At 45.4% G+C, this 576,716-nt stretch overlaps 1 protein-coding gene across 1 annotated transcript; it reads right to left on the bottom strand.

Moving 5' to 3' along the window:
* Nucleotides 1–195,691: 195,691 nt before the first annotated feature.
* Nucleotides 195,692–486,814, bottom strand: NDUFA9 (NADH:ubiquinone oxidoreductase subunit A9). The gene is made up of 11 exons (XM_069628323.1): nt 486,630–486,814; nt 433,939–434,109; nt 423,136–423,233; nt 404,204–404,295; nt 361,746–361,887; nt 321,504–321,606; nt 247,973–248,040; nt 247,810–247,886; nt 246,194–246,289; nt 245,162–245,228; nt 195,692–195,987 (listed from the first exon to the last, which is right to left on the bottom strand). Exons 1-11 carry the CDS (start codon nt 486,679–486,681, stop codon nt 195,817–195,819), a joined length of 1,137 nt encoding a protein of 378 aa, XP_069484424.1. The 5' UTR covers nt 486,682–486,814; the 3' UTR covers nt 195,692–195,816.
* Between the last annotated feature and the right edge of the window lie 89,902 nt (nt 486,815–576,716).

Raw genomic sequence — 576,716 nt, 5'->3', positions numbered from 1 at the left:
TAAATGAAAATGATAAAGACCGAGATGTCGGAGGGGGGACCAGGGAGGTGGTTTAGGGTTGAAAATTGATGCAAGAAAAAGGAAAGAAACAAGAAAACATAAGCATGGATCACAATACAAACATGAGGAATTCTGTGTATGTTTAAAAAGATGTGCGCATATTTGAAAACCGTTTTGATGTGCTTAAACTGGATATATACCCATTGATTAGCAAATGAAATGGTGGCTCCATGCATACATACAGTGCACTAGGTCGATGACCAATGTATTGAATCTTGTATTTATATTGTAATAGAAAAGTGGTTCCTAACTGTCCATATTGCTTACAATACTATTAACACCTCTATATGATTCAGCATATCTATGAATGAGTACTCTTACCCATGTTTGTCCATGTGGGTCCAGTCTTGTTACAATACAAACGGAAATCCCGGGTTAAATTCCACCTAGAATAAATTGACGTGGTTAGCAAAGTAATTCCTTAACACATTGGTTTGTGAGCCCTTGCGCTAGGCTGCAAGGACGAGCATTTCCGTATATGAAATGTTCTGGCGGTTCATGCTATCGTAAATTGTTAGGATACGAACAGAGGTCTCAGGTTAGATCTCACCTAAAATCGGATTGCTGTAGTTTTCCTTAACATTTGCGCTTCCTGTAAGTGCAAGCAGTGTAGTGAATAAAGTAAAACGTTTTGGCGCTACAAGCTCTCGCATATTACGCAAGCCGCCAAATACAGTATAACGAATACAAATGTTTAGCAGCATGTGGGCACTGAGATGCTGCCATATTAATTACGTGTACGGCTAAATGTGATAGCAACATAGCAGAAATGGTTCCCGTCGGCTGGTTAATTGCTAGAAAAATATGTTTAAGGTCTGTGATAACTACTACATATAAATGAAACATAGGGTAACGTCACCTCACCCGCTTCATTACAGCATGCTGGAACGTGGTTTTGTACGGATAGTTATTTAATTGGTCTCCGTAAGGGGTGGGCTTGCGGGTACCCCAGGGCTTAACTGTAAGTTCAAGTTTCATGCGACTCGCGTCAGATAGTACTGTCCTCCACGCCGGTATGTGTTCCTGTTTATCTAATGCTCCCTGGTAGGACCATCTGGTCCTACCACAGTTTCCATGACTCTGAGCAGTGTGGCAGCCATGTTTTTGGGTATTTTACCTATGTTAAATGGGTAACGTGTTGAAGTATTTCAAATATTTAAAAAACAGGACCCCCATGTACAGGATGTCTGTTATATTGTGTTTGGGAACCCCAATGTTTTGATGACTCATATAGTGTCACTGTATTCCAATTGTACGCTCCAAAAAAGTCATTTGAAATCGTTATCCTTATTACAATTAGCATCTGTCAAAAGCATATTTTGACCATAGTTCAAAATGATGCTATCATGTAGTGGCGATGTCTGTAATTATGGTTGTGAAACAATTCTTTGAGACCAATTCAATTGGCAAGAGTGTGTTTGCAGATACTGGTGAATGTGCCAAACATAGAGTTGGGTTATGAGATCCATTTCATACTTAATTGAAAAATGTGAAGATGTGAAGAGTGATGTATCCTCTTCATCTTATTTAACACATTGTAGGTCTCTATATGTCCTGCATTCTCTCATGAAATCTCACAGTGATATAGTTCTACTTGTAACAAGTTTGTGTTACAGAAAAGATGCCAAACATTGTCTGAGTTTAAGCCACATTCTAAAGTGGCAAATTAGTTTGGCTTCTTCTTTGCGTAGTATCAGTTCCTGATTGCCCCCTCTTCTGCCTAGGGTGACCTTTTTTATTCCAATAAATTTAATTTCCTTCTTGTCATTGAGTTGGTGTTTGGTTTACCAGTGATCAGCTAATGGTACGTTTTTGACTTGGCTGCCTATATTGGATAGATGTTCTCTGATCATACTGCCTATATAGACAAGTTGGCAGGTGCATACGATTCCATATATTACAAATTTGGAGCGACAGTTTATTGGTTGCTGTATTTTCATCTTGACCCCATGTGGGTCCTTGAAGATGTCTGTACTTGCCATTGCATACTGGCACATTAAACAAGTACCGCACTTCCTGAAACCTGACTTTGGTTGTTGTAGCCAGGTTTGTGGTGTCTCGTCTTTCTCTTCTGGCAATAATGATGGGCTCAAACTGGTTCTGAGTGTTTTAGCTCTTTTGAAAATGATGGAGGGATGGTTGTTGATAAACTTATCATGTGTGGATCTAGTTTGAGCAAGTACCAGCTTTTTTTAAGGTCTTTTTTGATCAAATGGTTGTTCGCACAAAATGAGGTGATGAATTGCACTTTGTTGGTTTGTTTTTGTATGTGTGGTTCCTGTATTAAGGTGTGTACTCTGGTTGTTAGTTGTGCTTTTTTCCGTGCTGCTTGAATGCATTTGCTGGAGTACCCTCTCACAGTAAATCTGGTGGATAGCAGTTAACATTCTGCTAGGAAACTTTCTGTTTCTCCACAGTTTCTGCATGCTCGTATGAATTCCCCTTTGGGGATGTTCCTGATAACCAGTCCGTAGTGACATGTGGCAAATAATGCTGAGTTGACTTCTGTCTCCTTACGATACGTTCTAGTCTGGAGGTTGTTTCCCCGACACAAATTGTTAAATCAAGAAAGTTGATTTCTGTGGCACTGCTAGTTCCAATTAATTCAATTCCCATATTGTTATCAATGATTTTGAGCCTAAAGTCTTCTAGTTCTTCCAATGTCCCATTCCATATTAGGAAAACGTAGTCAATGTACCTTGTCCATGTAATGACTTTGTCTTTATATGAGTTGTTGTGTATATATGGCGATATTCAATCATAGCAGAGATTGAAAGGTTATGGTCACACAATCTTTAACATACTCCTGACATTTTACAGAATTTCAACCACACTTAATTCCAGCTGGCAAAAAGAAGCATATTAAACGAAAGTATCAAAAAGAGTATAATTTTAATAATATAAATGTTAAAAAAAAAGGAGGACAAATTCATACATCATTGCATAAAAGTGAAACACAAACTATATATATATAACTAATGAGACAAAAAGGGGGAAAGTGGATGATACAATGAACACTACTTTCAGATAGAAATACGTATGAAAAGATGAATTGGACATTTTTCCAAGTATCCATTCGAAAGACGAATGTTATGGCCATCTTCAGGACAACAGATTTCTTCATAGCAAAACTTGTGTGTGATGTAAATGGAACATCCTAGATCTAAAAAGATGTATGCACAATAGTTGGCTTAAAAAAGTCTAGACAGTATATTTTCTATATACTACCTTCTGCTAATATATTCTAACATGCATTGCGTTGTTACAATAGACTTTGATGTGATATACTGTATATATATATATATATATATATATATATATATATATATATATATATATATATATAAGACAAATTGTATTCAGATATTCCTTAACAACAACAATTTATACAGAATAACATTGTGTGACAAACAATTCAAATTCAATCTCTTACTTGGTTTCTCTAGGTCAAGTGTGATAGAGTCGGTGAAAAACTCATCCGTCTCAAGGATATTTTTCTTACAGCCAATTACAGGCTGACGAAGTAAATCGTAGATTCTGTGGCAAGGGTCACCTTGTCCTATACATTAATTATAAAAAGATGTACTTAATTACACATGGTACGTATTAGTTCATACTGTTTATTTATATGTTAGGCATAGTGTTAATCCTTATGCTAATAGAATTTTAAATCAAAACCATATGGTTACTAAATTAGAGCCCAAAATGAGGCAGAAGAGAAACGGGTCTTTAAACACCGAATTGTGTGCAGGTGATCAATATCACAAAAGCATTCACAGAGAGACCGGCACAAGCAGGCCTACAACGTGACAACAGGGGGTGCATGCCAACAAGTGTAATCCTTTAAGAAAAAACCTTTAAGAAAAAGCACTGACCATACGTGTCAGGAACTTACTGCTAGTACACTATCCGGGCCTTTTACAAACGTGCAATAGTCATCTGCTTCAGTTTTATAATCGTGTTCCAATGTCAACACATAAACCACGGGGGAGATTGCCCTAGGTCGGGAGCTTGTTGGAGATGTTCTATAAGAAGAAACAAGATGGAATACGAGGAAAAAACTCAGTCACTCGCATGACACCTAAAGAACGGTGAACTCGCTATGTAGTGAGAGAGAGCTAGACAAATTACCTTATTGAGTTGGCCAGTTCATATTATATAACGCGGGCGAAGAGTGTAACGCCTTGTTTCTGTTGCATCGCGTCACCTTCATCAAAGAAGCTCGCAAACTAGGGCGTGACGATTCCTAATTGCAAAGCTTAAATGTACTTGTTTGAAAAGATGGCCAGTAGGCGCCCCGGGTCCCTTCCTAACGAAAAAACAGAAGAAACATCAACCCTTTTTAATAGTATAGAGAAGGTAAAAGGACCCGAGACTAACAACCCGGTCTTAAAGCCAAACGCCAGAGTGAAGGGAACTACCCAACTCAAGCACGAATCGGAGAAAGAACAACAGATTCGAAAAGCTTCCCCCTGCGAAAAGATGCGTGCAACCACGTCCACCTGCGGATAGTGACTGTTCTCCCACTCGGTGGAAAGGAGGAACTATTTAAGCGTCTTAACATAAAAAAAAAAAGGACCGAACGTCATGTCAGATCGAGGAAGCGTGACCTAGACCATGTGATGCTTGATGTTTATCGACACAAAGAGGATCGTCATTTCTTAAAGGTGTACACTGCCCTCCTACTGAAAAAAGGAAGTGGCCCATGCACACCTAGTGCCAATGGGAACTCCTTATATGTATTTAGAGAGATCCCAAAGTGGCGGTTTCAATTAATACAATTTCAAAAGGTTGGCAGTAAAGTAATTAGTGATTCTAAAATCTCGTTGTCACAGTGCAAGAAGTAAATATATTTACAAGAAGTAAATATATTTACATCTTCCTAATCTGACAGTATGCCCGGCTGGGAAGCTATAAAAGTGAAGCAGCCCAAAAGCAGAGGCAGAAAAAGATAGTTACGTTAGCTCTATAAAGATAGCCTGCAACAAGGTTGGCAAGAAAAATAGCGCTGACTTAGGGGGACTTATTTTAACATGGCGCACTTGTTCTAAAATGGCAAAACACAAACGTTCGACTGCTGAATTTAAAACTAAATTAACATAGCAGGCTGTTCCATTCAACTGATGAGTTCAAACCTTGATTCACCGTGTTCAAATTATAAATCCATCTTTGTTCAGCTCGACTCAATGACAGGTCTCTGTTACCACCTCTTGGTGAGGGTGGAATTGTTTGAATTACAAACCACTGTAAATCTGTGTATCTGTGATTTGCTGCTGTATAATAGGCAACAAGATGTTTTTTATCAGTTTTATTTTTAAGATAAGATTTGTGTTCGCATATTCTTTGTCTTATAGTTCTGCTAGTTTTACCTATATATAACAAATTGCATGGGCATTTTATGCCATAGATCACCCAGTCAGAGGCACAGTTGGAGAAAAACCGGAGATTCCATGTCGTGCCATTTAGCTCAAGAGTATTGCAATTGTTAGTCAAGGAACAAACTGAGCAATGACCACATTTGTAGTGGCCAGTCGCAGGTGGGAGATTCCAGAGGGTTGTTTGAGTCGAGGAGGTTAGTTCTTTAGGATACTTATGCACCAAAATATCCCTGAAATTCTTTTGGCGTTTAAACGCAAACCTAGGTTGCGCTGGGGACAAGTCTTCGGTGGATAAAATGTGCCAATGTTTTTTTATTGTTCTTTGTAAGGCATTACTGATAGGGCTAAACGTACTTACGCACATGACCCTTTCCTCTGAGGTGTTTGGTTCTGGGTGAAGGCATCTATCCCCGTTTGAATGCTTCACTCTTTTGTAGACTCCGTTGATCGATTTTTTCGGATAACCACAGGTTATTAACTGTTGTTTCAGTTCATTACCTTCTCGGGTGAAATCACCAAAATCCGACCAATTTCTTCTTACTGTGAGGAATTGCCCCACCTGTAAATTTTCCGTAGGCTCAACGGATGAAAACTATTAAATCTGAGTAGTTATTATTATCAGCAGCTTTTCGAAACAGATTGGTTTGCAAAGAGCCTGTATCCGTTTTATAGATTGATAAATCAAGAAAAGGGGTAGTTTTTATATCGTAGGTCATGGTAAATGTGATATGTTGATTGTGGTTGTTAAGCCACTGCAAAAAAGAGTGGAGAAGGATGGAATCACATTTCCAAATAAGGAAAACATCATCTATATAGCGAAACCATTTAGTGATGTTGTTCTTGAATGGATTTTCAGGATCATAAATGGAGGTTGATTCGAAATTGTCCATAAAAAGGTTTGCCAAACTGGGGGCAAAAGTTGCCCCGATGCATTTGTTTGTAAAATGTCCCGTCATACAGAAAGACATTTTCAGTCAAGGCAATTCGAATGCACTCCATAATGAAAGAAGTGGGGAGTTTACTGAGAGTATCAGTGCGTTTATTCAGATATGTCTCCATGATGGTCAAACATTCCTCCTGGGGAATGCTCGTGTAAAGAGAGGCAACATCTAAGGTCACTAAAAGGTCTATAGGTTCTAGTTGAATGGAATCAATAAGATTGATCATGCTTGTGGTGTCCTTAACATAAGAGTTCATGGATCTCACGAACGGTCTAAGAAATCAGTCAGCATAAATAGACAATGGTTTGAGAATCGAATTTATAGCCGAGACAATAGGTCTCCCTGGTGGATTTTGGGAGTTTTTGTGGACCTTAGAAAGAAGGTAGAATGCTGAAATAGTAGGAGAGGTTTTAATCAGAAAATGATATTCATCCTGGTCGATCCACTCCTGCCGTAGTGTATGATCCATCAGACTTTTAGTTTCTTCTTGTAGATGTTCGGAAGGGTCTCTGTTCAATTTGTGGTAGAACGAGGGATTGTCTAACTGAGAAGATGCCTCTATTTTATACAGTCCAGTATCCCAGAGGACAATACCTCCGCCTTTATCAGCTGGTTTAATGAGAAAGGCGGAATTCTTTTGTAGTGAAGTAAGAGCAGTTCTTTCTGCCCTAGTAAGATTATCTTTATGATGGTTCTTGTCCAAGAGTAGATTCTTGTTTTTTTCCAAAATCTTATTCTCAAATGCTGGAATAGCTGGACTGACCATAGAGTTGGATGGGGTGAAATTAGAAGTTAGTTTAAGCCCCATTGTGCTAGGTTCTTTTGTGGGGGCGTGACCATCTTTAAAGAAGTATTTAAGACGAATGAGTCAAAAAAATGTGTTTAGTTCCACCTGAGTAGCAAAATCTTTAGCTTTGGTAGTTGGAACAAAGCTCAGTCCATTCTTCAGGGCTTCGATTTCAGGGTCAGTGAGAAAGTGAGTAGACAACTTAAAAATGGGAATCAACAATTTTGAGGTGGACCCCTCCAATTGCGGGTCTGCATTCGGGGAGGCCCTTGTTGCCAATGGTGTGTTTTCTTGCCTCGTCCCCAAAAAAACTGGGGTTGGTTGTTGATGTTCGTGCCATTGGAAGAGCTTGCATTGTCAGAGTCACTGCTGGTCATAGTGTTATAAGTATTGGAGAAGCTCACATATTTGTTTCTCTGATGGCCAGTGTTCCTATTTCTGTTCTGAGACCGTTTATTTTGGTCATCGTAGAAAGATTCCACAAGATAGGAATAGGTAATCGGTTCCCTATAGTTCTCGGTGTCTTTTTTGTATTTCCATTTTTTTTTTTATCTAGGGTGAACTTTTTAAACTTTTGTATTTCCTCTTCTATTTTTGTGAGTTTGTCTTTGATGTCCTTAATTAGATGGTCATCTGTCAGGGTGCAGGCATTGGGGTTGTGTGGTCAGGGGCCCGGAGTGAAGTGTGGACGTGGTCCACGCATGGGGGTCCACAAAAAGCCCCTACAAAAACGAATTAGGCCTTATAGAAGGCTTTTGTGCCCCCTCTGCAGGAACAAGAACCTGCAAACTACACTACCCAGCAGGCTCTGGGCCAGAAACTACAAAACCCCACCCACGTTGGGTGGAACACGCTGGCGCATGCGCGCGCGCACAACAGCACGGGGCTTGTGCTTACACTCCCGAGCGAAGAGGACGTGTATTCCGGAGCTCTGAGGACGGGGACGCACGCGAGGGGCCACACCCCAGCCAGCCTTCAACCGGGCCCCTCATACGCCTGAGGTAAGTACCGCAAGCACAGGGGAGCTTAGACATATGCTGGGAAACACGCGTCTTCGCCAGTGAGCCGTGTTCAGAAGACGATCAGCCAGGAATCTCCCACACGAAGCGGGGCACACGCAAGGGGGCGCCGCCCATACTCTTGAGTCCCCTTGCTCTGTAAAGATAAGTGCAGCACGCAGCAGCGTTTAAATCCATACCTAAAGACCGCGCAAGGTCCACTCTTAAGCGCAGCGATCCCACAAGCAGTGCATATAATTAACATGCAAAATTAGTCATGTGCGCCACCTAAGAGAATCGCAATTGGGAAGGCGGCGTGACTTGTACTGAAGTCGCACTGCGCCACGTGCGGCTAGCTGCACATTTCCATTTAGTCTACGTGTTTTTATTAACACGTGGAGTCGTGTTTACTGCAGAGCCACGTGCGGCTTAACCGCATATCAGGGCTAAACCCATTCAAGGGGGCATACGAGTTAGCACGTGACAGCTCGGAGACGAGTGGGGGTTGCACGAGGAAATGTCATTTACCCACTGAATGCACCATGTTGTGTGTGTGAGGAAACACCCACAAGGTAATAACTCAAAACTCTCTTTGCAGCATTTATCTGCTCCGGAGACCGGACCTGAGAGTGCGCAGGCAGGAGGCCAGCACTCAAAACCAGAGAAGTCATTTTGCTCTCGTTGCCTCATTGATGACAGACTGTAATGTGGGCATGTAATGTGTATACTGGTTTTGGTGCGCATGTTTCTTTGTTGGTATCGTGTTTAACCATACTTCCCCAGTCCTATCCACCTTCCCTCTCCTCACTCTCTTTCCGGTTATCCTGAAAACCTGTTCCTATCCAACCAACGATTCCCTAACCCTCTTTCCCCGCCGGGGTCTTGGAGGTCTGTGTAAGCTGTGACATGCAAGCACCCAGACCGCGGAGGGGGTGATTGGTTCGTACCACTCCTGCGCTTGAAGATTGGAGCCTGACAGTCATCTTTCATCTTATTTTCTAAGGTCTCGATTTCTAGTTTTTGTTTTGTGGCTTCTTGCCGATGATCAAAATGAGGTAGTCTCTAGAACATTTGGTTCCTACAGCACTAAATTGTCCTTTAAATGTAGGGTTATCTATAAATGCTCTGGGGACATTTTTGACCTGCAAGCCTTCTAGTATGATGCCTGCTTTTAAATAGGCTAGCATCATCTGGCCATGGGATTCCGTACAAATAGGTTTTTTCTTCTTTTGCAATAATAAGTCTAAGTCATCACTGTTGACCACAGGGGGTGTACTAGTTGGATCAGCTGCCACTATAGATGGCAAGCTCATTAGTCTCTGATAATATTCATCAGAGAAAGTCAAGATGTTGACATTATCTATCTTGAATTGGAAGACCAGTTTAAAGGTGTTCCTTGCCAAAGAATACTGTGGGCTACAAAGTATTCAAAGTATTACCTACCAGCCAAAGGCTGTCCAAATACAGGTATCGAAAAAATTAGGTAAAGTCCCGAAGAAATGACAATCCTCTTTGTGTTGATAAACATCAAGCATGACATGGTCTAGGTCACGCTTCCTCGATCCGACATGACGTTCGGTCCTTTTTTTTACGTTAAAACGCTTAAATAGTTCCTCCTTTCCACAGAGTTGGAGAACAGTCACTATCCGCAGGTGGACGTGGTTGCAGGCATCTTTTCGCAAGGGTAAGCTTTTCGAATCTGTTGTTCTTTCTCCGATTCGCGCTTGAGTTGGGTAGTTCCCTTCACTCTGGTGTTTGGCTTTAGGACCGGGTTGTTAGTCTCTGGTCCTTTTACCTTCTCTATACTATTAAAAAGGGTTGATGTTTCTTCTGTTTTTTCGTTAGGAATGGACCCGGGGCGCCTACTGGCTGTCTTTTCAAACAAGTACATTTAAGCTTTGCAATTAGGAATCGTCACGCTCTAGATTGCGAGCGTCTTTGATGATGGTGACGCGATGCAACAGAAACAAGGCGTTACACTCTTCACCCGCATTATATAATATGAACTGGCCAACACCATAAGGTAATTTGTCTAGCTCTCTCTCTCACTACATAGCGAGTTCACCGTTCTTTAGGTGTCATGCGAGTGACTGAGTTTTTTCCTCATTTTCCATCTTGTTTCTGCTTATAGAACTGCTCCAACAAGCTCCCGACCTACGGCAATCTCCCCCGTGGTTTATGTGTTGACGTCGGAACACGATTATAAAACTAAAGCAGATGACTATTGCAAGTCTGTAAAAGCCCCAGATAGTGTACTAGCAGTAAGTTGGGGTATGGACTACTCACTGGTCCCCGACGCAGGCAGACCCAGACTTCGCCAGTTCAGTTCACGTTGCTGGCAGGTTCGGATGCAACAATCAGGCGTCTCGACACTGTGTAGATTCTGCGGTAGCAGGATTCAGGGTCGAGGCGGTCACAAATGCAGCGAACGTGCACAGGTCGTTACCACAGCAGGGCAACACGGCAACCGCGTTTACTCTGGTCCGGGCGCACTCGTCTCACTTCAGACCTGGGAATGCCAAGTGTACAAAATTCGGTGTGAAGGTGCCGTGGACACAGAGCTAACAGTAGGCCACGTTTCGAGGGCTTCTCCGAAACGGCGGCGGTGACAGAGCAAATGTCCTGTGTAAGCTTGTCAGCCCACTGGTTGGCCCAGGGACACTTCTGAAGAGGCTTACTTGCAGGGTTTGATGAAGGTGCCGAGAATAGTTGGTCCCACTATTCCAATGGGTCGAAGCACCTTCGCAGACCTTCGAGGATGACCAGATGCAGAGGGGTCTCACGGGACGACAGTGGGCTCAGGGTGCCAAACCTTCCAGCGGGTCACCAGCGGTTCCTCGACTCGGCTTCTTGTTGCAGGATACTTGGCTCCTTATCCCTTGTTCGGTGTGAACTCAGGAGATCAACATGGTAGTGGTGTTTTCAGCCTCCTCTTATCCAAAGTTCCCCTTGCGCCAAAACGGAGAGGACCCAATGGGAGATCTGCTCACAAACACTTACTCCATACGTGGACCAATCACAGACCACAGTGGTCCCAGGCATTCAGGACACTCCAGACTCTCTGGCACCCAGGATGTGTATTGGGAACAGACATCGCAGCCCACATCCTGGAGGCACACACACAAGGCATTCAGAAGCCCGCAAAAGCTTTGAGTTTCACGGGAAAGTGCATGACCCAATAAGGACTGACCCGGGTCGGCTCGACCTGGGGAAGGTGGAGGAGCAAGATGGCCAAAGGACAGGACAAAGAACCACATGGCATGGCCATTTTGGAGCCAGGCCACATATTCGTGCCAAACGCGGTAAGCGCAGATAACATGGCAAAAAAGGGTTCAAAACATAAGAAACGATAGCTACCACCAGTCCTGTCTGTGACACACCTGCACAGTTCATAAGTCCAGCGAGAGTTTCTAGGGCCTTTGGAATGGCTGGAGACCCAAGAGTGCGGTAAAGTAAGTTACATTGCACTCTTGTTACATGTTGCACACAAGCTGCAACATGAGGAAAGGACTAAGGGAAACAAAGTCTCCCAGTACTGACTGTCTTAAGGGCATGTCAGTTTCCCCATAAGAATTGAGCGAAAGCCCAGAGGAGTGCAGCGGAGGGCTGCGCTTCTCTGGCAAATATTAGATCAGGGTGTAAAACAGCAGCAAAAAGTTTGGGGGTTGCCACATGGAGGGAAAATTACATTAAAATATGAAATCTTTCCTAACAAAGACTGTATTCAGATTATTAATAATAATAATATCTTGTTTTATATAGTGCAACAAACCCACAGGTATCTAAGCTCTGCAATAAATTTATCTAACTGAGAAGGATGAAAGGCTGAGTTGGCCGTGTCTAGATTCAACCCTGCATCAGCAGGCTACACACAGATGTCAGAACAAGCACTCAACTTGCTTAGTTATTTGATCGCAACTGAAACGTAAACAACATATCAGTAAGAGCTATTCTCAAATGTTACAGATGAGTGATCGTGTGATCTAGATTGTATTTTCACTATGAAATACCATAAGCACTTTGTCATTTTTGGTCAAATACCGCTAGCTGTGGCAAAAAGAAACTGTATCCTGCTAAAGGGCATCCGGGCCTTTCACTTGATGACTATGTTGTAGAACTGTGCTGATTTCTTGGTGAACAGGAAAGGAATACAACAGCAGAAACTGCTGAATTCTTCTGCAAAGCACAGAAAGGCCTTGCGGGTCATTCAGAACCCTAAATTCACAACATTCTAGTCATCACGAACTGTTTCAGTGTAACGAGAGCAAGATTCTTTGCACAAGGTTCAGACCTCTAGGCAGAGCAATGGAGAAAATGTGTTAACAGGTTGGGTCTCTGTTTTTATCTCATTTTTTCTTGCTCTTATTCTCTCTCGATTACAGATTTCTTGCACAGCCATCTCAAAACAACGCGAACGACTTGCAGAGCGTCTGTAAACCGGACAACAATGCTCAATTCAATTGTAGGAAAATGCAAGACGTATTTCTACTGATAGTATCTTGGATCCTATATTCACTATATATCCCAAAGATTTGGAAACCGGCGCAGAATGTTCTCTGGCAGGACACGTGATTGAAGCCAACACGTGCAGAAAAGATGCTCAGGGTACTTTTGATTCAGCCTTCTCATCTCACCCATACTCTCCCGTCAACCAATTTGAACATAGGCTGCCTTGTCAGTTGAGAATCATTTTGTCAGAATCACACAGTGCCGCAGTAGCTCGGGCTATTGTCAGCTCCAGCTTGGACTATTGAAACGCTCTTTATGCAGGTGCCACCGAAGCCACGGTTTCCAAATTGCAGCCCTTGCAAAATACTGCAGCCTGGATTGCCAGGAATCTGCGGAAAGGGCTTTTATCTCGGTTGTATACGAATTGTTCCTATTACAACTGTTTGAATGACAATTGACCTTTTCACAATTGACCGAATAGTGTAGGTCAATTCTAACATATATGTGGGGGGAAACCCCCTGCAACCCCCCACCCAACCCAAACCCGCCCCAAACCCCATAAATATATATAAATATATATGGTCAATTGTGAAAAGGTCAATTGTGACCCTTTAAATTCGGTCAATTGTTCATTTGAACAATTGTAAACGAACAATTTGGGTAATACCTTTATCTCACCTGCTGTTAGAGCTCTTCAATGGCTCCCTATAAAGGTGACAATTACTTTTAAACTAGTGACCATTGCTCAAAAAGCATTATTCGGTAATGTTCCTCCTTGCTTAGAGAAACATCTAAAATGGCACAGTGGCTGTCGTCCTCTTAGACTTCCAAATAAACACGCAATGAATGTTGTTCGTTTTTGTGGGTCTGGAGCATTGAGTGGCTCCAAGGGCATCTGTGCAGCAGCGCACTGGACCACCCTTCCAACGGAACGTCGCAACATCAAAGATCACTTTAATTTTAGGAAATGCATCAAAACCTCTCTCTTCCATTGACCAACAGTACTTCCTAGCTTTGCGGTAGATGCACGCCGGGATCCTGACGAGTTGTAGTGCCACCCCGTGCCTACACTCCTTGCAATTGTAGGCAGCAAGAAAGAAAGGAGTGAGTGCATAAAAACCTTTAACTACCATTTTTTGGCAGATGTGTCTTGCACTTCGTCCCACAATATGTTTTCATACTTCTTTCTTTCTATTAATCATTACTTTTTCTATCTCCCAATAATGTTTTAGTAATCTCTTTTGATTTTTATCTTTTGTATTATTTGTCTGTGTTTTTTTCTGGTGCCAGGCGTAAAGCCCCTTGCGAAAAAGCATGTGTGCACCTGGGTATGTTGCGCTGCTGGTAGTCTTCACTGCCCTATGCATGTTTTCTTTCCGTACTGGGCGTGGGTGATTGTGAAAGGTAACAATTGCCATTATATGATGTAGCAATTAGGTGCCTTCACAAATTCACTGATGTATTTGAATACAACTAAATAGGCAAACTTGAGAACACCACACCCTGAAATGGACATGAGATGAATGGGACTTAAAATCACTGTCGCTGAAACAGGTCGAGCCTAAGAGATACCATTATTTGCTGAGCTACCCTGCCCCTTTTCTTTGTTTCACAGAAGACAACTGGTCTAGTTTTTATCTGAAGAATGAAAACTTCATTAGGGATAGAATCGAGGCGTTGATAAAATTGGAAGTTACCTCATCCACGTTCCCATTTATAAATCTAGTTTCTCCAGTCTCTTTATTTCCTCTATTTCTAATCCTATTTATTGTTGTCTTTAAATAACAAGGCTATGATTAGACCACAGCAACACAGATCTCACTGATTCGTTGTTTCCTTTTCTTATTTACCTTTTTGTTAACTAAGCAATAGGAATATGCCTCTGTAGGGTGAGGCAGCTAGATATAGTGACTTTCTTTCTATCCCCTTCCTCGATAAGCAGCACACCGTCGAACCCTAGGGCAATGCACCACATGAAGGGATAGTTAGCTCCTTCTGATAGAGCTACTGTTACCTTGAATCATGACCGTTGAATCCAAGTGGCTACCTTGTCCACTGTGAGTTATAAGGTGATTGAGCATTGGATGGTCCCTTAGAGTTGATTTTCGACCTCCCCCTTGAGATAAGGTGAACATTTACATACACTAAGCAAAGATTACGGCCAACAGCTGCAGCTTTGGTAGCCTATTGTGCACCCTGAAGAAGAGCCACTTATCGTTTTGGCATTATATGGTATAAATTACCCCTGCCCAGTACATTATAAGGAAATAATGCCGGTCAGATAGCACAGTGAGCTAAGCGCTCACCCCTGATATCTGTGTGCTGTCTGCTGTGGCAGGTTCAAATCCTGGCAGGGTCAAATCAGCCCTTCATCCGTATGATGTTGACAAATTGAGTACCACTCTGTGGAATAATAATGTCTTCAGTTATTTCAGCGCTGTGTGTAGCGCTACATAAGAAATACATTATTTTCATTAGTAACCTTTGAGTCAAGTCCCTGTATGAAGTTCTCGGCCTCTCCCATTGCATCCTATGTGGAGCACAACCCCTTGGTGTTTTATAAAATCCTTCTAATGTACACTTGTGCATTCTTTGTTATGCATATGCAAAAGTCACAACACAATTTCATATCATCTGCACATTTGTCCTATAGATCCCCTGGTCTATGGGTTCAACAAATCTCTCACTGATTTTGTATGTACAATTCGGGGGAATTTTTTCATTTTTTTTTTCATGTGTCATGCATGCACTTGGTTTAGGGCTCTACAAAGGGGACATGCCGGGGCATGAGAAATACACATTGAAATCTCTTTTTGCATGCCATATTGGCCACATTTCTATACTTTATATCATAACAAAAAATGTGACTTAAAAAACCCCACATTACCAATAATAATAAATCTCCTAGTACTGACAGGTGGTCCAGGCGGACCATGCTCTCCGCCCTTCATGGCGGCGCATGGTGGTGAGGCTCTATCCCGTCCCCACCATGCCCTGCTCTGTGTGGTGGGGCGATCCCAGGAGGCCGACACTTCATTATCCAAGTTGCCTCCTGACTCTTCCCCCAAACCCTCTCCCCTGCCGGGACGCACCACCAGCTGTCCATGAATTCCACAGGGGGGCGCACTGTGCCCTCTCCTTCCCTAATTCCAGGTCTGGAGTCTGCCGGAAGGGGATTCTAATGTCTCTGTGGTCCTCCCCCTCCTGAAAGACTCTCTCCTCTCCTCTCTCGAACTCAGATATTCAGGTGGGTGGGATGGAAAAAGCACTCTGATGCAGGCAGGTTGACGGCGCGGGCCTGGACAGCAGGAACACAGCGGCGCAAAATCCTCCCAGGGCAAGGCAGAGAACTGTGCTCCTTTGCACTCTTGCCCCCCTTTCATGGGACATTTCGCGCCACTTGCTCCCGCGTCAGGCCCGAGCCCACAAAATCTGCCTGGCCCCCTGCCTTGGAACTGGCTCCACCTGGTGCCTCCTGCCTACAGTCGGCCCAGCCCCTCCCATGTCCCCAGGCTGCCCCCCGGCCCGTCGAACCCGGCATCCCCGCAAGGGTGGGTTTTTGCCTTTTGTAAGATTTGTACAGAGCCTGTTGCAGTTGTTTTCAGAGATCAAAGTGAATGAGGACAGTCGGGAGCAGAGTTCCACTACTTTTATTTTTCAGTGTTGCTTTTTACAACCAGGTTTACTACTCCGGGAACTGTACCTTTTGAAGTTAAAGCATACCTCTTCTCTTAAGCATCTTATAACAGTTGCAGCTAAACTGAACTCAAACCATACATTTATGAACCCTAAATGATTTAGCCTGGTTGGATTCCAGCTGACTTCATCTCAGCAAAGGGAAGATACAGGAGGTCCTGCTAACAACAAGAAGAATCTCTTCTTGCCTCCATCCCTCCCTGATTTTTGGAAAACTTGTCAAGTTGTTATCTCAGGTTAAATGGTAATATGATATTGTTTCTAAAGGTCCATGCCATCCGCAAGCGATGCTTTTTAAATTATGAGTGGCTATATAGCATTTGTCCATTTATGCCCGTGGACAAGTGTAAAGTTGGAGTAGGAGCCTTAGTGACTTGTCACTTGGACTATTGCAATGCACTCCTGGTGGTACTTCAATGAAACTTCTTAGCAGACTCCAGGTGGTTCAAAACGGATTGGTTTCTGGATGCAGGAAAAGCATTCATGTCCAAGCTGTTCACAGGAACTGGGTGTGGCTTCCAGTTGAGTAGTGAATTCAGATTGTAAACCTTGGCATCCTTTTAAAATGCATCCATGCCTACCTTCAGAGAACCTCACACAATATATCCCAGGATGGAACCTTTGGTCTATGGAGGAGTGTTGGGCAGAATCACATGCAGTACCCTTTGGGAACACTACATGCAATTAAGACTACAAATGTAAGCACAATTTCACCTTTGGTACAAGCCTGTACCACACAGTAAAGTGGTAGCGATGGCTGAGCAGTCAGACTTATCCCAAGAGTTTAAATGAGCAGTAGAACAAGTTACACAAAGGACCAACTAATACAGTGATTCAAACAAACACTTACTCAAGGTTTCTTGGTAAAGTAATATGCATTTAATTACTCAATCAGTTAGAAAACATTACACTAGCAAGAGCAGTTCAATATCACACTAATAAACCACAAATACACAACCAGTAAGTAAATGAACAAGTTTAGCTCCCCTGAAGTGGGAGGAAAATGGCACTTCAGATACTTAATAAAGGGGTAAAAAAGACAAGGTTATAAGGACAGAGGGCATAGACCAAGGCTGTTAAGCCAGCGGTGCGGGCTGCACTCGCAATCACCACAACGTAGTGTGTCTATTCTGTGTTGTTTGATCAATAGAAATGACCAGTTTTCATCAAATTGTTGCAAAGTATGGCTGTTTATTCTTAGTTTAATTTTTAGCAATTGTACATCTTAGTGAAAGCAGATGTGCAGGGTGAGCTCAAAAATGGCCAATGCATTTCGGAAACTGAATTCCTTCGTCAAGGCCAGCTCATACTCAAATTATTGAGATCCGAATGTCGGAAATAAACAAACAAACAAATCTATTACCCGCAATTCATAACATATAAACACTAGTTAAGTAAAAATACAACATTCGTCAGGTTAATTCGCAAAACAAAATGTCAAAAAACAAGTAAACAAAGCAATCAGCAAGTACATTATCATGGTTGCAGCATTCCAATATACCAGGTGCAAGTACCCCGTATTCAAAAAGCATAAATGTCCAAAATCGATAACCCAAAACGTGATCGATTATATGTACGTAAAGACATAAACACATACCAATATCGTATATGATGGTAAAAAAAAGCAAAAATACATACGTGCAAAGCCGTAGCATTTGTGTAGTTGGATTGGCTTATCGTTAAATCACCATGATGATGAAGCACCAGAACAAATAGTAAAGAGAGGAGAGGTAGAAGAAAAAACAAAGAAAAAACAATTAGCTATTTCTTTCTCTACGGTTTAGTGAAATCATTCAAATGATAATACACTAACCTTGCAGTAAAAACAGCATAAATTCAATTCTTGAAGAAGTCGTCAGGGTAATGATTCCTGAAAAGCGTTGCTAACCACATGCAGACTCGGTCTGAAAGAGACATGCACCGTGGTGATTAGCTCACTGATACGTAATATGTAACAAGTGTCTCCAAATGCTATTGTGCAGTGTCCAGAAGAGGAAGTATCTTACCCAGCAACGGCAGGCGACTGAAGGTTATAAGGACAGAGCCAAAATACATTCATAGGCAGGGCAAAGGGTTTCAATTAGCTAAAACCAGCAATTCTTCTCAATAGTCCTGGGCCAAAGTCAATGGTTCAGAGTCTTTGTATAGGATAGCACAGTTCTGGTAGATAACGGTTAAGTCTTTGCCACAGAGTTTAGAAGAGTTTGGCTAGATGAAAAGTTTGACGAATGTTTAGAGAACGACAAGCCTTCGAATTTGAGAAAGTTTCCACACACTCTTGCAATGGCCGAAAAGATTTCTGGCCGCGTTTGCACAGTACCTTGGTATTGAAGAAGAGCTGTAGCTGAGGCAGTTGTTCCTGGCAGTTCGAGCAGATCTTGCTGTTTGAGCTTCAGTCGTGGGGAAAAGGAGGACGTCGGGAGGTTCTTGCACTGCCCAGGGATGAGGGCAAAAGCTTAGCAAGATGTTGGTTTAAGGTGCGAGTGCCTGAAAGTCCACGAGCTGGTTTCCTTCCCTCTGGCTATCCAGTTTTCAACAACACTCTGATGAAAATTCGACCAGATGGGGACGGTGTCCAGGTGGCTTACGAGTTGGTTGTTCCCACCAACCTCAAAGGGAGAAGTTAACCTTGAACGGCTTCTCTGTCGATTGGAGTTTCAAGCAATTCAGACCTGCAGCAGGGCTTCACCGGTCGTCCAGGAGTTGCAGCAGTCCTCTTCCTTCAGCTCATCTTCGGTTCTTTCGTTCCAGTGGTCGACTCTGCTTTCCAAGTCCCAGAAACCTGCTTTTAAACCGTTTTCCCCCATTCATTCCAGCCTGGCTGTCACTCACACAGCAGGGTGGCTGTCCTTGCCGAACAGCCAGCTGGCCAATCACGCCAGAATGCATTCAGGTCTCCTAGGAGACTAAGCACAGGGAGTTTCGGGCACCTCCCTCACATCGTGTCCACCCCAGACACTCAGGCGCCAGAGGAGGGCTTCAGCACTGAAGCCCGCCAAAGGCCAACGAACAAAGGCACCAAACCTGGTTTGGCGTGCAGAGACAAACACAAGAAGGACCTTTCCAAAAAGAAATGGTGAAAAAAGATGACCAGAATCTGTTTTTAAGGATAGGTCTTGGGTGCCATATTGAAAAACATGACTGACCCAATTTTTAACTATCGTTGTTAACGGTCTGGAAAAATCACGGTAGTTGATCTAAACCACTGCCACCAGCCATTTAAAGTAGGAAAGGGTAACATTTGACAAAAGTAAAACACACACAAAATACATGGAAGAGTGGGGGTAAAAAAGGCTCTCACTCTTCCCAGGTAAAAAAACCAAATCCTAGAAATCCGGCAAAGTTGCTGGGGGTCTCAAAAGGTAAGGGAAATTAGCACATATTGAGAATTCTCCCTAACAAGGATCATACGACTCTCTTAAGCCTCTCAGGACAGAGGAGATAAGATCTGCTTGGGCCCCAAGATCAATCTTGGGGCCCAGGATCTGGAGTAAATTACCCAATTCTGTTCATGACAATGCAACCGTTTTCTAGTTCATACGCCCTGTTGAAGCAGATCTGTTTAGGTTGGTTGTAGGCATGAATTCTAGTGGCGTTACGATCAGCAAGTCTAGGAAAACTATAGTGCCACATCTTTTTTTGGTACACTTCAACTGCCGGTTGGGTTCTCTCACTAGTGCCCATAGGGACCAGGCCCAGTGGGCATCTCATGCTAAATCTTAAAATGTTCTGAAAACTGAATGGAGGTAATTGAAAAATGTTGGAGAAACCTTTCCCACCAAAATATTCTAGGGAGAGATCATTTAGTATTTCAAATCCAATCCTAGAAACTTTGATAAAGGTGTGTGATTTTGGAGCCCGCGGAGGTGGAGGAGCAACATAAAGTCCCTTAGGGGGACCTTTCATAGGTCCGTAAGGTATAATGCATTGGCACCGCTTCAAGGCACTAGAAGTCTGCAAGCAGTCAGACTGGGGTCAGAAGGATGAGGGGGTTGTGTGGTGCTCTTTCTAATTGGAGGACAGTACCCATGCTTAGCAGGGAACATAAGCAGTTCTGGCATTTGAGGCACCAACCAACAATATTTTATTTCCTCGCGGGTGGGCAGGGGCTTACCATTAAGTTGGGAAATATAGGCGCTAAAAGGAGGAAGGCCAGTGATTGATGGACAAAGGGTTAAGGGAGGGAGGAATGGTCAAAGAGTTACATACCCACTCACAGTGAAAGTGCACAGCCGACTTTGCACAGCAATATTGTAACCACCTAGCATGTATGTGGTCCATCTGCAGAGACCGATGGCGGGGTACGGGTACAGCGGCAGGGCCTTGCAATTTTTCAGTTGAAATGGGCCCAGAGCCGCGGGTGGGGGGTGGCCCTGAGCCGCTGCCCCCATGTTCGCAGTCTCACTACACAGCAACATATCTAATTCCTGACATTACAGGTGTGGTTTTCATGCGTGAACGTTACAGGCGGCAACCACCTTAATTCAAGACTTTAAATGTGCGCTTAGCGCCATCATCATGCGCCTTCCAGGCTGTCTTCCTGGCTATGAGCATCTTTGCTATCTTCTCATTGCCTTTTACTCTGGGTTTGTCTGCATTAGGACCTTGCTGGCAAAGAGCAATTACTAGTGCTTCAGCTCCCTGCTAGTTGGCTGCCTACCACATGATAACTTGCAGCAATTAACATCCTCGTTGCATTACTTTGTTTCCATTAGTTTTTAAGCACCCCACCCGGTGCCTCGGCCGGTTTTCTTGATGAACTGTAGGCAGGTGGGCACCAACCAACATATGAAACCCCCTGGAGCCCTGGCCCCTGACACATTTTCAGCCAGTTCTTGGGTACTTAATTTGATGCCATGGTAATCACATGTATTCTGCTCTACCATTCAATAAATAGCTATTCGTGTCGGCAGCAGCTTTTTTGCAGCTGAATGCGTGTTCTTGAGAACGTTGCGATTAAACAAGTAATCCCTGATTGCGGGGAGCATGTGGCAGGGGCATCACGCTGGTATCCCAGCGCCAGTCCTCTGTCTGCTTTCATGCACGCCGTAATAAAGGAGCCTGCGTGCTGCGTGCGCGGCGTGGCTTTCTGTGCTGAAAGGGTGATAATGGCCTCCTTGGTGCTGCTACATCTGCCAGGGCGAGCTTTGCAAAAAAATCCTCCTGAATTGTTTCGACAGAGCGCGTGCAGCTGCAAAGGCCTCCCAGCGCAGAAGATAAAGTGACTCACATGTGGCAAGCACCTTAATTGCTGATAAGTGCCTTCACCATAAAACACTCATCAATAATGCAGGCAGGGTGGCGTGCATTCCGATTCCGATAAGATGCCAAAGCCAAGGAGGGAATGAGCTAATGCTTGTTAAACAGAAGCGATTTCACGCAGGCTCTCTCTAGTCTATGCAATGGGAGATCTTTCTCGACTAACAGTCACGCTGCTGCTCTGGACGTGTGGCACACAGAGGAGAATAAAGGGCACCCATTGCCAGACATACAGCAATGAGTGCATGTGAATGCCCTGCCTTCGAATGGTAATCTCTGTTTACCCCAACACTTCCTGGCCAGGTCCCTTTCATGTCTATGTGAAGGATGCCTGCATCCCTGACTGGCGAACACCTCTCAGGCGCAGACTGTGACGTCACCAGAAACGGAGACAAACGATCCCCCGACCCCCAGTGGTGGAAAAGTGGAAAAATTGGTGGGCGATCCCACAAGGGGCGGAGTTTGGGGAGATGGTCCTGAGGAGGCGTGGGTAAGGGGCGGAGCTGGCAGTTGACCTCCGATCTAAGGAAATGTCTAATAGTTTAAAACGGCACAATTTCTTTCATGCGCTTTTTTCCCAAACTATATATTAATTCCACTTTCAACCCCTTCCATGGCACTGGTGATGAGTTACTTCACTATGCGGATAATAGTTTTGACCAGTGTTGCTGAGTAAATAGTCTAAAATGCACAATTTGCATCCCATTTTATTTTTAAAAAAAAACAACCCCTTAACAGGGTGAATCCTGTTCGCCATAAGCAAAGTTTTCCTTTACTTGAAGCACACCTAGCACAGCTCCTGCAGCTCCCCTCTGAAAGCAGTTGGGTGGCATTGTGTGTGATGTTAATAGGGGTATTTATGCATGCAATGTTTGTCAGATATAAATAATTAATCCGGGTCCATGTTTCCGACAAACATTGCATGACAAACTTCCTCTTGTGACCTCTTGCATGGAGTCACCAGAGAAAGTTACAGATTGTTTTTTTTTCTTCTTTTCTTTCTCCTCCCAAGCGCAGAGCAGGGGTTGGGGGCCACTGACTCTGGCCAGATCCCGAGATCCGGCTGCACATCTGGTGCCAGATCTCGGATCCGGTGAGAGCCGGCCCAATGACCAGCGCTGCCCCCTCACCCATATACACTGCAAGCCCTACGTTCAGAAACACTGCCAGATAAATAGGGAACTTCTACACCCATTGCTATAATGACGTTGCTATCAAACCATGGCAAAAATAAGCAAAGCTGATGTTAGTTTATTTATATGTAGTGCTTTCTACATGTTCTACCACACCAGTAGCAATATTTGTCATTTTAACAGTACACAATGTATCAGCCCCTAGGTGATTAACATCTCGGGGACCCTTCTGGGACTTGAACATGTGACATGCAGTGTGTGCACAGATCTCATCAGCAAGCACATAGCGGGTGTTAAGACGGATTTCTGAACTCTGTCCTGGTGGCGCAGAAGTTCAGAAGGCCAACCTAATTACTTGGAACAGGGTAACCTCTGGACAAGCCAGACCAATCAAGGTAGCGATCGCGGCGGTCAAGACTAGGTCTCAAGAGGGGTGAGGGTGACTGAAAGCCCGCAATGAGCACACAAAGCAAGAGCGCTTACAAACTACTCCAAACAGTTGTTACATCAAAAATAGATACACATTTATTTTAAGGCCTTTAAAACAATGACCGTAGCGAGAAAATCACAATATCACAATATTAAACCAACACATACCATATCAACACAATATATATACAAATACACAGTCGCAAGCGTTTAAAGCACGAAATATGTAGTCCACCTGAAAGGAAAGGAAAACATGCAGTGCGATAACGCTTTAGACTCAGTTCGCCTTCAGAGGCACCTAACTAGATGGAAGTCCGAGCCCTGCGAAGAGTGGAGCCTTGTGCTCAAAGTACCTGCCACGCCGGTGCCAACGGGCAAAAGGGGAAGCTCTTCGGAGGAAGTCAGGCAGTTCGGGTTAGTGCACAGCAGAAGGAGAACAGGTTCCGCAACTCAAGCGCAGCCTCCACAGCAAGCAGAAGCAGAGCGCGAGTACGGCAAAAGGGTGCCGTTTTTACACAGCAGGGAAAAGCAATGGGATACTGCAGGAGGGCGACCAGATCCTAGCTAAACTACTCACCGGTCCCCGAAGCAAGCAGACCCAGGCTTCTCCACGTTAGTTTCAGCAGCTGGCAGGTTCAGAAGAGCAGGGAACGCCTCGTAGTCGTGTAGAGCAAAAAGACGTCCCAATCGACAAAACCAGCACAGTTTGTTGCCGCAGCAGGACAACGGAGTGGCCGTGTGTATTCAAGCCAAATGTACACTCCTCCCTTCAGACTTGGGAACGCCAAGTGTACGAAGCGTGGGAGAGTGACAAGGACTAGAAATACAACACAACCAGGCGGCGGTTACAGAGCAGGACTCCCTTGTAAGCTGGTCAGTCAACTGGATGGCCCAGAGACACTTCCAAAGGCTTACTTGGCAGGAGATGATGAAGTCGCCGGGAATAGCTGTTCCTGCTATTCCAAAGGTCGAAGCACCAGTACAGGCCTTCTGGTTCGATCCAAGGAGGAAAGGGCTTCACAGGACGACAGCAGTGCAAAGGAGGATTCCTTCAGCGGGTCACCAGCGATTCCTCGGTCCAGCCTCGTGGTTGCAGGATACTTGGCTCCTGTATTCCTTCGTTCGTGAGAACTCAGGAGATCGACATGGTAGTGGTGTTTCCAGCTCCCTCTTATCCACGGTTCCCTTCGCGCCAAAACGGAGGGGAGCCAATGGGAGATACGCTCATCAACACACATACCATACGTGGACCAATCACGGACCACGGTGGTCCCAGGCATTCACACCACCCTAGACTCTCTGGCACCCAGGATGTGTATTGGGACCAGACATCCCAGCCCACACCCTGGAGGCATACAAACGACAGGTAGAAGCCCGCGAAAGCAACCACGTTTCGCGGGAAAGTACATGCCCAAATAAGGAAGGCCCCGGGTCGCCCGACCTGGGGAAGGTGAAGGGAGCAAGACGGTCAGTGGACAGGACAAAGGAGCCTCGTGGACTGGCCATTTTGGGAGCCAGGCCACCATTTTGGGTTCAGTGCGAAAAACGTGCTCAGAACGCCAAAAGGAGCTCAAAATAAACAAAACGATCGTTGCCACCATTCCAGCCCCTGAATGACTTGCACCGATCAAATACCATCCTAAAAGAGTATCTAGGGCCTGTAGAAGGCTAGAGACCCAAGAGAGCTGTAACTTAGCTTACAGTGCCCTCTTGTGTCATGTTGCACTAAAGCCGCAACATGATAAAAGAAACTACGGGAAACAGCGTTCCCCGGTACTGACTGTTTTAAGGGCATGTCAGTTTCCCCGTAAGAAAAGGAGCGAAAGCCCAGAGGAGTGCGGCAGAAGGCTGCACTTCTCTGGCAAAGTCAAGAACAAGGTGAAAAACAACAGCAAAAAGTTTAGGGGTTGCCACATGGAAGGAAAATTACTTACAATTACGAAATCTTTCCTAACACTCGCCCCTCCCAGACTATGGACAGGGGGAACCAATCCACCCCTGGATGAGTCTCTTGTTCAGGTCGGTTAAACATTCTGGACAACCCATCAGCATTGCTATGTTGGACACCTGGCCTATGCTCAATAGTGAAGTCGAAGCCTTGTAGACTTATGGACCACCTAAGCAACTTTGGATTCTCCCCCTTCATGTTCATTAGCCACTTTAACGGCTTATGGTCAGTCTGCACAGTGAAGTGGGTCCCATAGAGGTAGGGCCTCAGCTTCCTTAGGGCTCACACAACAGAGAAACATTCTTTCTCTACCGTGGACCATCTGAGCTCTCTGTCCTTAAGCTGGCGACTAATAAAACCGATAGGGTGGTCCTTACCCTTCTCATCTACTTGTGATAGTACAGCTCCTATCCCAGTGTCAGAGGCATCCGTCTGCACGATAAAAGGTCTTTGATAATCAGGGGCCCTTAGGACAGGGGCCTGGCACAAGGAGTCTTTTAAGCCATTGAAGGCCTTCTCACACTCGTCGGTCCAAGTTACCTTCTTGGGTTTCTTCGGAGTTGTGAGGGCAGTCAGAGGAGCAGCTATGGTGCCATAGTCTGCCACAAAATTGCGGTAATACCCCGTGAGTCCTAAAAAGGCTCTCACTTGGGTTTGCGTAGTGGGGGTAGGCCAGTCTTGTACTGCTTGTACCTGACTGAGTAGAGGCTGTCTCCTCCCTCCACCTACTTCATGTTCAAGGTAAACCACTGAGCCTTGTCCATTTTGGTGAGGGGCCACTCGGACACCCTCAAAAGAGCTTTCTGAAGGACTGCTTTGCAACAGGTCGGGGAGAGGTTCAGACTCCTCTTCCTTAACGTCTGAAGCTAATAGCAGTGCTGCGATTTCGCCGCTTGGGACGAAAGCCTTCAGCCTATTCATGTGAAACACTTTGGGAGCCTGTCCAGGCCTTCCAAGGTCCACTGAATAGTTAACCTCACCCAGGGGCTCCACCACTGGGTAAGGGCCTGACCATTTGTCCTGTAAAGCTCGAGGCCTCATGAGATGCATGATCAGGACTTGCTGACCAAGTGTAAAGTTGATGAGGGAAGCTTTCTGGTCGTACCAATGTTTCACCAGCGCTTGCCCTGCCTTCAATTTATCACTGGCCAAGCCCATCAGAAGTACCATCTGTTTTGTGAGCCCTAGCACATAATCAACTACGTTGGTAGTAACAGGGGGAGTGGGCATCTCCCATCCCTCTTTGACGATGGCTAAGGGTCCCCGTACGGGATGACCGAACAGAAGTTCGAAGGGGCTGAAGCCAACACCCTCCTGTGGTACCTCTCGGTAGGCAAACAGTAAGCATGAAACAAGAAGATCCCATTTTCTTCTCTGAGGGTCCTCCAGAGCCCCAATCATGCTCTTTAACGTCCTGTTGAAACGCCCCCCAGACCATCGGTCTGGGGGCGGTATGCAGAATAGAACCTGTAGGTGACCCCACATTCTTTCCACATAGCCTGCCTATACTTCGACATAAAGTTGCTGCCATGATCCGACACAACTTCTTTAGGGAAGCCAACCCTAGTAAATCTGCCGAGTAAAGCTTCTGCAACTGACTTGGCAGTTACAGTTTTCAATGGGATGGCCTCAGGATACCTGGTTGCATGGTCGACCAGCACCAGGATAAACCTATTGCCTGAGGATGTTTGCGGGTAAAGGGGACCAACCATGTCGATTCCTACCCTTTCAAATGGTACCCCCACAACTGGGAGCGGTACCAACGGAGCTTGGATTGTCGCAGCAACCTTACCAGACAACTGGCAGGAGGCACAACTCCTGCAGTGACTTTCTACTTGCACCCCCATCTTGGGCCAGTAGAAGTGCATGGATAACCTTTGCTTGGTCCTTTTCATACCAAGGTGACCAGCAAGGGGAACTTCATGCGCCAACTGCAGGAGGAAGGGCCTAACAGCAAGGGGAAACCACCAACCTCCTATGGTCTCCTTCTGTAGACTCTGTGGGCTCGCTATACAGGAGTCCACCTTCCCAATAAATCCTATGCTTCCCAGGAGGTTCACCCTCAAGCTGGGAGCAGGCCTGTCTCCTTAGGCCTTCCAGAGATGGGCACTCACGTTGTCCTTTACTGAATTCGTCCCTATCAGGACCTCCTTCAACTAACAAGTCTTTTAGTTCAGGATGATCGTTGGGGTCGAATACTTCAGGCATCGCCACCTCCTCGTCAGGCCCGGGCGATTGACCAACTTCCTCCACCGCAGTGGTAGGCGAGCTCGGGGGAATATTCTCTTTCCCTCGTCTTGACTTGTAGACTCCTTTCGCCTTGGGTTTCCCCTTCGGCTGGGGCGGCGTATTGGACTTGGCCAATGCTGCCCGTGCTTGAGACCGTGTGTAGGGTCTTTCGGCAGTGTCTCCTACGAGCCCTAAAGCTCTGAGATCATTACCCAACAAGACCTTTCCCGGGACGTTTCTCTGAATGCTCACTGGAATCCTGACTGCTGTACCATTTAAAGTAAGATTTACAGGTATTACTGGAAACATACGGAGGGGGCCGTCAGCCAACTTAGTGGGCATCAGAGTAGCTCTGGCAACTTCCTCTGAGTCTACCAAGGTAGAATCCACTACAGTGCGACTGCACCCACTATCCCTAAGAGCTGGAGTATCCACTCCATTGATCAGCACACTGTCTTTAAAGTAGTGCTTGGTATTATCCGGAATCCTAGCATACGCCTCTGCGACTTTAGGCTCCCAGGAACCCAGGGACACTAAAACTACCTCAGCCTCTATTCCGCTGGGAAATGAGTCCGAGGAGAAGGATGCTCCTGTAATCTCTTCTTCCTCGTAGGAGGAGAAGGCCAGATTAGCGGAGTGGACCCCCAAAGGTCTAACCTTACAACGGGGATCCCCCTTCACGTGGTCAGTTGCTCCACAAGAAAAACAAGCCCCAGTGGGTCTGTTTACGTAGGGAGGCTTATTGTAACCAGAGTTCTGTTTCGGAGGCAAACCTCCACTACCCTGTGAGTTCTCTTGTGTCTTACCCTTGTTTTTCTTTTTGTGGCCCTTATGGGAAGAAGATTTAGCAGATTCCCCACCCTCCATATCTTTGGACTTTTTCCCTTCCTCCTGCTTACCAGGATGAGTTTTGTCCTTATGGGACACTCGATGTGACACCCATAAGTCTGCTGCAATGGCCAGCTTCTTAGGATCTATCTCCTTCGAATCGGCCAAATGCTGCTTAAGCTCCGGGGAAGAAGAAGCAAAAATATGTTCCAGCATGACAAGATTTATCATGCCTTCGAAGGTAGAAACCTTATAACCTTCGACCCAGCCAGTTAAGTTTTTCAAAGATTCAGCGACATAAGATACCCAAGTACCACCTTCCTTTTTCTTATACTCTCGAAAACGCTTTAAATATTGGGCCGGAGTCTTCCCAAACTTTAAAATGAGAGTTTGCTTTAACATTGCGAAATCAGCCCGCTCAGCCTTCGACATTTCCATAATGGCACTACAGCCAGAATGGGGCAGTCTACTGAGCAACCACGCAATCTTATCAGCACTGTCAACTTTTTGAACCTCGCATGCATACTCAAACGCATTCAGCCAGTCCATAATGTCATTCCTTTCTTCATACACACTGAGCAGATCTTTTGGAAACCGTGGATGAGAGGAAGCCTCAGACCCATGTCCAGGACCCTTGGACCCATTTGCAACCTGAAGCTTGGCCAGTTCCAACTGGTGATCCCTGTCTTTCTGTTTTTCTGCCTGTTCGATTTTTAGTTTTGCTATGCTGAATTCAAGCTCCTGCTGCCTAAACCGCAGCTCTTGCTTCTTGAATTCAAGCATAGCATCCCCATCAACACTGGCAGAGGAAACATTAGACATCTCGTCCTCCCTGTCCTCGTGGTCGCGATGGATCAGTGCAGCGGCAGAACCGTCGGTTCTGCCAGTGAGAGCAGCCCCACCACCTTCTGCACTGTCCTCGGAAGTTATAGCGTCAAGCTGCGCTTCTTGCCACGCCACAATTCTCTGGATCATTTCCAATTTTGTGCCTTGAGAGGAAACACCTCTCTCCGCACACATCTTTTTCAGCGTTTCTGATTTGGAAGCATTTAAAGTTAACAATGTATTTGCTTCCATACTGTTTGATAGGACTATGGCCTTTTTAAAGTTACACTACAACAATTCACTACGTGTACTGGTTGGAATAACCTGAAATGCCTTAGTTCGAGCGCAACACTGGATACCTTCAGTCGTATCCCACCGCTGTACACCAATTTGTTAAGACGGATTTCTGAACTCTGTCCTGGTGGCGCAGAAGTTCAGAAGGCCAACCTAATTACTTGGAACAGGGTAACCTCTGGACAAGCCAGACCAATCAAGGTAGCGATCGCGGCGGTCAAGACTAGGTCTCAAGAGGGGTGAGGGTGACTGAAAGCCCGCAATGAGCACACAAAGCAAGAGCGCTTACAAACTACTCCAAACAGTTGTTACATCAAAAATAGATACACATTTATTTTAAGGCCTTTAAAACAATGACCGTAGCGAGAAAATCACAATATCACAATATTAAACCAACACATACCATATCAACACAATATATATACAAATACACAGTCGCAAGCGTTTAAAGCACGAAATATGTAGTCCACCTGAAAGGAAAGGAAAACAGGCAGTGCGATAACGCTTTAGACTCAGTTCGCCTTCAGAGGCACCTAACTAGATGGAAGTCCGAGCCCTGCGAAGAGTGGAGCCTTGTGCTCAAAGTACCTGCCACGCCGGTGCCAACGGGCAAAAGGGGAAGCTCTTCGGAGGAAGTCAGGCAGTTCGGGTTAGTGCACAGCAGAAGGAGAACAGGTTCCGCAACTCAAGCGCAGCCTCCACAGCAAGCAGAAGCAGAGCGCGAGTACGGCAAAAGGGTGCCGTTTTTACACAGCAGGGAAAAGCAATGGGATACTGCAGGAGGGCGACCAGATCCTAGCTAAACTACTCACCGGTCCCCGAAGCAAGCAGACCCAGGCTTCTCCACGTTAGTTTCAGCAGCTGGCAGGTTCAGAAGAGCAGGGAACGCCTCGTAGTCGTGTAGAGCAAAAAGACGTCCCAATCGACGAAACCAGCACAGTTTGTTGCCGCAGCAGGACAACGGAGTGGCCGTGTGTATTCAAGCCAAATGTACACTCCTCCCTTCAGACTTGGGAACGCCAAGTGTACGAAGCGTGGGAGAGTGACAAGGACTCGAAATACAACACAACCAGGCGGCGGTTACAGAGCAGGACTCCCTTGTAAGCTGGTCAGTCAACTGGATGGCCCAGAGACACTTCCAAAGGCTTACTTGGCAGGAGATGATGAAGTCGCCGGGAATAGCTGTTCCTGCTATTCCAAAGGTCGAAGCACCAGTACAGGCCTTCTGGTTCGATCCAAGGAGGAAAGGGCTTCACAGGACGACAGCAGTGCAAAGGAGGATTCCTTCAGCGGGTCACCAGCGATTCCTCGGTCCAGCCTCGTGGTTGCAGGATACTTGGCTCCTGTATTCCTTCGTTCGTGAGAACTCAGGAGATCGACATGGTAGTGGTGTTTCCAGCTCCCTCTTATCCACGGTTCCCTTCGCGCCAAAACGGAGGGGAGCCAATGGGAGATCCGCTCATCAACACACATACCATACGTGGACCAATCACGGACCACGGTGGTCCCAGGCATTCACACCACCCTAGACTCTCTGGCACTCAGGATGTGTATTGGGACCAGACATCCCAGCCCACACCCTGGAGGCACACAAACGACAGGTAGAAGCCCGCGAAAGCAACCACGTTTCGCGGAAAGTACATGCCCAAATAAGGAAGGCCCCGGGTCGCCCGACCTGGGGAAGGTGAAGGAAGCAAGACGGTCAGTGGACAGGACAAAGGAGCCTCGTGGACTGGCCATTTTGGGAGCCAGGCCACCATTTTGGGTTCAGTGCGAAAAACGTGCTCAGAACGCCAAAAGGAGCTCAAAATAAACAAAACGATCGCTGCCACCATTCCAGTCCCTGAATGACTTGCACCGATCAAATACCATCCTAAAAGAGTATCTAGGGCCTGTAGAAGGCTAGAGACCCAAGAGAGCTGTAACTTAGCTTACAGTGCCCTCTTGTGTCATGTTGCACTAAAGCCGCAACATGATAAAAGAAACTACGGGAAACAGCGTTCCCCGGTACTGACTGTCTTAAGGGCATGTCAGTTTCCCCGTAAGAAAAGGAGCGAAAGCCCAGAGGAGTGCGGCAGAAGGCTGCACTTCTCTGGCAAAGTCAAGAACAAGGTGAAAAACAACAGCAACAAGTTTAGGGGTTGCCACATGGAAGGAAAATTACTTACAATTACGAAATCTTTCCTAACAGCGGGCGATCCCCCATTGGTCACCCCCCCCTCTTGTGGACACAGCCTGATATATATTACAATACACAATAACCACAGACAACTTTGTAAAGTATTTAGAAACACAAGGTCATAGTTTATTTGGAGCAACAATAAAATGGGACGGTCCCAGCCACATACTAAGTAATATACATATACAGGATGGCCGGTGTCATTCCCTGTCTGCCCTGGGGCATAAGTGGACATACACTTCTGGTTGCGACTGCCAGTCAGTAAACATTCTCGGGACCACTGACATGAGATGCTGTAGCATAAACTGCCCTGGATGGAAGTCAGTGCCCATCACTTGGATTCGGCCATTCCTGAACCACTCACAGCCGAAGCTGCAGCATCAAAAACCCTCACTAGCTAGGACCGCCCGACATTCCAGCTGCGATAGAAAAACATAATTAGATACATAACTCTAAAAACACAATGTACAATACATATGGACAAATTATTAACCATTATTGACACTTGAATGCCTGCACTTGCCTTGGTCATGGGAACGCCTCACCAAGCGCTGAACTACCTCCTAAAACAGATTGCCACTCTTCATGCTGCAAAATTCCTACATTTTTCCTTTATTTAAAAAACTTATGCTAGCCAACATAGGGTGAAGGTAGGTGGGGATCAAAAGGCAGGGGTTGGGGGGCTGCTGGGAAAGAGACTGAACCGCTGCAGCCCTGCCTATAAGCATCCCCCAAGTGCCTGCTGCCGGTAGTCAGGCCCTGGGGGATGCTTCTTCAGCCTCGAAGGGGAGGAAGTGTAGAGTAGGACCACCCCGAAAAGGGGGTGGCCAGAAGGGACAGCCCGCTATGTAGGCTGTCCCTCTAGCACCCCCTGCGGGGTCCGGACAGCCTCTTAGCTGGGCAATCCTCCATTCCCCCCCCCCTTGTGTACACAGCCCGTTATATATTGCATTACACAATAACCACAGACAAATTTGTAAAGTATTTGGAAAACACAAGATCACAGTTTATTTGGAGCAACAATAAAATGGGATGGTCCCAGCCGCATACTAAGTAATATATATATACAGGATGGCCGCTGTCATTCCCTGTCTGCCCTGGGGTATAAGTGGACATACACTTCTGGTTGCGACTGCCAGTCAGTAAACATTCTCGGGACCACTGACATGAGATGCTGTAGCATAAACTGCCCTGGATGGAAGTCAGTGCCCATCACTTGGATTCGGCCATTCCTGAACCACTCACAGCCAAAGCCGCAGCATCAAAACTCATCACTGGCTAGGACCGCCTTGACACTCTGCCCCCCAATGCCCCCCCACAACTAGGCCATACTCGCCAAAACTCCTATCTGCAGCCACCTCTTTTCAATGCCACTTGTATTGCCGTGAGGAAGATATTCATTCCCTTCTCAGACAGGTGTACACCGTCTGCAACAAAATACGATGGGAGAGAATTCAAACAGCAATGTCCAATAAAGCCCAGACCCTCAGATTTTGCTAATTTTTCCACGCTCCTATTCAAGCACCTCCTAGACTTCTCCATCCCTCCCTGGGAAAGGGCGCCATGCCAGAGCTGCCTCAGGGCAATCTCAGACCAAACAATGTCTGTGCCAGGTAGTTCCTGAGCCGCTATGCGCATGGCCACCTGTACCTGGGCCAGCAAGCGGGTAAGACGTCCTTTCATCGCCTGCATGTTCACCCCCAAGCATTTTAACATGCACATTCCACCGAATGTGCTCATCGATTTTTTTAGGGGGTGTGGGAAAGGGCAGATAAGGGTTTGGGTGGGTAGGCAATAGCAAAAATAAGTGTGGCAGGAGGGCATAGGGGGGACCCCCCCCCCAAAAAAAACAATCAGCATTTTCGGTGGAATGTGCACGTTAAAATGACAGGGGATGAAATTACAGGGGATGAAATGACATGGAACCCGGCAAGCAACCCCAACACCAACCTGGCAAGGTCATTACCGCCCAGGTGGATCACCATCATTCTAGGTGCAGGCCTCCACTGCAGCTACCAATGAATTGCGGGTAACAGGGAGTGCCAACAGGATTGCCACCTCCTACCTGGGGTACCCAGCCATATCACCTGTGTCCCCTTAAATCCCAAGGTTGGCCAACTTTCTATTGCACAGCCTTTTCCTCTGCCCATGTGATAAAGGAATGACCAATCATCCAAACTGCATCATCTGTTGGTACAAATATGAGTGCCATCAACGTACTTCGCCCCCGCCCCCCATGTTATGTTATGTTATAAGAACTTAGTAAGCACACGTACACCCAAAGGCATCTTGGCGCTAGCTACTGGAGAGGAGTCAATGTCCAATAAAAACCGATGCACCAACAGAGAGAAAAGGCCTAAAAAAGAGTGGTTTTCAACAGCCGACGAAAAGTGAGGTGGTCTTCGGTTGCACGGAGAGCAATAGGCAGCTCATTCCATGCTCTGGCGGCGGCCACTGAAAAGGCACAGCCTCCCATGCGTGACAGGCGATAGCGGGGGGCAATAAGAAGAAACGCAGACTGAGAGCGCAGCAGGCGGGAAGGGATGTAATGGATAAACTTTGCTTGAAGATACTCAGCACCCAAGCCATAAAAGGCACGATGCACCAGACACAAAGATTTGAATAAGATCCGGCTAGCCACAGGAAGCCAGTGCAATTTCTTAAGCAGAGGGGAAATATGGGATCCAAAAGGAGGGCGAAATATGGAGCGAACAGCAGCATTTTGCAGCAGTTGAAGCCTTTATATCAGACAGCGAGGCTGGGCCAAGTAGAGAGAGTTGCAATAGTCAAGAGTGCTGAGAACCAAGGCAGCCACTACCGGAGCCTGGCATTCAGCAGGAATAAAGGGCAGAACTTTCCGCAAAATGCAGAGTTTAAAGTGCCCGGCACTACATACACTAGACACCTGATTATCAAGGGACAAAGAAGCAGAGATTTTAACACCCAGATTACGGACCGATTGGACCGGAAGAGGGCCAAGGCTCGATGGCCAAAATTGCGGGGTCCAAAAAAGAAGGGGATATGAAGTACCCACAACTAGGACCTCGGTCTTACTGCCATTCAGTTTTAACCAGTTAGTCATCATCCAGTGCCCCAGATCCTCCAAGCAGTTCCTGAGTCGTACTGCGGTCTCAGCTTGAGTAAGGTCAAAGCGGACGAGGATCTGTGTGTCGTCCGCATAAGAATAATAGCGGAAAACATGTGACTGAATAAGAAGCAGAAGAGATCTAATATAGATATGAAAGAGGATAGGAGAGAGTGCCGAACCCTGAGGAACGCCACAAAGGAGCGTAACCAGATTGGATTGGCATGGGGGAAGAGAGGTAGAGTGGGAGCGATCAGACAGAAACGAGGTGAACCAATCAAGGACTCGGCCGGAGAGACCAGTGTTGGAGAGACGAGAGAGCAAGATGGAATGATCAACCGGTGTCGAAAGCAGCCGACAGATCCAGGAGTAGGACTGCTCTGACACCACCCTTGTCCACCAAACATACCAGGTCATCAAGCCCCGAGTTCAAGACAGACTCGGTGCCCCTCCCAGGGTGTAAACCAGACTGAAAAGGATCAAAGAAGTGAGAAGATTCAAGAAAATTGGAGAGAAGAGGAGACACCAAAGCCTCCATCAATTTCATAAGAAAAGGAAAAAGTGAGATAGGGCGATAATTAGACAGAAGATCAGGATCAAGAGAGGGCTTCTTAAGAAGAGGAACCACCAGGGCGTGCTTAAGAGAAGGAGGAATGAACCCAGTGGAGAAGGAGGTATTAACAGCCCTGGTAATATGCTCAATCAGATCAGCAGTACCTCCTTTAAAAGAACAAGAGGTATAGCATCGTTCTGAGATGCCGACTTCAGTTTAGAAATGGCTGACAATACATCAGAGTTAGAGAACTGCGGAAATGAGGACCACAGGCAGTTGGAGAAGGACAGGCTGTAACCATTTTGGGGGCTGTGAGCGACGGCAAGCCAGCCTCTATATGGGCACGAATAGTAGAGAATTTTTCAAGGAAGAAGACCGAGAGGGAGTCACACAGGCCCTGCGAAGGAGGGACCGAGGGCCTACTATTCTCAGGGGAAGAGAGGGATTGAACAAGATCAAAGAGGGCCTTAGGTTTATTAAGGGCTAATTGAACTTTCTGGCTGTAGTAAAGCTTCTTAGCAGTAGTAAGAGCCTTATGATAGGCCAAGAGAGAGCAGCAAAATGAGTTCTTAGCGGAAGAGGAGTAATCCAAACGCCACTTTCTCTCTGCCTGACGACACTGCAGTTTCAGTGCTGAAAGATCATCAGTAAACCAAGGTTCAGGAGTGCAAGTTTTGAGTTTACAGAGTTTAATAGGAGCCAGCAAGTCAGCCATCCCCTTGACACTTCAAAACCTTTTTACCTGGTGTGGGTACCTTCTGTTGGGGTGCGCATCTGGTTTGTCAGCAGGCGTGGGGCCCGCCTGTGGCCGCCCATGTAGTCTGTAGCGGCCAGATTCGCATCTGCCCAACCTTCTGATAGCTGGCGCTGACATCCCCTATAAAAACGCTGTTGTGACTGCCCCAATCCGAAAACTAAGCGGGGATCAACCCTCACTGTGGATGTCTAATGTCCCCGGTGTTGCCGACAAAACCTTCCTGAATTGAAACACTGAGGAGGGAGGCGTCAGCATGCAGTAGTAGGGGGCCACACACTCTGGTATAGATTTTAGAAACTTAAAGAGGTGTACCGGGCAGCTGTCCTTCAGTGGTAACCGATGCATCTCTATATTTGTACCCTTTCCTAACTAGTCCATTTTGGATTTCCTCAACTTAATCATGACCACTTTGCCCACACCCTTGCTGAACAAGTAAACATCCCTTAAGGAAATGGCCCTAACTGATGTGTCTTTCTTAGAGGCCGAGACCAACTCGCTAATCCTAGAAGACCCAAAAAAAGACGATGCAAAGGCAAGACTAAAAAGGGATAGTTCATATACATCAAAATACACTCCGGCCAAGTCAGACAGCAACCTTACAAGTAACTCAAATCCAAAGGGTTTGCGCCGATCATTTTTGGTAGGCTCCATCCTGGCACAGCCTTTTAATGTGGTGCGCACCAAAAATCCTTTTGTGGGATCAGCTTTCACTCCCAATTTGCAACAAAAAGCCACTGCTGCTAGATCCGCTGCTGCCCAGCTTTTAGACTTTGCTTCCTTATGCGCCCATGCCACAAATGCGCGTACCTGTTCTTCCAAAGTGAGCTCAGCACATTATAATGCCACAGTTACCCTCAGAAACCTACCATAGCTCTGCTGATACCTGGACCCGACGGCTGGTGTGAGCGATCGCTCACCTAACTCAGAGTGCCCTGTCCACACTACCAACTGCCACAACTACTTTTGGAACTGTGCTCCCTTCCTCCCTTCAGCTTGGCCGCAGTATGGGCCCTCCAAAACTTGGTCCATTGAAATCGAGAAAGAGTGTCAGCAGCAACATTTACAGTGCCCGGCACATGCCGGGCCCTAAACTCGATATTACTGTATAAGCACACATCAACCAATTTCCTCAGCAGGCCGGGCACGATGCAGAGTGTAGATGAATGGCTTGCACTACAGCCTTATTGTTGGACCAGAAATGCACTCTCTTGTTACCCAACTCCTTTGGCAACAACAATGAGTAACAACTCCAACATCATGATGTTTATTGTCCTACCTTTTTTGTGCCATTGCTGTGACCAGTGCTGAGAACACCACTCCTTCCCCAAGAGAACGCCAAATCCCTCAGTGTCCGCAGCGTCTGAATACATTTGTAACTCAATACTAGTCTCCTAGGGCGTCCTCCAAATCTGAATCCCGTTGAAATTCTCCAAGAATGTGAGCCACATTCTCAAGTCATCCTTTAGGACTGCACTGAGGCGGATGTGGTGGTGCTTTTGTGAGACCCCAGCAGATGCCCTAGCTAGCCTGCATGCAAACACCCTGCACGTCGGGATTACCTTGGCTGCAAAATTAAGCTTACCTAAGAGTTGCTGAATTTTTTCCAGAGTGGTCCTGTCCTTAGCCAAGTTGTTCGCAATCTCTGCTGCCAATCGCCTGATCTTATCCTTTGGCAACCTGCAAGTGCCTTCCTCAGTGTCTATTTCTATGCCCAAAAAAGTTAAAATCTTGCAAGGACCCTGGGTCTTCTCTGGAGCCAATGGTATGCCCATCTTATTCATCAAGTTTTAAAAGGAAGAACGCACAAAAGCTCAGTCCTCAGACCCATCCCTGCCAGAAAACAAAATCATCTAGGTAATGGACAATTGCCCACATCTTCGCTCCTCCCTGCGGCCTGCACATTCCAAAAAGGTGCTGAATGCATCAAACAGTGCGCAAGACACAGAGCAACCCATGGGCATACATTTGTCGACACAAAAACTGCCCTTCCATTGGAATCCCAGCAAATAAAAGGTGTCTGGGTGTACAGGCAATAGGCGGAAAGCTGATTCAATGTCTACCTTGGCCAACATTGCCCTCCTGCCCATGCCGGCCACCACAACCATAGCCTGATCAAAAGAGGGATATTGCACTGAGCAGTGCTCAGGACTAAGCCAGTCATTCACTGACTCATCCTTGGGGTATGACAGGTGATGTATTAACCTGAACTTTCCCGTTTCCTTTTTGGGCCGAGAGGTGATGCAATGAAATTGGGGAAGGGGGAGGGGTGTGGGAAGGCATCAGCAATCCTCGCCAACTCTAGCTCCTTACATATTGTCTTCCCCACCACTATGGGCTGCTCAGCAGCGTAGGGAACGTTTTTGGCCAAGCGAACAGTCAGGGGGCCTTCATAGGGGATGTGGAATCCTTCCATAAATACCCCAAACAGGAAATTCCTCTCATACTGCTTGAGATAAGCACTCAAATGCTCCTGCAACACATGTAAACCGACAGGGGTGGGACCCTTGACCTGTAGACCACTAGGGCCATCCTTGCGCTGGCCCCGTCCCTGCCGCCATCTTCAGTTTTGATGCATTTCGCCAGTGGTTGGCTGCCGCCGCACTTTGCACACTCATGGGGATATCTGCATTTGGGCCCCCAAGTGCAGTTCCCTTTGATGAATGATCAGCATGGGTAGCCCCCTGCTTTTTCACCTTCATAAGCTAGCATTGTTGGACCCCCAGTCTTGCCCCCGTCCCTGGGGGCCATTGTAAAAGGGCCGACCATTTGCCCTCTGGTTGTTCTCATCATACCCAGACCTTCTGGGACATTTGTGCGACTCACTCCACACAATGCTGGACCGCTCTCTGCCCCCCCCCCCCCGTGAAGGAAACCCTTCCCTCCATGTCTTTCTGATCCCAAGCCATTTCAAGGATCACAGCCGTATTCTTTCTAAAGTTCCTATCCTAATCAATCCAACCAGTCGAGCCATATTTCTTCTGCTCATTCACAATTGTCTCCATATATTTCCACAAGGCCGGACCATGCTCCGGAAATCTTTCCTTCCGTACTGCAGCCAACCAGGAAAAAGCTTTATTCCAATTGAATATAATTTCCTCCTATATATATACTTCTTCTGCCTCTTTTTGTCATCTTCCTGGCTGATAGTTATATCAGGGCCAGCAGTCTCAGCTGTCAAAAATGAGAATATATCAAAATATTCTCTCACCCTTTTACCTGGAGGGAGATGTGACACGGCAAGGAGGATCTGCCCGAAAGCAGGGGAGAGATAGTGACAAGTGGTGTTGATGCCCGTGCTAGCGTGCCCCGCAAAAACCGCAACCTGCTGCGCAGATCCTGCAGGTACAAGGGACAGATCAGGTGGGGCAGGCACAACCTTGCCTAACCGCCCCTTATTCAATGCCTGAACACGTTTCAACATGCAGCTCAATCCCTAATCACCGGCCATGTATGCCTTAATGACTTTCCTCTGGTCCTTTTGGCAAGGTAAAGAATCCTTATGTGCCGCTTCGCTCACTACAGTAGATGACTTGCATTCAGTACATAAGACATTACATGTTAATGTACCAAGCCGTTTACTCATGCTACATTAAGGTAGTACAGTCCAATGTACTAAAATAAATAATTAATTGTTGCGTATACTTGTCATTATACAAATGACCTAAGACTAGAAATTGTGCAGACCAAGCTGGCAGTTTGCAAGAGCATTGTGCTTACTGGAGCCAAGTACATCCCCAGTACCAACAACCTTGCTGGATTCGAGGGCCTGAGATTACTTTAATTCGAAAATGTCCCCCTTGAGTGCTAGCCCACGCTGGTGCCCCTTTACAAACCTCTAATCCAATAATATAACCCGTTGCTGCCCAAATGTAATGCAACCAGCAGCTTTACCCAGTTTAAACATGAAAATAATTCAAAATGAAAGCACAAGGTGGCCGTAATAAACGATTATATTTAGCTGCAGAGTTAGCTGCTGAGTTAGTGCAGTCTGTGGCAGGCTACTCTACGTTGCTGAGACCTGAGTCTGTCTACTGCTCCAGTCTTTTTTGTGGGAGGACCCATAAAAACCTCCAGAACCCGCAGAGCGGCCGCAGAGTTAGCTGCTGATTTAGTGCAGTCTGAGGCAGTCCATGGGCAGGACTTGTAGACTCCCTCTCAATGGGGGCTGGAATCCTCAAATAACCTCTCACATCGCCTCAGGGTGGCGACGACGAGGAGAGGCACTGGATGCGAAGCTCCAAACAAGGCCAACATAGACCCGACCCTCCACGCGTCCTGTCAGGCCGCCCCACCTCAAGACCACGCTTTTCTCCGGCGTCGGGGCCGTGTAAAGACTTTGCTCCACAGCAGAATCCCCACACGTACCAAACTGCCCAAATAGCTGACTTACAAGTGGAGTGTTCATCCGAACTCCAGCAGAAACTACATCAACTTGAAGAAAATGTACTACCATGGGAGGATTCGATCAAAGATCATAACTTTCTGGAGAATAAGCTAGCAACGGACGACATGCGACCGTGTGAGACAGCGCCGGAGCATCCCACTCCCAGCATGCCCCCAGTGCAGCCCACCGAAGGGCGGACTGCGAGGGATACGCCTGCCGGTCTATGGGTCGGGGACGCTTCAGCCTCACAAAAAGAAATTCAACGTCATTCTTCAAACACTATTACACCTACCTCGAACACCGCGGCACAGGCGTCAAAGTGCGCGACCCAGTCTCCAGGTCAGTCTGGCCAGGCTGACTCCCCCTCAGCAGCAGGGTCGAGGGTGGGCTCGCGCCGTTCATTCTGCGGTGCCTGGAGAGTGGGCGGGATCCTCCTCCCGCCCAGCACACGTCATCGGAACAGAGGAAAGTGCAGGCCCTGATCCACGCGGCCGAGAGCGAGGCTCCGCTTCCGCAAGGGGGCGGGGCTTAGGAGCTCTCTGGAGGCGGATCCCCGCTCTTGGTAGAAGGAAGAGCGGGTCTGGGTCCTCTCCCAGTAAACATCGACCAGGAAGATTCAGCACTGGATGAAATTCATGGTGATCCCCTGGCTGCTACCTTATCTTCCTCACCACCACCCGAGAAGGAAAAATAAAACAAGAAATGGGGTGAAAGGTTCTCAAAAACCAGTACCAAAAAAAAAGAAATCAGCACATCTGACTTCACAAAAACAAAAGAGACCCTCTTTGAAGGTCCTGTCGAAATCATCAATATGTGACTCCCTGAAAGAATACTTTGCGAGTCAAGGAAAAAGAAAATATGACATGTTAAAAGAACTAATGGACGCTGAAATGTTGGAAGTCACAATAGACCCCCCAGTGGGCCCTAAAGCATGCAAAACCCCCTTCATTCCAAACAAGGGATTTTCAATAGAAACAGGATCTCTCATTTAAACGCCCCTGCTGGCAGAAAACCACTCTCCAAGTCCCCACATTTCCACTCCTCTTCCGACCTAGGGCGCTACTCCTACCAATTCTCTAGAAGTCCCTTTGAGACCTAGGAAATCTCCAGCCAAAGCACTTCCTATTGGCCAGTTATCTCTTCCTGCAGCTAACCCCAATTGATCCCGAGTACATGGGGCAGCTGTCCCCCACCAAAACACCAGCCTCGAGAGACCACCAAAAACAATCTACGATGTCTGAATCAACTGTCTCTCCGACCCAGGCAGAGACCGCCCCACTGCATTTGACACCACCAAAACCCGTCCGTGGGCCTTCTGCATCCTCAACGGCCAAGGACCAGCGGCCAACAAAAAATCCAGCACAAGTGTCAATTTCACAGGCTCCTCTGCAAGCCACACCCCAAAGAAAAAGCAGAGCAGGAGAACAAGTCGACGATTCCCAGAAAGACACTCCGACAAAAAAACTCAACTTAACAACATTGATGTCTGCATTAACAATTGCGCTTGCCCGTTCGGAAAACTGTACAAGACCATAAGCGATACGCTGAAGGATCAAACTACGCTAATTGCAATAACCCACACCAAATTGATCTACCGGGAGGGGTACATTACAGCCAAAGAAAAACTGGACAGTGAACTGTACAACAAAATCCTGACTGCCCCCCCCCAAGGAACGTCCCTCTCACAGAGCCTCTTTCACCTCAAACTATTGTTATCAAAGACTCAACACACCTTGCCACCCAAACCGACTTTAGCAATCCTAAAGAAATCCGGCCGGCACCCCAAAAACAAGTGGCAGAAAAAGTGAACCCTACTGGAAACGTTCCTGACCTACAAAAAAAACAACAACAAAAAAGCAGGAAAATAAGGAAAAGCCCGACCCAATCCACCTATTTACATTTGCAGGGTGCCAAAAGCGGGCCTTTAAATCCATCTTTCATCAAAAGGGGCCGAAAGTGGGCCTACCGCAAACCATGATAAACCCGGAGCAGGGCGCGACTCAGGAGGGTCTATCATCTACCGTCAAAACAGCCGAGAAACCAAAAAACTTACGTACTGCGAAAGCAGCAGAACAAATCGACTTAACAGCGGGAAAAGGTGCCGTTCCACCACCTGGGAACATGGTCAGTGCAAAAAAAAGCCACTGAAGACTGTGGCTCACCCAGGTCTCCTACGCAGTGCTCGCAGCCTGCCAGGAAACCCCCACAGGCTTCTTCACGACAATCGCCGATCACCGCCGAGGACTTTATGAGAGACGAAAATTTCATGAACATTACCCTCCACACATCACCACTCAGTGTCTCTGACCCTCAGAACTGGAAATATGGGAGACAAATCACGGCCACCAATTTCAATCGCACAGTCTCTCCAGTCTCCAAAAAACTTGGGAGACATAGCGCCAATTTCAACGCTGAGAAACAAGTTAACAACTCTAGATATCCGAGAGGTCCTGAATCTCTGAGAACTCGCCCCGCATCTCCAAAAAGGCCTTATATAAGCACGGACCTACACAATCGAGACAAAGAAGAGCGCAGAAAAAGATGCACTCCAGACAGGCACCCGAGAGAAACTAGGCCAAAAAAGCAGAGTAGCCCCTACAGGGCAAAGGACACCACACAAAAAAACACAAATCAGCGTCGTCTGACACCGACCAACATCTTCAAGTTAGAACAGATCCCGCAAAACTATGAGGCAATAACCCTGAACAGGGGAACGGTCATGAAAGTCCTGAAACACGCCAGAGACTTTAAAGACCTGACGACGGACGATCTAATCTTAGTCGAGCCTCATCATAAAGACCAAAAAGCGGAGGCCTACCTACACGTCGGAGTGAACGCCCTAGGCCGGCGGACTAAAGGCGGCGAAGCAGATCTCCTCAAACGAGCCTATGTCACAGAGATGACAAGAACAAAAGACAAGCAAACAACCAGAACTCGGGCCAGACCACTTTCGGGCCAGAAGCCCCACTATAGGTCTAAAACAGAGGCTTACAAGTGGAATTCATCCCAAGTCCAAAAACCAACGAGCCACCAAACGCCCGGTACCCCTGGCATCCAATTTCAGACCAAATATGCCAACAGGAAAGTCACTCAAAACTCCCCAAGCTTGCCAAGAGGAAGCAAAGACCCCAGTCCCAGGCTGTACCGAGAAACTGCAACAATAGCCCAGAGTCCTGCCGATAAGGATCATCAAGTCCTTGCGTACCTGACACCTGTATCCTCCCGGAAGATCTCGTCAACTTTCGCCCCAATCAAACAACTTTTGGCGTGGCTTCTGAAAGCCCCCATGACTCTATCGAGTAAATAGCAACTAACACCAGCTAACAAGTCTACGAGGAAAATTGCAGTCCCTACAAAATCAAATGGACTTTACATGATGAAGACTCAACCTATTGTGGATCTCAAAATGATGTCCTGGAACACCAGAGGACATACCCACCTAACAAGAGCAGGAGACGTCAACCTTAGTGACTTTGACATTATAACATTAAAAGAAACATGGCTTCTTGACACCCCAGCAATTGACGGATTTTCTGTAGTGGTCTCTCCGGCAATTAAAGGACGACTGGGCCGACCCTCGGCCGGTCTTTTAGTGGCAGTCCGACTGGGATCCGGTCTGTCTATTCAGAAACGCCCTGCTTCCACTCAGAGCCACTTAGCAGTACTAGTGAAGTGGGAGCGACAGACTGCTTGCCCCCAAACCACGAAGACCTCCTGGCTTGCGATAACAACAACGTATTGGAATCCGCAGGCCATCTTGGACAAGAAATTCCTAAACATCATTGAAACAGAGATCGATGGATTCATTGCAGTCCAGGATGATCCACTAATAATAATAAGTGGAGACCTGAACGCCAAATGTCCGTGGGGAGTTTCAAGCACAAACCCATCGCGCCATAAACTCCAGGCAGAATCTCGCAGGCAATTATGGAAATCGCTCATGAACTCCAGAAACCTCCATAACATCGAGCAGTCTCTCCCCCCAGCCAACCATATTCCAACCTGGGAAAGAGGGTCACAAAAAGGGACAATTGATTACATTTTCACATCAGAAGGAATGCTCAGCCTGATCACATCCTTTGAGGTCATACGGACCGTGGCCAGTGACCACAACATCCTGAAAATCGGGTGGCCCACTGAGAGCAGCCCGAGTCTCCATATGCCCAAAGAAACTGAAACAACAGCTCAAGGAAATCGCCTCAGATTAACGGCGGAAAGGATTAGAGAACTTTAAAAGAACTACGCCACTCAGCTCTCCAGGGAGGAGCGAGTATTTATATCCTCTACGGACTACCAACCTCTTTTACTCCCGTACTACTCAAACTCGCAGAAAAAAGCAAGGGGCAATCTACAACCCCTTCACGAGTACGACAAGGAGCTGGTGACGAAACGGCGAAACCTGAGGAAACTGAAGAGACAGGCGGCAAACACCAATTCTGACTGCTTAAAGAAAGCCTACTTGGACGAGCAAAAAATGTACAATTCCTGGCTGAGATTCCACCGATGCTCTCTCTATCAGCAAGACTCCGAGGAAATGTTGAGAAAGCTAGAAGACAAAAACTCTGGAGCATTCTGACAACTGATAAAAAAGATCGGCAATGCTCCGACTCTCATTGCATCGAACAGTGTCGCGGAGGAAACCTGGAAATCTCATTTTACCACCATTTTCCAGCCCCCCCTGCCAAAGTCGATCGTCACTGAAGAGGTTCCTGAAGTAACCAACTGGGAAAATTCTTCAGATACAGATGACATCGAGACAGCCATAAGGGGACTAAAATCCTCCAGAGCACCAGGCCAAGATGGAATCACCAACATCGACTTGAAAAATCACCCGGCATAATGGGCCACTTTCATCAGCCAAGTTTTCAAAAACTGCTGCCTTCGAAGATCGATTCCAAGGTCCTGGACTTCCTCTGTGGTCCCTCCAATTTACAAGAAAGGAGACAGGGTGGTGCCTGGCAACTACCGCCCCATCACGCTCCTGGACACGATCGGAAAGATCTATGGCTCGTTCCTAAGGAGTTTCCAAAGATGGGCAAAAATCGCCCCGTGCAATGACCCCTTCCAAGCGGGATTCATGAAAAACTCCAGAACGACAGCCAACATTATGATTCTCAGTATCATAAATAACAAACTTGTGGCAGGGTCAGGAAAGGTGTTCCTGGTGTTTATAGATCTTACCCAGGCATTTGACCAAATTGACAGAGAGAAGCTATGATCGAAACTGGTCCAATGGAACTGTCCGTAAAGCAATACTAGAGCCAATCAAAGCCCTGCACACTGGGACCACCATGAGAGTCAAGCTGAATCAAAAAGGTCTGCTATCTGATGAAATTCCAATGCACACAGGGGTAAAGCAGGGCTGCCCCCTCGCCCCGACCCTATTTACTTCCTTTTTGGGTCACTACAAAGAGAGCGTCAGCCTAAGAAGATCCTTCCCGCCCAAAATCGGTCAAACAGCAGTGGACTGCCTACTATGCGCTGACGACATTCTACTCGACCAGACTTCAATTGGCCTCCAAAGACAACTGGACAACCTGGCCAAATATATATCAAAGAGCAACCTGGAGATAAACAAAGAGAAAACTAAAATCTTGATCCTAGAAAAACCATTGAAAAAGAAGGCGAAGAAACCGGGCTGGCACATCGAAAACTCGAATATCGATGTTGTCAAAGACTTTAAATACGTGGGTGTGATGGTGGACAGCTCAAAAGGCGAGACAACGATGCAAAAAACACCTGTGGGATAAGACACGGAAACTAACCATGCAGGCCCGTGTAATAAACAGGAAATATGGCCATTTCTCGCTGTTACCAGTATTAAAGTTCTACAAAGGAAAGGTTGTGCCGAGCCTGGTGTACGGAGGTGAAGCAATGCCAATGATTCCATCGACTATATGGCAAAAACTGGAGGGCTACTTTTGGCGGAAGGTCCTCCAATTTCGACCTCTATCTCGGCTATCCGAAGAGAATTGGGTCTACTCTCTTTGAAAGCAGTAAATGATGCCGGAGAAATGGCTCTGTTCAGAAAAGTGATAATGCCTGGATCCCCCCCCCCACTGTACAACTTGATAAAAAGGGAAATGGAGACCAGGAGCTGCAAGGCGTTAACAGCATGGGTTGCCAAACAGAGATCTTGTTTGGTTAATATCGCATGCTCAGGTGAGGTCCTGATTCAGAACCCAACAAAAGTCAAACGTAAAATGGACCAGGCAGATTGGATCGAAACTCAAGCCCTAGCTGAGAAAAACAAGCTATTGTCCCACTTACCTTTTCAGGCTAAAAAAACTGCACTTCACCACCAAAATCTTGAAAAGGTTTCCGGATAAAGCTCGGAGACTCACCTTCCTAAGGACACGCCTAAATCTACTTCCGACAAATGAAATTCGAGCTGTCAGGGGCCTATCGACAACAAATCACTGTCGCTTATGCAAAAACGAATCAGAAACTGAATTGGCGAAACACCTCCTGTTGAGCTGTCCATCGACCATCAAATGGAGAAGAGCGTATCTTGGACCCTTAATTGAATCAAGCATCCTGTTTGAAGAGGAAGTGTGGTGGAGTCGTCTTCTGAGTGGCTCAAAGACCTCATGGTCCCTAGCAACTGCAAAAATTTTAAGGGCAGCACTGGATGAATGCACTAAACAAACCACTGATTAACTCGGCGTGGATCTGGTCATCGAGAAAAGCAAATCGTAATGGAACAAGGCCTAAAGAAACAAGAATTAAGAAACAAGAAAGAAGAAGAAACGGAACATGACAGTAAAGAACATTTGCAAAATCATTGATTTGATAAAGGCAAAAAAAAACCAAAAAAATTATAATGCGTGCACATTTTTATCAATGTAAGCGACGCGGAGGTCGCAAACAACAATGCATTGATCACCAATCGGTTTGTAATTATTAATACTGTGAAGACCCCGCCAGCAGGGACAGGGGCAGTAATATCAACGGTAATAACTAGTGCACTATAACAATCGCCGGCCTGGGTGATCTTGCTTAACATGGCGAGCACGGCTTGGAGGCCACAAACAACACATACACTTAAATATAATGGCATCCAAAACATAATCTTCGATCTCATTGATCGGAGGCTGCCTCTCGGGCACCCAACACAGTGACCGTATTGCAACAACCTGTTAATCAGGTGGCTCAGAGGCCGCAAAAACACAACATTACAAATCTGATTGGTTTGAGGCCGTATTTCCTGTGCCCAACATGGAAACTTCAGTCAAAAACATGGTGTAGATCCAGCCGCTCGGGTTCCCATAAACCTAAACCTTTTCCTAAATACACAGGCTCGGCGGCCGACAAAACAGTGATGGGAACTTAACAGTAAATGGGTGTACAGCGCGGAGGCCGTGCACAATCCATGAAAAATAACTTGGTAAACATTTCCACGTGTGGCATTCTATCCCAACCCTAACCCGTTTCAATTACAAATCGCCGGCATGAACAAGGCGAAAGCAGCGGCCGGTCCATAGTCAAGGATACACCAGAACACTATGCGGCTCGGTGTCCACCAAAGGTACATTAAACGATAATGCGACACAGCGATTGCAAGTGGAAGGCCCGAGGGCCGAACAGGAAATGCACAAAGCAGCACAGCACGACACACAACATCATGGCCAATATATTGCGGTATTGAGATGGCAAGGCAGAGTTGCCCGAGGGCCGCACAGGGAATGCACCAACAGCATGGCGGCCGCACAGAACACAGATTCATGATGCGCATCGTAGGTGGACCACAAAGTACACCAACCTGGTAATACACAAGCATGCGGCATGGCAAAAACAAATCTTGCATGCTTAAATCCTCACACTATCGACGCACACTGCAATAATGCAAAATCGTGTAAATCATGTAAAAATGCCTGGGGGCAAGTCGGCCAGACCGGGAGTACAACCTGTAAAAAGCACCACAAGTTCACTGAAGATCAAGATCACGCAAGACGCATACCACACTCCCAGGAGCACTGATGCCGAACTGTGAATACACCAGGCCACTGGCAATAAGCCCTCTGGTGCTGCGACCAGCAGACATCGCAAACAGTAAAACAGTAAAAGCAACTATGAAAAAGCATAATAAAGCAGAGCCCGGGTGCACGGCAGCTAAACCGTGAAGAATCGACGCTGCGTGTTTACAATCCCCACCCCCCCCCAATGGGCAGAGCGGCCATTGCAGGCCACTGAGGCCATATACATACCCCTGTACAATGAGCTGGCAATCCAATGACGGGGTACAACAGCGATCAAAAGGCGGGGGGGCTGCTGGAAAAGAGACTGACCCGCTGCAGCCCCTTGCCATGTAAGCACACCCAAGCAAACAACCATTTTGGTGACCCTTCTGTGCACTACCGTGGCTGTGAGTACAGTTGGAAGTAACAATGCACACAGAAGTCAGTTGGATAACACCACTGCCACCAGCCATTTGGGTTAGCTTGCCACTGTAACCCAAAGGTTACAGGAGCAGTGAAAATGGGGATAGAGTCCTACACCTCAACACTCCACATAAGGTGTGGTGTGCTGTTCTCACAATATAAAAGTTAGGAAGGATACCAAATATCTCCCTGCCCTTAGAAACATTAGTTCTCACAAGGAAAATAGCAGTAGTAAAAGGGAAGACCAAAGGTCTCCCGGCTACACTGCATAGAGGGTGCTGTGTGTCGCAAAAGTCAATGACAGATGCTATGAAACATGGAGGAAATTATTTCTCCAAGAAAGATGTACAAAAAGAAATACAAAGCATCCCAAAAAATATGCTAAAAGAATGAATGAGTGTGGGAAAAGGTTTCAACTCATCAGGGTAACAGACCAAAAATCCATAAGTCCAGCAAAAGTGCTTGTGGATTTACATGTAGAGGAGACTGTCCAGAAAATATGAAAATCTGCCGGTTTTTCTTGACCAATAACTTTCAGAGCGTAAGATAGGGTTCTACACTTCAGACTACACCCCAGTACACTGTGAGGTTCCTCAAGAATCATTATTATCCCCTTTGTTATTTAATAGATATCTATAGTCAACCACTTATGGCAATTGTAGTTAACCAGAAGAAGGGGTCGGACAGGGAGTTAGCATGTTCAAAAGGTTTTATTTAAATAAAAAGAAAACCTGCCTATCCAGCCCTATTGTTATGAGTGTATTTACCTACCTAACAAACTAAACAAAGGGTGCTAGTCAAATGTCCAAATTAATATAGTCCTCTGTCCAAAACGTACTTGCTATCTGGCCCTACCACTTAGAAAAAACATAACAAAAATAGACCAGAGAAATAGTTGCTCCACTCCAGCCTTGCATGGTCAAACTACTTGGGTTTCCCTCCCAAATAAGGGTTTTTCCAATGATCAGTACTCCAGCCTCTTAGGAGGTTTTTCATGGCAAGTCATATGATTTCACACATATCCAATACTTTAGAGAAAAGGATTTTCTTAGTGTAATTCCACCATTTTAGATCTTCTATTTGCTAGTGTACATGTTTAGGGTTTGTGCAATGGGACCCTCCAGGTTCTCTCTGATCCCAGTCTTTTCCCCTATTGTTTGTATTTCTAGGGCTCCCGAAAGCCCTTTTCCCTTTGATGTGCTTATTTAAGCAAGGTCTTGATTGGGCCTCAGCCTGTGTCCAGCATTCGGGTTTCTCAGGCTCCTGTAGCCCTTTTGGCTTCCCCAGCTTCAACGGTCAATGTCACATAGTTCTCTAGGGCTCCCCAAACCCTCCGATATAGTAAATGCAGCAAGGGCCTCGGGTAGGGTGTCTACCCTTGTTCAGCATTCAGGTTTCTCGGGCTCGCATAATCCTTTTGGCTTCTCCAAAATTCAGGGACACAGCTGCTTGCCCCTCTCCACAGTGTTGCCTGATTGGGAGCGTCTGCTTCTCTTTTCCTTCCGGGCTTGGCAGTCGGCACACTTCTCATGCATAGGTCAGTGAACAAATCTCAGCACAGCGGCCTGGCCTTGGTTAATTGGCCCCAGGCCTACCACAGCTCCAGGTGTGGTCGTGCCACCAAGTGAGATGGTCTCTCTACCACCTAAGTCTCATTCTTGGCTGCGGTGCTGCTCGGGGCGGCACCCTTCCGGCATCTTGCTAGAGATCTGGTCGCTCACCATATTACGGCCGGCTCTGAGTTCTAGCGTGGCTCTGCCACTCCTAGACGTCTTCCTTTCAGAGGCTCGCCTCTGCATAGGATTCTCTCTCCTCTATTTAGGGTTCCTTGTCTTTTTATGTTTGTTACCAATAACAAAAGGGGTGTGTCATTCGTTTTTGTTCAGTGGGAATCTAGCATTACCTGAAGCCAAAGCGAATGAAGTAATGTCACAGCTATTTGAATCCAAAACATAAGCAACATCAGTCCTTTTGATTCCCATACATGCAAACAATGTATTCTTGATAGTAAGCTCCTCATAGGAATGATAGTCCTGGTCACCTACAGAGGAGTCACTCCCAGAGAGGTCCTACTTTCCCAGACCCCTAGGAAGGGTCTTGCTTAGTGGGCTGACCACCCTCCCTAGGGTGGCTCCCCCCCTATGGGGAGAAGGGACAAATAGATTTGTTACATACTCCTCCTGTTAAACCAGCGGCTCTCCCTTTAATGCGAAGAGGAAAATGTCTCAAGAAGGCCACATTGTCTTGTTCTTTTCCTTTGCAAAGTTCCACTGAAAAACAAAAGCATTGAAGATCTAAAAACCATCTCATAACCCGGGCATTGGAATATTTCCTTCATCTCATCCAGGTCACGAGACAGAATAGTCTTCCTTTTAGTTAGTAGTGCAAGCTTACGATTGCCCATTTGATGGCTAGGGCTTCCAATTCAACTGTTGCAGAGGCTTGTTCTCTAGGGAACAGCTTCCTACTTGTATACAAGACGGGATGTCCTTTGCCATCATGCTCTTGTGACAACACAGCTCCCAACCCGACCTTAGAGGCATCAGTCTGAAGGATGAATTCACGATGGAAATCTTGCATTTTCAAGACAGGCTCGTGGCACAGTATTTGTTTACGATCCTCGATGCTTCATTGATCTTCTTTTTGCAAGACAAGCCATGTAAGCGAGTTGTTTGTAAGATTGTCAGCCAAGATGGAATAGTTGGATATAAACATCAGTCATAGCATGTCAATCCTAGAAACGCTCAAATGTCTCATTTGTCTTGGGTACAGGTGTTTGTTGTACCACCGTGATTTTTTCAGTCTGAGGTTTAATCAGTCAATTTCCCACGAAGTAACCGAGGTCCTTTTCAGCTGCCTGGTGTGAAAGCATCATGAAGACACAGACAACAGACTTAAAGTTGAAACAAAATATATTTATTAACTTAAATGTCAGGATGGTACAAGGCCTAACTTGTCCAATGCTAAGGTGGGATTTCCCTACCTGAACAAAATTAAGGAAAGTCTGAGTCAAAAAGTTGGACTTAAAAGTCTGTCCATGTCCAAAACCTATTCTTGCCTTCACAGCTAAAGCTGGCCAATGTGTAGGGATGTTGCTATCAAAATAAACAGTGTTCAACTCAAAGTCTGAGCTTCTTCCAGCTCTCAACTTTCTTTCAGCTCCCCTTCCTCAAGTGCAAGAAAGTTCCCCAAAAAGTCGTAAGATTACCCTTTTTCACTTTCAAGGCGACACAGTTCCAAATACTCTTCGGGGTTCCCTTCCCCAAGTTCCAAGCAGCCCAGTTAAAAAAACAAAGGGGTCTTGAGGCTTTGTCCAGATTTCTCGGGCTCTAGAAGCCCTTTTGGTTTCCCCTGCCTTGTATATCAATGTCATGTAGTTCTCTAGGGCTCCCCAAAGCACTTTGGCCCTATGATATAGTTAATGCAGCATCTGCCCATGTTCAGTATTTGGGTTTCTCTTGCTCCCGTAACCCTTTTGCCATCTCCAAGACTCAGAAACACAGTCACTCGCCCCTCTCCCAGGTATTACCTTCTCGGTACCGTCCACTTCCACTTCTTCACAGCTCAGCAGTTGGCACTCTTCTCGTGCGTAGGTCGGTGATCCAATCTTTCCACAGCCGTCTAGTCTCTGCACCGGTTAACGGGTCCCAGGCCTACCACAGCTCCATTGTGGTTGCACCATAAAGCGAGACCGTCTCTCTACCATCTCGTTCTCGGCTTCATTGCCACTAAATAGGCCAGCTTTCCAGCATCTTGCTAGCAATCCGCTCAATCTCCACGCTCCCGACAGCTCTGCAGTCTAGCGTTACTCTGCCCTTCCAGGACATATTCCTTTCAGAGGTTCACCTTGGCATAGGAGTCATTCTCCTCCATTCAAAGTTCCCTGTCTTTTTATGTTCATTACCAATAACAAAATGGGCATGTCGTTCCTCTTTCACTGCTAGGTTCAGGGGGGATCCAGCATTACCTGAAGCCAAAGAGATTGAAGAAATGTCACAGCTATTTTAATCCAAAATAGAAGCACCATGAGTCCTTTTGATTCTCATGTATGCAGACAATGTATTCTTGATGGGAGTTCCTCAAAGGAATGTGAGTTCATTTCCCCTAGAGGGGAGTCACTCCGAGAGAGAGGTCCCACTTTCACAGACCCTAGAGAGGGTATTGTTTAGTCGGCTCACCTCCCTAGCCTCAAAGGGGTGGTTCCCTCTGAGGAAAAGGGACAAAAAGCCCAGATTTGTCACACAATCTTCAACAAATATCATGTCTGCCATCACTCATACGTGGATGATACCCAGATTTATATGATGGTTAATGCATCTGTAGTCACTTCATATTCGAATCCAGCACTAAGGCACTCCATGCGGATCAGTGGCATAATAGTTTAGGTTTTTGGTTTAATAGAGACATGTGGCGATATGCACACCTCTGTTCACCTGTCTTCATGGAAGGCAAATCATTACTAGAGAAGGTAACTAAGGATTAAAAGGGAGGTGCAAGTATGACAGTATTGTCTACCCAATTTCACATTAACAAAATAGCCACAGGGGAAGAAACAGTAAAAGATAGTTATTTCTTTGGCACTACTTTATTCCTTCTGCATCCCACTCGGGAACCTCCCATTCTGCCCCAGGATGCACTGATGCAGAAAACGCAGTCACTAAGACCACTGGCTTATTCCCAAATAGTACAGGGGTGAGGGCGGCCACCTCAGGTCTATCCATCTCAGTCCTCTGTGTACCAGTGGGAACAGGCTACAGCAATTCAGATCTTCTATTTCAAGCCCCTTTCAGACAGTTTGGGGAGACTGCTGACAATGAAAGCAATTAAGCCAATGTACATGCCCTGTGGACCCCGCAGGATACTAGAATTCTTGCAAAGGATTTCCTAAATGTTAGACCAAAACTATAAACGGTTATAGAAGAACTACAAACTGGTATCCACTGCTACAAAGCATAGTTTAGTTAATTTATAAAGCAGCGAAAGGGCCCAAAGACATGAGCGTGCTACCCAAAAAGAGGGTACAAGCACACGCAACAAAAAACAGGCCGAATACCAGAGAGGAGCGAGCACGCGCTAGACAAAGGCCCTAAGATCCACAAGGAAGTGGTATCAAGTGGAAATGACTATTCCTAGCTTGCACTTAAAGCTTCAGAGTGATTCAGTCTCTATGATCAGGGGGCAGAGCATTCCATGGCCTAGAGGCTGGCGCATAGAATGCACTCCTACCTACTAAGATCAGTTTAGTCCTGGGCACATTGAGAAGATTGGTATCATTAGAACAAAGCAAACTGCGGGTGGGCCTTCTAAACAGGGACTCTGCTACGTATTCTGGGTTGGTGCCTGAGAGACACTTGTGAGTGATTGTTAGCAAGCAATGCAAGAATCTAGCTTCCATCGGCAGACAGTGGAGATTGTCTCTGGCCTGAGAGACATGCACTCTCCTCTCTAGCCCTTTCACTGCTCTCACCACGCTGTTCTGAATCAGCTGCAATTTTGAAGAATCACCCTTATTAATGCCCACTAGAAGATACTGCAGTAATCCAATTTAGTTCCAACAATTGCCTTGGCCAGAGTAACACAATTTGATTTAGACAGAAACAGACAAATCTGTGTCAGCAATTTGGTGTAATAGGCTGACGTGGAAACAAGGCTATTGACCTGGGCATGCACACTCATGGTTTGGTCCAAATAGACACCTAGAGTCTTGACCTTTGCTTGCGTTGTAATACTGCATCCAACAATCAGGAAATGCTAATATTCCAGGCTGAGGTTACGCAATCTGGCCCCGGTACCCGCATCATAAGCTCTGTTTTATCATCATTGAGTGTGAACCCGTTATTCGCCAACCATGACTGAAGCAAAGAGTATAATTGATTGATGTTTTTTAGGTTCTCTTGATACACCCCGGAAAAGGGAATTATGCACTGAGCATCATTGACATAGTGTGTGCACTTAACACCCTTGTCCTCCTGTAGTTGGAAAAGTGGAACTGTGAAAATGTTATATAATTATTTATTTTTTTATTTGCATTTTTGAAGCACTCACGCATCGAGGCGCTGTTACAGGAATATGCCTTAGTTGCATATTTATAATGCACTTAATACCCAGAGGTTTCTAAGTGCGGACCCGGGGATCGAACCTGTGTTGCTTCGAGTCTTGTTTCCAAGGCTAGCAAGTTGCCACCGAGTTCGAGAGGCAGGCTCCTTGCAGGATCCCATACAGGACTTTAACTGGGGCTGCCTCTGCGGTACCAGTACAGACCCTTGCTGACCGATTCTCCCAAAAAGATTTCACCCAGGAAACCACAGCAGTAGAAAAAGTGGCTTTCTTCAGGAGTCTATCCGTCAGCAGGGCATGGTCCACCAGATCGAACGCTGAGACAGATCTAATACCAATAGTAGTACTCTTTGCCCCCTGTCGAAGGATTGTAAAATGCTCAACTTCAGATCGAACAAGGCTGTCTCAGTTCTGTGGGAAGGCCTAAAGCCAGACTGCCATTTATTCAGAATGTTAACACTCTCCAGATGATCCAGGACTTCCAAACATCCCACCCTATCAAGGATTTTTAAGCAGGAATGGCATATTCGCAACTGGCTGGAAGGAGAGGATAAAGGCCTGTTTTTTTTTTTTTTTAAATAATAGCGTGATTCATGCATTCTTGATGTGTTCCAGCACAAAACACTCCTTAAACGACAGATTAACAAATTTGGTTATGGTAGTGATCAGAAAAGGGAGACATGTTTTAACTGTTATTGGAGGACAGACTTAACACCCACAGGCTTCCATTTCCAAATGATGTCTGTCATCTTCCCCTCTGTTACTGATCTAATGTTAAACTTTTTCTGATCTGACACTTGAGGAGTCTTTAGTTATTTTTTAATTGTTTATGGTTTACAAAAAACCTTTGCCATACAAATAACAATAGTTAAAACACACAATTCAATAAAAAAAATAAAACACATAATCATTCACTTATTTAAAATCAATTCCAAACATTTCCAAATCGCTTTATCCAAAGAGATTTCATCACTATTTAAAATCCTGATTCAGTATTTAAAAATAACTAATTTCAAAAAAATCGAGCTAAAAATTCAGTTTGGCCAGGTTGGAGAACTGGACAAACAATTAAATGATGGGGAGCCTCACAAATAGTATCCAGTACTCTCCTGTCTCGACCCCAACATTAAGCAGACTGGTTTTGGTATTGATGTTTTCTTTAATCCTACGCAGCTTTATCAGCATGGCTACCTGGATTGAGGCACACGAAGCACCCTCTTTCGAGACATCTGCCGTTCTTTTGGAACTTGAGTACTACGCTCCGTGAGAATCTTAAACAGCTCCTGCGAGTCATGTTTGGCATTAGTAATTCTAGTATTAAACATGGCTCTTTTGTGGCTTCAATAATAGCGATTTTATATAACTTGACTGCACTTAAGTAGGCCTCCTTATCTACTAGTACTCTTGATTTAACCTAGGAGTCAAAATGTTTCCTTTTTTTGGCATTCATCTGCTGTAATTCAGGCGAGTACCAGACGCTCACTTTTTTCTCCGGTAATGGTCTCGATTTAGATGGGGCAAAGGCATTGAAAGTGGGCAGCTATGAATCAACACATGCAAGTTACTATGCCAGATGAGGTTCGACAATTCCTACATGAACAAAGTAACTGGGCAGCAACAGACTCTGGGATAACACCAGTAAGTGGGATAAGAGATAATCTATTGGCAATTATTCCAGAGGCATGCCCAAGAAGGACAGATTGGTGAAAATGAATACCTCCAAGTAAAACAAGGAAGAATCTTATGCTGACTAACTACTTGGGGAGCCTGGAAATGAAACTTGCAAAACATTCTAGTGCCAATAAACACAAAAAGGAGTGGCTGCTGTCTTTGTCCAAGGATTGCAACCTACGTCACAACAGCAACTGAAAGTCAATTGTGTGGGTTGGCAAACCCAAATGCTGGCTGAACTTGTGATTGTCGCAAGTTATTGTTGATCTGGTCAGGAGCAGAAGAAAAGCATTGAAGCAAAATTGTTTATTACAATTGCAAGGTTTCCAAGACAGGGTGAGGGTCTCTTACAGGGTAAATAGAAGCAGAGGGGGAAGAGGTCACAGGAAAGATTTTGTAAACACGTAAGGAGAAGGGGGGCTGCAAAGTAGTACAGCTTGTAACTATTATGAGTAGGAATGGTCATTAGACGTTTGAATGCCCCAACAGACCACAGAAAACCTTTCCACTCATACCTTTATCCACCCTTATTTCCCAATGCCCAGCCTTCCCTCAGCAAAACATTGCTATTCCTGCTATGGCCAAAGACTCTTACTAGGATAACCTGAAGGATAGTAACGTTACCATGAGTCCCTTAACTCCAGTTTATCAAGCAGATCCTTATGTACAGAGTGCGATATAGGGGCTAACAGTGTTGTGGACACTGGAGCCAACAAATTGGCCGTACAGTCAGAAAACCTCTTCTATTTCTATTTGCTGTAACTCTGTTATTGCAGTCAGCATCTATAATCTTCCTGTTCAACACCACATGACGCAACCTTTATCTGTCACCCTAAGTCCTATAGTGGAAAAACATAGATAACTATCATGTCCCTATTCTCCCATCAACGTAATGGGGCAAGATCCTTTGTGTAAATTGAACTGCACCATTCACTGTACAGCCAATGCAGTGTTTGTAGAGGTCTCAAATGAAAATATAGGAATTGTTCTTGCCACTTTCCAAGAGGAACCACTTAGACTGTCTTTAAATATGTATATTTGAGCAATTATCTTATCACATTATCATCTTACGGTCCTGCTTTCCTTTTGTCCTGTCATGAAAATTAAGTAAGTCCCATAATACAACATCCCATTACATTGAGTACACACCTCCAAGATTCTTTAAAACTCCCTTGGTACTTACTGCATCCCAAAGTAAAGGAAAGAGTTATAATTGTTCTTAACCCACTATTACAGAAAGCAACCATTCTCCCCACCAATAGCCTTGGTAATACTGCCATTTTTCCTGCAAAGAAATCCAGCAAAGGCACTTGCCTTTATGTGAAATGGTGTGGTGTAAACCCTGCAGTGCTGCCCTCTTTCCTGGGCGTCTCAAATCCTAGTATTATTCTTTCTTGAATTACACCTTCAGGTACCTGATATTCTGTACAATATCTGTTTTGTTTTCTATATGTATCCGCCCAGACTTAGTATGAGTTCACTTTTACCTACCATGGATTGCAATACACCTGGACCAGGCTACCAAAGGGATACACAGACTCCTATTTCATTTTTCCAAATATTGAAAAAGGGATCAAACAACGTTGCAGTTCCTGGAAAATCTACACTTGTTCAGTATTTGGAGCATCTTCACCCTAAAAAGGACACTCGAGTGATTTTCACCACCGTAGCCACACATTGTCAAAGCCTCCAAACAGAGGCTTCAATTATGCCAGGCAAGAATACACTATTTAGGTCCTAATAGATCTGCAGAAACCAGTCATCTGACAGAAACCCATGTTGCTTTGATTGCAGTTTCCGACATGACCTGTACACTATTCCAATATTCCTTTCCCATGCCCTGTGCAACACATTTTCGGGGTCTTGTTACATTAGTAAACTAACAACTGTGGTATTTGACACCGACCAAATAAGATATATTAGGTGGAGATGGACTAGACTGTGTGCTTCACTAGGGATGGTCTGTTTTTTTTAACTCACGTTAGGATTCTAGATAACCTTATATTCCCAAACGTTTAAAGGGCGGTGCTTTTTATTTAGCCTAATAGAGAGCTTCATTTTCCACAAAAACGAGCACATATTTATAAGGGCATTTGTAGGATGGTGATAAGTCTGTTGTTGCAGCACAGAATGCTTACAAAATCCAATTGTACAATGATAAGTTACGATAATTAGAAAAGGTAACAAGCCTTGTAACTGGGGCTGAATTGACTAACGTTAAAGCAAGTTGCAGTGAACTACACATCTCCAGTCAGAGGACAATCACTAAAGATCTGCTAACGAACCTGGTTCTGAATACCACATCTGCAAGTGAACAGATGAAATGGGCCACGGCATGCTCAGAATTGCAGGACTTTCTAAATTACCAGCTGTGAACTATCCATGACACTATCAAGCACCAAGCCTGGTCCAAAGATCTTACATATGAATCTGGAATACCACTTGATATGTGACCCTGGCAATCCCTTTGTCTGGCAGTGCAAGCATTTACAGTGCTCATTTCAAGATTACAGGCCAGTACAGGGGGTGTGGACCCCCACTCACTGAATACTGCCAGGTGTCAGAATCTGCCTTGGTTTTGCCCGCGACGTGTAGCTGACGAATTCTACCCAACAATATAACCCTGTGTATGGATAAATAACCAATACCAAGGGATCTATTATCTGGGAGAATGGACCCAACGCGACCAGCAGATCACCTAAGAGAACCGGAAAGGAAAAAGGCAAGTTAGCTAAACACTAAATACTGATGTTTGTAGATAGGGAATTAACAATGTGAACTCAACCAACCTGTGTGATACTATATGTAAATCCTGGAACAGCAGGAATTACGGTGGGAAGTCAGGGCGATGAATTCGGACTGAAGATGGATCTAGGAATCTAAGGCAAGAAAACTATAGCTATATGATGCAGATTTATAGCAGATTAAGAGATGTGAGTAGAATAGGGTCAAATTGGAAAGTCTTACCACATCTTGATAATGGAGTATCTTGATGCACCACAGGTAAATCCACTTATGGCAAAACCCTGGCAGCAGTATGGGACCAGGGACTATTCCCGACGGCACAAGTACGTCTAAGGGCAGGAAGTCCTTTTGGTACTTTACCCGACGGCACAAGGACGCTCCTGGTGTACCCCAAAAGTACACGGAAGTCTCTAGTCCGTACGGGGCACACACAAGGAGAGAGCTTCAGGGTTTGCCCAAGTGGATGCTGACAGCAGTGTGCAGGAAGGCAACGGTAATCCAAACCAATGTGCGTACATTCCTTGTGTCGTGGACGAGTCTGTTCCGTGAGGCGTGGATGACATGTAACCAGAAGCGCGGGGTCCAAGGAAACTGGCTGGAAGTCAGTTATACGATGAAGCAATCCGACAACAGTACTCCATTACACAGTGGAAAAACGGCAAGCAAAACGTATCCAATGAAGCAGTCCGAGTCGGCAACCAGGAAGACAGCAGATCCAAACAAGGTAACAGTTAAGGGGCAGGCAGAAAGGAATTCCAGAAAACCAGGCAAAATATCAAAAACACAGGTAAGATCAGGTAACAAGGGCAAGGACAGAACGTACTTCTCCAAATTCAGAAGCACTGAGGAGCGTTCAAGAGGAGTTGAAAAAGGAAAGCATAGATCACATGATGGGAACTTAACGTGTGCGTGCGTGCAGGAGCTATCGTGCCTGTCCTAGTTTCCATGGTAACCGTCACCTTCTGTTATAGAAGGTCTGATCTTTGGCTGCCATGTATTTTCTGTAATGAGAGGTACGAAATGAATATGGTCTTTTAATGTTTTTCGGTAGGGCGAGCACACGGATGTTAGAACGGGAATCTAACGGGGCAGAACAGCGATATGAACCAGGAAGTTTTATTGAACCTGGCGTGCCGTCCGCATTCCTGACACCAGGCACATGGGTAGGGTACCTATGAAATGGGGTCATTCATCCCTCCAGAAAGACTCCTGGAAAACCAAGACAGTTTGTCATAAGTGCCCAGTTCTTACCAATTTATTTAAAAAAGAAAATTCTTGTGTTTACAAGAAACCTTACACAAATCAATTAACACAAAAAACATTATGGCCACAAAAACAATCCAGTAAAACATCGTAAATATGCAAGAAGTTCAATAAAAGGTACAAAATTCCATCCAGATTATACAGTACACAATATTAACAAAGACAATAATAACAAAATAAAAACGTCCTACTAATATTCCCACAAATTCATCAAAGGGGTACCAAAATCTCTTCAATACAACGAATAACTGCCAAGGTCAAAGAGACCCAATATCTGGACCTAATTGCCAACGTTTGCGGACAGCATACCAGCAGGGGTTCCAGTGTTTCAACTGTACTTTAATCGGCACAAAACCTGCAGTAGCCACACCATCGCACAATATCATTCCTAGCTCCTTCAATCTCTTGGGTAGCGAGTAAACTCATGAAATCGAATGAATGTCCTTCACAAAGGGAAGGGAAGCCTCTGTATATAGTGTACAGGAGCCAGGATGGGTTTAATAATATTTGAGACATTACAGAACAAGATATACTTTCCCGCAGCCTCACTGTTCCAAATCCAGTCCCTCTCTTCCACAGCCATTTTTACTTTTAAAGGTTCCCCATCCAATAACTTAAGAGATCTATCCAAACTTGCTTACACAGACAGAATACTATTCAGCCAAACCGAGAATTGTGGAGATTATTTATTCATTAAAAGAGTGTGCAGCTTGGAGAAAAAAGAATTCACATTTTTCCATAATGAAAAATAAGATAGGGACTTACATCAAAACAAGCCTTCATAGATAGAAGACTTAACTCCTGAAGGATGACACGGGCCGGGACACCTTTAGGGAGGCCTAATACCTTTCTCCAGATAAAGCCTTCCAAGTGGATCCAATTTGACTTGTAAACTGGAGACAAGATGTCTGTATCGTACATTAGAACAGGCAACACCTTGGACACCTTATACTTCCCCAATTTCGACACAATCTGCTTCATCTGAGCAGCATAAATGCTGCACTTTTTCTTCTAGATTCAAGACATGTTGTTTTATTTGGACAACTATAAATAGTGTAACCTAGATACACATACCTATCAACTTGCTCAAGAGCCACACGCTTCACTCTCCACTTATATGTACCTTTCTTCCTTTTAATCCCGCAGACCATGACCTTCGTTTTTTGACAATTTATTTCTAGGCCATGAGCATCCATAAAAAGAGCGAATGCAACCAAAGAGTGCTTGAGACCAATGTGGGTCTGGTCCATAATGACCAGATCATCTGCATGAAGTAAATAGTGAAACTTCAGAGTTCCTAAGTTAGGTGGAAAAGAGGCTGTTGCAGCCAGCAAAGTCCCCAGGTCAGAAAGGTATACATTAAATAAGGCTGGAGCCAGGACACACTGCTGGCTAACACCAAAGTGTGTCGTCATTGGCTCTGTAAGCCTACCTTCGTCATCAAGATGGACTTGCACTTTAATGCCATCATGAAAGGCCACAAGTATCTCCAGCAAAAAGTTAGACATGCCCCAAGACTTTAGTTTCTTCCAAAGGATGCCTCTCAACACCCTATCAAAAGCAGACAAAAGATCTATGGAGACAATATATAGAGGCTTTTTTTGAGATCTTTAGATATTCAATAGCATAGTGTGTAGAACCATGCGGAACCCTCACCGAAACCCTGACTAAAGTCTCCTCCCAGGTGGCCAGGGGAAGGCAGAGTTTTCCTGATCCCAACCCTGTGGGTGGTGTACTGTGGGAGGATCACCTGGGTGGAGACAAGGCCCAGGATAGTCTGTAGTAGGATATCTGTCTCTCAACCTCCTATGGAATCTAAGGTGGTAAACCCTAAGGTTATGATACCAAAGCATATACCAAAGGAAAGAATGATTTTGGTTACTGAAATCAAATGCTGCCCTCAATACCAAAGGTACACTACAAGGAATGGCGGAAATATTGGCTTCTCTAAATCATCTTCCTCTTGCAAAGTTAAAATCTACAGTCCATATGTTACAATTACTAGGGGAATTAAATCTACCCTTACAAATACTGGAAGACGTAGAAAAACCTAATTTTGATTAAGTAAACTACACATCCCAGAATCCTATAGGGACTGAGATGAAGAAGAGGGCTAAAGAAGCATGTAGATGTAGTAGTCAGGCAATTAGGCCCAACAGTCTTTGCAAGGGTCAGGCAATTGAAACCAATGTCTCACACCTGAAGCCAATTGCCAAACCTGTGAGGCATTAAAGGCTGAATCAGGAGACGGCGGTGGGTGGGGGGGGGGGGTTTCGAGAGGAGATGAAGCAGGAGATGGAAGGCTGGCAGCAGTAGTAGTAGTAGAAGAGCACAAGGCTGGCAATTCACAAGGAACTGTGATCACAGAAAGGAAGCCAGGACGTGCAGAAAGCCAATTTCACCTGCAAGTTCTAATAGCGTCCTGTGGTCTCAAAACTTGCATTGCCGTGGCTGCACTGAGGAAGACATGCTGAGAGTGGAGCTTTCCCTGGGTGCACTTAGTGGCTGTGATTGCAGAGCCATGACCATGTGAAAGCCTGAGGCCCGTAGCAGAAGGCAAGCCCATGGACGGAGGAGTAAAAGACTCCAAACTGGCGTGGCCAGATCAGAGACACACATACTGCAGAAGCGTGTCAGTCCCAAGAGTGCCCAAAGCAGTGGTAGTAGTTGAAGTCGGGAAAGTGAAGCAGCCCTCAACCTTAGTGTTCCTGGAGCCGTTGAGTGAAGCTCAGCGTTTAGGTTCACTCAGCAAGCCTTGTCAGTAACTTAACAGCTCAGAAGTAACTTGCATAAGTTAAAAAGAGAGTATAAACTGTTTGCTGCTCTGGAAAGTCCTTTTAATAATGAAAAATTTAACATGCTCCCCATATTAGGGAGAGCAGTAGTGTTCGCGTACATAGAAAAGTCTATTATTTCCACTTTTGAGCAATTTACTGTTGCCAGAGTGATCGCATGTCTCATTAAAAAGCGAACGCCTGTTAAAAATCATTCTGGAAAATTAAAGTTGACTTTCACAAATGTAACATGTAAATGCAGCATCAAAGGAAGGTCATGTGTGGCTAATTGCATTTCCCAAAAGGAGTATGGTATGAAACCGTCTCTGTGATATTGAATAGAAATACAATCCCTGGTATCGCTTTAAGGTTATAGATCTGTCTTAAAGAGTGGTTGCTTGTTCTTAAGTCTGTTTTTTCCTTTGAAGACTGAACCTTGTAGTATTCAGAACAATTATTCTTTAAGTCCAGAAGTTGTTGTTCTGACTAGAAGAACAAGCATTACCCAAGCCAAGAGGCACACCCTTTCCCTAGTGAAACCAATCCTATTTAGAGCCATCTACCTGATCTGCAAGGTTGTTAAAGGTCCAGTATCCGCTAATACAGCTTCAGGGTTGTCACTAGAAGCATGAAGGTGTGAACAAAGCTGGGGAAGGGAGCTGGGCGCTTGTAAAAGGGTCATGCAGAAGAAGATGATCTGTAATGCTGAAGACTGCTGAAGCTGAGAGAAAGCCAGTCTTGGTGCAGAGGCAGGTTATACTTGTGGCAGTAAGGCAGGCAGAAGAGGCACAGAGGCTGCCCTTTTCTCAGAGTACAAGAAAGAAGAGTGCCTTGCCTACCTGTAGAGTTTGAAGTGTCTTATCTTTATTTCCCTAATAATTCTAAAGAATAAAGTTGTAGAACAACAAGCAGTTGTTATGAACTGTCGTGGTGTATAAACTGTCAGTGAATGTCACATTGAAGTTAGTTGAAGTGGTAGCATAGGGTGGAACAAAGGAGACTGTTCCCACGGTAACAGTAATAGAAGGGTGGTTGTCAAAAGGAAATTAACAACCCAAAGAGAAGCATACTGACAATTATATCAAATGTACTGCAGAGGTCGTAATCAATTGTAAAGTGGGAGAAGAAGATGTTGTTAACCTAATCTTTGAGTTGTAACAATTAATCTTGGAAAGAAGACATCCAGGATTACCAATGTTGCTATTTGGCTGGAATTGGAAGGGGATCTTTTCAACTGAAAGGTGAAGGAGCGTTACCAGTGGAGTTTTGTTTGATGAACTTTTTGTCTTGACTTGGAACTCACAAGAACTGGTTTAAGACTTTTCTTTCCTTTGAACGTTTGGATAAATGACTTTGGAAAACCCTGGGGAAGGGATTTACCCAGGACAGGCGAAGGTCATTGTTGTAATGTGCATCTGAGGTGAGGTGGTGACATCACTGTTACAAGGAATGTTGTGATGTCAGAGTGAGTGGAGTGTTGGAATGTTATGCTCTGAAAGCTGGGTTCTAAGATTTACAGTTGAAAGCTATGCTGGCTTGAGGGGACATGCCAATGTTGTTCCTGGCAACTAACTTGCAATAAACCTACTTATATCTTACCTGCGGGTCCGAGTGTCACTCCGGGTATCAAGTTTTTACAGTCATCCAAATTTCTGGTTAAATACTGTTCATTCTTTGGGGGGAGTGGCTTGGCAGCCATGGAATAGGCTGCTTCACCCGAGCGCTCCTGGATCTGACAAATGATCCGGACGGGCGCATGCCTTCTGACCACGTAATTCAACAAGAAATGCTGAATAAAAGAAACGCGAATGTGAGCTGAATCAGATGCATCTGTCCGCGAGAAGATTGAAGGTCGGACACGGAGGTTATGAGACATTGTAGCCTCCGATGCCCCATGTGATGCTGGCAACAAGATGGCGGCGTATTAAACAAAGGAGCTTCCGTGGGCTTGCACCGTACCCATCATAAGAAGCGTTGCGGCAAGAGGTGAGCGATCGCATCCGAGCGCGGAAGACAACCGGCATACCCCATAATTGTACGAAGTGCGGGGGCACCCAGATTGCGGTGCCGTGAGGAAGGACCTGCAGGCGATCGTGAACGGGGAGCGATTTTTCACACAAGCACGAGCACCAGCTGCGCTGCAAAGCCTGGGGTCCCAGGACACGGAATGCAAGGTGCCCAGGACCGGAGGTGGAGGAGCAGCCGCGCATGCTAAATACAGCACACGCACGGAGAACAAAGGACGTGCAGTCATCGGATGCACCGTAGGGGAGGCGCGGACGAACACTGGAGAGCTGCCTTGAAATCAATATCAAGGAACAATAATAAACAAACGCTGCTGGCCAATAATACTGCATGTTAGCGGATGGGATCTATAGAACGTAGCCCTGCACCAAGATGCCATCAACACGAGTGCAGCATCTCCCCAGAGGTGTGGAGGCACCGAATTAACACGTGAGAAAGTCCCGGAAGGAGGTCAGCAGAGATTGGTGCCAAAACCCCAACACACTGCAAAGTCGCCACCAATGCTACCACAGAAGTGAGACTGGGAGGCGGCCAGGGCCCCACGTAGGAGAGGAGTGCGCATGAGGTCCAACAATACTTGGGCTACGGCAGAGGTGAAGGGAAGACAGGAAAACCTTCGACAGGGCGCAGGGAACCCCGCAAGCTTCCAGTCCAGAGCAGCTAGCACCCAGCACGCCAACCATTGAAGCTGTGCATAAGCCCCAAGGCGGGCCCGGACCTGATCGCAGAAAGGATCAGGAAAGGAACGGTGAGGGAACAAAAGACCCGCTCAGTGTTGGGAAGACGGATCCTGGTGTGAAGACAGGGCGAAGGAGGTCTGTAAGGGGAGGCAAAACAAAGAGCAAGCAGCCCACAATGGACATCTCTGCTAAATCACAGCAGGCCCCCCATTTCCCCAACACAAGGTATGGCTACTGCATCCGCAGATTCGGCCACGCCGAGAGAGGACCACTTGATCTTAACAGCCATCACCGAATTAAAAACCTTGTGGGGTATAGCGATGGCAGATCTGAGAACAGTGCTAGAAACGAAGACAGATGCAGTGGGGATCGAGGTTAATCTGCTGAGGCAAGATGTGGGAGTCCTTGGGGAGAGAACGAGTGGCCTAGAGAGCGCGGTGACAACCAACACGGAAGCTAGCACAAACAATGCCAAGGAAGTCCACATACGGAAACAGCAGGTGGCCAACCTGGAGAATCAAGCAGAGGAGGCCGAGGGAAGAGCGAGACGCAACAACCTACGCGTGGTAGGTCTGCCGGAGGGGGAAGAAGGCCAAGACCCCACGGACTATGTGTAGAACATGATTATACAGGAAATAGGAGCTAGCAAGCTCTCCCAAGGGTTTGCAATTGAACGTGCACACACGGCCCTGATGAGGAAACCGCAGCCTGGGGCCCCCCATAGAGCAATCATAGCAAAAATCCTGAACTACAGGGACAGAGAGAAGATCTTGGAATTCTTCCGGAAAGGGGGGGACGATAAAAAGAGCGTCAGCGACTATCACTGCGTTTTATCCTGATTACACTATGCTGGTACAGAGACAACGTTAAAGCTATGTGGCGATCAAGAGGAGACTGCGCACAGCTGGATTTTAATACATGCTCTTGTATCCCGCAAAGCTCAAGATTTTACATAAAGGCAAAGCGCACTTTGACACCCCAGAAGAAGTAGCGACATGGTTGGACACACATGGCTGTCCGGAGCAAGATGAGGAGCAAGGCAGAGAGGAACACGATAAGTGATCAAACAGTCATGCATGACAAGAAGTGGGTGGGGGGCCTTGGGGCAGAGACAGTAGAACAGATAACATTGGCGCAGCCAGTAAAGGGAGTAATGGGAAACTAACATGTGACATTTGAAGACGTTGGACTGGAATGTAGAATGTGAAATATAAAGTGGGTGGCGTTAGGCGCGCTTGGCTTGATGACCAAATAGGAGCAACAGGATGGAGACACCCTACCCCTGGGAGTTAGAATAGTAGGATTGCCACTAGGGCGATATCTCCCTGCTGAGCCACGAGTACAGCAATAGCTGGAAAAGGGCTAGATGCGGGGGTGCCTGAGATCCATGGATGGAGCTGGGCAACTGTTGAGGAAGGGGCTGAGGGGTAAGTTGGGGCGGGGGGAAGGTGGGAAGAGGGGAGGCTGGGGAAGAGTTGGTGAGTGTGTTGGGGTTGGGAAAAGAGGAGGGCGGTAGGGAGGGTGGAGAAGCGGGAGTATTTATAGTTCGGGGACGTTTATATTGGGGAACAAGCCTATATGTGAAAAGGGAAAACCTAGACATGGACTGTACTTGCAGAGGGAGGAAAGGGATCCTAATACATTATGGGGGACCTTAAAGTAATTATGTGCAATGTTAGAGGGCTTAATAGGCATTTAAAAAGGAATAAGGTTATGATGTATCTGCGTAGACATAAGATAGATATAGCCTTGATACAAGAGACTCACATCACACAAGAAAAGTTGGAGGTGATGGGGAAGAAATGGAGGGGGACCATTGTAGGCGCAACATATTCCGCCTACGCTAGAGGGGTGATTACCTGGGTGGCACCGCATATCCCGTTCCAGCTATTGCAATCTACAGTTGAGGCAGACGGGAGGATGGTTATAATAAGAGGGCTGTAACAAGGAAATAAACATCATAAATACATATGCGCCGAACCAGGATACGGTGGCATACTTTAGGACTCTATATAACAAACTCAGTATGTGCTTAGGGGGGGCGGTGATTTGGGGAGGAGACTTTAACTGCGTATTAAACCCTAAAATAGATAGATCAGATAGCAAACTAGATAGACCCAGCCCTAGGACGTTGCAGTCACTGTTAACGGATTTTGGGTTTGAGGATGCATGGAGGTCGCACCATCTACAGGACAGACAATACTCGCATTATTCAGCTCCACAAAACCTACATACCAGGCTGGATTATTTGTTTGTCACACAGAAGCTAATGACAGAAATAGCGCAGAAAGAATATAAAGCAAGGGTCCTGTCAGACCACTCGCCATTGATACTGGTATGGCAATACCGACCCCCGAGAGCAAGGATACCGACATGGCGCCTCAGAGCAGAGGTGTTGAAAGATACTATTTTTAGGAAGGATTTGAGAGAAGAAATAATACGCTATTTTGAGATCAACACTGGCAGTGTAGAGACAGCAGACATGCTCTGGGAGTGATAAAGTGGTAGTGAGGGGGATAGCCATAGCTAAGTCCAAGGGACTGTAAGGAGGGATCTTAGCAAAATTACAAGATGCAGAAGCAGAATTAGAAACAGCGTTAAAAAGGGGAGGTGATACCAGGGAAGATAATGAAGCAATATTCCGGCTGCAACAAAAATGTGCAATCTCAATTATATAAAGTATATAGAGAGACAGCATGCAGGAGGGGACAAACCAGGGAGGGCCCTGGCATGGTTATATAAGAGTGAGACCCCCAGACCCACAATCAGAACGATAATGAGGGATGATGGGCGCATAGAGGACACCCAAGAAGGCGTTAATCAGAAATGTGTGGACTATTACCAACTTTTGTACAGTGATGAGGAGGGAAGTGATTGCAAGGAAATAAGGGAAACACTGGAAGATATTGGGTTGCCACAAATTAGTGCAGAGGAGCGAGAGGAGCTGGACGCACCGATCACTCTAGAGGAACTAGAAGAGGTAGTGGTGCAGCTACCCACCAGAAAGACTCTGAGAGCCAACGGACTCCCTAGTGAATTTTATAAAATGTACAAGAACGAGGTGCTCCCCTCCGCTTCTAGGGGTGTTAAATGAGGCATACGAAGTGGGAAGGCTACCAGAGTCCCTAAGAGAGGCGATTATTATACCACTTCCCAAACTGAATAAGCCTGGCAAAGATTGCGGCTCATATAGGCCACTATCAATGCTGAATCAAGACTGTAAGATACTGACAGCAGTCTTGGCAAATAGAATGAGGAGGATCATTGATAAATTAACACACCCTGACCAGACCGGCTAACAGGAGTATATCTAACAATCTCAGACGACTCCACCGAGTCATTGGACACGTGAATGGGGATGCAGGCGAAATGACAATAGTATCGCTGGACGCAATAAAGGCCTTTGACACTGTTAAATGGCCTTGGTTGATTGCGGCCCTGACCAGTTATGAAATAGGACCTGGGTATCTCAAATGGGCTAAACAATTTTATAGCGCACCGCTGGCCAGGGTCAAAACAGGAGCTGTAATATCAGAAGTGGCAACTCAGTAGAGGTACTAGACAGGGATGCCCGTGGTCCCCCATACTGTATATTTTAGCCTTAGAGCCCCTAGCAATATACCTGAGGCAACAGTATGACACAATAGGCATCATCATAAAGGGGTAACCACACTTAATCTTCCTGTATGCAGATGATATGTTGTTGTACCTATGCTACCCAGAAGAGAACCTCCAGTATGTTCTGTAAGTGATGGAGCGGTTCGCAAGCTATCTGGCATAGCCGTGAATCCTAGAAAATCTTGCATATTTCCACTGGGCAGATACAAAGGGATCCCATTAGATCAGTTATCTATCCTACAGGTACCATGGGAGGTCAGTACGTTTCAATATCTTGGCATAGACATATACCATACGGTGGAGGCAGAGCACCAGCATAACACCGAGAAGGCGATCAAGAGTATTGAAAATAGTATGGAGTTCTGGGTGAAGCTCCCCTTGGCGATGATGGGACGAGGGGCTATGCTGAAAATGGTGGTTCTGCCAAGACTATTGCATTATTTTGGGAACATCCCATATTTGATACCAAGGCAATTCTTTGCCAGGATACATAGCATATGCAGGGAATTCCTCTGGCATGGGACAAGGCACAGAGTGGCCCTTTGGAAACTTCAAAACCCGCATGAGAAAGAGGGTATAAAACTGCCAAACTATGAAATCTACTATATAGCAAGCCAGCTGCAATATGTAGTAAAATGGCTCTCTGAAGAACCAACCTCAGAGTCCAGGCTGTTTCGACTGGACTGTGCCCCATTCTTTTTGAAAGAAATAATGTGGTTGCCCAGATCGGATATGGAAGGGCGCCCAAGGATGATGAAACTAGGATGGGAGATGTGGCGTAGGGCTTGCCAGGTGATGGAGAATCCACTGCTGTGTTCCCCGCAAGTACCATTAGTTGCATTGGCTGGAAAAGAAAAGCAATTACGGATGATGATCAGGAAGCACTGGGAACCAGTTGGGATAACTACAATAGGAGATATATGGCAGGAGGGTAAGATAAAAGACTTTGAGATGTTGGAGGAAGAAACGGGACTACGCATGGGACAATATATCACATACCATAGGGTGGTGCGGCGAATCAAAGAGACATGGTCCGAAGTAGTACTATAAAACCAACCGGATGCCACCATAGATACAATATATAATATAGCAGAAGGAGGACATAAGATATCCGGGATATATGAGTTGATGATGTCTAAAGCGGGAACGGAAGTGGTACAACTGAGGCAGGACTGGGAAGAGGAAGTGGGAGCCCCAATGAGTGATGGGATGTGGGAGCGAGCCCAAGGGTACCCTAAGAAAGTGTCAAGGAATGCAAGACTACAACAGATATAGTTATATATAACCCATAGGGCGTACATGACACCCCAAAGGATAGCCAAATTCAAAAACACAGGACGGCAATCATGCCCCAAATGTGATGACGAAAATGCTGTAATGGTGCACATGTTCTGGGCATGTCCAGTAATTGAAAGGTTTTGTGGAGAAGTGGCTCAGACTAGAAGAGAAATGGATTAAGATAGTAGTGGATACAGTGTGGGCTTGTCTGCTAGGGGGGTTTCCAAGATCACGTAAACTCAAGCATGTAAGTCAACTAAAAGATCTGGTGTATGTGCTTGCAAAGCGAAGAATCGCTATGCGGTGGAAGGCATGCCATAGACCAAGAATAGAGGTATGGTGGAAAGACATACAAAAATGGGCCAAAGCTGAAACTACAGTATGGCATGAAGCCAGTGGTTCTGGGGGGTGGGGGGAGCTTGAAACCTTGATAGCCTGGAAACATCTAATAGCCATGTTATTTGGGCCCCTGCAAGACCGGTAAAGTGATCGGGACCCAACAGAGGCCATGGAAGAGGAAACCCTACTGCAAGACGAAGAAATGGAACACGAAGGAGGATAGGCTTGTAAGGGGGTGAGGGAATGGGAGAAGCAGTGGTCACAGAAGGAGTGATATAAATTCAAAATGTCATTATATGCACTGCAAGTTTGGTTTGTGTTTGTTGAAATAAAATGAATAAAAAAATTGTTTCAAAAAAATACTGTTCATTCTTTTATGTTATTTATGGTTTCCTTTGAATGTTTTGTTGGTTAGTGTGAGGGCGGGTTTGTTCATGTTAGGCGTTATTCCCTTAGCCTTTAGAGAAGGTAGGGAATTCCCTGATAGACTAGGAATAGCAATGATTTATTTGCCAAAGTTTTCTTTAATAAAATCTCTAATCTTGAGAAAAGCACAAGCAGTTGTCTGTCTCGCAATACTGACCCCTCACAATGGTTAGAATAAAAACATTTATCTGAGTGCCAAGCCCCTTCGTAAAGTCACACTGATTTTAATCAAACCAGTCAACACACCACTTCCAGTCGTTCAGGGCTTTGAGTACAAGCATGGAAAAACCTCACTACACGCATCGAGAAGGGCGACAGGCTGCTAGTTTTTAGGCAAAAATCTATTGCCCTTCTTAAAGATCAGAACTACAATAGCAACCTTCAATAACTCCAGAATATTCTTAATAACTAGAATGTCCTGAAACAAAATATACAGAAGATCCACCAATCTACCTTTTTTATATAGTTGGCGATCCTCTAGGGTTTAGCAACCTTAATCAGGCGCTCCATATAATCTCTGTCCAAATCTAGGTCCCAATTATAAGATGTAGGCTGGCAAATGCAAGAAATATGTCCTTCCATAGAGGCATACATGATATTAATATGCTCTATCCACACACTGTATGGAATAGCATTAGCCTGCACATACTCCTGTCGATCCAGATTCTCATTCAGCAGTCTCCAAAACTCTTTGGTATCTTTAAACTTAAAATCTGCAAGATCTTCTCCCCCTCGTGTTGATAGAGGCATCCCTTGACACTTCACCCAATTCTTGAAAGCCTGTTTTAGATTTTTAACTCATTACCCCATACTCGGCACACACGCTTCCCTTTCTTAGCTTGAATGGCCCCCATCAAATAAACAGTATGCACCCCTACTACCAGAAAACCCCGAGGGCCTAATCCCCACCTCCAAGTCAAGGATTGCCCCTCTGATAAAATAGGCAAAATTAGGTACCGAGAGAGAGTCCTTCTATAACTCCACTGAAACAGGCTCAAGCGTCCCTTTTAGAGAAGTGTTAAATGTAGATACTGCCCCAGGGTGCTCGATCAAATGGTTACCAGAGTTTTTTAAATTAGATGTAGAAGCTACTCTTTCTACAAAAATGTAAAGGCACTACCTAGCAGTGATTGGTCACTGCTGGGAGTCCTATGGATGTTAAAATCGACATCAACACAGAGGTTCAACAAAAGACAAGAGGTAAAAATATAATCAAAGGTTGAGGAGACATTTGAAGCAAACCACATTTCACTGAGAGGCATCCCTCTTGCATACACCACATTCAAGCAATGCAGGACCAAGGCCCTAAAATATTCAATGCAACTAGCCGCATCACAGACCTTAACCCCCTTCAATGAGGTCTTCCTATGGACCAGGGAATCAGAACCATCCCCACAATAGCAATTCATATCCCCAAGAAGAATATTAGGATCTCTTCCCTCACTTAGCCATTCATATAAAAGTTATTTGATACAGGAAATAAAATCCTTCTCAGAGTGCCAGATGATTCTGGTACATATTGACCAATCATAGTTCATTGATTCCTCCAAACACCTTGTGATTCAAACACAGAGAAATGGCATTGATACCCAGATGCTCCATATTAATCAGAGTGCTAGACCAGCCCATATCATACTTAACAGCTGTCAATAAACCCCCTGATGGTCTTCCCATCCAGCCTCATCTAGTGGCCTGTAGTTAGACCTGACAGCCATCATGGACCGGAGCATATCTTCAGCCGAATTTCCTGTAAATTAATTATCTGGAACATTTTTAGTAAAACCATATCCCTTCCAGCTCAAAGCAGATGTTTATAACCTCTAGTATTCCATGAAACAATATTTATCACACACTCCAATGGCTGAAATCGTACACCTCTTTCGGTTTGATCATTCAGAAGACAACCCAGAAGCCATTGCCAATTGTTAGCCTTTGAGCACAAATTACCACCTTCTCCCTGCATCACCACGGTCCTAGCAGACAGATGGGCCACCTGGAGATCCCTCCCATAAAGCCCAGTACAATTTCCCTGCTTAATTCTTTCCCCAAACAAGGACAACCATTTGAATAAATCAAAACCCATAGTCCTTAGGACATCCGCTTTACTCTACAATGAATCCTAATTACTTCTAGATTTATTATGTAAAATAACAATACCAGTCCAAGCAGATACGGGTTACTCAACCAGGGCAATGTCTCTGGGCTAAGCATTCATAAGAAAAGGCACATTAGCAATCAGATCCAAAACATTTCCTCTATTCAATATCACAGAGTCAAATCGGATAAAAAAATCTGTTCCTGCACCAGAAGCCCAAAAATTCCTTTTTGATCAGAGCAGGAAGGATTAGAAACAAAATGATCTCCACAGGGCTTCTTACTTACACCAGATGGCAAGGGTTGGTCAGCTTTTCCCACGGGTGGCAAAATCACTTTATGTATCGTCAAGGGGTTCGCCAACATAGACGCCAAACTGAGCCCTTCCATCAGAAGGAGTAAAGCATTCAGTAAATACATGGAAGCCTCTTCCAATGTCCCCTGAGAGTTGCCATCCTTATCAGGTGCAGCATAATCCAAAGTTCCTACATCTGGCACCCGCAGCCAAGGTTTACTTACAAATGGTATTATCGAGCCCTGATGAACATTTTCATTTGCTATAGAAGTCAATGGCCGAGCAAATTGAGACAACTATTTCTCAACTGGTCTCTTTGAAGGTGTTGACAAAGTCTCTGGCACAGTGCGTGAACCAACCCCATAACCTTCATCTTCAGATAACTTGTGCACTCTCAGGACAAGAAAGTTCGGAGAACCACAGTTTTTGGAAACTTTCTTTGATTTCCCATTTTTGTCCTTCTTAACTAAAGGCTCTTTTCGATTTTTTTACTGTCCCCCATGCATTCACCCCATCTTCAAAACCATTCCCTGTACTTGCGTCATCCTGGGTACCCTCACATTCCACAACAGCCACAGCTGGAACTTTTAGCAAGAGCACCTCAACCCTTCCCCATAGGGATCATGCAACATAGGGTTTGCCACCGGGTCCTCGCATAGATCTACAATGACAATTGCAGAGGCTCACCCAATCCACATCCTGCCAAGCCAGGGCAACAACTGGGAAGGCAGGATGGAGAGACCTCCCCCCACGCCCCACTGGAGGTGAAGGCTGGGTAATGAGTTTCCTTCCAGGTAATAGGCTTGGAACATGGTCAGCTGTACGAAGACACCTAATGCAATTCTTGCCAAAGGGTTGCGATAAAGTTCTCAATAAAACATATTTTTGCACAAAGAACTTTCAGAACAAACTGAACTTCCCTAACTTCAGAATTGAGGTTATCATATCGTCTATTCCACGACTTAAGAATGTGAGCTAGAGTTGGAAACAAAAAAGCATCTTCCATGAGGTTGGCCTGATTCTCAATAGGCAGTCTATTAGCTGCATGTAAGAAGCTCTTGTGCACCTGAGCAACAGGAGAGGCAGAGTTTGCCTCGGCACAGGAAAGGGGACTACTATATAAGCCTTGAGAAAGATTGTTCCTTCAAAACACATCCGAGTAGACCTCAGTAGAGTTTGCAGAATACTGGACCCTGTGTGTAGTGTAACGTCTTGTCTGCCATCCATCGGTGTGCTTAAATGAGGCCTTAAATCAAGCAACAGATGAACCCATTCATCAAACTTCATGAGATACTATGGGTACTAGGATGGACCCATAGGAGATAAGATCAGCATTAGGGCATTGCTCCAGATCTTCTCTGTCAACATGCTGCAAAGAGCAAAGTTCTGGGTCAACCAAGCCCTCATCATCCCTACTCTGCAGCTCCCCCGGGAGTTCAATGGCACACTGTTTTTGAATAATAACTTGTAATCTTATTGACATTATTTGCCTCCACAGTAGATGATACTACAACATAATTCAGAGGCAGGTACTCATTATGTAGATTCTCCATACACTGCCGTTACAATGTTGTCTTTCACACTGGAGCGTTGACTTTACTCCTTAGCACATACATTGTCATTACAAAGACAAAACCCAGACTTTACCCACCAGAGACCCAGAAGCAGCACCCACAAGAACTGCAGAGACTGCACTAGTGCAATTCAGCACTTCGTCCGCTTCATGCGGGCTGGTAGTTAAACACTCTGCTTCCTCTTCCTGGTGGCACTGTACGTCGATGGTAAACACAAAGGAAAGACAGTCCGGAGTTTGATTCACCTCCTGAGGTACTCCTAGCAACTCCCAGGTGGGGTTCGAGTACAGAGAAAGAGTGCAGAGAAAGGTAAAATCACGCTGACCATGCAGAGTCTACTGCCGAAACTGCACTTTTCACAATACAGCCTTAAATAGTTTTCACCTTAGAAAGGGGACTCCTTCCACCAGCTACAGAACATCCTAGACCTAGATGGAGACTGAACTACTCGAGGGTCTTATAATAAAGTGTTTCTGGTCCTCCAGCAGCCTGGAGGCTGCTGACTTAACTCTAAGCTCTCACGCAGAGAGACAATTTCTAAGGGATAAAAATCATTAAATGGAATAAATGCTCCCAGGACATTCCAGCACAGGATACTCCAGCACAATGTAGCCAGCATATAACATTAAGGGAATGAATCCCTTTGAACGTAAACCAGCAGCATGAAAGACTGTAGCTCTGCTGAAAGGGTCTCACTTAAAAGCAGTCACTGAGCACCAAATGCACCTTACCAGCCTTACCGCCAGTTGGCTATGTTTGTAATCGAAGGTTGTGCCAATGGCCACTGGCTGAACCACCACCCTACCCCAGGCACAGCACAGGCCCCCCTCACCTAAATAAGGGAAGAACAGCACATGCATCACCGGCCGTCTGGCCTGGGTACCCACAAGACGCTGCTCAGGGCACAGTCCGGTGTAGAAACGATGACAAAGCAGAGCATAACAACACTTTCACCATGCTACCTCGGCCCACCTTGCTTCTGCGAGAGTCACAGAGTCGTGAGGAAAGGCCCTTACTGCATCCCTAAGCTCATCAAGCCGCACCACAAACTACACGTTTGACCGCTTCCGACAAGCACAAATTCTTACCAATGGAACCTCCACAGCTAGAGAGTACATGTAAACGTAATCCTAATCAGATAGTAATGGACATTGATATAGTGTGCTGGGAAGGAGTATCCAGAGGTTCCTTCTTCGATGGAAAGACATTTAGTGCAAATAATGTGTGATGAATCCGATGGTAACATTTTTTTCCCAGCAGTAACCTCCTCCCATGTGGCCAGGGGATGGCAACCGCTACCTGATCCTGGCCCTGGGAGGATCATGTGTGGGAACACAACCTCTGGGAGCGGGTGATTGTATCAGTGTGTGAGATATGGTATCCCCCTTTCCCCTTGAAGGATGAACCTCATATTTACAACCCTCCAAAGGCCCATTATTATTCCTCTCTTTGTCCTTCCATGGAGAGTATTGAATCCCTTTTTTTTTTTACAACCTATAGGCCAACTCCAAACATGGACTTTCCTTGTAAATCTGCTAAAACCATCTGTTATAACTCCACATAACAATCCTCCATGACTGACTTGCATCAAAACTCATTACGGAAATTCATCCAATGTTTTCATGCAAGTTGCCAAAAAGGGACTACTGTTCCCAAAAACACCTCAACACAGACGAAGAAGAGGAGTGGAGGAATGCAGAGCAAGAGATGCCGTCACCACAGGCAGTGCTCTAGTTGCTTGGAACACACACCAGTGGCTGGGACAGTTAAATCAGACCTACTAGAAACTCAGAAAGGCTGCTGGCGGGAGTGGGGGTTACATGTCTTTATAACGAAACATTTTATGAATAATGCACTTAGAACCGAACCCCTGTTTTCCACCCCAGAAAAATCACCAAACCCTTTCCCCACAAGATTTAACCCCTTACCCCACCCCACATACATTTTCGTTATATTTTTTGTTATAAAAGATTAGATATATGCACATTCTTCATAATATTTGCGTTATAAAGACTGTATGCCGAGAGTGGGCTGCTCCTATCTGTGCGAACAACAAGGTTGGAAGGTCGGTGGAGCCAAAATGGCTCAGGAGCTCAGAAACAGAAGGTGTTGCAGAGAAGATAATACACATTGGGAATGCCAGAAGTCAGCACAGGGCTCCTGGGCATTCACGTGTGTCAGAGAGCAGCATTTCACCCACCGGAGACCCGTACAAGGCAGACGAGTGTGAAAAGACAATGATCTTGAGCAAGAAAGCACCAGAAGACTTACCCATGGCTGGGAAAGGAATAAGAAACTTTGCGAAGAACCGGTGAGTCCATGCTGGGAAAGAGGGAACACTGGGGCGTATTAGCAACAACGCCAAGTTTGAATAATTAAGCACAAAGGAACTGAGAGAGAAAGGGGGAGGGGGAGTGAAAGTATACCTTCTAAAGAAGTGAGACTTTGAAGTTTGTATGTGCTGCATATGCATATAAGCGATGCTAACAAGGCCATTTACAACAGACAGTGTCAGCCAATAAGACTAACATTGTGAATTATCAAGAGTGGAAGTGTGAGCAAAGGCACACAACTGGAAAACCCTGGCAGGAGAGTATACCAGGCAGGTAACAAGTGTACAAAGAATGTCCTGGTAGGGAAACATACCAGGCAAGTCCAAATTGAGGAGCAAATAAGGACAACCAAAAATGGGGTACTGGTACCAGAAAGGAGCAAAACCCTGGAAAGAAACTACACCAGGTATCCAGACAAGACAAAAAGGGCCAAACAATTTTTGTGTACGATTTTGTTATCAAAGGTCCAAGAGACTAAGGAGCACGCCAGGTATCCTGAGAAAACAAATACAAAAGAAATTTGTGTCAGATTTTGTTATTAATCAGAAGGAGCATCAAAAGAATGAGCAAACCTGGCAGGGGAATGTACCAGGTATCTCAAGAACATAAAGATAACACGCCAGACTGTTAAGTACTTTGGGGAAAATTTAAGAAATGAGAGAGAAGTCCTGAGAAGGAAATATCAGGGCTCTCAAAATATCACAGAGTTCAAAGCAGGAGGACAAGGAACCCATCTCTGAAAAGAGGTCTCAAACCCTAAGAGTTTTTTGGCAAGCATCCAGAGAAGTAAAGATTTTTTGTATGGAAGCTCATGTGTAAGAAAGCACAAGGTTTTAAGTCGGCACCAAAATCCAAAGAAAACGAGAAGGAAGAAAACCACCCTCCACAGCAAAGATACCCAAGGAGCTTCTGTGTTGAAATAGCTGTGTTATAGTCCAAGAGGAACCCACAAATTGCTATTTTTGAATTCAAACTAGAGGGAAGTCAAATCCATAGGATGGGAAGTACCTTCTGGAGCAAAGAGCCATATCCTTGTGAGACTTTTTGTAGGAGATACCCAATTTCTTTACCCATTTAAACATTTCTAGAACATTCAAGGCCAAAGACATGATCCTTTTCACCTTGGAATTCACTTCTTTAGAATGTGAGGGTCAGAATAGTAGTTTGGACGCAGCACGGTTTTATGTTGGACATTTCGATACTGACAGATCCTTAGTTTTGAGTTTAGGAAATACCTCTAGGACAGGGACAGCGAGGCATTTTCCCAAACCCTTTTTATTTATCAGTAAAAGTATTTAGGCAAATCCGCATCTATCCTGTGTCTGAGTTTCTGTCCCAACTCCTCACAGATAGCTGTACACAGGTAAATGGTACTATTACACACAACATCAATTTCACACTGAACAGTCAATTCCCAAATGCAACATTTATTGGCCATCTGGCAAACATCAATAAGTTATGAGCTTTGAAAACGTTAGTTCCCCATTCTTTCGAAAATGTTCTAGAGCTTTGACCAATAATACAGAAGATTTCATAGCTAAACAGACAGGTCTTAAAGACTGCATATGACTCCAAGAAACAAACTTTCTAGAAAGCACACAGTGCTGCCACCCTTTGTACACTACGTTATATCATGTGGTTTCATCTAATTCTATTGGCCTCAATATTCCCTGAGGGTCATTTTGTTAATATTAATCATTTTCATTTTTGTGTTGAGTTGCAGACACCATTGCTACCATAGGCCAAGCTTTCTGAATATCCAAGCCAATGGTAAATTTCTGTACTACGTAGAAATGAGAACATTCCATGATAAAAATGACTCCACCTAACAATTGAAGATGACATACAAGGATTGATGGATAGAATAGTTTCAAGATTGTATTAGCAAATCTGTGTGTAGGCAGGGTCAGATAACTAAAAGGTCATTTAGTTTTGAATCAGTTAGGAACAGGTGACAAATTTTGCAAAAATTCACAAATTTAGGACATACATGTGAATTATGATTAATGGTTGTGCTTAAAGCACAAAGTTGGATAATATGAAAGTGGAATGTCATATGAATAGCCATTATGTAATGGTATATGTGTAGCCTTGTTTAATTATATAAAGCACAAGGGACTGTTTCGGGTTTGTCAGCTGTAGCTGCCCAATACGATAATCACACTTCGAGAACGCACAGCTCCTTTACTGGGGTGAACTTGGGAAAGGCACAATTCTCTGGCTTGGCTTTCAAGCTTGTGTTAATGCACTGTGTCGTGCTAAAAGGCACATGCTAGTCCACTCTGGGCTGGACACGTGTCTGCTGCTCTTCAGGTGAAAGAACTTGAATTATTTAATAGGTTTTCTCCATCAGGCAGGTGCAGATGTATGTAAAAACAGTGAAGAGAAGGTTCTTCGGTGGGTTCCTCTCTTAGATTTGGTTTGTATTGTTGGATCCTTAGAATTAATTTCCAAGAAGGATCCTAATCAGAAGGCAACATGACTCTGTGCAGTATATGTTGAGCACTAGATCAAGTTAATCTTTAAGTCGCTTAAAGATGAACACCTGCCGGACGGAGAAAACCTATTAAATAATTCGAGTTCTTTCATCCGAAGAGTGGGCGAACATGTGCCTTTTAGCACAACACAGTGCATTAACGCAAGCTTGAAAGCCAAGCCAGAGATTTCTGCCTTTCCCAAGTTCACCCCAGTAAAGAAGCTGTGCGTTCTCCAAGTGTGATTATAGCCTTGTTTAATGGCATTGGGAAGTGGCATGTCGCACAGGCCATTGTGGCTAGATACAGCACGGCCTTTAAGGTGCTGTATGGTGACTAGGTCATGAGACCAAATGGATTATGGATTTGTAGGTGGGAGGCGTTTCATTCCCCAGATAAGGGAAACATGTGTAAGGTCCCGAGAACAGAAATGTGTCTGGTGTGATGTTTACTTAGTTTGTTAGTTTACTTCAAAGGCACTAAAGGTATAAACTGCTTTCTTTGCTCCAGGGATAATTTTAGACAGACAGGAATAGTCTTTCAGATTGTTTATTTTCATTGCAAGCAAGGAAACAAACTTTTCCTGTTGCAAAACCTACATGACAGATTGAAGTCTGTTTTCTTCGGCAGTGAAGTCGAGCTGCACGGGAGAAAACTAAGCACAATGCAAAATCCATAGACGCACTGTACAGTCTTTGTGGTCATGATCTAATTTTCCAGGTCATTACGCGTGACCCTTATGACTAAACGTTTTGATTGACAGACAGATTCATTTTATGGATTTATGTAAATATATGTTTCTATGTTTAAATGTATTGACAGATTGTGCTGCTCTTTTTAGATCATCTTATTCATGTGAACACATTCTTACATGTATGTGTATTTTACAATACTATAGGATCCAGAAAGGGATTCACTTTATGGGACTATGAACAATTGGTTCTCCTAAAGCTCCTACTTTATATAATCTGTTTACATATGACCTACCAGCAGCAATTGGCAAGGTACATAACTGTCCGCCGAAAATAGGTGATGAGCATTGTCCACTCCTTGCATATGCGGATGTCCTAGTGTTATTAGATCATATACTTAGCGGTCTGAGGAGATCGGCCGAAGAATTGTGGCTCTATGCTAACAGCAATGGACTAATAATAAACTTAGAGAAAACTGAAGTGATGTTATTCACTAACAAAAAGGTAGCACGTACCAGTCTGAAGGTACTGAATTTGGAGATTCTGTACACCCCAAAGTATAGATACTTGGGAATTGATATAGAAACGCTGGGGGACTATCTCCAATGTAAACAGAATAGAAAGATTAGGGCAGCCCGAATTACTTCACTTGTATATCGCTTTACTATCACTCAGGCAGGTTTCCAAATATGGGCTGAACGACTGTTATACCAACAGGTCCTAGTTCCGATGATGATTTATGGCCTGGCTGGGGGCCCTCCAAAATATGGACAAATTGGTTGCAGGTTTTAGAAGCAAATATTGGAGAAAGATCTTAGGCCTCCCAACCTGCATACCGATGGCCATCATCAGGTTGGAATTAGGACTGATCTCCTTAAAATCCCAAGTGCTTATGAAAAGGGCTGAATTATGTCTATTGGTGTTGAGGAGAACCGGCAACCCCCTTATTGACACCTTGAGGGTGGAATCTTCTAAAGAAACTGGAATCTTTCACCTTAAAGACGAGGTTGATATTTATTTGAAAGAAATTGGGTGGAATATTCGATCTGATGGGTTCACTCATAAAACTAGGACTGTACTTTCCAAAAAATCGGATTTGCATGATTGGGTAGGAAACTACGCCCATTTGGAGAACTTAAAGTCCTATCAATTTACCAGGTTTGTACTATACTCGTATAACGAGCCACAGTTATATCTTAACCTCTGCCCAGCAATCAGACTGAGGCGCTTTATAGTGTTACTTAGGGTGAACTACTTGCCGGTTCTGGCCTGCACCGGAGTAATAAATCAGACACCCCAGTCCGAACGTTACTGCCAGCTATGTAAGAACCAGTCAATAGCAGAAACGGGGAAACCTGTGTTAACTAATTGCCCTAAATTATGTATAACATACCAGACCCAATACGGGAGATATGGTCATAACCTTGATTCCATAGCAGAATTCGCTTTTTGGTGAAGCAGTGTCAATTCTCAGCATATGAGCCGTTTGATTGCAATGTACATCGTTTGGCTGGTAGTAGAGGCTCTACTGCGAATTTCCATCTGAAACAAGCGGCAGGTTACTTGTAAGATGCCAATGGTTTACTTAAGTGATGTCCCTCAGGAACCTCCTGCTATTGAAAGCTGGAGGACCCATGTGTCTCGCTTGTGCTATGGCCATTCCTGGTCAACTTTTAATTTCAAAATTACGACCCATTTGCTTATAAGTGTGAAGATTTAGAATGTAACAGATATATGGTTTTATGGAAATGTAGGTACTTAAGTGCATTCTGTTATTATATTTTATTTTTATTTCTGTGCATATTAATCAATTATTCATAGTTTTAGGTTTCATATATATCCTTTTTGTGTTTGAATAGTTAAGGTAGCAAGTATTAATATGTAATAGCTAAGTATTGTGTATGTAAGAAATTAATATGAATATTATATGTGTATTTCATTTTCATGTGTAAAGTTTATAAATAAACTATATCACATTAAAGTAAAATAAAAAAATAAATACGTTTAGCATTATGTGGTATGTTGTACATGACATGGACTAAAATTTGAATTTGTGTGTGAAATTGCTTTTTCAATGCTCCATTCACTAGGAATGGCTGAACTTTGAGCCCTGCACAGTAATACCACATATATCTTACACTCAGACCAGTTTCCCCTCTCAACCATCAACCATCATACAAACATTCTGGCCCAATTGAATCCTTTTCCCTGGCATTTTATTCCGTTTTTGGAAAGGTGAAGCAGGACACCCCGTAGAGCCCGGTGGAGAGACAAATGTTAAATCCATTTGATCCTCCCATTCAAAGCCTGACACTGTTCGAAGCAATATATATATATATATATATATATATATACATATATATATATATATATATATATATATATATATACATTATGGTTACAAAGAGGTCACTATTAGAGTGAGTTTTGTAAATAATTAAATGAACACCAAGTCGATTGTGCATTATGTGGTTAGCCATTTAAGCATACGAATTTTCAAAAGAGTGCAATAGAATTGTATCAAACTGTCCATCTTGGAGTGATAACCTTCTTTCAGAAAATAAGTTAGATGCTAATTGCGGGTTTTGTTAATACCCTGTGCTCATTAAGGCAAGTATACATTGCTTATCATGAGTGTAATATATTCTGGAAGTGATCATTAGAAAAAAGTACTGCAACATTTTAAGAGGAGAACATTTACAATGTCAGTGCACTTAATTTCCTTTGCCTTTTTAACCATAAAACAGCAAAACCCAAGTTACCCCCCTCCCTAATAAGATATCCATCCCAGGACCCCCCTACCGAGCTCCCCCCACTGGTTCTGGTGTAGTAAGCAAAAGCTACAATGGCTGTAGAAAAAATACAACTGACAACATGACCTTCAACCACAGAGTGAAATACACAGGGAAAGGGACAGCGAGGGAGGGAGAAAAAGGAGAGCAATAGAGAGAGGGGAGGGAGACTGGGAGAACAGAGAGTAAGACAAACAGGGAAATCACAATGTGCTAAACAGTCAGAGAAGGAAAAGGAGAGCACAGGGAGTGGGGATAGAGTGTGTGCTAGTTTTGTCTATGACACCACTGGATAAACGTAGTAAACAATCCTTTTTGACCACCTGTTACATGATGGAGAGAACCATTTTACTTTGCCACTGATTTTGGAAAATCCAGAAAGCAACTATATGAGAATATGTAGATCCTTTGTCTGTGAAACATATAAAAAATTATTTTGGAAAAACAGTCGATTTATTTTTAAGTCTGGCCCGACACCAAAACACATGGGCAACGTTATCCTCAGTCCTTATATTGACAAACTGATGCTAAATGTGTATGGCCATCTTTCATTAAAAGTTATTATATTTAAATGGAGAACTCACAAAATATAATACAAATTTAGTGGGGTGGGAGAACATACAAAGAGCATTACATGGCCAGAAACGGGGGTCTCAATTCTTGCCTCAGAGTCCAAAGAAAAGGTTTTCTCTTTCCTTTACTGGCTCTGACATTAAAGAGAGAAATATGATATATGCAGTTCTCTGGTTTTAGCAGCTGTCTGAACTTAATGGCATATGAGAGAACATCCACTGTCTGTTCTCCTCACAAAGTTCGTCTACCCTCCCCCCCCTATATAATGTGGTGAAGCACTGCCAAGGAGATGATATAATTATCCCACACTAGATAAAAATCTAACACCAAGGAAAGACCAGCACAAGCCTGTCTAATCAAGCCCCAATTCTGAAAACTACCCTAGTAGCCTGGTCCCAGGGGAGCTGGGTCCCACTGAAAGGAAAAGAGACCCAACCGGCTCAGGAGCGGTCACCCAGAACCTGCTGCAACCAACACCAAAGCCCTGTTGTGGACTGACAGAGGTAACCAACGCATCAAAACTGACAGGGGGCCGAAGAGAACCTGGATATGCAGATCTGACTGGCTCCTCCAACAAGCACCACGGCAGAGAACAAGATACGCAATGTGACCCAGGAACTGGGTGGAGGGTGGCAAGACCTGGTTATAGCCCAAGAGGGGCCGAAACTCAAGAGAAGATAAGAAGCTGTGAGAAACCAGATAGCCCAAAAGGGGGCAACGCTCAAGAAAAGTCAAGAGGGTGTGAGAAGCCTGAATGCCCAAGAGGGGGCGAGACTCAAGAGAACTGAAGGAAGGGTCAGAAGGCGCAAGACGCAAGATTCTTCAAAGCAGGGTTAAAGACAAAACAGGAGGAAAACCTGAAGTGGGTTGAAAGACAGGAGAGCCCAAGACAGGATGTAAGAAGTCAAACACCAAGGCATGGTGCAAGAAGCGAGGCTCAAGTTCAGGAGTACTCAAAAAGACTCCCAATCAGGGAGAAGGAGAATGTAATTCAAAAAGGGGTGGAGGACATTATTATTGAGGACTAAGAATGTACAGGCCAACCCAACGACACATAATGGTACCCAAGGCAGAGAATACAGAGACAGTGGGCAAACCTGAAATATCAACGGTGTTATCGCCCATGAAAAGCGATTGAACTATGACATTGATGAGAGGATTTTGTCTTCCAAACTAGCCCTTTGTCAAAAACATTAAACGTTGGTCAGCTAATGAATGATGGCACAGTGCGGTGGAGGCACAGCCACCAGGATCCTATAATCTTTGGTGGCATGCTTGTGCATGTTGAAATGTCCTGGTGAAATGTGCAAGCAGAAGTTTCTATAATTGCCCAGTCTTACTCAGAGCACCCGGGAAGTGCTGCTAAGGGCAGACAGTAGTGTTGCAGAGACAGAGGCTGCAGGACACTGTGATCTAAGTTGGGAAACCGGTGTGTGTTGGAATGCATGGTTGGACTTTTAGATATGTTTCTCAACCAGCGTCAAAGCAGCTGTGAATGTATGGTCTACTGAGCTGTCTGCCCCTATTGGCCAAAGGCCACAGTGGGGTGCAGTTTGTCAAGGAAACTGGTACCAATTGTTGGCAATGGAAAGCAAATGACTTAAATCTCTAGCTGGGAGTACCTCTAATTTAATACACCCTAACATCACTCCCGACTAACCCCAGCCCACCCCAAGCAACCTTTTGGTGAAATCCCTCTCCCTTCTGCCTGTGCATGGCATCTTCTTTACTAGTTCTGTGTACATGATTTATACCCTGCTCACACCGAGATCGACGGTGATACTAACATAGATCTAAATTTGTGCCAACTAGTCCACTGAAAAGAGGATGATTTAGGGCTTGCTGAAGTTAGTGGTCCTCCCTTCCCCATCTTGTTGTCCTATACTGGTTCATGCCATTTTAGCCCCCATCTGATCTTTACTCTAGAAGACTGGGTGAAGTCAGTTGGTAGACTGAATGTGTTGTAAACTGGCTTTCAGAAGGGACATGGGACCAATATTAATGGTTTCATAGTGCGACACACACACAAACAGGCTTGGCTGGAAAAGCAGGGTCAGATGTTTGTGGTATGTTGTAATTATTGTACCTGTTGTAACTAAGCTTTATATATACTTGTATCTGCTACGCCCAGCTACCTAAGGGTTCGGTGCGCATTACCAGATAAATAAACAAACATCAATTGATCTATCCCCAGCATTTCATTCTGTAGACTGCTCCAGACTGTGGACAAAATTGGTGGGTTGGGGTATTCCTCAGGGACTATTGAAGTTGATTATAGGAATACATAATGGCTCCGGTATACGAATAAGACTGAACAAGGATGGAGACCTTTCCCATAGGATAGAAACAAGGATCGGTCTCACGCAGGGATGCGTCTTGGCTCCCTGCCTTTTTCATCTGTATGTGTCTGATGTGCATAACTACTTGAGTCCTGTTGATTGTATTCCTCCTAACATTGGAACCCTAAGCATACAGTGCATCACATATGTGGATGCATTCCTTCTTTTTAATAGGACTCGAATAGTTCTCCTGCATCTCTTCAGGGCTTTCAAATGTTTTCCTGAAAATAATGGGCTCAATCAGAAGAAAACTAAAATAATGTTTTTAATTTAGCATTTGGTTAAAATACAAACCCTTAGCCAATTTATGAGACTTTAAAATATGTAACCTAACCAATTATAACAAAAACTATTAAAACCATATACAAAAAATGTACAAACAACAAAAAACAAATATACAGAAGAATAAAAAAGTTAGCCAGTCAATAACTTGAGCATGTTAATAACTTGCTATTTGTTGCATGGCTGTGTTTCATATGTAAAAGGTAGCTCCTGTTAGAGCAATGGATTCAGCGCTGAATAAAATACTCCAAAATTGATTTCCAGCAATTGACCGGATATTGTGAACACATTCCTTATAACCAACATAAAAAAAAAAACCACCTGGAGGGCCTGACATTGAGTCAACAGAAAACGTGAAGACTCAATATGGGCACTGCACAGATGACAAACCCTGTAGCAACAGGCTAGTTTAGTCCATCTACCCATGTGTTCCAAGGTCGAGAGAATATTGAGCCTCAAATACAGCATAAATCGCTGCATTTTAGAAGGGAGTAATTTCATCAAGCACCCACACAACTGAACTTGACGAAAAGACTGCCTAGAATAAATCTGATACATTGTTTTTTTACTCAAGGCTTCAATATTAGCCACCATATCTGCATCAATATTTTTCCTTTTTAAGAAGAGAGAACAGTTAGGATGCTCTACGAACTCAGAGATATCAATGTCAAGGCTGGCTAAATGTGCAAACGCAGAGATTTCAAGTTAAACAAGAAATGTGTTGGAACTAGCCCCCCCCTCCGCAAATATAATCGAGCCAAATAACAATAAACATTCTCTGTCTCCATAGGCATACTACAGATCTCAAGAAAGAATTTACAACTCTGTAACCATATTGCACAGATGGATTGAACCCCAAGTTCACAACAAATAGCTTCTACCGGCAAAGAAGAGGGAACCCCTAATATAGAACGCAACAGCTGGGTCTCCAAACTGTCCATCCATTTGACCATAGATTTCGGAGCATGGAAGTACCATACAGAATCATGGGAACAATGCTTTTGCAGTAATTTTCCTCCATTCCCTCCATATTGTTACCTCCCCTGAGGCGTATAAACCTCTTAATCGTAAGCCATTTCTTCTTTGTTTTGAGTATAATATGTTATCCATACTTTTGCGCCAATGGAGTACTATAAAAAGATACTCCTAAATATACATAACTGTCCACCACTTCCAACACATCCTCGCCATAATGCCACTTCGTTAACCTTTGGTTTTTTCTTTTTGCCAAATATCATAATTTTTGTTTTGGAACTATTGACAAACAGATCATTAGCAATTATATAAATCTCTTTGTAGCCCAACTGGCGTACGATCCATAATGACCGTATTGTCAGCATATCCAAGCCAAGGTACTGGAATTGTACCAATGCGGGGAGGGAAATTATGGGTAGCTTCAATACTGAGCCCCATATCTGCAACATACAGGTTGTAAAGAAAGGGGGCCAAAGCGCATCCCTGTTTCAGTCCTTTATTAGTTAAAATGTCATCCGTTACTTCACCTTGATGGTTCACCCCCAAAGAAACAGTGGTATTAGTGTAGAATGCGGGGAGCTGGAAGAGGAGGCCGTGCCCGCTTGCTCCAGTCTCAGGGCAGGACGCTCTGCCTCCAAGGCATCCGCTATACGGCAAAGGACCTGCCTAACAGCAGACAACTCCTCGCAGATACGAGTTGTGCTGGCCTCAATGGCCTGTCTCAAGGACGCAGTGTTGTCCCGGCCCTCCTGACTTGCCTGGGCACCGTCCGAGACAAAATTATCTGACTAGGCCTGTCAGCTCCTCCTGGCGCTGCTCCGTCTGTGCCATTTGCTGCACCCCAACCCGGATACCAGTGGAGGTGGATGATGCATGTGGCACATGTCCAAAATCATGTGGCTCCTCTGTGGGGCTCAAGCTTCCTTGCCCTGGCTCCCCCACCAGACTGCTCCTGTGTGTGGTCATTGGTGGTGCTGAATGGTGTGCTCTGGGGTCATGGCGGGGCACTGGCTGTGGCAGGTAAGTCTGATGACTCGTCCTCCGCAGGGACACACACCTGGCCTTGGTTCTAGACATCCTCGTCGCTATGGGGTGCCGTGGCTGCCACCTCCTTGACAGAATTGTTGGCAGCTGAAAGGGCCCCATCGGCCACTGGCTGCTGTGCAGTGCACAAAGCTGTTGTGGGGACTGTGGCCCTTAGCCGCCTCAGTGACGTGGCATCCTGTGCTGCCTTCCCCTTCTGTGGCAGTTGTGGCTTGCCTGGGCCTTTTGATGTTGAAGGCCTGTTGCCTTCTTCCCTGCCCCTGGCCTTCTTCCTGGGAGTTGTTGCCTGGGCTGCTGACTCACGGGCCTTGCTGTCAGGATCTGAGCCTGTGGGGGACCAAGAGAGGGACGGCATCAGTGATGGTTCAACATGCATCATGCATACATTGGTATTATTGCTGTTGTACACATTAGAGGGGATTAGGTTTTGGAGTTTTGACATTCAGGTTGCTTGCTATATGGGGGGAGCATGCAGGCATACATCAGGGTCACACATGTAAGACATGCATTTCTGTTGTGGACTGCGTGCATTGTCACTAATGCCGTTTCCATGTTTGTGGGATCTGTCTGAGGTATGGCATTGGCATGCTGCATGCATGTGGATGCATCAGTGCCGAGGACGGCATATAGGCAGGGATATGTCCATGCATGGGCCATGCATTGCCTCATGGCACGGTCACATTAGTGGTATATCATCACACTTTGCATTACAGTGTTTTCTTTGGACACTCACCTCCATCTGTGGATGACGTGGCGCCATGTTCCATCTCGCCCACACCCTCGATGGACTCAATGGCAATGGTGCTGGCGTACGTTTCCTCCCATCGGCTGAGTTTAATAGGCGAGCTACCACCAGTAGCCAGGTCCTGGCTCTGGCTGGCCGACATGGTGTTTCGCACTCTGAGGCGCAGGTCGTGCCACCGTTTACGCACATCCTTCACTGTACAGGGGGTGTTCCCAATTGCACTGTATTTTACAGGTTACTTCTTCCCAGATCTCTTTTTATTTGAGCTGGGCTGCTCTCTTGAGGTCATTTGCAAAGACAACCTCAGCATTTTCAGCCAGCGTGTCTGCTAGCATTATGAGCTCATCCTCCGAAAACCGCTCTTTACGCTGCTGGGATGCCCCTTTTTTCACTGGCTTTGGCATGATGCTGGTGGTGTGGCTGTTTTTGTAATGTCTGAATGAGTCTCCAGGTGCTGTGTAGTGAGGATGGCAATGGATTGTGCTTTTGAAAGATGGCCGCCGTGCGCTTTCCCGTTTCGGCGCAATGACGTTACTTCCGGTTCCACTTATTAGCAGTGACCGCTAATCGCGGTGGCCGCTATTAGCGGTACCCACTATTAGCGGTGCCAACTAATGCTGTATCCATTGATGCCGGGCACGTTATTAAGAGGTGGACAGCAGCGGTAGTGCTGTCTGCGCTTCCCATGATGCTGCTAAGGGGCATTTTTGGGACTTTAGCGGCATGCCGGTAATGTCGATACCAGCATGCCGCTACGCTCGTGCACAACAACTCTTAATAGGCCACTATTAGCGGCCTCTTTCCTACACGGACCTGTTTTTTGCTCCATGCCGGTAAAAACTGTTTTTACCTCCAACATCGTAATGACCCCCTAGGTCTCCCCCGTGGGCCACTATTGGCAAATGTGTACAATATTTTATAGCCGTTGATGTAAAATGGCGTTTTTGACAAGGTCTCCTGTAATATGAAAATGTCACACTCTAGAATAAGAGACTTACCCAAGGGGTGGGATAAAAAGGAACTAAATCCACGAGTCGTCCAGCATAACCATTTCATTGGCGAGGAAACAATATGAGGTCAATGGTTCCTCTTAGCAGAAGTGTTTTTTTCCATTAGCACAAGTTACATACTGATAGGGAAATTGATCAACCAAACCCTGCTTAACAGGATTCATTAATATGCTCTCGAAGGATTTAGGCTTTCCATTAAAAAAAAAAACTATTAGCTTTATGCAAAAGTTGTTGGTATTCCCCTCCGCCCCCCCCATCAGCTATATTACAAACTGTAAGCTTAAGGTCATTATCATATAGCTCCTGAGCATCGGACCACAGGAAAGAAACTATAGCTGGAGACCGAAACTCAATGTATACCCAATTAGAAGTCCACTCCCATCTTGGTAACTCAAGCCTTAGTATGTCAAGACCAGAAATACGAGCTAAACAGAAGGTAGCTTGACTTGTTTAGAACAAGTTAGTACGATTTAAAAATAAGCTTGTTCTAAGAGGGTCAATTTCCTCAATCTTTACCATACGGCCCAGAGATGCGTAGAAATTAGTACTCGCTTTGCATTGGGCCAGAGGGTAAAGAACGGGATGAGAACTTGTTGAGCCAGAGCGTTGCGAGACCCTACAAAATAACAAAGGAACAGAGACAGGAGGCACCCTGTCAGGGACAATACTTGGTAGTTGTGACTCATAGTGGGTACAGCAAAAGAATTTCCAGTCGGCCTCAAAGGAACATTGTGATTCACATAAGAAACCCATTTATCCATTGGACCTTGTAGCACCGTCTAACAGCTCAAACCATCACTCCGAATCCTAACAAACCTTTTAGAGACATCGAAAGCAGAAACCAAAGTAACCGAGTCCCCGGGAGCCGAAGATGAACTTGTAGAGGAATTAACAAAAGCCACCTTTGTCTTACGGGGGAACCCAAGTTATTACTCCCAGAACTCTCACGACTGTGGTCTTCCTAAATGACGGGACTATCAATCATAGAAAGCTCATTGCAAAGAGCGTCCATGGCATCTTTGTCCGTCAGAGCTATGATATTAAGTGTTTGACCATCCTTCAACGCTCCAGAATTAAAACCATCAGCTGGCAAAAATGTTACATGTACAGAACAAATCAGGTTTTTTCCAGATCGAGCAGGTACAGCGGACGCATGTGACTCATTGTCCGGATCAATATTGCCAGGTGTATTCATAAGTTTCAATAGTAACAATTTCATATTCATCTGCTCAGTGGCTATCTTCGCACATAAGGCTAAAACCACCTCAATGTTTGCCTCCTCATTTCTATTCTCACAAGATTTAAAGTGAGGGTTAGGCTCCATCATATCGGCAATGACAGTGGACTTATCTTTCTCTGCATTACAATCACATGAATGGAGATGGGGCAAAACCAATTTACCCAAATCAGGAGTGGAATAAATGTCACAGGCGTTGTCCATCGTTCTAGGCGATTGAAATGAGCAGCAATTCGTTTCAGCTCTTGTCATCGTGGCGGGAGCAGAGGGAACAATCTCTTAGTATTGTAATACTGTCAGTAGTTGGAAAAGTGCTTGTGATGGAGTTCGGAGGGAAACTTGCACTACGCAACGTAAAGTCCCACAGTTAAGTAATTTTCTTTTGTGAGGGGTGCTTAATCAGTCAATATGTGAGATTTGGCTTTCTTTGCCCTCAGAGGCTTGCTGCGGGCTTTGGATGCACCAAGAGGACTGCAAACTCGCTTACCAGTTTTAGGCTTTTCACTCCACAAAAATACGTTTTTAAAACAAAGTACGCACACGTGGTATTTGAATAAGACCCCCTTGAATGAAGAGAAGAGTATTTTACATTTGGGTTTTATGAGTTTCAGTTAACCTCCGAAAAATCTATTCATTGCCAGTTTAAAGCATAAAGGATGTTGTTAGGCCATCAAATGCAAAACAATCAATAGGCAATATGGCAGATTTTCAATAAGGCCGGTTTTGACTTTCTACGAGGGCAAAGCATGTCCGAAAACGATATATGGCATGGACCTTGGAAATACAAATATCTGGACAGAATTGAGGGAACTGTCTGGAGAAAGGGTCTAGGAGTTCCAAATTGCATTCCTTTAGCAACAATCCAATTTGAACTAGGTATTACATTGTTCCAAGCTAAATTGACGTGGCAATTATTGGGACTGTACATGAAAATTGTTTTTCCCCTTGAGAAGTCACTATACAGCGAAATACGAAAACATCTGCTAGCCTTAATTAGTAAGTCCAATCATTTTAAGAGAATGTGTGATCATTGTAAAGAAATCTGAGCGGAAATTGGAAGCGACATCACAGATTTGGAATGCAATCCTTCAAAAGTAAAAAACACATTGTGGCAGGGGGATTAGTCCAACATAGTGGATACATTCCATAGTTATCCCTCTTTGTTACATTGGTCCTTTGTATATATATATATTTAAAAAAAAAGAGGGTTGCGTAGTAAATTATTGAAACCTGCTCCCGAATCAATGTTACAGAGACATCATGCGCTTCGGTTGGAACCTGCTCTATAATTAAGAGATACTCCGGAGGCGCCGGACGATAGAAGCTAAAGATGTGTACTCCCGCCTTTGTGGTCTCAAAGACTCGGTGGAAACATTGCGACAACTTAATTGCACAGCACTTTCTTCCCTGAGAATGAGTTGTATTAAGAAATTGGATTTGTACTTAAACTGTGTTGATGATGACTTTATTTGGAGTCAATGTTGCAGGGCCAGCCTACTTCGGTAGGCATAGTATTGTTGGGGTTTCCAAAATGTTTAGCATTAGATCAATAAAGGTGGAACAGTGTAGTTATTAGTTCTCAGTAGGGTGAACCCTGTAGATTACAAATTGAGGATTTGTTAACTGTGATGCATGGGCTAACATTGAGACACTGCTGGTCTAAGCACATCACATGTTTTTAGCACATTCTAGTGGACCTGCTAGTTTGTTCTTTATGATTTTTATAAGGCCTTTAGCTGTTTTAGATTTAAAAAGGACTGTACTGCTGCCTTGTATTTTGTTCTTATTGTGGACAATCCTGTAGATTTTAAATAAGAAATCTTCGCTATAGGTCGTGTACTCTTGCACAGTCACTTTATTGCACACTGCACTTTACCGTTTGCACAGAGATACTTTATAATCAATTGTACTGTACCATTGTTATATGAATGATCGGGGACAGAGGGGGGTGGTGTTTTTTAGAAAATTTGTTGGAGTTAAAAACACCTTTTTTTTTCCATGTCGTGTTCTTGTGACGAGTTTAATGTGAAATAACAATATAATGTGACTGGTGGAAGATTTTAAGTTTTTACATAAGTATTGTTTTGAATCCTCTTTCAAAGGGTGTGATGAATTCTGTAAAGGTTTGAATAAACCGTGTACAAATAATAAAAAAGATACGCATTGTTACAGACTTGGCAGGGTTGCCCCCTTTTAAAACACAACCCAGAGCAGGACAGCCAATAAGGGCACATATGGATTCTGTTTGTTGTGGACATTTTGCTAATTCAATGGAAGGAAGGCTAAGCATGAGAGTTGTGCACCAGCAGACATTTAAAATATCTGTAAGCTACACCAGTCCAATACATGAACCCTATAACTTTAAAATAAATCGAGCAAATACTACATTGCTTCCTGGAAATATAAAGAACAGTTCCTCCTTTATCAGAAAAAGCAAAATAAATAACAGGTGATAGGGAGTCAGTGACTGCCACAGAGTGCATAGAGTTTGAAATAGAACTTGCAGTTGTCAGCCTCAGATGTATTCTTAAACAGGCTGATATTTTTATTTTCCTTGAACATCTCCAAGTTCCTCTTGTTCTTCATTTTGGCCCGGATTTGGACTTTTACAGATCTAGTAGCAGAAGTAAGATTGCACATTTTTTAAATTTTTTTTTACCAATGACATTTTTCTTTTGTTTTAAAAACATTGCACACAAAAGTCTGCCAGGCATTTACCAACAACATTTTAAGCATCGAAGTATTTTAACTTCCAAAACCGTGACTCACATGAACATTCTTAGGCTTGGTATTTTGAGACTCTCGCCCAAAGGTCAGCTGAAGCACTAGTAAATAATATAAGAAATCACAGGAATAGTAAAAGATTACAAAAACACAAAATACCGCGATGGGTTATACCAACAAGAGACATGTGGGGCCAAATAAGGGGAGGATAATATTAAAATGTTCAGGGGAGGCAACATTGATATTTTGAATAAAGTATTGTTGAGTGTACATAGGTATTAATTTCTAAGAAGAGTGACTGTACCCGTAAACAAATTTCAGCCTGCATGGAATATGGGTTTTACCTAAAATCTTGGTCCAAGGAACATACCACACCAAGGTAGAGAATAATGTAAAAACTCTAGGCATGATTCTTGACTCCACCTTATCTATGGTGCCACAAATATATCTTACATTAAAGAAAATGATCTAGTATTTGATGGTACTCCGACAAATCAGGCCATTACTTTCAACATCATTGTAACATATTAACCTATGCCCTGGTGGGCTCTAGGTTAGACTATTATAATTCCTTGTATGCAGGGTCCTCCTGATCTTAAATTCACCAACTGCAGGTTTTACAGAATTCTCTGGCAAGGATTACCACAGTGCTTTGTAATCTGCACTGCCTGCCTATGAAGAGTAGAACATCTTTTGAACTGCTCACGTTGGCACATGGGTCCCTAGGATCTTCCCCCCCACTATATTAAGCAACGATATGCATGGTGGTCCTCTGCTTGACCTCTGTGGTCACTCACGTGTGCTGTCTAGGAGTCTACATTTGGGAAAACACCTTCCGGTAGAGCTCTGTAAAATGACAATCTACCACCGTTTCGAAAAAGAATGAAAAGATTTCTTCAAATTCTATTGTCATTTTCTGTTCTTCGTCTTCTGTAATTGTCAGTCAAGCACTGTTGATTTTTTTTTTTTTGCAGCAGTGCCTTCAACCATAAAGAAATTACTAAAGTGAGATAAGGTGTGAGCTTGGTTTGAGGCAAGTTGACCCTAAAGATAGCTAGGCTCTAAACCACATATTTTTTGGTGAGTTCTTGCAATCGTCATGTTTCTCCTCAAACAAACACAAATAGAGTAAATGTGTGCAGACTATTTTAAAATAGGTCCTAACTGCAATAAGAAATGGGATGCTTTTGATGCGTGGAGAGCAGTCATGCAGGAAAGAAACGCTTGCTGAATACATCAATGCTTTCCCTATCCACCATGCTTGAACACAGAACACATATCTTCTCACGTCCTGTAACAGTAAAGCTTAATTTCACAATGATTTGTAATTGCGTTACTCCTGACAGATGGACTTTATATGAAACGTTGATCGAAGTATTAGTCTGTAACATTCTTAGTATACCCTTAATGGCATACACATGGGATGACCAGACCGTAATGGCCCACCAGCCTGACTAAGGTGGTCGCGAGGGCCTTCGCCAATGCTTTGGGAACATTACCAGGCTAGTAAGCTCAGCCCCCAGTCATTAAAGCTTTCAGCGCAGTGGCAAAAAGGAAGGGAGCTGATAAACTTAGCATAACACACACTCCGATTTCTGTTTCAAAAATGTAAACTAAAATGGCTGGCCTTGAAAACAATTAAGGGAGATACTTTTTAGTGCCTTTACAATTTACACTACAGTGTGGCCATCAGGGGATGATGGCATAGAAAAGGCATGTAAACTGGTTAGGAGGGGGAGAGTGGTGCAGGATTCTGGAGGGCTGTGAGGTGAACTATGGGGGCTGGTTAATGTGGAGGAAAAGAGTGCACCCCACGAGAAGAGCACAACAAGGTGTGAACAGGATTAGACATGTCAGCGCTTTCATAAAATATTAGAAGAAGAATCTGGGGAAGAAGGAACAAGCAGATCACATTAATAAAATGTGAGACCCATTGAAGGGAACTGAATGTGCAAGAATAAAAGAAGGCAGACATTGGTTTCTTTTTGAGAATTTGCACCTAGCTGAATTAAAGTTTGTGGGTAAAGAAAATAATGAGTCAGCGGTATCTTAAGTTATAAAAGTGAAGGTAGGGAGGCATGGTGTTATGCCTGTGACGTGGCAGCAGACTACTAAAAGAGGTGGAAAGAAATTTGAAAATGCTGGCGAGTCAAGAATGCCAATACCTTGCTAAAATAAAAACCTGCACCCATGCCCCATAACATCCTGGAAGCTGAGAAAGATCCTGGACAAGGTACTGTATTGGCTAATACAATTAACTGTTTATTTCCGCAATTATTAAAGCCAGACCCATAAGGGCTGATCAATATAGGGTTAACGGGCAGTACTGCTACAAAATGTCTGACCCATACATTTCTGCTTGGTCTGTAATTACTAGAGATACTAAAAAATCATGTAACAGTGATTTGGAAGTACATCAGATATGTGTCTGTATTATTACATATTAAAGGTTTACTTCTGTAGGCTTATCCCTCTCAACAGTGATGTTCGATCAATGTATATAGAACACCTTGCAAAGAATCGGGTGCTTGCTTTTGAACCCATTTAAAGTTATGGGCATGTCAAACGATGGCAAAGTACGATGAAAATACCCTGATCCGAACATCAGTCATTCAAAGGCTGTGATAAAATAACAGATATATTTGGAAATATTCAGAACAGATGAGAGGAGAGACCGTGATAGTCGGCAAGATCACGAATCTGGGCATTCAAGTAACAAACATTACAGCTTTTATATAAAGTAAATTGATGGAAAGCAAAAGACCCAAAATGGAAAAGGTGGTCAGGATGGCCTCGCTCTGTAAGGGTGGATTAACAATACTAAACAGTACCAAAATATAATCCTTCTCAAGATCGAGTTTCTCTTTGAAACTTTTTCTTCCAAGGAAGCTCCATTGCTAGATTATAATGTGTTCCCCCTAATCCAACTAGAGGGCCTTTACCAGCCTGATTATATCCTCACCCACCAGGTATTCGATTCTACTGCTGCACTACACACAAAAATATTAAAAGGGTTCAGTTCAAGGTGGGACTAGAAGCCATTCTATAGGTACAGAATGATCAGGAAGATTCGGATACAATGCTCGAGTCTACATAAAGACCATCTGGGAGATTACATTCCTTTAAATGTACCCTATGTCTCAAAAGAGGACATTTTGGGAGATTTCCAACGAGGACCATTGCCTTGGTATCAGCATGAAAGATCAATGTAAGATTTTCTAGATGGAGTTGAGATAATGCTGTTTAGCACTTGGAACAGAGCAAGTTCACACATCTACAGATCAGACAGTTGTGCAAGTTCAGAAACTTCCATCAAAAGTGATGCCGTATTTAGATGATTTGTTTGACTTCAGAGAACGAAACAAGGAGAACTTTGTATGCAGTGCTTTTGGCATATCGAGAAATAAGATTGTGCGACCTAAGGCAAGACTGAGAAAAAGAATTTGCCAGAAATTGCAGTTGGAAAATCTTTAGCATTGAACTGAGCCAAAGGGAGGTAGTATACTTATTGAAAAAAATGTTGAATTATTGTCCAAGTACATATTTAATTGCCTGGAAAGCATACTTTAAATAAACAAGAATACTATAAAGCTGCTCGACAAGAACCCCATTGATACGAGATTATGAAAATCGCAATGTGTTATAATGGATGAGATTCTATATGGACACTTTGTCAGACTGAGCGTAGATAAAAGGCTGAATTGTGAACATTGGCAGAGTACTCTAAACAATAATGCCACATACTAAGATACTAGTGTCTCCATTTCCATTCTTTTGTGAAGTAGCCCACCTTACCAGAGCTGTAGCCTTAGAGACTCCTGGAAGCCTAGTTCCTGGAGCTAAATATGTTGATGCCACTTCAGAAAGTTAATCAAGATGTAAAGACACAATTCGACCAGGATAGAAATATGCAGATTAACACCAGCACCCCTTTACTGTAGCGAAGACAACATATGGCTGAGTAGCTAACAGTCGATTTGTAGGATCTTTTCAAATTTTGACAGATGCATCCAACCAGTGGTTGAGCATTTCCATTTTTTTACGGAATGCGCTTTGGCAGTTTGCTGCATTTTTCATACTAAAATTCTCAAGTGCATTTTCAAGATCCTGACAATGCAATTAGTTATTATTAAAAAATGTTAGCACAAAAAAAGGCATGGTTTTGTGGAATAATGGTGTGGGGAGCGCCACGGCTCAAGTCGAGGGTACACGCAGGGGGACGGAGTCCACCTACTTTATTCAGAGGGTGGACTCATTCCCCCCCACCTAAAATGAGAAATATTGAATGACCTCTTTGAATTTATGAATTAAAGATGACCTCGGGGATCAAACCGCGGTCGTCAGGTTTGTAGGCTGGAGACTTCACCACTGCACTATATAACCTGATGAAAAATAACCAACTAAAGGTGAAATGTCGCATTTCACTACTGCAAGTCCCAGGGAAAATATTTGTATTGGGTCTTGGAGTTTAAAATATGCACACCTTTTTAATGTTTTCAAAAACACTATTAGAGGAAAATATCCGCTCTTGGTTTTCTGTGTGTGTTGATTTTATGAAAGGCAAATGCCATTCTTCCTGTCCAATTTGGGTGGTTATGCAAAGCCAATTTAATGAAATGTGCATATTGCACCTTGATATGCTAATTTCTGGCAACGTCTCACCCCATTGCGTTTGTTGACGAGCCCTCCCCCCCCACTTTAATTTTTAGGACTTGACCCCTGGGGAGGGCGATGAAAAAAAAGAGAACCACCCCATGCGAGATAAAATGTGTGGATGGTCCTTATCTCGACTTGACCTACATTAATGAAAATGTAGGCTGTTTGTTTGTTTGTTTGTTTATTTGGTAATGCGCTCCAAGCCCGTGGGCATCTGGGCGCAACAATACAAGAAGACTCGAAACTTAGTTACAATGCCTGACACAGGCTATTACAGAAAAACAGTGGTCGCTTACAACAGGTGGTACAAGGTGATACAATACATATAGGATAACAAGAGTTAAGCGCATAAGAATAACATCTTAACAGGTTATAACGTTTCCGCTAGGATGAGGATCGTTGCATGTCATTGTTGTGCAGCCATTTGAGAGCGTAGGATCTGAATCTAGTGTAAGGTAAAGGGCGTCTAAGGTCAGATGGGAGTGTGTTCCATGATTGTGCAGCTCTAACTGGGAAGCTCGCTCCGCCCGCCGTGGTAAGTTTGAATCTAGGGACTTCAAGTAGGAAGGTGTTGGCAGATCTCGTCAGTCGGTTAGAGGGTCTCCAATTGATTCTTTCCGCTAGGTAGGGGGGTGCTTGATTGTTGAGGCATTTAGAAGTGAGGGAAATAGTTTTAAGGAGGATTCTGTCCTTAATCTTTAGCCAGTGGGCTTCTGTCCGGTGTTTGGAGATATGCTCTCTGCGTGGGATGTTCAGAGCTGCTCTAAGAGCGTTATTTTGTAATCTCTGGAGTTTGTCAGTGACCGACTTATTTGCACCTGAGTATAAGGCGTTACAATAGTCCAGTCTGGACATGACAAGGGCATTGGCCAGGGTGAGGCAGCTGGCACTGGACAGGAAGGGTCTGGCGGCGCGGATGAGTTTACACGTGTAAGTGGTTGAGGAGGCGAGGGAGTTCACTTGCTTTTTGAGGGTGAGAGCTGAGTCGAGGTAAAAACCTAAAGTTTTGACCTCGCGCATAACCTTAATAGTATTGTTATCGATGTTAAATGAGGCATAGTCCGGGGTGAGTTTGGATAGGTTGTGGTCTGAACCGAGGAGCAGGATTTCAGTTTTATCGTCATTCAGGCAGAGGCCATGAGTGGCCATCCATGCCTGAATGAGGATGTAGATTTTATTCACCAAAGCCAAGTCTACTCCATAGTTGCCCGAAAGGGGTATGAGGATCTGGGTGTCATCTGCGTAATTAGTGTAGGTGACGCCCAGTCTGTCCAAATTGTCAAACAATGGCTTGGTGAAGATGTTGTACATAGTGGGTGAGACACAGGAGCCCTGTGGGACTCCACATGTGATTTGGATGGGATCGGTACAAGTGGAAGAGGAGAACACTCTCATGGTCTGGTTGGCTAGAAAGGATTGGACCCATGCTATAGCTTCTCCTGTGAAATTGGCAGCCAGCTTGAGGTGGTTGCATAAGACTGCATGATCCACCAGATCAAAAGCTGCTGACAAGTCCAGTAAAAGTAGCAGCGCTGTTTTCCCATTATCCTTAAATTCCTCCATTTTAGTTTTGAGATCTATCAGGGCTGTTTCAGTGCCATGGAGAGGGCGGAAGCCCGATTGGCGCGAGCCTAGTAGATGATTAGCTTCTAGGTACTCTTGAATTTGGAGATAGGCTACTCTGTCGATAATTTTTAGTAGGAAGGGTACCGTGGTGATAGGCCTATAGTTAGTCGGGATAGATGGATCGAGGGTTTGTTTTTTAAGAAGGGGGAGGACCCAGGATTCTTTTAAGTTGGCTGGCACTGCGTTGGATTTGAAGGATGAGCTGATAAGCTTCGAGATGAAAGGGGCTAATTCTCTGGCAGCGTGCTTTATTATTTGAGCTGGGCAGCTGTCGCCATTACAGTTGGAGGGCTTCAGTGAGAGGATAGCCTTTTCAGTGTCGATGATGGAGATGGGTTTAAAGCTAAAAGGGGGGATAGTATTAGGTTCAGTTACTAGAGGCACTTTTTGATCAGTAGGAGAGAGGGTGTCTTTTTTTATTCATTATTTTAAATTGGAGGGTGGAGATTTGGTTCGATAGGGCATTCTGTATATTAGTGCACCATATCTTGTCCTTGGGGACCGTGTCAGTTGGTTGGATAGGGGATTCCATTTCCTGGAGGATGGCAAAAAGTTCCTTGGTATTCGATTTGGCATTGGTAATTCTATCATTGAATACGTTTCTTTTAGTGTTGATAATTTCTCACTTGTAATGTTTGGTAACTTGGGTTAGCTTAGCTTTGTTGTCGTTGGTAGGCGAATTACGCCAGATAGTTTGGAGTTTTCGTTTCTGCTTTCTAAGGTCCTTAAACTGGGGGGGTGAACCAGGCATTGAGGTGGGCTTCTTGCTTAGATTTGCGTAGTTTTGCAGGTGCAATGGTATCTAGTGCGTGAGACATAGCTTTATTAAAGGTGTCTACTAGTATGTCTGGGTCAGTGTTGTCCTTCAGACCGTTAATAGTAGGCAGGAGGAGGGGGATGAGTTTTTCTGTAGTAATGTCTTTTTTACTTCTGGTAGGGAGTGGTGGTATCAATTTGATAGTTTTAGGGCTGGGGAGGTCAAGTGTGGCAGTGAAGTTTATTAGAAAGTGGTCAGTCCATAGTTGAGGGGTGATGGCAGTGATGACTATGTTGCAGTTGAGTTCTGATACCCAGTCAAAGGTTCTGCCTTTAGCATGTGTGGGGGAGAGGACTTTTTGGGTAAGGCCTTGGTCATTTAGCCTAGCTGTTATATAGAGGGCATTTTTATTGTCTGGCTCATTAAAGCCGATGTTAAAGTCGCCCAGCAGCAGCGTTTGCTAATGATTTTGGGTATTGTTCGCTATGAGGGTGGTAAGGTCATCTTCAAAGGTTCCCAGGGGACCTGGGGGCCTGTAGATCAAGTGAATGGATAGCGTGCGGTTATTGGAGAGTTGCATTTTTGCTGAGAGTACTTCGCAGGAAGCACAAGGGGGTGAGGTGGTGAGTCTGATAGGCAAAGTGGTTTTCGCGATGATTGCTAGGCCACCGCCTTTTGCATTGGGTCTGTCTACTTTATGGATCTGGTAGTTGTCAGGTAAGGCTAGCATCAGTGAAGGTCCTGCTGCCTCGTGAAGCCAGGTTTCTGTTACGGCAAGGAAGTCAATGCTACTGTTGTTTAGTATGTCAGCAATTTCATTTGCATGGGCTACCATGGATCTGGCATTGATAAGGGATCCAGTAAGTGATAGGGTGTTCTTGGGAATAGGATGACTTGCAAGTGTATCTGTATGCTTATTTTGACTCCGGCGTTTCTTTTTGTGGAGATGAGTAGGAGTTGGGGTTGGAGTTAAAGGTGTCATAGCTTGAGTTTGCTTATCCATGTGTGTCTGTATAGATGGGAATCTAGCAGTATTGTTAGTACTGTTTCTTTTGGGTTCATATATGCAAGGTAGTCTTGCCCTGAGTCTCAGGTTTCTGTCTGTGGGGGGACGAGTGCTAAAGGTAGCAGAGGTCATGATTGTAACTAGGAGGGTCAGGGAGGTCAAGTTTCTGCACATGGTAGTTGGTGTGGTTAACTGATGCAATTTACCTCCCTTACTTCGCTCAGATGTCTGGCAAGGGTGACGCAATGTAGAGTGCAGGTGGCTAGTTGAAGCCAGGGCTGCGCCTAGTGATAAAGAGCATAATATTCACGAAACACAGTATGAGATAGAGTGCATGGTCTGTTAATGATAATAGGGCACAACACAATCAAAGTGGTCCTTTAGTGACCATAAGGCACAGCACAGGCAAAGTGGTCTGTTATCGACCATAAGGCACCACACAGGCAAAGTGGTCCATTAGCGACCATAAGGCACAACACAGGCAAAGTGGTCCGTTATCAACCATAAGGCACAACACAGGCAAAGTGGTCCGTTAGCGACCATAAGGCACAATACAATAAGGTGAACCATGAACACCTGGGTATAAGTAGCACCGAGAAAACTAGGGCCTAAATATGTGGACACAGCTATGGCACTTATCAGGGGTGCGAGTCTAGATCAAATCATGCAAACATGAATCGATGCATTAACAATGCAATGGTACACAAATTAAATGCATGAATCAGGGGTACCTAGATTCGAATTTAGCAGGAGGAGCCAAAAAGGCACTGGCTTAAAATGCAATGGGACACAAATTTAAATGCATGAATCAGGGGTACCTGGATTCAAATTTAGCAGGATGAACTTAAAATGCAGTGGGACATAAGATCAAAGTGTATGAGCAAAAAAACACAATGTGAATTGCCAGGGGATGAGAGGGCATAGTAAGCATAGTAGTGATGCCCATCAGGGTGTGGTGAACATAAGGCAGACTATGGTGGCGCACTGTTGTGGCGGTTTAAGCAACCTTAACGTCCCGTGCAGTGACTGCAGCACATGACAGGTTCTAGAAAGGCAATGAGGAGAGCCGTTTGGGAGGATAGGGTGCAAAGGAGCAGGTAGTATAGCTTAAGGCAAGTATAAGTTACTCACAGCCTCAAAACAAGCAGGGGGTATGGCCCTGGGCTCTGGCCAGCTCAGGACAGTCTCTGGACAGTTGTTGGCCTTGCCCTTAGGGCCTTTCCACGAAGGGCCGGCTTACGCCTTCCGGCGCGGGATTGGATGGGAAGTAGGCTGCTAGGGCCAATCATCAGGCGCCTCCCGTCTGCTAAGGAAGTAGGTGCAGGGAAGGAATCAAATGGCCTGTGCGGCCATCTTGGAGTTGCTTAAACTCGTGTGCTGTAATGGCGGAGGCACAGCTTAAAGGGTAGATAGTGCCTGGGCTGCAATGCACATCAAATGAAATGTGTGCGTTTCTATTTGCAGCATTATCTAAGTAGAGATGCTGCACCTGGTTACCGCGCCCAACGCGCTCAGAATAACCATTTAAAAAAGCATTTTGAGTTAGCTTCTTAACTCTGAAGCCATACCTTAGTGCTGTCCTGCACTCGGATGGCGGATGTAGGCCACTGCTCCTGGAGTAGACCGGAGCTCCTACTCCCTCCCGAGTGATGATGATTGGCGATAAGAAAGTCTACATCCCCCGGAGCATGAGAGAGTAGGCAATACGCATGCTATTAATGTGCTTCTGTTCAAGTCTACTAGTAAGAACACAGTTTACTAAACCCCCTCCCATTCCAATCAGATTAGCAGCTCTAAGGTATTCAGGGTTTTCAATGCCTCAGTACAACAGCACTATATAGGATTGTTGAGAGGTAAGTACTTCATAGTATCCAGTTATCTCGTGATGTTTTGACTGAAGAGTATGGCTGGAGATTGCATGTGATGTTCCATATTTATTTTGGTATTTTTTTAAAAGTGTACTTAGCCTTAAGAAGCAGCACAGTGTTGTGCATGGGTCAGGGGCATAGGGGGTGGGCTGATAAATTAATTAGTAGTCACAGAGTAATAGAGTTACAATTGAGGAGGACTATGTTACATGAACTCAGTGAAGAGGTGGGGGTAGAAAGGATCAACAAGAACTTTCAGTGTTTGTCTCATCAAGTGGGTTCAAGTTGTAGGGTATTTTGTGGAGATTTGGGGCCTGACGGTATTTTCTTACCGCCGAAAAATAACTTAGCAACAATCACTCTCTGCATTTTAATTGCATGTCTTTTTGGCATACATCCAATTCTGCTCTTAACATTTCCTGATTTTTACTTGCCCCATCTAATTCAGTCTTTAACCTGTTAATTAGCTGAGTATCATTCTCCTGCATTCGCATGGACTTATTCAAAATAAACAATATTTTGCCGCATAGCCGTATTAAACAGTCTTTCTCTGCACTTTTATCGGCTGCATTCAATAATCTTGTAAGGCAGACCTGAATTATGCTGCTTTCTGCAAAAATATTGTCTAGTTTTTCTTTCTGCACCTCACCCTGAATGCGTTCACGCCATTCTAACGTGCTATTCGACGACCAAGTCCCATGTGCAAACAACTTTGCCTCTAAATATTGCACTAGGTCTGAGAATGTGGTTTCCCTTTGTGACATTCTGAAATTCGTTTTTAGTGGCACACTGCTATTATAAAATGGGTTCCCTTTAATGTGCAAATGGCAGTGTGAGACACGCTTGCCACGCCCAGTAGGTACTCTATGATCACTTTCCCGGCCTGCAACGCACCATAAATATGTAGGGTATTTTGTGGAGATTTGGGGCCTGACGGTATTTTCTTACCGCCGAAAAATAACTTAGCAACAATCACTCCTTGTATTCAGATTGGGCCATGTACAACAATAATACAGTGGACATGCATTATTTCAGCACACAGACATGCGTATTTGGTATGCGTGGTTGGTGGTATTTTGGTGAGCATAATTCCCTTGTTTTATTTGTGGCCCCAATATCCAGAACCCCTTATTTTTGTTTAGATTTTTCGTGTAATCACTAGAGAGACCTCAGGCTTGCATTTCAGGAACACCACATTTTCATTTTTAGTGTGCCACCATGGGCAATTTCTCTCTGTCTTATCTACGGCAGCGAGCTATCATGTGGTATTTTCACTATCTTATATACGGTAGTGAACTATGTCCCGGGCCTCCCTTTTTGCCGACTCATAGACCTCCGACAAACTACAACACACACAGTTAGTTACAATTGCTCATACTGAACTACATTGTGCACACAGCTGCAGCCAAATTTGATGTTTAGCTACCTTGAAAATGACAATTGCACTGTCTAAACATCTCCCCACATCATCAGCACTGTATTGGTAAATATAAAACACACCACCCGTCTGCTTTCAAATATTTTTGTGTATTATAAAAGTTGCATTTAAACACGATCTCACTCTTTACAGAAATAAATAAAATAGCACAGTAACAGCATTGTCTGTGATACACTGAAAAGAGAGTGGCGGAGACAAGAACTCAATTTGCAACATTAAACATGTGAGTAAAGCACTACACTGACTGAATATTCTCGTACACACTCAGCCCCCACACTTCTGTAATTACCTTATCTGTTCAGCATGAGTTTTCTCCAGCTGTTCTCTTTCTGAATTTGGCTCCCTTGAAGATTAACCCCAGTGAAAACAATCGTCTTTCGTTCTCAAAACGGGGTTATTGACTGGAATTCTCAGCTTTTGCAGCAGGAATGCTTCAGCCAGGAAACAGGTCCTTCTCCCAGCTCTGCCAAATCTCGATTGTTCTCCCCCTCTCCTCAAGCTCCCCCAGCAAAACTCTAATCACTGCCTCTAGCATGATAGTTACTATGACGCTGCTCCAATCAGAATCAATCATGCCATCTCCTCCCTCACTACACAATGGCTCATTTCTACAGTAACCATTTGTAACCAACTGATTTCCTGTTCCTTCGAGCCGTCAGCTTCCTGTAGTTATGTGGACAGAGCAGCAGAGAAAAAGAAAAAAAAATGAATGTGCCTTTAAAAGTTCACTTTCAGAGTAGGCCTAATTCTGCAGTGGAGACACATTTTTATTAGTGGGTTATGTTAAATGCAGTTTTATTAGTCAGGTTAGTTATTAATAAGGTTAGTTATTAATTTTCAAATGTGTCTCTTGCACCATAGGCATTTCAGGTGAAAAATAGTGTGCATTTTTGAATGTGCACGTGTGCTTTTAACTGTAAAAATAGATTTGCATCTTATATGTTAAAATCGTTTTTGACTGAACAGCCTGTCTTTACTTATATGTCCATGTTAATCTGGCAACACATATAGCAATGCACCACACCCATGTGGTGGTGCTGCATCAAAAAATAAATTGCTACCTGTGCAGTAGTGCTGTACTCTGTGCTGTAACACGCCAAATATCCTTACATAAAAAAAATTGCTACCTGTGGAGTAGTGCTGTACTCTGTGCTGTAACACGCCAAATATCCTTATATACCCTCCTTTTGTTTTTAGAACTTGGCTACGCTCCAAGCCAATTCCTAAAAACAACTTGTTCTTTTTTTTTCTTTTAAAATGCATGTGTATTGGGATATCTTTCTCTTCCTGACGTAGCTAGTAAAATCAGTAACATTTTCATTTTTACTGATAGCACAATCAACCATCCACCCATGATTAGCACCAGGACAGCCAAACCCACTATTGAGCGTTCCCCCCAGGTTCCCCAATTAAATCTTTCCACTTCTATTATCCCCAGATTACTAATTGTAATATTGTTTTTTCTCAAATTCATTTTTATAACATGTCTTTCTTTGTGATTCAATAAATATTCCACATCCGGATCTATTGGAAAAGTATCCCTTTGGAAAAAATCGATATTTTCCACTTGGCTTTCCCAAACATCATTTGTTACATGAAACAATGTTAACCCCCCAATTGACACAATTGTATCCTTTGGAACCTGTAAATAAAAAACATTATATTTCACCTGTTTAACCACGTACGTTCCATGGTTTAAATGTACTACCGTCATGTTCTTTAAACAGGTGCTGACCAACCATTTACCTCTGACCATCTTAGCCTGTGCCATTTCTTCACTCCCCATATTGCTAATAATCACTTCCCATCCTTCTGATATACTTGGGTCAGATTTCAAACCACAAATAGGATCTGTGGCATCAGGGACAAATGGTTTACCTGGACACATATAATTTTGTTCTTTAAATTTTACACATGTTTCCAGGTTTGGCATTAAATAAACGTCAGGTTCCCATGACTGAAATGCCACCACTTCTGGAGTCTTAATCTTAATAAATTTGTCCTCTTGCCAAAATCCCACGTTGTGTACCCACTTCGTTTGATAAATAAGTTCAGGGGCTACATATGGGATGCATAGCAAAAATCTGATCTCTAGTCTTTCCAAGTCCACATATAACGGCATTGCATTACCCATTTCGAATGCAATTTTTACCTGTATTATATCAATTTCCCTCCTGGTCAATCTTTCTATCATTTGACGAATAATATCCTGCGAAACAAAATACAAGGGGATATGTCCTTGAATCAATTGTGAAACTGCAGTTTGAACATCTCTCATATAATTCGTTAATAGTCTATCAACAGGACTCATTATGTTCAATATTTCATTTAAAGTTCTGTCATGCTTCAGTATTATTTTAGTCGCCCGTTGCATTACATCCGCTTGTTCATTTAGAATGATTGCAGTTTCATTTATGAATCTTACTTGTTCATCCAGTCCCCCTCTAATTCCATCTAATGTTTTTTGTATTATTTCTAGGTCAATACTCAGTTGTTGCGCTTTAGTACTCAGTGTTCCTACCGAAATAGAATTGGCTGTTGATATTGTGGTACCTATTATGGCTCCAACTATAGACATTACCAATGATATTGCGAGCATCACCGCACCTCTCTTTCCTCTCCTCTTCTTAATGTCTGCTGAATTCACGAATGTTTTTTCCAATTGCATTAATATATCTCTTATTGACTGCTTAGTGTCCTCTTTTCTTATTTCCAGCCACTCTTTAGTCTGTTCAATCTTAATTCCGGTATTGTTCAAGTGTTTTTCAACCAAAATCTCAGGATTCAATGGTATGTATATATTTTGGAAAATCATCCTTCTATCACTCATGATGAATCCTGGTGCCTCTTCCACCGCGATACCAGATGCTGGTCCAGGTTCAATGACAACCTGTGCTTCTGAATTCTTGAAGATCCCTCCAAATATCATCATCATTAACCATATCATCGGTATCATCTTCAATGCTGATCACTTTGCAGCCTTGGTCTTCACCCCTCTTTGGGGCTTTCCCGGAATCCGTCCACGTGGGCTCCAGGACTCCATCGTCTCCCGTGGGCTCTGATCCCGGAACCTCCGACCAAATAATGTTAATTTTCTAAATCAAATAGAAAATAAACAAATTAAGTACATAGCACAATACTAACTTCACCCTTTTGCCAAAAATAAAACATGCTTGGTAAAAATATTTCGGTTTTTTTTTCGTTTTTTTTCTGAAATTAAACACAAGTTAAAAAGAAAACAAGCACATATAAAACAGCATTCAATATTTAAAACATTTTCTCTCTCTACACCAACCATGAGCTTCCATTATATATATTTATTTATTTATTTTATACTATATATTTTTATATATATTACAGTGTTTATGTGCCATTATAACAATCAACTTTTTAACTTCTTTGTCACTGCCTCCTGATTGTACCCATTTATTTTCTCTTTTTGTGTTTAAGGGACTTTATCTGTTTCTACATGCTCAAGCTGCCTGATCTCATGTCTGGGATGGCATGGTTTGATTTGATTTACATGGACAAACTGCTCTATTGCCGTTTCACCTTCATTTTTCAAAATTTTATAAACTACAGGAGAGACCTTATCTATAATTCGAAATGGCCCCTGCCAGGCTGCTAGAAATTTAGAATTTTTCTGTTTACTTTTTCCAAAATGAAACTTGTACACCTGATCCCCTACACTGTATTCCTTTACTGATGTCTTCTTGTCATAATAAGACTTTGCACTGTCAGCAGCTCTTTCCAGATTTCTCTGCACAAAAGCAAATGCATGTTGCAAATGCCTCTTCAGTTCATCAATATATTCATGAACTGTGGATGCACTCACAAGTGTCTGCTCATGTGTTCTGTATAGTAGGTGTTGTGGTAACACCATTTTCCTACCTGTCAAGACCTCATGGGGGCTAACACCTGTTGCTTGGGCAGGAGTTGATCTGATTGCCATCAAAACCAATGGTAAACGTAAATCCCAGCTGGAACCTGCTTCTGCCACAAATTTCTTTAAAATATCCACAACAGACCTATTGCTTCTTTCAACTGTACCTGAAGACGCTGCCCGAAATGCGATATGTAGTTTCCTTTTCACACCTAGTATTTGCCATACCTTACTCATTAGAGTACTTGTGAAATGACTTCCTCTGTCTGACTCAATTCTTTGTGGCAACCCAAAACTTGAGAACACATGGTTCACCAGCAATGTGGCTGCTATTTGCGCACTACAATCTGGTGCAGGAATGCATTCAATCCACTTCGACATCAAACATACCACACTCAAAATATAACGGTTTCCCCTGCTCGACCTTTTTAAAGGGCCTACATAGTCTATTTGCAAATCTGACCATGGGAGAGTTAGGCCTCTTTTCATCAATGGTGCTCTATGCATTGGTGAAGCAGGTTTAAATTGGGCGCATACTAGACATCCTCTAGTATATAATTTCACATCTTGGGACATATGTGGCCAGTAAGCATAATCTTTTAGTATTTCTAATGTTTTTTGTGAACCTCTATGGCCTGCAGTTATGGCATCATGTGCATGGTGTAGCATTAGCCCTCTGAATGAAAGGGGTACTACCCACTGTATTTGTCCTGTTATGGACTCTCTAATCATGAGTCCATCCTGTAATCTAATTCGTGTTTTGTTCTTTAATAGCACCCTCAACTCTTCTTTTCCCATACAATCATTTTCTGTTAAAGAATTTTGTTCGGGATCTATCAAATGATTATAATAGATTCCCAAAATTCGATCATTCTTTTGTGCCTCAATCAAATCTTGGTCTGGCGTGTCATGACTCCACTGCACCACCGGTTGATCTACCTCCTTTGGTGCTTTAGAACGTGTGACTGCATCAATTTGTATTTCACCCATTAAATAATCAATAGGTAGCAATTCTCCCATCACAGCCCCAATCTTAGCCAGGTGGTCTGCCTTATCATTTCCCTCCTTATCCTCTCCTGGTGTTTTTAAATGCCCACAAATTTTTCTCCAGTATATTGTTCAATTATTCTCTGACACCAATTTGTCTATGGCTTATATCATTTTTCCATGTTTAAGTGGCTTTTTGTTGTATGTAACCATGCCTCTTGCTTTCCAGCCAGGCAAATACTCCACAAAGCTATTCCGTGCATAGTCAGAATCAGTCACCAGGATAATTTCACTGAACTTTTTATCAACTGCAGTAGCAATTGCTTTATAAATGGCTGCCAATTCCGCCACCTGACTGCTCCTGTCTCCAATCCTCATCCCTATACTGGGGACGCCTTCACATTTCAACCAGACATTTCCTATTCCTGCCACTAATTGTTTATTACTGTCATTTTCAATGTGAAAAGCACAACCATCCACATATACAGTTGGCAAATCCTTGCATGTTTTTTCATCAAAAGCTTTGTGTGGTGATTGTTCAAATTCCTGCAAACTAGTTTCCACTTCCATTTCATTTGGTTTTTGTTCAGCTGCACAGTCATGTAAGTCAGCTAACCCTTGAGCAATTGGGTTCTTTTTATTTTGTCCATATCTCACTTCTACGGGAAAACCTTGTAATGCCAGCGTCCATGAAGTGATTCTGGATTGTGCTAGATTACCTGATCTAATTCTTTTACTCTCTAAAAATTGCAAAGGTTGATGATTTGTTTCAATAATCAACTTTTCTCCCTGAACAATGGGGCGGAAATGTTGTAGCGCCCACACAGTGGTTAATAGGGCCTTTTCACATTCATTAAATTTCATTTCAACTTGGGAAAATGCCTTACTTGCATAAGCAATGGTTTTGTGATTCAAATCGTGTTTTTGTGATAACACTGCTGACATATAATGGTCAGAAAAACCTATTTCTATAAAGAAATCCCTGTCCTTTATGGGGTATGCTAAACATGGTGCCTTTACAAGACATTCCTTTAATTTAGCCACTGCATCAGACTGCTCTTTTTCCCATTTCCAGGGAGTATTCAGTTTAAGCAGTTTAGTCAATGGTTGAGTGATTTCTGCATAATTTTCAATGAACTTTCTGTTATAGCCTGTCATCCCTAATAAACTTTTTACTCCTTTCACATTTTTAGGATCTTTTAATCTTTGTATGGCCTCCATTTTCTTCTTTTGTGGATTTAGCCCATGTTCAGTCACTTCATGCCCTAGAAAATTCACTTTTTTCTTGCACCATTGTGCTTTTTGCAAAGATACTTTGGCGCCTGCTTTCTGCAATTGGCCAAGTACATGTCTTATTTCATCAAAATGGCTTTTCAGGCTTTCATTTTTTATCAGGACATCGTCCACATAAACTATTGTTCCTCTTTCCGCTGCATCCGGCATGGCCTTTCTCAAAAATATGCCAAATTCACTCCCACTATTGATGTACCCGAACGGAGCTCTAAACAAGGCATATTGTGTCCTGTCAAATGTAAAGGAAAATAAATGTTGTATCTCCTCTGCCAATGGCACGCACCAATATCCAGAGGTGAGATCTAATGTGGTAAATACATTTGAACCATGTACCTGAGCTAGGCCCTGATCAATGAATGGCAGTGGCCATCTAGATACTGGTACTCTTTTATTTAACTCTCTCAAGTCTGCACATAGCCGCCATTGACCATTTGGCTTTAACACACCTAAAATAGGTGTATTGGATGTGCTATGAATGGGCCTGATGATTCCCCGCGATTCCAAATTTTTAATAATCTCTGCCAATGATTCTAAACATGCCAGCGGTAGTCTATACTGGCGTACAAACACTGGATTTCTGCTACACCCTTCTGGTAGTGTGGCCACATGTAAATCAGTTAAACCACAATCATAAGCATCTTTTGCAAATACATCCTTAAACTCCATAAATATCTCCCTCAGATTGTCCCTATCCTCATTGCTTTCACACGCATCCGCTAAGGAGATCTGCTCTTCTACCATTTTGTAAAATTCTGGAAAATCTTCTGGTAAGGGAATCTCGGCGCTTTCCTCTAACTGTGTGGCTGTGTCTTTTTGTAAAGCTGCCACTTTTAAATATTTTGGCATATCAGCTTCAACTTCAACGGGCTGATTTTCTGTTTCATTTTCATTTAAATTAAATATTATGCAATCCTCTTGATGGCAGCACACTGTCTCATTTGAATCATAAGGATACACAGAATGAATTTTAAATATTCCTTTGGGCTGAGAGCCCAGGTGTTCTGGCAACTCACCCTTGGCATCTACATACTTTTCAGGAATATTTCCAATCACCATGTTATTTAAATCTGCCGTATAATGTGATTTTTGTATGGCCATTCCTAATGGGGAGTTTTCCTCTAAATGAATATCCTGACAACCTTTATTATTTACCATAATTTTTACAGATCCTTCACCAATAGCTACCAATGGAATGTATTCATAATCCAGGCCTTGTTGTTTTATGGATTCATTCAGGCATACAAATGCATCAGAGCCTTTCATCTGCTGTCCATTTTTGCATTTCAGTGTTATTGCAAACTGTTTTGTAAATGCAGGAATAATAGTATCTTTCCTCATTTGTAATTCGATTGCATAAGGAACCAGTTGTGCACAATGATAAGCCCTTCTTTTGTCTTCAAATTCAGGTGCCGGACCACCTAGGCGTGACCATATTTTTTGATTAAGGAAATCTAACACCATACACATTCTGTGCATGATGTCATTGCCCATGTAAAATTCATGTTGTGCTCCACTCACTATCCATACATCATGGTGAATTGTTTTCTGCCCAATGCTAATTTTAAGCATGCATCTGGCTGCAATTCGGTTTTCAAAATCTGGACTGTCCAACCCAGAAACATATTGGTTATTAATCCTAAATCTCGGGATTTCTTCCCTCTCCATTATTTTTTGCAACAATTTCTCATTAATGAAACTCCTTTCATGTCCAAGCGCTAAAGTGGCTTTTATTGTTTTAAAATAGTCATTTATACCAACATGAACCCATGGTTGCTCATCTTCCATGTGTATTTCTGCCAGAGTGGTAATGTGTTTTTCTGAATCTGTTTTAGGAGCAATATTCTGTTTGCATGTTTTCTCTTTTAAATAAAAACGTAATGTGTGCTCATCTATGGCAGTCTGCCAATTTTTCCTTGGGTCCAAGTATATTTGCACAGGTAGTTTTTCATTGTCGCTCTGCATTTTGTCTTGACACATTAATATAACAGTGACACTAGGTATGCAGCTATTCTGGAGATATACCTCCACAGCATCATTTGTTTTGGCAACGGTGTGACATTCATTTATATTGCTGTTTTGTGATTTTAGTTTCTTAGGCCTCAATGGTTTTTTGGTTAAGGACCACAGCACTCCATTCACCCCATCTATTAGAGGAGACAATCTTTTCAGGCAATCTGTCCCCATCAGAAATGGAATTTCACAAATAGATGTGATCAATACCTCTTGTTTCATTCTGTGCTTTCCTATTTTTATGTCAACCTCAGTTACACCTATGATGGGCACCTCCTCCCCATTAAAGTTATGCACTGGACCTTGATTTTCCTTCACTGTGATCTGGCTCTGTGGGGGTCTCCCTTCATTGATACTCTTTACCAGCTCCTTGGACATAATTGTGGCCTGTGCGCCAGTGTCAATCATAGCAAAGGTGTGGCATTTTTCTTCTACAGTGATGGGTGCATAATATCTGTCCTCAACTTCCTCTAATACACATAAGAAATGTGAATTCTTACTGATTTCAGGGCTCACCTTTCTCAGGTCTTTTTCACTTTTGGCTAAACACATTGGTAAATGGAAAGACATTTTTCCCTCCTTTTTACCCATTTCTGCGCGAGAGACTTTATTTATTTCTCCATGATCAGAGGTTTTTTGGAGTGTGGCCACTGTTCGCCCATCCATCTGGGTAACATCAGAGACCACATTACAACCTTCCAACTGAACATGTGTAACAACGTCATTCAGCAATTTGTCATTTTTTAATTCTGTACATTTGTGATCATTTAGTGTGATACCAGCCCTTTCAGCCTCTTCAAAAATATGTGGCTCAAAGAATTCTTCAGGTGATTGACTTGTACCCTCCTTTTGAGTATTTCCTTTTTCTGTCTGTGTTTGGTCATTGTTTTGCTTGCCCAGGGAGGGAGCTATAGCATCCCCACTTACTCCCTCCCTGTTCACTGGTATTCCCCATGCATGAGTCATTTTTCTTAAATCTGTCCCTTTGTTCTTTTGGAATTCCTAATGTTTCTTTTTCATTTGTACAAATCTTTACTGTTTTATTTAGCTCTAGGTTAAACCGTACCTCTTTTTTAGAAGTATTTGCACTTTCTGTCACAAGTTCATTTACTGGCACTATCACATTTAATCCATTAGGCATCTCAGAGTCGTTATGCAAAATTACATCAGAGCAATCTGTCATTTTGGCACTGCAGTTATCATGAGTACTTTGTCACTTTTCGGAAGCCCCCCGGTCATTGCTATGGCCATCAGCCCCCTCTTTGGAAGGTTGCCTTTGCGCTGTACAGAGCTTTCCTATTTGCTCAGCTAACATTTTCACTTGGGCCTCAAGGCACTGGAACCTTTTCATCTCTCTAGGATCCTCTTTCTGTAGCCTAGGTCGATATTGGTTGTTTTCCCCCTGATTGGATCTATTCTGATACCTCTCAGGTGATTGATGTCGGTTGGGATGGTTTCTGAACTCTTGATTCATTTGTGGAGGGGAGCGGGTTGCACCCATCCTTTGATTATAGTCCCCTGGTGGGGAATCATTGTACTGACGTGGATTGTACTTCACATTTTGCCTCATGTCCTGTCTCTCAGATTGTGGGTACTGGCCCCTAGGTTGATTTCTATTATCAGTAAATCGATCCACATATCGGGGCCTATCCTGATTACCATATATCATGGTGTTGGGGTCAAATCTGCTCTGTGTCCCCAATGACTGGTAGGGACCATCATTTCTTTGATCTTGATTTTTTCTCTGGTTATTGTTCATACCTGCCATATCAGGCCGATATCCTACCCGGGGTCTGTCCCCTAAATACCTAGGGCTGATGTAGCTCTCTCTATTACTAGGATCATGTGATTGGAACATTGGTACAGGAAATGGCGATCTTTGTTGATTACCCCTTTGTTCAGGTGTCACATTATTTTTACCTTGGCTTTGAGCAGACTCAAGGGACATTTTGGCTGACCTGATTTCCATTACTGTGGCTGAGGGTTCTTTAGATTTAGGTCTAGTATCTTTCATTGTATCACTTTCTCTACCCTGACAATAGAGTACCTCATATAGTTTTGTGCTTTGATGTACAATCCATTCAAGGGACTTGTCACGGTCAAATTCATGGACCAATTGGGATATGATGTCTTTCTGTAGCCCATAGAAGTATGCAGTTTTAAACTCATTGGAATTTGAGTCAAAAGATACATCAAAGCGAGAAAATGCTCTTTTTAAGTCTTGTAAAAATTGGCGAGGGGATGTATTAGGTCCAGCAGTAATTGTGTAAGCGACTTTCTTTGCCTCCTGCAATGACTGAAAAGGAGAAAAATGACGCCTAATTTCTTTTTCAAACTCCAACCAGGTCATATTCTGCTGTTCATTTAATCCCCTTATGATGCTGGCCGTCGGGGCATCTAAAGTTAAATGAAAATATTGTCTGTACTGTTCCTTAGGTATCTGGAGTGCTTTAAAAATGTCATGCACCGCTTCTAAGTGATCCTCAATGCAGCATTCACCTCCCTTTTTAAATGGTTTGATCAGGGCTTTAATAGATTTCATTATTTTTATGGGGCTACTTGTTGCAATGCATGGAATTGCATTATTTTGTGATTCAATCCTGTTTTCGGGTGTATGAGATTGGTGGCTGCCCCCAATGGGAGTATCAAATCCCCCAAGGGCGCTGCAACCAAGTTCAGTCACCGGCCCAGTCACTGGAGCACTAGCTCTTTGGGCAGAGCTAGAATTCACCTCCACTCCATTGAATGTGGTACCCTGCCGCCTCTCCTGGGACCTGGGAATGCACATTTTCTGTTCTAAGTCCTTACACTTTTTAAGGAGTCAGTTTGCTTCATTTTGCAAATAGTTGTTTTCATCACTCATCTTATTAATCACCTCCTGCATGTCGCACATTTGCATTTGGCATTCATTGAACTCTTTATTTCTCTTGAATCATTTTAATCATTTCTTGTTCTGCACTCTGGAGATCACATTCTTTTTCACAATGTTCATTTTGTAAAATCTGCATTTCTGAAACAACCTCATCTTTATCTTGTCTAATGTGGTCCACTAAGGCTTTTAACTGTACCAATTCTTGCTCACTATCCTCAAATTGTTTCTTGCTTTTGGATAACTGAGCATCAAAGTCTCTGCATTTTAATTGCATGTCTTTTTGGCATACATCCAATTCTGCTCTTAACATTTCCTGATTTTTACTTGCCCCATCTAATTCAGTCTTTAACCTGTTAATTAGCTGAGTATCATTCTCCTGCATTCGCATGGACTTATTCAAAATAAACCATATTTTGCCGCATAGCCGTATTAAACAGTCTTTCTCTGCACTTTTATCGGCTGCATTCAATAATCTTGTAAGGCAGACCTGAATTATGCTGCCTTCTGCAAAAATATTGTCTAGTTTTTCTTTCTGCACCTCACCCTGAATGCGTTCACGCCATTCTAACGTGCTATTCGACGACCAAGTCCCATGTGCAAACAACTTTGCCTCTAAATATTGCACTAGGTCTGAGAATGTGGTTTCCCTTTGTGACATTCTGAAATTCGTTTTTAGTGGCACACTGCTATTATAAAATGGGTTCCCTTTAATGTGCAAATGGCAGTGTGAGACACGCTTGCCACGCCCAGTAGGTACTCTATGATCACTTTCCCGGCCTGCAACGCACCATAAATATGTAGGGTATTTTGTGGAGATTTGGGGCCTGACGGTATTTTCTTACCGCCGAAAAATAACTTAGCAACAATCACTCCTTGTATTCAGATTGGGCCATGTACAACAATAATACAGTGGACATGCACTATTTCAGCACACAGACATGCGTAGTTGGTATGCGTGGATGGTGGTATTTTAGTGAGCGTAATTCCCTTGTTTTATTTGTGGCCCCAATATCCAGAACCCCTTATTTTTGTTTAGATTTTTCGTGTAATCACTAGAGAGACCTCAGGCGTGCATTTCAGGAACACCACATTTTCATTTTTAGTGTGCCACCATGGGCAATTTCTCTCTGTCTTATCTACGGCAGCGAGCTATCATGTGGTATTTTCACTATCTTACATACAGTAGTGAACTATGTCCCGGGCCTCCCTTTTTGCCAACTCATAGACCTCCGACAAACTACAACACACACAGTTAGTTACAATTGCTCATACTGAACTACATTGTGCACACGGCTGCAGCCAAATTTGATGTTTAGCTACCTTGAAAATGACAATTGCACTGTCTAAACATCTCCCCACATCATCAGCACTGTATTGGTAAATATAAAACACACCACCCGTCTGCTTTCAAATATGTTTGTGTATTATAAAAGTTGCATTTAAACACGATCTCACTCTTTACAGAAATAAATAAAATAGCACAGTAACAGCATTGTCTGTGATACACTGAAAAGAGAGTGGCGGAGACAAGAACTCAATTTGCAACATTAAACATGTGAGTAAAGCACAGGAATCTCCTTTCCTACACTGACTGAATATTCTCGTACACTCAGCCCCCACACTTCTGTAATTACCTTATCTGTTCAGCATGAGTTTTCTCCAGCTGTTCTCTTTCTGAATTTGGCTCCCTTGAAGATTAACCCCAGTGAAAACAAGCGTCTTTCGTTCTCAAACCAGGGTTATTGCCTGGAATTCTCAGCTTTTGCAGCAGGAATGCTTCAGCCAGGAAACAGGTCCTTCTCCCAGCTCTGCCAAATCTCGATTGTTCTCCCCCTCTCCTCAAGCTCCCCCAGCAAAACTCTAATCACTGCCTCTAGCATGATACTTGCTATGACGCTGCTCCAATCAGAATCAATCATGCCATCTCCTCCCTCACTACACAATGGCTCATTTCTACAGTAACCATTTGTAACCAACTGATTTCCTGCTCCTTCGAGCCCTTTGCTTCCTGTAGTTATGTGGACAGAGCAGCAGAGAAAAAGAAAAAAAAATAAATGTGCGTTTAAAAGTTCACTTTCAGAGTAGGCCTAATTCTGCAGTGGAGACACATTTTTATTAGTGGGTTATGTTAAATGCAGTTTTATTAGTCAGGTTAGTTATTAATAAGGTTAGTTATTAATTTTCAAATGTGTCTCTTGCACCATAGGCATTTCAGGTGAAAAATAGTGTGCATTTTTGAATGTGCACGTGTGCTTTTAACTGTAAAAATAGATTTGCATCTTATATGTTAAAATCGTTTTTGACTGAATAGCCTGTCTTTACTTATATGTCCATGTTAATCTGGCAACACATATAGCAATGCACCACACCCATGTGGTGGTGCTGCATCAAAAAAAAATTGCTACCTGTGCAGTAGTGCTGTACTCTGTGCTGTAACACGCCAAATATCCTTACAAAGTCCATTAATTGTTGCATGAGCCAACACTTTGTGACCTAGCTGGAGTCTGGCTTGAGAGGGATTCTGAACAGTAAAGACTGGATTTTATTTCTGAACCCAGTTACTCCGGAAAGATGGCGTAGACTGCAAACCACGGTGCTGTTGTAAAAGGGCTTTCCAGAGGCCTTTTTCTTGCAGCTCAGCATTGTCACTACGGATAAGGATTGGAGTCAGGTTGATCAGGTTCCTCCTGAGAAGAAGAGCTTGTTTGATAATTGCAGAGTTCTCTTGGTCATGTAACATGTTTCAGTCATACTAACAAGAGGCAGTCAGAAGGTAGGTGGAAGCATGCAGTAGTGCTACAAAGGCAGATAGTGATGAATCAAAGACCTATGAAGAGGGTGATGCCATTGTTTAATGGTAGTTGGGGGATATTCACACATGGAGGGTTACAAGGCAACCTTTCAACCATGGGAAGTCGCTGGTGTAGGAGACACTCGAGTAAAACTGGCTGTTATCTACTTACTTTGCAAGAATGTGGGAACCCCTCTACTAAAAAAAAAAAAAGAATATTGACAAATAACCTGTTCTCTGGAATGGTTCCTGCTCGGTAGGTATACAACCACATTTAGCTCCTGGAAATTACCAGAGGAGAAATATCCATTTTCATTTCAGTCTGATCCCACTCACAAGCAAGAGCAGTTCAGCACTGAAATGCTATATAGTTGTAATCTGCTGACCAATGTAGGTGAATTTCCACCTGGAAGTAGGACTCCAAGTAGTGCACATAAGAGAACTGGCAGAGCCCTATTCAACCGGACGATCATAGGCAGTGGTGACGATTCCAACTCAAGAATTTGGTAATGCCCAATGAGAAATTAGGGAAAACAAATGAGCCCTATACTACGCATGTTCGGCGGGTATCAAGAGTGGTGAAGGAATTTGGCGCATCAGATTCTAGATAGTGAAGTGGTTAAGCAGGATCAGTAGGTAGTGATGGCCAAGGAGGATGGTGTGAAAATCATCTACTACTTGGAGTGGCTGTGTCAGTGCTGCAACAGGCCTAAAACCAGAATGCTTCTCCTGGAGTAAGTTACAAGTATCTAAGTGGGCTTGCAAATGGTTTTCGATTCATTTTAATATAATTATGCTCAGAAGGAGTAGTTGGGTCTTGGGGCAATTGCTGCTGAGATTGGAGCAATCAAGAATGGCATTTTGGAAGGGCAGTTTTCCAGGCAAGGGTGAAGCTACTTTGCATCATTGAGGTAGTGAGATGGGGAAGATGACAGTAATGAGCGAGTGCTTTTATGATTCAAGATTTTGCTAGTGAGGAGATGTGGGGGATCAAGGAGGGAGAGGGTTCAAAGGATGTTTTGGGATATGTTGGATACACTAATAGAAGAAGGATGATATGTAAGTGTTGGGTATGAGTCTGGATTGGGATAACTTTTCCCAGTGCAATAATAATTTCTACAAATAAAATTGTTCTTTGCAGTTGATTTCTCAATGGAGTGGGGCATGCTGTATCTCTGGACCTTGGAAAGAATCATGCTCTCATTCTCAGCTTGAGAGATTATTTTAATTAGGTCCACTTTCATTTTTGGTATGGCTATTCTGGTTGTGTATTCCACATATTTAGCATTTGAAGGATTTCTGGTAAGTAGGAATTGTGGCAACATTTTTCGGGAGGAGTTCAATTCATGCATTTTCTTTTATTGTAAATACAATAATGGTTACTAGCTGTACCTCACTCTAATACAGGTCAAACCACTGTATTCCCTATAAGTCTGGTCAATTGCGAGATCATATTGACTCCGATGTCTAGGGAGAGACCTTCTACAATTTCATCAGTCAAAGAAGTCAAACACACTATTCACCTAATGTTTGTAAACTAGAGGTATAACTAGTTTTCTAAAGCACACTCAACCACTACTTGGTTCTGTAGAAAAATAGATGCTTTTATTTTAATCAAAACACAATAGAAAATGTACTACACCACATTTTTAAAAATATTTTTCCCTCTCTTTAAAAAAAAGGGAGAATAAAGTTATTTTTTTGTACCCCTCTCGCCATGTCAGAAAATGAACACATACAATACACAGGAGTACATTAAAAAACACTCATTAAAATAAAAAGTAGCTATTTTTTCTACAGAACCAAGTAGTGTTTGAGTGTTCTTTAAGAAACTAGTTATCACTTCTAGCTTACTAGCTTTACCTGGCATGTCATACGCCAATCTAGCACTCTCTCCCCATTTCTCACTACCTGTGCACTCCTTCATGTCCTATCTATATGATATATATAATATCCATCCTTAAGTCTTATTCTTTTGCATAGTCAGGTGCATGTTTGCTGGACATCCCCAGCCCTCTCCGACAGCTATGCAACCAAGAGAAAAAAATACCATGTTTGAGGGGTTTGCAAAAGCAGCCATTAAAAACAGAAAAATATTTAGTTGTACCAAAAATTGTAAAGTGCTCCTTAATAACATTTTAAAATGTATTTCTAAATAATACATTCAATAAATATTACAGTGACAGTATGATTATCACGTTTGTCTTACTGAGCAACCATATGAATGATTATTTGATGAAAGCTTATCATTTGAAGTTGGAAATTCTGGTACACTCCTACTGTACTTTTTTTTTTAAATACCCACTTTAGAAAATGGATTGGGACAAATAGCACCAGTGAGGGTTCTAGTCGGCTTTGCATGAAATCAAAGAGCACTTTGGGATCATATAAAATAACCACAGATCTTTACCTGACAAATGTGTCTGTGATAAAAAAAAAAAAGGGGTTGTATGCTTGATTCACTAAGTACATTATAAATACTGGGCTTGGTGCCATTTTATATTTGACAACATTAAAATGATGCAGGGACAAAATCTCAGTGACATTAGTCCATCTATTGGGGGTCGAAGTTTCATCCAAAGGTGAGGATTTCTTTGCCCATGCTGAAGTTCAGCAGGGGCTTAGGGTAAGGATGGCTGTTGCACATGCTCAGATCACAGAGCACAGGCATCCAAAGGGATTTAAATGTAGAGAGTTCAAATTATTGACGCAAATTAGCGAGTTTATGGGTGGTTCGGCACAGAATTAGTGAAGCTCCTCTTGAAGAAAGTGTGGGATATTTTTTTGTGGAGAATTCTGGTGGGTTTGGGGTTGATGGCACTAGTTTTAAGGTCGGGAGTGATGAATGGGTTGGGGAAGTGGTCTGTCCCATCAAGATTAATGTCAGTGTACAGTTATGAGGAAGAGTAAAAGTTCTGATAATAATCATCGCCATCAAAATAACTTTTAGAAGAAATACATAGAGCCGGCACCAATTCAAAATAAATATTTTTTTAACACTCCTTGCACCATTTATAGATATTTATACTTGGTTAGCTGTATACTAGATAAGTATCTTATTCTATACGTTATAGATGTATTACATGAAGAGCAGAATCCCAAGGCTACTTTTACTGTACAACGTATGTCCTACATCCTGGTCATGCAGTTTAGGTCTCTGGCAAGATAACTTTGCTTTAGCATACAGTGGGTACAAAAAGGAAATAAATCTCATCTTCCCATGTATATTTGCAATTCATGTAATTGGGATCAGAAAATGGTGTTCATTATGCAGTTCTAGCATCTCAGGGGAGTGCACATTATAGTATAGAAATTTAGTATGCGTTTGTGCACCACAATGCAAATACATTTCAAACTTGGGTGTGTCTAATTTCAAAATTCAAATTTACAAGCGAGGCAGAATTGCAAGTTACAAGCCATTCAGACACCAATGCTTGAGCTTTAGTTTGAACACTGACTGAGTTCTCACTATCTGGCATTTAGGTCTACTTGATCGAAAATATTTGACTTTTTCCAATTTGACCAAATTTTATTTTGCTCGTTTTTTTGGTCAAAAATGCAGAGCAGAACCCTGCAACCTTTCCCCCAACATCCCCCAACATTAACCTAATCCCTTACCCCTCCCCATATATTTATTTAATTTGACCGAAAAAACTATTAAAACAATTCAGTCAAATTGAAAAAGGTGAAATGTTTTTCAATCAAGTATGCTAATACAAGTATAACCCAAAACATCGGTCATCCCCAATTACGGAAGCATTTCTTTTGCATTTTTCAACCATGGGGAATGGATAATAGCGCCATGATAGCCTAGAATATGTCGGAGTGCATCGTTACACAGAACATTTCAGACTGCGCCACTGCCTTAACCAAAAGAACAACGGTTGTATGCAATTCCTACGTTTTTCAGTTCCAAATGGGCAGATACATTTTGAACGTGCAGAAGAAGTCTTCGACATCTTTAAATATTGAGTTTCCTTCTTTTCAAGGGGGTGATGTATTGGTAAAGCCCCAGATCTGAGCTCAATAATTTATGGATGAAATAGCCTTAGCTCTGTAAAGCTCCAGTGCAGGCGAGACCATGCTTCCATTAAATTGGTCAAATAAACAATTGCTTAGGTCGATGTGAGCACCCAAACAAAGATTTTCTTGAATTAAAACACCTAAATAGTCGAAGTAGTTGACACATTCGAAATGAGCTCCTTCCAAAACAGATGAAATCTAGGCTTGTGAGGTCTATTCATGCTGCAAGGCATTGCTTTGGACGTGTGGGTGTTTATAGAGAGACCCTTTGGATCACACAGATTCTTAAATATTTCAAGCTGACGTAAACTGGATAGAGTTTTGGATATCAAGACAACAGAGTCGTCTAACAACAATATGCTGAAATTTGTTTTTCACCAACCATAGTTAGATATGGGAAAGCCAGACCTTGATATGCAGTTTTTTGTGGAAATCCAATATGGAGATGGGTGCAATAGTTTGATAGTTCCCTACTGACACCATTCTTTTAGAATGGCATTATAATCGCCCCCGTCCAACTACATGGGAATACAAGTGTTGTATTGAGATAATTGACACTTACAGGAACTGGGACCCATATATTCGGTTAATTTTTTAATAGTTCTATGGGTGAAAAAATCAGTCCCTGCAGATTTATCAATCATATGCATGGCTAAGGTCTCCCAAAGTGCTACGATTTTAAATACCAGAGCTTCATGGAGTATGACGTTGTTACATCGCCAGGCTTTTTTTTTTTTGCTGTGTTTTTTGGTGAAAATTCTCAGCTGAAAAAACTATAAAAAAATATGGGGGGGGTAAGGATATATGAGGGGTTTGGCATGTGGGGAATATGGACTAGATAATAGGGAAGTGGAGGTATGAGGGGGGGCCCCCCTAAATAAAATAAAAAGTGATGAGTTTTTTTCAGCCAAAAATATTCAGTAAAAAACTCTGTGTAGAAAAACCTGCTGATCTGAGAATAAAGAACTATATTTGCATCGAAAGATGAATCAAACATTAGTACCCGGCGAGAGTCCAGCAGAATGCAACACGCATTCTGATTGGCTCTCGCCGGGTCCTTACCTGGCCAAGAATCCTTTGATTCTCTGCAGTGATTTCAGCCGCCTTGTCCTCGGCAGGGGGCGTGGCAGCCCCTCAGCCAATGAGGAGGCTAGAAGCAGGGCCATCCCCGCTCTGAGCCTCCCCGCGGCTGTGTGGTTGCCTTTGCCCCTCACCGGGGACTCAGGTAAGACTTTTTTTTTTAAATTCCCTTTCCTCCCTCCTTACCCCCACTTACCTTCTTTTTCCTGCGTCCCTGGCGAGGGGCGAGGGAAGCCTCCAGCCGTGTGGAGACTGAGCAGGGCCCCGCTCTGCGCCTCCACACGGCTGGAGGCTTCCCTCGTCCTTCGCCAGGGATATAGGTGCGCTTATTTTTTTTTTTTACTTTTTTTTATTCCCGTCCCAACCACACTTACCTTCTTTTTGATCCTTTTTTGGGAGCAGACGCACTGGGAACACCTGTGTTCCCGGAGCGTCCACTCCCGATGGCCACCATGGAAAGGGAAAACAGACTCAGTTTTCCTTTTCCATGGCAGCCATTTTCTTAGTCTTTTATTTTTTCTCCTGAAACGCTGCAGTGTTTCGGGACAGAAAAATGCTTTTAGTGCCTCGGTCACGCACATAATGCAGGCCAGGGTACGAATAGCAATATGACCCTCATGGCAGGGGCATTACCGACTCAGGGAATGCCCCAGGGCCTTCGTTAAGGCCCTCGCTCCCCTCTGGCCTTTAACTATGGGCCCGGGGCATTACCTGAGTCGGTAATGCCCCCGCCGCTTGGGTCATATTGCTTAAGTATGTTTCTGCCTAACCTGAGTGGGCTTTTGATTGAATACCGTTTACTAAAGTGCCTGTGCCAGGTTTCATATGATTTATTGTATTCCAATACCCTTGGAGCCCTTACAACGCCTATGGTTATTATATGCCAAAAATTATTTTTGATTTCTTGTGGATACTCTTTCTTATTAAATCCCTCTGCTTAATGCTTGTTTCTTCCTTCTTTTTAGCGATTAGATTTTTAGATAAGGTACCATCTCGTGCAGGGGACAAGTTGAGAGCTCAAAGTAGTTAATATTTGCCTTTTCTGCAGTCATGATCAAACTACGTATCAATATAAGCATTACCCTCTCTTATAGTACATGACAGTTTTGTAACAAGTGACCCAACAATCTCCACTAAACTGTCGACGCAGAGCGCTTCCATTTCAGCGAATGCCGATTGAGAAAAATACTAGTAGGGATGGTAACACACCCACACAAAGGGTAGGTAGTGATGGCCTAATGGTATCTAGGAGAGTCCCGCACAATCTCTTCCAATTTTAATTTGTTGTGGTAGATAACAATGTTTTAGTGTAATGCCCGATTAGTGGCAGGCTTATATCTTATTGCTCTGAACTTTGAAGAGCACCCATAATACAACAGCACTAATCGTTTGGTAAGTTTAAAATCATCTAGTACATGCCAACCTGCAATATAAAAAAATACACAATCAATGTTACTATACTTGAACAAGGACCTAGAAGTTGATACAGATGGACAATCATCCGAAAACCTGCCGCTGCTCTCAAGCCTAAGACATGAAAACATGATGCTAAGAGGAGAACATTCCGATACGGTCAGGGAGGTTTTAAAAGCACAAATTGAGGGATGTCTCAGGGACCCCCAACTTCTACCCGTGATCCATCCGGAGTTGTCAAAAGTTCAAATTGTGTATTCAAATTGCCAGCATTTATTATCTGATCAGATAGAGTCTGGTTATAGCCAAATGGGAAATTTCCAACAGAGTTTTGAATTCCATAAAGGGTCCTTGGCCAGGGCGTACCCATACATTATATAAATACAGAGTTCAGCTGCTACCCTTTTCCACTTTTAAACCTAAAATATCCTTGGATTGGGTTGCTAGTAATTCAAGTTTCACATTAAGATCTATAGAGGCCCAAATAAATCCCATAGAGCTGCCTACTGCCAGTATATGGAACAAACATAGTCCGGCTTCAAGACCGACTCAATAATCCAAGTCTTCAGGTGATACTGTTTGTGTACTACTGATACATTGATGGCAGTATGCATCAGCACGCCAGCTTTATTCCAGGACATGACAGATGTATAACGTAAGTAAGCAGTGTAACGAAATGAATACTGCTCTGCAAAAGTACAGGAATGAGTAGTGGCTAAACGCCTACTCAGTCCCTCACTACTACTACACATCAGTGAGCTCAAAAGGTGAAATACGCAGAGTCTGAAAGGCTTACCGCCTTCACGTCATTTGATAACATGGTCCAAGGGCAGGGTGCATCTTCAGGAGAGGTGTGAGCGGATACTTTTTACATTTTTTTAAATTATGTATAGTTTATTACAAACCTTTCATATTTCTACAATCCAAACATCATGAAATTCATTATGAATCCATTATAGCCATTTTAAAATTAAACCAATCCAAAAGGTAAACCCTTACATTCCTTCTATTCCAACATTAAAATTGTTTCCAAAAATGTCATGACTGAAAATAATCATACTCGGATTGTCCCCGATTAGAAACCTGTTCCACCACTGCTCAGCTGACAATGTATTTGCATCTTTAACAAAAGCTCCCAAATACCAGGTTCTCACATTTGTTAGACCACTACAATCCACCAGCAGATGATTTAATGATTAGATCAAACATCTCATCACAGTTGCTAGTGTATTTGCAGACATAATTCAAACCCCTGGCGAACGTCGTGATTTTGGTTACTAGGGGTTTGGTGTTGCTGACCTGCTGCTCCAAGTATTGCGTCTGCCCAATACGGATTTGTTAGAGAAAGATTTTGCGAGAAGAGCAGCTATGATCGCACCAAATTGTATTTTGTTCAAGACTTGGATTGAATCACTTGAATGCTTTATCTGCCCCTTATGGGAGGTATCAGGAAGTGATTTTGTCAGACAGACAAATCCTACCAAAGGACGTCCCTACCTACAGGCGGGACTGGCCCCAGTCATTGATATTGAGCCTATATATGCGGTCCTCCATCTAAATACACATCTGAACTCGCATACATGCATTAAGAGGATATATTCTTAGATATTAGAGACACAATGGAAACTGCAAATAAGCCTAACCACTATTAGTGTCACAACTAAAATCTATCCATCTGCTTCCTCCTGATGAACCAGCATTCTATTTGTTGGTGAAACACACATAGAGGACTAGGAAATTAAGGACGTTTAACCTAAATCTGTATAAAGATTCACTGCACTGGAAATATGTCAAAATTTATCTTTTTTTTTTAAAGTGATTCTATCTAAGTCTTGGACAAAATACAGTTTGGCGTGATCATAGTTGCTCTTCTATCAAAACCTTTATCTAACAACTCATCACAGTGCCTACAGTTAGAGTGAGTCTTCTCTATCTTTGGTTGAATATCCTTCCGGCTAGATAAGTTTTAACATTTCACAAAAAGTCTCAAATAAGTCCCTATAATGGGATGAAGGGAAACTTGGTCAGATACACCGGAAGTTCATTAATGGCTCTCCTTTCATGAACCAATTTAAGTGATAGCCTGTATTTATTTTGTTTTTCCTGCGTGTCTATCCAATCCTGCCAGAGTAGTTTTTTCTTCACCACCCCCGGGTTAGCTATTAGCATCTCAATTGAGATGACCAATGATTTTAACCAGCCCATACATATTAATTGCCATTTTGCAAAAACCCAATCCTTTTGCACATGGTTTGCATTTCTTGGAACCTCAAAGGGGGTCGGGGAGGGGTTTCTAACAACATTTCCTAAAACATGCATATCGATTTCCAGAGCACAAATTGACATTGACTGCAACCCCAGTTCATGCCCAATGGATACCATGGTAACCCTCTGGGGAGACCGAGTACGCGTCTCCAACAGTCCCTCCAAGGTCCCCCACATTTGCCAAGGCAGATTTAGAGTTTCTTTGCTCCGTAGGTTAGGATTGAGATAATCTTTTGTTTGTAAAAGGTCAGTAGTGGGATGGTTTTAAATTTCCCACACCGCTTGTGAATAGCTGACCCTTGGTTTAGTCTCTGCTGCAGACTTATTGGTGTTCGGTCAATGACCAAATCGTCTGCATATAGGATCCAGGAAATAAGGTAGTCATGTACTTTTCGGGGCAAATACCTTTATGGAGCTCTAGGATTCCTTCAAATCTGATAATCTATAGATTCAAAAATGCAGGTGTAAATAGGTGCCAGAGGACACCTTGTTTAAAGCCTCTGTATGTATTATTGTTTTTTGAAAAAACACCATTCATTGTCAATCAAACCTGTATTGAGGTTGACAAGTACAATGCTTTTATTGCCTCTGCAAGATCTTGCGGGCGCTGCCATCTGAGTAGTTTCTCCCATCACTTCTACCTATTGACAAACTCAAATGCTTGTCCTAAGTCAGTGAATGCCAAATAAATTCTTGACTTGGTCTTAATTGCTCTTAGTTTTAACAGGTTCAAGAGGAAGAGGTTTAGGAAAGTGCCCACCCCCTGACAAATCTAGTTTGTCGTGGATCCAATCATCCAGCTGTAATAGCCCAAGTATTTAAATTATGTAGGAGCACCGAAGCAAAGATCTTTCCCAATGTATGCAAGAGGGCGGTGGGCCAGTAATTCCTAGGATCTTCTCTGTCGTGCTTCTTGAAAACTGGGATGATACCCAGTGCCGGTTTCCATGAAGTCAGGACTTCTCACACAGCCATGATCGGATTAAAGGGCCTACAGCTTCCTTTAACATCGAGTTGGTCAATCCATCCGGGCCGGGGGCTCAGAAGAGTTTGCATTTCTAATTAGGCCCTCAATGTCATCCTTGTTAAATTGAAAATAACATTTTTAAGAGATCCAAATCCTTCTTCCTTTTCTTTAGAGTCAATCAAAGCAAACAGTGCTGTGAAATGGTTTATCCATGATTCCTCAGAGACCGGGATTGACAATAATGCTAGCTGTAGCCTTCCATTATTATTGATCAATTCCCATAAATTACAGGTGTTTGCATTTCTTCTGCATCATGCTCTGATGTTATAACTCTTGATGCAATCAGCCAGTTTCCATATGTGTTTGCGTTCTTTTCACTAAAAGCGTTCAGTCATCCCTTTCAAATCCTTAAATCTGCACAGAGGGATTTTCTTGCCTCCACCAATTCTTTGTTATAGATGTGGAGGGACTCGAAATCCACCCTCATGATTCCAGGCGACTTCTACAAAATCTGCTAATAGCCAGGCGTATACTGTACTCCCGTCATCCGCAGTCAAAATGTTTAATGTATTTAGATGTAATTGTTGTGACATCGTCTGGCTTCACCCTCAGCCTATTCCTCCCCCGAGAAACTTGTATTACATTTCATACTAAAATATGTTGTGTTTGTTGCCCCCCCTTGCATCTTATTTCCAGCAAATTGTGATTGTGGGTTTCCATTGGAATCGCATAGAATGACTCTACAAGGTGGAGCAAATTAGCAGAAACAAAACAATAGTCCAAAACAGGCTTTTTGTTCACTCGTGGACATTTCAAGCTACCAGGGGTGTCCCCCTTGGTTTGGCAGTTTAGCATTTCTAGCCCCCGATCATTCGTCTCTCAGAGCCAAGACCCGGCCATCTTTTGTAATACACTCTGAATGATCGGCTTCCCCAGGGGGTCTAAACATTTCATTTATTTAGGTCACCAAACATCCCAATATAAGGATCTTCCAAACTGGTATAGAACTAATCCGCAAACCCCATCACTGATTCAATAAACACTTGCTCCCCAGACATTGTTCAATTACAATATAGTTTGAATGCAACAATTGATTTCATTTCCTCAAGATCTTGCTCTGTCCAGATCAATATTTGTATACAAATGTTTGGGTAATCACTTGTCACTGTTAGCCCCTGTCCTGTTTTTATCAATGCAAATAGGCCAGAATATGGTGTTCCAGCCACACCTTCTTTTGCTGGATTTAAGTAATTTGTAAACCCATCACAAAGTGGCTCAGCCCTTAACCATGTCTCTTGAAGGCATAGTTTATCATAGGCCCCCAGACCCAATTCCTCATTAAAAAAGATTAGTAAAGCCTTGGGTGTTCCATGATCCTATATGTAATGAGGCTTGTTCTTCATTTGCCTGGTGTTAATTGTCCTTTGATGCTACTAAAACACTGGCAAGCCATGACAGTCCTGCTTAGTAAACTGCCTTGCTCTCAAGTAATAAGCCTCAACTAATTGTTGTGATTGGCCTTTTGTACAATCAATCACCACTCTTATTGGCTTGTGATTTTTTACTTCCCTAGTGTCCTCAGACTTTTTAGACCCTTTCAAATGTGGACTCCTGATTAGATTGAAATCAATTGTTTGGGGTGCTCTCCCCTCATTCCTTTCTTCTCTTAACTCAAATCCTGAGGGTAGTAAATCTATTGCTGCTTCCGTAAGATTATATTTCACCAAGGCGGAGTTCAAATGCAAAAATACCCAATCTAATCGACTCTCGTTCACAAATTGAACAATACTTCTATCATCTGAATTTATGTATCTTAATTTAGGAATGTGGTATAGCAATTTCTTCACATTTCTTCAGTTAAGTATCAAGTTATCTTCTGCTAGTAATAATCTCTCTAACATAATAATATTCTGAGAGGACCGAGTAGATATGTGCCTGGACAGAGAGTTTGTAACTAAGGTTTTCTGCTTTTACAAACAAGTTTTTGATTTATCTGAACCCGATGGGTTAGATTTCCGGACTACAGCCTTTGGTTTTTCTCCAAGAGTCTGAAATCTCTTGGTCCGCTCACCCCTTTCCAGTCGTCTCTCCACCTTACTGGCAGGACTAACCAAGAGGGCTGAGCTATTACCATGAGGTGAATTGTCAACATGAACAATTCTAACACTCGTGGTGATCGATGTTTCCTGTACTTCGTCATCCCCATCAAGATCGGTGTTGCATCCAATAATGCACTTAAACCAAAGTCTTCTGCAGTATTTTCTGCTTCCTAGACATTCTCTTCCTCCACTTCGATATGAGCAGAGACTCCTTTGGGTACCATGTTCTTCTTAGGCATAATCGTTTCCCTTTGTTCATCACTCGATGTGATGATCAGTTGTCCTCGCCGGAGGTGTTTTTAAAATTCTGAAGAAATGCCCTCGACCCATTGGATTTGGGTTTGTGCACTAATTAAATGTTTTTGGGATTTTTTGTGTTGAGGTTCATTGGACTTCAAGTAATGTTGGTTTGGTCTTTTATATTTTTCAAATATTGGAAAAGATTTGACAAGGAGGGTTTGGGTCTACTGTTCTTTCTGTCTCAATGATCTAGATTTCTCTGTTGGAGACTTAGGGGTCATCATAGGTTTTTGCACCTCCCCTCCATTTCATTGTAGTGCCATTTGTTGTTTCTCGCTATCCCACTTGTTTAGGCCACTGGCAGTTTTTCCATATCTCCGGGAAATTACAGTTACTGGGTCTGCTGATTTTGAGTGTCTTGGTACGTAAATGATCCAAAGCCTGGGGCTTTACAGCTTCAGATAGTAGCACCAGAGTTTGTACATCAGTTCCCAAGTTCACGTGTGATTCTCCGGTAACCAAATTACCATTTTATACTGGGACCTCATCTATTTACAATCTTCCAGAAGAACAGTCATCATACTACTTTTATCTAGTTCCTCTCCTCTTGCTAGGTCAGAGAGTCTTTTTTTCATTGAGCAGATGATTCTGCTTCTCTGTCAAATATGAGCTGAATGGTAGAAGCAAACGTTTTTAGGAATATCATCTTTGAGTGTACCATCACTAGCAGTGTTGCCTGTTCGTTAAGAGTGTCATTGAAAGTTTCCTTAAGCTTGAAAACAGGGCAAGAGAAATAGTTAATGCTGCCATCATGTCATTTTGAAGTTGTGATACTGCAGCAGATAGAGGCAAGATTTGTATATGTTCGTATTGGCTCGAAAGACTGAGTCGTTTTCCAAAGCTTCTGAAGACCAATGATGATATTTGAGAATCTTGTGGATCTCACATGCTTCTTCCCAACTCAGCATCATACAGTTTTGTTGGTACGGTCCGGCCTCGGGATTGATGTTCTAGGTCATTGCCTCTTTGCTGCTCTGTCTCCTCCTCTTCGTTTGTAATCAGGAAAAGAGATCTTCATTTGTTCCCGATTGCTTGTGTTCTGAAATGTTTAGCCTAAATCCTTTCACATTTATAGGATCATTTATTCTAGAAAGACATTCTCTTTTGGGATGCCATTTTAGTTTTAATTTCGGCAATGTCACAAGAGAGCCAGGGCGCCAATATAGAATGTTGCCCCACCACTTCCCGTAACTTTGATGATGATTTGCTCATCAGACAATTTATTTTTGGTGTGCAGTGTAGGACTAATGCACCCACGGGGGACCTAGGCTCGGTGAAAATGCGCTCCAACAACGCACACTCCTCCTCCCAATCTATTTATTCCTATTCAACCTGTCAACCCTTCTTGTTGACTTATGTCTGCAGAGGTTGTAAGGGTACTGTAGGAGCGATCGTCTCCAATCTGCTTGGTCAGCTTCGACTGCTGTGTCTGTGTTTACATAGCTGCGTTACCCCCTGCTCCCATTGGTGGCTGGGGTAAGATACATATACAGGTTCCACCATGGGGAAGAAGAACTTAATTCACACTTGTTTGTGAATTAAAGTGTACAGTTACGGGTATCTACAACAGATATCCCGTGAAGCAGTTCTGGCATAGTGATCCAAAAAGATGGGATACTGTGAGAGATTACTGGTTGGGGTTTGCCATTATGGATTTTAATCACACAACGTTTTTATACAAAAGAAAACCAATTCATATGCCTAAAATACAAAGAACAAAGTACACCAACAGATCAAACCATCTACAATTATTGGCCTATGTGCCATAGGGCAAGTATCAGTGAAAAACATTCTAAGTGGTTTGTACTTGGGGACACAATCTTAGAAGGAAAAGGACATAGATATTACATGGAGAGGATTAAAGATATTTGTGAAGTACAATGCCAAAAAGAGAAGGCACAACAAAGAAATAAACTAAAGGACAGTTGCAAAAATTACAGGAAATTGTACATTTATGTGAAGAATCTGTGTGGACAGAAATAATTATTCTATACATAGAACCATTTGCTTCGTTGTTAATGTTTTGTGAGTCTCTCGCAATTTAGAGGACCCACGGTTAGAAATTTTTATTTCCCTTGGTCGAAGACCATCTTTAGTGAGGTGTTCAAAGTCCTAAGATCTGTATCCTTTATAGCTAGGTTGGGGTATGCCAACGGGTTAGCAACCCAACAACTTTAGTGCAATGGTCCCAAACAAAAAGCAAGGATCTATAAGAATATAAAGTTGTAATGAAGCAAAATGCAGTCAAACTAATTCGAAAACACTAGAAAAACCCACCTCTGTAAAAGAAACACAGAATAGTGACAGGGTCGGTGTCCCAGCCAAGTCAAGTTGGTGGGGGTGGAGACTTAACCCAAACAGACCTGTAAGGTGCCGGTGAAGGGTAGCCCGCTCCCAGCCCCTCTTTACCTCAATCAATGGTGGCACAGTGGCTGCAGCAGCAGTGGAGAAGCCGGAGAAGAGAAGCCGGTTCGCGTACAGCAACCCAGCGCAAGGAACTTTGCGGGACGCTGCAGGATCCTACAACCATAACCACACTTGTAACAGAGGAGGTGGTTGCAAAACCCAGGGATACAGCGGCCAGGACAACACCAGCTGCTGCAAAGAGAAATGAGCATGGCTCCAGTTGGCAGTGACAGCTGGAGCCCGCACATATTAAAAATAATCCACTTGCCCACCAGGGAGGCTTTTAATAATAAATATTGGGCCCCATAGAGGGCTTTAGGACAAATCCACTAACCCAATAGGGATATTAAGGGAAGGCCTCCAGGAGGGCCTGACAGTCTCTGGGAGCCATTATGTCTCCTAGTTAGAAATGCAGTAAACTACATGTAAAAGGGGAGGAGCTTACCAGCTCTCACCAAGCCCTCCCCCGACACACATCCTCAAGGAAGGTAAGTTATTGGACGAGCTAAGTGGCCAATCCTGAGAGGGGGTGGGGATATTTAAAAGGGAAGCCTGGTGTGTGCGGTGTGGGTTAGTTGGGTAAGGAAATGCGATGGAGGAGGACATCTGAGAGACCAGAGCATGGAGGATATTGGCAAGAGGGGCTTGTGGAGTATTTGTTACAAGAGGGAGGAGTCCGTGCAGTAGAAGTAGAGGTAGTTAGGCACAGATGAAGTGGTCGGAGTAGTGGTGGGGGTAGTAGTAGTAGTATAAGTAGACTGGTGGGAGTGGTGGTACTTGTAGGAAGTGATGGTTTTTAGTAGTGGACGACAGTGATTAGTAGTGAGTGTAGTGGAAGTGACAGTAGTGGAGACAGAGCATTAGTGAGAATGGTAATAGAAGTAGTAGGAACAGTGGAGAGTAAGTAGTGGTAATAGTAGAGTGGTAGTGGAAGGTGGATTAGTAGTGAGGAGGAAGGAAGGAGAGTAACAAAGGTATTGGTGGTACAGTGGTGGTTGTAGGAAGAGGAATAAGGAGAATAGTAACATCTAAGGATGGAGGTAAGAAGGCTGAGTGTGAGATCAGAGGGATAGTAGTACAGTGGGAGGAGAACATTTTGACACCTAGTTCAGGGACGGGTCGGATGAGACCCTGTGTACAAGGAAAGCAGGTGGAACTGGTTGAAAGGAAACACCATCCCATAACACCCATGAGTACTAGGCGGGCTAGGTCAGTGACATCTAGAAGACCCCTACGGAGACAAGTAGCCATTGTCTTCGAGAAAACATTAGTCGCAGTCAGAGAACCAGACAGACCGGTGGCATCATTCAATAGAACTAAAATCCCTGTTACGGACGCCTGGTCTAGGGGGGAAGGAAAGGCCGGAGAAGTCGAGACAGAGAGGGCTTGGGAGAGTGGGACCTCAAAGGGAGTGACTCTCCTTTTGGGGACAAGGACTGCCATTCCCATGGGGAACTCCCTATACACAAGGTATTGTCTACCTACTTGTGAGTAAGAAATACTGACAATACCTTGTTTTTGGCTCAAGGTAATGCTCACAATACCTCTGTGTGTGGTTCAAGGTAATGCTGAACTTTGTACATGCTTGACAGCCAGTGCTGAACAATACGCCTCTTTTGAATATCGGAGCAAGAATAAAAGGGCCAACCACCCTTGAATGGAGGAGACGAAACCCAGCGCAGAGGGGAGACTCAGACATGAACATCAGCAAGGGGCAGAGTCGCACAGACCTGCTGAACTAGCTGCAGCGCAGAAAGAGATGGACACCCGAGGGAGACGCTGTCTGGCAGACTAGGAGGTGTAGATAACAAGGGGGGATCAAAAAATAGGGCTCCTGGTGTGGAACCTATTCTACCCAGGAGGGTTAACTAGGAAAACAAAAAGATACAAATGAATAGGTCCAAGGATGCTAGGCTCAGAACAACACCTCCACATGTATTATCAAACTCTGCATTGCTGAGGAAGGAATCACTCTTCAATAGTATGTTGTAGATATAAATCTAATTTTTTATATTAGAGTTGTGTGCAAAAAGACATAAATCCAGCATTTAGAGAAATTAAGACATCAAAATGGTTTGCTAAAACAGAACAATCAGACAAAAAAAACAGAAAGATATTTACAACACACAGTGCCAAAAAAACATTTTTTGGGACAATCTCCAAATTGTGTGTGTGCAACAAACCCGACTCCTATTAGGATTTGCCAAGAAATTCACATATTACAGTGTACATATTCAAGTCAACATTTGTGGAAAACACATAGAACAACGGTGGGTACACAAAATTATTTTTCTTGCGTAAACAGCATTAATGTGCTGTAGTTTTGGGGGGAGTAGTGCGTCTACACCAGGTGTTTCAGCCGTTTCTAGGTGGGCTAGGCGTGCCTCATCTTTAACACGGCCTTCATCAGGACGGAGTTCTGTGTAGATTGACGTCTGTGCTATGGGTTAATAGACTTCACAGGCGCTAAATTTGAGATCTGCTAGCCGCATGGGCTGGTCTCTGTATGATCCTCTCGCTGGAGGTACCAACGCTTTGCAGTCAGGCCCCTGCAGTCTCATCTGTGACTCAGCAGCCTGAGGAGCTCCAGCTCGTACTTTTTTGCAGACAGGCTGCCCATGCTGCAACCCTCACAGCTGTGCAAGCCGTGTCTGTTTCCCACTGATACCACCCTGGATCAGCATTTTTTGACCTCCAGCGAGAGGATCATACAGAGACCAGCCCATGCGGCTAGCAGATCTCAAATTTAGCGCCTGTGAAATCTATTAACCCATAGCACAGACGTCAATCTACACAGAACTCCGTCCTGATGAAGGCTGTGTTAAAGATGAGGCACACCTAGCCCACCTAGAAACGGCTGAAACACCTGGTGTAGACGCACTACTCCCCCCAAAACTACAGCACATTAATGCTGTTTACGCAAGAAAAATAATTTTGTGTACCAACCATTGTTCTATGTGTTTTCCACAAATGTTGACTTGAATATGTACACTGTAATATGTGAATTTCTTGGCAAATCCTAATAGGAGTCGGGTTTGTTGCACACACACAATTTGGAGATTGTCCCAAAAAATGTTTTTTTGGCACTGTGTGTTGTAAATATCTTTGTTTTTTTGTCTGATTGTTCTGTTATAGCAAACCATTGTGATGTCTTAATTTCTCTAAATGCTGGATTTATGTCTTTTTGCACACAACTCTAATATAAAAAAAATGAGATTTATCTCTACAACATACTATTGAAGAGTGATTCCTTCCTCAGCAATGCAGTTTGATAATACATGTGGAGGTGTTGTTCTGAGCCTAGCATCCTTGGACCTATTCATTTGTATCTTTTGTTTTCCTAGATAACAAGGGGGGGTCCTGGGAAAATCCACAAGGGGAATCCAGACGTGGACCCCTTGCTCACTATTCTTAGAGAGGCACAGCTACACCCAACTGATGAGGTTCAACCAGACCGAAACATGTGTCTGGGGTTGCTGTTGGTACTCTTGTTCAGAGGAGAATTGCCTAGCATTTCGGTGCTGGACTGCCCCAGGGCAGGACAAAGACTGATATGTTTGGGGTATTTCTTCTCTGTGAAAGATAGTGAGCTAAAGACTCTGGGTAAGGCTCTTGTAACCAGGACTCATGTCTGGCAGAGAGTCTCCAGGAGCCCCCCTTTTATTTCCAGACTAGGAGGTGTGCAAGGCCTGAGAGCAGAGGCCACGCAAAGTCAAATGGATCTGGAGGCGCGACAACATACAGCAAAGACAAGCACAACTCCAAGCTACAAAGAGATCCTTAACAATGAAACACCAGCTTTCTATATTCTCAAATTAAAGAACTGCTTTCTCAAAACAAGAATTGTATCAAATGCTTTCAAGACTGCCTTGTCAAACCACTTCTAAAGAAACACTGCTTGAAAAACCCCTACAACTTTCATTCTCAAACATGATGTACCAAGCCAAAATTCTAAAGAGCTATATATATACAGCCAAAACTCTGAGCATGGAAAATCTTAAAACTTACTATATCACTCACAAGTAAATTTCAAACCTGTGAGAGGCATCAAATTCTCAGTTTCCATTTGGGACAACCTCAAAATCACAGCGTACAAAATCACCCCAGCACTCAAACATTTTGGCCTGTGTACTCCTTGACATCTCAGTATTCTTCGACACTTAAACACAATACACTAATTAGAAGGCTTGAAACGGACCATAAAACAACCACACAATGAGATTGTTCCTAACAGAACAGGAATCCCTGTGCTTCCCCCACTTTCAGTTTGAACCCACAGCCTATTACAAGTAGATATCCCCAGGGATCAAGCCTCTTGCCGCTCCTCTTCAATATCTATATGACCTCATTGATGAAGATGTGAAATCTTATGGCTCACCAGTCACGAAGCAGATGGCAAAGAATATACAAAAGTAACAGATGACCGAAACTCCAACGCCAGCCTCACCAACTGCCTCACACGAATAAGGGAATGGATCCTGGCCAACTATTTAAAACATAAGCCAGACAAAACATAAATGAAAGTTTTACCTCATGCTGCACATACAAATACCTCGATCATGACGTTTGGAACTACCATGCCAGCTAAAGTAATCAAGGACCTAAGCACATTAATGGACAATTGGCTCACGCTGGAACCCAAAGTCAAGGCAGTAATCAAAAAGTGCTACCACATCCATTCTAGCAAACAGATGATGCCCTACCTCTCCTTCGCACACAAGAGTCCGGTCCATCTCCCGGATTCTTTCAAGAATTGAATAAGCAAGCAGCATTTACCTAGCGATGACAGACTACCTCATAAAAACAGAACAGCTAGAATACTACTCTGTCTCAACAGATGGGCACAGAACATCGGCTCTGAGAGAACTCCACTGAGTACCAATCAAACAAGCATTGGTAAAGCAAATAGTGTTTGCTTTTGAATAGGCACTGTATACAAATTTGCCAGGTATTATCATATGCTTGGCTACTTGCACCTTTTAGCAGGCATTGGCCACATATTACCAAGAACTTGTATCATCACCAAGGATCAATTTTAAACATCCATGTACACATACCATTGGGATGACTTTACTTGATCTGGCCAGGTACTCAAACATTGTTGTGTGCAGTGTGTAAACAGTGTGTGCAGTGTTAGTGTATGTGGGTGTGTGTGTGTATGCATGTGTGCTGTATGTTGGCAGTGTGTGCATAGTGTGTGTGTGGGGGAGACAGTGTGGGCGAGTGCTGCATGGTGGTGCAGCATGTAGGAGGCAGTATCTTGGCGGGGTGTGGGTCTATGGGTGGTCTATAAGTGTTACGCTCACCTGGTCTCTGTGGAGGCATTGGGGCACGGTTGCAGCCCTCCCAGGAGTTAGATGACATCCGTCAGGTCTCTTCCCCCTGCTGATAAGCTGTGGATGGCGACAATTGGTGGCACTGCTCCTGCGTGGATATGAGAAAATGTGAGTGCGCTGGCCAGTGACTGTTGTACCTCTCTAACCCTTCAACCCAGGGTGCGATTTCTGTGGGCATGTATCAGCCCATAAGGCTCACCTGTTAATTATTGATGATGAGCGCTCCGTCCTGCTACTTCAGGCAGGGGCGCTTGTTGATGGGCTCTGGTTCCTTCACTGATCCCTGGTAAGTAATAGTCCAGTCCAGCTGCGACTATGCTTTCCCCTGGTTGATGGCAAGTGTCTCTCAATGTCTCTTGTCTTTTCCCCTTTCTGTTTTCTGTCTTGGTATTATTGTTCTCAATAGTGTTAATTCCTGAATACCGTTTTCTCTTCTGTTTTCTTCCCAATAGGTGGAAATGAGGCCCAAAAGCAGCTGTGGCGGCGCGGAGCGCGGCCAGAAGGAAGATGGATGAAACTGCAATGTCCGACAACAGGTGAGTGATGGTTTAAGGAAAAGCACGAGGTTCGGTGATAGCGCGACCTTAAACTTAATGTCTGTTAAGTGTCTAACCCTTCCTTTTGTTTTTACTTGCAGGTGCTGCAGACGCGGGTGGAGCGCGCTGTGCTGCGGTGTCAAGATGAAGGTTTCAGCGTTCCGAAAGGTTTGAAGGTGAGCTGCGGTACCAAGATGAAGATGTCAGCATTCCGGAAGATTTCAAGACGCACACAGGTGAGAGCAAGTTCCTCAGATGGTAAGTATGGAGACAGGTAACAGGATTTCCAAAGGTAAGTTTAACCCCAGGCGGCCATGAGCGTTACGCTGCATGGAATTGCAGGATAAAGCGAAGCGTCTGCCTCGGGGATTGGAGCAGCTTATATAGCTGCGATAGTGGGCACGCCCACTAGGCCTGGCTTGCCTACCACACCCTGCCACTCCCAAGAGTCAGCACATGCAAGGCAACCCAATGGCAGCAGCCCCACCCAAGAGTACACGTGGGGCTGCTGTAGTAATGAAAGTTCCCTATGTTAAATACATTTGGCACCCAAAATGAGCTGCCATGTTCATAATAAAAGTATTCTTGACCCAAATACATGTTCCTACTTATTGTTTTTCATGAGCCTGGTGCCAAAGGCGCCAGGACTGTGTCCATCCGGGCCCCCTGTGTAGAGTGGCCCTGTAATGTTTGTGTCCTTGGCCAAATGGTCAGGACTATAAGAGGTGGGTCTATAATAGGGAGGTCTATAAGAGGGGGGTCTATAAGAGGGGGGCCTATAAGGGAAGGTCTGTAAGGGGAGGTCTACAAGCAGAGTTCTACAAGGGGGCAGGTGTGTGTGGTGGTCAGCAGTGTGGGTGTGTGTGGAGGAACACAGATTTTAAGTGAGGGGGCAGGGTGTGTTTTTTGCCAGTGTCTGTGGGAGTATAATGTGTGGGTACTGAGTGAATCGGGGTCCAAGGGTGTGAAGGGTCAAAGGGTCTGAGTGGACAGTGTGCATGGGTGTGAAGGCAGTGTGTGTTTGTGTATGCTTGCATGTGGGGATCATATGTGTGGGGGCAGTATATATATTTGGGGGCAGCATGCGCATGGTAGTGTGTGTGGGGGGGAAGTATTAGTTTGCAGTGGCAGAGTGCGCACACAGGGGCAGTGTTAGTGGGGGGGTATTTTATTTGGGAAATGTGTGTACATGTGGGGGCAGTTTAAGTGTTTGGGGGGTATGTGTGTTTTTGATGCTACATAGAAGCCCACTATACTGCTGATGATATCCTATGGTGGATTGTGGACACAGTAAGTAATTCTGCTAATACTACCAAATGCTTACTCATTAAGGAATCATGCTGGATTCATAGAATGGACACTTAACAATGGTCTCAATGAGGAATTTCTAGTTCCAATGTGACTGCCCTGCCTGTACACACCACTACCTCAGTAGGTCACCTCCCTTAAACACCCACCAGACCAGTTCTATTTTGATCTCTCGCAGGACTGCAGTACCAGCCTTCCATAACAGCAGTATCTGCACATACTGCACAAGACGCTCTTTGCCCTCATAGCTCTCTGTGAGAAAACTGGGCAATAACAGCCTCCTCTTTTTCGATCAGCAGCACGCCCTAACCCACATGATTAGGGGTTCTGTATGACAATATAAGTCTGACTGGAGTGGCGCCATTCAATGCTTTCTCCACAGGCTAGCTTCATTCATCCATTGATGACCATCAGGCCTGCACGCATGCCCCGTCTCGATGACAGTTCACACATAAACAGGCGATCTCCAAAGAACGCAACAGGTCTTTCCCAACGCAATCTGTTTTAGGTGCCTTGGGCAATCTTGTCCCCATCAGCCACGTTACTGTTGCCAGGCACTCAAGGGTTAATGAGTGCGGCCCCCGCCGTTGGGAAGGCGGAGTTACTGCAGCGGGGGGAAGAAAGGGGCGTTCTGGGTAAGGCGCGAGAGCGTCAGTTCCTGTTGGATATCGGTTGAATAAAGAGTTGTTCGTTTTCACTCCGTGTGCGCGTCCTCCTTACTGACCCGTCCAAGAGGGTAACACGGGCGACGAGGCCATCCCGTGCACACGACGGAGTCCTCCTCCTCCTTGGCAATCCGCCACCTCCGTGCCTCCGAACTCCTTCCTTGGCAGTCCGCCACACTCGCGCTGGTGCGCGTCCGACATTCCTGCCGGCTATCCGCCGCACGCACGTCCACTCACATCCGGGCCTCCTCCTGTTTTGGCGACGGTTGCACGCCGCTGACACGCGCATTCACGCTCCACCATCCATTCTCGCTCCGCTCCACCGGGAGAGGGCCACCTGCCCCCAGTAAAAGCAGAAGCACAAGGAAGTGCGCAGTTGAGCCCTGACAGCCCGCCTGGCCCCTCCCGCATCTGCATGTTGGTTATCCCACCCACGCCCCCACGAGCTACCACCACCAGCCATCATGAGCAGAAGGGGTTCCACTTCTGGGTCCGGACCCAACTCACCTCAACAAGTCCGCGCGACGCAGCCAATTCAACTACGGCTACCCCCGCCTTTCACCATGACCCCACAATCCACAAAGGGACCGAGATGGACTGATTGGATGGAGGACTTCCAACATTACGTAAGGGGGTCTGGTGATGGTGACTCTCCCAACATCAGGGACATCTTTCTCAACCTGGTAGGGGGGGGGGGGGAGATAAAAACCGTAGTGAAGACGATCCCCGCAGCGGAACAGAACACATTCAAAAACTTGATCACGGCGTTAGATAAACTCCTCATAATAGAAGTCAATCGTGATTATGAACGCTATCTGTTCAATAAGTGCACCCAAATTCCACAAGAGACTGTCGATGAGTTCATAACCCGCCTATGGGTGAAAGGCGCAAACTGACAATTTGACGCATTTTCGCTAGAGGAAGCTATAAGACTGAGAGTCATTGAAGGATGTCTGTCCCCTGCCCTCAAGAAACAGCTCTTGAAGAAACCTCTCACCATCCAAGAGGTGAGCGAGCTCGCCCGCATACATGAAAGGGTCGACGCCCAAGCCACATCCATGGGCAATCCAGGCAACCCCAAACAAGAGTCAGCTGAGCTCGTCGCGGCCATACAGCCATCTCGTCCAGGTGACAGAGGGTCACATCCATACAGAACGCAACCCACGCAAGTTCCCCGCCAACAGAGGCAATGCTATCGTTGTGGGATGTCATTTCCACATGCAGGGTCATGCCCAGCGTTATCCCAACGGTGCACGAACTGTGGAAAAGAGGGTCATTTTCACTCTGTATGCCGAGAAGGCATACCATTTCCGCCGATGAGGCCTCCAAAACAGACCAGGACGCCTTTCCGCCCGCAGCCTCCACAATACAACCAACCCAGATACAACCAACAAGGGCTGGGACAAAGGCGATACATCAGAGCCATTGATGAGTACCAACCACAGGGATACTCGTTGCAGCCTGACCAGGCGGACCAACCCAGGCATCTCACCGATGAATATGACCACCCACCGATGGAATTCAGGTACGAGACTGCCTACCACGACGAACAGGAAGGGGCATACGATTTGTCTTATGATACATATGACCAGGATGAATTTGTTAATCTCATATTTACACTGAAGAGGCCAGAGAGGCCCCCAAAATCCCTGTCAAAATGGGTAACTACCAGTTCCAATTCATGATTGACTCAGGCGCAACCGTTAACATTATGGGTGAGCAGGATTACGCCAGGATACCGAACCCCCCTGCACTCGAACTTTCTCGCTCGAGGATCTTTCAGTGGGGAGCTGCAACCCCCCTACAGACAGTGGGATGCTTCACGCAACGTCTCTTCTTGAACGGCTGGCAGATTGACAGGACGATACACATCATCCGGTCACTTTCCAGAAGTCGATGCCTACTCAGTTACCATACGGCGTTTCGCTTGGGGCTAATTGATACTAATACACGTGAAAATGGAGACATCATCGCGGCAACCTCGAACAGCCCAAATCTGAGAGACTCAGTCGGCACCATAACGTGCTACCAATCACAAAACCTGATCACACAAGCTGACATCGCAAGAGACTTTCCTAACCTATGCAAGGGGCTGGGCAAGCTCAAGGCCCCTCCCATCCGGCTTCACATCGACCCCTCGGTGACGCAAGTACCACAACATCCTCGGAGAGTCGGATTTCACCTACAAACAGCAGTGTCGGAGGCACTCCAACAATTACTGTCCGATGGTATTATCGAACCTGCCACGGGGCCGACGCCATGGGTATCTCCCCTTGTGGTCCTGCCCAAGGAAGGGGGCAAGATCCGGCTGTGCGTGGACATAAGGGTGGCAAACACCGCTATTCAGCGTGAGGGACATCCGGGACTGTGCATCGAGGACATGATAAACAACTAAACAACGCACAGATGTTCTCCAAGCTCGACCTCATTCAAGGCTACCATCAGTTGGAGTTACACCCGTAGTCCAGGCCCATCACAACGTTCGCCACCCATGATGGACTCTACAGATACCGGCGGCTAAACTTTGGGATCTCATCCGCTGCAGAGATTTTTCAGGAGGCCATACGGCAGGTGATCAGACCCATTAAGGGCACGCTAAATTACAGCGACGATATCCTCATTTTCGGATCAACGAAGGAGTCCCATGACAAAGACCTGCATGCCACGTGCGCGGCACTTCAGGAAGCGGGCCTCACTCTCAACATCACCAAGTGTCGGTTTAGCAAGACAAAGCTGAAATTTTTCTGACACATCTTCTCCCGCGAAGGGATGCTCCCGGACCCTGACAAGGTCGACACGATCACCAACCTGGGTGAGCCGCAACAGGTAGCCGAGGTCCGCTCATTCCTCGGCATGGCGGGCTACTGTGTGAGGTACATACCCCACTATGCGTCCCTTACCGACCCGCTGAGGAAACTTCTACAAAAGGAGTCAATCTTCGAGTGGACCCCTGCCTGTCGTCAGGCGTTCTCAGACATCAAGCGAGCCCTTACGGAGGCGCACCGCCTCGCATACTTCAACCCGTCGTGGCACACTGAAATTGTCGTGGATGCGAGCCCGGTGGGCCTTGGCGCCATCCTGGCCCAGACCAGCGGCGAAGATGTCCACCCAAGACACGTGATTGCCTATGCGAGTAGGGCGCTGTCCACCCCGGAGCTCGCCTACTCCCAGGCGGAGAAGGAGAGCTTGGCCGCTGTCTGGGCCTGTGAGCATTTTCATAACTTCATCATTGGGAAAAAGTTTACGTTACTCACGGACCACCAGGCCCTGCTGTCCCTATTTGGGAACCCACACACCAAAATGCCCCCCAGAATTGAGCGGTGGGGCATCCGCCTGCAGGAATACAACTATTACATTGTCCACCGTCCCGGGGGTGATCTGAACCCCGCTGACTATCTATCACGACATCCCGTTGGGGCGCCACTGACCCGGAAAGGGGAAGTCGCCTATGTACAGTACATATCATCCAACTCACTACCCCCAGCGTTGTCCCTTGAGAGGGTTGCCACCACCTCAGCCGCTGACCCTACCACGGCCCTCGCCATCAGCCTCACGTCGACCAACAAGTGGAACGACCATCGTAGAGCAATGCTGGCGCACCCAGGGGTGTGCAAACAAGAGATCGAGAGGTTGGCCAGGATACATAGAGAACTAGCCGTCAAAGACAACAACATCCTCAGAGGGTGCAAAATCGTCATCCCTGCCACGCTAAGGAACGAGGTCGTCAACACAGCCCATGAGGGACACAGAGGAGCCGACAACACAAAGAAGCAGCTGCGGTGCCACGTCTGGTTCCCATTTTTAGACGCGGCAGTAGAAGAATGGGTGAGGAACTGTCATGCATGCCAGTGCACAGCCCCTCCGGAGCATCCACCCCCACTACAACACACACAGATTCCAGAACGTCCGTGGGAGCGCCTAGCAATGGACTTCTATGGGCCGACGGAAGCTGGTGACTACCTCCTGCTCTTCATAGATGAGCACTCAAGATTCCCCATCGTCAAGACAGTCACCACCACCGCATTCCCGCAAGTAGCGGCAGCAATAGAGGAAGTGTTTAGCAAGTGGGGGATCCCTAAAACAGTCAAATCCGACAATGGGCCACCGTTCTGCGGGTATGAGTTCAGGACACTAGCAGAACACTTGGGGTTTGAACACATGAAGGTGACCCCTCGCCACCCGCAAGCGAACCGCATGGCCGAATGCTTCATGGCGTCAATCAAGAAGCCGAGACAAAGAGCCAGAGTAGAGGCAGTCGACTCTCACCAGGCGCTGTGCCGACTACTACGGGACTATAGAAACCCCCCCCCCCATGAAGCCACAAACAAGACGCCCGCGGAGTTAATGCTCCGTTACAATGTGAGAACCCGCATACCTCACAACTCATCATATGAGGAGCTGCCCAACATGGACGTACTCCAAAAGGGATGCAGAGGCAAAAGAGAAAGCAAGACGGGACACAGATTCCCGCCACCACGCAGTGATACCAGACTTTCACATAGGGGATGAAGTGCTCATTCAGCAACCAACACCCAGGAAGACAGATCCGCGGTTCGCCCCGAGCCCCATGAGGGTAACCGCAGTAAAAGGCACGATGGTGACAGCAGAGGACCAGAACAGAGCTGTCACCAGGAACAGTCAACAATTCAGACACCACAGCAGACGTGAGGGAGTGGAACCACCCCAGCGGTCGGTCTCTCCAGAGCCGCGAGATTCGCGGGAGGACTTGTGGATCCCTCTGGGAAGAGACCCGGGAAGAATAAGTCAGGAAGTAGGAACTCCGGAATCATCCGGGCCGGGTACCCTTGACGAGAGACCTCGGAGAGTCGTCAAGAAGCCGGCGAGATTAGTTGAAGAGTGTTGACTTTGATGTTTGGACATATTTGTTCGGGGGTGGTGTTGCCAGGCACTCAGGGGTTAATGAGTACGGCCCCCGCTGCTGGGAAGGCGGAGTTATTGCAGCGGGGAGCGGGAGGAAGAAAGGGGAGTTCTGGGTAAGGCGCGAGAGCGTCAGTTCCTGTTGGATATCGGTTGAATAAAGAGTTGTTCGTTTTCACTCCGTGTGCGCGTCCTCCTTACTGGCCCGTCCAAGAGGGTAACAGTTACTATACACATAAACCAGCTAGTTCATCTGAAGTTGCTGCACCCCTTACACACAGGGGCAGCTCCAGTACTAGCTTCAGGATCCACAGGCCTAGTGCGCATGCCCCAATCCTGTGACACTGCTCGCACAAACTGGCAGTTTCCTTCACATAGCGCAACTGATTTCTCAGAGTGCTCCACATTATTTGCCTTTGATTTTCATCCACTTTTAGCCAGGTAATAACATTTTCTCCTGCAATTAAGCCAAGGTATGTATCAAAGGCTCGCCTGCAGCCGAGCCGGCCCACATGCGCGCACGTCTCCATGACGACCGTTAAAAGCACCACTTCCAACAGGCAGCTGACTATGCATGCTCCACTGCGACCAGCATTCCAATGCTCACTGGAGGAACTGCCGGACGGACACAGCTCCTTTGCCGGTTCTCTCACTCTTGAGACAGCATCTTTTTGATTCCAGGTAAGCTACGTATGCAAACACTGGGTTTGTACATATAACCAGCACAACGTATATCCACTAGGAAATCCCAGTAACGCAGTTTTTCATTCCCCACTGTCTGTATAACAAACAGACGTAACATGTCTGCCGCTCTCTCCTTGCCTTCCCTAGCGCACAGAACGATTCTTACATTCTGAATTTCTGCATGAGGGACGCAGAACTTCACAGTGGAGGCAGCAGCAGCTCGCCTCCGCACCGATCCTCCTGTTCACGCCGAGTGATTCTCAGTACATTACGATCCGGATCCCCCTGAGGTGAGAATCGCAAAAAATGCTCAAAATAGTACATGGACTATTCGGTCTAGACAAATGGCCCACATTTAATTATTTATTTACTAAACTCACTTTTTTGTTTAATAAAATTGTGCCACGCAGTTGAAAAAGTCTGTCTATACCCTTGGAATCATACCACTAGCCCCATTTTGAATGGATGCATCACTTTTTCATCCACTGGCAGTTTGAACAGTCACCTGCCGTGGAATCTGCCCTGGGTCAAATCATATCCCCCAGGCCCACTACGAGACTCCTGCAATTGCTTCACCAAAATAAGAAGTCATGCACAGCACGGCCACCCCTTGTAAAAGCTGTGGTTCCGGTACCAAGATTACACCTCCCAGATACCCCTGTTTAAACGTCAGGGTGAGTATCGAGGTGATCCTCTTCATTGTTACAAACAATACCTTGTAGCCAATGTTTAGACCTTTCCAAAAGGAAACAGTAAATACAAATGTGTCTCCTAATGCACTACTGATATTCTCTTGTATCTGTCTTTTTCTTGCCATTCGCCTTTTTTATCCTTTCTCTAGGCGACTGAGGTCCCCGTTTTTGCCCCGAAGAAGGCTGAACTCAGATGCCGCCAATTTCAGCCAGCGGAAACGTGTTACAGCGCTTCACCCAACCACACCCATCTCTTTTCCCTCTCCTCTTCCTTCCTTCCAGGAAGCTCTTTTATGACTATTTTGCAATACATGCATACACGTTGGCAGATTTGGCAATTTTTTCAGAACCAGATATGATCAGAATTTGATCATACACATACACCACCTTGCAACCACCTAAATAACCAACCTATATGATTTAATTCTAATCAATGAGGGAAAAGTTGGTCAATTAGAGTGGTAGATAAAGATAGAAGTATCTAATTATTTTCAGAACTGTGTCTATTATTTTCACTATAAAAATTGACTATGCGTTTTTTTCCTGATGCTTTTTTTTTACTGTTTCAATTTTTTCTAAAAATGTATCTTAAGAAATTCTTTTGCATATCTATAAATGCTTCAAAAACAATTTTTATGTTAATAATAAATCCTTATAACTTTGAAGACACACCTCTATTTCTTTCTATTCCCTTCTCTCTGATGACTCACTTTTGAGCATTATTAATGGTCTTGCATAAATCTTTGTAACTAATTCCTTTCAAAAACCTGTTGTAAACATGTGGATTTCCCTTTTTCTTTGCCTGAAGACTTTTTATGCTGGCCAACATTAGGGGAATTTTGCATGGGGGGCAATGTGTAAGGTGGGGCAGTGTAGGGCTGTGTGTCGGGGCGCTCTGAAGAAGCAGAGGTAGCTTTTGTGGGCAGTGAGAATGCATGGGAATGGTTGGGGGAAGCGTGTGTTTGGAGAGTGTGTGGGGGTTTGTTGTGTGCATGGGTGGGGACATTGCATGCAGGTGCAGTGTGCGTGAGTACAGCAGTGTTTATAGGGGCAGTATGCATGTGGGGTGAGGCAATGAGTTATATGAGTATGGGGTAGTTTGTGGGGATGTGGCAAATCACATGAATTCTCCCCTTCACCATAAGGGAGACCCCCACCCCCTGTGAGACTAGGTCAGTGAGCCAGCTCCACAATACCCTCCTTAGGGGTAGAGGCATGTGGTACCTCACTGGAAGAGACCCTCCCTTTGGGGACAAGGACTCTTGTTCTGATGATGAACTCCCTCAAAATCCTACTCATAAAATCTGTGAAAACATCTATTGTGGAACCATACCATACATAAAGAAGAAACCCGTATCTCTTATTGTCATGCAGACTCCCCCCCCCCAAATATCCATATAAGTGGAATATACTGGATATTCCTCTGCCCCTCTCCTCCTATGGTCCTCTCCATCTCCCCAGGCTACTCTAACTGCTACTTTATTACCTCTCCTCCCTTTCTTTCAAAGTCTGGAAGGAAAAGGTTTAAGAAGGGTCTCTAACCCAGGCCTGCCCATTGCCAACACTTATGTCAAAGCTTCCTCCAGGCAGATTATTATTGACATCCTCCCCATTTGAGTCCTCTCCCCTTTCTCTTCTTCAGCCATTAAATGTGGAGATAGATGGGAAGTGCTCTTGGCACACTTCTCAACATTCAGGTGCATCATTAATGTCTACCAGAATGGCACTATCATGACCCAGGGCTCTCAGCCCAACCTCCCCCTTCTCGACAGGCATCTTCCATCTCTCATTAACTTCCTCCCTTCTCCTGCCACTCCCTCATCTGTCACCCCTTTGCCCTCACACTGATGGGTGTACCTCATCCCTGTATCCCTCCTCAGAAGACCTTTAAAAGGTGGCAACTAGCTTCACTTAGCTACCCTCAATTCTCGCTCTGCTGTCAAACACTCCTCTGTCATCTGTTACCTCCTTGAAGATTTTGACCATGATGTCCTCGCTCTCACTGAGACGTGATTCAATGCCAACTCTATAAGTGATTTTGACACCCTCCATCCTGAGAGATACAAGATCCTCTCCAAGCCCAAACTGGAGGCGGAGTGGCCCTGGTCTTCCCTGAATTGATTACTGTTTCTATCATACCCACTCAATCCTATTCTTCCTTTGAATGCCTTGTCTGCAAGCTTTGCGTCTCTCCTACCCTCTCGCCACCCTGGGCCTATCTCTCTCTTCCTTTTGAAATGGGCCGACCTCGCCTCTTCTCTTCTGATCTCTACCTCTAAACCTCTCCTACTCTGAGACTTTAATATTCATCTTGACTCTCCTGATGCAGCAACTTTACACTTCCACAACCTCTGTCACTCTTTCCCTCACCATTCTTCCTTCTGGCCCAACCCACTCAACCGTGCACAATTTGGATGGGCTCATCTCACTGGCCATCTCTTTCTCTAACCCTCTCACCACACCCCTCTCTTGGTCTGACCATGGTCTTTCCTCATCTCATCTGGAGCTCCTGGGGGGGCCCCGGCCTTGCCTCTGGCCACACTGCCAGTCTCATCCATCATTCGACCGACTGTAGCTGATTTGGTCACCTCCTTCATTCCCCCCTCCTGACCCCTGATACTGACTCTTACACTGACTTATCGCTTGCTAACCTCCACCTCTCCAACACCCTTGTCCCTGCCATGAGGATCTGCCTGCCATGAGGATCCACTTCTAGCACATCCTCTGACAAACTGGCCTGTTGCCTGCTCCAAAGGCAATACAGACTCTGCATCCACTCCAAGAAGTGGGCCCATATCCAAACCTGCATCTCTGGAGCCCCCAACAACACAGCTGCACTTAAATCTGTAAGGAACTTGCCAATCCTACTGCAGCCTTTACTTCTCCGCACCTTCCATGACCCTCTGCACAGCTTTGGCCTCCCACCCCAAAACTCAGGACATCCTATCCTCATTCTCCTCTACCCCCCTCCCTCCTCCAACTGCTCACAGGCCTCCCTTTGCCCCCCTCCCTCCTTTCCTCCTACTTTCCTCCTCCTTCTCACCCATAGCACCGGTTGAGGTCACCAAGACACTCTGCTCTATGAAAGTCACCTCCAAACGGGTCTTTCACTGCTCCACTAGAACCATTAAGGACAACATTGCGTCCCTTGCTCCCTTCTTGGATGAGTTCTGCAACCACTCTTGCCACAGGCTCCTTCCCACTAAGCCTCAAGCACTCCTTTGTGCACCACCTCCTAAAAATGCCAACAGCAGACCCTTCCTACCCAGCTTACTACCGCCCTATCTCCACTACCTCCTTCTGGGCAACTCTTGGAGAAGTTGGTTGTCTCCCAACTAATCCATCACATGAATCTGTTGGCTGTCTCCAGGACCACCAGTCTGGCTTCAGAGCCGCCAGAGACACGGAAACTGCTCTCCTTAACACCCGTGATGACTTGCTCTCAAATTTTGATTCCAACTCTCCCTCTGTTCTTATCCTCCTCGATCTTTCCATTTCCTATGATACGGTTAATCATGCCACCCGCATAAATAAGCTCTTTGATACCTTGGGCATCACAGACCGGGCACAGGATTGTTTGACCTCTTTCCTTTCTGATCAGCCTTTCCAGGTTCAACTGGGACCTTTTCTCTCTTCCACCTATCTACTTGTGGCATCCCCCAGGGCTCTTTCCTCTTGTTGTGGCTTTTCAACATCTACCTTGCCCCTCTTGCCTACTTGATCTCCACCATCTCTCCTCATTTCCAGTGTTATGCTGATGACCCACATCTATCCTTTAAGCTTCCCTCCTCTACCTCCTCTACCATTTTGGATTGTCTGACTGCTATACAGACAAGCACCTTATTTGTGTTAGGTAGGGATGCCCTATTGAATAAGGAGAATTGGGCATTTTCTTTTTTTCCTTAATAAAGCTGAAGCTAAAATGGTCTATAAGTGTTTGCCTCCTTCTGACCCTCAACCGGGAGAGCAATGCGTGTGTTGTGTGGCCAGTGTTTGTGTTAGTGTGTGTGGAAGTGGGGTCAATGTGTATCAGAATTGCGTGTAGAAGGCAGTGTGGCTGGACAGAGTGCAGGAGCAATGCATGGGTGGGAGGAGTGTGGAGACGGCAGTGTGTGGGGGCGATTTGTGTAAGTGTGTGTGTCAAAATGGTCAGTATTTGGAGGCCAGTGAATGTGAGAGGGCATTGTGTTTGGGGGCAGTCTTAAGGTTTGTGTGGAAAGCATGTCCATAGTTTCAAACATGATCCATATCCATTCCTGTTTCTTTGCATTCTGGGACTTTCAGTAAGTTTCTTAATGGGGAATGCAGAGATATAAATCCCAGATAGCAAATATATAAACAGGACTAAATAAGCGCCTACGGATTGGAGTGGATCATGTTGGCATATATGTGTGTGGAAAGCAAGGGCGGACAGTGTTTGTGTGGGGGAGCGTCTGTATGTGTTAGGGGCAGATAGTCATTCTTTGTGGTGGCATTGTGTGCCGAGAGTGTGTGTGTGTGTGTGTGGGGGGGGGTTGGGCAGGGGGGCAGGAGGAAGGCAGGGGCAGTGTAAAGTGTTAGCGTTCAGATGGGTGGAGTAAGTATGGATAGCAGCAGCGGATGTGTGTGCGTGGGTGTGTGTGAGCAGTGTATGTATGTCATAGGAATGGAACAGCTCAGCTCACTGCTTCCTGTTTCTCCCTAATCTACAGTGTGTCCCAGACAAGGAGAAAAGATTCATCAGTTCTGATAAAAGGCCCAAATATCCAAGCTCCACAAAACATAGAAAATTGGCAAAGAAACCCCCCAAAAAATAAATGAACGAACGTGACTTCACCTGGCAGTGCCAGCTTCCAAGTATGGGAGGTGATGTATAGGGTCTGCACACAGGGTAATCAAAGATTGATCAATAGGTGATCATACATTAGTTTCCTATTTCTCCTGTTGTCAATTGACTGCCCATCACAGGCTTCCTGGTTGAAAAGATGTACCAGAGTCTGTAATAAATCTGGTTTGGGCAGAAAGGGGCATGGATGGTGAGGGTAGTTGCAGAGGCCTGGACATGGAGATGGGGCATTGACAGGGAAGATATAACCAAGCATCTGCACACTGTGTGTACCTGACGACATGCCATCTCTGCCACTCCCATACCAATAGTTTGTTTTATAGGTGGCTATCACCACCAAAAAGCCAAAATCTACAAAAAGGATTCAGTTCAATGCCCTTGGCATCACCCTTCACATAGCACCTCAAAGTGAAGGAGCAGGATACATCCAAAATAAAATCTCACTCTACCAATCTACCAGAGACTATGTTCGAGAAGCGGCATACCATTAGAAACCATAAGATTTTGCAGAAAAAGACAAAGGGTCTGCTATTTCCACTATGGTGGCCAGAAACAGGAAAATGCTACCAAGGGAAACCTGCACCTTAAAGGACCACTTTCAAATCAGGAAAAGTTTAAAAACGTGGGACTTTAATGCTTAACAGTCATTTTAACCTACACCCATCAAAGCAGTGGAAACAAGACTTCTCAGTTCGACTTTCATGTGTAGATAAAACCTAAAGGTTGCTGCCATACCTGCTCTCAATCATCTACCTAGAAGACAATGCAAGGTACTCAGCAAACTATAACAAATAGAGGTACCAAAAAAACTCTAGAAGTCCTTTCCTATTTCCTGGCATATCTAAACCTCCATACAGGTCCTCCTCATGCATCAACCACTAAAGCCAAACACCTCACCATAGCGCAACTGACAGCAAGAACAATACATGGACAGTACTACGGAAACCAAAAGAACTGATGAGCCCTGCAGAATCCTCACAGAAACCCTGCCTAAAGTCTGCTATTTTATAGCTTATTGCAGAATCAACTTTACTCTCCAACATGTTGGAGAAGGAAGACATCATAATGAGTACAAGGATCAAAGCATTAATATCCTCCCTTTTTGACTGTGAAAACAAGAAACCAATCTTAATATATTTAGGGTCCATTATCTAAAGATGTGTTTCATAGACAAAATGAGTTAAATAAAACTGAAAAATGTGAGGAAATGAAGAGTGCAAATGTTGGGGAATTCAAGTCCCATAATATGATAGGTACTGGGACAAGGCATAGGAGCTTGGAGGCACGGAACGGCAATGCGCAGTCTAGTGTCCCTAACAATCTACAAGTGAGCGAGAATTAGGATTATTTAAATCCCCCGGTGCAGCTGCAGGGAAGTAGTAGTATCAGAAGGAGGAGTTATTTGTGGCCGTGTATGCAGCAGGTGCAGAGCAAAGACGCTGGCACCACTGCTGTGCCTTTGACAGTCAATGGTGCTGAGAGTCATAAGCCAGAGAAGGTCGAACCGCACAAGTTACACAGCAGGGAAGCACTGTGGTTGCAGATTGCCTGGTGTGAGAGGAGCTCCCCGCACAACGTGGCAGTCTCCGATGGCTGCCGACCACCAATAAACGTCAGGAGCACTGAGAGATCCTGTCGGCGAAGGTACAAAGTCAGATGCTCCAAGTCTGGTGAAGAAAGAAATGGCAGCAGCGGGGCATGCGGACGTGCAGTAAGCGACCGGTGAGTTGCCCTTGCATGGGTAACTCCAGGGTGCTTCGTTGTGAACCGCTTACTGCAAATATACTTTTTGAATACCGAACTAATGATAGAAAGCAACTTTGGCCTAATACATACGCTAAGAGAAACCAAAACCACAAAGTTTACAACTATCACTAATTAAAGGAAGAGTGATATTTAATGAAAGCTGTAATCATCATTGGCCAAGGAAAGAGGGGCAATATTAAACACACAGAATGACCACCATTGGCAATGTAAATAGGATGCAGTATTAGAACAAAACTAAGCATTGCCAAAGCAAAAAGGAGGCAATAAGTAAATCAAATAACAACAAGCATTACCTAAGCCAAAACAAGGTCATTAGAGGAAAAAAAGGGGAAACCGCTTTCCTGCAGAGAGAAACTTGAATACAGTTATCTGATGTGATAGTAGAAATCCAGAGTGGGCAGGAAGGCTACCCTCCTTGGGGACAATGTAAAGGGGGAGAGGAGCATAACCTGCATTCCATGTTGCCAATCAACTGTTGGAACAAACAGCATCAATGGGTGTTGCATCCTTATGGAAGAATTTGTGAATTTTACTATTGTTGAAAGTCAAAGACTTTACTGATGTTTGAAATATCCCACACCGCACAGTACTTAGAAGTGTGAGAAGATTCATTCTGGCAGGAGAGTACACTATGAAACGGATTGTTAGTGGTAGTCCTGGCAGGTTAGTGAACCAGGAAAGAGACTTTGAAGTACTACAGTGTATTGTAAGGTTGTAGTGTAAAGAAAGTGGTAACGCCACTCATGTGTTTGATGAACTGTGATAAAACCACGCTGATTGAAATGTTGTATATAACAAAGGAGTGTATTCACTGTCTTTCACAAGAGAAGAGAAATCCTATTCAACCAGTCATTGGAGGAATGATTAACTTTGTTTATTTCTAAGACAATCACAATGCCAAGTGAAACCCTCCAGAAGTGAAGAAGCTTTGTGTTGGAAACAGAACTTGACTATTGGGAGAAACATGTGAGCGTTACCTTTTGAAGTAGAAATTGATTATCGGAATGAGCTTTATTCATTGGAACTTTCATTTGGAAATTCTGCTTTAATCCTGAGGAAAGGTTTCCGACCCTAGTTACAAGAATATTTGGTTCTAATTGTTATTTTGTTGGACTTAAACAGCCATATGAATACCCAAATTACTTTAATTGTATGTACAGTGTGAGGGACACATATCCTTGTGTATTAGAGTGTTTTCCTTTAGTCTTAGTTTCATAGGCAGGGAAACCCATGTTAGGATAGGGAAAGCAATGAGTTTATCACACCCATTTAATTTAATAAAATGGATTCTTGTGAAAAACTTTTATCAAGTTGTCCGCCTCACATTTCTGACCCCTCACAGAACATACCACACCTTTTGACTAAATCAATTTCTCTACCCACTTTACTCACCACACAAAAAACACAAACCAGCCACTCGTACACAGCTTTTATTTAAAAAAAAAAAAATACCCTCACCCCAGACTTCGAACATCAAACGTACACTTATAAATACTGACATACAATGACTCTGAAATTAATTTAACAAAACAGAGATGGATGGCACCGTGGATCTAAGCTTTTTGGATGGATTGCACTGGGTGCTGTTTGGCGTTTGTGAAGGGTCACCCAGTATAGAATTGACCATCACCGGACTGTTGTGTATACCATTTTGAGAGACAGCAATATTTCTTTGTGTAAAAAGAAGAGTCGAGCTATATGTGAACTAACTAATACAATGTTATGTGGGTTGTTTTTTTTTTTTTTTAGAAATCAAGACATGATTTGTCAAGATTCCAAGAAGGTGGGTTGTATAAAAATTGGGAAATGGAAAGGATTGGACAATGCAATATTGGATATAGGGAATAGTTCAGAATGGAAGTGCAGATGAGCGCAGAGTGCATAAGAAGCTGTATTGATATGGAATAGACAAGATTTGGGTGGGGGAGATAAAGACCCGGCACTGCCCTATAAGAATTTCTGGTGATTATTCAAATGCCAATCACAAAAAAAACATGTATGGCAGGCAATGGGGGAATTGTAGTCCTTGTTGGAACAGCATGATCAACTGTTAAATGTAGAATCAGGTTGTTCCTAATTTTTGAGCAATGAACACTAAGTTTGTATGAGAGTGTATATGTGTGGGCTGAGAGAAGTGTGATATAGAGGTACATTGAGGTTGTGCATTGTGTATATATCACACGGCCCGCGGTAGCGGCCGTGTAGTTATGGTTAAGTGGCTAAACTCATAAGAAGAGCACTTTTTCGGCGGCTTATAACTTCTGCTCCCCCTGGACGAATCCTCACCAAACTTTGCAAAAAAAAGTATATGGTCGGTTCTGAATTCTTTCTCCAAGTTGGGCGAGGTTTTGTGCAAGGGGAAAAGTTATAGGGGGGTCCCAACATTTTTTTTTTTCATAGACTGAATGGGGAAAAATGTTGCGCACGGCTACAGTCTGAATGGCCGGATGGATTTTCACCAAATTTGTGGCAGGAGCGGGGGATTGCGTCAGAAAGCATGCTTGTGTGTGTTTGGTGGAAATTGGAGAAGTATTTTTGTTGCAAAGAACTGAAATGCACATCCCAAAAGATTTGCGAGATCCAGGTCCGCCCCCCGGACCCATTTCCCTGTTTGTTCGCGGATAGATATGTCATTGGCTCATGGTACGGTGTGCTGTCGGAGAAGTTTGGACGCAGCCAGTGGTTGGCTGGAGGGAAGTGTGGTGTGCGTCAACATTTTTTGGGAAAGCCACCATGGTGTATCAGAGAACAGTGCAGTGGCAGAAGGGTCTGGAAAATGTACCGAATGGAATGTGCTGGTGGCAATAAGGGAGGGAACAGGTGGGGTAGTGAGAAGTGGTCATGTGACATATGTAGGAGAGTACTTTGTGTGGTAATTGGAGGTAGCTGTCGTAACTGCCTGATAGCTTCTGCCGCAACCCGTTTGCAATGACCTCTTTTCGTGCTGAGTGATGGCAGGTGAATTCCAGAAGTGGGGTGAATTGCACATGGCATAGGTTGGGTGGACCGCGGGAGCCTGAGCGCTGTGGATGGAATGCGGTAGTTGGGCACATAGTGGCATGCGTGCACTGTGGTTGGAGATGCTGTAGTGCAAAGTCACGCCATGTGTGGGCACTGGGTGAAGTGTTTGCATACTGTCAGTATGGTAGAGGGTATGGTTGAAGGGCAGCTTGTATGTGCATGGATAGCGTGGTGTGTGCACAATGCGTGCAGTATGGGCAATGTTGTAAACATGTTGTGGTGAAGTTGGCAGTGACACAATACTCTGAGTGGAAGAGGGTAAGACAATAGTATGTGAATGAAAGGGCATAAGGGTGCCGGAGACAGTGTAATGCTTATACATTTTGGTTACAGTGTGGAGGTTGGCTAGGAGTCCTGGTGCCAGTGGTGCGTATGTGCATAGTGGTAGTTGGTGACATGTATGGTTGCATTATGGCAAGGAGCACACCCACTGGAGCAATGCTGGTTTCACAGTGCATGAGGCATAGGGTGGCGATCTTTGTAGAATGGGTGTGGAGTACATTGTCGACGTGCTACAGCACCACAAGTCAGTTGCAAAGCGTGCATTGTGCATTCCATGGTTGTAGTGATAGTTGCACCATGCTACAGTATTTGGTGTGCAGCAGGAGATGGTGAAGTGCGAAGTTGTGTAGTGTGGCCACAGGATGCACTGTGTACATAATGTCAGTATGGAAGTGGGTGTGGTTGAAGAGCATCTTATATGTGGTTGGTTATTCTGGTGTGTGCAGATGTATTGAAGTAGGCCCAATGTTGTGAAGCTGTTGTGCATAGGTTGGCAGTCGCACAGTAGTTTGTGAACGGCAGTGCATAGGGGTGGTGCAGGTAGTGGTATATTTGTGGATTCTGCTAAGTGTGACACGGTTTCATGAATGGGTGGTTTATGGCATGGGGGAGTTGAGTAGAAGTGCTGCTACGTATGTTACGGTTGCGCCTAGTGTTAGGGGGCCAACATGGTTGCTTGCTTGGATGGATGGATGTATAGTGTTGTGGTGGGTGTGGAAAGGGCTGCAATGTTGTGTGCATGGCCAAAGGTGTGCTGGGTGTGTCTTTGGATCTTTGTGGATGCTGCAATCATGCATTTTTTTAGCAGAGGTTTCTGGTGGAGGCGCTTTGCAATCAAACGGAACGTGTACTAAGAGTGTTTAATGCTCAATATGGAGTGGTGTATAGAAATGACAGTGTGCAATGCAGAGGTTTTGTATGTGATTGCTGCATGTGTGTTTGACAATTTGACAGCACCCAATGGGGGAGTGTTGCAAAAAGTGACCGTGCAAAGGGAAGTAGTATTGTCTGAGCCGTGGCCCTCACTGTTGATTGAAAAGCGCACGTGCACATCCTGCTATTATAAGCAGGGTGGAAAGGGAAATGGAATTGTGGGAAATGGGCAATTATGAGTGCAGGGCGTGGTTCACAGGAAGGGGCGGTACCATTTTATCTCAATACTGTGTTGTGAGGGTGGTGGAGATGGATAGACGCAGAGTGCTTATCGTCGGTGATACCTTTGTGCGCCATATGCACAGATGTGTGCAAGGAGGCGTTGCTGGTAATTTCAGTTTGGAAGGATGTGACGCTTTGTGGGCCTGTCAGGGTGGCTGCAGTTTCAGAGGGATGGTTTGCCAGTGCAGATATGTGGCATCCATTACGAACGTGGACTTTGTCGTAGTACACTATGGAAGTCTACATTTGGGTTACATGTCGTGTGGACGATTAATCGGTCACCTGAAGAGGTTGCTGACCGCAGTGATGCGTATTTTTTCTACTGCCAAGGTCGTTTTCTCATGCATAACACCAAGAGGAGTATGGGTCCTTGACGGTGTAATTTGTCCCCAGCCAGAGGTCGGAAGATGTGCTATAAACAGAATTATGCGTCAGTTTATGCAGACTGCTGGCATGTAATCCACCCACTATGAGATCATGAGGTCGCAAAATACGCAGTGGTTCTGTAGAAATGGCATTTAATTGAGCGCCATTGGCAATGGCGTTTTCTTTTACATTGTGGAAGAAGCATTGACTCGAATGTGGTAAAAACGTGAGTGTCATGATGCCTACCTCTAAGGAGCCAGGCCGGGCCCAGCAACCCCAGAGGCAGACATCATTTTCCCCAGGGAAGTCTCAGCGGGCCCAAGTCGGGGCCCTTTGGACTCAGTCCTGGCACCTTAGGCGCCAGGCTCATAGCGTGCGCCAGGCTCATAGAAGAGGATATGTGTTTAAGTGCTTGGGTGCACACTTACCTGATGCAGACCTTGCTGCTTCATCCAGGCCCTCTTGAGGCCTGAATGGGACTACTTAACCTGTAGGACAACTTCACCACCCGGGTGTGGTCGGGAAGGATACATACCTGATTGGTGGAAGGATACATACCAGGAACTTCTTCCAAGGCTATTTAAACCCCACCCGAACAGCCACACATGCTTCGCGTTGTTCTGCACCTAGCAGCTGGACGCTCACCGTGTCAGCTCCTGCATCCTGACTTCAGCCACGCCTGCCAGCACCCTGGAACACCTGCAAGGGGAGAAAGGAAGAGCATAGGAGAAGAAAAGCCCTTACCTGCTAAATCTGCATCCCGGAGTCATTTCTCCAACGGCCCTGAAAAGGAAGACATCATTTTAAAGGCATTTCGTTTCGATCGCTGCAGCGCTGCATTTTACTCACCTTTGCAAGGCGCTTCCATCTTCAGCAGCGATCTTCCCGATTCAGCTACGCCCCGGCGCCTAGAGGAAAAAAGACAAGAACAAAGGTGAGAGGGAGAAAAGGAATAAGGAAAGTTCAGTTTCCTTTTAAGTCTTACCTGTTGGATTATTCCCACTGCATTTCGGGTCCTGCCGCTTCCTGGCATCTCCGGACCCCGGCCCCTATGGGGAAAAAAGACAAAGGCATTGAATGAGCGAATGCAAAGACATTACCTGAGCGCTCATCCAGAACTGTTTCAATTCGGGTCGGCGCCATATCTCCGGCACTCCGAACCCCGGCCCCTAAGGGGAAAAAGACATAAGCATTAGCGCTTGCTGCAATTAGACAACGAACATTATTATTAAGCTTGAACTTTTGAACAGAACTTTTACAGCGCCTTACCTGAACAGTCAAGCTTACCTGAACTCCCATCAATCCTCAATCCAGTGAAGTAACTGGGTTTCAACGCGCCCCTGCATCAGAAGCAGGATGGAGAGCTCATCCTTCCAAACCCTAAGGTGAGGCTTCACGGGGAATCGTGGAGGCGGTATCGTGGAGGGTTGGAAGGGAGTGGGAGGCTTGAGCATTGTTCCACAGTTGGTAATACTCCCTTTTCACGCACAGGAGGGTATCCAACGAGCCAGGGAAGCCAGAATAGAGGGGCCCTTCCTGTCCATCTTCAGAGTTCTGCGCCTTCGACGCCGCGCCTCCGTGGGAACCAGGTGAGCGTTACAGAACGCGAAGCCTTACCACAATTTCCCACCTGGGCGCTATGGAGACTTCTGAGACAGATCAGCTGGCCCATCTTTTAGGGGAATTACGGGCAGAAGTGCACTCAGCCCGCCAGGAGACTAATGCTCTCAGAAGGGAACTAATCCTATCCAAGGAAAGAACTGATGATCTGGCCAAAAGGTTATTGCAGGGCCAGGCAGAGCACACTCCTTTACCTGTTTCCGGAGATATTTCTACAACAATGGGTTCGAATAACCCGGTACAAATCAATCTACCTGGACACATGCCTTTGGCCCCGCCGGAACGTTTTGCGGGGGATCCCAAGAAATATGCCGTTTTTATGAACCAATGCCGTTTACACTTTTTATGCAGGCCCGGGGCCTTCCGCAACGACCAGACCAAAGTAGCCTTTGTACTATCTTACCTCAGTGGCTGTGCTGCTGATTGGTCTATTCCATTGGTAAATCAGGATGATCCCATTCTCCGGGATTTCCAGGGCTTCCAGGCCAGCATGGAAAGATTGTTCGCTCGACACTCGCAGGGACAGGCCCTTGACAACGAACTGCTACCTTACGACAAGGTAATCAGGATCTTTTGTCCTATATCGCCACCTTTAATAGACTAGTTGTGGAAACCGGATGGCCTGAAAATAAAAGGATCACATTGTTTCATCGAGGCCTGCGCGGAGAGCTTAAAGATGTTATAGCTCAGATAGTAGATCCACCCCAGGCCTGCGCAGACTACATAGACTTAGTGGTTCAACTTGATCACAGACTTCAAAATAAAAAAGCAGATCGGCTCAAGTATGAAACCAGAGTACCTATCAAGACCCACGTTAACTCCAAGAGTACTGACGTTTCCGAACCTATGCAAATTGGCAGTGTTAAAATACCATTAACGCAGAAGGAACGAGAGAGAAGGCGACAAATGCAACTTTGTCTGTATTGCGGAACTTCCGGTCACTTTCTTCAAAGTTGTCCAGTTAACCACCCAAGAAGGTGATTGGAGCCACTGATAACGAGTTATTGACACCTGGTTCGGGAAACGACCTAGCCCGACAAGCGTAGGGGTCAGCTTGCCGAGCTTGAAAACAAACTCTTTGACCTCGCATTTTGTCATGCCAATGGTGCTTGTGAACCCAAAACAGCCTCAGCAGTTGCATGCTATAAAAGCATACATAGACAGTGGAGCTATTGGAAATTACATAGACCGTGAATTGGCTTCCAGGATTAAGCTTCCTCTCCGCCCGAAAGTAACCCAAGATGTAATTACTACAGTTGATGGAACCGAAATAGCCTCAGGGCCTTTAACGCATTCCACAGTTGAAATCACTCTGGTGGGTCAGGACGGACATCGGGAAGCAATCGTGTTTGATGTGATCAAGGCCCCACAATTTCAAGTACTTCTTGGAATCCCTTGGTTAGAAACACATAATCCGAGAATAGACTGGCGAGCAAAGAAGATAACTTTTCCTGATTGTGAACCAACCTGTTACCCAAGGAATCCAGCTATGGGTCTAGCCTCTGTAACTTCCACCCCTGTACAGCTACCCTCTGAATACCAAGAATTCCAAGACGTTTTTCAGAAAGAGCAGGCTAACACCTTACCTCCCCATCAATCTTACGATTGCCAAATCGACTTGGTACCCAATGCACAACTACCTTGTAGTAGGATTTATGCTCTTACTGAACCTGAGAACCTGCATTTGTGCCAGTATTTGGATCAATACCTGGCCAATGGTTTCATTCGCCCATCAAAGTCACCAGTCTCTTCCGCTTTGTTCTTCGTACCTAAAAAGGAAGGAGACCTTAGGGCCTGTATTGACTACCGCGCCCTAAATCAGATAACGATTAAGAATCGTTACCCTTTGCCCCTGATACCTGAGCTTATCGACCAAGTAAAAGATGCTCGTGTGTACACCAAGCTAGATCTCCGAGGAGCTTACCACCTGGTACATATAAAAGAGGGCGACGAGTGGAAGACTGCATTCCGCACCAAATTTGGGCTCTTCGAATATCAAGTAATGCCCTTCGGTTTGTGCAACGCACCTGCCGCCTTTCAGTACTTCATGAATGATGTTCTTCGGGAACTTATCGATGTTTGTGTCATCGTTTATATTGACGACATCCTGGTGTATTCCTCCTCAGAATCTGATCACAGAAACCATGTTAGGGCAGTTCTTTAGAAATTGTGCCAGCACAAATTATTTGCCAAGCTCGAAAAATGCGTTTTTCATACCACAGAAGTGGAGTTTCTCGGATTCATCCTGACACCTCAAGGAATCCGAATGGACTCGCGGAAAGTGGACGCCATTCTCAAATGGCCATCTCCTAGCTCTGTGAAGGGAGTGCAAAGCATGCTTGGCTTTGCCAATTTCTATCGAAGGTTCATCCCGGAATTTTCTCGAACTGTTCAACCCATCACAGCTCTCCTAAAGAAAAATAAACGCTTTGAATGGACTCTTGAGGCTGAACAAGCCTTTCAGGACCTGAAAACCAAATTCAACTCTGCACCTGTATTGAAGCACCCGCGCCCAGATCTCCCTTACATCGTGGAAACCGATGCATCCAGTTCGGCCATGGGAGCTGTCCTGTCGCAAAGAGACCCAGAAACTAACCAACTACACCCTGTAGCCTTTTGGTCCAGAAAATTCTCTCCACCTGAACTCAATTACGCAATTACCGACAAAGAACTACTGGCTATTAAATCAGCTTTCAAGGCTTGGCGTCACTATCTTCTCGGTGCAAGACACACCATCACCGTAATTACGGACCACAGAAATTTGCAGTATTTAAAGACGGCCAAAGCTCAATCTTCGCGACAACTCAGATGGGCTTTATTCTTTGCGGAATTTGATTTTGTAATTACCTATCGCCCTGGCTGCAAGAATGGTAAGGCAGATGCCTTATCCCGGATAGGCATGGAAGAACCCAATTCGAGTTTAGAACCTGTGCCAATCATACCGGAACAAAGAATTCTGGGCTTGACTTCATTGCAAACCATTGAGGACATCCAAGCTCAAGTAAAACAGCTTTTTGACTCTTCTGCCTTACTGGAATGGAGTCAAAAGGGTCCTCACTACACCGTTAAGGATGATTTACCCTACTTCCAAGAGCGGTTATTTCTGCCAAGTAAAGAATTGCAGGAACTTGTCATTACCCGTCATCATGAATCATTAATGGAAGGACACCCCGGTATCGCGAAAACAGAAGAAAAGATCAAACGCTACTTCTGGTGGCCTTCTTGGAGAAAAGACAAAGTCATTTGTGTTGTCTTGCGGAATCTGTGCCCAAAATAAGAGTCAAAAGAAAAGGCCAGCCGGCCTACTTCAACCTTTGGACATTCCACCAGCACCTTGGCACACCTTGTCAATGGACTTTATAACTGACCTGCCTCCTTGTGGTGGTTACAACACGATTCTCGTAATAGTGGATCTATTCTCCAAAATGGCCCATTTTATCCCTTTAAAAGGATTGCCGTCAGCTTCCACTTTGGCCAAGGAATTTATGGAAAATATAGTGCGGTTACATGGTTTCCCTTCCATATTAGTCTCAGACCGTGGAAGTCAATTTATCTCCCACTTTTGGAAGAAATGTTGCCAACTAGCACAAATAGACGTGCGGTTATCCACCAGCCACCACCCCCAGACCGACGGACAAACCGAGAGAACGAATCAGACTCTCGAGCAATATCTGCGGTGCATGTTACACCAATCCGAGTTGAATTGGAAGGACATCCTTTGGATAGCAGAATATGCATACAACAATTCAGTGCATTCTGGAACCGGACAGACTCCTTTTTATACCCTGTATGGTCACCATCCTCGGACCTCTGACCTAGATCCACCTCTGACCCTGGAGATGTCTGCAGTAAATCACCTACATTCCACAATAACCCAAGCCTTCAAAGAAGCTACAACCCACTTACAGCAAGCCAAGAAAAAGTATAAAGAAAACGCTGATTTGCACCGAAGTAAAACTCCTCCTTACCAAGTAGGAGATCAGGTATGGCTAGCAACTAAACATCTACCCCTCAAGGGTCAGCGAACTTTTAATCCCAGATTCATTGGGCCTTACCCCATCAAAGCTATTATCAACCCAGTGGCCTTTAAACTCGATTTACCATCCAACATGCGGATTCATCCCGTTTTTCACGCATCTCTTCTAAAACCAGTACAACCTGGAACCAGACTGAGCCCCCAGGCCCTGTCCAAATTGATGGAGAATTAGAATTCGAAGTGAAAGACATTTTAGATTCCAAGATAGTTAAGTCGAAACTCTTCTATCTTGTTGATTGGAAAGGATATGGACCTCAGGAAAGATCTTGGGAACCCAGTAACTATGTTCACGCACCACGATTAATTCAAAGATTCCATCGAAGATTCCCGCACAAACCAAAACCCCCGGAGGAAAAGACCTTGGGAGGGGCCTTGAGGGGGGGTACTGTCATGATGCCTACCTCTAAGGAGCCAGGCCGGGCCCAGCAACCCCAGAGGCAGACATCATTTTCCCCAGGGAAGTCTCAGCGGGCCCAAGTCGGGGCCCTTTGGACTCAGTCCTGGCGCCTTGGGCGCCAGGCTCATAGCGGGCGCCAGGCTCATAGAAGAGGATATGTGTTTAAGTGCTTGGGTGCACACTTACCTGATGCAGACCTTGCTGCTTCATCCAGGCCCTCTTGAGGCCTGAATGGGACTACTTAACCTGTAGGACTACTTCACCACCCGGGTGTGGTCGGGGAAGGATACATACCTGATTGGTGGAAGGATACATACCAGGAACTTCTTCCAAGGCTATTTAAACCCCACCCGAACAGCCACACATGCTTTGCGTTGTTCTGCACCTAGCAGCTGGACGCTCACCGTGTCAGCTCCTGCATCCTGACTTCAGCCACGCCTGCCAGCACCCTGGAACACCTGCAAGGGGAGAAAGGAAGAGAATAGGAGAAGAAAAGCCCTTACCTGCTAAATCTGCATCCCGGAGTCATTTCTCCAAAGGCCCTGAAAAGGAAGACATAATTTTAAAGGCATTTCGTTTCGATCGCTGCAGCGCTGCATTTTACTCACCTTTGCAAGGCGCTTCCATCTTCAGCAGCGATCTTCCGGATTCAGCTACGCCCCGGCGCCTAGAGGAAAAAGACAAGAACAAAGGTGAGAGGGAGAAAAGGAATAAGGAAAGTTCAGTTTCCTTTTAAGTCTTACCTGTTGGATTATTCCCACTGCATTTCGGGTCCTGCCGCTTCCTGGCATCTCCGGACCCCGGCCCCTATGGGGAAAAAAGACAAAGACATTGAATGAGCGAATGCAAAGACATTACCTGAGCGCTCATCCAGAACTGTTTCACTTCGGGTCGGCGCCATATCTCCGGCACTCCGAACCCCGGCCCCTAAGGGGAAAAAGACATAAGCATTAGCGCTTGCTGCAATTAGACAACGAACATTATTATTAAGCTTGAACTTTTGAACAGAACTTTTACAGCGCCTTACCTGAACAGTCAAGCTTACCTGAACTCCCATCAATCCTCAATCCAGTGAAGTAACTGGGTTTCAACGCGCCCCTGCATCAGAAGCAGGATGGAGAGCTCATCCTTCCAAACCCTAAGGTGAGGCTTCACGGGGAATCGTGGAGGAGGTATCGTGGAGGGTTGGAAGGGAGTGGGAGGCTTGAGCATTGTTCCACAGTTGGTAATACTCCCTTTTCACGCACAGGAGGGTATCCAACGAGCCAGGGAAGCCAGAATAGAGGGGCCCTTCCTGTCCATCTTCAGAGTTCTGCACCTTAGACGCCGCGCCTCCGTGGGAACCAGGTGAGCGTTACAGTGAGGAGAGGCAACCAGAAATGCATATAAAGAGAAAATACAAAAATAATTGCTCACACGTGAAAATAAAAACAAAAACCTTTTACACATTTACAATGTAAGACTGCATTCCCTACCCAGTTTGATATTGTTTAACTCCCCCCATCCCCCAATCGGGAAAAAGTAGTAAACTACACAGTACTTTCAGAAGTACACGTGCCACATCCTGGGTGGCTATGTGGATGTATGCGGATGGAGAAATCGTGCATACTTTCATTGAACTGTGTAGTGGACGTGCTTTGGAATGGCACCACATTTGTACTGTACATGTTTAACAGTACATTTCAAGTGTTGTACAGGAGTCACACTGTTGGATGATGGCAGCTTCGATGCGCTTGGTGGATGTGTGTGTGCCTATTTACGCGTAACCCAATGAAGTACAGCTGCAGACAAGATAGTGCAAAGGGCAGAAGGACTGTTCCAGCTTTACAGGGGTGTGGCCCTTGCACTACTTTGGGAGGCACACGTGCCAAAATCTTCCCTTCGCACCACCTTGCCCTATTGTCATGGCAATGTGGCCATTAGCCAATCAGGTAGTGTGGGTATGGTTAACAGGAAGGGGAGGTGAAAAACAGTTGTACATTATACTCTGCGTACTGAATGTGGCCGACATGGCGAACCACATTGTGATCACGGTAGGTGATCCCTTTGTCATAGATGTGCACAGCTATGCCCTGCAAAGACACTTTGAAGCCAATTTTGGTTTGCAAGGAGTGGAAGCTTCAAGGAACCCTGTGTACGAGTGCAATTTTGCCAGTATGCATGCACTTTGCAAAGACCTCGCCACTTTTCCAGTATTCGATGTTATAGTCATCCTTTACGGCAGCATGCATATGGGTTACCTGGCTTGCTTACATTGGTTCCGTCGACTGAGGAGATTGCTGGATGTTGTGAGGATGCTTTTTCCCACCGCCAAGGTGCTTTTCTCATCCATAATACCACAAAGAGTATGGCGCACTGCTCATGGATGTTGTTCTGAAGCAGTCGCAGGAAGGGGTCTGAACAACAGAAGCATGTATACTTTGTCTGCTCGTGGAATGTTCTTATGCAATAATGACCTAATTAGTTGTGGAAATGCTGAGTTTTTCCAAGAAAATGGCATTTTGTTTTCATACATTGGCAATGTTTCTTTGCTCATTTACAGTATGCGATTAACAGTTTTCTGTACTAATGTGAGCACAAGAAAACACAAAAGGTAATAAAAACCGAAAAAAGGTGCTTCTGTAGAAGCATCAAAACACACAAATCAACTGGCTCTATTAAGAGTCGCCCTTACCACAAACTCCCCCTACCCTGGTTGCAAGTTATTCCACCATGCCCGCACGCCTCATGAAAGCCACATCTGGAGATATTGCGGGTGGCGGTAACGAAATTGGAACTGTGGGGATTGTCCAATCAGATGCTTAGGGTGTGGGGCAATAGGAAGAGGGACTCCTGCTTAACACGGTACCGGCCCTCTACGTACCTGGGGAACTGCATGTGCCACATTCTGCGCTTCTCACCTTGCTGGCCTATGAAAATGGGACTGTACCGATTGTTCTATCAGGTCGTGCTCAGGGTGTGCGACACAGGAAAGCATGCCAATAGGAAGAATGACTCCTCCTGCTTTGGTGGGGCGTGGCCCTCGCGGTACTTGCAGAAAGGCACGTGCCACATTCTGTGCTTCTCAGCAAGCTGGCCATTGGAAATGGGACTATGGCCTTTGGCCAATCAGGTGTTCAGGGCATACATCACAGGAAAGAGCACCAATAGGGAGAAGGGGGAGTCCTGCTTCACCAGGGTGTGGCTCTTGCGGTCATTGGGGAAAGGCACGTGGCATATTTTGCACTTCTCACCATGGTGGCCAATGGGAACAGGACTATGGCCTTTGGCCAATCAGGTGCTCTGGGTGTGTATCACAGGAAAGGGCAGCAGTCACTTTTCCCATTACTTTGTGTACTGCGGCTGGCGAACATGACAAGACGCCCACTTTTAATCGTGGGTGATGGCTTTGTGGAAGATCTGTGCATGTATGCCCTCCAAGAAGACTTGTCTGGCAATTTTGGTTAGGAGGGAGTGGACACTTCGTGGTGTAGTGTCGAAGCGTGCTATTTCGGCGGACTACTTGTGGAATGTCGATGCGTGGCCTCTTTGGCAACTGAACATAATGTGATGGTGCACTTTGGAGCCTTCTTAATGGGTTACATGCCTTGTTCCTGTGTGTTCCATCAACTGAAGATTACGATGAAAGCAGTGCAGCGCATTTTTCCTACAGCATTTCTTATGTATACGCCCGAGAATAGTGTGGAAGTATTCCAAAGGTTCTTGTCACCAGCCAGAGGTCAGAAGGGTTCTCATCAACAGAAGCATGTGTGATTTCTTGAGTACTGCTGGGATGTTCTCCTGTGAGAATGAGAACATTGGTTCAAGATGCATCCACCTTTTCAAGGCAAATGACATGTCTTTGTCACACAGAGGCAATCTACACACTGCACTGAAGACTATTGTAAGAATGTGAGCTCATGTTGAAAACCCACATTTATGTATGAAAACCGTAACATAAGTGTTTCTAGGGAAGCACCTTTATTAAATACATTTTTAAAGAAGGTTCTTTTAAGAGTCACCACAAGTAACAACGTTCGCTCCCGTTGAAAGTTATTCCCTCTTTCCCGCGCGCGAGCAGCATGAAAGTTCTGCAAATATCGCAATAGTTGCAGGGTGGCAAGTGTTCATATGCCCATTTTGCAGATGACGGCCGTAGAAATGGCTCTGCACAGGCTACAGGATTGGCCAATAAAGTTTGTGGGTGTGGTGTCTACAGACAGACTGTGCTACACGGTGTATTTGTCGACAGAAAAATGCAGAGGGTGCGGTTATGGCTGTGTTTCACGAGGCACAGCATGCAGGTTTTAGGGGGTTCCAACATACATTGACTGAAATTGAGTGAAAAATACTGTACAGTGGCTACTCATTTTGCAATCTATCATGTACATGTTTAGTGCTATGGAGTACCTACAATGAAGTAGCTGAGTTTGCTTTCTGTGTGACACTTTGGTGACATGCAATCATGCAGTTATTATTGTTGTTCATTGTGCAGGGAAAATTGCACAGCATGTTACACGAGCTTCAGTGGCGTTTGCGATGAAGGAGGCACTAATCCAGTCCATGCATTTGTTTCTGATCTCTTGCACAAGTTTGTATCTCATTATGCAGCCACTGATGTGACAGCGTCATTTTCTATTTGGTTCGTGAATGCAGACAGCGTGGTACATTGCAAAGAAGTGTATTTGTGCCTTTGTTCAACATGTGCCAATAGCCTACTTCACCCATGGCAATATGACGTTTCACAGCACCAACATGTTTCCCCAGCTACAACGTTCATGATACTATACCAGCTATCCCCATTTTTGCACACTCATCTAAATTGCCTTGCTGCCCTTCTTCAAAGTAGTGATATTTTACAGTAGTTATTGTTGCGCTGTGACTCTTGAAAACGCAACACATAAATAAACCTCTTTGTAGAGCGACCCCCTTTCTAACCAATTGAACTAGTGTTCACCAGACTGCTACGCCGCCCGCCCTGCATGCATGCGTGCGTGCGTGCGTGCGAGCACTGGCAATTCCATTGTTGATCTGTGACGCATGCTTTCTTCATTTACATTTTTTCCTTTCCCACTTTCGTCTCATTTATTATGCTGTTCTCACACAAACCACAGAAGAAATGGCAGGAAAGATCCGGTACAGAAGGGGCAGCACCTGCCTGAATACTATTGGGAACGTGCCAAAAGTCGTAACTATTGGGTGGCCCTCACCTACATAGGCACCAGTCATTGTAATGCTCCCGTAAGGACCGTTCCCACACACTTCCGAATACCTTCCCTCTGTACAGTACCGAGTTGCAGTACATGCACAATACAATGCTCTTTGCCGGGTAAAGAACTGTAGTGGGGTTTGTGGTTTGCAAAGGTTGTTTTACAGCTCCGCTGCCCTATAGGAGTACCCCTCTTGTTGGCCACAGCAGATGTGGGAAATGCCCTACGTAATTGTTGGAAGGGCGGTAGCCTGCCCACTGGCCATTGTGTTTTCATTTCAGTTGTCATCACATGCAGTACAAACACTTTATGCTGTGCCGTTAGTTTTAGGGGTAGCAATCACAGATATACATACATTGTGGAATACAAGAATGTTTACAACAACGCGAAACACAGCTTCATTAGGTGCAGCAGGAAGCCATGTATTCTGTGCGACCCATGCAGTTACAGTGCATTTCTTACCACCACAAAGGTGGTTTGCGCTTTGCATATTCTGCTGTTTCCTTACTTGCCTTTACATGCACTAGTATGTGCATGAGGAAGGTGTACCAGCTTTGCCATTTTTCAGACTTACTGCAAACTGTCCCACCTGTACTTACATATTTTCATGAACTGTACGACAGGCAGGCAACCTCTTCATACTTTCCTTCACATTGCTGAGTGCAGTCCCAATGTATCTGTTTGATGGATCATGGAAAGGCAAGCAGCAGATAGATCAAAGTAAAGCGACATTGAACACGCACACATGACACTGCAGGTTGCTGTTCCTTGTTTACCAACGGACGTTACACAGTTAGGAGTACTTAAGCCACACATTTGTAGGTTTGCAGAGACACCCACAAAGTTGGCAGCACTACTTTAAATTCGGGAGCCTACTGCATGCATCCGTATGGCTGGCGTCAGGGACAGTGTTACCACCATACAGTGCATACCTATGCATGGGTCTAGGTGTGGAACGGAAACATGGGCGCTTCCACAACTACTGAAAAGTGCATTTGAAGACGTGGACATGCACCCACTAATGCAGTCCTACAGATACTTGCAGTGTGATTGCACATACGCCAACCTGGTGCACTGTCCCTAGGACATGTCCATATTGCTCATCTATAGTCATCTCGGCAAGTAGTGTGCGGCACAGATTTATCATGCACTATTAACACAAAAAGAGAGCATACTGACACAAAACAACATTTACCATGTACATCTATAATAGGTATGATACGCCAACACTATTCGGAAAAGTAAGGGGTAGCGCAAATCGATACATACACCAGACATTTTGCCCTTTCCACACGTTTAACAGCTAAGGACTCAGTAACATACCTTTGTTAACGGAACGTTATGGTTATGCTGCCGTACCAAACACCTATCCTCTTTACAGAAACCGCTATGCTAAAGCAACGTTCTGCTTAAAGTGCCCTACTAAAAACCTATGAAATTCACCAGCAAAAACATTGTTAAAAGGGGCGTTACGGTTAAGTTACACTTGCAAAAACCTATGAAATTCTATGGAAAAACATTGTTACAGGGACATTATGGTTACAGGTAAAACCCCATAAAAAACAAAATTCAACAGTTATGGTAAGCTAAGCAACCATAACTCGTGCCACTAGTGTGCACTGCAAGGACTAACACCCATGACATCAAAGATGCCATCACAAATGTCATTCATGACATCACTGATGACATCGCATGCATGCCTCCCTCTCTTTTCTTCACTACCATAAGTAGGGCAGGTATTTTTCTTCACTAACAGTCAGGAACAAACAATTCAAAGGATCTATATTTGTGTATGGCATCCTTCTCATATGGTCATACACTACTTTCCTAGTGGTTCACTCACATCATATGATGCATATACATAGAGGGGAAGAGGAAAGCGTACAACACAGCACTGGTTTCTGTGCATGAAGATAATCAGTTATGTTGTGAACAGTATCTGGTACTGATCCTTTTTTATCGTCCTTTAATTCCATTGCATATGGTCATGTTTGTATGCATTGTGGTGTCTTTATGGTTTCTGTGCAGTAGTCCAATTATGTCGTTATAAAGGAAATGGTAGCTACTTCTAACATGTTTCACAGTAACCGACACTCAAAATGGAAACAAATGCATTCATGATTTCACTATGCAACATGGGAAGATTTTGCAGGTTACACTTCCATGAGGCATGGTGCACACAATGGCTATGTTTGCAAATTAGTTTTCATGTACAGTGAAGAGGTGTGCAATACAATGGTGTGTATAGCAATGCATTCCTCCACGACCACCTCTCATAATATTTCTTCCAATAGTCTTTCATAGTTATCTGCACCATTACAATAACAATCCCTTGTGGAAGCTTCCTATTAAAACTAAATGTACATGCGATGTCATGAATGAGATTTGTGATGGCATCTTTGATGTCATTGGTGCTAGTTCTTGCAGTGCACACTGGTGGCACGAGTTATGGTTGCTTAGCTTACCATAACTGACGAATTTCATTTTATTTTTCGTTTTTACCTGCATCCATAACGTCCCTGTAACGTTTTTTTCCATAGAATTTGATAGGATTTTGCTAGTGCAACTTAACCATAAAGTCTCTTTAACAATGTTTTTGTTAGTGTATATTGCATGTCCTGCGGTAGCAGCCATGTAGTTATGGTTAAGTTGATAAACCCATAGGAAGAACACTTTTTGGGTGGTTTATAACGTCGCTCTCCCTGGACGAATCCTCACCAAACTTTGCAAAAAAGTATATGGCCCACTGTGAATTTTTTAGCAAAGTTTGGTGAGGTTTGGTCAAGGGGGGGGTCCCAAAATGTGTCTTTCCTATAGACTGAATGGAGAAAAATAAAATGTGTGCACGCCCACAGCCCAAACCGCTGGACGGATTTTCACCAAATTTGCAGCAGGAGCAACGGCTTGGTCCCGAAAGCGTTGTTTTTTTTATATTTGGTGGAAATTCGTCCAGTATTTTATTTTAAAACTACCAAAAAGTAGGTACCAAAAAATTAGTGATATCTATGTCCGCTCCGCATACACACTTCCCTGTTCACTCCGGGGACAGGACTCAGATTGGCTTAGAGGGCAACGTGGTGTCCGCGGACATCGGACGCGCCTGCTGATTGGATGGTGAAAAGCATGAAGTGTGTCCGATTTTTGAAAACGCCCACCATCTTGGATTGGCGGAGAGCATCCGGTGTCTGCGGACATTGCAGTAAAAACATACTAAAAAACACAACCTTGCACGTGTCAAACTTTTCAAATAATCTCTGAGGAGGTGAAGGGTCATGAGGATGGGATGGATATGGCTGCAAGACACAAAAAAACAGGTGTTTTTCACTGCAAAAGACTGATATTAGGTATATGGGAGGTGATTTTGAGGTTGTGCGGGGGTAGGGTCTGAAGGCGCAAGGTCCCCTAAATGGAAAAAATAATAATTATTGTACACATCCATAAGGGTAGGAGAGTGGCATTGAGGTGAATAAAGTCTTCATAGAGATTTAGCATACCGATAACTCTGCCACATTGTGAAGCATTATATCAAACACATTCTATTTCCAAATGATTGCAGGGGTGGGGAGTACAGGGGCACTGCTCTACAAAGACCTTATGAGTGGAAGCAAAACCAATACACTGTTTGAAATGTAACACTTCGCAGGTGGCAAATGGGTAGTCTGACATAGGCGCTGCAGGAAAAAGGTAGGGGGCAGTCACTGTTTGTTGGACGCAGCATTTGCAAACGTGGGGGCTGTTGGTGGTCGGTGTGTGCGACGCTCGCTAGCAGGAAACTGGAGACGTGCTCAGCCGACAGGTGGATTATGAATTCCGAGTGTTTCCATAAAATCAGTAAATCTCTGGAAATTTTACGCAGCATTGCTGAATGCAAGCAAACAGTTTGTTTTTAATAAATATTCCTAATGCTACAGTGGTGCACGGGGGAAAACGGTGCCGTGGCCCTGAAGGTCAATGCCTTGAGCTGCGTAACTCCCTCGCGTCCTGGCGAGGGAATTTGTTGCTTCCATTTACGAAAGCAAGCTAGGCATAAGTCCGTATTGTTTTCTGTCCTTGGAAATAAAGGGAGTATTCGTAAAGAAAAAAAAGGAATGGAATGAGGTATGTAAAAACATCCAACATGATAAGGGTCAGCATTCTAAAACTGGACAAAGTAACGTTTCATTTCATTTGATGAAAAATAGTTACGCAAAAAGAATGGAAATGCTGATTATTATGTAAGTTTTACAGTAGACAAATTTGTAATTGGTGAACAGACTCCAAACAACTGGTGCGTACTTTTATTTGTCACATGGGTTGTACAGCACTAAAATACATGGAGTCCACGTCAGTGTTGGCACAGGTTCCACTAACACCCAATTCTAGGCTTATGTTACGTTGAAATGCTGTCTATGTGTTATTCGAATTCTTCAGTCACTTTCTGCATCGGCCTCCCATTGCGAGCTTAACACACTGCATAGCACTAACCTCTCAATCACAGTTGACAGCAACATTGCACGTTGTTTTCTCTGTGTTTGCATTGTTCCTTGTTTGTGTTCATTCTTAGATGTCACACGGTGCATAAGTAATGAATCGATTAGAAAACAATTTAGAATGTCTACTGAGACAAATTTCCGTTATGTTTTCTACACAGCCACATCCTGCCCTACTGCGAAGGTCACAGTTTCCAGCTACCAATTGATGGCTTCTTCAGTCGGCAGTTGATGATACACCTCAATGGTTGGATGAGCATAACACTCTTTTGGGATGATCGCCCAGGGCCCATATGCCCTTTTGTGGTACCGGCAATAAGGAGTATCTTAACATTGTTTACGGTGGTGTAGCAAAAAGTTGATGCCGAAGCCTTTTGACTCGCAGTGCCTCCATCCAATCAACTTATACCCAAAGGAACACTGTGTGACTTACAATAAACATTTCTGTATGGAGAACAAAGAAAGCAACAAAACATTTTTGTTGAATATGGAAATCGGCAGTGGTGTACCAACAAGCTCATGCCAAAGGCTTGCCAATCACAGTGCCACCATCAAATGAGCTTATACCCAAAGGAACACTAGGTGTCTCACAATAAACATTTCTCTATTGAGAACAAACAAAGCAACTAAAAATGTGGTTGACTATGGTAATCGGCGGATGTTCTTGGAGCGTTTATTGTGAAATAAAAGCACATTTTAAATTGCAGAGTATTGTGGTTCCCTTTAAAGATAGCGTTTTGTATTCAGAATTAGGACACGCTGTGCTGTGAAAGGATGTGTGTTGCTAACTGACGTCTGGACGCAGATGATGATTGGCTGCGTTGCACAGTAGCGTCACGGATATAGACAGAGAATATCGCTAGGAATGGTGATGTCAGCTCCAAGGACACTTGAGCTTAGGGTGATGTAGCAACGAATAAGATTAGCACAAAATGACAGTGCCCTACTACCGGATTTTGTTTTTACGGTCGATCAACGTATGCTTAAATAGACATGCCCGGACGCTTGGGACACTAATATTTTTTGAGCGCACTACTTTAATGAAACTGCATGAAATTTTGCAATTTTATTCCCGACCTAATTCCGAATGACTTTGCAAAGTTTGGTGGGATTTTGTCAAGAGGGGGCAAAATTAAAGGGGGGGTCACAAAATAATGTAAAGGCATACGACTGAGGTGCTATTTGACAAATCTATACTTAGTTTGCCGAACTGATAATAGATCTACATATACATTTTTGTAAAGTTTGGTGAGATTTTGTCAAGAGGGGGCAAAATTAGAGGGGGGGGGGTTCCAAAATATTGTAAAGGAATATAAATTGGTGCAATTTGAGAAATCTACACAAAGGTTTGTAAAAAGATTATAGATCTAGATATAAATGTTTTTCGTAAAGTCAGAATGGATTTGGTCAAGTGGGGCCTAGATTATATGACTATTGTATGTGCATACATTTGACACTTTTGAAAAAATAGAACGTGGGTGGATTTCCAGTAAACTTGTGTAAGGAAAATTGGCAAGGACCTGAAAGCATGGTTTTGGAAATGTGCCTGTGTTTTATTTTTTGTCATTCTGTAGGTACAAAAAATACTGATATGCCTTTGGTGACTTAGGTGTAGCCTACGGTCATGGGCAGTGGCCAGATTGTCCGGGTCATGGAATAAGGTCATGACCCAGACAATCTGGTTACTGGCCAAGACCACGAGGGACAACACATAGGGTTAAAGTGGCCATGTCCACCGGGGATTGACTTTGTGGTAAAGTTAATCGAGATTGGGATAGGTTTGAAAGGGAAGAAAAATTTGCTCATGGTAATATGGTCATAGGGCTCTCTATTCGCCTTCTGCAAGGCTGCCATGGAAAGCGAAGAGGGGCCCTGTACGGAACCTCGCCTTCCCTTTGCATGGTGGCCATCTTGGAAAAGGAATTTCCTTCCTACACCGGGATGCTGGAGGCGTCCCGGTGTAGGAAGAATTTTTTTTTTTTTAAGCACCCTGTGTTTCCGCATTGGGAACCTAGGGTGCTAATGGCCTTCATCCCCTATTGCAGGGGCTGTAATGGGGGGGGGGGGAATAATGGTCAGAGAATTCGTTATCCACCTTCGCTTCGCTTGGGTGATAACTTGGGCTGCTAGGCCGGTATCCACCCTTCCAGTCCCTGAAATGGAGGATAAACGCCACAATATTTCCATTAGCATAACACAAAATGCAAATGAAATGTTGGAAAATCTTATTGCGTCTATGTACTTTACTGAGAAATATAAAGTAGATTAAATTAAGAAAGTTTGTTAACAGGTCATTATGGCTAAGTTGCACTAATAAAAACCTATGAAATTCAATTAAAAAACTTTGTTAAAGGGACGTTAAGGTTACAAGTAAAACTTTAAAAAAAAACTGAAATCCGCCAGTTATGGTAATATAAGCAACCATAACTCGCGCCACCACTGTGCACTGCTAAGACTAACACCCAGGACATCAAATATGACATCACAAATGTCATTGACATCACTGATGACATCACATATCTGGGTCACTTGTTTTTGTTCACTGACAGGGCAGGTGGTTTTGTTCAATACGTCAGAATATTAAAATTCTAGACACAAATCCTTCGATGATTTCACACCTAGACATTTTATAAGCATGGGAAGCTCAGGTTACTTCCAGTCAGCGACCTTAACACTAAGCACTGCAATGCCACCTTTTCTTCTTCTGCAGACCAACCAAACCAACCCACTCTTCCTGACCTACCAGAGAAACCTGGAGACCATGCAAAAGGCAGCAGTGCAGGGTATCCTAACATAGCATCTGAGCAGAAACCACATTGGGTAGCTGTGCACTTTCGAATACTGTTTGAGGGAACACAAAGAATAGCTGCCAACTAGTTTGCCACTGGAATTGCAAAGGCATGAACCATCTGCAAAATGAGCACTAACAAAAGTACAGTCATGCAGCTCCCCATCTGCTGGTTTTGGCAATAAAGTATTGGGATAAGATGGCAATGCGTTAGTGAAGAGAGAACTGTTTAACAAATCCATTCAAATATCTTGAGTCAGGAGTTCCCATTTTAATTAAAAGGGCATTGACAGCATGTGGCACAGCAACACCAAACGGTAATCCCAACAGGAAGTTGTCAGAAAAATGTACTGCTAGAGCAGTGCCTGCTACAAACCAAAGACAGGGAGGTAAACATTCATTAACTGGGTCTATTGCAGTGCTATGATACACTAATGGATGATTCTGTGTAAGCAAAACCAAGCAAATCCCGGCCATGACAAAAAGCATAAAAAAGGTTCCAAATATTTTATTTTATTGTTTAAAGCACACAGCTAGCTTTAGAGCAGTGGAGCGCTGTATACAAAGTGTGGGTAGTCCGAATTTGGCCGGCATCTTTTAGCAGTAGCTGATAGTGGGCTGCCCTAGCAGACATGCTAGCGAGAGCATGTTTAATAGCTGTGAACTATTTTAGCTTCTGGTGCCGTAGTAAAGGCTCAGATGTGTCTGAACATGAGATCGCATAATAGATTAACAAGGGCTGCATTGCCTATCCATTGTCGGCAATATCCAGCCATCCCCAAAAATTGGCACATTTGTGTAACAGTAATAGGTCTGGATATTTTCACAATAGCAGCAACACTAGTATCAGTCAAATGTTGCATCCCCGCAGATCCATCTTGTTGCTAATAGTGCACCATTGCCTGGTATAAGTGTAATTTATGTTTGGAAGTTTGTGTCCGTTTATGGCTAGAACATTTAAAAGCACCAGAGTGTCTTTTTTGGGCACCACAAGACGGTGAAGCTAAGAGTAAATCATCTACAGATTGTATGAACATAGACTTTCCTGGGAATGCAAAGTCATCTAGGACCTTTAAAAATGTTTTGGAAAATAAGGAAGAAGATTCTGTGTACCCTTGTGGTAACCTAGTCCAGGGGTATTTTAATCCTCCGTACATGAAGGCGAACAAATATCATCAGTACGGATGAATCGGTATAGAAAAGAAAGGGCACAGTCCAACAACAGTGAAACGAGTAGCTGAGGGTGGAATAGAGGGGATAACAGTGGCAGAGTATAAACTACTGGAAGAGAATGTCTTCACGCAGAGTTTACAGCTCAAAGAAATATGTACTGTTACCATTTTTCACAAGTAAAAAGAGTGTTACACGGGTTAATAGTGGACACAATAATTCCTTGTTAGCTAATGCCATCCCTGCCTGTGCTTCTGTAAATAGGCCAGAGGAAGGTAAGGTTTTCAGTCATTGAAAAGGGAAACTGCCAGGTGCAGCCAGAGGTAGAAAAGGTTTCCAATCAGCTCCTTAGTTATGAGGTTCCACATGCCCCTTCCCCACCCTGCTTCTGAACCCACTCCTTTCAGATGGCCCTGGTGCAGCTGAAACTTGCTTCATTCCTAGACCTGATCAGAAGCTATTGTTCTTTGTCTGGATTATACCAGACCAGCTCATCTCACTATTCTATTTTTATCATTCTATGATCGTTGGGGAGCGGTAAACTATTATATAAGTGGCTTGAGTTAATGGAGAAGGTGTGTAGGTTAGTGAGGTTTGAGGAGCCAATGATTGTAGAGGCCTTGATGCTACCAAATTCAATGTGTACATGCATTATTGGGCCTCCTTCTTTGTACTCCTGGGGACACACCTAGATTAGAACTTGGAGTCCAAAGTTTTTTAATATTGGCAAAACGAAGATTCTTGGGAGTTTTGTTTTACTAAAGCACTTTTGGAAGAATTTGAACATAAAAGCAGTTGGAGAGATAGTGACATGTACAGTATATATAACAAATTCACAACAAAACAAGGTTCTGCCGTGATGAACAGTGGGGCCTTCAACAACTCATAATTTAATAATGATGAGGGGCGACCTATTCTCAAGTCAAGGGCAGTGCAGATGGAGCAGAGGGCCAGGAGTAGAGACTGGTCAAACTTTCGAAACTGAATTTCTTTTCCTCTTCTGCCCTGTAATGCTGATGTAGCCATATTAAGATCACCTGAACACAGAAGAATACTGTTAATGATCAGGCGAAATGTGCTTCCTCTGAATGCCCGTATAAAATGGCTGGGGATGTCCAAGTACTGCACCTGCGGACATGGTGTTGAGAAATACATAGTCAATTTTATGTTGATTTGCCCACAATTTACTTATTTAAGACGTCTTGGCTCAAACCGCACTTCAAGAGAAAGGCCATTAGGAATGCCAAGGCATCATTGATGCATTTGAATGACATTACATTAATCAATCTCTGTACATTTGTTAAAGGTGCTGTAAGTAGGGATATTACATTCTAATGACGGTTTAAGTTAGTGTGTTGCTTATGTATAAGAAATGTTTTTAGAAACTGCAAAAGTATAGAAATAGGAAAGATGCAATTAATTTTGAAAACGATGGCCTTTTACTTGCTTTAACATGGTTTGAAAGTTATTGAATTATATGAATGTCTGGAATATTCATTACTGTTAATGGGCGAGGACAAAAAGTATTATCCATCTTATTCTTAGTGCAGATTTCAGATGTATTGATTCATCATAATTTTCAGTTTCCACAAAGCACTATAATATACTGATTACTGTTCCTAGCATTGTCTACTTGTGTTCTAATGCGACTGGTAGCAACCTCCAAAACCTTCATCTTCACTCTTATTGAAATACGGTTCTGGCAGAAGATCAAAGAGAGACAACTCCTCAGCCTCCCGACTCCGATAACCAGTCGAGATTTCAAAAGGTCCATGCCTTGCTGGCTTGGCGTTCAGAGAGGATTGGTCCACAGTCCCCATTAATCTCGTAGCTGGGCGTTCAACATCCGAGTCACTGCTGCAAATTCTCAAAGCAAAAGTTCCCCTGTGCGATTTCAGTTCCACAGGTAACAGTCTCAGTATGTTTTTCAGCACAGGGCATTGAAACAATCAGACAGTACTCCCTGATCACACACAATAGACCTCTTTTTGTCTTTCATAACGAACAGGGGGAAAACTAGTGGTAGTCATGGCCTTGTAGAAAGAAATATTTCATAAAACGCAATCTCTTCGGCTACACCTCACTTGTACAACCGTGCTTTTTCTAGGTATAGTATTCCAATAACCCACTTCAGCCTCTGTTGAACCATCCTCGCTCCACAAAATCATGTGCGTTGAGCCCAACCATGCTCCCAACTCTGCAGCACTTTATGAAACATGCAGCTCTTCTACTCACAAATCCTCTTCACACTTCACTGCCCTAACCAACGGCTACCTTTCAAATAACGCCTTGCAGCATGGCAGTTGTCGATTCCCTTACTACAATATTTCATGGCAGTTCATATGTATTGTACATTTTGCACACACAACTATGTGGAGGGATTTATCCAGTTAAAATAGAAGAACAAAGTGAAGTTTCTTTAAGATATCCTAACCATTGCGAGTGATTTCAATCCGGCACTTCGCCTAAGTCAATGCCTAACGTGTAATGCACAACTGAAATCCTTATTTATTTTTGTCTAAAAGTTCTTTTATTCTGAACGATGTACCACTTATATTACGCCCATCTCTTTGAACCCCCCACCCCCTGGTCACACTGAACCAGGAATCAGGCTGGTTTGTAAAGTTAAAATATTTATTTATATATTTCACAATATAATCGCACTATTTTTAATGGGTATACAATAATCACCAATGGGGTGATGTCACACTAAGCAATCTTTTTAATCTTTTTAATCACAAGGAGTAATGATGAGCAAAAACAATGCAACAAAATACTTTTGGGTGTATATTCAGATGAAATAGCAGTGTGGTTACTATTTCCCCCTGCACACTCCTTAACCCCCCAATATGCAATATAAAGAGATAGGAGGAGAGAGAACACGTTTCACGAATGCACAATCCAAGCAAATGTATCAATCCCAATTTCCCCCCAGCAAACACAAGAGAGAAACAAAACTGATTGGCAAACTGTCAAAATAGTTTTAAAGTTGGCTTTGAATGGAATGGGTAAAAACACTAAAAATTGGCTAAATCACTGAAATTGTTTAAATTCTAATGGGAGCAGTTTTGTATGGTTGTAGACAAACACTAGCAATGATTTGAGAGTAATAAGCAATGTGGACACTTAATTTTGCGGTCGGGTGCAATGAAAAGCTATTTTAAACATTATAGATTTTGCCAAAATGACAATTTGCGGCAAACCTTTCCGTGTGCGGTAATCGTGATCGCGGGATAACTATAAGAATTTGAGATGCGCTTTCTGGTTCTATTGAAAGCTTAGGGTGTTAGCTACAAGCAGACACTTACTTAGACGTTTCTAGCATGAAAATTGAAGAAGTTCTGGACGTTTTCGTGGAGGTTGTCATTTATCAAATAGGTGCAACAATGAGAAACAGGGATGCATTTTTAAAAAACAAAAAGGGTTTCTTTACACTAGGGTGAGACTATGAAGAAGCGATTGCTACACGGAAGCTCAGCTACTTGATCAAGGCAACTGCCAGCCGAGACGCTTGCCTTCTTCATATGCAATATATCAGTGCAAAGATAATTTTAACAATATTAATACAGAAGGAATATAAGATAAGATGGAAATTTCAGGCAATTCAAAACAATTCTAACAATGCAGGTTTCTAAAGATAAGATAGGATGGATTTAGATAGGGATCACTATGGACAGTATATACGATAGTGACAGTCCTATCTATGGATAGTCACTATATAGGTTTGAACAGAACCGTCAGGGATTCAGGTCAGGGATTCTAGGATTCTGCTGGGCACACCGGACTGGACAGCAAGGCGCTCTGGTCTGCAATGAGCAAGGCGCTCTGGTCACCGCACGGTAGGACTTGACTGGATCTGCAATGGCTCTCTGGTCACAGCACAGCCCAGCACGGCACATGACTGGGTTTAATCTGCCCTTCTAGTTCTGAAGATAATTATTTAGCAGGCAAGCAATACAGCACAGCCGGGCTGCTTCTTTTGTTTCCCCTTTAAGTTTGTGGGATGGGTTCTGGAAGTTGAGGCCCAGCTGAAAGTGGTTCAGCTATGCAATGAGCCTTTCTGCTTGCAAAGTTTCTAGAGTCTGGAATATGGATAGTTCTCCTTCAGGGTGCTTCGCCAAGATCAGGATGGTGGGTGGATCTGTGTGTTTTTCTAAGTCCTCAGCTGTCTCCATTTATGTATTTGATAAAGGGGTGTGTATGCTGAATTATCCTAAGCGCACCCCCTAGGTTGGCTATAGGCTAGAGTCTGCTCTCTCCCTTGATTGGAGGAGAAAACAGGGTGTCACCATGATGTGGTTTTATGAGTCAGAGAATCCTCCCCTTGGCTTTTGAACATGAAATCTACTTTTAGTATAATACATATTTACAATTTTACAAACTTTATAACAATAACATATCTAGATCACATATTTTGTGGAGCAGATGCTCTTCCAAGCCCCGCGCGGTAGGCTCTTGGGTCTGGATTTGACAGAATGTTGCACTTTTTGTCGAGGACACAATATCTAATTTCTCCAAAATGTGTTCACGTGCGCATTGTATCTGGGCATAAGCGTGTGAAGTTTCATGCTTCTGACATAAATACATTTGCTATAAAACCACAATTTCTACAGTTACATCCCAGAACATAGCACAGGGTTCTGGCTCCTCTTAAAATGTGCAGCAAATATTTTGGTTCAGAAGTCCGGGGTTAACATATTTTTTACAATTGTCCACAGTCAATTATCAGTCTCTTTTTAGAAATATGCTTTCTGTCCATTGTGAATCAACAAAAGTTGTCTGTCCCCGCCTCCTTTTCCTCCTGGCAGGTCTGACGCAATCCGCCCCCTTCCTTCTGGGAGAGGCCATTTTTGACACTTCACAATCTGCATATCCTTTCAGCCAGAGACTGTCCATTGTCCCCTTCCCAGAACAGCCCCAGTGCTCCTCCCCTCTTAATCAACACATGAATGTGAGTTCCTGGTCTAGGGAGCAGAAGGGAGATGCCTTTTGTTGGGGGAAGCTTTGGAATTGGTTTGGTGGCTTTGAGTTCAGCTTAAATTCAATATATCATTTTATTACTTTTTTCTTGGTTTAAAACAAAACTTGGAACCTAACCATGGAAATTAAATAGTTACAACCTAGGTTCCTCTTGATAACAGGTCACTTAGTTTCCAGATATTTGATTTCAATTGCACAAGTTTAAACTTCTCATGCAAACTACTGACAGCTGTCATACAGGCGGCCGCTGGTACTGTGCCCATATTTTGGCAGATTTCACAGGCAGGCCCATTTTTGCTGTTAATATTTTGTTGACAGATTCTGCTTTTCATGACATTGTATGTTCATAATGATTTCTTGAATGAAGTGACTAGTAACACCCAGCAAGAATATTGGATGTTTGGTGGTGTTTTGGACTGGCATTCTGTATTTTCAGCAACCAAGAAAATATTTAAAAGCAAGATTCCGGATTTCTTTCAGCAAGCACTGCTTTTCATGCAGTCTCCATTTTTATTGGTTGGGCAGTGACATGCAGTGAGGTCTCCATTCCACCACTGACAACATGCATTGTAGATTTGACAGCCATCTTTCTGTACTTTGTAGAGAGCAAATTCCATAGGTCTTGGCGCGCACAGGGCTTTTGCGGCCATTTTGATGATTCTGGCACCATCAGCACACAGTGATGCCGCAGGGCAGCGCAGAAGTGGGTTAAGACATCCCACAGCCTGCATAACATTCATGGCTCTATTGGTGAAGAATGTTGGCAAGGTCTAGAAGAATTATTTTCAGTCTCAGAACATTTACGGTGCATGCACTCATATGCTCTGTGGCTTTTACAACCGTTCCAAAAGAAACAACGGTCCCATAGGGAATGTTAGTTTATCCATTGCAGACTCTGCTCTTCTAGAAGGAGTAGTAGACGTAATAGATTCCTTTCAAAATCAAGAGATCCCTTATGATTCTTATTCATTAATTCTACAAAAAAACAACATAGTACAAATGTTTATTCAAAAGAAAAAGGTTACTTTAAAGGATCAGCCAAAGTGGTATGGGTGTATTGGCAGTAAATAAATGGGTTGGAGTGATAGTTATTGGTGCGATTCTTGTCACAGTGATACTAATCACTTGGACAGTAGGTTTCTCATTTTGAGTGCATCAAAATAACAAGGTTTCTTACTGACGATCAAGACAATAACTGGAGGACCTTTAATAAGCCCTCATGAATTAATCCTATAAAATCTTTTTCAACAATCAAAATGTTAATAAGCTATTCTCGGTATCAAATTCATTCATTGTAGATCAATAAATAATGGCTTATGATAGAAAAATGTTCGATATCATTTGGCTGCCAAAGATTAATTGTGAAAAATTAGGGGACGTCTGAGACCATTTTTGGATAAATACCAAAATGCTAAGTTAATATAATTTTAAATATATATATATATATATATATGCTTCACACAGCATGTTTTTGCAAGACACATGTGCCAGGTTAAGCCTTTTTGCCATATTTTACAAATGACTCATTTAGTAATGGTTTTGCCATGTTCACTGCACTTTTTAATATCTTAACGCACACAGGTTACAATTGTACATACACAAATGAAAATTACCAGTGCCTTTGAACAGATCATAACTGGAATTAGCAGAATAATCTTGCCAGACACGGAGGTGGGGTGGGAGTGCATGCACACATGCGTGTTGCGTTGCTCCTATTCAGAGGTATGGGAGCATAGTCTCGAGATGGTTACATTTTCGAGAATTATCTATGGACATGGGCTCCAGGAAGGGATAATAGAAAGTATATGCATCACATTTGATGTGCAACAATGGACTTTATGCAGAACTGATGTCTAGATGGAAGAAACTCGGACACCATTCTGTAGTAATATCTCCCTATTGCATTAAAAATGCTGTCGTCAACATGTCCCTCACCTATTCAGCAGTTTTTTTATGTAATTAGCAAACGCATGGAATGCGCGTCGTTCGAAACATCTCAAATTCTGACCGTCACCCCCATGAGGGCAGAAGGTATGTTGCAAAAGACGATTGTCTTCTTTTAGACACAATGTTGATTTGTATCTTATAATGCAAACTATTCAGAGCCTAGCCCGTAAGAATCTATTAAATCTACAGAAAATGCTGGAGAACGGAGACGCGGTCACCATCAGCTCTCATGCAGATAGACACTAAATGGAAAAAAGTTGAAACACCTCAGCTCTGGGCTTGGCTTGGGAATAGAACAAATTTAACAAGTGTGTTCAGCCAACAGATTTGTAAAAAATCCTGCTTCCATATCATACCCACCCCAGGAAACCAGCCAATATGTAGCCAGATTTATTATACATTGGTCAGAGTAATTACAATCTACATTAACATTGGTTCAAAACCCTGTACACAACCATGCCTCAGCTCTTCATTCAGTCTTTTCTCGACTTGAAACCATTTGGCTGAAGTGAATGCTGATTGGCCGCGGTGTGCAGAAGGCGATGCTGGTCGCATGAGAGGGGAAACTGTTCTAAATTCCTGTAAGCAGACCCTTGGGGCATTCCCTCTTGCATAGTAGCTGGCAACGCAAAAATAAACTCAGGAAAAACGTGCCCATAAATTTAACCAAACAAGACCCTGAGAAGATCAAGGTATTCCCCCGGAACGTGACGAATGGAGACACTTGCCTTAATGTTGAATTACCTGGAAATGTAACCTTAAGTCAGCCATACCACTAAAATTCTGTGAATTTAACTACCAAATCTGGAATTATTTTTTTGTCTCCATTTTGACCCGAATTGTTATTTTCTTTGTGCCCCCACTTACATAAAAATCAGTGGGGCTAGCCTTGTCCAGCCATACCATAAACCTGCACCATAAGCGTGCAGTAAAGAGGATGGTCCTGGGAGTGGAGTGGCAGGTACATCCTAGCAGACAGTCTTCTTAAGCTCACAACACAAGCTACGTTTGGAATTGCAAATATTGTATAGGGCTAGAACTAGATTACAACCACGCCTGTTTTTCAAAAATTTCCTCCTACGAAAAACGATCATCATGATAACATTTCAAAGTAAACAATCAGCTCATGGAGAGACCTTTACACTAACAATGAAAACTGGTTGAGTGTGTATCTCTGTCTGCAAGTGATGTTCAAGGAATGAAATTGTAGCTTTTCATATCAACTGAAATGCAACTCAGTGGGTTTAGTACCGGGGGTCTGAATTTACAAAAAAGACTCTGGAACCCGAGATTCTTGGTTTGAGTAAATCATCTATTGCCAGTTAAAAACAAACCTTAATTTCTAGAAACAAATCCTCGTAGGTACACGTGCAAACCAAATACATGAATGTGTATATAACCCAAATATAAATTATAAATGGTACTGAGACTTGTCTTTATGACATAGGGACTTTTTTTGAACTCCATCTATTTGGAAAAGTCTCTGGCCTGCCTCTTTGTGTCTGAAATTCTGTCATAAGACACAAACTAGGTCTCACTTAGGTCTTCTAGCTCCAACTCTCTGCAGATCAGATGCTTTTCCAAGCAGAGTGGGGGGCAGATCTCCCTCTTCCGCAGGTGCTTCCCTCTGGAATGACCTCCCTGCCCCTCTCCGACTTGAGCCAGATCTCCTTCAGTTCCAGAAGCTTCTCAAGACCCTCCTTTTCACTTCCTCCTACCCTCTTCCCCTCCCCTGCTAATGTCCCCTTCTGCCTCATTTGACTGGCTGCCTGGTCCAGGCCCTCCTCAACCAGTCTACCCCTGTACTTGGGTCTCCCCCGACACCCTACTCCCTAACCTGCACTTGCCCTACCAGGCGCCCTCCCCCTGCCCTAGCCTGGTTGGGTCTGCACCCCTATTGAGCCCATCCAGTCCCGTCATCACACTTAATATGTGGTCCTCCATTCCCCTGTACTCTCTGCATTCCCCTGGCACTTGTCCACCTGGCCTCCCCGTAGCACTCGCCTAACCCATGGGCGCTCTTCAAACCACCCCCCCACCCCGAGCAACTGCGCATTTGCCAATCCGACCGGCACTTCCTTTCGCTCCTTAGCATTAGCGCATTCCGCTCTGGCCTGCACCCCCCCCCCCCTTTCCACTCTGTCCTGCACCTCTTGTTACTGCGCTTGCACAATCCGAATGACAAGGCCTAGCACAGCCATTTTATTTTTCTTCACCTACCCACCCTTTTGTCTTGTTGCGCCTTGAAACATTTGCTGGCGCATTATAAATACCCAATACATAAGTCATTAGCATTGTGGAGGAAGTTAGGCTTTTTGGCAAACATATTGGACCCTAATCCTATGTCTCTTTTTGTCACTATTAATAGTAAATTTGAACCAAGGGAATAAGGTGGCATAACGCCCCAAGTACATTGCCTAATTGAGAGATTTGTTAGAAAGTATTGACAGTGATCCTACTGAATTGCTCTCGAACCAAGCTCAAGTTAAATGTTAATGACTGGTGTATAACTGCTGATGTGATGCATTCTTATTCCCTGTACACAGAATATGCAAAAATCACTAGAAGAGGCGTTTTATTGAAATACTTGGTACTCCCTCCACCCCCCGTTAGAAATATTTAAAATGTAAATGTAATTTTATATCCACTTTAGAATGCGAGGGTCCTAGGATTGGCATCCCAAGTACACTCAGAACTTGACCATGGTATGGCGATTCTGCAAAAACAGAAACCCTAAAACAGCTTATAAATGACTGCCCTTATTTTAATAACGTACGTATTAGGCACTTCTGCGACTGCACATACATGATTTTTGACGATGCTGGTGAAAGTCTGTGGCACAGACTTAAGTGGGGATAATGTTTCATTGATTTTAAAACTTTGTAGGTTTAAACAAAATATCTTTGGTTATGCATTTTGAATATGACGGATTGGATTTTAAATTGTATTTAATGTGATAAATGTAGTTCTGATGGGTATGCATTCATTGTATTAGTGGTTACAGAAAATTAATTGTGAAATGTTTTCTTGTATAAACCAATACACAACAAAGACAAACAAAAAAACTGAGTCTGTGGTGCAGGGCCGTACACACCCCTTTGGGGCAAATACCTTTAGAACCAAGCCCTCAAGGATTCAAAATAAGTATCTCACAGCTTTCTTAGCGTTAAGCGAGTCCAGGATTCTAAAAAGGGAACTGCTTGCAGTGGCTCCGCATAGTATCAGGGGGGACAGCACTGAGGTTTAGAATAAGCACAGGGTATGTGGTATGGGGTTGTAATGAATGTGTGCTGATCCAACCTTGTTTTGATTCCACTTGTGGGAGCAATATAGCCCAGGGCCCTTGCTAGCCATAACATTCACCAATGAGAATCATCCTGGCATGACTTGGTCCTCTGCTAAAGTACCACTGGAAGCCTTGCCACGTGATAAGAGATGGCATATCAAACAGGGAGATTAAAATGGGCTATCAGTTTTGGGAGTGTAAGTAGACCCTGTGTTGCAGTCCACTCTGGCCACTTGTTTTTTATTAATTTCTACAAGGGGATGTGCTAGATGCTTCCAATATCGCTTCAGTTCCTGCCTTCGTTAAGGAGGCTTCATTTCTTACGGAAGTGTATGGTAGCTTGAAAGCGGAAGCATAGCAGTAACTTACCATGCTCTGGAGGAGCCAGCATGGTGCAAAGACTGCGGGGCACCATGGCGCCGTGAATCACTATGGGGCCTTTTTGTTTAGGCTGGAAAAAGAGCATTGCTGTGGAATTTTAACTGAGATTTGAAGGTGTGACGGTCATACGCAGAGTGTTGGGGTGTAGCTGGAAAGCCCATAAGGGGCTGGGTCCCACAACCCATTGCAACACCTTTGGCCCAGACAGGTGTGTACTGGAGATACTCCAAGTATCCCAACATGGCAGTTAAAACTCAGACTGTTTCTGGCTTTGACCATGTTGTTGGTACTTTTGGCAGTTTCCCTGAACTCTGCACCATGTAGAAAAGAAGCGCTTCAGGGCATCCCAGATTATGAACGAAAGAGCTGCCACAAACAGCCCTTTTGGAGATGCGAGGGGGATCAGTACCTCCTCCATGCCGACAGAACGCTGCAGAGCTAGACATTGATAAAGTGGTTTAAAAGGGAATGCACAAGAAGTAATCAACCACCCCATGATCAAGGCACAGTAACCGGCTCATATATAGAGGCAGATATAATCATGGCACAATTAGACACCAGCATCTTGGGCCAAGAGGCAGAATAACGAGTTTCATCGTAAGAGTCAATACTGAATTAAAGGAGACCCAAAAAAGAGACGATATCAAGCATTGTTCGAGATGTGTATTTGTTGTGACATTTTTGTGGAGTTTTGTTTATCCCAATAAAACCCTCTCACTAAAAACTGTGGCCATCTCCGTAATGTGAAAAGACCTGTTCAACCATTCTTTTGCAAGAAGGTGGCGCAGCCTCAGCAGGCCACGGTTCACTGTATATGACAGGAGTGGTTCACACAACGAGGGCAGCCATCAGGAACTGCAGAGTCAAGCCTGCAGTACACCAAAATGGCTAATTCAGGCTGCAAATTGGCAAATGCTGTGGGCCAGAAGTGCGTTTCATGGCATGCCAGAAATCAATTCAAAATGGTGGACAGAGCGTTCAGATATTCTGTCAGCATGTACATATGTGAACGTATCTGTTTCCCCTGAAAAGGGGCACTTTACTGTGCTGCAAATCACCCAGCTCGGCTCAAGGAAGGTTAGAATTGAGTGTGGTGAGGGCTTAGGGGAGAGCAATCGAAGAGTGAAGCCAAGTGGGGGAGATGGGAGCTGGCGCCAGCAAAAGCAGGGTGGACTGCAAGGTGGCGAGAAAGCAGAGGAGCTGGAGGAAGGAAGAAGAGGTGAGCAGGTGGCGCTAGAGGATTGGCCATGAGAAAGAGTTGGAGCAAGGAAGGAGAGTTTAGTGAAAGGGAGTTGGAGGAGGGATGGAAAGCTGGTGAGAAGGCAGAAGAGTGAAGGTGAGTTGTGGTGGAGCAGAAAAGAGGAAGGTAAATGGCAGAGTAGGAAAGGACAAGGTTTGGAGAACAAGTAACGTACATCTGGAGGAGGGAAGGAGAAGTACAAGAGGCCAAGAAGGCGAAGGAAGGAACACTGGAGGAGGGTCTAGGAATGAGCATGGTTTGCAGCATTGAGAAAGCAGTAACATGGAAGACTAGGAGGCTGAGAGGTAGTAGTTTATCCCAAGAAGGAAAAGTACTGTTTCAGAAGAAACCCAGGCAGAGGGACGGGGAAAGACTAGGAGGAGGAGCAGAGGACATTACCAGACAGAGGGGAGGGAGGAACAATTAAGACAAAGGCTTGTGACTTGTCAAGGAGGAAAAGGGGTGATGAGTGTACAAATAGGAGCAAGGGAATAGGACATGAAATTAGAAGGGGTGACACCTAGGAGAGAAACTATGAAAGCCTCTCCTGAATTGGTGGTAAACAAGCGTCTGAGACATCCATCAATGTGGCAGGCCTAGAGGGATACCAAAGGGTTCTAGCAGAGTCATACAAAAGAGTTGAGCAAATCTAGGAGAAGCAGAGGTGTGGCAAGGACAAGAAAAGGATGACCACCTACGGAGAAGAAGCAGATGAAGGACATCATGTCAACAAGTAGTCAGGAGTACATTAATAAGTGTGGGGGCAGTCAAAATCCCCAATACCAAGACTGATTCATTACATACTGCTAGGAGGGCAGAACAGAAGTGAATAGGAATGCACCAAAGACCTCAACTCCTTACAGGATAATTCATGCTTTTAGGGCACTGTGTTTACAGTCCAGTAAATCCTAACATGTAAAAGAATTACTTCTAATAAATAAAATGTGTTTATCCTATCCTAAGGCCTGATCCGTCTATGGAGTCTGCTCAGGTTCGTGAAGTAGGAGAAGGTTTCAAAGACAACTTGAAATATGATATGGCCCTCCTTTCCAGGAGCACTGCTGGAGACCCTGTCAGTATCCAAACCTTGTTGAAATCTTGCAGATACTTTTCTGTACTTTACGGCACTTGTGGATGGTGCTTACCAACTAGGACACCTTTCCACTGAATAAACGTATCCTCACGAAGGAAATATGCAGTGTTTCTGCCTGGGTCATTTAATACATGTGTCTTTTGGACAATGCGGGATGCCATGTAACAATCAGGTTTGTGTTTCTTTACAGAAGCTGCCTGTAAAGATATATATCGTCTTTTACATCCCTGGTAAACGCACTGACCAATAGCCAAATCTAACGGGTTAACTGTCTTGTAGAAGTTTCCATCAGCATCTTCAGCAATTTCAGATGTTGCCTGGCCCGGTAACTAATAAAAACCTGATTAATCAAAGCTGAACTAGAATGATATCAGTACAAGTTGGAACTGCAATGTACCGACACAGACAATGCATACAGTTGGGGCTACACATTTCACAAGAGCAAAGACCAGTCAGGAAACAGCAAATTAGGCTTGTAACAAGACTGTACAAAATGAACATAAGGGGTTTGAAATAGATTGTGGGAAATACCAAATTTTACATCAACCTGACAAAATAATCTAAACAAAACAAAGCTCAATTTAATCCTGGGTCTCCAGCATTCAAAATTAAGAAATCTAGTGATATGTCTTCAGGCATTTTTTACAAACTAAAAAGGTAGTACAGATGGATTTTAAGGCGATGCACCGAAACAATCAATGGAAATCAGTTATTTAATGGTAGTCCACCAGGACCATCCAGAGTGTAGAAGTAAAAGCTACAATAAAATTCTGTTCAAATCAGCTTTTCACTCAACAGAGCAGCCAGAAATACAATGCAAATCTATGGCAACGCCAAATGAGACATTGAGTGTCATGGTAGATCTGACACAAAACTCAACGCTCAGTATTTCTCTTTCCATGGATGCCATTTTCTGGGGGGTAGAAGTGTAGGTGCAAACAGGAACTCCGCAGGGGACAAAGGAGGGGTTTGCAGACCAGCCGCAAAGGGGACCCACAGGCATACAACAGGTTTGGATCATATTAAGCGAATCAGGTTATGCAAGCTTTTCAAGGCAGTACCTGAAACACTGTTAAAGCAACATGAAGATAATGTGGGCAACTTCTTGCAGTGAAATGCAATTCTCCATGTACTGTTCCTATGAGTACCACACGTTGCAGGCTTATCAAACTGTTTCTGCATATACATCTCGTTATCATTTATCTCACAGCATTCCTCAGCTCCTTCAGTCTTACTACACTTGCCCATTCAATTCGGATCTCTTAACAGGCCAGCTTTGTTTTACAATTGTGGCTTAACAACTGTACTAAAGTCTGTGCCCTGTTCTTTGCCACCCTCCTGAAGACTCACCGCCATTCTGAAGGAAATCGTTTGTTAGCAGATACGTTCGGACTTCGTTCGTAATGATTATTTCAGATAACTGCAAGAACTTCCTCCATTCTATGAACATACCAGGTCTCTTGCAAAACAATATGTTTATGCACTGCAGTTGTACAGTGTCTCGCTACTGTTCTGGGCATCATCGGCCATCCCTTGAGCATCCTCTCCTGACCTCTGACCTTCAGTATCGCCGCAGGGTGCAACATTACAGTGGGGGCTAACCCTTGAAATATTAGGAGAGGCGACAACTACAGAGATTGTGTGGTAGGAGTAAACTGCCTTGTGTGGAGTGCATCTAACTTCTTCATGCATTCTAATTAGACTATTCTTGTGCAGCTTCAATGTAACAAGCAGTTAACTCTCTCCTTCACGTCTGAAGCCATACACTTAAAAACTGCTGTGAGAATTAGCAGTCTCCTTCTGCCAGCCCTACCATTCTAAATCACTCCCCTGACATGCAAGTACTAACCCCGCCCCATCACGATTTAATGTGTTAACTGTGCTGCCCCATTCACCATTTATTGTCTATGTCCTGTCATTGCCACCTCTCTGTAGGTCAGCCAGGTCAACCAAACATGGAGGGGCTGGGACAGGGCCGCTAAAGCCCAACCTGCCCATTTGGTCGTTGCGTCACATTGTTTGTAAAATGAATACCTGCTCAAAAAGGGACCAGCCACTCCCACAGGCTATTCCGCGCCTAGATAGCTCAGGGGAAAAGCTCTGGTCTTGTAAACAAGACTGCACTGAGCAGCACAGGTTCGGTACCCAGTCCCGCACGTACAGGCTGGAGTCCAGCATGAACCACAATATGAGAAACAGATTTAATTTGTGTTTTTTTTTCCCAAAGCGAACACGTTCGCAGAAAAAACGGAACTGAGGCTACGGGCGTCGTGCGTCCTACTTATAACATCTGGTGACGTCAGCCGTCAGAAGAGGTCCTCGAGGATGGCATATCGACGTCAGTGACGGCGAAAGATTTTCCAAAGCAGCACAGCTGTGGTGATTACTGTCATAGATATGGAATACGTCGGAGGACCCAATCCCCTTGAAATCAATGGTTATAGTTTCACTGTTTAAGACCTCTATTTTCTGTTGCCAAGTACATACAGCCTCCTAATCCCTTTTCCAATATTTACTTTCTGGTTTATTTCTGCAATCCCTTTGGCGACTTTATTTGTGGGGAGCACTACCTCAGATCTTCTGCACATTTTGTTCTGGACCCTTTCTTAGACTCCCTTGTCAGTTTTGCCAACCTTAGCGTGTCAGAGTGCACTGGTTATCAAGTTCCATGCTGTTTTTGTAAGATCAATGGGCAAATCCAACTTTTTCACGTAGAATGGAGAACCTCCAATTTTATTAAAGGTTCTCGCCTGTTAGAGAATTCTTTTTTTACAGGTCTTAAATTCCTATACATCAGTAAAATATTTCCCAGCCTGCCATTACCAAAAGGCAACCTCCCCTTCCTCTAATGGCACTGGGGAGTCCCAAGTGCCTTTGGCTTAGTTAATAATCATGGAGCATCATTGCTGAAACTCTTTGCTGCTGAAAGTGCAATTTTGCACAGTTATTAGCATTAGGGAAAATATTGATGTAGTCCAAAAAGCGGATTCTTAAAATGCATTTTTCCACCACTCCAATGTTTGCCATCGTTTTTATAAGGGGGAGAAATATTTTCTGATGCAGTGAAATAGGTTTCCATGAAAAAGCGGATCACAAGGATGGCTTGAGAAAATGTTTATATTGCGTGCAAGCTGCTGACATTACACATTTTCTATTTCAGTGATTGAAATAAACACACGAGATCCAGGTTTCACTGGTTTCATATAGATTTAAGTTTCATATGTACAGCTAGTTGGGTGCAGAACTAGCAAAATAAAAGGAAAACTTCAGCTAATCGGCAACGTACAAGAATGTTCAGGTCATCACGGAGGCTTTAAAAGTTGACTGGTTTTGCTGGCGTGGCTTCCTCCAAATCAGACTCCAGCCAGCGATACCGCCGATGACGGCGAAGAACTTCGATTGCCTTGAGCTCCACAGGTGTTGGAACAATTCCCAAATCCTCCAACCCTGGAAGGTCTGGAAACTTCTTGTCTGTAGTATGAAACTAGCAAGAAAAACAAACATACGTCAGAAGCACAGAACACAAGATCCAACTAAGACACAACTGAAAAAAAGAGGCTGGCTGCTTTGAAAATAAACAAAGTGCATTTTGGGAACATAAGAATGACCACCAATTTATTAAACCGGTCTATTCAAGTAATTCAAATGTTCATTCGTTCTGACCATGCAATGCACACTTGGTATGGTGCTTATTTCCTCAGAATATGATATGCAATTTTAACACAAGTGTTTCTAGGCGCCACAAGACAACGGAGGGAAAACAAGGGAGTACAAGACAAACGATCGTACTAGGCCTTGTGTTATTCCGTTTCGTGCAAGTGCGACAATAGAAGTGCAAGGGGAAGGACAGAGGTAGTGCAAGCAAGAGGAAAATTGCGAACAGGGCAGCATGGCTCTGAGTAAGTGCAACCAGTCGGCGCGGCTCTAGATAAGTGCAGGAGGCAGCGGGGCTGTAGGGATTAAGTTGCATCCCCCAAGTGTGCATAGGACAGGAAAAAGTGCGAGGAAGACTGTTCGTGAGGGAGCCTGGTAGCAGTGGGACTCTGAGGGAACGATGGAACTAAGCAACCAGTCAGCGCGGCAGACAGGTAAGTCAGCAATGGAGCGAGAGAGGAGGCAGAGGAGAAAAGGAAGGCCTTGAGCTGCTTCCAGACCTTGAGGTGATCCAGCTCGTTCGAGAAGGGAGGCCATTCCAGAGGGAGGCACCTGCAGAGAAGAGAGTTCTACCCCCCCCCCGCTCTCTCCCTAGAAAAGCGTCTGACCCTCAGAGTTGGAGGTAGCTGAGCGAAGAGCATAGAAAGAAGGTATTTCAGAAGAGAGTTGGATGCCCCGGCCCCAGAAAGCCTTGTGGACAATGCAAAGGGTCTTGGCCTTGATCCTTGCAGCCACAGGAGCCAGTGGACAGATTTCAGGGATGGAGAGATATGGTCCCTTGGGAGATAATAGTTACCCTGACAGTAAAACGTGTGCAAAGCAGGAGACATATACAGCTTTGGACGTTTTCATTATTTGAGCTTGGGCTGTTGAGCAGACAACTGCTTTCAGATGCAGTCTGTGAAGTCATTGCATATCGTGGCTCAGCTGCATGCACAGAACCACTGTGTCTCTATGCGTGCAGCTGATCAGCGATATGCAACGAGCGCAGTAAACTCCACCAAATTGAGTGCTGTCAATTACAAAAAGGGTACAGTGGGTTGGGTTGGTTGGCCTGCAATCAACCATGTGCATGGATATGATGGGATAGGGTCTTCAAATTTGCCCATGACTGCGCCATCGAACAGAAGCATCACTGGGGGATTGGAAGGGGTAATGTGAAACAGATTGTGCCAGAAAAGCAGACTAGCTGAATGCGCTCCGTGGCATCCCTATTCTCTCCTTCTACCATTACTCCCTGTTCCTAGATACCATTCCGCTCTTCAATGCTCTACATTCCTACATTCAGTTATGGCTCACTGCAAGAGGTGCCACATCACATGTACCTTGTCTCTCTTTAATGGTTACGTAAACCACTCTCTCTTTAGTGGATTTTGCACCAGAGCAACAACCCAACTAGGACATAGAAGCAGCCCCACTTTGCAAATAAAGTCAAAATACAAAAGAATCCCAACCACGTCAGGGAAGCTGCTCACTCATTTTTTCACTACCAGTACATCAGAATACATTCATCATTGACAAGACAGAACCAGTTTCCTGGCATAATGGCTATATCGCAGGACACAAACGCCTCAGGCAAGGCAGAGCAGATCCTCTGCGGCAGTCACAAGACACGCTGACCAACCTCATGCACGCAAGTAAATCAATGTGGCACAGAATTCATGGCACTTAAGATGGTCTTTGGATGGTTTCACCTTGAGAGCTTAATAATCAGGATACATAGATAAGCGCGAGGTGCACTTGTTGTTACCAGTGGATAATTCAGAAACAATGGATCACTAACCCTAGTAAAGCTACAGAACATTCACCTTATTCAGGCAAACTTGCTCTTTCGTATTGCTATAAATATAGCCCAGTCTTGAACAGGACCAAAAATGAGTTTGAAACATGCATTGGCGAAAGGGCATTGTCAGGCAAGAGGGAATTGTTAGGATATACAATTAGTATAACTGTGTTATGTATGAAGAGCAGGATTTGAAGTTGAACTAAATATTTTTATTTTATATGAATTTGTGTTCATTATTGGGACCCTAAAAACTGTTAGGAACTTTTGTGATCAAAACAAAGTGTAATCTCAAACTGAATAATAGGAATGTGTGGACACACTGGCACATTAGTAATTGTGATTGTTGCTGTGAACTTGTTAGTTTGTGATTAAAACAAAGTATATCATCAGTAGCTCTGAATATTTTGGTCTCATTAGGCCCACTAAGATTGTGATATCAGGACCTGTAATGAGGGTTGTTAGGGAGAATTTATTTTCAGTTCTGTGCCAATTTCCTCCCACCTTAGAGACCGCCGGCTCTTTTGCTGTCCTTAAGACTTTTTAATTTTAACGCCAGAGTGAATGGGACCTTTTTCTCACTCCCTCCTGTGTTTTTCCCTGACCAGGATTTTATGTTCTTCACTGGTTTTTGAGTCTGACAAACTCCATAGGCATCTGCTTTTTGTATAGTGACACACGGCACCCTCAGTGCAGTGTCGCGGAGAAGGTTTAAATACCTTTTCTTGGGTAAACTACTATTCCCAAGAATAGTAAGGTGAAACTGATCTTACTTACCCTTTTTACTTTGGAGGTCCAGCACACACCATCATATGTGGAGTGCTGGGTGGTTACCTAGTAGCCCCCTCATCCTACTTTCTCATGTAACATTTTATGTTATCCATACTACTTTAAATGGCTGGTGGCATAGGTTTACCGTTTACTTTTTACTACCAATGTGCATTTTTACCACAGACTGAAACCTCAGCTGCACTACAGCACCCATGGGTGACCATTTTGTCAAAATGGCCTGTCTTCTTTTTTTTTGCGATTTTCTGTTTGTATTGTCCTTCTTGACTTTTACTCTTAAGTTTTGACAGGTTTGAGCCCTTTATGTGTTTTGCCTTTGGCGTGCTTCAGCACTGAAGCCCACCCATGGCTCCAGTGTGTCTGGAAGGACAGGAAGTGAGGGAGGGTCCCGAAACTCCCCTGTCCTTTGTCTCTAGGTTTGCCTGCACGAAACCAGGCCTGATTGGCCGGCTGGCTGTACGGGAAGGACAGCCACCCTGCTGGGTGATTGACAGCTTAGTGCTGTGAATGAATGTAAACAAACTTAAAAAAAAGTGAGGTTCTTGGGACTGCAGGCAGAGTCGACCACTAGAAGAAATATCCGAAGAAGAAATTGTGAAGAGAAGCCTGCTGCAACCCTCCTAGATGCTCCGGACGGAAGGACTTCTCCCCTTGGGCTGGTGGGACCAACTAGCCCACAGACTAACCCCACTTTGGCGCAACCCCCCCCCCGCGACTTGCTGTGCCTCTTCAGTGCTTCAAAAGCCCAATGCCAGGGGTCGAGTGTCCATTAGCAAGTGCAACGTCTTCTGCAGAACGAATCTGGCCAAAAGCTCCAGGAGCCTCCCAAGGACTCTCCAGAAGCAGGAAATCCCTCACCAGAGTCCAACCAGGGATCTTCCTTCTGCATCAGTGCTGTTTGCGAGGCGCTGAAACCATGAAGAGCCACTGAATCTAAGAGAATCCGTAGCTGACCAAGTCCTCTCCCGAGTACTGGCGCAGGAGCCCGCCAGACATCCTCCCCTCTTGTCCCCACAACTGAGGCCCAGGAACAAAGGTCTGCTTGGCTGTAGCAAGAAAGAATGCACTTTCTTCAAACCAGAGATACTGTGGGGGTTTGGGGTACTTAAATTATTGCGATTAAGTCATGCTTTTTCACTTGAGAAGTGCACTGGCTTAACCTTTGGAGTTGATCTTAACAGCTTGTGTTCCTTCAGTGATTTTCTCGAACTATCTGACTTTGTGAAAGACTTGGTCCAATTGACTTTGACTGTCCTGGCTCCTTAAATGCACCCTTCTAATCTATTGACTTTGGCATTGCTTGTCCCCCTCATAGGTTGTAATTTGTTGAACACTTTTACTGCTGGGTAAGGCTTACCTAGATTTCATTAGAGGATTCAAACTGTCTTCATATTATAAGAAAGTATATTGTAACGTTTCCATTTCCCTAACCCTTCCTTCCTGAAACCCAGTCTAAAAAGTATATTGGTGTTTAAGATAGATGCAATACTATCCTTGTTATTTAAGTCACTTCAGGGTGTATGAGGCATGCATTAGCATGACCAAAAGGTATTCACCAACTGTATTGACTCTGTAAAGTGATTTCAAAGTTTGCTTGACTGTTACAATTGCCCTTTTTAAAGAATGCTTAATTGAAACTGATGTGTAAATAAATAAATATGTATAACTGAACCTTGAGAGTATTGACCGATTTCATCTGTACAGCTCTACAGCTCACATTTACCCCTCTTGAGATAAGCCTGGCTGCTCAGTCATACTTTCAACTTGTGTAGTACAGACCTATACCAAAAGGTGGATGGGAGAATTCTCAAGAATGTGCTAATTTCCCTTAACTTTTGAGACCACCAGCAACTTTGCTGGATTTCTAGGATTTGATTTTTTAACCTAGGAAGAGAGCCTTTTTTTCCACTCTTCCATGTATTTTGATGTGTGTTTTACTTTTATGTTCTTTGGGTATGGAGTTTTAATACAACTCCACAGGCATCATCTTTTTCTGTGTGTCACACAGCACCTTCAGTGCAGTGGAACAGGGATGTCTTTCAGACTTCCCAAGGTTTAAATACCTTCTCTGGGACCGACTACTGTCTCCCAGAGCATGTAAAGTTAAATTGACTTTACTAGTCTATTTAAATTTACAGACCCAGCACACACCATCTTACTATACAGTGCTGGAGGGGTAACCTAGCTTCCCCTGAGTCAAAACACTCATGTAACAGTTAAATGTTACCCTTTCCTACTTTAAATGGCTGGTGGCAGTGGTTTAGATCAAACTACCATGATTTTTCCCGACCGCGAACAACGGTAAAAATCCGGTCAGCCATGTTTTTCAATATGGTGCCCAAGACCTATCTGTAAAAACAGACTCTGGTCGACTTATTTCGCCATTTCTTTTAGGAAAGGTCCTTCTTGCGTTTGACTCTGCATGACAAACCAGGTTTGGTCCCTTTGTTCGTTGGCCTTTTGGCGGGCTTCAGTCCTGAAGCCATCCTTTGGTGCCAGGGTGTCCGGGGTGGACAGGATGTGAGGGAGGTGCCCGAAACCCCCTGTGCTTAGTCTCCTAGGAGACCTGAATGCACTCTGGCGTGAATTGCCAGCTGGCTGTCTGGCAAGGACAGCCACCCTGCTGTGTGAGTGGCAGCCAGGCCGGAATGAATGGGGGAAACTCTTTAAAAGCTGGTCTCTGGGACTTGGAAAGCAGAGTCGACCACTGGAACAAAAGAACCGAAAACAAGCTGAAAGAAGAGGACTGCTACAACACCTGGAAGACCGGTGAAGCCCTGCTGCAGGTCTAAATTGCCTGAAACTCCATCGACAGAGAAGCCCTTCAAGGTTAACTTATTCCCTTGTGTTTGGTGGGAACAACCGTAAGCCGCCTGGACACCGTCCCCTCCTGGTCGAATTTTCTGCAGAGTGCTGTGAAAAACCGGATAGCCAGTGGGAAGGATACCAGTTTGTGGTCTTTAAGGCACTCACACCTTAAGCCGTCATTTTGCCAAGCTTGTGGTCACATCCCTGGGCAGTGCAGGAACCTCCAGACGTCGTCCTTGTCCCCACGACTGACGCTCAGAAACAGCGAGATCTGCTCGAACTACCACGACCAACTGCCTCAGCTACAGCTCTTCACTTTAAAGGTACTGTGCAAACGCGGTTCGGAAATCTTTTCGGCCACTGCGAAAGTTTGTGGAACATTCCCAACTTCGAAGGCTTGCCCTTCCCTAAACATTCATCAAACTTTTCGCCTAGCCAAATTATTCTAAACTCCGTGGCAAAGACTTAACCGTTTTACTACCCAAACTGTGCTATCCTATACAAAGATTCTAAACCATTGGCTTTGGGCCAGGCCTATGAACTGAATTGCTGGTTGTAGTTTACTGAAACCCTCTGCCCTGCCTATGAAAGTATTTGTGCCGTTGATTCTAATAACCTGGTCTTTTTACCCCTTTTAAAAGTATCTGAAGTGCCATTTTGCTCCCACTTCAGGGGAGCTGAACTTGTTCAGTAACTTATTGGTGGTGTATTTGTAGTATATTAGTGTGTGATATTGAGCAGCTCTTGCTAATGTCATGTTTTCAAACTGACTGGGTAAACATATGTATATTCTTTTACCAAGAAACCTTGGGTAAGTGAAAATTTGAATCACTGTATTTGTTCGTCCTTTGTGTAACTTGTTTTCCTGCTCACTCAACTCTCTAGATAAGTGTCTGCTCAGCCACTGCTACCACATAGCTGTGTAGTACAGGCTTGTACCAAAGGTGAAATTGTACTGACACTTGTAGTCTTAATTGCATGTAGTGTTCCCAAAGGGTACTGCATGTGATTCTGCTTAACAGTGGGTTACCTAATACCAAGCAGATAAATTGTGTGTAGTCTCACCCAGTGAGACTGCGCAAATTACTTGATATTGCTACTAACCCTTGTTGGGTAAGAATTGGTGCATAGGGTACAGTGTAGTATAGTTAAAATATTTAAGGGTTGTTTGCTCAGGAAAATACGACCCACCAACAGTTGGAAGGTGTCCAGGAGCGGTTCTATGTCATTATCTCGAATATTAAAGGCTGCACCAAAAAAAAACAAAAAAAAAAAAAGACAGCTGATTTTGGGCGGCCTTTAATATTCGAAATAATTAAATTCCTCCCACTCTGACCTTTGAAATCGGGGTTTTCGCTTCAACCTCACCCCCAACCCCGCCTCACCTTTTTCCCAGCACACCAAAACACACACACTCCTCCCCCCAAACTCCCTTCCCACCACAAACACTGTCCCCTTACATGCACACACGCAACACACACCTGTAACCAGTCTTCCCCTGCCCATCTTGGTCAGCCTGTCTGCCCCTGCATGCACTCATGTGCAGCAGGGGCGTGACAGTTAAGATTTAGAAAGGCCGCTTGAGCGTTCTCGGAGCAGTCTTCCTAAATCTTTTTTTTTAATTTTTTTAAATGATTCATTCAAAAAAAGGTCTTAATTCATTTTAAGGTCTTTTAGTTCATCTTAAGGAGTATTTTGTGATACAAGAGACATTTAGATATTACAGACTTATATGAAAGAAGACCGTGGAGGCGCTGCAAGACAAAAAGGCAAAGGGGGAGGCCACCACAAGAGCGATTATTTTGGGCCCAGTTGAGTTAATATTATTAGTGGTATGGTCAGACAGGGTTAGGTTTGGACTGGGGAAATTGTTTCTACTTCATGATGACAAACACCTTAATTTAATTTAGTTACATAGGGAATTCCCCAATAGCGATAGGACAAGCTAGGCCTTTATTATTTAAAATAAAGCACCTAAAAATGTCTGTGTTGTGCCAGACTCCTCCCTCCGACCCACCACAACCCTCACTGACCGTTTACATTAATGTTGGTACTAAGATTATCATATTCAAAGGGATTTACACTTCCATCCTAAACGATCAGATGGTCCAAATCAAACTGGGTCATTTTTCTCACCAACTGGCACATTCCCTTGTGAGGATTCAGCACGGTATTTGTGGCAGCTTAGCAACTATATTAGATCACTAACAAGACAGGCAAATGTATGGAATCTTTTCAACTCAATGGCACTTGACTGGTTCTGTATTTACTTAAGGACCCCAGCCCCAATAAGAAATCCTGGAAAGCATGAGTTATTCTTTATTGGAGAATAAACCTTTGATTTCAAGGGATCAAAACTGGAAGAAATGTTTGGGTCTCATCCTGCAACTCCCTTTCAAATAACCAGTCTATTTAGGCAGCCTGCCCTCTGTGGATAAAGCAAAAATGTATGGATTTTTCAAAATCTAGTATTGAGCCATCAGTTCAATGCGCAGACTCAAAATACGTTTTGCAACATTACTTCCTTAGAAAATGCTTCATGTCTTGTAAACGGGTCATAAAATTGGGGCAATGAGAGACCTGGTGTTCTCCTGCACAAACTATTAGAACCGTCTTAAAATTGACAATTCACAAATGCAACTGTTATTTCGATATATTCTCTGCTCTTTGTCTTTAGCTTTCTAGAGCGAAATGGGGCCTTCGCTGAATTCCCAGCCATCAATGCACGAAATCACATCCTCCATCACCTAATTTGATACTAGTACTATGGAACACTTAACTACCAGTTCCAAGATGCAGTGCTTCACTTCCAATGTTAGGATATTTGTTTGACTGTTTTACTGCCAACTACATTTCTTTCTATTTTCACCCACTCTGCAAGTGATTGTTCTCCTCTTGGCATTCACCCTCCATTTGCGGCACTACAACTTTCCAAGGTTTCCTTTTTGTGTTGAGCAATTCCAATGGGTTTCCTTCACCTCCATTCCATGCATCTCCCTGAATCAGACACTCGTTGGTCAGTGCTCGCCACCGCCCTCCACCGAAGGTGCATCCTCTTTTCCACTGGATATCTGAGACTAAATCCCAGAGCAGTCTTAACATAACGCAGAAAGAGATTCCCTGCCTCAGACTCCGAGGCGGAGCAGCCTGAGAAACTTTGAAAGAAAAACCGCAGCGTTTTCAAACACAATAACGTATTTATGTGTGCGGTAGCTTCAAAAGCTCCTCCAGCCCGGAAAACTTAGAAAAAAAAAAACGCAGCTAGTGTTTATTTTTATTAAAAAAATAGCACTTACCGAGATGCAGCTGCAGCTTTTCTGCCTGTAGTCTCCGGTCTCCGAGTCCCGGCATCAATGAAGGAAAAGCCACCCAGTGGTAGCTTTTGTTTACTACAGCTGGCTGGCTTTTCCTTCATCAGTGCCGCAAAAGCCAAAGCAAGCACAGCGGCGGGCATCCATTTCACAAAATGGATGCCCCCATGTGCTTCACTTTGAGCTTCATTTTCTCAAAATTTTACGGTGGGACTTAAAAAAAAAAAAAAAAGTGCCAATCGATTTTTTTTTATTATTGCCCATCTTTTTTTGCAATAAATGTTTGGCCGAACCATTCCTTTAACTATTGGAATTTTAAAGTTCAGAGTAGGGAACAAATTGAGAATGCCCATATGTGGTATGCATTGCAATGCCACAGTTACCACAGATTTAGATAAATCAGCAATTTCTGTTCAGTTGCACTTCAATGTAGGGCTGGTCCAAAACAAGTGGGCCAGATAAGCAGCATTACAGAAAGAGTGAGGGCACAACTTTGACACATGTAGTGGGAATCAATGTCATTTTCACAGGGTTACGACATTCTGGCATTCTAACACAATAACCACCACAAATGTAGACATTGTTTTTAAATCGCTGAAATGTAGCAGAGTTACCATGCTTTGCATAGTTTCAATGGTCTTGTCCCTGCAGAATATTTGGTTTTACAAACCAACTTGCCGGAATTGGGAATTAGCAGCGAGACAATTATTCTGAACTACTCCATACATTTCGGAAAGGTACCATTTGCTGCCATTTCACACTGTCAGGTGGCATGCGAATATCAATGTTTTGCAAATTATTCCATTTACATCATGAGATTATAACTAGTGCAATGCTTAAATGTACGCAGTTCACTTTTTGTTGGGACCAAGTTGCACTGGGTAATTTTTTCCCCTAATGTTCACACATGCAGCCATGGGAGATCTGTGGCAGGTTTTCGGGATAAAACCAAACCAATCCAAATATTGTTGATTTAGTGACTGTGCCGTCGTCTCTAAAATGATCCACTGTAACTTTAGTCAATTGGCCTGAAAATGACAGATTATTGAGATTCCTAGCTCATTTACAGTCTGGAAGTGCCAAACAAAGGTACAAGTCGATAAGCAGAGCTGAGATGCGTACTTTATCTCCATTTTGTACTTGGCCATTATGCTTCGTGCAGTCATGACAAATTCAGTTTAAATTCCCTTCACACAATCTTGGGCAGGGTTATTGCAGAGAAACTGAATACACTGAAGCATGAGGAATACAGTTAATTTGGTTAAGCAATACTAGGCCACCGACTGTTTACTGGACAAAATGCTACAGCATTTTTACAAGGGTACTGAAGATTACAAATACCCTGTAGACAACGGCCAGAGGTTAGTTTTAACGCAACGCAAAACTTGAACAATTGAGCATATGCATATCGGTCAGATACAGAAACCTCAGCCCCAGTACATATTGAGGCTGAAATACCAGACCGGATCTACAGTAGTTTAAGAGTGAGAAAATAAACCTCTCAAGAAAATCAGAAACGAAAGGATATGCAAGTGTTCCTTTTTGCTAATTTCTCATTGTGCTGGAAAATACAAAATCAGAAATGACAGGAAACTGAAAAAGAATATATTTCCTCATATTTGTTGTAGGCTGCTTTCAAAAAAGCGTTACGAAGAGCAACCAACAGCAAATGTCTTGCATACAATTTTAGAGCTTCTGAAGTTGACATTTGCCTCATTGACGCTAAATATATGCAGGAGAATTAATTATTTCGCATGTGTTCGCCAGAAAAACAAAGGGTGCACTTCCGTGTACTCAATAACAGTTCAGGGCCGTTGACCTGAACAACACAAAAGCGACCCCACTAGCTTTTTCCAATGTTTCATCTTTCTGACGTTTTAACAGCATATTTTATTAGTCTTGTACCACTGACTTTAGTAAACGTAAGAACATTTGCATTACACGGCTCCCTTTGAGATGTTCATTGTCTTTCTTACTGTGTCAAGTTTTCCTTAAAGGAGAACAGCATGAAATATTTTATTTTAATTACTAGTGGGACCTTGAAGAACACGGCACAGAATTGTACAAAAAGCCCCAAAAACGAGCCCGGCAGATGGTTCCTGGAAGTTGCCATCTTTACCACTGCCTCGAATGATGCCATGGCTGCCGATATAAAGACAGTTTAACACACAACTGAAGCACACTTTCTACAACAATCACCAATGGCTGCTTTTACAATAAATCAATGGACTTGACTGCAGGAAAACTTAATCGACTCCAATGATTTATTTTGAAAAGTTACTCACTATAGTGACAACAGTACTCTTAGTTCATAATCATCTTTCCTCCATTCTTTTGCCAAGCAGCGGAATATAGAAGATTGCAGCACATACCAGCATGTTGTGCATATGGTCACAGTCCCTTAAGGCTCTTCTCATGACCGCCCCCCACCCAACCATCAGTACTTGATCCTGGCAGACTTGGTTACATTTTAGTGGGGACGGTGCCAGAGTGCATGGAGGAAGGGGAACTATGGACTTAGAGCAGGGGTATTCAAAGTGTGGGGCGCGCCCCCGCAGGGGTCTGCGGCCTCATCCCTGAGGGGCCATGGGATATTGGAAGAAATGGGCGGGGGGGCTCACATGGTTGGGCTGAAGCATGAAACTGTCTCAGGCACCAATCAAAAAGTGGCCCGCAGTTGTAAATGGATATCCATTCCTTTAGTCACAGACTGTTTGAATAGTACCAAAGGGGGTGCTTTGTGTTAAAATGTAAGTAAATTGTAAAATGTAAAGAGTTTATTCAGCAACAATGGTCAAAATTACTAACTGCATAGACGCTAATCAAACTGGCCCACATTGGCCAAAAAGGTGGCCCATTTTGACTGGCCCACACTAGCATTTTGCATTTTTGCTACAGGGATTGCCCTATAGCCCTTTAGGCCAGTGTGAGCCTGGCGGCTCATGCATAATGGCAAGGTGGTGCCCACCCAGTGGCCTCCAAGGAGCCAGCCCAGTGAAACAATGAGCACTCCCTCAGCTGCTTTTTCCAGCTGAGGGTGTACTTCTTGGGCTGGCTGAATTGTCAAAGGAAAAAACTATTTCCGTTTGACATTTCAGTTTAGTTCCCCAGCCGCACGTGCTCACTGAGCCATGCAAGTGCTGGGGCGTTTTGCTTTGCCAGCATTGCATAGCTCATTGGAAATGCTATCTGGGGCACTGCATGTCTGTATGTGTGAGGGGGAGCTCCTGTGCCTCCTCGCAGATATGGACAGAGCAGCCTGGAGCAGGGTGTTTCATCACCCACACACAGGCCAATGCAGAAGGTACGTTTATGTTAATTTCTTTTTTATTTAAACATGTGTATGGATAATGATCAGTTATTTATATAGCGCCTTTATCCAAAGCACTTTACAGATACATATTTTACATACAATATCACCCAACCGAAATTGGTACTCATTTATCGACCTCAGAAGGATGAAAGGCTGAGTTGGCCTTGCCGGGATTCGAACCTGCAGATCACGATCAGATCGCAGCAGTGAGCGCTCAACCCGATGCGTGTATGCTTGTGTTCTGAGTGAGTGTATGGTGATGGATGCTCGTGTGAATGATAGAGTGATTGCTCTAGGAATGTGTGTGTGTGTGTTAGTTTGTTTTGGTCTGTTAAGCTGATTTTGGCAAGTGGTGGATAGAGGGGAAAAGAAGGAGGGTTGTAAAACAAAGGCATTTTAAAAATGCCTAAATGCCTTTGTTGCACAATCCCCCTACTCACCTGTCAAACTGAGCTCTCCTGAGGTGCTGTGGAGCCAGGGGACAGGGGACAGGGATGGTATCTTTTGACAAAAGTCATGCCTTCCCCCCCTCAACCCCCCAGCACCAATTGTAAACTGTTTGGTTATTTACCTTTTTTTTAAAGTTTGTTCTACAATGGAACATTTTAACCCATTATTATTTTCAAAAATTAACGGGGTGGAGGGGAAGCCCCCCCCAAACCCTCTTGAATGGTTCAGGCTCCCTCACTGCGCTCGGGCGCTATGGCATCTTTGGGGGAAATAGTTATGCCCCTTCACTTAAAAAAATTCACCAGCAGCCACTGGCCCTCGGACTGTGTTGGGAACAGGATGGCCGGGAACAATGGGATAGTGGTGGGAGCAGGGCGGGGAGAGCCCAGGGTGTGTGATGGGGTGGGAAGAGTCTAGGCAGTGAGTAGGAGTGGGATGAGGGAGCCCAACAACTGTGATGGGAGCAGGTGGGGGAGCTCAGGGACTATACTGGAAGTAGGGTGCAGTGATGGCATGCAACACATTGTCCATTTGGCATTTTTGGTGGTCCCAGCCTGCCCAAATTTTGCTCATGGCGGGGGCCTCGGCCAAAAAGGTTTGAAGACCACTGACTTAGAGAATCATTGTCACTATGGAGAGGGTACTCTTGCATCCCATCTCATTTCAGCCATAATTTGGGAAAATGTGTTACGCTCCCAGGCTCAACTAAGAGAGGGCAAAGGAATAACACAGAGGGGTGGCGAAGCAGGGAAGTCAAAAAGGCTTTATTGCCACAAGGCAAGCTCCCAACATGGGAGCCGCACCATCCACAAGAGTCGCTGCGGCAACGGACTCTTGCTGTCCCCTGCACGGCGCGTCACCCAGGAACATTCAAAGGATGCTCCTGTGTGAACCGCCGCATGGGTAACGGCGACAGGCAGCCATGAGCTCACAGAGTGTGTGGCTGCAGCTCACACTACACACCTGCCCCCTTAACAAAATAAGCTTAACAGTGTTTGAACTTGATCCAAGGTCGTCGCACAATGCACAAGATCCTCGTCCACAATCTCCAAAGTTCCTCCTTTAGAGCTGCGTTATAGCTTTCCTTTCTCCACCATCCTCAACCTAAACATAACCTCTACTCTCCACACCATCAACAGGCGTTCTGAGATCACCCAACACCACTGCACCATAATCACGTTCACTACACTGCTAAGCCCCAACCAGATCATCCTTTAGCAACACACTAATATAGCCATTGTCACTAGGTAACTCTTGGAGCACCCCTTGGCACCCATTTGCACTCACTATACATTTTACTCTCCATCTCATGACATCTCACCACTTCCCTTAAACTCCATTAGGTGCCATCATCCAACACGACCACAGTTGACTTTCCTGGGAACAGATCAATATTGAGCACCCGCTCCTCTCACCCCCTTGTTCCTCACTCTCACATAGTCACCAACCACAACAGATTTCCTGTTCACACGTTTCCTGTAGTGATACCACTGTTTGTATCTCTCCCAACATCTCCCTGCTAATAAGCTCCTCCCTGATCACCTAAACAGAACCAGAGGTTCCCAGCCATTCCGGGGTTAACTCATTAACCGGCTTCATGCCACTCCGTGCCACAAAAAGCAGGACTCCTGTGGTGGAGTGAGGAGTGGTCCTAGAAGCACTGAGCCTTCCATGAACCAGACCTTTAACACTAAAATGTGCCAATTTAGCCATCTGGAGTGCCCATTTCACCACTCTATTGAAAGGCTCCACCATTCCACGAAGACGTAGTCTCATGACACAAGGCCGACCCTCTCAAATAATCAGCCAACACATTGGACTTGAATTGCACGCCATTATCAGTAAACAGGGTGGATGGAAACCCCTCAACATACTTCACTGTAGCCTCATCTGACCAGCCCATGCAAAGCCACTTAGACTAGTAATCCATTAACACAAAGATACATTTTTTCCCTTGAGAACACTTTGGTAAAGGACCAATTATATCCAGTATCACCTTCTCCCGCAGCTTCGTAGAAAACTTCATAGGACGTTCTAGCACTACATGTGACTTTTTGCTAGATGCACACAGTATACAATTTCTCATTAAATGCTCCACCTCAGCGTCCATGCTCGGCCACCAGTATGTCTCCCTCACACTCTTTTTAGTCTAATTCCTCCCCAAGTGTTCTTTATGGGCAATCTCCAGAATGAGATACCTCAACCCTCTTGGGGGAACAATCTTCTCACCTCTACATAAGGTTTCACCATCAATTCACAACTCTGCGTTAACCTGCTCAAACTGTGCACAAACACCTGCAGCGCTCTTAGACCAGCCACTTTCCAACAGCGGACAAATCCTATCCATGTCCTCATCCGCACCGCTCTCCTCACGCTATCTGGCACAATCATGGACCACCCCTCACAAATGAATAAGCCTCCTCCGCCTCCTCTGCACCGCCCTCAAGGGGAAGCAGGGAAAGGCAATTTGCCACCACATTCTGTGAACCTGGGACATAGACCACAGACAAATTGTATCCCTGAAGGACAAGGGGGGATTCCCTGTATTCTCAGGGAACCACCCACACCTTTCCCACTCAACGCATGAACCAGAGGTTTGTGATCAGTCTTCAAGATAAACAAATGCCCACAAAAAAATCAAAGTGGTTGATTGCCCGGAAACAAGCCAGGGCTTCTCTCTTTACTGTAGAATAGTTACTCTCCACACCTTGCAACGTCCTGGAAGCAAACGCATTCACACTCTCTCTGCCTTCATGCACTTGCATCATGGCAGCACCAAACCCCATTGTACGAGCATCAGTGATAAGAATTATCTTGCAGCACAGATTGAACATGCTAAGCGCAGGGGACCACAGAATACTATTTTTCACTTGGGAAAACGCCCGCTTGCACTCCGTGGTATACAGAAATCTGACGTTCAACAATTTCCTCAATGGGGTACAAGTGGTAGCAAACCCCTCTATAAATTTAGACTAGTATTCGCCAAGGTCCAAGAACGCTTTCAGCGCATCCTTATTCTGAGGTGCAGGGGCTTCCAGCACAGCATCCGCCAAGCTGGTTTTGGGCATGATCCCTCACGAGTCAGTGACATGCCCCAGGTAAGACACTTCCGTCACCCCAAACTTGCACTTTTCCTTCTTAACCATAAGTCTAGCTTGATCCAAAATCCTCAATACCTCACGCATATAATCAGGACTCTCAGGATCAGGTGCAAACACTAGAATATCATCCTGAAAACAATTCATGTAGGACAACCCCTTCAACAACTGTTCCATGACTCTTTGGAACATAGCTGCAGCTGACGCCAACCCAAACGGCATCCTTTTGAACCTGTAGGCCCTAAACGGCGTACCAAACAAGGTCAGAGCTCTAGGTTCAGCATGCAGCATAACCTGATGGTATGATATAATATATGGTATTTATAATGCGGCTGTACACAAGTGTTTCTAGGCACCACAAGGGAGGAAAGACAAGACAAATAATCCTACTAGGCTTTTTCTCATTCGGATCGTGCAAGAGCGACAACAGACGTGCAAGGGTAAGGAGAGGGGGGAAAGTGCAATCAGGGCACATGGCTCTGAGGAAGTGCAGCCAGGGCAGCGCTGCTCTGGGTAGGTGCAGTATGCAGGGGGGCAAAAGGGCTTAACATTACAGCCCCTAAGTGTGGGGTAGGCCAGGAGGCAGTGCAAGGAAGACTGGCCGTGGAGGAGCCTGGTACCCAGCGAGACTCACAGGGAACCAAGCAACCAGTCGGCAGAGCAGCCAGGTAAGCAAGCAAGGGAGCAAGAATTTTGAATTGATTTTTTTATTTATATCGCGCTCGTACACAAGTGTTTCAGAGCGTGAAAAGGCAAGGGAGGGGAACAGGGGAGAACAACGATCTTACTAGGCCCAGTGACCTTGAGAATGCACAAATGCATGGGAAAGGGGAAAAGTGCATGGGGAGAGGTGGAAAGTGCGGAACAGAGAAAACAGATAATTTATAATAAGGAACAAGTTACTTACCTATAACAGTTGTTCTCCAGCATGGGGTCTGGCATGGATTCACATGCTCATGAATATTCCCCGTCGTCAGGCTGGGAATCCTCGGTAAAGAAAAAAACTTTCTGCGTCATACTGACCACAGCCAATGACTGCCCTCTCCCTAAGCCCCGCCTCTGGCAGCCATCCTCAGATTTGGTAGCACGTAAAGTGGCAGTATGACTAAGTGAAGAGCCGCAGAGGGGTAGGAGGGAGGGTTCGCATGTGAATCCATGCCAGACCCATGCTGGAGAACAAACGTTTACAGGTAAGTAACTTGTTCCTTCTCCAGCATGGGGTCTGGCATGGATTCACATGCTCATGAATAAGAGAATACATAGCAGTACACACGCACAAACACGGGAGGTGGCAACAGGCTCAACATTAAGCAATACAACAACTCAACATTAAGCGTCTCTTACCTCCTCACCAGGCTCACCTTAGGCGAACAGGTTACGCAGCACTGCTTGGCCGACCCTGGACTTCTCCCTGGAATCCCGGTCGACGCAGTAGAATTTCGTGAAGGTGTGCGTCGACCTCCACGTAGCAGCCCTGCAGATGTCCAGCAGGGGCACACCAGATAGGAATGCCGTGGTAGCTGCGATCGCTCTGGTGGAATGGACTCTGACGGCCGGGCAGCGGTCGGTTTGCCAACCGATGACAGTACATGATACAGCCGGAGAGCCATCTGGAAATGGAAGCCTTTGAGAGAGCCTTTCCCTGATTGACAGGTCCAAAGTTCACAAAAAGTTGACACGTCTTCTGAAAGCTCTTCGTGCGGTCCACGTAGAACTTCAGCGCTCTAGCCACATCCAGCGAGTGCAAAGTCCTTTCAGCCGGCGATGAAGGCGACGGGAAGAAAACAGGCAACACCAAGGGTTCGTTGAGGTGGAAGTCCGACGGCACCTTGGGCATGAAGGAGGGGTGCGTCCTGAGCACTACCCTTGTGTCGTGAAAAGTCAAGTACGGGGGCTTGCAGGAAAGGGCCTGGATCTCTCCCACTCGTCGTGCGGAGGTGATGGCCACAAGGAACGCTGTTTTGCACGACAAGAACTTCAAAGAAGCTGAGTGCAGAGGCTTTAACGGAGGTCCCATGAGCTTGGTCAGCACCACGTTGAGCTCCGACGCCGGGGCAGGCGCCTTCACCGGCGGGAACGATCTGAACAGTCCCTTCATGAACTCCTTCACCAGACGATGAGACCACAAAGACGTCCGTCCCGTGGTTCTGGTGTATCGGGAGATCGCAGCAAGATGAATCTTGATGGAAGCGTGCGCTAGTCCAGCCTTGGCCAGCGTCAGTAGATACGGCAGTACTTGCGGAGCCGTAATCCGTAGAGGGTTAATCTTCTGTGCGTGGCACCAGACAGAGAACCTCTTCCATTTGTGTCCGTAGCATTTAAGAGTTGAGGACGCCCTGGCCTTTGCAAGAACCTCTCTGCAGTCGGCCGGTATGTCGTAACCTCCAAACTCTAGCGCTGCAGGAGCCAGGCCTGCAAGTTCAGCGACTTCGGGTCATGATGGAGGATGGCGCCTCCTTCCCTGGAGAGAAGATCCGCGTCCCCTGGCAGCTTGATTGACGGGGACGCTGACAAGTCCAGAAGGTCAAGGAACCATATCTGCCTCGGCCACGCGGGTGCAACGAGTATCATCCTGCACCGTGACCTCTTGAGCTGGTTGATGAGCCGGATCAGCAACAGTAAAGGAGGGAACGCGTACAGGAATAGGCCCTCCCAGGGGAACGAGAAAGCATCGCCCATGCTCCTCGGCTGGGGAAACCTGCTGGCGAACCTCCGGCACTTGGAGTTCGTCGCCGTCGCGAACAGATCGATCTGGGGTATGCCCCAGCGTCGGAAGAGGCGGTCCACTAGGTCCTGTCGTAGTTCCCACTCGTGGCACGAGCGCAGCTCTCTGCTGAGCGAGTCGGCGATGGTGTTTTTTATTCCTGCCAGATGAAACGGCACCGGCCCAATGCCACAGATCCTGCGCCTCCTTGGACAGGGCTGGGGATCTGGTACCGCCCTGCTTCCTGATGTAGAACATGGTGGTGGTGTTGTCGGTGAAGATCCTCACCACCTTGCCCTTGAGGGACGGAAGGAAGGAAGGACCTGAGGGCCCAAAACACTGCACGGAGTTCCAGGACGTTGATATGGAGTGATTTCTCCGTCGGAAGCCAAAGGACTCTCGCGTGCAGATTTTCGGTGTGCGCTCCCCACCCTTTCAGGGAGGCATCCGTGGTCACTGTCTTCTGGTGGCCCCGGGTCTGGAAGTCCATGCCCGCCGTCAGATGCGCGCGGGTGCCCCACCACCGGATCGCTCGTCGGAAACTCTCCTGTCCTCAAAGCTGCCCGTCTAGACCCAGCGAGCGTCCAGGAACTCCTGCAATGGGCGCATCCGAAGCCTGCATAGGCGGATGAGATAAATGCAAGACATCATTCCAAGGAGGGATTTGATGGACCTCACCTTGGCCGTGTCCGCGACCAGCATCCGCGACACCTTGTCCAAGATGTCCTTTCTTTCCTCCGACGGCGAGGCCAGAAGCGTCACTGTGTCGAGTTTCGCTCCCAGAAACAGTGCGTCTTGCGCGGGCACCAGGTGAGACTTGGCGTAGTTTATGGAGAATCCCAGGTCCGTGAGTAGTTGGACGGTCCTCGCCGTGTGTTCCGCGGCGAGCTCCCTTGTCTTTGCTCGGATGAGCCATTCGTCCAGGTAGGGGTAGACGTGGATCCCCTCCAGGCGCAGCTGCGCCGCCACCGGTGCTAGGCACTTGAACACCCTGGGTCCCGACCTCAATCCGAAGGGAAGGGCTCTGAACTGGTAGTGCCGCCCTTGGACCACGAATCTGAGAAACCTTCGGTGTCCCTTTAGGATGGGGATATGGAAGTAGGCATCCTCCAAGTCCAACGACGACAGGAAATCGCCCTCCTCCAGCTGACCCAGGACGTGCTGGAGGACTTCTGTGCCTTGATGAATTTGTTCAGTCGTCGTAGGTCCAGAATGGGACGCCATCCTCCAGTCTTCTTCTTCACGAGAAAGTATCTTGAGAAAACTCCGGAGCCCCGAAGCCTCTTTGGGACGAGCTCCATGGCGCTTTTCTTGAGCATCGCCTTTACCTCCAAGAGAAGTTGAGGGACGCGATGTTCCTTCCTGGCCACGGGGGGGGACGCGCGGGCACTTCTTTAGAAACTCGAGCGCGTGACCCTGGGCCAGGGCGTCCAGCACCCAACTGTCGGTGGAGATGGACTCCCACACGCCGACGAAGTTCGCCAGCCGGCCTCCAACCGGGGTGCTTCGGTGGGGGCCCGAACCCCCCCGGCCGGTTCATTCCTGCTTCGACGAGGCTTTGCCGCCTTGTCCTCCCTGGCGACGACGACGGGGTCCACCCGACTTGCCTCGTCCCCTGTAGGCTTCTTGTGACGACGAACGGGCCGCTTGACGGTAGGTGGAATATCCGCCGCCGGAACCTTTGGAGGCACCCTGCTTGCCTACGGTGCTCCGAAAGGGCGGCCGTCGTTGCTGGAGAACACCAAGAGCCCGGGCCGTCTCCGTGTCCGCCTTGATGGCTTGCAGGGAATCGTCCACTGTTTTCCCGTTTTCCCAAACAGGTTATTCCCGTCGAACGGCATGTCCAAAACTCTGGTCTGCACGTCCTGCCGGAAGTCTGTTGCCTTGAGCCATCCATGCCGTCTAAGGCACATGCCGTTGCCCAACTGGCGAAAACCAGTATCAGCGATGTCCGTCGCTACCATAATGGCGTGGTCCGACGCCACTTCCCCTTCCTGCAAGATCTCCAGGGCCTCAGCCCTCTTGTCGTCCGGTAGGAAGTCCAGCAGGGGGGGCGATCTTGTACCACAACTCCCTGTCGTAGCGCGCTACGATAGCCAAGGCGTTGGCAGCCTTAATCATCGCCGCTGCTGATGAGATGACTCTGCGTCCCATCGTGTCCAATTTCTTTCCCTCGCCGTCCGGGGGGAAGTTGACGTGGAGGCCGATGCCCCCGCCGCTTTCTTCCGCAGAGACGACCGAGTCCGGGGTCGGCTGTGCCCGAAGGCACAAGAGGGCCGCGTCCGGGACCCGGTACTTCTTCTCGTACCGATCCCTTCTCGCAGGCATTGTGGATAGGTTCTTGAGGAGGGAGAGACCCTCATCCGAGATATCGTCCAGTAGGGGTACAGCGAGGACCGTCTTCCTCTGGGTCTCGCGCCGTTGATAAAGGAAGCCTTCCTTCTTCTCTTCCGGGCAGAGCTGGAAAAGCTTGGATGCCCTGGCGATCATGGCATGAAACGATCCAATCTCGTCGGGTGGGGAAGCCCGGGGAGGAGGTGACGACGGAGGATCCTCGCCGTCTGTACCGATCGCGGCCGTGTCCGTCCCTGTGTCATCCCCCCGGGTCGTGGACGGGGAGGAGGGCTGAGACGGGCGCGATGGTTGAAAAGGAGGTGGAGGATGAATCCTTCTTCTCTTAGGAAGGCGGCTCCCAGAAGGGCCCGGCTCCTGGTCCCCCGTCGTGAGCGGTTCCTCCGTCAGTGGTAACGGCAATCTCGTCCTTATCTCCGAGCATAAGGACTGTATAGCCAACAAAATGGCCGCCGAGTTGTCTTGTGGCACTGGTTGAGGGGGTTCCGACAGGCGGACAGGAACCTCGTCGGTACCCTCGACGTTCTCGTCGTCCCCCTCGTCGGGGGTCCCTCCCGACAGGCTGGTCTTCCTCCACGCCAATGCCGTGGCTTAAGACTTTGATCAGCTCCTCTTCAGAGGTTGAGGCCGAATCCACGATGGCCTCCTGCCCCTGCTGGTTTCACGGGGGTCCTCTCGATGGGCTTGAAAGAGGACTCCCTCCGCGGTGGCAGGGAGACTCTGGGCCCCGAGGTCGCCTCCACTGGTGTAGCCTCCTCAGGCTGAGCAAGGGCCGCCGCGACTGTCTCGATAGAGCCCTTGGCCGTGTGGATCAAGACTTTCGTCACCTTAGGTGCGCTCACCGCCTTCTCCTTAGGGGGGGGGGGGGGGGGGGGGTCACCGCCTCGCTCCCCCTCCGAATTGGCCTTCGAGCTCGACCAGGGCCTCTCCAGAAGCTTCGCCGGGTGCTCGGACTTCTTCTTACCCGAGCCAGAGCGTTGGCTCGTGGTTGATGGCGCCGGGGAGGCTGCGCCCTGCCTGGCAACCGAAGAGCCCGACCGTTCGGCGCTCCCGGTGCCCGCGGACTCGCGCTGCTTGGCCTTCTGTTGGGCCCCCAGTCGCTGGGGCGCCCTCAAAGGTCTTAGAAGACCGCTCAGACTTCTTTTTCTCACCTGACGGGCTCTTCCCTTCCAGCCAGTTGGCGAGACACAGATGGCGGTCCTTTATGGTCCGCTCCGACATGTTCCCGCAAAACGCACAGTCCTTCTCCACGTGTGCCTTGTCCTCATGCAGACAGTAGAGGCAAAGAGAGTGTTCGTCCTCCTTGAAGACATTCTGAAGCTGGCATGCAGGGCAGACCCTGAACAGCTTCCCGGGCGTCGAGCTTCCCTTCTCCTGGGCCATGTCCGAGATGGGCCTGAGAAAGTTCTGGAGTCCTCCAAGTGTGGCTCGACGAAATCTTCACCCTTGAGGGGCGTAGAAGAATCCGACACGGATCCCCGTTGATCGGATATAGAAACGGTGGCGCTTGAGGCTCTTTGACCAAAAAAAGAGAAAATGTTCCTATGAAAAAAGCACGAAAACGCACTAAAAAAGCAATAGCACGAGGATCCCAACACTTGAACGTGCGGTAAAAATCTGAGGATGGCTGCCAGAGGCGGGGCTTAGGGAGAGGGCAGTCATTGGCTGTGGTCAGTATGACGCAGAAATCAGCGATTGGTTACTACTATGAAAGTCAGATCAGAAACAAAACTGATACCGAGTTTTTTCTTTACCGAGGATTCCCAGCCTGACGGGGAATATTCATGAGCATGTGAATCCATGCCAGACCCCATGCTGGAGAAATTAAATAAGAGGTGAAAAACGGTGGTAGTGCAACCAGCAAGTGGCAGGAGCTGGGTAGCTGATAGGGTATCAGACAGGTGCAGATGAAAAGCAGGGGAGTGGGGGGGGGGGCTGTATGGGTACAGATACAGGCCCCAGTGCAAGGGGTGGCCCAGAGGTAGTGCAGGAGGGTGGAAGGGTGAGCAAGTACCTGGGCCCGGGGGACAGAGGGTGGCCAGGTGAACAGTGCTGATGGAGAAAACAGATCAGCAGGGGAAAGGGGGGGCAAAGGCAGAAGCTAAGAAGAAGGTCTTGAGGTACTTCTGGAAGAAAGACGGCCGAGGAGAAAAAGGAGGGTCTTGAGCTGCTTCCGGAACTTCAGGTGGTCTGGCTCAAGTCTGAGAGGGGCAGAGAGGCCGTTCCAGAGGGAGGCACCTGCAGAGGCGAGCGATTTACACCCCCCACTCGCTGCCCGGAGAAGTGTCAGACCCCCAGAGAGTTGGAGGTAGCTGAGGAAAGGGCTCCAGAAGGAAGGTATTTCGAAGTGCGAGTTGGATGTGGGGACCCGGGCCCCAGAAAAACTTGTGGACAATGCAGAGGGTCTTGAACTTGATCCTTGCAGCAACCGGAAGCCAGTGGAGAGATTTCAGGGCTGGAGAGAAACTGGCCCTGGACTTGAGGCCAAGGATAAGACTCGCAGTCCTGCTCTGGATAGGTTTTAGGAGGCTAAGAGTAGAGGTAGGCAGATTGAGAAAGAGGCTGTTGCAGTAGACCAGCCTGGAGAGAATCAGGGCTCTGGAGACAATGAGCTTCTGGGGAAGTGAGGAAAGGTAGAATACCCCGGAGAAGGTACAGCTGGAAGTGGGCCTTTTTGGCAAGGTCTGTGATGTGAGAAGAGAAGGAGAGGGTGGAGTCTAAGAGAACGCCACGGTTTTTTGCCTCCAAGGGAAAGCAAGGACAGCCAGAGTGAGAGGAAAAGCGGGAGCAGGGGTCCCAACAAGAAGGATCTCTGTCTTACTGGCATTAAGTTAAGGCAAAGATCGTTGAAGGCGCATCAATCCTGAATCACAGATAGACTGTCAGGAAAGAGCGAAGGAGGAGAGGAGGCCGACGGAAGCCAGAAAGAGAGCAGAGTGTCATCCACATAATACTGAAAGTTAGAAGAGAAGGTGGAGATCGGGTGGGCCAAAGGGGCCAGATGACATTGAACAGTCAGGGAGAGTGTATCGAGCCCTGGTGGACACCACATGTGGGGAGAGAGGTGGTGGAGAGAAAGGACCCAAGTTGAACCTGGAAGGTACCTAGTATGCACTTGATAAATCAATCGTAGAAACATACATGGCTGTGTGCAGAAGAGAGATCATCTCTTGCACCTTAGGCAAACAGTGTCGATCCAACCATTATTAAGAGACCTGAGTTCCACACACATTCTTATGTTGCCCTCTCTGTTCTTTGCAATTACCAGAGGAGATACCCACTCTGCAGCTTCAATTGGTTCAATCACAATTCTCATAGTTTTTCATGTTCAGATTTAAGTTTCTCCCTTAGCAATAAAGGAACAGCCCGAACCTTTTGCACCACAGGCTTCGCCCCCCTTTTCAAAATGATTGTGACAAAAACCATTCAGGCACCCTAGGCGATCAGCAAACAAATTGCGGTATCGAGAACACAGATCATCTTCCACCAACACAACAGGCTCTGTAGCATTTGGGTTCAAAATGATCTGAAACCCCTTATGATCCTTCCAGCTGAGTAACAATGCTCCCTCAGCCGCCCCTTTAAACACACCCTCTTATGGCCCTATCCTTGAATGCAAGTTTGACAGACTTCGACCCCACAATGTCAATTGGTGTGCCCCCATAAAGTTTGGGACATATATCTGGTGCATCCAAATCTTCTATATCCAACCCTAACATTTTCAAAGCATCTACACCCACAACAGTATCCTGAACCAGAGTAAGCCATCATCCTCACGTTCCGCCCGTTAACCCTCACGTCACACCAAGGAGCATCAACGTCCTCACCATTCACACTGGCAATCGATAAATCACCCACACAATCCTGAAATAAATTATACTCTTCTACATATCTTACTTCCTTGCTGTTGCTACACACTTTTGCTAAGAGCCCTTTATCGCATTTCTTACAAATAGCATTTATGGCACGGCAGCGCACTAGTCGAAATGTGATCCCCCCCTCCCCACAAGCCTAACAAACACTGACTCTTGAGCCTTGCTCCCTAGACCCCTCGAAGGGCCCTGTTCTGACTTGCCCCTCATGATGGAAGGGGGATTCTGTATCTTGAAAGTCTTTTGGGCATGTTGCCCACATTGTTCACCTCCCAACTGGAAAGTTTTACAGTCATGGAGTATGCTGAAGACTGCTCTGCCAACTTGGCCATGGCAATGGCCTGGTCAAGGGATAGATCCCTGACCATCTAAAGTCTTTCCTGCAGCTTCTGTGCTTAGTAAATCTCACGATCTGGTCATGCACCAGGCTGTCAGCTAGCGTCCCAAATCTATAATTGTTCATTAGCCCTTGCAAAGCAGCTACAAACATGTTCACTTTTTCCTATTGGCTGCTTAGAGCGAGAGAAGAACAGTTGACATTCCACAACGACCTTTATACTGCAACCAAACTGGGCAAGCAGTGCCTGGTCAGCAGCCTGACAAGATGTACTGGGCATCACACAGCCCTTCTCCTAGCGGGATCACAGGGAGTCTCAAAAATCCCTCGGCCTTTTACGGCCAGACAATTGACCAGAATGCCATGATTCCTCTCACAATCAAACACTTTGCCGCCAATTGAAATAAGGTATGTGTTAAAAATCTTTTTCCTCTGGACGCATGCGATGGCAAGCTCATCTGGCATAGCCTGAAAGACAGGCAGTCCTACATCACCCCAAATCACTTGGCGCGGATCCCAATGTGTGCAGCTGTAATCCACAGGCCACACAGACAATGGCAATCCAATCCACAGCTTTGCAGAAAGGCAAAGAAAAAAAATAAACACAACTTGCAACTCCCCACTCCTTTAAAGTGCTCCTTGCCCTAGTCTCCATTTAGCAGTTCCTTGCAGGTCCCACTAACCACCACCAGATGGTGCAAGGGGAAAGAACGATCCCTTCCGTGGACTGTACAAATTCATGGGCCCGCACAGTGACCACTCGTCCCCAGTATGTTACATTCTCAGATGTAACCACAAGAGGAACAAGGAAGAACACAGATTGGAGGTGAAGAAGGTAAGGCAAAAAGGCTTTATTGCCACAAGCCCAACTCCCGACATGTTCGGCGCACCACAAGATTCATCACAGCAACTGAGTCTCGCTGTCACCCACATGGAGCGTCACATAGGAACCTTCAAAGGATGCTCCTGCGCAGCCCAGCGCGTGGGGGAACAGCGGAAGACGCCTGCGTGACCACGAGCTTGCAAAGAGTGTGGCCGCAGCTCCCACTACAAAACGTCAAAGCATCTCTAAAGAAAAGGTTGGTAGAATGGCTAATGACCAGGCGCAAAAAGATTTCTCGAAATGGCCCAATCAAAGGCAGTGTTATTCTGGGCGCTCTAATCAAACAAGTTATGTTAGCACAATGAATGTGGGGAGACACCAATGTAACGGCTCTACAGATATCTACCAGAGGAATATGCCTGGGATACGCAAGCAATGTTTTCTTCCCCACAGAGGAAGGGCACGAAGTAAATCTGTGTGCTTCTTACTCTCAACTTGTAGCCCTCAAGAATGAATTAAACCAGCCAATGAATCAGGGTCTCGCCTTGTATGCTTACTGAACCCAAACTTGTTCTGTCAAAGGTTACACATAGTTGAGAAGTGTTTCTAATACTTTTGGTTCTTTCGTGGTAGAATTTTACAGCTAGAGTCGCATCCACACAGTGCAGAGCTTGTCAGCTTCTGGTGATCAGAAAGAATGCAGGCAGTGATATTTCTTCATTAAGATGGAAGCTGGACATCATTTTGGGTAGCGCAGTAGGGTGAAGTGCTGAGATCCACCTTATCTCTACAGGAGAGGCTACAAGGCTACTAATTTCAGAGGGCCTGCAATTCACCAATTCTGAGGGCAAAGGCAAATGCTACTACTGAGGCTATCTTATGAGCCAACCACCAAAGCTCAGTGGAAGCCATCGGTACAAGACTTCTGCAAGAGAATACTACATTCAGATCCCAAGCAGCGTGTGGTCTCATACTCTGCGAAAAGAATCTGGTGAGTCAATTAAAATGTCTCTTCACTACAGGGAGCATCGGAGAACAAAGTTCATAATTTTGCACTGTGGTAAACACAGAATGCTGCCAGGTACATACATGCAGGAGTGAATAGAAACAGAATCCCAGACAATAGACGTTTGCTATGCTCTTGAAATTCCAGCGGACATTTGCATTATATACATGAAGGGGGACTTTTTAACCATATAGGAGTTTTTGGAATAGTAATACTACAGGGAACCTGGTCTATTGATCAGTATGCAAATCGATGGATTTGAATAAATATCAGCAGTGGCCAATAAATGTCCAACAGGAAAGCCTAGAGGAGGTCTGCATGCCACACTTAACAAATGGGAGCATTGAGAAAATAAATTCTGGCTGTGAAAACTTTCTGGTCGGTAAGATCACTGATATGCCTACTTTAGGCAAGATTGTATGCAGTAGCCTGTGTGAGACTGCATACCTTTGGTATAAGCATGTACTACACAAGTTGGTAGAGTGACTGAGCAGCCATGCTGATCTCAAGAGGGGTCAATGTGAGCTGTAGGGTTATAAAAGACTTTCACAGTGACCAGTATCCAAATAAAATGTATACTCATGGTTTGATTAAACAAATATTTATGCAACAGTCAGTTTGAATAAGCCTTCTTTAGAAGGGAGCAAATATGTAACACTTAAAATATAATAAAAACTCTCAGTTTCAATAAATCAGTAGATACCCATTTTGGATGGCACACACACTTCCTACACCCCGAGGGGACTTAAATAAATAGGACACTGGACATTGATATATCACTGCTACATTTAGAGCAATACTGAGTTTGATGTTAAAAGGAAAAAGGTTAGAGGGAAGAAACTATGGTTAACAAATATTCTTAAGCAGCAAAGTACTTTTGAACCCCCCAATGCAACGTAGATTAACCCTTTCCCAGCTATACAAGTTATAGAATGTGTGACTTTTTGGAGGGATAGTTAAAGCACAAAGTCAGAGGTTAGAAGAGTCTTTCAGGGAACCAAGACAGCCAATGTCAATTGAGCAGAAAGTCTTGGAGAGCTGAAGGGCTTCTTGAAGGTAACTAAAAAGTATTGCACAATGTTTTAGAAATCTTTGAAGAAAATGAAATCACTGTTGGGCCACAAACTGGGAGGCTTGTGAAGGGCAAAGCTGCAAGCAACTCTGCAAGGCAACCAAAGCAAGTCTCAACTGAGAGCTAGCAAGGCTACACGACAAGGAGGTAAATACCCCTTAGTTTTACAGTACCTTGGGTCTGAAGAAATTGGTTCCATCTGGCTTCTGTTCCTGTTGTAGTCTGCAGATCCTGTTCCTGGGCCTCAGTCGTGGGGACAAGAGGGAGGATGTATGGGGACTCCTGCACTACGCTTTGAAGGTCAGTGGCAGCATTGGACAAACTTCAGATCAGCAGCACTTCGCAGGGTCAGTTTCTCGCGAATGGCACAACTGTGGTTCTCGGATACCTTATGGACTTTCCTCGCACCTGGGATCGAGCACTCTTGAGGCGGCTCAGGCTTGGTCAGTCTTGCTTCATGGGAGTCCGGAGGATCTTCCTGGAGCTTGGGTCTGACTTAAAGACGATGCACTCGATTCTGGTGTTCATCTCTCTGTCAATCGGTTCCTGCAGCAGCAATGGGGGTACAGCCAGCTCAGAGAGGATTTCCAGATGAGTTTGTCTTGGGGTCGATTGGTCCCACCAACCCAAGGGGAGAAGTCATCCTTTGCAGGGCTTCTCTAGTTGAGGCAAATTCAGAGCTTCAAACTGCAGCAGGGCTTCGCCAGGCAAACCAACGGTCAAGGAGTTGTAGCAAGCGTCTCATCCAATTTCTTCTTCGGATTCCTTCGTCCAGTGGTCGACTCTGCCTTCCAAGCAAAAGACCTCGCCTTTCATGCAGGTTTTTCCTATTCATTCGTAGCCTAGCTGTCAATCACACAGCAGGGACAGCCAGCCGGCCATTCACCTTTGGGTGCATTCCTGTAAGCACAGAGACTAGGCACAGGGCGCTTTGGGCACCTCCCACGCTTCCTGCCCTGCCGGGCTTCACCAGTGAATCCTGCCAAAGAAAACGAACAAAGGGACCAAATCTGGTTTGGTACGCAGAGTAAATCTCAAAAAGCACCTTTCCAACAAGAAATTGCAAAAAAAGAAGACTGGGGCATTGTGAGAAAATGTGCACCCATGGGTGCTTTACTGCAGCTGCAATTGCAGTCAGTGGTAGAAACACTCAATGGTAGTAAAATGTAAGCCACTACCACCAGCCATTAATTGTAGAAAGGATTACATAAAAATGTTACATGAGAAACTAGACAAAGGGGATACTAAGTAACCCCTCCATCACCCTATTGCAAGATAGTGTGTGTTGGGTCTAGAAAGTTACAAATGTAAGTAAAGTCAATTTCACTTCACTGCTCTCGGAAACAGAAGTTATCCAAGAGAAGGTATTTAAACCTTAGCAGAAATCCAATGGATTTCTATGTGACACTGCACTGAAGGTGCAGTGTGTCACAATGTAAAAAGATGATGCCTATGGAGTTTGTCAGACTCCAAAAACAAACACTAAAAACACTGAATAAAAAGTACAAAGTACTAAAGTCCAGCAAAAGAGCAGGGGTCTTCTAGGATGGGAGGAATTAAACACTAAAATGAAAATTCTCCCTAACACCCACTGTGGATAGTGAGCTGTAGGTCCTTAGCATGTATGACCCTCCCACCAGAGATCTGCATGCCATCATTACTCGACTCAAAAGGTGGAGGAGCCATTAGCCATGATAGGTACTCACATTCCGGTGATTATTGGAGGGGATTTTAATGCCTGTATTGCTACACATACCAACATATACAGTGATATGGAGTCCTCTGGCCCAGTACAATCCAGGCAATACGATAGGAAGGGAATGTCATGGGCAAACCTATTATATAAACACGTTTGAATGGCTATTGTGTCAGCAAAAATAAGAACGCGGCTACACTAGGGTTGATGGACGTAGTACGTCCACCATTGATGATATCTTTGTCAAAGTATGCTGTCCTTACTGATTGATATGGGTCTTGCGTTTCCTAGATGTGCATCAAAAGGCAGGCTTGCAGCTATGATAATAATGGTGTGATTTCAGTTAATAGTAATGGAAATTGCATTAAATGGAATCTGCCCAAATTAGTAATGGCTAAGGATGTAGCCAAGCAGGAATTGGTCAGATTTGTTGTAGAAAATCGGACCCTTGGGACTGCATTAAGAGATATGAAAATATAATACTTTGTGTAACGAGCAGGTACACGTAAGAGGGTTGATAGAGGGAATATTTGTAACAGGCATCGAGCGCATGGTCAATCTTTCTAAGCATGATTGGGGGAGGGGTCAGTGTGTCAACCTTGCTAGCGCATTCAGGGGGCGATTTATCAGGGTTGGGTGCGTAGACATCTTAAACGTGTACAGCAAGCAAAGTGGCTTACATTAGCAGCATTTGTGAAATGGTGGAAAAACTATAGGTTTTTGGAGAATAATAAGGGACACCGACATCTCACACTCTTTAATCTCAGGTGCATCTAGTAAGTATTGGGAGGATCATATTGGTAATACATTGAGCAAGACAGCTGAGTGTAACGCTCACCCCATGTATCCTTTTACCCCATGGTACATGGTGGAATGGGGTTCCTTACATCAAAGAACATTTGGAAACCATCAAAAAGTTAAACTACTCCTGAGCTGCAGGACCTGATGGCACATGCATGCCTTGGTGAAAGATTCTCCTGTGGTATGGGGTGAGGCATTTCATGGCCTGATAAACTGCATCAGGTAACACTGGTCTCGTACCTAGTTTTGGGCAGATAGTAAAATCGTGCCAGTGTATGAGAAAGGAAGGAGGAATGCACTAGGCAATTATCGTATGCCTGCAATGTTGGACACTCCAACAAAAATATTTGCCAAAGTCTTGCTCAAGGATGGGTAAATGACAACATAATTCCTCCCAATCAGACTGTGTTCAGAAAAGGGTCCTTTACGGCCTATAATCTGATAACTCTAAAATCAATGAATGAGCACACTTGGTATGATTGACAAGGAACAGTGCTATGCACCCTTTATCAATTTCTCAGCAGCATTCAATATTATAAGAGAACGATTGGGGCATACATTGAGTGCCCTAAGAATCCCTAAAAGTCTGCTAATGATGATAATTCAGCTACATGCCAAAACAAGAGTGTGCATCAGATTACAGCTTAACCAGTTGGTATGGCACTACTTCTGGTGTTAGGCAAGGGTGCATATTGCACCAACCCCATTTTACTTATACTTGACAGACTTACAGGCTCTTGATACTGTAGACATTAGTGCCATTCTGCATATCCTGTCTGGTAAACGTAGAGGACATCGTGATTATGGATTATACCCCTTGGGGGTTTGTTTATTTATTTGTTTGTTAATTCGCACCAAGCCCTTGGCTAGACGGGCGCAACAGAAACAAGAAATCTTAAAACTTAGTTACAGTGCAAAGGTAGCAATACATAGAGCAGTGATGCAATAGGATCAAGATACAAGGTACAAGATACATTAAATACAAAGCAATAGTCTTGGTGAGTCAAGGAAACATTGTCAAGAGTATCAGTATATGCACACCTGCATAAAGACTGTGCACAATTTACCAAGCTGCAGTATAGCTTAGTGAAAACAAAGGGCCATGTGGGGGCTGGAGAGGTAGAAGTAGGCTAAGCACACTTGAGAATTATGCCATATTGAATGGCTTTCTAATTAATGTCTGCAAGACTAAAGTTATGATATTCAAACAGACTTAGAAAAAAAAAGTAGCATCACTGAGTAGATTCTAAATGACAGTGAGGTTGAGGTGGTCTCTGTGATGAATCAACTGCCAGGGCACCAGTGGTCCATGGATGAATATCCGTTTCTAAACCATCAATCAGCCCCACACCTCTAGTACACCAGAAGGGATCCTAACAGATTGGAAACACAAGCAAATTATAAACCTTGTCCAATTCTGGTAACATGGACGGAACAGCAGGCTCATCTCTGCAAGGTTGTGGATCACTGGTTAGTTGTAACACAGCCAAAATACAATTAGCCAATGATAAAAGGGACTGACCAGACAAGGAAGTATAAAAAGATCTACTTTATTATCACAACTGACAGTTCTAGCACATTACAAAAAGCAATCCACCCTGTAAAGGAATACAGAGGACAGACACTTTCATGAAGGAAAAGGATGCACTCTGGATACTGACAAGAGGGTAGTCGGTAAAGTAATTAAATTGCAACAGTTCAAGGATACTTGGTTTCAGGGAGCAATGAGTTGTAAAATGTTACTAGTGGCCTTCGGACAAGGACCAGGTGGACAGAACCACAATGCACATTGTTCTTGTAGAAGTTCTTGGTGCTTGACAGCGTTGAGTCAGTTTTAGGGCGCTTTGCAGCATCTGCAACAGAGTTCAAGACAGGAGACAGCTGCGGGTATCAGGCAGCAGGCAGTTCGGCGAGTGAGGCTGGACAGATGGCTGCATGCTGGCCTATACGGCGGCTCAGGGTCAGGAATCGTTGTCTCAGTGCTGGTTGGCGAGTCTTTAGCACTGGTCGAGGAGTCTTGGACGACGTTAGCAACTGCGGTGTGCAAACAGTCAGCAGTGCAGTCGGTTGCAGCTCGACTGGCTCGTAAAATGTCCTTTAAAGAAGATGCTGCTTGATGCTTGTTGATGCACTCCTGCTAGCTTCTTCACTGGGCTTCTGTCATCCTTTAAGGCGGACGGGCCAAAGCTAAGGAGAGTGTTGCAGGCACCGGTCTTGTCCTGGGTTTGGTTCAGAGACTCTCTGGCACTTCCCACCTAGGAAGCTTGCTTATAGAGCTAGCAGGGAACACTGTGCTGGCTGGGTACTGGTTCTGCAGCTGCTGGAGGGTCCTCTGGATTCAGCATCTCCCTCTGTTCTCAGGAAGAATTTTAGGGGAGGGATCTTGCTTCCCTCTTTGGAAATCCTGGCCTTCCTTCGGATCTGCCCAAAAGAGGGGCTCAGCCCTCTTTTAAAGCCAAATACGTAACGGCGATTGATGTAGGCCAAGCCTTCTTTAAAGAACCAATCCTGGGTCCCCACCAACAATCTCCTGTATGCATGAGGTCATTACCAGAGTGCTTTGCAACAGAAAAGTTAATGGGGAGAAAACATGCAATACTAAGTCCCACCCATCTTCCTGTCTGTTGTGGAACAAAGGGTATCTCTAGTTAATTGAGCTCTCTGTGGTTCCTGATTAAAGAAAGCAGGTCTCCCTTGAAGCTGTGGCGAGAACAGACTGTCTCCATCAAATCACATACTCCTATTCTCCAAACGGGGTCCCCCCTGCGGAAGTTGCCTACTGTAAACACATGTACCAGACATGACCGCTCACGGTCATTAATACTTTAGGGCAGGAGCTGGGTTCATGTTGACAGGGCACATGAAAGGGGCGTTGGGATTTCCTGTCTCTCTTGTTTTAGCCTCTGCAGCCAGGTCCCATTGGGGTCTGTTTGAAGTATACTCTAGTAGTATGTTAATTAGGTTAATTGCCACCACCATATGCAGAGGGTAAACAAACTGACAGGGCAGCTCCATGGAGCCTTTGATAGTCAATTAGGCTGGCCATTGCAGAGGAGGGTTTTGGCTCTACCCCTTCTGAAATGCATTGTGTACGCCACCTATCAGATCCCAACTAAATATGACTGGGAGGACTGAGCCTGTAGGCTGTGTTAATCCAGAGTACACAGGTCTATGTGTATGTCGTGCTTTGAGCATGGGAAAATATGTGCGGATTAGCCCCACACATCTACCATCATTACATTTCATATAACATTTCTAAAAAGCCCACGTGGAGATGGTCCAATTCTTCACACTCTTGCTATACATATCTAGAGATTGTGATTGGTGACCAACTATCATGGCGTGCACACTGGGACTACATGCATGACAAAGTCCAAAAACGACTAGGTGCGCTGAGCAAGTTTATTGGGATGAATGGGAGACACACTATTAATACAGTCCATATTACCATCTACCAAGCAAACATAAGATCCCTTATGCTATAGGGAGTGGAGATATGGGGCATACATTTTCCAAAGAATTAAAGATATTGGATGGGAAATCCATGAAAACACTCGAGGCTACCGCGGAGTACGCCCTGTGAGAATATAATGCTCAAGTGTAGCCTCTATTGTAGTGACACTGCGGTTTCCACAAAACTATTATTGTTAGGTAAATAACAAATTAAACCTACTGCTTATTCATATGATTTACATGACTTCTAGTAATCGGAAAATGACCAGGCGCAATTGCTGCCTGGAATGGGCCATAAAGACTGAATGCACACTGGACTCATTTATTAGGCAGTAAGGTAGGGGGATTATAGTTTTCTAAATATAAATATTGTGTGAAGAAAGTATTGAAAGTGACTGATAAAAAGCAGCTGTGCGTCGATTTGTCGACAAAGACAAATAGTAAAATGTATGGGTTACTTGGCCGAAAGAGACTAAATCCAGGCTTATTCGCATGCTGGAAATACATGTTAATTAAATGTAATTGTATAACGACACTTGAAATTATTGGTGAACGCATTGGTATCCCCGCAAACTGCTATTTTGTAGACTATATGGGGAGTTCACTATTGGAACCATGAGCAACTTTTTGTTGATTATTTAAGGTTGAATGCCATGAGGGAATCGGTATTTTATCAAATACAGGAACAATTGCTTTAGATTGTCTAATCAGGGGCTCTGGAAATGTTTTATGAATGGGGATGATCTTAATATTATGTATTATGGTGCAACATATTGTGACTATTTATTGGAAATATTTGATGAACTTGGCCTATTAATTAGATGTGTTTTATGATGTACATGGCTAACTTTGTAAGGAATTGTTGATGACGTAATGTGTACAAAGTCATTATTTTAGTATATGTGCAATAAACAAATACAAACAAACAGAAACAACCATTTCAGTCAAATGAGTAATGAAAGCATATCATTGGTAGTGGATTCCAGAGGAGGCTTTTATTCTCAATGCACCAGAAGCAGACTGAATCTTATTTAGCGAAATCTGGGTGGCCCTTTCCTAACTGCCCAGAGGATTTCCATGTGACTCCCCGGGAGCCCTACTCCCATCTATGACCTGCAGAATAAAAGCTCCAACAAAATCCTTTTCACCGCTTGTTCCCCTTCATGTGGAACTGATCTTTCATGTGGAATCATTGAGAGAAATTCTCCAAATAGTGTGCATCACGTAACATCCATGGACTCCAACTCCCACAACCACCTAAGTACTGAGGCGAAGAAGATGAAGGAATTGGTGCAAAGCAACAGGAGCCTCGAGCTCAATGAGCATGCTAGTTGTTTGGTGAAAAAAACCTGAGTGCGAAACATTTAAAATTGGCAACCAGGCGTTGCATCTTCCGCAGAGGCATGCGAACGCTTCAGACATGAGCCGGTGTGGCGGAGCAGTGAAGCTCGGCAGCAGAGAAGGAGAGCCACGTTGCATGAGCAGGATGCGCGGTGTAGATGCCAAGAGCTGCAAGAGAGTTCTTGGGCACTAGACAGCTCAAAGAGGCAGCGTAATCCATACCAGGACCTGAAGGGACGAATGAATGCAGGAGCAGAGTCGCGAGGGAACCTGGAGAGACAGCTCAGCAGCCCAGAGTGAGAAGCAAGCGGCACAGCTACGCCGCAGTAAGTGCAAACGGGTCTGAAGACGCTACACAGTCAGTGAGTCTGCACAAAGCAAGTGGGGACCCTGAGGCGTTTTAGCGACTACGCCAACGACAACTTGAACACTATAAGATTGGCCAGACAAAGAAGAAGAAGATTGTTTTAAAGTAAAAAGGGCAGCGCGCAGACCCAAACCCCAATAACATTTTTTTTTAAGTTTAAGCTTTTCCCCACACTTGCATGAAATGCAAGTGTGGGGAAAAGCTTAAACGAACATTGAAACATATAGATATACTAAACCAAGAACGGTATATGCAGTTTTTGTTATAAAGAGGAACTGGAACGCAAGAGAGAAGTACTGGAGAGAAGGATACCAGGCAGTTGAAACTATATAAGACGTCCACACAGGGAAGCATAAGTCCTGATAGGGGAGTATACCAGGCAAATTGCAAACCTATAAGAAATGTTAAAGGACAGAGTTTGTTAAACAAAAAAGGAACTTAGGTAAATAGTTCTGCGATCTTTCTTTAACACAACAGAATTGTTGTGGGCCAAGGAGAGAGACAAAGAACTGTTAGATCAAGAGACGTTGCCATCCCATTGAAGAATCCAGCGGAAGGGAATCACCCTCTGAATCCAATGTCTTTTTCATCTTGGAGAACATTTACGTTGGAGCCATGCTAGTTTTCAATTATGAACACTTTTTCCCCCCAATACCAGTTAAAAGACATTTCCCTTCTCACTTTATTATTTTGTTTGCAGTGTGAGGGTCAGGATAGAATGTTTGGGCACAAGGACGGCTTTTGATTTCTGACATCCTGACAGACAGAACCTTACTTTTTGTTTTTTTAGGTAGGGGAAACTCCTCGTTCGAATAGGGTCAGAGGCATTTTCCCAAACCATTTAAGTTGAATAAAGACCAGCCCCAAATCCCTAGTGGTAGAGGGCAGAGCAGAACTTCGTCTCCCATAATCTTTCGGCAATAGAACCTTGCTGTGGTGTTTAATTTAGAGATCAATAAACTATGTCCCTGCATTACCAACATTGGCAGACAAATAGGTTTTCAGTTTCAGGTAACCGATATGTTGCTGTGCCTCTTCTGACCCCACAGGTCAAACCTCCAAAATGTCCATCACTGCATCCCACCCTGTATGGAAGAAGTCAGTGGAAAAGCTCCTCCTCAGGGGAGATGGAGAAAGGCACACAACCCATGTGTTTTGCTCCACCCATACACCAATGAAGATCTGTGTGGATAGTTTTCAATACTGGATCAGTCCTGTGTGCGGCTGCAAATCCTGTGATCAGTGGCAGACAAGCAGTAGTTGAATCAACTGCAAGCTGTAAGTGATTTCAATCTGGCACACAAGTCAAAGCCCAGCATGTAGTGCACAACTGAAACCCTTATTTTTTTGTTGTCTATAAGTTCAATATTCTGAACGATATAGCACTCATCACACCCTTCTCCTGGAACTCACCCCCACCCCCGGCCTGGTCACACTGAACCAGGAATCAGGCTAGTTTGCCAAGGTAAATATTTATGTATGTATTGAAAATGTAATCACAGTATATTTTAATAGGTACACAACAATCACCAATGGGGTGACAGAACACTGAAGAATGTCTTTAATGCACTAGGAATAAGTAAGGAATGTGCACAAAAACAAATGCAGCACAGAAAAGAATACTTTTGTGTTGGTTCAGATTCGATAGCACTATGGTTAGAGGGGTCCCCCTGCAAAACCCCTCAATCCCGAATAGGCAATGTAAAGAGATAGGGGGGAGAGAGCAGGTAAAAAGGAATAGCACAAATCAAAGAATATCAGTCCCACCTTCCCCCCATAAAACAAGAGAAAAACGGAATTGACTTTTCAGCTGTCAGAATGGCTTTTAGAATGGTCTTTAAAATTGACTGGGCAAAAACACCAAATGTGGTCAAGAATACTTAAATTGTTATAAATTCTTATGGGAGCCGCTTTGAACAGTTGCACACAAGCACAAGCAATGATTTAGTCCAAAGAAACCATTTGAAATCTTAACGTCCATGTCGGAAGCAGTTTGGAGCTATTTCAAATGTGTAAACCTTTCAGAGTTTTTTAAAATCGCGGCAAACTTTTCCGTGCAAGGTATTTGAGATAACAGGAGAATCGCACTATTTTGGGTTCTATGGATAGCTATGGATGTTAGGTACAAGTAGGAGTAATTTCGTTTCTATCACAAAAACTGAGGGAGTTATAGAGGTTTTAGTAAAGGTCGTTTTTGCGAGATAGGCGTGGGAATAGAAAACAGAAATGCACTTTTGAAAATGACAAATGGGTTTGCTTACACTAGATGATGACTAAAGAAAAAGCGAATACCACGCAGGGATCTTAAAGTCACTTGATCAGGGTGATCCGCCTGCTAAGGAAACTACTTCTTCAGATGAGAAAAGTGTCAGCACGAAGATGGTTCTAACAATACTGGTTCTGAAGGAAAGATAGGATGGGTTTGAAAGAGGGATAAGACAAGGCAAATATACTATGGGCCACAGTTCTTCCCATTAATACTCACAGGAGATTGGGTCTGGTCTAGGAACGATAGCACATCAGGCACAGTACTGGAACAGCTAGACCGGTCGCCAGATTTGCACAGGATCTGCCCTCCTAGTCTGTGGGTTTTTGAATCAGCTGGATGGCGAGTTCCTCAGGCAGGCCTAGTGGTGGCAAGCCAGAGAATTTCAGGATACTGGTTCAAAAGGCCTTCTCACACCACACAGAGCTTTACTGAGTGGAAATAATACCTTTGAGGATTTGGGCCTTGCTGGAAATCAATGGTCTCTATTGCTGGCAAGAGTTTTGGCATCTGGAAGAATATTAAATCCTGTGCTGCAGCAGTTTTACGACCTTTCACACCTTCAATATCCTGGGTTGGAGGATGTCCATGGTTCAGTCCTGGCTAACAAGCAATTAGCACCTCCCATTGAGTTTCTGCTGAGAGGAAGGCCCTCTGTCTGGGAGAAAACCCTGCTTTTACAGTTCTTGCAGCTTCAGCCAGGCTAATTAACTTTTGAAACACAGCAAAAACCAAATTTGTTACATCAACCATAAATACATTTCTTTCTTGGCCTTAAAATCTGCGGGGAAAACAACTAAAATCTGTATTCCTTTTTGGCAACAATCATTTTTATGTTTGCTAATCCAGCAGACTTTTTAGTTTTAGGTCGTTTTAAATGTTCCTCAGTACTCCTCTAACAGCTATCAATCAGGTACCCCCGGTACTGCATCCAGATTTTGGCATAGATGCGGTCAGTTTTCAGACTTTGTAGGTTTCACAATGCTTCATGTGATACATAATTTTTAACACCAAGCAAGATTTTGAATGTGGAGAAGTGTTGTGTATCGGCATTTAGGAGTATTTAGCAACAAATCAAATGTCCTGTGTAAGCACATTTTGGGGATTCACTTGCAAAGTGCTGCTTCTTTCTCTGCACTCTGTTGGTCATGGAGTCCACTGGCACATTTTTGCAGGGTGTGCCCTATTCCACCGCACATGTACCATGGGTGGCAGGTTGTGAATCCCTTTTTGAAGCACACGGTTTTTGGCGGATTTTTGGGCGCACAAAAGGGTTTTGCCGCCATTGTTGCTGTTTCTTTCACCAAACTGGCAGGGTAATGCCGCATAGCGGAGTGGGTCAATGCATCCCACAGTGTGCAACCCAGCACAGGTTACAACAAGGTTACATGAGGCCGTAGAGCCAGTAAGAGCTGGAACTTGACCGGAGGAAGGGAAGAACTCTTCAAGATCTCTTAACACATCAAGCAAAGAGACAGCATTCTCTCAATAGCAGGAGACCCTACCCACCCCATAGTCCCAAATAAACCCAATATATTGCAGTATCTGGGTAGAAGAGGGTAGGTTTGTCCTGATATATAGTGAGGCACTGTGCAAAGGTCAGTTGGGAGAATATAAGCAAATTTCACCCAGGAGTGGAATTCCAGATAAGCCATCCAGGTACGGTTAAATGTGGATAGCTTTAAGATGCAGATGAGACAAAAGGCTGTGTATCACCTTGGTTAAGACCCCCTGGGCAAAATTCAACCCACATGGCAGGACCTTGTTCTGGTAGTGAGCATCCAGGATTGAGAAGCAGAGGAATTTTCTGTGAGGCTACAAATTTGTTATGTACATACAGTAGTCTTGCAAATCTAAAGGCACACAACCAATGTCCCTCCATGAGAGCCAATAGATTCTAACCCAGGATGACCATCTTCAGCCTCTTCACTGGAAAGAGCACTGAGCTGGAGAGGTTGAGAATGGTCCTCAAACGTATCTTCTCCTTTTTGGGAAGGATGAAAAAAGTGGAACAAACAACTCTAGCAAGGTTGTTTGAGGGATTACTTCTATTGCATCCAACTTTACACTTTGTAAAGTCCCTCCATGAGGTTAGATACGAAATGTTGGGGAAGGGGGATTTGTAAAGTGGGAATCTGTGCTGGCTCCTCACAACAGATTGCATCCAAAACTCTGAAGCTAAACCCCACCAAAATGCGAAGTGGAGGGATACTCATCCCCCAAGTTTGTTTGTTCGTTTTGTTTATTTGGTAATGCGCACCAAACCCTTAGGTAGCTGGGCGCAACAGGACAAGTAGAATTAAAGCTTAGTTACAGAATAGGTAGGTTACATACATACAGGAAATACCCCACTTCAGTTTACAATGAAACTGGGGGTCACATATTACATGTTACAGTCGAGTAGTGCACTGGGTAACAAATACATTTGGAAAGGTAAGGCCTATCAGGCATCAGGTAACTGATGCAGTCTAGGTACAGGTACAGGACGGGGACGCAGTTAGGAATCATTTGTTTGTATCCAGGTAAGAACGTTCCGTCTAAATTTGAAGTAAGGTTGTTCCATTCTGAGATCTAAAGGGAGTGTGTTCCAGGATTGCGCTGCTTTGACCAGGAAACTGGAGCCACCAGCTGTGGTACGTTTAAATCTGGGGCTCTCTAGAGTGTAGGCATTGGCATTGTAGGAGAGATATCGAGGTGCCAAGTTGTTCAGACATTTAGACGTGAGTGAGTGTTTTAAGGAGGATCCTGTTGCTTATTTTAACCAGTGGAAATCTCTTCTAAATTTGGAAATATGCTCTCTGTTGGTAATATTCAGGGCTGCTCTTAGGGCATTATTTTGCAGTCTTCGCATTTTGTCAATGATGTATTTATTAGCTCCAGAGTACAAGGCATTGCAATAATCCAATCTGGATATTATGAGTGCATTGGCTAAGGTAATGCAACTAGTTTATGAGAGAAATGTTCTGCAGGCTCGGATAAGTTTGCAAGTGTAGGCTGTTGTGGATGCTAGTGAGTTAACTTGTTTCTTAAGGGTACGTGTGGAGTCAAAGTAGAAGCCTAGAGTTTTAACTACGGGCATCACCTTGATAACGTTATTGTCAATGTTGAAGGAGGCATAGCTAGGGTTAAGTTTTCTGAGGTTCGTCTCTGAACCTAGGATCAGTAACTCTGTTTTGTTGTCGTTCAAGCAGAGGCCTTGGGATGCCATTCATGCCTAAATGAGGAGGTATACCTTATTTACTAAGGCCGTGTCCTCGAGAAAAAGTTGCCCGAAAGGAGAATGAGGATCTGTGTCATCTGCGTAATTAGTGTAGGCGACACCCAATCTATCCAACTTGTTAAACAAGGGCTTAGTAAAAATGTTGTACATGGTAGGTGAGACATGATCCCTGAGGTACGCTGCAGGAGGTTTGTATGCGATCAACAGAAGCTGATGGGAAAAAGACTCATTGTACAGTTGACTAGGAAGGACTGAACCCAGGTTATGGCATCGCTTGAGAAATGGCCAGCCGACCTGAGGTGGTTGCATAAAACTGTGTGATCCACCAGGTCGAAAGCTGCAGATAGGTCAAGGAAGAGTAGCATAGCTGTTTTCCCATTGTCCTTCAATTCGTCAATTTGGGTCTTAAGGTCTACTATGGCTGTTCCCGTGCCATGAGGAGGGCGGAAGCCAGATTGCTGTGATCCTAATAGGCGATTAACATCCAGGTAGTCCTGAATTTGAAGGTAAGCTACTCTATCGATAATTTTAAGTAAGAAGGGGACTGTGGTGATGGGTCTATAGTTTGTCGGGATGGAGGAATCTAATGTTTGTTTTTTGAGCAGTGCGAGGACCCAAAGGTTGTTGGGCACTGAGTTAGTCTTGAAGGAGGCCTTGATAAGCTTAGAGATAAAAAGGTTAGAGGTCTCTAGCTGCATCCTTTATAATTTGGGCCGGGCAGTTGTCTCCTTTGCAGTTCAAGGGTTTTAGAGAGTATGATTTTCTCGGTCTCGGGGTAGAAATTTTCTTAAAGCTGAAGGGTAGGGTAGCACTGTCCAGTGTGACTTTGGGGGTAAACGGGGGTTGCTGCTCGGATGGGAGCAGTGAGGCCTTATTAGCCATTTTGAGTTGGAGGGATGCAATTTTGTTCGACAGAGCATTTTGTATGTCGGTACACCAAGGCTCATCTTTGGGATGTCAGCCGGAGGCATCAGTGATTCCATTTCCCGAAGGATAGAGAATAGTACCTTGATGTCAGACTTCGCCTTTGAAATTCTATCGTTAAATGTATTCTTTTTTGTGCTAATTATTTTTTTGTAAAGTTTGGAATGGTTAGTTAGCTTAACTGTATTCTCATCAGTGGGAGAGTGACGCCAAGTGGATTGGAGCTTTCTTTTTTGGAGTCTTAATTCTTTGAGTTGGGCAGTGAACCAGGCATTCATTAAGATGAGATTTCTGTCTACCTTTACGAAGTTTGACAGGTGCAATAATGTCCAGTGTCTTAGTCATTGCACCGTTGAAGACCTCCACTAGTAGGTTAGGGTCTGTGTTGCTGGCAAGTTTGTTAATGGACGGAAGGAGATGTGGGAGTAATTTTTCCGCTGCGATATCCTTTTTGCTTCTAGTAGGGAGTGGAGGTGCCATAACAATAGTTTTAGGGCCAAGGTGGTCTAGTGTGGCAGAGAAGGTAATTAGATGGTCAGTCCAGGATTGCGGGGCAATGTTAATAATGGTAATATTACAGTTCAGGTCGGCCACCCGATTGAGAGTCCTTCCTTTGATATGGGTGGGGATAAGGGCTTTTTGTATGAGCCCATGATCCTTCAGTAGAGCTGCTACTGATTGGGCATGTTTATTATCAGTGTCATTAAAGCCAAGATTAAAGTCCCCCAAAAACAGGATTTGTGCATGGTCTTTAGTGTTGTTGGCTAGGAGGCAAGTTAGGTCTTCCTCAAAAGTTCCCAGTGGTCCCAGACGTCTGTATACCAGATGGATAGTTAATGTGCGGTTATTAGATAAAGGAAGTTTAGCTGTAAGTATCTCACATGATTGGTAATATAGAGAGGTGGCAAGTCTAATAGGTAAATTAGTTTTAGATATTATGGCTAGGCCGCCGCCTCAAGCATTAGGTCTATCAGCTCTGAGTATCTGGTAGCTATCTGGTACGGCTACCATAAGGGCAGCTCCTGCTGCCTCGTGATGCCAGGTATCAGTTATGGCAAGCAGGTCCAAGTTCTCATTAGTGAGGGTGTCATCAATTTCAATGGTGTGAGCCACCAGTGATCTGGCATTGATAAGCGATGCAGATAGGGATAGGGTACTTTTAGGTTTGGTGGTGAGGGGGTGTTTAGTTGTGGGTATCCTAATCCTCATGGGAGTTTTCAGAGTAGTGGAGACATGTGCAGAAGTCAGATTATTATGCTTGTTCTGCTGTGTTCGCCTAGACGAGAGTTGAAGGGCTTGGGAGGCATTATATATGGGAAGGCTATTTGTACTGTTTATTTTAGGTTCATAAAGACGGAGCAGTCTTGATCTAAGTCTCATATTTCAGTCCTTAGGTGGGCATGTTGCGAACGAAGCAGAGGCCATTATAGTAAGGAGACAGAGTAGGAGTTGGATTAGCTGGTTCCTCTGGGTTTTACTCATGTTCATACAGTTGGCTAGGTCAAGTTATCATGAGGTATATTACTTGGATAGTCACAGAGAGGGCTAGTTCCAGTTATTGCGAGATAGGCTTGTTTCACTTTTCACAAATTGTCATATGGACCAATGGTCAGGAGTTGTAATGATACAGAACATACATAACCAGGAGTCGAGGAGCATTATCATAACGACATAATATCATATGAAGTGAGCAGTCTGCATTCATAATATGGCAGGCACATTATGGCGGTAGCCTAAACATGTTATCTTCCAGAATATGAGATAGTCAGTAAGCTATGGCTCAGTGAAAGGCCCAAAGGGTAGTCCGTGAGTAAGTTTGCGAACTCAACAAGTTAAGGTGGTGTTTCAACATTTGGGCGTTAGTTGTATTGGGCACACACTACTGGTATTGGTGGATGGGGCAAGCCTCTGTTGGATACAGTTGTAATAAGCAAAGTGAGACTTATATTCTGACTGCTGCTGCTGTAATAGTGTAAGAGCGAGCATGTATATTTACAGGGGGGGATGAGGTGCACATAAAACAGAGACCAGGGTTACCAGGGAGACCAAGAGCTGGATGCAGCAGGTCTACTCAAGCACTAAAAAGCTGACAGTGCCAATTAAAACACAAGTTATGCAGTTATACACTTCTGTACATAAAACTATTGTACAAGGTAAAGCAGAGTTATGATGGTGTGGGCGAGGCACAATAGTGATGCATGTGAAGGTAATGTTCATTAAGACAATTGTTAAGCAGTTTGAGTTAGCAATGTGAGGCAATGAACAGAGTGTCACTGGGGGAAATGGCAATATGGTTTCCGTTAGATAATGCCCTGCTGGGGCACAGCGCCTGTATTGTCTAGGGCTCTTTAGGCAAGTCAGCGAGGATTCGATATGCAGACGCCACTTACTGTATGAGGATCGAGACAGGGGTATCTGCGCCTTGCGTTCCACTGCAGACAGCTGAAGACAGGCCCTTATAGAGCGTGGCCCTTTGAGATGTGCGGCCGGTTTCCGCCTCCGGTCGCGAGGCAGATTGTAAATAATCGGATTGAGCCAATCAGCTTCTCAGTTACGAGGAAACGCCAGCCCACAATGGACATCTGTGGACGTGTCGGCCATTTTGAATGGTCGTGGGTTATCCTCAGGGCGTCAGGCGAGGCTTCGAGAATGCTATTTTCTGCAGTAATTGCATTGTAGTGAAGAAGGTAGACTTCAGTAGATACGTGCAATGCTTACTTGCAAGTTGTAATGCGGCATACGGGACGATCGTTTGGTCCGCGCTGAGCGGGTGGATGTTCCACGGCAGAACACAGGTCCAGCAGTGGAGGTGGGAGGGCTCCTGTCCTTCCTGGAGCGAATATGAAAGTAGGGTGGCACGTAGCTTGACCTTTGGCACATCATAGCTTAGGTTTATTGCTCTGGGTTATCGTAGTGCCAAAGAATCCCTTGGTGGTCGGGGGTCTATCCTCACCGGTGGGCCAAAAGACTGGACCAGTTGGTCCTTGTTTTGTATAGGGGGTAGATATCAACTAAACACACTGCCTCCTGTGAGATGGATGAATATTTTGTGCTTGGCCTGGTGATAGCAGAGGGACTGAAAGCTGTTAAACTATGAATTCTCCTTTTTTAGCTCCAAACCCGTACTCGGATGAAAAAGCATGAGCCTGTGGAATGGAAGAGCCCCGACTTCCTGCACCCCAAGTAGCAGCTTGGTGCTTTTACGCCAAGCTACCCACTTCTGAGGACCAGGCCCAAACAAAATTTTGTGTGAAATGGTCTTTGCCTATTTTAGATCATCAAGAAAATTGTGCTTTCTGTCCCTGTTGTGCTCTTCAACAAAATCTTCCATCTTGCCACAATATTTTCAATTGGCGACAGCAATTATGACATCAGATTTAGCCCAGTCCCTATGGTTAGTAGTCACTCTAGAAGCTGAAGAAAAGTAAGGGGGCTTTCATTGAGCCAAAGTGGTGGAACCTGCCCTTGACTGTAATGGTGGTTCTGAACCGTCAAAAGTGTTCCTCAGTAGGAAGCTGTCTGTAACGTACATCGTACTTGTTTGTGGAGGGACACATTGTGTTGCTTTTCCCATATCTTTCTTGAATCACCAAATATGATGGGTTGAAATAGGATCCACCCAGGTCTGGATTATGGGAAATATCCGCAGCACTCCGATTCCAACAGAGAAGCGTCCGGTAGAGAGAGCCGTAGGATTTCCATTTGTTCAGCGATCCGTACATAGAATACCCAGTTCATCTTTGTCCACAGCTTGCAAACACAGGTTAGTTACCCCGGCAAGCTTTTCCTGCCCAGTGGTATCTAGGGAGTCGGTGGGGCTAGAGCCTCTGGAATCGGGGCTTCCACCAATGAAGGGCTTGTAGAAGGGATAGTCGTCCGAGTTGTAGGAGGAGCCAAGGTATTTGGGAGGACTTGATAATGTCCATAAAAAGGGATACCATATCTGGCCCGGTCATGAAGTTGTGGGAACAGCACAAAAGGTGTTCATCTCCATGGGCAGGTAGAGATCTTTGACCTACTCCAGTGGAGCAAACGGTTTGCAGTGGCAAGGCATGAGTAATCAAACCTGTCAACCTGGGAAAATGTCAATGATCCCGTTGTCTGGGAGGTCGAGGGTACAAAAGTTGGGTTCCGGCACTGGCCCATGGGACTCGAGGTTTGTGGGAGGGCAAACAAGTGCATGTACAGTCTTGTTCGGTAGTGGTGGGTCCAGAGTCTCTCGTTCCTCGCCATCTATAGCCTTCCTTTGCAAGAGTCTCACCTTCAAGCAATGAGCATGTGGAACACCAGACATGGTGGGGGTCTTGTGTGGCACAGAATGAGCACCTGAATGTTTACATCAGAAGCTGTGGAACCTTCGGCCCCTAGGTCTGCCTGGAGCTTCATGGCCAACAGCAAGATTCCCAGTAACACGCCTTAGAACCTAAACAGTCCTCTTAATACAGAGCATTGCCTAGGGTTTCTTTGTGAACCCCTCCCTTGTTACCATGGGCTTGCCTTGGCTTTTTTTGTGCTTTTCACAATGCAGTCAGCCCTCCAAATCCAGCAGCATTGGTGAGCCTCAAAGTGGGGTTCCAAGCAGCTAGAATTGTGAGGAGAAATCTCCTTCCTGGGCTGGCGCCCCTTGGGTGCATCAAAGCAGGGTAAAGGGTGTGCCCTCAGTGGAACATCCGACAGGTGTCCAGTGAATCCCGCTTGCACAGGTGGAATAGAGCCAGGTTGACCCCTCTTGCATGGGGGGCCTGAGGTCACTAAAAAGGGCCTGCAGTAAAAAAGTGGACCGCTTATCTTAGTCTTCCAAGTCTTTGATGCTGCAAAGATAGAAGTCTTATTTTTGGGGATTCTAGGGCCACTTTTAGTGTTCCTTAATATTTTCCTTCATCTCTATTTTTCTGATCAACTTATTTTATGTGGTGAAAGGGCCTTCTCCTTAAGTCCCCCTGCCAATTCACCCCTTTTTACCTCTAAGGTTTGTAGTATTTGGCCTCCATCTAGAGCGTCCAGTCACAGGGATGCCTCTCAGATAAACCACTCTTGCCCTAGAGTGATTCTTTCAGCATAAAAAGGTTTTAGGTTGTTGACAGCTATATTTCAGTTTTGGCCTCATCAGGGCTGCAAGCCATTTTACCCCATTAGCAGCCTAATGTGCCTTGTTGGTAGCAACTGGGGCATTAGTGCATTTATTTGAATCCTGCTCTCTGCCATTTTGTAGTTTAGGGATACCTTTAGTTAGGGTAACCACGAGGAAGCCTTAAAATGTCTATTGATCAGGAGGGCTCTCTAAACACCCATTGGAACCCTACACATTGCATAATGGTAGTGACCCGTTTAGGTCCCTCTCACTTCATCTGGGGTTGGTCTAAGCTGAATGGCAATTCTACTGTCCAACTGTGTGGTTGGTGATCTGAACCTTTGCCCCCCCGACCCCCCAGCTCCAGCAAGTGATTGGTAGGCTGATCTTGGCCCAGTCCTTTTTTGCAATGGATTTAAGGCACTCTCAAGCCATGGCTTATCTCTCGGTTTCCTGTTCTGCTGTTTGGATGACGCAGGTCCGCCGACTAGCCAATTGAGTGAAGTTCCTAGGAAGAGCAGGCAAAGGTTGTTCGGAAAAAAAACTCAGTGGACAACCCCCACAACGCTTGAACCAGCTGGCCATGACGCATGGAGGAATTGAGTAAAGTTGGATGCAACAAGGCGTGCCCGCACTGGTACACACTAGAAGCTGCAATATTCCACTGCTTAGCAGCAGACTCCTGAAACGCACCTATCCCTGGGATGCCCCAAAAGATCGATGCAAGAGGGCGGAACGCAAGAGGACGAAACATTCCCTATTACGGCCTATAAACGTTTTGTTGAACTATTCTGCGTACAACGAAATACAAGGATCAGCTTTAAAATTAGTGTAGAATTGTCTTTGTTTCAGGGTGGTACATTACCCATCCCATGTTCAAACACCCCAAGAAGATGCAGAGGCAAACTCAAACCACTGCGAGTTCTACATACCAACAAAAAAGTAAAAATACATATACCGTATTTGACCCATCGACACTAAAGCAGTTGTTTCCAGGAATGATGGTAAAGAGAACCCACAGCATGCCCTTCTCGAGTGTTCGCACGTACATCAGCATGCAATGCTTCAGCTCCCAGACATCAATCAATCTGCCTTAATCTATTTGGTGGTTTCTCGGAGTGTGAATTGACGTGCCACGCACAGAATTTCCAACTCTGATATTCCTACTAACCGCAAAAGAGAAAAATGCAGAAAACCTGCGGATCTTACCGTTTCACAGACAGCAAAAGGCTGCAGCACACATTCACAGCAATATTAAGTATGTAGCAGCACCATATACGAAAGCCAAATGTTTTATACTGAAATTACAAGAGAAAATGCCAAGACAGCACAAACCGCTGCAAAGGAAACATGTATTTGAAATTACCTAAAGTCCCATGTCTTAATAAAACTGGACATGGCCACAAATAACTATGCTGCCAGTACTAGAGCAGAAGCAAGAGTCCTGAAGGTCTACACTACAGGCAATAAAAACAGCAATCAAGGAGCAGAAAGAGTTCCAAGATCGTTCTTCCTAGTAGAAGACAAAGGTGGTGTGGTGCCTGTATGCAGAAGGGTGCAGTTACACGCCTTTACTACTTTTGTTGTCAACTGACATTTTGGCTTCCGAGATCATCACAGCTGAGCAGAGAGTGTAGGTTAATATAAAGCACATAATGAAACAAAGCCATCATAATAAAAAAATAAACGTACACAAGAAAAAATGTAGTGTGTGAAATGACGTGTCTAGCATCTAGATTACCACTAAGCAATGAAATTAAGAAACCTATGTGGACTGTAAAGTATAAAGAATTGGACTTCCTTTTAGGTTAAACTTCAAAACGAGAATACAAAGCGTAAAAGATTCTTCTCAGGAAACTAGTAAATGACTTTCCAACGGAGTTTGCAATTCTCATTTCTATATGCCATTAATCTTCCCCAAAAAATACAGCTAAAACACTTCGACTTGTGCACACCATTAATGAACATTTTACTTTTTATGGTTCTCAACGATGATTCTGTAAATTAAGCATTGCAAGATCTACTTGATTACAGGGGAGCAGTCAACATAAAAAGGTAATTAACACCTGCGCACTGACACAAATAATCATTTTTGTTTTAATACCAGGTTAAGAAGAAAAATAATACCAGAAAATATTCACACCTACCCGATCAATTTTGTCTCTAGTTATCCATGGCTCAAAGGGATTCAATTCAAAAAACCTTGCAACTAAACTGTGGGAGAAAAAGAAATGACTTGTACACATCAAAAGTCATGATTTGCAGCATTTGCCATGCAAACTAACCCAACAATTGGTGCAAGAGCCCATTAGGCTTCCTCTACTTTAACTTAACCCACAACTAGAACGTTCTGGAATCGTTCAGAGGGAGACGGGAAGGTAAAAGGTGAATACATTGTTGAAGTAGTTCAGAAACCCCAATTCATGGAACCAAACTTCTGTGCCACTGTTTGGGACTGAAAAAACACAAATAGTTTAGATCAGCAGAGTGGCACAGTCTCCTCAGAGAAAGGTGGCTCACTGTTTCACAGAGATGCACATTTTAGGAAAAAGGGTTGCACAAAGAGGTTTTCATATCATCATCTCCTCAAACATTAGAATGGGAACAAGCACTTTTTTCACACCATCAGACTCCTTCAAGTCCTAAGAATCCCTCCAGGTGTGGAACCTCTCTCATTTACATTATGTTTAAGAGGTGCAAGTAAAACACGTTTTCCTACGTTAATGCGACAATCAAATTATGTTTTTTTTGCTCTTGAAGGTGTAGCATAAGTTTAATTAGGCAGTAGAGTTGTCTATACGCAACAACCCCAATTTCCTAAATTGCAGCTTCTTCAAGCATACAATGTTGCAGGATTTGGGAAATTGCTTATTTATATGAATTAGCTTCAAATGAAACCATTAGAATATGATACTAATCCCAAGTGTCATTCACAAATGTATTGAACAGGTTGCGTTGCCACATTCAAGAGGGGAGCATGGTGTAAATTAAGGATTGTATCGAGGCCCCTGAAATTGGGTTCACACATCCATTACCTCGGAATGCACTTTTCTTTCTTCCTATGGACGTAAACAGGCTACCAAATGATCTTCCAATTACATTCCAACAAAATCCTGAACCACTCACTAAAACAGTTATTTAGCATATGTACAATGTTGAATACAAAAGGTGTCACTTACTGATAAATGGAGCGAGGCACTGGGTAAGCAACGAAAGGTCTGTGGGCAACAGCAAACAGATATTCTACCAAATCATGAAGGAGGTATCGATTAGGCCTACAAAACAAAGATATGTAGGAGTTTACTGTATACATATTTATAAACACATTGTGTCCCTTTATATAGCTTTTAAACATGTATATTGCACTAGGACTGCTGCAACAATGCACTCTTAAGGGAGCCATGACACACATCTCCTACATGAACAGTTGGGCAGCAGTTTTCTGCAGTGGTACACTGTCCCATAAGTTCAAGGCAATAGGCCACTAATAAAAGCTCTGCACAGGATTTGCAGCTAGAATAGAGAGGCTAGGCTTTCCATTCTCGCCCTAGAAGAAGATGGTACAGAAGAGTGCACCAAGGCGGCTAGAAAAGGCTCCTACTTGGCCTTGTTTATCGACTGTACTAAACTAAATGTGTGATCTGGGAGCAACACGATTGTCATTAATAAGAGTTTGCAATTCGAGTTCACTCTGAAAACCATTAGACCGTTCGAGATTTAACATGCTTACGTCCCCGAGAGCACAAAGACCCTATCATAGGAGAAAAGTATAGTACAACTACATTTGAAGGCACAGGCCGCTCAATGCTGTTGAATGGTACCTTTTTTTTCCCACAGTAGTTACTTTATAGTCAAAACCTGACAAAACGTTCACTTTCACGCAAACCAGTTTCAATGGGACAACAGCTTACGTTTTAATGTGCTATTCTCAGAACAAGAACTAATGTCAAAACAATTAATGCCGCTAATGAAAAGCATGTTAAAAGTTAGGAAATTAGATGGTTATGGTACCCCAAAACCTTAACTGTATGTTCTGTCTCATCGCTTTCATTTAAGTTTCACAATACACTATTTAACTTGTAGATTAAATTACTGAATACATCGAAACCTAGGAAAGAGTAGAAGGGAACAGCAGAACCGAAATATGTGCATGTCACACACTTTGCATGCGCCAGATTCCCAGGGTCCGCTTCATTTTCCACTACGCGATGGTGGAAGTAGAGACAAAATGGCTGAAATAGCCTTTATTCCAGACAGTCACAGCGGTCAACACGTTCTCACTACCGGATTGGCTGTACTGCAGGGCCAAGTGGCCAACCATGGTGGGCGGAAAGTTAGTGGTATGTTTGCCCAGATTGGCCAGACTATAAAACCGCTCTGATTGGAGTGCCACTCACTCTACATAGTGAGAGTGGGAGAGTGCACCCCTTTTTTGGACGGTGGTATTGTCCAGCACTATTTCAAACACACACTACACTCTTTTTTGCAGGGTACTTATTATGCCGGATTACATTTTAAGTAGGGGTTATTAAACCACGACCCACTGGTGCATCTACTCAATTATTCACTGTGTTTTAAGTTTTTATTCCGTTTTGCTTGCCAACTCCAATCCCCATTTCTATGTTTGAACGTATTTTTGCCAGTACAATTTTAACAGCATCCCCCAAACCCGCCTTTCCACACGTACCAGTTCAAAGAATATAAGTCGATGTGCAAGAACCCCATTTTGGCAAGATCTCTGGATCTAAACGAGCAGCGCTACTACAAGGTGGCAAGTATGTGAATGACGACCTACCCAACCAAGGCATAGGTTTTTCCATCTGCATCTGGGTCCTTGATCGCATTTAGAATGGCTTTTGCGACATCCACCACCTGCGGAATGTATAATCATATTAAAAATCACAAGGAAACTTCAATCAGAATCAAATGCAAGATTTTTTGAATAAATGAATACCTACATAAATGGGTTGTTTCACCGTCCTCCTACCGAAGGAAATCAGGGGCTCCCCACCAAACCAGCGCATATCTGGAAAAGGATTCAAATGTATTTTTTAAAAAGGACATTAAAATGCTTCAATATGTACCATAATATAATAAATGGAAACAAGTAGGATCCCATTTTTTTTTAATCTTGTATCCCTTTTTTAAAGTTACTTCTATGCACTGACAACAAAATTCGAACAAAATAAAAAAAAATTGCTCAGCTCTACAGATTCATTGCTTTTCCGGTAAAATGCCGGCTACTCGCCACCCATCCATCCATCCATCACTTGCTTCGTCAGAAGTCGTAAAACAAGAGTTTAAGAGTGATAATGTGAACGCCATACATCTTCAGACACATCAGAATGAGGCTACTGCTATGATTGGATATCCTATGCAGGCACGTACAGCTTACTTAACTGGACAATTACAGAGAATCAAGTAGCCAGTTAGTGATTCTGTAACATTTTACATAGGCAGAGTCTGCAGAGCCAACCAGCTCAGTAAATAACTAATCTACTCAGCCCCAGAGTTCTCCCTCTTTCCGCTATGTCAAAGATAGTGAGGGTCAGAAGCAGGAAAATCTTTATCACGCTACTTTATGGATAACTTGGAAAAATGCATATATTGTCACAGCTTACTGCAAAAATGAACTCTTCAGCTTCCATAAAAAGTTTACAAGAAGAACAAGCAGGGTGAGGGAAGGCAGGATAACAGAGTTCCTCGGAGAATGCAAGCTTTACAAAGCAAGAGGATAGGCTAGACCACAACCACTATAGTCAAGTAAACAATGATTTCCTTTAATTTAAGTAGGAAAATCAGTGGTGGTACTAGGTTGATAGAAAGATGCAATCCAATGTTCCCGGAAACAGGAGAGAAGTGCACTCACTGCATATGCATGCCCTTAACCAAAAAGGGACAGCAAAATATGCATTCAAATGATGGCTGCACTTCAAAGGACATCAACCCAAGTGACCACCAAATAAGTTTTATTACACCAAGCCACTTGAGTGGAAACACTGGGGGCTTGGCCGAAGCCATGCAACCCCTGGAGGAAGTAAATGGGGAATACTCCAGAGCTCTCCCTGTCCTCCCTAAACGGACAGAAAAATCAGGAAGCAACCAGGCCAGGAGCAGAGAGATACTAAGCAACCCTAGAAAAACTATGTGCGTCCATATATGTATGTGCAGCAAGGGGCACATACCCAGTACAGAATACCCAAGGACAGTGAGGGGGGATATCACACACACTCACTCTCTGGAACCCAGGTGTTGGGTGTCTTGACCCACGTTCAAGTTATTATGCTGCAACATTTGGTGCTGTGGGCTTAGAAAATCCAAGAACATTTGCGCCAGAATCCAGGAAAACCACGCAGTTTTGCGCACACCAAAAAGGTCGCCTGACCTGCCACCCACCAGTGCGAGCGTGATGGGCCAGAAGCGCCATGAGTGAAACGTGGTGCCAAAGGAAAAAACAGCAGTGCCCGTTAGCTCAAAAAAGCGCTTTGAAATCACCTTTGTTTCTCTGAAATGCAAGCTAAAAATGCCTATTTTAAACATTGCAAGATATTCAAAAATCTCACTGAACACCAGCAGACATTTGGCAGAATGTAGTCTTGTATGCATACAAAATCTGGAAAGATGAAGAGCCCAAAACAATGTTTATAACAAAACTGGCAGAGCTGTGGATGTCAGCAGCTTAAGTGAAATTGGATTTAAAACCACTACAATCGAAATGTTTAAAATATATGAGTGACCTACTTCCGAGTGTCACATAGGTTGCAACTGTTTAAAGGTCATAGTTTTGACCTTAGAATCAACGTTCTAGCTGCATGTGTAAAAATTGTAAGTTTGATTTGAATGAAGAAAAACTGGTAACAAAAGTGACATTTGGCTGAAGCCTGGCTTGAAGAGATTGAATTCTGCCCGGCAACTACCCCCGACAGGAGTTGAAACTTGCCCAGCCACTGCATTCGCAGGCCTGGCTGCCTTCTGCTGTTCCCACCAAAAGGAGATTACACCTCTCTGATTGAATCAGGGGAGGAGCACCTGGGAGCAGGGAAACAGAACAATGAGCTTTCCTTGGCTGAGGCAAATGTTAAATTAGGGGGGTTCGTAAATGGCTTCCTCTTGGGAGAAACTGGGAGGAGCAGTGCCTCTGTGAGCAACCTGAGTTGGAGGAAGTGGATAAACCAGAAATTCCACCATGTGCTTTGGGACACTACACTCCTCTGGGCCAGAGCATAATTTTAAAAAGATGGATAATTCATAGTACAGACTTGTCAAAATTATATAATTAATATTATTCTTGTGATTTTTCTGTGCACATTTTAAGAGGTGTTAGGACTCTGTGGTATGTTCTGGGGGGTAGTAGCGGAAAATAAGGTATTACTCCGAATGTCTGTATGTCAAAAATCTGACTATCACCTGATGCCCATATTCCTTGTGCATGTTTGTGTAAATTCTGGAAAAGTTGAGGTTGTGTTCTTGATGAAAAGGGCAGAATTCTATCATAAGTGGACACGACATCTTACAAAAGACAGGGATCGGATGGTTTGGTGCTACAGAAAATATGTTAACTGGACATATAGTATTAGAAAAATGATACATAGATAAATATGTATTTGGATCAAAAATAGATTTGTGTGCAAATTGACAAGGGGAGTGTTCTTTCTGTATGCCATAAAATGAATGCCTGATGACACTACATTCCTTCCCCCAATCAAGGGAGAGAGGAGAGCTTGGCCAATGATAAGTTGTGAGGGACAGGCTTAGTTATGCCCACGCACACACCCATTTTCAAAACACATAAAAAGAGACTGCTTTGGACAGGCAAGAGTCACTTTCCATTTTCTTGCAAAGCACTCTGCCGGACCAGACAATATCCAGAAGGACCATCTCCAGAACTTAGAATCCAGACTTCAGAACTTTTTCAGCAGGCCTCAAAATATTTTGCAAATTATTCAAGCAGCCGGGCTGAGCTGTTTGATTCTGGCTAGAACCCTGTGCCAGTACCCAGAAAGCAGAGCTGTATCCAGAACCGGTAGCAGACCCAGAAAGCAGTGCTGTATCCAGAGAGACCAGACCGCTGTGAAGTGCCGCTAGCAGACCCAGACCAGATCGCTGTGAGCAGAACCGGTACTAAAGACCGTCCGTGGCGAGAGAACCGCAGCCAACCTGACCAGACCCTGACAGCCATTTCAAATTGATAGTGCGAGTACACAGATAGAACTGTGCCAGAACCAATCTTAGTCTAAAATAATCTGATTCAAAACATTTGAACCTGTCCAGCACTGCATCATAGGAATTGTGTGTTCATTCTGTCATTTCAAAGCTGTAAAAGTGTAATTTTGTCATTCTGATCCTTCACTTTAATTTTGAGAATCTACCTTCACTAACTCGTCTGTATCCTTTGAATCGTAGGTGCTAGGAACGTGATTTAACTTTCATTTTAAAGCTAAGATTCTAGGCTTTCTAACAAGCCTAAACCCGACTTTCTATTCATTACAGTTTTTCCGAATCGCGCTCGATGCACTCGGAAAAAGTGCTGCGGTTTGCGATTTGGCTCAAATTTCTTCACCTGTCAAAACAGCCGCTTTTGCTTGAACTGCTAAAATTCGTTTTCAACTTGCTAATCCCTCATTGAGCATTGCGAGTGTGACTTGAACTAATCTATTACCTACCCTGAATCTCCTTTAGGGAATTAAAATCATTTTTAGCATATTTCACTCCCTTGCAAATCAAATTAAAGTATTTTTGCCTGTGTTTTAAAATCATCCCTGTTGCTCTAAGCTTGCTAGGGGGGAACTGAAATTCGTATTGTATTGTGATTGTATTCCTGAAAACTGTGTGATTTACTTCCATCTCCTTATACTGCATAGGGGGGGAGTGAATTGCCACAAGGGGAAAAGTGAACATATTATCTCTTGTGAAACCCTATCAGTTTATTTCTGTACTGCATTTTCTTTCCATCATTGTTTTTCCTTGAAACCATAAACGCATTCTCAGTTACCTTTTCCTTCCTATACCAACTCCTAATTAAATAAGCGTACAATTGTACTATTATGCATTGTTGATCACTGTCATATTCTTAAGTGTGATATCAAATATTAATTTATTATAAAAGTGTGATATATGACAATGCATTACTTACCGTAAAAGCATTTCTGATGGTTGTATCTGCTTAGATTCACATGCTGCGCATAGGTCCGACATCCAGTGGTCACTGCGGAGTATTGCATTTTGTTTTTCGTAGTCAAAAAGGGGACGTCGACAAGGCGTGTCTGTAACACTATCCCTATAGTGATGTGCATTGTACCCACAATCCCTCACGCGTCGAGGTCCCTCTGTTTGTATTTTTTCTGCCCTGAGGGAGCCTTCTATACGTGAGTGAGTACAGAAAAGAGAGAGAGATGTAGAAAGGTGTCTATGTTCCTTCCATCCGAGCGGGGAGGAAGGGTGGGCGCATGTGAATCTAAGCAGATACAACCATCTGAAATGCTTTTACGGTAAGTAATGCATTGTCTTCTGATGTTTGTTAATCTGCTTAGAATCACATGCTGTGCATAGACTAGCGAGCAGTACCCGGAGTTGGCGGTGGGTTATGAGAAGGAACAGTAGAGAAAAGATGTCTTAATACTGCCTGTCCCACCTGGGAGTCAGATCTAGAGTGTGCATCTAGACAGAGTGTTTTGTAAAGGTGTGCACAGAACTCCAGGTAGCCGCTTTGCAGATGGACTCAAGGGGAACCTTTGCAATGAACGCTATGGAAGCCCCAGTGCCTCGAGTAGAATGTGCTCTTGGCTTGAAGGGTAGTTCTCTCTTAGCAAGAGTGTAACAGAGAGTGATGCATTGAACAATCCATCTAGATATAGTGGACTTTGAGACTGCATCTCCTTCTCTTCCTGCTGCCACCGAGACAAAGAACTGATTAGTCTTTCTTAGTGGCCTGGTTCTTTCCATGTAGAACATGACAGCTCTGCGTACATCCAGTGTATGCAGACTTTTTTCTCCCAAGTTGGAAGGGTTTTGAAAGAACGTTGGTAGTTCTATTGACTGGTTTACATGGAATTTCGAGATGAATTTCGGTGCAAACCTTGGGTGTGTGCGTAGAACCACCTTATCCTAGTGAACTGTTACGAAGGGGTCTAGAACAGAAAGAGCCTGTAGTTCACTTACTCTCCTAATGGAGGTGATAGCTATTAGGAAAGCAGTCTTAAGAGTGAGGTCTTTAAGAGTTGCCTTGTGCATGGGTTCAAATGGCGAGCCCATGAGTCTGGAAAGTACCACATTTAAGTCCCATCCGGGAGCTGGGTTAGCTATCGGAGGGTGTATTCTCTTTACCCCCTCCATGAAGGCCTTGATAACTGGTATCTTCCACCACGACACTTTAAGTTGGGAAGTGGTGTATGCAGAAAGTGCCGCCAGGTGGACTTTAATGGAATTGAACACTAGACCTGAATCCAGTAAATGGGTCAAGTACAGAACAATGTGTGTGGGAGAGCAGTCAACCGGGTTGATGCTCTTACCTCTACACGAGATGACAGATCTTTTCCACTTGCTAGAATAGCAGTGGCGAGTATTAGGTTTTCTGGCTTCCCTGAGGATGTCCATACATCTCTGCGGAAGTTGTAGATGTCCAAATTCTATGATATCAGGAGCCAGGCTGCTAAGTTCATGGTCTGAGGGCATGGATGCAGTGTCCTGCCCTTGTCCTGTGACAGCATGTTGTACGGGCAGGGAAGTTTCACTCGGGGAGATAGGGACATCTCCATCAAGCGAGCGAACCATGGCTGCCGGGCCCACATTGGGGCCACTAGTATCATGGTAACTTGTTCCTGGTGCAGCTTGTGCACAACTTTGTTGAGAAGGGGAGTCGGGGGGAGGGGGGGAGGCGTAAACAAATTTCCCTGACCATTGAATCGACAGACCGTTCCCCCTTGGACTGGTTCTGGGGGTACCCGGAGGCGTAACTTTGGCATTGTGAGTTCTCCAGAGTTGCGAACAGATCTATTTCCGGGAATCCCCATTGCGTGAAGACGTCTAAGACGATGTCTTCGTGCAAACGCCATTCGTACTCTTCAGGCAGGGGGGAAGTCTCTGCTGAGTTCGTCTGCTAGCAGATCGAGTTCCCCTGGTACGTGTTGTGACAGTAGGAACATGTTGTGTTTGAGAGCCCACTTCCATATATTCTGGGACAGCTTGGACAGTCCGGAAGAGTGGGTGCCCCCCTGCTTGTTGATGTAGTACATTGCTGTGGTGCTGTCTGTAAGGACCATCACTGTCTTCCCTTGTAGGTGTTCCTGGAAGGCTTTTAGTGCTTTGAACATCGCCAGTAGCTCCAGTAGGTTTATGTGCTTGGATGCTACGCTCGGAGTCCACACTCCATGAGCAGTCTGATGGGATAGGTGAGCCCCCCATCCTGTGAGGGATGCGTCCGTGGTTAGAGTGGCCTCCACCGCGGGTGTGGCAAAGGGTTTTCCTATTATCAGGTTTTCCTTTGTCCACCACCGTAGCGAGAGAACCAAGGCCTGCGAGACCACCACTAGATCGTCCCATTGTCCGCTGGCCTGACACCACTGGCTGTTGAGCCACTCTTGCATTGGGCGCAGGCGTGCTTGAGGTACCAAATAAATACACGACGCCATCATTCCTAGCAAGCGCATCCATTTGCACACCGTCACCTCTCAACCTGCCACAAACTGGGGCATCTGAAACAGCATGGTTTGGACCCTCTCGGAGTGGAAGACGAGGCCGTCCTTTGTTTGAATTAGAACCCCTAGGAATTGTTTGACTTGGCTGGGGTCTAAGCTGGACTTCTTTTCGTTGATGGAGAAGCCCAGTTGGAACAAAAGGTCTACAGTCTTTTGGGTGTTTGAGAAGCATGTCTCATAAGAATCCCCCGTTATGAGCCAGTCGTCGAGGTAAGGGTATACTGGGATGGATAACCTGCGCAGGTGGGCCGCTGCCACTGCCAGTACTTTCGTGAATACCCTTGGTGCAGATGCTGTGCCGAAGGGTAGCACTCTGAACTGGTAGTGTTTGCCCTCTATCATGAACCTGAAGTATTTTTGTGCGCTGGCAACATTAAAATATGAAAGTATGCATCTTTCATGTCCAGTGTTGTCATGTAATCTCCCTGTGATAGCAGTGGGATCACTTCCTGTAAGGTCACCATACGAAACTTTTGGGGTTTGACAAACACAGGGCGCATGGTTAGATCCTTTTTGGGTACAAGGAAGTACACTCAAATACCTTCCATTACCTGATTTAGAGGCACAACCTCTATGGCTCCTTTTTCCAGCAGTTGGTCCACTTCTTGGAGAAGGATGGCGAGGTGTTCTGGTGTCATGCGGCGCCCCCTCGGGGGTCTGTATGTTGGGGGAACTGTTTAACTCTATACAGTAGCCGCGGGCTACGGTGGAAAGTACCCAGCGGTCTGATGTTATTCCCTCCCATGCTGGAAGAAAGGATGTTAACCGGCCCCCGACCGGCGTTGCATGGGAGGGGACGCGAATCTTCACGTCACTTGGTGGTGTTGTTGGCTTGTGAGCCTCTGGGGGTGGAACCCCGGCCTCTTCCCTTGCCACGGCGTTGACCCCTCTGATTGTACTGGCCGCTATTACCCTGGTAGTTGCTGGCAGAATACTGTTGTTGTTGGTTTTGTTGCTGGCACTGTCCACGAAAAAAGTGCTCATTACCAAATCCCCGCCTGTTAGGAAGTTTTGAAATTTGGTCTAAGGTCTTTATTGTATCAAATTCTTTCTTCGCGTTCTCCAGCGCGTCATCCACTGCTCTCCCAAAGAGGTTGGACTCCTCTATGGGTTTATTAATAAGGGACGCTTGTGTTTCCGCCTTAAATCCGGAATTGCGAAGCCAGACGTGACGCTTCAGTAAAATTCCTTGTACCAAAGTGCAGCCAGCTGTCTCTGCTGCATTGAGGGTATTCTTGACGATGCTTTGATTGACCAGAGAGCCCTTGTTAACTGTAGCCAGTAAACGAGTCCTTAGGGGTTCGGGAACTTCTTCGATGTCCTGTTTGAGCTTAGCCCACTGAGCATCGGCGTAGCTTGCCAATAGGGTATTATTATTGGCGATTCTGGTAGAGAATGCTGCAGAGGTGGTGATTCTCTTGGCTAGGGCATACAGCTTTTTCCCCTCTTTATCTGGGGTGCCTTGCTGGTAGATAGTGGCCTTTTCCTGGTGTTGGTCACGACCAGGGAGTCCGGGATTGAGTGACCCTTAATATATAATGGGTCTGATTGAGAGAGAGAGAGAGAGAGAGAGAGAACAGTTTTTCAATCCTCGGATTGACCCCTCTCACCAATGCAGGAGTGGAAAGAGAAGGTGTAATACGTCTCTTAACTGAGGGGAGGATGGGTATAATTTGGCTAGTGGGGGGTTTTTCTTTGATAATCCTCTCCACAAAATCGGTGTCTGGGGTGACCTCGCCAGTTTCGATTTCGAAGTGTGCTGCTGCCTTCTTCAGCAGTGCATTGAAGGTGGGTTGATCATCGACAGGCGAAGGGTTCCTGACTGGTGTAGTTTCAGTAGACCTGATGACTATACTGCTACTGCCTGTGTCAGTCGACCTAGCCGGTGACTGCCAGGGATTTGGGTCGCCCTCGCCTGTGTCTTCCTGGAATCCCTCCTTACATAGGTTAGTTTCCTCGTGAAAACCTTCCTCTTCTTGTTGGTCTTCAACATAGGTGAACTCATCTTCCTCCTGGAAGAAGGCGTCTTCCTCAGTGGGATTGTAAGAGTATATGTCCTCCTGTATGGGGTTATAAAACTTCTGGTATTTAGCCCTTGGACTCTCCAGGGGTGCCTCCCTTGGTCTCTTGGGCGCCCTGTCTTCCGGGATGGACATGAACCTGTCTAGGTTGTCCATACAGGTCTGGAACCTTTCAAGGGTCCACTGAGGTCGGCCAGGACGGTCTGGGAAAGAAAAAGGAGTTTCTTCCTCCTGTAATTGTCTGGTTCTGTCCCATAACGTGGAAGAAAGTGAGCCTTCACTTCTGAGTAGCCTTCTTGCTGGCTAGGGCCTTCTGTCGGCGTCGGGAACTGGCCTGATCTGTTTTCCGGCGCTTTCGGCGTATCTTTGGCCTTGTGCGCGGTTTTCGGCGTCTCCCTCGCCGTACGTCTCTGGCCGTCCTTCGATGCTATGCGTGCAAGGCTTTCTGCGATCATTCTCTCTTCCGAGGGAACGGTCGCCGTCGCGCTATGTAACGTCGAGTCCTTGCCCGTCGAGTCCTTGCCCGTCGAGTCCTTGCCCGTCGAGTCCTTGCCCGTCGAGTCCTTGCCCGTCGAGTCCTTGCCCGTCGAGTCCTTGTTGGCAACGTGAGCGCTCTTGCGATGCGCGTCGCCTGAGGTTTTGGTGTTAGCGCCCTTATTTTTAGAATGCCCAGTCGCGGTGGCGGGGAGGGCTGACGACCCTTACAGTCGGCAGAAGACGCCGGTGGGCCCGGCGTCCAAGTTGGCGCTATGGCTGCCTTCGTCTTCGATGAATGCGTGCCGGGGGGTATGTGCTTAGGTGTTTTTCCGTGTGCGTCCTTGTCGTGTTCATCCCCATAAGCTGGGCGTGAGCCGGGCTTGTCGGGGCCGGGGACGGACGAGGAGCGTGAACGCTCCTTTGAGAGGTCTACAGCCTCCATTACGGGGGCCGTGTCGTCACTGTCCTCGTCACACTCGGCGGCAGCGGGCGAGGAGTCAGGCCTAGACATGGCGTAGGCTGCCCACCTTTTGACCCTGCAGTCTTTTAGAGTTTTGGGCTTTAGTAATTTACAGGGCGCACAGCCGTCCTCCTGGTGATCGAGGGGTAAGCAACGGTTGCACCGTTTGTGCTTATCCTTCCAGGTATATTTACCCTTGCAGAGCGGGCAAAACCTAAATGGCGTCCTCTCCATAGCTGAGGGTAATAAGTGTGCCTACGACCTCGAAAGAGAGGGAGGGGAAAGAGAAAGGCATTCTTAAAGAGAAGAAAGAAAGACCACAAAACCCCACTCTCCCTACTGTGTATGGCCGGCGAGGCCAGGCCATGTGTTCGGCAGCGCCAAAGGATCCCCTCCGCTCGTCCTTCCGTCGGAGATCTTGCTCGGCGGAGAAACAGCTCTGCGTCGAGGGAGGTTTCTACGTTATTGATATTAATAACAAACGACCAAAGGTCAAAGAAACTATTTGGCAATGTCTCTCGAGGAGCTCCGCATAAAGGCGACCAGTAGCTGAGCAGAAAAAAAACAATCAGGGGGACCTCGACGCGTGAGGGATTCTGGGTACAAAGCACGTCACTATAGGGATAGTGTTACAGACACGCCTTGTCGACGTCCCCTTTTCGACTACGAAAAACAAAATGCAATACTCCGCAGTGACCACTGGATGTCGGATCTATGCACAGCATGTGATTCTAAGCAGATTAACAACAAACATCAGAAACATGGTTTAATTTTTCCAATAAATCTTTTAAATTGCAAAACAAACCTACTTCTTGGCTCAGTGAGGTCAGGGGGATTCAAAGAGAGGGGCGTTATATAAGGGTTCATCATCCAGAGTATAACTTGTCATAAAAATATATAAATAAGGGCTTCTCTTGGGCATCCCAGACGAGGCACTGACTTAGTGGGATTGCTGAATTGAAGTCACTTAACACAGGGAAGGAATAGGTTAATGCAGGGGTCTGCAACCTTGGGTTCTTGATGTTTTGGAATGCAATTTTCACGATCCGTCACCATTGACTATGCTGGTTAGGGCTGTTGGGAGGTGATATGATATGGCATTTATAACGCATCTATACACAAGTGTTTCAAGGCGCGGCGAGGCAAGGGAGGGGGAACAGACGGAATACAGACAACGATATTACTAGGCCAGGTGACATTGAGATCGTGCAAGTGCAGGGAAAGGAGGGGAGGTAAAAAGGGGGGGGGGGACATTTGCTTCAAAACATCTGGAGATGTTTCAGAACCCTGGTAAATGATCTGAGCCTTTAGTGAATCAATTAGCAGGAGACGTGAAGAAGCTGGCCCAACCGAGAAATGCGAAGACCCACCCCACCAGAGTACTTTAAAGGTACAAGGACAGCAGCAACCATCTGGCCAAGGCACACAAGGGCCCAGGGGGACCAGATCCCAACCAAGGATCACGATATCTGCTGGTACACCAACTCTCTGAGACAGAGTAAATTAGCAGGACATAGTTCTGGGTAAGAAACTCGGGAACCTTGGTTTCTAGAATAACTAACAGACCTTTGGACTCAGGAAAACATGTCCTTCTAGATTAGGTGAGTTACTGCATGGTTTGGCACATCCGGATACAAAACATTTCTCCTTGTTCTACCAACCCTGGCAGGCTTCTGAAACCTTTCTTACACTTAATAAAAAGGGGGAACTAAAGCCTGGTGTCTGTGTTTGCTGGACTTTGTGACAACACTTTTATTGAGACTAGTGACAGTACCAAGACTCCAGTAATCCATTCAATAGGCAACCATAGCAGCCAGATTTAACCTCCTAAACATAATAATCTGACCCCTCTGTACCTACCACCAAACAAAAGAGCTTATCGGTACGCTCAAATCTTGGGTCAGCTCCGTTTTTGTTCTAGCCATCTCATGGACCTCCCTCTCTACATTTGCACCCATTTACAAAATCCTTAATTTTGCTACCCACACTTCAAACTTCCATGCTCCTCCCCAACTTGCACCTCAAATTTCTTCTGTTCTTTAAATCGAAACATGAACTAGAAGTCGGCTCTTTTTATTGGTCTTCCCTAATCTCTTGCTGCTCTTCCACTCATACCCTCTACTTTAGCTGCACTTTAAATCTTTCCACTCCCAGACTACCCTGTCCGAGTTCCTATCCTTCTCCTTACTTATGGAACTCTGTACACTGGAAATATAAAACCACCAGCATCCACACCTTCAAATTGGCACTTAAAGGTCAGCGTCATCTAGATGATGCAACCTCCCTTTGCTGAAAGTGAAAGGGCTTGCAACAATTTAGATGTTATTTGGAAAATATCGACAATCTTATGAAGAAAGCCAGGCAATATTAATTTCCAATTTGAAAGCCACACCAGCCAATGTATTCATTTGTAATTTTAGAAACAAAATGCTAGGTTACTTTTTCCAACTGCATTAAAAACCAAGTGGACTCTCCTTTCAAGAAAATGTATTGTGACGCTGTTAGGACTGTATTTCTATAATCTGGACTTGTGGACATATGTATAGGAGGCCAAACTAGTTTAGTGACGGGGTCAACTCTGGGAGCTGTAGCCAAACCAGTTCAAGGTGGCTAGGCAAGTGGTCAAGGGTAAGTCACCTGGGGTGGGGGGGGGGGGGAGCGTACCTGGTAAGGGGTCCTCAATGGAGTAGACACAGAAAAGTCAAGGAACACACTTCGACAAACAAGTTACTTAACGTTCTTTCGATGGGATGTTCCGACGACGTATTCCACATCTATGACCGGTAATCATCACAGCTGTGCTGCTTCGGAAACAAATGTGGTGTCTGCGTCGATGACGTCGATACGCTGTCCTCGAGGGCCTCCGTCGAGCCGACGTCATTGGATGTTATAAGTAGGATGCATGACACCCGTAGCCTCAGTTGTAGATTTTTCCCCCCAGAACGTGTGGCACCAATCTTCTGCCAGAATAACTACAGAAAGCCTTGTGGAAACGTAAGCTGCAATCGCATAACAAATTCTGTAGAGGGGCAGGCTGGGAGGGCACGATGTGGAATACGTTGTCGGAACATACCATTGAAAGAACATTGCCAGGTAAGAAAGTAACTTGTTCTTTGAGGGGATTTGTTCCTCCGACGTATTCCACATCTCTGACAGACTCCCAAAGCAGTACCAACGTATGGAGCTGGGAAAAGAATTTAGAAATTTAGAATGCCCAATAAAATTGCAGAATAGAGGACCGCCTTACCAAAGGTTAAGTCTTGCCCATGGAAAGAGTCCATGGAGTAATGTTTTACAGAATTATGGACAGAGGCCCATGTGGCTGCTTCACAAATGTTACGAATGGGAACACCCCTCTGCAGAGCGGTGGAGGCAGCCACACCCCTAGTAGAATGGGCCCTCAAGCCTACCGGAGGGTCCTTACCCACCAGACGGTAGCGTTCCAAGATGGTCAAGATAATCCATCTGGACAAGGCCTGCTTAGTAACAGCTTGACCCAAATGCCTTCCAGCGTATCCTACAAGGAGCTGATCGTCCACTCTGACCCGGGACATGCGTGAGATGTAGAAGCTTAACGCTCTCCTAGGATCCAACCTATGGGGCCTCTCCTCTTCTTTACCAGGATGCAGAGGAGGATAGAATGCCGGAAGAATGACCTGGCTTAAATGAAATTCCGACACAACCATTGGAAGAAAAGAAGGACTAACCCCAAGGACAACCATGTGGGTGGCTTGGCGGATAGTGCCTGCAACTCACTCTGCGAGCAGAAGTAACCGCAACTAAAAATACAGTTTTAAAGGTCAACAGTCTCAAAGGACAAGAATGTAAAGGCTCAAACGGAGCTCCCATTGGGAATTTTAGAGCCAGGTTCAGATCCCAGCCAGGCACCTGGAAAGGTGAGGGTGGGAACACATTAGTGAGCCCTTTCAAAAACTGAGAAATCAGAGGAATCTTAAAATAAGAACACCCCTCAGACGAGCGCTTAAATATGGACAGCGCCGCCAGGTAACCTTTAATGGTACCCACTTGCAGGCCCTTGTGGGCTAATGAAAGCAAAAAAGACAGAACCACAGGAATGGCACAAGAAAAAGGATCCACATTCTTAAACCTGCACCAGTCGCAGAACTTTCTCCAACGGCAACGGTACAGGGACTTTGTTGCGAGCCTTCTGGCCGAAAGCAACACCCCCATCACGTCTTCAGGGAGGTCCCAATCCTTCTACCTCAACCTTTCAGAAGCCAGGCATGAAGGTTGAGGGACTTGACCTCTGGATGGAGAACTTGACCCCCTCCCTCCCGTGAGAGCAGATCATCTCGGTAGGGAAGACGGCGTGGAAGGCAGATGGACATGTCAAGAAGGTCCGGGTACCACGTTCTCCTGGCCCATGCCGGAGCAATGAGGATCATTCGGGAACCGAACCTCCATAACCTCCGCAGCACTAGCGAAATGACAGGGACTGGAGGAAACGCGTACAGCAGTGGGAAGGACCACTCCACTACAAACGCGTCCCCTAAGGCTCCTCTTGGAGGAAATTCCCACGAGCAGAATCTTTCGCACTTCCGGTTGATACTAGTGGCGAAGAGATCCACTTGTGGGGTCCCCCAAAGGACAAAGATCTCCAGGAGAATCTCCTGAGCCAGCTCCTACTCGTGAGAGACCATGCTCAGCCTGCTCAGAGCGTCCGCTGCCACGTTTTCGTCTCCAGCCAGATGAACTGCCGAGATCGAAATTTCCTGCTGGATGGCCCAGAACCAGAGCTGCATCGCTTCACTCTCTCTACACAGAGGGAGAGACCTTGCCCCCCCCCCCCCTTTTTGTTGAGGTAGTGCATGGCCACTGTATTGTCTGTCAGAATCAGGACATTCATTCCCCGCACAGCCGGCAGAAAAGCCTTCAGGGCTAGCCTGACGGCCCTCAGCTCCAACAGATGGAAATGGAGTCTGGACTCCGATGGAGAACAACCGCAGACTGTCAACTCGTTGGCATGAGCTCCGCATCCCCGTGAGGGATGCGTCCATCACGATCGTTACCTCCGGCCAGGGTAGCCAAAATGGAGCCCTTTTCATCAGATTGCCTTCAACGGCCCACCACAGAAAATCCTGGGCGACCGAGGGCGGCGCCTGAACTGGATCCGACATCCTGCCGGAGGCCTGCGACCACTGCATCTTGAGAGCCCACTGCAAAGATCTCATCCGCAGCCTGGCCTCTGGCACCAGAAGAATGCAGGATGCCATGAGGCCGAGCAATCTCAAGAACTCGAACGCCGGGAGACTCTTGGCACGTTGAAACTTGTCCACCATCTGCAGAATGTGATGAGCCCTCACCTGGGGAGGTGAACACTGCCCCCGAGATGTGTCGAGCACTGCTCCGATGTACTGGAGCCGTTGGGTAGGTGTCAAGTGGGACTTCTTTAAGTTGAGGGAGAAGCCCAGCTTGTGAAGGGAGTGGCAGGTAACTGATAGATGATCCAGGACTTGCTCGGGAGAGCGTGCCCCATCAACCAATCGTCCAGGTAGGGGTAGACGTGAATACCCCCTTTCCTGAGATAGGCTGTCACCACCACCATGAGCTTGGTGAAGACCCTGGGAGCGCAGGTCAATCCGAACGGCAGGACCCGGAACTGAAAATGCGAGTCGCCAACCGTGAACCTCAGGTACTTCTTGTGCTGGCGATGAATCGGCACATGAAAATAAGCGTCCTTGATGTCGAGAGACCCCAACCAGTCCTGAAGTTGAAGGGCCTGGAGGACTTGAGAAAGAGTAACCATCTTGAATTTGTCCTTCCTGAGGAGCTTGTTCAAACCACACAAGTCCATGATGGGTCTCAATCCCCCGTCTTTTTTCGGGATCAAAAAATATGGGGAATACCATCCCTTGTTCCTCTCCGCTACAGGCACCAGTTCTATGGCACCTTTCTCCAGCAGGGATTTGATTTCCTGCCAAAGGAGCAGATCCGGACTCTTCAAAGAGAGATTCCCTGGTGGATTGTCGTGAGGCCTCTGCCGGAAAGGAAGACAGTAGCCGTGGGCTATGATCTCCAGAGCCCAGACATCTGAAGTAATGGCACACCATTCTACAAGATGCTGCGCCAGCCTTCCCCCAACCGGCGAACCATTGGACATGGCCTCATTACTGAGCTGAAGCGGCTGCGGCAGTGCCTGAGTGCAAAGAGGCAACTGCCCGAGCGGCTTTGTAACCTCGAGTACCTTGTTTTCCACCTCTGGTGCTCCTACGTTGGCCACTCTGACTGGCCGCTTCCCTCGATCTACCAAAAGACAAGTAGTATCGAAAGGAACCTCCACTCCATTGCTGTCCCCTAGGACAAAAAAGCGGAGGTTGGCGGACTGCAGCGCTCAACGACTTCGCTGCAGTTTGAGGTTTGCAACCTCTCAAGGCTCTCGTCAGCCTTGCTGCCAAAAAGATGTACACCATCAAAGGGCATGTTGAGAAGCCGGGCTTGTACGTCAGGAACAAACCCCGACTTCCGCAACCACGCAAATCTGCGCATCACAGTGCTCGCCGCCATGGACCGGCTGACACAGTCTGCCATGTCCAGACACGACTGAACGGATTCACACATGGCATCCTTGCCATCCTGAACGAGGGGAAGAAAACCATCCCGTTCCTCCCCTTCGCGAATATTTTCAGCCGCCAAAGACACACAATTCCACAGAGTGTGAGTGAAACGTGCTAAGGCACACACAGAGTTGGCTGCCTGTATACCCATACCCCCTGAAAAAAACACTTTCTTCGCCCAGCCATCAAAACGTTTATCGTCCCTATCAGGAGGGATGGTAGGGTACGACGCCTGCTTTGCCGGTGCCATAGCCGCCTGCACCACCAAACTCTCCGGAGTGGGGTGCGTCGTCAAGTAGCAGGGGTCGCTACTGGCTGGACGGTATTTTTTTTTCGGCAACGACTTGCTCATTGCCGGGAGACTCTCCGGAGCAGTCCAAGCCGTCGCCACCCTTCTCTGTAAAGCCATATGAAATGGCAGCACACGGTCAGTGGGTGGACCTTGGTCAAGGATATCTGTCAGGTCATCCTGCAGAAAATCCAATGGTGGCGCAGACCACGGCAAGTACTCAGTCACCCTCGACATGAGACGCCGGTATGAAGACTCGGCGTGCGTACCAGGCTCAGGCCTACCGAACTCAACCTCCAGAGAGGTGTCCAGACCACTGGCATCGTGCAAAGACTGACGCAGGTCTTCCAACTAGCTACGACCAGACAAGAGTTTGTCAGGAACCTCATCAGGAACCAAACCTTCATCAGACCCTTCATCCACCTCAGAGATGTAATCCAGAGGCTGGAATAAATCCCTGGATGAAGGCACAGAAAAAGGTTCAAATTCAGGCCTCACTGACTTCTTCAGGGCTTTCCTCAGAGTTTCCACCGATGCACGGGGTACTTCTGGTAAAGCCTCCACAAATGGCGTTTGTTAGGGAGAATTCTCTGTTTAGGCTGAATTTCCTAACATAGTGAGTCCCCCAGCAGCTTTGCTGGATTTTTTGGGGTTTAATTTTTTCTCCTGCCAAGAGTGAGACTCTTTTACCCTCTCTCTTGGACATGATTTGAGTGTGTTCCTTTGACTCTAGATGTGTTTAATGGGCTTTGGGGCCTTTTACTCCATAGGGCTTCATGTGTTTGTGTGATGTGCGTTACACAGCACCCTCAGTGCAGTAACGCAGGGGTGTCATAGTGACCCCCCAGTATAGACTCCATACCCTGGGACTGACTACTGTCTCCCAGGGCATGTAAAGTCACCATTGACTTTACTAGTCTTGAATTCTGAACAGAACCAGTACAAACCATCATATTGTGGACGTACTGGCCGGGGCAATTCGATTGCCCTGGGGTCTGTTAGTCGAGGGGGCACGTCCCCCCCACCCCCTGATCGAGTTTTGGCTGGTGGCAGTGGATACTACTTTTTATATTCAACCGCGAATATTTCTCTATGGGATTTTCCCATTGTTCTTGGCTACTATCTTTATTTATTTAATTACGATAGCCTCGAACATACCGCCGGTTTATTTATTTATTATTAATTCTCCGGTTGGTATTTTTTGCCAAAACTCGGTTCTAAAATGGCGTTTGTGTTCTCTTCTGTGACTCCAACCCAAGTCGAGCCCTTTGTTCCACTTTTTGGCGGGCTTCTCCACAGAAGCCCTCCAAAGTGGTGCCACTCTGTCTGGGGTACTTAGGATGGGTGGGGGGGGGATTTAGGCACCCTGGACTGAGTTGCCTAGGCAACTCAAGTCGCACTCCGTCCTGATTGGCCCAAGTGGTGAGCCGGCCGGCTCACCACTTAGCATGTTTGAGTGACAGCTAGGCTGAGTGAATGGGGGTTTTCTGCATAAAAGCAGGGCTTTGGGGACTGGAACTTCAGAAGTCGCCACAGGAACTAAGAATCCGACGAGGGAGAAGCTGAGCCGACCTGCTACGACGACACCACCGGTGGAGCCCTGCTGAACCGTCTCACCACTTTTCCCAAAGACAGAGGAGATCTCCCGCCGGAGAGTCTTCTTCCTTTGACTGGTGGGGATAACCAGTTTCACTGTCTTATCGCCTTCCCGACGCATCTCGTGGCTGCCTTTCCTGTGCCAAGCACCACAGCAACCGGAATACCACGTTTTACCACGACCGCGAAATAAAGGGCAATACCTTAAACCGGAAAACTCTGCGGCTGGTTTCTTCCCTGGCAGTGCAACGACCTTCATCTTTCCTCCACGTTGAGATTTTCTCTTCCTCTGGACAACGCCGAGACTTGCACCTGCTGCCAGGAACAACTGCCACCGCTGGAGGATCCTTCCCACTTAAGGTACTGTGTTCCGCCTGACTTCCCTTGCCACCGACTGTACGAGGTAGATTTAGCCCCCGGCTTTCGAACCTGGGTTAGCATGGGACACCCTGGCTAAACTTTTCTGAGCCTCTCCAAACTCTTTTCGAACTCTCTGCAAGACTTTCAAAGCCTAGTGTAACAGTGTGATCTTGGGCGCATTTGTGCTCTGCTCTCTCTAAGAGTGGGCCCAGCCTATGGACTTTGGCTCACCAGTGACTTTTGCTCTTCTGCCTTGCTAAAAGTGTTCCTAAATCTTAGACTGGTGTATCTTCACATATTCTGCCTTTTTCCCTCCCTTTTTCATGAACTTATTGGAGTGCCATCTATAGTTAAGCGCTCACCTCTGTCTGGAAATAAGTGGTGTTAACTAAGACTTGTCTGATAAGGAATAAGGGTTGTATATATCATAATAGTAACTGTGTTTAGAGTGTTTTACAAATAAGAGTGCTGGAGTGTTTCAAACATTGTGTGTTTAAATAAATAATTATATACTTTGATACCAAAGCTCTGGTCAGTGTTTGCTTGTGCTATTGTATCTGAGTGCCTATTGTGTATACTGCCCAACTCTTCTTGAGGGAAGTCTGACTGCTCAGCCACAGCTACCAGGTAAATCTGGGTGGTACAGACTGCTACCAAGTGGGTTTACTGCTAACACCTGTAGTCCTAAATCTTTTGCAGTGTCCCCAAAGGGAACTGCACAGGTTTCTGCCTAACAGTGTTGAGGGCTTCGACGGAATCTGCGTCGAGCGTGGCGCCAATGGCTTCTACACAGGCCTCGAGGGTGGTGCCCAGAGCGTGTCCTTCAACGGCCTCTGCGCCGATGGCGTCAACGACTTCCTCGGAGGCGGAGCCTCGAGAGAGTCTCTCGACGGACATAGCGCTGATGGAGTCGACGTCTTCTTAGAAGACCTCACAGGCTCCGAGGGTCTCTAGGGCGTCGAGGACCGGGACCTGGAGCGGGCATGGCTAGAGCGATCTACCTTGTCCGATCGGGACCTCGATAGCTCCCGATAATCGCACCGACCGCGCGAGCCCTAGCACGTTCCTTGACCGCGCGAGCCCTAGCACGTTCCTTGCCGGCTTCTTTCGAAGGCGCGGACGGAACAGAGCCCTGCAATGTGAAAATCACGATCATTTCCTTACGAAATGCGTCCTATTCCGCAGGAGAGGACTGCTTGGTAGGACAAGCTACCCGCCGTCTGGCCGAGTTCTCGGACAGGGAAGGCGACCTGTAATGGCGCCCGCAAGTGCCTAGAAGAAGCCGAGGAATGGCGGGAACCACTCCGGGACCGAGACCCCCCCACCTGGACTTACGGCGACTCTGAGAGTCGTCCCTCTAATCGTCTGTCAAAAGCCCAGCGGATTTTGACTTTCGGAGTTTGTAAACCCTACCTACAGATAGCTTCTTCTTCCGCTCCCGCAAGGCCTTCAACGTCAAAGACTAGCAATTGTCACAGTCATCCATTGCGTGGTCCTCGCCGAGACACCAGAGGCAGACGTCATGTGGGTCCGTAAGCGAGGGTAGAAGACGAAGACATGATATCTTCACAAACAACCAAGTTCGAAGAACCGAAAGAAATCAGAAGAACCGAGGCGCGCCGAGATCTCCCAAGCGAACACGTTAGTGGAAAAAACGGAACTGAGGCTACGGGCGTCGTGCATCCTACTTATAACATCCCGTGACGTCGGCTCGACAGAGGCCCTCGAGGACAGCGTATCGACGAAGGAAAAAATTTCCGAAGCACCACAACTGTGGCGATTACCTGTCATAGATGTGGAATACGTTGGAGGCACAGATCCCCCTGAAAAACAGTTATAAAAACACTTATGTCCATATAACATTATGAAAAATGACTACTAGCATGCAATGTTATCACACAAACTAGATACATGATACATATACACATATACAATCAGTGGAGTAGGGCAGAATACATAAAGCACTGCAAAGGAAGGCAAGTATCAGTATGCAGCACTGCAGGTCTCCAGAGAGACAACACTAACTTTAAAAGACCATCCCTAAAATGTATGGGACCTTGTGCCCAAAAGTTCAAAGTTCGAACAGTTTTGTGAGCAAGTTAGTGGAGAAGTGTCCCCCACTTTCAGAATCCGTGCGCGAGCATGCAATGGCAAAGCCAAACTGTTAAAAAACTTTTCTAAAGTTACCAAACTTTTAAAAGGGAGATGTTGGTTCACATAAGTACTGTTACAACTCACGCGCTCCTCTTTTTAGGACTTGGCAGGTCTTCAGAAGAGGGTCTAAGATCGCTTTTCCCACGGTCAGCTCCAATCCTCTGTGCCCAGTGATTGCAGGTTCGAACACTTCCCCGGTCAGCGATAAATGCTGGTGCAAGGTCTTCAGGATGGAGAATGCAGACGAAATTGTTGCAGGGCATCTCAGCATAGGACTGGATGCAGAAAAGCAGTTTTGCATGGTGACGCAGGGGGACACAACTGTTGTGGTCAGACTTTGCTTCCCATCTCGGGTCCCCTTGATGCTGGAACCATGAAATCTGACAGACTAATCTACTAGCATAAGCGGTGGATCCCCAAAGTTCCGGGCTTCAACACAGAACGGTGACGTCTGCAGCACGGTAGCCAAAACTACGAGCTGGTCAGCCCCAGATTGGCTCAGGGACCAGTCTGAAGGCTCTTCGTCGCAGGTCACCAGGCAGACGTCTGGAATGGATGGACCCTCCACTCCAAGGTTCGAAGATGCCTGTCAAGACTTCTGGAGAACACCTACAAGACAGGGCACTTCCAGGAGAGCAGCACAAGTTGGTTGCCAGGCCTTCCTCCAACCGATCCACTGTCTCCTTACACACCGTGCAGCTGGACAGGATACTTGTCTCTTTCAATTTTCCTCCAGGATCTCTCTGGAAAGGATGCAGGGGTCCGCTTCTTATCCAAAAGGCAGGTAGTAGCTGAAACTCCTACTAGCCAATCCAAGATATGACAGACAGACACACACACACACTTACACACACCCACCCCCACCAGTGGTCCAATCAGGACCCCTGCTGGCGCGGCTCATGCATACCATTTCACACAACCCACGTCCTGGTAACAAACACATGGCCCTGCAGTAGCCCACGAAAAGCCTAGGCTTTCTTGGCACTGGAAGTACATATAAGTATTTTCCTGTCCTCACAGGTCAGGAACAAGGGTTAGTGACAAGGTGGCCAAAGTAAACTAAAAACCTTTTGGCACGGCCATGTTTGGACACTAGCCATATTGGGTAAAACTGCACTAATAAAACAGCAAAAAGTAACTGCTGCTGCCAGCTTGTCCCTTCACCTAAAGTAATCGAAAATCCTCGTGAGTGTTAGTCTAGAACAAAACCAAAGGTGTACCCCACTGTACTGCACTATACGATTCATTGTACAATGTTAAAACGTTACCACAAGTGGCAACATTGTAACAAGACTAAGGGAAACAATGTTTCCCAGTACCGACAGTCTGAAGGACATATCAGATTCCTCATGACAAATGAGCAAAAGCCAGTGTCGTGAAGCTGTAGGCTTCTCTCTAATGCAAGAAGTTCAGGTCAGACTGAAAAATAAAAGCAAAAGGTTAAGGGTTCATAAAAATTCAGAGAACGGTGCTATAAAGAAATCTTTCCTAACAGATAAACTTGTTACTACAAATAGAATTTTATTGTAAATAAACAAAGCGTTATTAGTTATATTTGAGGCTTTAAAACGGGTACTACGTTAATATTTGCATGGTCTGAATATTCGATTTACAACTGTTAAAGTACTGAAAAGAATCTGTTTTTTAAATGCATTTTAACTCTAGTATGTCATAGAATACCAAAATGTCCAAGACTCTTCCCACCTCACCTAGAAGGTCTAAAGCCAGCTTCACCATACCTGGGAAGAGTTGAGGCTGCTTTGTCATGTAATCTTCTTCCTCCTGCCATCGCATTTGCTCGTTGGGGCTTTATATATATTTTTTTTTACCCAACCCAGCCTCTGGCATTCAAAAACTTGCTCAGAGGTTGGGTTTGGGCAGCTATGGTCACGCGATCACAGCACTGCACCTGCCAAATGCCCATTGGCTCACAAGGGCTTACATTTTTCAGGCGTTCTAAGGCCAGATACACAAATCCCGATTTGATTGAATGCTGCTTAAATCACGTGATCATTGCTCCAACCCCTCCCGCCAGCCCATTGGCATATTAGGGCTCCAGTTTGTTCCCTCACAGCTGAGGTATTGAAAAGCTAACTCCACCAGGTTGAGTCCAGGCTTATTTGGTCATGTGATAACTGTTCTGTCCCCCTCCTGCATCAAGCAACTTATTTCATCTGACCCCACCTAGGCGTCATCGCCTTTCATGTCCCTCAGCCAAGGACGGACGAAGACCATGACTTCACCTGGATGTGCATGTTCGAGCTGGCAGGGCCAGACACCCTATTGCACAGAAGTCACAAAGGCATCTCCATGCTACAACCACAAACTATCCCAACGCTCGCTAAGGTTTGCTGCCGGAAAACAGCTTGTCAGCACAGAAAATCCAAACTTACAAACTTCATCCAAGTTTCCCTCATCACCACCCTTCCATTTCACACTCCGCTTGCATATTCCTAAGGTTATTAACACTTACTTGCCCATCTTGCACGCAGCAGACATCGTCAACCTCATCACCACTCATAACCCAGATGACTTCAGTGAAACCTAGCTCTCTCCCACCCCTTTGCTGTCTTTCACTTCCCTTGTCCCACGCTGATACAACATTGACCATTCAGGGAAGATCGGGGGGATGCGTGATGGTCATCCATAAGATCAAACAGCCCTGCACGGTGTGGAGCTGAACAGCATTAGAATCTATGGAGCTCCTTACATGACGATTCCCACTATCACATAAGGATTCTGCCGCTTTTGACCTTGTCTACCAACTACCTCCTGGATGTGGCACCTTCGTTGGAAAAATCAATGACAAACTCAACTTATTCAGTGTGTGGGGTCAGTAATGCGAGATAAACAACTACTTGTGGTTTTCTTAGTATTAGACATTTTATTAACAAAGTGCAAATAAATCCTCACTAAAGCAACTCTATGAGGGACTTCCCCACCTAATCTAAGTTCTAAGAGGATTAGTCCTAGCATAAACAAAACTGGCCCTCACACTAAATAACATTAAAAATAAATCAAACATAAATAAGCGAATAATCAACAACCTGTGATTTAGATGACCTTCACCTGCCCTGGGTAGAACCCATCCCCAGTCAATTTCCATAAATGTTCAAAAAGGAAAGACAAGTCTTGAACCTGTTCTTCCAAGTTCCAAATGAAACAAAAGTTCACACAAAAAAGAAATCCACTGGTAAAAGTTGAGCTTGCTGTTGAAAAGTTCCCCTTCCAATTCCAGCCAAGAACACACCACCAATGGTGGATATCTAATCCTGGATATCCTCTTTCCAAGATTGTTTTTCCACAGTTCAAAGAATAAAACAACTTCTGCTTTAACAATTTTCCATGTATTTCTGACCTCTGCAGTGTCTTTGGTATAATTGTCAGGATGCTGCTTCTTAGCAAGGCTTGAAAAGTCTACTAGCCCACAAGCATTTTCAAGTAGTTTTGATGAAGGGCGAGTACCACTTGCAGATACTCTACTGTGGATGTCTTTTTTTATGCTTTTTCTGACCAGATTTTGTAAGAGAGGTTGGATAGGTGATAGTGTAGCAATTGGAGTAGATTGGAGAGATAAAGTGTGCCAACTCAGAGCAAGAGGAAGTGAGATGAGATGCAGAGAGACCAGAGGGATGGGGCGGTGCTGCAGTGCACAGTTCTGACCTTAACTCACAGGCGGCCAAGTGGGTGTTAAGAGTAACAGTCACAAAGTAATGCAGGATGTGAGCATACCTACATTTGGTTATTCATGACAAGTATTGCATCACAGCAGTACAGAAGTGGCAACAATTGAAGTGAGAGTTCAGGAAGGTAAGACAATGTAGAGTTTGACCACGAAGTACAGAGAAGTGCCAGCTGAGATAGATCAGTGAGAATGTCCGGAGTGGCACAGGCACAGAAGTCAAGGAGAGATGAGGCAGGCAAACAGAGCAAACAGTCAGCACTCGAGTAATAGCAGAAAGAGGGGTGCCATAGTCCAAGGGCACGTGGATAAAGTAACCAGCAAGATGGCGCATTCTTTGCCTGTAGTAGGTAACGGAGGACAGCAAAGCCCAGCCAGGCACAGACAGGGCCTTAGATGTGGGCCTTTGGTGTGGTGCTGGCTCCAGTCTCCTGGTGCCGCTGATATGTTAATAAAGAAGGGAGGCAGCCAATTGGAGGGGACCAGGCTGCAAACAAAGGATGGCTCCACAGTCATGCACAAGGGCAGCCATCTTTCAAGTACCTACAGACATAATGGTTAAATGAAGGACGATTGAATCTTGCCCCCCAAACTGCATACATGCAGCAAATAAAGAAACGCTTTAAGATATACTAATTTAGGAACTCATTGGTCAATTTCAGTGCATTCGCAAGCACAGAGGCAAAACATGTAGAAAAAAATCCTGCTTTCTCTTTGGAATGCAGGGGAAGTGCCCAGTGAGTTTTCTGGGCCCAAGAGGCCTTAACGTCCGAAGTGCATCTTAAATGAGGGGCTGGCTGGATCACAGACATTCTTCAGCTAAAAGTGAGGAGAGACTTCAACGGGCCTAGATGTGGGCCGTCGGTGTGATGCCGGCTCACACTTCCTGGTGCCCCCGATAGGTTAATAAGCAAGGGATGAAGCCAATTGGAGGGAGCCAGGCTGCAAACAAAGGATGGTTCCACTGCCATGCACAAGGGTAGCCTTCTTTGAATTGCCCACAAACATAATGGTTAAGTGCAGGACGATTGACTCTTGCCCCCACCAAACCACATAAAAGCAGCAGCAAATAAACGCTTTGAAGATATACAAATTTGGGAATTCATTGGTCAATTTCAGTGCGTTCACGCACATGGCAACAAAAAAATGGAGAAAAACGCTGCTTTCTTTCTTTGGGATGCAGGGAAAGTGCCTGGTGAGTTTTCAGGGCCCAAGAGGGCTTACCTTTCGGAGTGCATTTCAAACGAGGAAGGAGGCAGTGGGGCTGGCTGGACCATGGACTTTCTGCTTTTACACTCCTTTTATAGAATTACAGGTAGAATTAATTCCCTTAGTAGTTTGAAAAGAGGAATTGTAGGTCCCAACCTTATTAGAGGAAGAAGGTGTAGAGAAGGCCACAATTCTGCCATTCCTTGTAGTATAAATTGGGTATTGAATAGGATGTTTGTTTTTAGGGATACAAAAGATTTGTTCTTTTGGTATATGTTGTGGGGTTACAACCTTAGAATTTACCATCTCAGTTTTACTAGGTGGTTGAAAGATGTTAAAATGACAATAAGCCATAACCTCTTCTGGCATGGTGGTAAGAATATCCCTTTCAGAATAAAAATATTGTCTCATCCCATGGAATCTTCTCACTACCCTGGGCCCAGTCTCCACCTAAGTGATCCTCCGGCAGTACATCACCCCCAGGATTGGGATCAGTAAGCGTCTGCCTTCCCCTGGCCACTTTTAAGGAGACTTGAGGCAGGGTTTTGGTGAGAGATCTGCTGGATTCTTCACATCAATCACCCACTCTATCCAATATCTTCCTCAGGAACATCTAACTACATAAACACTGGCAACTAAAAAAGCAAAAACAAAAATTTAAAGATGTGCTCCTTAGCCTAGCAAAATGTGTGCATAATGCAGCATGTGCAAATCCCAAAGAACGTTAGGGAAACACCCTCGTCTTGGTTTTCTCCTCTTCCCCCGAACAAATTCTTCGATCCCATCCAACTTGACCAGACAGACCATGCTGCAATCCCTTTCCTCTTATCACACACCCTCCCTTCCCACTTATGGGAAACCTCTCCCTGTCTGTACATCACTCCTTCATAGTTCCCAGCAGAAGCATTAAAAATCAGCCTGACCAAATAAATTACATGTGACCACCAACATTAACTTCCTAATGGAAACCTTCAACCAAACCTCAAAGAAGTTGGTCGAAAACACATGGCCCTTTAAAAATAACAGGCGTCTAGGTAAAATCTTCCACTCAATGATACAACCAGGAATTTGCTGAAAGCATACACATTACCAGAGCATGAGAAACACCAGCACAAAATGCAAGACTACCAGACCTCCACAACCTTAATGCCTTATGCTCAACACGCCGGGCACAGATTGAGACCAAACCGCCTCCTACTCATCAACAGTTGCAGCAGTCTAATAGGAGCAAGGCCCTCTTTGCAACAGTCAAACACAGAGCAAACATATTTCCAGACACAAAAATATCAGGGTCCTTAAAATAATGAATGTCATTAATGATTTCTTCATTACCAAAATCAACACAATTAGTCCACAAATCTATACCACCAAATAACGTTGATCCCAGACAAGGCCACTTTACCTTGGACTGATTGCACCCACCACACCTGCTAAGATCTCACAGACATCTTAGCAACTCAAAGGCCAACCACCTATAAAGATGGCATCCTACCGACTAACCATCATAAAGAATTTTGGGTTATTCTCTCAGCGCATTCCTTCAGACTGTTAAAGCCTCCCTCAACCAGGGCATTTTCCCCAAGCTGCTTATAATTAGACATGTGCACCAACATCCAATAGTAATGCTTACAGTTAAGATCTGTGATGTGTTTATTATCATAAAGAATAGGTCCATGGAATAGTACCAATTAACACCTACATATATGCACCATTTGTGATGGTGCTAGTAAGTGAATTTCAACTATTACAAGTGTCCTTATTGACAGAAGGATACATTCACAAGGCTACATGAGTGTGCCGCAAAGTATGGCCATCAGTTTCGCCCGCCAGGGATTTATCAAGCCAATGCATTTAATCCAACATGCTGCTGGCATAGCAAAAAATCTGGGAAAGGTAGCAGAGACCAAAGAATATATATGAAGAGTGCGAAACAAGATACAATAATAGGACTCTCGTCAATAATGCAGTGCATAAGTTATGAGAGAGTGCAAATAGGTGCTGTTCTAAAGCAAAATTGATCAGCCAAGTTGGTCTGACCCTACAATTATCTAGGGGTTAAAAACCAATATTAAGTGCAGGCAATACCTGAATGTAAATTCACAATAGACCTGATATGTGAAATTACTTGATCATATTATGAGAGAGTTCATAAACCATATTGGTAGGTCCACATCATTTCAGGAATGTCCGATAAACAAATAGAATGCAGATCTCTTTAGGTGTCCTTGATTATTACTAGATAATTCAGTGGATGTGTCATGGTGTAGATTAGAGGTACACTAATTATCCTACATATATGTAGCACTTGGTTGTGCACTACTCACCACACAGTGGCTGCTCCAACACAACCCCAAACTCACTTGAACTGGCGCAAAGTCATGGTCTGACCAACACCCTGCATTAATTTGCTTAAAATCAGGGCTGATCTGCTCGCGTATTAAGAAACTCAGAAGACCCAGAACACCTTGTCAACTACCAACCAATCACCAGCCACCCTTCATTGGTAAAATCATTAAGGTAGTGGCAAAACAACTTCCCAAGCAAATCAACTGGTCAGCACTGCTCCAAGATTACAAATCCAATGTTGCGTCCTAAATGCAGCAGTAAAACAGCCACCACCCAGGTCATTAATGCTGCTCTACAGATAGACTCCTGAGCCTCCACCAGCCTCTGATCCACCTCCTCACACAAATAGGCTTTACAGCATGAACAGTTCGTAGCTGGTTCTCCACCTATCTCTTGGACAGATGTGAGGCTGTCCAGATGGGCATCTTTGGATCTGACCAATGCTCTGTTAGAGTACCATCCGTTCAATCCTCTCTCTCTGGTGACCTTTAATCTACACATGGAACAGTTAAGATCATTCCTAGGCAAATTCCAGACATCTGGCGACACCCAGTATTAGGAAGGCATTAGGAGGACACCCAACTGTACCTTAAAGTCATCTGCCGCAACAAAACTCTCCTCTGGAAATACCTTGCCACAATTCAAACATGGATGACAAGTGCATACCTAAAAGTCAATCCACCAAAAGATGAATGTGTGCTCCTCGTCCACTCCTGCACATAGAAAACCCTTTGTGGATGGCCGAGTGGGATGCATCTTTACGGATTCACTGCACACCCCCAAATTGGCTCATCCTCTAAATCCCTCTGGTTCATTGAGGACAGTAACATCCGATCGGGTGCAGCTTGTAGTTGGGCAAATCACAGTGGCAGTTTCTCAACCTTTTTATTGAGGGCAAGCCCCCATACGCTTCTATTTTTTTCCCCTAGCCTTAAATATAGATTTTTAAATATTCCCCTAACCCGCACCCCTCCATAAAATGCTGCAGAAAAACATGACAAAACGGATGTGAAAAACAATGTGGGGAAACAGCAGCTGTGACTTTCAGCATAACAACAAAGCAAAAATGAAATCAAGACTGCATGGTACCAGATTACACTGCTCACAATATTAAGCCCTTCCTCTCTTCCCAGGACTGCCAGACAGCGAGACAGGTGTTTGCGATAAGACACATGGGGGTAATGCTCTCTCTTCTCGGCTCCCTGCAGTGCAACTGGCTCCCCTCCAAGTAGTACATCATGTCAAAACACACCTTAACGCTGGTTCTATAAACTCAATCACATCACCCCCATTCTGCATGACCTTTACTGAGCTCCCTATCCCCACCCGGGATCCTTTTCAAAATTGCCTGCATCATCTACAAGGCAACCAACGCCCTAACACCATCCTACCTGGAGGACAAAGTTAACACATTTAGCGCCTTAGGCGTTACACACTCCTCAGAGAGCCAGACCATTGCTAGGCTGGAAACTAAATGAGTGTGGTGTAAAATATAGCCCCTGAATGCCAGAAATAAAGAGGGCAGGCCCGTAGTTAAGAGTGAAGCTGACTGGTGCTATCCATTGGAAAATGCAGACCAGTCCAAAATATTTTTCTGACTTAAGGGCAAGTGACTGAAATTGGCCTCTTTCAACTTTACCAGAATGAAAAGGTGCTCAAGTGAAGAAAAATGTGCCTGGAATCTTAAAAGTGCTGGATGTGCCCAATGCATGGCAAAAGACATGGCTGAAAATGCTATTTTCCTAAATGCACTGAAAGCTACACTTTCTACTTAAAGAGACAGATAGCAGTGTGTACATTATCTTCAATGCAGCACAATATTGTGACCCAGAAATCTAAAGTGAAGCCAAGCACTGTGCATTTGTCATAAAAACACTTACTTTTCGACATTAAAATGACATCATTGAAAAGGAGAAGCCTACTTGTGGTAGAAGTGAACACTGGTGCTCTCTGTTAACTGGCTTATTTGGTGAAATTCTGAATGTATCTCTGGGTTAATATTGTGGAAGCAAAAACTATATGTTATGAACAAAAGGTTTAAATGTAATTTACTATACAAATGGTTATCATGCCATGCAAAATGTCAAAAGGTAAACACAATTAGTTGATTCACGGCTGTACTTTCCAAAGTTGGGGTGCAGCTGTGCATTACTGCTGAACTGGAACTTTGCCCTCAAAGACCTTTCCTCTGCTTGTCCCGTAAAGGGAGGTCTGGTTGTCAACAATCAATCATGTTCATTGCTTAAAAACACAAAGAAATACATAGCCCGAGATGTGAACCAAGGTGGAAATAGATAAGACCGGCTCAGCTGAAGCGACCTTGAGGTCACAACTCAAATGAAATGTACATTAAGCTATAAACCAGGACCCCTGGGAAGCCAAAGAGGCATAGGCTGAGATAAACATGTTTAAGGATAAAAATGAAACCCAACAAGAGGTGGGGGGTAGGAAAGTGATTGAGGCGTGTGAGGCAGGGGTTTAATTAATAGAAGAATACATTTTGTTGATAAAAAGGGTAGCGTATATGCCACAAAGTTTGTTCCAGACTTTTACTAAAAGGTGACAAATCTCCTTTGAACCATGCTAAACCGATTTTTGTGTGATAAACATACCAGAATTTATTAAGAAAAATTTGATTCTGGCCGTCCCATGATTCTGAGAGATTTGCAAGTTGGTCTGAGGGTAAAGGACAAAATTAACGGTTGTATGATGAAGTGTTATATTTTTTTTTAAATAGTATGATCTAGGAGGAAATCAAGAAAAACAGTGACTCCGCTCAGGAATGGTGTGCAGAGGTCAAATTAGTATGGTCGGATTTGCCGTAAAATATAGAAGGAACAAGTTACTTACCTGTAACTGTTCTCCAGCATGGGTCTGGCATGGTTTCACATGCTCATGAATATTCCCCGTCTTCAGGCTGGGAATCCTCAGTAAAGAAAAAAAATCAGTTTCAGTTTCGTTTCTGAGCTGTCTTTCTCCTAATAACCAATCACTGGCCTCTGGGTCATACTGCCCCCAGCCAATGACTGCCCTCTACCCAAGCCCCTCCTCTGACAGCCATCTTTGGATTTGGTAGCACGTAAAGGTGCAGTAGGACCAAGTGAAAAGCTGCAGAGAGGTAGGAGGGAGGGTTCGCATGTGAATCCATGCCACACCCATGCTGGAGAACAACATTAGTTACAGGCAAGTAACTTGTTCCTTCTCCAGCATGGGGTCAGGCATGGATTCACATGCTCATGAATAGAATACATAGCAGTACACATGCACAACCACGGGATGTGGCAAGGCTCAACATTAAGCATTTCATCAACTCAACATTAAGCATATCTTACCTCCTCACCAGGCCCACCTTCAGGCGAAAAGGTTGCACAGCACTGCCTGGCCGACTCTGGACTCCTCCTTGGAATCCCGGTTGAAGCAGTAGAATCTCGTGAAGGTGTGCGTCGACCTTCACGTAGCAGCCCTGCAGATGTCCAGCAGGGGCACACCAGTTAGGAACACTGTGGTAGCAGCGATCGGTCTGGTCGAATGGGCTCTCATACGGCCGGGCAATGGTCAGTTTGCCAACCGGTGACAGTGCATGATGCAGCAGGTGAGTCATCTGGAAATGGAAGCCTTCGAGAGGGCCTTCCCTTGGTTCACAGGTCCAAAGTTCACAAACAGCTGTGATGTCTTCCGAAAACACTTCGTGCGGTCCACGTAGAACTTCAGCGCTCTAGCTACATCCAGCGAGTGCAAAGTCCTCTCGGCCGGCGACGGGAAGAAAACATGCAACACCAAGGGCTCGTTGAGATGGAACTCCGACGGCACCTTGGGCATGGAGGAGTGCATCTTCAGCACCACCCTTGTCTCGTGGAAAGTCAGTTATGGAAGCTTCCAGGAGAGGGCCTGGATCTCTCCCACTCGTTGTGCGGAGGTGATGGCCACAAGAAACGCTGTTTTCCACGAGAGGAACTTCAACGGTGCCGAATGCAGAGGCTCGAATGGCGGCCCCATGAGCCTGGTCAGCACCACGTTGAGCTCCCACGCCAGGGCCGGAGCCTTCACCGGCGGGAACGATCGGAACAATCCCTTCATGAACTCCTTCACCAGGCGATGGGAGCACAGGGATGAGCGCCCCGGAGTTCTGGTGTAGCGGGAGATAGCCTCCAGATGGATCTTGATGGAGGCATGGGCCAGTACCGCCTTGACCAGCAATAGCAAGTACGGCAGCACTTGAGGGGCCGTAATCCGTAGAGGGTTAATCTTCTGTGCCCTTCTGTGACATTTGTGTCCATAGCACTTGAGTAATGAAGACTCCCTGGCCTTTGCAAGCACCTCCTTGCAGTCTGCCGGGATATTGTACCCTCCAAACTAGTGCTGCAGGAGTCAGGCCTGCAAGTTCAGCGACCCCGAGTCGTCTTGGAGGATGGTGCCTCCATCTCTAGAGAGCAGATCTGCATCCGTCAGCAGTTTGATTGGGGGGGGGGGGGGGTTAACGCTGACATGTCCATACGGTCCGGGAACCAGATCGGTCTCGGCCACGCCAGTGCGACGAGGATCATCCTGCACCAGGATGATCTGAGTTTGTTGATGAGTCGCAGCAGAAACGGCGGGAACGCATAGAGGAACAGGCCGTCCCAGGGGAATGAGAAGGCATCGCCCATGCTCCCCGGCTGGGGAAACCTACTGGCGAACCTCCGGCACTTGGTGTTCGTCGCCGTCGCGAATAAGTCGATCTGGGGATTGCCCCATCGTTGGAATAGCAGATCCACTTGATCTTGTCGCAGTTCCCACTCGTGGCACAAGCATATCTCCCTGCTGAGTGAGTCTGCGATGTTGTTCTTTATTCCTGCCAGGTGGAAGGGTACCAGAAACATCCCTTGGGAGATGGCCCAGTGCCACAGATACTGGGCCTCCTTGGATAGGGCTGGGGATCTGGTGCCTCCCTGCTTCCGGATGTAGATCATGGTGGTGATGTCGGTGAAGATCCTCACCTCCTTGCCCTTGAGGGCCAGAAGGAACGACCTGAGGGCCCAGAACACGGCTCGGAGATCCAGGATGTTGATGTGTAGTGACTCTCCTCCGGGAGCCAAAGGCCTCTTGCGTGGAGATCTCCGGTGTGCGCTCTCCATTCCTTCAGGGAGGCATCCGTCACTATCTCCTGATGTGCTGGGGTCTGGAAGTCCACACCCGCCGCAAGATGCGCGCGGGTGCCCCACCACCGGATCGCTTGGCGGAAGGTCTCATTGAGCGAGATCCTGTCTTCAAAGCTGCCCGCCGCTTGCATCCAACGGGCGTCGAGGAACTCTTGCAGTGGACGCATCCGCAGTCTGCACAGGCGCACGAGGTAGATGCACGAGGACATCATGCCGAGAAGGGACTTGATTGACGTCATCCTGGCCACGTCCATGGTCGACAGCCGTTGCACCTTGCCCAGGATGGCCTTCGTCCTTTCCTCCGACGGAGAGGCCAATCGTGCCACTTTGTCGAGCCTGGCTCCCAGGAACAGCGCGACGGAATCAAGTGGGATTTCACGAAGTTGATGGAAAATCCCAGATCCGTGAGCAGCTGGACGGTCTTCGCTGTGGGCTCGACGGCAAGTTCACTTGTTCTTGCTTGGATGAGCCAATCGTACAGGTAGGGGTAGACGTGGATCCCCTGCAGGTGCAGCCGCGCCGCCACTGGTGCTAGGCACTTGGTGAATACCCTGGCCGCCGACTTCAATCCGAAGGGGAGGGCCTTGAACTGGTAGTGCCGTCCTTGGACTACGAATCTGAGAAACTTACAATGTCCTTTTAGAATGGGGATGTAGAAGTAGGCATCCTCCAAGTCCAGCTGCCAAGGCAAGTGCTGGAGGGTCACCATCTGGAACTTCTGGGACTTGATGTAATTGTTTAAATGACGAAGGTCCAGGATGGGTCGCCAGCCGCCAGTCTTTCTTACAAGGAAGCATCGTGAGTACACTCCGGAGCCCCAGAGCCTCTTTGGGACGAGCTTGATGGTTCCTTTCTTCAGCATCGCCCTTACTTCCAGCAGCATTTGAGGGACGTGGTTTTCCTTCCTGGCCACGGGTGGAATGCGGGGGCACTTCTTTAGAAACCCGAGATTGTGCCCGCGGGCCAGGGCATCCAGCACCCATCGGTCGGTGGAGATGGACTCCCACACACTGACGAACTTCACCAGCAGGCCTCCCACCGAACTGCTCAGGTGGGGGCCCGATGCTACGGCCGGTTCAGTTCTGCTTGGTAGCAGCCTTGGCCTCCTTGACGACAACGAGATCCTACTGACTTGCCGCATCCTCTGTAGGTCTCCTGCGACGAGGAGCGGGGCGCCTGCCGGACCATCGAGGAGCCACCGCCGAATCCTTTGGAGGCACCTTGCTTACCTCCGGAGTTCCGAAAGAGCGGCCGTCGTTGCTACAAAACTCCAAAGGCCCGCGCCATCTTCGTATCAGCCTTGATGGCCTGTAGTGACTTGTCCACTGCCTTGCCAAACAGGTTGTTCCCCGTCGAAAGGCCTCTCCAAAACTCTGGTTTGCACGTCCTGGCGGAAATCAGTTGCCTTGAGCCAACCACGCCGGTGAAGGCAAACACCATTGCCCATATGGCAGAAGCCTGTGTCAGCAATGTCTGTGCCAACGTTATGGCGTGGTCCGACGCCACCTCGCCTTCCTGCAGGATCTTCAGGGCCTCAGCCCTCTTGTCGTCCGGCAGGAAGTCCAGCAGAGGAGCGATCTTAAACCACAGCTCCCTGTCGCAGCTGGCCACAATAAGGAGGGCGTTGGCCACTTTAATCATTGTCGAGATGACCCGTTGTCCCATGGCCTCCAATTTCTTCCGTCCGGCAGGGAGGTCGAAATTGAAGCCGTCGCCCACGCCGCTTTCTTCTTGGCCGCCGCCGAGACGACCGAATCCGGGGTCGGCTGTGCCCTAAGGCACATGGGGGCGGAATCCGGAACTTCTCATACCGGTCTCTCTTGGCAGGGGTGGTGGATGGGTTCTTCAGGGTGCCAGCCCCTCGTCCCAGATGTCATCAAGTAACAGGACTGAGAGGACCGTCTTTCTCTTGGCCTCACGCAGTTGATAGAGGAAACCTTCCTTCTTCTGTTCTTCGGGGCAGAGCTGGAAGACCTTGGATGCCCTGGCGATCATGGCCTGGAAGGAGCCAATTTCGTCGGGCGGGGAGGCCCGAGGAGGTGGTGATGGAAGGCCCATCCCATCGTCCCCACCATCGTAATCCGTCCCCGTCATGGCCATCTCTGTTCCTGTGTCATCCCTCGGATCCGGGGAAGGAGATGAAGGCTGTGAGGGCCGCAGAGGCTGGAAGGGCAGTGGGGGATGAATTCTCCTCCGCTTGCTTGGAGGGCTTCCCGACGGTCCAGGCTCCGCTGGGGGTAAGGGCAATCTTGTGCTGGGGGTAAGGACAACCTTGTCCTTATCTCTGTACACAAGGCCTGGATCGCCATCAAGATTGCTCCTGAGTTGTTCTGTGGCCCAGGTACCGGCTGCGAAGGGCGTGACGGTTGGGCAGTGGAATCCTCCGCCTCCACGGGAACTTCTTCGGCACCACCGTCGATTTCTTCGTCCGCCACGTCGGGATCCCTCCCGTGGGACCCGACCTCCTCAAACCTCTTGTCCAGGATCTTCATGACTCTAGCCAGCTCCTCTTCAGAGGCTGTATCCATATCTGTGATGGCCACCGCCCCCCCTTCTTTTTCCACTGGGGTTCTCACGGGGGTCTTATCGATGGGTTGAAAAGAGGATTCCCTCTGCGGTGGCAGGGAAACTCTGGGCCCCGAGGTAGCCTCCACTGGGGTAGCCTCCACAGGCTTCGCCAGGGCTGCCACGACTCCCTCAATAGATGCCTTAGCCGGGTGAATCAAGGCCTTCACGACTTTGGACGCGCTCGAGGCCTTCACCTTGGTGGGAGAGTCGCCGCCTCGCTCCCCCTCGGCTGTCTCCGTCGGGATCAACCGGGACTTCTCCCGAAGTTTACCCAGGTTCTCTGACTTCCTCTTCCCCGAGCCAGAGCGTTGGCTCGTGGTTGATGGCGTCAGTGAAAGTGTGCACTGCCTGGCAACCGAGGAGCCCGACCGTTCGGCACTCGCGGTGCTTTGCCTTTTGTTGGGCCCCCGTCGCCGGAGCGCCCTCAAAGGTCTTAGAAGACCGCTCGGACGACTTCTTCTCACCTGTTGTTGGGCTCTTCCCCTCCAGCCAGTTGGTGAGGCGGATCCGCCGATCCTTCATGGTTCGCTTCAACATGTTCTTGCAAAACGCACAGTCCTTCTCCAGGTGCGTTTTGTCTTTGTGAAGGCAGTAGAGGCATCTAGAATGCTCGTCCTCCCCAAAGACATTCTGCAATCCGCATCCAGGGCAGCTCCTGAACAGCTTGGAACCGGGCGTCTTGCTCCCTTTGTCCTGGGCCATGTCCATGCGGGGCAGACCTCAAAGATCTTCTGGAATCCTCCAAGAAGTCGAACTCGACGAAAACTTTGCCCTTGAGGGCCAAAGAAAATTCCGAAACGGGTCCCCATTGATCGGAAGTAGAAATGGTGTCGTTTGAGACTCGAATGACCAAAAAAATGAGATTAAACTCTTTGAAAAAAAAAAAAAGGAGTAAAAGCTAGAAAGCTATAGCACCAGGACTCCAAACACTTGTGTGGTAAAAATCTGAAGAGGGCTGTCAGAGGAGGGGCTTAGGTAGAGGGCAGTCATTGGCTGGGGGCAGTATGACCCAGAGACCAGTGATTGGTTATTAGGAAAAAGACAGTTCAGAAACAAAACTGAAACCGATTTCTTTCTTTACCGAGGATTCCCAGCCTGACGGGGAATATTCACGAGGATGTGAATCCATGCCAGACCCCATGCTGGAGAACTCCCATATATATCCATCATGGTGTTATTTGAGAGACCCAGGGAGTTATTACAGTATGAGATTTTTCAGAACAAAAGATGCAGGAATCCTTGTCATCTATTCCCCTTCCTCAGCCTACGTCATGCATATCTCTCAACTCCTGGTCCTATCAGCAAGGAGGGGTGTGGTGAGGGGAGGTGGTGGCAACCAGGTAGCCAATCCTGGCCGCAGGAATCATGACATGGCTGCTATGGTTGCTGTGTCACTAGCCATATACAAGGCCAGGTTTGTATCAGAACTGGCCTTTTTGGTGAATTATACCAGGCGAGAGCTGCTGCTGGACTCTTGAGGAACAACTAGCAGAGAGGCCTCAATCATTGCATTGGAGACAGTGGCTGGGACATAAGAGAAGCTAACTGGGGACCCAAACCAGAGGAGCAGAAGGAGTCTGGGTGCAGGAGAAAATCCCTGACTGAAAGCCCTTGAGCAAACCCCTGTGCTGTCCTCAGAGGAGCCCTGCTGATTTCCCCAACCAAAGCCTCCCATGTAAGTAGATATCCCAAAGCCATCAATTGTTAAGGAACTACCTGCCTTTATCTCTTTCCATTAGTGGGTATAGGGGGTGAACCTGGGTAGGCCCTTCGCACAATTTATTAAATCTTAATCAAACTTAATTCCCCCCATTAGAAAATCACCCCTTTGTTGAAAATGCATTGTGTTGGGAGCAGCCATCCTTAAACCTTTCCATTAAAGTGTGGGAAGGGGGGGAACTGAGTAGATCCTTAGCACTTTTGATTAAAGTAAACCAATTAATTCCCACATAGAAAATCACAGTATGAGGGTTGTTAGAATTCGAAACCAACAATAGCTCATGCCCAGTGTGTTAAAACTAGTAAAGCCTATAAAGACCTGGTTGACTGTCTATGAAATCCTTGACTCCCACATAAAAAAAGAGGGGGTGGAGGGTGTCTATAATCCCCAAAAAGAAGTAATCCATAAAATACCACCTTTGAAAGTCAGTGTAGTGTGAAAAACGAAATTCTGCATTCATTTTAAACCAGAATTACGAAGTATTGTATCCCATCTGGATGTGTGTTGCAAAACAACATTTTTCTTTTGTTTTCATTTTTCTCCGACCTCAAACTATCAAGTCAAGTGTTGAAAAACGACTTTCATTTCAGATCCTTCAAATAATAAGCCCAAAATGATTTTTCCCATTGAATTCCTTTCCAAACAGCACCTTTTAAAATCAACAGCAAAACTATTTTTCCATTATGTCCTCACTCCTTGCATCTTGCCTGTCAATAAAAGGGGTCATATTAAATTAAAGCCTGAAGTGTGAGAGTTTCTGGGAGAAAATTATTGTTTTAAAGTAAGTCATTCCTGTGGACCCTGTATTAGATTGTGAATGTTTTCTGTCTGTTAAATTGAAATTAAATCTGTGTAAGCTATTATCGCATGTTTCAAAATGTCGCTTGTGTTGTTTTATATAATCGAGTTATTGTGTGATCTTGGCTGTTGCCACAGCATTGGTGGCTGATGTTAGTCTGTTAAATCTTGAGTAAATAAATTAAAAAATATATATTCCTACTACACACCGGCTTGGTTCCTAGTCCATTGGTGGCACAGGGTACTTGTTGGGGTTGGGCGCAAGACAGGTTGGATGCCTCCCCAAATTGAAACTAAACAGCGCTCTGTTGTGCAGCACTTTTCTTCAGGCGGAAAGGAACTCCATGAGTCGAGTGTGACCTCATAATAAACCGCGACATGAGCCGGCAGGGTAAAGACACGGAATCCGTTGTCGTCCTATACTTCCAACATACTGGAACACCATCATGGTAGCAATCACGACCGCTTCAAAGATCCTGTAGATCAGGAAATGACCGAAAACCCTGCTCTTCTGGAAATTCCTAGGTGCGACTTGGGTAACCGTGTTCCCAGTTCTATCACCGCTCTGGACTGATTGAAAACTGCCCTCCTGTTGCTTTAACTCTTGTACACCACTCCATTGCTCACAAGCTAGGTTTGCGATATATAATGAAACACAAATGCAGACGCTTTTTTAAATAGCCTAAGCAATGGCATGACTTCAGCTCAGATTTTCTGGGGAAAAGCCACCTTGCCCCCGGCCTATACACGTTCGCACATACCACCAGCCCAGGGGTGATTTGTTCAGACGTGGAGCTTTACACAATAACACTTAATATGATATATTAGAGGCGGCCGTGGAATGTTTTACCACACTTTCCAGTAAGAATGCTCCGTAAATGTATACAATTCCAGCAAAATACACCTACCTATTATGCAACGGTAGCACACCTGTAAATCCGGGACTGACTCGTACCCTACAAGAGCCAGCTTGCTCAACACAGATTACAATCAATCTGCGCACTTCGCCAACTTCGAGAGACAGCAAGTTAAATACTTTTCTCATGCATGTCTTTAATGCAAACACTGACAATACCAGGGTCTGTGCAATCATCCTGTGGAAGTTATATTTTTCCGGTTTGCATCATTGTTCATGTAAATTACTGATACATTTTTTCCCGGTAAATTGTAACGCGTGTATTTTAAATATACTTCCAAAAGGACGTTTCAAATAGCGAGGTAAACAAATACGCCAGCCACTTAAGAGTGAGGAGGCAGCGGGCACTATGTGCTTTTCCTCGGTATGCAAAATATCCCTACGGACCAAAGTAACACGCTCGTTGGTATCAGCCTTCTTAAGTACACACGAAAAGCACGGATGGGCGCCCGCAGCACGGGCACTTCACACACTCCATTGCTGAATGCATTCGCGGACGAGAGCTCCCCAACTAAACAATGTCTCCATCTGCTGGACCCATGGGAGCAGAGCAGCCTTGACGTGATGTCGGTTGCTGGGCGACGACGTCAAGCACTTCTAAGAAAGTCCTCATTACCTTGCCATCCTGTTTCAGAAGCCGACACGAGAGCAATACGGGGCGTGCGAGCGTCTGTCACGGTTACATTAAAAAACGGTTCCCTGCCGACTCTTTCGGCGGCTGATGTGCTCTATAGAGAGCTCTGCCACTAACGTAGCGTTCAGCCTGTCAAACGCAGACCAATTCATGAGTACATATTTTGCGGTGCGCTGGTAATGCGCTCAGTGATTAAGCCCACACACATTTGTTGGGAGTTAAATGCTACACGTGTACAACATCATCAGCTGCAACCATTACAATACAATCTGAACAGCTGATGAACAGCTGACCAAAATAAAAGATCTAGCATTTCTCACCGCCTCTGCCATCGCCCTTTTAAATGCATCTGTTATTTTCTAGGCTTAAACCTATGAGCAGCAGTGACAACACTTGCTTGATCCCTTTGACATCAACTCTAAGTGACCTTCCACCATTTTCTGATTATGTTTCGGTCTGGCAAGCGATCATTGCCTGGGGCAAGTATGGATTAGGTACATGTGGAGATCTGGCGAACTCACAAATGGATTGGTCGGTCGGATTCCACGTCTATGTGCTCCACAGACTGTATCCATGAGTCCGTTGCCGGCTGTAACCAGTTGATTTGAAAGATGGAGTCTGGATCATTCCGGGCGGCTACTTGAGATGCACTAATTCCTGGCAGTCCCTGCTCTTGCAGACTGGAGGTGCTAGAAAGACAACATGGTTTACTGTACGTGCTGGAAGCTGTGGCAATGGCAGGCGACCTTCCACACATCACTTTTTTGGTTATAATTTGTCTCCCTGTGTGAGAGGGCATGCCCAGAGGAGGGTCCCTTGCTCGCTGCACCATAGGGAACCAAGCTGCACCGCACTGATGAGGCCCAGCAAGGCTGAAACATATCAGGGGTTGCTTGTGTTTCCATGCAGCAGGGACCTGGCCTAGCCTTTTGGGTTGGGCTACTCCCATTGGTGGCAGTACCCCTTTTGCAATGGCGCAGGCGGGATAAAAGAAAAAAAATAAGTGGTGTGGAAGGTTGCCCAGAGAAATGCCAGTGGTTCAGATTCATTCAAAACATTCCACCCATCACTTTTTTGTCATAATGGCAGGCATAAGCCCAAAAAAACAGCTGAGGACAGGCCAGCCAATGTCCGCCACCCAAAGCAATTTCCACTGGTTGAGCATACTACGTGGCCCAGGTGTAGGACATTCACCATCAATTAAGTGATTTCCATAGGGAGCAGTCTCAGTGGTTTACCCAGAGCTGGAGTGTAAAAGAAAAAAAAAAGTACGTGCCATGGCCTAAATATTGGTTTGCACAACTGTGCCACATCGGAGTGCGCAGCTTCTCTTACTATTGACACCACCCATGGCTGTTCCCACAGTTGCAACCTATTTGGGACCAAATCTGCAACTCGGACCAGCTCTGGGATAGATATAAGATTTACAAATATTAATCAACGAAACATAAAATACCATAAGAGTTTGTCTTAAATAGGACACGTTAAATTGTGCTGCTTTAAACCCATAATTGTTAACATTTTGTTCCAATTGATCTGTAAGCGGCAAGTGGAACCTACTGACTGTCTAGTCACAGAAAAAAAGAGCAAATGTTCTTTACTCCTGTGATTAATTGCTAGATAAATTCAGGCAAAATATTTAGTGAACTGATTGACTATACTGTCAAATACTGCAGCAAGATGTGATTATGTTGAGGACGTGTAACGGTTTATTGAGAAGCCAACCTCAACACAGGGAGTTTCTTCCCTCCCCACTCAAGTGGTTATTCAACAAACTGTTAAAAAGAATATTTTTTAGCCCCATATCGACACATATCATGCCCCTTTCATCCCTCTCACCTGAGCTAACAATGAGCCAAGAGCCAGGCCGGTGTACGGGAAATATATTGGTATTTATTTAAACAGTAACAGAAATTAGCACGAAAATATCAAACACTTTATCCGTGGCACAACACAATCAACTTCTCTCAGCATAAATAAATCACAAAAGTGAGTAATTTAACTTCACAAAATAATTACACCGAGTAATAATAGAATTTCACCCAAACTTTTGGTTTAAAACAAACACACTGTGCTTTATCGCTTTGTTTTTCAAACTCCCCCGACCCCCCTTGCTTTGGTCTAGGTTGTGAAGTCACAGAAAAATTGGAATGCTTTGGGGAATTGTCGATTTCAGACCCCACCCCCCTACTGAAAGGCCTGTGTTGGGGAAGCTGGATAAAAAAGGTTGCATTTAATAACAAAGACACCCCTCTTCCTTATAGACGTCAGGGTCAACCGGACCACAAGGATTACCCAATTAGATTATAGGCTATAGTTTTCAGCGCACACTGAAGTGAAATTTGTTAATTTCAAATTCTAACAAAATTCACCCCGTACTGTTCTGCCAAGTGGGGAATTAAATTAATATTTTTGATTACATATGCTAAGGATCTACACAGTTTTGCCCCCCCACCCACTATAAAGGGAAAGGATTCAAGGCAAGCAGACACCCCCACCTTTTGGTTTTCCCAGGGCTTAGTTCTACTTACATATCAAGCCTCAGTTTAAGGTTCAGGAAAGCCAGCGGCATCTCAGGACACTCTGGAAAGATAGGGAAGGTGTCTGGTCACTCCACTCTCAAAGGTGGCCTCCCGCTCTCCACCACAGGACCCAAACAGCTTTGAGGCCTTCCTAGAAATGGACAGCTCCACCCCGATGCACTCGCAGCAATCTCCTCTGGTGTCCCTTACAGCTGATGGTAAGTTTCAGCAGCCTTCTTGATGGTCTGTCTCTTCTCTCTGTCCTCCTGCCTTTCTCCTTTTTCTGTCTCCCCGGTTTTTGTGTCCCGTCCTAGTGCCGTCCCCCTTATATAGCAGCAATGACATCACCAATTTTACAATCTGCAATAATCACTGCCACGAGGATTGGACAGTTACCCACTCTCTCCTCTCAACCCCGCCTCCTAGTCAGGATTGGTTTAGGAGTCTGGAGCACCACATGGCAATTCCCATTTGTAATCGCACCTTTGTTCTCCTTTCAACTTTTTGACAAAAACCATTATCACAACTTCATAATTTTACTAGCAACTGCCATACTAACATTGTTTTCCGATTTAGCTAATCATGGAGAATTAGATAAGCCAACCACCAAATCCGTACTATGTAGCATGGCCATGTGGCAGATTTCTGCCGGTCCCATAAAAAGCACAACAGTTATGAAGATGTAAGTTATTAAGCATATCCCCAATTTCATGTTCCAACCTCTCACCCACTCTCACATTTGGAGCATGTTGATATCAGCAAGAAACCTAGTCTACTGCCTATTGCAGTTCCCAGAGTCACAGGTAGATGTATTTTATATCCCGAAAATCGCCTGGAAATGACATTAGGAACAAGTTACTTACCTGTAACTGTTGTTCTCCAGCATGGGTCTGGCATGGATTCACATGTTCATGAATATTCCAATATTCCCCGTCAGGCCGGGAATCCTCGGTATAGAAAAAAATCAGTATCAGTTTTGTTACTGATCTGTCTTTCTTAGTAGCAACCAATCACTGGTCTCTGGGTCATACTGCCCCCAGCCAATGACTGCCCTCTCCCTAAGCCCCGCCTCTGGCAGCCATCCTCGGATTTGGTAGTACGTAAAGTGGCAGTATGACCAAGTGAAGAGCCGCAGAGGGGTAGGCGGGAGGGTTCGCATGTGAATCCATGCTAGAGAACAACAGTTACAGGTAAGTAACTTGTTCCTTCTCCAGGATGGGGTCTGGCATGGATACACATGCTCATGAATAAGAGAATACATAGCAGTACACACATGCACAACCACGGGAGGTGGCAACAGGCTCAACATTAAGCAATACAACAACTCAACATTAAGCATCTCTTGCCTCCTCACCAGGCTCACCTTAAGCGAACAGGTTGCGCAGCACTGCTTGGCCGACCCGGGACTCCTCCCTGGAGTCACGATCGACGCAGTAGAATCTTGTGAAGGTGTGCGTCGACCTCCACGTCGCAGCCCTGCAGATGTCCAGCAGGGGCACACCAGACAGGAACGAATGGGCTCTCAGACGGCCGGGCAGCGGTCGGTTTGCCGTCTTCCGAAAACTCTTTGTGCGGTCCACGTAGAACTTCAGCGTTCTAGCTACGTCCAGCGAGTGCAGAGTCCTTTCAGCCGGCGACGAAGGAGACGGGAAGAAAACTGGCAACACCAAGGGTTCATTGAGGTGGAAGTCCGACGGCACCTTGGGCATGAAGGAGGGGTGCGTCCTCAGCACCACCCTCGTGTCGTGAAACGTCAAGTATGGCGGCTTGCAAGATAGGGCCTGGATCTCTCCCACTCGTCGTGCTGAAGTGATGGCCACGAGAAACGCTGTCTTCCACGACAAACTTCAACAGTGCCGAATGCATAGGCTCAAATGGGGGCCCCATGAGCCTGGTCAGCACCACATTGAGCTCCCACGCCGGGGCAGGGGCCTTCACCGGCGGGAATGATCGGAACAATCCTTTCATAAATTCCTTCACCAGAGGATGAGACCACAAGGACGCCCGTCCCGTAGTTCCGGTGTATCGTGAGATGGCAGCCAGATGTATCTTGATGGAAGCGTGAGCTAGTCCAGCCTTGGCCAATGACAGTAGGTACGGCAATACTTGAGGGGCCGTAATCCGCAGAGGGTTAATCTTCTATGCACGGCGCCAGACAGCGAACCTCTTCCATTTATGTCCTTAGCACGAGAGCTGACGACGCCCTGGCCTTTGCAAGAACCGCTCTGCAGTCAGGCGGGATGTCGTACCCTCCAAACTCTAGTGCTGCAGGAGCCAGGCCTGCAAGTTCAGCGACTCCTGGTTGTGGTGAAGAATGGCGCCTCCTTCTCTGGAGAGATCTGCGTCCGTTGGCAGCTTGACTGGTGTGGACGTTAACAAGTCCAGAAGGTCCAGGAACCAGATCTGTCTCGGCCACGCCACTGCGACGAGGATCATCCTGCACCGGGACCTCTTGAGCTGGTTGATGAGCCGGAGCAGCAACGGCAGCGGAGGGAACGCATAAAGAAATAGGCCGATCGATTTGGGGTTCGCCCCATCGTTGGAAGAGTCGCTCCACTTGATCCTGGTGTAGTTCCCACTCGTGGCACGAGCGCAGCTCTCTGCTGAGTGAGTCGGCGATTGTGTTTTTTATTCCTGCCAGATGAAAAGGCACCAGAAACATCCCTTGGGCGACGGCCCAATACCACAGATCCTGGGCTTCCTTGGATAGGGCAGGGGATCTGGTTCCGCCCTGCTTGCGGATGTAGAACATCGTGGTGGTGTTGTCAGTGAAGATCCTCACCACCTTGCCCTTGAGGGACGGAAGAAAAGACCTGAGGGCCCAGAACACTGCGCGGAGCTCCAAGATGTTGATGTGGAGTGACTTCTCCTCCGGGAGCCAAAGGCCTCACGCGTGAAGATCTCCGGAGTGCACTCCCCAACCTTCCAGGGAGGCGTCCGTCGTCACCGTCACCTGGTGAGCTGGGCTCTGAAAGTCCGTGACCGCCAACAGATGAGAGCGGGTACCCCACCACCGGATCGCCTGACGGAACGTCTCGTTGAGAGGGATCCTGTCCTCGAAGCTGCCCGTCGACTGGACCCAGCGGGCGTCGAGGAACTCTTGTAAGGGCGCATCCGAAGCCTGCAAAGGCGCACCAGATAAATGCAGGAGGACATCATCCTGAGGAGGGACTTGATAGATCTTACCCTGGCCATGTCCGTGGCCAGCAGACGCTGCACCTTGCCCAGAATGGTCCTGGTACTTTCCTCCGACGGCGAGGCCAGCCGCGCCACTGTGTCGAGCTTGGCTCCCAGAAACAGGACGACTTGCGACAGAACCAGGTGGGATTTTGGAAAGTTGATGGAGAATCCAAGGTCCATTAGCAGCTGGACGGTCTTCGCAGTGTGCTCCACGGCGAGCTCCCTTGTCCTTGCCCGGATGAGCCAGTCGTCCAGGTAGGGGTAGACGTGGATCCCCTGTAGGTGCAGCCGTGCCGCCACCGGTGCAAGGTACTTGGTGAACACCCTGGGTGCCAACTTCAATCCGAACGGGAGGGCCTTGAACTGGTAGTGCCGCCCTTGGACCACGAACCTGAGGAACTTTCGGTGTCTTTTTAGAATGGGGATGTGGAAGTACGCATCCTCCAAGTCCAACAACAGGAAATCGCCCTCCTCCAGCTGTCCCAGCACGTTCTGGAGGGTGACCATCCGGAACTTCTGTGCCTTGATGTACTTGTTCAGTCGTCGCAAGTCCAGGATGGGGCACCATCCTCCTGTCTTTTTTTACGAGGAAGTACCTTGAGTAAACTCCAGAGCCCCGAAGCCTCTTTGGGACGAGCTCGGTGGCACCCTTCTTGAGCATCGCCCTTACTTCCAACAGTAGTTGAGGGATGTGATTTTCCTTGCTGGCCACGAGTGGAACGCGACGGTACTTCTTCTGAAACTCGAGGGCGTGCCCTTGGGCCAGGGCGTCCAGCACCCAACGATCGGTGGAGATCGACTCCCACACGCTGACGAACCTCGCCAGCCGGCCTCCCACCGGGGTGCTTCGGCGGGGGCCCGACCCCACGGTCGGTTCAATCTTGTTTGGAGGCCGCCTTGCCTCCTTGACCTCCCTGTCGACGGCGACGGGCAACACCTGACTTGCAGCGTCCCCTGTAGGCTTCCTGGGATGAAGATCTTGCCGCTTGGCGGTACGTGAAGGAGCCACTGCCGGATCCCTTGGAGTTACCTTGTCTGCCTCCGGAGCTCCGAAAGGACGGCCGTCGTTGTTGGAGCACTCCCAGTGCCCGGGCAGCCTCCGTGTCGGTCTTGATGGCCTGAAGGGACTCAACCGCCTTCCCAAACAGGTTGTTCCTGTCGAAAAGCATGTCCAAAACACCTTGGTTTGTACGTCCTGGCGGAAATCCGTCGCCTTGAGCCATCCTCGTCGTCTCAGGCAAACGCCGTTGCCCAACTGACGGAAACCGGTGTCGGCGATGTCCGTTGCCACCGTGATGGCATAGTCCGAAGCAATCTCACCTTCCTGTAGGATTTCAAGGGCCTCAGCCCTTTTGGCGTCCGGAAGGAAGTCCAACAGAGGGGCGATTTTGAACCACAACTCCATAGTCGTCGCTGCGGATGAGATGACCCGTCGTCCCACCGTGTCCAGCTTCCTGCCCTCGCCGTCCGGCAGGGAAGTTGATGTCGAGGCCGATGCCCCTCCAGCTTTCTTCTTTGCCGCCGCCGAGACGACCGAATCCGGGGTAGGTTGCGCCCGAAGGCACAAGGGAGCAGCGTCAGGGACACAGTACTTCTTCTCGTACCGGTCCCTCTTTGCTGGCGTCATGGCAGGGTTCTTGAGGGCGAGCCCCTCATCCCAGATGTCATCAAGAAGTGGTATGGCGAGGACAGTCTTCCTTTTAGCCTCGCGCCGTTGGTAAAGGAACCCTTCCTTCTTCTCTTCTGGGCAGAGCTGGAAGAGCTCGGATGCCCTAGAAATCATGGCATGAAAAGATCCAATCTCGTTGGGAGGGGACGCGCCTGTATCATCCCCATGGGTAGTAGACCGGGGGGAAGGCAGAGCAGGCCGCAGAGGTGGGAGAGGTGGCGTAGGATGCGTCGTCCTCCTTTTATGCGGTGGAATTTCCCAAGGTCCTGGCTCCGGTTCCCCCGTTGGGTCTGGCTCAGGTACCTGCGTCGGGGGGAGGGGCATCCTTGTCCTTATCTCCGAGCATAAAAACTGAATCGCTGACAAAATGGCCGCCAAAGTGTCCTGCGGCGCCGGAAACGACGGACGCGAGGGCTCTTGAGGAACCTCGTCGGCGACACCGTCGCTCTCGTCGTCGCCCTCATCGGGATCCCTCCCGATGGGCTGGGCCTCTTCCACGACTTCGATGAGCTCTTCTTCAGAGGTCGTGTCTGTATCCATGATGGCCACCAGCCCCTCCCCCACCTTCTCCAACGAGGACTTCGTGGGGGTCTTCTCAATGGGCCTGAAAGACGACTCCCTCCGCGGTGGCAGGGAGACTCTGGGTGCCGAGGTCGCCTCCACTGGTGTAGCCTCCACAGGCTGAGCCAGGGCCGCGGCGACATCCTCAATCGAGGTCTTAGCAGGGTGAATTAAGGCCATCGTCACCTTCTGTACGCCTGGGGCCTTCACCTTGGGGGGAGGGTCCGAGCCTCGCTCCCCCTCTGCCGGAATCTTCGAGATCGACCGGGGCCTCTCCAGAAGCTTCGCCGGGTTCTCGGACTTCCTCTTACCCGAGCCAGAGCGTTGGCTCATTGTTGATGGCGCCGGGGTGGATGCGCCCTGCCTGGCAGCCAAGGAGCCCGACCGTTCGGCGCTCCTGGTGCCCGCGGACTCACGGTGCTTAGCCTTTTGTTGGGCCCCTGTCGCCGGGGCGCCCTCACAGGACTTAGAAGACCACTCAGACTTATTCTCGCCTGACGGGCTCTTTCCTTCCAGCCAGTTGGCGAGATGGAGGTGGCGATCCTTCATGGTCCTCTCCGACATGTTCCCACAAAACGCACAGTCCTTCTCCGTGTGTGTCTTGTCCTCATGGAGACAGTAGAGGCATAACAAATGCTCGTCCTCCTTGAAAACATTCTGAAGCTGGCATCCAGGGCAGGTCCTGAACAGCTTCTCGGGCGTCAAGCTTCCCGGGCGTCAAGCTTCCCGGGCGTCAAGCTTCCTTTCTCCTGGGCCATGTCCGGGGTATGCCTCGGAACTTCTGGAATCCTTCAAAAGCGTAACTCGACAAAATCTTCACCCTTGAGGGGCGTAGAAAACTCCAAAACGGATCCCCGTTGATCGGATGTAGAAACGATGGAGCTTGAGGCTCTATTTAACCGAAAAATGAGAAAAATCTCCTGAAAAACGCGAAAACGCAGCAAAAGCTCGAGAGCTACAGCACGAGGACTCCCAACACTTGAATGTGCGGTAAAAATCTGAGGATGGCTGCCAGAGGCGGGGCTTAGGGAGAGGGCATTCATTGGCTGTGGGCAGTACGACCCAGAGACCAGTGATTGGTTACTACTAAGAAAGACAGATCAGAAACGAAACTGATACTGATTTTTTTTTTCTATACCGAGGATTCCCGGCCTGACGACGGGGAATATTCATGAGCATGTGAATCCATGCCAGACCCCATGCTGGAGAAGTAAACTGTGTGAGACAATACGTGCTTGGGTTCGAGTACGTCAGTGCTCGCACCACAAATTAAACACCAAGTTTGGTGCTCCTTCTGCAGCAAAATTAAAGCATACGACAATGACTGCCACGCCTGCACTGCGAAGAGGGTGTGCACAGAGGGCTGTGTGGAGGTACCAGGATTCACAGGGGTTATATGATAGCCCCTGGTCCCCATGGCTCCAGATGCATGCTTCCTGCCCCCAGCGCGGCCGGCTGCACGCCGACAATTCCCCCGCAGACCAGCGCACGTCTGAGATGCTGCAACAGCCTGCTTTCTGTGGCCAAGACTTCAGCGTGGGATACGGCAGCGCTTGGCGGAGGGAAGTGAGCAAAGGGCGCACTGCCTACTCTTAGGTTGACACGGACACAGGCCTTGAAACGTGGGAGAAAGATCACATTTACATGTGTGGATCCGCCGTCTGCGTCAATGGGGGTTCCGCAGGTAGCAGCTGCCCCTCCCCCCCAAACGCCCCATCATATATATCAATCATCGCTCTGCGCAAGGCCTTTGCTTCCCCACCCCCTTCGAATTAGTTCAAAGGTCCGGGGCGTGTAAGTAGATCGGCAGTAAGACAGCTCAGTGAGTTAAGCACTCACTGCTGAGAACTGTGTACAACTTCCAATGACAATCGACTAAGCACTTCAAGCTAGCGAGTCAAAGAAATTACCCAACGTTGAAATTAGCAATAGTTACAGGCGCTTTTCACGGTGCTATTAAAGGCAAATAAGGCACGGGTTGATCGCTTATTAGCTGTCATTCCTGCCCCGTCTTTGTGACTTACAATGTTAAGTCTGTTATGCAAAGAGTGATGAGATCTTCTTGCCAGCAAGATAGCTCAGCTAGCCTAGTAACGCATTAGCCGAGGCGTGTGCTCATCGGTGTTCACAGGTCAAATATGGGCCTAACTCAGCTTTTTATTCTTCTACATTCAATGGTTGAGGGGCATTACGTTGCATATCACGACCACATGTTACAGCGCTTTAAACCTGAAGGATTCTGGCATAACACCCCCATTAATATGTGGTGCTATTTAAATTGTCCAGAACTTTCACAGGGGCCCACAATGTGCGAGCCTTAAAATGTTCGCGCCCCACCCTATTTCACGAGCCAGAGAAATGAGGTCTAAATTAATAAAAGCGCCTAGAGGTTATTCAGTCTCAAGTGCTCACCAACAGATTTGAACGGAAATCGAAAGTTGTCTGTCCCTAATGAACTTCCTTCCCATCACTGCCAGTCCCGGGCCACATATAGGGCCCAGGCCTTATTGCTAAGCTTCTTTTGACATGTGATTACATTTAAATAATGGGGCAATATACTTGAATCCTTAAAAGCCCATATGCTACAGATGTAGAACAGCCCAGTGCGCACTTTCACACACAATTGCTCATGCCAACAATGCAGGTTTTTTTTCTTTTCAATCGTTTGTGTTTAGCTGTGGGGAGGATGGCAAGGTGCATCCTGTCGTGGCACCAATTTAACATTCCAGGGATGGACGCAGGTTCGAAAGGATGGAAAGGGAGGACTGGGACAGTCAAACATGAAGGCCCAGAAGCAACTATGTGCCTAATAAGATATGGAAGGCATTGCACATCCTTCCGAATGCTGCAGACTTCGAAAGCGTTCACATGTAGCATGCAGTCTGCCCTACAGCAAGGGCGGAAGTCTGGGTAGAACAGCGGTCAATAAGAATAGAGAAGGAATACGGAATGCGCAACACCACCCGGTTGGGACGAAGTCAATTGATTGGCAGTAGCACGTTTTCTCATCTGCCACACTAGTAATATTGAAAGGATCTGCCGAGGAGGGTTGGGGTGTGGGGGGCGAACGTGTATTTGAATTTAACAAGTGATGTCGACAACCCACTTTTCTCACCTAATCTCGCAACCTGATAATTCCTGCTTCTATTTAAAAAAAATAAAATAAAAAAAGACAGAGCCAGCAATTGATGGCTTGCATGTACCGAGGTTTGCTCTTGTCATTTTAAATTCCTGCGAGGAACTAGTGTATCTCTCAAAAGTTGGATTACAAGTAACAGAATGCAAAACGATGCAAGTTATCAAACTAGGGCGATTGTAGGATCACAGCAAACTCACCTACTAACAGTGGCGTCTCCAGGAATCAAATTTGGGGGGCACAGACAAAAGTAGCGGGCCACCTATAAAAGGGCAATGCGTATGCTCTTCCCAAATAGTTGTTCCAAGGAGGTAAAAATCGTGCATTTATACGGCAAGCAATTCTGGTGTGTATATGTATATTCATCTTGATGTTACCTATATTGTCTCATCCTATATATATCTTGAACATTTATATCAGTATATATCAAAAATGTGTATATCCCCCAGCACCAGTTAAGTTCACTCCTGGTTTCGGGCCTTCCGGGGTAATTTGTTCAGGTGTTGCCTGTGGTCATTGGCTGGTAATGGACACCTGCCATTTTATGCACTTTGGAATAATACAGTGTCCATATTGTGTCCCAACCGCATCTGTTGTAGGGGGCCCTTCGCATGTGTGCCATTAATACCCACGGTTCACATCTGGCTTTGGGTGCTTTACTGGAAGGTCTGTGCAGATCGCAATTGGGGTTGTGGGTTCCTTTCTCAGCAGTGTCTTTGTGTGGACATTTTACGGTCCAAATGTAGCAAGAGCACTGAATATCCAGAGCGGGCAGGTCAACTAGAGGAGCACAGTGTGTGCGAGTGTACGCGCTATGACAGCGGTCGGAGATGGAGCCACTCTGATGTCGAGGGCAATGTGTCACTTTCAGGCCAGAAGAAAAAAAAACGGGCTTAGCAAAACGCCTGCAAGGGAGAGGAGGACAGCAGATTAGATCACCCATCCCCTTGCTCACCTCAGCGAAGCTGTAGGCTCAGCCAGGAAACCCTTGAAAGGGGCAAGCTACCCGCCAAAACCCCAATTTGAATTTCAACAATCGACGGCCGGGCCGCCCCGATTGTTGAAATTCAAATTGGGGTCTTTTTTCACTGTGCCCTCACTCCCTCAGACAAAGCAGGGGGCAAGGCTTGCCTTTTCACCTAGCTGTGCATGCATGCGCATGCATGCATGCAGTAGCAATGGCAAGCCCTGGACTATGACTGCTGACCATCACCACTGTGCTGCTGTTGTGTGTGCACCTTTATGGTGTGTCCTTCACTGCATTTGCTGTGTCCGTAGCCAGCCCCGGCGGAAGCATTGAGGCCATGTGTACTGCGGTACTGTGCGTGTGCCTCCGGGCAGACCACAGGCAGCACTGCAGAGAGCATACACCATGTAGGGGAGCAGGCGAGTATCCAGCATTGAAAGAGTGGCGGTGAGGAGGGGGGTGGGTGGGAGGAAGAACCATGAAAAAAAGTCCTGCTACTTTCCCCCCAAATGCAGTGCGCCCAATTCCATACCGTCTCATTTGTGCTCCCAACTGCTCACCCCTGACCCATTCTACTTTTTTGCGAATATTAGTGGCAGATGGCATTTTACCACAACAAAAAAATGTAACTCTAGAATCATTACAGATGCCGGAAACTCATCTATTAGAGCTCTGCCCAGGCGGTCTGAGGCAAAATGCATGCAAACCTCATAATTTGCATATGGCTTGCACCAACAGAAGTGACTTCACAGAAAAGGACTTTGCATCAGTCTTTGATACTTGGAGGCACCATGGAATCGACTTTAGAATAAGTTGCCATAAGTAAGCCAAGTGGCAAATAACTGTTGTGAAAAATACCCAAATTGCACTATTATCATATATGCTATATGGAGCAACTCTATAGTCATTAGGCTTTTTTTAAATGTTTAATAATAGCAGGATATATTAACAAACTATTAAGTGAATCAGAGCGGCAGATAAGACACGGTGTGATTAAATGATTTGCCCAGGATCACACACTTTGGTTACATGGTGAAACCGGGATGTGGACAATTTAAGCAACTTAGCGCATCTTCCCAGGTTTAGTTGATTATAGATTGTTATTAAGGCTTTGCATTTCATGTGCTTCAATAATACTTCATTTATAACAATGCCCTGGATGCAAACCACATTCCATAATAAACTATCCTTTCATAGTAAACCAACTATACACTATATACATTGTATAAAAATGTTGACTAATAAGAGCATGGCTTTAGTGTTATTGCCCCCCCCACCTGCATGCAAAGTCACAACAGCATCATGTAGATTAATGTAGCCTAACAAATCCCCCGTGTGTTTTTCAAGCCATAGTAATTTCATAAAGAATACAACATTATGGACCCTTCTCACTTCTGGTCATTCCCTCCCATTCTAAAGGTACTAAAGTCCCTGCTAATAGTCCCCCTCCCCTCTCATCAGTGCCTAATGGCTCACACTGAAATGCTCTGTCGTCACAGAGGAACGCTAGAGCCCCTCTGCTGCCCAGAACTCCTTGGGACATTATCCTGGCAGAGGCACACCTCTCCCGTTTGGAAAGAGTAAGGTGTCCTGCTGCCAGGGCAATGGGCGTGCTAAGCAGGAATTGCTCAGCACTCATTGTCCTGCCAGATGGAAATATTTCCCGTTGGGCACCCTCATCGAGGTGCCCAATGGGAGAGGTGTCCCACTGCCAAATATTCTGGACTTGCCCTCCCTGCCCCCCACCTGGCACGCCACTGTGGGGGGGGGCACAGGATTTCAGTGGAGGGGCCGCCCACCCCCGCCCCCAACCAAGGGATGCCGCTGCGTACTAGTTTAACGACTAAAAGGCAACCCAGGAGCCTGTGTAATCGCCCCTGCGTGTAGTCCTTCTGTGGCCCAGGAAGGCAGCGTGCACAAGCAAGCAATCACCAGGGAAATGGGCTGGCATGCTTTATAATGTGGCTCCGTTTTACAGCTGGGGAGCCAGTGCATTCATGGGGGTCTGGCCTGGCTAAGAGAAAGCCATGAGCCGAGTAAAGTGAGCGGACAAAAATATCTTGGAACTTAATATTTTGCAAAACAGCAACAGTGCCTTCCCAGAACCCCCCCACCGCACCATCAGGAGACAGAAGTAAACATGTATGTGTACCTGTGCCACTCACTTTCGCAGACTTTTGTCCACTATAAAAACCTGTGGTCATACCCATGTTCCCAAAATTACCTTTGATCTCGCAACAGTGACGGCGCAAAATGTAGCTCTCATCCGTGAATCAATCCAATCACCCCCCAATTACGAAAAAATCTCAAACAATTGTCGAATATAAAACACCTGTGGTCCTTCTTAGGTTCTTAAAACTCTAAAAGCAGACACGTAACCCACAGTGTCAGCCCCACAGACCATCACGAAGCCGTGTAGGCATGCCGTACAGCAGTAGTATTCAATCTTGTTGATGCAGAGTGCCCCCACCTGTAAAAATAGTCATCAAGCACCCCCATTTGAGTAAAAATAGTGCGCCTGGGAGCCCCTCCCACCCCCTTCACCACCAGGATATCATACTTGCTTATATATTCTATTGAAAATTTGAAATACGTCATTGGATTCCCTTTTTGAAGCACCCCCTCCCGCCCTTCCTTCCGGTCCCCCTATGGGGGGCAGCCCGACAGTTTGAAGACCACTGCAGGGAAAGACGTTGGGTCCTGGCAGGAGGATACTGAGGGCTGGGGTGCCAGATGGTGCTTGGAACGGGGTTAAGAAGGTGGCCATGGGCTGGGCAAGGATGTGGAAAGCGGATGGGTCCCGGCGGAAGTTGTGCTAGGTATGGAGGAGCAGGTTTTGCATGCTAATGAAATGAATAAAAAAGCAGCACTATAAGAAAGTTGTAATATTAACCCAAGTGAACCTAACTAGCCTTATTTCCATTTTCCAAAGGAGTATGGTATTGTTATGAATGATGATCATTTTCCAAGATAAATTGTTTAGGTGGGATATGTACGCATTTTCGTTTTCATCGTTATGACGATGGAAGGGATAGGTCAGAGTAAAGAAATTGCTCCATCTAGGGTCCCTTTGTAAAGAAAATATCAAGCATTGAGTTGTTGAATGTACAGCAGTTGTAAGTGGTTTCAACCCAGCACTCCACCCAAGTCAATGCCTAGCGTGAGATGCCTAGCTGGAACCCTTATTTACTTACTTTTATGTCAAAAGTTATTTTATTTCTGGATGATGTACCCTTATATCACGCCCCTCTCTTTGAATCCCCCCCCCCGGTCTCACTGAACCAAGAAGTAGGTTGTTTTGCAAAGTTAAAAGATTTATTTGATGAATTGAACAATATATATATCACACTTTTATGAATATGAACAATATCTAAATATCACACTTATTCATATTTATACAATGATCAGCAATGGGTGATATGACAATCATCAACAATCCCTTTAATCAATAGGAGTATGGGTGAGAAGAATAATGTAGCAGAGAATAACTGTGTGGGTTCAATGAAATGCAATATAAAATTAATGCAGCACAGAAATACAACTTGATATGAATTCAATCAAAGACAATGTAATCACTCTTTCCCCCTGTTGCTACTTAATCCCCCCCTAATATGCAAGATGAAAAGATGGAATGAGGGCACACAGGTTTCAGGAATAAACAACAATGCAGTTCAATCCCAATTCCCCAGCAAACTTAGAGAGAACAGGAATGATTTAAACAGGCCAAATGCTTTTGAATGTGATCTGAAATGAATGGGGAAAATGCTAAAAATGACTAATTTGCTAAATGGGATTCAGAACTAGTGCGAGTTGCTTTGGATAGGTTCAGGTAGACACTAGCAATAATGTTGAAATGACTAATATATAGGAAGCCGAATTCAGAGATTGCATGCAAGAAATTGCAATTTTATATGGAATGAAATGGAGCCAAATGCAGAATCGCGGCAAACTTTTCCGTGCGCGAGAAATGCGATTACAGAAAAAATATAAGGTTTTAGTAAAGGTCGATTTTTCTCAAAAGAGTCAAGATTTCAAATGAGAGATGCGCTGTTGAAGATTACAAACAAGGATTTCTTAACACTAAGGGGCTATGAAGATGCGAGATACCAACAGTAGAGCCACCAGTCAGAGGCGCCTCTGTCTGATCTTTGTCCGTTGTGACACTTGCCTTCTTCAGCAACTATATTTGCGCAGAGATTAGCGCAAAGATGATTTATCACTACAATTATCACAGGATTATGTGGATGAGAGAAGGATTCAGGATAGACAAAAGAGATTCTACAATACAGTTCTGGTTATGTTGGAATTGGTTGGATTGGATTACTTAAGGTTAAGAGATGGCTATGGACTATGCTAAATACTCACAACTATGGCTTTGGAATGGGTCGTCAAGACCTGGTCAAAGGTTTGGACGGGAGTTCGCTCGCCACTGGACAGGTCTCAGGCACTTGGTTCTGCTCTCAGCAAGGCACTCTGGTCTCTGCGCGGCCTCTGGTTCTGGATCTGACGGGTTGGTTCTAGGTTACAGCTCTGCTCTACCGGTTTGGATCTCTGGGTTCTAGCAAGGGTTCTTGGCAAGAAGTAGCCAAAACAGCACAGCCAGGCTGTTGAATTGGTTGGGCACCGTGGAAGTTTGGGGTTAAAATCAGGTTGCAAGATTCTAAAGGCCAGCTGAGAAGGGTTCAGCTTTTTGGATTGGGTCGTTTGCTTCAGGGTTCTGGAGTCTGGATAGTTCTGGAGTCTGGATTCTCCTTCAGTGCGCTTTGCCAGTAGATCAGTGATGGGTGAATGTGTCTGTCCCTGTGTGCCCTCAACAGTCCCTATTTATGTATTTCCCAAGGGGGTGGGAAGGCCGATTATACTAAGCCCACCCTCTAGGAAACTGATTGGTCTAAGTATTCCCTCTCTCCTGATTCAAGAAGGAAAGTGTGTCATGTTTATGGGCTAGGGAGAAAAAAACTCCCCTTTGTAACTAACCAGAAAATCTATTTTTCATAAAAAATTCACAATATCCCAAACTTGCTAATATTACATATTTACAATACAGATTAATTAAGGCATGTGTCTGTCAAAGTCCCATCTTCTGGAGAGCTTCGGTTCACAAATGACAGTTTTTCGCGCTTTTGGTCAGTTACTCAGTGTCAGTTCTGTACCAATTTGTTTACATACATGCACATACCATCTGGGCATATTCCTGTAAATTTTCATATTCCTAGCATAATCACAATTGCTACAATATCAACATTTTCGTGGTTCAGTCTCTGCACATCGCACACATTCCAGAGTAGTTTCTACTTGTGAGCAACTTTTTCATTTTAATAACCTCTAAATTCCATATCTTTGCCAGTACGGCACAATTTTCTATAAGTCTTTTCCTCAAATATATATTTTCTCCAGTTTAAAATCCACATCTCAGTCTGGGCCCGCCTCCAAGGCTTGGCTGAGCCAGAAAGAAACTTGAGCTTCTTCCTGCTAAGGCTTGTTTCTATTGACGCCCCAAATTAGCATTTCCTTTCAGTTCAAGGGAGTCCTTTGTCTCCACTCTGCGCAACAGGCCAAAGTCCCCCTCCCAGTTCCTTTCACACCTGCCTGTCAGATCCTCAGCAGAGCACGGGGGAAAAGATTCCTTTGTTTGGGAGAAGGTGTGGAATGTCTTTGAAGCTCAGTGTAGCTGGCTTTAACTTTTTAACACAATGTTTAACATCGTCTTGTCCTAAAATACAAATGACATTTTTAACAAATATATCCACCAATCTCTTAATTCCAGCCTTTTAAAATATAGTTTTGAATTGTATCCACCTCTATTGCTTCTGATAGCAAGTCTTTCTTTTTCATACTTTGATTCAATGTATCAGTTTAAATGACAGATTTAAGTAATCGCCAGCTCGACATAGGCGAGCAGCGGTACTACGCCCATTTCTGACATTTCTTTCAAGCAAGCATCTTTAAAGGTGGATTTTCTTCTCAAATATGTTTATGCTGACATTGTGCTTAGGTGAATTCTTTAAATAAATTGATTTTGAACACCCACCAAGGATGCTGGATCTTTTATGATGTTTGAGAACCATGATTTTTGCACTTTTAACAGCCACGGAAAAACGGATTTCTAAAACAGCTTATGTTCCCCTTGCAATCAGCATTACTTTTTCAAGTAGTTTCAGGTTACTCTGTGGGTAGCCCAATGGTGGGTTTTGGCAGTTGTCTCCTGTGTTACCACTGACATAGGCAAAAGTGGATTGGCGGCCTATTTTTCAGGTTTTTCCTGCGCACTTCTGGGTGATTTTAGCACGCATAACGCTTTCCAGCAGCCATTTCTGATGTTTGATGCAAACAGCGCACAATGATGTTGCAGGGCATGGACTAGTGGGTTAAAACATCCCATAAGCGAGTGAGAGAAAGAAGCTTTCCAAAACAATTTGCAGACCATATCAAAACACACTCTTCATGTCATTTTTTGAAACACTGTAGGAGTTGCCAGGAAGCTCCTTTCTTAACAATGAATAGGTTTTTATTGGAGATCTTAAAGGATTTTAAATGACTAATGAGTTGTAATTATTTAGTACTTTTATGTTGTAATGGTTATTAGTAAATCTATACTGGGACAGATTGTATATGATTGTTTTATTTATTGGAGCTTTAGCACCTTCAATACATTTTAAAAATGTAAAAAAAATAAAACCCAAACAATTCGGAGGACCCCACGTGTCCAAAAAAGCCAATCAACTATGACATTACAAAAGCTTTAGGGTAACTGCAGCTAAAGTACCGTCCCCCCACGCTAAGGACTTTCCTTCAAATTGCAAAAAGGCCCTCGGGTACATGGTCACAGCCAAAGAACAAAAGGCAGCCCCACAAAAATGCAAGGATATTACAGCCTCTGGACTGCACGTAGGTGCCATTAAAACCCCATTCAGACTTCAGGGGGTTGAGCAGATAAAGAAAGGATGCTCAAGGTGCGCACCACACAAGAGCCTGTGAACAACTCACTTTTAGGGCCAGTTTTCTAAAGTCCGAATAAGGGCTTTATAAAACTGTATCGGAGTATAAAACTCTATTCTTCATATAAGGTTATACCACCTATCTTAGGAGTGAGAGAGGGCGGTAGGAAAGTACAAAGAACTTATAGCATACATATAGTTCAAAGAAAAAATTTACATCCAGAAGTATTATAAAAATATAGGTTTATTTTAATTCTACTAGGCCAAGAGAATTCGTGGAGGAAATAAGTACTAAACAGAATATAAAAACCCAACACAATGCTTATAGTATGCAAACGAAAGAATAAAGCATATTTAGAAGAACCAGCAATAATTCAAGGTCAATGAAACCTATTCGCACCTGGGAAAGACAGACAGACCAATCACAGTGTACCTTTCTCAGGAATGATTGTGCATTGACTGCATGTGCCGGAGGAAAAAAAAAAAGTTTAAAAAATGGCTGCCGCCATTAAAATAGAAACTGGACTAAGTCCCTTTTCGGGTGGCGCAGTCCTTTTGGAACATGTTTTCCATGGCCGCCGTCATCTGAAAAGGGACTTAGTCCCTTTCTAATTTTAATGGCGGTGGCCATTTTATGTGGTCATTTTTGTTGCATGATGCTGGAAATTAATCGCCCGCTCCAGGGCCAAACTCGTAGAAGGGCAGTGTGGGAAAAGTGGCAGTAATTCCGTTACCGCCATTTTTTTACTCGTAATGAGCCCCAATACTATCTTCTGCCATTTTCCAATATCACTCCTTAGCCAACTCACTATTTTTCTTATTGGTTATTACCCTCTACTTAAACCCCTCACATGGACTGGGTTCATAACAATCCATCTGCTCGCCAACCATTGTTACCCCACTTACTTACATGCTCTATAAATTTGATCTTTTCCTGCCAAATTCTCGCAGGAAGAACTTGTTAAATTGTGTTAATGACATAAGAACACATTCATTTTCAGTATATATGAGCAAATTAAATACAATCACAATATATATATATATATATATAACAATACACTAACAAAGAAACTAGAATCCCCAATACAATTCTCAGAGAGAAATCCATTGCATCTTAAGTATCTTATGAACCGCCAAATAATTTAAGCAATATTTTGTCATTACCCTTAAAATCAGAAATGGTTTCTCTGTGTAATGAACTGTGTAATGAACCTCTTAATTCCCCTACACCAATTTTGTCCCACTGGGGGTTGCCACATTTCCAACAGCACATGATTAGTAGCCAGGGTGTTAAAACTGCTTTAAGGAAAACCTATGCCAACATCGTCCCCTTACTGGATATGTAGGTAAATTAAGCTCATTGACCTCAATATCACCAGTCATGAATTTTCCTTACTACCAATGAAACACATGAATCATGTCTGCCTCCGGCATACGGAACATCAGGATGTACGTGGTTCTACTGCAGCGCAAAATGACGAATTCGAACATTTCGAATTTGAAACGTGCGCGGCATTATAATCACTCATTAGGTTCCCCACATCCCCTTACCACCCCTACTTACCTTTTGGTAGTACACTGCGCCGCGGCTCCCAGTCTCCCTGCAACGCCAGTTCCATTCACTTATGTGGATGGGAACTGGCATCGCACAGTCTTTTTTTTTTGGATAACTAAATTTGATCCCCTCCAGCCCCCACTTTCAAAGTACTTAAAGTGGGGGAACAGCCCCACAACCCACAATCCCATTATAGCGAACAAGGGAGCAGGGGTCACCCCCGCAAACCACTCCCACTACGCCTGTTCGCAATAATAGGATAGTATGGCTTAACTGTTTGACATTTTTGGCTGTACGAAATGTTAGTACAGTCGAAATTTGAACAATTATACCATACAGCTGCCCCCCCAACCCCGACATTTTCTGCGGAATACGGATCATGGGCAGTAATGTGGGGTATTAGGATACAACAGACAAATGGGCAGATATGGGGCATATTGGGGAGAAAAAAAAATATATATGATGTGCAATAATAGCCGTGGTAAAAACGCAAACTTTAGCACACAAATCTATACTCTGCCGAAACTCTGCAGCTTTATCGATAGCAGGTACAATTGGTGCATCATGTAGGCACTAAAATAAGGGTTTGAACAGGCCACAAAAGTAATGTGAACTGTACCATGTCCAATCACAATTCTGCAACAAGAAATCACATTATTACTCAAAGAAACCCCAATTTGTGAATATTTGAAAAACAAGTTGTTGCTAATACCTTATTTCCAATTACTAAAAAGAGTGCATAGCAACCCCAAGATAAAGCAAGGTTGTAAAGGAATAGGCACCATGACTTTAGCAGTACCAGCAGAGACAATGTCCGAGACCTTCAAAAAACCACCACAGCATCTACCAGTGCAAACAAATGATATTAAACACTCAGCACATATGTTCCAAGCATACGCGTGTAGGTTTTTCAATTCCTGCCTTCTGAAATGGCTGGTGTCCCTATAAGCGGTATCCTCCCGTGTATATTGTTTTAGTTACAGTGTCATCCTGAAACAGGCCTTCTAATTTTGGTAAAAGTGAGGCCCAATTATAGAGATGAAAAGTAGGTAGTGAAATCGCACCATTAAATCATGGCTGCTGCAATGTCCACTAATAGCTTTTCTGGTACCTTGTATTCCAAATGAAGGCGGTTATAGCAGAGCTCAACTGATTTAAATGATTCTTAGCCAAGTAAATTGTAAGAGCCCTAAACAATTTTTCAAATGTAAATCGATAAAGAGAATCAAGCTGTGCTCAAAACCTATCAAAACCTGTCCTCAACAACTAGACGATCAAACCGAAACCAAGTATTCATCGACCTAAGCAACTCTCCTCGGACGACAGCTGAATTCCGGGCGTCGAATAGTCTCATGGACCTAACACAACACTTAGAAGAAGTTGATTCCTCTCTGATCGAGACGAAACAAAACAGGCCAAAACTAGCCTGAAGTACAAACCAGGAAAACCAGCAAGATCTGAATCACGCAACCAGTAGGATTAAGTCTCAAGGCCATAGTGGCTACCGCACCGAGAGAATATCAAGAACTGCGTCAAGCAAAGCTGAAGTGCAACAGCGCCGAAATCCAGAAGTCTCTCAAAAAGAAATGCAGGACAGTTTGTCGATAAATAAACATTACAATCCTCAAGGTGAGGAAAACAAACCCAAAGAACAAGGCGATTCTTCCCGAAGTAATTCACATAGTGCTCCGCAAGGCACTAGAATTTTCAAGCTGGAACAAACCTCACATAAATCTGGATACAATATCCTGAATAGGAAAACGGTGCTAAAAATACTGAGTACAACCAAATCGCTAAGAGCACTAACCACAAATGACTTCCGGCTAATAGAACCCTACCACAGAGAACAAAGGGCAAAGGCATTTTTGCCTATAAAAGCAAGGGTGCTGCAAACAGGAATGGAAGAGGCATATAAAGAACTCAGCAAAACCGTCCTCCGACTGACTGAATTGCAATGCACTCCCCAGGAACCTGTGAAAAGCAAGATGGAGAACATTCGACCACAAAAAGCAACCAGCGAAAGAACCAAACCTAGATCACATAGATACCATCAGGAGCATGCACTATCCAGAAATCAACCAGCTTCAAGGAAATCCTATGTTGTCTCTACACCCCACAGGTCACGACAAACCGCAAACAATCAGAGAACCAGATTAGATATTACACTGACAAGACAGACCTCCGAAGAAGAAGAATCTCGCCACAAAGACACATCTCCAACTCGTGACTTAACACATTACCCGAAAGGGCCATGGGAATGGCTAAAGTTCGCAGTAAATGGGAAGTCCAGCAGATAGCAACCAGGTTGGGCTAATACCACAATACCCCAAGATACATCGGAGACCCACACGATTCCCATGGCCTCATGGAACACCAGGGGACATGCCCATCTAACAAGCAGCAACAACCAGGCCTTAGTGGGCTTTGACATCATATGCCTCCAGGAAACCTGGTTGACCGAGAAACCATTCCTGGATGGTTACGAGATTGAACTTTCACCCGCCAAACAAGGTCTATTTGGGCGTCCATCATCCGGCGTCCTGCTCGCGGTGAAAATCGGATCAGGTATCAAGATCCTGGAAAAGCTATCAGAGAGTTACGGAACGTTGGCAGTCCTTACGTCATGGTCGTTTGAGGATCCAAAGTCCAAAAAAACCAACACCATTGACCTGGCGATACTAAATCTGTATTGGAATACGCAACAAACTTCGATTACATCTTTCTGCAACGAAGTAACAGAAGCGATAGACATCAGAATTGATTCAAACACAGACCATGTAATCATCTGCGGAGACCTAAATGCAATTTTTGCACAAGAAAACATCACTCGGTCCAAAAACAAACCCAAACTGGCGTCAGTAGAGAGAGGAAAAGGTTGGATGCTCTCTATGAACTCAAGAAATTTCCACAATCTGGCCTGGCTGAAATCTTGGGAAAACATCTTACCTACGTGGGAACGGGAAAATTCAAGGGCCACACTAGACTATATATTTGCATCTGAAACTCTACTGCCTCTGATTAATTCATTCAAAGTCATATGGACAAAAGAAAGCAACCACAATTTGCTCGCCATAACATGATCATCACTACAGCACAAGAGCAAGCTCTCTCTTCCTACATTAGAAGCCAACACTCAGCGAACCAGACTTTGCTTAACAGCGACAAATATCAAGACTATTACTGATAACTACGGCAAAACAATGGCAGAAAATCCAAAGGCGTATGAAAGACCAGACTACCTCCCCTTTCTACTACAGTTTAGATCTGATCGCAAGAATAGAAAAGGCCCTAGCCGAAAGCACTTGCATGTGTTTGACCAGGATTTAGTGGACAGAAGAAAGCGGATGAGGAAAGCCAAAAGACGAGCAGCAACTGAACAATCTGACTCGGCCAAGAAGGAATGCTTAGCAGAAGTCAACAGCTACAAATCCTGGCTATTGAGTCGCAGGAGATCAATGCATCTCGACGCAGAAAAGATGCTCAGGATACTAAGCACCAAGAAATCTAGCGACTTCTGGGCCCTTATTAAGTCGGCAACGACCAGACAGGAAAGCGAACTGGTAAACTCTGTCACGGAGGAAAAGTGGACAAACTTCTTCATAAATATGTTTGCGCTTCCAAAGGGCCAGCTTGAAAGCCAACTAGAAAAGCCCAACAATAGATGGACCATCCTCTCAGACGAAGAAGACATTATCAACGTCATTAAACACCTGAAATCCTCGAGAGCCCCGGGTCTTGACGGCCTGAGCAACATCGATCTTAAGCAACACCCGGAAGCCTGGGCCAGTTTCATAAGCATCATATTCCAGCACTGTGAACGGCTAAGAACCATTCCAACATCTTGGTCCCATTCGATAATTGTCCCGCTATTCAAACGCGGCAACAGGGAAGAACCACAGAATTACAGGCCAAAAGCCCCGCTAGACATTATTGGCAAAATATTCGCAACCCTTCTGTTAAAAAAGTTCCAAACTTAGGCAAAGGCATCTCCAGCACATGACCCTTTTCAGATGGGTTTTCTCAAAAACGGCGGAACCTCTGCAAACATCTTGATGCTAAACCTAATCAAAGCAAAGGTAAAGCAGGGATCTCCACCGGTGTTCTTGGCCTTCATAGACCTCTCGCATGCCTTTGATAGAGTAGATAGGAGTCTGCTTTGGTCCAAACTGCATAAATGGAAATGGCCAGACGAAATATTACATCCAATCAAAGCACTACATACAGCCAACAAACTCTGAGTAAGGCTAAACAACCAAGGAACGCTATCAGAAGAGATTCCAGCAGAGAGGGGGGTGAAACAGAGGTGCCCCCTAGCTCCGGCACTTTTCATCAGCTTTCTCTGGGACTTCAAGGACACTGAAACGGCAGTTTGAGCCTTCCCACCGAAAATAGGCAACACAAACATATCTCACCTCCCATATGCAGATGATCTAATCTTAGTAGATTAAACTGAAATTGGACTACAGCGCCAACTGACCAACTTGGCAAAATACATAAAAGCAAACAACCTGCAAATTAACAAATCTAAAACAAAAATCATGATTCTGGCAAAAAACCATTCCTTTAAGAGTCGCAATAAAGGATGGTTTTGAAACTGTCGAATACTACAAATACCTGGGTATAATGATTGACAGTTCAGCACAAGAAACATGCATGCAATCTACTCTTTGGGGCAAAACCAGGAACTTAGCAGCCCAGATGAGATCCATCGACAAGAGATATGGCAAATTCTCACTGGAGCCTGTAATTCAATTCTACAGAGGCAAAGTTGTCCCGGCGCTAACTTACAGAATGGGTGCGACCAATGTCGATGCCGACTTCAATCTGGCCTAAGCTTGAAGGCTTACTATGGCGCTCAGTTCTGGGTTTACCAAGCTCGGCGGCTATTGCAAACATCAGGCGTGATTTGGGCCTTCAGTCTTTACTGGCAGCGGGCGAGCAGAATTCTATGCAAATCTACAGAATAATCATCCTTCCGGACACTCTTCCAATATATAAATTGATAGCCGCAGAAATTTTGACCGGCCGTGCCAACATCTTAAAAAAATGGTCGCTAAAGCAAAAAACAAAACTGGAAGAAATAGCCTGCACCGAAGATGAACTGGTCGGAAATCCTCAAAGAATAAAAAGAAAAATGGACCTAATGGACTGGATTGGCACAGTCGACAAGGCCCAAGCAAACAAATTGACCACACACCTGCCTCCAACCTTTAACCAGCTGAACGTTCCCTTGCCATATTGTTCAAAATTCCCGGACAAAAAACTAATGAGGACCTTTTTGAGAGCCCGTTTGAACTTAATGCCCAAATGCAAAATCCTATGCATCAGACTCCAGGCGGCGTCCAAAGAATGCAGATTATGTCGATCAGCAGAGGAACCTGAAAACCTGAAGCACCTGTTGCTGCACTGCCAGGCGCTCAGTCACGAGAGAAGCGCCTACCTCTCACCACTTGGGATGCCAGTTTCAATTTTAGACGAGGAGGTGTGGTGTAACAGATTAATGTCGGGAGAAAAGACAAATTTGACTATCGCGACAAAACTTGACAATCATTTTTAACAAAATGAAAACACATGAAACAGATGTGAAAGCTGGAAAGAATTGAAATTACTCTGGTCAAGTCCAGAATACGAAGACAGTCTTCAGAAACCTTCAGAAACCTTCAGAAATTCATAGAAATCAAAGCATCCTTGTAAAAATCACAAGTTGATTATATACAATAAAAATTTTTTTTAAAAATGTACATAGAATGGTCATTAACAAAATGTGTTCCAACAAGCAAACTAAGAGGGAGCGACTGTTTAGTTGTTAACCCCCTCTCCTAGTGAGACTCTTCCCCTCCCCCCCACCCCCCCCAAGCACATTTTGCTAGACTTCTGGAACTTTTTCTTTTCTTCTGAATGAGGGGATCCTTTCCCCCCCCCCCTCATTCATTCTTACTGCTCTATCGATGGGAACTTTGTTCTTTATGTTTTATGGCGTCTGCTTTCCTCGAGATCTCTTAAAAGGCATCTGCGTTACACTTTTGCAGCGTTACACTTTTGCAGCACAGAGCACCCTCTGTGCAGTGTTGCTGGGGACCTTTTGGGTCCTCCATTTCATATTCTTTTATTTTCCCTAAGAACTACTGTTTAAGGAAAGAGGGATACTTTGTATCCTTCCTAAAACTTTAATTTATGAGAGATTAGCAAACACCACCTTATGTGGAATGCTAAGGGGATACTTAGTATCCGCCTTGCCTCTGCTCCTGTGACTTTATTTGGTCACAGTGACAACCCTAAAGTTCTGGCTGGTGGCAGTGGACATGTTCTTCCAACTTTGGGGCTATTTAGTGACTGAAGACTGTATTCACAGCCTCTGGGGATGCACCAAAGGGTCACCTAGGATCTAATATAGTGGCTCCTTTCTTTTTCAGCCATTTCTCGTGTGGTTGTCCTTAGTTAGCTTTTCTTTTAGCATTCTGAAAAGGGGAGGTCTGAATGAGAGTTTTGCCTTTGCTGGGAACCCTTTGTGTCTCCGCCTAGGCTCCAGTGTGTCTGAAGGCAGGAATCAGGGGAGGAGCCCAAAACTCCCCTGTCCTTTGTCTGATGAAGTGCCTGAATGGAGCCAGTTCCCACTGGGGGACTGGGTGTCGCGATTGGTTAGCCACCAACCCCCTTCGGTAAATTGCAGGGATAGTTTGCAGAGTAGCGAATAGGAAATCCTAATAAAAGGTGAGGTTCCTGAGGCAGAAGGCAAGTCGACCACTGGAACAGAAGATCTGAAGCAGACTAACTACCATAGACGGAGGCAGACCCTTCCAGTAACCATGAAGCGACTACTGCTGCCTGACCCAGTTTTCCTATCGACAGAGGAACTCCAAAGAGGACGACTTCTTCCCTTTGGCTGGTGGGATCAACCAGCCCTAAGACGAACTGCAGATCGAGGTGACCTTCCAGGGCTGTAAACCGCGAATACCAGGGGACCTCAGACCCAATTGCAGTGCAACGTCTTTGCGTTAACAAATCCTGCCAGGACTTTGGTGAGCTTCAGTTGGACCGCCAGAGGCAGCATCCCACTCTTCCAAGTCCCCTCAACAGAGTGCAGGACTGCAGAATTGAGGAAGATTGACCGGGCCGTAATGGTTCACTGCAGGAGCTGATAAAAAGACGCCAAAACCACAGACTGAAGAAATCCTTGCTGATGGTCCTTTCTCGTGACTGCTGCTGTGACATTCCATTCAGTCCTTCCTTTCGTCACCAGCCCAAAGAATCAGGAGCCTGGGTCTGTCGCTGCTGCATAGGAAAGAATCCAGCTGCATTTTCTTCAACCACCCTAAACTACAGTGTGGCTCAAGGTAGAACTTTCTGAAGCCGAATAGTCGAACCAGTGACACTGGAGTGCGATACCAGGTGTTTGGGTGTCCACCCATACCTCTTGCCCAGGCTTAACATCTTGTGCTCTTTTAAGGAGGCCTTTGCAGGGTCCTCATAAACTGTTATACTACTAAAGCATTGTACTTAAAGTAACTAAACTTTGCCTTTTCTGCTGCTGCATAAGACTTTTCCCCCACCCTACACTCACTTCGATGAACTCTTGAATAGTTAGGGATTAGACTACTAAAGCACTAGCAGCTTTGAAAAGTTTTGCTAAGAAGTAAATCAATGCTAAACAATCCCTTTTTTCTTCCAACAGACTTGTGTCCGAGTGCCTTTGTAAATTAATGAAACTGTCATTTCACTGTAACAAATGTGGGTGCGTGCCACTACTATTTAAACAGTGGAACTGTCGTTTTCTGTAACAATTGCAGGTGCAAGTCATTACTATTGAAACAGTATCCACAAGAAGTGTTGCTGATATTTCCTATTTGTATTGGTTAGTCTAAAATGGTATTTACCTGCCTTGTGTACATAAAATAAATGTATATTTTATTATAAACTTTCAGTGTGTAAGAGTTTCTCTGGGCTAATCGATTGACTGGGTTCATTGTACTTCCCTACAGCTCACATCCTCCTAATAAGATAAGCATGCCTGCTCTGCCATTCTACCAATCCTTTGTGTAGTACAGACCTATACGCGTTGGGGACCTATATACCAAGGGATAGTTTTGTAGAGGCTCAACTCTCAACTCCTGGTGGACTTTAGGAAAACTCCCCTAACGGCGACCTTTACCATTTCAACAATCCAAGCATATTTTCAAAGACATTTTGAAAATACTGACTATGTGCGTACTCAATGTTCTACGTAATTAGGACTCCTTTGAGACTGCAACTCTTGTATAAATCTGGAATATGATATTAGGCGCCATCTCTTTTCAATATTTAACATATAGACGGAAGTGTCGGCAACTCATTAATTACCCAGGTTAATCTTGGGATAGCAGTCATTGGATCCGAACTATCCATCACTAAATCATCTACATACAAGGGCTGGTAGGATAGATATGAGTTAATGCATTGGTCTTGGAAGCATTACAATGCAGACCAACACAGGTACGAATTCCAGTCCCCGCGCTAATAGACAGGTCTCCGGTATTAAAGCACATTATAGAAAATTAATGAATTACAAAGAGAAAGAATTATCTACTTCAGAACAAATGATTGCCAGAATCTCATCAATTTCTTTAGTTCTGGCAACGGGATTTCTCTAGAGAGTACAAATAGAAGGGAACCCCTGTTGAGTACCCCCTTCTAACTAAGAATGGTACAGACTTCAAAAGCTTTCTCAGCATCTACATAGTTGCAAGCCAGTAAAGGTTTCTTTGGGCACGGACTACCAGAATTACATATGTCAAATTAGTGCACGGGTCGGAAGATCAACCCCTAATAAAACTATGGTGGTCCTTGCTGACCAGCTGGCCAATAGGTGGAACCAGCCAAACCACCCAAAAAAAGTAAATATTGTATCCAAATTGAACAGGGATATTGGTCTCCTTATGCTAACATTAAAGGCTATACAATGTCTTCTTACTTTAGCGGTCCTTGCGTTTTCATAAATGTACTTCCTTATTTGTAAGTTAAGATCACACACTGAAACACTAACATGCTACAATGCCAGGCACAGAATAACACATTCAGTATTTTTATCTGGTTAATTAAGAATCCCATATCTCTCGATACAAAACATGATAGTGCTGATTGTCAAATACCTTGCTTTCATTACTGGAGAGTCCAGAGTTTTCCCTGTGTTGGGGCAGAATTCCATTTGGAGTACTTCTGCCCAACTTTGAGGTACCACTACAATTTCTGCTCGATTCCTTGGATTTGTCCTCCCCTTTTTTCTCCAACCCAAAATATGACAAAGTAGCTGTTTTTGGTGCTCTTCCTTATGAGTACTTATAACTCCTAAAGCTGGGCTACCCCAAATGTACCTCAGTGCCCCAGAGAGGTGGCTAGTGGGAGATTTGTGCTCTGTTAAAAAGTGGCTACACTTGGTAGAAACCATTACCTGGATGTGTCCTTTTGGACCCGATCCAACAAAATTGATTAATATTGTATATATCAATTTTGTTGGATAGAGTAACTATAGTTTTTTGTCTGCGTTGTGGATTTGAGTTGTTTAAGAGCACACTAAATCAATGATTCACCCCCTGAAATGTGCCTGAAATAAAGCTAGAGTCTAGCAATTGTTGTATAGAATTCCAGAAAGAGAAACTATTTGTTATTCCTATTTCTTATTTAGGGTCACTGCTCAGTGTTACCCTTGTGGAGCCCCCCGGTTTTTTGTTTTTTTAAAAAGAAACAAAAGCATGAACAAGAAAGCCTGCCACTGAAGGGTAGCAAGGGAGAACCCAGGGGTCTCAGTTGCGACCCTCAAATGACATCCCTGTTAAAGGGTACAGTGCATCATTTTCATAACTATCAAATGAGAGCATGTCCACAGACTTTTATAAAAAAAAATATTCTTTATATCTGACTAGGCAAAAGATTTACACTGTCCTTACTCTAACAATTTCCAATAGAGGGCCTCAAAGTTCAATAAAGTATTTCCTAGAAGAGAAAATGCAATCCCAAATGAATTAATTTCTTTTTTCCTATCTTTGGACAAAAATAATTTTTCAGAAAGACCATGGGCAACCAGTTCTGTGCCTATGGGCAGGATAAGTGGTACTTTTTGCGAAAATGACCAAACTGTCAGTTTCTGGAGTTCTGGTAGTGTTTAGGCCACAGAAGACCCATGCGGATGAAGGAGACCCTGAGAGTAAGGTTCAAGCAAAGAAAGAACTCACCAGCAGTGGGTTGTGAAAGGCAATACTATTGCAGAAGGTGGTTTTCAGAGGCAGTCACTGCGCAGTTTGTTGGTCAACCACTGACCCGTGGGAATGGCGATTATTCAAGATTCGGCATCTTCACAGTTGAGGCAACCGGCTAAAGGGGTTGAAAGGCGAGGAAGCTGTGGTCGATGGTATTCTTTGATGCAGCGTTCCTCCATCATCTTCTGTCTCATGATTCAGCTTCTGAGTTTGGAATACCATGAGAAGACCACTGGACAGAATTCTTTATTGAAGATTCTGACAAGGGGCGAGAGCACAGTGTATCCATCCTTGGAAGATGGACTGCAGCGTGAGTTTGACTGTGCGGTTGCAGGACAAAGGGCAGCACAGTACCCCAGAGCATTCCAAATGAGGGAGATTGATTCTGGACACCGGTCCGATTTCCTGATATGAAGAAACTCTGGTCTAGATGGAGCTAAACCTTAATGGTCCCACTTCTGGGTCCGGAGATGCAGGGAGATCGGGCCTTCAAGCCGGAGAATTGATCCAAAGGGGACAAATTGATCAGTGTGAATGAGCACATCAGTCTGTTTGTTCTGCTCTTCTGTCTGGTCCTTCTGCTTTTCTGGAGAGAGTGAGCTTTGCTGTAACATTTGGGGGTATGTGAAAGGATGCTGGTGCAGTGCTTCGGTCTTTCCTTGAGCATTGGGCTTTCCAGGAGTGCCGGTTCAGAGTTTCAGCAGTGGGCCAGGGGAGTGGCTTATTGGGACTTCTTTTATCCCCCTTGTGAAGCAGCAAGTGAATGAAGCACTGAATCGGACACCAAGTATCATTCAAACAGAGGGCGGGTCAGCCAATGGCTCCCTTTAAGCACAACCAGTCACTCAGAAAGAGCTTGCCTATTCAAAGAAAGGAAGGAAGGAAATCCACTCTATTCTAGACAGGCATTGCCAGTCAGAACTGGTTTCAGGGTGACTACAGACATTAAGCATAAGTGCTTAATAATAACACATAATAACCAGTTGGCCTTGGACGTCTGCTTGCATTAACAGTAAATTGTAAATATGGGCCTATGCACACTGATTAATGATACATATGGTGATCCATTCCTGTATGGGATGCATATCACATTACATTAATATTGTAACCATTGTGTACTTGAAACAATGCTATGTGATGCCACTTCCAGTTTTGTTAAGGGGTGAAAGGTCGTGTTCTATCGCTTCCCGTGATGTCACCTTGGGGTGGGGTCAAATTACATAATTTCCTGTGATGTCAGAGGTCAAGGGTTTTGTGATGTCACTTGCGCTACCGCTGACATTTTGGTGAAATTACGTCCCTGCCAGTTAACCACCTGTGGGGATGTGAGGGTGGACGGAGAGGGAGAGCGGGACGCACGGCCAGAGGAGCCCGCTGTGCCGCGGGCGTGTGCGGCGCCGAACGCGGGCGCCGGGAAGGCGTCCCTGTTAAAGGGAGAGCCTTGTCGGCGTCCCGCGACGGTGCCGACGTTGCAGCCGCGGCGCCGCGGGTGCTCACAGCCGCAGCGCCGCGTGTGCCCACAAGGACCGGGTTCACTGGCGCTGCGGCTGGGAGACCGGCGAGCCCAACGTACCTCGGCGGCCTCCGGCGGCGAGGCTCGGGAACTAGAGAGCCCGACTCGTGCCGACCGCTCGGCGTCGGAGGTGCGCCGGACAGCTGGGCAAGGACCCATCGGGGGCAGCCAACCAGAACCCCCTCCTTACCTCATGCAGGGCAGACCCAGAACGGTAGCATGGGGCCTCAAGCAGGACGGGCCTCTGGGAGACATGCCTCGAGGGAGACACAATGTTGGGGGGGCGGGGCCAATGGAGAGGGTGGGGCTGACAGCAGGGAAGGGAAGCTAGAGCCAGGCAGCCAGAATAAAGGAGGAGGTGGGGAGGAGGCAGCACTATTCATAGAGGGTGGGTGCCTAGGGTCCCCACCAATCAGACAGGGGGGGAGGGAAGTTGTCCCCGATTGGCCCTTTTTCCCTCCAAACCCCAGGTATAAAAAGGGACTGGCCTAATGGCGTTTTGGTTGCTTTTTGCAGGGAGAAGGAGAGGAGAGTGAGAGCAACTGGTGGGCCTATCCGGGTCCGTGAGAGTAGGAGACCCTCAAAGAGAAGAGGAACTCCTGGTGCCTTTTACTCACAGTGAAGTAACTGTGGGGTCAACCTGGAGTCCAACTACCTTGGTTAAGACATTGTGTAATAAAGGTATACAAAACTCCACTTCGCCTACTGTCGTGATTTCTACACCACCCCACTCACTTTCTAAAAGTGAACGTTTAGACTGCTCTGCAACACTAGCACTTATGAGCCTTGTGAAATTTGAGGGAATCCTTAAGGAAGACAGACCTTAAGACCTCATCAAAGGGCTTATCTCCCAAACACCCTGATTCTTAAAACTTAAAAACAAGACAGAAACAAATGAAACGCTTACAGGATAACAGGGAAAGCCTTGTGTTTGAATAATTGCAAAGCCATTGCACAAAGAAAATATGTAATTGTCTCCTGCACAGAAACGGAACAGGTAAATATGAAGGTACCTAGACACAAACCTAAGCTTTTGAACCCAACCAAAACCTTGTAGTCATTCTTTAAAATCCAAGGACTTGCTATTACATTACTATCATGACAAGGGAAGAGTGTGTTCCATACAATGGAGATTTCAAACGGAAAGCGTGCAGAGACGACGGCCACCTAAAGGTATGCCCATCACAGATAGACAAGATCTCAACCCCAGACATCGCAAAAATGGCAAATAGGCCTCAAACCTATCTGAAGTGGAAAATTACAAAAGTTCCTAAACATTTCAAAAGCTATGTAAACACACAGGCCAGAGGAAAATCCTAAAAATGACCCCCTCACTCCCCAAAAACAAAAACACTTTCCCACTTCAAACAATGTTCAAGACCAATCCCATCAAGAGCCTATCCTTGAGCAAACCTATTTTAATAGAGAAAATGTATTCCATGGGTCGAGTGTTGGTGGGGAATTATTCTAAGCGTACAACTACAGAAAGCCTTCAAAATTCATTCTTGCCCAGGTTTCACACCACTATGCAGTAAAGTGTACTTAAAACAAATTCCGAAAGTTTGTGGAAGAATAATTCATACTTGCAAAATGATTGAAAAAACGGTCTTCTCTTCCAAACATCTCAGCAGGTTTCATAATGATGGCATTTGGGTACTCCTCCCTTACAACCTGCTCTCCAACAGCCTAGGTGAAAAACAAACACAAAGTGTGACCTCTGGCATGTTCAGCTGCATTGAGAAAATCTACTTTGCAGCCCAGCGTGAGAAAGCAATAGCAGACAAGTAGGAAGAAATGGGTTCCTGTTATACATGTGATCTGAAAATTGCCACACATTACAAACATTTGCAGATTTTAAAAAAAATTACAAAATGAAATCATGGCTTTTTTGCCACTTATTTAGTGTGGCAAGCTGCTTGAGCAATCGAAAGAACCGGAAGCCATTTGACTCAGAGTGGCTTAGCAGAGTCTGGTTAGCTTAGCACAGATTATTACCTGGAACTACTTTGGTATCTTAAACAACAGGCTCCACAAAAATACACGTTTGTGACATTGCACCTTTGTGGTACATTTACGGGTCCATAAATATGCATCTTAATCACACCTCTAATGGAATAATATACAATATGATCCTGTAATGAATGACATCTGCCCTGCAGGATTACAAGGATGAATAGAAGCTAAAGGAGCCCTCTCTACCCTCACAGTTCTACAAACCAAGAGCCAACACAATCATAAAGGTAAATCAGGCACTGTTAAGAGAAAAACCTCCTTCGCCCTTTGTGGGAACGTGGGCGAGGGAAGGCTATGTTCTTAAGAAGGGTGTGAATGGTTCAGTAGCAACCCAAACAGCGAAGTATAACAGTCCAAAATAAATGAAAGTCAAATCATGGTTCTATAAAAATACATACTTTAATCAAACACACCATGTCCAATATCAGCTTACGAGAAGACACTGTAAACTCCCCTCCTGCCCCCCGCCCCCAATGTAGAAAAGACAACATATGCAAAGATAGAATAGTTGCAGCACTGGGTATTGAGACAGGGAGAGAAAAGGGAACGATCACAATGTTCAAATAATATGTTCTTGAGGTTGCAAAAGGCATATTATCCTATACATTCTCTAGGGTTCAAAGATGGACCAGAGGGCGGACACTAGTCAATAATAGGTTTGCAAAGGTCTTGGTGGTCCAAAAGGCTTCTAGGTGTCTATCACAGGTTCTTCACAGTTCGAAGATGCAGTAGGTGTGGTGGTCCAGTGGAATGTTGCCACATAGTTTGGGTCGAACAGAAGCTGGCTGCGGTCTCAAACCATTTTCTCATGCTGTGCTCATCGGGCAGTCTCCAGGTTTAATCGGTCTAATTTCAATGTCAGTGAGCTGGCAGCTGGATGCGCAGGCGAGTCATTTCTATGCGGAGGCTCCGGGGTCGCTGTCCGGGAGACACCAGGACTGGTGTTAGGGGAGTTTTGCTAAAGTCCACTTGGAAGTAAGACTAACATTATTCGTGGTATACAGGTCCCCAACTCTTCGTAAACGTCTGTACTACCCAAAGGATTTAATAGAATGGCAGAGAAGCAAGGCTTATCTTAAGAGGAGGATGTGAGCTGTAGGTAAGTACACTGAAACCAGTCAATACAATAGTCAAAAGAAACTCCTACACACAAAGATGCATTCATATATATTTGTATTCTTATATACACACAAGGCAAAGTAGGTAAATACTTAGACAATCAACACACAGGAATTATTAACAATACTGTTCATAGGTCACTGCTTCAATGGTAGTAGCTAGCTCTTACAATTGTTACAGAAAAATTACACTAACAGTTCTACAGTATTTGTAGTGCCACGCACCCGCTTTTGTTATAGAGAAATTATAGATTCATTAATTTAGTAAAGTCACATCAGACAAGTCTGTAGGAAGGAACAGGAAGGTTACTCTAAACTTTAGCAGTCATTTACTTTATAGCGATACTTTACAAGGCTTCTAATGCTTTGGCAGTCCAATCCCCAACTATCCAAAAGTCAGTGTAGGAGTGGAACAAAAGTCTTATGTAGCAGCTGGAAAGGCAAGATACTTTAACCACTTAAATAAAAATGGTTATCAAGTCAACAAGTTATAGGGATCCTGCAAAGGACTCCGTAATAGGACACAAGCTGATCAGCCTCGTTCAGGGGTATGGGTGGACAGCCAAACACCTTGAAATGCACTCCAGTCACACTGGACGACTCTTCTGGCTTGAGGAAAGTTCCACATTTAGTCCCACAGTACCTTAGGTTAGATGACCAAATGCAGCTGGATTCTTTCCTGTACTGCAGCGACAGACCCGGTCTCCCGATTCCTCGGTCTGATGACGAAAGTAAGGACTCTGAATGAGAGCAGCTGTCACGAGAAAGGACCCCTAGCAAGGATTTCTCCGGTCTCCCCCATCAGTCTGCAGTTTTGGCTCTTTTTTTTATTAGCTCCAGCAACAGACGATTATCAGCCGTTCGATTTTCCTCGATTCTACAGTACTGCACTCTGGTGAGGGGACTTGGATGAGTGGGATCGTGCCTCTGTCGGTCCTACTGGAGCTCACCAAAGTTCCGGGTAGATTAGTCCATGCAAAGAAGTTGCACTGCAAATGGTTCGGTAGTTCCCCCCCCTGGTATTTGCCGTTTGCAGCCCTGGAAGGTCACAGCACCATGGGGATGGTTTGATCTTCAGTTCACCTTGGGCTGGTTGGTCCCACCAGCCAAAGGCAAGGAGTCCTCTTCAGAGCTACTCTGGCGATAGGAAAACAGGGTCAGGGCAGCAGTGATTCACGGTTACTAGAAAGGTCTTCAGGCGTCTCTGGCAGTCTTCAGCTTCGGATCTTCTGTTCCAGTGGCCAACTTTCTTTCTGCCTCAGGAACCTCACCTTTTATTCCTATTTCACATTCACTCTTCTGGAAACTCTCGCAGTAGTTTACAGAAAGGTGTGGGTGATACGATAGGTTATTTATAAAGCGCCTAATCCCCAGAGGTTTCTAAGTGCGGACCCGGGGATCAGACCTGTGTTGCTCCATGTCCTCTTGCTTCCAAGGCAAGCACATTGCTGCTGAGCTATACTCCCGAGACGAATCGGGACAGCCAGCCCCCCCACCCCCAGTGGGAACTGGTTTCATTCAGGCACGCTGGCAGACAAAGGACAGGGGAGTGTTAAACTCCTCCCCTGCTTCCTTCCTTCACAGACACACTGGAGCCGAGGCAGGGACACCAAAGGGTTCCCACCAAAGGCAAACCTCACACACAGACTTCCCCTGCCCAGAATGGGAGAAGGGCTAACAAAGGGCAACCACGCGAGAAATGGGGGGGAAAAAAAAGAAAAAAGAGTGGATCCACCATGTTAGAACATAGGTGACCCTATTGTGCCTAACCGAGGCTGTGAATAAAGTGTGTGGTGTGGTATCTTGTTTGTGTGTTCCGTTTGTAAGAGAGGGAGACGTGTAGTATTGATTGTATCTATCTGCACTGGGTGCACACAGTGCTGGTAGTAGAATACAGTGATGTCATCTAGAATGTGATGGGACCTGAGAGTTCCAAGAGCTACAGTTGTTAAACTGGATGGGAGAACCTTACTGAAAGGATGTCATCTATTTAGCTCCCTGTCTTTCTAACCAACTAGCCCTGTAACTACAAATAAACATACTCCTTTTATATACTCAAGTCTCCAGTGCCTTACCTGATTCCTGATGTCTTCTCACCATTCTCCAATACTACAAATGGCGACGAGGATGGGATCAGGTGGTGTTGCTGATCCCCAACATGAGAGAGATGAGATGGGGAGAGCCTGCTGGTCCCAAAGATGTTAAGGACCCACATGAGAAGTACTGCTGATCCCTCATGTAATGAAGTGGCTGATGGCAGCTGTCCATGATGAGCCCAGCAGTTATGAAGGCCAGCGCCAGTTTCCTATGAGAGGTTTTCATCATAACCTGTGCAAGGTATAACTCCTGCTACCATGATGAGCCCAGCAGATAGTGAGCCCTGCACTCAGCGTCAGCCAGCTGCCCATCAAGGAGTCATAATTATTCATCATCTACGCAACATATAAGTCCAACACGCAGCGCCTGCTGAGAAAGCGATCTTTGTGATTAAGGTACTGTGAGGGCTGCTTGGGCATTTCAAGGGCAATGCAGCTGGATTTAATATAAATTGGCTTAGATGTGCCTGTTGGCGCCCTGTATCGCGTGTTTTGCTGTGTAAAATCTTTTCCGACCATTTAAATATCTTTAGTTCACCCCATTATGACATCGTAATAATGGTGCCGTAGATCTGTACAGTCCGGTGGCTGTTGTGTAAATGATTACGTGTTTAATGAGGCAGCACGTTGGCGAAACTATGGAGCGTGTGAATTTTGGCGTTCTGATCTATTTGAAAAGTTGCTCCGCAGCAGATCCGCACGCCGGTGGGTAATCGAACGTGCACCTTTCAGCCTTCGTATTCCGTTCCATACGGCGTCTTGTTTATCAGTTCCTCGTATGCAGAGCGTAATGAACATTCGAGGAAAGGTTCTCATTATGTGGACCCTGTCATCACGTGAGCGGAAAGACTGCATAATACTCTGGCGTGGTTGAGATATCTTCATATGAATGAACTGTGCGATGATTGGGGAAATAAAATAATATTCTTTTATGGTGCTGCAGCTGTCCCCTGTGATCTGCTGGGTTCTGAACATGGGTCACTGATTTTATTTTGAGTGCGTACGATACCGACGTTGACCACGGATTTATGGGACTTCTGCTTACATTATGTTGCGCACTCATGAAGCGTTATAAGTGACGGATTATGCGGCACCAGCAATGTCTTCCTTCCATTTTTTTTTTTGGGAGAAGAACGTAGGTACAGTTTTCTTTCCCTTTAGGGCACTGCGGGCAAAGGAAAATAATCTCACATCTGGGTACCTTTGTGACATCTTCCGCATGGTTTAATATAAAAAGGGAATGTTAAAATTTCTTCTCTTGCCTTTCACCGAATTCATCGTGCAATTTATGGACTACAATTAATTTTGCATAGTAATCCAGTTTTGTTTGCTGTTCTTTATAAATGGGGTTAATATTTTATGATGTTTTGGATATAACGATTTTAAATTATGTTTTGGCTAGCTAATACCTCCGCGATATATGATTAATGCAGATACTGCCATGTTATAGTTGAATGGTGCTAGCCCTGGTAAACATGTTATGGTTGTTTATGGATTTAGGATTGTTTGTAAATGTCGGTGCGCCTGGCTGTGAAGGCACACTGTGCAATGTATATTTGTATGATGTAGCATATTGATTGAAATGGTGACTGGGTGTAGTGAATGATGTTGTGAATGATTGCACTTGCTTTATGAGGAAGAGTGGATGTATGCACAACAATATATATTCTCATAAAAAATACCAACAAACAAGAAAAAAATATTTAATGTGTGTTTTTATGTGTAGTGTTTAACAATTTACAGGATTTTCAGGTTCCTGAAATTCATATATATTATTATATTTTGATATTTGTGTTATGAAATCCAAAGGGCAATGATGTTGATATATATTATATTTAATTGATGAGAACTGTCACAAGTATAATTTCAGTGGCAGAGCATTGTTCCGGTGCCATAGAATACATGATAGTAGGTCAGTTTGGGATTCGGATGGTGCCTTGGTTATAGGCTCCAGCTCCACATGTTCCAAATGAGGTGTGACAGATTAGTGAATATGTTGAATGATCTGCGTATTTAATGAGAGTGAGCCCGATGTATAAATGTGACATGAATGTTGCATATTAAGCATGCAACTATTTGGACATATGATACATGGCATGCATATTATCATACAATACCGATTTATTTTCCTTGGCCATATATGTTTTAAACCTTGAATGCTTTCATGTTTTGACTGCATTCCAGTTTTTTTTTTAAAGATCAATTTGCACTTGGGACTCAGATCTGATCAGTCTCTGTCGCAATGTTTAATTTCTTCTCGCGCTGTTCTTTCCCAGCTGTGTTGTTTTAATGTGATCTTTGTTTTGTGAGTTTTCTTTTCTGTCCTTTCCTACTTTTCAGTGTTTTCTATGTCAGGGGTGTGTATGTTAATGAATAACTGGGTGGCGCAAATGACAGGTGTTTCTGAGATGAATGGTGTTGATGTAGCTGGGTGTGATGTAATTTTGATAAGGATATAATTGATGTGGTTTAAATGAATGTTAGCTAGTTCCTGGTGGTTTCGTGAGTACGCGGTTGTGCTGGGTGTGGCAAACACTTGTCTCCATGTGGCAGATTGAGTGGGAGGAGATACGCTTTGATAGTTGTGTGGCAAGAACGTATGTGCTCGCAGGTGCCAGCTGTGAGGCCCGGGAGTGGCAGTCCCGGGCAGGTGGTGATTTGTGTACTTGATTGTGTTGAATGTTAGTTACATGAATGTGGATATGCTTTTATGGATGCAATGGTTGATAGGTGTTTATAGATGTGCAGGAGTATGGTAGTTTTGATGGTCTCTGAATGCCTGGTTCTGTATCTTGTTTGTGTGTTCAGTTTGTAAGAGAGAGGGAGATGCGTAGTATTGATTGCATCTATCTGCACTTGGTGCACAAAGTGCTGGTAGTAGAATACAGTGATGTCACCTAGTATGTGATGGGACCAGAGATTCCAAGATCTACAGTTGATACACAGGATGGGAGAACCTTACTGAAAGGATGTCATCTATTTAGCTCCCTGCCTTTGTAACCAACTAGCCCTGTAACTACAAATAAACTTACTCCTTTTATATACCCAAGTCTCCAGTGCCTTACCCGATTCCTGATGTCTTCTCACCAACCTCCAATACTACAGCGGTAACAAATAGCACAATAGTGGTTAGAACACGTCCACTGCCAGCACCCATTACTTTAGGGCTGTCCCTGTGACTAGTGTGACTAGGAAGTCACCAGAGCAGAGAGAAGGGGGATACTAGGTATCCACTTACCAGTCCACATAGGGTGTTGTGTGTTAATCTCTCATAAGCTAGAGTATCCTTAACAGTAGTTTTGAAGGAAAGTCAAAGAATATCAAAGGAGAACCCAAAGGGTTCCCAGCAACATAGCACATACGGAGCTTCATGCTTCAAAAGTTTAACACAGATGCCTTTAAGGGATATGGAAGAAGGCGGATTCCATCAGATAAGGTAGTATCAAAAAGAACAGTGCGCCCAAAAAGTCAAAGCACATAGAAATGAATGAGGGGGGGAAAAAAGCCACTCCTCATTCAGGAGAGAAAGAAAAAGGTCGACAAGTCCGGCAAAAAGTGCTGAGGGTCTCATTAGGAGTGGGGATTAAGCATACAACTGACAAATCTCCCTAACAGCTGGGACAATCGACTTAGCGGCACGACAATGACGAGACTGGTGCTTCGTACGGAGACTCTAGTAATGCAAGGTAGCAGTGCTTCATTGGTTCGAGCTAAGGCAACAATGTGCTTCAACCTCCAGTGCAGAGGCGAACGGGGTCCAACAGGCAAACTTCGGTTCGAAAAACAATGAACGCCAAAGGCAGCATCTAAGGGTCCTGATAGTTCACTCATTGTCGAATATTGAAAACCAGGAGGGAGAGCTAGAAGATTGTATGCAGTACCCTTTGGGTGCACTACAATAACCTTGGCCTACTGGCAATAGGGACCCAATCTTTGGTACAAGTCTGAACTACACAGGTTGGGTATGTGGACGAGCAGCCAGGCTTATCTCAAGAGGGGTCAATGTGAGCAGTAATGTTGCGACAGTTTCACAGTAGCAGTTATCTAAATAAACACTTACACTCAAGGTTTCTTGATAAAACAATTATTAATTTATTTCACAGTCAGTTGTATAAGCCTTCTTCAGAGGGGAGCAATATATGTAACAATTCAAATACACTTCAAAACACTGTTTCTCTAAATTAGTGGATACCCATTGGGGATGGCACACAGACACTCCCTACACCCTCAGGTGACTTAAATAGCTAGGACACTGGGGACATTGCTTTATCACCAATACATTTAGAGCAATACCGAGTTTGGTTCAAAAGATGGAATAGAGGAATAAAACAAAGGTTAACAAATCATTCACAAAGAGGTAAGTACTTTTGAAAAACCTTCAAATGGCAAATCAGTTTAACCCTTTCCTGGGGAAAGGATAAAGCATGGAGTCAAAGGTGAGAAGAGTCTCTCAGGGAGCCAAGACAGCCAACGTTAATTACACAGTGTCAAGGGGAGCTGAAGATATCCTTTGCAGGTAGGTACAAATGTCTTGCACAATGTTTATAGAAATGTTTGTAGAAAATAGAACACTTGAAGGGCCACAAGCTGGGAGGCTTGTGTGGGGCAAAGTTTCAGCAACTCTGCAAGGTAACCAAGACCGGTCTCAATTGAAAGCAAGTAAGGCTACACAACAAGAGGTAAATTCTCTTAGACTTTACAGTACCTCTAGTTAGAAGAAATGGTTCCAGCTGGCTTCTGTTCCTGAACAGCACTGCAGATCCTGTTGTTCCTGAGCCACAGTTGTGGGGACAAGGAGGATGTTTTGGGTACTCCTGCTCTGCAATGGGACGGTCAGCTGCAGCAATGGGCAAACTTCAATTCAGCAGTCCTGTGTTTCAGCTCCTCGCGTCCGACACCAAATAGCAACAACGCGGTTCTCGGCTACCACTTCAGACTTTCCTCGCTTCTGTGGTCCAGCACTCTGTTAAGGTGGCTCAGGCTTGGTCAGTCCTGCATCAGGGAGTCCGGAGGATCTTCCTGGCACTCGGGTCCAACTTAAAAGCAACGCACACGATCTGGTGTTCCTCTCCCTGGCTCTTTGTTTCAACAGCAGCAGCAATGGAAACGCAACCATCTTTGAGAGGATGTCCAGACGGCCTTACTTTGGAATTGATTGGTCCTGCCAACTAAAAAGAGAAGTCGTCCTTGCAGGGCTTCTCTAGTCGAGGCGAATTTGGAGCTTCAGCACAGCCGCAGGGCTTCACTGGGCAAACCAACGGTGCAGGAGTTGAAGCAGGTGTCTCTTCCAAGTTCTTCTTTGGATTCCTTCGTCCAATGGTCGACGCTGCCATCCAAGCCAAAAGCCTTGCCTTTTATGCAGGTTTCCCCCCATTCATTTCAGCCTAGCTATCAATCACACAGCAGGGTGGCTGTCCTTGCCGGACAGCCAGCCGGCCAATCACCTTTTGGTGCATTCCTGTAACCAAGGGAATTAAGCACAGGGAGTTTCGGGCACCTCACTCATTTCCTGCCCCTGTCAGACATACTGGAGCCAGAGGCAGGCTTCACTCATGAATCCCGCCAAAGACGAAACGAACAAAGGGACCAAACCTGGTTAGGCGTGCAGACTAAATCCCAAGGAGGACCTTTCCGACAAGAAATTACAAAAATTACAAAGAATTACGAAAAAAGAAGACCAGGGCCATTTTGACGAACGCAGTCCGCGCTAAAAACACACAATGGTAGTAAAAAGTAAACCACCGCTACCAGCCATTAATTGTAGAAAGGGTAACATAAAAATGTTACATGAGAAACTAGATAAAGGGGATACTAAGTAACCCCTCCAGCACCCTATGGTAAGATAGTGTGTGCTGGGTCTAGAAAGTTACAAATTGTAAGTAAAGTCAATTTCACTTCACTGCTCTTGGAAACAGTAGTTTCACCAAGAAAACGTATTTAAACCTGTGGGAAATCTAAGACTTCCCTGTGTCACTGCACTGAAGGTGCTGTGGGTCACAATGTAAAGATGATGTGTTTGTCAGACTCCAAAGTCAGAAGAAACAGACTAAATCACATTAAAATTACATGAGAGATAAAAAGTCCTAAAGTCCAGCAAAAAGATGTGGGGGTCTCCAAGGGAGAAGGGAATTAACACATTTCTGAGAATTCTCCCTAACAGAGAGAATGAGACAGGGTCATTAAAGATGGCATAATTGTTCCCAAACTGTACAGAAGTCTCCCTGGCTACACCAACTCTTCCCCTTTCCCCCTTCTCAATTGAAAGAAATGCCTTTATAAATGCAGCAACCCGGTGTGAGGCCTCGCCCTGGGTGTGCCTTTGATTACTGTTTCAAGGCCAGCTTCCTGTGGAGTGGCTGTCGCTGGGTAAAGGGAATTACCTGCCCTTACAAAGGATCAAAGGCAACACCCCTACCCCCATCCCCCCAAAACTATAGTAATGCCGATGGGCAGGGTGCAGGGGAGCCTGGACTACAGTGAACATACAAAACACTTCCAACATCAGAACTGAGCCCACAGGGCGGACACGTGTGATATAAATGTAACGTGGCTGGAATAATAGGTATGGCTTATATTTACAGTTTACCCTGCCACCAGGGTAAACCCTGGAAATGCAGCCCTTGCACTACAGTGACTTGTGTGTCACGGTTGCTGTCAAGAGGGCATTTGTGGCCCCTGAACCTGCTCTATGCCACTGGTAGATCTGGTGAAGTCCCCTTCTGGGGCCTTCGTCTAGGGGCCACGAGTCAAGAGACTCGCGAGCTGAGTACCCAGACAAACCAGCAATGTAAAAATACATCTCCTCCCCCCCTACTCCCCTCAGAAACGGAAGCAAAATCTGGGGCCTGGGAAACAGTAAACCTTGAAAAACACCTAGTCCATTAAGACAGGGAAGACACCAGAAAACCTGTTACAGGACCCAAATATCGAAATCAACGAGGCAAATCACCCTCAGAGGGACTACATCTCCCACAATGCCATTCTCTCCCAACCAGGAAACCGATCAGGGAAGTTACATTATCCATTCAAGGAGCAGGAGGCCATAACAAAACCAAGTACAGGGAGACCGCGGGAGACACCTCTACCCCTGCAGACCCCCCTCACCCACTTGCCTTACCAGCTGGAGAAGTGGCAGCAGGAGAGAAAGATGTGATCTCAGCAGAAAAGAAGAAAGTGGTGAGATCTAAATGTGGCGGGAAAGGGAGGAAGTAAAACCAGGAATGGATTGTAAGTCAATAGCAGAAAAAGAGGACAGAATGGTGGAAGCAAAAGCCAGAGTTGAGTTAAAGGCAGAAGTAGGAACACTACAGAAGGAGGCAGTAATACCCGGAGTGGCGTGGAAGGTGACGACAAAAAGCCAAGGTGTTAGCAAGGAGATGTTGGTAAATCAGCAGAAGAAGGGGGTAGGTGAAAGTGAGGGGACTGAGGATGAGGCATCTTCAGATGAGCAGAGTAAAGAAAATTGTCTAGGGGTTGATGAGTATTGCAAAAGAAAAAAGAAAGCCACAGAGAAAAGAGAGGAGTTTATTAAGATATTGAAAAGAGGCAAGGAGCCAGAAGTAGGCTAGTCATCTAGATGTAGGAGGTTCCAGGGGGCCATGTCAGGCCCTAGGCAGGTCCAACAGGGGTGAGCTGATTCCAGTGGGGGTCAGGGAGCATAGTGGTAGGTCAGAGAGGTGGAACAAAGTTGGGATGGAAGGCTAGTACGGATTGGTCCTTTTGCCCCTCCCCATTCTGACCCCAACGCAATCTCTAAGCAACCCCTGAAGGCCCTGCAGAACATCAAAGAATGGTTTAGTCTTGGGGTACGGGACTCTGGAAAGCCAGCAACTAGGCTCAGAGGAGCAGGAGGAGGGTTTTTGCAACGTATCAGACAGGGGAGTGAAGTAAATACTGAGACTTTGTAGCAGTAGCTGAGGCTTGAAAGCTTGAACTCTCATTGGGACAGAAGTTGCAAGAGACACAGGAGGAAGGGAGCAATGTTCTATTTCCATTTAGTTAGGAAAGATTCTGCTCATATTTAAGTTGGCCACAGTACCTAATAACATTGTTTAATTTTGAGCATCTGTTCTTAGCGTACCTTCTTGGTTCCAAACGTCCAGTTTGTGACATGAGCAGGCACTGCAAATCAGGAGAATGATGCAGCGGGGCAGAAGTACAGACTATGTCTTTGGCATGGAGCTTATGAAAGAGGAATCTGATCAGCAGATTTGCCCTTCAGAGATGAAATTACCTGCATCATATTATCACTCAATACACCCTTGACAGATAGCAATTACTCACATATCCATAGTCCGCTTGTGTGCTTTTTATAAGTTACAATACCTCAAAGTCAGGTGGTTATTACAGCCTAATTCAGAGCAGATTCTCATTAATGCACCGTGATTTAACTGCGTATAATTAAAAATAAAATGGGTTAAGTGTCCATTCACGTTCACATTACTACACTTACGGTGCTCTATAATGTGTTCCATATAAATCTGCAGTTCTATCCATTTGGGTTGGTCGTTGTGCGCTGAACAGGCAACATTTTATCATCCCATTTCCAAAAGTTCTTTTTTAATGCACCTCAAAAAGGAACAAAGTTAAATATCGAGAAGTTCAAATTTGACAATGGAACGAGAGACCTTAAGTGGGAGGAAGATCTAGATTACAGGTTACGGCGAAAGTTCTAAGGTGTGGCTCTAGCACCCGCCCCCTGAACATTTTGCTTTTCCTGTACTGGTTCACCAATCTTTCTTTCTAGCAAGGAATTCAAGACTTTGCCAGAGGCACAACTATATCTGTTTGTTTCTATGATCGACGCAAGTCTCTCAGGCTGGAGTGCCCAGTTTTTGATGAGCAAGAAACCTTGCTTTGTTAGCTATGCAGAAAACCCAGCTGGTGGCCACGATACATCATTGAACTATCTTTCAGCATAACAATTGGGGATCAAGTACCCTGTTCACTGGTACAGGGCCCGATCTTGGCTACTCTATGGCCATCTGGCACAGCCAGGACCACAAATCTATACGAATAGGGTGGCTGATGCCAAAGCTCATCAAAAGCCTGTGCATTGTCCTGCAAAGAATTCCTGGTAACGTTTGAATGTGGTGACAGCCAATAATTGGGTGGCTTCTAAATGTATGAGATAATTGGGACTGTGAACACGCAGTTTTCAATGTTTCTATAAGCTAGGGAAATCTTCGCCTACACTTTGTCAATTGCTAGCTCAAGTCCCAAAACACAGACAAGCAACAAGACAATGAAGGGGACCCGTGTGGAAGCTCTGGTGTGGCATCTACCAAACACACTGTCAAGAAGCAATGCAGGAATCTGTGGATTCCAGCCTTCTCAGCAACCAGAAAAGAAATGTGAGCGGTGCTGCATGTATCGCCCAAACAGGCGCAGTTTGGCTACAAGCTTCCACAACCTCCTTGCGCACGGAAAACCCTTCTTGCTGGCACTTTAGAGCACCAGATAATTGCGGGATCTGGAAATTCATGGGTGACCCCTGGAACTCTGAGGAGGACTGCAGTCTTACTTACCGGACCAGTACCACTGGGCTACGTCTGCACCCCCTAGCAAATTGACCTGCTTCAGCAGCTACAATGTAACCCAGCATCAGAGGACTTTTTGTTCACCCAGTATCACCTCCAGTGATCTGAAAGTCGACTTTTCGGTTTACCACTGAAATCATTACAGCCACACTGGAGGCGGCTTTTCCTGCCACTGGTGAACTTTGACTTATTTAACCTTTGATTAAAGGGATGGTCTAGTAAAAACATTTTATTTAAAAAATAGATAGGCAACATAAAAAAAAATACTAGCATTCTCCATTTTAAAACTTCCTATGTAAAATTGTGAGCTATTCAAGCTCAAAATTCGCAAAAGCAAGCACATGGGCGCATCCATTTTGTGAAATGGAGGCCCTCCTGTGCTGGCTTTTGCGGCACTAATGAAGGAAAAGCCAGCCAGCTGTAGTAAACAAAGGCTACCGCTGGGTGGCTTTCCCTTCATTAGTGCTGTAGGCGGAGGACGGGGACCGGAGACCAGAGCAGGAAAGCTGCAGCTGAATCTCGGTAAGTGCTATTTATTTTTTTTTAAAAATAAGCACTAGCTGCGGTTTTTTTTCTAAGTTTTCCGGGCTGGAGGAGCCCAGAAAACTTAGAAATAAAACCGCAGCTTTAAAAACGTTGTATTTATGTTTGCGGACGCTTTTGAAGCGACCGCAAACAAATACAACGTTATTGTGTTGGAAAACGCTGCGGAGCCTGAGAAACTTGGAAAGAAAAACCGCAGCGTTTTCCAACACAATAACGTTGTATTTATGTTTGCGGTCGCCTCCAAAGCGATCGCAAACATAAATACAACGTTTTTAAAGCTGCGGTTTTATTTCTAAGTTTTCCGGGCTCCTCCAGCCCGGAAAACTTAGAAAAAAAACGCAGCTAGTGCTTATTTTTAAAAAATAAATAAATAGCACTTACCGAGATTCAGCTGCGGCTTTCCTGCTCTGGTCTCCGGTCCCCACCCTCCGCCTACAGCACTAATGAAGGGAAAGCCACCCAGCGGTAGCCTTTGTTTACTACAGCTGGCTGGCTTTTCCTTCATTAGTACCGCAAAAGCAAAAGCCAGCACAGGAGGGCCTCCATTTCACAAAATGGATGCGCCCATGTGCTTGCTTTTGCGAATTGTGAGCTTGAATAGCTCAAAATTTTACATAGGAAGTTTTAAAACTGAGAATGCTAGTATTTTTTTTTTTATGTTTCCTATCTATTTTTTAAATAAACATTTTTACTAGACCATCCCTTTAAGTTTAGACCGCTTGCATTTGATTTGCCATAACCACAGGTGCAGTCTAGCTGGTTTTACCCTGCTAAAAAAAACGCTATGGGAGATCTTTATTCCCTTTACAATAAACTGTTTGGGTACCTTTCTAACCCAATACACCTCAACTTTGGTGCATAGATGATCCAGTTGACCCTGAAGACTCCCAGAGACCCTAAATGGCAGTGCCACGGACTAAAGATGCTGAGCTATTGAACAATTCGTGAATGTGTACTGCCCTTTTTCGGGCAATAGAAGATAAAATTATGTTTACAATAAATTACTGTAGGAGATTCCCTTAATGAGGTGTATACTGTACCTTTAACAACACTGCTCTCCTCATTAGAGTTTTGGCAGTAGGAGAATCAAGTGGACTTCAAGTTTGAAGCTCTAGCCTAGTTGTGGGTAGGACTTTCTCCCAGCCTTAATGACCAGGGTGCAGGGAAACCCCTCTTAACAACGGAATGAATAATACAAACCACCACATGTATATAAACATTTACCTTAGAGATAAAAAGCAGTTACACAGTTCCTTGCATTAGCACCCGATTTTCATCCCAAATCTAGCGGGCATCATAGAGGCAAGCGGCAAATCTAAGAACCAGGTTTCCATTTTAATGTGCAAAAAAGGAGGCCCGACACAGAAATCCAGAAAGCCTCATACTCACAAAGGGCACAGTGATGGCTTTAATTAATAATAAGCCTCTTCTAATACGTAGACACATGTATTTCAATATTTTAAAACCTGGTTAAGAAGGCGCTTTTCTAAACAAAAATGAGAACTTATACATGTGGTGTAAGAAGATCAATATTTAAGTACTACTCAATAACTATCTTTATAATTAAAAATCAGACATGAGAGAAAACAATCATATCTGGATTTTCAGATCTCAAAAATTGACAACCTATCCACTACAATGGCCGCTAACAGTCAATATGATTGAGTGAACAGCACATTAACCTCCAACCTGTCTTGCATATGCGCAATTCACAAAAGCAGATTTAAAAGGACTCAATGGGATTAAAAACAGAGGGCAGGGGTAACCACACAATACACAATCACAAAAGCTGCCAATAATGCATTTGTGTTGATTAAGTTGAAAGTGCACCCCCCCCCCCTTCTATAAAGGCTGGGGTTGGAAATGGCAGCTATTCAAGAATGCAGTAGTCCTTTTCCTTCAGTGATGGGAACGGCCTTATCGATCTGTCAAATCCAATCCTGAACTGTGGACTAGTAGGAACCAATGCTATAGTGCAAATTGCTTTACAAAATGCGTTTGAAAATGAGGAGGAAATGAGGAGTATCCCACGACCTCCTATGCGTGCATGTTGCTACAGTTAGAAAGAATTTCCTAGCACTTAACCAGAAAGTCATGTCCCTCTAGTGCATCCATTGCTTTGCTCAATGGCTCAGAACTGGAGGTGAACTTCCTGGAATAGCTGCTGGGTGGCACTGCAGCATTGTTAGCTGAAATGGCCTATTAGACACGCACTTACGAGAACGGGTTATTTCCCATACAGATTTCAAAAGCAACATGACTTTGATGGGTTTCCTTCTTTGAAACGTTAACTGCTTTACTTTACTATTAATGTCACCCTTGTTAATTGACCAGGTTAAACGAGTGATCGTATCCTGTCCTGCTTTTTGTAATTTACATCGAGACGCAGGAATTGATGGGCTCCCACTGCCTCCCAGCACCTGCTATATGATACGATAGGTTATTCATAATGCGATTAATACAAAAGGGTTTCTAAGCGCGGACCCGGGGATCGAACCTGTGTTGCTCAGCGTCTTCTTGCTTCCAAGGCGAGCACGTTGCCCCTGAGCTATCCTCCTAGGCCGCTTGTGTAAGCTAAACTCTTTATAAAATAAAAATGCTGCATATGCACTGACTCGTGAGAAAAGAGGTCCTTGGTGCACATTGTATTAGGGCCTCATTACAGTGCAGATGGATTTTTGGGGTTAAATACCAACAGTAGTAATTACCAGCTACGGCAGAGGATATTAAAATAATCCACTCAATTACAGAATTACTACCAGCACAGCAGTAATGTTATTTCTAGAATACCGCCCACTGTATTCCAGAAACACGGTTTGCTATAATTGTATGTTTCTATTTATTTGCAGCCACATATGGATGGTGGGAGTGGACACTGTATGTATAGTAGTGGTTCCTATAACCATTCATTTCTTTCAAGGCTTAAAAGGGTACGTTTTGATTATTTTATGCATTACATGTGAAAGGTGGGGAAGGGGTAGGCAGAAATGCACATTTTGTTGCCAGTAATCCAATGTCTCCAAGAAAGTTTTTTGAATATATTCTCAACAGAAAGAAAAAAAAAACGGTAAAAAAAAAAAACTCCAAGGACATTGTACAGCACTGGCATATATTGTGAGGGCAGCTGCAGCATCATGAAAGTTTTGCAGTGGCAATTGTTAGGAAAGATTTCTCTTTAGGCAACTTTCCCTTCATAGTCTATATTTCTTGCTTTTGAACCCCTCCTTGCTTTATACAGGGAAGTGAATTAAGCCTTCAGCTTCACTCCTCTGGCCTTTTGCCCATAGCAAACTATGGGGAAAGGGATCAGTCCTTCAGACTATCAGTATGGGGAAACTAGGTTTCCCTTTCGTCTTTTTACCTTTTTAACAGTGCACACAGAAAAGTGTCCCCACAGCAATGCAATGCATCACCCAAGTGTTTTACACTTGGGATTTGTGGTTCCTTTTACATGTGCCTAAAGACAAGCTGGTGGCAGCAGACACATTGTTATTATTTTTAGAGTGCACATTTGTGTTTACCACATCTGGCTTCTAAACGTAGCTAGTAACCTAAAATAGACATTTCGCTTGTCCTTTGGTCATATTGTTTGGCATTCTTCCAGCCTTCTCAGGTCAGGAAATCCCATATAAGGTTATGCCCTTGCCAGGGAAAGTCTTTGTGGGTGGGACGGTCTGGTCCCACTCCACATTTGTGGTGCCAGAGAGTCTGGGTGTGGGGCATTGATAGGGAGATTTATCATTATGCTGCTTCATCCCATGTCCTAGTGAGAACCCTAGCACTTTCTGCAGACTTCTGCACCTTTCAATCCTGAATGAGTGGAGCCTTTATCTACTCATTCATTCTTATGGGCTCGGTCTTTTGGAACTCTATACTTTGTATTCTACCTGTACTATGGAGCCTGTCTGCTCCATAACTCTTAAAGGCAGCTGTGTTTTTACAACTGCAGCACACAGCTCCTTATGGGCAGTGTTGCTGGGGACACTTGGGTCCTCCTTTGAGATTCTTTTTCTATATCCTCAAGTAATCCCCTAGTATCCCCCTTCTCTCTGCTTCTTTGGCTTTCAAGTCACATAGATAATCACCTAGTTATGACTGATGGCAGTGGACCTGTTCTACCAACTATTGTGTATTTTGTGTACCGCAGGCTATGTCCATGGCCCCGGTAGTGCACAATAGGGGCACCGAAGTGCCAACTTGAGGCCTCCCTTCTTCCACCCCCACTGTCTTTTGTCTGCCAGCGTGCTTGAATACTTCCAGGTCCCACAAGAGGGGGGGGGGGGAGAGAGGGGGGTCTGGCTGTCCTGATTGGACAGCCAAACATCCAATTCTGTAAAATGCTGAGAGATCGCAGAGGAGTGTGTGCTGGAACTGTATAAAAGGCGAGGCTTCTGGACTGAAAAGGATTTCGGCCACTGGAAACTGAATTAACCGGAAGACGACCAGAGACACCTGCAGACCCTTTGCAACACCGTGAAGCGACCACTGCTGTCCTGAGCCGGGTTTTCTGTGCGATAAAGGAGCTCCGAAGAGGATGACTCCTTCCCTTTGGCTGGTGGGAACAGCTAGTCCCAAGACGAACTTTGAAACAAGCCATCCCCCGAGGTCCTAGGAGTTTCCATAGCTGTGGAACCCCAATACCAGGAGACCTGCTGCCCATTTCGAGTGCATCATCGTGGAAAGGCCGAATCCGTCCAAATCTTTGCTGACCCATAAGTATAGCCAGAGATTCTATCCAACTCGCCCGGACCCACTCACCAGAGTGTTGGACTGCAGAAAGCGAAGCAGATTGGCCGTGCGATCCGTGTTTTGTTGGTGCTGCAGAAAAGGCGCCAAAACCGCAAAGTGAACCAAGAAGTTGCCGAAAGTCATGCCACAGGTCCTCCCTGGAAACTGCTGCTGAGAGACACCGTCCAGTCATCAGACCAAGGAATCCGGAGGTCGGGACCAGAGCTGCGGCATGGTGGAGCATCCAGCACGAACATTTTCTTCTAACCTAAAGTACTGTGGGGGGAAAAAGGATTGCTTACACGATTCCAAAAAGTCACTAGAGAGCTTTGCAGTGCACGTAGAGGTGGCCAGGGCAACCCCCTCTTACCTCAGACCCAATTTGCTGCTTGTGTCCCCTTCTCGAGTCCGATTTAAGGTCACCCTTGTTAGTTAACTTGCTGCTTCAATTTCTAGAAAAAGGAACTCGTAATTTGCTGCTTGTAAGACGTCAAGCCCTCTCCGAACTGCCTTTAGCTAGGGTTGCGTTTTTGTACTTAAATGACTTACTAGGCCCATGCTCCTTCACGAGTCAAGGTCCTCAGATTGTTTCTGACATGAGGTTGCATGAAGTGTAACACAAGTACAGATGTGATGAAGCTGAATCAGTGATAACCCAGAAAACATCCATGCACCTTCTACTTCAGTAGGGGAGGGAGGGTGAGCGCATGTGAATCTAAGCAGATGCAAGCACCAGAAATACGATTACGGTGTGTAATGTATGCCTTCTGGAGCTCGTGGATCTGCTTAGATCACATGCTCTGCATAGATTAGCGGCCAGTATCTGGAGAAGGAGGTGGGAAGTTAGATGGTACAGCGGCAAAGAGATACGTTTTAGGACCGCTTGTCCCACACCAGTGAATCTACTTTAGAGTGTGTCAATGCAGTAATGCTGTGTGAAAGTATGGATGGAACTCTACGTAGCAGCTTTGCAGATGGAGTCCAGAGGGACGTTTGCAATGAAAGCGAAGGTAGCTCCTGTACCTCTGGTAGTGTGTGCCCTTGGGGTGAAAGGTATAACTTTCTTGTATAGGGAACAGCAGAGTTGTATGCATTTGGTCATCCATCTGGAGATGGCGCTCATTGATATGTGATCACCTTCTCTATCAGGCGCTATGGAAACAAAGAGTTGGTCTGTTTTCCTTAGGGGTTTTGTTTTGTTCATATAGTACAAGACCGCTCTCCATACATCAAGTGTATGGAGGCTTCTTTCTGCTGAATTTGATGGATTCTGAAAGAAGGTGGGAATTTCTATGGATTGGTTTACATGGAACTTTGAAATGAACTGAGAACCTAGGATGTGTTCGGGGGACAACCTTGTCCTTGTGGATGATAAAAAAGGGATCTTGCACAGACAAAGCCTGTAGCTCACTGACTCGTCTTGTGGTGGTGATAGCTACCAGGAATGCAGTTTTATAAGTAAGATGCTTTAGGCTGGCCTTGTGCATAGGCTCAAAGGGTGGCTCCATGAGCTTGGAGAGCATAGCATGGAGATCCCAACCCGGGGGAGGGGAGGAAATTGGGGGTATAGCCTCTTAACCCCTTCCATGAATGCCTTAATGACAGAGACTTTCCACCAGGACAACTTGTTTTGTGAAGTGGTGTAAGCCGACAAGGCCAACAGATGCACCTTTAAGGAATTAAATATCAGAGTCTAGTAAGTAAAGCATATAGTGTAGAATGTTAGCTGGAGAACATTCTAATGGGCTTAGTGATTGTGAGGTGCATCATATCACAAATCTTTTCCATTTATTAAAATAGCAGTGTCTGGTGTGGTGTTGTCGTGCCTCTAAGGATATCCATACACCTTTATGGAAGGTTTAAGTGGGCAAACTATGACTTCAGGAGCCAATCTGCCACGTTCATTGATTGTGGGCGTGGGTGGAGGGAGGCCCCTCCTGTGTTGTGTTAACATGTGTGGGCACAGGAGCTTGATTGGGTCGCACATCGCCAGTTTGAGCAGATGTGGAAACCAAGGCTGTCTCGCCCACACAGGAGCAACCAGGATCAGGGTTACTTGTTCCTGGTGCATCTTCTGCACTATCCTACTCCAAAGTGGTGTGGGGGGAAGCGTAAACATATTTCCCTGAACAGTTTATCCACAAGGCGTTCCCCTTGGGCCCTGGCTGGGGCAAGCTCTGCCCGAAGTATGCGTTTAGCTTTGTAGCAAACAAGTCTAGTGCTGGGTGACATAGTGAGAATATTCTGTCTAAGATATCTGTCGCGTTGCCACTTGTGTTCTTCTGGTAGAGGGTGTCTGCTTAAAGTGTCTGCCAGAGAACCGAGTTCCCCTGGAACATGTTGGGATTTTAGAAACATGTTACGCTCGAGTGCCCACATCCATATTTTCTGGAATAGCTTTGACAGACTTCGAGAGTGTGTTCCTCCCTGCTTGTTAAGATAGAACATGGCCGGCCATGGTGTTGTCTGCGAGGACCTGCACCGTCTGACCCTGCAGATGTTGCTGAAAGGCCTGAAGAGCCTACTTCAGGACTGCCAAGGGCTCCAGGGAGTTGATATGTCTTTGGCAGTAGTGTCCCTCCACTGTCCGTGGGCTGTGTGGTGGAGGAAGCGCGCCCACCAACTGGTGAGTGAGGCATCTGTAGTTAGGATTGATGGGCTGGTGGAGCGCAAAAAAATTTTCCTTTTAACAGGTTGCCCTTTGACCACCAGCGAAGAGCCTGAACCAGGGCTATCAAACCAACCACTCGATTGTCCCACTGTCATTTAATTTTATAATCATATAAATAAATTAACAAGAATTGTCAAATAGCAAAAAACAGTAGTCGAACCAGCCTCACACTTACTAACAGATGTACAAAAATTCATCTGTAGTTCTTAGGTAATGTGTGTATTGGCCAGCTTTGAAAGTGCTAACAAAAAAGTTCTAAGTGCATTCTTGTTAATTAATTTACATGAATATAAAATTAAATTTATTTTTTATGATGTTATGGTGTGAATATAATTAATGTTTTTATGCTATTATATTGATTATAATAAAAATTAAAATATGATGTTGATAATTCATCTTTCTGACTGAGCCTTTTGTTCCTTTTCACCCTTGGGATCAATTGTGATAAAAAAAGTGTTGCATTCACCCGCGTGACCCACTTTCATTTGTTCTTAATATACAGGTGTAAGCAAACCAACCTTTGGTATAAGTCTGTAGGGATTTATATAGATGCTAATCTCACCATGAATAAACATATCTCAGCCCTCTCCTCTTCCACAGCATACACTGCCAAATCATCGCTCTAAGCCGCCAATTCCTCACATCCACAAACTGTATTACATTGGCCAGAGCATTGATACTTACCAAACTTGACTACCATAATGCCCTCTTACTAGGAACGTCCAAAACTAATATCATTAAGCTTCAACTACTGCAAAACAAAGCCCTAAGAGCGGCACTAGGCATAAAGAAATCAGAACACATTTCCAACATTAGGCGTGCAAACCACTGACTACCTATGAAAGCCAGAATCATTTTCAAAATATTATGTTTAGTGCACAAATGTCTTATGAATAAAGCCCCCAGCTACCTCAACACCATTAAGAAGAAAACCTCCAGCAGGACCCTTGGATCCAATAACCAGTTCCTCTTGGAAATCCCGCACTACAAATGCAACAAAGCAGGAGGTAGCAGTTTCATTGTCCTCGCCCCTACTCATTGGAATGCCCTACCACTCAGCATCAAAAATTAAGAAACCACTTTAAGCTTCAAAAAAGCATTGCAAACTTGGCTGATCAACCAACCTTGACCTTGTACGCCATACTGCTAGGCTCTAACTGCATCACTAGGGTGCCCTTGACCTCTCAACTGCAACAATGATTGTGCTGTTTGTCTTGTATGTATGCTAATATTTTACTATGATGAAATGAGATTCGCCAGGTGAATCGCCATGTTTTCTTCCAATTGACTAACACTGTATAACAAATATTATAACCCGTCTGTAACCTCGCCGCGATACCTTTGGGTCTTGGCGTGTAATAAATGTAATAAATAAAATACACACACAGTTTTGGTAGCGGGGCTGAGCAGCCAGGCTTATCTCAAGAGGGGAATGTGAGCAGTAATGATGTTACACAGAGGTCTACAATCACAGGTGTTTAAGAGTTTATTTGCACTCAAGTTTCTTTGATAAATACTTATTAATTTATCTGTCAGTTATAAAACATTCATTAGAAGGAGGCAATTATATAATCACACACAAATATCCTTCAATACTATTTCAGAATACTTTTCAAGAGGAGTAAAAGCCAAAGATTATTAGAACATGAAATGTTACAATTATTCTTAGACAGTTCGAGTTCACCAGAAGAGTCAATTCAATTCAATAGGCTAGGCCAAAGTCAATGGCTAAAGTCTTGGATAGGACAAAGCGGTTCTGGTAAGTAAACTGTATCGGCATAAGTTCTCAGAAGTAGTGTGTAAAAAGAAGAATCAGATGTTGGGTCACAAGCTGATTAGGCCTGCGAGTTGCAAAAGTTTCAAGCACTTCAACGCGAGAGGTAAGTACACTCAGTCTGGTTTCACAGTACCTTACAATGCAGAAAAAGAGGCAGCTGATTACTTCTGTTCCTGGCAGTTCCTGCAGATATCGCTGTTCCTGTGCCTCAGTCGTGGGGACAAGAAGGAGGACATAGGGGGACTCCTGCACTGCACTGGGACTTGTCATAAGCTTGCAACTGGCAAAATTCAATTCCGGTGGCTGTAAGTAACGCACACAAGCTGGTGTCCCTCTCCCTGGTCCTACGGTTTCCTGCAGCAACTCAGAGGAAATTCAACCAGCTCTGAGATGGGTATCCAGGTGGCTTACTCGAGTTGATTGGACCCACCAACTCAAAGGGAGAAGTCGTCCTTCCAGGGCTTCTCGGTCCATGCGAACTTGGCGATTCAGACCTGCAGCAGTACTTCACCGGGCAAACCAATGGTCCAGGTGTTGCAGCAGCCGCCCTCTTCAAGCTCTTTTTCGGTTCCTTCGTTCCAGTGGTCGACTCTGCCTTCCAAGACAAGAGACTCGCCTTTTATTCAGTTCTCTCCCATTCATTCCAGACTAGCTGTCACTCAAAAAATCAGGGTGGCTGTCCTTGCCGGACAGTCAGCCAGCCAATCACCAGAGAGTGCATTTAGTTCTCCTAGGAGTCTAAGCACAGTGAGTTTCGGGCACCTCCCTCACTTCCTGCCCACCCCAGATACTCGGGCGCCAGAGGCGGTCTTCACTCCTGAAGCCCGCCAAAGGCGAATGAACAAAGAGACCAAACCTGGTCTGGCGCGCAGAGAAAAACTTTAGAAGGACCTTCACACAAAGAAATGGCGAAAAAAGAAAACCGGGACCTGTTTTAACAAAGGGGGCTCGGACACCGTCTTGAAAAACATGGCTCCGCGATTTAACGTTACCAGAGCTACGAATAGATAGCGGTCGGGGAAAAAAATCATGGTAGTTCGTAGTAAAACCACTGCCACCAGCCATTCTGAGAGGAAAGGGTAGCATTTGACTGCTACATGAGTATCTAGAATTAGGGGATACTAAGTAACTCGTCCAGCACTCTATAGTAAGATAGGGTGTGCTTGGTCTAGGAATTTACAAAACTAGTAAAGTCAATTTCACTTCACTTACTCTGGGAAACAGTAGTTTATCCCAGAGAAGGTAGTTAAACCTTGGGAAAGCCTGAAAGGCTTCCCTGTGTTACTTCACTGAGGGGGATGATGTCTATGGAGTTGGTTAGACTCCATAACCAAAGAAACAAACACAGAAAACACATTGATTTGAAAAGCTCAAAGTCCCAAGTTCAGCAAAAGAGATGGAGGGTTCTAATGTGGGAGGAATTGGCACATTCATGAGAATTCTCCCTAACACAGGAGTGCGTGAGGAGCCAAATAAATGTAAGAGGCCATCATTGCTAGCAAGCACATTGCATTGCGTACCATTCTCTGGCGACCAACCTTGTATTGAGGTACCTGCAACAGCATATTTTGTACTCGCTCGTTTGAGGGGAATGCCAGCTCCGCTTTTGTGTTCAGGACAGCCCCCAGAATTGGAAGAATTATTTTTTGAAGATTTCACATTAGGTGAAAATGGATTCGGTGAAATGTACGGATACGATCCAAGTAAACACCTACACACGTATTTGTATATACACAAAGATATTTCAGCCATTCCTTAAAAAGCAGCAACATTAATCACAAGTTAGGATTCAATTAAAGAAAACTATAAAGCAGGTGAGTAATTCTTTCATATGTTATACATTTTCCAGCACATTGAGCGACGTCATTTGAGGTCAGTAATAACACTTATTTTGTATCACCTTTGCAGTATTGAGTTATAAGCTAGGGAAAGGTTATAGTTAGATCAGAACATACTGGTATTCTACAAAAACAGTTAAATTCTCCCAGAGGGATACAGGTAGTCTTCTATCCCAGCAATAATAGTGTTCAACAATTAAACCTGTAAGGGAACAAGCACTGCCAAAGCCAATAGGTTCAGAAGGGGAGCCTTATAGGGAGCAAGGACAGCCAAAATCAATGGGCCAGTTCAGGTTCTGATGCTCTCTTCTTAGAAAATGTTTTTAAATAGTCAGTAGTACAAATAGAAAAATCACAGCAACTCAAGGAGTCACCTTGAAAAAGTACAAACTGAAAAGCCAGTGCATGGGAGTTGGGCTCAACTCCAAAGAGGGTAAAATAGCACTCCCCAAGGTTGGAAGAACCACAAATGGCAAAAGGTTGATGTACCCCAAACCCCACAGTACCTGTGAACTTAATTTGTTCCAGCTGGATGCCTTCTGGTTGCAGTGCAGCAGACCTTTGTTCCTGGTCCATGGTCGTGGTGACGAAATGGAGGACTGTCTGGCGGACTCTTGTGGCAACACTCGAGAGAGAGGGACTCAGCAGCAACGGATTCTCCTCGATTCAGCGTCTCTTTGCGGTTTTGCCGCCTTTTTCTCAGCGCCAAAGAAGAACGATCAGCTCTGGTTAGAAGTTAGATGATCCCTCGGTCCTGGACTCTGGTGAGGGGACTCTGGGTGAAGATTTCCCGCTTTTGTAGGGTCCTCTGGATGCCCACATATTCTCACTTTGGAAGACAATGCACTCAATGATGTTCATGGGTCCTCAGGTATTTGGATTCTGCAGCCTTGAAAAATCACAGCAAGTCGGGGGTTGCGCCAAAATGGAGTTCGTCTTGAGGCTAGTTGGTCCCATCAGCCTAAGGGAGGATGTCGCCCTGGGTGGATCTTGCCAGTCGAAATGAAAACTGGGTCAGCATAGCTGCAGGGATTCAGCGGGAGGCCCAGGAGGGTGCTGCTGGCGTCTCTTCACCTCTACTTCGTCCGATGTTGTCCTCCAGTGGTAGACTGCCTCTAGTCCCAAAAACTTCATCTGTTAAGCAAGTTTGCATTCATTCACAGCCCTTGGCTGTCAATCACGCAGCAGGGTGGCTATCCTCCAAGACCAGAGGTACCTCGACCACGAGAGTGCATGGTCTTCTGAAGTCCGAATCCGGCCAGATCTTAGTGGGCATCCAAAGGACTCTACAGAAGCAAGAAATCCACATCCAGAGTCCCCTCACCAAAGTCCAGGCACGAGGGATCAAGGAAATCCTAACCTCAGCTTTTCGTTCTTTGGCACAAAACAACAAAGCCACTGAATTGATGGAAATCCATTGCTGCCAAGACCCTCTCTGGAATGCTGCCGCAGGAGCCCGCCAAACATCCTCCCTTTCGTCACCACGACTAAGGACCACGAGCATTGGCCTACTGCATTGCATCATGAAGGCAACCAGCTGGAACAACTTAATTTCAAAAAGGTACTGTGGGGCTTTATCCTTTTGCCATTTTGGGCGCCTCCTATCTGTGGGAGTGCAATTTAACCCTACACTAAGTTGACCTCAACTAACCTGCACTGGCCTTACAGCTTGTGCTTTCTAAAGGTGCCTCCTCTTCAGTTGCTGCAATTTCTCTTTTAAACACTGATTATTTAAGAACACATTTCTACGAAGAGCATACAAACTTAAATTTGCCCATTGACTTTGTCTGTCCTGGCTCACTAAAGGCCTCCTTCTGACCCCATTGGCTTTAGCAGTGCGTGTTCCCTCACATGTTTTAAATGTTGAACACTTTAATGCTGGTATAATGGACTGCCTGCATCCGTTTGGGAGAATCTAACTGTTCGGCTAGTAGGATATTGTTGTTCAGGTCCTACTTTTCCTCCTGAAGTCAGGCCAAGAACAAAGAAGAAGAAACTAACCAAGAGTAATGACGCTTTCCTATAGGTGACATCACGATAGAACAGAGATGAAGAAGAGGGAGCCTGAAGACTATAGAGCTGAAGGTTAGTCATGTCCTGTTAATTGGACTAATTGTGATCAGGCAATGGAGCCCGGAACTTCATACCTGCAGCCTGTTAAGACTCACAGGTGTATAAAAGGTGGTGTCCACAACCAACAAAGAGTGAGAAGCCTGTCCAAGGAGAGAGCAGCATAAGAGCCACACCAGCCCGCAAGAAGCCGGAGAACGGGACACAGACACTGCAGGGCGGCAGAGTGAGAGAACCTGTCATTGCATAGCGAGGGAACGGTGTCTCAAAGGAGACGGAGAAGGGTAATGTGGAAGGCACCGGTCCCTTTGCTGTGGCCAAGTACTGCTTGTTCCCCTGAATGGCAGTAACCATCCAGGGGTATCTGAGGGGCAGGTGGCGAGACGCTGACCTCAAATCCCAGAAAGCATTTTACAGAGGAAACGGAAGAAAACTATGTTGCAGCCAATGAGTTTCAAGAGACTGCAAGGAAACCCGGTGCGCGTATAAAAGTGAAGGAATTACATTGCAGTAGAGGTTGCGTGCGGTCAGCATGTTCTCGAAAGCCTCGGAGTGAAGTAACAGAACAAATTAGGATGAATGCAATACTTAGATTTTGCAGAAACATTGTTTGTTTATCTGGTCTCCAGCTCGAAAACCCTGCAGGAGCAGAAGAGGAGTCCTCCAGACCCCTTAGTACGGTCCTCCGAACAATCTAAGTTTTTTTTAAAAACAATTTTTATTGGTTGCCAAACAAACATTACATTTAACAATGAACAATAAACCAATAATTCCCACAGTTCTCGTATATTGCATGATGCGGACATGTGCTTGATGTGTACGGTTTCCATTATCCCTCCCTCCAACAAGCCTACCCCGCTCCATCCCTTCGCTCTTTATTCGTTGGAGGTGTTTCCTCGTCAATATGCTCAGGAGATTGGATGGGGCCCCAGAGTGTGGCCACTAGATGTTTCCAGGCTGTTAGGGCTTCCGCTTCTTCTTCACCCCCTTTGTTAGCTGCCTCACTCCATACAACAGTTTCAGCTTTGGACCATTTACGGAGCTCGGCCCACCATACCTTCGCTTTGGGTCTGCTAGATGCTTCCCACCCACCATACATGCCCATGTGGAGTATATTCAGGTTAATCTCTCTCTCGTTCAGTCTTTGGGCCACCTCTCCCCAATACCTTCTTATTTCAGGGCATGCCCAGAACATGTGCATCAACCCAGCATTCTCCTCCTGGCATTCAGGACACTTTTGTGGTTCCGCGACTTTAAATCGTGAAATTCTCAGTGGGGGAAGGGGAGGGGTCATGTATGCTCTATGGGTTATATACAGTTGTATTTGTTGTAGCCTTGCATTTCTGGACACTTTTTGTGGTACCCCTGTACCCTTTCCCATAGATCATCCGTCATTGGTTCTCCGGCTTCCTCCTCCCATTCTCGTCTTAGCTGTGTCACCTCCCTTCCGCTCTCGACATCAGCAGTTCATATATCCGGGAGACCATGTGTCCTCCTTCCGAGATGACATACAGTGTTTCAATGGCCATGTCTGGTTGCTCCTCTAGCGTTATTTCGTACTATGTCTCTTTCCCCTGTCGTACTAATCTGGCATAGGTTATATGTTGTCCCAGATGTAATCCTGTTTCCTCTCCCAGCGCATCAAATCCCTTTGCCACCCCCTCATGCCATATATCGCCCGTCGTTGCAATCCCTACTGGCTCCCAATGTGTGCGCATCGATTTCCTTAGTTGGGCGTCTCCTCCAGTTAGTGTCACTAGCGGCACTTGCAGTGAATATGGGGGTCGGATTATTTATGGACTGGCACATTTTACGCCACACTTGCCTCCCCAGTACCAGCAAACCTGAGCTTTTCCCGTTTCACGTTTAGGGAGCCAGATCCATTCTCTCAAGAAATACATGGCACATTCGTGTCCCAACAGCCTGGACTCTGCTGTAGAGTCTTCGGCTAGCCCTTCAGTTACGTATCTCAGTTGGCTGGCCAGGTAATGAATCTCAAAGTTGGGTAAGTGTATGCCTCCTTTGTCATATGTTTTGCAATTTCCATAGGGCTATCCTTTTCCTTGTGTTCACCCATAAAAACTCTCTGCATATGCCTTGGAGTTTAGTGAAGAAGAGCCTCGGTATGATGTATGGCATGTTCCCAAAGAGGTGCAGTAATCTTGGCAATACCACCATCTTCAATAGTGCCCCCCTCCTTATCATAGCTAGGGGGAGTTTGATCCAGAGCTTCGTACTATTGACAATTTTTGTTAGAGCTTTTTCGGTGTTATTTATATGGTCTGCCTCCGTTGTGAGGTAAATATCGATTCCTAGGTATCTAAAGGGATCTATCACCCAGGGCACTGGCAGTAATGGTAGCTTGTCGTGTCGGACCCCTATATACCGTCCTAGGGGGAATATGCAGGAATTTTTAGGGGTTACCACGATACCCGAGAGCGATGCGAATCGCTCAAGTACCTAGAGGATATATTGCAGGTTTTCCTCTGGGTATCTCAGATATAGTAGCATATCGTCTGCATACAGCGATATTATGTGCAGTCCTCCCTTTGAATAAATCTCTACTTCCTCATATTGTCGTCTCAGGTATATCGCCAGAGGTTCCAATGCCAGGATGTACAACATCGGGGACCAGGGGCATCCCTGTCTTGTGCCTCTACTAAGTTACCATCTTTCCGAAATGACTGCTCTGGTTCCAACTCTGGCTAGTGGTGAGCTATACAGTAATTCCACCCATTTCAGGTACCCTGATCCCATTCGATTTTCTTTCAGAGTTGCCAACAGCCATGGCCATTTGACAGAGTCAAAGGCCTTTACTGCATCTAAGGACACTATAGATAAATTGCCTGAGGCCCCCTCGGACTGCTCTATGACGTGATGTAACCTGCTAAGGTTATTGGATATACTTCAATGCGGGACATATCCAGTCTGATTGGGGTGCATCAATCTGCCGATGACCCCTTTCATCCTGTTTGCCAGCACGGGCGTTAGGATTTTGCTGTCCTGGTTCAGCATTGACAACGGTCTGTACGATCCGCAGCCTGTGCCTGGCTTGGTGGGTTTGAGGAGTGGGATAATGATCGCTTCTCTCAGGGATTCCAGCAGTGTCCCCACCTCGTAAGCTTCATTTAGCATTGCTAACAGCCGGGAAGGAGGGGGCGGGAGTACTACGTTCTTGTACGTTTTATAGAATTCACTAGGGAAGCCATCTGTGCCTGGAGACTTACTAGTTGGTAGCTGCTCCACTACAGCCTCCAGTTCTTGAAGTGTGATCGGGCTTCTAAATGTTCTCGTTCTTCGGCACTTATTTTGGGTAAACCGATATCCTCCAGGGTTTCTATTATTTCCTTTTCATTCCCCGATACAGTATCGCTATACAATTGCTTATAGAATTCGAAAAACCCTTCATTCACGTCCTCTTGGGTATTCAATAATTGTAACCCTTTCCTTGTATCTCTCCGATCGTGAGCCTAGGGATCTCGCTTTTATATAACTATGCCAATAATCTTCCTGGTTTAACCCCCTCAGCGTGTTGCTGTTCCATGTATTTTTTATAGTTTAAGTTACACAATCTCTCCCAATATCCCATACATTCCTGCTGTAGTTGGGTGATGTTATTAGCGTCTTGCTGGGAATGGTTCCCATTATTTAATAATGCCTCTAGTTTCTCCTACGCGTTCTGAAGTTGTAGTAATATACCCCCTTGTAGTCCCTTGGATTTGGCTTTAGCTGCTCCTCTAACCACCACCTTAAAAGCTTCCCACAGGGTCTCAGTTGACTTTACACTTCCTGTGTTAATTCGAAAATATTCTGCCATTTCGTTTCTGAAGTCTTCTCTAAAGACCGTGTCCTTTAAGGCCTCTGCTTTAAGTCTCCAAGTGGGGATCCTGGCTCTGGGGGTTGCATATTGCCATAAGGTCAGTGGTGAGTGGTCTGAAAGGACTCTTGCTTTGTATTCTGGATTCACAATTTCTCGGGTAATCTCTGGCATGACAAATATGTAATCCAGCCACGTGTACATATTTTGAGGGGCCGAGTAATGAGAGTAGTGCCCGTCGTGCGGGTGGCACAGCCTCCACGTATCTTCGAGTTGGAGGTCTCGCAGTAGCGTTCTTAGGGCTTTGGCAGCAGGGGTGGGTCTGTCATATTTCGTATCTGATCTGTCAACTGTTGGATCCAATGTGCAGTTAAAGTCCCCACCCCCAAATAACTGTACAGCCTTGGTACGGGCTCATTTTGCTGTATAGGGTCCTAAAGTAGGTCACTGTGTCCTGATTCGGGGCATATGTATTAACGATGCATACTTCTCCGTTTTCAATCAGCCCCCTCAGTATGAAAATCCTCCCATCAGCCTCAGTCGTGGGCTGTAACAACTGAAATGGAACATGTGGCGCCACCCAAGTGACCACCCCCATGGCGTAGGTTGAATATGTTGCACCTATAAGGGTGCCCTTCCATTTCATTTTTAGGACTTCTAGTTTCTCTTTAGTGAGGTGCATTTCTTCATCAGTGCAACATATACCTTCTGTCTTTTTAGATACATCATGACTTTATTCCTTTTGACATAACTATTTAGCCCCCTAACATTCCAGGTCATTATTATATTCAGTCTCCCATGTCTTACCCATATTCCGTCCCTCCTCCCTCCGCTCTCTTTATCCATTTTCACCTTGGATGCGCGCTTTTATAGGCTTGTTCCCGAACTATTAACGCCCCAACTCCCAAAACTCCCCTCCCTCCTCCCAACAAATCCAAATCCCTCAACTCCCTTCCTCCCACCCTCCCTGCCCACCCCAAACTGCTGCCCAACTCCATCCCTGAATCTCAGGCGCTCCCGCATTTAGTCCCATCTCGGCGAAACGATAATGGGAACTCCCCAGGACGGTTACCTTACTACCGGCAACCTAACTAACTAAACTACTGGGGTGTGCAAGTGGGTCCGCCATGTCCTGCATTATGCTCAATAAGCTGCGCGCACAAATCTTCTAATGTTAAGCACCAAATACTGTAATGCTGCTTTGTGCTCTTTTTTTATATTCTAGTCCCATTGTCTTAAGTAATACAGCACCTTGGCTTCGGGAGGCACAGCTTCACTTCTCCATTCCGTCCATCTTCTGCAGGCCAGTCTCATCCGGGCAGCTTTGGCCGTCTAGCCATTGTCGCTTCTTCTGGCGTCTCAAAAAAAAGGGCCTTGTTTTTGTGGAGTACCTTCAACTTTGCTGGGTACATCAGCATGTACTTGTAGCCGCCTCTCGCAACCTCTTTTTGATGGACCCATAGTTCAATTGTTTCCTTTGCATCAGGAGCATATAGTCTGGGTACGCCGTAATGGGTGCCGCCGCCCGGTGTATCGTGCCTCCTTTCCGGAACAATTCTAGGATCTTCTCCCTGTCTCGATAGTTCTTAGCGATGATCGGCCTTGGAGGGGCTCCCGGTGGCGGTCTCCTCGTGAGAGCCCTATGCGCCCTCTGCACTGTGAATCCCTGAGTGAGAGCTCCGCCTTGTATTTCCTGTAGCAGCATGGTCTCTATATAGTCCATAGGGTTTTGGCCTTCACCTTCCGGGAGCCCAACAATGCGTACATTATTCTTGCGGGCCCGTCCTTCGGCTTTCTCAGCTCTGCTATCCAAGTTGTCCACTTGATGACGTAGTATATGGATCTCCGAAGCATGCGACTTACAGGCCGCAGAGTTTGAGCTTGCCTCTTTCTCTAGTTCGCCCGTACGTTCCGTCACCTTCTTGACATCTTGTCTCAGGATGTTAACGTCATCCTGTACTGCTCCAATTTTGAGATCCAATTATGTTTTAAGATCTACCATAGCTGCTTCCAATTTGGTCTCCCAAGCTGACTTCAGGTCTGCGATTGCATCCAGGATTGGCTGATTGTCTCGCTCCAGCATGTTGTCTGGTTGTTGATTTTTGTCTTTCTTGCTGGACCCCTCCATTGCATGGGGCGTTTTAGTGTAATCTTCTATCGTAGCTTGTTTCCCTTTTGATTTCAGGGGTTTGGATGCCATTATGCCTCTCCCTTATGCTCTGGATTGCCGCAATCAGGTTTTTGGGTTTCTCCCCTCACAGGATTGGGTCAATGAGACCTCCTTACACGCCGACGGCAGTTCTCTCAGCCGGTTTTGGTTCTTTCCTCGTGTATTCCGCGTGGCCTTGTGCTTCGCATTGCAAATGAAGCCAAGTGCGTGTGGCGACGGGCTCGAGCGCCTCTCGTCCTCTCTTCAAGCGTGTTCTCTTTCTACTAATCCTCCAATCACCTATCCCTTCGTTCCTGCAGTTGTGCGCTGCGTATCCCTTGCAGGCCTTTTCTTCGGGGTGCCTTGTTCGGTACCCTGGGTCGGCTCTCCACTGCCTTTGGGCTGGGTGCACTTATGTGAGCGTGTGCAGCGTTTGTTCTTTTGGCGTGGCTGGGAGGCCATGATCATATGCCCATTATGCCCGTATCATGCAGGGAGATTGCACGGGCCTTGGCGTACTGGTCGCGCAGCTGACTTGTAGCAAAGGGCCCCAGCCGTTTTGCGCGCGAGCCTCTCGATTTGTTGCTTGTTTACGCTTCCTCTTACTGAGAAGCCCCAGAAGTCCTTTGTTCTTTGCACCTAGGTGTTGCACCTTCCTGTGTGACGTGCTGACCTCCTGTTCCACCCTTCTAAAATGGTTGCTGTTATGGTTCGGGGTTATGCCCTCTCCACGGTTCCCAGGGTAAAGATACACTCGTGTGCTGCTACTTTCAATCTCCTAGAAACTGTTTTCTATGCCACCTGCACTCTCCGGCTCAAGGCTCTATTTTCAGTTTGGCTCCGGCGACATGCTGCTCTGCCCTTTGCAGTAGCAGTGCAGAGCTCTGCGTCCCTGAGTGCAGCGAGCACAATAATGGCTTTAATCACCAGCCTAGCTGTTACCGTACCAGCAGTCCCTCTCGCCCTCAGTGGTTAGGTCCTTTGGGCAATCCCGTCTGGACGAATGTCCTTACCAGTGTTCCAGTGGTTGCCACCGAGTTCGCTGGCTGCGAATTCTCAATGTGTGTTTGTGCTTCGTTTGTCCCTGCGCAGGTGCACTGCACACAGCAACTTTCCGACCACTATACTAGTGATCTCCCGCTATAGGTCTGCGGAATCGCACCCCCTTACTGCGGTATGCACCGTACGTGCTGCTCTTTTCTGGCCACTTCTATTATGGGCACATTGCTGGTGCATCCCCGTGCCGGGCAGCACTGCGCTTTGTTCTCGCCATGGGGCTGGTCGCCATTTTCTCTGTAGTGTTGCCGCAGTCCGTATTCCATCACTCTTCCGTATATAGCTTGTAATCCGCTGCTCAATTCGCTTCAGGCAAGGTACCATTCCATTCCTCGCGAGTTCTCACGGCTTACGGTATTTCGTGCTACGGTTTAGAGTGCTGTATGCATCAGGATCGATCGTGCTGCATACATTTGTATCACTGCCGACAGAAGCCTTCAATCAGTTCCAGGGCTGAGCGTATGGTTGCAGCAGTTCTCTCACATCGACCCCTATGAAACAATGTATTGCACTGATCAGGCCCGGCCCCATCCACGCTCTCGTCTCACCTCTGCTTCAGGCTGCCTCCGTGTTAATACGAGCTCTGGAGCCGTAGTGCACAGAGCTGCTTCCTCATGCAGGCTGTGCCCGCCTTGAGCCACGATCAGGGTGTCGAATGTACACTATGTCTTCAGCACACCCGGCCAACGCCTAATCCGTTCCAGGCATCTCCGCCACAAGCGTGCATGAAGTTAAGGGAATAAGCACTCGATCCAGCCGTGCCTTTGTTCTCTTTGTCAGGCGGCATCCATTTTTCCTTCGTTGCGATCTCGCCTAAAGATCTTCTCCAGCCTCCGGCAGCATTGTTTCACGGGTCTGTGCCATAATGCATCCATATGTGCTCCAAAGCTTCCCATTCACGATCATCTCAGTAGGGCATTTATGTCATTCATTGTGCAGTTTTCAGCAGGATAATGTGAGGATCTGCAGGAGCTCTAGCAAAGACAAGTCCTCCTACATGGCTCCTTAGCCATGCCCCCCTTCAACAATGCTTAAGTTACGACTGCTGAGGAGCGCCATCCCGGGGGGAAAGGGGAAGTGGATAAAATAACAAAAAGACCAGGTCCCTGCCGATTGCCCTCTGATTATTGCACATCTCACCTTCAGGAAACCTGCAAATTAACATATTTGGTTACATAACTTCTTTGAACCTTCCTCTCTTATAATATTCAATTTAAACTTTCTTGGAATGTGGCTCACTCAGTTTTATTTCAAAGGTTTCATCCAGATAGATATCACTCTCCACAGCAATTAGCAGACCATCAAAAATGATAAATGAATCTGGGTCCACGCCACTGCATTCAGAAAATGTCTTCCTTTATTTAATCAGCCAGGGAAATTCGTCATATCACCAAAATATGGAAATCCATTTAAAATACACAAGACCAAAATACATAGGTCCTCCCAAAGTGTACCAATTATATTGCTGAGACGTTCACGTGTTCCGCGGCCAACTCGCTGCTTGCTCACAACAGTTATTCTCATTGTGTCAGACCCACTTAAAAACAGAGGAAAGACGGAGAGGAAAGTTTAGTTGTGAAATAGAAAAAGGACTAGTTTACCCTAATTGCTCCAAAGACGAATTTGCATGTCGGCCATCTTTGCCTGGTGTGCTTTCACATTCTGAGTGCAGTGAGTTCAGTACGAAACATGTTGCTTATTCGTCATACACCTCTTTTACACAGATCATACGCCTGCCTAGGGTGCAGATGTGGCGCCCATCTGGTTGCGTACCATGGGGAAGTGTGTGGCATATTTGGACTTTCAATACAAATCGGTTCTAGCAGTCTGTCCGCAATTAAGAGTATAGCATGCATCGCACGGGTAGCAACAAGCCATCCTTAAAAAATTACAAAGCGCAATGTTGCCAAATCTTTTGCTGCGTAGTGTGCCCATGCCACTTATACAATCCATGTTTTTTGTCTTCAAACAGTGTATAAAATGTTTTTTTCCTGCAATCAAGCATTTGTTAAGCCACTTGGAGTAATCTTTAGGTGATCTTGAATGCACTCATAAAAGTGCCTGGTTACAATACCTAGTATTCTAGCAGCATATTCCAATAAGTACACCATTTATTGAGCCACTAAGAGTCATCTTAAAATCATCTCAAGTGCATATATAAAGTGCCTCATTAAAGTGCTTATTGCTCTAGCAGCATGTTCCAATGAATCCAAAGTGCCAAGTGCAATAGTGCAAATCATAATCATTAAAATCTCTAATATGGGTCACTCTATAAATCATATCAATATGCGCCACATTTACTGTGTACAACAATTCCATACTCATACTACCTCAGCACCTGTCAACTGCTCATAACCATTGGTCATAATGCTTAGGTCTTCCATCAATCTTTATCTAGGTGTGCTATCTTGCCCCGCACCTTATTCCGTCGCTCCTTACTAAGAATATTTTGTTCAATTTCTTCATTAACAAAAGTGCAATAGAAACAACCACCAATAACCCACTTAAAAGCTTAATTAAAACATTGAGAGAAACCGATCATTTCCATTTTAACATGGTCACAAGTTATCCATTCAAACAAATTTTCCGTAGCCAGGAAAACAAACTGTACTATGAGGGAACTCAAACTCAGACACTCCACAGAAGACACAGATGATTTCTCCTTGCCACTTTTCCTCACAGTTAACTCTTTAGGGACCATTGATGTTTAACATCCCAGAAAAGTGTACAACTCGTCATCAATATTATGCCCGTTGGATTGTTTGCTTTCGAAGTCAAGGATGCAACATGTTTCTTTTTGTCTTAACAATTTCTCTTTGTGCCCTCCCCTCGGACCCATTTCTATTCTGTGTATGCCGAAGAATCTAAAACTGTCTATATTGTTATTGTGACATTCAGAAAAATGTTTTGCCTTTGGGTAATTTGCATCATTGTGGAGAATAGCACGCACATGTTGTACGCAAATTGTCAATTTACACTCTGTGCTGCCAATATACCATTTCTGGCACGCACAAGTGAGGACATATACCACATGGTCAGTTTCACAGGTGATCCATTGTGTAATCCCAACTGTGTGTCCTGTCACCGGGTGTGTAAATATTCCACAATTGGTTGCATACTTGCAAATGTTGCAACGTGTGCATTTGTAAAAACCTTTTTTTCCTAGTCAACCAGTTTGTGTCTTTTCTTCTTCTTTGGCCATGAAACTTTGGACCAAGATGTCTTTAAAATATCTATTTCTCCTAAAACTTATCTCAGGGTGGCTTTTGAGGCTGTTAGCTAGGTCGGCATCTGCTAACAAAATATTCCAATGTTTTTGCAGAATGTGTCTAATCGTTTTCGCCTGGCTGTCAAACGCGAAGATGAAACGTGTGCTGTTGATTTCTCCCTCTGATTTTTCTTTCTTATGACAGCCAACCAATAGTGTTTGTCTCTCTAATTGTCTTGCTTTTAGGAAGGCCCTTTCGACGACTCTTTTTGGATACATCTGTCGGTGAAAACCTGCAGCAGTTATCTTGCTCTCTCAATCATAGGATTCCAAGGTGGTGTTATTCCTTCTTAGTCTCACAAAATCACTGTTGGGAACACCCAGATCAAATTTTTAGGGTGTCCGCTAAGCGCATTTAGTGGTGTATTGGAGCCAATATTTTTCCTGTGCAGTTGCAGGTAATTTTACCATTGACGATTCTCACATTCACATCAAGGAAGGTAATTAATGTCCGAATGAGTTTTGGTTAATCTTAGTTGTGGTTCAGCTTTTTGACATACTCCAGCCAGCCCTCTGCAGTCCCCATCCAGATAACGAATAGATTGTCAATATATCTGGGCCACAGAACAACATTCTGTATTTGTTCCTGATTTGTATCCGACTGTGCCTCTGGTTCTTCCCATGCACCAATCATGAGGTTGGCATACAGGGCGCAAATGTCGTGGCCATCGCGGTCCCCGGAACCCGTTTAAAATACTTATCACCATTCTGGTGTGTTCGAGATAATTCAATAATTTGGTGTTGTAGTGTAAGCACGCTTTTCTGCCAATCCTCGTGTCCGATGGATGTGTTTAGTGAGACAACATCCATCGTCGCCATTAAATATTCTGTTTCGCAAGGAAGGTCTATTCTGCACAAAAAGTCTGTAGTGTCTTTTATATACGAAGGGAGTACAGAGACGAAGGGAAACAACACCTCATCTATATATTTTGACGCATTTTCCAATGCCGAGCCTATAAGGCAGACGATGGGTCTCCCGGGCGGTTTCTTTAGATTCTTCAGAACTTTAGGTAAAAAATATATGGTGGGTGTTATGGCAGGACTAGTCAACAAAAACTTGGTTCTTCCGATATGATACCCTGTTCCGATTTCTCAAGGAGTGATTTCACCGTCTGTTCCAATTCTTTCATGGGATTTGTTTTTAATCTCATAGCAGCTTGTGTCATTGAGTTGTTTGTACGCCTCTTTGATGTATCCATTTTTATTGAGTAGGACTATAGTCCGCTCCTTGTCGGAGAGTTATTATACAGACTGATTTGTCCCTATATTAACAGTGGTTTTTCACCGGAGCACTTACTTTCCCATTGATTTGATCGAATCACTAGCTGCTTCTTCACTCCTGCAGTTATGCATTTCGCATATTGCTTTTCCTCAGGCTCGGCGCACAATTAAGTGAAACTCTTTCTGCCCCTTCAGAGTTCCACAATGCAGCTCTGATACAAAGCACCTTCCTCCCGCAATGTAGAGATACACCTTCTTCCTCTACTGTGCCCCACACGGCAGCTCTGAAAAGATGCGTGGCACATTCCATCTACTGCTCGCAGCTTGCTGTGCGGTCCGACTGAATCCACAGTGAGAACCGGAGTCTCTTAATATGCTAATGTGACACTCGCGCGCAGTTCTAGGTTAATTCCTCGAATAGCTCACTTCTGACTTCAGAGGCTGCGCTGGATTCCTATTTTCAATACTTTGACTCAAATGGTTTTTGCTCAAAAGCATGTCTCTCTAGTCAACCGCGCTTTTAATTACAGGTTTTACAGTTCCACTGAAGCCTTCTTCTTAACTTGCTAAGTTAAATTGAAAACTATGTACAATTATACTTTAACACTTGGCTTTCGTTGAATGTTAGTTCTCAAATTGTTTACAGCACTTATCTTGGTTTCTCTGCTCCTGCTCTGCTGACTCGGAATCTCACTCTGAAAACCTCTGCTTCCTTAGATAATCTTCAGGTTTTCCTCTATAGTTATTTACAAGAGCTCTGGATGCTGAGACCTTCCTTGGGCATGACAGGAATAAAAGGAATAAAATCTTTTCAAAGATTCTAAACTACCTCACAATGGTCTCTGAACCAATCATTGCTGCTCAGTAAACCCACCATCTTTAATTGGGACTAGGCCTGAATCCTGAAAAAGTAATGTTAAAGAAAATGAAGTACTCAAGCCCTAGATACCCGCACTAGGTAAAAGGCTTAGGATCTAACACCTTTCTTGCGCAAAACTCACCTCTTCCATGCTCAGAGCTTCCTTCTAGCTGGGATACTTATTGGGAACCTGACATTGTGTCAGAGCGGTCAGGGTTATGTGATAAGTGTTCAAAAGTCTCTGACTAACGAAGGACACAGTGAAAATATTACACAATAAGAATACTGTGAATAAGCGAGTGAAAGCGATTAACAAGAAGCCCGAGAGGAGCCAGTGAAGTGTGAGCAAAATGCAAATCAGGCAAAACAAAGCTGTAAATGAAAGTCAAGCAAGTACAGTATAGAAAGGAGAACCAATGGAGAAAAAAAGGCAGACCCTGAATCTATGAACTGGTGAAACCCTGTAATGCGTCAAAGTGGTAGAAAACTGGGTATTGGCAACTGGTTGCATGACCTGGAATTGGTGGGATGTGCGGCCTGTTAACTGCGCCTAGACTAGGATGCCCCAACAAAGGGAAGTGTGAAATACAATAAAGCTGAACATTGGTGTTTTGAGAATCAATACTTGAAGATTGGGTAAGGGAACCCCTGAGCTCCTTTGGAACATTGTTATTTTGGTGAAACAGTGCTTAAGCTTGGGGAGGGAACCCTAAGCACCTTTTTTGAATTTTGTGGTTTGAACTGTATCCTGAACTTGTGAAAGACGCTAGAGACTGTGGCAGACTTTACGTTGAACACTAAATTAGAACATCCCTGCACTACATTTCTGTATTAGACGTGAGGGCAAGCATATTCCCCACCATAGCTGTACAGCAAATTAGGCATTACACCCATCCTGATATTTTACTAAAGGTTTTCAAAACTGTTACATCTGTTGTCTGTCTCATCTCTGTTGTCTGTGTCATCTCTTGACATCATGCCTGTCTCACAACTTGCACAACTTAATCAGAGAAATTAGAAATGTTTGTGAAACGAAGTTAAAGACGTATTAGATCTTACCTTTGCTCGCAGGTACTTCGAAGGACTCTTCATGTCGGCATTTAGGTGAGACACATGGATTAATTTTTCTACTCCTGCTTCCCTGGATAGCTGGGCAATTTCTTTTGGAATATTTACAAATACATCTTCAAAGCGGAAGTTCCTTAAATAGAAAAGCATAATTTTTAGATCATTTACATGCATTTCTATGACATGTTGCTTATGTCGATTAATCTATATGGGTGATTTTCAATTGGTGCCACAAACAACCATGCCCTTGTTAGCTAAGAATTTGTAGAGTCCAACTGGTGTAGGACTTTACATCGCAAAAAAGCTAGGGCTCGAATGGTGGTCGTATTATTTCCTAGACACAACTTTATATAATTTTTCCAAAGTCTGTTCTGTTGTGCTATAAAGCAAGACAATGCTCATATCAAGTTCACAAAAACACACGTAGACTGTCCCTAGTCGGAAGAACACCCTGACCCTAGGAGGCCGGTGGTGTGCTGTCTATCTAATACTATGAAGACTATGTTACGCAAGCCAAGTCCCTCAAAACCCAATTGATGAGCCGTGGCTATCCCAAACATATAGTAAAAAAAACATGCAAAAGGGCATGCAATATCCCGAGAGAAACCACTTTGCAACAACATCAAAAATCCCTAATGCGAGAAAACATCACTGCAGCATTCAGTTATTCTCCTCGGTTTAATAAAATTTAAAAAAAAGAAAAAAAAAAAAAAAACAGGGAGAATAGGAGATTGTGTCCCATCTTAAACACAGGGGAACATCCCCTGCCTGAGCCCTGCTTTGCCTTAAAACAGAGGCAAAATCTGAAAGACAAATTGGTTAAAACACTACCTAAAAAGCCCAGAGATAACACCCAACCTACACTGTGGACCACAGAGTCCCAGACAGGACATGCGCCCTGCGGTCAGTGCTCTATGTGTCCACAAACTAGACAGAGCACCCAAATAGACATTGGGTGGAAACCACCTTGGATCCAGAAGAGTTTTACAAATTGCAATAGCTCAGGGGTCATTGATCACCTGTCCATGTAATTTGAAATATGTTGGCATAACCCCTCGGGCAGTGAAAAAACGGATGGTAGAGCAGAAGTCCTGTCTTAGGACCCAAAGAGTGACTGCACCATTAGTTGCACATTTATTTTGTAGCAGCAGGACACAGTCCAGATCATTTTCACTGGCCCATCATAGAGATAATCCAGCTACCAAGAAGGGGTGGCAACTTCCATAATCTACTGCTCAACAGAGAACAGAACTGGATTTTCAGGTTAGATACTCAAAACAGTGGCTTGAATGAACAAAGAGTGGCAAGAATTGGCGGTATTGCCACTGTGGGACTTTACAAGACTTCTCTTGGCATTAGGTAACCCACTTTTTAATGTAGGCCTGTACTACACAAGTTGGTAGAGTAAATGATCTGCCAAGCCTATTTTAAGAGGGGTAATGTGAGCTGAAGAGCTGTACAATGAAATTAGTAAATACAGGTATCCAAGTAAACTCTTACAGATTTAAAGAATATATATATATAACAATGCATTACTTACCGTAAAAGCATTTCTGATGGTTGTATCTGCTTAGATTCACATGCTGTGCATAGGTCCGACATCCAGTGGTCACTGCGGAGTATTGCATTTTGTTTTTCGTAGTCGAAAAGGGACGTCGACAAGGCGTGTCTGAAATACTATCCCTATAGTGACGTGTGTTGTACCCACAATCCCTCACGCGTCGAGGTCCCTCAGATTGTTTTTTTCCGCCCAGCTACTGGTCGCCTTTACACGGAGCTCCTCGAGAGACATTGCAGATTCCATCTCCTCGACGTATGACGCAGAGACCAGTGATTGGTTATTACTACGAAAGTCAGATCAGAAACGAAACTGATACTGGTTTTTTCTTTACCGAGGATTCCCAGCCTGACGACGGGGAATATTCATGAGCATGTGAATCCATGCCAGACCCCATGCTGGAGAAGGAACAGTAGAGAAAAGATGTCTTAATACTGCCTGACCCACCTGGGAGTCAGATCTCGAGTGTGCATCTAGACAGTAGTGTTTTGTAAAGGTGTGCACAGAACTCCAGGTAGCCGCTTTGCAGATGGACTCAAGGGGAACATTTGCAGTGAATGCTATGGACGCCCCCGTGCCTCGAGTAGAGTGTGCTCTTGGCCTAAAGGGCAGTTCTCTCTTAGCAAGAGTATAGCAGAGAGTGATGCATTGAACAATCCATCTAGAAATAGTGGACTTTGAAACTGCATCCCCTTCTCTTCCTGCTGCCACCGAGACGAAGAACTGATTAGTCTTCCTCAGTGGTCTGGTTCTTTCCATGTAGAACATGACCGCTCTGCGCACATCTAATGTGTGCAGAGTTTTTTCTCCCAAGTTGGAAGGATTTTGAAAGAACGTTGGCAGTTCTATAGACTGGTTTACGTGGAATTTCGATATGAACTTCGGAGCAAACCTTGGGTGCGTGCGTAGAACCACCTTATCTCTGAACTGTAACGAAGGGGTCTAGAACAGAAAGAGCCTGTAGTTCACTTACCCTCCTGATGGAGGTGATAGCTATTAAAAAAGCAGTCTTAAGAGTGAGGTCTTTAAGAGATGCTTTGTGCATGGGTTCGAAAGGTGAGCCCATGAGTCTGGTAAGTACCACGTTAAGGTCCCATCCGGGAGCTGGGTCAGCTATCGGGGTGTGTATTCTCTTTATTCCCTCCATGAAGGCCTTTATAACAGGGATCTTCCACCACGACACCTTGAGTTGGGAAGTGGTGTATGCAGAAAGTGCCGCTAGGTGGACTTTAATGGAATTGAACACTAGACCTGAATCCAATAAGTGGGTCAGGTATAGAACAATATGTGTGGGAGAGCAGTCAATTGGGTTGATGCTTTTCCCTCTGCACCAGATGACAAATCTCTTCCACTTGCTAGAGTAGCAGTGGCGAGTGTTAGGTTTTCTGGCTTCCCTGAGAATGTCCATACATCTCTGCGGGAGCAGTTGATGTCCGAATTCTATGATCTCAGGAGCCAAGCTGCTAAGTTCATGTTGTGGGGGCATGGATGCAGAGTCCTGCCCTTGTTTTGTGACAGCATGTTGTACGGGCAGGGGAGTTTCACTGGGGGAGATAGAGACATCTCCATCAAGTGAGCGAACCATGGCTGTCGGGCCCACATTGGGGCCACCAGTATCATGTTTACTTGTTCCTGGTGCATCTTGTGCACCACCTTGTTGAGAAGGGGAGTCGGGGGGAAAAGCGTAAACAAATTTCCCTGACCATTGCATCGACAGACCGTTCCCCTTGGATTGGTTCTGGGGGTACCTGGAGGCGTAACTTAGGCATTGTGAGTTCTCCAGGGTTGCGAATAGGTCTATTTCTGGGAATCCCCATTGTGTGAAGACGTCGAAGACGATGTCTTCGTGCAGTCGCCATTCGTACTCTTCGGGCAGGGGGAAATCTCTGCTGAGTTTGTCTGCCAGCAGATTGAGTTCTCCTGGTACATGTTCTGACAGTAGGAACATGTTTTGTTTGAGAGCCCACTTCCATATACTTTGGGCCAGTTTGGACAGTCCTGGAGAGTGGGTGCCCCCCTGCTTGTTGATGTAGTACATGGCTGTGGTGCTGTCTGTAAGGACCAACACAGTCTTGCCTTGTAGGTGATCCTGGAAGGCTTTTAGCGCCTTGAACACAGCTAGTAGCTCCAGTAGATTTATGTGTTTGGATGCTACGTTCGGAGTCCACACTCCGTGAGCAGTCTTATGGGATAGGTGAGCCCCCCATCCTGTTAGTGATGCGTCTGTGGTTAGAGTGGCTTCCGCTGCGGGTGTGGCAAAGGGTTTCCCTTTTTCCAGGTTTTCCTTTGTCCACCACCGTAGCGAGAGAACCAAGGCCTGCGAGACCACCACTGGATCGTCCCATAGTCCGCTGGCCTGACACTACTGGCTGTTGAGCCACTCTTGCATAGGGCGCATGCGCAGGCGCGCGTGAGGTACCAAATAAATACACAACGCCATCATGCCTAGCAAGCGCATTGCTTTGCGTACCGTCACCTCTCGACCGGTCACATATTGAGGGATCTGAAACAGCATGTTTTGGACCCTCTCGTTGGAGGGGAAGACAAGGCCGTCCTTTGTTTGAATTAGAGCCCCTAGGAATTGTTTGACTTGGCTGGGGTCTAAGCTGGACTTCTTTTCGTTGATGGAGAATCCCAACTGGAATAAAAGGTCTACCGTCTTTTGGGTATTGGAGAAGCATGTTTCGTAAGAATCCCCTGTTATGAGCCAGTCGTCGAGGTAAGGGTAGACTGGGATGGACAACCTGCGCAGGTGGGCCGCTGCCACTACCTTCGTGAATACCCTTGGTGCTGATGCTATGCTGAAGGGTAGCACTCTGAACTCGTAGTGTTTGCCCTCTATCATGAACCTGAGGTATCTTCTGTGCGCTGGCAACATTAAAATATGAAAGTATGCATCTTTCATGTCCAATGTTGTCATGTAATCTCCCTGTGATAGCAGTGGGATCACTTCCTGTAAGGTCACCATACGAAACTTCTGGGGTTTGATAAACTTGTTCGCTGGGCGCAGATCTAATACAAGGCGCATGGTTAGATCCTTTTTGGGTACAAGGAAGTACACTGAATAAATACCTTCCGTTACCTGAGATAGAGTCACGACCTCTATGGCTCCTTTTTCCAGCAGTTGTTGTACCTCTTGGAGAAGGATAGCAAGGTGTTCCGGTGTCATGCGTCGTCCCCTCGGGGGTCTGTATGTTGGGGAACTGTTGAATTCGATGCAGTATCCATGGGCTACGGTGGAAAGTACCCAGCGGTCTGACGTTATTCCCTCCCGTGCTGGAAGAAAGGATGTTATCCGGCCCCCGACCGGTGTTGCATGGGAGGGGACGCGAATCTTCAGGTCACTTGGTGTTGTTGGGGGCTTGGGAGCCTCTGGGGGTGGACCCCAGACCTCTCCCTTTGCCCCTGCGCTGGCCTCTTTGGCTGTACTGCCCACTATTGGTCTGGTAACTGGTGGCAGGGTACTGTTGCTGCTGATTCTGCTGTTGGCGTTGGCCACGAAAAAAGCGTTTGTTGCCATAGCCGCGTCTGGTAGTGGGCTTAGAGATCTGGTCAAGAGTTTTGATAGTATCAAACTCTTTTTTAGCCATTTCCAGAGCCTCATCCACCGCTTTCCCGAAGTGGTTTGAGTCTTCAACAGGCTTATTTATTAAAGACGCCTGTGTCTCTGGTTTGAACCCTGAGTTGCGCAGCCATACATGGCGTTTTAGGAGTATTCCCTGAACCAGGGAACGTCCCGCTGTCTCAGCAGCATCCAGAGAGTTCTTTACAATACTCTGGTTGACCTGGGTTCCTTCGCCAATAGTTGATAGCAGGCGTGTACGTAGTGGTTCCGGCGCTTCTTCGGCGTCCTTGCGCAGTTTGGCCCACTGCGCGTACGCCTAGCTAGCTAGCAAAGAATTGTTGTTCGCAATTCTTGTCGAAAAGGCAGCCGAGGATGTGACTCTTTTAGCAAGGGCATATAACCTCTTGCCCTCCTTGTCAGATGGTGCCTCGCTGGTGGACAGCGGCACCCCTGCCCTCTTCCTTGTATTAGTTATACAAGGGAATCCGGAATGGAATGTCCCCTGATGTACAGCGGGTCTGAGGGTGAAGGAATGAAAAGTTTTTCAATCCTTGGATTAACTCCTCTGATTAGTGCGGGTGTGGATAGCGAAGGGATGATTCTTCTCTTCACTGAAGCGAGGAGGGGAATGGTCTGGCTGACTGGGGGCTTCTCCTTAATTACTCTTTCCACAAAGTCTATTTTCGGAGAGATCTCCCCAGTGTCCAGTTCGAAATGTGCTGCTGCTCTGCGCAACAGGGCATTGAATGTGGGCTGATCGTCAATGGGAGACGTGTTTCTAACAGGTGAATTGTCAGGAGGATTTAGGTTCAGGACATCAGTGTCCGAATATACTGATGGGGATTGCCAGGGATGAGAAGGTCCTTCTTCTGGATTTTCTCCGAAGCCTTCTCCTACCATGTCTGGGCTGTCTTCCAGACCTTCCTCTTGGTTCTGTCCTTCTTCATTGTCCACAAATTCATCCTCCTCTTCGAAGTATTGTTCCTCACCAGTGAAGTCATACACATTATGGAAGTCTAAGGCTGTGTCCTGTCTCGGGTATTTGGCCCTGGGGTCCTCCTGAGGCCCTTCTCTTGTTCTCTTGGGAGTGGGAGGGTTCTGGGTGTTCATAAACCTCTCCATTCTCTCCATGCAGAGATGGAGCCTTTCCATGGTTTCATGGGGTACCCCTGAGCGGTCTAGCGGGGGAAAATTAGTGTCATCTAGCTGAAAACGGCTCGACCTCTCTCATAACGTCGAGGAAAGTGTCCCGTCGCCTTCCGAAAAGCCTTCCGGAGTGCTGGGGGTCCCCCAGACTGAAGGGGGTAGTCCCCGTCTGCCTTCGGGCTTTTTCGTCGTGTCTTTCGACCTCTGCGTAGCGCTCGACGTGTCCTTCGGCGTACGCTTCTGGGCGTCGGCTGCCACGATCCTCGACAAGCTCTCTGCGACTCGTTTGTCAGCGGAGGGCTGTGGTTTCGTTATGGGTGTCGATCGTTCTACGGCGGCGTGCGCTCTGCTGGTGCGCGCCGGCCGATGGTTTGGGGGCGGCGCCCTTATTTGCCGAAAGCCCAGTCGCTGGTCGCGGCTGCGGTTGTGAGAGGGGCTTCGAACCTGATCGGTCCGAGGAGGCCGCCGGTGTAACCTGCGTCTCCTTGGGCGCTGATGCTTTCTTTGTCTTCGACGAAGAAGAGCTATGGGTTGTGTGTTTATGTGTTGTATCGTGTGCGTCAGTGTCGCCGGGGTGTTCATCCCCATAAGCAGGGCGTGAGCCGAGCCCGTCGGGGCCGGGGACAGACGACGAAGAGCGCGAGCGCTCTTTAGAGGGGTGTACGACTTCCATAGCGGAGGTCGTGTTATCACGTTCCTCGTCACTGTCGGTGGTAGCAGCGGCGGCGGGTGAAGAACCGGCCTTCGACATAGCGTAGGCTGCCCACCTCTTGACCCTACGGTCTTTTAGAGTCTTTGGCTTTAGAAGCCGACAAGCCGAGCAACCCTCCTCTTTGTGATCGAGGGGCAAGCAGCGGTTACACCGTGAATGCTTGTCCTTCCAAGTAAACTTGCCCTTGCAAAGTGGGCAAAACCTAAAGGGTGTCCTCTCCATAGCCGAGGCAATAAACCGTGATAACTACCCCAAGGGAAAGGAAGGGGAAAAGGAAAGGCATTCTCAGAAAAAGAATCAGAGATGTCCCACGACCCCACTCTCCCTACTGTATTTGGCCTGCGAGGCCAGGCCACGTGTTCGGCAACGCTGAAGGATCTCCTCCGCTCGTCCCCTCCGTCGAAGATCTTGCTCGGCGGAGACAGCTTCACAACTGCTTCGAGGGAGGGATTGATATATTAAATATTTAAACAGGAAAAAACGACCAAAGGTCGAGGAGATGGAATCTGCAATGTCTCTCGAGGAGCTCCGTGTAAAGGCGACCAGTAGCTGGGCGGAAAAAAACAATCTGAGGGACCTCGACGCGTGAGGGATTGTGGGTACAACACACGTCACTATAGGGATAGTATTTCAGACACGCCTTGTCGACGTCCCTTTTCGACTACGAAAAACAAAATGCAGTACTCCGCAGTGACCACTGGATGTCGGACCTATGCACAGCATGTGATTCTAAGCAGATTAACAAACATCAGATATATATATACACACACACACACACACACACAACAGGATAATTAGACAATCTTTAAAAAGCAGCAACTAATAGTAATATTAAATCAAAAGTTAGGATTCAGTTCAAAAAGAGCAATAAAGTAGGTGAGTAAATATTTTTTATATGCCGAACATGTTCCAGCACACTGAGTGACGTCATTTGAGGTCAGAATTGGCACTGATTTGTGATCACCATTACAATATTGTGTTTCAAGGAGGGCAAAGTTAAAGTGAGATCAGAACATACTTAATAAGTAGGAAAACAGTCTCCCGGGGGGATGTAGGCCGTCTTTTATCCCAGCAATAATAGTGTTCAATAAAAAACATGTGAGGGAACAAGCACTGCCAAAGCCAATAGGTTCAGAAGGAGCCTTTAGGGAGTTAGGGCAGACAGCCAATGTCAATGGTCCAGTTCAAAGTTCTGATGCACTCTTCTTAGAAAATGTTTTAAAATAGTCAGAAAAATCACAGAAGCTCAAGAGGAACCACCTTGAAGAAGCACACGCTGGGAGGGCAGTGCAGGTGAGTAGAGGTCAACTCAAGGTTTTAAACAATAGTACTCCCCAAGCTAGGAAGCACTAAAAAGGTAGATGTACCTCAAGCCATACAGTAACTGAGAATTGAAGAATTGGTTCCAGCTGGATGCCTTCCTGTTGCAGTGTAGCATACCATTGTTCCTGGTCCTTGGTCGTGGTGATGAAAGAGAGGATGTCTGGCGGGCTACTGGGGCAGCACTCTCGAGAGGGACTCTGCAGCATAGGATTCTCCTGGGTTCAGCTGCCTTTTGTGGTTTTGGCACCTTTTTCTCAGCGCCAAAGAATAACAAACAGCTCAGTTGGAAGTTTTGATCCTCGGTCCTGGACTCTGGTGAGGTGACTCTGGATGAAGATTACATGCTTCTGTAGCGACCTCTGGATACCCCCGAAGTATTGGCCGGATTCGCACTTCCAAAGACAATGCACTCTATTATGGTCAGGGGTCCCTGTGCATTGGGATTCTGCAACCTTGGAAAGTCCCAGCAAGTCGGGGGTTGCACCAAAATGAAGCTTGCCTCGAGGCTAGTTGGTCCCACCAGCCCAAGGGAAGAAGTTGTCCCTTGCAGGCCTTCCCAGTTGAAACAAAAACCGGGTCAGCACAGCTGCAGGGCTTCAACAGGCACGTTGCGGTCCAGGATGGTGCTGCTGGCGTCTCTTCACGTCTTCATCGGATGTTGTCCTCCAGTGGTCGACTGCCTCTAGTCTCAAAAACATTGCCTTTTAAGCAAGTTCCCATTCATTCACAGCCCTAGCATTGTCAATCACCCAGCAGGGTGCTGGCCTGCTGGACAGCGAGCCAATCGGAACTGGTTTCAATCAGGCACACATAAAGACAAAGGATAGAGAAGTTCCGAGACCCTCCCTTAATTCCTGCCTTTCCAGACACAATGGAGACTGAGTAGGCTTCAGGGCTATAGCCTGCCAAAGGAAAATGCACAAAGGACTCAAACCTTATTCAAACAGAATAAAAGCCCAGAATGAAAAATGGTCGCCCTTGGGTGCTGTACTGCACCTGAGAAATTGAGAAATTAGCCTGCAGATACATGGCACAAAGGTAGTAAAAAAATAAAAAACACTGCCACCAGCCATTCAAGTTAGTTAGTGTAACAAACTGTTACAAGAGAAGTGGGCAGGAGTTAATATGCAAACCCCCCACCACGCCACAGAGTGGTGTGTGCTGGACCCACAAGAAAAAGGTAAGTAAGACAAGCGTCATCTTACTGTTCTTGGGAACAATAGTTCACCCAACAACATGTATTTAAACACTAAGAGAAGTCCAGAGGCACTGCACACAAGGTGCTTTGTGTTACTATGCACAAAGCAGATGTCGATGGAGTTTACCAGTCTCCATTAAACAGCAAGCAATCAAAATTCGTAGTCAGAAAAACACACAAGGGAGGGGGGGGCCCACTCAGGAGTAAAAATTAAAAGACAAGTCCAGAAAAAGAGCTGGGGGTCTGTAAGGTTAAAGAGAATTGGCACATAAATGATAATTCTCCCTAACAGCCCTACAACAAGAAAGGGCAGCAATACAACAGGTAACAGAGCATACTTTCTAATGCTTACAGTGACGTTTACAAAATTCAGGCGCTAGGGAGATTAACAAAGGCATGCCGTCATATGTGAAACTCTCGAAGTATCAGCATGTTAGCAGGTTCCCAAGTAACATCTGATAATCAGTAGGACTGGTTGGAAGTAAAGTATCGTGAACAGGTGGTATCTAACATATCTACTAAAAGACAGGGTTTCTTCCAGTATGGGAGGGATGGGGAACATAGAATTGTAGACGCCCAACTATCAACCGTATGGATTTATTCGACCGAGAAGCATCTAGAAGCATCTTGGGGGAACATATACTCTTTGTTGATAGTTACCCATCTTCAAGAGTATGGTCCATATACCATTGTTTTCTCACTTGCTTTTCAATGGGCCAGTACTGTATTGGGTTACACCAGGGAACAATATTCTATTCAGCAGTTCTCCCCTTAAATACCTAGCCACACGTCACACCCTTGTGGGAATCTGTACTGCAATGTCCTCCATGTATGACAATGTGTTTCAACATTATCAGTGTTCCTGGGCATCAATAAATATTTAATGGCTAACATTCCTTCTGTGAGACAGACTTGATGAACAGTATGTGGGAAGGAAATCATAGCTCACACATAAATCACTTTGCTAGGGTTCAAGTTAAGGAAATTATGAAACCAGGTTAGATGAAGACAGGCAGATGGACACAGAAACAACAGGGGACTGACCATGTTAAAAGTTTCACCTGACAAGCAGGGACAATTCTGACCACCCAAAGTAAACTTGATAAAATGTACGTATATATCCAGACTAGCTCCTAAGTAATAGTAATGAGAAAGACTGATCTTTCACTGTGCTTTTCTGTGGAGTTTTAGAAAACCAGAAGGTTTTTTGAATGCCGCCTTGAAAGGGGATCAGAAGGCTTTTTGGGCTTTTGTAAAAAGTGGCCCGGAGGGGTGTTGGTCCAACGTGGGGAGTGGCACTCATGTGGAAGAAGGGGCATGGTTGGCGCATTTTGGTAGCCTGTTCGGGTCTGAACAATCAGTAGTTGAGTTAGACTATAGTGGCCCCTGCCTGACGTTTGAGGTGGAGGAGACTGTTAAGGTAATAAAACTTCAAGCGCATAATCGTGCCCCGGGCCCAGACATGATACCCTCGGATCTGTTCCAGGACCCAGTTGATCTGTGGGCCCCACTTGTAACCGTGGTGTTTAACGCTTGTTTGAAAACGAGGAAATATCCCCCCTCATGGAAGAGGGCGATAATCTCCCCTATTTTTAAAAAGGGAGACCTGTCCAGCCCCGGCGCATATAGGCCTATCTCTTTGTTACACTCCTCGTTTAAAATTTTTGAGATAATACTGCTGGCCCGAATTGAATCTTGGCTTGGGGAACAGTCAGTTTTATCAAATATCCAGTTCGGGTTTCGACCTGGAGTGGGCACTATAGAACAGAGCCTTAACATGTACTTGTTGGTGGCTAACTCTGTTTTGTCAGGGCGAGGCAGTGTATTTGGCTTTCATGGACCTATTCACTGCCTTTGATAAAGTTGATAGAGCTAAGCTCTGGGCAGTGCTTGGGTCCTTAGGGTGTCCAGGGGAAATTTTGCAGGCTCTGGTTGATCTCCATATGGATAATGAGGCCTGTGTTCGCAGTGGTCCTAGGGGGCACTGCACGGCCTGCTTTCAGGTGGGGTGTGGTGTGAGGCAGGGTTGTGTATTGGCCCCCATCTGCTTCTGCCTCTACATCAATGGCCTCTCACAGGACCCGATTGGTATTTTGGCAGATTTTTTAGTTTTGGGAGGAAGGGGGTTTCCAGTATTGGCCTATGCGGACGATATTGTCCTTCTTGCAAGAACACCCAGGGCCCAACAGATATTGATCAACGCGTATTCAATGTTTATGGACAATTTGGGCCTAAAAATAAATACTCAGAAATCTGCAGTAATGGCGTGCGTTGGAAGAAAACGTCCTGTGCCCATGAAACCCATGCTTTGTGTAGGAGAGATCATCCCCAGAGTTAAATCCTTTGATTATCTTGGAATACGCTTTTCCGAGGCGTTAAATGGTAAAGACCACGTGGCCAAACAATCCCTCAAGATGAGTCAACAGATAGGTGGTATTTTTCGGTTTATGTCGAAGTGTAGGGGCCGGCCTTTGGATGTGATCCTTAAGATTTATAGCACCCAAACTGCGGCCTCCACTCTGTACGGTGCAGCCATCTGGGTTTCCAGAATATGGCGGAAGTCCAGAGAAAGGAGAGCAAATTTTCCAAAAACTTGCTCGGGCTCCCGTCCAGCGCATCTGGAATAGCCATCCACAGGGAGTTGGGTGTGGAGTTTTGGGAAGATCAGTGGGCGTTGGCTCCACTTTTATTCTGGGTCAGGCTGTGGGCCAATGAGCATGCTTCCTTGTGTCATACCATTTTACGCCCAGTGCTGGGCAAATGTGGCTGGAAAAAAATCCCCTGGCTAGCGTATGTCTTTTCAACCTTGGGCGAAGCCAACTTAGGTGCCCTTTTTTCGCCCAATACACTAATTTCTAAGAGTGAAGGGCCCGTTTACAAAGATATGTTGGGTGAAACCTTAATAAGAAAAATAACTTTGCTAGAGTATGGCCACAGAAAGGGTGAATTTCATACCAGCATTAGCTGTCTGAAAGGAATTCAACCATATCTGCTATGGAGTACGCTAAAAAAGGACAGATGGTTGATCACGAGGGCAAGGTTTGATTGCCTTCGGCTGCAAGTTAACACCCATAATTGGAAGGGTTTTCCAGACACAGCGGGTTGCCCAGTCTGTGGACACAGTAGAGAGGATCTCTCTCATTTGCTGTTCTTCTGTACTGGGTATGTTGGTATTCGTAAACTGACACTGATTCCAGCTCTTAAGAAGACGTTGATCCGCACACATAGGGCTGCTCTTGTGTTCTTTTTGAGTGCTGAAACTGTATATACAGCATGGGCTCTTTTGACATTCTTGAAAAGAGCAATGTATTTCAGAAATAGTATTCTAAAACTGCAAGGGGGTGAAGGTCTGTAATAAAGCCTAATAGCACCAGTAATGGGACAAAGGTTCCTGTATTGCTTTTTGTATGATCCCTTAACTCAACTATTTTTTTTTTAAATAGCCTTTGATGAGTTAACCATCTGATAATTGTATCTGTATGTTGTCTGTGGAAATGTATATTGACTTTAGTTTTATGAATTGTAAGAATTTGTATTTGTGCAATAATGTGTTGATTTGTCGTTTAATGGTTGTTTTTATACATCTGAATACATTTGTTTTGATTGATTTGATTGAAAACCAATTAAAAGCTATAAAAGGCACACCTGATGTGTGGATGCAATATTTCAAATGAATAAGTGAGGGGATCAGAATCATTATTGCATCAGCATTTGATACCGTGCCAAACAAGTCACTTAACTAATCATTATGGGGCCAATTTATAAAGATGTTACTACGAGTAACTGACTAAATCCAGATTTGCATGAAACATAGCTGGAAATCAGACTGCATGTGTTAAGGAGAAATTACTTATTAATCAAAGCAAGTGTTCCGCTCATGGCATTGTTAACAGCATCTATTCTAGTTTGAGCCCTGTATGTATAAATTGCTTTTTTATTGCAGGTTCATTTTTTAGAAAGACAATGTGCACTACCAATAAAAAGAATGGAGCAACGTCTTGGTAAAATATTTGTTAGGTACTGTGAAGAATCCTTCGGACCCCTCACTAATACCATGCCTAAAGTCTCCTCCCAGTGGCAGGCAGATGCTTCCTGATCCCAACCCTGGGGCTGGTGTACTGCAGGAGGACCACCTGGGGGGGGGGGAGACAAGTCCCAGGGTGTGAGGAGATTCCATTGTATGAGACATAGCATTTTACTTCTGACAGGAAGTTCCATACTCCTGTACCTAAAAGGGGTTATGGCTTATTGTCATTTTAATATCTCTCAACCTCATGAGATTTTAGGATTCACAACCGTAGGTTGTCAAATCAGAACATACCATACCGAAATAAAGTTCATTTTTGGTATCCCAGGGTAAACCAGTTTCTAAAGCCCAAGGATCCAATGTAAAGGATTATGGAAAGATTGTCTTCACTAAACCATTTTCCTCTGTGATAGCAAATTCTCATAGCCCTTCTGTTAAAAGCATTAAGGGAATAACATCTACCCGTGTAAATAATGTAGAAGTTGGACAACCTAACCTAGTTAGAACAAACTACAAGTCCCAGAATCCTAGAGGGGCTGAGATGAGGAAGAGGGCTGAATAGGTGTGCAGATGCAGCAGTCTGGCATCTAAGCCTAGTAGCAATGGTAGTAGTCAGGCAATTAGGGATAATAGCCTAAACCTGAAGCTTATTGGCAAACCTGTAAGTCATAAAAGACCCCAGCAGGAAAGGATTAATAGAAGGAACTGGAACAAGGACACAAAGGCTGGCAGTAGTAGAGGAGAAGCACGAGGCTGGCAAATCACAAGAAACTGGCAGAATAGAAGGGAAACTGGAGTGTTGAAACAGCAGATCTCCCCCAACTCCTTTTTCTGTCAAATTCTCGATTGCAAAGGCTGTGCAGTGGAAGATGTGCAGTAGGCAGAATTTCCCCATGTAAGCCGCGTTGCAGTGATTGCAGAGCCGGGGAAGTGCAGGAGACTAAAGCCAGAAGCAGACGGCAAGCCGAGCGTCTCAAGAGAAAAGGGGACTCCCAACTGAAGTGGCTAGACCTGAGACACCTGTGCTGGAGAAGGGTGGTGTGGGTCCCCACCGAGCCAGAAGAAGTAAAAGAAGCATAAGAAGTCATGAAAGCAGTGCAACCGGCAAGACCAGTGTCATTGAAGCCGTTGAGTGAAGCACACCATTCAAATTCACTGCGCAAGCCTTACCATCAACTGAAGCCAGCTCCTAACTAACTCACGTATGTGTAAAGGAGATTAAATGCCGTTAGATATATCAGAAGTCATTCGAACAAAGGAAGTGTAGCACTTGCGTATAAGGTTGAAGATCGTTATTCACGTTGTGATGCTGGAAATGCATTGGAGGGACAGGGGCCTCCCTGTCCTTGTCCTGTAGTCCTTTTTCATTTGTGTTCTGTATGGTTTTCTGCCCAGGAGTCCATGTGGGACTCCTGGCAGTGCAGCTCTTCCCGTTTTTGGTTTGGTGTACAAACCCATGGGATACCCTTATGGCACACATGGGTGGGGGTGCAAACTTGTGCCCCTAGTGTATGTTTTTGGGCACCTGTGTGTGGCCCACAGATCAGGGTATGGGCTGGTGGCAGCTCCATGCTGAGTTTGACACATGCTCTGAGTAGCCTCCATTTTGGGATACCCAGGCCCTGCCATTGGAATCTCAATTCCTGATGGGAAACAAGATGGCCCATGTGGCCTCTTGCTTTCTATTGCCGGTTACCTTGTTTTCCCAAAGTCCTGGGAAGCCCCGACTCTATCCCTTCCTCCTGACTGGCTGTTGGGTGGAAGTTCCATATATGGTGTTGTGAAGCCCAGGCCAGACTGGCTGGAGCCTTCCCAGTGACTATGTTGTGGGTACACCCTGTGGGTGGGACCTGGGTGAATGGAGTGTGTGACCAATATGCACTTCTTGCTGTGGCTGTCTGGTTTCTCGTATGAGAGACAAAGACTGAGACAGCCCTGCCCGAAACTGGTATGAATGCAGTGTGTAGTGTTGAATGGCTGGGTATTTGTCCTAATACACATTCCTTGTTGTGAGTGTCTGAGAAGGAGGAGTATGGCCTGAATGCACTGTATGCCTGATTGGCTGACTGACTGCATGAATGCCCTTCTGTATGATTGGCTGCCGAGTGTGACCCAGCAGTGTGGATGAGAGGCAGAATAGTATATCTGGGGACCTCTCACCACTGGAAATTGTTCAGAAGCTGTGGCTACACTTGAAGAGTAACTGGAACTGCTGATCCTCGATGCCCAGCTGGAAGAAGAACTGCTGCTGTATTTGCTTCAACCAGATCCGAAAGCTACCGAGTTGGTCGAGGACTGATCCGAGAGAGGACCTGGATAGGCGCCCTCTTCCCATGCTCCGAGCGACCATCGAGCACTGCTAACCTTCGACGAAACTCCCTGGAAGCCAGACCATCGAAAGGCTGCCGACCGGAGGCATGGACCACCTAGGAGACCGAAGTGAAGCACCCGGACATCGACGCTGTAGAAGTCCATTGCCGTTGATCAGGGTTCAGAGCATCGCCGGACCACAAAGGCTCGACGACTTGATGCCCTTGTCCGGCCACAGTTCTTCTGAAACTCTTTGCGGTCCAGAACTATCAAACGCTGAGGTGCCCCGCAGACCTCATCCTTGCAGGACGTCGCCGACGAGCACCGCCTGGATCAACGCACCCTCGAACTTTTCATTGACGCCAAGTTCACCTTCTTCGACGCCTCTCAACGATCTGTGGCTCCTGCTTTAAAAGGAGTCACTCAAGAAGGATCCATCAACGCTTCTTCGAAGAACTCTGCAACACCAGGTACATGTGGGGGCGAGGGGGGTGTAAAAATATTATAGGAGAGAATAAGACTATTGATCAATATATGGACTTGGCTTGTGGATATATCTTTATTTTACAGGTTGCCCAGGTGGGAGGGATCTCCACACAGAACTTTGTCTAGTGTTAGGGGCCAGTAATCTGCCTATTGTTTCAACCCTCTTGCTTTCCTTCCTATGCATATTGCTGGTTTCCTTTTTATAGATGTGTGACATTTGACAGTATAGTTGATGCACTTTAATGAGATCTGATAATAATTGTGGTACCACTTTAGAACTGTATATATTTACCATTGTTGATTTTCTAAGCACAAAGTGAGTTATTGTGATAGTGTACATAACCTTGAATATTAATTATATAAAGGCTGTTTTCAGTAATACAGTGTGTGGACATTCCTTTGTGGGTGCTTGAGGACTACACTGTACTTAAGAACCACCTGCATCACCTCCTGAGAAGCTAGCCCTTCATTGTTCATCCATTGCTACCGTAATAGAGAATCTTGGCTCGGGTCCTCTGTGCCCCTCCTCTACCATATAGAGAGCAGAAGTACAGACCCCCCCCTCCAGTCTTCACACATATGAGAAGCTAAAGTACTTGAAATCCACTGTCGAAGCCTTGCATGACTGTTGCTGTATCACAGAGTGGTCGTGTGTCTCAAATTAAAATAGGGAATACTTCCTAAACCCTTACTGAATACCGAGCATTGTCCATATATAAGACAGTACAGAGTGAAAAATAATTGAGGTTGCATGTATCCAATTGCGTTTCCCAAAGGAAGTCAAGAGTTGCAACCTTTAACATTACACAGAAATACAATTCCATTCTCAACTTTAAACCTTAACATCTATCTGGAGGAGAGGTTGCGTGTACCTAATTGTGTTTTCACTTAAGAGACAACCATATACTGTATCAAGCACAAATATTTATTCTATTCCAAAGAAATAAAGAGTCAAGTATTGGAGAGAAGAACATGCATTACCCAAGCCAATAGGCATCCTCTTTCTATATTGAAATCAGTCTTGCTAAGAGTTAAAGAGCTATCAAACTCCACTGTAAAGTGTTAGTGGCATAAGCATTGTTACCTGAAGCTGAGAGAGTGGCGCATAAGATAAGCTTCTGGGTAATTACCTGTGCTGATACCTGGTGGAAAGGTGGGTGCAAAGCTGGGGGAAGGGGAAACAAATACTTGTGAAGAATACCCTGAAGTAGAATACAACCTGTGGTGTGAAAGACTACTGAATTTACAATGGAGAGAGTCTGATGGGCAGAAGCATGTTGTTCTTGTGGTAGTTAGAGTGAAGAGGAAAAGTAATTAAAAGGAAGAGTGCCTTGTCTACCTGACGAAGTTGAGTGTCTGGTTAAAATCTACCTAATTCACAATTACCAAAGCAGTAGTATTCACACTTGGAACTAGGTGGTGTATAAAGTGGTCATGTGATGAGCAGTGCAGTTCAGGCTCTTTCTCCCCCACAAACACACACTCCTCACCTGAGCTGTCTGAGTTGACGGTTGCTTGTAGACGTCATCGTGCAAGATAGTTTCTTTCCTTCTTGCGATGAATGTGCTTGTCACGGAGGGAAGCCACAGTGACCGCTGATAAACAGCTGTCCCGTGACTCCTTTTCCGGAACCAAGCCGGAATCAGGGAAAAACCCAATCCCAGAATAGTCGCTGAAGAGAGCAATGTAGCGAGACCGATTGTTGAGTAGAAAAAGTCCAATTGTCGAGTCAGGAGAGACGGAGGCTTCTTGTGGCAGTTAGAATAAATGGCAATGGTTCCGGAAAGAGGATAAATAGGTGTGCAACAAGCCAGATCGGAGGAGCCAACAGGAAGAGAGAAATGGGAAGAATTCCCTTAAAAGAAGAGAGAGAAATAGAAAATAGGCACACTGGAGTACCGCCCGGAGTAGCAGAGAAAATAGTGGCGTTCCGAGGAAGGAAACAGGAAACAGGAAAAACAGGAAACCCTCTGGCAGATACGGCAGAGGATCGGAGCGAGGAAACCCGGAAACAGGAAGTGTCCAAATTTGGTTGCAACGCAGCGACTACCCGGAGGCGGGGAGTTTAAATACTTCCAGCGTCGCTGCGTCACGTAACAGGGAATGGTAGCAAGAACACAGAGAAAGGACTAAAACAATCTACCTGTGTCTCCAGCTCCAACGCGGATACAACCGCCAATTACGGCAATGGCCGCAACGGCGGATGACAGGTCAGCAGATGTCACATTAAAGTGGTTGAAGCAGTAACGTACTATGGGACAAAGGTGACTGTTCTCATATTACCAACAGTAGGAGTGTGGTTGTTGGAAACAGAAGTAGCAGCACAGAGAAAACATCCTGACAAATACACCAAATGTAAAGTTGTAATTGAAGAAGTATGTATTGTTGACATTTGAGGACTATTCCACTTTTTGAACTGTGGCAATTTATCTAGAAGAAGAGGCAGTTCATCATAATCACTGGGATTACCATTGGTGCCATTTTCTTTCTGGAAGTTGGAAGGGGACCTTTTCATCCAAGAACACAGAAGTGTTACCAGAGGATTTTTGTTTGATGAACTTTTGTTTTGACGTTGAACTTTTCAAGTTCTGTTTCAAAAACTCTTTTCTTTTGTTGAACTTTTGAAGTGGCTTTAAAGCCTGAGGAAGGAATCTTACCCAGGACAGGAGAAGGCCATTCGAATAATGTGTTAATATTATTTATTATATTGTCTTGCTATATAATGTTCCATGTATATTGGTGTAGTGTGAGGGCCAGTTTATACATGTTAGAGAATCTTCTCTTAGCCTTTAGACTAGGTAGGGAAGTCCTATGAGGGATAGGGCAAGCAATGTATTTTCTCACTATATTTTGTTTATTAAAATGCCATATTTTGAGAAATCTATAAGCAGTTGTCCACCTTGCATTACTTACCCCTCACATGTTACAATGTAACATGTATTGAGCCGGTTCAACAAGTAAAAGTGATATTTATTCTATGGCATTATTTTTGGGCTATGTGTATGCTGTTTAGATGTAAACTAAGAACAGATTTCATGGAAAAAGAAATACTCCCATCCTTTTACATGATTTAACAAGCATTTTTTAGTTTGATTTGACAGGTTTTATTTTGAAGGTGCAGTTAACAGTGATCTTGTGTTGAAATCTGGATAGCAAACGTAAAACGAATGGTGTAGTTTCATGGACAGAAAACTTTATTGTACATTTTATTTCATATTTGAGAGATAACGCCATATACTGTTTGATTAGAACGATTAAAATTAAAAAAAGACAAAGCTTAGTTTCCCCATGTTCAAAACATGCCCTGGAATTGAGTTCCATCATGAGTAAAATAGATTTTGCAGTGCCATTTGAATTTGTAGGGTATTTGGGATAGAAGGATAGTAAATGTGGCAAGCCACTGGTACACAAATATGTTCAATAAAATAGGGAGGTAACTATTCATGCACAAGTATTTATTAACATGTCTCTGAACCATTGGAGATAAGAATGAAACACCATTATAGTTTTATATACTCATAGTATGTAGCCCAGCTATTTGTACAATGCATAGTGCTTCAGCATTTCCTTGGACCATATAAATGCAACAATTTCTTTGTACCAGGCTACACCCCTCTCTCCCTCCTAAAATGAGCCTGGCTGTGCAGTCTTTGCTACCAAATGCTCTCATGTGATCTATCTTCTAATAAGAGTGGAATTTTGTACTGCCTCAGATATGGTTTTATGAAGCCCTTAGTTGGACTTTAGAAAAACTGCCCCGACATCCATCCAACCCCTAATCTACCTACGATTGGTTCCCACCACGATTACATAACATGCCCACCGGATATTTACAGGAAACTCCTCAACCACAGAAAGCCAGCCTCATACTTCCGAATAATAATGAATCGATCCCTAAACTCAGGAACAGTTCCTAAATTGTTCAAATCAGCATACATCAAACCCCTCCTAAAAAGAATGAAACAGGAAATACAGAAGACGTTGCTAACTACAGACATATCAAATCTACCCTACCCAGTGAAAATCCTAAAGAACTACTCAATGTAGACTGCAACAGCAGTGTTCCAGATAATATTTAGAGTTGGGAGTATTTTACAGCCTATTTTTTTTTAAGTAGGGAGAAAAAAGATTTTTTTAGGTAGTAAAAATGAAAGTCCAATTTCCAACAGGAGTATTTTATAAGCAAGTAAAAATAGTCGGTTTTTTCCTGTGGCACTTGCTGCACTACTGGTCCAAACAGTATGGGTGAAAGCAGGGGGACAGTGTTCTTTCTACAGGTCAGTTTCATATTTTTTGGTTGGGTGCATTTTTAGGGAGTAAAAGTGGCCGATACACCCCTTATATGGAAGGCTGAGCAGCATAATACTTGACCAAACCCCAGTTTGCTTCAGACCCACAAGATTAACAGAATCAGCACTCCTCTCCACATGTGACGACCTAAAAACAAACGTGGGCAGCAGCACATAATCGGCCCTCATACTACTGTACATGTTGGCCGTCTTTGACACAATGAAAACAGACAACACTTACAAAGACTGCAGGAATGAGACGTAAAAAAAAAAAAAAACCTCTGCACTACAATGGCTGAAATCTTTCCTCACCAGCAGAACCGAAAGAGCACACATACCGCCATTTACATCAAACACTAAAAACATCACCTGCGGTTTACCACAAGGATCAAGCCTATCCCAGATTCTTTTCCACATCGACCTGTGCCCCCTAATGTAACACATTGAGACCCATGGACTGATAGACTACAACTACGCAGACTACAACTACGCAGACAACACCCAACTCATCTTCAAGATGACGTCTGATCGAGACAACACCCTCAAAAAATGCCTTACCAACACACACCTGGATGACAAACAACAATCTCAAGCCAAGTCCAACAAAAACAGAAATAATGATCTCCCCACCAGAGGAAAGTGCAACACAGGTACACCTGAGCTGGCCATCGAGCATGGGAACCCAACCAGAGACATTGACAGTAATCAATAGCAAAAGCATGTTTCTACCTCCTGCAATTAATAAGAGGGATCCTCCCTTACCTCAAATTCCCACACAAAATCCTCACAATCATCTCTTTGATTTGATTAAGACTAGACTACACAAATAGTATCTACCTTGGAATGCCAGAACACTGACGACGCATCCAAAATACTGCTGCAATTCTACTGCTGAGACTAAATAGAGGAGACCACACCAGCCCCAAGTCTGCAGTGCATACCAGTAAAGAAACACATTAACTTAAAGCCCTCCTCATTGGCCACAAATGATTACATGGAGAAGAAGCCAATTCCTCCAACCAGGAAGAAACTTAAGATAGAGCAATGACCTCCAAATAGACACTATGAGAAAATGACATTTGGAGGAACTGCCTTTTCCTATATGATAGCCAAAGTATGGAACTCAACACCAAAGGAAATGCGAAGAACGGAGGACAACCTGACATTCAGGAAACTACTAAAAACCTGGCAATTCAACTCACCTCCACAATCAGATGCGCACATCCACAAACCACCCACCAGGAACAACGCGAACAAAGGACAATACAGAATGAAGAACCAACAATAAAATGAGTTCATACCGCGAGACGACCAGAAACCAACTAATCACCCCCTCCACTTTTCCACACTACATACTTCACACGCTCAGAGGGCTAGTGAAACAGCCCACCCAAAAAAGCGAACTCCCCTCTATCCTCTCACTAACCAATCCCACCCACTTTTCTTGCAGAGCCACGCGAGCGCCTGGATACCATGCAAACAGCAGCGGTGCACAGTATAAATCCACATAACATAGCTCTTCGACCCCCCCCAATGTCTCTCATGCCACATGCCTAATTACTTGTGTCCTTGTTTTAGTCTTTCCTTACTCCTGCTGATGTTTGACCTACAAAGAAATGACTGTCTTGTTCCATGTCGTCCGCCTGGTGAGACAGTTTAATGTTTTGGTATTCTTTCTTGCCACCTGGTCTGGCTGTGTCTGGCTCTTTCGGTTCGCTTATAATTATTTGGTCTTGTACAACAGTCTCTTGCCGTTCTTAGGCCTGCTCTTCCTTCTCCCTGCCTGGGAAGCTAGTGATTTGCACCCTTTCTTGGGGTCCTGCTTCTCTCACCCTGCCTGGCGTTGACTGGTCTTTCACCCTGTCCGGGAATAGTGGGTAACTTGTCCCTTCTTGGACTTTCAGGTTTCTCACCCCTTCTTAGTTTGTCTGATATTGACACGTTCTGGGCTGCTGGGTTTCACACGCCTTCAGTCACCTCCAGATTTTGTCACCATCCTCCTGGTTCCCAGTTCGTGCCGCACACCATGTTCTCGGTGGTACGTGCCATTGGGGGAAGACTTTCATCGACACAGAACCGCTACTCTGGGTTCCTTGTAGATGGCTGTATTGTTTTCCTGGTGTCGGTTCCTCCCGACGGGGTGCGGCAGGACTTTGCCACGGATTCCCACAAGTGCTGGTTGACTGCTTTGGTCTCAGTCGTTTCCCTTCAGTATTTGGAAGGCAGAAGCTGCTATGGCTCAGCCTGACTGCAGGGGGCGGTTTTCCACAAACTCCTTTGCTCATCCGCCCTCACACAGTCTTCACATGGTGCTACACACGGGCTCTGCCGCTGTGAGGGACAATGCCTCCTCCGAGTTACACATGAACCGTCCGTCTCGCTCTCTCCCACTTTGCGTCCGGCATTCCGGATTTTTACATTCTTATGTGCATGGAGTCAGGGCAACCCACTGGTAGTTTTCGCCCATGAACGGATGATAACCAAATAGAGTCAGAAACCACACCAGCCACTTTTAAAAGGACCCTTCAACTCATTGCCTGCGGGGTGTCAAGCATAGCAGGCTCACCAACTCAGGTGTGGGTTCCCCTTGGGCAGAAGGGACAAAAACCCTGGATTCCTCAGTGGAGTAGAGAACATCTAAAGGGAAGGACATGGTGAGGAATCGGTAGAATGGAGGTGAAGGCAGCTAAAGATGTTAAGGGGGAGGGGGCAACAGCTTACAAAGTGGAGGAGAGTAAAGAGAAAATCAAGGCAGTGGCAAGAAACCTAAAGAGGAAGATCAGAGGAGAACCAGTAGTGGCAGCAAGGAAAGTTGGGGAGAGACTGAAGAGTAAAATCAAGAGGAGCAGCAGGAGGAGGAGGAGGAGATGGGCAGTGCTCGGAGAGGTACCGAAGAGGGAACATTAAATGAATACTTGGAGCAAGAAACACGAGACTAGAGATGCTTGCTAAGGAGGAGTTGCCCAAGTCAAGGGGCAAGAAGCTAATTGGGTGGTCACAGCCCAAGTTCTGGGAGATACTGTGCGGGGTCTGTGACCAGCACCAATGGAGTTATACCTGAACATCCCACGGCCCACCATAATCTTGGCTAAAATCCAAAGCAGTCCGATTCTGGCCCACATGTAGATAACCCATTGCAATGGAGGTAATGGTGTCAGTTCCACTTCCAGAATTACTTCTACGAAAGCCAAGCATCCAACCGCAAAAGCCTAAAAAAGTAGTGTCAAGACACAAACCCAGAAGAGTGATTTTTGCTTTTATCACTGGTTGGTAAAGACTATGGAAGAGGGGACAGGGATGAAGGACTAAGGGTGGCCAGAAATCCCAATTTGCTGGAGTTACTTTGAGTTGCCAAGGTTGCTTCAGTGCGACATAATCCCTTTGTTTTTCTGTTGTCAATGAAGACCCCCCCATTTTAAAGACTGTGGTTTCAAGTTATCTGTTGATCAAACATCTGAGAAACATCTAGCTGAGAGACCTTGAAGAGTGGTGACAGGACAGAACCTTGGGTAATACACAAGTAGAGATTCCTGTAGCAGTGCAATTCAAGGACTACACACAGCTCAGTATTGGCCACTTGTCATGTAGAAGCATCATCAATGTGGTGAACAAAATGGTGACAAGCCACAAAGAAGCACCCAAAACGTACATCAGTTGGTCTACGATATTTACCAGCACTCTCATGGTGTATGAAGTGGTCAGGGACTATGCCGATGGTAATGAATTAGGTCTTTTGTAGAAAGCCTTTGTTCCTTCCTTTGACATAACCTTAAATAGAACCATAGCAAAGAGATGTTTTGGAGCTTCAGAAATCAAGGGAAGGGTTTCTTTGCATCACTTGGTTACCCTACATTTTGGGAGGTGGGGTGTCTGAGGTTTGTCAGGGGTGTAGAATGTGCAGGTTTCTGGTGCTAAAGCAGTTATATCAGCTTGAACATGCTTTCCAGTGATATGGCTCAGTGTTACTTGGGCTGGACGTCATACCAATGGCAATGCTAGAATTTCCTAAATTGTCATAGACTGGATGGCAGAGAGGACTGAATTGTTCACAGGGTCAGTGATATTCAAGGCAGTTGATCGAAACAATTGCACAGATTACATTGTTGGTCAAAAAACAATTTGGTTGAGAAGAAGTGAATGACCTCATATGATAGTGGGTCAGATTTTGTTATGTGGGTTGGACAAAAGTGTTCCCAGGAATGGAATTTTGGTAGAGCAGCAGCTGAATTCCATCTGCACAATCAAGCGATTGTATGGTTAGCATGAGTTAAGTGGTGCTTTTTCCCTCCACACCAAGTTTCAAAGTGATTCGCTCTGGAAACAAAAGGTGCTTTTAGCATCTACTATGTTAAATGGAAATAAAATGTGGGAAGAGGATCTCTCATTTATGATAGTAAAAATTATTTCTAATGTATGGAGGTACAGTTTAATGGTATGGGATTTGTGGCATTAAACATAGCTGTAGTTTGTCTTGATAAACAGGCTATCAGACCAGTTAAACGAAAGGGGTCTTTGCAGTGGAATGTTAAAAGAAAAGAACAATCGAGTACATGCACAGTAAAGAAAGTTGATAAGATTTTGGGGGAACTGGAGTATAGAAGGCAATCTATGTGATACGCGTTCACTGCGGTTGTGGAAGACGACTGCATGTTACTATCGTTCAAATTAGGAGGGCAGATTTGAATGTCAAGGCGCAAAGAATTAATGGGGCATAACATCCGTCCAATATTATGAATTATGATTTCTATTTAATATTCAGTGTGGCGAGTGAGTCAACTGGACTACCTGTTTGATTGCCGAACCATGTTTCATTGAGATAAAGCATCGTTGACCTTGTAGGTCTGAAACATACTCTTAACTGACCAACATGAACTTCAGTCAAGCAGTAGCTAAGACGCAAGCAATCTGTGGTCCCTGTGAGGAACTAGGAATGAGACACGGACACAAGAGGCCTCATTGTGACTGGTATATACTTTTATTAAATAATAAAGGGGTTGGAAAGTGCCTCACTGTCCCCAATTTAGGAGGCATTCCCCTACCGCAACCAAAAACTACAGGCACGTCCTGTGTCAAGATGTCCAAAGCAAAAATGTCCCGTGTCCGAAATCCTATCCTAGCCCTCACATTCTAAAAGTAAGTAAGGTGCACACATTTTCTAGGTCAACAAAAAAAAAAAAAAAAAGGTACAAATCTAACAAAAGTACCAAATGGATATTGTGCACAGTTTCCAGGGAATGACTCCCTTTCCCAGGTTTCTCTCTACCACAACACAAATTCAAATGTATATCCAAGTTCTTTACAGCTTTCTCCTGGTCTTTTCCACATTCAATGCAATTCAAAATCCTAAGGGCACGATTATTCCATGGGCTTCTTTCAAAACACCACAACTTGAGTGCGGGTTCCAGACTCTGAAAAACACCTGGTATTCTTCCCTGCCAGGACTTTGTATATTACCGATATCAACGTCAAGGACAAGGGGGCATTTGTCTTCTCAAAGATCCTTTCTTTCTCAGACTTAACAATGTTACTTGCTTTCAACTCTCAAGTACTGTGACTGTGAAGATGATAACTAATTATACTACGAGCCCCTTGTTCCCCACTCATTAGTTCACCCTTTTCAGTCTCTATTTCAGCCCCGGCTTTCCGTCCCTCCACTATGGGCTCACCGGTATTGTTTTCTTCCTCTTTTCGCTCCTGTTAGTTTTCTCCTCGCTGCTTCTGTGGAGCTCTGAAGGCTCCTCTCCACCCCCTCTCCAGACAGCGGCACTGAGCGTTCTCGCTCTCCATGCCAGAACAAAGCCAGACTCTGATTTCGGTTCCTGCGCATGTCTTTCTCTGACAGTTCCAATGACTAGCAGCAATGCTCTCCCGAGAGGCCAGTCCAGAACCTGCTGTTCAGCTTTTCCACTCCTTGTTGGCGATCTTCTCCAGTCATGGCTTTGACTATCTTCTGCTCCCCAGCTCATGCAGCTTGGTCGGAGTGTCTTGTAACGCTCACCTGGTGAATGTCACTCAGCCTGTTCTGACCTCTTACGTCCTCAAACCCTTCCCTGGAGTCTACTCAACTGGAGACTTGGCATGAAACACAGGATTAGTAGAGTTTAACTCCATATTGTCTGTGTGCTTGAACCCCTTCTTCCCCGGGGTCCAACCCTTCCCTTTGATCCACAGCTCACCTTGTTTTCTTGGAAAGTGTGCTCTCCGTCCCGCTTTCAGCGCAGGGGCACGTTGATTGATGCAGGCTCGTTGCTGCCTAGTTACTTCACTGGCAAGAGTCTGACAGGTAAGTATGAGTCTTTTGAACAGTTCTCTAACTTCGTTCCTTTCATTCCTTAGATGATGGCCGGCGTCCGGGGGTGGCGACATGCTGCGAGAGATGAGTAGCACTGAAGGTGAGTGAGCGTGCGTGCGATGCGCGATGCGACCCTCGTATTTGTATTGAACTGAGTTATTTTTCTGTGTCTTTTGGGTGCCGCGACATTTTCAGCGTGGATGCCGGTTATGAAGAAGAAATGAGGTGAGTAAGAGCGGTAAGCGGCGCCTCTAGATGTTTCCACGCTAACCTGGAGTGTCTTTTCCCTCTTGCAGATGGATGAGAAGTTCCGGAGACAGAGTTCCCCCAGAGCAGCTGGGATTCAGGTAAGCGTTTGAAGCTCTTAGTCTTTAAAATTAAGCGAAGATTTGCTGAATACTTACTAATACCTTTTTTCTGTTCTTTTCCCTTTTCCTTAGGAAGCGGCGTGCCGGGATGGGAACGACACCGCCGAAGATGCCTGCAGAACAGAAGAAGCAATGAATGATGGGCAGAAGCGCCGCAAGGTAAGGCTGTTCCTGACTGTGTTCTTGCAGGAGCTGAGCACAGAAGAAAGATGCAGGCCTACTGGAGACCGATCCGAACACGGTGAGTGTCACGCTGCAGGTGCAGAAAACACAAAGCATGTTTCTCCGCCTGGGCGTGGCTTAAATAGTCTCTGGCTATCCCAAGTGTCTCTGGGCTGAACCACACCCAAAAGACTAGACTGCACATGCAGTTCTGGGAACCGAAATATGTGGGGGCATCCATCTTGTCCCCATCAATGCATTATAAGGCCAATCCCCAATGTTATCCTATGGGAGTGAGCGAGTCTGGTGCCACAAGCGCCAAGTCTGACTCCAAATGGGTCTTTGGAGGGATGGAGAGGCCCTTGAGAGCCATGTAGGTGATCGTGGCCTGGCTCCAGCATGACATCTTGGAGGGCTGGGGACTTGAGGGGCAGGAATCATGACATGTCCTGGTCAGCTTCCTCCCTCACCACCACCACTCTAGAGCTCTCGGGATACCGTCTCGAGTTGGGGCGCATTCCACTTCCAGTTCGCCGCATGCAGCGTTTTACGTTTTAGCTGTGCCTACTAAAAAAAGAATGCAGGAAGCAGATATTAAACAAGAAGGAAATGAAAGACAATTCAGCCTGTCCAAATAAAGATAAAGAAAACTGAGGGTTTTGCTTAGGAGGTGGTATGCAGGTACCAGTTTTAGGAGGGAGGTAAGGCTATCCAGGGGTGTGTGAAAGCATTGGCTCTTGGGAGAAGATAATACCCTTGAGAGGGATGCAAAGTTCAAGGAGCCAGGGATCGAAGAGGTGCCCTCTAGGTTAGTCACAGTGACATCTCTTTCACAGAAGGTTTGCCTGGTTAAGTTCCTGCAAACCCTGTGATAGCTCCAGGGATAGTTACGACTTGCACAGAAGCCACTTTGCAGGGGACCTAAAAGCTTAATAGAAGTAATGTTCCTTTCTCAAATACAGCAGGATATCGGTCCAAACGTTTGGAAGTCTACCACAAACAACAAAAGCCTATATAGCCACACACAGGTACACTTCTAACAAATAATCGGAACTGTGATTATATACTTGCTTTTATACCAGGGAAAGTGCTATGAATTCTACCCTTGTGAGATATACCTTTTACAGGAAGAGCCAGTTATAGAGTTCATGTCTTACAAAATCCCTGCCACCTAGTGGTTTAGTAGTAATCTTCATATACTTTACTTCGACTTGGTTCATAAAAGCAAGTCTGAAAGCTCTGGATTCCACTTCTGGGTAATTGTGCCAACCAGTAAAATACCTAAGCAAATCTTTAAACATGATAGACTATGCTTGGGAGTTCTGAATCTCGTACAAATATTGCTCAAAGCCAGGCTCTTTCTTAATTGCCAAATAATTAAAGAATTGGACAATATATCACCAAAAAAGTATTTGCCTTTAACAGCAAGGGCAGATTCAGTACAACTACTGCTTAGAATTTCCCAAATAATGTGAACGTTTAATTCTTCTTAGTGTGTCCCTTGCACATTTACACAAGGGATGATGCAAGTTACTGCTCGGTTTAAGAACGTCCCATCAGCTTCTCTAAAGACACTTTTCAGGAGTTCTCCTTAGCTTAATCCATTACTGTAAGAGGGTGAACGAATGAATTTGAATGGTGCATATACTGAGGGAACCAAGAGGCAGGCCATATAAAGGCGCAGATTTGATCGGAAATAGTTGCTAGGAAAGTTCTACAACAAAGCAATTTATGTTACAAGTTATTCAAATAGGTGTGTTTTAAGAAGTTTTCAAACAGAGCCAGTGATTCTATTTTCCACAAACAGAGCGGCAGCTCATTCCAAGCCCGAGGTCCAGCCGTTGAAAACCTCCAGTCACCCCTGGTGGATTTTGAAGGTGGAACTACCAAAAGGTCTTGGCTTAATGACCTTAATGGTCTTGGGGGATTGTAGAGTTTGATCTTTTCTGCTAGATATACTTGAGCCAAGCTCTGCAAGCACCTAAAGACCAGGCATAGTAGCTTAAACCCGATACGTTGGTGGATCGGCAACCAGTGAAGCTTCCGACGAAATACTGAAATCGTTCCTTTCCAGGGTAGTGAGAAGATCAATCGAACTGCAGAGTTTTGAGTCACTGCGAGGCGTTGCAGCTGGTATTGTGGGCAACCACTAGAAGCCCATTGCAATAATCCAGCCTGGCATTAACCAGAGTACCAATCACAGTTGATCGATCCCCATCTGAAATAAGGGGGAGAAGAGGTTTTAGTTGAAAATTCACTGATTTTATTATCTGGTTTACATGGAGATTTAAACCCATATTCGATTTCCAGATGCAACCCAAGTTTTTAACCGAGTCTGAATACTTGGAATTCCAAAGAGAGAAGGACTTGGGTTATTGGAAAAAGTTTAGTTGTAGCTTATTTTCAAGCATCTCAATTCGGGTCTCCTCTGCGCACTTCATGATGCGTTGAACTGCCTCCACTGGTTGCCTCAGGCCAACATAAATCTGTGCATCGTCTGCATATGAGTGGAATTGCAGATTAAAATCGGGAGATCTCCAACAGGGGGCAAATATACAGATTAAATAGGGACAAAGATGAACCCTGTGGAACCCCACATGATATTTTCAACATTTCTGACAGAAAGGAGCCCAGTTTCACCTGCTGCTTTCCATCGGTCAGAAAGGAATGAAACTATTTCGATGACTTTTCTGACACCTGTGCCAGTGATCTTAATCTAGCCTTAAGAATGGTAAAATCCACTGTCGAACGCTACCGACAAATCTACCGTGATTATTGTCTGTATTTTCAAGAATATCGTCCCAGACTGTAAGCAGTGCAGTCTCAGTCCCATGACCGGGCCTAAAACTAGATTGATGTAGATCTAGGAAGCTATTAGCTTCTAGATGGTCTGGAAGCTGCATAGAAATGCCCTTCTCTAGTATCTTAGTTGGCCATAGTAACTCTGCAATAGGACGATCATTTGCCAGAATCTTATGATCCAAGGTGTTATTTTTTTTAAACTTAAATTTTTTTTTAAACAGTGGAGTAAGGTAGATCTTTAGTTTTTCTGGCACATGGCCATAGTTCAGGGAAGCGTTTACGAACCTTTGAATGGGTTCGCTCAAAACCTCTGCATGTTGTTTGGCCAAATAGGCTGGGATGGGATGGGATCAAATAGAATATTTGTTGGTTTAAGTGCACCAAGAGGTTTCTCAATAGTACCCTACCACTGGAGTAAAATTAAACTCAAGAGTCTTGAGCCTTTTCCTCGAGCACAAGGCCAGCGTTGAGCCAAACATCGTAGTGGACTGGGCATCAATATTTGCTCTAATCTGGTCCAACTTATTAGCAAAGAATTCATTCATTCATTCATTTGCCAATAGTTGGCTGGGATACAGACATGTATTTATACAATCCAGATTTGTGAAATTCCTGATGCATTTCAACAGTTCTCTGGGTCAATTTGCTGATATAGATAGATATATATATATATATATATATATATATATTTCTTTTTTTTTTAAATACTTATTAATTTTATTTCAACAAACCAAAGTTGCAGTGCATAAAATAACAGACATACATCTCTGCAACATGTCCACTGCTTCTCCACTCCCCCCCCTTACGAGCCTATTCCCTTCTGTGTTCTGTTTCTGCATCTTGTGATAAGGATTCATCCCCCATATTTTCCGTTGGGTCTCGTGGTACCCCAAATAACTCAGCTATCAATTGTTTCCAGGCAATCAGGGTCTCAGCCTCTTCCTCCCCCCCACCCCCAACATTAATTGCATCCTGCCATACCACAGTTTCCGCTTTGGCCCATTTCTGTAGATCTTTCCACCATGCTTCTAGTCTTGGTCTGTAGCATGCCTTCCACCCCATAGCAATTCTCCTCTTTGCAAGCGCATACGCCAAGTCCTTTAATTTCCTGACATGCTTGAGTTTATGCGGTCTCGGAAACCCTACCATCAAACAGGCCCACACCGTATCCACCACAATTTTGATTCCTTTTTCAGCCAACTTGTGCGTCACCTCGCCCCAAAAACGCTCAATGACTGGGCATGACCAAAACATGTACACTATTCCTGCCTTTTCCTCATCACATTTGGGGCATGCTTGTCCCACATTTTTGAATTTAGCTATTCTCTGGGGCGTCATATACGCCCTATGGGTTACGTACTGTTGCATCTGTTGCAGTCTTGCATTTCTCAACACTTTTTTGTGGTACCTTTGGGCTCGTTCCCACATCCCATCACTCATTGGGCCTCCTACTTCCTCTTCCCAGTCCCGTCTCAGTTGCGCCACTTCCTTCCCCACCTTGGACATCATCAACTCATATATTCTAGATATCTCTTGTCCCCCCTCTGCAACGTCATATATTGTGTCTATAGTAGTGTCTGGTTCTTCTGCTAGTGCTCATTCGGACCATGTCTCCTTGATTTTCCACACCACCCTGCGCTATGTAATATACTGGCCTGTATGTAACCCAGTTTCTTCCTCTAATATCGCAAAGTCCCTTATGTCCCCCTCCTGCCATATATCGCCCATGGTTGCTATCCCCACTGGTTCCCAGTGATTCCTAATCATCCTTAATTGCTTGTCTTTGCCGGTCAATGCCACTAGTGGTACCTGCGGGGAGCACGGGAATGAATTCACCATCAGCTGGAAGTTCCTGCGCCATATCTTCCACCCTAGTATCATCATCTTTGGGCGCCCTTCCATGTCTGCCTTAGGCAGCCACATCATTTCCTTTAGGAAGTATGGGGCACAGGCCTGTCGGAACAGCCTTGACTCAGAGTTGGACTCTTCAGAGAACCATTTAGCTATATATTGCAGCTGGCTTGCTATATAGTAAATTTAATAATTCGGCAGTTTTATTCCCCCTTTTTCGTACGAGTTTTGCAGCTTCCAAAGGGCTACCCTATTCCTCGTCCCATGCCAGAGGAAGTCCCTGCACATGCTCTCTATCTTGTCAAAGGTCTGCCTTGTTATGACATATGGGATATTTCCAAAATAATGCAAGAGGCTCACTAGGACCACCATTTTCAACATTGCCCCTCGCCCCATCATCGCTAGAGGTAGTTTCACCCAGAACTTCATAGTATTTCCAATTTTCCTGATCGCCTCATCTGTATTATACTGGTGTTCCTCTTCCACCGTATGGTATACATCTATTCCAAGATATCGGAACGTGCGCACCGCCCATGGTATCTGTAGTACCGGTAGCTGTTCTAGCGGGGTCCCTTTGTACTTGCCGAGTGGAAATATGCTAGATTTTGGGGGTTCATGGCTATACCAGACAGCTTTGCATATCTCTCCATCACTTCCAGAATGTACTGGAGTTTTTCTTCTGGATGCCTTAAGTACAACAACATGGCATCCGCATACAAAGAGATTAGATGCGGTTCCCCTCCTACAGCAATGCCTATCGGGTCATAGGGTTACAGGGCAAGAATATACAACATAAGAGACCATGGGCATCCATGCCTAGTACCTCTCCGAAGATGCCTCCTCTCGGATATCACCGACCCTGTTTTAACTCTAGCCAACGGAGCGCTATATAGCATTTTAGCCCACTGTAAGTCCCCAGGCCCTATCCCATAGCCATCCAGGGCCGCCATCAGCCACGGCCATTTGACCGAATCAAAGGCCTTTATTGCGTCTAGCGATACAATTGCCAGTTCGCCTTTGACTTCATTTGCATACTCAACAACTCGGTGGAGTCGACTGAGATTGTTGGATATGTTCCTGTTCGGAACATAGCCAGTCTGGTCGGGATGTATTAGTTTAGCAATAACCCTTTTCATTCTGTTTGCCAAAACAGCCGTCAATATTTTACTGTCTTGGATAAGCATTGACAGAGGTCTGTATGATCCACAGTTATGACCAGGCTTATTAGTTTTGGGCAGTGGTATAATTGTCGCTCCTCTGAGGGACTCTGGCAGCCTACCCACTTCATACGCTTCATTCAACATTTCTAAAAGCGGAGGAAGCACTTCATCCATATGTTTTATAAAATTTGCTTGGGAGTCCATCAGTTCCTGGGGTCTTACTAGTAGGCAACTGTCTCACTACTTCTTACAACTCCTCTAAGGTAATCGGGGCATCCAGCTCCTCCCGCTCTTCGGCACTAATCTGCGGCAGTCCTATATCTGCCAGTGTTTCTGCTATTTCTGTGCAGTTACTTTCCTCATCATCTCCATACAGGAGTCGATAATACTCCACAAATTCTTGGTTAACTCCCTCTTGGGTGTCCACTAAGCTCCCATCCTCCCTCGTTATTGTCCCGATTGTGAGCCTGGGGGTCTCACTTTTATATAGCCATGCCAGGACCCTCCCGGGTTTATTTCCCCCCCCCCCCCCCCCCCGCATGCTGTCTCACTGTATACTTAGTTATGATTGCACAATCTCTCCCAGTGCCCCACACATTACTGCTGCAGCTTAAGTATTCTTTCATCATCTTCCTTGGTGTTACCTCCTTCCCCTAGTTCCCTTTCTAGTTCCCTCTCCATATCTTGCAGTTCACCCTGGATCCCTCCTTGTAGCCCTTTGGACTTAGCTATAGCCACCCCCCCTCATCACCACTTTAAAGGCCTCCCAAAGCATACCTGCTGTCTCTAAACTGCCAGTGTTTATTATTTCCTCCCTCATATCCTCCCGGAAGATGGTATCTTTCAGCGCCTCTGCTCTGAGGCTCCATCTCGGGATCTTTGCCCTCGGGGGTTGGTATTCCCATCTCAGGATTAGTGGCGAGTGGTCTGAGAGGATCCTCGCTTTATATTCCTTTCCGTTATCTCAGTCATTAAATCTTGCGTGACAAACATATAATCCAATCTAGTGTGCACATTTTGTGGAGCTGAGTAGTGAGAGTAATGCCTCTCCTGTGGGTGATGTGCCCTCCATACATCCACAAACCCGAAATCATCAAACAGCGTATGCAGCGCTCTGGCGGGTGGGGTGGGTCTGTCCATTTTCCCATCTGGCCTATCTACCATAGGGTTTAACACACAGTTGAAGTCTCCTCCCCAGATCACCGCTGCTCCCAAACACGTACTAGGTTTGTTGCATAAGGTTCTGAAATATGCTGCCGTGTTTTGATTCAGGGCGTACATGTTTATAATGCTCATCTCCCTGTTTTCCACCAGCCCTCTCATCATGACCATCCTCCCGTCTGCCTCCACCGCGGACTGTAACAGTTGGAACGGGACATGTGGCGCCACCCAAATGATCACCCCCCCTGGCATAGGCCGAATATGATGCTCCCGCCACAGTCCCCTTCCATTTTTTCCGGATCATCTCCATCTTGTCTTGTGTAAAATGGGTCTCCTGCAGCAGGGATATATCTACTTTCTGTCTGCATAGGTATAGCATGACCTTATTCCACTTTAGATAACTATTGAGCCCTCTGATGTTCCAGGTAATTATTTTAAGATCCCCCATGGCATATCAGGGTCCCTCTTCTCCCCCTCACCCCCCGCCCACCATTGTCCCGCCCACCATCGCCCCCCCCCCAACCCCAAGTGCAGTCCATGATCAAATACATTCCCATTCTATGCAGGCTTGTCTCCCAACATGAACTTCCCCAAACAACAAACACTCCAAACTTCCCCACCTCCCTCCCTCCCGCCTCCCTTCCCTGCCCAAATTCACTCCCTTCCATTTCCTCCAACCCCAACACCCTACCCAACTGTCGTTCAGCTCCATCCCTGGATCTCAGGCACCCCCGCATCTAGCCCTTTTCTGGCAATTGCCTTTACTCACGGCTCAGCAGGGTGAGGTCGCCCTAATGGCGGCCGTACTACTCTAACTCTTGGGGGTAGGTTGTCTCCATCTTGCCACTCCCATTTGCTTCCATGCAAGCGCGCTTAATGCTGCCCAATTTACATTCACATTCAATATTCTAGTCCAACAAGTCCACGTGTCTCTTATTGCAGTTTTCATTGTTATCCGTCCTCGCCTCGCCCTTGTTACCCATGCGACAATCCCTTCATTTTTCACCAGGGCCCCCTCCTCCATCCTTGCATTCTACATAATATGACCCCCATATATATCATGAGCCTCGTGGTCTTTCTGCTCGCCTTGTTCCAGATAACCCTGCATATCCAGCTATGCCGCTGCATCTTCCTGGGTATCGAAAAAGAAGGCCTTACTCTTGTGCAGGACCTTGAGCTTTGCAGGATACAAAAGCATGTACTTTATTCCGGCCATACGCATTCTCCTTTTGATCGCCACATAGTTATAATGCTGTCTCTGTACCAACATGGTGTAGTCAGGTTATGCCGTAATGGTTGCAGAAGCCCTTTTGACTGTTCCACCTTTGTGAAAGTACTCCAGGATCTTCTCTCTATCTTTGTAGTTCAAGATCTTGGCTATTATCGCCCGAGGGTGGGGCGCCAAGTCGTGGTTTCCTCAACAGGGCCCTGTGCGCCCGTTCAACAGCAAATCCTTGGGAAAGTTTGTCTGCTCCTATTTCTTGCAGGATCAAATTCTCTCCGTAATCTGTGGGGTCCTGGCCTTCCTCTCCCTCCGGTAGGCCAACCACCCGAATATTGCTCTGTCTCGCTCTCCCTTCCGCCTCCTCCACGCGGTTCTCCAAGTTGGCGACCTGTTGCTTCAGAATGTGGACTTCCTTTGCGTTACTTGTGCTGGTTTCCGTATTGGTTTTCACCGTACTTTCTAGGCCGCTTGTTCTTTCAGCCAGCGTTCTTACATCTTGTCGCAAAAGGTTGAATTCTAGCACCAACCGCATCTATTTTGATTTCCAAAGCAGTTCTCAAGTCCGCCATCGCTGTACCCCACGAGGCCTTCAACTCCGTAATGGCTGTTAGAATCAAATGATCCTCTTTTGTCGGGGATATCTCTGCAGGCGCGGCTGCTGCACCTTGTACCCGGGTGGTCGGAGTCTGTTGTGGCTTGGCAAAGATGTCCATAGTTGGTTGCTTACTCTTGGTCTTGTCTCCTCTCACCAACATTGTGCAGTCCTGCCTTTGTGCCGAGGCCCAGCTTTTCTTAACTTGCGAGCCCTGCTTCCCAGTTCCTCCTCCTCTGTGGTTATTGCACGCTGTGGCACCGCCAGACCGGTGTGTCTCTTGTGCCTTATCCCAGTCCACTTCTTGAGGGCTACACCCCTCGCTCTCGTAGGTAATCCGTTGCAGCTCACACGCGCCGTGAGCAGCTCATGCACTGTGTTGCGGACCGCTTCCAGCGAACCTGTTCTATGGCGGCAGTGCAGATCTCTTAGCCGCAGTTGCTTCCCGCTTCACTTTCCACCCACTGCGCTCTCCTTGCGAACCTCCGCCTGCCGTTGGGCTGTTGGGCCTACCTCGGTCTCCTTTGTTCTAGCGCGCCGGCCATTTTGTCTGGGGTGTCGCGCCACGGCCACAGACTTTCAGTTGATCTTGCCAATCTTCCTGCAGTCATCAAAGACTCAGCTCTCCATCAAACTGGCCCCTCGCCTTTACACATCCAATAGTATCATTTTGAGCACCAACATGCCTTTTTTAGCTTATTTTCTGGCAGGATGATATCGGATCATCGGGAGCAGCTCGGAAGACACGTCCTACTCCATGGCCCTCTAGCCACCCCCCCAGCCCCACATTTATATAATTCTCTACAATTCGTGCTTTAGCCTGCATTATCTCGGCTTTATAGTGTTTTAGGGCTATCTTCGCCTTCAAACAATCTTCAGCCATTTAGTTAAGTGCCAATTATTTTCATTTTTTTGGTAATGACTTTGGCATTGTTTCAATTCTTTAGTGAACCACTAATTCCCTTTCCTTATCGTACCTACAATCTTTATCATAGCTGCCATGAGGTCACAATTAATCCGTAATTTTTGCATTAAGCTAATATAATCCACTGCCGCACCAGTCATATCCTGTATCATAGGCATATTAAGCATCAAATCCTCATCGGATATTTGATCCAGATCTTTTTTCCTATGTCGGGATTCTAGCTTACCCGATCCTTTACTGCGAGTCGTGTTAATACTTCAATTGATGGCCAACCTACTTCCAGGTACATTGCTAGGATTGAATCAGCAGGAAAATGCCTTCTATACTTTAATTACAAGATAATGATTTAATGATGGTGTTGCCCCAGATACTGGCACCATACATGCACACCGGTCTAGTCGTTGATTTATATATTTTGAGCACCGCTTTAGTACTTTGTTGGTGCTTCAACCTCAGGACAGCAGCTCAGTTGTCAACTAGGACGGTGTCGCATTCATCTATTTGTTCGGACCAGGAGCCTCCTTTTCAGAACCCAATGCCCAGTTAACCATGAGGCAATCTTCTATACATGACCAACAGAAAATAACATTAGATCTAACAGCCTTTCTCCCGTTTCCAAAACAAATCAATGCATTTGTTAACCCATAGTCCATTTCTAAACCCTTGCCTAAATGCCTGAATACCTAAACAGTAGCAGATGTTTCTTCAAACCAGATGGTTTTTTTTATACCAAAACGGCTTCATCCGCAAATAGAAAGCTACTCATGAGAGATCCATTTAAAAGGGAGTGCGAGCTTCCACTAGTGATATTTACGGAGCCAAATCATTGATGAAAAGATTAAAATAATGTTGAGGCCTAAACACACCTCCCACGCCCCAATTCAGTGTTCGCGGTTTATAGTGCCACAAAGTGCCTTGAATAGTTCAGCGTGGACCGTCATCCTATGTAGACCACAATACATTTCTCTGTACTGCATCAAAAAACGTCCTTGTGTCTACAAAGAACACAGAGGTTTTGTTACCTCAGAATTAATTTTCCCCAAATAAAATAAAAGATAGAGTCGCAAAAACAAATAATTTGTTATGAAAGAGAGCAACACAAAATTGGAAAATCTGTGTGCATCAAAAGAACACCTGTGCGGTTGACTGTAAACGCTATATGTAGCTATATGGGCAGTGTTGTGGGATTAGAAAACAGCAACGAGTGTTGGAATACAAAACAACGATTCCTCTTTATGTATTTGTGTTATGGTTGTATTTTAACTTTTGTTTTTTTCTGTTGTCTTGGATGCCAAGATCCGCATGTTGTGGATAGAGGCATATCATTTTAATTATTCAGTGTTTACAATTGTATTACTTAATGTTTTGTTACACACAATTAATGTGTTTTCATAAAACATCTTTTATAACTACACACGTTTATGCATACAACAAATGAGGGTCTATAGGCTTAATTGGTTTGACCTGAGACACGACTACAGGAAGGTAAATTAATGTTTGGTAGAGAGCTACTGGAATGGCAAGGTTGACGATTGTATCCGTCAACCAAGCACAAATCCACATGCAAGTGAAAACTGAAGTATAATCAGAAGTCAAATTGAGATCAGACAGCCTGAGATTTTGAAGAATTCTTAAAGTCAAAATGTTTGTTGCTGACATGGTCACACACAGCAAACAATACATGGTTAATATGCACTGTTCTTTCAATTGCTAACAGATACCTTGTGCTTAAAAGCATTTTAAAAAGTTTCAGGTTTATAATATTTCTCATCCATATGTGCTTTGTACTGTAAAACAAGAGCTTCTTTGCATGTTCATACACCATACCGTTTCAAAAGCAAGTTGATTTTCTTTCAAATATCACAGATGGGCCAATAAATAATGCAAAAAAGATATTCCGATCAACCAACTGACCCAGAGGGCAAACTCAATGTACGCCATAATATTCCAGGCACCTTCTGTCACATACATCCGTGGGTTTCAAGGGCACGAGGTTCCACAAGTCTCATTTCTAATGTTAGTAGTTAGAACTCACTTGAGGGTATGTTCCTCTGTACAGTGCAATGCGTCATCATTACAGCTCGCGCTGAGCACAAACCATACTGATTTCAGGGCCTTTTTTTTTTGTCCAGACTTCTTATTTCCTTCAGGCGTAGTTCGAACAGCGAAAGCTGTACAATCCCTTTGGATCATGCAAGCTCACAACCTGCTTGGTCAGAATCCAACTTCAAAACGCCCATTATTGTATCAATATTAGCATGAAGAACAGTGTCCCAAAAGCTCACAAATGCAGAACGTCCTCCAAGGTCAAAAGTCAGACTGCTACATCTGGAAAAGGGTCATCCAGATTTGACTTTGTTTAAACTAGGCATGTACGTCTTTTGAAAACTGTATTCAATAGCAAAGTAGTTGTGGGGAGATTTTCATCCTGTGGGCAGGATGCAGAAATTAGTTCTTTAGGTACTGTGATGAATCGGAGAGGATTCACCCAGAAAACCTGACCCTTCTCATGTGGCCAGGGAAAAGGCAGATGCTTTCTGATTCGGACCCTGGTGGTGGTGTTCTGAGGGAGGATCACATGGAGGGGGCGGGGCGGGGGGGGGGGGGGTCGAGGGGAGAGCAGGACAGAAAGATTGGTAAACAAAACCCTTTATAAAACTTTCCCCAAGACCCCAACCATCTAATGACCCATTGTAAAACAAATGGCTAGAAAGGCTAATTTCGACAACACAATTCCGTAAGTACTGGGACTGGGACGAATAAGTACTGCAGAGGCACAAGACTGCAAGTTGTAGCCTATTAGGGATAATGATGCACACCTGAGGGAGACTGTGAGGCATAAAAGGCCCCTTCAGGTGCAGGCCAACGAGAAGAGCAGAAGATGGAGCACTTTTAAAAACCTCCAAGTGGCAGCAGAAGTTGAAGAGCAGAGATGCCGGGACCAGCTAGCACTCTGTGCGGTATGTGCTTTACCATTGACAATAGCACTTTATGTTTTGCACTTTGAGGCTTTTTTGAAATTACTTATTTTTGTACAGTATAACTTGACATTTCAGCAATTCAAGCTGTTTACCTTCTGCTGTTGATATAGCACTTTATGATGAATTGTGCTTTATGTTCTTGTGGATACGGTCTATCATTTTGAACAGTATAATCTAAGAGGAATACTATCATCAAGCCTGACTGCAGCAGGGAATAAGCAACTGGGATTAATTTAAAATTCATACTACCCCACTATTGTATTCTCCTTGCAATTAGATTATTAGTTTTAGGTAGTAAAAAAGTCGATGGACTTCTATTAGTTTTGGGATTTATTATGTGTCATTGTGATTTTTTTATCATTGTATGTAATTGACTAATAAAATATGTATATGTAATATTAAACCTGACCGAGCCCATCCCCTTTTGTATGCATATAGATTCTCTTTATACTAGTATTTGCCTGTGTGACCACGCCCTATGGTTCTTTTGACTCCTTTTGCTACCCAGGTCCACGATGAAGGGGACACCCATCTTTTGGTTATTATATGTGCAGAAAACGAATGCCAGTCCCGATAGGGTTTCTTATGCTCGAAATCACAGCTGCAGAGGTTGTGCAGCGGAAAGCTCACCAAATAACGAGCACCAGTAGCAGGTGAGCACCAGATAGCTGTGGCAGCCAGGAGAGCTCTGAAATTGACAGATGTGGGAAGCCGCGAAGAGAAAGAGAAAAAGAGAGAGAGAAAGAGAAAAAGAGAGAAAAAAAGAGAGAGAGAGAGAGAGAAAAAAAGAGAGAGAGAGAGAGAGAGAGAGAGAGAGAGAGAGAGAGAGAAGAGAGAGGTTGCCGGGCTGCGCAGGAAAACAAAAACAGAGGACCTAGAGGCAACAAGGCAAACGAAATGTAAAGCAGGCTAATTATTCTGTTGCAAAACAAGCTGATTTAAAAAAAAGGAGCATATGGCAGAACAAGAACTTAATAATCAGACCAGAAGGGTGACGTGGGTGATATTAAAAGTCAACAGCAAGAGAGGGTAATGGCCCCAGAAGAAATTAAAAACCACTAATGCCAAAGCCAAATGAGAATCATACCAAGGCAATTTAATAAACAACCAGTATTTCCCAAGCCAATAGAAGGCAATTGCGAATGTCAGTGTTGGTAATGACTATTGCCCATATGTAAAATAAGTCATAAGAGGGCTCACACCCACATTGCCAAAGCCAACGAGAGGCAACGGTAAGAAAGAATCATTATCAGCATTTGGTAAATGACAAAATGTGGAAACAAGAGTGGCAGGAGGGCTACACTTCTGATGGAAGATTTTCAGGAGGAGTGAAGCATAGCCTGTATGGTGTGTGGCAATCACAAATATGTAACAAACAGCCCCAGTGTGACTCTGGTTTCCCCTGAAGAAATTCTTAAACTTGATGTTGTGAAGCAAGAGACATTCCTAATTTGTTGGAAGCTGATCTTTACCAAGTACGTGTAGTTCGTAGTTTATTCTTGCCTGGCAGGAGAATACACCAGAACAGAGAACTTTGTAGTAGTAGGCCTGGCAGATGAGTAGACCAGGTGGAAGCCATTGATGTACTGTGGTGTGTTTAACAGTCTTGAAGAAGTAGTCAAAGAACAACAGAAGTTTTTTTGCGGATTAATGCAGAATCATCCTGACAAATTAATATCAGGTCTGACCCTGCCGGGCACAGCGGTCACAGTAGGCGAAGATATCACGGACGCACCGGCACTGTTAACAATGGTGCCGGTTCTGCCGTGTCCCCACTCCCATAGAGTCCTATAGGACTTTATGGGAGTGGGAATTAACAAAACTACTGGCACCTGACTTCCCGGCAAACGGACGTGTAATAGCCCAGTGGCAGCGGGAAGTCAGGCGCCAGTAATTTTTTACGGGCCCGGCAGCAACACGTCCATAGTAACGGCAGGGTTACCACCGGACCCGTAATGAGGTCCATTGTTTCAAGATCTTTTGTCACAAGAGAAAAAAGAGGAAAACTTGTTTGAACACTTGTGAACCTGGTTGAATTTAAGTTGGAACTTTTCTGAATTCAAGTTGGAACAAAAAGAGAATTGAAGTGGAACTTGTTACGAGACAGGATTTCCTTATCCTTTTGGAACTATTGAACAAAATTCTACTTTAATCTGGGGAAGGCGAATTCACCCAGATTATAAGACGAAACAGGTATTATGATGTGAATTCAACGGTTATATTGTTGCTATGTATGTTACAGAGAGAGGTGCATCTTTGACACATAGTTGATTTCTTTCATGCATCTGTTCTAAATTCAGAGTTTAGACAGGTTACCTTGTTTCCCATTCTCGTCCAACAATATTTATGACAACGTTTGAGTTCTCCAGAGCTCTTCGAGTAGTGTCTCGGTCCTTAGAATTCCATTCCTGTTACCATGGTGCAAATATTTAAAAAGGGAAATAGAATAGCTTTTAATACCACTTATGAAACAGGGTTTGAAAGCATATGAGAAGGTTAAAATTACTGCCACATTTTGCTTAAGGTTAGACACATCAACCCAAATTCTCTCATATACAAAGCGTGCTCTCTCCTACGGATGTAACACAAGATAAAGGAACACAGGTTTATTTTTAGATTCAAGGCATTGGGAACAAAATGTGCATTTAAGCCCATAATGATTATTGTTCACATCAGTTTGCCATTCTACCCTTTCTCCAGTCACAAGAAGTTAATGACTGCAGTAACGCTGACAGGCCCCTTTGGCCAGGTGGGAGAGCGTTAGCAGCATGAGCCAATCAGAGGAGGAGCAGGGACACTTCTCACACTGGGGCAGGAGGACCACCAGTCCTGACCCAGATGTGGGCTGAAAGAGTAGGGAGGGTCGCAGTCGCTGCCTCCAGTCTGTGACATGTTGCATGTATGGAGGTGTGGGGGTGCGAGAGCGAGTGCGAGAGCGAGCGTGTGCGAGAGCGAGCGTGTGCGAGAGAGAGTGCGAGCGAGCGTGTGCGAGAGAGAGTGCGAGAGAGAGTGCGAGAGAGAGTGCGAGTGTCTTGCTACCATTTTATCTCTTAAAAGCATCCCCTTTTGGATGAACAAAACCTTTACAAGAGGCTGTACATTTGTCTTCTCAGCTCCACTTTGATATGGGCTTTCGTGGTAAGTACTGTGAGAGCATGTAATAAATTACAATCGGCTGGGTTGTTTTGGGACCAGGATTGGGGTGAGTCAACTGTGAAAGGCATCAGGCTTTACATCTGCAAATGGTTAAGGGATATGTCTTATTTCATGGAATGTGAAAGGGCTGAATACCCCACAAACTCATTCTAAAACAAACTACAATAAAGGGCAGCAAGGGAGTCTTCCTGCAACACACCTATTCACAATACGAAATGTAACTATGAAAACTCAAATGCTTTCCACTCTAAATCCAGGGAGGAATGGTCTTATTCCATAAACGTTTATGATACTTGGTTAGGCAAATCATTGTGGATGCTGCGATGAATTTTGGGATTCACTCACTTCTCCTCAATGGGAAGCCTTTCCCTGTGAGGCTACAGAGATTAACCCGCTACAAGATACCCTCCCTAAAGGTTGAGGAAAGCAGGACCTCACTGGTAGAGATTGTCTTCCCCACCCCACGCTTGGGGACAAGGATAGGAACTCCCTAAGGTACTCATCCACAACCCACCTCCAACAACTTCTATCCAAAGACATGAAGAACAAACTAATGCATTACTGTGATGCAGACACCTGAAATCCATGTGAGAAAGAAAAGGAGTACAATACTGAGAAGAAGACTGAGTAATACAGAGTACTCAGAAAGCAGAGAGAAAGGACTTTGATGCTCCGCCAGGAATACCCAGCTATGAGTCATAAATGGAGGAGAAATCCTGTCCAAAAGGACTTGGAGATTCTAATCAGCTGTGCGAGGAAAGCTGAACCGAGATTTGCAGCTTTCAAGTGTGGAAACAAACTGGCAAGTGAATGCATGTATTTCTGGCACTGAAGTAGCAGGAAGAAGTAGAGTTCTGCATGAATTTATTTAGGCTTGAGGTTTGGGAGAAGCAAAGGTGACTATTTAGTTCAGCGCCTCAATGTTAATCGACTAACTAGCCTGCGTGAGCCGAGCTGAACAGGCTTCTTTGGGCCCGAGGGACAGCGCGAAGGGAATCAAGGAACAGTCCTAGAGGAATGGACCTTGCGGGGCACTCGTACATGACGCACATATCTCTCAGACTTCGGAAGCATCGGAGAAGGCTGTTGCGAGTGCATCGGTCCTTAGATGAAACCGACAAAGAAAAAGACCTGCGCATGTCTACAAGTCAGTGCAATTGTTTTTTTGTTACAGCACGGCAATGTCTCTACACTAGTCGGGTGAAGTGCAGTTCAATGAGCGGCATAGTAAGTAGTCTGAGAACCTGTAGCAGGCTAATGTTAATTGTGGAACTGAAAACTTAAAGCCCAAATTACTTCTGAGAGCTTTGGTTGTGTGGAGAGAAAAATCTGAGGAAGCCTTTTTAACAGTAAAAATAAAACACTTGGGTTAAGACTACAGAAACAGCAAGTTTATGCAGAAGCCTTTCAGCTATAGGCAAAGGTTGTTAAGTATACATCATTTTAATGGGAGTTTGCACTTGAAGGGCAGCAGACATTCATTGGGGTAATGTAACAACCATTTGTAAATGTACTTACAGGTCAGAGAGTGTAGGAAAAGAGCTCTTAATCTTAGCGAAGGCTCTGAATTGCACTGAAAACTGATCGCATTTGCCAACAAGAGTGAGAGAGTGTGAGGCTCTGGCCTAAACCTGGTCTAAGTCAGTATTGTGAGTGCACAGAGCATAAAGACCAACAATTATTAACCCCTAACCATTAGCATATCCCCTTACAAATATTCAAAGCAGCTCAGTCCATAACTTTTGGTGCAAACTGGTATACTGAATGTGATGGCAAACACAGGCTTTGCAATGATAATTGGAAATGCAATAATCAAACATGAAGAATGAAAATTGCTTTTACAGTAAAGATGTGAGGAATGTGAGCTGTGCAATGTGAAGTCTGTTTTGAGCTAAACAAGCTTACTGTTTAAAAGACTTTGAGCACGAACCAGCCCAAAGATATGCTTCTTCCTGGGCTCTCTGGCTGGCTGTGGGCTGATGTGCTGCATTCGCTGGCAGGCTGGCTCGGTAGGGTTTGCCGAGTTCATGCATAGCAAGAGGAAAATATAAATAAAAAGTAAACGATAAAGCTCTGTCCAGGCAGTCGCAGTGGGACCTGACCCTGCTTTACCGGGGCACCCAAAATCAAGCATTATTCTTGGTAAGATTTTAGTGAAAATTGAGGTGTGCTTTTGGAGTCTGTGGGTGCATTTTACAGGCAATTTCAGACCGGGAAATTCTGTGTTACATTAAGAAACGTGGGTAGTTATTTTTCATGTGTTCTTCACCACCTAAGTAGTAAGCTTCAAATATAACCGAAGGCATTGAGCTGTGCAAAGCGAATGCTATCTTCCAAGGTTGTTAGATAACCACTACAAAAAAGGGTGCTTCAAGTCCATTGTGGGGAACAGCTAATTTATTGCGGGGGAAGCAACTGCAAATTAATTTTATTTGTGGATATTTCATTTTTGAATCACAGGAAATGTCATGTGAAACACTGCATTGCCCGTTTTGTTTTTGTGTTTTGCATAATTCCAATTCCTTATAAAACACAAGCAGGAAAGGAGTAAGTTAGCCTTAGTCTGTTATGTGTCCTAGTTATATGTGTTAGCATACAAATACATGTGCAGCAGGTGGTAATTGCATCTTACCACAGGTAGTATTTCCATGGGGTAAAACAAAACCAAATTGGTCACTGTGAATGGGCTCATCTCTGGGGCGGTTTATATGAATAACAGCATTCAGGTGTCCCGTTAAGTGTATTCTGGATTACCACCAGGTATTGTAGATAAAATACCACATGATGAAATCGCGATTTACGGCACACCAGGTTCGGTCTTGGCTCACCTTTCATGATCCCGGTATAAGATTAAGATCAGACAGTCCTATATATTTAGGGCTCACAAAAACAGCGCTAACAGGCTCAGCAAAAATACAGTAAAATACCTCTAAAAGACTTCTGGTGCGTTGACCAAAAGCAATAAAGTAATTACTGGCCGTGACCTTGCATAATCTAGCATAACCATATTGTGCACTCATTCTAAAGTGCATTGTGAAGGCAGTACCAGTAACTACGCTGAGTGCTGTGAGAAACCTGAAGGAGTCTCCCCAACTAGACCCGGGATCTGTCACCCAGGTGGACAGGACAAAGCCATTGCTATTGGATCCAGTTCCTGGGGGTGGACCACTGAGGGAGGATCACCTGGATGGGGGGTATTTGGCGCGTGGAAGTGGGACATTAACGGGTGAGACGCGATATCCCCCTTCTTCCAACACCTTTTCCCCATCCTACCAAGTAGGATTTTCAGAAACACTACCCCTCCACCCCCTTTTCTGAACGAACACTTTCGCACACCACGAAAGACAACGGACGAACACTAGAGCCATTTACCCGACACGTCCCAACACAAGGGTCAGGCGAAGTCAGGCAATTAACCAGAACCACACACACCCGACGGCCCCTTCTCCTCCGCATGAGGCGGTGGCGCATGAGAGCACATGATGAGCAAGGCAGACAGCACGACGAGAGCGCCAACTCAGAACGGCAGTTCAAGAGGAGAAGAAAGACGGCACAAACTCGAGAGGGTCACAAAGAGAGAAGCGACCCTACTCTTTCCAAGCCAGGCCCGTGAAACCTCAACAGAAGGAATCATTAAGACCGCGAACAATAGAGAGCATGTGTTGCAGCAGATGGAAACAGTAGAAGGGCCCTCCTCTGCTGATAACAAAGCCGGGTGGAGATGCTTGCCACTGTTGTACCGGCCTTGACTCCAGAGAAAAGCAGTTCGTCACAGCAAGTGAGTTGAGGGGAGAGCCAATAAGAAACCAAACTGTATTTGAACAAAAGTAGCAAACAGCTAATTGAAGAAAAGTACAAAGAACTGTTAATACAAGAGGGAAAAACCAGCTGCAGACGAGTCCGGCACCACATTGGTGTCCCCTCGAGAAACTCTGGGCAATTACCTGATTGTTGAAACTACCGTTACCAGAAGGCCTTGGGAACGGGGTGAAGTCGTTATACCAGGGTCTAGTAAAATCCTCTGTACAGTCGAAAGTCTTTGACTGGCAGAAGATTGTAAAATTAGGGAAGTGAATCCCAGGTCGTAAGAAAGTAGAAGAAAATGTGTGATTAGCAAAAGCTGGCAAGAGTAAACGCAATGGAGGGACACCGACGAAGGGTCAAAGTCTAAAGTCCTTGTGAACAGTGTGTTGACAAAGGTGAACCCGGCAGTGGGATGTCCACAGTGAACTGTTTAAAAGACATTAAGACTCGGGAATACAAGAAAAGCCATAGTGAACCCGATGGAGGGAGGCTGGAGATCAAAGGGTATCTGCGCCCAGAATAGAGGGATCCAGGGGTGAAAAGGCAATACCCAACGTACAAGCAGAAAGGAACTTTTTTTATTATTTTTGAACACATCAGATCCTCAGATGCAAGAGACTTTTTGTAGAACGAGACAACCACTGACAGTATGGATACCTGAGAGCGGAACTGTCGTCTCATGCTGGGAAAGCGCAAGCATTTGCTATGGTGCTCTGGAGTCCCACCTTGTCCCGTGCTCAAAATGCAGGGACGGGAGACCCATACTACTGCATCCTGACTTATTTATGAACACTTCTTTCTTACTTGTGTACCCTATCCCACACTCTTTTTGGTATTTAGTTGTAAGGATTGGCAATAGTTTTCTTTTTATTTTTTAGTATAGGCCCTTTTTATTTGACAAGACGCCAATAGGACTGCCTTAATTTTCATTTGAAGGTCGTAGCTTGCGCCCATCTAAGCTTTAGACGAGGTGTTTTTCCAACCTGCATATTCAGTTTAATAAACACCCTTGAACTGTGATCCCTTGCGTCTGTCTTTACTGTTGCCACCATGAGTTCCTTACAAAGCACAAGACAGATATAGAAGCTGGGTTTTCTGAACTATCGGCTTAACTCGAAACAAAAACATTTTGCTTCTGCAACCTGGTCATCTCATGGAAAGACAGAATTAGTACGGAAGTGCAGAAATATACCCCTGAAAAGATCTTTGATGAGGGAAGCATTATACAAGTGTATCTCCTTAGATTATTTCAAGCCAAAGAACACAAACAAGTGAATTACCATATTATTAGGTTATGAGCCAAGTTGTGGTTTTCGCTACATAAGTTTATAAAGCTGCTGAAAAAATATGCCAATGCCAAAACCGAGTTGCAATGCAGTTTAAACGCAGAACGGGAACAATCATTACAGATGGAAAAACATAGGGAGCTAGAAACGGAACTCCAGGCCAAATGTAGCAATCTTAATACACTATTGGCTCAGAGAGACAAACAGTTTGCTGAGAGGTAGGAAGAATCAATTAATTAAACAACGGCGTTAGAAAGGGTGCCAAAAGAGAAGCCGCAATATCGGAAAGTCAGACACTTAGAATGGATAATAGTGAAAAAGATAAGGAATTCCGTGCCATGGAAAATGAAATATTTAAACTATTAGATGAGACTGAAGGAAAAACTATCATCAGGCACAATTCAATGAGTTGCAAGGAATAATCACTATAGTCAGGAAGGAGAATTCTACTTAGTCATGAAGCACAGCAGCTTCATTCACAGTGAAGAGAAATGAAACAGCAAATTTCAATTTGTATATCAAGAAAAGCAGCAGTGCACCAATTTCACTGACACTGAATTTAATCACAGCTCTAGCCAGGGAAATTTGCCAGGATCTGTCCATTTGACAAGGCCTGGTTATGGTCCAGTATTTGAGGCTGAACCACCCACAATCGACCTCTCACATACTCACCCACAAGAGAACAAGAGTGGGGGACAAAATGGCATCCTATAATGTACCGTGTAGTGCCTTAAAGATTATGAAATCTATCAAGGCCTTGATCAAACCATTCAAAAACGGAGGAGATAGTTCTATTGAAGATCATCTTGACGTTGTATACAATATTTTTAAGACCCTTCTGATTCCTAGGGAAGAGAATAGGCAGTATTTGGACCTCAATTTAGATGCTGCTTCTGCCAGTGTCATCTGTGGCCTGAATTAACAGACAAATTTGACATGCGAGGACTGAGAAAGAAATTAGACATCAATTCTCGTCCTATCAATCTATCCAACAAGCCAAGAAGGCTGCTTATAGCATGTCTGCACAGCCAAATGAATCCCCTCAACAATGTTTTTAAAAATTAAAAAGGGCATTCTCATATTTTGATGGGCCCTTGAACCCTCACTCAGTAGAATTCAAAACTGCTTACTTTCATGGGCTTCAAAAAGATTGTGTCTCCATGACTTTGACAGGGAAAAACCATTAAAATGGATACTTGAACAGGCAACCAAGATTTATGAGGTAATATTTAATGAGAAAGAAGAAACTGCTGAGAAAAAATAAAATCAAAAACTAAATAATCCATAACCGGCAATTCTAGAGGTGAAGTCTATAAAGATGTCCATAGAATCAGCCCAAATATCTTTACAGAAAGACACACCACGCAGTCAAAGGGTGTGGCTGCACAGAGAACACCACCCCAAATTCCCATGTTCCAATCCATTGATCCCAGAGACGGAAGCTCTTACATTGGTCCATGGTATTTTGATAATGCTCCAAAGGTGGAATTTCGCAATGATATGCCAGGGCTAAACAACAACCAGAATCAGATGTACAATGGTCCATATCGGACATAAAGGGAACAAAGTATATTTGAACCCAAACACAATGGTGTATGGCAATCAAGAAAGACCAAGGTATGCACATAGATTAATTGAAAATGAAAATCAGCATAGGGAGTAAATACATCCACATGAAAGACAAATTATGTACCTCGCCGATATAGTCAGTCCCCACCATAGGTTAGCCATGGTCAAAAGGGCTCCACGTTCCCCGACCCCTGTGTCACGAGAATTCTGGGGAAACACAAATAGAAATCAACAGGCCTAATCAGGGTGATTTCAATCATTAACGGCCTAGACCACAAAGAGATGAATTTAGGGACATGGACAGGTCCCAATGCTTAGAAGACCAGGTTAAAATGTTGTCTGAGCAAATAGAGAAACTATGTCCAGTGCAAAAACAGCAACCAAATGAAAGTGCAGAAGGTCATAGGAGTGACTATGCGCACAGCGACAACAAATGACTAGTTAGTCATTCGTGCCATGATGAGAACACAGATGCCCAGAAATTACCTTTGAATGAAAACACTGAATTGCTTACCAATATAAAAACAAGAAAACAAAGGAATGAGACAGGGAACAATAACACAAAAAGGGAGTGTAGTTTAACTTAGATTTGAACCAGACCATTAAGGTGTGTGAAGATGAGGCACAGAGAATAAGAAATTAACCTAAGGAACAATGTAATAGATGGCAATTAATGAGACAAGAAAACGAAACACAAAATTAAAACTCAGGATCAACTGATAATCTATCCTTACTTGATAACCAGAGCACTGTTCATACCTCCACAGAAATGAAAATTACCCAAGAGACATGATGCAGGTCAGTCACCTGAAGCATATTTTGAGCCCCCGATATTCCAAGGGACAGAAATGACAGGTACAGTGCAAAATAGAGTTAAGTGTTACACATCAAAAACTGACATTCTGCCACCTGACACTTGTGAAAATACAGTCAATAAGTTTCAGAGTAGAGATAAGTGGAAAGGCAGTGGGGAAAGAACACTACAGGAATGGGGAGGGAACACTAGTGGTCCCAAGTCAGAGGGGCTGTTAGTGTATACACTTCAAAATCGGTTCTAAACCCAGTGGAATAGACAAAGAAATTCAAAAAGAAATGTCCAAAAAGGGGGGATAAAATGTCATTTCATATGCCCCTGTTTGTTTATTGATTTCTAGGGCGCACCGAACCCCTAGGTAACTGGGCGCAACATGGTGAAACAATACTTAAGGCTCATAGGATAGAGTTACATAGTGAAATAGTTACAAAGACATACATAATGGTTATACATACATGTGGTTACTTGCATAGGATAATGTTACATAGTCAGGTAGTGGCATGACAGGTGATAGGGTTGGGGAAGTAGGGAGATAGCAAACGAGAAAGCCTATATAGAGAGCATACTAGTGTAGGGGCCAGAGTGGTCAGATGTCATTGGATCACAACCAGTTCAGTGTGTTGCGCCTGAAGGTCATGTAAGATTGGTCCATCCCAAGTGCTAGGGGTAAGGCACTCCACGCTTGGGCGGCCTTCACCGGGAAACTTGCCTCCAGATTTTTTCAGTTTAAATCTATGTATCTCAAGGCACATGAGTTGGCAGTTCTGATGGGGCGGGTAGCTGTTCTTCCGACCATCCTCTGTTAGGTAAGGTGGTGCTCAGTTGGTTAGGCATTTATAGGTCCAGGAAAACGTTTTGAGTAAAATTCTGTTAATCTTTGCCAAAATTAGCCAGTGATGATCCCTTCTGATTTTGGAAACGTGTTCTCTATTCGGAATGTTCAAGGCCATTCTGAGGGCATGGTTTTGTAGGATTTGTATTTTGGCCAAAATGTACTTGTTAGCTCCTAAGTATAGTGCATTGCAGTAATCCAATTTTGACATTATTAAAAAGGTGTTTGCGAGGGTGATACAACTTTTTTCAGATAAGAATGGCCTGCAAGATCGGATAAGTTTGCAGGTATAGGATGATGCCATGGAGTTCACTGTTGTTTTTAAGGTAAGGGTGGAATCAAGGTAAAACCCTAAGGTTTTAACTTCCCTAGCTACCTTGATAATATTACCGTTTATGTTGAAAGCGGAGTAGAGAGGATTCCGTTTTTTTAGGCTAGCGGTAGAGCCGAGGATTAGGATTTCTGTTTTGTTGTCATTCAGGCATAGGCCGTTGGATGCCATCCATGCCTGAATGAGGAGGTATATTTTATTTACCAAAGCTGTATCTGTGTCATAATTGTCCGAAAGGGGAATGAGGATCCGAGTGTCATCTGCATAATTAGTATAGATGACACCCAGTCTGTCCAATTTGTCAAATAAAGGCTTGGTAAAAATGTTATACATTGTCGGCGATACACAGGATCCCAGTGGGACGCCACATGTGTTTGGATAGGGTCAGCTGAAGCCGAGGGAGAGAAAACTTGCATCGTTCCATTATCAAGGAAGGACTGAACCCATGCTATTGCGTCTTTGCAAAAGTGGGCAGCTGATGCCAGGTGTTTGCATAGCACGCCATGGTCCACCAGGTCAAAGGCCGCCGACAAGTCAAGTAGGAGTAGCATGGCTGTTTTCCCTTGGTCCCCAAGTGCATTAATTTGCGTTTTTAGGTTGATGAGTGCAGTTTCTGTACCATGTTTAGGTCTAAATCTGGACTGTTGTGAGCCGAGAAGGTGGTTGGTTTCGAGGTAATTCTCAATTTGCAGATAAGCACCTCTGTCAATTTTCAGAAGGAAGGGTACTGTAGTAATCGGCCTGTAGTTGGTAGCAATTGATGGGTTTAGCAATTGTTTTTTTTAAGCAGAGGTAGCCTGTGCCTAGCAAAAAGCCAGGCTGGTCTGGGAAAAGTAAGCCCAGAGATCAGTAAGAATTCACACTTTCTATGCATACTAGAAGAATGTGAGGATAGATATTATGCTCCCATCACCATTGAAGGGAAATGTAGTGAATCAATGACCTAAAAAAACAACAGAAAAAAACAAACCGTTGACTGGTCCTAAACAATCGTCCTGGAATACCCAAAAATGGGGAATCTGGCTTAACAGTGAGTAACAGAAGCAGTTTCTGAAATAAGTAAAGCAAGGTTGAAAAGGCTCACATACTACCCACTCCAGCACTCAGCACAGTTTGAGCCTCGGGACAGTAGATAGACGGCAAGACACAGCAGAAACACTCACGTCGTAGAAAGAGCTTTCAAGAGGACGCTTCATGCCACAAACACTTTTGAAACCTCACCAGACCTCATTAACAGTAATAAAGATTTTGGTTATTACCCAATCCGAAGGCTACACCAATACTAGCATAATGGGGGAGAGCAGTTAATCCCTGGGGACCCCTAATCAGACTTAAGAGTTCAAATTTGGATGAGGAACATCCTACCAGAAACACGATTACAACCCAAGCCCAAATCCAAAGTACATAAAAAAGGACTGAGAAATCCCACTGAAGAGAATTCCTAAGGTGGCAGATATGTATTCATGCTTCCTTTATACAAGGGTAGATCTTGGTAGCAACAAACGCAGAGCGGAGTGCTGCTTGGCAGAAAGGTGTGATCTGAAGGAAACATGTATGATCCATGCTGTAAAAAGGACCATGTCTCCAGGCCCTGAAAGATATATCCAGAATGCTCTCGAAACACCCACCAGACCTTGTGGTAAATGGAAGCCTGAGGCAATCTACCAACAACCCGAAGGTAAAAGGAAGTCTTAGTTACTTACCTGTAACTGTATTTCTCCAGCATTGGTATCTTTCATAGATTCACATGCTTGAATATTCCCCGTCGTCAGACTGGGAATCCTCGGTGATAAATTAAATAATAATAATTTTATATATATATATATATATATATATATATATATATATATATATATATATATACACATACATACACACACTGCCACCTAGCAGTGCATGTACATAGCCCATTATAGCCTATGAGCCACTTCATTGTGTAGTCCCTCCACCTCACTTTGGTCCTTTATGGCCCCAGCCAATGAGGTGGCAGGGCTTAAGCTCCGCCCCCGGCAGCCATCTTCAGATTTTGAACCGTAGAGATTACAGTATGATGGATGCCGAGCATAGGAGCAGCCTCTCAGGGGAGGCGGGCGGGCGCATGTGAATCTATGAAAGATACCAATGCTGGAGAAATACAGTTACAGGTAAGTAACTAAGACTTCTCCAGCATTGGATCTTTCATAGATTCAGATGCTTGAATAGAATACCAAGCAGTTAAAACATGCCACCATTATAAACAGATATGCATAATTACAGAAAAACATATTTCTGATCAAACCTTTACCATGCAGCAACACAACGGTTACATACTTCGGGAAAGGTGGGAAAGGAGGCTGGTCCTACCTTACACAAAGAGATGGCGGAGCACTGCCTGTCCAACTGCAATTTCTTTGTTGGTATCTTCAGTCAGGCAGTAGTGTTTCGCGAAAGTATGGAGAGTGCTCCACGTGGCAGCTCTGCATATGTCTTTCAAGGCCACCCCTGCGTGGAATGCTGTTGACGCCGCCCTTCCTCTGGTGGAGTGCGCAGACGGCGGTCTAGTTAAAGGGTCGCCTTTCAACTGATGACAGTGGGTGATGCAGGACGATACCCAGCGTGCCAGGCTTTGTTTGGATATATGTTGGCCCTTGGAACGGCCAGAGAAGGAAATGAATAGCCGGTTTGAGGAGCGGAACTCCTTGGTTCTTTGCAAGTAAAACTTCAACACCCTAGAAACGTCTAGAGAGTGTAATGTCCTTTCCGCTTCCGAAGCGTGATTCTGGAAGAAGGTTGGTAAAACAATGCGCTCAGTGAACGACATCTCCGAAAGTACCTTGGGGAGGAACTTCGGGTGAGGCCTTAAGATGACGCGGTCCTTCTGGAACAAGGTAAATGGAGGTTCCGAAGACAAAGCTTGCAACTCACTGATCCTTCTGGCCGATGTGATGGCTACCAGGAAGGATGTCTTCCAGGACAAGAATTTCATATCGCATCTATGTATGGGCTCGAAGGGAGGTTGCATGAGGGCTGTTAAGACGGTGTTGAGGCTCCAGTCCGGAACTGGTGTAGGTGTAGGCGGATAAGTACGCATCAGCCCTTTCAGGAAGATCTTGATCGCTGGTAAGGAGAGTAAGGCTTGCGTCTCCGCGGTTACTGTGTAGGCCGCTATGGCTGACAGATGGACCTTGATAGAGGACAGTGAGAGCCCTGATTTAGCCAGGTGCAACAAGTAAGGCAGAATTTGATCAACCGAGGCCGTGAGGGGATCGATCGCAGAGGTCTCGCACCATTTGGAAAACCTGGTCCATTTTCTGGTATAGGTGAGTTGCGTGGACGGGGCTCTAGCGGCCCTGATGATATCCCAGCATTCTGATGGTAACTTTAGGTGCATTAGTTTACGCTGCTCAGGAACCATGCTTTGAGGGACAGGCTCCTCGGGTCGTGGTGGAGGACCTTGCGGTTCTGTTGTGTCAGTAGATATTGATGTGATTTGAGACGAATCGGGGTTTTGCAGGATAGATGTCTCAGCGTCGGGTACCAGACTTGCCGTGCCCAATCGGGTGCAATAAGAATCAAGGAACAATCCTGTTCTTTCACCCTGCGAAGTACCCTCGACATGAGGGGAATGGGTGGGAAGGCGTAGAGGAGCTTCCCCGACCAATCCACTGAGAACGCGTCTCCCAGCGATTGGTGCTCGGGGTATCTTGACGCAAATCTCTTGCATTTTTTGTTGTTCCTGGTGGCGAAAAGGTCGATCTGCGGATGGCCCCATAAGGCAAATATCCGTCGGGTTTCTCTGTCGTCCAACTCCCACTCGTGTGACGCTGTGCATTCTCTGCTTAATCTGTCCGCTAGGACATTGTCTACTCCTGGAAGGTGCTCTGCCCTGATCTGTATCCCGTAGCGCAAGGCCCATGCCCATAGCTGTTGGGCTTCTTGCGACAGAATCTGAGACCTCGTGCCTCCCTGCTTGTTTGTATAGTGCATGGAGGTCGTGTTGTCTGTCTGGACCGTAAGAACTTGACCAGCTATAACCGGTAGGAAGGCTTTCAGCGCCACCCTTACGGCCCTGAGCTCCAACACGTTGATGTGGAGCTGGGACTCTTGTGCCGACCAAGATCCCTTGGTTTGGAGGTCCGCAAGATGAGCGCCCCAGCCTGATAAGGAAGCGTCCGTCCGCAGCAGGAGGGTCGATGTCGGTGCTTGAAACGGCATTCCCTGTAGAAGATTCCTCGGAACGTTCCACCATCGAAGGGCCTTGTGCAACGTCGATGGAATCTGGACAATGTCTTCCCAGCATCCGAAAGCTTGTTTCCATTGGTGGTCCAGAGCTTCCTGAACCGGCCTCATGCGAAGCCTGCAGTTCGGTATGAGGAATATGCATGATGACATCATGCCCAATAGGGATTTGTAAGAGCGTACAGATGTTGTCTCTTTCTGTAGGAAGTTCGAAGTTGAGCGTAGAATCGCTGCTATTCTCTCTGTGGATGGTCTCACTCTGGGAATGCTGGAGTCGAGCTCGGCTCCCAGGAAGAGAGCTACCTTGCTGGGAACGAGGCAGGACTTCGTCTGGTTGATGGAGAAACCTAACTCTTTTAGAAGGTTGACCGTCCTCGACACTGCCGAACGAGCCTTTGCAGCTGAACTTGCCTTTATCAGCCAATCGTCCAGGTATGGAAAAACGTCCGTTCCTGCTCTCCTGAGACTTGCTGCTACCGGTGCCAGGCACTTCGTGAAAACTCTTGGCGCCGATTTTAGACCGAACGGAAGCACTTGAAACTGAAAGTGGAGCCCTCCCACTGTGAACCTGAGGAACTGCCTGTGTGCTGGATGGATCGGAATGTGGAAGTATGCATCCTCCAAGTCTAAAGTGGCCAAGAAGTCGTGCTTGTTTAACCAAGGTAGCACCCCTTGTAGAGCTACCATCTTGAAAGTTATGCGCTTGATGAACTTGTTGAGAGCCCTCAGGTCCAAGATGGGCCTCCATTGACCGTTTTTCTTTCTGACGAGGAAAAATCGGGAGTAGAAACCATTTCCCCTCTGAGAATAGGGTACTGGTTCTACTGCTGCCTTCTGGAGCAGTTTTTGCACTTCGGACATGACCTGTCTTAGCATATGCACTCTGCGGGAGTTGGAGGCAGGGAAGGAGGTTGGACCAGAAATTCCAAGGTGTGACCCTTTCGGATCACCTGTAACACCCATTTGTCCGATGTAATTGACCTCCAGCTTTGGAAAAACTGGATCACCCTTCCCCCCACCGGGGCGTGGCGAAGGGGGGGGGGGGGATTGGTCGTCAGTTCTGCTTGCCTTGCGACTTCCCTTGGGCGGAGCCACGTCTGCCTCTATGGGCGTATCTGTTGGATGACTGATATTTATTGGCTTGGTACGTGCCGCCTTGTGCTTTTTGACCATAGGAGGAACGACTGTATCCCCTGAACTTGGAAGATGAACCTCTAAAGGGACGAAAAGACCGATGGTCCTTACTTTTGTCCTTTAAAGAACTGATGGCTCTGGCTGTGTCAGTGTCTGTCTTGATTGCCTTCAAATGGTCATCTATCTTTTTCCCAAAGAGATCTTGGCCGTCAAATGGCATGTCTAGTATCTGCGCCTGAACTTCAGGTCTAAAGTTAGTAGCCTTCATCCAGGCCTGCCTTCTGAGCACTGTGCCGTGCGCCATCTGTCTGAAGCCTGATTCGGCCACATCAACTGCTGCGTCGATCATGTGATCCGATGTTGCTTCACCATCCGCGATTATGGATTTTGCTCCTCCTGGAGCTCCGGTGGTAATTGTTTCGCCAAGTTAGACATGCGGAGCCAAAGCTCGCGGTCGAATCTTGCGGTCATGGCCAGTGCATTACCCGCTCTGATTGTAAGTGATGCAGAAGATGATACTTTCCTGCCCATGGCTTCCAATTTACGTCCGTCCTTATCCGGTGGGGCCGACAACGGTGAGGAGGGGTTGGCGAGTTTCTTTCTGGCCGCCACTGTAATAACTGAGTCCGGTTTCGTATGACCCCTTAAACAAAGCGGTGACGAATCCGGAGCTTTATATTTCTTTTCTGGCCTGGACACCAACGCCGGAGTCGATAAGGGCGTAGATAGGATCTTGGATCCGGAATCCCAGATGGTATCGAGGAGGGGAATTGTGGTCACTGTCCTCCTTCGTTTGTCCCTGTGCTCGTAGAGCACTGATTGCCTTTCCTCCGAAGAAACCTGAATTTTAAACAGTTCTGCGGCTTTACCTATTATGGTGTGGAAAGAGACGAGATCATCCGGTGGTGAGGCCTTGCCCGGCGAGTCTCTCCTCCTGGGCTTCTCGACGACGTAGTCATCCCAATCGTCTGGCTCCTGAGTAATTTCTCCTTCTTCTGGTTCCGAAAATTCACCAAAAGGATCCTCCTGCCAGTCTGTTACCGAGATGGTGGACGGTACCATGGTGGGATCTACGTCCGGAGATCGCGGTCTGTGCGATGACTGTGGTGACGGGACTCTTGTAGGTGAAGCACTGTGGGTGCTGCTCCTCGGTCTTCGAGCAGGTGATCTCATTCGTTTTTGCGGTCTACTCCTGTAAGGAGAGCAACCCGATGTGCCTGGAATCGGGGATGACTCTCTAGGAATGGGATTAATCGGAATTTGCTTCTCCCTTTGCCGTTTGTAAAATTCTTCTACAATCCTCTGCACGGATAACATGAGCACCGGGTCATGAGGATATTCGGATTCTCCCGTGGACGGGTGCCAAGGAGGGCTGTATTGCTTCGGTAAGGGACCGATGGACTCTTCCACCACTTCCGCATCGGAGAATTCTTCCTGAAGAATTATATCCGGAAGTTCTGCCATGTGCCCCAAAGGTGAAAATTGCTGTACCAGAGGTTCAGTTACAGTATTCTTCTCAATGATATTGCTTGTAATGACAGGAGCTTCAAGAGTGAGAGGCAGTAATTCCTCTAACTGCCGAAATTTGCGGTGCCTCTGAAGGCGTTATGGATGATGATATCCTCGTCGACGACTGAGATTTTCCCGTCGACGAGGGCTTCGCCGTCGACTGAGCTTTTCCCGTCGACGACAGAGATTGTCCCGTCGACGGAGGCTTCGCTGTCGACTGAGCTTTTCCCGTCGACGACTGAGATTTTCCCGTCGACGAGGGCTTCGTTGACGAATGTGGAGTGTGTTCCGTGGACGACTGCGTCATGGAGGAATGCTTCGTGGACGAGTGGTGTTTCTTGCTCGTCGACGATTGCTTCGCGGTCGACATGCCCGATGACGATGATCTAACTGTCGACGATGTCTTAAGCGTCGTCGTCGTCGATGCTGGTTTCGTCGACGGTATGGCCGATGACGGGCCTTTACCTTTCCCTTCATTCGTGGGCGGTTTACCCGCCGACGACTGCCCCCCCCCCCCCCGTTTTTTGCAAACTCCTCCTTACCTCTGGAGGCAGATTTTGCTGACTTTTTCTGGCTTGATAGGTCAACTGGAGGCAGAAAGGGTATCAATTCCAGCTTCCTCTTTTTGGATTTGGGAGAGGAACTCCTTTCCACTGAAGAGGGCCTTCTCTTTGAAGTTTGCCTCTCAGATGGAATGCTGGATTGGACAGGAGCTGTTCTGACAGACTCTTCGTCCGAAGATTGATCCCTGGATTCCAGGTATGAAAGGAGTCTTCTATGCCGGTCATGAAGGGTCTTAGTGGAAAAGGTTTTACAAATCTCGCATTTTTTAATGTCATGTGGGTACAGACAATAAATGCAATGCTCGTGGGGGTCCTTGTAGTAAACCAATTTCTTCTTGCACCTCGTGCAGTCCCTGAACAGGGAAGGCTTCCTGACAGCCTGAGGTGCCTCCATTTCTGAAGAGAAGTTCAGTCGACGATTTTGAGAGGAAAACAACAAGTTTTGCCACCAAGGTTAATTGGAAAGAAAGCCCCTAAGAAGGGGAACAAGATGGAATATTCCACACAAAAGTAGAAAGAATTTGAGAAAGCTCAGAGAGCTTGAGGATTCCCTGTGTCTGATAGACTGCGGTGAAAAATCTGAAGATGGCTGCCGGGGGCGGAGCTTAAGCCCTGCCACCTCATTGGCTGGGGCCATAAAGGACCAAAGTGAGGTGGAGGGACTACACAATGAAGTGGCTCATAGGCTATAATGGGCTATGTACATGCACTGCTAGGTGGCAGTGTGTATGTGTATATATATATATATATATATATATATATATATATATATATATATATATATTTTTTTTTTTTTTTTTTTAAACAAAACATTATTATTATTATTATTTAATTTATCACCGAGGATTCCCAGTCTGACGACGGGGAATATTCAAGCATCTGAATCTATGAAAGATCCAATGCTGGAGAAGAATGGACTGACTGACAGCAGAGCGACACAATAAAAACTGCCTGACAAGGTCCTTGCTGTTGTGCATTCTGAAAGAAAACCTAAGGTCTTGGAGAGATCTGTTGTGCACCCCGAGAACCCAAAAGGTGGCAAAAAGCGTACAAGTGATTGTTGGAAGGCTGAGGAAAAGCCTTAAGGAAAGCAAACCAGGAAGCTTAAATCCCGGAAGAGCACTTGAGATGCAAGGTGAAAACATAGAAGCCAGACTGAGTGACTGCTGCAAGAACCTTCCAAGGGGAGTACTTTTCTTTTGTTGTATGAAACTGGTTTTGAAGACTAGGTTTGTGAAGTTTTGCTTTGAGCTATAACTTGAAATGTGTGTCATTAGTTTAGGGTAAAATGTATTTAGATTAGGGGTTGGAACTTTTTATTGGCCATCCATTATGAGACTTAACCTTGTAAAATAGGGTGTCCCAAGCTGAGAGAGGACTTCCTTTATGATGTGAACCCAAACCAACTAAGTTCTTAAAACACCTGTAGGAAAACCATGATGTTTTGGAACTAGCCCATTTCTTCGTAGACCAGTTTGTTCAAGGCTAATTTCTGTTATTTTTTTAACACATTTCACTGCAAAGGTAGACAGGAGGGTTGGGTTTAGGTATTTAGAAAGGTGGAGGGTGGTGTAGGGGGAATGACCCCCCCCGCATCATTTGCAGTTAAATGAGGTAAAAAATAAAAGAATTCGAACAAAGGGGCTTCAAGCCAATTGCTGCGAGGAAACATGGTAGATCCGATGTACTGATATGCTCTTCACACAGCTTACTTCTTCCCCAAAACCCTACAGGTGTTTATCCAACCCATAAGCTACTAAAAACGTATGAATAAAGCCATTCTGTTTAAAGACTACAAGCTGGTTTCACATGTGTAATGGCTCGGATTTAGCATGGTAGTCTCTTTGGCCTTTTTGACATTGTAATGGTTATGTGCTCAAGAAACATTGCCTAGAGTAAGAACTTTAAACAAATACAAAAATAAAAAAAAGGATTCTGTGGCAGCCACACCGTCACTGTCCCAAAAAGTTAGAATGGAAAATCTATATCCTGAATCAGAAGTATACTACAACTAAAACGTGCAAAGTCTTACCAGAAAGATGATTTGGCCAAGATCACCCATAGGACGGAGGTACATGAGGTCATACTGGTCACATCGATGGGGAATCACGACCTGGGAGCCAATCCGTCCTGCATTTTGAAACATTTCGTAATGAGAATATGCGAATAGCACAATGGTTATGCCAAAGAAGTGGTCTCATGCAAAGTTTACTGTATATATGAGCTTGTGAGGGAACTTTTACAACCTTGTAGATTGGTCAGGTCATGGTGACAATTAGAATGATTAAGTTAAACAGCAAAATGTGAGCTACTGCATAGTGAAAGATGGGCCCTATTCATAGCGATTACAAAATCAAAAATTAAATACAGTACTTGTGCAGGAAGAAAATAGGTTTTGCAGTTTAACTGGACAGAAGAAAGCATTACATCTTCAGGACATTGCCAAATTGTTTGAAAACGTAACTACATTACTATGAAATCTTTTGGGGCATAATTAAAGGTTAAGTAAGGTTTTTACAAGTCTGTGCCTTACTAATCAATAGGATGGGTAATGGAATATTACAGACAATCATTCATCTATGAGGGGACATTTCAGATTGGAATCGTGCCTCTGGAGATCCAGCAGGATTCCCACAAAGTTTCAGCAAGATTCTGAATTCAGAAGATTGTGCACCACACAATGGCTCGAGGTCTCAGGGTATTGGAGTACTGCATCCCTGCAGGGCCGCAGCACTGCGTGAAATGGCTCAAAATGCAGGTCTTCTTAAGTCTAGTGGGTTTCATCAGACTCTGGGTCAGGGTTGTCATTTTCAAAGTCCCCAGGTCGATTGGAAGGAAGGGCTATAGCAGGCTGCGGTTACACAGCAGGCTCTCCGGTCGCTGGAAATCTTTTCAGCCGCAAATTCTTCATCTTTCTCTTTGGTTTTGGTTCTAGTGGTCGACTAGCTTCCAGGTTTTGACTTTTATGCAGGAACCCAGCCAATTAAACAGCCTTGCAACATTCCAACTTGGGGGGGTTGGCAATCCTTTCCGGATAGCCAGCATCCCAGTTTGAACTGGAATCTTGCATAAACGCTGGAAGACAAAGGGCTGCAGAGTTTTGGACTCCTCCCTCGCTGCCTGCCTTCACAGACACTTGCAGCCTGGGCCACAGGACTCCCGCCGAAGATAAAAATCACAAAGGAATTTTCCACCCTGGATGTCAGGGGACGGGACAAGAACACTAAAATGGCAAAAAGACATGGGCCATGTGTAAAAGGTTCTGCGAGTGTGAGAAAAGGTTCCCACACAGGTATAAGGAAAGATAATCCACCAGCAAAAGCAAAATGTGTGGGGGCTGCCACAGGTCAGGAAGATGTATCATTGCTAAGAAATTATTACCCAACACTCCTTGAGTTCCTTGGGGTTCCTTCCCCATACTTCAACTTGTTCACTTTCAGATTTCAGTACAAAAGCACAAAGTTTCTTCAATAGGCCGCTCAGGGTTCCCTTCCCAAAGCTCCGGTCTTTTCCAGCTTTCAAAACACAAAGTCGGTTGGTCAGGATGTGCCTTTTTCTTATGTATAATCTTTCCTGTATATCATCCTTTTATGAGGTAGAATCGGAGGCTTTCGAACGCCAGGCTGTTTGCTTCTCCTCAGCGTGACCACTCGGACCCATTGCCCCTCTCTGGATTCTTTACTTTCACTTCCTTTTGCACTTTTTATCTTCTTGTTTTCCATGCACACTTGCACTGTCCTTTATTCCTAATCTTGGTTGTGCCTCTTGCACGCTTCTTTCATACTTTTGTGCACTCTTGCAATGGTTTCTATCTTTTCGAGTCACTCGTACCTTTTACATACTGTCCTTTCCTTTCATGCCTCTCGCACCTTTTTCACAGGCTTCTGGCCCTCATCGGGTCGCTCACACCCTTCTTTATGCTGTCTTTTCCTTTTGTGCCTCTTGCACCGTTTCCACAGGCTTCTGGCCCGCTTTCATTCCCATTGACTCATTGTCCAGCACACAAGCGTATCTCAAGCTTACACTGTTACTTGTATCTTTGTTGAAGACTTCCCTTCAGCTTCAAACAAACACCCTCTTGCGGGTACCTTGTATCGCGCTCTTCACAACCCGGCTTTGCAATGCTTTTAGACTCAGTGTGCCGATTTCTGCGCTGCCGCCTCACACCAGCTCTTTGTTCTGAGGTCAGGGTCTCAACACCTGCTCCTCAGACACTACTGGGCTGTGTGAGCTCGCATACACAGGTTCTGCAGGGCACCAGCACACCTCTCTGCTCCCATTCACAAACCCTTCTTGGCTCCCTGGAGACAGCTCCCCCGCCACGCTACTGCCCTTTCGCACAGCAGTTCCTCAGCATCCTGTTTTCTGGCCTCTGGTCAAGCCAATTCTGGCGTTTCGGCTCTCCTCCCTACTCACTCTCCTACTTGCTCATATATTTGTTTCAGACCACAACTTTAATAGTGAAAAGACCAGGCAGGTTTGAATGGTTACTATTGAATGACTGACCATGCCTATTAGTGGGACAACTTGAGTTCTTTCTATGGTAGGTTGCCCTTACTTTTATGCATATGGATAATCTTTACTGATCTTAGTTGCCTCTTCCTTGTCTCAGTATTTGTTGGAAATGGGAGGGGGGAGACGGGGTGAGACTGGGGATACCCCATAAAAGCTGAGGGAGAGTAGGTTGGGGTGTTTTTGGGACTGGGGAAATACCATGTCTCGCCCTTCAGTATCCTTTTCCCAATCCCTCGTGACCCTCCATTCCGGTGATGCTCCCTTGCTTGTACACCCCCAGGGTCGGGATCCAAAAGTGAGGGCCCTTCCCTAGCAACCTGAATGGAAGATCCTGAGTGAGTGGGTGAACGGACATCAGGTTTCTCACATTCTATACATCTAAAGAGGTGGGGCAAACTAAAAACTGCTTTTTTTCCAAGATCACAGGTTGTGTTTATACCTGGTGCACATACACAAGATTTGGGGCACGTACTGAATTATTTCAAGTATGTATTTATTAACTGGGGCATTATAATGCACTACACAGTGAGCAGGCAACTCGAAAGTCCAACAATTAATCAAAAGAAGATAAGCTGTAATATAATTGCCTGCTATGTAGATTACTCAGCAGACTTTGAACAGGTTAACCAAATGTATCTTTGAAAAAATGTACAATATTAGGTCTTAAATGAAAATCTGTTCAAGCTCCATTTTGCCCTATAGGAGGGGCTCTGGATTCTAGGTACGTGTTGGGAAGGGCATCACGTTTAACAATATTCCTGTCAAAAATGGCAAGACTGTGTCCTGGCGCGCTTCCTCTTCAATGTACATATGCCTGGGTGAGCACCGGTCATATGGAAATAAACTAGGACGCCATGAACTGGCGTTGACCCAACACAGTCTAACCTATGCAGATGATCTCATGCTCAAACTGAGTTACATGAATTAATTTCATGCCCGGAAAGCCTTTACCATCTTAATGGATCTATGGTTAATACAAGTCAAATGAAAGCCAGGAAAAAGTATAAAAGGATGTCCAATAATAGTGGGGTGGAAACATGTACATATTTTGACCTTCTGTTTACATACACTATATGTTGGAAATCTCATTTGAAGTCACAGAAAGGGATGGTTTAAGATGGGTTTTCCCCCATGTTTCACTGGAACGCATTGGGATAGGACGCCCATCTTGGAAAAGCCTATGATAAATCCTAAATTTATCTCACCAACGTCGTTTGCAGTAGAAGTTATAGGTTTTATGTAGCTTGCAATTGCTTGTGTAACAGAGGGCATCTTATGAAGGCAAGTTATGCACATATTTAAATCTGCACTTGCGCAGATGCTTAGAATTGGATTTGATATTTGGGGCTTTAGTACCAAAACCACTTTCTTATATCAACAGACTAAACTAATATTCTAATATTCGTTACAAGACTAAAGAAGAATTTGGAAGCAAATATATTCTTTGTGATAAAATGTAGAAAAGATCTTATCTGGAGACATGGTTTGTTTACATTTGGATTGTTGCATGCATATCTTGCAGTTCATGAATATGTAATATATGTCCTGCACAAGTAAACACATTTAAATAAACTATATAAAAGATAATACAACATTTACTAGAATTAATTGGAAATCATGTATTAAAGATTAAACTAGAAACACCCTTAAAAAAGACAGTTATTAACCTCAGACACAATAAAATGCAAATGCTGTGAGCAGGCTAGGATGTTTAATTATTTTATTTTAAAGGCTTTATTTGGTTTTAACAGCAAAACCTTTTGCCAACATTTTTCATTACATTTCCCATAAACTTAATTCAACATGCAAATTAACATAGGACACTGGTCATTCATTAGGTTTTACATCAAAAATCAGAAGCTACTAATTTTAAACTGTTAATTTTATCAAAGATTTCATGCAGCAGTTTCACCAATGCTAAGATGAGTGAGATATGTTGTCCTCTCAACAATTCCTCCAGGCTAGGATTAAAAACAGACTTTTTTACACTTTCATCGGTCAGCGGCAATGCAACCTGATTTGATTACGTTAGGATGCCAGGAAAGATTTAAGTTTACAATGTTGATGCGCTTTAAACAGATCCAGTAGTGCAGTCGGATGACAGACATTAGTGGCATGGATAATGGTGTACACAACATAAAGCTGACAATTTTTTCTGTAAATCTGGACATACTAAAACATTCCTTCATTTACTATTTTAAGGCCTGGCTTATGTGTCGAGTGTCTTCAATATGTCTTCCAATGTATTATGGCATTGGGTAAAGTCTACGACTTCAAAATATCGTTATTTAGTCAGTTGAATGATGGCAAAAAACATTGCAAAACAAAGGAAAATTGTCAACTATGGATAGTATGGTTGCTAACCCGAAATAATATTGCTTCAAGATTTCATAGTGGAGTGAAATGAGTTTAAGCATGTAAGAATGTTAGTGAATGTTTGAGGCTCAATGTGGATAAGAATCTTTAAGAAGAAGTGCATGTAACGTTAAATTATATTTTTAACTATTTGTCTCATTGTACGCAAATTGCAAATTTGATATGAGCGCTGATTGGTGTCACAGCCAAGGGATTAATAGCCAAGACAGCAACTACATAAAAGTGGTCTCCTTTTTTGGAGTAAAACAGCACAGGTATGAGGTCTAAACTGATGCCATGGGCGGGTTTTAGCGTTTATCTGATGTGATTTAATAAGGATCACAGTAACGTCTTTCCCTCTCTCCCTTAAAAGCAGGTCTGAATTCCTGGCGGCAAACAGTCACTCAATCTCTGGGATTTATGGTGTTCCACACTTCTTTCTTGCCTTCTCAAACTCATTCCTAGTTGTCACTGGGCTGGTCATGAAGTCAGGTTCCTGAGCTAGTACGTGTAGTTTATCTGGCAGCGCTGTCCCTGTAGCTCTTGGTCATGCTGACTGAGTTCAGGCATCATACACTCTTTCCACATCAATGGATTCCAGAGTGGTCAGGCTTCCCCATCCTGCTCATAGCAGGTGACCACACAGTGCCTTCGAGCTGCATGACTAACCGATTGCTCCTTCCCTAGTGATAATCCTCGCTAGTACCACGGTTCTGTGCACAATCTCTCGCCTCACCCATTTTCCTCCTCCTACTGTAGTGTCCTCTTCCCCCTCTTCAGCATTCACCCCCCCATCCTCTGCATTACCCCCTTAAGCCCCCCCACTCTTTCATGTTTCCACATACACATCTCTTCTCCTCCCTGGTTTCTTTCTTCTACTTCAACCCTTCCCGTTCTCTCTTTTACTTCCTCCTCGCCATAGTTCTCTTATCTGCACCTGCTCTCATCCAAGCACTCCCTCTCCTATGCCTCCTTGTCACATGACCATTTTATAGCTTTCCTCCCTTTCTCCTCCTCTGCTCCACTTGCTCTCCACCTTCTACACCCTTCTCTAAGCTCCTCATTTCAACTCCCTCACCTGTTTGCTGCACCAACGTGCTCTCATCTACACCTCCACACAATGGTCCCGAACTCCCAAACTTGCCCTTAGCTATAATCCTCTGTTGAAGGTCTGCAGGTTTAAGCCCTGTTGATATAATTGACGTACTGAGGTCAGCTATGTGAGCAGGGTGAACGTGTCCGAGTATAGATATTCTCCATCGGACATGTGTTCATAAGCAGACCACTCTGCAGCTGCACTAGTCAAGGTTAGACGAATCTGCCAACTTGAATCATTCTGCCAGTGGGTTACGCTCCTATTACAGATTGAACACCTCTTTGGCCCCAAATCAACATTAGTCATTCCTCCTACTGCCATTCAGTGCTTGTGGTTCTTTACCGCAAGCAGTGCTAGTCAACCACTTTGTCTGTGAACCATGTTTTACTGTTGATCTTGACTATGCAGCTCGCAGAAGCCAGCACTCAAAGGTCAGCAAGCGGCCCACTTCTCATTCCACCACTCATCAGGTTTACTATAATGTTAAGATGGATTTCTGAACTCTGTCCTGGAGGGGCAGAGGTTCAGAAGGCCAGCCTAGTTTCTTGGAACAGGGTAACCTCTGGACGAGCCAGACCAATCAGGGTAGCGATCGCGGCGGTCAAGACTAGGTCTCAAGAGAGGTGAGGGTTACTGAAAGCCCGCAATGAGCACACAAAGCAAGGACACTTACAAATTACTCCAAGCAGGTGTTATATTAAAAATATATACACATTACAAGGCCTTTGTAACATTGACCGTAGCGAGAAATCACAATAAAACTCAAGTAAACCAACACATACAAATCTAATACAATATATATACACAAATACAAACGAGTCTAACGAGTTAGACGCACAAAATGTGTAGACCACCTAGATGGGGAGGAAAACAGGCAGTGCAAATAATTAGACCCAGTCCACCTTCAGAGGCACCCAACTAAAAGGAAGTCCAAGCCCTACGAAGAGTGGGGCCTTGTGCTCAAAAGTACCTGCACACGCTGGTGCCAACGGGCAAAAAGGGGAGTCTCTTCGAGGGAATCAGGCAGTTTAGTTGAACAAACGAAGATGAACAGAGCTCTGCGACTCAAGCGCAGCCTCCACTATGGGCAGAAGCAGAGCGCGAGTACGGAAAGGCGTGCTGTTAGACACAGCGGGGAAAAGATATGGGCTCCTGCAGGAGGGCGACCAGTTCCTAGCGATGCTACCCCGATGCAAGCAGACCCAGGCTTCTCTGCGTCAGTTTCAGTACTGGCAGGTTCAGATATGAGCAGGGGACGTCTCGGCATCGTGTAGATTCCGCAGCAGCCGAAGTTGAGTTGGGGACGTCCCAAACGCAGTGAACCCGCACAGTTTGTTAGCACAGCAGGGCAACGGAGCGGCCGTGTGTATTTCAGCCAAATGTACACTACTCACTTCAGACCTGGGAATGCCAAGTGTACGAATCGTGTGAGAGTGACAAGGACTCACAATACAACACAACCTGACGGCGGTTACAGAGCAAGACTCCTGGGTAGGCTGGTCAGTCTGCTGGATGGCCCAGAGACACTTCCGAAGGCTTACGTGCAGGAGATGGTGACGATGCCGAGAATAGTAGTTCCCACTATTCCAAGGGTCGAAGTACCAGTACAGTCCTTCTCGTTCGATCAGAGGTAGAAAGGGTTTCACCAAGCGACAGCAGTGCAGAGGAGCAGTCCTTCAACGGGTCACCAGCGATTCCTCGGTTCAGCCTCGTGGTTGCAGGATACTTGGCTCCTGTATTCCTTCGTTCGTTCGTGAGAACTCAGGAGATCGACATGGTAGTGGCGTTTCCAGCCCCCTCTTATCCACGGTTCCCTTCGCGCCAAAACGGAGGGGACCCAATGGGAGATCCGCTCATAAAACACTCACACCATATGTGGACCTATCACGGGCCACGGGGGTCCCAGGCATTCACACCACCCTAGACTCTCTGGCGCCCAGGATGTGTATTGGGACCAGACATCCCAGCCCACATCCTGGAGGCACACACAAGGCCTGTAGAAGCCCGTGAAAGCATCTGTGTTTCGCGGGAAAGTACATGCCCAAATAAGGAAGGCCCCGGGTCGGCTCGACCTGAGGAAGGTGAAGGGGGCAAAACGGTCAGCGGACAGGACAACGAGCCTCGTGGTGTGGCCATTTCGGTTGCCAGGCCACCATTTTGGGCTAAGCGTGAGAAACTCGCTTAAAACGCCAAAAGGAGCTAAAAAACACAAGAAAAGATTGCTGCCACCAATCCCGTCCGTGATTCACTTGCACCGTTCATTTAGAATCCAAAGAGAGTATCTAGGGCCTGTAGAAGCCTAGAGACCCAAGAGAGCAGTAACTTAGCTTACAGTGCCCTCTTGTGCCATGTTGCGCGAAAGCTGCAACATGATAAAGAAACTACGGAAAACAACGTTTCCTGGTACTGACTGTCTTAAGGGCATGTCATTTTCCCCATAAGAATGGAGCGAAAGCCCAGAGGAGTGCGGCAGAAGCCTGCACTTCTCTGGCAAAGTCTAGATCCTGGTGAAAACAACAGCAAAATGTTTAGGGGTTGCCGCATGGAAGGAAAATTACCCACAATTAAGAAATATTTCCCAACATATAATACTTGTGCTTCTCAGATGGCCATTGAGATTGAACTGGTGGAATTGGTCATGGTCCTACACACACACCAGCGTATATGCTGAGGAGCAGGGAGGATCCAGAATATTCCAGGGACTGCATCATGAAGCAGATGTCAACCAAATCCCAACGTCATCAAAGTCCCATCCACTAGCTGAAAGAATGTGACTTCATCAAAGTGGTTAAACAAATATTTGAATTCAATGGCCCTATAACTCAGAACCTTGGGTTGATGCAAACAGATTTCACACAGGGATATAACAGTAGTGGCCTCACAGCTTATTCACTAAAGGCCTTGCAGATTCTTAAAAATCTAATTAGACCTGCAGGGAAAGTTCCTTAGTTTACATACTCGGCCTACAAGAAAAGCACTCGACCCATGGTGATGGGTGACAACATGTTTAACAGTGCTTTCTGTAAAATGGTGTGTTAGGGATATTCATCATTGTTGTGCTTCATCCCCTGTCCTAGTGAGACCCCCAGCACATTTTGTTGGACTTCTGAATCTTTTTCTTTATATACTGAACGAGTGGAGCCTTTTTCCACTCATTAATCCTTATGGGCTCTGGGCTTCTGGAGCGCTGTTTTCCATGTTTTACCTCTACTAGGGAGTCTACTTTCCTCCACATCTCTTTTAAGGCATCAGTATTTTACTTTTGCAGCACACCGCTCCTTGTGGGCAGTGTTGCTGGGAACCTTTTGGGGTGGTTCTTTGTGATTCTTTCTTTAATCCGTTTCTCATTGACCAGCGAGTAGGCTTTCTGATCCCAGGTCTCAGAACAGAGTAACCAGAAAGGCACAAGGAAAGCAGTAATGCCAACATTCCTACAGCCAAGATATTGACATGGGAATGACTTTGGGCAGTAAATCATACAATACACAAACTATATACTACTTTCGGGAGGAAAGGACACTCGGTTATCATTGTGCACAAGGAATAAGATTGAGACTTTCTCTACATAAGCATATATTGAAGCACACTATATTGGAGTCTAGCAGATGCAAATAAACACTTAAAAAAGGTGCTGTCTGGGCTTTGAGGTTCTCAGACATGGACAGGTGCATGAGGCATGCAAGACATGATTCTAGACAGGGATGATTGCAGGGGTCAGGTGTGATGTGTCAGAAATGCTAAAGAAAATATAGCCAGTTCAGTGAGCCCCATCAGTACATAAATATCTCGCCCTTAAGAGTGCAGTATCCTAGATCCTAATTTAGTCATTTGTACCCCCAATCTCTTTCTTTTCCCAATCTAATTCTTAGTGTGGTCTCTGCTGTAAACGGTCTCCAAATGTATTAGCTCGTGGTAGCCTTGGAAGCTGTGGAAATGCCAAGGAGTGTGCACAGGATCTCTGCAGCCATGTCATCAGCAGTGCGCTCCTCGTCTGTCCTGAGTAAAGTATCGCCTTCTAACCGATTACCTCCCTACTTGCAGCCCTCCCCCTCTTTGCAGTAAGCCATCCATCCCTCCCTTACTAACTCCCATGCCCGCCTGTGATGACAGACAGCAGATTCACCTATTGTGACAGAGGAGAGGGGGAGCCCAAGCAGAAAACATGGAAGAAGCAAGCAACAGACACAGATAAGCATCACCCTCCTAGGGGACTCAGAAACAAAACCCCCAGGAAGATACTGGTGGCCGGGGGATGGGTTTTTATTTTGGCTGATAATATCCCCCTAAAGTGAGCACTCACCAGTTTTCAATTCCGGTCATTTTTCTACAATTTTACAACTGAGGCAAGGTCTTGTTCCATCAAACATCATTAGGCTGGGTACCAAAGAGATTTAAAATTCATAGCATAAGCCACAAACTGCTACGCAAACAAAAAGGTTGGTGAGGTGTGCACCAAGTTTGCTCAATTGTACAGACTAGAACAAAGCTGCAGACATAGTTCTAACATCCAGCATTTTTACTTCTGCCTCTTATAAGATGTGGAAATGTGGCAGGATCCCCAAAATTAATGTCATGAAGCAACTGTGTCATCATAGACACTGAAGTCAGAACAGATACATAGAACAGACATGAACTGTGACTCTGCCATCTGTCAACATGATAAATCAGACATAACCATCATTCATTTTCACCTTAGGTACTAAATTATGCAATACATTGTGCACATACAAAACAGTAAAATCAAGAAGAGGGCCTTGCATTTGCTACCAGAATACCTGTCCAAAGACAATATACCAAGCAGATCTACATATTATCAAGTTATCAGGGATCAAATGTATCTACCACATCACCTAAAGCCAACAGCCTTACCAAGTCTGTTAACTACGTATCGGCCCAGAAATCCTGTTGCTCCAAAGACTGTAGCGACTGTGCCACTGACTGAGGACCGCCCTCCTTTTCCTTTAGGGACAACAGCATAGTGAATCCTTCGTTGATGTGATGCAATAGGCAGAAATCTTACTAAAGAAGTATGCCAATATCCTAGGGGGGGGAAGAAAAAGGATAACCAATTACATATGAATAGGACGTTGAAGACAGAGTGGTAGAAATCGAATTCATCAGCCGTACCGCAAAAGATATGACAGAGGGGAAATACAATATTAGTTGGTCATTCTGTTCAGCGCTTAGCACTAGATCAATTGCATGAACACATAGAAATATCAATAACATTATCAAAATATACATAAATCCTAACAGGTGATGTCATGTATACCAAATTTACAGTTTTCTTGGCACATAATTGTTTTCAGTTTCACCATGAACAAGGCCAGAACCCGGTGCGTCAGAGATGGTTATAGCTTAGGCTCTGCGTTTTTACTGATTTCTTAACACAGGGATTTCCGTCTAATTGTGTAAAATTGGAGAAAAAAAATGGAAAAGTAGATCTTTCTGCTTGGTTCCCTATGCGGTCAATCATGCATTCAATCAAATTGCAGACTGGCAGCACAAAAGTGTAAAAATGGTTTTAAAAATAGTATTAACGTTCTTCAAAATGCTGACAACATACACGTTAGGTCAACAGGAATCGCAAGATAAACTATTTGTAATAGTAAAAATGGAGGTGGCATGGATGTGGAATAATCTAGTTCCAATTTCGTCCTGCATGTTTTAATGAATGCATTTAAAATAAATAAATACAAAAATATACTAGTTGCAAATTATCTTTTTATAGGACTAATAATAAATAAGCAGAAATCCAGAAGCAAAATGGCTAAAAAATAAATGTGGATAATACAGATGGAAATTAAGAAAAAATAAATACCATGAAACTGGAAGTTTTAGTTCTAGTTTATGTATAGTACAGATGGAAACATATAGAAAACAAGACATTTTGAAAAAGTTTTAAGTAATAAAAAAATAAATAAAAAATCAGAAATACAGGTTGTCTGATCTAATTGGACTAACATAGTACCATGGTGCAAGTCGCAAAGAGGGCTGGCAGTGCAATAGCCTCTACACCGTTTAGACTACAGGCATAGGCTGACAAATTGTGACCAGTTTGTCCAGTGAGTGAAAATTACAAAAGGATTTTTCTATACACCTTCTGCGTTCATCTTCTCTTCACACGAGGTATGTTTCAACAAACACAAGTAAACCCATTGAGTTACATCTCAATCAATTGGTTTAAGCCAAATGCTCATCTTTTAAGAACGCATGTTTCGCACTGTGAAATGTATTTTCCAGTCTTGCCAAACTATATCTTACCATATGAAAAGTTTCCAGGGACAAAGAAATATTTAGCAATTCTGCTCATTTATCTCTAAAACAGTTTTTTGTTCACTTAAAAAAACATAAGAATCAAGTAAATCCTCTTGCCATTGCCCCAGCTGTCTCAATGAATACTACAAGTCTCAGGGTCGATTCAAAGTTTTTTTTTTTTATGGTTTGTATACAGAATACTGATCCCTACTGCTTAAGTTCTGACCTCTGCTAAAAGTGTAAACTTAGACACCAATGCGTTATCTGTCTAACCTAACTCCTGGACATCCTAGACTGCCCCAACACTATCCAGTGGTCAGCAGACTAAACAGGGATGATGGACTGTGCTTTTCAGACATTCTGCCTGAGTCCGTCTTCTCCCCATCACACCCATATACTCTTCTCCCTCTTACTAGTCTCCTCCTTGCAACTCCACCTGCCTCCTCTTCTACTCCATTTGTCTTCCTCCTCTGTCCCTCCAATGTCTCTCACTCCTGAGCCTTTCTTCCACCCTTTCATGTTATTACTCTCTCCACTTTACTACTGCTCCCTCCACCAAAATACTTGCGCCCTCTTCCACACCACCTTCTACAGAAACGCCCTTCTTTCACTCACATAAGCACTTCACATTCACACTCTATGTCGCCAGTCTTTCATGCACACAACGCAGTCATCTCTTACCTTCCCTTCCCAACCTCCAACCCACCTCAGCGCGTCTGACCTCAGCCTCCGACCTCACATAAGCAACCCACAACTTCAACATCTCTTATTTTTTTAATTTAACCCCCTCCCTATCTTTCGGTTGGTCTCCTGTTACTGGCCAATCTGGCCCGGTGTTCCCCACCCAGGTGGTGTTACAAACATCAATGTTTTCATATACGCCTCGCCCCATTTTAGCGTAAAGGCCTGCAGAAAACAGCAAAGGCGATTTGCTTTGCACAATGTCCAAGTTCATGTTGGGCGGGGTTCTGGCCGAGACTATCAGTATCAGTCTCTATCTGGGTTGATTTTGTTTTGTCGGTCTTCTAGGAGAGTCACAACTGTCTCATTAGGGGTCGTGTTGAGGCTGCCATGCAGCATTCGTAATGCCATCTAGGAACTCTGGCTCCTGCTTCTGTTGCTTCCCCTCCCATGGCGCCATCTCTATGCCACTTGTCTACGATTTCCGACAGGTGAGCAGGGCCTACGGCACTCTTCCAGGTAGCGCCTTCCCTCTCCCCCACAACAAGTTTAGAAGGCTACTCATGGGGTGCTGACGATTATTGTGAGGGTTTTAATTCGGTGTCTGGTAATCCTGGTGAGACTAGACCAGCCTTTGGATTCAAAGGCATGGGGTGATGCAGCCCTTGGATTCAAAGGCATGGGGTGATGCAAATTGGTACTGCACAAATATAGAAGTTGGTGCATGGGGAGGGACAGAAATCGGGTCACTTCCATCTTATACAGTGCCCCCAAGGGGCAGGACTTGCTCTGGATTCCATCATGGTAGTCCTCCCAAGCCAGGCTGAGAGACTTGTCAAGTCTGGGACACTGACCTTATCACATCACCACACTCTTTTCTCTAATTCATCCTCTCCCCATCTATCAGCTGATGAGGATACCAGTAACTAAAAGCTGCATTTGCCCGTTTGGCCCCAGCCCGATGTTCTACTCTAGAGCCAACAACCATCTCGATGAGAAATCTGAACTTTATTCCATGCAATCCACACTAATGGGGCGTGATCGGTCACCAGTTTAAACTGTCCATCAGCGAGAGAATACTGCAGACATGAACATGGCATATTTGATGGCTAAGCTTCGTAGTTCATAGTTCTTTCCCCAGGAAATAGTTACCAGCTAATGTGCATAATAGGTTTCACCTCCCCTGAATGTATTTGAGATGATACTGCCCCCAAGGCCAATAATGGAAGTGGTCTGAAGAATAAACTCCTTGAAACAAATCTGGCATAGTTGATACTAGGTTTTTGCACAAAGCTTCCTTGAGCTGGTTGAGTACAGCTTGAGCAGCGCTGTACCACAGGACGAGATTTGGATGGCTTTTTCCCAATCTGTCGGTCAAAGATCCCGCCTTCTCTGAAAAGCCTGGTATAAACTGTCAATAGTATTCGACTCGGCCGAGGTAAACTCTGTGGCCTTTTTTGTGTATGACAGCTTTCTGGACTGCTTCTATCCTGGCCCTTTGAAGGAGATCTTGTCTTGTTTTCAACAGTATTTCATGCTGGACACATCTCCGGATTGCCGGTTAGGAGGGCCTTCCTTGGTTGGTAGGAGAAAGCAGTGTGAAACATATGATGCTCTATACAAGTAGACCTGTGGATGAATTTTGTAGAGGTAGGCTTCAGTGATGGAGCAGCAGGGAGCCAGGAGTCCATGCATCAAACGCTAGAATGTTGCTGGGGCTCCATAGAGACCAAAGGACAAGAGGGTGAACAGAAACAGTCCTTCGGGAGTGGAAAAAAGCTGTTTTGGGTTCAGCTTCATCCAAAAAGGTACCAGTCAGTCACCTTTCATCAGGGCCAGGGTGGAAAGGAAGCTTGCCATGACGAACGTCTCCACCAACTTGCCTATTCCTGGCATTGGATAAGCATCAAACAGAGATTTCATGGAGGCACCAGTCAATGCAAAACCTGCAGGTGCCGGCAGGCTTTGGGACCAGGATGACAGCTCAGGACCAAGCGATGTAGGACTTTTTAATGACTCAAATCCAACATCCTTTTTTGCTTCTTACATAGATTTGCTTCCTAGCCTCATGCAGTCTATAAGGCTTGAGACGTGCTACTCTTCCAGGAGGCATTTGTATTTTATGGGCTAGTCTCTGCACATGTCAAGGCTTTGGGAAGGATACATCTGCATGTAGCCGTAAGATAGCTCAGCGGGCTGAGCGCTCGCTGCTGCGATCTGCGCTTGATCTGCAGGTCACAGGTTCGAATCCCGGCAAGGCCAACTCAGTCTTTCATCCTTCCAAGGTCAATAAATGAGTACCAATTTCGGTTGGGTGATATTGTACGTAAATATGTGCTCTGTAAAGCGCTTTGGATAAACACATTATCATTATGTCCTTCAATCAATAGACCCAACTGTTAGGGAGAATTCTCAGAAATGTGTTAATTCCTTCCACCTTAGAGAGCCCCAGCAACTTTGCTGCATTTTGAGGGCTTGATTTTCTAAACCTGGAGAGGGAGACTTTTTCCTCACTCATTCATGTATTTTAATGTGATTTTTGAACATTGTTTCTTTTGGCTGTGGAGTCTGACAAACTCAATAGGCATCATCTTTCCCATTGTGTCACACAGCACCTTCAGTGCAGTGGCACAGGGAAGTCTTCCAGATTTCCCAAAGTTTTAAATACCTTCTCTGGGATAAACTACTTTTTCCCAGAGCAGTAAAGTGAAACTGTTGTTACTTAACCTTTATAAATTTCTAGACCCAGCACACACCATCTTACGATAGGGTGCTGGAGGGGTTACGAAATATCCCCTTTGTCTAGCTTCTGATGTAACATTTTTATGTTACCCTTTCCTCGATGAATGGCTAGTGGCAGTGGTTTACTTTTAACTACTGTAGTGTGCATTTACTGCGGGCTGCCTTCGCAGCTGCAGCAAAACACCTTAAGGTTGCCATTTTTGTCAAAATAGCCCCGGTCGTCATATTTCGCCAATTCTTTGTGGAAAGGTCCTTCTTGAGATTTACTCTGCGCGCCAACCCAGGTTTGGTCCCTTTGTTTGGTTTGCCTATGGTGGGATTCACGAGTGAAGCCCACCTCTGGCTCCAGGGTGTCTTTTGGCTTGGAAGGCAGAGTCGACCACTGGACGAAGGAACCGAAGAAGAACTTGAAGAGGACACCTGCTGCAACTGCTGGACCGTTGGTTTGCCCGGTGAAGCCCTGCTGCTGTGCTCAAACTCCAAATTCGTATCGACAGAGAAGCCGCTGCAATGGCGACTTCTCCCCTTGAGTTGGTGGGACCAATCAACTGCAAAGTAAGCCACCTGGACATTCTCTCGGAGCTGTTGACTTTCCACAGAGTTGCTGCTGGGAACCGAAACCCCAGGGAGAGGAACACCAGATTGTGTGCCTTGCTTTTAAGCTGACCAAGAGCTCCAGGAACTCCCAGGAAGTAGGACTGACCGAGTATGAGCCCCCTCAACAGAGTGCAGGACCCAAGAAGCAAGAAAAGCCCCTCGACAGCCAGGAACCGCAGCGTTGCTATTTGCAGTAGACGCGAGGAGCTAAAACACCGAACAGCAACTTGTTTGAAGATTGCCGGTTGCGAGCCATGACCGTCCCATTGCACTGCAGGAGTCCCAGAAGTCCTCCCTCTTGTACCCACAACTGAGGCCTAGGAACAGTGAGATCTGCAGAGCTGTTCAGGAACAGAAGTCATCTGCTGCACTTTATCTTCAATACAAAAGGTACTGTAAAAGTCTGAGAGAACGTACCTCTCGCTGTAGAATTGCTTGCATCTTATACTACTCACAAATCTAACAGCTTGTGGCCCTACATTGATTCTTCAAAGACTTCTAAAACATTGTGCAAAGACTTTTCCTACTTGCCTGCAAAGAAGTACTTCAGCTCATATTGACTTTTGCCCATTGCCTTAGCCTGTTCCACTGAATGACTCTTATTGGGGGATCTGAAAGTATTTGCCTGCTTAAGAATATTTGTGGTCTCTTGTATGTTCTAATAACCTTTTCCTTTGGCTAACTCCTAAATGATTCTAAATGCAACAGTGATTTATTAATGTCCAAAGCACCCTAGCTACTGAAGTCACCCGAGGGTGTAGGTTGTGTCTGTGGGCCATCCCAAAAGGGTACTCGCTGCTTTAGAGATATTAAGAGTATGTATTTTTATGAAGTACATTTCAGTGTTACTATTACATTGCTCCCTTCTGAAGAAGGCTTACCCTAACTGACTGATACATAAATTAATACTTGTTTAAGCAAGAAACCTTAAGTAAGTGTTTAATTGAATACTTGTCACTGTGAATCTCTGAGTAACTCCGCTACAGCTCACATTGACCCCTACTGAGATAGGCCTGGCTGCTCAACACTGTACCAACCTGCGTAGTACAAGTTAATACCAAAGCTTGGGTTCCGATTGCCAGGAGGTCAGGGTTGTTGTAGTGCACGCAAAGGGTACTGCATACAATCTTGCCTAACACCAACTCCTATTGTTCGGCCGCGGACAGCCTGACCGGCATGGTTAACGCATGGACTTAAATTGGTAATGGTGTATACCTCATGTTGCTGAAATTTAACAATAGGAACGGAGGGTTGCTGCTTTCCTTACAGTTGGGTTGGTTTCCGCTGGTCATCTTGCAGAACCTTGTAGGTTAGAGGGGAGACTTCTTCGGTGAGGACATGAGGAATGTGCCAACTCGCCAACAGTTTTTTCTGCATGGTAGGGAGAACGACTTACTTGCCTCCCACATGAAAAGTGCATCATCTGGCTTCTTTGTTGTATGCTTTTTCTTGCCTGGTCTGAGCATCTCGCACATGGGTTCTGAGGAGTTGCCACACCTTTTCCTTATACGCTCAGGTGTTTCTCACCATGGGATGGTTGCTTGTCTATTGGGTCCCTCCAATTCTTCCCTCATAATGTCCAGCAGGTGATGGGGATTAATGTTGTATACCAAATCGAACAGTGGGAAACCTGTGGATGACTGCAGTGTTCTCCGGTCTGTAATCGGAGCAGACGGGATAAGGTTGTCCCAATCACATCCACCTTCTACAACCAGCTTCCTAAGGATGAGCTTCAGAGCTTGATTAAACTGCTCCACAAAGACAAGTCTGAAGTAGTAAATGTAGATACAGAGGGTTTTGATGGTCATCAGCACTTTCATGTCACATTAGTTTTGACATAAAACAACGTTCCTGCCCTGTGAGGATTTTAGCTGGAGATCCCACTTGTAAAGAAAGGGATAAGGTCCTTAAGGGTGGCTTTGGTGGTGTTGCTTCTCAAATGGGAATGCTTCAGGATATCGGGTCACACAGCCGTCCATCACATGGATATGTTAATTTCCTGATTCTGTGGGTTCTATGATTGGCAAAGGCAATAGTAGTCTCAGGGTACATAATGAGGCAAGGGTTTATGGGCAGATTAGAAAGCGGGCGCAAAATGGTTTGATTTCAGCATACATTCATGGCCAATAGAACCAACGTAGCCAGGGCTTGTGTTTTTCTCCAGAGATGTTCCGCTATCAAGTTAGAATGCTTCAGTTCTAATATACCCTTCCGGAATTGCTTTGGCACTAGCAGTTGGTGGTAGTTGGTGGCTTCCCCCCAGAATTACATTGGTCTGTACAAGAGTCCCTTTATGTCTATAAAGTGTGGTGTCTTCATAGTTCGACTTTCATCTTCTGATACCAAGTTCTATTAAGATTACTCTCGAAGCAGATCCGTCCTCTGGACTTCTGCAACTTAGACTGAGGCAGGTCCCGGGAGTTCTCGGAAATGTGCTCTCACTCTGCGTAGTTTCAAAGAGCCCTGCCTCGGCTCTGTCAGTGGGTTTCAGAGTCTCCCTCTCCTAAATCCCAGGGACAAGGAATCTCTTATTTGTTGCACTATGGGTTGGACCAGTCTCACAATATGATGTGTTCCCAAGGTTTAACAGAATGACCTTAACTTCTCCCCTGTAATCTCAGTCAATAACTCCTGATCATGAATGGAATACTCATGGGCTAACCCCAATTTAGGGGCTACAGTTCCAGAGGTCCCCTCAGGTATATCCAACTGCAAACCAGTTTAGATCATGGCTTGCCCTCTGGGTGGAATGGCGACTTATTCGTCCCCGCATAAATTGCACCACACTGACCCTGGGGTTACTCTCAGGGGGCCTAGGGCCATATTAGTCAGTCTCACAAAACGTAACATTCTGGAAGGCAGAGGATGACAGATGTATCAGGGTCTACAGGATCCCACCACATGTCGCAGAGATAGTTCAAGGGTTATTAAAGGTTTCAGCAGGGCACTAAGGCATTCCCTCTCTCATCTTGATGTAGCATTTTCCATTCTAACACAGGTATTCCCATTGCCCAGGTTATGGTCTTATTTTCTAGATGCTTACATTGTACTGGTATGCTACATTTAAATCATGCATCTAGCCTTTCATAAGTCAAAGAAAGTCTTGAGTTATATTTAGAATTTTGGCTTAATACCAGTTTAGTTTGTTTATAGATAGTGCTAGAATTCTTCTATCTGGAGACACGTGCACTTGTGCCTTTCTCAAGGTACAAAATTGTATTTAAGTTACCCAATCATGGAAATAATGTATCCAATACATACATGTCCGTTGAGTTCTATTACATACATTTGTTGAGCATGACATTTGTCTAGTGTCGATTCAAAATAACGATTTTCTTGGTATTTGGCCAATAACAGTTTAAGTTCACCATAGCAAGTTTATTATATCGAAGTCCCTGCCAATTACTCTCATATGACTTGTATAACATTTACACGTATATATAGTATGCATGTTCCCTTTACTTGCCTAGAAAGAATCTAGAACTCAAACTCTGGGGGTATCTCTACAAGCCATGTCTAATGATTAAAATAAGGTCATAATTGAACTCAGAAGTAATCGTAAAGGGGACATCAAAACAGTATGTGCTAATGTTATAAAAGATATATGTTAGTAATTGGCAGGAATTTGATACAGTAAATCGCTAAGAGTATAAACTGCTATTAGCCAAATAAGAACAACAGGACTCTATATGAAAATCCTATATGAGAGTAATTGGAAGGGGCCTTAATCGGGCTACCAGATAGTAGACTGGTTTGTTGTTTGTGTCTGGTTGTCTCCATAAACCTCGGACTCAGGTTAGTTCCCAGAGTTGGGGCTTTTGTGTAAGTTATGGTCAGTCTTTGAGATTTAATATCTTAATTCTGGATCCAATCGCAGTGGGTGCCATTTTTCTCTTTCTTTTTTTTTAAGATGTTCTGGACCATTTTATTATTTTCATAACTTTGTGTGATCATTCTCACTTTGTCCCCATCAGATTTGGGGTCCTTGTGTGTAGGCGTTTGGAATGCTGTGCTGTTTTTTGTGTTCACCCTGCTTTTGTGATGCAATTTTTGGGTTACCCTTGTGACAGAAAACCTATCTTCGATGAGCTTACTTTCTAGGTCATACTTCTTACCTTTGGTGCAATTTCTCCTTGCTCTGGTGAATTCACCTATTGGGATATTTTCAATAGTGCTTTTCAAGTGGCAACTGTCTGGGTGCAGTATTGCATTGCCATCTGTTTTCTTACAAAAGGTCCAGGTTCGTATAAACCCAATGTGAATTTTAAACCAAAAAAGTGTTTAGGTATTCACAGTAATTACATTGTTCTCGTTCATTGTCTTTCCATATATCATCACTGACGTACCTTTGCCAGTTGATCACTTGTTCAGATAATATGGGGTGTGCTTATGCAGGTTTCATTTCATTCTCCCACACACAAATTCGTCAAAGATGGCACAAAACATGTTGTTTTCAATGTCAAGGTATGGTCTGTAGGTGTGTTTAAGGCCTTTACGTCCATGGTAGCCATTAGATAATTTTCCTTCCATTCACTTTTGCTTAAGTTCTCTAGCACATGCACGATATCCCAGGTATAGGAGTCTAATTTATATACCTCATACCTCTGGTTGGATGCTATGGTCAATATATCTGAACGTATTTTCAGTAGCCCAGCCAATGCCACTAACAATGGGTCAGACCTCAGGGAGGTCAGTATATTCCTTGTGTATCTTAGGAAGGAAATAGATTTTTGGTATTTTCACTTTGTTTATTATTAGTAAAGATTTGACATCGTCATTGAGCAATAGTTTACTGTGCCGTTAACATACTAATGTTTTAAAATTTTGCATGGTATTTACACTGCGTTTACTGACTTCTTTATAGCAACCTGGGGTGTTCAAGTGCTTGTTTGCCATTTTAATATAATCACTTGTGTAGGACCACAATGTTTTCCCCTTTGTATGCCTCTTTGATGATTATGCTCCTGTGCATTGTTAGGTCTTTGATCGCTAATCGTTTCTTTGTGCTCAGGTTATTCGTTTTTCTTGTTGGGGTTATGTTGATCTTTGACCAACCTTTTTTTCTATATCTTTAATCACTGCCTTGTGAAAGGCATCTATGCAGTTACTTGGTTGGGCGATAGGAATGAATTTGGATTTAGATTTCAATTTACTTTCCTTCAGTATACTACAGTAAATGCCCAATTGATTAATTGGGTCAGTCTCTGGTATCTCCAGATTTTCTTCTAGAGACAGAAGCATTCTTGTTTCCACAATGTTCTTAATGGACAGGTCACTAATGAGCGGTTCAATAGTCTCTTTTTCTTGACTGGGATCTAAAGTGTGGAAGAATTTCTTTTAGCTTTAATTCTGAAAGTGTCAATTTGTAAGTTTTTATAATCTGTACCCACATTGGGTGCGAATGATGGGTCTTAATAGTTTCCATTGCTTCGCTTCTGTGTTCCGATCGTGTTCTCATTCCTGTTCGGTTTCTCTATTCCCTGCCCTTTCCCCTTTCCCCCTCCTCTACAACCTCTGGTATGGACCTTTAAGTTGAAATATCTTGTTCTACTAGGTCCTGGAATCTCCCTCATGTTTGTTAACCTCTTTCCGCAGTGATACATTTTTTATTTGCTGTAAAATAAACTTTTTGGTTGGTCTCAGGTTATCAGTTTGGTTTATACTGGAAGCTGCCTGATTTTCTCCTACGCTGTCCATATCTGAGCTTCGTGGTGATGGCCTTAAGTAGTTTCTTTAACAATTTACAGGCACTACCTAGAACCTTAAATTAATAGAACGACAACAAGGACTTCTAATTAGAATGAAGACTGATTGAAACTACTTAACACACTATGTAACAGACTCTCAAAATTTTGATTGAGAAACAGTGAGCTTGAAACCAGAAACCTAACTATGCCCTAACAAATGTATGTTTTGCTTTATCCCTTCCTTCCTACCCTTTCGTCAACGTTATACTAGAAACCACTGTAGAATTCAATTTGGGTGACACAATTGTGATTTAATAGAGATGTGTGGATGAAAAAGATTGCTTATTTGTACAGTGATGCAACAGTATTGAATGCAGTTTATACCAAGAAATGTGTTAATTGACACTGGACAAATGTTGTGCACAACAAGTGTATGTAATGGACCTCAAACGCATATGCATTGGATGAACTATGCTCACAACTGGGTAAATGAATACAATTTCATGCCTTGAGAAAGCATGGGTAAGGGTGAAACAAATGCACGTACCTCCAGATAGGAGAATGTTGGCACCATGTATAAACAGAAACTAAAAAATGGCAGCATGTATAAACAGAAACTAAAAACTCAAGAATCAAACTAAATATTTCTTTGACTTATGAAAGCCTAGGCACATGATTCAAGCCTAGCATACCAGTCATTGTAAACCTATATTTTCAGACTGACTAGTGAGTATCAATCTTTGCTAGGTTCTGCGACCAGGCAACAAAAACTTCATTACTTAACACGGGGAAGGCACACTGCCCTATAATCACTACTTCCCACTTCTACTACTTTTCTAGATGGGCAGTCGTGATGGCCAAAAGGGAAATGCCTTTTCTATTTAGATGCTCCCTCCCTCTCCACCCACCCCCCAGAAATGCCCGTGGGGCTTCCTAGACTCACCCCATACTAGCAGCTGGTTACTGTCTACCGGAGGACCGAGAATGTGAGTTTGAACCCTCTGTTCAACTTGGTAATCTTCCTCCTCTCCCTCTCCCCTATGCTCTATGCACTATACTCTACTCTCCTATTCCAAACTACTCTCACCTTCACTCCTACTCCCTTTGTCTCCCCTCCTCTGTCCGTCCGATGTCTCAATCTTGCAGGGATCAAAATTAAGAATGGATAAGCAGAAGCTAAAGAAAGCTCCTGTGCATCTAGAATTAACCAGAGATCAGGAGTTCCAGCTTATAGTGATTTTTGTGATCCTGCAAAATGCTGCGAAACCACATTTAAACAAAAATAGAAACTGCTGTTTTTGCAAAAATAGCTTAAAAATAACTTTATAAAAAACTATTTAAATTAAAAAAAAAAATTTAAAAAAAGACACATAGGGTAAGCACATCTCACTTGTGCCAAAAAAGAGGTTTATTCAGATGGCCTTTTTCACCTTTGTGGGGGAGGGGGGGGGGGGGGGGGTTGCGTAGTGCATGACAAGCTCTTTCCTAACCCGGTCATGAAACTTTCAACTCTGAACCGCTGCTGTCTCACTTGCATTTTTGTTCCTCAAACGGGATAGGGGATAGAAATGCATTTTGGGGGGGGGGGGGGGTTTAGAAAAAAAAAAAAAAAAAAAAAAAAAAAAAAATCGCATTTTACATTGAAATGCGCTGGGAGCCTGTAGAATTTCATTGTGTGGAAAGCACTTCGACACAATGTATTCAAGGGGGCTGGCCAGCACATCATTTGCGCTACAGCTCAGCCCCATGGAAATGTGCAGGTCACCTTTGAGAATAAAAAGGGACCTGCTAATTTCCAAAAGGGTTATCTAAAAATAGCCCATCCTCAGCTTTATTTATAGATGCCCCGTTTTTGGAAGATCTGGCCCAAAATCTACAGCTTTAAAAGTGTTTACAAAATCACACAATGAAAGCGAAAGGAGAAAGAGGGGAGTGATGGGTCAGATAGGAAGTGAAAGGCAAGAATGCAGAGGGAGAGCAGTGGGTCAGAGGGGGATGTCGTGGGCAAGAGAGCAAAGGAAGCGTTGGGCCGGAAATCAGAACGGGGCAGCATGCCATAAATCGGAAAGGGAGCAGCAGTCCAGAAAGCAGAGGTAGCATGGGCTACAGGGGGAGCTGTGGGCCAGAAAATAGAGAGGGAAAGATTGGCCAGAAAGAGGAAGTGAGCTGCAGACTGGGAGAAAGGATGCTGGAACAATAGAATTGGAGAAAGGATGGAAGATGCATAAGTAGCAAGAAGTAATGAAGAACTGTAGACTACGGTAGGAATTGAGGAGCATAATGTGTGAGTTGGGAGTAGGATTTGGAGTTTGGCAGGGACTGGGGAGTGGAAATTGTAACTTGGCAGTGTGAAAGAGCATGAGAGTACGTGCATGACAGAGTGAGAGGTGCAAGAGTGTAGGTTCTGAAGGGGAATTGCTCGGTGAGGGTGTTGGTGAGGGGTGGGAGGATTGGAGAATGCAGAATGGGGATATTTTCACCATTACATTTGAGAATGATCAATACAGTTAATATTCAATAGGCATTCAAATTAAACCAAAAAAGTAGTGCAAAGCTAACAAGGTTTATGAAGCCATGGGCATCAATTCCAATTTAATTAATAAAAGGAGGTACAAATAATAACAACCTTCCTCTCTTGTAGCCTAGCACACTGCCTCTTCCCTGCAACATGCCAACCTTATACCCACCAGCCAAAAAAAAAGTGCAACAAAAATGCTGCAGTAAATAAATGCTTGTGCTGCAAAATGGGATTTTTTTATGCTGCATAATTTACTATTTAATGCCGCAATATCCTGGAAGGTATGGCTGGGTAAGGAGGCGCTAGTAAATAGAGAACTGCCAATCTAATTCTCAGGTAAGATGCAAACTTTGTGCCCATTATTTATGACCCTGTATGCTTTAAAAGTCATATAGAGTGTCCTGATGCTCATTTATTAATTGCCCCAAACACAGAGTTAATGTCACATGGATATGTTTGTTCAGCATCAGTTGGCCTCGAGAGCCCAAAGTAGATCCTGTGTGTTAGTTTTAAATTAACCAGGCTCCTCTAGTCTACAAGCAGGAGCTAAATAGCTCCCAGCTCCTGTCAATTTCAAACCCTGTTTTCTACTGCTGCCTTCACCCTTCAACGTTATTGCTACCACTGCCAGAATACTCCTCCCGCCGCCACCATACTTCTACAATTTCACTCGCTACAGTTCATCTCCTAATCGCACACCAGTCTTTCACACATTTGCAACGCAATACTACTTGCACTCGCTAACAAATAGCTCACCAGATTTATAATTTGTCTCCATGTTCTACTCCAAAGTCCTTCCTTATACTGGTCTGCCATCACCTCCTCTCTGACCTCAACCTAACTAACCACAACATCTGGTTTCCTATGGGTTCTTACATCCCTGCCCCTCCTCTTGTTGGTCATCTGGTGTTAGCTTTCCCACATGGCAGGGATCAGAAATACAGAAGGTTTTAAAGAGTGGGTTAATCCCTACCATTTTCTCTGGGAGGTGCTACTGCACTGCAACAATGCTGGCCCGCTATGCAAAGTTTTTGAGTTTGTGTTAGGGGACCGTGGCTTGGTGCCCCTTAGGTTAGTTAATTTCTTGCAATTTGTTTCAGCTCTATTTTAAATCCCTGGTGGTCTAGGGTTGCCACACACGTTTAGCTATTGAGCGGGCCGAGGCTGGGATTCAGTGTGCAGCATTGAAAACAGCTATGAAGGAGCCCTGGCTCTTCGCCGGAAGAAAAAAAAAACAAAAAAAAAAAAAACTGATGGCTCTTTCCGGTTAAAGTCTGGTATTGGGTTGTTGTCCTGCGGGTGGTCTCCTGAGCTTGCGGCTTCTCTAGCAGTTCTGGAAAAGAAAGACAACTTGGCCAGCACTTCGGTTAGGAGGCATATGAAGATGGAAACTGGTACAGCACATGTATATTCTGGCACAGACATGGGAGCCCTCTCCACTGCCACTCCTCCCTAGTAGGCCCAGGCTGAGAGTAGTTCCCATTTCCTCTCGAGGTAATAACCTTAGTCCCAAGGAATAGAACGCAAGCATAATATGGGATGCAGATAAAGCTGTCCTCCGAGGTGAATTATAAGCCGAGCTACTGCATGCATTAAACAAAAGGAGAATATAAAGAACACAATTGGAAAAGGGTGTCAGAGCTAAGAAAGAGACACAAACTTTGTTAATCAGAGCAATAAGACTTGTGTATAGCTATGGTGAAATTAAGAGTAAACCTTGCCAATGGAACGGCTCACTAGCTGTTTCAAAACTAAAAGAATCCTGTTATGCAAGAGGGTATAAACCAATACATGATTAGCTTGCATAAGCCAACCTATAGGAAATATAGACCTAAGCTCACAGATAGCATAGACTCTACAATATGGTGAATTTAAAAAAAGCACAAACAAAAAAAAAATATATCGCAGGTCTTAAAACAATTGGTAATGGGAGAAACCTAGTCCCATAAAAAGGAAACATATAGATTTGGCGAAGCTTTTCTAACTATCGGACTAGGAGTGCACTATTCCCAACAGTCTAAACACCTATTATGGAAGATTTATGATTTAATGCAGAGCTCTGTCCCCATTTAGGAAAACATGCTCCAAAATGATCTGAGAGGTTGCGGGAACCAGGGACTCAGCTGGACCAGTACCTTTCCCACTCTGAGTCAGAGAGAATTTTCCCAGCACCTGGCTAGTGGGGATTCATCTTCCATTATGCCCACGGCGACTATGGCTTACTCCTCCATGAGGATATCACCAACTATGACCTGCATGGGTCTACCCTTGCAAGCTGGATCTCCTCTCCTATGTGCCATATCTCCACTTAGAAAGCAGCCTCTTGGGGCTTTGGATGTGGGCTCCCAAGTGTTATGATTATCTTCACTGCTTTCTGGAGGCAGGAATTTCCCAATGTGGTTTTGGGGCGCTTTCTTGGCAGAAGGATGAGGGCATGTACCCCTGCCCTCCTTGGATGTGTTTTCATCAATAGCCACGAGTGCTCACATACCTGTCAGGAGACTTAGCAAGCTCCATAGGGTCTGTCATACTGTGGTCCATTAAATGCAGGTGTAACTCCATCTCACCATTGACGATATTCTCACATGCAATCAAACTGCATTGGCCCTCAAAAGTGTCAACTTTGTTAACAGTGGCCCATATAGTCAGATATTTCAAGAACTGATGTGGAAATGCCTCAAAGGTTGCACATCCTTTCTTTGTGAGGATTCAAAAGCTCCTGGGGTACTGCTCGGGCGAGGTAGAACTTCCAGAGGACAGACACTTTCCTTGTGTCACAAATGGGCCTCTCCTCAGGAGCCAACTGAATAATACACCAGTTCCAGATGTAGGTAGACGGCTCATAGGGGCCACCCCCAGAACTTTTAGTCCACCTCCTGGAGGAAGGAGAGTTCCAGTCCCTCAAAGCAAAGAAATCTCTCTGCCCGCCTCTTATTGTTGGACCATGTCCTTGGGGATATGGCACCTAGGCTTTCATTGGGAGCCACCACTAAAGAGACTTCCCGCCCCACTGAAGTTCTGTGTTCCCACTGATTCTTCAGTTCCATTTTGCACAGTAGCACAAAACCCCCTCTGCTTTTTCTCTTCCAGAGCAGTAGCTTTCGTCTGCTTCAGCTCTTCTCAAGCTACTGTAGCCTTCCGTGCTACCAGCTCATCCCAGGGTTTCTGCTCTGCTAAAGCAGCAGCTTTCCTCTGTCGCTGCCTACTGTCCCTCTGCTTCGGCTCCTCTAATGCCAATCTTCTTCACTTCAGAAGGTACTTTTCATCTAGGAGTATTTCAGTGCAACTCTCCTGGGGCCCAACAGAAGCTCTGGACCTTACTTTACTTTGCATTTGTAATGCGCAGACCTTGGACCCGAAGGCTTAAGGACGCACACAAGAAACAAAAACTAGAACAGAGACAGAGGACTTGCCTGCAGGTAGCAGCAATATCAGAGTATCAAAGGGCGGCATGCTACCGGAATAACAGCGTTTTTAGCTTTTTCTTAAATGTTTCTTTTGAAGTGATCTTCCTTTGATCTGGTCGGAGGGAATTCCAAACTCTAGGAGCTGCTTTAATAAAAAGGCACCTGTGTACTCTTTACAAGTCTTGCTGGGGGGACGGGGGTGGTATCATGAGCTGAATCGTGTTATTGGATCTAAGAGATCAAGTTACTTTTCTCCACAAGAAGGTCTTTCAGATAACTGGCATAGGTTCTACACGACATTTATGGGCTACCAGAAGTAGCCGGAACAGAACTCTAGCTGCTACCGGAAGCCAATATAGGCTCAGTCTGGCCTCAGAAACATGCTCTTTCCACTTAAGTCCCTTAACCACCCGCACAGCGCTATTCTGAATAACCTGGAGGAGATTACACTCCACTTTAGGTAAACCTATCAATAGGCTGCTACAGTAATCAATCTTAGCGCCTACAATAGCTTTAGCAATAATCTGAGATTTTTTTTTTAGATAAGAGAGGCCGCAAATGGGCCGGGAGTTATGTAATAAGTCGACAGGGCAACCACACTGCTGACTTGCGCTTTCATATTCAGGGTCTGGTCCAACACTATGCCCAATGTTTTGACTTTCTTCTTAACATCGATTTTGCAATCTGCAATCGTGAAGGAATCGAAACTAGGACCTAGCTTAATCTTCTTCCGAGCACCCCCCACCACCACGAGTTCTGTTTCTTCCTTCTTTAAGGCCAGGCCATTCTGCAGCATCCATAGTTGAATAAGGCCACATACCTTATGTTGCATTCATCTTCAGAGTGGGAGCCTGTGAGTGGGATTACACATTGAGCGTCATCCGCATAGTTGGCGAATACTATATTGTTCCGCCCTAATTAGTCAAAAAAGGTACCATAAAGATATTGTAAAGGGCCGGAGACAAGAAAACTCCCCGAGGAACACCATAGACTAAAGTCACCTGCGCTGCTTCCCCACTAAAAACTCTACACTATTTCTCAAAAAAGATGCAATTCACTGTGCTGCATTATTTGAAAATCTAGCCACTTCCTTCAACCTGGCAATCAAAATAGAATGATCCACCAGGTTGAAGGCCGCGGATAGATCCAGCAGGATGAGGGAGGCTTGGCCTTGGTCCATGGAGTCCAGAAGTTTAGACTTTAATTCCAAAAGCGCTGTTTTGGTAACATGGAATTGTCTGAAGCCTGATCGAAATTTATCAAGGATCAGATATTGAGATATAGGACCATAGGCCAACCGATCAAATATATTTGATAGGAAAGGAGTATTAGTGATGGGTCTGCAGTTTGTCGCTATTTCTGTGCAAAGACCTGGTTTCTTTAAGATTGCAGTAGGATTGGCAAGTTCCTTGCCGATTTTAAAGTGTTCAGCCATGTTTTTGGTGGCTCCAGAGATGCAGTCATGGACAGGAGCCCTCTTCTTGGAGCAGATGTAGTCTGTATTGCCTTTGGAGCCGGGAGCAGACCAGTTTGTCTGGGGATGAGCTAGATGTTGGCCAATTCCCCTCTGCAGCATTGCACTTGCGTTTCAAAGCAGCTAAGTAGGAGTCATACCAAGAATTGCATTTGGAGACAGGCTTCATTCGTATCCTCACGACAGGGGCAAGGATGTCCAGGGTGTTAGAGATAGAGAGATGGAAGTTAGTTAGAACATAGTCAGAAGGGGAGTCCAATGAAGGAGGCGGAGGAGGGATGAAGGAGGAAGCAAATGCAGCGACACACAAGCTTCATCAGTCAAATGACAGAAGGAAACTGGCAGTGCAGGGGGAGGAGTCTGGGGCAAGGGAAGTTAGGAAGGGAAGGGAAGAGAAGAGAGAGTGGTCACAACAGGAGAGAGGGGTAGTGAGAGGGATGTCTGTTGAGATGAGAGCAGCCAAGGCGAGCCCAGAAGAGTGGGTTGGGTCAGAGGGAACAATCGCGAGGGAGGTCACGGAAGAGAACAGTTGCCACATCAGGGGAGTGGAGATGGATGTAGTTCCCAAGGAAGATAAGTTGGGGGAGGAGGCAAGAAGGACGGCAAGTCGGACCATTCTGGAAGGAAGTGGGAGGTAGGTCGGGGGGGGGGGGCTGTAGATGGTAACGAGAGGAATAAGTTGAGACAGACAGCCTGCAGATTAGGCCTTCAAAGGAAGAGTATGTTTGAGTGGGGATGACAGGGGCAGGAACCCACTCAGGGAAGGTCAGAGCCACTCATCACCAGCCCGGGAGGGTCTGGGGTTGGACAGGATTTTGTAGCCGGCAGGAAGAGGAGGATCAAAAGCAGTGATGGAGCTGGCCTTGAGCCACGTCTCAGTGAGGCCAATGACGTCAAGGTCTTCCAGGAGGTGACAGATGTCAGAGGAGTGTTAGAGCGAGAATTGAGGTTAGCTAAGTGAAGCATGTTGCCCCTTTAAAAGATTTGCGAAGGGGGAGGGGAACAAGGGTGGGGTGCCACCACTAGTGGGTGGAGGCCGGGCGAGGGGATAAGAGAAGGAGGAGTGGAAGGAGAGGATGGGAAGTTGAAGAGAGAAGGAAGACACCTGTCAAGAAGGAGCACCCTGGGCCAATATTACTTCCCATCTGGTGCCGCCAGTAATGGGTGAGGCGGAGAAAGGGGAGAGGACAGACACCATGTGGGGGTGGGAGGGTTCATAGGTTAGATGACGGAACAGCAAAAAGAAGGTCAGTGATATTGATGTAGGAGTCTGCGATGGGCAGACCAGGGTTGGATCTCAAGAGTGCCTTTTTTAGTTTCTTCCTTCCAGAGAGGGAGGATAGGAGATGGAGAAGCACACAGAAGAACATTGTGGGCATGATTGTATCGCAGGAATGTCGATGTTTAAGAACAACACGTTGACTGCATCTCTCTGGATTGGGATGATGTGAGGGCTAAGGCAGTGTTTGATGGCTTTGAAGAGGGCTCAATCAAGGCCACCTCATACAAGTATCACTTCATCACAGCCTCTATTCTGGAGACCATCATAGGAAAGGCCCTCACTCCTCTCCTCCACACTGCGAATGCATCATCACACAAGGCATCTTCCCCAATACAATAAAAATTGGGCAGAGCCTAACCCTACTAAAGAAGCCTGCACACGACAACCAAGTAAACTACTCCCCTATTGCACATTTACCTTTCATTGACTAGATCATTGAGAAGATGGTCACACTCCAACTACATGGAAAGATAACCCATTTCAAAAATTACAGTCCATATCAATACGCAGCACAGAGACCGCCACCATCCATCCAGGTTATGGACAAGGCTCTCCTCACCATGGCAAAGGGCAACCCATGTATCCTGGTCCCGTTTGAACTCTCTGCTGCATTTGACACAGTAGACGACTCATCATCCCATGCTCTTGCATGGAATTCAATGCCACAGTCCTTCAATGTTTTGGCTCCCATCTCACCAAGGATACCAGCTCATCCAAATGGGCACCTGATCTGATGTAAGGCCAGTGACCCATGGAGTCACCAAGATCCATCCTCTCCCCGATTATCTTCAACCTCTAAATGGAGTCACTGGAGGCACGCAAACTAATTCAACATCAGAATCCACCAGTATGCAGATAACTCAGAGCTATACCTGAAGGTTGACTGCCTAGATATCAATTATAACAATGCCCCTCCAACATTCAAGCCTGGATGTAAAAGCCTGCTTGAAACTCAACTGCTAACAAAACAGTTCATACTCCAAGGCAGCGCAACCAAACACTCAATATCAAAACTTGATGACACAGATGAATCTCAACGGCTTGTACCCCCCCCCCCCCAAATCCTCCCTAATGCAAAGTCCCTTGGCTTCAACATGGACAATTTCAAACTCTTCTTCCATGCACACAACACCAAGAATAGACGCACAGCATGGTAGCAGCTCTCACACCTGTGCCAAATCAAACCCTTGATCCCTGCCTCAGACTTCAAAACCCTCCTGGCAGCTATCCAACCCTCTACTTGGCCCATTTGAAAGAGGTCTAGCATGCAGTAGCATGCCTCATGGTAGGATTAATAGAAATCTAAGCAAATTTCCCCCCAATCAAGGAATTACACTGCTTACAGTTCCAAGCTTGCATCACCTTAATGACAACGTACATTCCCTACAAAGCTCTAATATCCAAAGATGCCATTATACTTAGCATAACAGATCACCTCTCAGGAAGTCAACGCAACAGCAGTAGCCAAGATAGTGCCAGACAGGAAGCCAAGAAGTGCAAGAAGACAACCAGAAAAAAAGGTAACCAGAAAAAAAAAAAGTATTCTCTTGCTATGCTCTAGAGCAATCTTCCTGCTAACATCTCCTCCCTCCTGTGATTCAGGAAAGACCTGAAGACCCTGCCTTTCAGGGAACACCTCAACAAATGAGGACCATTAGGCAATTCTCGACCCACCTCCCTCATGTTCCACTCCCATTATTGCACAGCGCTCTATTACTTTCGAATTACATTTTACACTACATAATCAGCTATGCTGATAATACCTCCCCCACCCCACGCCCCGTTCTAGCTTATTTAACAGGATTCTGTTGAACAACATTATTAGTGACAAGTGTGGGTGGGGTCTCAAGTGAACATCTATGTTGTCTTAGGTGTGTGTGTGACAAAACTGTTTCACAACAGTAGTACAGCGGAAGAGAAATGGCTTCTATGCACTATACTCAACCATGCACTGCAAGTGTGATCCAGTCATAAGGGGGAAACGGGCATCCAAATTAATTGTAGGACACCATCGCCTCTTAACGTAGCATGGGCCGAAGGCAGACTATATGCTTCTGGTGGTGGAAATCCAGGACAGAATAATACAAATAATAGTATAATGGAATTTAGGAGACCTACACAGAATTCTATATGTACTTTACCAAAACACAAACAGTTGGTTAGAAACACTACAATGCCACCCATGTAAAGCAAATACAAGCATCAAGGTAAACTGGAGCTGGAGACTTTGGGTATAACCGACAGAAGGGAGAGGAAACTTGGCATAAATGTGGAATAATGATATGTGAAACCACATTTACTTAGAGGTGTTTTTTTAATTTTGGAATGTGGTCTTAACGACCTCTCGAGCACAAAGTATCAAGGTCAGGGGTTCTGAACCTACAAAAGCCTTTTTAGGGTCCTCAAGTCCATTCAAACACGTCTCTTGTAGTGGATCAACCACATCTAGCCGATTTTCTTGGTGAGAGAGCGGAGAGCGGCTCAACTGGTTCAAACACCAGTGCATGTACTGCTGTCCACAGACAGCTTGAGGAGCTACACGGCATCCAGATGCAAATGATTGTGGTTCTATTTGTCACAGCTGGATTGCTCAAAGGGAAAAATCGAAGATAAAAAAGCAGGCGATTTTGTCATGATGGTTCAATTCAGACGGTCTAGCTCAAACTTATGGGATCAGCTGTGAGTGGCTTCTACTTCAAGGATCAAGTGGATTCTCTGGGCAACTTGACACAAGCATAGCTAGAAGAACAATCGATGGTGGAGGTCGAATAGTTGCAGCAGCTCAATGATAGTTCAATTTCTGACCAAACCATTGAATGGTTTGATTCTACTCTCAGATCAGCGGAAACAGGCGAGAATGGCGAGGGTGGGGGGTGACCTCGGACTCTCTTCCACAGGAGTGCAAGGCTCCTCATTCTCCTCCCTTCTTTTTAATCTAGCGCTGCGTCCTCTGCTGGACATACTGAAGAGGCACAAAGTTAACTACCCTCCCATGCGGCTGACGCCCAGGTGTTCATCAAAACAGGGAATCCGAAAGAGATATTTCAGACGGTGGAACAATGTCTGCAAGACGTTAGGGGATAGATGACCTCTAACCGTCTTCTACTTAATGTCAGTAAAATTGAAGTAGCAGGGGGGCGCTGTTGAGCAGCCGACAAGATGGCTGCCTAGCCTTTCAGCTCCGTGTGCTGCCGCTTTACATCTGCTTCCATCTGTGGTTTGCTACTCTGCCCCGTCTCCGGACTCGGCCCACGCATAGCTGACACTCGGGGCCACCCGCCTGTGAAATCTGGCCCTGAATCGGACCTTCTGACCCTGTGTTCGCAGTGCTTCGAACCAGGCCCGTGCGCTGCCGGTCGACGCCGCGGACGGTGTCGCAGACTTCCTTCCGTCGCAGCTGGCGACCCGGCGGGCCGCCTCCCTATCTATCGCCACCGCGCCCACCTGCCTTGTGACTGGGGCCGGAGCTGATACGCGTGGGCCGACCCGGCGCGGCGCCGCGGTAGGCTCCGCTGAAGACTCCGCTGAAGACGCTCCTGGCCTGAACCAACTAACGATTGCGAACTGAGCCTGAGGTGAGGAGCTGGTGGGCCCTGTATGTGCGGCATTTCTCCACAACCCCTTGGGTCAATCTGTCTGCCGCCCTGAGAGCCGTGCGGGGCTCCGTCAGGACGAACCTCTCGCCCACTACCTCCGGCACTCGGTTTTAAGGTCCTCCACGCCCTGCCGGTGCATTGCCCCGTCTCATGATAACCACACGAGTCTGACTCCCTGGAACACGCCACGATGTCCAACAGGTCCAGGAACACCGGTAAATCTGGCGCCATGGACAAGTTTGCTAAGGCCACCCCGAGACCCGACTCGGCCCATACATCATGCGATCAAATCGAAGCACCGCTCCCTGCAGCGGCCCCCCCCGCAGACCTGACGGTCGTTATGGAATCCATGGCCAGAAACTTCGCAGCTTTTCACGAGAAGCTAGATGACATTAATGCAAATGTGGCATCTCTACGAACCAAACTGGACCAACAAGGGTCGCGTATCACCGAAACCGAAAACAGGATCAGCTCCAACGAGGACAATATTAACACACTGCAAAGCACGGTGTCCACCCTTGTCACGGACATGAAACTAGTGCGCGCTAAATGCGACGACCTCGAATCTAGATCACGGAGGAATAACATACGCATCATTGGAGTCCCGGAAAATGCACTGAAGGGCCGACTTGAATCTGCAGTCGAGAACCTCCTGAAAGACCTATTGGGCAATCTGGAATTGTCCCCCTTCTTCACAATCGAAAGGGCCCACAGGGCGTTAGCCCCACGTCCCAAACCAGGAGACTTCCCGCGGCCCATCATCGCCAAAATTCTGAGTTTTAGAGATCGGGACCAAATCCTCCGCCTTGCGCGGGAGAAGGGTGAACTCAGATTGGACTCGCAGGTGATCCGAATCTTCCCCGACTTCTCGATTGCAGTACAGCAGGAGCGTCGCCAATTTCTCGGGGTCAAGAACCTGCTCAGGGAGAGAAGCATTCCATACGCCATCCTGTTCCCAGCCCGTCTAAAGTTCACATTTAACAACAAACTTTATTTCTTCACGGTGCCCTCAGAAGCGGTGAAATTCATAGAGGCACACATCCCTCTGCATCCACCTGCCGGAGATGATATGGAAAATGACTGAACTTAATTTGAAACTTGCTCTCCCGGATCGCCGCCTACTCGAGCGGTCTGAGGGCTTCATCATCCATGGACCGCCCACACTACCACCCTGCTGTTGTATTCCTACTTTTCATGCCCTCCGGGCTGTACTCACAGTTCCTTAGCCCTCAGATACGCACTTTCTATTTTGCATGTTGTTGGTCCACTCATAGTGATCATGTTGATTCCTGTCTTCATCAAATGCAATATCTCCCCATTTCACATCCAGGCCGGCACGGCCACAGGTAATGGCTGTGACATGCATCACTAAACCGCAAACACTGTTTATTTTCTCACGGACGCCTTAGTGTCCCAAGCGTGCTAACACACGGCAATAGCGCACCCCATTGCGATTGCACTGCTTCCTATTTCTTTGTTTTTGGTTCGCCCCTGTTGGGCTCTTGCACAGGCTGGATCATGTTGGGGTCGGTCCGACTGTGCACTGTTGGAGATGGGTGGGATGTACACTGCTGATCATGGGTTGGTGGTGAGGGTGGGGGGGGGGAAACTGGGTGTTATCTACAAAAGGCACACGAGGTTGCATGTGGCCGGCACTAATGGGCCACGTTCGTAAATTTTGCCCCCACCCTTGGGGCGCACACTATTGTTGGGTCCGAGACGTTCATTGAGAACACGTGTTACATAATGAGATACCTGGCACAGGTATGGCAACCGTCTTAATGTCATGGAATGTCCGAGGGGTAAGCAGTCACACTAAGGCGCGCAAAATCATGGCATATGCCAACAGACATAACTGCAAGATACTGTTCCTGCAGGAGACACACTCCAATGGCCACATCCCCAGAACAATGGCCCCGGCATGGGGACCTACTAGATTTTTTACCTCCTACTCCACTCAATCCAGGGGGGTTCTAACCATGATCCATAAATCCATCAAGTTCACACTGCATAAAAACTACACTGACCCTGAAGGACGCTATGTCATACTACATTGCACTTTGGCCAACAAAGAATATCTACTCGTCAACACCTATTGCCCCAATATCGATTCTCCTGATTTTTTTGACAAGATCGCCACTATACTGCTGGGATACGTGGGAACTCTGGTCATTTGGGGGGGAGATTTGAATCTTATTCTTGATGCAGCCCTGGATAGGACTGGATCCAACCCACGGCCTCTGTCCAGTGCCGCACGTAGGTTGCACTCTCACATTAAGACCCTCGACATTTGCGATGCCTGGAGGTCGCTATACCCACATCATAGAGACTACACTTACTACTCATCAGTGCATGGGAGCTCTTCTAGGATAGACTTGTTTCTTGTCTCGAAAGGTGTCATGGGAGGGGTGTTGGGCTCCCAGATCTTACCCCGCACGCTTTCTGATCATGCCCCGATCACACTCACAGCCAGACTGGGAGTACCCGTCCCGACGTTCAGCACCTGGCGTTTTAAAGGATAGTTCCGGGACTTTTTTTTTATTGTCCCTACGGGTCGGCCATGTGTTTGTAAGCATAAATCGGTAGATCGTAGGAAACTTTCCTATGGACCTTACCCGACTTTTCGCCCATTATCGCACTCGAAATCAGCCTCCATTTTGTGATAATCCTATCATTCCGCCGCATCGACCTGGCTCACCTGCTTTTGCGGCACTAAATCAAATCCCCCGCCCCTGAAACAGACTTTATCAAAACATTCATATTCCCCGCCTCTATCCGTGACGTGACTGAGCTGCGTAGGCAAACGCGCCCAGGCGTCTTCTACGCGACTCCACACAGACCCCGGAAATCAACACAGATCAGCTCACAATACAGCGCACCACAATTCGGAATATGAAACTGTACTTTGAAATCAAACCGCAAGATTGTAAATGTGGTAAAGTACATTTATTTGACATCAAATGTTTAGAGAATATTCAGCGATTTGCATTTTTATTTGCTCATGTTCCAAAAAGTTCGTATTGAGGAACGCGATGGTCCTTTGCTGTACACAGGGTCTTAGAGCATCTCACAATACAGCACCACAATTCGGAATGTGAAACCGTGGTTTAAAAGCAAACGGCAAGATTGTACATTTGTCAAAGTACGTTTATTGGACATCAAATGTTTAGAGAATATTCAGCGATTTGCATTTTTCTTTGCTCTCGATCCAAATTAGTTCGTCTTGAGGGAAGCGATGTTCGTGTGCAGTACACAGGGTGTTGGTTTACGATAAAAATAAGCTCTTCTGTCGCACTGATAATCGCATGGCTGTTCCAACAACGAGGCACTAGGCCACCACAACGGTAGGTATGTTGCATCTAACCGTTAGTACCGCGTAAGGGCATACTTGTACTTGGCGATCGTCCCATAAAATGGTCAGGGTGGTAACGTTGTTCACGCGGAGAAGCAACTGGCGGCTGTAGAAGCCGTCCGCCGGTGTCTGGTACTCGTGACACAGACAGTAGTGAATGATGTACCTAAAAACATAAAAAATGAAATTAGTCTCACCATCAGATCCTTATTAAAATTATTCATTTCATAGCGAGGACAGCGCTACTGGGTGTACACAAGTGTTTAAAGGCGTGGCGAGGCATGGAGGGGGGGGGAGTGGAGTACAAGGTAAGTAGCATAAAATAATAAATAAATAGGGCCAGCTGGTGGCATGTGCAAGGTAAGTGCAGAACAAGTGCTGGGAAGGGGGGGCTGTAGGATACTGAGACAGTCCCCCAGTGCAGGGGTTGACAGGGAGGCCGTGCAGGTGGAGAGTGGAAGGGCCCAGGACCGAGGTCGCAGACAGTGGACCAGTTGTAGCAGGGGAGAGGGAGAGAGAAAGCAGAAGCAAAGAGGAAGGTTTTGAGGTGCTTCAGTAAAAGCAGATGTTTCTCCTCCAGATAGAGCGCGGTAGAAAACACTATGCCACATAGAACGAACAAGTACAACTGAACCCGTCTTTAAAGCCACTGTATAGTAATGAAATTGCGGTATAAACTCATCAAAAGTTACTTACATTATATTTGCATTTTCCATTGTGTCTCTGTGTAGGGCAGACCCGAAACACCACTCCTTCTTTGCCGACGTTACTTCTTCTAATGAATGTGGCTCATCGTTTCGTTTCTGAAATTTTATTCATTATCTTTTCTTAGTCTTTCAGGATGGTCCCGGCCTGTCAAGGTCAAATCACAATAGAACCTTATATTGGGTCGTGGGCCGTTACGCCACCCGAGCAAAACATCAAAGCAGCTGACCTTCACTTTGAGCGAGCACACATTTCTAGTTAGCTCCAGTTAGTGTAAGGGCATCTTGTCTGCGTGCCTTTTTATTGTCCCTATGGGTCGGCCATGTGTTTGTAATACGGAAACATTCTATAATTTTTGTAAAAATGATTTATATTACTGTTTGGTTTAATTGCAATGGGCCTGCAACATGAGGAGACTCGAGAGAAGAGAGAACAGACAATCGAATTACAATCATTTAAACCGTGATGTGTATTTCTCAATGAGCTCTGCTTTAGGTGGACATGGAACAGAGGCAATGTTGGGTGGCAATGCAGTTGTCCCCTGCATAGGTTCGTTCACCACTCCATGTATGTGCCTATCGAGGACATCTACGATAAGTCTCTCAATAAACTCATATTGCATATCCTCAAACACTGGTTTGATCACCCATTGTTTACTTCTTTTAGTGAAGGCCTTATTGTAGCGAAGCGTCCCTAAAGTTCCGGTCGTCCTACTTTGTTGACGGCCAACATTATGGTTATGTGCCAAGACCGCTAGAAGAGTCCGATTTATCATGCCTTCCATGCCAAAATGCAATCTTTTGGGCCTGTACTTGAGGCACATATTGTGGAACACCTCCAAATCTCCTGTGTGGCAGAATTCCGTGAGTCCCCTCAAAGCTTTTGTTATAGTTTTATCAAATACAATCTTTTCAATGGCCTTGTGAGTGGGTGATGAAGGAATCAACCACTTCTTCTTCCGTGCCTCCTCTGTGGACAAATGGCCATGTTCACATTTGTGGAAATGCTCATTTGTCGACCATCGATGTACGTTGCTACAGTGCAACATTACTGACCGCCATTTTTCCAGTAGAATTTCCAACGACCCTTCACATGTTTTTGAGCTCCACCAAAGATGGTTGCTGATTGACTTGGACCACTGTGAAATACCTTGCATATCTTTTTTTTTTCCTGCAGCCGACAATTTTTTATTGATTGATTTTGCAAGATGCCAAACGTCAAATTGGTGATTTATATTTTTGTACTGTTCTCTCATTGTCTTGGCAATTGAAACGTGTCTGTCCGTGGCTATCAGGTCGATCACCATTCCCCGCGATTGTAGTTCTTGCAATGATGTCACAAAGCCAACTTTCTCCATGGCCACTGAGGATGTACTTTGTGACACCTGCACGACCACCGAACTCACAATTTTCTTACTTTCCATGTCCTGAAAGTGGTAGGTGCAGTACTTGGCTGAAAATCCTGGACTGTCGCATTGTCCATCACCGGCTAGCCTGAAGCGTTTGCCCGCGAATGTACTTTCCATTGACATTTTTTCCATTCTCCAAGCTTCGCTGATGGCTGGAAATAGATAATCGGTTTGGTATTTGTAGAACTGACTTTTCGCAATGAAATGGATTCCCACAAACTGAAAGAAATACTGTAACTTTTTAAAACTTGAACCACTAAAAAGTGCGGCCGCTGCACAAAGTAGATTGCCTGCTGGCAGTTGCCCCAGCATGGGTTGTGCAGACCATGCGAACGGATGATATTGTGTACAGGTGGCATGTATTTTAAGGTTAGTGCCTCGAATTGCACGAGTCACATTAATCAATGGCTCCCCACATACTTCCCCACCAACCCAATGCCCACATTTCATCATCATAATAATATCCATCAAACAGCTATCGAATACAATGAATTTGGCCTCTTTCCTTATACTGTCACTCTGCATCCCAGCTGGTTCGGCCTGTAACGTTGAGGACATGTCACTCGCATGAAAGGTACAATCTCTGATATCGTCTTCCGCTATGCTGAGTGATATTGATGGTGTTTCATTGTCGTCCACTTCATTCTCTTCCATTGCAACATCTGTTCCTTGTCCGGAGATGGGAGAAAAAAACAATGTCTTCAACTTTCGCGTGCTCTTATTTTTTGCGGGTGTGGATTCTGTGAATTGATCTACGACTGCATCCAAACTACCAGGAGGACATTCACTATCAATGGCTGGTGGTGGTATAGCTCCGTTGTCAATCACTTCATATTCTTCCCATTGGCACGATGCATCTCCAGTCTCAAGTCCCTGCCAAAAGGTTTGACAAGCAACATCTCTCGTTCGCTTCACTGTCTGTGTAGATCTAGTTCTTACACCCACTCGCAACTAGAGGACAGATTAGAAAAGGGATGTTCAGTTTAAACACAACTTACAGTATTGAACTATTGACAGTGAAAGACAACATAATATAGTGAACAGGACACTAACCTTCTTTTGCTTTCTTTTCTTTGAAACTTTCTTTCCTCGAACTTCAACATCTGGACGCTGTTGCTCCGACTCGTGTGTGCATGTCTCCACTTCCTCTCGCGCTGCAACGACTATACTTTCATGATAAGCACATCCATCACTCACTGAGGCTCCATCGACTCGCTGAAACATAGAACTTTCATTAGTATGTATAATAATATTGAAAACACAAAATGTACTTGGGGACCAATACCCATACGTACATCTCAATAGCAAAACACGAATGAACGCATTGTGTAGAACATTCAAACGACAATAGTTCACGCATTGTTGATCTAGTTAGATTGAACTGTCAAGATCCATACCTCGGGCTCCGCATAGACTTCCATTGATGATATTATTGAAGATGACGCTTCAGCAACTCCCTGAAACACAGTAATTGCATTAGTATGGTTTTCTATTTTGTTTAAAAGAACATAAACTTTCTGCAGGCGTCAACGGCTCATCTAAATAGACCTGCACAAATGATCAGTTGTCTAAAATAAATAATGGATATCTAAATATGATTCGATTTGCTCCATCGTTGGAAGTGTCACCACCCAGAGATCTGCATCAACTACTAGGGGTGATGTTCTTGTTGAAGAAGCTCCGTCAGCTCCCTGAAACATAGTACTTGCGTTAATAAAGAAGGAAGTATAGCGGATGTAATCACGTCATTTGATCTCGCATGATTGATCTGTCAGTATCCATACCTCGAAATGCATAAGAACATCAAGGGACGCTGTAACTGCGGTGCACACTTCTGCAAGCTGTTGCGCCGACCCGTAACTGCATGCTCCCCCTTCCTCTTGGACTAATGCTCCATCGACTCCCTGAAACATAGGACTTTCATTAGTAATGAACACAATATTGAAAAAAGAAGACACATAGGAGGGCGACGACAGAAGGACATACCAATGGCTAAAAACGAAAGAAACATTGTGTGTAACAATCACGCTACAAGAATGCAAGATCTGATGATCTCCATCGATGGAACTGTCCGGAAACGTACCTCGAGCATCTGAGTGACATCTACGGTTGTCGTCAATGCGTTGGACTCCTCAGCATCTCCCTGAAAGACAGTACTTGCATTATTTTGGATAACAATAATTATAACTGAAAACAAAGACTAGAGGACGAGTACTGTGGTGTACCATTAGGTAAAATAATTACACGATCAATTAAAACTATTGATTTACATGCCTAAAACAAGTCAGTGTCAGAATAGCTAAGTAAGATTACCCGATAGGCGCTTGAAGTGGCTGATGACTGCAATAACGACACGGATGGAGAATCTTCAGCCTTCATATTGAGTGGATACATAAATGGGGAAATTATTGTTAGCTAATGCTACACACTACCGCAATGCCGAGAGATAAATACGTAAACTTGACTCACCAGTGGAGGGATGTGGACGAATAGAGTGGGAATAGCGGTTGAGAGCAATTTTCGCCTCGCTCGCGGTGTTTTCGTCCTTATTAGCAATGATGTGGAGTACATGTCTGGGCTAAAGTGCCTGCTGCAGATGCGGTATCGATCACCCCTCTTGTCCGCAAAGACTTCTAGGACTCTACTTTCTATCTCAGAGGCTGGATATCCGCAATATCGGACCCATTCTCTTATCTGATCTATTGTCTTAGGGAAAACATGCATTATAGTACCTTCAGATTTGTTATGGGTCTTCGAAGGGCAACCGCCAATGGAACAGGCAGGCATTATGGAAAGTTCTGAAAAGTAAAGATCAACAATTCTCTATGAATACCAATGTGTTAAAACATTAAATGACACATAAAAGGTTCAATGCAAGGTCCGTTTTGGTTCTTGGAACTATACATGTTATTCACATGCGGATAAGTATTTCAATAACTTTCAAAAAATAGAAAAAGTAATTTGACTAAACTCAGAACATGTGACTAGTTCCTTGCATGTACTGTCGTGAACGAAAAGAAAACATGGATGCAATTTGATGACTACTAGCAAATAGATATAAATTAAAAAATTGGACGCAAAATGATTATGGTACATGGACTTACCTTGACGAACAAACAGTTAGATGCAGGGATCAGAGTAGTTTCTTGTCGTAGAACAGGGAGCAGTTCACAGGTTGCAAACTGACGAGTTTGCTCAAAGTGGTCACGGAAGTTCACAGAGACGAAGAGCAGATAACCAGCACCTTCACGGGTTGACTAGCAAAGCGCAAAGAAGTTCTCATTAGAAATATGAAGTGGGTTATAAAGAATTCGAAACAGGGGTGTGTTTGTGAATGAATGACGTGTATATGTCGTGGCATTATGCGGTCTGCAGGGGGCCGTCCAGCGTGAGGGGGGATGCTTGGCAGGAGACACGGGGTCTGGAGGTAGACATGGGAACAACAACCCATGCTCTATAGACCACTTTGAAGTGTACATGGTCTTTGGCACCTCTTGGCCTTTATCGCTCCCTGACAGCTCCACTTGCCAGCACAAGTACCCCGGTGCGAACTGCCTTTGATAGGGCGGGGGGTGGATCGGGGCGGTGGTCGTGCAGACAAGACACAGGAAGACTCGTGAATGGAGACACACTTATGTGGATTGCAGGGGGCCGTCCAGCGTGAGGGGGGATGCTTGGCAGGAGACACGGGGTCTGGAGGTAGACATGGGAACAACAACCCATGCTCTATAGACCACTTTGAAGTGTACATGGTCTTTGGCACCTCTTGGCCTTTATCGCTCCCTGACAGCTCCACTTGCCAGCACAAGTACCCCGGTGCGAACTGCCTTTGATAGGGCGGGGGGTGGATCGGGGCGGTGGTCGTGCAGACAAGACACAGGAAGACTCGTGAATGGAGACACACTTATGTGGATTGCAGGGGGCCGTCCAGCGTGAGGGGGGATGCTTGGCAGGAGACACGGGGTCTGGAGGTAGACATGGGAACAACAACCCATGCTCTATAGACCACTTTGAAGTGTACATGGTCTTTGGCACCTCTTGGCCTTTATCGCTCCCTGACAGCTCCACTTGCCAGCACAAGTACCCCGGTGCGAACTGCCTTTGATAGGGCGGGGGGGTGGATCGGGGCGGTGGTCGTGCAGACAAGACCCGTTTGCCGCAGGGCCTCACCAAGGAGAGGCCATCTAACTGAATGTAAGAGGATGGCTGCAGGATCTACTACATGGAATGCAGGGGGGTGAGTTTATAAATACCTCACCCTCCCAGGAGAATATACACTAGATTCATTTAAAAAATCAAAACAACCATTGTTAAAATATATGTTGGGCTTTATTTTAGATTTTAATTAAACATAAATAATAAACATTACACATTGTAAAGTTGAGGTTGCAGCACATCGAGGGAAAATCCGCGGTATTGTCCACTGTCACTGGGGAAATGTTGTCTAATGGCAAGTACCGCACAGGCAGGTATTACTCTCCGAACGCGGTGTCCGAGCCTCCCGTGAAGCCACCAAGTGAAGCAACGATAGGCCACCAGCCTGTACCACCTGTGAAAAAAAAAGATGCAAACTGTATTAAACTGACCAAACTTTCTTATCAATGTCGATTCAGGTAACACATGTCATTTTTCTTAGAAAAAAATTATATCTAGAAAATGCACTATATGGAACAAATTTACATGCGTTCGAATGATATGTAAATGTAATTTTATATGTGGGAGACGACCATGAAATAGTGGTGGCATCACTGACATCACAAACAGAGTATACTTACTCGTTACTCGGATTACGCGGACGAACAGTGCCGCGAAGTTCGTGCATAAGCACCATCATCATCCTCAACACGGTCCGTGAGAGGCAGGCTTCCCTGAACTCTGGCAGCTCGGTGATGCATTGCGGACTTTGCTCGCCTTCCTGCAGACTTTGCTCGCTTTCCGAAATGTAGGCCAAGCACCCGGAATTTTCACGGCAGCAGCAGTTCTCCTCCTCAGTTGGCATTAGCTCGCACCGATTGCACGTGCACCAGGTGGAGACGCCGTCCATGCGACATGGTCCAGGCTCTTCATCCGTTGACTGGTCCTCCCAACTGCCGTCCGAATCCCCATCGTTTTCGCGTGCTTGACTTTCCAGTAGTTCTTCCTCGGTGTACTCGGGCTCGTACATATACGGCATTATTGTGGCCATTGTGCGGTAAAGATAGTAAAATAATTTACAGAGATGGTACAGGTGTTCACACGGGCTACAAGCGGCGAAGGTAGCTGACCAGAGCACTGAAACGAGTCACAGAATACTCAAAGTAACACAGAGAGAGGAATGGAATCGAAAATCTGCTGCTGTGTGTTGTGAAACGGTCTGTTTATACTTATTGGGGAAAGAGGCGTCCTGCCATTTCCATGGCAACACGTCAATAGCTGAGGCGCAGCGATTGTTGACACGAGACGTGCTTGAAATGGGCAGTACGCGTCTGCTGATGTCAGGCTCAGGGGCGGGGGATTTGATTTAGTGCCGCAAAGGCAGGTGAGCCAGGTCGATGCGGCGGAATGATAGGATTATCACAAAATGGAGGCTGATTTCGAGTGCGATAATGGGCGAAAAGTCGGGTAAGGTCCATAGGAAAGTTTCCTACGATCTACCGATTTATGCTTACAAACACATGGCCGACCCGTAGGGACAATAAAAAAAAAGTCCCGGAACTCTCCTTTAAATCTGACGCCCTGCGAGATGTGGTATTTAAGGCTGAAATACTCGATGATATTCTGTCTTTCTTCGAACTGAATACTCTCCGAGATACCTCTGCCGCCGTGAGGTGGGACGCCTTTAAGGTGTACATCAGGGGAATGTCTATCTCCCGGGAAGCTGGGGTGCTGAAATCAATCAGAACAGCGCTGAGCCGTTCAGAAAGCAAACTGAAACAACTGGAACTGCAAGGCGCCTCTGGTGCCGACCCCGCCACTCTTGCCCAGATCTCTGAGGAACTCCAAGCTTTCAACAAACTCGCCGTCAGCGAGATACATTTCCTTGGTCGCCCTCAAGCGGCCAGGAAATATGGTGAGGGAGAGAGGCCCGGGAGAACGTTAGCGACACTAACTAAATGGGAATCTGGCCGAACTCAAATCACCTCACTTAAAGATGAACAGGGTAATACCCAATGGGCTGACCTACAAATCCTGAACACATTTACCGAGTTCTACAGATCTCTCTACTCCCAGCCTGCTGAGCACACTGAACAGCACATGCGGGAACTCCTTGACTCGATCCCCACCACTGAGATCTCCTCCGCTACCCGTGACGAACTGGACTCTCCAGTCACGCTTGACGAGATAGTAACAGCCATCTCTGACCTACCCAAAGGCAAAGCCCCGGGGCCCGACGGTCTGATTGCCGATTTCTATCAAGAACACGTCGCTATAGTCGCCCCCAAGCTACTCGAGGTCTGGGATGAATCGCTCCGAGTCTCTATTCTTCCTCTCTCTATGCGCGAGGCAGTCATCACGGTGCTGCTCAAGCCCGATAAGCCCGACGACGAATGTGGGTCCTATAGACCCCTCTCCCTAATGAACCTCGACACAAAGATCCTTGCAAAAATTATAGCGAACCGATTTCTGCCCATTATGACATATCTGGTCCATGATGACCAGGCCGGCTTTGTACCGGGTAGGTCCACCTCCCACAACATCAGGAGACTGTTTAACGTAATGTCCCGCATTGATCAAGAGGCACAAGCAGTGGCGGTCACACTCGACGCCCAGAAGGCCTTCGATATGGTCTCCTGGAGATACACTTGGCTGGTTCTTGAGAATATGGGTATTGGCCCGAACATGATTAAGTTTATAAAATTGCTTTACACTTCTCCTGTGGCACGGGTTAGGATCAATACACTAACTTCTGATCTTTTCACACTGTTCAGAGGTACCCGACAGGGATGCCCCTTCTCTCCAATACTGTTCGCTTTAGCAATTGAACCAATGGCAGACTATGTCCGTGCTCACCACGCCCGCAAGGGTATAAGACTGAAAGACAGCCCCGAAATGATATCCCTATATGCGGACGATGTTCTCTTATACATCAGAGACCCTGCAACACACCTTGACTCAATACTAAGGGACATTACTCGCATAGGCACTCACTCCGGCTTCACTATCAATTATTCTAAGTCGGAGATCTTCCCGCTCACTAAGGCCACCCAGCAACCTGCCTCTGAATACCCCCTCCGTTGGTCACCGAATGGTTTTAGATATTTGGGCGTGCACATATCCTTGGCCAAGTCCTCCCTTCTCGCTGACAATTACTCTGCGGTAACACGCATGGCCGAAACTAAAATCCTCAGGTGGCGTGCCCTCCCGCTCTCCATTGCTGGACGGCTCTCCCTCATTAAAATGATTCTGCTCCCCAAACTCCTCTACACATTTAGCAACGTACCCGTGTGGCCTGGGAATAACTACTTTGCCAGACTGCACACACTGTTTGCTCAGTTCCTTTGGCACGCGGGCGCAGTACGCAAAAAGTGGACGGACATGACACTTCCATACAAACTAGGGGGACTCACAGCCCCGAATATATCACTTTACTGGCACGCAGCTCAGGCCCAACATGCCACCCACTGGTATCCTGGTGCACCAACGCGTCCCCATGACAAACTGGAGAGATTGGCGACCACCGGCATCGACCTAATGTCCGCGCTACTGCATTACCAATACATACCCGACTCTCCTATTGACCCTCTCTACACAACTCTCTTGGCCTGGTCTCGCATGCTTTCCCAGACGCCTGGAGCCTTCCCGTACTACAAGTGGCTTCCCGTGTGGGCCTTTCCTGGCCTGGAACCCACACACGACGCAGCGCTGGCCCGACACTGGGGGGAGCTGGGATACCATGCACTGACGGACTTCTACCCTGAAGGCAGCTTTATTGACCCCCGATCTTGGAAACCATGTCACACGGGGACCGCTTTGGAAACCCTCCAATATTATAGACTGCGGGCCGCGTTTAGGTCCAAATGGCCCACATTCCCGGACGAGCCCCCAGACAACCCAGCCATCGCATACATTGCCAACTCAGGGGGCGCCCGCGGCGTGGTCTCCTCACTCTACAAGATATTTCAGGCTGCTTTCCCTACTCCCACCCTCAAGGCACGCGATGACTGGGCCGACGACCTGGGCCTGGAAATATCAGATGGGGCCTGGGAGAACATGTGCCTGCACACCCAACGAGTCTCCCTCAACTTCCGTTTTCGTGCCATGCAGTACAAACTCCTAAATAGACTTTATTATACTCCGTACAGAACCTCTAGGTTCGCTCACTCTGCGACACGCCCCTGCCCCCGCTGCGGGGCGACAGAGGCCGATCACCTACACATGTTCTGGTCTTGTAACAAACTGCTTGGTTTCTGGGAGGGTATCCTAGAAACTCTCTCTGCTATCATTGGAGTTGTTGTTGACCCAGATCCTCTGGCCGTCCTGTTTGGCGCCTGGACGACCGATGACACTAGATGTTCAGCTAGATTTCTGAATATTGCATGTATGGTTGCCAAGAAATGCGTCCTTCAGAATTGGAAAAATCCCTCCCCTCCGGCTCACCGGAAATGGCTCCATATGCTTACCTGGTCACGCAATTGCGAGGAGGAATTCATATCCATGCTCCCTGTTACATCTCGCCCCCGTAACATCTGGACGGAATTCAACACATACCTTAACAATAGAAGTACAAGTGCCTCCAGCTCTGGCTTGTCTCCCACCCCTCTGTAATTACCCCTACTATGTGCACACTTATTTGTATATATCTCATGCGACCACTGCCTTGTATTGCTGTGACCAATGTACCATGTTAAATGTATTGTATTGTTACGTCTTTTACACGTGCTGGACTCGTGCCCTTGATGCCTGCACCATGTAACCTTGTGCCGCTAAAAATAAAAGTTTAAAAAAAAAATTGAAGTAGCACTGTTCTGGCCTAAACATCATCTTGATCATAGTAGGGGCCCAGGTCCACCATGCTTTTTGGGCTCAGACCTACTGTCTGCCCCTAAAATAAAAAATCCAGGCTGCATTTTGCAGTAAGATCTGGGGAGCGAAGCCCAGGTGAGCGCAAAGGTGCAGTCAGTATTTGGCATTTTGCACCTCTTAAAAGGCTCTTCTGCTTATTCCAGCTGAGGATCATCCAGTGGCGGTGGGAGCCTTGGTGAACTCTCATCTTGACTATTGGAATGGTTTGCTTGCAGGCATTCCACTTACACTAGTGAAGTGCCTGCAAAAAGCACAAGATGGGTTGGTGAGGCTGATCTTTAGAATAAGAAGTCCTCTGCGATTTTAAGCCTACAGCGATCTTTACATTGGCTCACTGTAAAGCATCAAATTGACTTTAAAGTCCTGTGTCTAATTTTCAAATAGAACAACAACCTGGTCCCCACCATATCTAAAAGGATTCAACCAACCCGTTGGCTGTGGTCAAGCGACATATTGTTGCTGCAAATTCCCCTCTCTAACTTTGTGTTCAGGGGGAACTGAGGATTTAGATTTTACGGCCCAAAGTTGTGAAACAGTCACACTTAGGCAATCTCTTTCTGCCACTTTTGCAAGACTTTAAAAAAAACCCTGTTCAAGTAATTTTGACAGATGGAAATTACTAATGTAGAATGGTCACTTGGTTTGTACTGACTTCCCTGTAAAACGCTTTTAGCTTTTCCTCTTTGTCGTTCAATTTCGATCTGCGCCTATACACAATTTAGTTTGTCAAGTGCGTCATACAAATGCTTCAGATCAAATGTTTTATTTTTTTAAATAAGGATTTCAGCTCATTAATTGCACTGTAGCTTGAACCAACCCCTTTGGCCAATTTCTAACACAGGATTGGTCCTTTTTCAAGGCTTCTGTTAAAGGCCAATCTCTGTCTGTTACAGATTTTCCCCTCCTTCGTAGCGTCATTACTACAAGTCTTATTTTTTAGGAGGCTAGGTGGATTTAAGCAGAATTGATGTACAGTAACATGCAAGGTCTCAAAGTCTTATTCCTGTAGGTTTCAGACCTGTTGGCTTCCTAGGCCTAACAACCATGTCTGTTTAGGATTAAACAGTCTGTGTGTTGCGGACCCCGGTCCCTTTCTCGGCCCCCGTGCACTACACTTAAAGCTCCTCTTACTGCACGCCCTCATAATCCGGCTGCCCCGTTCTTTTGGCGTTGGCAGTTGCCCTGGAGACGGGTGTCGGCAGCCATGTGCCTTGCAAGGCATTACTCTGGGTATTCACACCATGCTACCCAAAGCGGTCACGTGGTGGCATCTGTTGTGCTTGCAAGGACACGCCCCCAACGTACTCATGAGACGCTCTGGCCAGGTGATAGCTGCTTCCGATTGACTTTGCTCACTCCGACAACTGGTGTTCTGCTCTATACCTTACTTCATTCCTCCTGAGGAATTTGGCCCGTTTTCCCAGAACTCCTGCCTACTGTTGAAGCTGTGGTGACCTTGCTGTTTATCAACCTGTGCCTGCTTACGGACTGCCTCACATCTGCGCTTTGTACTTACCTGCCTCGCTGTGTACCGACCTGTGTCTGCTGACGGACCGCCTCTTTCTCATTGCTTCCACGCATCAGACTCCTCATTGCAACTAGAAACAACGTGCGCTTTGCTGACGCTCTGCTGTTTCTTCTGTATCGCACCACTCTGACACTAGAGTGACCCTCATGCCACCCGGGGACCCTACGTTATTACCTCCCTGATCAATCCAGTCGCTGTCAGGTTGTCCATTCCCTCGTCTTGGCAGATACACCCGCTCTTCCATGTCTCATTACTTAGGCCTTGCCCTCCTGGTGTGCGCCTGCCATCCCGTCCAGCCCCGGTTTTGGTAGATGGGGCAGAAGAATGAGATGGCAGCGATTTTGGATTTGCAGTTCCAGAAGGGTTTCCCATATTACCTGGTGGATTGGAAGGGCCATCGCCCAGAGGACAGGACCTGGGAAGAATTGGACAACATTTGTGCCCCAGTGCTGTGTGCCTTCCACGCTTCCAGGGGGAGAGGGGTACATCTGCCTTTGGGGGTGGATACTGTTACGGTTCCCGCTCCCCTTACGGACTGCCTGACATCTGCCGCTTTGTACTTGCCTGCCTCACTGTGAACAGACATATGTCTGCTGATGGACTGCCTCTGTCTCATGGCTTTCAAGCATCAGAATCCTTGTTGCAAATGGAAACATGCGCTTTCCTGACGTTCTGCTGTTTCTTATGTAGCGCACCACCCAGATACTAGAGAGACCCTCGTGCCGCCCAGGTAAGCCTTCCCTAACAACCTTCCCATTTTTGATTTTATACCATTCGTTTTTTGCTTTCTTTAACCACCGGATTCTCATATCCAGTTCTCTGTCAATTCCATGCGGCAATTCTCTTCATTCTGTGGGTAGTTACAGTCCATATACTCACAGTACCTTGTTCTTTCTAGGCACCTGGTCCCCAGACCAAGTGGTCTTCTATTCTGAACCTCATGTCCTTCATTCAGGTTAGTGAGCCTGGTGGGTTGTTGTAAACAGATTTTGACTCTCGCGCCTTGAAACACTGGTGTATAGGCGCGTTATAAATGTCATATTATACATCATTAACCACTGCCCAATTTCCTTTACAGCTCGGGTAATAGCGGTGTGTGTTCTCCCCGCTCTTTAATTCGATCTACTCCTCTGTCTGGTTACTATTGCTATGAGCAGAGAGGTGCATCCAAAGAAAGAGCTCCCTCAGGTGAAGAGGCCTGGGTTAAGGAATAACCCAGGCTCTTCAATTACATCGACCAGACCAGGATTCAGCTTCGCTTCCACTTGGCTCTGTATTGGTCCCAGTCGGTGAGTAATCCCCTTCCAAGTATTTCCCATATGTACTGCAGCTCACTTCCCAGCCCTGCCCCCTGAAGAAGCCATCCTCTCCATCAGGGAAAGGTATTCGATGTCCCATTAAGAATGCAATAAGTTTCCTGGGTGTAGCTGGGCACATATGTTGTGGAGGCAAGTTCAAAGACAGAAGCACATGCCTCTCACCTGTAAGCAAAAGCAGAAAGCCAGAATGGGGGATAATATACGTCAGCAAATCTGATGGTGTAAGTTTAACTGAATACCCTCATGAATCACTATATCCATATTTTAATAATATTGTTTTAATCATTACATTAGCACGGTGCTCAGTTTAAAAAAAAGGGACAGCCGCCCTGCCACCAGATAAAAGTCGCCAATTAACAATTGAAGCCTTTTTCTTTACCACCCTAAGTATTTCCGTTTTTATTCTAGAGAAGGTCAGTACTATTTTTAGAGCGATTTTCTTGCGAGACAAATGGGCAATAACTGCCCAAAATACTTTTCCTCCTGTTAGAATACTTAATACGATATGTGTTAATCGACATCTGCATGATAAGGTGTTTGCTTAACACCAATTGAGCTTTTAAAAAGGAAACCCACACGATTGGTTGCTACTCCGTGCCAGCGTGTGCACATTTTCAATTACACGATAGGTTCATCTGAAAGGTGGCCAGCTCATATTTCAGCTGCCGGGATATCGGGAGAATGTGCACTGCAGACACATTCATCAGTCCACTATACGAATGTCAGTGACCATGTTACACACTCAAGACCTGAAACCAGCCCAGGTATAATCACCAATATTTCTTTTTTTCTTTAAATAAAGCATAAGTGGAAAGTTTGACTACCTAGTAGCACCACTTTCCTGCAGATAAACCACCTTCTGTTGGCATAGCACAATTTCAAAAAGCTCAGCATTGTACACTCACAGAAGGAATTGTGGCACAGAAGGTCCACAATATAGATGTACTTACCTGCTGCAATTCTTGGGTTAACAGCCCTTGTGTTGTTAATAAGTATGTTTGTTTACTTACTTGGGTGAACAATATCTTGTTTGACAAACCCATGTGTGTTAACTGTATTTCACTACACACTTATGATCTGTAAGCCTTGCTGCTCAGTCAACAAGTGAGTTTGGTCATACTTTGTGAAAATCTTGTAAGTTCACTTGATTGGCCTACAAGGACCCTCCCCATGGAGTCGGTTCTGGAAGAAAAAAAAACATCTGGCACATGCACAGGTGGCACGGTCATCCATTTGAGGAGGGTCGAGAACTCCTTGCGCGCGGCCCACCAGACTCCACGGACACCAGCAGGAGGTTCCAGGCCACCTCACCCCCGTGCATAGAGCAACCAACTACATGGAAAGGGTAGAGGATGTCAATCAGTGCAGACAACGCTGCCATTGTAACTTAGAAGGCACATAGTTTAGTGCCCTCATCATAGCCCTGAGGAATGTGGCCTAGCTGCCTAGCACCACAGAAACCGGTCGGCTTAAGAATAACCTGATCTAGTGCCCTACACAACCTGCACAGAATCAGCTTGTTCCTGATAAGAGTCCCTTCTCAAATGAACCCTGAGGGCCCAGTAGTACCAAGAAATCTAAAGAGAGGAACCCACCGAAGAATCTTGTCTTCCCTATTTTTATAAACACCTGCACCTGCTTTACGGAGAAAACCCATTAAAGACTGTAGTTTTTTTCATCTGTAGAGCAGCAGACACATGTCCAGTCCGGAGTGAACTAACATGTGCCTTTTAGCACGGCAGTGCATTAACACGAGCTTGAAAGCCAAGCCAGAGACACGTGCTCATTCAAATCTACCCCAATAAAGAAGCTGTGTGTTCCTGAAGTGTGACTATTGTAATTGGCAACCCACAGCTGGCAATCCCTAAACAGTCCTTTGTGCTTTAAATAATCCATTTGAGGAGTACAGCTCTCTGACATTCAGCAGCTCTAGTATTCTCCCTCAAAATGCCCCCTCACTCGTGGTGATCCTTTCTTGTCTTGACACACATCTAGTACCCAACTGCTATGTTGTCCCATGGCCACAGGTACATCTGGCTTTGCATGCCTAAACACTAGCATGTCCTTACTACATATCCATATGGCTTCTAGGCTTACATCAAATAATGCCTACTACATTGTAAGGACTATTCATACTATTGTGTTATAATTGAAGCAGGGACGTCCAGTAGATAAGGTTTTATTGTCCTTGGCTCAGCCGACACTCCGAGTTCATAAAATAAGATACGATGGGACGACAGACACTCGGCTCCCCGCACCCCTGAAGCCACCTCCGCTCACTCTAACTGCCAACCGTCACTCTCCCGACATTCCGCTCCAAGCACCATGACCACACTGGCACACACGCACCAAACAACACACGCCATTACGACATATTGCCCATGTTCCAGATCTTATACTCCTACTATGCTTAATTGTGCTCACGACGTACTGCATTGTTAGCACGACGACCATTACTATTTGTTTTGTAAGACTATACCTATACTACTCAAAAGCTTACTTGCAGTCATGGCTTACTACATTGTTAACACCATTGTGTTGCATGTCGTACTGGGCACATGTAGGACCTTGAAGGTACTCCCACTAAAGACTGCCATTTTACATGTGCTCATGTAATCACACCATGTGGACTCAATTCTTATTGGCATCCTATTGTTGCTCTACATACCTGCTGCCATGAATGAGTGGAAGCCAACATTAGCACTTACTTGTCTCCCAGAAGGTCGTGGGATCATAGCACATGGAGTTTTTGTTTGGAAGTTCTCCTTTTTGGCCACATTCTGCATTTTCAGAGCACACTGAACATCAGGGGGTCCTGCCTCCAATACAAGGTCACAGACAACAAAAGCCAGGACCCTGCCTGCCTGCTACCAGGAAAGAATGCAAACCATCTTTAGCACTCAAGTTGCTCCAAGGTCATGCAACACACTGCCTTCATTGTTAGTCACTAGCCATCCAGCCCATGCATCTGCAGCTGAGTGCCAAAAGCAGCAACGGGTAACTTTCTGTTTGGGTCTGGGAGGGATGGAAAGGGCATAGAGCCAGAAGCCCTGATCAAATCCAGACTTTGCTGAGTTCACCCTTCACCTCACTCCTGCTTCCATCCATAGGAATCAGTCGGCCCAGGGGCTCTGCATTCACCATTGAGCTGCTATAACCTTGAAGGCATAAACAGCATCCCCGTTTTGGGCCTGCTAACTCTTCTGGGCTTTTATAGTCCCATCCTAGATAAACTAATAACTTGCACCTGCTCATTCCCAGCCAACCTTACACCACTTTTTGCTCGCCAACTTTTCTCTGTCGCTCTTGGGTTGCAGTCTTCCTCTGCTGTCTTCACCTGCCTATTTCTTTTACCCACCATCATGCACCTCGACTTCATTCAGTTCCTCCTTGTACTCATTCTTCTAGACTTCTCTCATAGCTTCAGCAACGACTCAGTTTAACTTATACCTCACTCCCCCTCTCCATCTACCTCATTCTCTTCCACCTCCATCCCTTAAACCGAATGTTATCATTCTCCCAGGATCTTCAAAACTACCCATCCCCCCCTGGACTGCCACACTTTAACTGCTCCTTTGCCCCACCTCGCATCTTTCAATTGCCCTTTAGAATGCACAATCCCTTTGCAACAAGTCTTCCTACATTACTGATCGCTTTGACCATCCGCAACTTTAACTTCTTGCTATTACAGTAAACTGTTCTCTCCTCATGACTCAGCTAAACTATTGGCTCTCCACAACGACTGCTACCTTCTCCCACTCTAACATATCTCCAATACCTCCCAAAAGCTCCTACCTCAAAACCTAATTTCCTTTCTTTGCAATCACCCCTGAAAAATGTCATCCACCCTCCAAGCTTTGCTCCAAAGCCAATATACATGACGTCCATCTAGGCTGACTTTGCACACATTTCCTCTAAAAACTCTCATATTTGAGACAATGTCACAGCCCTGCACTATCCCCCTGTCATCACCTCATCCACCCCTTCTTTTAACAATTTTTCCCCTGCAGAGCTACATCGCTTGCGCCATCCCCTCTCCCTCACAGAACTCTTCACTTCCTCCTTCAAACCTGCAACTGGCCTAGTCCTTTTTTGAAGAAGCCCTCTGCTGATCCAAATATCCCAGTGAACTATCACCCCATTTCCCTCAAGATCTTTATTCAAAAGGTCCTTGGATGGTTATCTTTAACCAGATCACTGAGCTCCTTGAGATTTAACGGTGTTGGAAATCTCCTTCAATCTGACTTCCATACTTAACACTCCACTGGGACAGCACTTGCAAATCTGCTCTAGCCTGGATTGTCCCCCACCTACAAGGTCAACCCTTTAAAATTTCCTGGAACTCACAAACCTCTGACCTTATCCCTCTCCCTGCTGGTGCCCTAGAGGGTCAGTCCTAATATCTCGGCCCCAGAAAGGCTTACCCTTATCCTTTGGCTTTCACTATGACGTCTTTGCTGATGACACTCAAATCGCCTTCTCCTTTACCTTTTGCACCCCAGCCATCTTTGAAAAGATGGCCACATTTCTCACTGCAATCCATCACTGGATGACTTTCCACTGCCTCTTTCTAAACTCTAAAAAATTGAAGATTTATTTCCCTGGCTTCCAACAACATTCTTTCCCTCACCTCTCCCCTTCACGCCTGATCTTCTTACTCCCTAGCACAAGGCTTTCAACTTTGATAGCGAGCTCAGACTGCAACAATTCATCACAACCACTGCTGTTCACATTAACTTTTTGAACATTCAGAAAATGGGTCCATTTTTTATTCACCACCTTAGGAAACGTCTAGTTTCCATCCTCATGCTTAGAAAATTGAATATTGCTCATGCCAACTCCTGGACCATACCCTCTATTCCTTCCTACCTTTAGCCAACGTCCTAAACTCTACTACCCATACTCTACAACCTACCCAGATCCTCCCTTCACTACTAACACATTGTGGCTGACACTCCATGCAAAACCACTCCCGTTTCAATTTCCTTCTCCTAGTCTACAAAGCCATCAATGGTCTTACTCCTCCATAGCAGGCGGACTGTATCTCGGTCTACTCACCAACTTGCTTCATCCGCCACTTCTCTGCACTCAACCTCACTGTCCTATGCCTTCCTTGTGCCTCCTCTCACTTCCATTATTTCTCCCTACTCACCCACCCACCCCCGCCATCCTCTATATTGGAATCCATTGCCCATCACAATCAAAGCTTTCCCGACTACAGATCTCTTCAAAGATTAGCTTAAACTTCACCTACTTGCCAAAGAGGGAGATCATGCCAACCCTCCTACCTACCCGAACCCATCTCTCCCACCAGCATTGTGTTCAAGCACCTGCTCCCCTAGGTAAATATTAATATTGTAAGTCACATTTATTCCGTTATGCATTTTTTTTGTCTATGGTCCATGATGCCTCAAAAAAGGGCTCACCACTTGTTCTCACCTTGGGAGAATGTACAGGCACTCTTCAGTGGAATGCCTCTGTCATATGTAAATGCGTTATTTTAAGTCTTTTCTGATGGAAATCGACATCCCGGTTCTTCAATTACCTACAGAAAGTAAACCTGCTCTGAGAACTATAGCCTCACGCAGATAGCACTATTAGTCTCCACCACTGTACATTACTGTGCCGATTATCTACAGCCTCATGTTTGCAGTCTTACAGAGATTTCCTAGTATATCTGTTAGGAGGTATTGCTTACCCGTATGATTGTATGGCTTTTCGATCAGCATTTGCATCTGTAAACCAGGCTGTTCTAGACAGCATCAGGTTACACCTGCTTATTCTTCTTAACATGGTCCACCCTCAAAATCCACCTACCTACACACTTGTGTTTAAGCAGAATAGGCTCTACATTCCTGATCATCTGGGGTACTGGCCTGCTCTGAAGCTGTAACATTAACACTGTTTTAGTGTACTTTTCAAACCTCTCAATCTCTGCACTCAACGTATGCACTGCCTATGCTTTAATGCTCAGTATTCTGCACATATAATAATCTACATACATACTCCAGCTAAACTTATGTAACCAACTTCAATGTGTTGAAATTAATCCCATCCAATTGAGAGCCATGTTTCGAACAAGGGCTTCCATACCCAATTGATTATTCCAAGGTGCAAAATGTGCGCTCACCAGTAGCCAGTTGCTAGTGATATTTGACTTGGCAAGTAATACATAAGAGTGCTGTGTGTATGTATGATGTCAAGTGACCTTTTATGGCTGGCCAGTATCTTGCAACTTGACATTTTGCCCCCTGGTTTACTCCCTCTGCATCAGTTTACTTTTTCTTTGACCAAGTGTACCTCTGTATTCCCTATGTTAACTGTCTGTCCCTCTTGATTGTAATTCCAAGCCTTTAAGGAAGAATCGGAGAGGAAAATAAAAAGTTAGCCCAGAAATGTAATCTCTGTATGCCGTCGTTCAACGAAAGAGGGAAGAGACCTTTTCATCTTTACACATGAACATACTTCCTGGCACGCTCTCTTGCAATCAAACTTAGCTTGCCATCGAAATGTTTCACTTCTGGGTTGGTTGACATTAATGGAGGCACCATATAGGACATCCCATTGCATGAAGCTGGTTATAAATGTGTAGAAGAATTAAACAATTGTGTCTCAAAAGCAGCCAGAAGAAACATCATGCTTTTGACTACCTTCTATCCCTTGTGTAAATCAATTCTCACACCATTAAAGTGAACAAATCTGCCAACACCTCCACCCCATAGGGCGAACGTACTAGGACACTGCAGGGTTGTGAGGTACTAATCTTGCCAAGTCACCGGATTCAGTCAATTGTCCTCAACCAAATCAGCTTTGAAAAACTGTATTCCCCAATCACGTTTTTTTTTTTTTAAATTTAAATCAGAGCTTCTTAAGCAACTTAATACGGTTCTGACCAATAAGCATGCTAAAAACCATCCAGGACCCACTAGAGGAATTTTATATTGATTTTCTAGGACCAAGAGAAACGTGGTTCTGCAACAATTACAAAAATATCTTTCAGACATGGATTCCTGCTGGCTATAAAATACACGTGTGCTTCAGCCTCGTCGGTCTAGCCGGCCCAAAATGACAAAGCCTCAGCCTTCTTCCTCAACTTCTGTACATCCCTCTGTAAATCCCTGTGTGGTCTTCCACTCGCAAACATTACTGAGGTCATACCCTTGACACCTTCCCTGCAGCAAACCTTGCACTCACCAATATCTGCAAGACCACCCAAACTTCTCAAACTGATCGCCATTTAATCACTGCCTGTATTCGTAAATCCTTTAAAATTCAGTCACCTGGCATATACTTATGATGCCGAGCACCTTCTGGTACAACCCATGAAATGTGATTGCATTCCATTTGCAGACATCTACAACCCTCCTAGACAGGTCCCTGAAGCTTATTATGCAGCCCCAATACCCTGTTTGTAAACCTACACAGATAGCTTGATAACTCCCGACTTATTAGCACTTTCTTAAAAAAGATAATGAAACCTCCTCAAAAACTCAATAGCGGATACAAAACATATCTACCTGCATTAAAAAAAAAACAGAGCACTTGAACACTGTTGGCAAGAAGCGAGAGACAAGAAATATAAAGTGGCCTGCCTAAAACAACAGGTGCTACCATCAAGTGTAAGAAAAAGGCATCCTTGCACAGTCACATTAACTGCGTGGCAGTCTTTCAGATCTGCAAGGACTCAAGATCTCCTGTTCAATGCTGCTAAACTTCAATTGCAAGGCATACATCCGTTTTTAGAAATTGATTAGCAGAGTTTGTTAATTAAAATGTTCTTGATTAGCAAACAAACCAATGTGATTATCAATGTTATACTAATATTTTGAATGTCATCTGAAGTTATTTGTACCCAAGACATAAAATGAGCAATACATCATTTTTGTGCACACCAGAAGACATTGGTGAGATGAGTCAGGCTTTACAAATTCTTTCAAATTCTGTTAGACCTGCAGGTTGAAACTTATTTGACATTTACTGAAAACGAAAGTAAATGTTAAAAAGATCAAACATTCCTTGCAAATGGTACTCGCCCTACATAAAATCTAATCGACTATGAGAGTGGGCAAGTAAACTTTGCGAGCCCTGAATGAATGTCTGCAAAATGTAAAAGGTTAGGTGCATGAAAGGGGACACAAATAGATATGATAAAAAAGGCCCTGAAAACAGTTTGACCAGCTCTCTCCAGCAGGTGCAAATATATAATGCAATCATAATCATAGAGCAAAGTTAGCAAAGTGAGCTCTGGAGGCTAACTGCAGTGTATGGTATTGCAGTAAGAGTAAAGAAAGTAAGAGACTAAGCAGAGTGGATGGTGTACCAAGCAGTGAACTGGGCAAACTAGGTGGAATATTATAGTTTGTGTCCATCTCACTTTCAGGGTAGGGGAAATAAACCAACAGGGTGATGAGAATGGGTTGATCACCAGTTTCACAGATGTATGACCCAGCAGGTCAGAACTAGGTTTGCCATGAATAGCATTTGGCTGTGTAATCATTTACATTTAAAAGTGTTCCCTCGTCAATATGATACATCTTCCCCGGCAAAATCAAAGATACACTAACCTAAATCTTACTGTAACAATGTAGTGTTTTACAGTAGCAATACTGTACATTATGTAACAATTTACATTTTTAGGAATGGAATTGCACAACTGTCTTTTTTAAAAAAAAAAAAAGTTAACACATACTGGTCAGACAGGATACAGTTAGCTTAATAAAAGTATTCTCAATTTTCTTCTGGTTTACAATTATTTGAAAAAAGAAAGAAAAGTATTGCTAGCACCGCACATGTGTTTGACACTCAAGAGTGGAGGAGAGGATTACTGCTCCACTCTCTCTCCATTAGCCCCTTTGAACTTACAGTGAACAGAGCAAAGATGGGGGAGAGAGCCCTGTGGGTAAGAGGAATGCAGGGTAAGCTGTGCTTTCATTTAAACAGGGTAAATTAAATAGCTATGTTTGCTACACAACTTTCAATTGGATTAGCAAACCTAGAGAATTGCATAGCATTGCTACACGACACTGCTTATTTTATGCCTTGAATTGCATCCTAATATCTGTTGGAAAACATAACCTTCATAAACAAGATCAAGTTGATTCATGCCAACAGGGGTTGGTTTGCATAACATAATTTGAGGGGGGAATCGGAGAAGAGATGTGGAGGGTCTCCACCCACATATAATTGTGCTGTTGCTGGAAAATAAATGATTCTATTTTTATTTTTTTGTCATTTTATTTTTTAAAATCGACATTTGGGGATTCTGGATGCTTTTCTCACAGTATTCACATAGATCGAATCCAGGTATACGTAAAGTCCAACCATCTGCTCCATGATCACCAGTGTGTATTTTGGCCTACTAGAGGAACAGAGCCTGCCCCTCTTCATGGAGAGAGGAGCTCCTTAAGTCATTTGACATTAATTCTCCTGCATCCATATTCTTGTGGAAAAATCACCTGCCTTTGACACTCAACTATGCCACTTCACGATCAATTTTAAAGTAATTTCATAGTAGGTGGATTTCCTCCTTTACACCCCCTCGATTGAGAGTTCCAGGTCAGAGCTGGTCCGTTTCTTTACGAACTAATAATCCATACCTGGGGGTCATCAAGCATCTAGGCTTGCCTCTTCAGTGCTTCAAGTAAATGGATGTTTGACTATGTCCATTGTGTATGCCTAATCACATCCAATACTGAAATAATTTACTTGGGTAATCCCACCCCTTCTTCCTTTTGCCTGGCTTACATCCATGGGCACCTATTCTGCACCCAGCATCTTACCTTCAATGGTTACCTCTACATCTCCTTGCACGTCCAAAAACAAGTTAGAAGCGACTACGTTTAGAGCCCAAAATCTTCAACAAAAATTAGAGTAACGAGGTTCAAAGCTATAAAAACGGTGTATAGGAGAGAGTACAGGGGATTTAACACTGAATGTAACACAGGAGGATGGGAAATAAATACGTTTGAGAGTACACCAGACGACACAGGGTCACCCAGTTACGTACAGCAGTTATTAAAGCAGTTTTCAGCACTGCATTTCTGGTCGCAAATCCAGGGATTGTATTCCAACTAGATTCCTAGTGCCCTTGATGAGCTTGCACCCATGAGAACTAGGACTGTATCTCCCACTCGAAGAGCTGCAAAATGGCTTAGCTTAGAGAACTTGCTGAGTTCAAAAAATGTGCAATACATTCATGGAGTGCAATTTCTGCGACTCTTACAACACCATAATTAGGGCCTTGTACAGAACACAACTTGAAACAGATAGAAGCTTCCTTTTTAATGGTGAAAAGGCATATTATGCGGACAACCAAAGGGAAACATTGGTCAATGTTAAGGAACTAACCCATCCCCTCTTGCATAGAACACATTCCAGTTTACTTTAATGTGTGCAATCACACCATCTTTTAATCTGAAAGGATCCTTAAAATGTATGATGGCGTTTAAACCTTTAGGCATGTGAGCTGCAGCTTTCCATTGAATACATCGTCTTAGATACTTTCGCCGAGTGTCCAGTCATTGCACGGGAACATATTCTCCCTCTAATTCTATTGGCCAAGATTGGTTTAACAAATAATCCAGGTTCCATTAAATTGATCCAAGCTAAATTTGTCAATTTTTCGCCAGGGATTATCCATTTAGTGAATGTTGATTAGTCAAAACGAAGCTGCAGATAAATTAACGAAAGATGGAAGCTTTCGATAAATTTTTCAGGCTGTCCTGAATAAAATAAATCGAAAAAAAAAAGAATGTTGATTTAGGGACAGATTAGTCCGGGCTGCTTTCGAACATGCAGTCATGGTACCCTGTATGAAAAAACGCTCATGATCTTGAAAATGTAGTTCCTAGATCTCCCTTTGTGCCTAAAATCACACAGTGGGTAATGACTTACTTACTCCCTTTGGGATTTCATTGAAGTGTCAGGTTATCAATGTCAGCATTTTTTGCACTCGCAATTTATTTCCGATCCAGCAGTGTTGTGGGCATTTCATATTAATTTACGTAAAGCATTTGGGATAAAAATGAAAGAAGCATAATCATTGTGAATACCTGGTGGCATGGGTTATATTTTAGTCATGAAGTTAATTTAATACGCAGACGACAGCAGCACGATTGAGTCATTTTTGGTGGTATTACAAGTGCATGGAAGCAGAACGATTTCAGAATAAAGCACAACATAAACACGTAATAACATTGCTCCTGAATGGAAAAAAAAGTTCACGTAAATTACAATCACAGTTGTCTAAATGGATTATACTATTAAAGAATTTCAATCGCAGATACTGCCAATAGAATGCAATTTTCAGGACCCTCGTGTGAGACATGTCACAGGCGAATAGTTCATTTAGTGCTACTTGACCCTTTAGAACTGCAGGACTAACATAATATACTGCTAAGAAAAAGTCCTGGATTAGCTACAGTACATCTCGGCAGTTTCAACTTTTAAGGAGGATCGGGGGTATGGGGGTGTGGGGGGGGGGGGTTCAGATGTTTTGGAAGGTGATCCCACCAACTTGCCAACATGATTGACCCAGGTAATTCGGGAAATGCTCCCCCAGGCCTGTTTTTTTTTAAATTTGCATTACAAGACTTGCAATCCTGTATTGACCAACTGAAGAAAAAACGGCAAGTATCTTAATGCAATGAAAAACTGATTCTGGGTGAACATCTACCGAATTACAGGGGCATGTTACCACGTAAAGGTCTATGGGAGGCATACGACTTGTTGAATGAAAACAAATCCAAGCCAGATACAGCTCTACGTTCCTCTACGTTATTCAACACTATTACGAGCATCCTATATCTGCCGATTGGGGCAAGAGGTCCAGAACGGATAGTGTTGCTTTTAGAGATCATGGGGACCACCAGCAAAGAGGCTAATACGAGAGAAAGTAAGTGTGCCAAAGTCGCTACAATGGCTATCCCTTAAAGCAAACACAGTGGGCACACCTCAGCTACAATGTACGGAATAAATCCCCCTCTGCCTCCCACTATGACCTACCCGATAAGTGGAGGGCACGGGAGCCACTGCTGCAAAGTGACACAGCCGCCATGTTCTTCCGGCCCAGAAAGCACCGCGAACAACAAGCCAACTAACGGGCTAGCTTCCTGACAGCCAGAGACAAGGGATCCGAGAAAGACTCCAAATGCGCTATTTGTCCGTCTTTGAATGTTGGTGCTCTATCTCGATCAAAATTAGCACCGTGAGGGGTATATCCGGGGTCACGACCGTCACATATAAAAAATGCTTACACGGTGTCTGAAATATTTTTATTTTATCTCGAAATATGTATATTATAGCTGTAGTTAGTTATATAGTCTATTTTCGAATACACGGCACTTTTCAATGCAGTTATACTGTTCTAACACAAAAACTATATTTAAACTACGAAAGCAGCTTTTGTTTTTCTGTACAGTAATAATGCATCGTGCTATCAAATGTAAATCGCGTCTCTTTCATAATGGCCAGTACCATATATAAAAGCAACAGACGTTCTCTTTCTTTTGGAAACGTATCTGACAGAAGTTATGCTGAACAGCTACACCGCCGAATTAGCTCAAAGAACGAACAAGTTTCGGGCGCCATATTGCTGCGAAGAAGAGCGTTAGATCCATACAGATCATATGGGAAGGAGTGCGTGCTCTCTGGGGACCATCTGAAAAATGGTGTATAATACTGTCTTTATTGTATTGTCTTGTACTTGAATACTCCTGTTTTCGAGTGTATCTGCCTACAAAATGTTTTTCTGGGAGTGACTACCCTGGTATTTAAACAAATGAAATGTGGGAACCACTGTTTCTTATTTGCTGATATAGGTCACTATTTGATTTCAGAACTGGTTGGGTCAGTGCAATAATTCTTTAAAAAAAAAATATTGGTTACTTTTTGCTGCAGATTTTAATTGTCACAATTAGTTTAACATCACCTAGAAAGATGTCACGAGTTGCAGATGTTTTATTATGCGATCCACACTGCTTTTCAGTGCGTAGCCACAGCCAGTGTGATGTTCCTCCCTGCCGGTGCTGCCGGGGAGAGAGAGGAACAAACGGGGCCTGCATAGGTGGCACAGCTGAGGGGATGCAGGAGCTCACAAAGGACACAACACGCCTGGATGGACTAGTGCCCAGAACTGCCTGCCTTCCGGCAGGGCGGGCCCTTTATTCAACATGTGCCTCACGTCACCACGCATGTGGGACGTGAGGCGAATCCAACATTCCTCCTTTTTTCCAACAGAACATAATCAAGCACATACACACATAACCACAACAAACAACATACTAACTTTCCTGTGCAAAATCCCGTCCAGCACAGTTACACGCTCGCCACCTTGGCATTTCACCACTCATAGTCTGTTAGCCTCTCTGGAGCCTTCAGTGCCGCCCTTAGGTTATACCTGCTGGGCCTCTGCCTGTGCGCTGCCTCGGGGCTATGTCCCCCCTCTGGCTCACCTCCATCTTCTGGATACTCCCCTTCAGATCCTTCTGACTGCTCCTCGGGCTCCAACTCAGTGCCGCTTCTCCCTCACCTCGGTGATCCAAAACATGTGGTGGCGGATATGCATCCGCTTGGGACTGTCTGCCTCCATCAGTCCACATTCGCTGGGGCACCCTCTTGAACCAAGAAGCCAAGAAGCATTCCTGGCGATAGTCTGGTGTCCTCGTGCCCCTGTCAGCACGCCGTCATAACGTGTTTCCAGCTTGGACTTTGTAGGGTTTTGCAGCACCAATACGTCATCACCAACTTTGTGTCTCGACCTTCTTGCATGTCTTCTGTTGCACATGTACTCGTTTGCTACAACCCTCTTTCGTTGGTTGCGGTCGCTGTCGAAGGGGTCTACTCCCCTGCTCGGGTGGTGTGGCATGGTTGAGTTTGCCACAGTCCCGTACATGAGTCTGCCGGGGGTATGTTGGTGGAGCTGTGGGGTATCACCCGGTAATTCCGTAGCAATCTGTATAGGTCCACTCTCCAGTGGCCGTTTTGAGCCCTGGATATACGTAACACTTTGTTTGGATAAATCTCTCCACATCGCCTTTCGCCTGTGGCCACCGGGGCTTGATGTGGTGATGTTTGATGTGCAAGTCATCCAGGTATTTCTTGACCTCCGTGCCCTGGAATGGTGGTCCATTGTCACTCCTGATGCGTCTTGGCAGTCCATGTGTTGCGAACATCTTCTCGAGTGCAGGTATTACGGTCTCCGCTGCCGTCGAGGATATGATCTCCACTTCTGGGTATCGTGAGTGGTCATCAATGGACACCAGCAGATATGTTCCTTCCTGCACTGTTCACAAATCGACGCTGATGGCGTCCCACCTCGATGATCCACGTTCTACCGACTCTATTGGCTCAGTCTTTGGAGGTGCTCCTGTGGTTTGGCAAGGGAGGCAGGATGTAATGACTTGCTCTACTTTGGCGTCAATGTGAGGAAACCACACCCGCTGTCGTATTCTGGCCTTCGTGTGCCAGAACCACAATACTGTCCTGCAGGCTGCTCGGGATCAATGTGCGGGTTCCCCGCAGGATCATCCCTTTGCTGGTGACAGACAGTTCCTGTCGTACTGGGAAAATGCCAATCAGGAAGTCTCTGGCCGCTGGTGTGTGGTTATGTGTGTGGCAGAGGAAAGAATTCCAATCACCAGATATGATGGTGCTCTTCCTTGTGTCGCAGCAAGGTTCATTGTGCGTGGCCTCGACAATGTCATTGATGCCGACCGCCTTTGGTTTCAAGGTGTGTATGATCTGACATATGTGCTCCCTGATGACCCTGTGAAGATTGGGATGAGTGGCTTGGGATCTGTTTAGGCCCTGAATTTACGGCCATAGAGGTAGATGTGGAAATGACGGCAGCCCCAGAGCACCGCTATGGCTTCCTTTTCAATGTGCGAGTATCGCTGTTCGGTGGGCATGAGGGCTCGGGAAGCATATGCAATGGGCTTTGTTCCGCCTGTCTGTGATTGCAGGACCAGGATGGCCCCAAGGCCAACAGGGCTGGCATCGACATATAGTTCAGTCATCAACGTTGGGTCGTAATAGGCCATTGTTGTTTCCGATGACAGAGACGTCTTGATTCGCTCAAACTCCTACCATTCAGAGCTCCAGTTCCATTTGGTGTTCGAACTGCTGAGCTCCCTGAGCGGCTCGGACATGGTTGCCAGGTTGGGGATGAACCTACTGCAGTAAGTTGCCATCCCCAGGAAACTGGGTACCTCAGTGGGTGTCATTGGGGGGAAGTCTCCTTTATGTCTGCCACCTTCTGTGGGTCGGCCGATACCCCCTCACTGCTGAAAACATACCCAAAGAATATGATCTCTTCTTTCAAAAACTCACATTTGTCCCGGTGGATGATTAGGCCTGCGGTCACCAGCCTGCTAATGATCATTTTGAGACGACGCATGTGCTCCTTCCTGTCGCTGGCGTGCATGAGGATGTCATAGCTGACATTCAGCACTCCTGGGATCCCCTGGATCACTTCCTAGATGGCTTGCTGGAACACCTCTGCCGCTGAGGAGTTGCCGAAACTCAGCCTCTTATACCGCCGCAGACCCAGGTGGATGGAGAAGGTTGTGATGTATCTTGAGTCACAGTGTATTTTCAACTGGTGGTATCCATCGTTGAGGTCGATTTTTGAGAAAACTTTCGACCCTTAGAGGTCTGTAATTATCTCATCTAATGTGGGGGTGATATGTCGCTTTCTCTTGATTGCTGCATTCGGTAAGCGCATGTCAATGCAAATCCTTACTTTCCCCGGTTGTTTTGGTTTCTTCATCACCACCATAGCCGAAACCCAAGGCGATGGTCCTGTGACTTGTTCAATAATGCCCGCCTTCTCAAGTTTTGTGTAACTCCTTTGCGACCAGGTCTTTCATGTGAAATGGAGTTCTCCTGTGGCGTACCGCCCGGGGCTGTACCGTCTGGTTGTTGTGAAGTTTTATGAGCTTGCCTTTCAAACATCCAATGCCGTTGAGGATGCCCGGGGGCTTCTCTAGGAGGTCAGTGACGTCCGATGAGTCTGTGACGTCAGAGATGAACCGGATCAGTCCTAGATCTTCCACTGCATCCTCACTAAGCAGGCATCCAATTCCAGCATTGACAACGTATATCTTTGATTTGGTATCAGGTAATATTATCCCCATAAATAATGTTGCCATACATATAGTCGCTGGGAAACGACATAGGCGACATCATTTATGGGGACAGTATATGGGGGTAAACGGGAGTGGGGGTTGCGGGCGTGTCCCCCGCCCCCTTTAAAAAAAGTGGGAGTTGCAGGGGTGTTCCCCCACATGGGCCATATGGTAATATCGCAGCAAAAAAAACAGCACCATTCTTGTATGGCGACAATTTTGCAGGGATATTATCACATGGAACCTTTGATTTGATGGCAGTTTCGCCTCTGCTTAGTTCCGTCCTGAAGCGTCCTTCCACTGGTAGTGGTGTCTTGCTTCCGTAGGTGAACAGGAGTGTTTCAGTTGACATAAGGGCAGGTCAAGTACGTAGTATCCGGAACATTGTCGATAGCATGACATTTACTGATGCTCCGTTGTCTATTGTCATGAGTGTCTCTTGGCCCTGTATGGACACGGCATTTGTGTCTTCTCTGTTACTTTCTCGGCTCTGTGCTTCTGTGGTTAAGTGCTGAGATCAGATGGACCTTGCTCCTCCTCTTCGTTCTCCCAGTCCCCACATCCGTCACTGTGTCGCCATTGTCATCACCAGATTCATCTGTCGACGAATTGTCATTGTCGTAGGCCACAATGCGATGCATATTCGCCTGCTTCTTTTTCTTGGAGAAGGATTTAGCTTGTTGTAGTTGTGGGCGTTGAGTCTGCCTTGAGGATCTTCAGAGATGTGCGTAGTGGTCCTTCTGGCCATATGCCCCACATGTGGTTTCATGCGCTAGACAGTTTCTCCTTTCGTGACATGCTCCACTGCACCATCCGCACTCGGTAGGCCTCGGGATTCTCGGTTGCCACCGTGATGAATTGTTCACCTCATTGAAGTCTTCCCTTGGTGCCTGGCAGTTGGAGATCTGTGCTATCACCGTTGTTATTGGCGCCAGATAGAGCTTCTGTAGCGTGATACCCATGTGTGCTGCCCTCGCGTGCGACAGCTCTCTTTGGCCTCCATATTCAAGGATCCTGGCTAGGGTGATGCCTTTTTCAACCAACACCATTCTGTGCAGTTTCTCCAAGTGCATGCCGTTGAGGATCTGGTGCCTTATTTCCTTTTCAACATTGTCAAATTCACACAAGAGTGCTAGTTTCCTGAGCCTTGTGTGGTAAGCGTCCAGTGTTTCAACTACCATCTGTAGTGTAATGCAGAAGTTGAAGGTTTGGTAGTTTGTATTCAACTGTGACATGAAATGTGCTGAAAGGGCATCTTTGGCCAGTTTGAATATGTCCGCACCATCGTCAATGATTAGCGTGTTGAAAATGCGCAGGACGTTATCACCCATGTTGAGCAGAAGGTGTGGCCTCATCTTCCTGGGTGTTGTGATGTCCTTGCAGTCCATTGACATCTCTAACTTTTGAATCCATAGCATCCAGCGGGGCCCCACTGATGATGGATCGGTGTAGGGATCGAAAGGCCCCAATGCAGCGGTGGTGCCTCCATGAGGTCGAGGGGACAGCGCCGGTGGAGTCAGCGACGCAGCTGTCCTTGACGGTGTTCTGGCTGTGGAAAGGCCAGTCACCATGTTGTCTTGACGCCATGTTCACCCAGTGTGTGTGGGCAGCGATGGATCCTTCCTCACCTTTGTATGTCGGACCATTGAAGTGGCACCGTAGACTTGACCACTCCTGGGTGTCCCCCTGGGTGGTGCAGTGGCTCCCTCTGCGCTGTTGCAGGTTAAAGGGAGAAAACAAATATCCACAGTGGCTTCCACCGTGTGCTGTTTCATCGATGATTGACTTTGGAGAAAAATAATCCTTTTTTTGGGGGTGGGGGGAATACCACCCCCACTGTGTGTTCCACAAAGGTGCCCATGTCGTGGGCTGATTTAAGGCCTGAAAGCTTGTGAGCGTAGTTCAATCCCTCCTCTCGTCGCCAGTGTGTTGTTCCTCCCTGCCAGTGCTGCTGGGGGAGAGAGGAACAAACAGAGCCTGCATCGGTGGCCCAGCTGAGGGGATGCAGGAGCTCACAAAGGACACAACGCAGTTGGATGGGCTTGTGCCCGGAACTGCCTGCCTTCCGGCAGGGCGGGCCCTTTATTCAACATGTGCCTCACGTCACTACGCATGTAAGACATGAGGCGAATCCAACAGCCAGAATACAGCCAATTATTATAGAGCATTTGCAGCCACATCTTTTGAGCCAGCATCTCAAACCTTATTTCACTGCACATTCATACCGTATAGTTCAAGAAGGTGCACAGCCACACAGAGATAAGGTCACATGTTTATTGGATCAGCGCTCAGAGCAGCAGGCACCCAGCCCAAGTTCTCACACCAACTGCTACGTGTTCCAGAACCAACATAGCTCTGGAACACTACAACTTGAACACAACACCTCTTCCCCTTTAACAGTAACAAACAAACCCCACATGACTTTACTAAACATCAAGCCCCAATATAACCATGAAACAACTGCCCCAAAGGAGCATACTTAAGTACAAAGGTAATATTTAAACTTGACAGGAAATGTCCTGATTCTTCCACAAACACGTTCCTCATTCCTCTTACCATACCACTTACCCCTCACACACACCACTTGCACCCCCACCATCCAAAACCATAACACCTCCAACACTACTCTCCCCTTCTTGATCTTTATTCATGCTCAACGCCAACCTACCTTTTGACCACACTTCTCCATCATCCACAATCACCACACTATCTCTCACTGCCGCATTCCTTTTCGGACCTTAACATTTACTTTCTACACATTTGAGTCCAAATCTGGGATTTTTTATCAACAGCCAATCACCAACCACCCAATCGCATTCCTTTACTATAGCAGACTCATCAAATGACTTTTTGCATTTACACTGAGCCTCCTCCACCAACTTCATTACAGCCTTGCAATCCACATTTACACTGCAAGCTAACCCCACCCAACCTGGGCATAACTTGGTACCAGTTTGCTTTCCCTTCAACGAGATAAAGGGAGACACCCCCGTAACTGTGTGAGGAGTAACACAATAGCTCCACACCATCTCTCTCAGAACAGTGTCCCATGACAGTCCTGACCACCAGGCCAGTTGAATTGACCCTTTCATGAACCTATTTACTCTCTCTACCAGATAGTGGCCGTGGGATGATACAACGCGGTGCATGAATGCCTAATACCAAACTGTAACAAACATTTCTTCATGGTGTCCGAGCAAAACTGCACGCCGTTATCCATCGCAATTTCAGCGGTAAACCTTTCCTGGAAAAACACTTCCGTAAAGAAAGATAATGACTCCACCAGAATGGCCTCACTCAATCCTTTCCACTCCACCCACTTTGAATGATAATCCACCAAGACCACAATACATCTGATGCCATCCCCCAAACCTTGAATGGGCCCCATCAAATTCACAGCCACTTTTTGCCATGGCTCCTCGGGCACACGCACTGGACAGAGTGGTGTCTCCCTCACCACCTTACTTTTATCACTTGCCAAACAAACATTGCAATTTTGTACCTTCTTATCTATGCCACTATCCATAGTCGGCCACAAGTAACTTTGCCTTAATGCCCTCTTGGTACCATTCATGCCACAGTGCCCCTGATGGGCAATCTCAATCAGCTTGTCTCTAATGCCTTCCAATGCCTTCCAGGGGAACCACCTTGTGCCCGCTCTTGAGCCTCCCTCCAATCCTCGACAAGCACAACTCGTCCTTTACTTCATAGAAGCGATCACATTTCTTCTCTATTTCATCTTTGCGAGGCCAACTTTCCACAGTCCACTCCTTCACCTTACTCAGTATCAAGTACCTTCCCTCAGCCAACAACCAAACCTCCTCACTTAAAGCTCCTTGTTCAATATTGGCTACAACCATCTCCTCATCCTGCATCATCTCCTTACTATCACTGCCCCCTACCACTGGCAGTCGCGAAAGACAGTCCGCCGCCACATTTTCTTTGAATGGGATCATAACACATCTGGAAATCAAAATTCTGCTGGTGGTACTCTTGTTCAGAGAGGAATTGCCATAGCATTTCAGTGCTGGACTGCCCATATGGGTGGAACAAAGACTGATATGCAAATGGATATTTCCCATCTGTGAAAGGTACAGTGAGAAAAAAGCAGAAGGCTGCAAACTCTCAATGTGGTTAACAACCACTGAACAGGTTACCATGCCTTGTTCTTCCGAGAGAGGGGCGCCTGCTACCTTTGTTGAATTCTTTGAAGGAACTTGGGGTTGGTCACCCTAGGTTACCTGGGGGCAACCAGACGTGGACTCCCTGCTCACTGTGCTTAGAGAGGCTCAGCTTCACCTCACTGATGATGCCCAAAAAGGCTGAAACACGTGTATGGGATTGCTGGTGGTACTCTTGTTCAGAGAGGAATTGCCATAGCATTTCGGTGCTGGACTGCCCATGTGGGCGGGACAAAGACTGATATGCAAATGGATATTTCCCATCTGTGAAAGGTACAGTGAGCAAAAAGCAGATGGCTGCAAACTCTCAATGTGGTTAACAACCACTGAACAGGTTATCATGCCTTGTTCTTCCGAGAGAGGGGCGCCTGCTACCTTTGTTGAATTATTTGAAGGAACTTGGGGTTGGTCACCCTAGGTTACCTGGGGGCAACCAGACGTGGACTCCCTGCTCACTATGCTTAGAGAGGCTCAGCTTCACCTCACTGATGATGCCCAACAAGGCTGAAACACGTGTATGGGGTTGCTGGTGGTACTCTTGTTCAGAGAGGAATTGCCATAGCATTTCAGTGCTGGACTGCCCATGTGGGCGGGACAAAGACTGATATGCAAATGGATATTTCCCATCTGTGAAAGGTACAGCGAGCAAAAAGCAGATGGCTACAAACTCTCACTGTGGTTAACAGCCACTGAACAGGTTATCGTGCCTTGTTCTTCCGAGAGAGGGGCACCTGCTACCTTTGTTGAATTTACTCCTTCACCTTACTCAGTATCAGGTCCCTTCTCTCAGCCAACAACCAAGCCTTCTCACTTAAAGCCCCTTGTTCAATATTGGCTACAAACATATGCTCATCCTGCATCATCTCCTTATTATCACTGCCCCCTACCACTGGCAGTCACGAAAGACAGTCCGCCACCACATTTTCCTTGCTGGGATGATAACACATCTGGAAATCAAAATTCTGCAAACCTAACATCCACTTTGAAATTCTGGGCGACCCCTTGGCCGAATTCCCACCAGCTAACATTTGCACCAATGGCCTGTGGTCTGTTTTTACATGAACCATTGGCCCCAAAGAAAGAACTTAAAGTGCTTTACAGCCTAAAACACTGCTCATGCTTCCCTTTCCGCTACAGAATAATTTTTCTGTGCACCCCTTAATGGTCTGGAAGCAAAATCAATCACACTCCCTTTTTTCACGCTATCTGACTGCAACAAAGATGCCCCTAGTCCCAGCAAACTGGCATCCACCGCCAACACAGTCCTCAGCCCTCTTACAAATCCTCCCAAAGAGGGTGCTGCAGCAATACCCTCCTTAATCTTCTGGAAAGCCTCTTCACACCTCTCCGTGCACAGGAAGGTAACCCCCTTCTTCAACAATTCTCTTAACAGAGTTGAAACAACTGCAAAGTTATCAACAAATTTATGATAAAACTCTGCCATGCCCATAAACAACCTCAATTGATCCTTATGACGTGGGGATGGAGCCCCTTTAATAGTCTCCACCAAACTGTTTTTTGGGGAAATCCCTTGAGCCGAGACTGAGTGCCCCAAATATTCCATCTCACGCACATCTATTTTGCATTTACTCTGTTGAACTGTTAAACCAGACACACTCAATTTCCCCAATACACATCTTAAAATCCTATCATGTTGTTCCACATAATCGGCAAAAATTAAAACATCGACTTGGTACACAATCACATTGATGACCTCCTCCAGCACTTTCTCCAACACTTGCTGAAGAACAGCTGTAGCCGATGCCAGGCCAAACGGCATTCTCACATATTTAAAAGTTCCTTCCAGGGTAATTAATGCTGTGAGGTCCTGACTCTCCCGGAACAATGACACCTGGTGATATGCTGCTGACAAATCAATGATGGTGAACCAACTGTCATCCCCCAACACAGAAAAGCTTCCAAAATGATTGGTAATGGATGCCTTTCCACTAAAATGTTCTTGTTCAGTTCCCCCAAATCCACACACAATCGAATCTTGCTGTTGCTCTTCGCCACAAGCACATCTGGGGATAACCACTCTGTTCCATGTACTTGCTCTATTACACCCTTTTGTAGGAGACCATCTAGCTCTTCATGCAGTTGCTGCTTCATATTGTGGGGCACTGACCGCACCTTGTGCACCACTGGATGAACACAGATCTTCACTTTGATGCAATGTTCACAGTCCTTCAACTTCCCCAGCTTTTCTGAAAACACCTTGGGGAATTCTGTAAACAATTTGTCATCCACTTACGCTATTGATACTGGAACCAGTCCATTGGCCTGAATCCGAACTCCGAAGTTCCTCTGCTCTCCATCCCAATAAGGATGAGCCCTTCCTGGCTAAAATGTTGGCCACACACTATCTGCCTCTGTAAGCCACACATCCTTGGAATGTTCCTGGTAATTATATCTCACTCTCTCCGTACCGACAAGGTTGCACTTGCGAAGGTAACAGTAAAAGTGTCCTCCGACACTATGGTCCATGGAGAGGCAGAGTCCACCTTCATTGATAACTCCAAGCCACCGGACCGGCCTTCTGCTCCCTCAGACATTGCTGACATTTCAAAAATGTTACAGGGTTTGGTTTCGCCAGTTTGACTTCTTGTTCACCATGGCTTTACTTGTGCTCCACAGCGCTGATGATAGGCTCTTTGCACATCCTTGCATAATGTCCCTTGTGCCTTAATCTAATGCATTCAGCATTTCTCGCTGGACAAAACATGCTGGTTGCTGCATGCCTGTGGTTGCCACACCTTAAGCACTTATGTCCTATCCCCTCGTTCCTTGGTCCAGCTGGTCTCTTTTTGTTCACAGCGCATACCTCTTGACCACTTCTTTCTTTTTTCATTTCTCTCATGTATTGCGTTGTTTGTTCAATGCGTCTCGTTAATTCCACAGCTTGTTTCAACATCATGTCCTTCGCCAGCAGTTTCTCTTGAACCCTGGGGTTGTTGGTACATCTCACTAGCTGATCACAAATCAATGAGTTTGTCAAAGCACCAAATTCACAAGTGTGGCTTAATGTTCTAAAGACAGATACATACCCCTCTACAGGTTCCGACGGTTCCTGGATCCTTTGGAAGAATTGATGTCTTTCAAAAGTCACATTCTTCTTTGTTTCGAAATGCTCCTCTATCTTCCTCACTGACAGGGTGAATTCATCCAGGCCCCCGCACCTTCACCTTGTGGCTCTGAAAGACCGTCAAAGATGCTGCACCCCTCTGGACCTAAATTGTGTTACAATAAGGCTTGTTTCCTAGATAGATTGAATTTCTCTACCCCTATGGCCACTAAATATGTCTCAAACAGCCTTTTCCACCTCTCCCATCTTATTGGTGGCATTCCCGGTTCTGCCAAAAATAGGAGTGGAGGCGGTATTGCCGCAGCCATGTTGGATTTGTTTGACTACTACACTTGTCCTTGCTTCAATGTCTTGTCAGTACAAGGATTGCTTTTTTCCCTTGTATTATTAACATGAGTCAATTTAACTGGAGCAGCATTTCTTTCTATGCTCATTGTATTCTGTTTTGTACAGCTTCTAAAGTGCGTTATACTGAGCAGTGTTGGTGTCAGGGTCTTGTTTGCCTGGTTCCTTCTGCTTATTATTTTTTTTTCAGCCCATGCTTTACTCAAATTCAGAATAGCACTGTGAACATTTATGCCATCAGCACTACAGGTCCTTGTTTTATTTTTATTTTTTTCGCCACGTTGCCCAGGCAACCTTCATGAAGCTTCTTGTGGCCACATGACACACTGGGCTGCCAGGCAGCGCGTCATAATGCAGGAGGAGGAACGTCACACATGACTTTGCATGTTGCTCACGTTGTTCCTCATGAGAAAGAGAGCTTGCGCTACCCATTGTTGGCTCGCGCACTGAAGTGACCTTACTTTTAATGAGATCTCCCCCGTGGGTTCATTCGCTGCCGGCCCTTTCGCTTGGTGCAGGCCTTCCAGTGCGCCTCTCATCTAGCAGTTGGCGGCCTTCGCTGCTGACAGGTACGCGCATCATCCGCTCACCATCAATGTGGCTGTGGTGCCTGCTGCTTCTCTGGGGAGCCTTCTTCTTGACTGCTTGCCGGTACTATCTGCTCCGCATCCTCGTCGCCACTGTAAGAAGTTGCGCAGCCACACTGAGGTACGGTTTATTGGACCCGCGCTGAAAGCAGCAGGCAATCAGCCCAAGCTCTCACACCAACTGGTACATGTTCCAGAACCAACATGGCTCAGAAACACTACAAATAGAACACAACATATAGCTCTCATCCTTTCATGGCCCTTGGGTGGGTGAAAACACCCGATTTTGTATTTGGCGGGTGAAAGCCCATTGATTCCTATGGGCGCATAGAGAGCTTGGCGGTTGAAAGAGCTGCCTAAATGGCGGGTGATACCCGCCAAAGCGTGTGAGTTGAGAGGCACTGTCACATTTGAGATGTGCAGGAAATGTGCCAGAAAAAGATGTGCAAGACTCATAGAAATACAGATCTAGAAGATGTGCAAGATCACAAAACATGTGTAAATCGACAGCAACACATATGTGGTAGGTAGAAAGCATTTAGATCAGGATAATTCAGCATGCAAGAGTGGAATGTCTATCAAAACTAGGCAAAAATGCCCAATTAACCTTATTCACCAAGGTTGAGCAAAATGTTTGTTCCAAAAAAGACCAAGTCCATTTGCTCCAAATAAAAGTGGAATAAGTTGTCCATGAAAGTGTGCATGTCACCAAGCACATCAAGTGATTCATATCTGTTGTAGGGTCTGGGGAGGCCAGGCCCTATGTCGCTTTCGGCAGCAATAAAGGACACATCTGCCAGTAGCTTTGCACTGAACTAGCGAGCGGGAAGCCGCTCGCCCCATTTTTATTGATCAACACACGTGACCACAGCCGTCTCAACATAGGACGCATACATGGCACCATTTCGGATCCCATGGAAGGGAGATTTTATCACGGTAAGCGAGAGAATGACATTTGCCCATTGAACTTCATTGGGATTCGGGATATTTTTGGCGGAAGACGGCCAAAAATAGCAATATTTTTGATAAAAAAATCAGGAGTCGCCCACCCAAATCAGGAGGGTTGGCATGTATGCACGGCGTGCTTTGGTCACAAAACCATCATCAGGTGACTGCACCGTAACTTGCTGCAGTCATAACAATATCACACAAATCGAAAGTAAATGCATTAGAAAAGACTGGTACATTCCACAAAGAAGTATCAGAGGTTTGAAGAGGGACCAGTGCCCTCAAAGCTGAAGGGAGATTAGTACACAAGAAAATGGAATGAAAGGACATCTGCCGAAAAGAAAGGAAAGGCTTAAACTCTAGACAAGCAACAAAGACAATGAACAGAAAATGGAAAGGAATACATCTAAGATAAGCATGCTTGGTTCCCACTTAGGCTATACACAGAATGGGAGCAGGGCTTCCCACAGTGTCAGGGGAAACTCTATCGTGCTGAGCTCCTTGTTATTCCATTGTCGCACTGTGAATGCTTATGGAAAGGAGCTGCAGAAGTGGAATTCTGTATCCAGACTCTAAGCACAAATATGGAAACAATACCCACAAGACCAAAACCTATATGGGTCCAGTAGGGATGGAACAGTGACTGCCTCCTGGAGCAGGAACCAGAACACTTAACAAATCCTTATATCATACATGCCAACATTTTGGAGCAGCCGGGTGGGAGATTTTGTCACAAAAAGCGGCATAACTGATTTTTTCCACTAGAGTTCATTGGGGTTAGAATTATTTTAGGAGGGAGAACATTAAAAATAGCAGACTTTTTTAATGAAAAATCAGGAGTCTCCCTCCTAAATCAGGAGGGTTGGTATGTATGTTATATCACTTGCCGCTAATCCTCATTAGTCATACTCCTACCCTTCCTTGTCACAGTACTTACTTTTGAGGCCTATCCTCCATTGACAGAAACCTCTTCTCCAATTAAATGATCTGCTCCTCCCTCCAGGAGGTATAATGCCTCCTTTCCCCACTCAACCTCGGTTAACCATTTCTCAATGAGAATCATGGCCCGTGCCATCCCACAACAGGAGGGAGGTTTAGGTTGCAAGTCGCAAGTACTGTGATGAAGAAGAATTGGACTAGGAATGAAGGGGTTACCAGCAAATTATCTAATCATTACCTCTACACTCCTTTTCGTCGTCCCATTTCTTACTTTTGAGGAATTCCAAATAACAAGATGATAGGGTTTATTAAACACAACGCACATGTATGTTGTAAAACACCCCATCGCCAACTAGCACCGACTTCCCTCAGTGCGTGCCAGAACTCAGAACAATGGTACCAAAAGCACAGGCCCGCTGACTGGCCACATTCAGCCGATAATGTGAGATAAAAGTATTCGGGTTGGCCCATGTAGCCACCCTGAAAATGCCCTGCAGAGAGATTCCTTTTGCATCTGCCCAAGATGTCGCTGTCATTTCCTTACCTTCTCAACGTGTCTGGAGACGTTCTTCTCCTCGTTGCTCGTTGCCGCTCTGGATCCGGGGCCATTCTCCTCCTTTCCCGCATCTCCCACATGGGTTGCTGGGGCGCTGTGAGTTCCCCACTCCACATTCCCGGTGTTGTAGGCTTCCTCCCCGCCATCCTGGGATTCAGCCTGCTCTGTCATGTCCTTACCTTCTCCACGGGTCCGGAGATGCGCTCCTCATTGCTCATCGCCGCTCCGCATCCAGGGCCATTCTCCTCCTTTCCCGCTTTGCCGACATGAGTTGCTGCGGCACCGTGAGTTCCCTGCTCTGCGTTCCCGGTGTCACAGGCTTCCTCGCCGCCGTCCTGGGATTCCACCTGCACGACGTTCCCTGCAGAGTGTATGGAGATTGTCCTGGCGCCTCCTAAACACCAGACTGCAGGGATGCCGTTCTTCTGCTCACGTGACTTGCACCGGTCACATTATCCCACAACAACAAAGCAAAGTATAGAAGACTGGGGAAACAGTTCTGCATTGCTTCTCAGCGTTCCTGTGAGTGGCGATCTGGTTTTTTGCTCCTTGAGATTCCTGTTGCTGGTGTTTTTGACCTTGAACTTATTGTTCTGGACTGCTTTTGGATTTTCCCTATTGGTTCCTGGTGCTTTGTTGTTTTACTTCTGGCTTTTTTACCTTGGCTTTTGCTTCCCTGGATTGGTTTCCGAGTACCTCTGTGTTCTGGCGCCCTGGTCTTTCTTCAGGATATTTAGGTTGCTTTGGTTTCCATTTGGATTTGCCCCCAGAACTTTACCATTTGGAGTTGTGCCTATTCTAGAACATTGACTTTGAACATTTGTTTTCCTCTAACATTGTGGGACTCCTTGGCCACGGAACTGTCATCAGCTGTGCCTTTCTCCCTAGAGGGAATGTTTTTCCCTTACTCCTGAGTTTCCTTTCCATTCTTCGATCTGCTGCTCTCACTCGGTTAAGCATAAACCTTTCCTCCTCTGAGATGAAGGATTCTGTTAAAAGCTGGAAGCACAATGGGCCTCATTACGAGTATGGCGGTAAGCAGTAAAATTGGAGGTAATTCCATTACCGCCAACTTTACCACTATGACAAATTCGAAGTCACAGAAAGTTGGCGTTAATTCAACCACCATAAATACCTCCGGCAGAATTAGCCCCAGCAGTAAATCCTCCAACAATTGGCAGAATTACCTCCAAAGATAAAATCAACTGATTACTGCAAAATTACAAGTTGTGAATCGGTGGAATTACCACAACAAATTGGAGGAAATACAGCCAAAAACACAGCGCATATACCTCCACCAAAATGGTAGAGGTAAATGCAGAGAGGTCCTTGAAATCAAGGCGCAGGTCCACCAGATCACATTAGGAAAAGTAGATATGGGCCACACCTTCCCCGAACACGCATCCAGCCAACATGCAGCCAGAAGCAGACGTCGATTATGGGCTCCACAACCCTCTACCCTATATACAGCTAAAGCAGCATGCAAGACCTGTAAAAAACTCATGGTGGCAACAGTAAAGACACACACAAGTGATCACAATTCAAGGGTGTATATTGAACAATAAATGCAGGGTGGAAAAACGCCCAAACTTAACCTACATCTAAGATAGGAATGAAAAATAAGGCAGTCCTAGTGGCGTTGTGTCAAAATAAAAGAGCCTATACTGTACTGGCGCTTCCCTTCCCCTTATCTTCAGGGTCAGATTGGCCCCTCGGCCTCTTGGCCCGTGGCTGGCCCAAAATCGTCCCTGGGGAGTGGGGGCTGATTTCTGGCCACTCCTGGCCCGGTTTGGCAAAAATATTTTTGGAAAAAAAAATATTTTGAAAACAAAATATTTTGAAAAAAAAACCCCTGCACCACCATAATTCATCAAAACAAGGTAACACATGTTACCTTGCTTTGATGATTGATTTGCATGCACGATGTGTGCATCATAAATTATGATGCATGCATCATTCACATGCTGCTGCAACATGCAAAGTTGAGGGGCCTCACCGGCGGCTGTCACAGTGCTGCCACTTCAGGGGGCACGGTGCCCCCTGGAGTGGCTGTGCTGTTGTATTAGTGATAAATATGTATTAGTGATATTAGTGACAAAAACAACCAATTTTAGAGTACAAAAAGCATCCATTTCAGACTATGTATTTTGCCTTTCACAAGTTGCAGTAATAGCATGTTTTTTTCTGCCGTTGTCTCTGTTACGATCATCACAAGACATTCAATCTCGGTGTCATCCGTCACTTGACAAAATCCTTGTGCCAAAAAGCTTCTGTACAGTGTAGAAATATTTGGCCATAGCACATCAAGTGGCCATTTACTTCATTGTGCCACAATGAATGCTATGTTGTAATGTGTCTATCTTTCCCATCTCCCTGGCATGCTCTTCAGGATGTTTCTTTGCATGTAAGAGGTAACGAGTGCCCAGAGTATGGGATGTCCTGTGAGTGCGCTGCTTTCCCTATTTTACCAACCTCTGAAGCCTGAAAGTAGATGCATGCAGATTTTGACATGCAGCCAACTTTGCACCAGACTTGCAGATGAGCTTAACTGGTCTGCTGTTAAATCTCATTTACCAGTTTAATGGTATCCACTTCAGAATAATTGCTCATTTTATTATAGACGATATTATAGCTGAGTAGGTTGAGCGCTTGCTGTTGCGATGTGTGTGTGATCTGCATGTTCGATTCCCAGCAAGACCATCTCAGCCTTTCATCCTTCTTAGGTCGATAAATGAGTACCAACACAGGTTGGGTGATACTGGATGCATAATTGGTCTATAAAAAAGAGCTTAAGCGTAAGTGCTATACAATAACATATTATCATTTGGCCCTGGACGTCTCCTGGCATTCACAGTGATTTGACATTGTGGATCTATACACACAGATATTAATGATACATATGGTGATCCATTCTTGTATGTAATATATATCACACTATTGAAATCATAACCATATTTTTCATAGTGTACTTAGGAACAATATCATTTGATGCCACTTCCTGTTTTGTCAAGGGGTGAAAGGTTGTGTTTCATCGCTTCCCGTGATGCCACTTTGAGGTGGGGTCAAATGACATCACTTCCGGTGGGGTGGGCCACTCTTTTGATACGAGGGGTGGGTGACTTTTTTTTGGGTGTTCGGGCCTATTTCTTGTCCCAGTCCGACACTGCTTGTCTTGCAATACTTCTTTCTTCGAAAATCTTAATGTCTTTTTAAACAGCACTTCTGGCTACGTTCCTGATTGTCGGGTTCCCTCTTCCGGGTTTCCCTCTCACCAACTCTTATAACACACTATTCATGTGCTCATTTCACCATGCAGGATTCATTTCCCTTCACTTCTCAATCATCTGTAGGTCAAAGAATTTTGACGGTACAGAGGATTTTACAAGACCCCTCTATGACCACTTTAACCTCTTTTCGCCTCTTCTCAAGGGTTTCTGGTTCTGGTACTTTCTACCATCGGGTAATCGCCCAGAGTTTCCTGCCTGAACATCCACGTGGTGCCGGACTTCTCTGTTGCTGGTTTTCCCCTCTTTCCTCAATCGTATTTTTAAGTCTTTCAAAGTTCAAATTAGCTATTGGCTGCATTTTGTTCAACACAGTTCGGTTTCTTATTGATTCTTCCCTCGACTCACCAGTTGTGATGAACTGCTTGCCTTTCTTTATCCTTGGAGCAAAGGTTGGTACCACAGAGAACAGCGTCCTTTCTGGGCTTGGTTATCAGCTGAGGAGGGTCTTGCGTACCATAGACATCTGTTGCGACACACTGGCTATTGTTCGCAGCCTTATGTTTCCATCTGCAGAGGTTTCATGGGCCTTGATCGGAAAGGGCAAGGTTACTTCTCTCCTTGTCACCCTCTCGTTTTCGCCATCTTTCGTCTCCTCTTGAACTGCCATGCTGAGTTAGCTCTCACATTGAGCTGTCTGCCTTGCTCTTCGTGTGCTTTCGTGCTCCACATTTTATCCCTGTGGGGAAGGGAAAGGGCCGTCAGGTGTGTATGATTCTGGTCAATTGCCTGACTTTGCCTGACCCTTGTATTGGGACATGTCAGGTAAACGGCTCTGGTGTTAGTCCGTTGTCTTCCATGTTGTGTGAAAGTGTCCTTGTCAGAAAAGGGGGAGGGGGCAGTGTTTTGTAATATCCTACGTGGTAGGATCGGGAAAAGGGATTGAAAGGCGGAGAATACAGCGTCTCACATGTCAGTGTTCCACTCCCACTCCCCAAGGAATCCCCATCGAGATGATCCTCCCTCACTGGTCCACCCCCAGGAACTGGATGCAATAGTGATGGCTGTGTCCTGGCCACCTGGATGACAGATACCTGTGGACTAGCTAGGGAGACACCTTAAGGTTTCTCACAGACCCCAGCAAGGGAAGGAGATAGGCACCACAAAGGTACAAGAGACGCATGCCACGGAGGTCACCCATACCATGTGTCCAACCACCCCCATGGACACCGACGGTCAGCCAATCATTGACCCTCTAACATTGGAACCACCCGCCCATCACAGACCTGCTCACCCTGACCCAGGTCGATCTCCAGAGTGCCATTGGAATCAGAATTGCGCCCTCCCCTGCTGAAGTTGGCGTCGATCCTACATATCTGTGCCACATCCCAGCATACAGTGGGTACACTGCATTGAATGTCACAGCACTCATTCGCTAAGGTGCTGAACCAAGTCAAGGATGCGCTCATGAGGCATGCCCATCACGCAGGCACAGGTGCATGCCACAAGGTCACGTTACAACAACTTTACCCATTTCAACAGTACCATAGCAGCATTGGATTGCACACATGTGGCATTGGTACCACCAAGGCAATTGAGCAGACATACAGGAACAAGAAACAGTACCAATGAATGAGTGTGCAAATGCCATGTGACACAGATCTCACAATCATCCACTGCTGCGCACAATAGCCTGGGGCCACACATGATGCTATGATACCGAGGAAAAGCACCCTGCCGGCATTCATGCAGTGACTCAGAGGACAGCTCACCTGACTCGCTGGTAAGAAATAGGCATACCTGACGCACAGGATCACCACCAAACACCTGGGGCACATAGTGTACAGCAAAGTGTAACTACTACAAGTCCCATTATGCAACGACAGAAGTGCACTGAACAGGCCCAGTACACTCACTGACCCACGCCGGTACACCGACAGTACTCATGTCAAAGGTTTCCCCCTGGCTCACCTGAGTTCTCTTCTTGTGGCGTTCCGCGGAGGACTCCTTCCCCCGGCCGGAGAAGTGCGCGCGAGTCGAGTCTGACTCCAGCGCGAGCGTTCAAAGTTCCAGGAAGTCGCGTGTTCCAGAACGTCCAGGAAGAGGATCGAAGAAAGGTAAGAGATACTGGAAACAGGGGAAAAGGGAAGAAATAATAAGGGAGTTGGCCAGGAACTTGGAAGGGTAACGCCGAGCAGCACACACAGGTCGAGACACTACCTAGAGATAGCGTTGACACGCACGGAGGCGCGGGGGCGTGGCCCATTTATAGAACGTGCCGTGTCCGACGTACAGGCTAGTACGGAACACGGCACTGGGCACAGCCATGTTGGGAGTATCAAGGAGCACACTCTCCGTCTGGACCAGGACCAGGAAGACCAGAAGGGGCTATGTCCAAGGTTCATGACAGCATGCCTCCTCCGAAACCCCGTCCCACCAGGCTTGCCAGGATGTATGAGATGGAATCTTCTCAGCAATCGAGGGGTGTTTAGGTTGGATAGTGGTTCCCATGTTCTCTCGCTAGGAGGATAGCCTTTCCACTCGACCAGGTATTGAAGCCGACCCCGTTTGTACCTGGAGTCACATATTCTGGATACTTCATATTCCAGCTGATTGTCCACAATCACAGGACTGGGTCTGCCGGTTTTCCGGGTGGAGTGGATGTAGGGTTTGAATAGAGAAGTGTGAAAAACTGGATGTATTCTCTTCCAGGAGTCTGGTAGCTTGAGCCGATAAGAAACAGGGTTGATGATTTCTTTTATGGAAAATGGACCATAATATCGGAGGGCTAACTTGTTAGGGCGTAGATGTCGTGGTAATAGTTTTGAGGACAACCAGACCTGGTCAACAATAGAATAGGAGGGTGCTGGTCTTCTTTTGGAATCAGCATATCGCTTAGTGCGAATCTGGGCCTTTCCCAATTGTTCCTTGGCTTCCTTGTGGATGTTGAGGAGAGTTTCAATCCAGGAATCAAGTGAAGGTACTGGAGTTGGATGTGGTAGAACTGAAGGTAACACGGAGGGATGAAAACCTTGACTGCAATAGAAGGGGCTAACGTTGATCGCTGAGTGATCTGAATTGTTATAGGCAAATTCGGCCAAGGGTATAAGGAGGGACCAATCATCCTGTACCTTGGTTGCGAAACAACGAAGATATTGCTCCAGGGTTTGATTAACACATTCTGTGGCCCCGTTGGTCTGTGGGTGATATCCAGATGAAAGAGCGCGTTGAATCCCTAGAACACGACAGAGATGTTTCCAGAATTGTGAAATATATTGCGGTCCTCAGTCCGATATGATCTTGGAAGGGAGTCCATGGAAAATGTGTTCTAGGAAAATTCCTGCGAGCTCTGAAGAGGAAGGAAGTTTATAGAGAGGCGTGAAATGTGCCATATGAGTAAACAAGTCTATGGTTACCATGATGGTCGTGTAACCCCGGGAAGGTGGTAATTCCACGATGAAGTCTGTAGCTATACATTCCCATGGTCTTGTTGGCAGTGTAGGTTGCAATAGCAGGCCGGCCGGTCTCTTATTGTCGTGCTTATTCTGACTGCAGACAGTACAGGTCTTGATGTACTCTTGTACCTTGCATTTCATTTACGGCCACCAAAACTGTCTTTGTATAAGACGGAGCGTGTTGGTTACACCACGATGTCCAGAATGAAAAATATCATGGCAGAGAGTTATTATTTTATGTTGAAGTTTCGGTGTGGAAATGACCAAGGCATTGTCTTCGAATAAGTATCCTTCCTTGATTCTTAGGTTCCAGGGATTCTTCCTAGAGACGTCCTTCCAGAGGTCAGAGGACTGGGTTTTGGCTCGAATCTCTTCCAAGAGGTTGATTGCTTGAGCTATAAAGATTGTGTTGGGAAACATTGTAGGATAGGTCCTATCTTCAGTGGTTAAATAGTCAGGACGTCGGGACAAGGCGTCCGCAATCACGTTTTGTGATCCAGGAACATGAGTGATTTGGAATTGGTATTGGGCGAAGAAGTAGGCCCAACGCGCCTGACGACTGTTCCAGCACTCCATAGATTGGAGAATTTGTAGATTCCGATGGTCTGTACGGACCTGGACTGGATATCTAGCACCGAGGAGTAAATGTCGCCATTCTGTGAAGGCTTGGCGGATTGCCAACAGCTCCTTTTCCAGGACGGAGTAATGGGTTTCGCTGGTTGTTAGGGTTCTAGAGAGGTAAGCCAGTGGGTGGTCCATCTTGTCCTCAAGCACCTGTTTCAAGACTGCTCCTATGGCATGGTTGGAGGCATCCGTTTCCACTATGAAAGGGCGATCTAAGTCAGGCTGAGCCAGGACGGGGGCTTGCGTGAATCTTGCCTTCAAGCGTTGAAAAGCCTTCTCTTGCGAGGAAGACCAGATGAAGGGAACATCCTTCTTCAGCAGAGCAACAATCGGTTGGACGAGCTCAGAAAAGGTAGGAATGAACTTTCGATAAAAGTTACCAAGTCCCAAGAAAGACTGAACCTGTTTCACCGATGTAGGAGCAGGCCAGGCCAGTATGGCCTTTACCTTTGAAGGGTCCATTCCAACTCCTTCTGGGCTGAGGATGAATCCAAGGTAATGAACTGAAGTCACGTGAAAAAGACATTTCTCAGGTTTGACCAAGAGCTTGTTTTCACAGAGCCGTTGTAGTACCGCCATGACATGTTCTTCATGTTTCAAGGGATCCTTGGAATAAATCAAAATGTCGTCTAGATAGACAATGACAAAGAAAAAAAGCATGTCAGAAAACACCCTATCCATGAAACGTTGAAAAACTGCAGGGGCATTAGCTAATCCAAAGGGCATGACTAGATATTCAAAGTGACCAAAGGGCGTTCTAAAGGCGGTCTTCCATTCGTCCCCTTCCCGGATACGGATTAAGTGATAGGCACCCCGGAGGTCCAACTTCGTGAATATTACGGCGCCTCTGACAGCTTCCAGGATATCTGAAATCAGAGGCAGAGGGTACCGATCTTTGAGGGTGCATTGATTTAGACCACGGTAGTCGAGGCAGGGTCTGAGTTCCTTGGAATCCTTCTTAGGAACGAAGAACAATGAGGCACCCGCTGGAGATTTTGAGGGTCTTATGGTGCCATTTTCCAAATTGATGTCCAGGTATTCTCGGAGGGCCTTTTTCTCAGGTTCTGAAAGGATAAACATTCTGCCAAAGGGAATTACTGCCGAGGGGTCTGTCTCAATGGCACAATCTTCGGGTCTGTGAGGGGGTAAAGCCTGGACTATGGCAGTCGAAAAGACATCAGTATATCCTTGGTAGACCTCTGGGACTTGTACAATGTTGGAAACCATGAGTGAGATTTTTTGCTCTCCTGAATGTTCAATAGCTGGTGTTAAGGAGAGATCCAGGGATAAACAGTGGGACATACAAAACTCAGAGCCCAGAAACAATGACCCTGCTGTCCAATTAATGTACGGATTATGTCGTTGAAGCCAGGGCATAACCAGAACCATAGGGTAATGGGCTGATTTGATGATGTCGAATGTAATCTGCTCTTGGTGGTGGTTTATGGAGAGACGGACCTCTTTTGTCTGTAGGGTTATGGGTCCTGAAGAGAGAGGTCTCCCATCAATTGCTTCTACCGGCTGTTTAATGTTCCGTGACTCATATGGTATTTTATGTCTGATAACCCAGTCTTGATCAATGAAAATTCCCATAGCTCCACAGTCCACCAGGGCCAGTATGGGATAGGTCTTGTGCTTGGAGGGCGATAGAAAGGCCTGAAGAACCACCAGGGTATTCTGTCCAGGAGAGTTCAAGGATGTGATTGATGTGGAGCAGACATCTTTCTCCTGAAACCTTGCTCCATCTAGGGCCGGGAGCTGGCGTTTCCCGAACGCCGTGGAGGGGCTAAAGGACATTCTCTAACGAGATGCTTGTCTGAGGCACAATACATACACAGGCCGGTGTGAATTCTTCTCATCCTTTCTTGTGGAGTAATTGGCCCACGAAAGGCGCCTATTTGCATTGGTTCGGAGGCGGTATCAGGGGTTGAGACAGTATCGGATTTCACAGTGGACTCCGGAGGGGTTCGTTGAAAGGCAGTCTTAGCCTTTTTCCTTTCAGCCCTTCTTTCCTGGATACGAAAGTCTATTTGTAAGGCTAGATCTACCAAAGCCTGAAACGAACTGGGGCGAGCCACTCTGGCTAATTCATCCTTGATATCGTCATTTAGACCCCTGCGAAACAAGGTGAAACTCGCTTCAGGGCCCCAATCAGCCTCCTTTACCAGCTGTTTGAATCTGGTAATGAACGTTAGCATATCCTGGGATCCTTGCGGAAAATCAAGTAGGCGTTCCTGGGCGCTGAACACTTGTTCGGGGCGGTCAAACATAGACTTGAGCGCCTGGATAAATGCATCATAATCGTCCAGAGGACGTCTCCAGAGTTCACTAGGGGAGTGGCCCAAGATAACGCATTCCCTGTAAGGTGGGAGATTATGAAGCCCACCTTGGCCCTGGAAGTTGAAAAATAATAGGGCTTGAATGTAAAATGCACCAAGCAGGAATCCAGAAATCCACGTAAGGATTTTGGCAAGCCATCGTATTTGTCTACCACTCCACCCAGTATCACGCTTTCCTTATTGGCAGAGTCACGTGACAGCACTAATTGTTTCAAGGCTGCGTTCTCTGCCTTTAAGTTCTGTACCTCGGTTGTTAGCTCCTGCATGCCGCGCATGAGGTCCTGGACTGCTTTCTCCATAGCGGTATCAGTGTTGATCGTTTGGCGTCTCAATCTGTCAAAGGTTTCCCCCCGGCTCACCTGAGTTCTCTTCTTGTGGCGTTCCGCGGAGGACTCCTTCTCCCGGCCGGACCGGGACTTGTATAAGTGCGCGCGAGTCGAGTCTGACTCCAGCGCGAGCGTTCAAAGTTCCAGGAAGTCGCGTGTTCCAGGACGTCCAGGAAGAGGATCGAAGAAAGGTAAGAGATACTGGAAACAGGGGAAAAGGGAAGAAAGAATAAGGGAGTTGGCCAGGAACTTGGAATGGTAACTCCGAGCAGCACACACACATCGAGACACTACCTAGAGATAGAGTTGAGACGCGCGGAGGCGCGAAGGCGTGGCCCATTTATAGAACGTGCCATGTCCGACGTACAGGCTAGTACGGAACACGGCACTGGGCACGGCCATGTTGGAAGTATCAAGGAGCACACTCTCCGTCTGGACCAGGACCAGGAAGACCAGAAGGGGCTATGTCCAAGGTTCATGACAACTCAAGTGATGACAAAGGGTATCCTGCCAAGCAAGGCAGCACAACGCATTCAGGACATCTTCCACACCCATAATAAAAATGTACTGCAAGACCATAACTGAAAAGTGCTTTTTCAATGTCATGCCACTGGCAAATATTTGATTACTGCTGAATCCTGCAATGTGACTGACTGCAATTGTACCATGTTTTAAGAGTCACATTGTGATGCTGGAAATGCATTGAGGGACAGGGCCTCCCTGTCCTTGTCCTGTAGTCCTTTTTCATTTGTGTTCTGTATTGTTTTCTGCCCAGGAGTCCATGTGGGACTCCTGGCAGTGCAGCTCTTCCTGTTTTTGGTTTTGTGTACAGACCCATGGGATACCCTTATGGCACCCATGTGTGGGGGGTACAACACTGTGCCCCTAGTGTATATTTTAGAGCACCTGTGTGTGGCCCACAGAGCAGGGTATGGGCTGGTGGCAACTCCATGATGAAGTTGACAGGTGCTCTGCGTATCCTCCATTTTGGGATACCCAGGCCCTGCTATTAGAACCAGTTGATTCCTGGTAGGAAACAAGATGGCCCCTGTGGCCCCTTGCTTTCTATTGCCTGTTACCTTGTTTTTCACAAAGTCCTGGGAAGCCATGACTCTGTCCCTTCCCCCTGACTGGCTGTTGGGTGGAAGTTCCATATATGGTGTTCTTGTGAAGTCCAGGCCAGACTGGCTGGAGCCTTCCCAGTGACTGCATGTTGTGGGTACACCCTCTGGGTGGGACCTGGGTGAATGGAGTGGGTGACCAATATGCACTTCTTGTTGTGGATATCTGGTGTTTGACACAATGACTGAGACAGCCCTGCCTGAAACTGGTATGAATGCAGTGTGTAGTGTTGAATGGCTAGGTACTTGTCTCAATACACATTCCTTGTTGTGAGTGTCTGAGAGGGAGGAGAATGGCCTGAATGCACTGTATGCCTGATTGGCTGACTGACTGCTGAATGCCCGTCTGAGTGATTAGTTGCCTGAGTGTGACCCAGCAGAATGAATGAGAGATCAACTAGTATGTCTGGGGGCCTCTCACTGCTAGAAATCGTTCAGAAGCTGAAGTGAAACGGAAGCTTTATCTCGAAGCCGAGCCTGAAGAAGAAGGTTGGCTTCTGTCTCCCTTCGCCGAAATCCGAAAGCCGTCGAGACTGATCCAAGAGAAGACCTGGCTAGGCGACATCTTGCCATGTTCAGAGGGACCATCGAGCACTGCTAACCTTCGCCGAAGTGCCCTGGAAGTCAGACCTTCGACAGGCTGCCGACCGGAGACTGGGACCACCGAGGAGAACGAAGGTAAGCACCGGACATTCCGTCCACCATTGTTGACCAGGGTTTGCCGGGTTTGCTATAATCGCTGGAGGCCTGTCAAAGCCGTGTTGCCCAGAAGAGGGGACTGCTTGATCCCGTGCCATCGACGACCGGAGCCGCACCGCTCCTTTGCCTAAGACGTTTGATTCACGGACGCGCTTGTCCGCACCGCCGCCCACCTTATCCCGCCGGAGAAGGCCAGGCCGTCGACGCACCGAGGAATATCTGCCGGTGGGTTTCCCGCCACCCAACGACTGTAGAGACGCCGGACGACACAACGCCCTTGCTGGGCCACAGTTCTTCACAAACTCTTTGTGGTCCTGAACTATCGACATCGAGGTGCCCCGCACGCCTCTTCCTTGCAGGACGTCTTTGCTCCGTCGTTGATGAGCACCACTGGGACCGGAGCTGCCGCCTCACCACCGAGTTCACTTTCTTCGAGGGATCTCGACGATCCGTGGCTCCTGCTTTAAAGGGAGCCGCTCAAGAAGGATCTGTCGACGACTCGTCGCCAAACTCTGCTATTCAAGGTATATTGGGGTGGTAGAAACATTGTAGAAGGAAATAAGACTATTGAACAATCTATGGACTGGGCTTCTGATATATCTTTATTTTACAGGTTGCCCAGGTGTGGGGTTCTCCACACAGAACTGTGTCTAGTGGTAAGGTCCAGTATTCTGCCAATTGTTCTAACCAACTGCTTTCCTCCTATATCTATTGTTGGTTACCTTTGTTAACTGTTTTGTGTGACATTTAACCAGAGTATAGTTGATGCACTTTAATGAAATCTAATAATAATTGTGGTACCACTTAGAACTGTATATATTTGCCATTGTAGATTTGCTGAGCACAAAGTGAGTTATTGTGATTGTGTATATAACCTTGAACTTAATTATATAAAGACTGTGTTTTAACAAATACAGTGTGTGGACATTCCTTGTGGATGCTTGGGGACTACACTGTACTTAAGAACCAGCCTGCATCACATCCTGAGAAGCTAGGCCTTGATTGCTCGACTACTTTACCAATAATAGAGAATCTTGGCTGGAGTCCTCTGTGCCTCTCCTCTGCCATATAGAGAGCAGGAGTACAGATACCCCCCTCCAGTCTTTACACACATCAACCTCACACAGTCCATTCATGTCTTGCAGGGGATGCTGGCCATCCGCAGTTACCATGGCTGAGGACGCCTGTGAGGAACCCTGGCACACCACAGTACAAAGCCTACGGTGAGGCACAGAGAAGGACAAGGACGTGCATTGAGTGGACATTTGGATTTCTGAAAGCCAGATTCCGGTGCCTTCACCCCACAGGCGGTGCCCTCATGTACACATCGGATTAAGTAGGCAAGATAGTATTCATCAATGCAATGACACATTACTTGTGCATTTGAAGGCACATTTAAATGCCACCAGATGAGGCCCAATCACTCCCTAGCTTGGATGAGGATGACTCTGAAGGTGTAAATAGGTCAGCACAGGACATACTTTGGGATGTGATGGAAGGACCAATGGTCTGCAAGGACCTCAGGGACAAGTACCCCTGATTATGCACTTATGCATCACTGCACTGAGGGCAACGATGAGTCACTGAATACACAACTTACTCAACCATAGAATATACACCTTACACGAAAAATAACTTTAAACAGTGATTTATTCTGAACCTGACATACCCTGATCCCCAACTCCACCACCCACACCACACCCTGATCCCCAACTTCACCCCACACCTTGATCCCCAAATCCACCACCCACCACCCTGGACATGAACCCACTAGCGCAACTGCTTGTTCCCCTTGGCAGCAGCCATTGTGGCATGTGCTGCACAGAACTGTGGGAGACTGGGTGGGGTGCTCGCTAATTAACCCTCAGTAGGGATAGTGGATTGTCAACTCCAATGTGTGGCTCCACGGACATGGTCAATGGTGAGGTGGATGGCCCTGGCTATGGCCTCATGGGAGTATGACAACTGTTCAGCCAGTTCACGCACCCTTTGGCCTATAAGACACTGGCTGGGGTTGCTGCGCACTGTGCTCCTGCATACAGTCCCACATGGCATGAGAAAGACCTAACTGTTCCTGGGCCATGGAGTGGATCTGATCCTGCCTCTGCTCCATCCTGTCGAGACGGTCCCAGATGGCCTGCATTTTGGGGCCAGGCCCTGGCTGAGGTCAATGGCCACTGCCATGGTCGGCCTGCTGCAGTGGACGGGGTAAACGCCGACCTGCCTCAGCCTGGCCATTGGAGGAGGACTCATGATGGTACTGGAGTGCACGGCGGAATTATGGATGGGAAGGCGGGTGTGCAATGGAGAGAGGCTACGCAGGGGAGAGGATTCTAGGGTGAACTGGCAGGCAGGGGATTGTGGGGGATTTGAAGAGGCAGATGCATAGTCTGACAGCACGTCTGTCGTGCCAGCTGTGGCCTCCTGGGATTGTGTGCTGTCATCAGCACTGTGGGCCTCATTACGACCCAGGCGTTAAGGGTTAACGCCGTCGTTAACCCTTAACGCCTATTCTGATTTTAACGGCTGCTTTTAGCAGCCGTTAAAATCCATGGCGCTAACCTGCCATGATGCTAATTACGCCACCGTAATTTACGGTGGCGTAATTAGCGCCTTCCCCACTCCCATTATGCCCTATGGGGCAAAAATGGGAATGGGGAAGGGAAAATGGGAAATGGGGATTTACCACCCCACTCTCCTTGGAATGGGGCGGTAAATCCGCCATCCACCATCGTGTAAACTTAGTTTACACCATGGTGGTAAAGTTGGCGCAATTAGCGCCTGGGTCGTAATGACCCTGTCTCACATGAGGTGCCACAGTCGCCCCAGCTGTGGTTGTGTGTTGCCCTGTAGCCTGTGGTGCTACTTTTGTGACGGTGTGCTGTCGATGCACCATGGCTGTGTCCTTCCCAACGATCGTTTGTCCTGTAGATTGTGCATTCACAAGGTGCCTTTTTTGGGTGGCACCCTCCCACTCACAGAACTGGCTGGCAGTGTGTGCTTTGTGGAGCTGGTTGGTGCTGGTGTCCTGGCAGGTCCAGCAACATCAGTCTGTTCCAGGGTGTCTTGAGTGCCTTTTGGGGTATAAATCAGATGTACATTAGCACATTGTTGCTGAGGTGCATGGTGATACAACATTGATCATCACTTGTACGATTCATCACTGTGCATTGTTCCTCCGGAGGGTGGGGGAGTGGCATGCATCATGTGTCTGCCACTGTGTTGGGTAGGAATAACCAGGTGCCAGGTATGGGGTCCTCTACTTACTATGGATGTGCAACTCTGGTATGGGTTGACCAACAGGGTGTCCTGTCCAGATGTGCGTTGGGACTGTTGAAGCTTTGATTGTGGTACATCAGTAAGGTGATTGCACTGCATTGAGTTGTGTGTGAGTCAGGTGGACGTGATGACGGGCATGGACTGGGCTTTGAGTGTCTCCATGATGCATTGCTGCAGATGGGCTGTGTATCTAACATCCATGCCGATGCTATTGTCAAATGGTTGCATGTTGTATGTGTTGCATGTGCATGGGTGGTCACGATGTGCCAAGTAGGAGCTGTGCTGTGCGCTGTTGGTGTGCATTGAGTCTTTGGTCTTGCATTGCTATGTTGATACTTGGATGCCACTTCCTGCCTGGCATCCTTGTATGGGGGTCATTGCTTTGCTGACTGGATTCGCTGTGGACTTAGGCCTTGCATGGATTGTGTATTCTGGCTGGGGATCATGTCACTTGGATGGATTTCTATTTCTTGCGACATGCATGCAGGATTGTCCAGGTATGGATGCACATTTCACACAGGTACTCACCAGATTAAGCCTGGCGGCTGGCTGCAAACTCTGCAGTGCCCAGTCCCTCGAGGCCAACACCGTGGATGATGCCGGCGACCATCTTCTCCCAGGGTGTGAGCTGGAGTGGTTCTACTGTGCTGCCTCTAGCGGCTGCTGTCTCCCTACGTTGCATTGCAATCAGGCTCCGTACCCTGACCTTGAGGTAATTCCAACACTTTTTCATGTCCACCTCATCGTGTTGGACATTTCCTACAGCCACCACCTTATCCCGAATGTCTGCCCATATGTGTTTATGTGCTTCTTGGAGGTATGGCGGTGTTGGTCTCCATGCAACTCCTCTGAGTGAGCCATCACCTGCTCAGCCTGGACGGTGAGCTCTTGCTCAGTAAATTTAGGTTTCCACGTTCTCATGTCTGAGACCCTTGATTTCCCCCTGACATGATTCTTCTTGTCAGTTGTCCTGGATGACACTCCTCTTTGCAGATTTTGATGGATTGTGATTTCCAAAATGGCTGCCACAGTGCTTCCTCTATAGGTCGCGACATACTTCCGTCGATGGAATTTCCGTTGTCGGTAATTCAGTCAGTGGAAATTCCACCACTGGGCATGGCGGTAGCGGTAATTCTGCTGATTATCAATGGAATTACTGCCGTTGGGTCAGGTTTCGGCAGTAACAACTGGGCAGAATTACTGTTACCGCCAGTGGGATTTGCGCGTGCCCACCAGGTTGTAATTCAGCAGTAACTACGCTAATCAACACGGCAGTAATGGTAATTCCGCAACACAGCAGAGTTACCGGTGAACTAATGATGCCCAAAGTCTTTATTTTATTTTTATAGGACATTTGTAAGGCACTCATACACATGTGTTTCCAGGTGCGCCACAAGACAATGGGGAGGGGGGTGGGTAGAGGAGAAACAATAAAAGTAAAATGGTCCTACTAGGCCTTGTGACATTCAGACCGTGCAAGTGCAGTGACAGTAGGTGCAGGGGGGGGCGGTCAGGGAGGAAGGAATGGGATGATGGAAGGGGGAAGAGAGAAGTGTAGGAAGATAGGGGCCCCAGCCAGGGGCTGGGCAAGTGCTGAGGGGAGCCCAGGAGGGCAAGTGCCAAGGGAAACCAGGGTTAAGGGTCAGCTAGTGCGAAGGGGGGAACAGATTCATGCTAGTCAGGGAAGGGTGGCCAAGGGCAAGTGCTGGTAAGGGGTGCTGTAGTAGACTGGACAGAGAGGGCCTGGCCCCAGTAAGACACATAAAGTACCAGACAACCAGTCTCAACAGCAGAGGGACATTAGCAAGGGAGGGGGAGAGGGGAGGAGGAGAAAAGAAGTTAACTTAAGGAGATCCGGCTCAAGTCTGAGAGGACAAGGAAGGCCGTTCCAAAGGGAGTCTCCTGCCGAAGAAAGCAATCTACACCCCACTCTCTGCATAGAGAAGTGTCTGATCTGCAGAGAGTTGGAGCTAGAGGATCAAAGGACTCTAGCAGAGCGGTATTAAGGGAGAGAACATTAGATGTAGTGGGGTACCAGGCCCCAGAAAGCCTTGTGCATGATGCAGAGGGTCTTGAATGTGATCCTTGTAGCAACCGGGAGCCAGTGGAGAGGCTTTAGGGCTGAAGAGATGCAGTCCCTGGGCTTGAGGTCAAGGATAAGTATTGTGGCCCTATTCTGGATTAGTTGAAGGAAAGAGGCAGATTGAGTAAGGGGCTGTTTCAGTAGTCCCTCCTAGATGGAACCAGAGTTCTGGTTACAATGAGCTTCTGGGGAAAAGTGAAGAACGGGGGAATGCCTCTGAGGAGGTGAAGCAGAAAGTTGGACTTCTTGGTAAGGTCTGTGATGTAAGAGGAGAAGGAGAGAGGGGAGTTGAAGATGACCCCAAGTTTTTTTGCCTCACAAGGGTGATGGGAGAGGACCCAAGGAGGCCCAAGGAGGGCGACCAGAGAGTGGGAGGGAAACAGGGAGCAGGCGTCCCAATGAGAAGGATCTCAGTCTTACTAGCAGTAAGGCAGAGATCATTTGCAGAGCATCATGCCTGAATGGAAGTCAGACATGAGGCAAAAAAGAGAGCAGGTAGAAGAGGGAAGCTTAAAGGAGAGCTGTGTGTCATCAGCTTAACACTGGAAGTGAGGAGAGAAGATGGAGATCAAGTCAGCCCGAGGGGCAAGGTAAATATTGAAAAGCTACGGGGGAAGGATAGAGCCCTGAGGAACACTGCAGGTAGAGAGTGAGGTGGAGGAGAGGAACGGGCCCAGTTGCACTTGGGAAGGATGGTTAGAGAGAAAGGAGGTCAGCCAGTCCAGTGCCCGGTCTGTGATGCCAAGGGTACCACAGAGTCAATTTATGAGGATGGTATGATTGAAGGTGTCAAAGGCAGAGGAAAGTTTGAGAAGGATAAGAACAGAGGGAGGATTGGAATCAAGGTATGAGAGCAGGTCTTCACGGGTGTTCAGGAGAGCAGTTTTCTGTGCCTTTGGATGCTCTGAAGCCAGACTGCTGGTCGTGGAGACAGCCAGAAGATTCATTGTGGTGGGTCAGTTGGGGAATGACCAACATTTCCAGGAGTTTGACCAGGAAGGTGTGATAGTGACAGGGCGATAGTTAGCCGGGCAGGATGGGTCAGCAGTCGAGATTTTAGGAGAGGGTACACAAGGGAGTCCTTGGGGGCTTTGTGGCAAAGAGCCAGTGGCAAAGGAATGGTTCCAGAAGTCAGCCAAGGCAGGGGCAGGAGAGGAGACGTTGTCCTTGATAGTTCTGAAAGAGCAGGGGAGCACCTACTTGGAGGAAACTTTCACAGAGCAAACTACTCTAGAGACCTCGTCCAGAGCAATGAGAGAGAAGGAGGGGGGCCAGGGGAGGCAGGAGCGATGGGGGGAAGTAGAGGAGAGTGAGGACAAGATGTCCTGGGTTTTGGTGGAGAAGTGGAAGGCCAGTGCAATGTAGAGGCCCTGGGAGGGAAGGGGGAAGAGGAGACTGCAGTAGGATTGGCAAATTCTTTGCAGATTTTGAAAAGTTCAGCCGTGTTATTGGTGGCCCCCAAAATGCAGGCTTGGATATGAGTCCTCTTCTTGGAGCGGATGGAGAGGTGAGACCTGTGGAAATGAAATGCCACCTTTGGAAGAAAACCATTATCACATTGAAGCACCATCATTTCTGGTGGAATTTGCACAAAGTTCTCTTTGCATAAAAGAGAGCCAATCTCCATACTGTGGGCAGACATGATAGCCACCAAGAATACAATCTTCAGAGTCAACAAATTTACATCAGTCTCTTCCACTGGCTCAAAACATGTCCTCTAGATAAACTTCAATACCAACGGGGATCCCAATGAGGAGACCCTAATGATCCAATGGCTTGGAAAGTGAAAAACATTTCAACATGTGCCCCACAAGATTGTCCCCTTCAGAGATATCTCCACCCCCTGTAAGGAAGGCATGGTATCAACAGGAAGACAGACACGAGTGACCACAGTTCAAGGGTGTTTATTGAACTTCAATTGGGTTTGGAAAATGCCTATCTAAACCTAAATCTAAAGACAGGAGCAAGCTACGACCATCAAATAATGATAATAACGCGGTTTTAGTGGTGTCTTGTCAAAATAAAAAGGGCCTATACTATTAAACCTACTGCCAATCCTTACGTCTAAATACAAATAGTGTGGGAAACAATGTTATGCAAAAGAAAATGATATGTCAGGATATTCAAGCCATTGGCTTACCTTCTCCATGTTTTCAGCACAGGATAAGACGGCACAATCGGGATTAGCACAGTCTCTGGCTTTTCTAGCATGAGGGTGCAGTTCAAAACTTCAACATCATGGCCTTCTGCGCCAAAGTCTCTTTGCCGTTCAAAGTCTCTTCTTTCAGAGGGACTGATGCAACAAAGAAATAATAAAGTTACTTTCCTTCCAGGATTCTCTTACGCACACATTTCTCAGGTGATTTACTGTTCACCTTGGATCCCCCTCCGCTCAGATCCACTTTAACACAAAGTTCGGATTTTCACATATTGTAACGCTCACCTGGCTCCCACGGAGGCGCTGGTCTGTGTTGCTGTGGCCTCTTCAAGCGTGATGCGCAGAATTCGGACCACCGATTGAACAGGACCCCCAAATCTTGCTTGTCTGGCCCGTAGGAATATCCTTTTGCAGATGAGAAAGGGGATTAACTGTCTGCTGAATAGTGTGCTTGCTCCCCCCTTTCCCCCTTCGTTCTTCTCTGACTTCCTCCAAACCCCCGGTTTAAGCTTACCTTATGGTTTGGAAGGATGAACTCTCATCCTGCTTCTGGTGCAGGGGCGCGCGTTCGTCCAGTTACTTCACTGGTTTTCAGAATGGCGCTGGCAAATCCACTTGACTTTTCTGAGCGATTCGCCGTAAGTATGAAGATGCAAAAGTTCAAGTGTGAGCCTCCTTTTATGTTGTTTTTTCCTAACCTGTGATCTGTCCTTTATTTCAGGTGCAGAACAAAGGCGATGCATTGAGGGGTTAAATTGCCGGTGGTAAAATCTGGTGAGTTAGTGCTGAGGGCGACCCCTCTAAATGTCTTTATAATTCCCCAGTAATGTCTTTTGTCCTTTCCCCATAGGGGCCGGGGTGCAGTACCTGCCAAAGATGCGGCGCCGACCCGAGATGTGGAATGGTTCACCAAGAGAAGCCGGTAAGTAATATGGCTGAAAATTCGGCTTTCCTCCTGTGTTCCCTTGCTCACCTTTTGTCTCTTCTTCTCTCCCCTAGGTGCAGAGATGTGGCGACCGGTGCTGAGAGCCGCGATGGAGCCGGGCGGCGTCTCGGGAACAGGTGAGTGAAGCGCGGCGCTGCAGCGAGCAACGCAGTGCTTTTAAATGGAAGTCTTCCTTCAGGAATGCTGGCGTGAAGATTCCGGATGCAGGTAAGAAGGTTGAATAAGTTCTTGGTTTTCACCTTTCTCTTCTCTTCTTTCCTTACAGGTGTTCCAGGTTCGAGGCGGGCGTGGCTGGAGTCCAGGTGCAGGAGCAGACACAGTGAGCGTTCAGCTGCTGGGATGCAGAACAAAGCAAAGCACGTGTGGCTGTCCGGGTGTGGCTTAAATAGCCTTGGAAGAAGTTCCAGGTGAGTGTTCTTCCACAGCCCCACCCAAGTAACAAAATAGTTCCTTCAGAAAAATAGTCCCTCCTAAGCCTCATTTGGCTTGGTTCTTCATGCAGCATGGTCTGCATCAGGTGAGTGTGCAGCATGGTCTGCTTCAGGTAAGTGCACCCAAACACTTCCCCATATGAGCCTGGCGCCTATGGCGCCAGGACTGATGTCCAACATGAGCCTGGTGCCAACTGCGCCAGGACAGAGTCCAAAGAGCCCCTATAAAGGGCCGCTGGGCTTTTACCCGGGGGCGTGATGCCTGCTCCCGGGAGTGCTGGGCCTGGCCTGGTGCTCCGGGGGTAGGCATCATGACAGCACTCCCCCCCAAGGCCCCTCCCAAGGTCGTTCCCTCAGGAGGTTTCGGTTTGTTCGGGAAATTCCGATGGAACCTTTTTACTAGCCGAGGTGCATGTATGTGGTCGCTGGGTTGCCAAGATCTTTCCTGAGGGCCGTACCCCTTCCAATCAAATAGATAGAAAAGTTTTGATTTTGAGATCTTAGAGTCCAAAATGTTCTTCACCTCGAATTCAGGCTCCCCATCTATCTGGATTGGTTCTGGTGGCTTTATTAATCTGGTTCCTGGTTGCACTGGTTTCAAAAGCGACACATGAAAAACGGGGTGAATCCGCATGTTAGCTGGTAGATCTAGCTTGACTGCCACTGGGTTAATTATAGCTTTGATCGAGTAAGGGCCTAAATACCTTGGATTAAAAGTCTGAGGTCCCTTGAGCGATAAGTGTTTGGTAGCCAACCATACTTGATCCCCTATTTGGTATGGAGGCGCCTCCTTTCGATGCAGATCCGCATTCTTTTTGTATTTCCCTTTCGCATGTTGTAAGTGTGCAGTAGCATCCTTGAAGGCTTGAGTAATCGTAGAATGCAAATGGTCCACTGCGGGCATTTCGAGGCTCAAAGGTGAGTCCAAGTCTGAAGTACGAGGGTGATGTCCATATAGGGTATAAAAGGGGCTCTGACCAGTTCCAGAGTGTATCGCATTATTGTATGCATATTCAGCCACCCATAAAATATCCTTCCAATTACCCTCCGATTGGTGCAACATACATCGTAGATATTGTTCAAGGGTCTGGTTCGTTCTCTCCGTCTGACCATCGGTCTGTGGGTGGTGGCTGGTTGAGAGTCTTACGTCGATTTGTGCCAGTTGACAACACTTTTTCCAAAAATGAGAAATAAACTGGCTTCCCCGATCGGAGATTAGTATGGACGGGAATCCATGCAGACGGATGATATTTTCGAGGAATTCCTTGGCAAGAACAAAAGCTGAAGGTAATCCTTTCAACGGAATAAAATGGGCCATCTTGGAAAATAAATCCACCACAACCAGAATAGTATTGTATCCATTACAAGAGGGCAGGTTCGTGATAAAATCTAGTGACAAGGTGTGCCAAGGTGCTGGTGGAATGTCTAAGGGTTGAAGAAGACCGGCGGGTTTTGTTTTTTGACCTTTGTTTTGGGCGCAAACTCCACAGGACATCACGAAAGATTTAATATCCTTTCGCCAGGACGGCCACCAGAATTGTCGTTTAATTTTTTCCTCTGTTTTGGCAATGCCAGGATGTCCTTCCATCAGAGTATCGTGATGACGGGAAATAACCAGTTCTTGCAATTTCTTTTCTGGCAAAAATAAACGTCCTTGGAAGTAAGGTAAGCCATCGTTGATTGAAAAGTCAGACCCCCTTTTGATCCAATCCTGCAAGGCTGAAGAGTCCAGGAATAGTTTTACCCGTGCTTGAATGTCTTCAAGGGTTTGTAAAGTGGTTATCCCCAAGATTCTTTGTTCGGGAATTATCGGCACAGATTCTGAGTTTGTGTCCATTTCTCCCATTCCAATTCGAGTTAGCGCGTCCGCTTTGCCATTCTAACAGCCCGGACGGTAAGTGATTACAAAATCGAACTCAGCAAAGAATAAAGCCCATCGGAGCTGTCGTGAAGACTGAGCCTTGGCAGTTTTCAAATATTGTAAATTTCGGTGATCACTGATCACGGTGATGGTATGCCTGGCGCCAAGAAGATAATGCTGCCAAGGCTTAAAGGCGGACTTAATGGCTAATAATTCCTTATCGGTGATTGCATAATTTATCTCCGGCGGCGAGAACTTTCTGGACCAAAATGCTACGGGGTGCAGTTGGTTGGTTTCGGGGTCTCTCTGAGACAGGACAGCTCCCATGGCTAAGCTGGATGCGTCGGTTTCGACTATATATGGGAGATCAGGACGCGGGTGTTTCAAAATAGGTGCGGACGTAAATTTAGCTTTTAATTCCTGAAAGGCCTGTTCAGCTTCCTCGGTCCATTCAAAACGTTTATTCTTCCGCAAGAGTGCAGTGATGGGTTGCACCACCCGTGAAAATTCCGGGATAAACCTGCGATAAAAATTGGCAAAACCAAGCAGGCTTTGGACACCTTTCACCGAACTAGGTGATGGCCATTTGAGGATGGTATCCACTTTCCGTGAGTCCATACGGACCCCTTTAGGTGTCAGGATGAATCCAAGAAACTCAACCTCGGTGGTATGGAAAACACATTTTTCCAGTTTTGCAAACAGTTTGTGCTGGCGCAATTTCTCAAGGACGGCCCTGACATGTTTTCTGTGATCTGATTCCGAAGAGGAGTACACCAGAATGTCATCGATATACACGACAACACAGACATCGATGAGTTCCCGAAGGACATCGTTCATGAAGAATTGGAAGGCAGCAGGCGCGTTGCACAACCCGAAAGGCATCACCTGGTATTCGAATAGTCCATATTTTGTACGGAAGGCCGTTTTCCATTCGTCGCCTTCTTTTACTCGTACCAGATGATAAGCCCCCCGGAGATCTAACTTGGTGTATATGCAAGCGTCCTTCACCTGGTCAAGGAGTTCAGGGATCAAAGGCAGAGGGTAACGATTTTTAACAGTTATCTGGTTCAATGCGCGGTAATCGATACAAGTTCTAAGGTCGCCTTCTTTTTTTGGCACGAAGAACAAAGCCGAGGATGCCAGAGACTTTGACGGGCGAATGAAACCATTGGCTAGGTATTGATCTAAATATTGTCTCAAATGCAGATTCTCCGGCTCAGTAAGGGCATAAATCCTGCTACAAGGGGGTTGTGCACCGGGCACCAGATCAATTTGGCAATCGTATGATCTGTGAGGAGGTAATGTGTTGGCCTGTTTCTTTTGGAAGACGTCCTGAAAGTCTTGGTATTCTGGAGGTAGTTTCATGGAGATAGAGGTTACTGATGCTAGACTGATCTTCAGATTTTCTGGGTAGCAGGTTTGTGCACACTCAGGAAAGGTTATTCTCTTTGCTCGCCAATCAATTCGAGGATTATGTGTCTCTAACCAAGGGATTCCGAGAATAACCTGAAACTGTGGAGCCTTGATTACATCAAACACAACTGCCTCCCAATGGCCGTCCGGACCTACAAGTGTCACCTCAGCTGTGGAATGTGTTACCGGTCCCGAGGCAATTTCGGTACCATCAACTGTGGTGATGACATCTTTGCTGGTTTTAGGACGCAGAGGGAGGTTAATCCTGGAGACCAATTCACGATCCACGTAGTTTCCTATAGCCCCACTATCGATGTATGCCTTTATTGCATGCAACCGCTTAGGCTGTTCCGGATCTACGAGGACCATTGGCACAATGAAATGCGAGGTCTGAGAGTTTGTTTTCAAGCTCGGCAAGCGGACCCCTACGCTTGTCGGGCGGGGTCGTTTCCCGATACAGAGGTTTCATGGATTTTATCAGCGGCTCCTACCACCTTCCTGGGCAGCCTTGCCGGGCAATCTCGTAGCAAGTGTCCAGAGGAACCACAATAAAGACATAAGTGCATCTGCCGTCTTCTTTCACGTTCCTTTTGAGTTAAAGGTCCTTTAACTCCTCCGATTTGCATTGGCTCAGAGGCTTCAGCCCCCTTGAGGTTAGCGTGGGTCTTGACTAACACCCGGGTCTCAAACTTGGACCGATCTGCTTTTCTGTTTTGCAGTCTGAGATCCAATTGGACCACTAAGTCTATATATTCTGAGCATTATTGGGGCGGATTTACAACTTGGGCCAGGACATCTTTAAGTTCTCCGCGTAGACCTCGATAAAATAACGTGATTCTTCTATCCTCTGGCCACCCAGTTTCCACAATTAGTCTATTAAAGGTTTTAATGTAGGAAAGGAGGTCTTGATTGCCCTGTCGTAGAGATAGAAGTTCGTCATCTAGAGCTTTCCCCTGGAAGTGACGAGCAAATAACCTTTCCATGCTTGCTTGAAATCCTTGAAAATCACGAAGAATCGGGTCATCTTGAGTTACCAGTGGAACTGACCAATCGGCTGCACTGCCGTTGAGATATGACAATACAAAGGCTACCTTGGTCTGGTCATTAGGGAAGGCCCCAGGTCTGCACAGGAAATGCAAACGACACTGATTCATGAATACAGCGAATCGTTTGGGGTCCCCAGCAAAGCGTTCGGGTGGGGCCAGCGGCATGTTTCCAGGTAGATTAATCTGCACCAGGTTACTGGAAAGCACAGGAGCGGGGTTCCCTCCGGAACCGGGTGAAGGAGTTTGTCCAGCTTGACCTTGCAAAAACTGTCTAGCCAGGTCAGCAGCTCTTTCCTTTGTTACAATCACTTCCCTCCTGAGAGCATTAGTCTCTTGACGAGCGGCATGTACTTCGGCCCGTAATTCCCCCAGTAGTTGGGCCAACTGGTCAGTCTCAGAAGTTTCCATAGCGCCTGGGTGGGAATTTGTAGGAAGGCTTCGCGTTCTGTAACGCTCACCTGGCTCCCACAGAGGCGCTGGTCTGGTCTGGGTTGCTGTGGCCTCTTCAAGCGTGATGCGCAGAATTCGGACCACCGATTGAACAGGACCCCCAAATCTTGCTTGTCTGGCCCCTAGGAATATCCTTCTGCAGATAAGAAAGGGGATTAACTGTCTGCTGAATAGTGTGCTTGCTCCCCCCTTCTCCCCTTCGTTCTTCTCTGACTTCCTCCAAACCCCCGGTTTAAGCTCACCTTATGGTTTGGAAGGATGAACTCTCCATCCTGCTTCTGGTGCAGGGGCGCGCATTCGTCCAGTTACTTCACTGGTTTTCAGAATGGCGCTGGCAAATCCACTTGACTTTTCTGAGCGATTTGCCGTAAGTATGAAGATGCAAAAGTTCAAGTGTGAGCCTCCTTTTATGTTGTTTTTTCCTAACCTGTGATCTGTCCTTTATTTCAGGTGCAGAACAAAGGCGATGCGTTGAGGGGTTAAATTGCCGGTGGTAAAATCTGGTGAGTTAGTGCTGAGGGCGACCCCTCTAAATGTCTTTATAATTCCCCAGTAATGTCTTTTGTCCTTTCCCTATAGTGGCCGGGGTGCGGTACCTGCCAAAGATGCAGCGCCGACCCAAGATGTGGAATGGTTCACCAAGAGAAGCCGGTAAGTAATATGGCTGAAAATTCGGCTTTCCTCCTGTGTTCCCTTGCTCACCTTTTGTCTCTTCTTCTCTCCCCTAGGTGCAGAGATGTGGCGACCGGTGCTGAGAGCCGCGATGGAGCCGGGCGGCGTCTCGGGAACAGGTGAGTGAAGCGCGGCGCTGCAGCGAGCAACGCAGTGCTTTTAAATGGAAGTCTTCCTTCAGGAATGCTGGCGTGAAGATTCCGGATGCAGGTAAGAAGGTTGAATAAGTTCTTGGTTTTCACCTTTCTCTTCTCTTCTTTCCTTACAGGTGTTCCAGGTTCGAGGCGGGCGTGGCTGGAGTCCAGGTGCAGGAGCAGACACAGTGAGCGTTCAGCTGCTGGGATGCAGAACAACGCGAAGCACGTGTGGCTGTCCGGCCGTGGCTTAAATAGCCTTGGAAGAAGTACCAGGTGAGTGTTCTTCCACAGCCCCACCAAAGTAACAAAATAGTTCCTTCAGAAAAATAGTCCCTCCTAAGCCTCATTTGGCTTGGTTCTTCATGCAGCATGGTCTGCATCAGGTGAGTGTGCAGCATGGTCTGCTTCAGGTAAGTGCACCCAAACACTTCCCCATATGAGCCTGGCGCCTATGTATGTATGTATGTATGTATTTAGTTTTTGTAGAGCGCCGGTAGCCCACGGGCATCAGGGCGCTTAAACATACGCAACAGATACTACGTGACATACAACATTTAAAAGGGTCTACTAACCACCAGAAGGCCTCTGAGAGGCATCGTCACCCGATTTCTCATCTGAAAAGGTGAGTCTTGAGCACCTTCCTAAAGGTGGAGTGATTAGTTTCCAACCTCAGGGGTTCAGGGATGCTGTTCCACAATTTGGGAGCCAGTACAAGAAAAGATCTGCCCAGCCCGGTTTTCAGCTTAAACTTGGGCACTATCAATAGGCATTTGCCCCCTGATCGTAGATTTCTCCTTGGATTGTAGGGTACTACACTCGTGTTCAGGTAGGCGGGCGCTGTGCCATAGAGGCACTTGTGAACCAGGCAGAGCGCCTTGAACTTTATATGTTCTTCTTCTCTCAGCCAGTGTAAAGAGAGCCTCTCTTCCGTAACATGATCTTTCCTCTTCAAATTTTTCACTAACCTGACCACCTTGTTTTGGATCACCTGACAGCTGGAGAGATCCTTGGAAGAGGCCCCCAACAGCAGGGCATTCCCGTAGTCGAGTCTAGAGAGGATGATGGCTCTGGCTATCGTTGCCCTATTTCCCTCGTTCAGCAATGGTTTGATGGCTTTCATCAGCCTGAGATAGTAAGCTGTGTTTTTCTGGAGGAAACTGGTCTGGGCATGCGAGTCGACCGCAGCATCGACCATCATCCCTAGTGTCTTCACCTTAGGGACCACCTGAATTGTGGCGTTCTTGATTTGGAATGTGTTATACACTGCCCCCAATTTTTCCAGCTGACGACTGGAGCCAAACAACATCAGTTCAGTTTTGGAGTCGTTCAAGCACATCCAGTTTACCTGCATCCTGTCGTCAATGATCTTATAAACCCTGGTGATCACTTCACTGTCTGTGGTGTGATTCCTACCCCCTAACTCCAGTATGAGTTGGGTGTCATCTGCGTAGTTTGTAAACGACACTCCGGCTTTCACCAATAGGCTACACAAGGAGCGCATATAGATGTTGAACAACATTGGTGATAAGCTGGCCCCTTGAGGTACTCCGAATAGGATATCACAAGGGTCGGAGAAACTGTTACCCCAGTGTACTCTCGCTTGGCGGTTGGAAAGAAAGGACAGAAGCCAGTCAATGGCCCCCTCCGAGCAACCAACATTCTCTCTGAGAGCCTTGATAAGGAGGGGGTGATCCACCAGATCAAATGCGGCGCTAAGGTCTAGCAGCATCAACATCCCCAACTTGTTGTCATCCAGCATAGTCAACATCCGATTCTGCAAGTCCAGCATGGCTGTTTCGGTGCTGTGGAATGCTCTGAAGCCAGATTGTTGCTGGTGCAGGATTTCCTGGTTCTCTACGAATTGTTGGAGTTGCTGAGTAGCTGCCTTATCCAACAGTTTAAGAATAAAGTTTGAATTGGTTATGGGGCAGAGGTTCCCGGGATCTTTGGTATCTAGGCCCGCTTTTTTAACCAGTGGAGTAATAGTGACTTTCTTCAGATCTTTAGGCACCATGCCCTCTTGAAATGAAGCATTTACTATTCTTCGGAGGATGGGAGCAAAGATATCCTTGTGTTGGAGAATGATGCCGGGGGCAGAATGTTTTCGGCGCAAGTGGTGGGTTTCATGTTGTTTAGCACCTCCAACATATCTGCCTCTGAGATAGGGTCGAAATTAAAGAGCTGCTCTCTGGCAGTAGTCTTAACTTCTATGGCGCCAGGACTGATGTCCAACATGAGCCTGGCGCCAACGGCGCCAGGACAGAGTCCAAAGAGCCCCTATAAAGGGCCGCTGGGCTTTTACCCGGGGGCGTGATGCCTGCTCCCGGGCGTGCTGGGCCTGGCCTGGTGCTCCGAGGGTAGGCATCATGACACATATACACAATTTTCATAGGATTTCTACGTATCCAATTTCTCAGGTGATTCATGGTTCACCTCAGGTCCCCCTCTGCTGGGCTCAAATCTGTTCTAACACAAAAACTTCAATCAGTCTCCCTCTGCCGGGCTTAGATCAACGTATCTATTGTAACACAAACTTGCTTTAACACAAAGCTTTCAATTGATCTCCCTCCGTCGGGCTCAAACCAACTTCCTCTACTTTGTCATCAACTTTCTTTAATGTATCAACATCGAAGACTTTCGATTGTGCACAGGATTTGGCTTGACCCGTTGCAGGACCATTTCGATTCAATATCCTTTGCCACTCTTTCTCTTTTGTGAACTCTCAGCTGTACATCTTACAAATACCTTTGATTAAGCATGCTCGCAATGCCGGACCACTCTGTCAAAGGTATTGGATATCTTGGGTTCAAAGTTCAATCATTCATCTGCAGGTCAACTTTACTCGCATTGGTAATCACATGCGTTTCATGCAATGTTTGGGGATATTGAGGCTACAAGGTGAATAATGCTGTGAGTTTTATTTTGGATTGTAATGGGAATTGGAGTTACATGCTATAGACTGTGTTTTTATGGAGCGTGTAGCAACGAATCTGTGAATTAGATTTTATGTGGATTGTTTTATCACAGCGTATATGATATGCATTATGTGGGTTTCGGTGATGAATGTAAATTTATGGGACAGGCTTTTTTTTTACTAACTATCAAGTGTGATCATTGTTGTGTATGTTTTATGTGTGTTTTATGGATTTTGTATCCGAAATATTTTCTTTTTTACCTGACTAGACAATTTTTGTACCAGTGCTCGCCATACAATGGTGCTGCTTGCAACCTTGGCTTCCACAAAGACCGGTCTTGTATCTGTCTCTCCAACTCACCGGATGTGTTAATGTCACTGATGCTGCTTTGTTGTTGGAGCCAAGGAGAGTACCACGGCAGCTGGCAATTCTCCCCACCTTCATTATCAACTCAGCAGGGCCCCTGGCACCTCTGACGCACAATGCAGGATTCCTCAGCCTGGTGTCCTGGTCTTAAGATTTCTATTCTCGAGGCTTCATTAAAGTAACAGTTCTGTGTCGAAAAGGTCAAGGGAACTTCCCTCCTTGTGATCCCCCTCGATTTCGCCGTCCCTCTCCTTGTGTCAAACTGCCATCTTGGAACTGCTGCTTCCTTGTGTGCTTTGCCTCACTCTGAGTGAGCTGTTGTGCTCCACCTTTTATCCCTGTGGGAGGTGTAATGGAAGTCAGGTGTGCATGGTGGTCAATAATTTCCTGACCATGGTATTGGGACATGTCAGGTATACAGCTGTGTTCTCTCGTAGCATGCTGTCTGTGAGCAAGTGTTCGTATTGTGAAAGGGGTAGGGGGTGTTCCTAACTATCCTATGGGGTAAAGGTGTTACAGGGTAGGGTATACAGCATCTCACCATCCGGTGCCCCACTCCCACTCCCCGAAGATCCCTCACCCAGGTGATCCACCTGCACTGGTCCACCCCCCTGCAACTTGATCCAAAAGCGAAAGGCGTGTCCTGGCCACCTGGATGACCGATCTCCGGGGACTAGTGGGTGAGACACCCAGGGCCGGTCTTACACCAGATTGCACCCCAGGTGGAAAGCATCGATGGCGCCCCCCCACCCCTGCCCCCTAACAAATGACAACCAAAAAATGTGTTATAAGTGTTGTAAATTGGGTACTCCATTAAGAACCAGATAGAAATACAAATGCAATAGAAAATGCATACACTAGACACTAGGTGACAGTCTTGGAATGTTACCTGTATTATGTGTTCAAAAAGTAACTTTTCTTGACTTTGCCCTTGCTAATTGAAGCACAACGTCATATAGATCCAGGGATTGGCCAATGTCATTTTCGATTGATAAAATAGCAAGCGATGTCAGTCTTTCATTGGCCATTGTTGATCGAAGTAGAGAGTCGTAAAGTGTGTAGGCGCACCAGGTATGTGTGCAGCTGGAGTGGTTGTTGCATGATAGCTGCCTCTTAGCGATAGGTGTGGTGCTGAGGAGATCAGTTGAATCTGTTCAGTCTGGAGGGTTGACATCCAGACTCAGTTATGGCTGCGTTAGGCCTGAGGAGACGCTTAAGCTTGCCGGTGTGTGCTAGCTAGCTGTGTTTTATTGGAATGATGGGTGGTTTGATGGGACATGTTAGTATGAGAACAGCTTTACCGAATGTGTCATTGTACTGCTGTGTTCTAGTTGAATGGTGGTGTATAGTTCTAGTTGAATGGTGGTGTATAGGAGCGAGTAAGCGTAGTAGTGTGATTTTGTGGTAATCAGTAAGTGTATGCAATCAGGGACAATCAATGATGTTGGGAATACCTTCTAAATGTAACTTTTAACACAGTGACGCTGTTAGGGCACATTCATTGCTTTTGGTAATACTATCTTAATTCAACTCTAATACAGTGACTCTATTAGGGGATGCTTCTAGGTTCAACTTTAACACAATGACGCTATTGGGGCACAATCAGTGATGTTGGGAATACTGCCTAGATTCAAAATTAGCACAGAGATGCTATTAGGGCACGCTTTCTAAGTTCTGCTTTAACACAGTGACGCTAATAGGGCACACCTTCTAAGTTCAACTTTAACACAGTGACGCCACTAGGGCACAATTTCTAACTTTAACTTTAACACAGTGACGCTTTTAGGCACACTTTCTAAGTTCAAACTTTAACATAGTAAAGCTAGTAGGCACACCTTCTAGATTCATCTTTAGCGCAGTGATGGTGTTGGGCACTCTTTCCAAATTCAACTATAGTATAGTGCCTGTGTGTCGCTCTGTTCCCTGCCATCCTGTTCACGTGCCTGGTCTTGGGCGCTTTAAAGATAACCATCATATCACATCAATACCCTTAGTCTACTATACACCATCATTCAACTAGAACACAGCTATACCCCGGATTAATTCGGCCTAGCTGTTCACATAGGAATACGACCCCATGAACACCTCATCATCCTAATAAAACACAGCTAGCTGAGCACATTCCGGCCTAGTTGCTCACATAAGCGTTCCTCAGGCCTAACGCAGCCAGAGCCAAGTCTGGGTGTCCATCCACCAGATTGCACACATCCAACTGTTATCTCCAGCACCACACCAAACGATAGGATGCAGCTACCACCCGGCAATTACAGCAGCTGCAGATATTGTCAGACTCTGTCTTTATCTTCTTGCAGGAGTGATGCTGGCCCACCAGACCCCCTTGATATGCCAGCTCAACAATCTTTAATAATTAAAATTACCAAACCGGCAAACCCAAGGGGAAAGGGGAATAGAGGATAAAATAACAACTGCAGATCTTCACTGGCTCTCAAGACACTGGACACTGGCTCCCTGATTCCTGGTTTCCAGCTACTCTGACTCCGTAGATGGTATTTCTTTAGTGCTGAATTGATTTAGTTTTCATCACTATGCTGTGTCTGTGAAAATCTAAACACAAGAATATGCGGGTTAATAATACTCTACTCTGAATATAGTCTATATATATATACATATATATATATTTAATTTTAAACCTTATTTTCTCTTTTACCTGCTGCCTATGCTAGATTGCTGATAGGCCTCAATTTTATGATACACTTTTCATTAAGTCTTCAAGTATTAAATAATATTTCAATGTTGCTAAAACTTTGGTAGTTTTTCTTGACTTAAGTGTTGCTGAAAATCTGAATTGAAATTGCTTTGACGAAATAGGTCAATTATAGTTCTTAAAATTCATGAAACTTCCAGCTTTCTTATTTATTGTAATCCTTGAGGAATAATGTATCCGTGTGTGATTTTATTCAACTATGTAGACTTCTCAAGTTCTTTAGATAAAGGATACTATTAAGCACTGAGAACAAAAATATAACTTGTCTGCAGAACGCGACGTAATGCGCAAACAGAACGGAGTACAGAAAAATGAAGACAGGAAGCAAAAAATAGAACCGCGCCTTAATACATACTGGTAACACAGAAAAAACACTCCGCAATAATAACTCAGTAATTGAAAACTAGAACACTGAGTATAATAGAATTTTAAAACAAAGTCCACTACGTCACTAAATACGACCAGATGCCAAACCAGGAAGAAAATCAATTCTATCGGGACGCACGCAACTGACGCACGCGGGTCCCTTACTCTAACTAAACATTACCGTTTACTCAAATATAAACGAGTCGGGCGTGTAACAAGAAAATACTGTGAAAATGATGCTGAATACACGCGCAACTCATAAGAAAACAGAATCGAAATAAATACTACTGAAAATTGAACTCTAAATTAAAATAAAACCTACGCAATACAATAATACGCGAACACGAAGTCGCGAGAAAAAAAAAATAAACGCAATGTTGAATTTCTTTCTCCAAACTTGCGCAGTGCAAATAATAGTTCTTTTCAAATAATTAACCAAAATGCAGATAGTACATTTTCTTTGTTAATAACTCATAGTTGAGTTCAGTCAAAAAGATGAACTTTTCAGATTGAAAGACTTAGCTTGCTTCATCTGTAAATATTCTTGTATATAATGATGACTTCTTCTTGAAGATATCTTTCTGTGGAGTTTTCATCTAGGATTTTCTCAAAAACGGTTTCTAAAACTTTTTAAAACTAAATTTCTAGGGAGCTATAGTATCAACAACCTTTCTCTTTGGGAACTGGAATGAAAGGCAGTTTAGAATCTTGGTGAAAGTTCCAAGCTACCTCACAGCACTCTTCCCCCAATCACTGTTAAGAAACAGAGCCACCATTTTGACTTGGGAAATTAGGCACTTCCTGCATATTTTAACATTAAGGAAATTTAGATAAATAATAAAATATGAAATTCAGAACAAACACTCAAACATCACTCTTACACACATATGTAATGATGAAATTTCTTAAATGAAAATTTTCTAGTGTAATGTCTTTTTAACAATGTGGAAATATGCCATGGAATCCTGATAGATATCTGGTGCACCCACGCACCATACGACTCAATCTCTCTCTGACCAGAACTGCGGTTCCCGAGGGCATTCAACCTACCAGCGCTTTGAGGTCATAACAATGCTATATAGAGCGCTATATGAATGCCAAGTAACGTAACATTGACTACGGTCACCGAGGGCGTTCCAACCACAAAGCACAGAGTATAACCAAATACAATACTTTCAAACAGACATAACGCATTTATCAAAGACACCCCACCCCACATTTCCATAGAAACATCAGCATCGAAACATTCAGGTGCCTATAAAATCTGATTCTACTCTGTTCAAGGGTTGGACTTTCCAGGGCCCTAAATACCTCCCTGCTTAAGTCCTCCGGTCCACTCTAGGTCCAACTCTGCAGAGCAGATGTTTTTCTTCCAAGCAGGGAGTGTGTGTGTGTGTGTGTGAGGGGTGAGAAGAGATCTCTTCGCAGGAGCCTCCCTGCCCATTTGTCTTGATCCGGCTCTCCATGTTCTGGATGCTCCTGAAGACCTTCCTAGTCTCCTCCTGCCGCTACATCTGGATGCATGTGTCCCATATGAATCTCGGCAGGTTCTGGTCATCCCTCGTCCAGTCTCCCCTACTCACCCCTTCATAACAGCACTTGCCCTCAGGCTCCCTTCCCTGATTAGCCTTCTGAGGCTGCCCTGTCGCATTATCACCCTACCCCTGGCACTAGCCCTCATGGGAACACCTTCGCACTTGCCCAGCCCCCTGGGCTCCCTACCCCTATACTATCCCTTTACCCTGCCCTTCTCCCAGATACCGCACTTGCCAGCTCCGAATGTCACAAGACATAGGACAGTTGTTTTCCACCTATGCCCACCGCCTTGTGGCGACTGGAAACACTTCCTACTGTATAGGCACCATACAAATGTCCAATAAATAAATAAAAGCTTGGTTTTGGTCATGCCCCTTACCATCCAAAGGGACAGACATGAGCAAACTGGGATGAAAGGCAAAGAGTATTGGCAAAGCCAACTGTTTTGGCATTGGTGAGGCACCGCTGCAGTGGTATGAACTAGACATCAATGGTGTGTAATACTTTTGCCAATGCTGGTTTTTAACAGGCCTTCAGTGAACGACATGCATAGCACTTCTAAAGAGTGGCCCGTTTAGTATTGAACTCAGTTGACTGCTTTGAAAAAACACCACCAGGCACTTAAAGCACAAAGTCTGATAATGATCAAGTTAGTTCAAAGAGATCCCAGGATTGTGCTTTGGGATGGGAGGAGCAGGAAGGGGGTGGGAATGGCCATAGGGATTAGCATGGCCAGTTAACGGATAGTCCAAACACTGACAAGATGTGTGCCCCTCCCTGTATGCCATTTCTCCATGCTGTACTTGAACGCAATAGGCTTGGCTTATGGGTGGCGTAATGGCCAAAACTAAAAAAGGGAGGAGGGGGCAAATATAGTAAGAGGAATGTGCCTCAGCACATGCAGACCCATCTTAATTAAACTCTTTCTGGGTGAGGGCTTTACAAAGCCTTCACAAGGTGTTTCATTGTGGCCGTCAGACTGTCAGGCATGCTGTTCCATTAATACAGCACCCGGGTGGCAAGGACCTGCTGGTGAGTGATGGTGATATAGGACAGTCTGGGCCTGCACACCCTTGGTGTTTAGGGCCTTCAATTTCTCCTACCCCTCCTCTTGTCCTTGTGCTGCTGTTACGTGGGCTGGGGTACAGGCTGATGGGCGGCCTCAGGTGGAGGCTGCAGTGCCTGGGTTCAGTGCTAGAGTGCAGGCTGGTGGGCTTTTATGGGTGGGTATTTGGGGTGCAGGCTTATGGCTACTGACTGTCTGGCATCAGGGCCGGGGTGCAGGCTTGTGAACTTTTGCAGGTAGTGGCAAGGGTACAGGTTGATGGACTACCTGGAGCAGAGACTGTGGTGCAGGTTGATGGACTGCACAGGGTGTGGGATGCTGCTACTGGGTCAGCTGTGCCTGGACGAGGGCACTTCCTAGCGGTCTCAGTTGGAGGGATATACATGCTCCTCCTGTCTTGGCACTTACAAACTGGTACTATATTTGAACTGTGGTTTATGTGCTGGTCAGCGGCACTAATTTGCTCCATGTGTACCCGGTTCTGGGTGCTGACATTGCTTATTTTTGCAAATTTTACCCTCCTGTGTTGTAATCTGCTTCAATGTTATGAGTATCTCCTGCTCTGAGCAGGTAGTATATCTTTAAGCAGAAGTTGGTGCTAAAACAGTTGTACTATTGCAGTATTACAGCAAAAGGTGTTTTTCAAAAGGCATACAAGTATGGTGGTAACTAAGGTCGCTTGTTTCGCTGCCTTACACGGATGGTGTTAACGACTGTTTTATTTAGACTTGGGGCCTAATTCAGAGAAGCGTTTTATAATGACAAAACCCCACTGGAAAACGCTCTGTGAATTAGGCAGACTTAATCTGCATGACTTGGGGGCATTTGAAGGAGAATCTGGCGGGCATAAAAGGTAAAATCCTTATGCCTTACTTTTACGCCATGCTTTCCCACACCGGGGACTTGGAAAATCACTCTGTTTAAGGAATAAAGAGATGTTCATGAGCCACTGTGCAATATCAGTTACTGCAATAGAGACACTTCTGTTTGCTAAGAGTTTCTGCTTAAAAAGGGCATATTTCTTTTTTTTTTTTAGATTCCTTTCCTTGTCAGACAAGGTGAGAGAAAAAGGAGAAACAATCATTTAGTTGCAGAATTATAGTATTCCGCTTACTAGTAATTACCGGCGTATCCTCAGCATTGGACCATCACATTAACAGTTGTTAATGTATGCTTCCAGGATTCTGGACAGATATTGAATTTGCATTTAGATAATTCTCTGACTGTAGCAGAAATAGATCCAGAAACGTGTGATTTCTTTTAACCTTGATGTAGCAACAATCGCACTGATTGCCCATGGCTGGAACATTTAGCATATGGAGCCGCATTTCATGGCCCACGCCGCCCCGCACGGCCGAGCCATGAGACACACGTCATGGCCCGCCCTGGGTGCTGCATTAATGGAGTAACAGCACCCAGGCCGTGTGTCCCGTGGCTCTGCCCGGGTCGGGTGTTAATGGAACAACAACATGCCTGATAATACAGCACCCGGGCCGTGCGCAGCGCCGCTGTCGCCGCGGCATGTTGCATATTAATGCAGCTAAAAAATGTGTTATAGTGCGACGCCCGCCCCAACTCCCCAAGCCCCCAACGCAGTAGTACAGCACTGTATTTACCTGATAGTGATGCAGCATGTCATGTGCATCCACACTCGCTCGCTCCTGTTTTCGGCGGGGCACAACGCCAGGCAGGAGGCAGCCAGAGCCAGCCAGCCCCAAGCTATAAGTGCGCAGATGCGCATATAGCCTGAGGGGCACACGCCGCATGTGCGCCCACGGCATGGGCCTGGCTGGCGGCCTGGCACGAGCCAGGCCGCCAGGGCACTAGCTGGAAGTTTAAAAGCAACAAACAAATGTTGCTTCCAAATGCTAATTGCATATTTATGAGTCCATTTCAGTGCACTTTGCTGCTGACCTGAGGGCAAAGGCCAGCAGTGCTCACTGCTCGCTTAATAACAAATCAAAATAAATCAGGACTCAGAGAGAGCACCACCGCTCGGTGCCCCCTAGAGGCTGACTGACGTCAGGCAGCCGCCTGAGCTGCCTGACACAAAGACCGGCCCTGGAGACACCTTCTGGTTTCAGACCCCCCCATCCCCTGGGCTTTCAAAAAGCCTTCACATCCTTGCATTGAGCAGCTCGCAAAGTAGGCACAGCAAGGCCTCTACCAAAACCATTAGATGGAAACTGAAGTATAGCTTCAATACCATAGGGAATTGACCCCTATTCTGTACACACCAAGATACAAAATGGTTGCAATGCCCATTTTAGCACTCCAGAATAGCTGGCCTCATGCATTTCTGAAGGAAGTGAGCCCCCCAGGAATAAAGAATAGATGTTGGCAGTCTTGTGTATCAACATCCACGCCAACAATCTCACAAGAGACATTTCCAACTCAACCCTCTAGGACCTCAGAGGGGATGGGTAAACCGGCAGGGCCTATATCAGACCCACTGCTAGATTCCCCAGAAGGGGAAACAATGAGCTCTTTGACCAATAGAATAGAGCCAAGATCAGCTCTGACTTGCAGTCCCGGAATTTGATTAACACTGACAGAGTTAAAGGGATGCGGGAGGAAATACATAGGACATTGCATCCATCCCCAAGCCCTCTTGCTTGGAACCGTAGAACAGAACAAAGGAAGATGAACAATCACGTGAATGGCAATAATATCCATGCTGAGAAACCGAAATCCTGCCTCAAACTTGCAAAACATTGCCCGTTGCAGCAACATCCCCCTAGGAGGAGGCACACTCCTGGCTGAGTCAGTCCATAGTGCTATTGTCCACCCACCCCTATTTGACTCCGCCCATTCCCTCAAAACTCTATCCAAGTCGCACAAAGATGGAGACAGAGTGTCTCTTTGTCGATTCACAAACGCCACTGCTAATGTATTGTCTGTCTGGACCAACATGGTACGCCCAAGCACCTTGTTCGAAAAGACTACCAGAGGCCTGGCAATCACTGCCACCTCCTTACAGTTGCCTCTTCTCCCTCTTAGTCCACACTGCCTGATGAATGAGATCCCCCACAGTTGATCCTTACTCCATGCCACTGGGATTGGTGGCAAGAGTGATTGGTACTGTGGCACTAGTGAGAAACAGTGTGTGTGTGTGTCAGAATCCATCTACCAGAGAAACCTGTTACCCAGTCCCTGAGACAATGGAAAAAGAGCCTCAAAGTTCTGCAAATCTGGGTACCAGTGTTGATGAAAATGAGTCACCAGGGGCCTCAGCTGCAATCGTGCCCTCTGTACCCCAAACACAAAAGCTCTCATATGATAATGTGCCCTGAGCAACACCATGGCCGGTGCCTACCTCGCCTTAGACAAGCAAGTCCTGCAGCAAATCCTGAAGATGAACGGCTCATTCCATCATGAGCACGACCTGTCCCAAGTCCGTCTGGAATTGCACGCTAATCAACATGTGATCATGCAAGGGCCAGAGATGGGAATTCTCCAGTTGACCAAGAAGCCCAGGAGAGTCATTTGAGTGTACGTACACTGCACATTATACCCAAAAGGACCCATGAGGATGCCATAACCAACCAATTATCTAGGTAAGGGATGGCCTGAATCCTCTCCAGATGAAGTGGAGTCCTCACAGAGCACAAGACTTTTGTGAACATCTTCATGGCTGACCGCAGACTAAATCAGAGAACCTGGAATTGAAAGTGATGCCTCTGCACTGCAAGCCCAAGAACTACTGATGCTTCCAACTCATTGAGATGTGGAAGTACACATTGTGAAAGTCTATGGAGGGCCAGAAGTCCCAGACATTGCTTATATTTAAATCTTAGTGTGCTACCAGCCTGCTGGAGTATACAATCATAGGAATTTTGAAACAAAGGTCAGGCGATAAAATCACCACCTCTATCAGCTGAACTTTGTGTTCTAGAAGCTGTTCTGGAAAGCACATATAACCTTTGAACCTGCTCTATTGCCACCTCTGAGCAGGGCTAGAGATGCCAGGAGATGGCAATTGCAAAGGTACATGGATGCACTATGTTTCTGCCATGGAGCATTATGAAAAAGAAGTCTGATTAGCAGGCCCCCTTTCAGAAACATAATTAACTGCATCATTGTATTACTAAACATTTAATGTGCAGGCTATCCTGGCCTCACGAGATGGAATTCAGTCACTGTAGGCCAAGACTCGGTCTGCCTTCCTTGTCCATGAGTGAGCACAGGAGAACCTATTAACCCCAGCCATTCCCAGTCCCTCACCAATTTTCCATCACTGGTACATACTATTATAGGGATTCCAGCCCATATGGAGAAGTTACAAGCCTAAATAATCCTAGACTCTCAGTCACAATGTCTGTGTGTTTGGAGAAACAACTGCCGGAAAGAGTCTGGAGATGGTTGAGATGAAGTTGGAAATGTAGAGAAGAAGGAACCTGGACGGAAATAGAAGAATAGCAAGGAGAAGCAGGAGTTTGCAGAGTAGGAAGATGAACCAAAGTAGAAGCTTAGAGAGGAGGTTGGAGACTATAGTGGAGACTAATGTGGCAGAAGTAAATAAGCAAGAGGTTTGAAGCTTATCTGCAGGCATAGACAGAAGGGAAAATAAGGAAGTTGGTGAATTTCAGGAGGAGTTAGAAGAAGCATATAAGGATTAGATTGGTAAACATCAGCAAAAGGTGGACGAAGGAATTGAGAAGGTTCATAAACACGGAGAGTAGACCAACAAATCAATCAAGGGGCAGTTCATAAACTTCAAGAGGAGATAAGGGAGTGTTTGGTAAATACTGGGAGGAGGTTGAAGAACAAACTGAGTGAAAGGTTAGAAAATGCAAGGAGTTAGGAAAGGAAGATGAGGACGATAGTAAACAGTGGAATAAAATGACTAGGAGATTGGTGAACACCAAGAAGAGGTGATTGAGTATGATAAGGAGGTCAGTGAACATCAGGAGAAGTTGACAGGAGGAGATAATGTGGTACATAAGCATCATTAAGAGGTGGAAGAACAGGAGAATTGAGGAGACAGGAAAAGTTAGAGGATGGCAGTTGGGCTTGAAGGTAAGGGTAGAACCCAATCCAAAGAATTTGTGCCCATTATGGGAGGAGGAACGAACGTGAGGCACAGCGATGAGGGGGGAAAAGGACCAGAATTGAGAGGCACCCAGGAGGGAAGAGCATCAGAGTGTTGAAAATCAGAGAACCCTTCGTAAGGCTTTGGAAAGGGTGCAGCTAATCTAGGCTCATCAGCTCTCCATAACAGACCTTTGGAAGCTTTTCCAGATTCCACATAAAGGCAATACCCTGGCACATGTGAGAATACCTGAGAACCAATGAGTGAACCAGAAGCTAACATGGGATTTGGAGAGGGATGAAGAGCATGAGAAACCCTTAAGCCAGAGACTAGAGGAGAAAAGAAGGATGCGGGGAACCCTAAATCATGAAATTGAGACAGAAACAGTGAAGGAATCATTAAGCCTAACTTAAGTTGGCAGAGGAATCCAAGTTGAGAGGGAACAAGATGATAATTCAGAGCCTGCTCCTTAATGTTGAGGATTTAAATCCAGTGTCCAATGATAAAGTCGCAGACAAAAATCCTGAGGCCAAAAATGCCAGTTTTAACAAAAGCACTTTTTAAAGCATATACATGCAGGACGGAGGTTAATGTCATCATTTATTGTAAGGAGAGTATGGGGAGCTGCAGGTGGTTAGAAAGTTTAAACCTCTCTAGCATTTCCAAATTCATCCTAACTACCGCTTAAGGGCGCTTAAATATCGCAATTGAAATTCCAAAATTAGTCACATTGAGGCCGATTACGAGTATGGAGGTGTGAGAAAAAAGTGGCGGTAACAGAATAACCAAACTTAGTGAAAAGGTGGCCACTACAAAAATACTGTTAATTACATTTAATCCACAGTAAATTTTTATTAATAAACTTTAGCCTGGGGCATCCGGTTATAAAGAGGTCCTATGGCATAGGGACCAAAAAATTACAAGCAAAAAGATAGAGTTAAACTGCTCTATCAGAAGACCGGTGCTCTCAGTTGGCCCTAAAATAGGGCTGCACATTAGATATGGACCAATTGCCAAAAAATAAATGAATTGTCAACATTAATTAAATGTATCAAAGAAATGTTTATTCACATCTCCTTTGGTAGTTCCTAGTTAGAAAGTCACTCAAATGAATATTTTGGCATCATATTCCACGAGGCTGTGCCAAAATAAGGCTAGGATTATATGTACATATGCCAATGCATTTCGGTTGTAAAAAACCTTCATCAGGGCGGTACATTCAATCAATAATCTGTTCACATATATCAATAAATTAACAGTCGTAGTGACGATTATCACAATAGCAATTCCAAACACATACCAGATCCAAGTGTTCCATAATGAGGATGATATGAAAAAAAGAGAGAAATTCTAAGTCAATCACTAAGCATCAAAACGCGTAAATTGCTATCACAGCGTAAGGCAGGCAGAACTAACTAAAAAAATAATGTTGTTTGTACCTATATATCCAAATGGCTCGTGTTCGTATTACCATCCAGTGGAAAAGACAACAACTTGTAGTTTAAGTTCCTGCAAAACCACAGGATGGTTAATCAGTAACAAGTAGTTAACAATTAAGGCCATGTATGCCGGGAAGGGAGTGAAGTAAAGTCAGCCTTACCGTGCAGCAGCGCTGAGTCAGTGTCAGCCGCATTCGCACAGGTGCGCGCGAATATCAGTCTGGGAATTTAAACGTTCCCATGGTGACCAAAACGGCGTTGTGTCAGAGCACGTACGCCTTGGGTCCCACCACCGTGGCGTCACGGGAGGCGGGACTCATCACCATGGAAACGTGATCCGTAGTAACAGAATAACCGTCACGTTTCCTGCTCCACCATACTAAGTGTTTGGTTGTGGAGTGGGTGATTTACCTCCAGCATTATGCTGGAGGTAAATCCTCCCACTTTCCACTGAAAAAGTTACAAGATCGGCAGAATTACTGCTGCCGAAATCCCTATGGATTCTTATGAACTCCAGATTAATTGGGATTAACACCACCACCACCACTTGTAATCCAGCTGTAAATCCACTGTACCAAGTGGCGGAAACAGTATTTCCATTGGGCCATAATTTACCACCGGAATAGGGCCCAACTTGTAACGAGGTCCATTAGCGTAGTTACCCTTAAAATTCAAAATGATTCAATCACAAAAGGAAAACATTTTATAAATGAATCACAGGATCCTCTATATTCCTAAAAGGTTTAATATCCAATTTACTGTATGGTTAATCAAATTCCTTCCAACAGAATACATCTTGATATCTAATAATAAAGTGTGTTTGAACACGATTCTCAATGCCATCTAATAATAACATGGGTTTCAACAAGATTCTTTTTTAGACAAGAGGGGTTACCGACCTCCAGTGACCATATGGTAGTTTAGGAATGCCTGGGCTAGGGAGGGTGCTGCCCAAGACAGATGAAAGAGAAAGGAACTGCCATTAGTGTGCCTCTTCTCAATTATTTTAATAAAAACCCTAAAATTATAATCAGTTGATGTGTTCTTGAGGCCATCTGTGACAATGGCCTTGCTGGTTAGCTAGCTTCTCCATGGGACCATTCGATGCCCCCAGGCACCTCTTCACCTCTCTGTGGGTACTGCTGGCTACTGTGAAGAATCCTATGGATGCCTCACTGAAACCCAGCCTAAAAAAAAAAAAAAACCTGCCTAAAGCCTCCTCCCAGGAGGCCAGGGGAAGGCAGACTCTTCCTGCTCCCAACCCTGGGGGTGCTGTTCTGTGGGAGGATCACCTGGGAGGAGACAGGGCCCAGGATGGTGAGGAGACTCTGTGGGATGAGACACAGTATTTTTCCTTTAAAAGGAAGACTCTTCCCAAGGTACCTAAATAAGAAATGGCTTATTGTCGTTTTAATTAATTAATTAATTTATTACATTTGTATAGCGCACAGCAGCCCATGGGCATCAAGGCGCTGTTACTTGCGGGAAGCTTAGTTACAGGGTAGCTACAGCTAGAAAATGCATTTATATATACGTTTGTACATTGATACATTAAAGTAAATAATCGATTTATAAGTACATTTGAGCTTGTCCAGCTGAGCAGGTGAATATGGTGTGTATCAGGCGAAGAGAGCTGTTTTCATGGATTTTCTGAATGCCATGAGGGATGCCTCGCCCTGAAGGGAAGGGGGTAGAGCATTCCAGTGTGTGGGAGTGAGGTAGGGGAAGCTAGCGCCACCTGCCCTTGCTCTCTTTATCATGGGTACGCAGAGCATGTTAGCGTAGTGTGTTCTTGTTGGCCTTGTGGAAGTAGAGAGGTGGTTTCTTTGAGATAGGTAGTCAGGTGCAGAGAGGTGGATGCACTTGTGGGTCAGTGTCAATGCCTTGAATATTATTCTTTCTTTTATTGGCAGCCAGTGGGCTGATTTTCTGGCAGCTGTAATGTGCTCCCTTTTGGGGATGCCTTGGGCTGCGCAGAGCGCATTGTTCTGGATAACTTGAAGTTTTTCCAGATTTTTTGTGGATGTCCCTAAGAACAGTACATTGCAATAGTCTAGCCTCGAGCCAGTAATGGCTCTGGCTATGTTCGTGCAGTTGTCTTTGGACAGAAATGTCTGATTGCGTTAATGTGTTTAGCATGGTACGCAGCTGAATTTCGTTGACTTGTCTATTCATGGATAAGTTGGAGTCCAGATAGACACCAAGGGTTTTGACTGCATCGGATACTGGGATTTTAATAGAGTCAATAGTGAAATGGCTAAACTGCGTGTTGAGGCTTTTTAGTGTGTCAGGGGATCCCACTAGCAGGAGTTCAGTCTTGTCAGAGTTGAGGCATATGCCGTTGGCTGCCATCCATGCCTGAATAGTGTTGTAGATGTTATTGAAGGCAGAGGAGTCTGTGTCATAGTTACCTGTGAGAGTGAGAGTGAGGAGGATCTGGGTATCGTCTGCATAGTTGGTATAAGAGATGAGGAAAAGAGGGCGAGTAAAGATGTTGTAAAGCGGGGGGGAGAGGCAGGATCCTTGGGGAACTCCGCATAGGATGATGGTGGATGAGGTGGTGGCCGTGTCAGAGAATACCTGCATGGTCTTGCCTTGCAGGAAGGAGGTGATCCATGCTGTGGTGTCAGGGGAGAATTTAGCCATGGAGGAGAGGTGGTGGCAAAGGACATTGTGGTCTACGAGGTCAAAAGCCGTGGAGAGGTCAAGGAGTAGGAGTAGGGCTGGCTTACCTAGGTCTCTGGCATCATCCATCTGTTTTTTAGATCCAGTAGGGCAGTTCAGTCCCGTACCTAGGGCAAAAGCCAGATTGTCGTAGTCCTAGGAGCTTGTTTTCCTCAATGAAGTATTGCACCTGCAGGTAGGCTGCTTTGTCCAGTATCTTGAGTAGGAATGGGACCATGGTGATGGGCCTGTAGTTGATTGGAGAGGTGGGGTCCAACGTGTTTTTTTTTTAAGAGGGGCAGACCCATGCTTCCTTGAGGCAGGAAGGGACTTTCCCTGTGGAAAAGGAGGCATTGACGAAGGCTGTTAGGAATGGAGCGAGAGTCTTAGCACAGTCCGTGATGATTGTGGCAGGGCAGGAGTCAGCCTTGCAGTTAGATGGCTTTATGGATCTCATGATGTTGATCATATCTTTTTCCTGTATGGACTTGAATGAGAACACCGGGGAGGTGTCCTGGAGGGGGAGAGGGGGAGGGTGTAAGAGTGTTGGGGAGTGAGTCTTTAGTAACTTGTATTTTAGTTTGAGCGGGCTCAGATTGTTAAGCATAGCTGTTTGGATTTTGTCACACCATGTTTTATCCTTAGTGAGGTTCTGGGGGGCAGGGGTAGGGGTCTCTAATTCTTTGAGGATGGAGAACATTTGTTTAGTAGTAGAATTGGCTTCTGAGATCCTTGATTCAAAGGATTTAGCTTTAACATGATTAATTGCCTTCTTGTATTCTTTGGATTGGACGTTGACGTCAAGTTTGTCTTTGTCAGAGTGTGATGTTTGCCATTGTACAAGGTCAGCCCATTTTTCCGTGCGGAGTGTGCGGAGGTCAGGGGTGAACCAGGAGTTGGAGTGGCTATTAGGTTTGGTTTTGCTCAGTTTGAGTGGGGCTATTGTGATGATGGCTGATTTGATAGCGGCATCGTAGGATAATGTGAGAGCCTCTGGCTCGGTGGAGAAAGGTGATCTAAAGGCTGGGCCCTGACGGAAGGGTAGACGCCTTTCCTTAGTGAATTGGCGTGAACTTCTTGCTAGGGCTGGTGGAAGGGCCTGGGGGAGTGGGTGGTGGGGATGCTGAATGTGATGATGTGGTGGTCGGACCATGGTGTAGGGGTATTGCCTGTGATGACGAGTGGGCAGTTATGCTTGGCAACCCAGTCTAGGGTTCTGCCTAGGGTGTGGGTGCGGTCGGAAATAGAGTTTCTGAACCCTATGGTCTCAAGGGCAGAGTTAAGTGACTTGGCTGCTGAGTCCTTGGTGTCTTTCTGTGTCCTTAACCCTCATGTTAGATTTAGGGTTGTGGACCCAAATGTTGTACAATCTGAGCAATCCTTACTAAAAGAAAGATCTTTTTGGGCATCCCAAACTAAACACCTTCCTTACTCCCAACGGTATAATGTAAAGGAAAATGGAAATGTGGTGTTACGCTCACCTGGTATCTGCAGAGGCGTTGGGGCACGGTTGCAGCCCTCCCTGAATTTGCATCACCCCCTTCAGGCCTCTGCCACAGTACATGGTGATACTGCTCCTGCATGGAGATAACAGTGTGTGAGTGCGCCAATCTGCGATTGTTGTACATCTCGAACCCTTCACCCCAAAGTACGGTTTCTGTGAGCATACGCCGGCCCATAAAGCTCACCTGTAAATTATGGACGATAAGCTCTCCGTCCTGCTTCTTCTGGCAGGGGCGCGTTGAATGGGATCTAGTTCCTTCACTAATCCCTGATAAGGATTAGTCCAGTCCAGCTGCAACTATGCTTCTCCTTGTGATTGGTAAGTCTTTCTTGAGCTCTTGTGATGCTGTTCGTTCTGTTTAATGACTTTATATGCTGCTCCTATTTATGCCCGCAATAATATCTCTCTTCTGTTTTCTTCCCTTAGATGGAAATGCGGCCTCAATGCAGCTGTGAGACGCGAGACGGGAGACGTGAGACGCGGCCGGATGGAAGATGGATGCTACCGCAATGTTCGACAGCAGGTAAGTGATGGTTTAAGGAAAAGCGCGAGGTATGGCGAAGCGCAACATTAAACGGACTGTTTTTTCAATTTCTAACCTTGTCTTATGTTTTTCCTTGCAGGCGCTGCTGTCGACGATGAAGCGTGTTGTGCTGCGATGCCAAGATGAAGATTTCGGCATTCCGGAAAGTGTAAAGATGAATACTTGGTTCGCCGAAGAGATGTACAGGTAAGAACAGCTTCCCCCAGTTGGCAGCTATGCTGGCAGGAAGCCGGATGTCCAGAAAGCAGGATCTTCAAAGCTGAGTCTGACCCCAGGTGACGGTGAGCGTTACGCTGCTTGCAAGTGCAGAATAACATGAAGCGTCTGTCTTGAGGATCGGGGCAGCTTATATAGCTGAGATCGTGGGCACACCCATTAGGGCCAGCTTACCAGCCACACCCTGCCACTCCTAGAGAGTGAGCACATGCAAATGCAATCCATTAGCAGTGACACCCAAGAATACACTCGGGACTGCTTAATGGATAGAATGTTCAAAGTTAATGCATCCTGCTTAATGGATGGAATGTTCAGGGTTAATGCATCTGAAGTGATATGTGCATAATAAAAGCTTTTTGATGTTAAATGGATGTTCTTGTTTACTTTTGTTCATGAGCCTGGCTCCAAAGGCGCCAGGACCGTGTCCACCCAGGTCTCCTGTGCATGCGACCCCTGCATGCCTGTCCCCCTGACTTCATGACCATGACAGCACTCCCCCTCAAGGCCCCTCTCAAGGGTGGTTCTCCTCCTGGTCCTGGTTTGGTGGGATTATTGCGAAAGAACTGTCTGATTAAACGCGGAGCATGGACGTGTTGACTGGGTTCCCAAGTTCGGTCTTGAGGTCCGTAACCTTTCCAGTCAATCAGGTAATACAATTTTGATAGAACCACCTTGGAGTCCAGGATTGATTTGACTTCATATTCTGGTTCTCCATCTATTACTTCGGGCTCTGGCGGAGAACTAAGCCTTGTATTGGACTTCATGGGTTTGAGGAGAGAGGCATGAAATACGGGGTGAATTTTCATGTGAGATGGTAACTCCAATTTCATGGCGACAGGATTGATTGTGGACTTTATAGTGTAGGGGCCCAGGTATCTTGGCTGGAAAGCTCTTGGTCCCTTCAGGGGAATATATTTGGATGCTAACCACACCTTTTCCCCAATCTGGTAGGCGGGAGCTTCCTTCCGATGTCGATCAGCAAACAGTTTTTGTCTTTCGTTAGCCTTGGTCAGATGCTCTGTCGCCTCCTTAAGAACTTGAGTGATGGTTTTATGCAAGTTTTTTATGGCTGGCATTTCAAGGGTATCGGGTGGATCAAATACTGATGTCCTTGGATGTCTTCCGTGCACAGTGTAGAATGGAGTTTGCCCTGTGCTTGTGTGAACTGAGTTGTTGTATGCATACTCAGCTATCCAGAGTATATTTTTCCAAGAATCCTCGGACTGTTGCAACGTACACCTGAGATATTGCTCTAAAGTTTGGTTGGTTCATTCAGTTTGCCCATCAGTTTGAGGGTGATGGATTGTGGACAACGGGAGATCGATTTTGGCAATCGTACAACACTTTCTCCAAAAGACAGAAACAAATTGAGTTCCGCGGTCAGATACTAATATTGATGGAAATCCATGCAATCGAACAATTTGCTCTAGGAACACAGTAGCGAGAGTTGACGCAGTTGGGAGTCACTTCAGAGGGATGGAGAATAAATCCGCAATGACTAATATGCTGTTGTATCCATTGCAGGGTGGAAGATCCGTGATGAAGTCCATCGACAGGGTATGCCAAGGTGCTGGCGGTACTGTTAGGGGATGTAGTAAGCCAGCGGGGTTCTGTTTCTGAGACTTGTGTTGTGCACAGACATCGCAGGTTTCAATAAATTGGTCAATGTCTTTTCGCCAGGTTGGCCACCAGTAGTTTTGTTTTATCTTAGCCTGAGTTTTGGCTATTCCTTGGTGTCCTTCTAGTAATGAATCGTGGTCATTTGTGATGATTTGCTTTTGTAGTTCTTGGTCTTGGACATATAATCGTCCTTGGAAATACGGTAGATTGTCTTCGATGGTGTTGTAAGGATATTTGGCGTGTTACAGCACAGAGTACAGCACTACTGCACAGGTAGCAATTTTTTGATGCAGCACCACGACATGGGTGTGGTGCATTGCTATATGTTTTGCCAGATTAACATGGACATATAAGTAAAGACAGGCTATTCAGTCAAAAACGATTTTAACATATAAGATGCAAATCTATTTTTACAGTTAAAAGCACACGTGCAGATTCAAAAATGCAGACTATTTTTCACCTGAAATGCCTATGGTGCAAGAGACACATTTGAAAATTAATAACTAACCTTATTAATAACTAACCTGACTAATAAAACTGCATTTAACATAACCCACTAATAAAAATGTGTCTCCACTGCAGAATTAGGCCTACTCTGAAAGTGAACTTTTAAACACACATTCATTTTTTTCTTTTTCTCTGCTGCTCTGTCCACATAACTACAGGAAGCAAAGGGCTCGAAGGAACAGGAAATCAGTTGGTTACAAATAGTTACTGTGGAAATGAGCCATTGTGTAGTGAGGGAGGAGATGGCATGATTGATTTCTGATTGGAGCAGCGTCATAGCAAGTATCATGCTAGAGGCAGTGATTAGAGTTTTGCTGGGGGAGCTTGAGGAGAGGGGGAGGACAATCGAGATTTGGCAGAGCTGGGAGAAGGACCTGTTTCCTGGCTGAAGCATTCCTGCTGCAAAAGCTGAGAATTCCAGGCAATAACCCCGGTTTGAGAACGAAAGACGCTTGTTTTCACTGGGGTTAATCTTCAAGGGAGCCAAATTCAGAAAGAGAACAGCTGAAGAAAACTCATGCTGAACAGATAAGGTAATTAAAGAAGTGTGGGGGCTGAGTGTGTACGAGAATATTCAGTCAGTGTAGGAAAGGAGATTCCCGTGCTTTACTCACATGTTTAATGTTGCAAATTGAGTTCTTGTCTCCGCCACTCTCTTTTCAGTGTATCACAGACAATGCTGTTACTGTGCTATTTTATTTATTTCTGTAAAGAGTGAGATCGTGTTTAAATGCAACTTTTATAATACACAAAAATATTTGAAAGCAGACGGGTGGTGTGTTTTATATTTACCGATACAGTGCTGATGATGTGGGGAGATGTTTAGACAGTGCAGTTGTCATTTTCAAGGTAGCTAAACGTCAAATTTGCTGCAGCCGTGTGCACAATGTAATTCAGTATGAGCAATTATAACTAACTGTGTGTGTTGTAGTTTGTCGTAGGTCTATGAGTCGGCAAAAAGGGAGGCCCGGGACATAGTTCACTACCGTATATAAGATAGTGAAAATACCACATGATAGCTCACTGCCGTAGATAAGACAGAGAGAAATTGACCATGGTGGCACACTAAAAATGAAAATGTGGTGTTCCTGAAATGCAAGCCTGAGGTCTCTCTAGTGATTACATGAAAAATCGAAACAAAAATAAGGGGTTCTGGATATTGGGGCCACAAATAAAACAAGGGAATTATGCTCACCAAAATACCACCAACCACGCATACCAACCACGCATACCAAATACGCATGTCTGTGTGCTGAAATAATGCATGTCCACTGTATTATTGTTGTACATGGCCCAATCTGAATACAAGGAGTGATTGTTGCTAAGTTATTTTTCGTCGGTAAGAAAATACCGTCAGGCCCCAAATCTTCACAAAATACCCTACATATTTATGGTGCGTTGCAGGCCGGGAAAGTGATCATAGAGTACCTACTGGGCGTGGCAAGCGTGTCTCACACTGCCATTTGCACATTAAAGGGAACCCATTTTATAATAGCAGTGTGCCACTAAAAACGAATTTCAGAATGTCACAAAGGGAAACCACATCCTAAGACCTAGTGCAATATTTAGAGGCAAAGTTGTTTGCACATGGGACTTGGTCGTCGAATAGCACGTTAGAATGGCGTGAACGCATTCAGGGTGAGGTGCAGAAAGAAAAACTAGACAATATTTTTGCAGAAGGCAGCATAATTCAGGTCTGCCTTACAAGATTATTGAATGCAGCCGATAAAAGTGCAGAGAAAGACTGTTTAATACGGCTATGCGGCAAAATATGATTTATTTTGAATAAGTCCTTGCGAATGCAGGAGAATGATACTCAGCTAATTAACAGGTTAAAGACTGAATTAGATGGGGCAAGTAAAAATCAGGAAATGTTAAGAGCAGAATTGGATGTATGCCAAAAAGACATGCAATTAAAATGCAGAGACTTTGATGCTCAGTTATCCAAAAGCAAGAAACAATTTGAGGATAGTGAGCAAGAATTGGTACACCTAAAAGCCTTAGTGGACCACATTAGACAGGATAAAGATGAGGTTGTTTCAGAAATGCAGATTTTACAAAAAGAACATTGTGAAAAAGAATGTGATCTCCAGAGTGCAGAACAAGAAATGATTAAAATGATTCAAGAAAGAGACAAGAGAAATAAAGAGTTCAATGAATGCCAAATGCAAATGTGCGACATGCAGGAGGTGATTAATAAGATGAGTGATGAAAACAACTATTTGCAAAATGAAGCAAACAGACTCCTTAAACAGTGTAAGGACTTAGAACAGCAAATGTGCATTCCCAGGTCCCAGGAGAGGCGGCAGGGTACCACATTCAATGGAGTGGAGGTGAATTCTAGCTCTGCCCAAAGAGCTAGTGCTCCAGTGACTGGGCCGGTGACTGAACTTGGTTGCAGCGCCCTTGGGGGATTTGATACTCCCATTGGGGGCAGCCACCAATCTCATACACCTGAAAACAGGATTGAATCACAAAATAGTGCAATTCCATGCATTGCAACAAGTAGCCCCAAAAAAATAATGAAATCCATTAAAGCCCTGATCAAACCATTTAAAAAGGGAGGTGAATGCTGCATTGAGGATCACTTAGAAGCGGTGCATGACATTTTTAAAGCACTCCAGATACCTAAGGAACAGTGCAGACAATATTTTCATTTAACTTTAGATGCCCCGACGGCCAGCATCATAAGGGGATTAAATGAACAGCAGAATATGACCTGGTTGGAGTTTGAAAAAGAAATTAGGCGTCATTTTTCTCCTTTTCAGTCATTGCAGGAGGCAAAGAAAGTCGCTTACACAATTACTACTGGACCTAATACATCCCCTCGCCAATTTTTACAAGACTTAAAAAGAGAATTTTCTCGCTTTGATGTATCTTTTGACTCAAATTCCAATGAGTTTAAAACTGCATACTTCTAAGGGCTACAGAAAGACATCATATCCCAATTGGTCCGTGAATTTGACCGTGACAAGTCCCTTGAATGGATTGTACATCAAAGCACAAAACTATATGAGGTACTCTATTGTCAGGGTAGAGAAAGTGATAAAATGAAAGATACTAGACCTAAATCTAAAGCACCCTCAGCCACAGTAATGGAAATCAGGTCAGCCAAAATGTCCCTTGAGTCTGCTCAAAGCCAAGGTAAAAATAATGTGACACCTGAACAAAGGGGTAATCAACAAAGATCGCCATTTCCTGTACCAATGTTTCAATCACATGATCCTAGTAATAGAGAGAGCTACATCAGCCTTAGGTATTTAGGGGACAGACCCCGGGTAGGATATCGGCCTGATATGGCAGGTATGAACAATGACCAGAGACAAAATCAAGATCAAAGAAATGATGGTCCCTACCAGTCATTGGGGACACAGAGCAGATTTGATCCCAACCCATGATATATGGTAATCAGGATAGGCCCCGATATGTGGATCGATTTACTGATAATGGAAATCAACATAGGGGCCAGTACCCACAATCTGAGAGACAGGACATGAGGCAAAACGTGAACTACAATCCACGTCAGTACAATGATTCCCCACCAGGGGACTATAATCAAAGGATGGGTGCAACCCGCTCCCCTCCACAAATGAATCAAGAGTTCAGAAACCATCCCAACCGACATCAATCACCTGAGAGGTATCAGAATAGATCCAATCAGGGGGAAAACAACCAATATCGACCTGGCCACAGAAAGAGGATCCTAGAGAGATGGAAAGGTTCCAGTGCCTTGAGGCCCAAGTGAAAATGTTAGCTGAGCAAATAGGAAAGATCTGTACAGCGCAAAAACAACCTTCCAAAGAGGGGCTGATGGCCATAGCAATGACCGGGGGCTTCCGAAAAGTGACTAAGTACTCATGATAACTGCAGTGCCAAAATGACAGATTGCTCTGATATAATTTTGCATAACGACTCTGAGATGCCTAATGGATTAAATGTGAAAGTGCCAGTAAATTAACTTGTGACAGAAAGTGCAAATACTTCTAAAAAAGAGGTACGGTTTAACCTAGAGCTAAATAAAACAGTAAAGATTTGTACAAATGAAAAAGAAACATTAGGAATTCCAAAAGAACAAAGGGACAGATTTAAGAAAAATGACTTATGCATGGGGAATACCAGTGGACAGGGAGTGAGTGGGGATGCTATAGCTCCTTCCCTGGGCAAGCAAAACAATGACCAAACACAGACAGAAAAAGGAAATACTCAAAAGGAGGGTACAAGTCAATCACCTGAAGAATTCTTTGAGCCACATATTTTTGAAGAGGCTGAAAGGGCTGGTATCACACTAAATGATCACAAATGCACAGAATTAAAAAATGACAAATTGCTGAATGATGTTGTTACACATGTTCAGTTGGAAGGTTGTAATGTGGTCTCTGATGTTACCCAGATGGATGGGCGAACAGTGGCCACACTCCAAAAAACCTCTGATCATGGAGAAATGAATAAAGTCTCTCGCACAGAAATGGGTAAAAAGGAGGGAAAAATGTCTTTCCATTTACCAATGTGTTTAGCCAAAAGTGAAAAAGACCTGAGAAAGGTGAGCCCTGAAATCAGTAAGAATTCACATTTCTTATGTGTATTAGAGGAAGTTGAGGACAGATATTATGCACCCATCACTGTAGAAGAAAAATGCCACACCTTTGCTATGATTGACACTGGCGCACAGGCCACAATTATGTCCAAGGAGCTGGTAAAGAGTATCAATGAAGGGAGACCCCCACAGAGTCAGATCACAGTGAAGGAAAATCAAGGCCCAGTGCATAACTTTAATGGGGAGGAGGTGCCCATCATAGGTGTAACTGAGGTTGACATAAAAATAGGAAAGCACAGAATGAAACAAGAGGTATTGATCACATCTATTTGTGAAATTCCATTTCTGATGGGGACAGATTGCCTGAAAAGATTGTCTCCTCTAATAGATGGGGTGAATGGAGTGCTGTGGTCCTTAACCAAAAAACCATTGAGGCCTAAGAAACTAAAATCACAAAACAGCAATATAAATGAATGTCAGACCGTTGCCAAAACAAATGATGCTGTGGAGGTATATCTCCAGAATAGCTGCATACCTAGTGTCACTGTTATATTAATGTGTCAAGACAAAATGCAGAGCGACAATGAAAAACTACCTGTACAAATATACTTGGACCCAAGGAAAAATTGGCAGACTGCCATAGATGAGCACACATTACGTTTTTATTTAAAAGAGAAAACATGCAAACAGAATATTGCTCCTAAAACAGATTCAGAAAAACACATTACCACTCTGGCAGAAAAACACATGGAAGATGAGCAACCATGGGTTCATGTTGGTATAAATGACTATTTTAAAACAATAAAAGCCACTTTAGCGCTTGGACATGAAAGGAATTTCATTAATGAGAAATTGTTGCAAAAAATAATGGAGAGGGAAGAAATCCCGAGATTTAGGATTAAAAACCAATATGTTTCTGGGTTGGACAGTCCAGACTTTGAAAACCGAATTGCAGGCCGATGCATGCTTAAAATTAGCATTGGGCAGAAAACAATTTACCATAATGTATGGATAGTGAGTGGAGCACAAAATGAATTTTACATGGGCAATGACATCATGCACAGAATGTGTATGGTGTTAGATTTCCTTAATCAAAAAATATGGTCACGCCTAGGTGGTCCGGCACCTGAATTTGAAGACAAAAGAAGGGCTTATCATTGTGCACAACTGGTTCCTTATGCAATCGAATTACAAATGAGGAAAGATACTATTATTCCTGCATTTACAAAACAGTTTGCAATAACACTGAAATGTAAAAATGGACAGCAGATGAAAGGCTCTGATGCATTTGTATGCCTGAATGAATCTATAAAACAGCAAGGCCTGTATTATGAATACATTCCATCGGTAGACATTGGTGAAGGATCTGTAAAAATTATGGTAAATAATAAAGGTTGTCAGGATATTCATTTAGAGGAAAACTCCTCATTAGGAATGGCCATACAAAAATCACATTATACGGCAGATTTAAATAACATGGTGATTGGAAATATTCCTGAAAAGTATGTAGATGCCAAGGGTGAGTTGCTAGAACACCTGGACTCTCAGCCCAAAGGAATATTTAAAATTCATTCTGTGTATCCTTATGATTCAAATGAGACAGTGTGCTGCCATCAAGAGGACTGCATAATATTTAATTTAAATGAAAATGAAACAGAAAATCAGCCCATTGAAGTGGAAGCTGATATGCCAAAATCTTTCAAAGTGGCAGCTTTACAAAAAGACACAGCCACACAGTTAGAGGAAAGCGCCGAGATTCCCTTACCAGAAGATTTTCCAGAATTTTCCAAAATGGTAGAAGAGCAGATCTCCTTAGCGGATGCGTGTGAAAGCAATGAGGATAGGGATAATCTGAGGGAGATATTTATGGAGTTTAAGGATGTATTTGCAAAAGATGCTTATGATTGTGGTTTAACTGATTTACATGTGGCCACACTACCAGAAGGGTGTAGCAGAAATCCAGTGTTTGTACGCCAGTATAGACTACTGCTGGCATGTTTAGAATCATTGGCAGAGATTATTAAAAATTTGGAATCGCGGGGAATCATCAGGCCCATTCATAGCACATCCAATACACCTATTTTAGGTGTGTTAAAGCCAAATGGTCAATGGCGGCTGTGTGCAGACTTGAGAGAGTTAAATAAAAGAGTACCAGTATCTAGATGGCCACTGCCATTCATTGATCAGGGCCTAGCTCAGGTACATGGTTCAAATGTATTTACCACATTAGATCTCACCTCTGGATATTGGTGCGTGCCATTGGCAGAGGAGATACAACATTTATTTTCCTTTACATTTGACAGGACTCAATATGCCTGGCTTAGAGCTCCGTTCGGGTACATCAATAGTGGGAGTGAATTTGGCATATTTTTGAGAAAGGCCATGCCGGATGCAGCGGAAAGAGGAACAATAGTTTATGTGGACGATGTCCTGATAAAAAATGAAAGCCTGAAAAGCCATTTTGATGAAATAAGACATGTACTTGGCCAAGTGCAGAAAGCAGGCGCCAAAGTATCTTTGCAAAAAGCACAATGGTGCAAGAAAAAAGTGAACTTTCTAGGGCATGAAGTGACTGAACATTGGCTAAATCCACAAAAGAAGAAAATAGAGGCCATACAAAGATTAAAAGATCCTAAAAATGTGAAAGGAGTAAAAAGTTTATTAGGGATGACAGGCTATAACAGAAAGTTCATTGAAAATTATGCAGAAATCACTCAACCATTGACTAAACTGCTTAAACTGAATACTCCCTGGAAATGGGAAAAAGAGCAGTCTGATGCAGTGGCTAAATTAAAGGAATGTCTTGTAAAGGCACCATGTTTAGCATATCCCATAAAGGACAGGGATTTCTTTATAGAAATAGGTTTTTCTGAACATTGTATGTCAGCAGTGTTATCACAAAACACGATTTGAATCACAAAACCATTGCCTATGCAAGTAAGGCATTTTCCCAAGTTGAAATGAAATTTAATGAATGTGAAAAGGCCCTATTAACCACTGTGTGGGCGCTACAACATTTCCGCCCCATTGTTCAGGGAGAAAAGGTGATTATTGAAACAAATCATCAACCTTTGCAATTTTTAGAGAGTAAAAGAATTAGATCAGGTAATCTAGCGCAATCCAGAATCACTTCATGGACGCTGGCATTACAAGGTTTTCCCGTAGAAGTGAGATATGGACAAAATAAAAAGAACCCAATTGCTCAAGGGTTAGCTGACTTACATGACTGTGCAGCTGAACAAATAACAAATGAAATGGAAGTGGAAACTAGTTTGCAGGAATTTGAACAATCACCAGACAAAGCTTTTGATGAAAAAACATGCAAGGATTTGCCAACTGTATATGTGGATGGTTGTGCTTTTCACATTGAAAATGACAGTAATAAACAATTAGTGGCAGGAATAGGAAAAGTCTGGTTGAAATGTGAAGGCGTCCCCAGTATAGGGATGAGGATTGGAGATAGGAGCAGTCAGGTGGCGGAATTGGCAGCCATTTATAAAGCAATTGCTACTGCAGTTGATAAAAAGTTCAGTGAAATTGTCCTGGTGACTGATTCTGACTATGCACGGAATAGCTTTGTGGAGTATTTGCCTGGTTGGAAAGCAAGAGGCATGGTTACATACAACAAAAAGCCACTTAAACATGGAAAAATGATACAAGCCATAGACAAATTGGTGTCAGAGAATAATTTAACAATATACTGGAGAAAAATTTGTGGGCATTTAAAAACACCAGGAGAGGATAAGGAGGGAAATGATAAGGCAGACCACCTGGCTAAGATTGGGGCTGTGATGAGAGAATTGCTACCTATTGATTATTTAATGGGTGAAATACAAATTGATGCAGTCACACGTTCTAAAGCACCAAAGGAGGTAGATCAACCGGTGGTGCAGTGGAGTCATGACACGCCAGACCAAGATTTGATTGAGGCACAAAAGAATGATCGAATTTTGGGAATCTATTATAATCATTTGATAGATCCCGAACAAAATTCTTTAACAGAAAATGATTGTATGGGAAAAGAAGAGTTGAGGGTGCTATTAAAGAACAAAACACGAATTAGATTACAGGATGGACTCTTGATTAGAGAGTCCATAACAGGACAAATACAGTGGGTAGTACCCCTTTCATTCAGAGGACTAATGCTACACCATGCACATGATGCCATAACTGCAGGCCATAGAGGTTCACAAAAAACATTAGAAATACTAAAAGATTATGCTTACTGGCCACATATGTCCCAAGATGTGGAATTATATACTAGAGGATGTCTAGTATGTGCCAAATTTAAACCTGCTTCACCAATTCATAGAGCACCATTGATGAAAAGAGGCCTAACTCTCCCATGGTCAGATTTGCAAATAGACTATGTAGGTCCTTTAAAAAGGTCGAGCAGGGGAAACCGTTATATTTTGAGTGTGGTATGTTTGATGTCGAAGTGGATTGAATGCATTCCTGCACCAGATTGTAGTGCGCAAACAGCAGCCACATTGCTGGTGAACCATGTGTTCTCAAGGTTTGGGTTGCCACAAAGAATTGAGTCAGACAGAGGAAGTCATTTCACAAGTACTCTAATGAGTAAGGTATGGCAAATACTAGGTGTGAAAAGGAAACTACATATCGCATATCGGGCAGCGTCTTCAGGTACAGTTGAAAGAAGCAATAGGTCTGTTGTGGATATTTTAAAGAAATTTGTGGCAGAAACAGGTTCCAGCTGGGATTTACGTTTACCGTTGGTTTTGATGGCAATCAGATCAACTCCTGCCAAAGCAACAGGTGTTAGCCCCCATGAGGTCTTGACAGGTAGGAAATGGTATTACCACAACACCTACTATACAGAACACATGAGCAGACACTTGTGAGTGCATCCACAGTTCATGAATATATTGATGAACTGAGGAGGCATTTGCAACATGCATTTGCTTTTGTGCAGAGAAATCTGGAAAGAGCTGCTGACAGTGCAAAGTCTTATTATGACAAAAAGACATCAGTAAAGAAATACAGTGTAGGGGATCAGGTGTACAAGTTTCATTTTGGAAAAAGCAAACAGAAAAATTCTAAATTTCTAGCAGCCTGGCAGGGGCCATTTCGAATTATAGATAAGGTCTCTCCTGTTTATAAAATTTTGAAAAATGAAGGTGAAACGGCAATAGAGCAGTTTGTCCATGTAAATCAAATCAAACCATGCCATCCCAGACATGAGATCAGGCAGCTTGAGCATGTAGAAACAGATAAAGTCCCTTAAACACAAAAAGAGAAAATAAATGGGTACAATCAGGAGGCAGTGACAAAGAAGTTAAAAAGTTGATTGTTATAATGGCACATAAACACTGTAATATATGTAAAAATATATAATAAATAAATAAATATATATAATGGAAGCTCATGGTTGGTGTACAGAGAGAAAATGTATTAAATATTGAATGCTGTTTTATATGTGCTTGTTTTCTTTTAAACTTGTGTTTAATTTCAGAAAAAAAAAAAAATAAATAAATATTTTTACCAAGCATGTTTTATTTTTGGCAAAAGGGTGAAGTTAGTATTGTGCTATGTACTTAATTTGTTTATTTTCTATTTGATTTAGAAAATTAACATTATTTGGTCGGAGGTTCCGGGATCAGAGCCCACGGGAGACGATGGAGTCCTGGAGCCCATGTGGACGGATTCCGGGAAAGCCCCAAAGAGGGGTGAAGACCAAGGCTGCAAAGCGATCAGCATTGAAGATGATACCGATGATATGGTTAATGATGATGATATTTGGAGGGATCTTCAAGAATTCAGAAGCACACGTTGTCATTGAACCTGGACCAGCATCTGGTATCGCGGTGGAAGAGGCACCAGGATTCATCATGAGTGATAGAAGGATGATTTTCCAAAATATATACATACCATTGAATCCTGAGATTTTGATTGAAAAACACTTGAACAATACCGGAATTAAGATTGAACAGACTAAAGAGTGGCTGGAAATAAGAAAAGAGGACACTAAGCAGTCAATAAGAGATATATTATTGCAATTGGAAAAAACATTTGTGAATTCAGCAGACATTAAGAAGAAGAGAGGAAAGAGAGGTGCGGTGATGCTCGCGATATCATTGGTAATGTCTATAGTTGGAGCCATAATAGGTACCACAATATCAACAGCCAATTCTATTTCGGTAGGAACACTGAGTACTAAAGCGCAACAACTGAGTATTGACCTAGAAATAATACAAAAAACATTAGATGAAATTAGAGGGGGACTGGATGAACAAGTAAGATTCATAAATTAAACTGCAATCATTCAAAATGAACAAGCGGATGTAATGCAACGGGCGACTAAAATATTACTTAAGCATGACAGAACTTTAAATGAAATTTTGAACATAATGAGTCCTGTTGATAGACTATTAACGAATTATATGAGAGAAGTTCAAACGGCAGTTTCACAATTGATTCAAGGACATATCCCCTTGTATTTTGTTTCGCAGGATATTATTCGTCAAATGATAGAAAGATTGACCAGGAGGGAAATTGATATAATACAGGTAAAAATTGCATTCGAAATGGGTAATGCAATGCCGTTATATGTGGACTTGGAAAGACTAGAGATCGGATTTTTGCTATGCATCCCATATGTAGCCCCTGAACTTATTTACCAAACGAAGTGGGTACACAACGTGGGATTTTGGCAAGAGGACAAATTTATTAAGATTAAGACTCCAGAAGTGGTGGCATTTCAGTCATGGGAACCTGAAGTTTATTTAATACCAAACCTGGAAACATGTGTAAAATTTAAAGAACAAAATTATATGTGTCCAGGTAAACCGTTTGTTCCTGATGCCACAGATGCTATTTGTGGTTTGAAATCTGACCCAAGTATATCAGAGGGATGTGAAGTGATTATTAGCAACATGGGGAGTGAAGAAATGGCACAGGCTAAGATGGTCAGAGGTAAATGGTTGGTCAGCACCTGTTTAAAGAACATGACGGTAGTACATTTAAACCATGGAACATACGTGGTTAAACAGGTGAAATATAATGTTTTTTATTTACAGGTTCCAAAGGATACAATTGTGTCAATTGGGGGGTTAACATTGTTTCATGTAACAAATGATATTTGGGAAAGCCAAGTGGAAAATATCGATTTTTTTCAAAGGGATACTTTTCCAATAGATCCGGATGTGGAATATTTATTGAATCACAAAGAAAGACATGTTATAAAAATGAAATTGAGAAAAAACAATATTACAATTAGTAATCTGGGGATAATAGAAGTGGAAAGATTTAATTGGGGAACCTGGGGGGAACGCTCAATAGTGGGTTTGGCTGTCCTGGTGCTAATCATGGGTGGATGGTTGATTGTGCTATCAGTAAAAATGAAAATGTTACTGATTTTACTAGCTACACCAGGAAGAGAAAGATATCCCAATACACATGCATTTTAAAAGAAAAAAAATAACAAGTTGTTTTTAGGAATTGGCTTGGATCGTAGCCAAGTTCTAAAAACAAAAGGAGGGTATATGTAAGGATATTTGGCGTGTTACAGCACAGAGTACAGCACTACTGCACAGGTAGCAATTTTTTGATGCAGCACCACCACATAGGTGTGGTGCATTGCTATATGGGTTGCCAGATTAACATGGACATATAAGTAAAGACAGGCTATTCAGTTAAAAACGATTTTAACATATAAGATGCAAATCTATTTTTACAGTTAAAAGCACAAGTGCACATTCAAAAATGCACACTATTTTTCACCTGAAATGCCTATGGTGCAAGAGACACATTTGAAAATTGATAACTAACCTTATTAATAACTAACCTGACTAATAAAACTGCATTTAACATAACCCACTAATAAAAATGTGTCTCCACTGCAGAATTAGGCCTACTCTGAAAGTGAACTTTTAAACGCACATTCATTTTTTTCTTTTTCTCTGCTGCTCTGTCCACAGGAAGCAAAGGACTCGAAGGAACAGAAAATCAGTTGGTTACAAATAGTTACTGTAGAAATGAGCCATTGTGTAGTGAGGGAGGAGATGGCATGATTGATTTCTGATTGGAGCAGCGTCATAGCAAGTATCATGCTAGAGGCAGTGATTAGAGTTTTGCTGGGGGAGCTTGAGGAGAGGGGGGGGACAATCGAGATTTGGCAGAGCTGGGAGAAGGACCTGTTTCCTGGCTGAAGCATTCCTGCTGCAAAAGCTGAGAATTCCAGGCAATAACCCCGGTTTGAGAACGAAAGTCGCTTGTTTTCACTGGGGTTAATCTTCAAGGGAGCCAAATTCAGAAAGAGAACAGCTGAAGAAAACTCATGCTGAACAGATAAGGTAATTACAGAAGTGTGGGGGCTGAGTGTGTACGAGAATATTCAGTCAGTGTAGGAAAGGAGATTCCTGTGCTTTACTCACATGTTTAATGTTGCAAATTGAGTTCTTGTCTCCGCCACTCTCTTTTCATTGTATCACAGACAATGCTGTTACTGTGCTATTTTATTTATTTCTGTAAAGAGTGAGATCGTGTTTAAATGCAACTTTTATAATACACAAAAATATTTGAAAGCAGACGGGTGGTGTGTTTTATATTTACCAAATCAGTGCTGATGATGTGGGGAGATGTTTAGACAGTGTAATTGTCATTTTCAAGGTAGCTAAACGTCAAATTTGCTGCAGCCGTGTGCACAATGTAATTCAGTATGAGCAATTATAACTAACTGTGTGTGTTGTAGTTTGTCGGAGGTCTATGAGTCGGCAAAAAGGGAGGCCCGGGACATAGTTCACTACCGTACATAAGATAGTGAAAATACCACATGATAGCTCGCTGCCGTAGATAAGACAGAGAGAAATTGCCCATGGTGGCACACTAAAAATGAAAATGTGATGTTCCTGAAATGCAAGCTTGAGGTCTCTCTAGTGATTACACGAAAAATCTAAACAAAAATAAAGGGTTCTGGATATTGGGGCCACAAATAAAACAAGGGAATTATGCTCACCAAAATACCACCAACCACGCATACCAACCACGCATACCAAATACGCATGTCTGTGTGCTGAAATAATGCATGTCCACTGTATTATTGTTGTACATGGCCCAATCTGAATACAAGGAGTGATTGTTGCTAAGTTATTTTTCGGCGGTAAGAAGATACCGTCAGGCCCCAAATCTTCACAAAATACCCTACAGTGTACTGGTCACCTTTTAACAGCCATTCCTGTTGTGTTGATTGATCCATCAGGGATTGCAAACTGGTTCTTTGGTCATCCACACACGTGGCGGCAGCTATTCTGGTTTGAATCCTTTCCTCAGGAATTATGGCCACGGGGGTCGGATGCTGTAAAAGCCTCTTTTTATTCACTCATGCGCGATAGAGCACCTGCTTTCCCATTGCATACTCCAGGTCTCTAAGTGATTATAAAATCGTATTCCACGAAAAAGAGAGCCCAACGAAGTTGATGCGAGGATTGTGCTTTGGCGGTTTTCAAGTATTTCAAGTTACAGTGGTCCGCGATGACAGTGACCGTATATCTCGCCCCAAGAAGGTAGTATCTCCAGGCCTTGAATGCTGCTTTAATTGCCAGTAATTCCTTATCTGTGATTGAGTAGTTCAACTCGGGGGCTGGAAATATGCGGGACCAGAATGTGACGGGTGTAGTTGTCCTGTTTAAAGGTCTTGTTGTGACAATACTGCTCCTATGGCTATTTTTGAAGCATCTGTCTCAACTATGGAAGGTAGGTCTGGTTGTGGGTGTTGAAGGACTGGTGCTGTAGTGAATGCTAGTTTCAACTTCTGGAAGGCTTTTTCAGCTTCTGTCGACCAATGGAACTTTTGATTTTTCTTTAACAAGGAGGTCATTGGATGTAGAATTTGTGAAAACCCAGGTATAAACCAACGGCGAGTTGGCGAATCCGAGCACGCTTTGCACTCTTTTCGTGGATGTTGGTGAGGGCCATTGGAGGATTGCATCCACCTTTCGTGTATCCATATGTACGCCTTGTGGTGTGAGCATAAAACCGAGAAACTCGACCTCGGTTACATGGAAAAAACATTTTTCCAACTTGGCATACAATTGGTGTTGTCGAAGCTTCTCTATGACTGCCCGGACATGGCCTACATGTTCTTCCATGGAATTTGAGTAGATAAGAATGTCGTCAATGTAAACAAGAGTGCAAACATCCAGTAGTTCAAGGAGTACATCATTCATAAAGAATTGGAACGCCTCGGGGGCATTGCCTAGCCCGAAGGGCATGACCTGGTATTCAAAGAGGCCGCACTTCCTGTAGAAGGCCGTTTTCCACTAACCTCCCCTCTTTTACTCTTACAGGATGGTATGCTCCTCTTAAATCCAGTTTTGTATAGATTTGAGCATGTTTCACTTGGTCCAGGAGCTCTGGTATAAGTGGTAAAGGATATCGATTTTTTACTGTGATCTGATTGATGGCTCTATAGTCGATGCACGTTCTTAAGTACCCCTGCTTTTTAGGCACGAAGAATAAGGGCGAGGATGCAGGTGACTTGGACGGGCGAATGAAACTGTTTGCCAGGTACTGATCCAGGTACGTTTTAAGATGCTGATTTTCCTGTTCTGTCAGAGTGTAAATTCGGCTGCAAGGGATCGGGGCTGCGGGTACAAGATCTATTTGACAATCGTAGGGTCTGTGCGGGGGCACACGTTGGCTTGCTCTTTTTTGAAGACATCCTGGTAATCTTGGTATTCAAGTGGTAAGGAAATGATGAGGCCCAACACGATTCCTTTCTTCAATTTCAGATTGGTGTCATCTTTTTTGTAACATGTGTCGGCACAATCTTGAGGAAATGTCAGAACTCGTTTTCGCCAGTCGATCCTAGGATTGTGGGTCTCCAGCCAGGGCATTCCCAATATCATCTGGAACTGAGGAGCACCAATGAGATCAAAAGTAATGTCCTCTTGATGCCCATCCTGACACAGAAGCTTGACTTTCTCGGTGTATTGTGTCACCGGGCCAGATGATAGTCGAAAACCATCCACAGCAGTTACGTTTTCCGATTTCTGCTTCTGTCGGAAAGGAAGGCCTATTCAGAGAGCCAAATCTTGGTCAATGTAGTTACCCGCAGCTTCACAATCAATACATGCCTCCAAGGCATGTATTTTTGATGGTTGCTTGTGATTCACCAAAAGCACTGGAAGGATTAGCTGTGAGGTCTGTACGGATTCCTTCTTCATGCTCGACCAGCGGACCCCTACACTTGCTGGGCATTGACGTTTCCCGAGTTCTGTTCTTCTTCTTCATCAGTTTTGTCTGTTGCCCAAAAAGTTTTCTTGGGTGGTTTTAGCGGCAGTCACAGAGGAAGTGACCTGCTTGTCCACAATATAAGAAAAGCTGTTGTTGTCTTCTTTTTTCCCATTCTGCTTTGGTAAGGGGACTTCGTAATCCACCAATTTGCATTGGCTCGGCCTGTTCATGTGGTTTAGTGTGATTCTCACGAGGTCGTACGTAAACTGACCCTGCCTCTGATCTGCAACCTATGATCGAGTTGCAGCGTCAGGTCTTTGTAGTCTGCACACCTCTCAGAGGGATTCACCACTTGCGCCAACACAGTCTTAAGTTCTCGGTAAAAGAGTGTAGTCCTCTTCTCTTCTGGCCAGTTGGCCTGGGCTATGAGACAATTGAAGGTTGCAATATAGGTTAATAGATCTTGACTCCCTTGTCTGAGTGACAACAACTCGTTGTCCAGAGCTTGTCCTTGAGTATGACGGGCAAACAATTTCTCCATCTCATGTTGGAAATTCCCAAAGTTCCGAAGTAAAGGGTCATCTTGATTTACCAAAGATATAGACCAGTCCATCGCACTACCTCCTAAATACGAGAGTACAAACACCACTTTGGCTTGGTCATTAGGAAATGCTCCTGGTCTGCACAAGAAATGAAGGCGACATTGGTTCATAAATAGAACAATCTTGTTTGGGTCGCTGATGAAGAGTTCGGGAGGGGCTAGAGGCACTGCTCCTCGAACAACCACCTGAACAGGTGTTGATTGTTGTAGTGTGGAAGAATGAGAAGAATTGGTCACTCCAGGCAGTGGAACCTGTCCTGCATGTGCTTGTAGCATTTGTCTTGCCAATTCGTCAGTTCTTTCTCGAGGTACAATAAGATCCCTCTGTAATGCATTGGTTTCCTTTCTTGTACTTCAGCCCGTAATTCCCCTAGTAAGAGGGCTAACTGATCTTGTTTCTGAAGTTTCCATAACGCCCAGGCAGAGAGTATTAGAGGCTTTGCGTTCTGCTACGCTCAGCTGGTCTCTGCAGAGGCGTTGGGGCACGGTTGCAGCCCTCCCTGAACTTGAATCACCCCCTTCAGGCCTCTCCCTCAGTACGTGGTGATACTGCTCCTGCGTGGAGATAACAGTGTGTGAGTGCGAAAATCTGTGATTGTTGTACATCTCGAACCCTTCACCCCAAAGTAAAGTTTCTGTGAGCATACGCCAGCCCATAAAGCTCACCTGTGTATTATGGAAGATAAGCTCTTTGTCCTGCTACTTCTGGCAGGGGCGCGTCAGATGGGATCTAGTTCCTTCACTGATCCCTGATAAGGATTAGTCCAGTCAAGCTGCGACCCTGCTTCTCCTTATGATTGGTAAGTCTTTCTTGAGCTCTTGCGATGCTGTTCGTTCTGTTTAATGTCTTTAAATGTTGCTCCTATTTATGCCCGCAATAATGTCTCTCTTCTGTTTTCTTCCCTTAGATGGAAATGTGGCCTCAATGCAGCTGTGAGACGCCAGACGCGGTCGGATTGCAAGATGGATGCTACCGCAATGTTCAACAGCAGGTAAGTGATGGTTTAAGGAAAAGCGCGAGGTATATTTTTTATTTCTAACCTTGTCTTCTGTTTTTCCTTGCAGGTGCTGCTGTCGACGATGGAGCGTGTCGTGCTGCAGTGCCAAGATGAAGAATTCGGCGTTCCGGAAAGTTTAAAGATGAATACTTGGTTCACCGAAGAGAAGTACAGGTAAGAACAGCTTCCACCAGTTGATAGGTATGCTGGCAGGAAGCAGGATGTCCAGGAAGCAGGATCTTCAAAGGTAAGTCTGATCTCAGGCAACGGTGAGCGTTACGCTGCTTGCAAGTGCAGAGTAACGCAAAGCATCTGTCTTGAGGATCGAGGCAGCTTATATAGCTGAGATCGTGGGCACGCCCATTAGGGACGGCTTACCAGCCACACCCTGCCACTCCTAGAGAGTGAGCACATGCGAAGGCAATCCATTAGCAGCCACACCCAAGAATACACTTGCGGCTGCTTAATAGATGGAATGTTCAAGGTTAATGCATCCTGTTTAATGGTTGGAATGTTCAAGGTTAATGCATCTGAAGTGCTATGTCCATGATAAAAGCTTTGTGGTGTTAAATGGATGTTCTTGTTTACTTTTGTTCATGAGCCTGGCGCCAAAGGCACCAGGACCGTGTCCCCCCAGGTCTCCTGTGCATGCAACCCCTGCATACCTGTGCCCCTGACTTCATGACCATGACACGTTGTCTTCAATGAACTACCTTCCTCTGTAACAGCTTATTCTCAAAGTTCATCTCTTAATAATTTTAAGGGAATTAAATCTACCCTTAAAAGTAACTTAAATGTTCCAAAGGCTAACTTTGTTGAAGGGAACTAAAAGTCCCAGAATTGCAGAAAGACAGACGAGAAAGATGGCTGAGGAGGCACGAGGCTGGATAACCAAGCAGAAGTGGGAGAACAACGGGGATGCTAAAACGTGGAGACAGCAGAGTCCTGTTCCCCCAAACTCTGAAATGCACAGGTTGCAAAGTGGAAGATGTGCAGGAGAAATGGTTTTCCACATGTGAGCCTAATTGCCATGGTTGCTGAGCTGCGGAGGTGCAGGAGACTGAGGCAAGAAGCTATTGTCAAGCCGAGGGTCTCAGGAGTAAAAGGAGCTCCCACAACATGTGACCAGATCGGAGACACCGGTTCAGGAGAAGGGTGTGGGTCCCTAGTGAGCCAGAAGCAGTATAAGTTGTAGTGGAAGTCGGGAAAGCAGTGTGAACCGCAAAGCGAGTGTCCAAGAAGCCGGTGAGAGAAGCACAGCATTGTAATACATTACGCAAGCCTTGTGTCACACCGCGGAGACCGTGGAAGCTATGGGCAAGATGGAGGCGCTATTAGGTCCCAATGATCTGTCGCTGAGCGGTCTAGTCTTTTTTCGCCGCTGCATTTAAAGAAGCCACGCCCCCCCCTGCGAGTTGCGTTGCAACTCGCTCTGCTGACTTTCGAACCTGTGCCTACGATAGCTCCTGACCTTTCGAGCTCTTCTTTGGCTTTCTCGGATACACTCCGCGGCCCATCGCCTTCTCGCCAGGCGACGGCCGTTCTCTTTTGCCTTCTTGGATACACTCCGCGGCCCATCGCCTTCTCGCCAGGCGACGGCCGTTCTTTTTTTGCCTTCCCATATTCCTTCGGTCATACCTTCCCTCGCCTTTCCCCTCTTTCCTCCGTATACTCTTGCATCCACTCTACTTCGCATTCGCGCACTCTCACAATCACTCGCTCTCTCATTCATGCTCTCTTATATTCACTTCTCCTTCATTCGCGCACCCCTAGCATTCACTCGCTCTATCTCATTCAGGCTCACTAGCATTCACTCGATCTCTCTCATTCAGACTCCCTAGCCTTTCACTCGCTCTCTTTTCTGTCTCTCTCGCATTCATTCTCTCTCACTCTCACTGACTCTGTATTGCTCTCCTTCACTCACGCGTTTCTCTCTCTCTCTCCAAACCAACTTACCTCCGTCAGCAGTCTTCGGAGCCTTTGCTTGATCCCTCGGAAGTCTACAAGTCATCCTTCGTGGCCCCTCACTCCATTGCCTCCTCCGAGGCGCTCTCATCCCTGCCAAGAAATCACTGTCCTCCATCTGTTATACTTTGGAGCTCTCAACTGGACATTAGTCTCCAGACTCTTAAAGCATCTGGATCCGCTATTCTTCCTATCCATCCTCGCCAGCAGTCTCACAGGGTTTTTTCTGCCTTACTGGCTTTTTCCCTGATTTGGGAGGGGCGGACTCCCCAGGGTTCACCTGACGGTTTATTCTGTTAACGGTCAAGGTGGCCTCCGGAGGAGACCGTCCCTATCTCTTCGAACGCAAGAAGGGTAAAGGACTCCTTAAGAAGGATATTGAAGAGGAGAAAACCCCGAAAGACCGGAGGAGAAGACAGAAGGCCACCTGTCAGAGTGAAGACCAAGGTGAGGAGACTCCAGGGGAAGGAACTTTGGGAAGTGGCTTTGACAGTTTGCAACGCCAAACAAGTACGATGGCCTCCTTGGAACAACACCAGGAACAAATTACCTTTGATGTCATCAGAGCTGCCCATTTTCCCGTCATCCTGGGCATACCCTGGTTGCGCAAGCATAACCCCAGGATAGACTGGGCTACGAATACTGTAAGTTTTCAGTCCTCATATTGTTCCACTTCGTGTCTTCCTCAGGTATCTCCTTTCAGGGGGAAGGGAGCTGCTATTTCAACCTCCTCGGCAGTGGTTCAAACGATCCCTCCTTGTTACCAGCAGTATGCCGAGCTGTTTGAGGACAAACTACCCCGTACTTTACCTCCTCATCGAGCAGAGGATTGTGCTATCAATTTGAAACCTGAAGCATCGGTACCGTTTGGACGCATGTATCCGATGTCCCTACCAGAAAGAAGGGCATTGAAGGAGTATCTAGATGCAAATCTACAGAATGGCCTGATCCAGGAATCTCACTCCCCAGCAGGGGCTTCAATGTTCTTCATCCCAAAGAAGGGCTCTACTGAACTCAGGCCGTGCATAGATTACCGGGGATTGAACAGCTTGACTATTCGGGACAGATACCCTATGCCTCTCATAAAAGAGGTACTCGAAGCAGTAGAAGGAGCTTCTATATTCACCAAATTAGACCTTCGGGGAGCCTACCATCTGCTAAGAATAAGGAAAGGGGATGAGTGGAAGACGGCCTTTAGAACCCCTCTGGGACACTTCGAATACAGAGTCATGCCCTTTGGTCTGGTGAACGCCCCGGCAGTGTTCCAGCGCTTTGTTGATAAGATTTTTTCTGACTTGCTGTATGCCTCAGTGGTGGTCTGTTTAGACGATATTTTGGTCTTTTCCTCCTCCCTCTCGGAACACCGAAGACATGTCTCCCTCGTCCTCCAAGGATTAAGGGAAAATCAGCTTCTGGTCAAGCCAGAAAAGTGCATATTTGAGGCTGTCTCAGTGTCATACTTAGGTTTTATCGTCTCAAAGGAAGGGGTACAGATGGATCCGGAGAAGGTAAGGGCAGTCCTTAGGTGGTCTGTTCCGAAGAGTCCTAAGGACATACAGAGATTTTTGGGTCTTTCCAACTTCTACAGAAGATTCATCCCAAACTTCTCTGACATAGTCTTACCCATCACTCGTCTTCTAAAAAAGGGCCAGAGGTTTGAATGGGATAAGGATGCCGACCAAGCCTTCTTGGTACTCAAGAAAGCCTTTACCACTGCCCCCATTCTGGTGCAACCCAACCAATCTCTCCCCTTTGTGGTAGAAACAGATGCCTCTGGAGGGGCTATTGGAGCTGCTCTTCTACAAGCCGGCAAAGATGGAGTGGAACATCCGGTGGCTTATTACTCTAGAACACTTACACCTAGTGAAAGGAACTACTCGGTTTTGGAACGAGAGTTACTGGCGATCCGACAGGCCTGTATCGAATGGAGACATTTGTTACAGGGAGCGGCCCATCCCTTTCTGGTTCGCACTGACCACCGGAATCTGAAGATATTGCAGCAAATGGAGTGTCGCAATTCCAGACACGCTCGATGGGCCTACTTCTTCTCCCAATATGACTTTGAAATCACATATCTTCCTGGAAAGGAGAACGCCTTAGCGGACGCTCTCTCTCGGAGCCTGGAGTACCAAGAGGAAGAGAAACAGGGCCAGGATGGGATACTTGCTGGCAAGAGAATCCTGGGGTTGGTCAGCTCTTTCCTACAAGAAGTAGAGCTTGCCACTAACCATATCGAGGTGTCTTCAGAGTACCAACCGCTTCTGGTGAAGAAGGGTGGATTGTACTTTCATCAAGGCGCCCTATTTCTACCGTCTAAGGAGTTCCAAACGCAAGCCCTATATTGGTGTCACGACCTTCCGTCTGCTGGTCACAAGGGGCAGAGGGCAACCCTATGCCTGGCGTCTAGATATTTCTGGTGGCCGACAATGATAAAGGACACTAAGACATACGTGATGAGTTGTCCAGTATGTGCTGCCAACAAGAATGCCACTCACAGACCTTTGGGTCTGCTCCAACAAGAGCCTCTACCATCCCAACCGTGGATACATGTATCTACCGATTTTATTGTAGATCTTCCCCCTTCGGGGGGTTATACAGCAATTATGGTGACGATTGACTCCCTGAGCAAGATGGCACACTTCTCTCCCTTACATGGCTTGCCTTCCGCTCCTGTGACTGCCGAGGTGTTCCTGAGAGACGTAGTGAGACTACATGGCTTGCCTCGGACCATAGTGTCTGATAGGGGTACCCAATTTACCTCCCGTTTTTGGTCAGCGTTATGCAACTCTCTGGGGATTCAGAGGGCACTGTCTTCTGGTTACCATCCCCAGAGTAACGGCCAGACCGAACGCCTCAATGCCACCATCGAACAATATCTACGTTGTTTCTGCAATCAGGAGCAGGATAAGTGGCAGTCCTATCTAGCACTGGCAGAGTTTACATATAACAATACCCAACATTCTGCTACAGGCATCAGTCCCTTCTTTTTTACCTATGGGTATCATCCGAGACATATACCTCTTTTCGGGATTCCTACTACTACTGTGCCCTCAGTGGATCAACATCTTCATGATCTCCGTATCATCCAAAAGGATGCTGTACATAAGTTGGAGGCAAGCCGGATACGTTACAAGAAGTATGCGGATAAGAAGCGATCCCCTAACCCTAACTGGGTTGTAGGAACCAAGGTGTGGTTATCAACCAAATATCTCCCACGTTGGATTCACCCAGGTAAATTCTCGGCCCGCTTCATAGGTCCATTCACCATTCTGTCCCAAGTAAATCCTGTGGCCTTTCGGTTACAATTACCACCCAAGATGAAGAAGATTCATCCTGTATTCCATACGTCTCTCCTAAAAGCTTATATTCCCGATCCTGCGAGTCATCGGAGACCCTCGTCTTTAAGGATCGAGGACCCGGACCCTGACGAGTATGAGGTGGAGAGGCTGGTGGATTCCCGTTACAGACATGGCACCGTACAATACCTGGTCCATTGGAAAGGATACTCCGCTGCAGAACGATCTTGGGAGCCCAGACACAACATCCATGCCCCACGCCTTCTCAGATCGTTCCATCGCCTTCACCCAGGGAAGCCTGGGGGAGAAGGGATAAGGAGAGGGCATACTGTCACACCGCGAAGACCGTGGAAGCTATGGGCAAGATGGAGGCGCTATTAGGTCCCAATGATCTGTCGGTGAGCGGTCTAGTCTTTTTTCGCCGCTGCATTTAAAGAAGCCACGCCCCCCCCTGCGAGTTGCGTTGCAACTCGCTCTGCTGACTTTCGAACCTGTGCCTACGATAGCTCCTGACCTTTCGAGCTCTTCTTTGGCTTTCTCGGATACACTCCGCGGCCCATCGCCTTCTCGCCAGGCGACGGCCGTTCTCTTTTGCCTTCTTGGATACACTCCGCGGCCCATCGCCTTCTCGCCAGGCGACGGCCGTTCTTTTTTTGCCTTCCCATATTCCTTCGGTCATACCTTCCCTCGCCTTTCCCCTCTTTCCTCCGTATACTCTTGCATCCACTCTACTTCGCATTCGCGCACTCTCACAATCACTCGCTCTCTCATTCATGCTCTCTTATATTCACTTCTCCTTCATTCACGCACCCCTAGCATTCACTCGCTCTATCTCATTCAGGCTCACTAGCATTCACTCGATCTCTCTCATTCAGACTCCCTAGCCTTTCACTCGCTCTCTTTTCTGTCTCTCTCGCATTCATTCTCTCTCACTCTCACTGACTCTGTATTGCTCTCCTTCACTCACGCGTTTCTCTCTCTCTCTCCAAACCAACTTACCTCCGTCAGCAGTCTTCGGAGCCTTTGCTTGATCCCTCGGAAGTCTACAAGTCATCCTTCGTGGCCCCTCACTCCATTGCCTCCTCCGAGGCGCTCTCATCCCTGCCAAGAAATCACTGTCCTCCATCTGTTATACTTTGGAGCTCTCAACTGGACATTAGTCTCCAGACTCTTAAAGCATCTGGATCCGCTATTCTTCCTATCCATCCTCGCCAGCAGTCTCACAGGGTTTTTTCTGCCTTACTGGCTTTTTCCCTGATTTGGGAGGGGCGGACTCCCCAGGGTTCACCTGACGGTTTATTCTGTTAACGGTCAAGGTGGCCTCCGGAGGAGACCGTCCCTATCTCTTCGAACGCAAGAAGGGTAAAGGACTCCTTAAGAAGGATATTGAAGAGGAGAAAACCCCGAAAGACCGGAGGAGAAGACAAAAGGCCACCTGTCAGAGTGAAGACCAAGGTGAGGAGACTCCAGGGGAAGGAACTTTGGGAAGTGGCTTTGACACCTTGCTGGTTAGAGTATTCTGCTCCTTTTTAATTCGCTTAAGGCTTTATGTGAGTAGAAGTTGTATGTTGCATTCAGAATACCCTGAACAATGGAAATGTAGCACTTACATGTAACGTGAAAGATCTCTTATTCACGTGAGAAGCTAAACGTTTCTACAATCCATTGCACCATTATTAAAAGACTGTTTCTGTTCAAAGGAGTGGTCACATTTCCCTAATTAAGGAGTGGGAATGACCTTCAGACTATTACCGAACACTAAACTTTGACAGTACACACGTTACAATCTTTATCTGTGAAAAACTACATCAAAGAGTGGTTGTGTGTGCCTAATTGGGTATTCTCCAAGAAGGTCTGAACTCTCACCTTTATCTTCATATGAAAATACAATTTATATGTCTATCTTTAAACCTTGAAATATACTTCAAAGAGTGATTGTGTGTGCTTAATTGTAGTTTCTACAGAAAGACTAAATCTTACACTGTATTCAAAAGAGAAGAGAAGAACAAGCACAAAACCCAGGTTGTTAGTTTGGCAGATTGGCAAGAGAGGCAAAGAGGCTTCCCCTTTGAAGAAAGCTATTCAGAGGAAGAGTGCCTTGTCTACCCGAGGAGGTTGAAGTGCTTTAAAGATCTATCTTGTTGAAGTCTGTCTAAAAGTCATTGAAGCTGTGGCAGTAGTCCAAAGTATTGAAACTGAATAGGTATATTTGGTTGTTAGTAGATGCTAAATTGCAGTTGCATAAAACAAGGTGGAATACTGTGGGACAAAGGTATCTGTTCTCATGGTGAAGAAAGTAGAAATATAATTGTTGAAGTAGAAGCAGCAGTACCTAGAAGTCAACCTGACAAATATACCATTTTGAATGTTGAAAATGTAATTCAAGAAATCCTAACTGTTAACCAAAAACTGTGTATCATTGGCAGAGTGGATATTGTATTTTCATTTTGTGAGAAACCTCACTGTGTTCTCTCGCCTACTCCCCTGGGATCTTCCATTCAGTTGCCCAGGGAAGGGCCATCGCTTTTGGATACCGACCCTGGGGGTGGACAAGCAAGGGAGGATCACCTAAGTGGAGGGTCACGGGGGATTGGGCAGAGAATGCCCGAGGGTGAGACATGGTATTCCCCCTCTCCCCATTTCCCATATGAAACCCCTTCCTCAGCTTTTATTGGATATTTGCAATCCCTTTCCATCTCCACCTCCCAATTTCCGACAAATACTTGCAAGTAGAAGAGACATTTGAGAGTAGTGAGGATTACCTGCATGAAACACCTTGAGAAGCAAAAGGACGACTGCCACCTACTACCATTAGGTTGTCCCAATTATAGGGTCAGGCATTTCACACTGACTACTCACACCTAACTTCACTTGACTCTTATGTAAATTATAAAAGGTGTGGTTTTGCACAATCAGGAGAGCGAGCTGTGAATCCTGAAGGAAGCAGAGGAGCCAAGGACCGTGTAGCTGAAGGCAGAGGATGGAGGATCCAGAGGAGAGCGGCGTGCTGCGACGCTGGCGGGGTACCTGTCAGGGGCTGCAACATGGCTAGGGCTTCTGTGTCTTCAGGGAGCCGGAGTGAAGTAGCCTGTGTCCTGCAGACAGCATGTGAAGGAGCGCTCATTCTGTTGGGACGTGTGCCGGTCTCATGTGGGTTTAAGGGGCAGGTGGTGAGACTCAGACCTTGATCCCATATGCCCCGAGAGGACCGCTCTCCAGCGCAATGCTATCCGGTGAGTTTCAAATGGGAAAGTGATGAGAAACTCAGGAGTGTGTGGCTAGCTGGAGCGGGAAGAGAGAAAGGACATAATTTATAAGCAGCATGAAGCAGAAAGCAAGAAAGATAGCAGAAAGTAAGAGGACTGTGAGAGTGAGACGCTGAGAGAGCAGAAACAAAGAAAAAGGCTTGAAGATAAGATTGAAGGGAGCTGCAAGGCTGAGACCAGGAGATGATCCTTCTTCAAATCCCAAACACCAGATGCGAGCTGGGAAGGTTGTCTGGAGTGGAGAAGCCAAAAGGCTGGGAGCTGCCAAGGAGATTCAAAGAAGGATGTGTACTACAACGCTGGCCCGGTGAGATGAATGGACTGCAGCGTGTCACAAGAGCTGTACCTCCTAAATATTGGAATCATGCAAACAGGACCCTGCTGGCGAGGCCCAGACAAATGCTTGTTCCCTTGGGGCCAGTGCCGGCAGGCGGTGAGACCCTGACCTCAGCCGTCAGATCCAGAAAGGCTACCTGCCAGCGATGTGCTACCTGGGTGAGTCAGAGAGAGAGAGAGGAACCCAGTAGTATCCATGTAACCGAAGAGGGGCAGAGATCTGGAAGTGGACATTATAAGTTTGAAGTTAAAAGGCAAAGGAAGAGGTGCATTCTGGGAGTTGTAGTGAACTGAGAGCGGACATTATTTTTAAGTGCACAAAAGTTACAATTCAGAATGAAAGGTTTGAACCCGACAGAGGGAAGCCTATGT

This window comes from Ambystoma mexicanum, chromosome 12, assembly GCF_040938575.1.
Source record: "Ambystoma mexicanum isolate Mex_15411 chromosome 12, UKY_AmexF1_1, whole genome shotgun sequence".
NCBI classification, from domain to species: domain Eukaryota; kingdom Metazoa; phylum Chordata; class Amphibia; order Caudata; family Ambystomatidae; genus Ambystoma; species Ambystoma mexicanum.
The sequence above is the reverse complement of the archived record's forward strand: the minus strand, read 5'-3'. Positions and strand labels throughout refer to the sequence as shown.

Coding starts and splice junctions, on each gene's coding strand:
- NDUFA9 (XM_069628323.1), bottom strand. CDS start 486,681: ATGGCGGCTGTGTCACTTTGCAGCAGTGGCTCCCGTGCCCTCCACTTA. Junction 245,229..246,193: donor GTGCCTCGCTCCATTTATCA/GTAAGTGACACC, acceptor TTTCTCCCACAG/TTTAGTTGCAAGGTTTTTTG. Junction 195,988..245,161: donor CTAGAGACAAAATTGATCGG/GTAGGTGTGAAT, acceptor TTTTCTTGCTAG/TTTCATACTACAGACAAGAA.